The following is a 487587-nucleotide window of genomic DNA, read 5'->3' on the forward strand; positions in this document are numbered from 1 at the left end:
CACATCAGGTAGCCTGGCAGAAGGCGTGAAAACACCCACTTCAGCAGATGGGTGTAGCATCCAATGCTCAGCTCTCCTGAGCTCATTTCTGCCAATCCTCTGGGGCTCTGTGGGTTCCCTGTGTTCTTCAGAACAAGGTCATAGTTGACTAGCATCAACTCCTGTTGCAGCTCACTTGGATGAGATGGGCTGTGCTCCCTTGGTCACTGAAGCAAGCTGTCTCATCTGTACCCTTTATTACCTTTTGTTCCTGGATCCCACCTGAGAGCAATCCCAGCTGGGAACCCCTGGAGAATGATGCAGCAGCTGCAAGCAGGTGGTGACCCACTCAACCCTGACCTCTGTTTTCAGTGACAGCTGTAAGAAATGTTTCTCTCTGAGCAATGTGTTTGTGTCAAGGGTAATCCCCAAGGGTGGCAGTGGCTGCCTTAGCCTCCCATCATGCTGCTGAGTTGTCCCTTGCTTTGCCCAGGGGCATGATGTGTGGACCAGGTAACCATTGGTTTCATGCTTCCAGTTTGACCAAGCAGAAGGCAAAAAGGATTGAGAATAGAGGCAGATCTCCAGTTGCAGCTGTGTGCCAGGAAGAGTCTTCCCTGAAGGCTGCCTAACAGGGGTGTCAATGAGGGGACTTTCCAGCCCACCGTGCATTCAAAAAGCAAGTGCTGGTGACATTTATTCACACCCACCTCCTGAGAAAAACTGGCTGGCTCTGAAGCATTATACTTTTTGTTTGCCTGTTGGGAGGCTGAAAAAGTAGGAAAGCGGTCTGCTTCCTCATGCTGAACTAAATAAGGAAGCAGGGAAAAATAAGACCTTTCGATTTCACCAGGTTAAACCACTTTTAGGTTTCTAAAAATCTAAGCCAGAGTATAAAAAGTTAAGAGTTTACACAATCATAGCACATCATAGAGTTTGGCACCTTTGTCTCTCCCTTTAACCCTACATAGTTTGAAAATACAGTGTTACAAAATGGAGAAGATAACCTGCCAACAGCGGCCATGGCAGCAAATTTGCTGAGTAATGTGACTGAAAGGCACATCAGAGAAATTTTCTATGTAACACTGGCTCATGTGACTGGAAGCATCATTTGATCCACAGCAGCTGGTTGGCATCTTGCCTCAGTACCTACTGGCATGTTGTGCAAGCGTGAAAGTTTGCTACAACTCAACTGGCTTCTTTTAAATGAGCTCTTCAGTTCGTCACCAGTAAAATGTCTCAGCCTGACTTGCGCTACTCCTTTGAAAGCAACTTTGTGACTTTTGCTGCTTGAGAAACTTGTTGAATTTCTGCTCATCCCCATGACCAGAATTCTTCATTTGTTTGTTCATATTAGACATCACATGTCATCCTCTCTGCAGCCAAAGTTCCATTGGAGCAGGGTTTAGCAGGTTTGTTCCAGCAAGGACCAGACTTGCTTGCACGGTGTTGGGGCTTCAAAAAATGGCAGCCAAAGATCAACTTCACTGCAAAATATAATAGGGAATGTAAGGTATCATCACCTGAGAACCTGCCAGCAGCTCTCAGCATTGAGGAAAGTATTGGGGAGTGTAGTCTGGAAGGTGAGCTAGCAGAGTACTTAGTCAGTAATTACGAATGACGATTTTTGAAAATGCTAGAGGTGGTTTTTTTTTTCAGATTATCTTGAAACTCTGAGAAATTACTATTGCCAGATTCATGTTTCAGCAAATAGCATCGGGCCAGCCCAAACTGAAGCAAACTGTCTTGTATCCCTGTTAACATGACCCCTAGCTGACTTCAAATTACTTTTTTCCTATTTTTTCACTTGGATGGTGTCACTGTCACAAATTACTTAAAGACTGCTAAAGGCCCTAATACATGTGAGAAATTCTGAAGACCTGTATCTATCAGTCTAAATGCAAAAAACCCTTTTCTTTTCTGGGACTTACTGTTTACATTTATGTGACCTGCATTTCTGATACACTGAGCATGGTTTCCATTGATCAATCCATGTCTATGGAAGACTTTCTTCTTTCCTGCCATGTTCCTGAGGCACCCAGTACCAGGAGAAACTAGGTGTGTTTTCAAAGAAGAAAGCCTGTATTTTGGGGAGGTTGGCTTAATTGCCATCTGAGCATTGTTACCTTTGTCTGCCATAAGAAATCCTTGCACAAAGTAGTTAAATATACAAACATCTATATATGTAGATTGGCCGCGTTTTTGTCTAGCCGTGATTCCATGATTTTTACTTGGAAGAAAAATACAGACACTCAGGGCAGATTTGTGTACTGCATGTATAATTCACACCCGTAACTGTTCTGAGCCCCACAGAGCCCATTTAAGTGGACTATTCTGGCCTTTCTCCGTGCCAAAGTGTTCATGGAGCTAACCTGTGTTCAAACTACCTGAAGGCTTCTGCAGTGTGGGCTGATTCTGAGAGTTTGTTGTTCTCTGCACAGTCAAGCACAATCCCATTACATTATACTTAAGCCTAAAAACTGCTTAACAATGGGGAAGACCAAAAGTCTGGATGGCAGAAGCATGCAAGAGGAATGCATACCTTGTGAATGAGCTTAGCATTTGTTTTAGCTCTGGAGGTCTTAGGAGCTTTCTTCTACTTCCTGATTTTAGAAACAATTTGGGGAACATCCTTTCTTGTGCTATTCTGGAACTTCTGCTTGTAGTTGCAATTGAAACTAAGATTTCAGAACGCGTGTGGTGGTGGGAAGTCCCTGCAGGTGACCACAGCTAACTTCCATATCCAAATATTCGCCAGCTAATGGAAGGCTTGAACACAGGTGATTTTTTAACTTAAGCCATGTCACAAATGTACTTACAAAATGTAGGATTGTGTGACATAGAAGATCATGTCAGGCTAGTGAGCCACCTAATGCAGTGTTGTGGCCTAACCCAACAGGTGGCTCAGCACCACACAGTTGTTCACTGACTTTCCCCCTTCCCAGTGGAATGGGGAAGAGAACTGGGGAGGAAAAAAAGTAAATATATATATGTATAGAACTCAAGGGTTGAGATAACACTATTTTCTAAAAGAATGAGAAGGAAAAAGGTAATAGTTAGGACTATGTGATAGTTCTGATGTCAAGTGGTATGGAATATCCCTTTGTGCAGTTCAAGTCAGCTATCCTAATTCTGTTCCCTCCCAGCTCCTTGGCCCCTTAATTGCAAATGACCTTCGTCTATACAACACTGCTTAATAGCAGCTGTAAACATCAGTGTGTTATCAACATTGTTTTTCTCCTAGAACCAAATCATAGCATCATCCCAGACACTCTGGAGAGAACAATTCCATCCCAACTGAAACTAAGATGCCTAGATTTCTACCTCTAATGGCAATTAATGTTACTTGCTTCAAAAATAACTGCAATTCTCATGTATTTATAAAGAAACCATATCTTTCAAGCCTCCTGTACATTAATATGGTTTATTCTTGACAAAGAAAGTATAGGAGAAGGCTGGTTTAGGTTCTTATTTCATTGGAAACTGCTTGCCTAAAAAAAGAAAGGGCCGTAATACTGGTAAGCACTTCGGTCTTACAGTACATCAGCTTCTGTCCCTGTGGAAAAAATAGAACAGTGTTCAAAGGATAGTTTTGGTAGGGACCATGCGTACTTTTTGAGTCATCTAACTAGAAGAGTGAGTTAAGGTGTCCGGCTATCACTCTAGTGCCTTCACTTAACATCACTAAGGCAAACAATGCTTGAGTGGGCCTATTGTCAAAATTCTGATTTTAATTACTGCTTTTTTTTTATGTAGGCTCTCTAAAATTCAGCTTCTTATGTATCTCCTGCACTAAGGCATAAGAAAATGCTTCCATTAAAGGCACAGCCTATCTTCTTCAAGTTCCAGCTGAGCTCCCATTCACTTTCCTCTGTCAACCAAGAAGAGGCCAGGAAAAGCAAAGACAAAATTTACAACTGCCAATTCTTCTACCAGGGAAAAAAAGCAAAAGAAACACCCCAAAGAACTGGAAAAGACTGTCACTCCTCAAAAAATGCTGAAACTCATATCTCAATATTGCAAAAGTGACATTGCAAATCAATTTTAAGAATTCTGGCTGCAGGGGAATTTCTGAGGGGATGTCTTTCTAATACAATAACTGATACTTCTTTAATTACCCCAAACAATGGAAATGAAAAACTACATCTCAGCAGACTCTAAGAAGTCAGAGAGGATTACAATTAGACCTTTCTGCTCTTTTTCAGTCAGCTCTCTCTGACAGATCACTTCTCAGCAGAAATGAATAGTATTGATGAGAAACACAAGATGCATTTAGTCCATTAGTAGGGCAAATAGTTTCAACTGAGGCTGAATCAGGGGCTGTAGCCTCTGTTATTTCCTAGACCTTCAGACTGATAAATTAAGTTCCCCATGAGTAATTTGAGAAGTGCAGGGTGATGAAGAAGCAGCAACTTGTCTGAATGTAGGAGGAGAGCAAAAAGCCAAAGAGCTGTGGTGGGCTGGCTGACCTGTGAGGCTGGGTGTCTGCACGCCTGAAGCGAAAGGCCTTCCAGGAGTGACTGCTTATAATCATCTCACCCTAAAAGAGGTCCAAAACAAAGTGGGAAAATGAAGATCTCCCATAATGCACAAGAAAGGGAACTGGGATTACCAGTCCAGGTGAGGATGTCCCTGCAGTAACACTGGACCTTCTCTGAGATGAGCCCTACACTGAAAGTCAGTGCTGGTGCTTCCATTCCCTCTTCTTAGACAGCAGAGTCCCTTTCTCCAGTGCTACCAGAGAAACAAGCATGGCTTGTGGTCCCAGGGAAGCCTGGTTTGTGGTGCATTTACGTGTGGCAGTTACCTGGACAGGATGCAGAAGGAGGATGTGATCATTTTTACTAGATGTTTGAGCCATGTGGAGTTTAGAAACATGCCTACATGCCTACAGTTGCAGAGAAAAAAAAATCCCCCAGATACTAGAGGACCTCACACTTCCTAACCCATCCTGCGTCTGCTAAGGTTCAGAAAACCTTTCCTTTTATTGCTGCAAAAGAGCTGTCCTGGTCCGCTAAACAAATACTTTGCTGAAAGTCCCTAACCAGATCTATTTATACACCAGATTACAATGAATCCAGCTGGCACCTGGTCTGAGTGGCAGCATTTTCTGAGTGTTGACAGTGTATTAGATTCTTGAGGCACTTTCTGATAAAGGGTTTAAAGAGTGTCGCTTCCCTCCGCATGCCTAGCATCCTTCATTTTCCTCCATTTGCAAAGGTTACAGGAAAAAAAAAATAATAAAATAAAATAAAACTTAGAGCCAGGACTCTGAATGAGCACTTTACCCTGCAGTCTTCAGAGGAACATTTATGGTCTGTAAAGCATATGAAATCTGCTTAACAGTTGGACCTCTCTTTATTGTGCTGCATCTCTTGCAGGACTGTGTTTGCAGCCCCCCTCAGACAAAGCCTGTCCAGGGAAATTCCCTCTCAGCTTTAAGAATCTTCCTGAATGATTACACTTAAAAGTTTCTCAAAGTGAGCAGAGTGCTCTCCCACATCCATTTGTTTGGAAAGACCTGCTCACAGGGTGTCATCTAGACTGAAGACTGGGTTATGGGGGTCTGAATGGAGAAGTCCCAATAAAAAAGTGCAGCAGGAAGAGAAGAGCTACATGTGACTGAATGCAGTATCCAGGAGCTGTGGCTGTAAGGGATCACTCTCCTAGAAGGAACACTTGTCTTTTGCATATAAAATGAGAAGTGTCAGATGGCTGATTTGAAAGCCAGAGACAAATGCTGGATGAACAATCACTCAACTGTTTTGCTGACAAAAGGTTGCTGTGTCAGTATGTCAAATATAGAGACCAGATTGGGGTCTGAGGGTGGGCATGCTTGACTGATGCTGATGTTTTCGATCTAGCTGTTACTATGATTATTATAAACCTTACTTATTATAGCACAGTGCCTGGGGCTCAGCCAAACCAGGGCACCAAATGGAGGTCAGATCTCAGCGTGGGCAGGTGATAGTCTCAACACATCAGGTGCCTGGGGTCTGTATGCAGAGGAGGTTACAATTTTGTGTGACTGGTAATCCTATTGAAACAAATATTCTACCACTGCTTTTCTGGAAGATATCTCCACAGCCCAGCCAAGACAGCCTAGGGATGTATGTGGCAGTAGGCCTTCTGAAGCTGTGATCCACGTGGAGTGGGGACGGGGCACTCATGTGCCCATTTGCTTGGTCTGGGTTCCCAAGCATCACAGCCACGGTGCAGTTGTGGCTGCATTGCTGTACTGCTCCCACAACCTGCTTCACACTGGGCCCCAGCCAGGCCAAAGGAACACAAGGGATGAGGAGAAATAAATATATGTGATTATTCTCTTTACAAAACTGTTTTGAAAATGACTTTTGCATCGTGAAAAATTTAGCCAAATAAAAAATCCTTTCACTGAAAACACTAAGGTTTTCTCAGATGAAAAACAGCTATTTGAAACATGAATCAACTTCTTGCACTCCTTCCATTTTCAGCAAGAAAATCCCCAGCAGACTCCTCCCTTCTCCCCCTCCACCAAAAAAAAAAGAGATTCTGAGAGCTGCTTTAAGAAATCAAAGAAATCAAAACTTTTCAAGTTTATACCTCAAGCCCATGCCCAAAAGACCTGTTTGTTTTTCTTGGTTTATGTCAGTAAATGTGGAGTGGCAGATTCATGCTGCTCACCTGTGGTTTGCACAGCACAGCTCCAAACAGAGCCAGATTTTTGCTTTCGATTTGGCTCTCAATTCATGACATTGAACTTTGAGAAATCCCCGCAGACAAAGGCAGGCCGCAGTACTACAATTAGTCAAGTGCAGGATTTTCCCAGCGTCTGTTTATAACTGACTGGAGAGTTTCTTGTGTTTCTTGTTATATTTTTAAAAACATTTAAGGTAGGGGGTTTTAGGGATTATTTTTGGAGATAAAAATAGAGAAGAAGTAAGAGAAAATGTTCTGTATTTGACTTGATCTTTATGAGACACCATCAGTGTGTACATCTGCCTGCATGGAAGTTGGGTTACCTGTGCTAACCCAGAATTGGTGGGAGCTCACCACTGCGCTTCTGGAAGGCAGAGATCCAGGGCTTTGCTGGGGCCAACTTAACCACTGCAGAAAAGAGCAGCACATCACTGGCAGTAGTTAAATACTGCTATTCGCCCAAGAAAGTGAGGAGTTTTCCCTTAAGAGATCTCTAGATGTTCTTGGTTGCTTTCAGATGCTTATTCTTCTCCAATCTTGCAATTAGCCCTAATTTTTGCAACGTAGAAATGAAAGTGACATGATAGTCATGGTTGGAGTGATGAGAACAAGAAAGAGTGAGAGCTGGCTTTGGCCTTGAAGGATTATGCAAACAGCACTGGAGAAGTCAATGGAAATTGTGCTCAAGGAAGGGATGTAAGATGAGAGAATATCAGGCTGAAGAGAGATGTTTCTCTCTTTTCCTTTGGAAAATCGGTAACTCAGAAACATAGGTTCATCCATAAAGCCAGGAAAGAGTCCATCAGACAACTAGTCCACTCTAGAATTTAGCTAGTGAGTCTCACAGTGAGCCCAGCAGTGCATGTCTGCCTAAAACACTTTTGCTCGTGGTTCACACAAACTCCTCCAAGAGGCCCTTCCTTCCTACTTGGAGATCTCAGCAGAGAACCCACCACTTACCTTCACCATCTTTTCCCTGTGGTTCAAGCTTTCAACAATGCCTGATACCTGTGTGGTTATTTCCACATTTTACTTTTCCCACTTCAGAAAGCTACCACATCTCCTAATACCTCTCTGCACTAAATTCAAGAGGTCCTTGAGCCAGCTGTTTCCTCCTCGTGAATAAATTCACACACATACCCTGAGTCATCTCCTACCCTTCCCTGTAGCATCCTGGGCTGATATCACTCATATTCTGCCTACAGAGCTTTTTAAATCCCAGCAGAAGTTTTCTATGGGATCTTTCAGTGGTTTTGTCAAGTTTCCAAGCTCTTTAGAAAAACAAAGGCACTCAACTATTCAGTTTTTCAGACACAGTGCTTCAAACACTTTTGTGAGATAAAATTAGTTTTCATTCTTCTGCTAATTGCTTTTTATACACCCAAAGGTCACATCAGGATTCTGCCATTACAGGACAGTGCAATAATTCAGCTTCTGTGTCATGGCTCATAAATCCCTTTTGCACACGCACCTGTGGGACAGGTTCACACTGCTGGGGAGAAAGCTTTTTTGAGGGCAGCACCAGCAAGAGCCCTGAGTTTGCTAGGGAGCAGTAAGTAATAAAAACAGCTGGTATTTGAGGGCTGCCCATCCACTGTTCAGAAAGAAACAGACAAATGAATTTGGACAAAACTCATTCTCCTACCCAGAAGTGGACAACTCCTTTGTGCTCCATTTTGGTGTTAAATCAAATGGCATTTCGCTTTTATGCCTATAACTGATTTAAATTAAATAGCCATCCACTGAGGGATGGGCACTGTGCACAAAGCATCCAGGAGGCACTTTATCCTCTGGTGAGAGCTTTTTGCTGGGTGCTTGAAATCCTGGTAACTGCCATTTCTTTCATGTGCAAAGCCATCAGCATTGCCTCAGACTGCAGCTTTATGGGGCTAACATTTGCACTCCCATGTCTAAACGGGCACTGTAGAGGAGCTCAGGATCCTCTGTTTTGATCAAAAAAAACCCATAAAAGTGCAGGTCAATACACACTATGTCAAGGTCCTCTGTTGGCCTGGCTAGCTGATAAACACTTGCATTGAAGCAGTAAAAGGCAGCTAACTTAAAGGGCAGTAAAGATGTTCCTTTCCATGTTCATACACAGTTTGACAGCTGGGGCCACTTTTCTGCTCCCTTCTTGCCCTCCATTCATGTTCAGCCCATAGGGAAGTAGGAGGTTGGGAAGCAGAGGCCAGGAAAGCTCCTGGCTTGTAGTTAACTCAGTAAAGTCTGCCCTAGCATCCTGGGCCTCCCACTCTGTTACACAGTGAGTTAAGCAGAACAGGTGAATTTTCTGCCTTATTTATACATGGTTTCCCTAATAGGTTACACTCCAGTCTTTTGCGTCATGGAGAATGGCACTATGTCCAGCTGGAGGCTGGTGACAACAAATGTCCCCCAGGAGCCTGTCTTGGGATCAGTGCTCTTCAGCATCTTCATCAGTGACATCAGTGATGGACTTGAGTGTGTTCTCAGCAAGTTTGTCGATGACACCAAGCTGAGTGGTGTGGTTGACATGTTAGAAGGAAAGGATGCCATCCAGAGGGACCTCGACAAACTGGAAAGGTGGGCCCACGTGAACCTAAAGAGGTTTAACTTTGCAAAGTACAAAGTTTTTCACTTGGGTCAGAGCAATCCCAGATACGTATACAGACTGGAAGAAGAACTTGAGAGTAGCCCTGTGGAGAAGGACCTGGGTGTCCTGGTGAATGAAAAACTAACATGAGCCAGCAGTGCATTCTTGCAGATTGGAAGGCCAAAGGTATCCTGGGCTCCATCAGAAGAGGGGTGATTGTCCTCCTCTACTCTGCCCTCATGAGATTCCATCTGGAGTACTGTGTCCATATCTGGGGCCCTCAATACATGAAAGATGTGGAGCTGTTGGAGAGGATCCAGAGGAGGGCTGAAAAGATGATCAGAGGGCTGGAGACCTCCCCTACAAAGACAGGCTGAGGGAGCTGGGCTCATTCAGCCTGGAGAAGGCTGCAGGGAGATGTCATGGCAGCCTTGCAGTATTTAAAAGGGAGTTTATAGAGAGGAATGATATTAAGCTCAAGGAAGGAAGGTTTCGTTTGGATGACATGGGGATGTTACTTACAGAGAGAGTGGTGGAGTGCAGGAACAGGGTGTTCAGAGAGGCTGTGGTTGCTCCATCCATGAAAGTGTTCAAGACCAGGTTGGATAGGGCCCTGGGCAACCTGGTCTAGTACCAGATCTGGAGGTCGGTGGCCATGCCTATGGCAAGGGGGTTGGAACTTTTTGATCCTTAAGGTCCCTTCCAACCCAAGCCATTCTATGATTCTGTGATTCTATTACCTCAAAGAGAGCAGAGTATGGGCAACATGTTGTGAAGCATGCCCTCAAAACACACCAAAATTTGTCCACCTCAGAAAACTGCTTCTTCATTTGGCTGTTCCCCACCTTTCTCATGGTTTGTCACATCTTTCCCCCTGAAGAGCAGGTGACAGGGTCACATACTTCATGAGAAGCAGGAGCAATGCTCCAGCAATACCTGCCCTTGTGCAATGAGAGGAGCACACCCACATGATGGTACACACTGCTTCCTCCTGAGGCCTTGATTGCAGTGCAGACTTGTGGCATCAGGAAGCTCAGGGCTGGAGCAATTTTGCAAAGGTTGACATTTACTATTAACCAGTTCTGTGGAGACTGAAATAAGATGTGCTGTTTGTAGGAGGTGGTTTGTGGATGGGAGAAAGAGTAGGAGTAATAGGTGTCACGCATGAGTCGCAATGTTTACCCACTTCAACCTCGATCTTGTTATGGACTGCGACCTCCTGGGTCCCTCAGTCACACAAGGCTGCAGGCACCCAAACTTGTCGGAGCTTGGATGCTGAGTTCAACTGCCTGGCAGAAGAATGCTTGGCAGTAGATAACTGCTTGAAGCTGGTCTTGAAAGCTTCTCAGATGTGGCAGCACAGAAGGAAAGACATTGGAATTCTCCTGGTTCTATTCATGTTGATGGCTGGAAACATCCTATATGGGCTGAAATCGTGGCAGACTTTGAAGCTGATCTCCAAACAAGCCTGCAGTCATATCACTCTGATAAGATTACATTCACTCAGTTCTCCTACCTTCAGAGTCAGATCTCTCTGACAGGGAGCAGACACATGCCTGAGGGACCATGCACCAGGCAAGGGAAGGACGAGAGTCTTTTAGCTGTGCTCAGACCTGCTTGTCGTAGCACTGGCAGGCCCCAGTATCTCTTCTTCCCTGCTCTGAAAGGTCCCCATCTCCACTGGAGAGCAGTGGACTTCACAAGTACATGCTGAGTGCCATTGTATTAGAGCAATCAGAGAACCAAGCTCTTATCTGCTTTTTGCCTGTGAGTTTCAGTATTCTTTAATGAAGAGGATGCTGAAGAGGAGGATGAAGAGAATTTCCCATGGGCATGCAGGAAATCAGTGAAAATCCGATGGAAATGGAAAATGCCAAACTTACTTTGTCTGAAACATTAAGCTTGGTTTTGCTCTGGTTTTGAGTCCTATCTAAGAATTCACACCAGGCCATTGCCAGCAGGGCCAGGTATGCTTTTTCATCAGCTCAGGGCTCACCCAGGGTTATGAGGATCCTGCAGCCCCAGCACAGGCACCCAGAGAAAGGCTGGTGTTGTTCTGTGTGACCTAAAAGCAGGTCTGTGCCAAGGACACCTGAGAAGCAATCCTCTGAGGTGGAGGCAATAGTGGCACAGAGAACAGCCCCAGAAGCAGTGAGTAGATGGTCTGATTATCAGGGGCCCAGCTCCAAAATGCTCTGATAACACCAGGAGGTCTTGTGTCCAGGTCTGTTACATCATGAAAGGGAAAAGTGGGTTTTCTGGGTGGGTAAGGGGGACAAAGAAAGTGGGGCTGTACCAGTGGCACACAAGGGTTGTGGCCGTGCCCAGGGCAGAGGACTGCCCTCCCCTACCTCTTGGTGAGACCAACCAACACTGACCACGGCAACAGCGCCACAGTGCATGGACCTGGCACAGGGGTGATATGACACAGAGCAGTCCACATCTCTTCTATTCAAAGCCACCACCCTACCAAGCAGGGAGACCTTGTTCAGGCTGCCTTCTGGGGATGGCCAGCTCATGCCACTTTCCAGCTGGAGCCTGGGAGCTGCCAGCCAGATCTCACTGGCCCACGCAGGGCCATGATGGGAACACCCGAGCAGACTTCTATGGGCAGCTTCATACTGCTGAGCATGAGAATGATCTAGCTGGAGATCCTGAGAGGCTGCTAAATCCAGGGCTTCCAACACTCGTAATGGGCTTGGCAGGACTGCATATACCTTGTGAGTTCCCTATCAGACATAAGTTGCTGTGCTGAGCCCTGTCCCTGCTCAGCCAAGGTGTGGGCAGCCCGTGCGCAAACATGCTGCTGGTGATGCTGCATGTACTGCAGTGATAGCTCAAGGGAAATGCCAAGAATGAATGTCAGTGCTGGGACGCCTACAGTGTTTCCTTTCCATCACCAGGCAGGATGTAAGCTGTCACAGGTGCTAATTAGCTGCTACTGAGACCTCCAATGAAATGGTCATGATTTTTGTCAGCCTATTTCTCATTTTGAGACCATTTCTTCTCAGACTAGTCCTTTGACAGGGCCACAGGACTGAAGCCCCCATGTCACTGAAGTCCATTATAAAGTCTCCTTTCTAGGTCACTTTTCAAAAAACATAAAATTCTCTTTTCTATAAACAGCTTGTGAGCATTATGGAGTGCTGGCCATTTTGGGGTACAGATGTGATAGTCCATATGTCTGAAATACCCACTGTACTCTAAATCCAGAAAGGAAATGGTGACAAGCAGTAAAACGGCAGTAATGCCTGGAGTCCCTCCAGCTGCTTCAGAGCTGTGTGAATGCCCTGGTCTCCTGCACCTGGAGGGAACAAACACAAACCCCCCACAGCTCTCACTGGTTGGTCTTTGGGCCAGAAGGATTTTGTGCATGAATTCAACCAACAGCAGTGTCATACTGCTTCAAAGCACACACAGATGCAAAAGCACAGTATTGGTTCTCTTTAAACAAATTCAGACCGCATCTTTCATCAGATTGTAATTTATCAACAGCCCAAAGGGGAGTTGCAAAGGCCAAGTTTCTAGAACTCACAGAAAGACTGGAAAACGATAGAGTGAAAGTTTAAGGTCTCCACCAACCGTGATGATTATTTTTTTTCCCATTGAAAAGCTTTTTAGTTTGGGTGATGTATTTAGTGATGTTTTTTTTTCATCAAAAACATAGTATTTCCATAGAAAGCAGACACCTTCTGTAATGTCAGCCAGATGCTGAATTTCTTATCAGAACAGTTTCTATGAACTGTTATACCTGTGCAAAAGGCCATGTTACCTATGCAAAGAAGAGTTTATAAATAGGCCCGTTTTCACAAAACTGCTTCTCAAGCTAAGTACTCTCAATTAATGTTAAGTACTTTAATTTATTTCTTGTGCTCAAAAACAAGGACCCCCTCATGGGTCCTATTAAAGGATCATAGAAATAGAATATTTTGAGTTGGAAGGGACTTTAAGCCCACCCAGTTCCAACTCCCTGCCATGGGCAGGGTTGCCATCCATTAGGTCAGGTTGCCCAAAACCCTGACCTTGAACACTTTGAGGGCATCCACAGCTTCTTGGGAAATCTGCTCCAGTTTCACAGCACCCTCAAAGCAGGGAGTTTCTTCCTTAAGCCTAATCTAATAGTTATGCTAACAGCTAATAAAGAGACAAGAATTAGCCTGAAAAACTCAGCTTTTGTATTTGCTTCAGGTCTCCGCAGTTCCTGATTGTCTTATGCCTGCTTCTGAGTTAATTAGTCCTATCACTGTGCTGTCTATCTGCTTCTTTCTTTGCCATGTCCCTATGAGGAAAGGCAGCATCATTAACCCAGTTACAGATAGGGACTTGTGCTTCAGAGAGGACAAAAGTGATGCAGGCAGTCTGCACCAGAGCAGGGGATGGAGGCCCACCTTGCCCTGCAAAGCAGTGCCCTGCTACCCATGTTTCCATACAGCTAGTGCTGCAGTAGTATTATTTTTTTCCACTCATTTTTTCCCATCAGTCTGTTTATGAAAGAAGACTCGTTCTCGTCACAAGGAAGTTAAAACATTTAGCTAGAATGAGCGCAGAAAGGATGAGATGTGACAGAAAACAGAGTGAATGAGGAGAAAAACTGAGGGGCAGATGCAGTGTGGTTCTGTAGGAGAGGTAGGAGGAGGATACAGAAAGGAAACTGAGTCTTCAAGCTGACCTGTAAAAGTCCCTCGTGTTACCAGCAACCCCTTGATTTCATCTTCAGAGCTCTTGTTTTGCAGCAACCTTTACTTGAGTCATCCACACCTGCCCACTTCAGTCCTGCAGCCAGCAAGACACCTCCCACCTCACATAACCGCAACCTCACACACGAGGGTCTCTGCTGCTGGCCCTGGGCTCCACATGACTCACCCCCTCCATATCTGTGCAGTTATTTTCCTGAGCTTTCTCAGCTTGGCAGAGCATGTCTGTCACAACATCAAAAAACAAGCAGACAACAAAAGGCGACTAAATGCGGTTGAATGATGACAGGATCTTCAGTGCTGGGATGGGATCCAAAATCTCTGCAGGGAAGTTCAGCAATTGTTGTGCCTCCCTGCTTAGACCTGATTGCCTGGGCAGGGAAAAGAGCCAATGCATCAGAGCGCAAGAGGCCCTATGCCACCTTCTACCAGTGTGAAGACCTCACGAATGGATGCTTGCCTCTGTAAGGAAACAGAGCTAGCTTAGCTGTCAGGCTGGAAATCAAGACAGCAGTTAATTTAACATCTTTCCCAAAATCACACCAAAAAAAGCCACAAATCAGTCTTGCCTCACTCTCCTGAAAGCCTGTTTCCGTGCCACCCTCTCAGCTCCTCTCACCTTCTCTAATCACATTCAAAGACACAGCAAGAATTGGTCTGGGCCCACTGATCTGCAGGACTACACCAGTCTCCCAGTGCTAGCCCTCTGGAGAAGTGGTCCTGTTCCCATAAGAGTCTGAAAAGGAGGCACCTTGTTTAATGCCTTCCCATGGCATGAGTAATGAAGTTACCACCTAAAGAGCAGCTCAGGAGGTACAGAAGAGGCCTGATACAAAATAAACGTACAAGGTGATTAAATGTCCTCTAGAGAACATCCTAAAAATAATTTCCTTTAGGGCCTTAGTCTGCTATGGAGGATGTATGTTTTAAAACAAAAGCTTTGCCCTATCTATTTCTCGAGGTTTATTATTGATAAATCCCAGGGACTTGTGACTGCACGCTTGTTTATAACCAGAACGTGAGCATCTGAGTGTGCTCATGCTACCTCTTCCAAATGCTGCTGTGATAATAGCTCAGTAGATCTAGGAACCAAATCCTGCGGTGACTTTCTCCCAAGAACCCACTTTTCAAAGTCTGGATCTGCATGAGATGATTAGAGTATGTCCTACATGTTGCTGCAGCCGGAAACTGGCTTGTGAGCTGAAGGAAAGTGGTCCCTAGGCAGCTGAATCTGCAAGGTGAACAAACTTGCCCATTTTCTGGAAGAGACTGGTAGTTCATAGGCACAATTGCCTGCATTTTCCCTGTCAAGTAGCTTGTGAATCCGTGGGGAAATCATCATTTAAAACCAAGAACCCTATGGACTGGATGGTCTGTGGCAATTGGATTCACAAAGGCTTTTGCTTTGTCTTGAAAATCCTCCTGGCTGACAAGTGGCTATGAACTGTAACACTCTGCCAAGTGCTCTTTCGTATAGGTATGGCTTTCTAGATGCAGAAAAGTTCAGAGCTTACTACACCTCCTCAACTATGATTGTTCCCCAAGTTGTGATAATTTTCTGCCATTAAGTATAGTAGAGAATCTTCTATGAGCGCTCATGTAGGTGCAGAGGCTCTAGTGCAGGCAGATTCTGGAGCACTACTCTAGGACTGCAGCATTTCGGTACTGGCAGGACATTATGACACAGAGGCAAACTTTTCTGGAGTACGTTTTTCATTTAGGAGTCTAGCATGAAGAAGACTGACCAGTTTCTGCTGATCACAGACAAGCAGAAAGTTCTTTCCTTGGGGCCTGTGGGCTTCCTGCATTGCATCACGTCATGGTTAAGCCACTAACAGTTCAGTCACAGGGCTGAAAAGTCTCGGGGAGGGACTGCTTACAGCACAGAGGAAGCTGTGTTTAACCTAACTTTCACTCGAGTTTCTCACGTACCTCAGAGGTTTGGTGTATTCACAGACCCAAATGTGTTCAGTGGCAGTAATACTTCCTTTTGGGAGACAAGCAGATTCAGGGCCTTTGTGGCCATGAGCACTGTGGATCTGCTGCCAGTGAAGTAGAGGAGGTTCTGTTTTGTTTCCTACTGTGACTTCACCAGCCCCTTTTCCCTGCAGGGTCAGGTAGCTCCTATGCTCTGCTCCTAGAGTTTGCATGATTTAGGAGAGGAGATTAGATATTTGGGGTTTATATCACATACTCAATTACAGCATCAAAGGAAATGGAAATGTCTCCCGTGTACTTATTCAGTGTCTGAGCTGCACCTGTCCCTCCAGCTGCAGGCTGGCTCCGGGCCCCAAGATGGAGCCGTATGGCAAAGCTGGAGGTGTCAAAGCAGAGCAGCTGTGCAGGCTTCAAGCAGGAATGTTTCCAGCAAAAGGAAAATGTGTTAAAATCAGCATTTCTCACAGCTTGTTGACAGCTCCTGACCTTCATGTCAAGAAATTAATGAAGAAAATGTGCTTGCTTCAAAAACAGGAATAACTGAAGAATAATTTACTGCAAGTGCTTATACAGCTCAGTGTACAACATTCCCAAGCAAGCAATGCCCAAGAGCTCAGACTTTTGCTAGGCAGGAATCATGGGCAGAGCTGCCCGTCCTGCCTTGCCCCAGCAAGCCTTCTTCACCTGCTCAGAGCCTCTTGGAACAGTGGCTGGCCTTGTCGGCAATACACTGAGCTAACAGGGTGGTGTTTGTCAGGGATGGAAGGGAGGTCAGCGTGTTGTAGCGAGGTACCAGAGAATCTCAGATTCATTAATGTTGGAAAAGGCCATTAAGATCGTCAACCATCAGCCCATCCCTACCATGCCCACTGAGCACATCCTCAGTGCCACATCCACATGGTTCTTGAGCACCTCCACGGACAGTGACTGCATCACCTTGTTGGGCAGCCTGTGCCAATGCCTCATCTCCCTTTCTGGGAAGAAGTTTTTCCTGATATACAGCATAAACCTCCTTTGGAGCAATTTGAGGCCATTACCTCTTGTAATGGCCTCTTCTCCTAAGTAATTCATGATAGATCCTGAGTGACTGAAAATGAAATGAATGAATGTGTTATCGGTCTCCAGCATTCAGCAGAGCTCCCACAAAAGGTTTTGAACATGTAAAGGGATCGCTGCTTCAAAGTGTATATGGGAAGAGGACAAGGCGTGCTTGTGCACCAAGCGTGAGCACCAGGGAAGGAGGCTATTTTGAGAACAACTGTCCCAGGAAAGGAGCATCAAAGTGAAGAGCTGGCTGTTTGACTGCCAAGGCTGACACAAGACTGATGAAGGACAGGTCCCTGCCCGGGGGGGCTGTGTTATTAAAGTCACATTCTCAGTAGTTTTTGAGATGGCTGAAGAACAGTACGTTATGTTCACAGACAGCTTTCCAAATGTTTGGCCCCATTTGCTGAACGAAATAAAAGAATGACTGAAAGTGCCATCTGCTTTGCATCAAACTTTGCCCCAAGTTCACCAGAATTTCAGCAGCTTTCACCTCACCCTCAAGCCAGCTGTTAGCAGCACTCACAGCACTCTGTCAGGCAGACAAGGCCTGCTTTTGGTGCCTACAGGTCTGCTCTCTGGGCCTTGTAGCATCACAGAAGAGATACGCTGCAGGGACACATGAGAAGAGACCTTCCAGCTATGGGCAGAGGCAGGCAGCTGCAGTGCCTCTGTCTCTGAGAAGATGTGGCACTGATGTGTACTGTGGTATCCCGCATTATACCTGGGGGCTGTGCAGCCTCTCTGCGTGCAGGAGCTTTGTATGGCAATGCTCTGACACCACTTTGTACCTTCAGGGCTGACTTCTGAATGCAGAATCCCTTGTTGGCACTACCACAGCCCCTTTTGCCGCTTGCTTGTGACAACTGCCTTGAAATACATAATCGGAAGTCAAAGAAATGGACACATTGAAATTGCATATTATGTATGTGTTTCTCTTATCAGTTTTTCTTTGATAAACACTGACTCATTATTACCATAAGCATTTCTGAAGTCAGCTGCTCAACAAAGGGTAAGTATGTGATGAAGCCAGTGCTGCTCTCATAGCCATCGCTGTAGAAGTGTGCTATGGGGGAAGGTTATTCTTCAAAGGCACAGCAGGGCATCATCCTCCTGCTTGTGCCCAGCAGGACCACAGCACAGGCCTGAGGCTGGGAGCAGGGGGCAAGCTTGGCTTGTTCTGCACAGTGGGAGACAGCATGGCACAGGGAAGCTGTTTGCTTGTGTAGCACTACCCCCGCACTGAGCTGCACAGGTGCTACATAAAGCACCTCCAGTTTAAAATATGGTACTCATCACTCGGTTTGCAGAATCAGCTTGGGAATCCCAGAAGTATGCTCTCCACAGAGCAAATGGGGGGTCTGCTCAGGGAAACTCATCTTTCCCTGTGATGCTCTGGTAGGTGATGGTCACCACAGAGACTTTGATGTCAGGAAGAGCAGATTTGTTCCTCCTCCCAAATTTGTGCAGAACTACTCATCGCTGTTGCTATTATTTCTTCCATTATGGAGTTGCCACAGTTGCATCTACCACAAACAGACAGCAAAGATTAAATGAGCAATACATTTCAAGTTATATACGCATCCAGTATATTGGCACCAGTGGAAATACCAGACCGGTGTTCCTCCTCTCAATCCGGATAGGTGGCAGGGTGAGACCTGGCTCAGAGCACCCGTCACTCACAACAGCCAAATATTGCTGTGCAATTGGCACTGCCTTGGCACGGGGAAGCAGCAGTGCAATGTTCTGGCAAATAATTGTATGTATTTTGATACGTTGGCTAAATGCAGTCCTGTGAACAGCAAAAAATACATATCCATGCTTTCTGTTTAAGAATAGATTTCAAGAGCACCAAAAAAATCATCACATTTTTGGTATATTTGCATCTCCATTTTCAGTCAACGTAAATACATTACCTGCAAATTTTCAAATGGAATGTATAGAGCTGTAATCAGATACTCAACTCAAAAATTCCATCATGTCTCTTTACCCGACTTTCATAACTCTGATAAGCTATCTTATCAGAGAGAAATATCTCTTATTCACCCTTATTCATGTCACTGCTTTTTGGCAGTACGTACATTTGTGAACAGCTGTTTTCAAGGATGAAGTACAAGAAGAGTTGAATTTCATCAAAAATCTCATGTGAGCACCTTGAGAGCTCACTGAGAACTGCAGCTACTTCCATCAAACCAGACTGATGCATTAGTATCACAAAAACAAGATCACGTATCCCACTAGTTTTATGTTTCTGTTGCTCTCATTTTTTAACATTTTAATAAAAAATAGTAAAAAGTAAAATGAGTTTTGTTACTTATATACATTAACTATGTTTTACATGGGTGGCTCCAAAACTAGTGCAGATGTTGCTGATAAAGCGGTAGAGGTTGACCCTTCCCACCAATATTCCATTACGTTTTGTTGCTGTGCAATAGATGGCAGCAGAGGGGCAGTCTGACAGAATGACATCTAAAATGGAAATGGAAATGTGTATGAAGCAGAGGAATGGAATTTAATTCCTCCATGCAGAAAAATAGCACCCAATGACATTCATCAATGCTTGTTGAATGTTTGTGGAGAGCAAACAGTGAATGTGAGCACAGTGATGTGGTGTGTGGTGCTTTTCAGTAGTGGTGACATCGATAGTGGTCACTTACTGGTGCAGTTTCCCACAAGCACGGACTGCAGGCTCTTGATCATCACTGGCAAAAAAAAAAAAAAAAAAAAAAAAAAAAAGCATGGCTAATGGTGCTGACTATCTGGCTGTGACAAAATAGTGTTTTGCAGTTGAGAATTTGCTGTATTAAATAGTGTTATTGTGCTCTTTGTATCCATGGCAATTTCCATGGAAATAAATAGGACATAGTACTTTCAGAGCAACCTACACATATGTGGCCCAAGACAATTTCTCTTCATTCAGCACAGCCCAGGCAAGCCAAAAGTGATGTGTCACTCAGAGAGCTGCAGGGAAAAGGCTTTGCCATCTGCAGATACTTTCAGATAGACTTTTCAGCAGGCAGTGGACAGTGCAATCTGGAAACTAAACCGGTTCCTAAAATATCAGACTTTTATTTCTACACAACTTTCAGAATTGCCTCCAAATGTACAAACCTGCATCTAAAATTCTTTGGGATTAAAGATTCCTTACATCCCTTCATCACGATATGTGAGAGTCATTGTGAAAACAGCAAAACCACTTCCTTCTCCTTTTGTAAAAGTGAATCACTTGTGGACAAGCAGCTCTCTGCGTGGTTGATGTGCTGTGCCTGCTGGTGAGGAGGGACAAAACAGCAGAAGGGCAGGTGGGAAAGACAGAGGCAGGAGCAGAGAGGAGAGCCAGGTCTCTACAGGAATGAAGTGAAGCTGCCTTCCCTTCACCAGGTTTTGCAGGTGGATCAGGACCAAAATTCTCACTGACCTTCCTCTCAGCCACACCATGCACATCAGCAGCCGAGAGAGGCTGGGAAGGGGCAATTCTGGTTTGTATTGACTGCAGCTGACAGTGAGGCAGTGCCAGTGAGGGCACTCAAGTGTTGCTGAATGCAACGTCGATGCACCCTAAACACTGTCCCATGTCCTGGCCATTTCTGCAGCTGGTGCCACCAGCCAACAGCCCTGATGGGACCCCTTGTGAGTGCTTCCCTGATAGGTGGCATCCACAGGCTCCCATATCCTGTGATTTATGTGAAATAAATCAGGCTGGAATTTGCCTCAAGCTAGTCTATATTAAAACCCTTTTCCACAACTATATCATGCTGTTAACATTGCTGGAGCTAGTGCAGTTACTCTAAATTTACAACAGCGCAGCGGTAAACAGAATTTATCTGCTTTATCTCCTCCTCTTCATAATCCTCTCCAAACTCTTCTCTATACTCCTCCTTCTCCTCGCACTTCCACTTTCTAAGGCAATAAATTACTTTGGGATGTGGCTTTACACTGAACTTTGTAACACACAAACAGTCTTACCTTTTCCTGCCACACAGCGCAAACCAGACCTTGCATGGGAAGACCCACGGGTCTGCAGCAGATGGAGCATGGACTGACACATACACTGGGCTGGGGTGGCCATTCACTCTTCATGTCTCTTAGGATTATGTCCCAGGACAGCCAGGTCACTCTTTGGACACTTCCTTGCTATTGCAAGGTATCTGATAAAAATAAGTGTATTATTAATATTAATAAATTAATAAACTTTTTTTTTTGTTAATTCTTTTTTTTTCCAATTAGCTCTTATTGAACAATGGCCAATTTCTGCCAGCATTTCCCAAAGCCAGCTCAGTAGGCACGTAAAATACTCATCCAGCCTTTACATCTGGAAGCAGTGAAGCTCTACTTACAATACATGCACCTTCTTGCACACAAATTCTGCAGAGAACCACTGTCACTGATCTCATTTTTTGTGGAAGAGAGTCAATGCGTCATAGCTGACAATGATGTTGAGACAAAATGCTGTGCTCTTGTGTAGAGATGCAATCCTCCTTTTTTTCCCTGCTGCCGGCTGGGCCAAGCCATGCAGTGCTGGGGTCCTCCTGGCCTCCCAGAGGATGCAAAGAAGCTTACTGCAGCTGGGACCCCCCTGGGGACGGGGCTTTGGGCAAGCTCACAGCCTGTGCTTGCATGAAACATGCTTTGTGTAGCGATGCTAAACCTTTCCCTAGCAGGGATAACAACAAAGGCAACAACAAATTAACAAGCACCAGCGTTCCTCTTCCCTGGCCCGCTGTAGCATTTCACAGATCATGTTTCACAAGCAGCCTCCCCTCCCTCGGCTGTGCAGAGTGGCAGCTGGAGATAACGCTAAAGGATTTGTTGCAGGCAGTGATGAATTGCCTCCAGATGGGACACTGTCCCTTGCAGTCCAGATGATGGCACTTAAGTGAGGAAAAACTGGTGCTGGGCTAGTGAAAAAGAGCTTCAGCATGACCTTGAAAAGGGGAAGAGATTAATTATTGTGTTCCTGATTGTTTGCAGTCATTAAATAAGAGTCAGCAAAATAGAACATTTTTTGAAACGCTCAAATCCCTTAAAGAACAGGTTGGCACAGGCCAGAAAGATGCAGCTCTTCCCTTGCCTGTGTATAAGCAGCAAATCACTCCCCAGCTCTGCCAATATCACCCCCCTTTTCTTCCGGCTCTTGTGTGAACCAAGGAGTCCTGGGGGCTCTTTGCTTATTTGTTTTTCCGCTTGCATGTTATCAGTTTCACTGCTAAGAGCATCTACTGTTTAACATACAAACAAAACTTATTTCCAAAGTGCTGGGTTCACTTCCTGAACACCCTCTGGCAGCAAATTCAGTGGGGCTTTGGCATCAGCAGCACAATGCCAGTGAGGGCTCGATTGAGCCCCCAGGGCAGGGATGCACGCCAGCTCCTGGGGAAGCTGCAATATGCTCCCAGACAACGTGACCAGGAGTGATTTATTACTACACCTACATATTTGCTCATTATTTGATATGAGCTGAAGTCTGACAGATTAAATTGTATCTTCAGACCTTCGGAAGAGAGACAGACCATTACTTTCTGTCCACTGATGTTTACACCAGGGACGTTTTCCTGATCACTGCAAAAAGAAGGCATATTTTTTTTAAGCTCATACAGTGCTTGGCCAGACCCACCAGTACACAAAATACGTGAGAATTTCAGAAGGTGGCAACTGCAGACTACACTGAAAGGAAGATGAAAATCGGGATCAGGTCTGCTTGTCTTATTTCTTTTTTGTCTTCCTTTTGATGCTAATGCTGAAAACAAAGCATGCTTTGTTCTGCACAAAACCTCATGTGCATGTCAACATGGGCACCCATAAAGATAATCAACTTACAGTCATGTAAAGTGAAGACTAATTAAAACAGGTAGTCACCAATTTAGATAATAAAAAACAGTAATTTGACATTCGTACCAGACTGAGAAGTTAGACACTTATGTAGGCTTTCACTCGCAGATATTTGAGAAATAAAGAAGTGAGAACACAGTCTGGAGCACAGCCCAGTAAAATGGGAGACAAGCTCACACGAGGTGAGGACCCCTTCCCAAAGCGCCTGCTGCCAGCCAGCCCTATGCTTTTGCACTCCATCTGCCACGTCTTGTACACGCTGAGCCCCAGGCTCTGCTGCCATTCCTTATGCTGACAGCTCCCCTCAGGTGTCCCTAATGGCACTGCATGAGCCACCTGAGCAGCACAGGGCACGTGCGTTCCTTGGGGCAGGGGCAGTGTGTCACTGATATTCAAAGACAGTTTAATAGGAAGAGCAAACACTGTGCAGAAAACAAAGCAAAAAGTGGAACTCATTCACTGCTTCTCATTGGCAGGCAGATGTCCAGACCTTCTCTGGGAAGCAGGCTTTCTGCATGCACCACAATTGCATGGGAAGAGCACAGCACTACAAGGTAGGGAACATCCCCTCAGTCAGCTATGGTCAACTGTGTCCCCTTCCAACCTCCTGTGAAGCCCAGCCTGCTTAATCTGGGGGGAAGAGAAGAGAAAGAAAGCCTTGAGCAATGCTGTAGGAGTGCTGTTCAGCAGCAGCCAGAACACTAGTGTGTTATCAGTACGGTGTTAGCTCCAAATGCAAAGCACACCACCGCACAGGCTGCTAGGAAGAGAGGTAACTGCATCCTGGGCAGCCCAGCACAGTGAGCACGCACACACAGGGCAGAGTGCTGTCAAACTCAACCCAAAGCACAGCACATAAGAGTACTACCTATCGTGGCAGCCTTGGCAAGCATAAGAAAAACTTCACAAGAATAATGTCTAACAACACAGACTATTAAAATCACAATAGCTCAGAGGCTTGGGAGCTTGACTTCAGAAAGGTATTGTTTTGTTTTGTTTGAACAAAAATCATAGTTTGCAGACTAAATGGTAGTGGTGTCCTCTCTGAGCTGGGGCCAACAGGAACACCATATGCTCTCCCTGCTTTCCCCTGCCATATGGCTGGGCTTTGTGGGTTCGCCTGCAGCACTTCAGTTCAGCGGCCACCATGGAGTGAAAGTGTGTGTGCATGTGTGCGCACCCTCTGATTTGTGCGCTCTCTGTTGTTCTGTGGATTGTATCAGAGGGCGGGGAAGTGTGGTCAGTTGGTCCCTTGGCAGGCATTGTACAGTGAATGAGTTTTACTTAACGTGTGCTGCAGCAGTCTCTGCTTGGGAAGAGATTTAGCAACATAGAGCACCAGGTTTTTGCACCAGCACATGTTTTTGTGCCTTGGAGAAACGATGCCTTTGGTGTTGACGGCCAGGAGAGTGCAGCAGTGGTGAAGCCATCCTAGGTCTAAGCATGTTGGTTCAGTCATTCAGCTGCTACTGAGGGTGTCCCTGGGGTTTTATTCCCAAGTCTAGAGATCATGTCATTCCCTGGAGGGAAACACAAACTTGTAGGACTGGCCTTTATCAAGCATTCCTCTACTGAACAGACCTGGCAGAGCTCAGCACACCATGACGTACTGTTATGGTTAAGTCCAAAACCCAGTGCAGAAAGGAGCCAGGGCTTTGAGCTGCCTCATATTGGCAAGGAAACTCAGCAGCCAGATCTGTCTAGAAATACTTCTACAAGTGCGTAAGGTAATGCATAGCTGAACGTTTGCTGAGTGCTCCCTCTAGCTCTCCAAGAGAAGATGTCAGTGCTGTACATGGGTGTGGTGTCATGGTTATGCTGGTAGCTTTGCTCATGGGAAGTGGCCAGAAGTGTGGGGAGATGAATGGCTGGGCTACAGTGCTGAGACTGCAGGATAAATGGGTGTAATGCAGAACAAAAAGAACAAAACAGCTCCCTGCATCGAGTTTGGCAATGAGTCCTTGGCAGCCTGCATTTTTCAAGGCACAGAGTGCATTTTTTTTCAGGTGGCTTCTTTGTGTTTCCTCTGGATTTTTACAAGTGCATGACACACAATCTGTGTCTTGACTGTGTGTCCAACTTCAGATATGGGGCACAAGCAAGGAAGGGATATCCTATAATTTTCAGAGAGCCATGGGACAGGATTTCTTTGGGAAGAGTGCCCACAGGCATGTTCTCAGAACAGTCAGTACTTGAGCTTTTCTGAAAAATTTTCCAGATATCTTTGGAGCCCATGTGGGATATAGACTTCTTAGAAGATCTGGTCCAGATAATAACTTCTGGTTTTCAGCAGTTTCGTTCTGCCACTTCTTTTTATTCCTTCTGAAAATTACAGGAAAGTTTCCATGAGAACCACAAAACACAAATCAGAGGTCCAGCCTCCTGCCCACCCATGCACAAATGTTTTTCCTCACACACCACAGTGTGCCAAAGCAGCACAGTACTGTTCCACCAGTTTCTCATCTGAGGTACCTCAAGACCATAGAACAGAATTGCAGAGTGTCCCTTGTTGGAAAGGACCCACAAGAATCACAAGAGTCCAAGCCCTGGCTACACACAATATCCAAAATGCAAATCCTACATCTGAGAGAGTTGTCCAAAGATTCCTTGAACTCCAGCAGTTTGGGGCCATGACCACTGCCCTGGGGAGTCTGTACCATGCCCATCGCCCTCTGCTGAAGAACCTTTTCCAAACACCCAGCCTGACCCTCCCATGCACAGCTCCATGAAGGTGGTACAAAGATAGAATACCAAATTCTGCTTGCATAGCAAGGAGGGGATGAGATTTATTTGCCAGGATAACTGAAAAGATGATTGAAAGCGTATTTTTCATCCCATCTTGGGAAAAATAGGCTGAAGCAATTCAGATTTTTGAAGTGGCTCAAGACAGATCTGAGATGCAGCATGGAAATACACAGCAGGTGCAGTGGTAAGGCCACGAAGCTCAGAATTTTAGTGAGGACTCTGTTGGGTGACCTCACATTGTAAATACAATGTTTGCTGGCAATGAGAATAGTCTGACCACGAGTCAGCATTAGTATTGTGTACTGAGCCTGGGTTTAGAGCTGCTGAAGCCCTACAAGGTCATTATGGGCATGTATCAAGTGAAGCTTCAGTGGTCTGAATGAGAACACTTTCCAGAAGTTCAAAATAATATTCACAAAAGAAAATCAATTCCAGATGTTTAACTTCTGTCTCTGTCCTGTTCTGTTATAGATGGAATAATAACTCAAGCCCATTCCTGGCACAGCTAGACGTGGAGCATCATTCTCCAGACCTAACAGCTCCATAGGTCTCTGTTTTGCATTGCCCCTCCAGAGTAACAGGCTATGAAACACAAAACATGTTCTCTGTGTAGCTGGTTAGTTGATATGCTATCAACGTGCTTTTTTGCACTTGCCTTATCAAAGTTAACTCCTCCAGGAACTGTTTATTCTTCAAGGTGAGCTGAAACTTAAAGGTTCAGACTCTGGTTTCAGAAGTCTATGAAGAGAAAAGTCCTCTGAGGAACAATTTTCAAGAGTTGCCTGTAATGTCTGCTGCTAGAATCATAAAGGTGGGGAATCTCAGTAAGAGAGGCAGGAGAAAAGATACCCAATGACTCCTGAGAGATTTTTTCTCACTCTTGCAAAGTGTCTTCTGGCAAGAATGTTCAACTCTTAAGATCACAGCAATGAAAAACACTCCCTGTTGCTCATCCTTAATAAAATAAGTTGCTGTTGCTCAGACCAAGTTGCTCAGTGTTTATCCAGTTGGGTTTCGAAAGCCTCCAAGGACAGAGATTGCTCGGCATCTCTCAGCGGCCTGATACATTGTCCTCAGGTTGAGAAAGGGATTCCTTAGGCTGACTATGAGACACCAGTTTCAACTCATGGCCAGTGTCTCTCATCCTTTTGCCATTTGCTGATGCAAAGAGCTCAGATCTGCTGTCTTGCTGACCCACCATGGATGCTCAGAGGCTGCTGTCATCTCCGCTCCTGGCTGAACCAGCCCTTGTCCATCAGCTTCTCCTCGGTGGACATGTTCCCCAGCTTCAACTATCTTAGTAGCCCACTGCTAATCTCAATCCAGTTGATGACAATTCCTTCCTCTAAAACTCAACCTGTCAAGTGCGAATGAAGTTCTTTTTGTAGCACCTTTCTACTATTTTCTACTATTTTCTGTTTTAAGCCCCTCTACCTTCACTAGTAGCCCATTTAAATTGTCATATTTATTAACAGAGGAGCTTTGGATTCCCCATCCCTGGAAGCATTCAAGGCCAGGTTTGATGGGTTCCTGAGCAGTCTGAACAAGTGATCAGCAACCCTGCTCATGGCAGGGGGGTTGGAATTAGATGATCTTTGAGGTTCCTTCCAACCCAAGCCGCTTCACTATTCGATTCTATGATTTCAGACTGGGAGTTGAATTGCTACTGTCTTTATTGATTTGGAAAGGCTATAAGGCATGGACAACTTACAAAGGCTGCACATAGCTAACAATAATAACAAGTAAAGAAGTTCATCAACTGCTTTTTATATGCAGAAAATACTTCGGTGGTTTCCTTGGTTCCACTGTTGCCCACCACCAAACAAAAGATCGTGCCGTGCACAGGCCAGTCCTTGTTCCTGGTGCAAGGTCATTGTTTGATTTTATTTGTTTGTCAGAAAGAAATACACTTGGGCAATTCCAGCTCTGTAACATACTTCAATTGAGATCATCTGCTTGAATTCGCACACAGCCTTTTAAGAGACTTCAGCTGAATTTCTGTATATTACCGCTAGATGTCACCGATGACACGAAGGCAAAGCCCCTTTACCTGAGGGTGAAGTCTCGTCGCTCAGAGGCAGGCTCGCACACCCACCCTTTGCCCACGGTATTGCCCAGGACAGGCTTGGTCAGCATTCCTGGCTGCTCCTAAGCCAGCTTTTCAAATGGGGCATTCCAACTCGTAAAAGTGCATTGCTGCTCCATTGCAGCAACACCATTTCCTTGCTGGTTGTAGTGGTGGAACCAGTCCCTGCTTGTCCAGCCTGCCCTGTGCTATGTCCTCTCTGCAGTACAGAGATGTCTGCTAACCCAGCAGGCCAGACCCAAGCCCAAGAAAGATCTCAGGAATGACACCTGCAGAGATAAGCACCTGCTTCATATCTCATACCCTAAGGAAGGATGTCCAGATTTTTTCTGTGAACCACTCATGCTTGTGGCTTCAAAGGCACACGCTGACTTTAATACATCTATCTATATGTTTATAAGAAATGTTTATGACACGAGAGCAAAGCATTTCTAAATGTGTCAAACTGAGTATCTATATTCAGATGATTTGAGATCAAAACTAGTCTAGCGAGCCATGGACACTTCCAAAGATGGAATGTTGCTCTGTAAATGCTGTTCTGTAAACTGCAGTAAATCAACACACTGTGCTATTTTTTTTCTTTTTTTTTCATTTATTTCCCATTCCTGTATGCATCCAAATACATGTCATCTGTCTGAAAAGAAAACACTCCATGCACTCAGCCCTTGGATATGCTCACTACATGAGCACCCAGTCCACACTCCCTGTGCCTGTCTGTTAGCATTTGAGAACAATTTATCAGTTTTCTTTAATGACACACACAAACAACAACTGGCAGTGAAATTTTGTTTTAGGTATTGAAGTCAATAAGATCAAGATTTCACAATGGTTTTGTTCCCACAATGGCGAAGACTGTCATGACTGTATAAATCAGTCTCTATATGGCTGACACCAGTTGGATAAGAATAAATGGAAAGGACGTGAAGGTGTGGCTTGTGTTACCTGTAAATGTTTTAGCTTCTCTGGTGGAGCATTATATGTCAGTTTTATGGATTAGTCACTAGGCTCCTTATCATATTTTTACAGGAGACTTAGCATCACTAGGAGGGCTGCTGTAGATATTTGTGAAAAGATCCAGTCAACCAAATGCTGACTTGAATATTTGTTTTGGAAACTGTGCAAAGGGAAAGTCAGTTAGAAGACTTTCTGCCTCTTCTTCTTTGAGTTTTATCAGCTGGAAAATTAAGAGGCTGTTCAATTGCTGCATTTGAATTGTCAGTGACATATTTTGTATTCTTAAGTAGCTGTAAGAAAAACAATGAATTGTATCTACTGCAATGATTAAAAAATATTGGTTTATGAAAGGTCAAGTCTGTGTTCAAAAGAAATTCCAAGCACATACATCATATCTGTTATCCTCACTTACCTGAAGTAATGTGAACTATGTGCAACCATACATAAGAAAGTAAGATTAGTCATATCTAGAAAAGTATGCTCCTGCTTTCATGAAAATAACTGTTCAGGTTTTTTTTGGAAGAAGAATGTGAAGAGTTTGTTTATGGCGTACAATTGTCAAGAGACTGTAAGGCCAACCTGAAGTGTTCCATCTAATGCTGCTTGTGATTTTCCCCTCCATCTGCTGTTATGTGAGCAGAGAGTACTTCGGGGAAGTTATGTGAAAGCTTAAGTTCAATTATTTTTCCTGCTGTTCGCCTGAAACAGTGTCATTTTTCCTTCATTAGAATTTACAAATACAGTACAATCCTGTAAATAATATTTTAAAGTCGATGCTTAAAAAAATGTTGCATGAAGATAAACTACACTATAAAAATTACCCTACAGTGATGTTGCAGAATGTAATATTATAGCCATAAAGTATGATACAATCTGTGTTCTTTTGTCAGTGTCTAATGGCTGAATGTTACTGTGCTCTGCTCTCAGCCTGGCTGAATAGAAATTTTTTAACTTAAAGTTAGCAATAGAATCAGAATTTACATAGGAGCCCTGCTTGCTCCTTTTCTTTCTGGGTAACATATAATTAAAAACATTACAGTAACAATTACATTCATTATATTATGATTTGGTTTCCCCTCAGGTGTACTGCTGCCCCTCACAACCTTCCAGTGCGGTCCAGGTATCCAGTATTCATTAGTTGTGAAACCACACAAGATGGATTGAAATAACAAGTAGTGAATCAACTCAAAAGTGGACAGAATTAATATCTGTGCTGCAGGCAGTGTGAGGAGCATGACAACAATGTTATATTTTCTACTTATGGTTTTCAAACTTCCTGGATGTATTCTAAGGTATATTTTATTGACGCAGCAATGCAAACCCACAAACATTAGCATTTCCCTCAAGGTCCTTATACTGCCTATGGAGAGTCCCACAGGTCCCTATTCTATGCAGGGAGCACCAAAGATGGACTTACGGGAGCCACCTGGGACTATGGCACTGTGGTTCTTGCTGGGGACAGCTGCAGGATTGGGGTAGAGGGCTGCAAGCAGAGGCAGGGCAAGCTGCAGTCTCACTGGTTCTAGGCTTTCTCCAAGTGTCTCTGCTCCACTGTGAAATTGCTGAGAAACTATTTTTCTGCTTTAGTCAGAAATCAACTCATTTAAAAATTTTTAAGAGCATGGTCATTGCAAACAAATAGTTCAGTAATACTGGAATTCACAAATCCAGCTAGAATCACCTTTGTTTAATAAATATTGATCCAGAACGTTTTGATAAGAATGTCTAGATTTTCCCAACATTACCATTCGAAACAATATTTTAAAATGAGGGCTTCCTGAATTTCAAACTGAATTGTAATTTCTCTCCAAAAGCAGCCTAAAGAGCAAAAATATCTTTTGTTAAAATGTAAAAAGCACTAATCTAGATAAAATATACAATATACTGTAAGAGTGGTGAGGCACTGGAACAGGTTGCCCGGAGAGGTAGTGGATGCCCCATCCCTGACATTCAAATCCAGGTTGGACAGGGCTCTGAGCAACCTAATCTAGCTGTAGGTGGCCCTGTTCATTGCAAGGGAGTAGGACTAGATGACCTTTAAGGGTCGTTTCAGCTCAAATGATTCGATGATAAAGGAAATGTTTGGTTCATCATATTCAAATTGGATCTTAAGAGAAAATCTTCTCAGAAGGAGTGGTGATGCATTGGCACAGGCTGCCCAGGGAGGTGGTGGAGTCACTGTACCTGGAGGTATTCAAGAAATGTGTAGGTGTGGCACTGAAGGACATGTTTTAGTGGGCACAGTGGGGCTGGGTTTATGATTGGACTAGATGATCTTTCCAACCTTAATGATTCTATGATTCTATGACAGTAACGTGAGAAGCACCTGAGCTTCAAACAACTTTAAAGACAGAGGCACTTTGGGACTGGCAAGAAGAGTATGTAAGGAAAATCGCAGTGCCACGGTAATGCATGACTGGAAAACCTCTCAAACCCAGGGACACTGCCAGTGCTAGAACAGTAGCTACCTGATCACACATTACGGCAACTGTATCTCTCTGCTAAAGGAAAAACCCCAGGAGCAAGCCCAGCTGACCCAATTTCTGAGCCTGCAGTCAGTGCATGGTCCTCAGCAGTTGCCTGCTTAACACCACCAAGTCCCTCCACACCTCCTTAGGGACACCCTGCTCTTTCTGCAAAAAGCATCCAACACAAAAGGTAGTTGTGTGGACACGGAGCAAAAGACCTTTAGTGTGTGCAGCCTTCCGTGGGCAGAAGCCACCACCAGCTTTCAGTGAGGCAGATGTAGAACCAGCATTAGGGATGAGCACCATCCTGTTAGAGGTGCGATGGGACAGAGGCGGATGTGGGCACCATGCAGCCCTCGCATCTGTTCTGCTACACTGATGTCTTGCCCTTGATCTTAGCCTTCATTGGCAGCGGGTTCTCAAGGTCCAATCCACGCTCCTAGACAATAAATAAAAGCTATTGCCGGTGTGGCTCATGAAATTTTATTTCTACTGCCTACTATTTAGGCAGCTGGTATTCAATGTTTTCTCAGGTAGAGTACCTGGCTAATTCTTACAGGTAATCAGGATTGGAATGCACAATTTCTTACTTCAGATGTTTATATGAGCAGCAAGCTTTTTGGCTTGTGGCCATCTTCAAAAATACAGACCAATCATACTTGTTCATGTCCGAGATGCTAGAAACCACCAACACAGGTCAGTGCTCAGCTTACATGGTGTAATACAAACAAATGGAGAAATAGCTTCCCATCCTCTTCCAGTGTACAGTCAAAGCAACAGGCAGGGATGAACAGGCACATAAGGACATAACTATCCAAGTAACATTAAAGTTTATCGCCAGAATTGCTGTTTATTATTTATCAAAGATTGCAAAAAGCTTTTGAATGACAGTTAAACACAGGGATGCCTGTGCAGAGCAGCATTTCCATACCCATCTCCTGCAGCAGCTGACAGCATCCACCTAATGACAGAGGGAGAATGGGGCAGGCTGCTCCCCAAAATGCTTCCGCAGGATGCGCATTTGCACCTCAAAGATGTTCTGAATCTGAATCAGAGGTGTTTGTGTTGAACATCTTTGCATGGATTCTTCATGTATGATTGTACTAATTGCTTTTTGAACTTCTCACATTTCCAACAAACTGTAGCAATGAGTTCCAGGATTTAAGTGCATTTTGTGAAGAGGCATCTTCTTTTGAACCTGTCTCCTCATAATCTTTTCTGGTGATCCCTCTCTCCTCCATCCTCCCTGCTGCCACATTAAACATTTCAGTAAATACTTATCCCTAAATCCAGTGGAAACTTTATATATGTATATATACAACTGTATATATATATATATATATATACAGTTGTATATATACATATATATACATATATATATACAAAATAGAATTATATCTATCTACATAATAGAACAAAATTCTCTCATATTTAGATAATTCAGCTGGGTTAAAGCATGTGTGTATCTATAAGCATGTAAGATGCTGACCTTCCCAAATTGCAAATGCATGCTTTCTATTAACTCACCAAAAGCCCCTGACGATGCTAGCACAGATAACCTAGCTGATTGAATAGTAGCAATGCAACGTATGTAATTAGTAAGGTGAGAATGTGCAACGCACCACCATAGCACAGATCAAGAGCAGCTGTGCTAGGGGTATTTCCACAGAAGCAGCAAGTTGCAGCAAGGAGGAACACATCTCCTTAGTGAGCCACTTCCAGCACTTGCAGTCTGAGTACAGCCATGAAGTCAACGTATTGCTCACACTTTCCTGACCGCATACTAAAGCAGAAGTCCTCAAATAGATCGCCAATGTTGCTGGCCACATTTCGAGTGCTGTTTTAATACATTTTTCCTCCCACCTCGGTGAAGCAGCCCAGTCTTTCAGAGAGAAATGGTATAGAAACCTCACATTATGCTTCTCCATACACTGTATTTATCATGTGTGCCTCTACAGGATTGGGAGGCCCAAGCAGCAAACTCCAGTCTCTGCTGTGACCTACAGGCCAAGCCTGCATCTTTGTAAGAAGACCTACCACACATAAGGCCTGGGCTACCTACACACTAAGGCCTGGGCTCATAGCACATCTGAGAGCATTTTCTGCTGCAGTGCAGCTCAGAAGAATGGAGGAGAGATGGAAGAGTACAGGGTACAGTAATGCTTCTCTCTCCACTTCCTCCACTGATAACAGCCAGCCTTAAACAGATGCTGCTTTAAGAATGCGCCACACACAGCAGCTCTCTCACGATAGCACAGCACAGGCTACCTCTACAGTCTGAAAAAGGAAAGCACGTTTGGAGGAAGAGAACTAAATGCAGCAAGAAGGACCACTACATCCATGAGAGGAAGCGAAGCTCTCAATGCATCACTTCTCATGGCAACCACACAGACACGCCTCAAGCAGCCCTTCAGGGCGAGAGCCAGCCGCAGCCAGGCGCCATGACTAACCCTGCGTTGCACGACAGCTGCCCAACGCACCGCGCAGCCCGGGCTGCTCTTTATAGTGCGCTATTTTAATCGCGCTCGCTCATTGGCCACCTCCCGCATGACGGCAGCGGCTCTCCCGGGACAAAGTTCCCTCTGCGCTTCCTCCCCACACCCTCCCTGGGTGCTAGGGGTGGCGGGGTGGCGGCCGAGGTGCGGCGCGAACGGCAGTATTTGTGCGCATGCGTAATGGTCGCGCGGGAAGGAGAGCCGTCACCCGGGCGGGGGCGCGGTGTGCCCTGTGACAGCTCAGCAGGGCAGCGTTGGGAGCCCTCCTGGGCCCGGGGGCTGCGCTGTACTGGCTGGGCGGGAGGGCAGGAAGGCTGTGGCTTCTTCGGCTTCTTCCCTAGCTAAGGACGGGAGAGACAGGAATTGCCCGTTTAAACTCAAAATGGGGGCGGGGCCGAGGGGAGGTTCCCGCCGAGCTGGGCTGAGGGCTGCTGCCGGTGCGGCGGGTGGGCTGGGGAGGGCAGCGCCACCCGAGGGCGGGGAGCCTGCAGGCTGGCTGCGTCAGAGCGGGTTGTAGAGACGTGAGGCTTGGCATCTTGTGGGCAGCATCTCAAGGTGCTGATGTCACCTGTCTGTTGGTGTCCCCGTAACAGAGAAGGTTTGAAAGGCTGGCAGGGGAAGCAGCTGTGAGTGTGAACCTGAGCGGAGAGGGAATGGAAGAGTCCTGCTGCTGTGTCAGTCTATTAGTGAAAGAGCTAGAGTATTCATAGGGAGTGAGTGCACAGGTAGCTGTGCCAGGCTTCACAGAAGTGTTCTGCCCTCAGAAGTGCTGCATGTGGACCTCTGCAGGCCCCTGATGCTGAGCAATGTACAGCAAGCCCTAACTCCATTCAACTTTGCTGATTTTTATTTCCAGATACGCTTACCTATCCTACTCCTCCAAAACAGGATCATATAATCATAGAATAGTTTGTGTTGGAAGGAACTCTTAAAGGTCATAGTCCAACTCCTCTGCAATGGACGTCTGCAGCTATGTCAGGGTGCTTACAGCCTCTCTAGCCCAATCTTCCCTTGTCCCCAGAAACAAGGCATCAGTCACCTCTCTGGGCAACCTGTTCCAGTGCTTCACTACCATTATGGTGTTTTTTTTTGTTTGTTTTTGTTTTTTTTTTTTTTCTTATATCTAGTAAAAATCACATATCTTTTCACTTGAAGTCATTTCCCCTTGTCCTGGCACAACAGACTGTGATAAAGAGTCTTTCCTGTAGCTTCCCTTTAGATGCTGAAAGGCTGCTCTCAGGTCTCCCCAGAGCCTTCTCGCCTTCTCCATGCTGAATGGCCTCAGCTCTCTAACTCTACTCTCGCAGGAGAGTTGTTTCATCCCTTGGATCATTTTTGTGGTCCTCCTCTGGATGTGCTCCAGCAGGCCCATATCTCTCCTGTATTGCCCCATTCCTGGAGGTGTTCAAGACCAGATTGGATGGGGCCCTGGACAGCCTGGTCTAGTATTAAATGGGAAGGTTGGTGGCCCTGCATGTGGCAGGGGGGTTGGAGCTTCATTATCCTTAAGGTCTGTTCCAACCCTGGCCATTCTGTGATTTCCATATCTGGATGCAGTACTCCAGGTGAGGTCTCACCAGCACAGAGTACAGGAGCAGGAGGTGGCACAGCTCAGGCCACTGAAGATTTATTCTTGGCATATAGTGCAACCACTTTGTGAACATTTACCACATAGGCTAAATATGTTATCAGGTCTTGGCGCCACTCAAAAATAGCTGCCGGAACACCTGGCAGATAAAAGACGTGTTATTTTCATACTTTGTATTTATAGAAACAGTTGGTGATTATAGTTGAGATGCATGCTTTCAGTAGCTGCAATCCCTCTTGCTTCCAGTAGGACTGCTGGTATGCATCTGATACTAAGGTCAGAAAACTACTGAGAACAGAGAAAGATAAGATTGCTATTTTATGTGGTCAAAGAGCTCAACACATGCTGTGTGCTAGTCTGTACTGGGACAGTCAGGTTGTAATTGCCTGGTATTCTTCCATGGGTGTGGATTTTTCTTCAGTTAATCAAATTCTGTTATCACTTTAAAATAATGTGAGACATTATATAAGACAAAATAATGTCTCACTTGACAGTGCTCTGAAAAAGGCACAACTTAAGTATTAGCTTGACAAACCTAGCACAAGACTTGCCAAGCAGAGATAATTACCTCTCTTAAATCTTCCAGGAGTCACCATCTGCAGAGTTCTTGGATGTAGTAATTGGAAGGATGCAACAGTTGAGCTGTGTGGAGATAGATGTGGGAAATCCCTAAACAAAAGGAAGGTCTGTACACACTGAAATTTCTGGCAGTGAAACGGGTTTGAAATGCAACAACATATTTGTGTGGCCTGGTGATACTTGTGTAAACCCTTCATCTCCCAAGGAATTTGTCTGTGCAGAGATGATCTGTGTTAATCTGGAGCCTGAGCCAAAAGAATCCTGGACGGCTTCTGCCAGAGGATAGACCTACCACATCCTTAGCACACAGATAGGAAAGAAAGGCTTTTCAGAGTCTTGTCTGCTAGCATCTACAGTAAAATTTTACTTGGATTTTGACTGGATCAGTTCACACTGTATCCTGATTCAGATCATGTTTTTGGTAAGTGGAGTTACAACATAATACATAAACTTTGCAGAAACTTTTTCTGTTTGTCCAACTTCTGTTACAGCATTTCAGAACCTCCTTCTGTTACTGCCTAAAGAAACTAATTATTCTTGAAAGTATTTAATTGTTTTAATAATTTGCTGCTAGTTCTTTGTAATAAAAATTCCTCATAATTTCTAAAGAGCAACCCTGGCTACTAGTCTTTTATACACTCAGAGCTGTATTGTGCTTTTATGTGTATTTACATACGTAGTACTGTTGTAAGAACAGAGAAATGCATTCTTCTCAGCATCATTGTTTTCTTCTTCTTTCAGAAGAAATTTCCATATTCCATACCATGGGAGTACCAGCATACAGATTTTGCACAGAGCTTCCATCACTGATGATCGCATCTAGACAATAAAAGCAAGGAATCTCTTGCCTCTCACATATAGAGTTTAATTAAAAAGCCGTGAGAGATTTTTCAAGACTTTTAATATATTTGGCAACACAACCTCACTGTGTGTCAAGATTCACAGGATTTTTGATGAGGCGCACTGTTGAATTGTGTTTACTGGGAAAAAGTTTGGTAGGAAGTAGAAAGTAAAGTTTGCTGTTTTTACACAGATCTGCCTCATCTGGTCAGCTCTGTCCATGTCATTTGTTTTGGGTTGCTCTATCCAAACAGAAAAAAAGGTAATTTTTAGATTAATAATAGACAATTTTAAGACAATTTCTAGTGATTGGAAAGTCAAGGTTCACTGACATTAAGGTTCAAATATATGCAACATAATTTCAGTCTTATTTCATTGAAGAGTGATTTTGAAATGATCCATACATCCCAAATGATTCAATTAGCTACAGTTTAAAAATAACGTGAGTACTTACAAATCCATCTGTCAGCTAATATCTTTCAAAAGGTAGTATTTGAATGCAAATTTTACTACTGTTGAGCTGACTATCAACTACTTGGTCAAGCTGAGCACTTCTGCTGATATTAGGAAAATAATCCTTGAATGTTTGGCTTATCTCCTGTAACTGAAGCAAACACAGATTCTCCAGCTCCCACTGACTTCACTAGGAATTAAATGAGGACTTGTGTCAAAAGTAAAGTGCAGGTCATTCCCCAACATCAAAACGGTGAAACTTCATTGTTAGTGCAGGTCTTGCGTGCTTTTTGTCACTTAAGTGTCATAATTGCAGGTTACTGGAACCAGCAGTTTTACTACCACCAGCAAACAAGGAATGCCAGTGAAGTTTTGTTCTCACTAGAAGTCTCATCTACTACAGGAGAACAAGGGATTTGTGAGTAGTGTTTAAAAATCATGTAGGTCCTGTTTTTGTCTTGCTAGTGCAGTGGCCAACTCTGCAGTGCACAGCTCGATTTTCTCAGACCCCAGGATGTCAGAGAATGAACTGTAACATCTGGTAAGTGAGGAAAGTTGTAGTCATGAGAGGTGCTAATTTTAGGTTGTAGTTGTTGACATATTTATAATCAATTTCATAAAATCAGATTCTACCTGCCTCATTATTAAGCAATTTGCAGTGCACAGGGAAAGGTAGGCTGAGTAGAAGTCTGTCTTTGCATTCAGAAGGCAGCTCTTCTAAAAGGCTCTTCTAAGAGGGTGGTTAAATGAAGTGAATTTGTCACATGCATAGGTTTTTTTCCACCAAGAGCCAACTGTTGGCAACCTAATGAGAGTCTGAAAGTCTGTTTACAAAGCCAGTCCTGTTGCTTGTTCCAAATGTTACTGCATAGAAAAATAATTGCAGCTTTTATCAGAAAAATGTGAGCTCCAGAGTTGACAGAAACAGTGCAGTTTTATAGAGGAGAACGTAGAGGTCATTTTGCATGCATGGGTCATTAAGGGAAGGAACTGCACCAGAATGTGGGAGGATAGAAAGCAAATGTCTGAGAAGGTCTTACGTACATGCAAGAAAACAAGGCAGCTTGTATGTAGCAGAGACTTACAATGTGAAAATCACTTTTACTGACAATTGCAGTTCCGAGAGGTTGTCTTGTTAACTCAATCTGTATGGATTAATCAAGCATTTTTCTCCTGTGGAGAAAGAAAAAAAAAAAAAAAAGCAATGAAATTTGGAACCTGCTCTGTGATACAGAGAACAAGAACGGAGGAGAATCTTTTTCTCACACTCAGCCAGATAGGACAGGTCAATATAGGAGCTGTACAATTATGTCTTTCAATTTTTGAAGAGTATTTTAAGATGGTTGTAAGTTATCACTAATGTTGAGGAATAATCACAGTTCCTAGTATTTCCTTTCTTACCCTTTTGCTATCAGGTGCCTATCCTGGGCCTGCTCTTCAATGACTGAAACTTATGAGCATTTTGGAGTAAGGCTGGGGTCTCTCTAATGCTGTATTCAAGCTGCATGAAGCAGAAGTTGTATAAAAATAAGAGAAACACTGAGTTTAAAAAAGCATGTTGGAATCATTTTCAGTTCCTCATTTTTTTAAATTAACAATGTTGCTTTACTTTCAGGTGGCTCCAGGCTGGTAACAGAGAGTGCTTAGGCTGGACTAAAAGTGCTTGGTTTCCTCTGTAGTGTTGTGTTTGCTCACTTGAGTGTGCCAGTGCTCCCATAGAAATGCAGTACTTCATGTAACAAAGTATTTACATGTCACCTGTAAAGCAGGCCATAAGTTACTTTCTTGGGAGTACATTCTGCTCGGGGCCATATTAATTGAGTATTAATAATTAGTGAAAAAAGTCATGAAGTATAGTAAATCTTATTGCGCTGTTAATACAGCGTTCACTGAATGCTGTAGCAGGCCCTTTCTCTCTTGCACGTGCTGCCCCATCCAGCTGTGACAGTGAAGGTCCTCAAGTGTCTCACAGCAGTCTGTTCCCAGCACGGAGCACCTCCAGCCAGCACACCCTGTTTATAGCAAGAGTTTTATCAACTGCTTGCACAGAACAAAGCTCTCAGTCCCACCATGCCCAGTCATTGCCGCAAGGCCTGGATGGGTAATTCTGAGCAATTTCTACCTGAGAAACCTCCTTCTTGGCTGCTGACTATAGACAGGTGAAAGAGTTTTTCAAACAAATTCAGGGTGAGTCACACCTTCCTTCCTTCCTAGGAATAAGAAGTGTTTATGCCTCACTCCACCACCCTCTCCTGTCCCTCTTCATCTGAGGCGAGAATCAGGGACCTCAAGATAGCTTCCTCCCCATCTGGGGTGAGGAGCAAAGGCTCTGCACTGCACAGTAGCACCACTGACAGAAAAAAAAAGGAAAAAAAAAAAAAAAAAGGAAAAGAAAAAAGCAGTGTTGGATTAGAGGGTGCAAAAGGATAAGGGAGCAGAGCAGAGCAGCCGGGCTTTTGAGGATCCCAGGAAGCAGGATGTAGCTGTGAGGTATGTAGCTCCAAGCTGGAAATCTTGTGTAAATAATAGTCCTTGAAGAAGGGGTGAAGGAGAAACTTCAATAATTCAAACAGTAGCTTCACATTTACCTTCCCTTTCCTTGTTTCTACTTATGCATAGCCAAAACTGCCTGACCTCCCTTGTGTGAGCACTGCCACCAAACATCATTTTGTATCACAAATAGCATAGGCCAGCAGGACTAGAAAGGTTATCATCCATCTATGGTACTCAGCACTGGTGAGGCTGCACCTCAAGTACTTTTTCAGTTTTCAGTGTTCAGTTTTGCCCCCCTCACTGCAAGAAAGACATTGAGGCCCTGGAGCATTTTCAGAGAAGGGCAACAAAGCTGTGAGGGGTCTGGAGCAAAAGTCTTATGGAAAGCAGCTGAGGGAACTGGGATTGTTTAGTGTGGCAAAGAGGATGCTCAGGGGAGACCTTATTGTTCTCTACAACTGCCTGAAGGGAGTCTGTGGCAAGGTGTGTGTCAGCCTTTTCTCCCAGATCACTAGCAAGAGGACTTGAGCGAATGGCCTCAAGTTGCAGAAAGGAGGTTTGGGTTGAATGTTAGTAATAACTTCTTCTCAGAAAGAGTGGCAATTGGAACAAGATTAGTATAGTTGCTGAGCCCCTAGTTTGTTCTATTCGTATCATCTTAGTTCCCTAAAGAATAGAGAGCTTACCTCTTCCACCCTTACCTGTGTTAGATAAGATTGCAGAAGAAATCAGGAAATAGCACCATGACCAAAAAGGAGCAGCATTGGACCTGTAAACTCTTACTAAACGCAAAAGAGCATGCACAAACTCTAAACCTAGTGTTTGATAAGGCCCATTAAACAGGTGGATTACTGTGATCCTATGCTCAGATTGACAGATCAGTCTGACTCTGACCTCACACGAGTGCAAAAGAATTTCTGACTTTGTCCCTGTATGCTGCGTGCAGGTCTTTGGATAATGCTTAAACCACAAACACAGTTCAAGGTTATCATTTCACATTAACAAGGCTTGGCTAAAACAGTAATCTAAAGTAACCAATTAAGAATTGCAATGGGAACCTGTGCTGAAGTCACAGAATTTTCTCTGCAAAACCTCTGGATTACTGGCCTGATCTGGACTGCAGGGCTTTGGCACTGAGGCAGGACTGCAAGTTTGAGAGCTGTGGGAAGGGGTGCACTCACAAGCACCACTTGGAGCTTTCATTCTCCTCTCTGCAAGTAGTTTCACTACAGCTGAGTTTCCATAAATAGGTTCCACAGAATTAGTTTCTTGGTCTAAAAATGATCCACTTACCTTTTTTCCTAATGTTCTGAGATTGCTTTTAGGCTGTGAGTTGGAATCCATCTGGGTGCTGGATATGCAGCACTGCATTTCTTCTCAAGGGAGGAAAAGCTGTGTTTATTAGAAGAACAGGAAAACAACCTACATTCACATCTCAACCCTGCAGTGTGCTTGTCAGTGCAATTTTCACTGGGTTCTTTAGGGATACTAATTACAGAAATACATTGTTTAAGCACACACAGTTGCTGCAATTGTTTTTCTGAAGCATTAACAACTCAAAGAAAAACATTATACTCAAAATTAAAAACCTCAGCCTCAATTTTACAGCCATGGTTAATATCACTGGTCAGAGATTTCAGGGCTAGGAGAGAGAATTTAGATTATTTGCCTTGTCTACTGTGAAACTCAGGTTGTCAGATAGGAATGCCAATAACTTTTGTTTAGGGCTTTGTTTGAGTTAGATTGTTCTGCTGAAATTTAACACCTGCAAAAGCAAACAAAACTTTTCCTTACTTCTTATTTACTCACCATTGCTGAACAGTGGCATTTGAAACATAATTGCTTGTTGAAGCGTAGAAAAAGAAATCATTTCAAATACTACCCACTGGCTACTATGGTGAAATGGTCTCCATAATCTTACTTGAAACAACAATGCTATGTCAAAAGTCCTTAAGCACTGCATTACTATATTGTATGCTGCATTTTAACATAATTCCTGTACAAAATATTTTTTTTCCTTTTTTTTTCCTTTTTTTTTTTCCTTCAAAATAAGGGTGCAGACTGAACTCTGAGACAAGGAGGAACTTTGTGCAAGAGTCTGTTCTGTTATCTAAAGGTTATTGTTTCTTATCTGTACAGATCCGTACAACACAGCTAAACCCACTATAGTGATGAGTGAGCAGCTATTTCAGGCAATAGGGGTAGAGGGTAGAGAGTAATGCAAGGAAAGAGCACGTTTAGATATCAGCAGTACAGTAAAAAAGTGTTCTTTGCTGTGACATTGCTTACTATCAGACAGTCTCCTAAAAGGAGCAGGAGAGTTGCTACTGGTTTGAATAAAACTGGGGAAAAAAAGGCTGTGTTGCTGGAGGCAGTTGTGCTCAGAAAGAAACAGTTTGGATGAAATGCTGCTTGACAGCCAAGAGAGCTTTCTTGAGTCCTGTCCACATTGCTTTCTTGTGACGCCCTAGCTGCAGGTCTCCAGGATGCTGGTAGCTCCTCCCCGGCACACCTCCTGTGCAGGGGGTCCCCACATAGGGACTGACGGGTGGCATTCTTCACAAGGACATCCAGCTCTTACTCCACCCCGTGATTCAGCCACACATTCACACCCGGTTTTGTTGTCGTTTCTAAGGCCCGTTTGGCATTCTCCTGTCTCATAGCATAAGGCTGGTGAAGCAAATAGCTAAACTCAGGACTGTTGGTCTTCCCACTCTTCTCAGTGCTGCTGTCCTGTGTTGCAGAGCAGCCACGGAGGGCTTGGCAACAGAACTGCTTTGCAAGCCAGGCCTGCTGTGTCTGCATGGACTGCTGAACCCTTCTTGCAGGCTCTTGCAAACCAGCCTCAAAGACCAGTTTCTCACTGACAGTAGCCAAGAAGCTGCTCATGGCTCCATGCCCAAAGTGCTTGGACACTCTGAATTGAGGTCACACCTAGGAAGTCTGTGTTTCAATGCGCTGTGTCAAACCAGGCCGCATTACCTGGTATGGCCCAGTAATAAGCCCTTACATCAACCACATCCACACAAGAATCATGTTTGACCTTGAAGCTGAACTTTGCAAAAGAAAACTATGATTGATATCTGTCCTGGCACACAGACCACAGTCAGGGAGGCCAACACAGAGCAACCCAGTTTCTTAGAAGGCCATAGCAGTGTATATATGCTTTTGGACTAACAAGGTTCACTTGTGTCTACAAGATGTTTCCAGCTCATAAGCTCCTGGTCTCAGATCTGCAAGGCCAAATGACATTGTTGGGAAAAAGAAGCAAACCAATTGGATACAGAAACTCTACTTCATGTTTGATTGCTGCAACTACTATGATTTACCACACCAAGATAATTAAACATACCAAACAATTAGCTCATGAACTATCAGCTCTGGGGTCACCAGATCCTCTGCCTCAACAGATACCAGGTAGAAGGACACAATACCCTGCTTCTTGTGTCCAGCAGCAGCTCACCCTTATCCTCCCACACTGTAAGTGCTTGAATGTCAAGTCAGAGCCATGGACCAGCAAATCTGACTCCAAAAGCATTCCTAGCAATTACTGGGAGGGTACGTGGATGAAACCTGGCACAAAAGGTGATCATAAGGTTACATGTTATGTGTAACCAAATAGATTTTCCCTCTCACCTTCCTTTTGTCTTTTATTAAATGAGACCAAAGGATTCATCATGCAGCCTTTTAAAGAAAATCAGCCTATTAGTAAGTGAAACAAAGCTGAGCTGCATTCTGCCTAGGAGCAAATCACATCTGTATGTGATGTAAGTCATGGTGGTAACATCTGAGGCAGCATTCAAAGGTTCAAGTGGTACTCAATTAGTACCTAGCTCCTGAGTTACCTACTGCAGACAGGTGAAATTCACCTGCTATTTTAAAATAGTGTAATTATACTATTTTCCAAGGTGTTTTGAGGAGTTGCTAGTCAACACGTTACAGGACTCGGTGTTTATCTTTTGTGTCATGCGTCAGAGGTAATTACTTCACAAGCTAGGTGTGTCACTGGGAAGCACTGAAAACTCCCTTTGTTTCAGGTTACCTGAATGCCTCAGTATGGGAGGTGAGCAATAACCAACCTGATCCCCTTCTCCTCCAGTGAGGCCTCATAGAAGTTACTGCGAATGGTAGCCTCTTTGTTTCTGAGTTACTGGCCTTAAGGTAGCTGGGGCTGATTAGATAAGGTGACTCCATCTGCAGCCTTGATATAAAATGAATTTAGTTTGCCCTCACTGTATAGCAAGGTCATTGAAAACTAATTAAGGACATATGTATCCACTTGTAAATTGTAAATGAGCTAGCTGTTTGCTGTGAAACACAAATAGCTTTTTCTCATGAATGAATATTTAATTGAGGTACAGTTCTAGGTAAGTCCTTACAAAATATCAGAGTTAGAATTCAGATCTAGTGAAAGTTGGCAGTGTTCTGCTTTGTTTAGCAATGTCTCTCTGCTTCTACCTGCTTTGTATTTGGTCTTACATATTTATTGGTGCCCGCCTGTTTTCAACATTATTGTTATCTCAAAGCAAACAGAGGATTTCCCAAGAGATAGGACGATTCTTGTACTTCAGCCTCCAGCTTAGTGCCTTACTCATATACCAAGGTCCAAATTACCCTCCTTTATCCACAAGAGAAGCCTCCATTGAATATTCTTTTCTGATTCTGCATTGGTTGTGCAGACTGAATTGCCTCTGGACAGCTGCAGTCTGTAGAGAGCAGAAAGAGCTTTTGCACCTAACATCAGTTTGAAATGCTCTTTTCTCTAAGAAGCAGGTGAGGCAGAGTAGGAAGGCTGATGTAATGCCAGTTATAAGCAGCAATCCTGATATTACTTATTAACACTAACCAATCTTATGCTACAAAGCGTTCAAAGGGAGAAAGGTCTTGTTGCACAGAGTATTTAAATATTTGAAACTAGGCAAAATATGCTGAAAACAAATGGAGGAGATGGTACTGAGTGGAAAACAGGAAATAAAGGGACCATCTGAGATTTACCAAGTAACCTCTGCATCAAGCAGTTCCTTTTGTTTCAATTAGGAAAGACGAGGGAAAACCCTCTTCTACTGTGTGAGTTGGCATAAAACATCAGCGTACTGTACATCTTATATCACTGACAGGCGAGGCAAGAACCATACTAGATCTTGCCTCAGTATTTAACTGTAAATTGCATTACTGACAGGGCACCTTCTGAAGTGGAATCAAATACCAATTACAGTCAGTGCAAACAACTTCACAACTTATAGTGAACGAGCACTTTGCTGTGGAGAGAACTAGAAAGGTGGTAGAATCACTGTCAATTAGTCCTGAATCTGAGATTTAAGGCCTTTCTAACAGAGTCTTGATTTGAGAATCACTGGGTGAAACTCAACAGCTTACTTTACGCTGAAAGTCAAACAATATGGTCCTTCTGATCTTAAAAGCTGTGAGTCAGTATGATATCACAGGAAAAGAAAATATACTTGATATCCATTAATTGTACATTTTATTTTGTGTGCTTATTTTAGCCCTGAAATTCTGAATTTTGACACTAGTGGAAATAGCTTGTTACTTTATTTTTGAATTCCTACAGCATCATCCTTACAGTGAGAGCAATAGAAATGTCAGTGATGTAGATTTTTTCTCTTTATCATCCAGTGGAGACTTTTTTGCCTTCACCTCCCTTTACTACTCATGCCTGCTGTAGGCACACATCTGCGTTCCGTTTGTGAAGCACATGAACTAAGTTGGTCAACATTATTTGACCCGCTCTTTTTGTCAACACTGTCTTTTTACACCTCTGGTTTGATGCTTAAAAAAAAAGAAGATCTGGTCCCTGTAGAAATAATTCAGTCTTGCAGGGGGTTATTTGAAATACATGGCACTGAGCTCTGCTTCTAATCAGACTCCAAATAAAATAGCACAAAGGAAGATATGAAGGTAAAATAAAGATTACCTGTACAGGGGAACTCCCTTCCTCTTTCCTTTCTTATCGTATGCATTAAGATCATTATTTCATTTTGAGACGTAAAAGCTGTGTTGCCCCTAGTTTCCATTTGCTTCAAGTCTTGGACAAACACGGCTGGATTTACATGTGTAGAATAATCTTTACAAATCCAGTACATTGTGAACATCTATTGTCACTTAATACATTTTTAAACAATGCTCTGTGATGTGATTTTTCTCATTCAACAGTTTGAGCAAATTCTTATTGCTTTTTTTACTATTTATTTTCACTAATAAAATCAATAATTCACGGTGGATTTCAGTTACAGAGACGATTATTATAGATTTTCCTTGCTTGATCACATGCATGTTTAAACTGTGTTCATCTAGTATGTCCCTGTACAGCTCCATCATGGTCAAGGAGAGCGTCATGTAATCTCAAGGAACAATTGTGGGTGCAGCCTGAAAAAAAGAAAAAGAATGCAAAGATAAGGGTCTTCCAGCATGTAACTGTTGGATCATTTAACAGCGTTTATTTCCAGGCCTGAATTCACCTAACCATTTCTTAGCACAAACTCACACGTACTGGAAAAACACATTAATTGAACTTGGCAGAAACTTCTCATTTAAGGAACAACAGAAAATGAGGAACAAGCTTTGAGCTCTTTTACCATGTATATCCCCTTCAAAAGAAACAAAAGAGACCTGGAGAATGTCAACAGTGCTTTGAAAGAAAACGGTCGTCCACTGTGACCTGAATTTGTCGGGTTTTCATTAAGCTCAGTGTGGGTAGTAAGGAAGGAGCTCTCAGTTCAAGCAGAACTGGAACTCAACAGATCCTTGGCCACTGTTCCTGGAGCATGACAGTGCAGGAATGCCAGCGTTTCAGGAATTCTAACTGGGAATAAACTGCCTATTCACAGTCATGCGCAACGAAACAGAAGCTACTGTCAGTAATACCATATGATTGCTTTTCCTCCTACAGCTCTTAGAATTGACAAAGAAAATGATCTTCTTCATTTTAAACCTATACAAAGTGTCAGAATGCGGTATGCTTTCTTTTATCTGCTACGCTGAATGCATGGCCTGTAAGTTGTCAGAAGTAAGTCACTTGTGTTTCCAGTTAGAAAAAATCCCAGGAGTAAAACTGCAAACAGATCACCAGAGATGCTGCAAGACTATTCCAACCATGTTTGGAAAATTTGGATAACACTTCCTATATTCAGAAACAAGAAATTCAAACCTGCCTCTTACTGAGACCATTGATTTTTTTGTGGGCAACCAATAATGGTATTTTTAGGACATAAGAGTCCTTGCTTCCTAATTTCAGGGTAACCATATTTGGGAAGATGTGTTTTAACTAAAACATGGCTAGCGCCAGATCTGTTAAGCAAAACCACTTTATACTGATACGATTTTCTTGAGAAAATTCTGTTCAATTCTTTGAATTCATAAATGCTTTACATCAAGTTGAAATGTTATTACAAGCAGAACAGCAACATTAAATTGTTTTTCTCCTTAAAACAGATGAAAAATCTTAAAATACAGTTTGGTTAGAGGGCAGTAAGGCACTGGAGCTGTTACAGGGAAGAAAACAGAAACTGGGTCCTGCTACTGACCTGCTGAGCAATCTAGGTCCTTTCATCACCTCCCCTGCTTTAGTAATTCCTGTAAGTTGTTAGTAATGCTATACTCTTAATAGAGCAGGTTAAGAACAAGTGTTGGATCAGAGCAGCTGTTAATCCTGTAACTTAAAGGCTTTCATTTTGATTTGGCTCTTATGCTCGATTGTGAGTTCTGGCACAAAATGCTGTAGTTAGGGTGCCTATAAAAGCTTTCTCCTGCTTAGCCAATGTCTAAATCCAGAACCAACTGTGTATTTTTGTTGCTTTTTTTTTTTTAATATGTGAATTTCCCAAGCTTCTACATTTGAATTTGTTCTTTCATATTTCTGCCCTAGACTGTTCTGATGAGAGCTGATTTCATGCCTGCTCTCATGTTCCTTCACTCCTGACTCAAATGGCAATTCAGTCCATAAGCATTATCAGATAGTGCTTATCAGTATCACACATGATGCCCATGCTCCAAAAATTCAGCGTGCTGACTGTCAGGACACTGTCAAGAAAGCCACAGAAGTGAGAGCTTTCATCTCCTCTCTGGAGATGTGATCTAGTCTGGTTTTACTGTGTCTGCAAAGGATGAATAGATTTTTTTTGTATAAAAAGGAAGGAAGAGGTAGCCTTATATACCTTCCCCTCCATTTAGGAGGGAAGTAGAGAGTGAAATGTAAAGGAAGAAACTCAGGGACCCAGAAGAGAGTTTCTCACTGTAAAAAAAACAACTTGCTGCCCTGCTGAACTGAGAGTTTAGCAACTCACAGTGCTCTGTAGCCAAGGTGGTTTGAAAACACATCTTGCAAAAGGCAAAAGCCCAGCAAGGAGGCTAAGGGTCTCTAACGAACGCTCCAACATGGCAATTGTTCTTTCCCCTTCCACAGATGACAGTACTGCCTGTATGGGTTCAACATGTTCTCGTTGGTTGGGTTTGGGTGGAGTGGTGTTGAGTAAGCTGGTAGTTATGGATACCACTGAGGTATCTATCTTTCCCCATATATTGCAGGTGATTGTGGAAGAATGGCACAGGGTTATGTGCTGTGGCAAACAGGAACCTAGAGATTGTATGTTGCCACATTTAACTATTAGTCACCTAAATTCCTTTTGCCTCTGCCTCTTTGTAGTTAGGAAGCAATGGTAACTGCAATAAAAATTCTTCTTTTTTCAATCAAGCCAAAATATGGTATTAACAGCAAGGTATGAAAATACCTATATGCTTCTCGCATCTATATGCCCCCACAAAATAATCCAAGACCACCACATAGTATTCCGAGTGAGAATGGCAACAACTAGGTTCTTACAGTATTCCTTACAATTGTTTCTTGGGCTCAGCAGACTGCCCAAAACAGTGATATTCTGGTCTGCTCCACATCCAGTACCATCCTACTGAATAAGGCATGAGTCCCACCATAAACTTATTGCTTAAAAGAGGAAGTCTCCTCACAAGCCATATGTTGTTAAATTAATCTGATTAAAGTTTATCTCAGTGGGATTGTTCTATCTGAAAACAGAGGCTCTAGCTGTTTCCCAAAAATGTTTTACCTCATCTCCCTCAGAAGCCATTTAGCTTTGATTGTTTTTTCTCACCTGCTGTTGCAAGCTGCTTCACATATGGCTCAGTTTTACAGTAAAGCCCTCTCCTGTTTCCTAAGAACACACAAGAAGGGAATATAGCTGTGAGTTCTATCAGTCTCTGCTCCCCTCCCTTCTCTCAAACCTGAAGCAAAGGTGATTCTTTTATTTGAACGTGGCACTATGAGTGAGTGCCTAGCACCATCTCTGCTGCAGGACCTGTAGGAAAACACAGAACTGTGTTTTTGTTACCATCCCTTGGCATACCCCAGGGTCTCCACAGCCCTGTATCTTTGACATGTGCTGGCTGTTACCTTGTTTTGAAGCTTCCAGTTCCTTTTCTTGAAATGAGGACATTGAAGACAGCAGCTTGGATCTGCACGTTTCCCTAATCTCAGGGCTCACCTGCATGCCATTGCCGGCACACCGGAAGACCTGTGTCCTATAGTCCGTTGCCCATGACAACGTAAATACGATCTGTTCTCACACCCCAGCAGGCGGGAGGCCACAGCTCCTGCAGGTAAAGCAGCTGGGAGCTCTGCAGGAGCATGGCGGTGGATGAAGGGGGAGGAACAGGGGGCACAGGCACGGTGCGTTGTGTCTGCGTGCCTACGAATCGGTTGGTTGGTTGCACAATCTTGATGCAAGAGCACAGCTGGCTGAAGCAGCCTTCTCACTTTGTCGTTTCTAAACTTCGGTGGATTCTCAAACTTTTATTTCATGCTGAAAATGTGCTTTAATACAAAAATCCATCCTGCCTTTTGTTTGAAGTAATTCATTTTGGGCTTCGGAAAAAAAAAATAACAACAAAGAAATAGCACCTTTTAGAGACTGGCGATCAAGCACACGAGTCGCCTACACACTAACTCCGAAGGGCCTTTCTTCCCTCTCCCGCTCTCCAACTTGACAATCGCCAACCCCGCCGCAGGGTCAGGGTTCGGGGCAGAAGCAGGTGGAGCGCTGCCCGCCGCCATATTGCGCTGAGGGTCTCCCGCTGAGGGCTGAAGAGAGGCCGCGCCCGCGGGCATGGGGGCGGCGCTGGCAGGAATGCCCGCGCGGTCGCCTCTGCCTGCCGGGTGCCGCCTGCCGCACCTGTTGCATCGCTCCGAGAGCGGTCCCGCCCGGGCCGGGGTCCCCAGTCCGCGCCCCGAGGTGTCGAAGCGCGGCCGGTGAGGTGTCGGGCCGCTGGGCGAGGCCGCCCCATGCTCGCAGAGCGCAGGGGGGAGCGGCGGGGAATGGCCGGTGGCGGGTGAGTCACTGCTGCAGCCCCACCTGCGTACTTAACCGCCGCCGGGCGGTCGGCGCCGCACTCGCGGGTTGTGCCGTCGCCGTGGCCGGGAGCGGCTCTCACTCCTCCTCCTTCTCCTCCTTCTCCTCCTTCTCCTCGCGGGGCGCTCGGCTGAGGCGGGGCAGCTGCTGCATGAGCGTTGCTCTCTGGAGCTGCGGAAGCATCGACAGCGCTGAAAATGCCGAAACCGGTAAGCGAGGCGCGGGGGCTGCCCGGGTGCTCTTGTCTGCTGCGCCTGGGCTCTGCCGAGACGCCTAGGGAAGCTCCGTGGGGCGCGGACTTAACCGCGAGGAAGCTCCGGAACCAACCGAGCGGCCGCTTGGAGCGGCTCGGTTCAAACGCGGAACCGCCCTAGGGAGCCATGCTGAAAGTCGGGCCGCTCGCCTGGCGGCGGTTGGAGGGGAGGACCGCGCCCTGGGGCCGCCGAAGGCGGTCCGCCGCTGTGTCCGGGAGGGAGCCGGCATCGGCGGGAGGCTGCGGGCGTTGGTGAACTGCCCTCGGAGCGCCGTGACCGGGATCGCGCGGAGCTCGCGGGGCACCGAAAGAAGGGTTTACTGTGCTCCCGCGTCCGTGAGGTGGCAAAACTGCACCGGCTCTCACTTGGCATTTGTGAACGCTTAATGGCAGGTCCTCGTTTGATTAAAAAATTAAGTCCCAGGAAATCATAGTACCGTTCCCCACAGTGCTGCTGCTGGGTCTGTTGCCAGGTGGTCTCTAGCAGTCTTCATTAAGGCGTTTCTGCTCCTTTCTTTCTTTCTTTCTTTTTTTTTTTTTAATTGAACAAACTTGAATACTATCAATTTTTTTTTTTTCTTTTTGTCCTCTGAGCCCCCGCCTGCGTCAGTTTGCTCATGGGTTTTTTTTGTTGTTGTTTGGTTGGTTTTTGGTTGGTTTTTTTTTTTTTTTTTTTTCCCCCAGATTGTTTTGCTTTGAAATCTGCTGCCACACTGGCAGTTAGAAACGGTAACTCCCTTGAGGAGCTGGCTGGTACGGAGCTGCCTCCACTCATTGATGCAGGCAGCTTCGGAATCTGAAGAGCAGAGTAGATTGTTGCTGTCTGTTTCCAACAGAGGCAGTACTTAAAACACAGCACAGTGAAGAACTTCCAAGATTATTAGCTGTACCTTTTGGAAGGAGACTAGGCAAGCTTATCCTTGGGGTTATAAGCAGTGGATGTTCTGCCACTGTAACGCTAAATTTAACTTAGTTAAGGAGAGGTTAGATTAACTTACATTGCAGTTTCTGTAAACTTGGGGGGGGGGGCAGAAGAAAGAATTCTTTCTGTCTTTGAATTCTTTGAAGAAGTGCTAAACCTTCATTCTTCCTGGATGTATTTAAACAACAGGAGGTGATACTGGAAGCCATGAGTAGGTGTGGGAAAAATCTCTTTATCTCTCTGTGGAAGGGCAGCCATGCTTTAATGGTTTCTGAGACGTGACCTACTGTCCAGGATTTATGGAGAAGACTCTTTGTCCAGAGTTTGTGTGGCATAAGCTGTTCTTTTTGCAGTCTGCATTCAATCCCTGTTGTTAGGGGGTCTGACTGCCACCTTAGCAGATGCATACAAAGATAATTTTGTAGAGGTTTTTTAACAGAACACTTTGGTCTGACTTCTGCAGATCGAGACTGTATTCAGATCCTTCAAATCCAGCTCATTTGTTCTTAATACAGCTAAATAGGATTCCTATCACTTTGCAGGGTGAGGTGGGAAGGGGTGTGAAGTTGTCGCTCCAGAGCAGAACTGTGCTCAGAAGGAGCTTGATAAGAGCCTTTGAGGTGTGTGGGGACTGATATCGTGAACTCATAGGAAATGAGGAGGCAGTTTTTGTTTGATAGGTTAAATACACGGATACTAAATAGATTCTACCTGCACTTGTTTGTGTGTGTCTTGTCAGCTTAGCGTAAGTATACACAGTGTTGTTTGTCAGACCTCATGCTGATAGGGATGTGGTTTTACAAGCTTGTTATCAGTTGTCATCTTAAAATTTTTATTTCTAAGCAGAAAATAATCACCAAGATCTCGGCAGTTGCTTTCTACCTGTCCCCAAAGCAGCGAAGGTAAACCTCCATACAGAGCTTTTGTGATAACAAAAAATATGCAGACAGAAAGCTTACAGACTGGAATTCAGTCTTTCACAGTAAATAAGTCCAGTGACAGTAAAATGTGAGTGATTTTGTATATTAGTAATGTACCATAGTGAAGTACTAGAAAGCCAAGCACACGCCAGATTCTGTACCAGTGCTTTATTGCTGTTTGTTGGATCAGACACATGTCTAGGGTGCTCAAAATATATCTTGGCAACGTTTCAGGTAATAATTGTGAAATCTTCTTTGATAATTAAGGCAAGTGTTAATTTATAATTCAACGCAGACTTTCTGCCATGTGTAACAGTTATAGAGTAACAAGATCTCTGGAGTAAGCTGTAAATATGTAACTTCTCTTATATGTAACCCCAGCTCTTAAGGGTTTTTAGCTGGAAGTTCACCAACAGTTCAGAAGCTTAACTTCCATCTAGTCTGTACAATAGTTCATAAGGTTTCACAAATGGTAAATTATTACATAAAGAGACACAAGAGATGTTATCTTGTTCAAATCTTTCTTTGTTTTCTGAGGAGAAGCAAAGTGTGCAATAAACTGACTTGATGAGCCTTGCGTCTTTTCATTACTGAAGTGTCTGTGTGCTCACTGTGTTTTTCCTTGATCCATATGTTGCTAGCTTATTTCTGTTTGACTCATTGCATGGATGGTGTTCTAGCTGAATACATCCTTTGGCAAAGCAAGCCAGTCAAATAGAGCCACAGGGCTGAGGACTACTGAACATTACTTACAGAAGGAGAAGGAAACGTGATCTCTGCTCTATAGACCTGTTAATTTGATCTGACCTATCAACATTCTGTGGTACTTTTTTGAAAGTAGATTATTCTTTCTACTCCTAGAAAATATTGAGAGGGAGGGAAAGAAAGCATCGCAAGAAATGATGTCAGCTTTGCAGTAGAGCATTTGATGTAATGTCACATAAGGACCTTTAATACTTGTCTACATTTTTATAACACTCCTAAAGAGAGGTCAGCAATAAATGCAGCCTATCAACTTCTGCTGCTAAAAGAGGGTGCAGGGGAATATATCAAGGCATCATTTTCTACCATGTATACTAATAGCCTATGTTCAGAAAGCTGAGCATACCAACAATATCTGCCAGTGATGGGGGGGGGGGGCAGAGAGCCATCATGTGTAGGAGTATAAAGCACATATATTAAAAAAAAAAAAAAAAAAACACCCACAAAAAACCAAAAACTCTCCCATTTCAATAATTAATCTTGGTAGGGTGGTGGAAAGAGTTCCCTCAATGTATAGGATAGAATGATATGAACTAGTTGTTGATAGGATGGACTGTCTTGTCCATTGATCTGCAATATATGGAGTTTCCCTGATGGTGAGCAGGAATAGAAGGTGTTAGAAAATTTCCTGAAGATAGGTTGTCATACTTATCCTTGTCCAGAAAACACAAATCCTAAGCAGAACATGGAGAAGGATTTGGGGTTGATTGTAGAAGGAAAGCCTCCTCACAAAAAGGGAGCTTATTTAGTTTAAAATACAAAGGATTTAAATGCCAATGAAAGGGAGGAATTGCTTTAAGCAAGGCTTATAGTTAAGGGAACTTGGAGATATCAGAGCAGTTCAGTTTCTGGTTGCTTTCTCCTCCCCCGGAGCGTTCTAAGACCTAATGCCCTTAAGATAATGTCTGACGAAGGCACAATGTAGTGCTGCTGCCTGTAGGAGTGCACAGCTGGAACAGATGACTCAAAAGGCTTTTCCCAGTCCTGTGTTATTATTAATGTGCTAGTGTGTGCCTGGCACCAAGTGGTTAGACGAGTCCTCCGTACTTGTTTGCTATTGAATATACATGCATTCTAAAAATGAACACGAGGACAGCATGTAAGTCTTCAAGCCAAACCTTTATCTGTCTGTGAACACCCAATGGCATTACAATTCAGCATTTGTCATAAGCCAACCTGAAGAGCAAGACGTGTAGCAGCAAAGATTTACTCTAAATACTAATAATTTTTTATATTTTCCAGATCTTCCCAATTTCTTCTTAACTGTGTCTTCTAACTGCATGTAACAGTTTTGTCTTCAATTTCTTCAAAGCAAATTTCTGCAACAGGACTGAATAATAAAAACAAACAAACAAAAAAAAAAAAACACAAACAAAAAAAAACACCCTTTAGTGATCACAAGTAATTAACATGCTCTTGGCTTATGGATAGTTACGGATTTATGCAGGAATCAGTTTTTGGCTTTTTTTTCTTCTGAGCACAAATTGCAATACATCAGATGATACGGTATTTGGTGCACTTGCTACTAAGGGTGCACACTCTGGTGCAAAATGGAAGAAAGCTAGTATCAACCAAGTGTGCAAAGTCTCACTCAAGGCTTCAAAAGGAAGTTGAAGGATTCTGTTAATAGTGAATGTAGGAAGTAGTTCACAAGTGGTTAAAGTTAGAATAGAGTGAGTTCACAATTGTGCCAAAATCCAAATTACTGTATGAGCTGAATAAGCATTCCTGAGGTCAGTCTGTTCTTGTTAGCTGCTTTGGAGAAATCAAGTGTTAACTGTTAGTGTTAGTCACTACTTAAATAATTTCTTAGCCTTCTTAAAGGGCAGAGGGTGGAGATAAGCCTTCCTGTTCTACTTCCTCCCATGTGAACATCTTCCTCTGTTCATGAAAATAAATAAATAAAAAATCCGTGATATGTCAGGACTTTTTGAGAATAATTCTTCTTGATGGCCACTGAAGGTTCCTGCTTCAGTGTTGTTCTTGTTTGGCACGCTGTGTCCAAAGGGCTTTATGTGCACTGTAAATCCCATAATCACTCAATTGACCTTGAAGGAAGGCAGTGCTGCCTAAGATCATTGAACCACACTACACACTGTTAAGTAATATATCTTGGCTGTGCTGTGTGGTTGTTTTTGAAACCTGGTTTCAGCATTAGGTAATACTTAGTCTCTGAGCTGAGAAATGCTTCTCCATGGAAGCAACTGAAGTTTCAGGGTTTTACTGAGCAGTTCACAGCATTTTTTCCTTCTTGGAAGAGGAAACAGTTGTTGCTATGTGAATCTATAAAGAAAGCTTAGCTTGGTGTTACTGCTGAGTGCATTGCCTCCACTCTGCATGTTTGTTCAGATTCAGGTTTTGTTTCTAACCCCTGTTTCATAGTTGTCTTGATGCGTTACCTACCTTCAGCTTTGAGGGAGTGTGGGTAGCGTGGTGCTGAGCTGGGATTGCTGAGAACCTGACACTGTAGCTGTCAATTCAAATAAAAATCCCAAGTCAGAATTAAAATTCAGGACTCTGAACTTCTGACTAGGGAGTGGAAACTGTTTCTTACTAGCAGTGACTGTTGTGTTTGGCTTTCTGCTGCGTAAGTTCCCTGGAAGAGATGCTGGGACTCCTCGTACAGCTTCTGTAACCTTTGCTAGTTTTGAGATTTGAGTGTGGAATTGCCACATGAGAAGATTATCTCATGTGGCAATTGTTTGTCTCTTCAACTTCCACAAGCAAGTGCTCAAGCTGTTGTGCAAAGCTGAGAGACATCACTACCGCTGTCTCTTTCTCTCTCGATTTTTCTGCATTGTAACATCCAGATTCACTGTTGCACTTCAGCTTTGATGTAGGATGTGTGTGAGCGGCGTCTCTGGGGATGTGAGTGTGTGCACATCCAGCTGATTAATCTTGAGCTGAACAGTGCTTCTCAGCTCTGTCAAGAGACCGGCATTCTGCAGGTGCATAGAGGAGATCTACGGGCTGCCTACTAAGTAAAGAAATGGGGTCTGAGGAATCTCACGCTTGTACTAGAGTGTCTGAATTTTGCCTGACTAAGCCCAGTAGAGAACTTCAAAGACTGCTATAGGATCTTGATTTCAGAGTTTTTTGTCAGAGCTGAAGTTGTTCTTTAACATACTCAGAATGCACTTTAATTGTGAAAGATTAGCTGGCTTAACTTTTTAATCTTTGTAGAAATAGGTGATTATACAATATTCCTGATGGCTGAAATGTGCAGATTGGCAGGTGAGTTGCATAACTGATGTATAGGGAACTCAAAGCAGGAGAAAACAGCTTCCCCCCTTAAAAACTGATGCAGCATTGCGGGCAGAATTTCCAGAGTTGTATTTTTGCCCCCTTTTATGAATTGCTGTACTTGTTGCTTCAGTAGTGAAGGACCTGTGTAGTTTCATCTCAGAAGTCCTCAAGCTGTTTTAGTAGTCAGAAAGGAATATTTTGCTAATCTTTCCACTAACTTTTCCAATACTATCCATAATGTCCCAAGAGCAATCTGTCTGTGATTAGCTGACATTCCAGGACTTGTAATGACCTACCTTTATCTGGGAACAAATAGTACCTGTTGCTTACTGTTTGAAGTACTCTGTTGGGAAGTGTAAGCACTGCAGTGTAATGGACGTAGATCAGGCTGTCAAACTATCACAGGTGATCACATCATATAATCCCGCTCATAAATTTTGCAAGTGCCGCGTGATGTGTTCCATCGAAGTCCATGGGATAAAATAAAAGATTTACAGAACAGGTAAAACACAAGGGTGGGGCATCAAATCAGTAAATCCCTCTTTGACAAATGGATTCATAACTGGAATGCAGAATGAACATATATCATTACCTAGACTTGTGTGACATGTTACACTGCTACTTCTCCTTAAGTAAATGCATTTTATGTTCTTCCTGCACCTTGATCTCTTCAAGAATGTGAGTGGCCTTGCCAGGTCAAGGAGAAAGGCCCTCTAGCAAATACTATGCTTCTGCTGCTGGCCAAAAGCTGATGCCTAAGGAAGAGCGTTTGAAAGATATGCACAATTGCTTTCCTATGAACTGATGAGATATTGGAGGCAGGAAGTTCCTATATCATGAGTTAGTAAGCGGGTTTCTGTGAACTTGTCTAGCCTCCCTTGAAAACGTGTGAACTCCTGCATCCAGACTATGCCATAATGAGGCTGTCCTAGATAACCTTCACAGTATTTGAAAAGTTATCTACAGAACTCCTTGCTACAGCTCTGTTTGAAGAATTACTTTCTCTTGCTTAGAACTGACCAGTTTTGATGCCCCGTGTATTGTGTTGATAGAGGCGGTGAACGCTTGGTCTTTGTCTACTCTGTTCATATCACCCGTGACTCTATATGCTCCTATGTCCTAAGCTTGGTTAACGTTCTTCCAAACTGAAATCCTTACCAGTTTCATTCATCCTTGCATGGAATAATTTCCATGCAAACTGATTCATGTCTGATGCAAAATACTGCCTTGTCTCCTGTGACATCTACATTTGGGAAGAGTGCGGTTGCTGAAAATGTTCTCAATTTCAAAGTCTCAGCATAATCCTGAAAGTAAGTCAGCCTCTCCTTGTGTTCACATAGCCCATTCTGCTCCAATCCGATGTGCCCTTCTTCTTCAGAAGTACAATCACTGTATCTTGTGCTAATACTGCTCATACTGGGTTTGTTGAAAAATTGCTGAGCTGACAGGTTGTGTAGTTTTAAAGTGAGCATCAAATTTTTGGCTCTTCAGAATTAAGTCTTGTGTATGTGTGCAAACTGTTTCCTAGAACCTACATCTTTGCGTAAGTGCTGGAGTAAAAGGTACCAATATAGGTGCTTAGATTAATGGAAGGCTTTGAGGCTAGTGCAGCTCTTTTTTAGATGAATCATGCCTTCAGACCCTGCTTTTCTCTGTTGTGAGTTCATACTGTGAAGCTCAGCTGCTATGTAAGTTGTTGCCCTCCTGTTGTTTCCAAATGAAATGCCAAATGTTGGTAATGGTGTTGGTATTCTGGATCCATGCTGAGATGCTTGGTATTCTGTGTGGATTGCAGAAGGACAGTATTACATTGCATAGTTGGCTGCCATAAATCTTAGATTAAGTTACTTTTAAAGACTATAAAACTAGAATAAAACCTGAAAGCTTTAACCTCAGTGTTATCTGCATTTGGGCCAACATTGATATTTGTGGCGGAAGACCAGCTGAATGATCTGGTTCATTCTGAACTCTCTGACTTTGTCAGATGAAGCTTATTTGAAGATTGGTTGCGAGGTCTTCTATAAACTTGGTGTGTAAGGCCTTAATCTTGCACCTTCATTATGTTTAATTGGATGCAATGGTTGTAATGACAAAACAGACTATGTATGAAGGAGTTGGATCCAGTGGCCCCCAGCTTCCCTCTGTGTTTATCCTTTAGGAACAAAGGACCAATTGTTGCTACAGTCTGTGTTCTTAAATCTGTCCTAACATTCAGTGAGGGCAGCTGGCTCATGCAAGCGGCAGTCCCCAGTCTACTGTCGTGGTGGTGTGTTTTGTGCTTGTACACAGATATTCCCATAGTACAGCATCAGAGAGTCTCTAAAGGATATTTTTCCCTTCCAAAAGAACAGCTTAAACCCTGCTATTACTTCCTAACTTGGTCTGTGTTGAGAGTAAACCATCTGGAGCCAGCAGAGAAAGTGAGATCAAGTGTTTTACATGAAAAACCACTGAGCTCTATAACAGAAAGATGACTTAAGGGGTCAAACTTAAATTACATTGCTTTATGTTTTGTTAGAACCTAGAGATACCCCTTAGGAAATTTTAGATTTGTAAAAACAAAAACAATTTTAATGCTTAAAAAGCTGCTTTGTATCAATTTTTAAATTTCTTCCTAACTGGAGACAGTGACAAAGCTTGTTTGTTGAGGGAAACCTTTGGGCTGGTGGAGAAAGTTGTTGGGTTTTTGTTAGTTTTTTGTTTGTCTGGTTGGTTTGTTGTTGTTGCTGTTGTTTTCCTAGTTATTATTATTTTAATTTCTCTCTTGGCTTTTCTCTTTCACTGAGGAGCTTATGTTACCTTAACAGAGCTGACCAAAGGTCAGAGGAGGCTGCTGGATGTCTGCAGTTGAGATTTTCTCACTTGGGAGCAAGGACAGTTAAAGATACGTGTTTCCCATGCCTGCATGAAATGCTCATGATCTTCTGGTATGCAGAGTGTTACTGTTTGACCTTAGATAAAAAAGTGAAATGCAGCAATGCTCAGCTTTTCACACAAATGCCTGCTCTGCGTTTTTAGTATATACTGATAGAAGATATCAGACTCTGGTTAAAGAAACTGAAATAGTATATAACTTAGTATGCATCTTCTGCATATCTAGGCTAAGTTGGTTTGAATTTGCATTCTGGAATTATCTTTATGCTTAATTGTAAGTAAGGTTTCATGCTGTCTCACAAAGAAGAGCCAAGTGACCTTAGTGCAAAACCAAACTTAATAGATTGGCATTCTTCTGATCTCTTTCTGTACACTTAGGAGGAAAATGGAGTTTGTTCTAAAATTTCAGCCTGCTTTGTTAAAACTGGAATTTCTGGATGACTCCCAAGAGCTGCGTAGGTTTTCCTACCTGCATGCACAACCCCCAGCCTTCATCACAGAATCACAAAATTTTAGGAGTTGGAAAGGATCTCTAGAAATGAAGTCCAGCTCTGCTGCTGAAGCAGAAACCCTGCAATAGATTGCACAAGTAGGTGTCCAGATAGGTCTTGAATGTAACCACAGAAGGAGACTCCACAACCTCTCTCAACAACTTGTTCTGGAGCTCCATCACTCTGACAGTAAAGAAGTTATTCTGCGTGTTAGCATGGAATTTCCTGTGGTCCTGTTTGTGCCTGTTGCCCCTGGTTGTATTGCTGCTTGCTAATGAAGTCTGTCCCCATCGACTTGACTCCTGCATTTTGGGTATTTATAAACAGTCATGAGATTCCCTCTCAGCCTTCTCCAGACAGGATTGTCCTAGATCTCTCAGCCTTTCCTCATGCAGGAGATTCAGAAGAGTCTTTGGCTTTGAGATTTCACATCAACATTATTCTTGGCTTCCCCTCAAATTACTTTCTCTCTTAAGGAAAAACTGCCACATGGGTTGTTGTGGTTTTGGGTTTTTTGTTTGTTTGCTTTTTACCTTTCATGAAAGCTGCAAGACTGGATTCCCATTGCCTTGAGTAAAAGTAAGAAACTTCATTTTATTGTAGATGGCATAGTTATTGGTCCATAAATATTGAAGATTACTACAAAAAAAGTATCTGTAAAAAGATTACTACAGTTGCACAAGCATTGAAATTGACTAATAGATAAGGCTGACAACTATGCTGCACAATCTGAAACTAACTGCTGGCTTTTTAGGCTATTATAGACCAGTCTGTTTACCTTCTGTGGTATTTCCTCCGTCATGGGAAGGTGAGCAAGTTTTTAAGGAACAAAGAGCAGCCTATTCAACTCTAATCTTACCTGTTGCAAATGCAGAGGTATCTAACTCTGCTTCATAAACTCAGAGGAATTCCTGTGGAACGTGACTTAATGTTCCCATTTACTTGCCATGAGGAAGCAATGTTCAACACAATGAGACCTGAAGGGAACACGTCCTTTTGTTTGCAGTCAGGTCTTCTCAATTTAACATGGTATGCTGAGAAACTGGTCTGCTAAATCAGTGCAATGAGCTCGCTGCATTGCTCAGGTGGATGCCAATGGAGCAGTGTCCCGTTCACGTTCTGTGAGCTGATGAGGCTGTTTTCTCTCCTGTTAGCAAACTATGCTCAGCAGTGTGGAAGAAAATGCTCAGGACTATTTTGCTGTGCTTCTGCTGCCCTCTCTGAAATACTGGGTGTTGGGCATGCAGCATGGAAAGGATTCCTGCACAAAAGGAGGGGATGAGCACGTGGGTCATACTGAAGGCATTGTTCTGTGTTGTGCTGTATGGTTCTTCTTTGCTCTCACAGGAATCGGGTTCTCCCTCCTTCCCCCAGAAGAGAAATTGCAGGTTTGTAGCTTGCCTTCTAATTCCAGCTTTCTGAACATCCTGCTCTGGAGATCCTCCATATCATAAAAATCTGTGATTGGGGGATGTATTCCATCTATGTTGTCTGAAGGCTGCATGGAAGTGGATGTACAGTATCCCAGTATCTTACCACTCACTGTTTTTCTATCACTCTATCTGCAAAATAAGAGGTTGGATTTTTATTTTTTTTTTCCTAGCTGTGGGCTGTGTGTGTGTGTTCACCTCTTTCTGGGTTTAAAAGTTCCTGTCCTCTTTACAAACACTTCATGCCTCAGATGAGGAAAAAAAATAAGTTTATATTTAAAAAGACATCAGTGATGTGCTAGCAAATCAAATGCAGTTTTACATAATTCAGGAGAAAAACTGATCTGCAGTTTAAAAGCTGACTTTCCTTGACTAACTTGTTCCCTTTCAAAAGATGCATTCAAATTTGGATGACAAAATTCCAGTTGGCAGGTCATCATCCAAGCAGAAAAGAGTAGTCACCTTCTGTAATGCTTCCAGTGACCAGTACACTCAAGAATGCAATTTTTTCCTACTATGTAATAGCATCACACCAGGAAATGTGATGATCTTTTTTTCTGGGGATTATAACAGACTATATCCTTGTCTCCAGTCCTGCTGGTTTTGGGCAAACAGCCCGTTGTTTACAAACCTGTAATTTGTTCATCACCCTCGTCTCTCTTTTCCGTCCTCACTTTTCCATGTGTAACACATGTAACCATGTCTCAGACTTAGCAAGCTCTTTGAACTCTAGCCCTGTCCTCCTAAGTTTCAGTTTTCCACTGGATGCTGTTTGTGGACCTGTATGCTCCATCTTCCAGAAACTGTAAGAATACTTCACTACTTTTTGTTACTCCCTGCACTCCACCACATACATCCCCCTTTCAGCTCCTTGGCCAACCCTGAAAGGATCAGAATGTGTGTCCCTAAAGTAGATGTGACAAGAGGAAGGGTGCTGAACACAGCTGAGCTTGGAGCCTCAAGGGTTTCTTTCCTGGACAAAACTGAATATTTTTTCCCCAAATAGTTTCCAACATCAGGGCCTACAGTTACGCCATCAGTTTGCAGCACAATAGCTGTCATCAGACAGAGCTGACAGTGTTCTCTCTTTGTTGTTGAGCCTGTTTCCAATGAACACTAATACATTGAAGGCAGAGGAATAGAGAGCAGTTTCAGTGCCCTTTCTAAAGCTGCTGTGTGAAATGGCTTTTTCTATTATCAGCTGCCCAATCACTGTATGCATCTATAAACAGGTCTGGTTGCTAAGGTTGAAATGTAATTATTTCATCCATGCAGACGCATTACAACTCAGAGGAAAAAGCTTGTCATTGATTGCAAATACAGTAGTAGTTGTTTGTGTGGTGGAGGAGCAGATATAGCATATGGACCTGCAGAAGCAAGGATGTAAGCCGGGCTGGCTTGTGATTCTTAATGCTGTTTCTTTCAGTTCTTTGCTGAGAATGCTATATTCCTTCAGCACAGACACATCCGTGTGCTACGCAGACAGCTTGACTGTGTGCAGGAAACTTTTACAGGGCTGTATATGCATTTTTCACAGTAAGTGCTGTGCAGTTGCAGCACTTCAACAAACCCTTGTACCCTCTGATATGTGGTTGGACTGTTTACGTGTACCAGCTACTTGGGATTTCCAGACTTTATGCCTGAAGAAAGAAGGCATTTCTGTTTATGTCTTTCCATTATGATGGTGCTTGTTGCCACCACTTGGAAGGATGCTTCACTAGCATTTCCACCTGCAAACCTGCTAGTTAGGAGACTCTTGTCTTTATCCCTCTTTGAAAAGAGGAAGAAAACATTCCTGGCCATTATCAGAGGCATTTAGAGCTGCCTAATGATAATATGGACGAAGTAAAGTGCTGGTTTCTCTTATGTATGTGTGTAAAGGTTGGTATTTACTGCCCTTTATCTTATGGAAATAAATTGTATGGCATTTTAAATGACTTGCAGAACTTCATGGTTGGTTGTGTAATAAAATTATTCAACTGAATGTAAGGGCAATTAGGTTTCCTTCATGCATAGGTATGTGAAATATCCATACAGCTTGCTGTGTATGGAGTATGTGTATGTTGTTGTTGTTTTCTTCTTCCCCATTCCACCTCTTTTCACCTTCAATGTAGGATTTTTTACAGTAGAGCAGTTATCTATCAGGAGATGGATGGTCGACTCCAAAGACAGCACGTTGGCTGCAGCCAGAAACAGATTCTGGACCAACAAGCCCATGAGTCAGACAAAAAGCTGCCTGCACATGCAGTGCCCAACACACTTGGGATCTGCTCATCTAAGAGAGAGGTCTGAAGAGGCAGTGTCACCTTGGGTTTTTATCTAGGTCATAGATCTTACACAGAGAAGGTGCTGCCTTTTACTATGTGGTTGGCAACACGTTGCCTCCTTAAGAGACAGCATTTTCTGAATGTTTTTCAGGTGCACAGTCTCTGAAAAGCTGCAGTCTGCCATGGACTGATTTCCTGATTTAGCATTATAAGAGTTACTATCTTGGGGAAAGTAAAGAGTAAGTGCAAAATCTGAGGGCACTATTGATACAAGAAAGAACCCATCCTAACTGGTATAACTTCTAGTGTAGGAACTTTCCATAGCGTTAAGATTATTTAAAGTCTGCTCTGAGGTTCTCTCCAGTTCAGTCTTTTATTTTATTTCTACTTTCCTGTCTCTGTTGGAAATGTAGATAATGTTATTGTTCTACCCTGAACAATCTGAATTCGTGGAATTAGTGTTCAGTAAAATGAGTTCTTCAGTTTCTGTTGTCTTTATGATTCATGGAGCTATTTTTCCTTTCAATGCAAATGGCATTGTGTTGGCAACCGCTTATTTTTTCCTCTGTGGATCAAATTTGTTAGCAATCTTTTGCATCCTAAGCAGAGAAAGATGAAAGCCTTGTGTTCTGCAGCGCTTCAATACACACTAATAATGTTTCTAAGGCCCTAGTTCTCTTTCATTTTAAGCATGTTAGCCTTGGGCGTAGAAGTATAATCAAATTTTTACAGCATGAGCCCATGGATTAGGAAGCTGAATCTTTCTGTCCAGGATTTTAAGCATAATCTATGCTTATGCTTTAAAAACTTATTTTGTGTGTAAGTCATGGACTTTTTTCTTTTTTTTTTTTTTGCTGCCCCTCTCCCACTGTGGTGAAACAATTAAACTATTTGCTTATGGCTTCAGTTTTAGACCTGGAATACTGCCAGGATTTGGTAGGGATCTCACAAATGACCTGTTTTGTCCATGTGGGATAAGCAGGATTTTGCGTGTGAAGGTTTCCTTAACTTCTTAACTTTTCTTAACTTCTGTCTTGCTCTTTTTGTTGCTTATAGGAATTAGAGGGGTTTCCTATTTCCCTCTGCAACAGTATCTTGCACTGTTTTATTGTTGTTCATCTTGGGCTTTGATTTAGTCATCTTGATGCTGTAGGGAGTTTCTTATGATCTGAGCTGTATGTCACATTCACGTCTTCTCAGCCTGGCAGACAATGAAGTTTTTCCAGACTGCCTAAACCAGGGTTTCAGGTGGATTAAGCTCTGACCGTCTGCTTCATTACCTGCTTCTCTGTGGCTAAAACCTTGTGTGGAGTTGTTGTAGAGTATGCAATTAAATATACATCTAAATCCTTTATATTCTTGAAATCAAGGCTTAGAGATGAGAAGCAGGAGGATGTAATATGGCAGAAAGGACACTCCGAAGGACTTTGCCAAGCAGTTGTCTGTTCAGGGAAATGACAGCCCCTCATTAGTCTGCCTGTCATGTGATGTGGGGCTGTCAGATAACACACCAGGGAATTCCTCTCTGTCCTGCTGGTCGTTGAGTCCTTCTGACGCACAGAAATTAACCTTTACCACTGCCCCAGATGTCTCTGGGAGCTCTTAGATAAGCAAGCAGTCGTGTTCCTCTGTTCTTGTGGCTGTCAGTTGAAGTAGGAAGCAGGGGACTTCAATTCTTAGTCTTAGTGCTAAAGAATTAAGTTTCATGGGTTTTGCTTGTTTTTAATTAGCAGATAACCACTAAGGAGATAAAGATGGCTATCCTGATACCGACAGGAATCCAGTGCTCAGCCAACATCCTGCACCTTTACTGGATTGAGCAGCACATCCTTTAAATTCATTTAACTTGCGAAGTGATACTCATTTTTATACCCACTGTGGTGATTCAGCCAGAAGTGCAAATAACTTGCACAATGCAAAACAGCGGATTATCAGCATATGTTTTCTTGGGGGAGGGGGAAGTAAAAAGGAATTAGATTATGAGTAGGGATTTATTGCTGAGAGGAATTAAGCAGCAGGAGCTTTTTAAGGTCGTGGCTTCAAATTGCAGTCTTGCTGTTCTCCAGAATTTGCTATCTTACCTTGTTACACTGTTTGAGAAACTTGGTTCTTAAGCTGCAGGAAGGAAGCCTTAACATAGTCCTGTGATCCAAAGTGCTGCAGTTAACTGTAACACGTTCTTTTACTTGACATTTACTGTAGAGTTTAAATGTACAAAATTAAACGGCTAGAAACTGCTGCAGTGTCTGGGTTTTGTAGTGAGTGATTTGATTCCTATTGCACTGCATCCTGTGGTTCCTTCACACATGTGCCTCTGCAGAGGTGCCAGTGCTGCAGCTGTAGCAGGCTTTAGGGGTCTGTTAGCTCTCGCTGTCTGTAGCATAATGTTTATAAAATGCTCTGTGTAATTTGCATTTTGTCTGGGGCCTGCAGGGAAGCTGGGGAGGAACTGTTTAGAAGGGCAGGTAGTGACAGGACAAGGGGAAATGGTTTTAAACTAGGTTTAAACTTAAACTAAAATAAGGCAGATTTAGACTGCCTTATATCTATTAGGAAAACATTCTTTGCTGTGAGGGTGGGGAGGCACTGTAACAGGTTGCCCAGTGAGTTTGTGGATGCCCCCTCTCTGGAAATATCCAAGGCCAGGCCAGATGGTGTTCTGAGCAAACTGGTCTAGAGGGAGGTGTCCCTGCCTAAAACAAGGGGCTGAAACTAGGTGATCTTATAGGTCCCTTCCAAGCCAAACCATTCTCTTCTTTTTAAAATCCAAGCTACAAATCTTACTTGTCTGAGTTTGGGTTTTTATCTATTTGTTTTGTTTTGGGATTGTTTTACTTCCTTCTTTCTGAAATGTGGTGTAATATTCCAAGTGGTGTAGTCTCCTGTAATGGAAGAGTTGAAGATAATCCTTTCTTGCTTTGCTGTTATCTTGCTGCTCCTTATGCTGTTCTCTGCAAGCTTGGTTGTTGCTTTGTATCCTGATTAAATGCTAATAGACTTTTTCTAGTCATTAGCTAAACAATTGCTGTCTGCATACAGTGCTAACCCCTGTCTTGCACTCCTGTCATTGGAACAAATCTGGTTAAAGTGTTTCTTCACTAACGTTAGCTGTTAATGAACTCTTACCCTATAATATTGTTATTGCGCCGAGTAGATTTTTATGAGGTGAAGAATGAAAGTTTATCAGCTATTGCTTTTTGCCTAATAAGAATAATCTGAAGCCTTTAGAATCTCAGATTAATTCTAGCTCTAATATAAATGGAAGTTAAATTACAAGTCTTAAATTCAATTTAGTCATTAGGGCTTTTTGTATCAAAGAGATGGCCTGTAGGCAGCTATTTTGCATGCTTTGCAGAAACCCTTATTCTAAAGGATTTTACGCCTGGAGATTGACAACTCTAAAATGCTGCTTCATTCAATCAGTAGCCAATTCTGTGTTGAAAAGGAAAACCTGCAGAACAATCTAGATAAGACAGCAAAGTCAGCGCTCCAATTAAGTTTGGTGTGACAACAAAAATATAACTGGGGCTTAAATGCCTAGAGTATAAGGGTTATGTTAGTGTATAAAAAAAATGGAGACTGTATTGTGTGCAAAGTATTGTATTCACACGGAGAAATAGTTTTCAATGTACCTTAAACAATGCTTTTTGTTTTTCTCCATAGATCAATGTTCGAGTTGTTACTGTGGATGCAGAGCTGGAGTTTGCCATCCAGCCAAACACTACAGGCAAACAGCTGTTTGATCAGGTCAGTGTGGGGTTGGTACGGGCTCTCGCTGCTTAAGCTTAGAGTATGTTTAAAACAACTGGTTTCTTAAGTTTGAATTCCAAACCTTCCTATCTTTCTTTTCTCTGCCTGTTAATAAAAGGGCCCTGGTCCTAAGTTCTCAAAAGTCCATCACAGTGAAAGAAATAAGCAAAAATCCCTGCAGATAAGTTACATTCTAGTGAAACCTGACTTCTTAGCGGTGTTGAATGACAATGTATTACAAGGAATCTAGAATGTCTGGACAACATAGTTGTGTGTAAAAATACACTTAAGCTTTGAAATGCAGCTTATCTTTTGTTCATTTCTTAAATTCTAAGATTGAGATGTTGCCCCCTGTGCATAAAACCTTTCAGAATGAGGTCTTCACACAGCTGATGAATGTAGGTGTAAATGTGTTCATCCAGAAGCTGAGTTGGAGGTTACAACTTGCCACAGGTGTTTGAGTTTTCCAAACTACTAGTAAAGCAGAAGGGTTTGTTCGCCATGCAGAAGCTACAGCATATCATGCTATGTATGAAGCCCCTGTGCAACAAGGCAGAGTAGAGACTTGCCTAGCCTGCCTCCAGAGATTCATAAAGAAATGGAGAACACGAGTAGGGAAATTCCCTTCTCTTACTGTTACTCTTCCTGCCACTGCATTAACAGTGTACAGGTCTGTTTGGTGATGGACCTACAAAGATCAGGAAATGACAACTAAACAAAGAGCATTTTGTAGAACTTTATTAGTCTTAAGTAGTTTGTCACCATAAAACTGATTTAAGACCTTGGTTTCATCAGAAAAATCAACTTCTGAAATTTAAAATAGAACAAAATAGTAAAAAAAGCTTGCATGTAGATGTTTCTGCTGAAACTCTGAAAACTAAGAATTAATCTGTGTAGACTTCAGTTCCATGTATTTATGAAGTGCTGCAGCGATTCTTTTGCACTTCCCCTTGTCCCCAGCGGTCTTGATGGCAAAGGGTGGTTGAGTTTTAACTCAGGTAGGTAAAACTGGCTAAACAATGTTTGTTCGTTCTGAATTTCTCTTGGTCCAGTTTCTCACTTCAGTGAGTTAACTAGAACTAGCTAGGCTTTATGACAGTAGTGCAGACTTAGTGAGAAGTACTCTTCAAACAAGTTTCAAACAAGTCCAAGTTGCAGAAAACAAAGGTAAGAACTGGGAGAAGGAAGATTTACCTGTTGTAAGTGAAGATCAGGTTCAAGACCATGTAAAAAAACCTGAAGGTGCACAATTCCATGGGATCCGATGAAATCCATCCACTGGTTCTGAGGGAATTGGCGGATAAAGTTGCCATGCAGCTATCCATCCTATTTGAAAGATCATGGCAGTTTGGTGAAGTTCCCACTGACCGGAAAAGGGGAAACATAACCTCTGTGCCTGGCGAGATCATGGAGTAGGCTCCTCCTGAAGGCCCTAAGTGCACTAAGGCAGATGGAAAATAAAGATGAGATGATTGGTGATAACCAACATATCTTCAGCAAAGGCAAGTCATGCCTGACAAACGGCCTTTTATGATGGAGTTACAGCATCAGTGGATAGAGAAAGAGCAGCTGATGTGAACTTGTACAAACCATTTGGCACTGTCCCTTGTGACATCATGGTCACCAAATTGGAGTAAAATGGAAAATCCCAAGCACAAATACGGTGTGGGTGGAGAATGGCTTGGGAGTAGCCCTGAAGAGAAGGATTTGGGAGTGTTGGTTGATGAAAGACTCAGCATGAGCCAGCAGTGTGTGCTTGCAGCCCAGAGGGCCAACTGTATCTTGGGCTGCATCAAGAGAAGCATGACCAGCAGGTCAAGGGAGGTGATTCTGCCCCTCTACTCTGCTCTCCTGAGATTCCTGCAGTACCTGCAGTATGCATCCACTTCTGGGACCCCCAGCAAAGGACATGGAACTGCTGGATTGAGTCCAGAGGGGGGCCACAAAGTTAATCAGAGGTCTGAAGTGCCTTTGCTATGGGGCCAGGCTAAGAGATTTGAGGCACTTCAGCCTGGAGGAGTGAAGGTTCTGGGGGACCTCATAGTGGCATTCCAGTACCTGAAGGAGCCCTGCAGGAATGCAGGAGAGAGACTTTATAAGGGTATGTAGCGACAAGATAAGGGGAAATGCATTTAAACTGGAAGAAGACAGATTTAGACTAAATATTAGGAAAGTGAGGGTGGTAAGACACTAGAACAGGTTGCCCAGAGAAGTGGTCGATGCCAGCTCTTTGAAGGTGTTCAAGACCAGGCTGGATGTGGCTCTGAGCAACCTGGTCTAGTGGAAGGCATCCCTGCATATAGCAGGGGATTGGAACTAGGTGATTTTAAATGTCCCTTCCAACCCAAACCATTCTATGATGATTCTGTGAAACAGAAATGTATTTCCTCCAAGAAACCAAATTATAATCACTGAAGAACTTTGCAGTACACAAGAGTACCACAAACTGTGTGTTTAGCACTAGTAACAAGTTTAATTCCTTTTGATTTTCATTACTGTGGGATAGATTTAGAGTATTAATCAGCAATTTGATGAAGTGCATCTGAAACACCTGCATATTTTTGGAGCTAGCATGTTGTGTTTGACCTTCCATTCCCAACACATCACCCTTGTGCTACCTCCCCCCCTCCCTTCCATGTTAAACCAAAACAGAAAACTCAGGTTTCATCTCTGAGGACACAGCAACACAAATGACTAAAAGCTATGCTTTTAAAAGCAGCAGCTTAGACAGAAAGTATAACTATGCCCTGTGCTTTTCATGACAATGATTTGTTTATATCTGTTAAGAGTCAGGGTCATCTCTGGCAGAACAGAAGCTACTTTCTTCACCTCTCACTGAGAAGCAAGAACTCCTGAGAAGGCAGGATACTTCAGATCCAAGATACCTCCTGTCTGCTAAGTTGTTCTGAACCTCTGAAGATTGCTCTTGTTGCAGCGTTTGATGTGCTGTAGGGATGGAAAATCACCTCCTGAAGATTTGGCCCTTACCTCCTGTACCTTGGGTTTAAAACCTATCATTGGAAAGTTATCAGCTTATACCTTGTTGGGGTGCACTTCTACACATCAGGAGGGAACTTCGGTAGAACTGCAGCACAAACTTGGGCAGATGAAGACTATATTTCACTTCAACTTTTCTCACAGCCTTCTTTCTCTTTACTGGGCCCTTATCTTGGATGGAGTTTGCACTCAGATAAAGCATATGGAAGCAACAGGTTTGCACAGGAATGGGGAGTGGCCCAACTTGAGCTGCAAAACCACTGCGGGAGGGAAAGACTGCTGAAGAAGCAAGCTATTTTTAAAAACAACAGCATGATTTCTTGGTCTGGCTATCAGCTAGGAAAATTACTCAGGCACTGCCCTTCGGCTTTATTGACTTTTCTGCCTCAAGCGTATGATGCATAGGAGTCAAAACTCTCTGGTAGAGGAAGGGAAAAATAATGAAACCACTGAATATTGAGTACAGCTCCACTGAAGCCGCAACTGTATCTGAGGTGTTCTGAGAACCCATGTAGTGATCTCTGAAGCTGGCTCCAGGACATCTCCTTGGGTGGTCCAGGCTGTCCTGTGCCTTTCTACTAACAAGGGAAAGAAATTCCCTTGGAGGAGAATGTGCCACTGGCAATTTCTGAGTGGGAACTGGCATAGCCAGTGCCTTACAGGGCCAAGCACAAGTATGCAGTGTCCTGTGACCCATCAGCTAATAGAGTTTCTTAAGGCAACTGCAGTATCCCTTTTGAACAGATCATCTGACCAGGAGAACATCAGAAGACTGAAGAATTAAAAAACTTCATTAAACAAACGTGAACTTGCCTAGCTCTGTTGCATGAACGTGCCTTACACTTCAGTCCTGGTTTTGAGGGATTCTTTGTCCATTTTGGTAGGATGGACAGGCTTAAGATTTTGTACTTCACGCATTTTTATGCATTCCCTCATTCCCACCCATTATCTTGGATGTAAGGATTGTTTGGTTGTTGTTTTTCCTCTTGTTTTGCTGTGAAGGAAGTTTACGAAGCTGTTTCTCAGAATACAGGCTAAAAGGTTCTTGTCTTTGTTCTTGTTACCCCAAATTCTGAAGCTTAGCTTAATATTTTTCCCTTCCTTGCCTTTAGGTTTTGGGAAGAAGCTGCAGGGCCATAACTTCTGTAAGCTTTCTGACTGTCTTAATGTATAGAGAATGCATAACTTTTCTTCATAAGAGGCACTCAGAGATAATGACCAGAGAACTCCTTGATTTGTGCAACTCTTCATTCTGACAATGTTGCAACACTTTCTTTGTGCAACAGGAAGCACCACTCTCAACACAGGCCTGCATTTCTGCTAGGTTGAGTAAAGCCAGATTCTGACCGTTAAACACATCTGGCCTTCAGAAAACTTGGTACCTTTGTGGTGAAACAGGTGTCTGGGGAACGAGGGAAGAGGAGCTCTAGTCAGGAGAAGGCTAAAGTATTTTCAGAGTCCAGCTCTTTTATGAAATAAAAACAAAGTTCTGGGGTTTCAGGAAATGGGTGGCTATAGTAATGCATATGTGGTTTTCTTGGCCTGCTTTTATCACTAAGCATTATGTTGTCTGTTGATCAAGATGACACATAAGGAGTACTTCACAGAGTGCTAGCCAGGATGATGTATTTTTTACCCACATCCCTTACCAACCCCTGGAAACTCTTGAGTACAAACTGCTGGCCTCTGACTCATTGGTAAGCAAATTTAAGGGCAAGTATAGCAAAAAATTAATAAGAGATCCCCTAACTATTTGCTTTGGAACAAAATACTTGTGCTGTTCAAAGAGTGCATTTAATACAAAGTTTGTTCCAGTGTTTTCTCTGGCCACATTGTCTTCAGCAATGCTTTAAATAAGGAGGGTGAAATATCCTTGTTTGAGCTTATAGTCCAGGTAATTAAGTAGGTTGCTCTGATAGCTACAAAGGGCTCAATAACTGAGAGCAAATTCTCAGCTACAAAGTAGTATTTTTCAACAAAGTCACCACCAGCTGTGCATTTGTGCCAGTGATGAACAAAAAGAATCTATACTAGCAGATGTGACCCACTGTTTCACAGCTGCTCTGATGGCACTGTTGCTGGGAAATGTTGCTCACACAGTCTATCTTCCATCAGCCCAAACAAACGAAAGCCAGAAGGCACTAAATCCAGTGGTGTGGTAGGACAACATTGGCAGTGTTCTCCATGGCCTTCAAACTGCTATGGAGGCTGGCATTATCATGTTGTGAGAGAAAGGTTGCCTTCTTCTCAGGCCTGACTCCAGAAGTTTGAGCTTTCAGCTTAGTCAGCATTACGGTGTAGTGCTCAGAGTTGATGGCTTCTCTGGGTTCAAGGAAACCCAGAAGGATCACCTCTTTCCTAGCCCAAAAGATAGTACATATTAATCTGGAAGGTTATATCTTGAACTTTTTTTTCAATGGGGAGTTGACATGTTGCCACTCCATGGACTGCTGCATTGACTCTGGCTCGTAGGGATGTTCCCATATCTTGTCACAGGTAATGATGTGATCCAGGAAACTATCACCTTCTGCTTTGTATTGGTTCAATAGGTCTTGACAAACTTGCGTGCAGTTTTTTCTGTTCTTGTATGAGTACTCTTGGGACTCCCCTGGAACAAACTTTAGGATATTCCAAGATTGCTGCCACTGCATGCTTTGAAGCTGATATTCAGCTCCATACACAATTCCATGGTTTGCCAATTCATGTGGGTGAGCTGATCAAGATGCTCTTCATTTCATGGCATGACAGCTTTGCGTGGCCATCCAGGCCGGGGCTTGTCTTTCACATTGCTATTGCCACTTCTGAAACATACCACCCACCACCTCACTGTGCTCACATCCACTGTTTGCTTTCCACAAACATTCAGCAAGCACTGATGAATGTCAGTGTGAGCCATTTTTCTCTGCACGGAGGAATTCAAATCCACTCCTGTGTTCCATGTACACTTCCATGTCAGATGCCGTTCTGTCAGACTGCCCCTCTGCTGCCATCTATTGCACAGCAACAGAACGTAATGGAAAGGTTCAACCTCTACTGCCATACCACTGTCCACCTCTGACACTGTGAGCCAACATAATGAAATAGAAGGCATTACTTTCAGAGTAGAGTCTAAAATTTAGAGTCTGTCATGCTTTCCTAAGTTGCTGAGTAGTTCTGAAAACCTCTTGCTTTCCACTCAGTTCAGCTCTGTAGTAATGCTCACACCACTGTACCAGGGGCTACTTTGCAAATTAGCAGCAGGGGTGCATTTGGATCCACGTGCAGTGGATCTTCCCAGATCTCAGCTCTGTCTAGAGCATGGCTTTGCTGGCAGATGAGCCAGCAACAAACTACTGAGCGATAATAATAAGCAAGTGAAAATAGGAGATCAAGAATTCTTAGGCTATCTTTTCTAACGAGGAAAAGGAACTTGTTGAAAAGAGATCTGTTTTCACTAGTAGTTGTGTGATCCATACAGCAAGGGTGTTTCAGGATCTTTGATCTGGTTGGTATTTACAATGTGTGAATGTAGCCAACATCAGCATCTTCTACAGAGGCAACTGTGTATCTTTGTCAGATAGATGAAGTAAAGAGATGCAGGAGGAGTAGGTTGCCTACAGCTTCAGTGGCTGTGGGATTTGTGTGGATACATGAAGGAGAATTACTGGTGAACAATTACCTACCATAAGTTTTTTTGACCTTTCTGTTACAGGTCGTTAAAACCATTGGTTTGAGAGAAGTGTGGTACTTCGGTCTGCAGTATGTAGACAACAAAGGATTCCAGACTTGGCTGAAGCTGGATAAAAAGGTAATTGCTGATTAACAGTTACAGCTTACATGATTCCTCATGTGTTACTGGCTGCAACTTCATAAACCCTGTACTTGCTGATTAGTCTTCAATATGCATAATTTAATAATTATTTTGGGGGAAAACTTTGTGACCTCCGTGGGAGCTGTTTGTGTGAAGTGTGACGTGGTGGAGACTTGGTCTTTCTGTATGAATGGTGGAAATTCTCACTGTAGATCAGCAGCTTGATGCTGTATTCTGCTGTGTAGAAACAGCTGGCCTTCTGTCTGGAGGAACGTCTTGACTAATAGCAGCATTTGTCTTTGCTTGGATAGGATCAGTTGCTTGATTTAAAAAAAAAAAAAGGTTGCTTCAGGTCTGGGCAGTGGTAACATAGAGACTCATGTGTCTGATCTGCTTTTGTTTGTGAACTTGCAAACTTGAAATTCTTAGGAGGGAGTGAACTGTCTTTCCTGAAGAGGCAGTCAGTGACATACCTGCTTAGCATAAGGGGGATGATGTGTCACAAGTGTAGAACAGTGGATGGTTTGCAGCAGTAAACCCTGCATTTTTCAGAGGCTGAGATTTGTTTACAAGCAGAATTTTACTGAGTTTGAAATAACAACGCATCTCCTCTATGTTCTCATATGAGTGAGCAGCTGGAATTAAAGAATGAGAATAATTGGCTGTCAGTCACTTGCTTGATGCAAAACTGCAGGAGGCCTATGGGCTGTAGCCTTGGAATTTATTTCCTAGAGTGCAGAGGCCATTGCACCCTCTTTATTTCATGCCACCAACTAGCATGGTTAGCAGGAGATGCACTGAGCTGAAGGTGGCTACTTCACTCTGAAGTGACCCCTATTTGTCTTCATTAAAGGAAAGAGATGGGATGGAATGTGTCCGCTTTTAATTATTATTTTTAGAGACTGACTTCTCAAATAATTAATGGAGTGCTGGAGTATGTTTAGCCTAAGCTCTGCAGGGAGCTTTGTGTATTTAGTTGGAGGTGAAAGTTGGAGAGTTCTCACTGTAGGGTGTGGGCTCCAAGCACTACAGAAATGTACTTCTGAAAACAAATGCCTTTTAAGGCAAATGTCTTAAATTCCTTTTTATGTGCAAAAGCAATTCTTTGTTTGCAGCCTTCTTAAGTTGTGGTGTCATCTATCCTTAGGTTTCTGCTCAAGAAATCAGAAAGGAAAATCCTCTTCAGTTCAGGTTCCGTGCCAAGTTCTTCCCAGAAGATGTGGCTGAAGAGCTGATACAGGACATCACGCAGAAGCTCTTCTTCCTTCAGGTGAAGGAAGGGATTCTCAGTGATGAGATCTACTGTCCTCCTGAAACAGCAGTGCTTCTTGGCTCCTATGCTGTGCAGGCCAAATTTGGAGATTACAACAAAGATGTGCACAAGCCTGGATACCTCAATTCAGAGCGTCTGATCCCCCAGAGGTAAAGGAATCAATTGATTCAGCCTTTTTTTTTTTTCTCCTTCTCCTCTATTTATACAAAGTTTCATTGAAAGCATATTGTTTTTCAATTGAACTGTGTACATGTGATTTCAGTCCTCTTGATTTCTGTCCGTGTTTGAGTATGTTTTTATGATATCTCTTTGAGCTGGTTAGAGAGAGGTAGTTGGGTGAATACAGCAGAGGAAATCCCTGTAGGTTTCAGCTTTCCTAAGCCATGCTGCTGTGCTGGTAGTGTGTGTGAATGTCTCATCTTTAAGAAGAGATGTCAATCATGAATGTGCCCTCCCTGGAGAAATGCAGGTTACGTGTTCTTAATTCCAGTGTATGGTCCTCAAAATCTCATATCTGCAAAACATGTTATGAGGCTAGATAGTCTGTCCCCACAAAAGATAAATATGTTACCAGACAAGTGGCTTGTCTTTACACCTGTGATGATTCTCTGCACAGTATCTAATTCCAGGAAAAATGCCTACTTTTTGTTCATTCTGAATAGCTCTGCTCCAGAGAGCACATCTTCAGGCTTAGTTTCTGTGAGACTTCATGAGTGGGACTATAGCAGGTATCAGTGTTGATGGACACAGCAGAACACAAAGTGTAATCTTGCAAATATCTCTCTACTTGTATTTAGGGTGATGGATCAACATAAACTCTCCAGAGAGCAGTGGGAGGAACGCATCCAGGTTTGGCATGCTGAACACAGTGGTATGCTCAAGTAAGTGTTTCGTGTTGCTCTCTAGGCCTAGTTGCCTTGAGTTTGCCGTTCTGACAGCATGCTTTGGAATAGCCTCCAAGAGTCACTTGTGTGGGGAGCTCCTGGTGTTTGTTTTCTAATCCAACGTGGAATCAAATGGTAAAATGGTAAAATTCAGTTGGGTTTTTATGCTGGTGCTGAGAACCAGTGGCTTTCTGAAAGCCCTGCATCCAAGCATGGTGCATCAGTGATGACTAAGTGGATAAAACTAAAGGTGTGTCTCTAACCTTTAAGTTCATTGAAGCATTTTCATTGGCAGATTGGGAAAGTATAGGGTACTGTTCTTTTCACACTGACTGTACTTTAAGACAATGATGAACACTGGAAGAGATGAAAGTTGCTAATTGTCTCTAGAAATATCAGGCCTTGGCAAAGGATATAGAATGTACGTGTGCGTGTGCACAGAGGTAACTGAAGGCATAACTTCTGAAGTGAATCCCAAATGCAGAATGTTCAGTTGTAACTGCTGCATTTTGATATGTTTAGGAGAAGGTTTGTTGTTTTTTTGTCTTTTTTCTGAGCACTCTTTGCTTTTTGAGATAGTCAGGGAAAAATGAGAAGCTAACATCTGCTCTCCTCCCTGCCTCACCCAGAGAGAATGCCATGCTGGAATACCTGAAGATTGCTCAAGACCTTGAGATGTATGGAATCAACTACTTTGAAATCAAGAATAAGAAAGGAACTGACCTCTGGCTGGGAGTTGATGCCTTAGGGCTCAACATCTATGAAAAAGATGATAAGTAAGGCTTTGTTTTCACTTCTCATCTACTGGAGTGAGGGCTGGTGTCGGAGCTAAAGGGCATTTCTTATTAACAGAGTGAGAGCAAAGTTTAGAACTTGCTTGTTGTCCTGTAGAATGTGAAGCTGTGCTAGGAGACAAGTGCACTTGAGATCATTTGTGCTTTCGTGGCTTTCCTGATAGCCTGACCTGCTAATATAAGAGCAGATGTCAGCTGTAAAAATATCATCTGATAAAGCAAGTAATGGTTGTAGAGCTGAGTCCCAAGGTAAGGAATTTACCAAGCTTTTTCTTTAGGCAGGTTGCCAGGTATGCAGGCAATAAATACAATACTGGAACCTTGATAGGCCAGTACGTCTGCAGAGTGCTAGGACATCTGAGGCCATCCCTGCACTGGAATCTAATGATAGATGCGTGTACAACTGCCAGTTTGTGAAAAAGGCAGGTTGTGGGTAGGCGTGAAACCAACGCCGGATAACACCCAGAATCCAGGGAGGAGCTACCTTCTATTGATACTGTAAACCAGAGAATGAAATGAGGCCTTGCTGGGCTACACAAAATTTTAATCAGCCCTTCTGGTAAGGACAGAGGTATTATTTGTTGGTTAGTAGGTGGAAAATAATAGACTACATCTATAAATAAGCATATACAGAAGGTCAGAACAGCTGTGTCTAAGCCTACCAGTCGCTTCTAATATTCCACAGATTGAAGAGGACTGAAAATGAACTTTTTTTAAATGAAAGGATGCTGGCTGGACTGTGTGGGGCTTTTTCCTGAATGTTCCAAGTGTTGGTTTCGTGTCATATATCTGTAACAGGCTCTCAGTGAAACACAGTGGGGATTTAACCCATTCTGTTTGTTTTCATCCATAAAGCTTTGAATGTAGCTAAAATATTAATTGGAGCTTTTGTTAAGATGGCAAAAAGAAATGTAGACTTTTCTGCAATGCTAATATGTGCTGTCACCTGGAAAACAAGGAGTGTCACTTGAAAGAAAAGTAGTTTCGCTCATGTAATACCTGAGTCTTGAATGGCAAGTCTTGCTGTGTAACCATGGTCGCACAAACAGGTTTTTCGGGCTGCAGCAGCAGACAGAACGTAGCCCTTGACTGGAGAGAGCCATCAAGAGCATTTGCAAAACAAATGTAGTGCTGGAAGAAATGGCTCGGTTCTGCCATAACTCTTGATAACTCTGTAATTAAGTCTTTTGAGAAGATATGAGGACTAGAAAAATGTTCATGTGCACCCTACCTATGCTTTGTACGTGCAGAGTTTTGGGACTGGGGAAAAGCTGAAAAAGCAAAGATTTCATTGCTGAAGCTCAGCCTGAGGAGGCAAATGATGCCGTGCTACAGATGGGAGTTTGTTCTCAGTGAATGTCATAGAATCATAGAATCACAAGGTTGGAAAAGACCTATAAGATCATCTAGTCCAACTGTTTCCTCATCACCATTGCCACCACAAGCACAGTCTCCTGCCTCTGGGCATTTTCAAGCCAAGCCTTTTCTCTGCAGTGAGGATGAGAATCTACAACAGAACTTGGACAACTGAAATACTGCAGTTAATGTCATACCATATTATCTAAGGGTGAAACTCTTACAGTAGGATGAAGGAGGCCAGAGTAGTTACTTAATCAAATCATTTGTTGTCCAGTTCTTAGCGTTACATGGCACCCTGTTGCATAATCTTGCATTTGAGGTAAAGGTTATGGGATGGTAAATTCTGAAGAGAACGTATTTATTATTGACTTCTGATTAAAACTAAGCAGGTTGTTTTAAGCTTGGGCCAATGAAATTATGTAGGAACTTTCGGTTCTGATGAAGTTGAAGCAAATATTTTTTTCCTTAACTGATGAGCTCCATAGAAGAGATTCACACAGACTTGGAGTGATTCACTATGCTCATGTACACTTCTCTAAGTGCTGACCACTGCATACTCGTGCCTTCAACCTGTTTGCTGGAAGTAACTGTCAGGACTTCAGTGTGCCAAAGAGGGACACATTGATGGTGTTAGATAATAACAGGAAGATTGCTTGTTGGTATTAACATTTATGTAAGACCTGATTCTTGATGATTAACTGCTATCTCTAGAGAACGTGTCTTTGGTCCCAGAACGTTAAAAGAAGCGTAATGTGAAACTAACCACACAAAGGTGGTATTTAGCTGGGGCAAGGGGAGGTGAAGGAATTCATTGCAATCAGGTGCACAAGCCCTTGAACTTGTTGCAGAACTGGGAGGGCATGTAAAGGTGGAGTACTAGGATGGCTCAGAAACATGTGATGTGATGAATAATTTGCTGGGTTTTGTATGCAAGACTCTGGAGACATTTAAAAGAAAATGAATAAGGTAAAAATCTGGACTGAATAGCATGAGAAGAGACTGTAAGGGAGGTGATCAGGCATCTCCCCTGCTCCTCTATGGGATTTTGTTACAGCTGTTCTCCTTGCTGTTAGGAGAGTTGTGTCAAGCATTGCATCCCGCCGAGTCTGTGTTTCAGAAGTAATGTAGTGGAAAGAATAGAGTTCATTACAGCATCTCTTAAAATATTTTTCCTTTTTCCAGACTGACTCCAAAGATTGGTTTCCCCTGGAGTGAAATCAGAAACATCTCCTTCAATGACAAAAAGTTTGTGATAAAGCCCATTGACAAGAAGGCACCTGTAAGTATACTGAGAATGGATGCTGCCTGAGAGTAACTAATAGCAGTTCATTTCAGAATGAAGTTGTCTTTGAAGAGAAGAAAGCTACAGGTGTCTTAGATGCAAAATTAGCATCAGTATCAAGGATGTATTTAGAGCAGTCTGCTTTTCTGTGCAGTTTAGGTAAAGAGCTTTTGGATGAGTCAGATATGGAGAAAGGCAAGGATGCTACAGCTGCAGCCTAGTTCTTAGCCTCCAGCAAGCTAGTATGCTTGAATCTGAGATTCCCTGCTTGTTCTGAGTCTTTTCTATAGCTGGATTGTACTTGAAGATCGCTCTTCTCTCCATTCTCTTCAGTTTATGGGAGCTGGCATGCAATTTTTTTGTGGTTGCATGATTTTTTTTAAAAATTACCAGATGCTGCTGCTAAGCTGTGTGTATCCATATGGCTGTCCTTCTCAATGTTCACTTCCACCCTACAGAAATACTGAAAGCCACATAAGGGCTGCCATGTCCAATGACCTACTTGAATACCAGGGTGAATGGCAAGGATGTGATTTCTGTGGAGAATTTAAATGTAGCTGCCCTTGAGTATTAATGTTTTATGTTTACACACTTCAGTTATTTTAGATTAAAAAGTTGCAACTTATTTTGAGCTTTTGAGAACTTGAATAACTGGTATGGGTGGTTGTCATTCTGTAAGTCTTGTGAAACTGCTGGAATAGTTGAGAAAGACCTCCTCTCTTTCTCTTCCCCCACCCCAGTTATTGACTTTGGTGGATCAGTACAGACCTGAGAAACAATCTGTAGTTCAGCTTTGGTTAAGGTTGATGTCTCATGAATCTCTTCAGCAGAAAAAGGCCCTTCCAGTAACTTGATTGTCACACACAGTGTTAGGATGTCCTTTCCTCTAGCTAACAACCCCTGAGTTTTGTGGGAGAGGGGCTTCTTTTTGTGATGTTACCTCTGAAAACCAGCAAAAGCTCCCAGAGATAGAAAGGTACCTCTGTCAGGAATATATTTCTCAATAGATGAGCCTCTTTATGATTTGGACTTGTACACAATACAAACATTAAAGTCCTGTTTGAGGATCACAGCTTTTCCATCCACTCCCTAACAGTAAATCTGACTGAGTTTGAAATGGGAGGCTTGCAAAAGGTTGATACATCAAGGCGTTTACAGTGTTAACACCAATCATGTTTCCTTATTGTCTGGGTTGTCTTTTTCCCTGTGGGTGGTGTTATGTTTCAAATTAGGTATGAAAGAAGAATTGATCTGGACACAAATTCTGAACAGTCAGGAAGTTGTCCGGATCTTTTCATATGCTTGCATCTCTTTTGAAAATGGCAAGCATTGGTAAATAAAGCAAAAACATTGAGTCCACCCTGGATGTGGGTGGGAAGCTCCTCTTTGTTCTCCACATCATTGTTTAAATGGACATTAATTTAATGGATGGCATTCTTTGTCACCTTACCTACAATAAGCTTTTTAATTTTGAGGTCTGTCAGTCCACATACTCCAAGATCTTCAGTGCATGTTTAAAATACCAAGCAGAGCTTCCAGCTGTGCTAGTCCAGGGGAGGATGAGGAAGGGAGGGAATTCTTTATGTACTTATGTGAATGTTTTGTCCTGGGATTGTATGGCATTAAATGATGAACACAACCACCATCTGTGCCCTTAGAATTTACTTGGACTGGAGGTGAACCTTGCTTCAAGATAAGACCTGTTCATCACAAAGTACACAAACAGTCTGCTAGAAATAGGAGGTCAGACTGCAATTAGCAGTATTAGATTTGTGTAGCTCAGAATGCTTCTGGCAGGACTTGGGGTCTGGGGGGCACAGCACACTTTGCTGATTATACGTGCATAATGCATTGAAGGACATAAGTTTTCATCAGTGAATTCAGGAAAATCTACAGTGTTACTTTAATACTCTGCAGCATATTTTTAGTTTCATGCTTTATCTTTTCAGTCACAAAACCACAAAAGCTTAAAAACTAATTGCTTCATATTGCCCAGATTTTTACCAGCCAGCCCAGAGTCTTCTGCAACCAAGCTTGGCAAAGCATCCTCTAAGTGGAGACCTTTGAGCCCATTAATTCTCTCTAGAAGGTGCTTTTTCTAGAAAAGTAATTTATCAACTCCATATGGACTTGAAGTGGATTATATAACCAACAAAAATTGGGCTACAGATAGCCATGCAGGTCCTGCTGTGACATTCCATTACCGGTGGATGTCTGTGCTGCAGTGGGATTAGTGGCAGGATGATGTCTGCAGTCAGCTGTGCCTGAAAAACTGTGTGCTGTCTTTCCCAGGACTTTGTGTTTTATGCCCCTCGTCTGAGAATTAACAAGAGGATCCTGCAGCTCTGCATGGGCAACCATGAACTGTATATGCGACGCAGGAAGCCTGACACCATTGAGGTGCAGCAGATGAAGGCCCAGGCCCGGGAGGAGAAGCACCAGAAGCAGCTGGAAAGGTGAGCCTGTGTACAGACAACGGGATGGGGAGGCAGAGGAAAATGCCAGAATTCCTCAGATGGCTTTAAATGAGGCTGTGAGCCATCTATCTTTGGGTGAGGTGTGTGCATATCGTCCTTGAGCTCTGGCTGTCAGTGGTAGGACTCGGGGCATCCTGCAGTGGGAGCATGAGAATTTTTCTGGCTCACATTTGTAGTCTGCTCTCCTGTCTGCAGTCTTAAGAGCTGGTTCTTCAAGGAACCATGCACATGAAGTCACTGTGTGCTCCTGTGTTGGGGTCCTAAACTTTGAGAGAGGTTCTCCTGTCTCTGGTCTGTGTTGGATTGTGGAGTGGGTGGAAGCTGAAGGAGCAGACTTCAAAGGGAACGTCTGTATGCAGACTGGAAGACCTCTTAGAGGCAAGAGAAAAGGATTAACAATTCTGCTGGACTCTCTACTATGGCTGCAGGTTGCTTATGATTCAAGAAATCATTCTGATTTCTCCTGTATTGCTGGCTTTTTCATCTTCATTCCTCAGTGCTCATTTGATTTTTCCTTATGACAGAAGTAATAAAATACATCTCCTCTGCCATGTAGCACAGAGCCATGATTTTCTCTCTCTGCATCTAGTGTTTATTTGGTTCTCTAAAGTTCTGGGGTAGCCTACAAAAAATAGAAGTACTTTTATGAAATATGAGTATCCAAAACTGGGCAAAAACTGAAGTGATTAAGGATGAATTTCTCAGTGCATTTCTGTCTTCTGGCTCCTGTTTGTGGCAGTCACACAACCTTGTCCTATTTAACTGAATGGAGAGATGACCATCCAGTTTTCTTGCCTTGCTGTGGTTTATGTCTGAAAGTGAGCTTGAAGCATGAAATCTGTTCCTAAACAGGCAGCAACTAGAAAATGAAAAGAAGAGGAGGGAGACAATTGAGAGGGAGAAGGAGCAAATGTTGAGGGAAAAGGAAGAACTGCTGGTGAGGCTACAAGAGTATGAAGTGAAGACTAAGAGAGCAGAAAAAGGTAAAGTGCTTGCATTGTTTAACCAGATCGTGTGTATTGTGCTTCACACTTAGCTAAGTCTAGTGACACCAGGATCTCTTGGCAAGGCATACTGATATCTGCTTATGTGGATAAATAGACATGCATGCACTGCTGACGACATCCAAGGCATAAGTCACGACATCTGCTGCTATCAGTGGGAGTTGAAGGTCACACTAACTCTGTTTTTTTCCCTGTTGCTGAGGGGGTTTTAGCATGAGCCTTTTGCAGCAGTGAGAACCAGAGCTCAGCTGGCACGTGCTTTTTACTTAACTCTGAACAGAAGGAATGGTTTGGTAGCAAGTCCTTCCAGTGAAATGGAAGCTTCTGTTTCAATGCACAGATGAGCAGCTTGGAGACAGCATCATCTGGTCCTCACAGTAAATTGTCAACTAAGGGCAGCAGGATCATGGCAGTGCAAATACCTTGTAGATGATCTAATTATAATGTGCAACCGACAGCTTCTGAATTTGGGTACTTGCCATATTTTGTGCAATACCTACTTGTAAGTGCAGTGAAGAAATATCGCAGGCTGGAGTCGTGCATGTCATGACTTCTGCAGTTAACCTATGAGCTTGTCTTTGCTTTGCTTGTCTTTTGGTGGACTAACAGTGTTGATCTGTTTTTCCCCAGAGCTCTCAGATCAGATCCAAAGAGCTCTTCAGCTGGAGGAAGAAAGGAGACGAGCTCAGGAGGAAGCAGAACGTTTGGAAGCTGATCGTCTGGCTGCTTTGCAAGCCAAGGAAGAGCTGGAGAGACAAAATATTGACCAGATAAAGAGCCAGGAACAGCTGGTAAGACCCGATCACTTTTGGTTAAGATATGCTATGCCACTTATTTAAATAAGGCCTTGGAGTCAAAAGGGAAAAAAAAATCAAGCAATCTATACTTTGTTCTTAATTTCCTATTCAGTCTTTACTAGAGGGGAGTGTAACATGTGGCTCTTTTCTCAGTTGAAATTGTTATTTGTTGTGGGGTTGTTTTTTATTTTTTGAGTCCTTAATTCTGGTGTTACTATTTAACAGGCTGCAGAGCTCGCAGAGTATACAGCCAAGATTGCACTTCTTGAAGAGGCAAGGAAGCGTAAGGAGAACGAGGTTGAAGAATGGCAGATCAGAGTGAGTATTCTGTCAAAGTTGCTCTGAAGTTCTGTGCTTGAGCAGCGTGTACTGTGGTGCTTTAGTCAAAATTTAAAGTAGAAGGTGTTGAACACAGTTCCACATGACATCCTTGTCTCTGAACAGGAGAGATGTGGATTTGACAGAGGAAGCACGCAGTGGCTGAGGAATTGTGGGGATGACCACACTCAAAGAGTTGCGGTCAACAGCTTGGTGTCCAAGTGCAGACCAGTGACAAGTGGCATTTCTCGTGGCGTTAGGGCTGATGCTGTCTGTTAGCTTTGGTGACATGGACAGCGGGATCGAGTGCCTGCTCAGCAAGATTGCTGATGTCAGCCTCACCGCACCCATTGGTGACACGCTAGAAAGAAGGGATGCCATGTGGAGGGGCCTTGACAGGCTCAAGAGGCAGACCTGCACGAACCTCATGAGCTTTTCGCTTTTGTTTGTTTTCCCCAAAGGCTAGGGAAGCCCAGGAGGATCTGGTGAAGACAAAGGAGGAGCTGCACTTGGTAATGACTGCTCCACCTCCACCTCCACCCATCTACGAGCCAGTGAACTACCATGTGCACGATAACCTGCATGATGAGGGGTCTGAGTACTCTGCCTACAGTGCAGAGTTCTCCAGTGAGGGGATCAGGAATGACCGCAATGAGGAGAAGCGCATTACTGAAGCAGAGAAGAATGAGCGTGTGCAGAGGCAGCTGAAGGTAAGAGAAAGTGTTTGGAGGAGGAGAATTAACAAGAGATTTTGTTCATGGAAAATAGATAATTTAACCGCTTGGTTAAACACACACACAGTGATTTTTTTTCTTTGCTTACAGGTCCTATAGGGCAGGTTGAATTAAAGGCAGTGTACAAAAAAGTTGTTCTTGTTGTTCAGGCATTGAGTCATCAGAAAGTTGCATCATCCATACTGTTTATGGGAACCATATGTTGAATCCACACTGCTGACTTGTCTGGTCATCTAAGAACTGTCAAAAGTCTCACCAAAGCCACTGCTGTTGGAAGTTGAAAGCGTCTTGTGTCTAATTTGTATTTAATGTTCTCTCCATTGCAGGCACTGACAGATGAACTGGCGCAGGCTAGAGATGAAGATAAGAGGACCCAAAATGATATCATCCACTCGGAGAACGTGCGACAGGGCCGTGACAAGTACAAGACGCTGCGGCAGATCCGACAAGGCAACACCAAGCAGAGAATTGATGAGTTTGAGGCAATGTAATGAGTGCTTACAACAAGAAGGCAAGACTGTGGGAAAGGCAGATCTTAATGCTGTGGTTTTGGTTTTGTTTTTACCCTGAGGAGGGGCACTGTATGGTATTTAACAAATGTTCTCTAAACCCAGAGGTGTTTGCATCTCCCTTTTCTTCCATACCATGTATTAAATTTGGTATAGTTAAAAATCGATCTTACCTCTGATCCTGGTAACTTGCTCATGCCTTTGCTTCGTGCCAAAAGGCCTTATGTCACATCTCTCTTTAACCAACACAAATCCACATCTAGTTGTAGAGACATGTCCTGTGCAGGTGCTGGATTCACCTTGGTCTAAAAATTAGCAACTGGGGGTGAATTTTGTGCCATATGTCTTTGTGTTAATGTCCAACAGGTGAGAGGTCACAAGTCAGGAATTGCAAACAGCTGTGTGTGCACTGATGCACGCACATGCACTCTGTTTTCTTTGTCTTTATGTCCACCTGACACACAAGCAAAAGAGAACTGACAGCACCTCAGAACTGTACTGCATTGAAATAGGGCTTTTCCTGCTTGCTGTGCTTAACTGGAGAAGTGCTGCAGCAGCTCCGAAGTGTGGCACAGAACAGGGCACCCTCCTCATGTAACAACTAGGCAAACATTCTGTTGGAATAATACACTACTGTGTTTGCATTCCAGTTTCATAACTGATCAGTTATAGTGTAGTATTTATATATATATAAAAATATGCAGTATGTGGATTGAAGTAAGTACTAGTTTAAAAGGGAAATAGTTTTGCTCTGTATATTTTGTTACTTTTCAGATTTAATGACTCGCATCTGTAAAGACGCCTCAACACTGTAGCCTGCAGTATAACTGATTATTTACTATAAAGCATTATTTGTAAAGATCATTTTTTTACTTAATGAAAATTGATATGTACACATGGATCCAATATATACAATTTTACTGCACCTATTTTTCTAACAAATTTTCTAATTTTTTAAATGTTTGATTTAAAGTTTCAGACTCCAAACATGAAGGGACTGCTTGTTTATATCACAGGTGTATCTCTCTATTAGAGAGCATTTCTGTGACCATTCCTTCCCCACTGATCTCCCCCTTTTCCTTGAAAATCTGTTAGAAAGTGAGATACAGCATGGTGTCAGCTCTTCTCTTCCATTTACAACATCTGTGCTGCTTTATACTCGAGTTGAATCTTCTTGTGTGGTGTTATTTTTTTTTTATTTGCAGCAGCAAACATCTAAATAAAAGATCTGCAAAGTAACAAAGGATTTTGAGTTGAGTGTTTCATGAGTGCATTTTAGTGAAAAAGGGTGCTGACTTCTAGCTTCCAAGGCCAGTGCATGCTTCCCTTCTTTGTTACATCCTTAAACACCGCTGAGCTGGCATGAAGGGATAATACTTGCTGTACTGACAAATAGTGACCATCTTCACCTCGGCCCCAAGGGAGAGGTAAGTAACAGCAGCACCAGGTAAAGCTGTATAGATGAGGTTTCTGACTGTAATGCTGCTTCACTGGAGGCAAAGGGAACAGGCAGCGTGCATTTCCACCAGTTCACATGAATAAGTGATAAGCTGAGCTGTGCCATACACCATCTGGATCCGTCTGACTTGTTAACACCAGTTGACAGCAGCTGCTGGTAAAAACAAGGAACTTTCTCTATCAGCATTTATTCTATTAGCTAATGTGCAGCACTCCTCCCACCAAAGGAGAATTTATAACTAAGCAGTTAGCACAGCACACATTGGAAAGCTGTGAGGCATGCAGGCCATATTGTTTTCAGATCAGTAGTATGGGCACTGGAGATAGTTCTGAAGTACTGCTTGTTATAATTTTGCAGTAAGAGAGGAGGTAGTTTTTACTTCCCTTTGGTGACAAAGCATGAAAACTGGAGTGAAATAACTTTTTTTTAATAAGAAAATGATCATTTATCTCTATGCAATATTCCTTATCTGTGTTTGAACAACTGTAGCCCTGTGTCCAGAAAGAGAAAGCTGCATACCATCTGTCTACTAGTGCCTTGTCAGCATAATGCCTTTCAGTTTGTTACTCTTGAGAAACAATATTAACCTTTATCTCTAGGTGAAGTGTAAGATAAGATAACAAAGCTTTAGATTTTTGAGAAATAAAACCTTCAGTATCACAACCATTCAAACTTACAACTCAATTCCCCCAACACAGAAGTAGGTACTGTTGTGTACCCTTTCACCATGCTTAGAATGTATACGCACCACTCCAACCCTGAACATCACCCACTGAGAAGGGAAGGCAGGCCATTATCTTCATGATTTAAAGTTTTCCATATTTGAATGCAGTATCAGTGTAAAGTCCATCCACGTGTTTGGCCTGCGCAACACTTCTTCCCACTGAAGCACTGACGGAGAAATGGGGTCTGCAAAACCAAGCAATTGCTCTGCAAGAAAGCAAAATGAAAGGTCACGGGGCTGCTTTTCACTTCACCTTACCCAAAGACTTTATTAGATTCAGGTCCAAATGGCTGCACAAGCGCATTCTCCCAGTTCTTAGGCAATTTCAGCAGTTCAGGAGTTCTTTGTATCTTATTTGCAATAAACTGTAGCTACACTTCTGAAGCATCATTTATATGCTGCTGGACTTGGATCACTCAGTGAAGAACTCAGTCTGCAGCAAAGAACTTAGCCAGAAGTAAAGGAGCAAATGCACAATTCAAAAGTGGTAGAATAGGTTGGTGCCACTTCATCTTCAGTGACTGTAATGTGTTACTAGGCTAGGACATGGATAATCGCCGTCACTAATAAGCTCTAACAGAAAGGCAAACGAAGTAGTGTAACAAGGCTGCAGAGAGAGTGGTGAGGTGCTGGAACAGGCTGCCCAGAGAGGCTGTGGATGCCCCATCCCTGGAGGTGTTCAAGGCCAGGTTGGATGGGGGCCTGGGCAGCCTGGTCCAGTATTGAATGGGGAGGTTGGTGGCCCTGCCTGTGGCAGAGGATGGAGGAGGGGGAGATTCATGATGCTTGAGGTCCCTTCCAACCTTGGCCATTCTATGACTCTATGAAGTGACTTGAATCTCCAGCTTAAGCCTTTCATCTCAAATACCAAAACCAGAACATTTACTATCAGCTGTCAGGGAAAGCAGACATGAGAAACCCCATTGGGCAATCAAGTGTCAATACTTCTCTGTTCAACAACTAGTTTAAGTAGGGCCTGGTCACTGAGCAAAGGATTTCCTGAACATTTCTCAGCCTTCAGAAAGTTCTCTCTTTATGTTAGACCAGAGCTCGGACATGCAATAGCTCCTTTAAGACTTTTGAGCAAGCTTCACTTTCTGTACCTTCTATCGGAAAATCATGTGAATGTAAAATAAACACAAATATCTCCAAGCTTGAAATCTAATAGACCATTACTTCTTGAGCTCAGTTTTGATGCAGTTTATAGCATTTTTAAAACAGGCAATTTATAGAGAAAATCACTCAAGAACAAGTCTTGAATCACCCACAGCTAGAGCTCTGTGTGTATCTTTCATTCCCTACTCTATTTGTCTTCTGCGGGGCCAAGCACTGACCCAGAACATTCCCACGCTAACAAATAGCTTTGCCTGTCAGTTCCCATTGATGACCTGGAGCTTCTGCACAGACTGAACTAAAATACACACATTGCTTCCAGCAGGATCAAAGCCTGAAATGCGAGTTGCTTAGGTCACAGACTGGGGGCTGTATGTCAGGCACATGCTAACAGCACAGTGCAAATATGGTTTAGAAGGTAAAATAAACATTTTTTTTCCACTCAAATCAGCATCAGCATTTATCAGTAAAGAACTTACTTGCACCCAGCTTGACTCCCCCTAGGAACTGATCACGTGAGCCAAAAGTTGACTGGTCCCAGACAGTCAAGTGTAGACATGACTGCTGTAGCTGAGCTGGGGTAACATCAAAGACAAACAAGTGTTTCCACTGAGGACAGTCTTCTTTCTTCACCACAGGTGACTTTTGCTTTAACTCTGCTTGGTCTGAAAGGAGAAGACAGCTTTTCCCCCCCACCCCCCAAAAAAATAAATAAAATGCAAGTTCAGCAAGTTTACTGATCCAAGCAGTATTTCTCAATCAGAAAACAGAACGTTTGCAGTACTCTAATCAGGGTCCTTCGATTTGCCTTAAATAGCTTAAGTACAAGGTAGAACATGATGATATTCAGTTTCTTTTCTGGATTGGCTTTTTCTTCCCGCCCTCAGTGTGGGTCTCCACATCTGCTCTTCCTCTGTTGTCAGTGACTGTTAAAGGAATCTTTAGTGAACTCTAAATTTTAATGACAACAGCAAACTCTGATGTTGCACTCAGGACACCTCACTGCCCTGCTGAGGGCCGCTGTTCTGCAGATGCTCAAGTGTGAACCGGCACCACTAAGAGCAAGTCTGACCAAGCGTGGACAGTGCCACTTCCATACAACAGTCTCCTGCTGAAAGCAAGCTAATTCCTACATCTACACAGGACGTTTGCAATATTTTCCATTTGAAGTGTTAAGTCTCATACGTACCCTTTAACGAATGAGTTCAGCGTTCCAGCAGATCTCAGCACAGGCAAGTTCCTGGCCCCAAATATCATAACCTGAAGCTGGCAGTTGGAAAATTCTTGGTCTTTTTTTCCTGAAACAGGAAAGGTTACCACATTAAGTAACCAGTTAGTTCACTTGATATCATAAGATGTCACTAATTAAAAAGGAAAATTACAATTTTGATAAGGACTCACTGCTGCATAAGATGATCACTGCTCTGTTACAGCTCTGTTTACAGGGCAGGGACACAGGGAAATGCAGAGGGAAGGAGAGTAGAAGAAAGCCAGCTGGTAGCTTAGGGGTTATTCAGAAAAAAAGGCAGTAGAACTAATCTAACAACTAAGTAAGGTCTTTCTATTGGTCTCTGCATGTTCTACGCTTCTGAACACAGCTTTATGAGGCCTCTAGACCCTTACATACCTCATCATGAACCAGGGAGGTAAGAAATGAGGTTGACTTATCCACTGCCCTCAAAATGTCTGTGTTACTACATCAGCAGATGTTTGATCTGATACACTACTTGAGTGTTTAACATACCGTGCAGGTCATCCATCACCAAGAACTGAATCTTGACTGCACATTTTGAACCTAACATCTTTTAAGTGAAACAATCTTCCTAAAATGAGACCATAGGAGGAAAGCCCAGGATGCTGGTTTGGTACCTTTGGAGTCATTCCCTTCCACCTTTTTCCTAAATTGGCAGTCTCTACCTCAGACAGTGAAACTACTGCATCTCCTTCAGAGCAACACCACAAGAAGCACAAGCTTGCCAGACATCTCGATGCACCATACTGCAACCATTACAATGATTCCTTTTTTTCCGGCATTAAAAATAACAAAAAGTTGCAGCTGGCAAATGTTTGGATTGTAAAAAAATTTAAATGTAACATACTATAAACTGCATACAAACTCCATATGAGAACTGTCAGTTCTTCATCGGTCTCAATTCTTTTCTAGCCAAGGGATTCATGCTCACTGGAATGTTTTATACCTTCCATCATCCACCTTCCAAACTGGAAATTTTTATACTGGGCTGGTACCGACAATCTTGCAGACACCAGGAGTTCTCCACTGTATTGAATAAGATTATCTTCAGGCTTTTCATGCTGAAGAATGAGAGACACAGAGATCAGAATTGCATTCTATTCCACATCATTCTCACAGCTCATTTATATATGTAGCAGGTCTTACTTGAGGGCTGGATTGACAGCATTCTTGCCCCAGTGACCTCAGAAGGACAATCTCTTTCATAGCGTTCTATCATTACACCCACTTCGTAAGCCAAAACTAAGCACAAATTAACAGTCACCTTGGACTGGAGCTGGTACCAGTTGAATGACCCCATTGAGCTGTCTTCAAAACTCCACGCTGCCAACGGAATCACCACTTCTCCCAAAAACACCCTGTACTTGAGTGCTCCTGCATGCCACACAGAGATCTGAAGCTGCCGGCTTCCCAGCTGGGAGCGCTCAATCTTGTACTGGAAAGATAAACAGCATTTAAAAGCTGTAACAGGATGAATGTTCACAGGATGCGCACAGGCAGCCCAACTAAAGCATGGCTGAAGGCACCTGGATGCAGACAGAACTATGCTGTCTGAACGTGCTTTGCAATTTACCTGTTACCTCACTCCTTAAATGCTAAAGTAATGCCCCATGCAAATGGAAAAAAAACTACATTCCAAAAATACCTTGGCCTGCACTGCTAATTATTAATCTGCATCTTTAAATCATTCTTGACTATTTTATAGGTTGTTTTTTTTTTAAAATCATTCACTTTTTTTCTATTTTACACTCCCAGTACAATTTAACTGCTGCAATTGGAGGTCAGTTCGAGATTGAGACACCTAACAAAGGTCTAAAACTTCCATTCTGGTCAGCGGAGGCGTACTCAGTGCAGCCAGTATGAGCAAGGAAGTAGTTCAGGAGACCTTCACTACAGCCTTGATCTACTCCCTAAGCATAGTTAGAGCCCTTCGAGGTGTCATAAGGTACCTAAGATACCCGCAACGGATTGCTAAGCACGATACCACCTACAGGTGACCTGGAAGCCAGAGTCGATGGCATGGCTACAGGCATTGCTACCAACACTGAGGTGCTGAATCATAAGCTGCCTGTAGGCTATGGGACAAACAGCCCTGAATCGCTCCAGTGGCTCCTGAGAGCACCTTGCTCTTCACTAACACAGCCTGCTAAGTGCAGGTGTCTGCATTTGCAGCCAGAGATACCACTGAGTTGGATCTCAGCTTTCAAGTGTAGTTTATCTGCACTGGCACTATGTTCAATCTGCCATTTCCACATGTTTAAATCAATTTAAATTATTTCTAATTTAACTAACCTGAACATTTACACAGCCAGCTTGGACATGGCTCTCATTGCCTATCAGCTCTGCATTACTCAGGCACTGAAAAAGGACTATGAAATAAGAACCAAATATTTCAATGGTAGGTACTTTTTTCTCCCACCTTAAGCCCAGATATTCAGACATACTGAAATTTTCATGTAGTTCAAGGAGAAATATTATAAACTTGTCCCTCCATTAATTTTGTTTCCTGCCTGTTACAACGTGTTACTGAAGAACACATCATTTTATTTGCTGCTGCAGCTCACTGATGCACACAAAGAGACGGGTTTATAGTGATCTCTGCACAAAACTGGAACAGGAAACAACCAAACTGAACTCAGCTCTGTCTGCTGACAATACTTGGCTTCAGCTTCACATCCAATTAAGTGTCTGTGAAATGAGAATAATGGCTTCTATGTTCTACTCAATGTTGTTACAAGGTTGCTGAAGTAATAGCGTAAGGCACTAATGAATTCAAATCGTACCTACTGTTCTCTGATGGGATTACTAATGTTTGAAATGAGACGGTCCAAAGACACAGTCTGGTAACAGCCGCACAGGGAAGAGGGAGCAGAAAACATTTTAGCAAAGTGGAATTCAGTCAGCATTCAGCTAACTGCAGAGAGACGCTCCCTAGGACAGTGCATAAAAGGGGATCAACTGAAAGGGATAGCAGCATATAATTAACTGTGCTCTGCAATGCGCTCAGTTCCCGAACACGCCAGATAAGCGTGTACAAGACACTACAGAAGACACTTTGCTTTTGCCATAAGGTAACACATTCGTTCAGTGTTTTCATGCACAAAAGCAGATTTAACTGAGAGTTCACCATTTATTAATGTAACTCCAAAAGCATTTGCAGACAGAAACCCATCATTTTTTAATGGCTGCTGTCACTGACTTCTAGAATTGGCCCACCAAGACATTTCTGAACTCACAGGACTGTATGTCATAGGAGGAGACATTAGCATGGAAAAGCACATTTAGCAGGACACAACTGCAAACAGTACCTTCAAGGTCTCATCAAATTCTGGATCCACTGTGTTCTTTTTGACAGCTGTCTTCCGCTTATTCCGAGAAGATTTATCAGGAAGTAAATAAACCTTGACATACCTTGAGAATAGAGAAGTCATACAGAAAGTGACCAGAGGGTGATAAATAGAAGAGCAACTAAAGTGTTTGAAATTACCTTAGTGTTGATTCAACAAAAGACAGTTTAAAAAGTCTTCTGGAAGCTGAGTTGAACCAATATCAAGCATCAACACCATTTAACCATGTTTAGGTCATTTAACAATTATGATTTAAGCATTATTCTCCATATTAAGGAGTCCAATTAAGGAGCCACATTTATGTGATAGCTTTAAAATTGATGAGTATTAGCAATACAGAATGACGGCTCACAATTTGGCAGGCAAATCTTTAAACCGGTGTTTGTGGTACGTATTTCAGATAACATGAGTTAGGCCAATTTTTAAATGACCTCTTAATTAATAAAGAGTTAAGATAAGAGCCTCATATAATCAGTGCAGAACTTACAAGTATTCCCTATTCTTTCCAAACCTATCTATAGTTAAAACTACTTTTTAAAATATACAGGTATAAGAACTTTTAGCTCCTTACTCCATCATCCCAGATCAATGTAATTAAGAAGTAGACAGTCAGACTTCAAACTAGCCAACCAGCTAAACAATTCAACAGGTTTTAAACACAACTTATGAGTTTGTCAGTTGTTCTTGTCTTTTTCTGTCAAGTGCACTGACGGTACTTTCTGCGTTGGCTTGGAAACCAAGGTAAATATATGAATACATGAATATATACCATTAGAGAACATGATGTTCACTGCACAGCTCTTCCCACATCATTTTTCAGGCTTCCTGCAGCTGTTTGCCTTGCTAACTCACCAGGGGACTTGGAGAACTTTGACCCTCTCCTGAAACACTCCCACAATCCTGCTTCATGATCTGTTTTTTCAGCAACGTTCTTTTCCTCACCAAGCTCATCTTTATGAGCTTCCTCCACAAGATATGCAAAGCCACATTCCTTCTGAGTGAAGGTGACTGCAATCATGTGACAGCAGTGACAAGAATATGTAGTTAGGCATTCTGCTTGGTGATTTTCCACAAATGATTACTGCATGGTCAGAGATCATTTAGTAACAAACAAAGAAATCACCAAGGCTTAACCATCCAACCAGTCATTTTACCCACAGAAGTAAGCATATTACTTCTTGTGGCAGTACGTAATTATTAAGCACCTTTAAGCTTTAAGAAGTGCCGCAGTATCTGAGATTTCCATTCTTATTGATGAGGAAGGCGGAAGCACAGAAGTAGTGTGCGTGCAGTCAATGTGTCTGGCAGTAACCCGCACTGAGTCAGTAGATAAATTAGTAACATGACTCACCTTTCAATTTTCCATCTTGTATTTTAGCTGTGTGTGTATTAATTTTGCAGGCACAAGTTAATAGCTAGAATCTAAACTGCCACTCTCAAGATCCAAAGGTGCTCATCAGCAACACAGATAACCAACTGCCTGCTTGCAGGCAGGCAAAGAGACAGTTAATAGCAGAAATGTGTGAGAACAAGTAGAGCTAATATGAAACGTGTGCTTTGCAGCGCAGAGAGGTAAAAAGTGCAGATATGCACTGGATATTCTGAAAGTCTTATTACAGCATGCCATCATATATGAATCCATTTCAATTACAGCGTATGTAAGTACCCTTGAAACAATAAGCAAAATATTCTGTTTTTTTCTCCTTCTCTATAAAATACTTACGGGTTACATTTTTTCTTTCTCTCCTCTCCATAAGCCAGATTCTTGCATCCTCTGATGCAAATTTCTAAGATGCAAGCCTTGAAGATGTATCTTATGGCAAACTCTATTTCTCCTGTGACGTTTGCTTTGCCAAAGTTGCCGGATTCAGTGCAAGTGCTGTTAAGACTATACAAACTCCCCTGAGAAAAGACAAACGTGTCAGAAAAGTAGCTTCAGATCTAGGTGAACAAGACATTTATTTCTCTCAAATGTCAGTACTACCTTCACTGCATTGCTATTGCTACACAGCTATTGCAAATCATGAAGATTTCAGATAACATGTATAAAAATCATTCCGTTGCTTCCATAGGAGCCCTGAAAATTATAACTAATCCCAATTCTACTGTTCTATTAAACTCACTATTCTACTACTCACTATTCTAATTCCATTAACTCACAGTTAAGAAAGTACTTTCTTAGATTTCTAGATCTAGAAATTGTCTCCCAATAAAATTGCTATGTGGCTTCCCATCATAAAATGGGCTAAATACCTGAAAGAGAGTTCTGTCCACACTTACAGAAAAATCCCAAAATTTACAAAAGCACAAATTACAGAACTAGACTGCTATTGATGCTTACAGCATCAATACAATAGAACCTGAGATGCTAGGTTCTATTGGATATTAAAGAAACAAAAGCATCAATGCACAACCAGTAAACACTCCAGAAGATCACTCAGTTCCATATAGAAATGACAGACTGCAGCAGATTGCTCAGGAAATATTAATGTACAAAGACATCCAGCTGTCTGGATGCGGGTTAGCACATTAGGAAGGTGTTTTCTGGCTCACCTCAGCCACTTTGTTCTCCTTTCATCTACATGCTCCTACAGGGCAAAGGTTTGGATGCTCTCCTTCCAGACAGATATAAACAGTATTTGTTTCTAGCATTTACAGGGGCCATGACACTGAAATAAACAGGAAGACTACAGCCTTTTCTGTGGCCCACGTAACTCGTTAGTGCTATTCAGTCTTCATTGCAACAAACTGTCAACTGAGTCAGAATAATTTGGTCTCCATTCATCTATAATGGTGCTCTTCAAAATACACTCTAGCATCTTTTTACGTATCATATGTCATGAGGACAAGCTTGTTGTTGGGATTTATCTCATGGTAACATCGCCCTAGATTGCTAAAATATCTGCATTAGACCACTCCTCCCTCTGAAAAACAATACCAACCCACACAGGGTCGGTTAACCAAGGAGTTCTGCATTGCACAACCCAGCAGCTCAGACTGCAGAGCAGCATTTACAAGATCAGATCTTTCTTCTGTGCAGATGCTCCTGCCAAAATGTTCTCTTCAGTGCTGCAGATGTGCTAACTGGTCATTTTAATATTCATGGCAACAGCTTACTTAAAGAATCTCTCAACTTATAATCTTATCAATCTTATAATCTTAATCAATCTTATAAGCTCAAACCTGATGGAACAAGGATCAGAGTGCTTATTAAGGAAGTCACAAGTGTTAGGCTGTTGTGACCTGATGCAAGTTGCACGTAATCTTGCTCTCACCACAAGATGTGTATCAGTGCAATCTCCCTTGCAGCTTTGTTCAGTTCTGCTCTTTTCTATCCTGACATAGAATAGTTTTATTCTTCTGATCAAAATGATTATTTTCCACAAAAATCTTTCACTAAAAAAAAAAAAAAAGTGCATTTCCATCTTATGTATCTTATTAGAAGTTCTGCACACATAACCCAAAATTTATTCCACAGGCCCTCATATTCTTAAAACCTGGACAGCTATTCTGATGAATGATATTTGGATTGAATGCCATTACATTCATCTCCCACCTGATCAGAAATCATGTTTTATATATATTCAATCAGTGTAGATATCACTCATACTTTTGCTTTGTAAACTAGGATTTAGCAATGAGCTATGCACTGCACTCCTGCTGGCATGACTGGAAATAATATCCTACTGTGTTTTGGAAGACATACTTTCATGGAGCAGTCATTAACAACAAACATTTACCCATAAGAGGAACTTTGCTATTAAAACTGGGTTGTGGTTGTCTATAGCCTAGTTCAAACGGCTGCCAGCAGAATCACAAGTGTCCCCCAAAAGCACTGTTCATTTGCCAGTGCAACACCTCAGCCTCCCCAGCTCCGTAAATAAGAGATAAGAGAGAGTCCAAATCCTTGTTTTTTTATCCCGTGAAGTGAGCAGGCTGGTTTCATTTTGATTCCTCAAAAGCCATTTTAGTTCTCTTCTTTACAAGATCAGTCACGGATTCTTTGGACACTTCACCCTGATTAACCTCAACACTAATACATAGAAATTAGCAGCCAAGGTTAATCACAGAGACTTTAAAGGATGGACTGAATTCATTTACAACTAGCTTCCTTCTCTGTAATTTTCAGTATTCAAAATGCCATCCACCAGAGAAGTTTCAGTAACATCCTCTAAGCCTATCAGCTGTTCCCCTGACTTCCTTAACTGCCAGCTTTCTCTTCATTCACCAAAGTTCTGACATTTGAATTTCCACTGGCATTTGCATTACCACACCTCTTGCAGAATAACAAAAGCCTTCTGTTAAATGAAGTAATAAGAAAAAGAAGCTGGCTACTAGTCTAGAAAGAATCACGTTCAGGATCTCAACACTAACACAAAACAGAAAGAATGTTAGCTGAATTTGCAAGACTCAGAGGAACCTGATATATTAGTCATTCACTATTAATGGCTGTACCCATCTACCAATTATCTGTTATTAATTTTATTGGGCTTGTGCTGTGAATAGTTCAGTGTTTCTACAATGACCTTGCCAAAAGCATTTTATCAGAAAGAAACTCAAGTAAAATTCATACATTCTGTAATATAAATCAATATCTTAGCTTTTACATTGATCTCCATGTGGTAGCTGTTCTGTTGTGCTTCACGCTTAAACTTACATGTTTCCTGCCATCACAGAAAACAGCATCACTTGTGGGACTGGTTGTTATGTCTTCCTCTTGCTTGCAATTCCTTTTGGTAAGAATGTCATTATCATTTTGAGCCCCATAGAAGAGATCTTGAAGACTGGGTGTACTTTTCTTCTGTAAGAGATTCAACAATTTATTTTGGGTTTTACTTGTTTTTTTGTTTTGTTTTTTTTTTTAATAAAGAGAAAAGCCTCAGTTCCTTCAGAATGGTATCACACAAAAATTAAGTAAATATCTACAACTCACATTGATCAATGTCACACAGATGGCACACTTCCAAGATAAATGTAGCAACTTCATTTAAATGTTGACTTACAACATGCCCATTTCAGCTAGCAGTACATTCATTACATCCATCATTCTTTAAAATCAGCACGCCACCAGCTAAGCTGTGGTTCACTACCACAGTAATTGCTAATCACAGTCTGCAAATAACATAGCAGAAGTAGTAATATATCAATAAAAGGCCCTACTAAACTTTAACAAAACAGTAATTTTGGAAGAAAAAAAAAAAATCTTGCCTCCAGGAAAATGAAAATAGTATTTTGTAAAATGCATGACACATACCCATGTCTATTTATGCAAGAATGAATGTAGGTTGAAAGAAACCTGAAAATAGAACCAGACTGACAAATTCTTATTTAGCTTTGATTACAGAAAAAAAAGATCTGAGTGTTTCTTGATTTTAAGACCATTCACTTTCTCACTCTTCCCACAAAAACCCTGATAATTGGTAGAAAATAAAGAAATGTAGTAGCAGAACACCTTGAGATTTACTTTCAGCCACCCCTGTTCCAGATAATAATAGACTTAATAGAATGAAGGGCAGGAAGACTGGCGTATATGGCTCACTGTGACACAGCATTACCCCTGAACAATAAAACCTGTGAAAAGGGCACTCATGGTTCAAAAGAGATTGAGCTGAGAAATTTTAGAGTTAGAATCTAAGAAAACAACTGTATGACAAGGATTATCCAAAAGACTAGCAAGACGATAGTGTGACTGAATCAACGAAATGATAAGGATTTATCTGCATGAAAAAAGACTGTATACATTTAACAAGCCTGGGAAACTCTCCTGCACCACCAGCAGAAAGCACGAAAGGATGAGAACAGCCAGAGACAGTTAACATGTTGAGACTACTTCTGAAAAAACAGGATGTAGAAAATCTAAAGCAGTATGCTGTTATTATAACACACAGAAATTGTTATGTGTAATAACTGCTGCACCTTACAGATGAATGTAAGAATTCATTAAGTTTCCTTGCAAGAAGGAAAAAGACAGAAAATGTAGCCAGGATATATAGACTAAAAAAAGAAAACCTGAAAACAAAGTATTTCTCAGCAGTGAGATTTTCACCTGGTTTTTAAAAATCTGAAACACCAATTTCACTCCCTAACCAAAGCAAACTGCTTCATGCTGCATTTTAGCTTCTGCTTGAATTGTAAAGACTTCTCTGTTAAGTGAAAAATAAATGACTGACAATGCAAAATAAATACCAGTGCCTAAGCTTAGCATCAGATCATAAGCAAGACTCGCATCCAGCCCTAACTCTGCAGCAGCACACATCTACTGTCACAAGAGCAGTACAAACAGGTACAAACACACCACAAACAGCTTCTAAAGCCTGCTTGTTTTTTCTGTGAGTTAAGTATAATAGAACTTAATTCTATTTATCTATCTCTAAAAAAGAACTTAGATTTATCTGACGAACTTAAAGAGCTGATAATGGGAGGCCATAGAAAATGCTATTCAATTAACTTCCTAAATTCAGTCTTCAGGCTTGCTGATAGTAGTTGAGATTGCATTATTTTTTTCTTCTATTATTGAATTTAACTGTAATCTCTTTCAACATTAATCTAAAGGAATCAAGCTGAGACCATACCACAAATATGAAAACCTTACATGAAAAAAAGATCTTTCTCTTTAGACCAAAGTGGTGCCCCAGTCTTATATCCTACGTAATCAAAAGGGCAGCTACATCTATTATTTCCTGGTCATTCCTAGGAGAAACATGCATACTCTAAAGGAGGGGAAAAAGAAATTCAATTAATTCTCTGAAAAATGAAAGTACTTTCTGGCATGTTAATAAAGGTAAATGCCAGATTCTCCATCTGGGACGAGGCAACCCTGGACAAGAAACAGAACTTCTGCACAGTCTAACAGTCCCATAGAGCAGATGACATTTAGCCCCAACACAGGCTGTGAGCACCCGAGAGAAAAGCGTCCCATCCTCTCCCCATATGGTGGTCTTTGTAAAATCCCAGTTAACATTTCAGATCCGGGCTGAGACCAAGTGTGGAGACTCAGTCAAAAATCACATGAGGATCAGAGCTCTGGCCACAGTTAGTGAACATTAGCTGAAGCCCTGCTCATAAATAAAAGTAAATTCCCAGCATGCAAGTCACGATTCTTGAATTCTACTCCTGAAACAGCTCTTGCAGCTAGAGTTTGTGTATAACAATTTGGATACCCTGCTTGTAATGTTGATGGCAGTGTCAGACTGGCTCCTCCTCTGCTTCCTTCTTTCCACGTTATGTCCATAATCTGTCGTTAGCAGACTTCTGTCAGCCATATCATTCTGGGACTTGGAGATCTCTGAAATGAATAGAAAAGGAAGTCTCTAAAACAAATAAATACTGCTGGCAACCTTTTAGATTTAAAGACAACATCACTTTCAAACTTTTATCCTAGAGTTTTGCTACAGAACTCTTAATGAGAAACAAATAGGATGGCATGCACTCAACTCATTTTGTCCAATTATCATTTGCCTGCCTGAATCTTTCCTGCTATTTAACCAGAAATTACAGTCTTCGTTTCCTTTCATCACAGCTGCTACAAGAAATTGTTTCATGCTATCAAATACAGTCTTCTAACAGAAAGAGCTATTACAGTTCCTATATACCATTTGATTTGTGAAGTATTTATGTTGGTTCAGGATAAAAGTAAGGTCACTATAACAACACATAGCACACTTGATAATGGAAATTACAAAGCAGAGGCACTGAAAAATATTTAGAAATTTGTTCAAAACATGAACAACAGAGATTACATACTCTGATCCCAAATCACATATACTTCTCAAGATGAGAAGTAGCCCTTGTTGACTTCAATAACAATACTTATAAGTGCTAATTCAACTACATCTACTGTATTGTCAAATAAATCTACGGGACAATTGGATGTTTAGTGCACTGCTTTTTGTTTCTTATTCCTCAGAGTATAGTCAGAACTTCATTTACAGGGAAGGGCAGCAGTCATTAGTACTTTCCGGAGATTAAAATCAGTAGGCATAGCAGCAGACACTTTGTCATAAATCCTAGCTAGTTTCTCATGAAGAATTAATAACTTTGAAGTGGTACATGACACAGCTATCACGTCTACTTCATTCTCAAGAAATAAATGTTCCTCCCATAGCACAAATCTCTGAGGAGGAACCTCAGACAGCAAACAGTATGTCAATATCATACTCAAAAATAATGGCACTCTTAAGTGAGATTTTTAAAGCCACTTTGGATTACTTTTGTTCTTAGCAGCAATTAGTTGTCAGATATTTATTGTACTCCGTGCACCATTAAGGGATCATGTGCTGTATTTATAAGTAAGCTCAATGAAGTCATCCCCAACTGCATGTGAAATCAGGTTTTTTGATACACAGGGGGAACAGAGACATAAAAGAGATTGGAGTGAGAGATTCAAGGGGAAATACAATCTAAGTAGTCGAACAAAAGCTTTCCTCACACTCTCTTAAAATGAACATGTTAAGAAACAGGTTATCATGGGGAAAGAAAAGCATCTTTATTTTTCAGGTCTGTTTCTCCTTTGGCATTTCTACCCACTTTTGCACTGCAAGTAAAACCACAACCACCATCAACCATTAGATTATAATCTTCTGTTGCTGCCAAACCATGCCAAAACAGGGAGGTAACATCATCATGAGCAGACTGTGCAACAGAGGCATTGAGCTGCACATGCTAATCCTTTGTTCATATTGCTCTCAGACATACACAAACATTGGCTACAGTGACAGAATCAGAGGCAGATTCAGAACTAAGTTCTCCAGGTTTATTTACAGCAATACATAAGAGCTAGGTGTATAAAAACCTCTGCAATCCAAGACATTTCTATCTAAGTATGATAGAGCTAATTTTAGACACAAGTAACTGAAAGCATTTATGAGCACAGTATCAGGTTTTACTGAGTGCCACACTGTCTGAAAAAGCTAGCTTCTTCAGTCAGAGAGCCCAAGTCCTTCCCTCTATTAAAACATACAGAAACTCTAATTATTGACTTTGGTGACTGTAACAGCCTGTTATTTTCTCACAAATTAAAAGGATCTTACCCTAACTGAAGATGACATCAATTGAGTTTCAGGGTTTCAGATACAGCTGAGCTGACCTAACAACCTGCTGCCACCCCCCCACTCTGTAACTGCTGCTCTTCCCTCCCTGACCCTGGGCCTCATGGGTCTGGCACCCTCTGTTGCATGGGCTCCATCTTACAAACCCTAACTTCAGACAATTTAACTCAATAAAACAGCAGAGAAGTACTCATTTTGTCTAGGTTAGTGGTCTGCTCTTTTAATTGGCTTTCAGAAAGGTCCAGAAACACTGGCTAATTCAGGTTAAGCAACGGCAGCACGAGGTCAGATACACAACAGATGAAAGATGTGGGGGCGCAGGACCTTCCTTTCAGTAGAAGTGAACTATTAAAATAACTTGCTGTGGTCCTGATAGGGTTTTGGACTGCAGTACAGTAACTGTGGGATACAAACAGGCTGTAAACTAACAGAAAGCAGGATACATTTATTCATTCAACTTAGTGCTGCCTTAGCCACACGCTTCCAGTGACAAAGCACCCCATTGCACCCTGAGCCAAACTTCTGTTCAGGAGAAAGATACTGTATCTTGCATAGCTTTAGTATGTATTCACGTAGATACAACATTAAATTTGTGTAGTTATGGAAAACAGAACGGGCCTTTTTGATGGATGGAAGAGGAAATGGCACACAACAGCTAAGATAAGAGTTAGGAGGAAAAGTAGAAAGATACTAAAGCCAAATTTATTGAGATCTAATCTTATATTTGAGTTGTCAAAAATGAAGTTAGTGGAAAATACTAAGGTCGATTCAAACACATGCAAATCTGCAAGCTCCTGTAATCTCCACAAAACTCAGAGGTATTTTTCCTCTGGTCATTGATGCCATTAATATCTTCATCACAAAGACAGGCTGCCCCCATTGCATAGACGTACATACTTAGTCTGCACCCTAAAGAACAGCAAGCAGCATATATGAATGGAGTTAAAGGTTTGAACATCCAGTAAACTTAAAAATAACTTCATGCAGTCTTCTTACATCTTTATAAGAAATCACTCTTGGTTGGTAATATAGCTTAGTGCTTTATTTTTCTGATTGGCTCAGTCTTGGCAAAAGGCAAGTAGTCCATATCCTTTGGTTTGTAACCGTCTCATGGCCAACAATTTGGACAAAAAAATTGAAATGCTCAACAATGTTATCCTAGAATATAAAGCAGTGAAAGCTACTTACTCTTTATGTGTGTTGTGAGAGACAAAAACAAGTTTTCCACAGATTTATTAAAACTTTTAGACTGTCCAAGTTCCTGCAAATGGAAAAGTTCAACTGTAAGAAAGCAAGCACAAACTATTTGCTGTTACACATTTCCTCCTCCTGCTATGTACTGCTGAGAAAAGCCCAGCTTTGTTACCTTGCTAACCCCCAACAGGTGATAAAGAGACCACTGCAGGATCCACTACAGCCATATCTGCCCCAGGCTGAACAAGCTCTGGTCCAGCAGCTTTTGCCTACAGGACAAGTGCTTGAGCTTTCTTGGTGCCTCCCTGCTAAACATGTTTCCAGTTGATCAACATCTTTTCTTCAGTGAAGTACCCAAAACTCAGATACAGTACTCCAGATGCAAACACGAAGTAGAGGAAGTTAATCACTTCCCTCAAAAACTGGAATTGAATTGAAAACATCTCGCATGATAGACTCGAACCTTTCTTCTACTACCAATGCAGCATGAGGGGGGAAAAAAAAAAACAACACAACATAAGAGAACATTTACATGGCAGTATGATGTTACAGCCTTTATCACTGCCTACTGCATTTCTTTAGCTGGCCATTACATATGAATGGAAGCATGAGAGGTGCATGAATATCTATGTATATTTTGCACATGTGTATGTTTACCTTAGCATTACTTCCTGCTGTGGATTCAGTGTAAGGAGGTGGAGTTGGAGGTACAACAGAAATTTTACTAGAAAGTTAAGAGACAAAAAACAGTGCAAAAATTAATATCTCATGATAATGCATTGAAAAGTAAGCTAAATACATGCTCAGTATCTTTATTATCTGCCTTTCCTGTAAAATCTGAAGATATAGGTTCCACTGCATAACAGGCTTTTTTTTTTTTTTAATAAGAATTTATAAAATTCTTATTACAAAGACAGACTGAATTAAGTCTGCCTTTCTTTCTCATCAATCGTGAGCCGTTCTAGGCAGAACTGACAAGTTAATACCATAGGAAATATACAATTCAGGATAGATTTTCTAGACTTCTTTTTGGCTGGCAGCACTGCAATCTGAGTTCCAAGCATTGAAATGCAATTCCTGTGCTACACACCCCATTTTTCTTTCAGATATGTTTTCAGAAAGCAGTTATCTTTATTTACAATACTAGGATACTTCCTTGCCTGTGTCCTGGGCTGTTTGAGGCCTTTTTACAGCACTACAGCCATTTCATCTGTTGTAAATAGCCCTGGTCTGTAAATAAATAAATACTTAAATCTGACTCCAGACTGTTCTCACAGCACAATCACAGACCCGAAGGGCAGCCAGCAAACTTCCTTTTGATTCCCTTTTACACATGCTGTATCTAGGCAAAAGCAAGTCCTTATGCAGCCCTGGTTAGGCTCATAGACAGCTATCTATAAGTTTCTGTCTCACACATCTATGCTTTGCCAGATAGTTCTCATAAAATTGATGTAACCTCTTTGCATCTTGCTTAAAAATAACAATTTAAAAAGAATAGGGTTTATTTTCTACAGTACCATTTAAACTAGATCGTTATTCCATTATATATCACTAATGATAATTTGAGCATGCTTATGCTTAGGCATCAAACCATCAATGGGTTATTTAGTATAAAGTAGAAGGGATGCACTCTCCTGAACATAGAGCTTCTTGTCTCATATTCATTGTAAAGCTATCAAAGCAGCAAAATCTGCCATTGAGCAAATATAAACATTATTGCTTTTATACCTAAAAGATGAGAGGCAAAAATTACTGAAGTGGGTAAATCTGAACAACAAGGAAAATAAGTACACAAAGGATAAGAAAATCTAACAAAAATCCTACACATTCCTTCATTTCCAATCAATAAGAAACTAATACTCTAAAAACTGTACTCTTTTTCTGAACTTGAGACCCTTCCTTGGCTTGCCAAGAGATAAGACTGTGCATTTTTTTCCCTGTATTTTTATCATTTGTACTTCAAATTTGTTCTTTATAATAATTTAAAGAAAAGCGATATCATGTGTTATAAATCAGCTCTATTTCCTATGCAAAGTCTTAGCGCCCTCAGAACATTTCTCCTTTCATGAGCATTACCTCAGTTTCTGATAAGATTTCAAGAGCTTTGCACCAGCTGTTTCATGCCTGCCTGTGAAGGAGAAAAAAAAGTCACTTTGCAACACCTGCAGTTATTAATGACTACATTGCACTTCCTATAAGTCATTTTATTTTCAGGAAATAGCCTGTATTTACAGGAGTTTGTGTACATGCAAATGTACACAATTCAATTAATCCCCATCTCATAAATCAACATATGCCCAAGGCAACACACAAATCTCTTCTATAACACAAATTTTATTGCAATTTCAGCTTTTCTCCTTTTTCAGGTGATGCACTCAGAGATGCTCTTTGCAAACCCTGAGGACAATCACATAAGGATGCCAATGGGCATCTTCAACTCGCCAAGCGTCCTCAACCTCCCGAGGAGGTTGATGGTGCATGAGAACATAACTAAACCATAGCATGCAAGCATCAGGTAAAAGCTGAAGATACATTGCAAGAGTAGGCACATGGTTCCTACAATTTCTTCCATCTTAGGATAATTCCTTTCACCCTTCCTACTACAGAACTGGATGACAAAAGCCTTTTCCCCTCACGGGGAAATAGCAACCATGTCACATTCCTCAGATAAGCAGCCCCATGATGTTAAGAACAGCAAGGAGCAAGAGCTCCACCAGGCACAAACAGTGAAGGCTCACAGAAATGCAGTTTGCTCCTGAGCAATCATAAACAGAAAGAATGGCTAAATGCATGCAACGACCACTGCTGGAGTGGTTTTAATCATTAATCATTCCTAATAATAGCAATGCAGAACAGTATCATGTGACCCATGCTTTGCTGAAAACATAGTTAATTACATTCCTCACAGGTAAGTAACACATTCTGGTGGTGGTAGGAACAATAACCAACTTACTGATGTTACAAATTTCAATCAGAACTCCAGATTTAATGCTCTATTATTAATAAGTAGTATCTGGATTCGTTGTAACATGAAATGATTCCTTAGATTTTTAACTGACTGGTCAGTGAAAGCAATCTATCACTTTCACAAAAACATGATTTTTAGGTAGAAGTTACACAAAATTAATAGAAAGCAGTTCAGATACAACTTTTTTTTTTTATACATTATTCTGCAACATTCACTGAGAAATTCACTGTAACAAACTCAGTTGAATCAGAATGCTTCACTCGTGTTTAACCATCCAAACAAAAGGGGGCACTGTCTCTCAAGGCTTGAAGGATACATAACTAAGCAGATGTTGGAAAGTTTTCCATTTGTTAACTCGTTTCACTACAGCAGCTGGTCTAATCAAAGGAAGCAAACAGAATTTACTGTGCCCTACAGGCTTACCTCGTGTACGTCCTTAGAATTTTGTAACTTCAACAACATCATTGTTAGGCTAACTAAGCAAAATGCTTCAAAGCACCCACAAAGCTCTGACAGTGCAAGGTGAGGACATCCAGTATCTTGCAAAGTCAGGTTTATTTCTGAGGAAAATATACGATTTCCCAACTGATTGTTAAAATTACCAATTACAGACTTTCTGAAGAGAAAATTATTAGTAATGGACACAGAATACAACTGTGCTTTAAACAACTGGTCAACCAATACTTTAAAATCGGAAATTGTCTTAGCTAAAATGGAATCAATTTTTTGTTTGTTTTAATTGTCTTAGCAGACACCACAGATCAATTTCCCAAAACTGCTCTTTGGTGAATACTACTCAAAATTTGCCTGATTATATTCTTCCATTTATCCATTTCTTTCAAATCAGGTCTAGCAACAGATATTCAAGGTCCAGCACTTTCCTTTTTACCAGCTATTCTTATCTAGGTAGGGATAACCTAGATAAGATACAATACTGGAAAAGAAACTGTAATATGAAAGAACAGTCAGGCACAAAGGGAAACACCAACACATCTCAAGAGGAGCTTCAAGGAAAGACGAAGGAAATCCTTTCCACCTTATTAGTCACTGTGGGTGAAAAATGAAGACCAACAGCCCCGTGGTTTGTGAATCACATTTGCCACAGGGCAATCCATCCACATCCTCTGTAATTTCTTTTAATGCTTTGTATTTTTAATCACACTGAAAAGACTGAACAGAAGGCAATCGCACAGCTGGCTGAAAGTAAAGAAACAGCTGGTGCTTTCAGCCCTTTGTTGGTTTATAGCTACACATTTTTCTTTATTTCAAACTTTCAAGGAATGATGGAATGGAACTTAGTGAAAATAATCAAAGATCTAACTTAAACAATGGATGCAAGATCATTTCTTTCCTGCACACAGACTTTAACAGGTTCAGATTTATTTCATGTGTCATTGTATTTCTCAGTAGCCTTACGTGCTCATCAATTCAAATTGGTATGGTCAATAATCTTCTTATTTTCATTACTCACACAAGATAAATTGTACTCTCCAGCATTTCCTGCTAGCTTGTGTTTATGCTTCATTTAGCGTATAGACAAACAAGGCAAGATAATGCTTGAGAGATCGTCCACCAAACGTCTGAAGCAGTAAATACAGAGGTAGCCTATATTCTGTGTTCCACTTAGATGAGGACTACAGATTGCACAGCATGGCTTGTTCTAGTGGTTACCTTCATCTGGATATTTCTTTGCTCGTTCCTCAAAGAACCATTCACCAGCCTTTACTTTCACATCTCTGAAAAACAAGAAAAAGACATTTGAAGCAACATTTTCCAAAAGGTGCATTTCTCTAACTGTTTAATAACCACTTAAGCAATTCAACGGTCCTTCTTAATCCTACCAGAAAACCAAGACTTCATGACTGCTCACAGCAACTGACTTTGCTGTGGATTTGCAAAGTAATGACTTTTCTTTCTTATTCTCCTCATTTTTGCTTCGTAGAACAACTCACCAAAAGCAATCAATTCTGCTCTGAAGCTGGGAATCCTAGGTCCATTCCAGCTTATACGAACTATATGCAATACAGCTCCAGGCACTTGTACAGCCTTGTAAGATGGGGAAAAAGGATCTATGACAGGATATGCTGCTGAGCACAACTTGGGACAGTTACTAGGAAGTACGCACCGAATTCAACAATCCTGAAGCAGGAGAGAAAACAGTCTTTCTTCACTTCTATAATGGAAGGATGGGATTTGTGGCTCATTTCTCTTCATTTTGAGGAGACTAATATCAGTGACGGCAGTGTGATTCACAGGTATGTGGATCACAGTATTAGAAAGGTAATGATTAACGTATACAAAATTGTGTCAGATAAAATAGCTGTCAAGAGCAGAATTTCAGAAGATTTGACTCCTGTATTTTGTAGTTTCCAACTAAATTAGACAAAGTCTGCAATATGAACCCATCCATTATTAAAAAGGTTAAAAAAATATATTTAACTGAGAATCCTCTGGATACAAATTCTCATCTAAATGTCTTTCAAGATGTTAGGACATATCATACATCTCATATCAGGTCCACGTGGATTTTGGGATGTATATTATGAAGCTCCACTGAAAAAGTTTCCTCAGCAAGTATTGGTGAACTTTATTTTCTACCCAGTAGTTAATTTTCCTTCTTTGAAATTAAGATCTATATTACCATCCACTCTGCCAAACTTCCTTGAAACTGGCAGCCAGTATAAAGACAGTAAATGGATGTAGAGGCTTGCCTGTGTAGAAAAGCATGAATCTCTAAACACAAGAGCTATACTGACATTCATGAAAGCCAGGAAACAAAATCCCTGGATCAACCATTTTCCACACCGTACTGTACTCTCTAGGTACATGTAGAAGGAAGGTGGCACAGCACGGATTCAGCCCTCTTGACCCCAGTGCAAGCACTACCTGACTTGGCATTTTCAGTCACTTCTATGAGATACATCAATTCTGAAGCTGCTGAACTCTTCTATTACTTTACTTATTACTCTTGTGGTACCCAAGATTTAAAATTATGGCCACTCAGGATTTGAAAATCAGCACTTCCACTTCTTAGCCATCGTTCTTCCTCTCACCAGAATAAGCAGACGGTGCTGACTAGTACTTAAAACACAGCTGTGTTCTCTAAGATGCAAGGCTCACTGGAGGTAACTGAAGGAGACTGACTGTTTGAATGAACTTTGCACCACGATTAAATAAGATGGAATGTAAATTCTGGTTTTTTTTTTTTTTTTTACTATAATGCAAAATTCACAGTAGAATCCCTCTGTATCAACAAGACAAAATATAAAACTTCCTCATAAAAAGTCAGAATATATTTTAATCCATTTAGGCAACACTTTCCCATTCTGACCATTAAATATCGGGACAAGCTTATGAAAAAATTAAGGATGCACAGTACTATAACAAGGCACTTTGGTAATTAACTGCTATCTAGAGGGGATTTCCACTATATAACCACCAAATAGCTGGAAACAAATTTAAATAAAAAGAGAAAGTGGGGAAGGGGGACAAATCTGGACAGGGATACATACAGTTGTTTGTAAGCCTCTATTTTTTAGCATTCACAGCATTAAGCACAGACAGTGAAACATCAAAATTGAGCTACTGTTTTGTACTAAATACAGGAGGGGTTGATTTATCTATCTTGTATGTAAATTGCAAAATAAACTGAGGATTCAGAGAGCACCATTTCAGTGATAGTTTATAGTCTCTTCCAGAACACAGAAAATGACTTTAAACTGCAATTAGAAATTAATTCAGTTTATGACTAATACCTTCTCTCACATTTCTCAGTCATTATTTAAACCTCATTTTGATACCTTAAGAGGGAGTGAGGTGGTACATTAGTCTTGCGTTGGCATATAGTAAAATTTCACCCAAATGCTCACCCTTCAAACAGGGATTTATGTCAACCAGCAGACCTGTTGACTCTCTTTCAAGACTCTCTTTACTTAGAGATTACTTTATTTTTCAATCCAGGGTGAAAATATATCTAAACCATTTGATTTAGGAAGATTCTGATTAATAGAAGGGACTGTGAGGAAGTGTTTTGATATAAAAATTGTACCAATACCGTAAAAAAAAGATTATTTCCCCTTTTCAGGAAAACAAAACCAAGGTGACAGAGCAAAATAAGTAAATAACAATTTCAGTGTAACCAAACCTGGATTTCTGTTCTGACCGTGTTTAAGCAGTTCCTGAGAAAATGCAGAAGTTGTTAATGATGTTAAATACATACAAAACATGATTTCACACTACTCATTCACCCAGGTTCCTCATCTCAGTAGTAAGAGGCAAAAAATAAAGAAAATAAAAAGAAAAAGAAAAATAATAATGATTAAGAACGTCAAGAAATTTGCTATACTACGCGGAACCCAGTCTGACGCACCACTTCAGTATTGACTCGGGGACATCTATTGACTAGAGTGCCATCTAGAGTTTAGATAGTAAGACTGTTCCGCTTTTTGCAATTAACATCTTTGCAAGAGAGATGACGCCACCTCTGGCCTACTTTGAAAATGCATTTTGCTAAATGCAGAAAAGAACTTCTGACTCCATGAAGTACAGGGCAACATTCCAATCAACTCCTTCTGTCCTCACCCAACACATTCATTCTTTCTGCCAAAGGCTTTGGTTTATTATCTGTTTAAAGCAATAAACACACAAAAACAGTGAGCATCCAGTACTGAAAGCCAATGTAAACCAAACCAGTGTAATCAACAACTTCCCAAACCGTTAACATTCCTTACCCATGAGCATAACAAACGGTGCATTTCCAAAGGGAGGGATTCAGGCAGACGCGGCACTCAGAGCACACTCGATGGCTGCACCCATTGCACACCGCACCTCTGTTCAGCAGCAATCCAAGGGATTTCTGGCAGCGAGCACAGGACCTCTCTCGGTATTCCTGGCTTACATTTCTTGCCCCTTTCCATCGAAGCTGGTGCAGCTGCATTTTCAGTTTCCTAATCATTCAGGTCCAAAAGGAAAGAAGGGAAAAAAAAGCAACAGTGCAAGTTACAAGCTGATGATGACCTGGTTGCACAATGCCACTGCCAGTCGGAGATGCATCCTTAAGTGTGACTTTATTGCGAGCTCTATCTGAAGGCATCCATACACACAGTGCACTCTGTGATTCTGTGTGATTCTCTGCATTTTTTTCACTATACATACAGCCACAAAGCTGCAGGTAGAATAACAGCCTAATATAAATGGGGTTCTGTTCACATCGACTTTACACGCTCAGGACAGGGCACTGAAGTTACGTGTACAAGTGATCACATGCTCACATACAAAAATTTGGTCTAAACTGTGCTCCCTTTTGATGATCAGAGAATTACAGAACAGCCTGGGTTGAAAAGGACCACAATGCTCATCTAGTTTCAACCTCCCTGCTTTGTGCAGGGTCACCAACCTCTACACCAGGCTGCCCAGAGCCACATCCAGCCTGGCCTTGAATGCTTCCAGGGAGCACAACGTCTATGACAACAGTTGTTAATATATTAAGATTACTTGGTTAGAAGAATCAAATCTAAATCAAAATTAAATAATAGTAACAAATGCATCTCCTGAAAGGTCAAACAAAAACCACATCTGACCTAAACATCTAAACCTCCCCCTTTCCATTAGCCTTGTTTCCATAACAAGCAACAAGAGACAAGATCTGTTTTCCATTGTTAGCCACATCGCCAATAGCTGTCAATGACTTTCTAATCAATTCAGATTTTTAATAACCCTTTACTAACTTTTCATAATTATTTAACAAGTTCAGGTATACTTAAACTTTGTTTACAGCAAACAATTATATGTCTATAATTTATTAAGAGACTAAAACCTTCTAACTTAGCAATACAAACATCACGTTTTACACAAGGAAGCAATGTGGCAAAGCAAGGTACAAGCTGCAAGAAAATCCTTACACAATCCCTAATACAAAGCAAATGAACTACTGAAGGATTATCCTTTATCCTCTACAACTGGGATACTTGTTAGCATAAAATCATTACACAGAATCCTTTTTCTAACCAATGACACCTACCGATATCCACTGAGAAAGCTCAGTGCTCTCGTTATCTGTTACATATGAGAAGGAGCAGAGATGGATTCAGCGCAGTAAGGAGGTACCTGACAATCTTTAACTTCAGTCCTAGCTCAACAGAGGTTAAATTAGCCAGCCATAGATCTGAACGTGTTCTGCATTATCACAGCTATACAGGCATACGTAGGAACGTGATAATAAGAATGTCATAAAGCCTTCACTGGGGAAGAAATAGAGGCACCAGCTGAACTGCCTATGAATGTTAAGTAAAGTTCACTAAGTAGATTATTCCCTGAACAGCATTTGCTCATCTTTAAAATAGTCAATAGTGTGGTAAATCCAAGAGGTTTCAGTTAACTCCTGGTTTTCCCACAAAATTAAAACTTACTAGCTAATAAGAAACAAAAGGAGGAATACGTGGGAAATGACAGCAAAGAAGAAGAAAAGCACTCCTGAGAAAGAAAAAGAACAGCAATACACAAAAAGAGGAAAGGCAGGTACCTTACTCTTTCTTCCTCTGTTTTTCTCACCATCTGGTCACGGTACAGGACTTCCAGAACAGCCTCTCGCTCCAATTCCTTAAGGAAGTTTAGATTAAACTCACAGGCCATTTTCCCCAAATTTCACAACTGCTGACTTACTGGTCTACCACATCCAGAACAATGGCTACTACGTTAGAGAATATAATGGGGCTCTTCAGAGATCTGAGTGTTTATCAAGTGTTGCCTGTCTTCTCACTCCATTGGTGATAGGTTTTGCTGCGTCACACTCTTGAAGAAAAAAATAACTGTGTCTGTCTTCACACAAGGCATCATTTAAGTGTCTCTGCTATCCAGGGAATATGAACAAGCAAGGTCACAGCAGCCTTGACTTTTTCCACATCAAAGAACTTGCTCTTTGCAGAGTGGTTCCAAAAGGGATGAGAGCTTTCAGCAAGGTCCCGGGTATGGCTTCAACTGCCACCAGGTGGAGGGAGAATTCACTGATAGCCAGCACAAAGGATCTGGGAGAATGGTTAGCTTCACTTGGTCTTATAGATTTGGAATTTCAGGATCTAGAGAGAAAAATAATGTTTTATTAACCCTTCTCCTCACTTCTTTAAGTGATTTCAATAGTATGAGTGAACATTCTGGAGAACACATTTTGCTATACTCAAGACCTTTCATGCACAAATTCAGATACAAATGAGATTTTAAGACAGCCTCATTCTTCAGAAAGCCTCAACATAACACACCCTGCAATGAATCTCCATGTTTTTCAGACAGTGCAAAACAACCAGTAAAGAAGCCCAAGTCAGTTTCTAGCACAGGTCCCATGACAGGACAAGTTATACTGGTTGAGATGAATCCTCCTTTCTAATCTCATCTTGCTGAGCGGACAAATTAACACAAGCCTATAAGAAAGATGGGAAAGATCCTTTAAGAGTCACTTCTATCAATAACCTGACTTCTGTTAAGCCTAGATAAGACATTTGTCACACAATAATGACATTATCTTTGTTAATACACATGAACACCAGAACGTTAAGACACGTATTATTTGCAGCTCATTGCACTAACCATTTTTGCACCAAACATGATACAACTGTACAAATATATGAGAGCTATAAAAATTAAAACAGATTCACAAATGTATTTTGGATATATTCTTTGATCTTCATTTCTGTAAAACTCCTACCTAAATATAACAAAATTTTAATGTAGCAAAGTAGAAAGTTATTCTTGAATCCAATGCAGCTAACATGCTATATTCAGCTTTAATATTACTGTGTAGTGCTTATTATAGCAAATGTAAGTGTGTTCCACTTACAAAACACCAAGTACTAAAGATGCATATGTGAAAACAGGTCAAGTGTTTCCAACATCATGTGAACTAAATACACTCAGAATTTCCATTAGGGCAGAAGGGGAAAACCTCACTGAAGCAGTTGGAGATATTTCACTGACACATTTCAGCTGAGAATCCAACCAAATGGAACATTGTTTTAAGCTATTACGAGAGTGTTCAGGTTAAAAGAAAAACCTTCAGCTGTATGAGTGACGATGAACTTCTGAAGTCACAGGGAATTAGTTGGCATACAGCTTGCCACAACTGAACTACAGAATGTCACACAAGCAAAAAATGCAGGTACCCACTTCTAAACATAAACAGCATGCGTTCCATTGTTTTATATTTTTTTTTCACAACACTCTTCAACAGACACTAAGAGGACAAAGCATTTCACAGAAGAGTTAAAAAAAGAAAAATAGACTGGCTTCCTGTGGAAACAAAAGAGACAGAGATAGGCATAATCATGTTTTATTTCCTCAGCAAGTGCAATTTCACAGGATATTACTCAGTTCAAACCTAAAAAGCAATTTTTCAACATGCTGTTTTCAAAGGTCCCTGCTCAAAGGTCCCTCACCTGCTTTAATCTTTCTCCTCAAGGATATGACCAAGGATTGACTGACTGATGCTCAGAGCCTTTGGTGCTGTTTAAGTCAATACAACCTGAAAGAGCAATGAGGACAAACTCAGGGAGCTCTGTGTTATATATGGGATAGTGAAACAGCCATTAGAACATCCAAAAACTGGAATTCCTGGAAGTTTATAGAAAGCCCTTAGGCTGGCGTATTTACACTGTCATCAGAATATCCTGCTGAAACATCAGAATAAGCATGCAAATGCATGACCACCATTGGTAGGGGGAACACCAAACAAAACTGCTCCAGTGATCTTAATGAAAATACAGAAGTGTCATACTGAGCTCCTAAGAACACCCCAGTGTGCATCAGTTACCAGGAGCAACATCTGCTTTTAAGAAAGACAGCATTAGGCACTGCTTGGTATCCCTTCTTTAATAAAGGACCAACTCCTTCCCCACAGAAAAGGAGAAAGCCTTCCATATTTTGAGTCTATACTGGGAAATGGATTTCAAATGACATCTTTACAAGAAAAGCTATAGAAATAATTAAGGCACACAGAATCTTTCATATTTCTTGAAAAGCTGTATTTTCAGCTGCTCAAGCCTCTGCAAATCTAAATGGCACAAGGGAAGGAATAGTTTGGAGTCTTCCTTCTTACCACACTGTCATTCCCACAGCTATGCTCTCCAGGAGGAACAGCAAGATTCCTCAAAAAGACTTACGACCTCAGTCCATCGGTGATACCGCAACCATCAATCTCTCACACCAGCTGGTCTATTGCTACTCTTCAAATTCCATTCACAGTGATAGATCTTTTAAGCACTGAATCGCCTGCCGGCAGCAGAGAACCATAAGGGCCTAGGATCATCTTCTGACACCAAAAAGCAGAACAGATGTACTGCAGAGAGAAGTGCCAGGGGCCCTGTGTCTAACAGTACTGTGCAGACAAAAAGCCTCCCTGGCTCTCACTGCTAGGCAAGATCATCATGTGGTACACAGAATAAAGATGAAATCCAGCATAGAACCAGGAGTTCTGCAAGTACTGCAATTATTTTTTTAATCTTCGTGAAGATTTAACCTCAGGTACCCATTACTTTCCATCAGATTTTTTGCACTTAAAAAGATAATTTAAAACCTCCTGTATTAACGGAGCCCTTCTTAACAGAATTATTCTTGTGCCTCGCAACAGATTTGAGTCCTTAAACGTTTCCAGGAAGCATTCAAGGTGGACTGAGAAGCTCACCACCAGTGTAAAAGAAGAGCTTTTCTAACACTGAAGCTGTTTGCACTACATTTGTTTTTTAATAGCATTCGTGTTGCATTTACCACGCAAGGAGGGTCATTACAGGAAAAAACAACTTAAAACCTCCACCGATGCTCTACTTTCATATTTACCCATCAAATCTATCCATCTTACACAGTCAGCCAAGCTCACAAAACCAAGCACATTCTGCATAAAACCAAAAGTAACAGCAACCTGGTGAGTAAATAGCATGATACTTCTCCCTCCTCAGCATAAAGCTCATACATTTCTTCCCCACACATTATTTTAAATAACATACTTAAGAAAATCTAGCAGCAGGCAGATTGTAGGATAGCTTTCTGATAAAAGCGTGACAGTCTACCCTAAAGGAGATCAGAGAACCAGCACGGTCACATCTTAGGAGAAGGCGGCGTGCATACATACAGTGTAATCTCAGAAGATCTTGCCTTTTTTTCTTTAAAATCAAGATAAAATAGTACACAGCTGAAACATAACCAAAAGGCCTACACAACACTAGTTACAGTTTGCAAGAAGTAGTTTATTTTACACAATTTTAAGCTTACAAATGCTTGAGCTAGCGAGCCACTTTCCCTCAAAGCAATTTTGTATTGATGTATTATTGATCTTCCTTCAGATTCTTCAGCATTAGTGAAATAAAGATAACTGAATAAGTACAGTTAAAATGATCTTCTCAAGCTAAAGGCTTCACTGGCCTGAGATAGTTGGATAATTTTGTTAATTTACCCAAAAGTAGATGTCTTGCACCTGTAGCTAAGACACAGATTGAAGAGGTTCGGAATAAAGATTGTCATCACAAAAGTTACTGGAACATGCTGCTGTTTTACGTTTTGTAGATACCATGCATTTATTCTTAATCAAGACCATTTCAAGTGTTATTTCATACAACAGTTCAATTTTCACATCCTTGTATTAATATATTAACTTGTAAGGTGCACACAATACATATATATTACCAGACCTATGTCTTGTGATTTTAATAATCCCACCTCAACAGCTAATGTAAAAAGATGGTATTTTAAGTTACAATTGTGGCATTCCCACAAAGCTGTTATAGTCAAAACAATACCATCAGAGTAAGCAAAAATGCATTCCGTCATATAGAACATATAGAGCGTCATATAGAACAGTTATAAAAAAGAAAAGCTGTCCTTACCTTTTCAAAGGAAGATGTGTGGAAGCAATGCTTTAAGAGATGAGTAGCACTCCTGCTATTTACTTATCTTCCCTGAAAGAAAATCAGTAGTTGCCCTCCACCAAAATTAGACTAAAGTACGTACACAAGAGCATCCTCAAAACAGAAGCAATCAAAGACTTCCAGTGTTGTAACAGTTTTTGCAGTCTCTAGTTTTGTCACCAGCAACAATTAATCAAAGAGAAGTTAGTCATCTTTCTAACATCAAGAAGAGACTTCGCACAACAGAAAACAAAAGTTGACTGATAACAGCAAAATAGACTTGGTCTCCAAGCCACACACAGGAAGAGAAGTAGTTCTGAGTTCCACGTAATTTCTTCTTCTGATACCATAGATGTGAAAATACTACTAACCCCAATGTCCCCAGAGCTCACACAGAAAACACTGCTCATATCATAGGCAGTTCTTTCTCCATAACAAAATACTCAGCTCTGAATGACAAATCAATTAATACAAGCAAACAGAGAAAAGCAGATCAAAATAATTTGTTTTTACAGGTCTAGTAAAAACAGCAAATCAGTCTGCCTACAATAAATAAACCTGATTTAAGTTAAAAGGTAGAGTTCTATTTGGATTAGATATCTCAGTTCACTCTATTACAGAAACAAGCACAAGCACTGAAGTTTCAAATTGAATCTAATTTATTTAAAAGTCTGGAAATTTGCCTGGAAAGCCCTTTTTTATAGACTGACTCTATCAGATAAACCATATATGGACTATAGAAACACTACTTAGCATCCCAAGTGTTAGAAGAAATACTGGTTTTAGTTAAAATTAAATCAAGCACTGCAATTCTACTCACATGGCAGAACGAATCCACTTGCAATCTTGTAAACTACTGGCATTTAGTAGGTTCAAGTATTTCCACCTGTGCTCATGGAGCCTAATTACGTTCAACTGTATTGCTCAAGAGACAGCAACAGCTAGCAAGGCACAGAGCTAAGCCAAACAAAGAACGCATGGATAATCTGAGCCTTCATTTTGAGCAAAACTTTAACTAAATAAAATAAACCACGGAGTGTAATTGCACTCATCAGTAGGAGGCTCATTAAGCCAGGCTGGAGGAACAAAGCCATGAAGCTACACCTGAGGCCAGCATCAATACACCTACCAGAGCAGGGCAAAAATAATTATCTAAATTGCTCTTGGAGACTTCCACTGAGGAGAACTTTGCAACCCACCTTTAGAAATCTCTTTCATGCTTCGTTATCCCCATTGCTGGATCTCTGCTGGCTGAGAGGAGGAGGTTGGGTTCATCCTGAGATGCTGGTCAGAAGCAGTAGGAGATGGGGTCTGACATAGGTTTGGGATACAGAGCAGAGGCACACCCCAGAGACAAGCCTGCAGCAGAGGGCACAGCTGCTGCAATCGGTGCAGCTGAAGCCCACCTGTGCCCTCAGGGCCTCAAGACTACAACTCCTAACCTGCATGCACAGGGCTAAGGATTCCTGCTACAGCATAGGCCTTTGCCCCCAGAGTTATTCCCATGGGTATCATTGGTAATCTGAGCAACATACAACAACTGCACAAACACCAATCTAAAAATTGAGAAGGAAAAAAAAAAAAAAAGTACAGCTTTTAAACTCGTTTAGGCACTAAAAATAATTAGATCAGATTAAAACCATAAGAACGTCCCTTCAATCTTCCCTGGTTTTGTGTTTGTTTTTTTCCCAGTTCCTGAACATACACAGCACACTCAGGCCTTCTTTTAAGCCTTGTTTCTAAAACCAGGGTTCTGAATGCCTTTGTCAGGTCAGGACCTTTAGGGTGGTGACACACTGGAACACGTTGCCCAAGGAGGCTGTGGATGCCCCTTCCCTGCAGGCATTCAAGGCCAGGCTGGACGTGGCTCTGGGCAGCCTGCTCTGGTGGTTGGTGACCCTGCACGTAGCAGGGGGGTTGAAACCAGATGAGCATTGTGGCCCTTTTCAACCCAGGCCATTCTATGATTCCGTGAGTCATTCTACACGATCTCTCGGATCAGATTTGAACGCCAACCACCCGTTACGGGCACGAACACCACAGCAGTCTCCCCGCCCAGACATCGTGCGGTCGCTATGGAAACCGCGCCACCTTGGGAGCGCAGAATCCAACCAGCCGGTAGCCGCGGCTGACGCAGCTCTCCCCGTTGCTACGCGCCCGAGACGCACAACACGCGCCGCGCAAGCCAGAATAGTGCGCCGGACCGCGCGGCTCTCCAACGTGGACGGCGTCAGACGCGCAGGCGCAGAGCTGACTAACGTAGCGAGGGGGAGCAGGAAACGGCCGCGCATGCGCAGTGCGAGGCGCGTGGTGGAGAGCGGGGCGGTGCCGGGGCAGTTTTTACGGCGTGAGGGGCCGCGGCGGGACGATGGACGACTTCCAGGCGGGGGAGGAGGTAACGTCCGCGGGTAGGGTGGTGTCAGGGTTGCTCCGGTGTCTTCTTTCCGGAGGCTGCGGGTCGGCGGAAGGTCTCGCGTTCACCCCTCGGAACGCCCCGGGCCGCTGGGTAGCCCCTGGAGCTGGGCTGGGGCTGGGCAGCGTCGGGCGGGAGCGGGGCTCATTGCTGTGCGCAGCGCTTGCAGTGCTGCTCCTGCGGAAGGCCGGCGTGACAACTCGCTGCATTGTTCTTGAGCAAGTCCGCTGTGACTGTGTCAGACAATAGCAGAGTGGCTGTAGGGATGGAGGTGTGTCGGGTAGGCGCTGCTTTGTTCTGGATGCTGTGCTGTGTAGGTGGGGTTGCCCCTCGTTTTGTCTCTACCTGCTGGAGCTTGCGAGAGGGCTGAAGGCGGTAGGAAATACAGACACTATCACAGAATCACAGAATGCCCAGGGTTGGAAGGGACCTGAAGGATCGTGAATCTCCAATCCCCCTGCTGCATGCAGGGCCACCAACTTCCCCATTTAATGCAAGACCAGGCTGCCCAAGGCCCCATCCAACCTGGCCTTGAGCACCTCCAGGGATGGGACTTCCACAACCTCTCTGGGCAGCCTGTTCCAGCACCTCACCATTCTCATAGTAAAGAAATTCCTCCTGAAATCCAACCTGAATCTTCCCTCCCTCAACTTACAACCATTTCCCCTTGTCCTGCTGTTATCTACCCTTTCAAAGAGTAGATTTCCCTTTTGGTTTCCAAACAGCAGCTTTCTTTATATCCCCAGCTGAAACCATCATGACAGCTCCTCCTTGAGCTGTGAATCGATGCTTGGTCTGCATGAGTGCTCTGAAGATGTCGGTTTCATTCAACTGTAAGCCATGTCTGCACGCTGAGGCTGTTTGCAGCCTGCTCTGTGAGCCACAGACATTAATGCTTACTGTAAAATGGGCTTATATGTGGACAGATATGCTGCACGCATTATTTTGCGATGCTTTCAAATTAAAATTTGGGAGCTTTAACTCAGTGTCTGTTCTGGTTTGTTACTTTTGATTACTTCGCATGAATGTTCCCTTGACTGGGTTCGGGGAGCTTGAGTAATGACGAGCTGTGCCAGACTGCATCTGGCTCACAAGAAACCTGCCAAGCATAAATTAAGCTCCTAGTTTATTTCCTTAACAATGTTTGAACTGTGTACATAGAAATGTGCTCATTGATGATTTAAAGTTCTCTTTTTTTTTTTTTTTTTGTAGACATCTTTTGTTGTTGATGAAGTCAGTAACATCATTAAAGAAGTAAGCTAACACTCTCACTTTGATATGGAAGTATGCTATGTTGTGTGCTAAAAACCATTCAAGCAAATCTGTTGTCGGGAATTCTGTTACACAACAGTTAGGCTATTATTGAGGCATAGGTAATCATGGATTTATTTAACTGTTGTTTAAGTGGAGATGATACCTAGCCTTAGTTGTGACATGTATTACAACTTAAAAAGATAATGAAAATAACTTTATATATTTCTTTCTGGTTGCAGTGTATCCCTAATTAGAATTTCTAGGTGGATGCTGTATGTTAAAAGCTGTCAGACAGATGTTATATTTCATTAACATGCAACATTTCATATAGATCATCTTCATATGCTTCATACTGTGTCCTTGTGAGATGATTTTCCTCCAGAATGAACTTAGTTTGAAATGATTCAACTAATTCTTGTTGCTAGGAAACTAATCCTTGTTGCTAAGAAGAGGTTTGTTTTTTGTGTCCAGTTCCTCTCACAGGGTAGGCATGTCTATAAATGGGGTGGGCATGCTCTGCTACACAGTCCTGTCTCATCTGAATCTGAACTGCTTTTGTAGTTCTTGAACAGTTTCTGCCAGAAAAATGCAGTGATATAAAACGTGCAGCTTTAATGTAGTTTTATTTGTGTCTTAAGGGAGAAGCTTTCCTCGTAAGTAAACGAGATTGCTTGACTAATGGCTTCTGCTCTATTAGTCAGCAAAAATTACATGAGTCTTTTGTTTTGATTTTGGTCTTTGTTCCCAAAAATGACTGCTGAAAACTCCATATGTTATTTCTACAGATTAATATCTGTGAATGAACTGTTGTTCTGTGTGTTTTTTCAGGACTGTTTAAATGTGAGACCCTTATCATAACTCAGACTCCGGGAAATTGGGATAGGAATTATGCATGAAGAATAAAGATAGCACAAAATGATTATAATTTGTGTCAGCTTCAAACTCTGTTGCATCTTAAAACGCTTCCAACAATCCTGAATAGTATTTAGGTCTACTACTGTGCGTGTGCTGCTGGCTCATCCTCAGTGTTCTGTGTTCAGATGAGTTAATGGCATCTTTGTAGACTGACAGCAGCGTAACTTGTGTTTGTTGCCCACAGGCCATTGAAAGTGCAATAGGTGGCAATGCCTACCAGCACAGCAAGGTGAACCAGTGGACAACAAGTGTGGTGGAACAATCTCTAAGCCAGCTCACCAAGCTGGGGAAACCTTTCAAGTATATTGGTGAGCTCAACTTTCTGTTTTCTGATAAAGCTGGTACAGTGACACACTGATGGAATTTAACAAAAGACAGTTGAGCAGGAACCGTGTCTTTTAAGTGCTTGTAAGCATGCATGTCTGTTTGTGTGTGTATGTATATACATGTGCTATAGTGAGCATAAATGTAGCTAAATATCAGCGATAGCAATACATTAATAAAAGCTTTTCTACTGACAGTGACCTGTGTGATTATGCAGAAGAATGGTGCTGGGCTACATACAGCAAGCTCTTGCTTCTGGGACAACTCCAGTGATGGTAAGAAGCAACACTGCTGGATGCTTCAGCTTGCAACTTTAATACTAATCCTCCTGAAACTAAGCAGCATAGGTTTTTTTGTTGTTGTTGTTTCTGTTTTTTTTAGATTTGAGTGCTGTAGTTTTGGAGTAATAGCACAATTTTGTATTTTTTTCCACACTGCTGTGATTCTGACTCATAAATGGTAACATGGGATGCTCAGCTGTTGTGAAAGCTTCATTCATAATGTTCTTAAGCAATGGATAAGCATGCACACAGAAGCATGTATTTTAATATTAAGTCACTGTAACTTTCTTCTGTCCCTGAAAGCTTTGTTTTGTATTTGTAGGAACCTGCACCGTGAGATGGGAGAATAAGACCATGTACTGTATTGTCAGTGCCTTTGGACTCGCAATATGATTGCCTTGGAATCAGTCGTACTTCAGTTCTTTTCTACTCTGGCACTTGATTCCAACTCTGCTCAAACTGTGAATGCACTGAACAACTTCCAGTTTTAATGTACCTTCTTCTGTAACTTTCTTCAAATGTGAAAACATGCTGTTACATGGTTTGTGTTTGTATTTTTAGTATTGTACCAGTGTCGCCACACTGTCTTAAAACTTCAAGAACTTCTCTTTAAGGTGCTAATACTGAAATCTGCTGCAGTGTAAACATGTTCTCTAGATTTCTTTTTTAAAACCAAATTAAAGACGACACCAACTTTCACACTTTGTACTCTTGGTTAGCATTAAATTATTGAAATTCATAACTAGTCGTGTGACCTGTTTAAAGTTAAGCCTCCTGGAATTTCTTGCAGTTCCACTTCTGTTACCTCTCTTCAGTATAGTTTAGACACACATCAGACAACTCACTTGAACATATTCCAAGAAAATCAAACATCTATGGGAAAGTAACTTAGGTCCCCAAACAATGCACCTGTTTTACCTGCTTATACTGCACTTCAGACACAGACGAGTAACAGAAATAAGTGTCCTCATTTAAAAAAGGTAAGTTTTTTGCATTCTGGAAGTGCTAGCGCTGGAAGCATCAGCAAGCTCTACTTAAGAAGTCACTTTACTGATGTATTTAGTATGTTAAGTCTTAAAACCATCTATACTTATTTTTCTGATCAGAAAGACAATGAATTCTGATATACTATCACCTATAATGCTGCTGGTGAACGTGCTGTCTTGTGAACACTTTATAAATGAGAAAGACAGTTGACTAATTATGAAAGTGTGAGAGAGATGCATTTCCTTATGGTTAGGGAACTGTATGAAGTTTCAGAATCTCAGGCTGTCTCCAGACAAGCCACCACAATTCCCTGGTTACTGTGTGCAAACATAACCTCCTAGATCCAATCCAAGTAACCAAGTTTAAATACACAAGAAGTGAAGAGGGTAGGTAACAATGCAGTGGAAGCAAAATAAAACCAAGATACAACATAAAGATATAAAACTTTATTATGAACATATTTAACAATGACTATGCACATGAAGTCTTCCAAGAAACTCAATACTCAACTTTTGCTTGAAGTGGTATTTTTTGGTTTGTACTTAAGACTAGAATGAAGCTTTCCAACATAACAGATAATTTGCTGTCCTTAATACAACCTCTAAACACAATATTTAACATGTCCCCATGCACGCTTTGTCAAAGCAGCATTTATTTTACAGCTTCTTATTAAACAGAGCATTTATCTTACACATTTTATACCATTTTGGTACACAAATACTCCATATTTTAGCTTCATTTTACATATTTACAAACCTCTGAAAAAATTTACAGTAATGCAGAGTTTCTTACTGGCATACGCAAAAGGAAGTGGGCAAAAACTAGGAGACTGAATACAAAGTTGTCTTTTGGCTCAGAGATAAATTGAAGTCTTTTCTAGCTTAAAACATCCTTCATTACTTTTTTTTTTTTAAACCAAATTAGCTCCCTAGGTCTCCTGGAATTCCTTACTCATGTCGAACTTTATGCTACTTATTCTTTGCTGGTCCCAGGAAAGTTTCCAACCACTCCTAACACCAACTCTATCTAAAGCACACGCTTCAGAAAACAACTGCTGTGAATGGGTTCATACTCAACTATAACTGATTCCCTGAAAGTCCCATCTTAATCACAATGGACATGGAAGTCTTGCAGTTGTTTACTAGCAAGCATCTCCTAGAGAGCAGCAGTGCTACATCTGTGCTATCTCCTTATTTTCCAAGCTCCAGAAGGGCATGAAATATTGCAGTATTTTTAACAAAAAGAAAGCCTAACGTGGCTTCTTATCCAGATGTCTTCTGTTTTATCCTTAGGTTACAGTACACTACTTGGTGATCAATTTATGCCACCTACTCCCAAGCTGTTTGCAATCCAGATTGTAATATTCCTCAAATACTATCTCCGATAAGGAGAGTGAAGCTGAGATATCTTGCTAGCAGATCTGCTTCACTTTTTCACTTATGAACAGTATTTGCTATGACCGTTCTCCAGTCAAGCTTACTATTACACTCTAGCACTTCTGAAATACTGAACTATTTTATATGGCAAACACTGCTTAAGACAATCTCTAAAGAAATTAAATTACTTCTGTAGTGGGACTCTGAAATTGAAGCACCTATTTTGCTATCTCAGCTTTCCTATTTTCATTTCGAATGTAGTCATGTGGGAAAGTTAAGGTATACAGTGGCAAGTGAAACAGGCTGAGAACAGCTTTGAAAGAATACCACATTTTCAAATTAGATTTAAAATATTTTTAGGCAATGAAATCTAAAGCATGACACTCTACTTCAGGTTTGACTATAACAACCAGCTCAGACTGTGATAAGAAACAGTACACTTTGCACATTTGTCAAATCAAGTATTTTGTCAATTTGGAACAACAGAATTAAACAATATGACAGTCAAAGAGATTTGAATAGGCAAGGATCTGAATTGTTGAAAACCTAATTCCTGTACTCACTCCAGTGCAAGTGGAAGGGACCTGGGGTACACAACAAATGTCCAGTTGGCTTTGGAGTCTAACTGTGCAAATTCAAACAACTGTAAGCCCCAAGAAAATCACATAGAGGATAATAAAAATAAGATTGGGCTCATCTCTTCTAGGTTAAAAACCTCACCCCCTATACTTGTTAAAAAATTCTAAAAGAAAATGCTGAAAATATGGCTTCCTAGAGTCACTAACAAAAAACCCAGAAAAACCCAAAAAACTCCGTAACTCCTGTATGTTCTTCTAAATGGACACCAATTAACAAGAAAATTAAAATCTCTTTCTCTCTCTCTCCCCCGCCTTCTTCCCAGCCCACCTCTCACTGTGTTTCCTTGCTTTAGCCTCACAATAGTGCTTTGGCTTCTAACAAACAGTAACGGTACACAACGCTGTAAATTCCAAATATCCTCAAAAATTACACATTATACAGACACACAAAGTCTTACCACGCTAACAGAGTGCAGATTTAAATCTGGACTATTTTGTATTTGCAACCACCTGAAGCAGTTCCTTTGATCATCTGTAAGTAAACTGTTACTTTGTGAAGTCTCCCAGTCTCCCCTTAATGCTCTTGAACAGCTACATGGAGGTTATTGTGCTGCAATAACCTAAACCAGCTGTACAAATGCAGAATAAATCTATGCCCCCCTGAATCTATGTACTCTATGTAATCTATGTGATTCAGTACATTTAGTATGACTTCATTGCACTGCTCTGCTTAGACTGGGTCTGTCGTAAGCATGATTTACTAGTGTAAGCCAGCACCATTTTCTGCCTAATATATCTTTTCCACAGCAGCAGGGCAGAGAAATGTTACAAAAGTACATTACAGTTAGGAATCTATTTCTTAAAAAAAGAAGAGACTGGTCAAGTCCTTGAAAATTCAGAAGTAGTTGGAAACAAACAGCATCCAGATATATATAGAGCTGAGCAGTAGTGTGGAAGAAAAACAGCTTTTAAAAAGAGAAGCAGCATCATTGTATGAGGAATACTGCATTCCTATATAACTGTTCCAGCACATACTGGAATAAAGAATCATAAAATGTATGGGTGAAAATTTCAAGCAGTACTGCTGGCAACTGTGGTACGACAGAGAAGTTGAGCTATGCACAGAACGTGCTCAAAAGCTGTTAAGCAACTTCAAGGCATAAGCACCTGTAGTTGTTCCCAGAAAGCATAAGAACTGCCAATAAATACAACTTCATGAAAAAGTCTGATGTAGAAAAAGCATCTACAATGAAATGTTTGGAAATATGAAGTGGAACTTTATACTGTATTCTTCTAAGTGTAACAATCTGCTCCAGAACACACACGCACAAAAGTTCTGACTTCCTTCAGAGGTTAACTTCTGCCTAAATATTTTCTATTTAAAGGGCTATTGAAAACAACAACAATAACAAAACAAACAGTTTTGCTGGGGTGGTAAAGCATGTTATGAAACCTGTATCATACAAGTAACTTTGGACCACAGCCCATTTTTGCTCACTAGAACCTATTTGCACATATCCCACACTTATATCTGGTAAATCCATTTAAATGGAGTTAAAACAACGGTTTGAAGTCTATACAACCTCTTAGAAGGAGGAATGGGAAGCTTTTGATTTTCTGCATTTCCAAAAAATAATATTAAAAAAAAACAGAGGCAGAAGAGAGAACCTTAAAGCACATCGATCCCTGCCTCCAGTCTAAATGACTAAGGTAGAAAAACAAAAGGGAAAAGAGGCACTTCATACAGCAGTGAACAACAGAAAAGGAGCTAGAACAAATGCAAGAGGTTTAAGATGCTGTTCTACATAATCCTAAAGGGAGGGGAAACAACAAGCCACCAAGCAGCAAAGAAGCAATTTTAAGATCCGTACGTAACCTGTGACACCTCAAAATGGACACAGACTTAAATATTAGTCCAGAGACATCCTGCCAACAGGCATTTTATAAGACGCGTATAAATTTTGGTTTCCTTGAGTTCCCACCACAACCTTTTCAAGCATTCTTTTCAGCTTTACCTTTGTAAACAGAAACAGAAGCAGAATGTCCTTCCTGGAATTCCATGTTCAGACGACAGCAGACTGTAAGTAAGCCAAGGAAGTGGTCCATCTAGGAAAACTTCAAAACTGCTTTAATTCCATCTGAACAAGTCTGTCTATATCAAAATCACTCCATCAGTCACTGTCTGATTCTTCTTTAAACTTGGCTCTAATAGCTTGGCCATTCTGAAGTGGCATTTCTTCATAGTCACTCCTGTGAAACAGGCATTTTTTTTGCGAACTTCTGAACGTAATAATCAGTTAGTAAGTCTAAAATAGGAAAGTTCTAAAATACAATGAGGCATCAAATTGTTAGTTGAGTAAAAAGTTTGTATTTTTGTATTTCTTTCGCTTCCTTCTGGGGTTATGAAAAATACGTACAACTTCTCTCCAGAGGCTGATATACAATAAAAATTACTGCAGTAGCTACAAACCACTACTGACAAGGATTAGCATGCGAGCAAGCTGGCACTACTGCTGGTCCACTATTCATCTAATTAAATGAAGGCAACCCACGTCAGGCTGCACGCAGCTACTCTAGCACAGGCTTGTTCAGGTTACTGCAGTACTAAACCATTCCCACTGGTCAGCCCTTTGGTGCTTCTGCTTAAAAGGTGAAAACAACAAGGGCAGATAACCAGTTTGTTCAGCATCTAGCACAGGAAAGCCTGACCCAGTTAAGTTTTCATCTGCTACTGTAGTTTTAATGTTACATAAACTCACACAAGTCCTGGAAGTTTTGCTACATTTGGTTATTGCTGTTTTGATAAGTGATGGACACTTCATATGGACAATTATCCCTCCCTGTAGCATTTCTGTACGAGTCACCCCCTAGCTGACTAAACTTGATTCCTCCAATCTTACCCAATGGAAAGGAATTCCTTTCCATTCACGTACCTTTCTGCCTTCATTCCATGTCCTATCCTATCCTAAATACTAACTTACCCATTTGTGTCAGAGCCTTCGCAATTCCTTTGAGAAACCAAAAAGAAAAGAAAGCCAAAATAATCAAAATAACACCCATTCTCATTGTATTTGTTTCCGAATAAGCTACTTCCGTTACACAGGCAGTCTACTTTCACTAATAATCTACGAAGTCTTCAGTTACAGTTAATTAATTAAGATGAAAAAGAATATTACAAAAACAACACGCCAAAAAGACCCCATACGTATTTTATAGTCTTACCCATAAATCACATCATCATCTGAGTCGTTCAGCATAGAAAAAGCAGGATTGTCCTTCAACTGTGATTCTGGAAAAATACAAACAAGGGTTAATTTAGCACATTGCATTTAGAAACACAGCTGCACTTTTACTCCAACACTGAAGCAACAGACCCAAAACTTAGAAGGCAATCATGACAACAACTTGACAAAACTATATCCAAGAATTCTTTCCTTTAAATTCTCCACCCTTCAGCCCACATCATCACAGTGTTCTTATAATTTTAAGAAACGACATAATGTTCTCTTCATATTTCCAGATATATATATCCCAGATTGTATAAGCAGACTTCCTCCCTTGTTCAGTTTCATGCCATACCGTTTTTATTTACAAATAGTTAAGTCATACATTATCATTGTGACTATTCAAATGTTCATACTTTTTTCAAAAGCATAGGCTTCAAGACCTTGTTTGTTCCAAGTTTTGAATGTAGCAGACCAAAGTTGTAAATTAACAACTAGCTGGCTCTTTCCCACCCTTGTAATAGATGAAGGAAGGACTTGCAACTTCATCGTGAGACAAAAGGAACGTACATACTTTCTATTGGCTATTTATGACAAATCTCTCCTTCCTGTTTTAAAACCATCAATTTCTGTACTACCTGTTGCTGATAGCTGTTGTTTTAAATTATATGCAATAGAGTCCAATCCATCAATTTGCCAAAAGCATCTTCTTTTCTAGCAGGTTTTTACTTTGTAACTTCTGTAGATTAATACTTCTTGCAACCTTTTATCCTCACCTCACCATTTGTCTTGTCTTTCATAACAAAAAACAGCATCTTCCTGCAACAGTACAATCAATCTCAAATCTAAAAAGTTTAGAGAAAGCGCCAGCTTCAGAATCTCGTGCCTTCCTACCCCACAACTCCCAGTATATTTTAAACTCAACGCTTAAAGCAGAGAATGCACTCTACATAAACATGCTTTACAGAATCTTTATCTGTTAGTTAGGAATAATGCTTTATAATCACTATGAGAGTCAGATCATATCCTATACTTAGGAAAGCAAAAAAAAGTGCCACAGATTTAATCCTTTGCCCCCCCTTTAAACGGGCTCTGTGAACTCCTCTCCCCACAGCAAGCCCCTCCAGATTCCCCAAGATCCCCCCCAAGTTAGAGAGCAGCTTAATTCCTACATTTCCATCAGCCTGTTTTCCATATTTCAGTCAAGTTTGCCAGCATGTAAATATATTAACTTTATCATTATAATAAAGTATGAGTAAAGTACTCTTGCTCTTTAAGCGCTGCCTGTGAGTCAGCTCAAAAGTTAGAGCAGTATTTGCAAACACATTGACTATAAGCTCAATCAGAAAAAAGGTGTAAGAATTCAAGTCAAGTCTATTAGTCGTAACTATTTTAGTATTCCCTCATATTTCCAATACTAAATTACTCAGGAACAGCACGGCTTCTGTTAGTGCAAAGCAAATAGAAATTAATGAGACAAGAAAATATGTAAGGACATTACACAGTATGTTCTAATATGCCAACTCTTGTCATCTAAGTTTGCCAGATGACTGAGGTTCAATAAGACCAAGTGCACAGTGCTGCATTTGGGTCAGGGCAATCCCAGGTATTCATAAAACTGGGGGAAGATCTCCTTGAGAGTAGCCCTGCGGGGAAGGATTTAGGGGTCCCTGATGGACAAGAAGCTGGACATGCATCAACAGAGTGAGCTTGCAGACTGGAAGACCAACTGTGTTCTGGACTGCATTAAAAAAGGGTGGCCAGCATGGAGAGGCAGGTGATTGTCCCTCTCTTCTCAGCTCTTGCAAGGCCCCATGTGGAGTACTGCATCCAGGCCTGGGGCCCCAGTACAGGAAGGATGTGGAGCTCTTGGAGTGGGTCCCAAGGAGGGCCACTAAGATGATCAGAGGGCTGGAGCACCTCTATGAGGAAAGGTTGAGGGAACTGGGCTTGTTTAGCTTGGAGAAGAGAAGGCTCAAGGGAGACCACATTGTGGCCTTCCAATATTTGAAGGGAGAGTATAAACAGGAGGGGGAAAGGCTGTTTACGAGGATGGATAGTGACAGAACAAGGGGGAATGGTTTTAAACTGAGACAGGGGAGGTTTAAGTTAGATATTAGGAGGAAGTTGTTCACACAGAGGGTGGTGACACACTGGAACAGGTTGCCCAGAGAGGTTGCAGATGCCCCATCCCTGGAGGCATTCAAGACCAGGCTGGATGTGGCTCTGGGCAGCCTGGTCTGGTGGTTGGTGACCTGCACACAGCAGGGGGGTTGAAACTCTATGATCATTGTGGTCCTTTTCAACCCTGGCCATTCTATGATGCTACAAATTGCTTACACTTACCATACAGCGCATTCTTTGAGGGGGAATAGACGAAGGCTAATGTGTAGAGATAGAAGTTCAATAAACCATAAAATGATAAGAATTCTGCTGGTAGAAAGCGTCAAGGATTTTTCTCAATATAGCTCCCCTCATGTAAACTTTGGAAATGAGATTCAAAACATATGTAAGCTGCTTCAACAGAAAGAATTTTTGTCACAATAAAGTTTGAGAGCATGAATGGATGAACAATTGGCTTTTGTTTTTTTTAGATTAACTGACAACTAGTATACTCAAGCTGTTTCTAAGTAAAGTTCTAACTGAAGACAAATCTTCAATTTTAAAGTGTAATATTTGCTGAGAAAAGTTCTTCTCTTCAGTAGTGAAGCACATGGTAAAATAGAATATTTCTGATTTCACCACTAAAACAAAGCCTGGGCTTTCATTCCTTTTAAAGAGTAGCAAACGCAGCTGTGGTTTACTTGATATAAACAAATTAGACTGAAACTGTCTCAGCTCATAATCTTTACAAACAGCTACTAGAAAATAGTGACATGATGCTTTATCAATTTTGATCAGGGTTTCAAAAGTCCACCTAAAAGTCAAAATACTCAGTCCTTAGGTAAATTATCTTTAAGTACTTCCTAAGGAAAACCAGATTAATATTCCCAGTTGAGCAGCATCACAACACAAGGATATAATTCTGATAATGAGTTGACAGCTCAGCAACAAAGTTGTCCTGTAGAACTTGTGCTCCAAAGCGTAAATAGAGTATAACAATGCTGTGGGGAAAAAAAAAGTAATGGCATATAGGTATAATGAGCCTTTAAAATGCAAAATTTAAGTGCAAGCTTGATAGAGTAGTATACTAAAGAAGTAATTACGTTCAAGTGCTGTTTATTTGAAGACACATTTTGTTTTCATATTTCTAAATTAATAATTATTATTTTGTGATTTAAATTCAACAGTTAATCTAATAAAGGAAAAAAAAAAAAAAAAAAAACAATGGGTCTACTTTTGTCATATTTCGCCCACTAAAGACAATCCAAAAGCCAGCAGCAATTTAAAATAATTGCTTGGAGTGGGGGACAGATATAAACAATAATGTAAAAGTAATTCTAAACCTCTGCTTTACAGAACGCAGCTTACGAAACTCCAAAAGAGGTCAACAGTGCACTGCAAGCTACTCAGCAATACAAAATATATCTCCTGCTAAGTCTTCCAGTGTATTGTGGCAGTAATGGAAATACAAAACTGTCTATAAAAACCTTAAGAAAGGGCTCCAAAAATTATGAATTGATTACCAAGCAAAATATAAATATTAAAAAAAAAAAACACCTCTCAGTTTCACTGAGTATATTATTAAAAAAATAACTTTTTCTTTCAAGACTTTAAATATATAAAAGTTCAAGTACTGAGAAATGTTCTCGGAAAAGCCTTACCTAATGACGAGCACTACGAAGGTTAATGCAGTCAAGAATTTTAACCTGAGATCTGATAAAGATTGAGAAAAATTATTATTAGAGAATTTACACCTACATCTAGGAGAAGACAGCCTGCTTAGAGAAGAACCAAAAGGAATACTTACCAACATAAGGCATGTTACGGAGTTCTGAACATGCTCTCACTATCAGGAACAGAAGGTAGAGAATATATGTGGTTGCCACCACAAGGAAGAAGATTTTCATTCCCTATATAAAGAATATTATTTAAGAAAGTTTGGTCTATTCCAGCTTTCTTCAGTTGTACCCTGCAACAGAAACTGTTGATTTCCAAAACACAGTACAGAATGGTGCATTTATTCAGGGAAAGTATGAAAGGAAGTACAAAATGAGGATGGCATATGTCAAGGTACACTTTTTTTTTTTTTTTTTTTTTTAAACAAACATATTTCCTGAGAATTATACAGGAAACCATATAAATTATATCTTCCTCTCCAGTAAGGAAGTTTTAAATTTTCTAGTACAGAGGACCTTGGGAAGAATCAAGATATACAAAACTGACTTAAGAGGCTTAAAAAAAAAAATAATCATCTTTTGGTTCCCACAGTCATGAGTCCCTGACAAAACAGGTAGTGTTGAGTCTCCAGATACCCAAGATTATTGCAAGACTGTTCTCACTGGGTTGGAGTTCAATATAGCCTACATGTGATCTGAAGCAAAATGGAAAGTACCCTAGTAGTCCAAGCAAGATCACCAGGTCAACAATTTTCTAAACTGTTAGATTTCAATGGAAATCTGAGAGCAAATGCCCTTCATTGCATTGCCTAACTACATTTGACAACTGAAGATCAAAGAAATATTTCTGACTTACCTGGAAATTACCTGTGTCAACTCTGTATTGATATGTAGGATCATGTACTTCATTAACACTAGAAAAAATTCAAAATGAAAAATTGGTACATATAACACTACAAAATACAAGGTCAAAAACAATACACAGACCAGGAAATCTACTAACAAAGAAAGTGTTTAAAGTTACTACACAAAGATTAGAACTGAAGATCCTGGCTGTAGAAATCAGTGCAATGCCAGTGATTTCAAAGACAATTTACATGACATCCTTTTCCTTTCTAAATCCCATTTTTCAAGGAATATGGATGATTTTGGTAGCCAGCATGTCCAGACTCCTTACTTGTGCGCAGAGAAGAACTACTGAGCAGGTGAAGGGACTAGGAAATGAGACTTATGAGGAGTAGCTGAGAGAATTTGGATTTTTTAGTCTGCAGGAGGCTGAGGGGGACCTCACCGCTCTCTACAATAGCCTGAAAAGAGATTGCAGCAGGGAGGGTGTTGGGATCTTTTCTCAGGTAACAAATGATAGGAGGTGATGCAACAGCTTCAAGATGCACCAGTAGAGGTTTAATCAGACATCAGGAAGAATTTATTCAAGGAAAAGGTAGTAAAACACTACAATTGGCTGCCCAGGGAATGGTGGAGTCCCCATTTCCAGAAGTATTGAGATATGTAGGGTTTGGTAGTGGGACAGTGTAGTTCGGGTTGACAGTTGGACTTTGTGATCTTAGAGTCTTTTCCAACCTGGATGATTCTTTTATTCTATTTTTATCTTTATAGGAAATGTGTAATTCTGTAAACTCCTACAGACCTTCATGATTTACTGTTTCAATCTCATCTTTGGTGATAAGAATGATACCCAAGAAATAACAGCTGTTTAAACCTTTACTTCATACAAATTCTGCTGATAAAACATTAAAACCAACATTCCCTGCAATTGCACCACTTTCAAAAATGTGCAATGGCAAGAAATACATACTGAGAAATAAAGTGACAGACAAGCAATTGAGAGTAAAATGCTTAAGAGATTTAAAAACGTGTCAAAACTGACAAAGTTTTCTGCGTGGAATATTGACACCTTCACGTAAGTGACTGAAACAGTGAGAAAGAGGAAAAACACTGAACTCATCAACTCAGTCTTGAGAAGCATGGCTTGGCCAAGATCTGTTAATACCAATTGGGCAGGTTGAAGAGTTTTGTTAAACTGTGGTAACAGAGCAACTGATGCTTCAAATACTGAAAAAGCTAATAGGAAGAGCACGTTGGAGGGAGCCCTAACATACTGACTTCTAGTTCTTACTCTAATTTATAAAGTTATGTACTACTAAATTGTCCATGAAGAATTTTGTTCTCAAATCAGTCACATTTTGCAAAACAAAATATAATTTCAACTCCATCTCTATGGCACAAAGAGGAAGAAGACAGAATTATAAACAAACTTCCCACTCCAAAGCAATTTCAGTTCATAACTTGTGCATTACGTCTTAAGTTACTCACGTCTGCCATACTCCTAACGTAACAGAGGCAAGCCACAATAGTCCAACAATAAGGAATTTGGGCAGATAGAAGGTTAAGCACTTCCTTTCTCCCTGTTGATAAAACAATAGCATGGTCAAGGAGAGAACCCACATTAGAGATTTGAATCCATCGTGGCAGAATAAAATAGCCTTTCCTTTGTTTCATTTGATGAATTAGATTAAGAAAAACCACCTTCAGTATTTTTAACTTCTACAGCTGATTGCAGAATACAAAAAAGAATATACAAAATTGTATCATTTGCATTAAAGTTAAGATACAGAAGAGATTTGGGGCATCCTGCTTTTCAGGTCCCACATATTTCACTGATACTGAAATGACAGGAATCTGCCCCAGAATTCACATTTCCCTTATGCAATATTATAAAGTGGTTTTAAAAATGAACCACCATCACAAACAACAACAAAACCCTTCAAGCAAGAACAACAGTATCATCGTTCCAAAGCTTTGAGCAGACTGTCTCCATTTATCTTATTTAGGTGTGGTAATCTCAATGCATTCTACTTCACCACAAAACGTTTTAATTCTGTTTCTTACATTGTACTTTAAGATTAAAATGCCACTTAGTTTTTAATTAAGTTTTTAATTTGTCACCTTTTGAGATAACTGAATAAACAAGTACTGTCTTTTCAGTAAGCATGCTAGATATGGTTGCACCCCTACCTGTACCCTTATACCATGGTAGACACAAAGCCAGAACAATAACAGCGCACACAGAAACAGTGATTGGAATAGGTCATCCAGCATTCCAGGAAACCAACTGTTCACCAGAAAAGAAAGGGGGAAAAATGGGTCTGTAACAAAAGAAAAGAAGTTAAGCGGGGGGAAAAAGAACATTCTTTTACTAAAAATAAGTTGAATTCATCTTGAGAAGAAAAAGATTTTTTAAAATTACATCACTAAATGAAATTGGAGTTTGTTCTAGCTTACAATAATTTGCAAAGAAAATGGCACCTTCAGCTGCAATTGACTGTAAAACTACACAAATATGTAGTTGCCAACATTTCTGAAAGACTTTGTGTTTTAAAAGACCTTCCACTAAACCACTTTTCTAGGTGATGAACCTCAGAATACCTGAAAGACAAACATTCTTTCAGTACTGCTAGAAAGTGTTAGAAATTGAGGTCATTTACAAGACTTCTGTTTTTACAACACAGCTTCTGTTTTAATACAGCATGAGCATATGAAAAATACAGAAGCAAGGCTTATCAGACAAATACAGAAACTACTTTTACATGTGAAAGGGTCAGCATGGTTGCAGCCTCCTACTGCAGTCAATTTTAAATGGAGTTGAGGGAAAAGAACAAAGCCTACCTATTGATTATAACTTTGAATTTGACACGTTTTAGAAGGGTTGTTCTTTTTTTTTTTATAAATTAGTTTTCTGAAGCCTTATAGACAGCTGCTTGTAAGTTCAAGGCCAAAACTGAGCATTTTCTCTCTTTTTCTTTCTTTAAAGTTTATAAAAAAACCCAGTACCGTTGTAAAGCAGGAGGAGAGGAAGGAGGATAGACATCCACTTCTGTTCAATACCCCAGTCTCTCATGGAGAATTTTCGTAGAGAATGTGCAAACAGACACTAAAAACATACAAAAAAAATTTAGAAGGAAAAAATAGCCTACATAGCGACGTACAGCACATTGCAAACACCACTTTGCAAGGCCTTTGACACTGATAACACAGTGAAACAGGAGTCTTGTTCCTCCTTTAGCAATAACCTTGTTAGCTAACCTCAACACAAATTACTCTCAAACTGAAAAGGAAGCCAGAAAAAAAAAAAAGGCTGCCTAGTTACTGGTCACACAACACAACTTCCACTTAATGTCACTTATTAAAAAAATACATATCCAGATCCTATACAACATTCACAGTTCATAAGTGAGTGACCTCACACACGGGAAAGAAACGCTATGAAAGTAGCTAAGTATTTTTAAATCTTACTTTGAGAATTTTGCTTTTTTATTGTTCTACTGCTTTACTTTCCCCCCAGACATTTCTGTTCCAGTGGCATAACTATGAAGTGATAGATAATCTAAATCACAGAGTAATTTAGGTTGTCAGGGACACGTGCAAGTCATCTGGTCCACCTTCCCACTCAAGACAGCGATGACTCTAAAGTTAGATCAAGGTCATATTCAATTGAGTTTTACTCATTTTCAAAGACAGAGAACAAAGACTGTCTGGGCATCCTATTCTAATGTCTGAGCCCACTGAACAAGCCATCTTATTTTCCTAGGATCTAATCAGAATTTTTTGTTTGAAGAAAACGTCTCTCCTAAATTGAAAAATCAGTGTATAAAAAAAAAAAAAAAAAAAAAAAAAAGACAAGCTTCTCCCATTTATTCTTAATGTTCCACAACGCCACTTGTAACTACATAAAAGCAGCAAGTAAATGAGTATTTTAGAAACTTTATTAACACCCATTCAACAATTTCTCAACTTGACAGCCTGGGGCTAAGTTTTACTAAATAAAGCACTACCATGCAGCATTACCCAAAAACACTGAAGCAATAATCTTACCGTGACCATAAAGGTGAGAACTACAAAGACAAATCGGAACCAGATTTCCACTTGTGAAAATGTAGGATTGTACGTCTTCCACTACAAGAAAACACAAGAAAAATGTTTTTAGAGAGGTCACACAACATCAATAGTTAACATCTTTTGCAGATACTCTAAAGTTTCCCAGCTTTTCAAAATGTGAAGGTATAACCAAATTCCCCCATGTCACTATGGAAATACAAAGATACATTCACAGACACTGTCTTTCAAGATAAAGCTTGCTTCAGGTGAAGAAAAAGAAACTACCCAATGAAAAGATAACCAAAGCAGACTAGTATCTTTGCTCCTCCTTTACCCTGCCACTTTGTAACACACTCATTGTGCTGTCACACATCAAAGTATTTCTTTGAAATCAGCAAGGAAGATCCTTTTTGATCTCTCTCACATTCAAAATTTGAACTTCAATAATCGACTAACTTCTGCTTATTACCAAGGTCAAATACATAAACTGATTATGAAAATGTTGATAAGGTACAGCTGTGCTTTCTGTAACGAGCTTGCTTTCTTAAAGCTTGTTCTTTTTTCAGAAGTGAGACTCAAGAGAAGAATAAATGAGCTAACCAGATACAAAAAAGTATTTTTAAGATTAAGGAAAAAAGCTGCCTTAGTGCTCTAATTATTAGATGGGCAGAAATACTCATTATAACATGTCATTTTGCATGAACACTGTTGAGAAATTCTCATATCTGGCCTGCTTCTCTTCAGAAGCCAGTTCTGAAATGTATGCACCATGTATGCTCTGCCCATCTGACAAGAAGCTTTACCTTTCAATGGATTTAACCTACCTGTAAAAAAATAAAAAAATAATAAAAAAAAAAAGACAAAAAGACAAGATAGAGGTTTAAGTGCAAACGTAGAATGAAAATTTTATGTGGAGGATCCTCATCTACAAAAGAATCTGTTATGTTAACTGAAAACACCACAATCCACTGTATTAACAAAATACACTGGTATGTTCACTTGCTACAGGAAAGCAGAGCCTCTGGATTGGGTTTTTGGTTGTTTGCATGAAGGAAAGCCTGCAAAGCAAGACGATAAACCGTAGAACTATAAACGCCCCAATGCCTCACCCTGCTTGAAATCCACAACTAAGCAAACACTTTGTTTTTTTCTTTTTCTTCCCCTACAACTTATTTTTAACGATGCACTTTATAAATTAGAATACATCAAATATGAAGATTCAGGAAGCTCATTTAGTATATATAAGCCACTTCTGCTTTACAGTAAACTTTCCTTTTCTGCCTGCTCTGACACACATAATGTTACATACAGGCAGAATACAACATAATAACTAGTATTATAAGTTCAGTTTAGCTCCATCTTCTCCTAATGCAAATGTTTCTAAACCTCTTTTTGGAGTGATTCAACACACTTTTAACTGTTTTATTAACAACCTTGAGTACTGTAACTTGCCCAGTTCATTTTGCTAGGAACTGCAAATTTCACTCAGAAAAAAAAAAACCCACAACAATTTTTTCTTCCTCATAAGTAGGGTCAAACAATTTTTTCCCATTTGCCTTTGTGTCTCAAATCTTTCAGGCCAGCACATTTGTAGAGTCTAAAAAAAATCCTGCTAATTCACACACCTCCTGGAAAGGCAAAAAAAAAAAAAAAAAAAAAAAAAAAAAAAGAAAAGAAAGAAAAGAAAGAAAGGCAAGATGTCTATGTGAAAATGCAGAAAACTGTATGTTCTAGTCTCGCTTGTCTACCATTAAATACCTTCTAGGAATTACACTAAAATTATCCGTCCCTGAAAACAGCAATAGAAGTCCTGAAAGAAAATGCTTTCCCTATGAAGATAAATATTGCTCCAGAACACTAATAACACAAATACTACAACTCTGAAACCAGCAGAGACAGAAAGCCTTATTACAATGCACCTTTATATTTCACGTTCAAAAATAAAGTAACTTTTTATTACAACTAAAGCAGACTTCTCCAGAGACCTCTTTTGCTAGAATAAAACTTTATACTTACTGTGAAAGTAATATTCTGTATTGCATACGTTAACTTATTTAGATCTTCAAAACTAACAAATATGTTGTACTGAGTGTAGTTCAGGTAGCCCAGGTGAGCAACAATGATTTCACTGCATTTCTGTGAACACATACAGGGAAGAGTAATATTTAAAAACCTTCAATTTATTCTACCAAACTCACTGGTAATATAACTTGTTTCTGAGTACGTAGATACGGATGATGCTTATTACGCATCTTATCAACAAGCAAACTTCTCGTAAAAGAACTTCAGCTATTTCTTTCTCAAGGATTTCATTCTGGATAAACTGTTTCACATATCCTTAAACTCAGAACTTTAACTAAAGGTTTCACTAGGAACTTCTTGTGTGGGAAGATTTCCCCCCCTCCCCTTCAAGCATACAAGCTAGCTGCTTTCAATCAAATGCTCTTCTAGTTGCTGTATAAGAATTTCTCTCTCCTCTAGAGCTCAATACCTGTTTTACTGTTCAAATGTTCCTTCTCACTGTACTGTTAATCTGTTTAATCAGCACGCTTTGCTGGCAGAAAGCTCCAACAAAAAAGAAAAAAAGGGGTCTCTTTGAGGTAGTAAATACAAGCCACAGAAAAAAACAAACTAGCAGTGTAATGGAGCATGCACACAAATATATGTAAAAGGACTGCAGCAGAGTTTTCTTCAAGCACACACATACCTGTGCACAATTGAGCAACCGTGTCCGGTTGTGAACTTGATTATTAACGTAGGGAGTGCTTCCATCCTTCACCACTCCAAGCACTTTGACTGTCATAGTAACATTCTTTTTGAGTGATACTGTAATTGAGAGAGAAAACATTAAGCTATTGCTGGACACAGAAGTAACATCTTAAAAAGAGATATCCAGAAGTACTTCATTGTACTTTACAGGAATAAGGTTCAATCATATAAATTTCAAAACAAATAAGCAAGAAAACCCCTTCATTTATATATTCTGTCATGAAGTCATACAGCCCTTGTACTGAATCCTAATATGTTACGAATTCCTGATCACAGTATTTCTCTTGTATGTACAGGGAAACTTGACTGCACAGTGAGTAATATTACGACTTACACATCTAATTTCTCCCCAGACAGACACAGACTCTCTACACGCTGCAGTTTTTATAGAAATAACTCCCAACGTATCCCATGCACCTTTTGCATCCAATTCTCAAGATCAGCTCAATCCATCCCTTCACTGAGGGCAAGGGGCAGAGATGGAGAGACAGAGGGAAAACCCACCAAGCACAGCCACAAAAAAACAGAATTGGCTACACAACAACAACAAAAATATAGTACACAAAATTAGGTTGCTACAGCAGTTTCCTAAACACTAGGTAAGACTCTCACCATCATGCTGATCCAACTCGACTACACAGGTCAGCCACAGCTGTTGGTTATAAGTAGACAGTGGTGGCGAACTTAAATTAAAAGGCTTCAGCTGTTAAAAAAAAACACAACAAAAACCCCACCAAGGTTAGCATCAGTCATTATATTACACAATACATGTGCAGTCATAACAATGAAAAGTACATTAGGAACAATATTTTTCAGGAATTTAATATGTGCTATTGCATGTACAAGCACCCCATATATATGTGTTTCAATGAAGCAGCTAAAGCAGCACACGGATTTTGCACAGCACTAAAATGCACTGACTACTTGAAGCACATAAAAGCAGCAGCAATAAAAAGAGTTCCGATATGAGAGATTTAGGCCCCCCCCCAAAAGAAGTAATTTATAGCACTTTATCAATCCACTCAGACTTGTGACCCCAGCCCATACGCTACAGAATTAAAACAGTGTAAATCTAAGTATGTAAATCACAACTATCTTTCTACTGGTTTTCTATAAATCCCACATTCAAAAGCATAGGAGGTAACATTAACAGAGAAAATCTAATGCAGGAAAGGCATTTTTTAAAAATAAAAAATACTTTTCTTAATTGATATTAAGTCCATCCATAGTACAGTACCAATTTAAATGTGTGTAAGAGACCTACTGACAAAAAAAAAACAACCCAAACCTTCAGAAGTGTCATGGCATTTAATGAAACTACATTTTTCTTTTTTTTTTTTTTTTTTTTTTTGTTAACAACTTCATGAAAATTATTTTAGTTATTTGTTCGACAGCAAAGAACTGGACAGAAATAGAGAAACTGAAAACGAGAACATGAAAGCTTAATATGGAATACTTCAAGACAGTAAAGGTTCACAATAAGAGGTCATACTGCACTGTCATGGCCACTTGAAAATGGACAATTAAGAAGGAAAACAGACTTTCCTCCCCAGCTGAGAAAAAGGGGGAGAAAAACAAACAAACAAACAAAAAAAAAAACACAGGAGAGTTATCATTATTTGTCACTGAGAACATTGTTTTTCTGTTTCCTGTTCTCATCCTGGACCCTCACAAGAATCTCCAAGCATGAGCTCACCAGGGAATCCTGTCATGAGCGTTACTTCATCAAGAATTACTACAAAGAAACGCTGCCCATCACAAAACTCTCTACCTTACCTACTTGCAAAAGACTAAAAATTGGTGCCGGGTCACACAGTGGTAGTAAAAGCACTGAATGTTCTGTTTCAAATTGGAAAGCATCAGGTGGCCAAGAAGCTTCCTAGTAGAAAATGAACCACTTAAAATAATGGGACTGGAGAAAAGGTGTATCTGACATTACGGATACCAAGTAAAATATTTGGATAATCCAGCACTGTTTATCGACCCTTACCTTTATGCTGTTATTTAAGTCAGTTCTCGCTACAGAAGTTTCAATTACATTAGGACCTACATAATAAACAAGAAGGAAGAGAACAATATTGAAGGATCAGTGTAAACACAGGATTTCAAAACACTGTACAAAATACTTCCTCGCTAAGCAGGTAACTAGCACCCCCTCAGGCAGATGTTCTAACTGAAGGTCACTTAGGCTTCTTAATATCATTAATAAACTTCCCCCCCCACAGATTCTGCCATAATCTTCCTGAGCATAAATAGGGTGTAAATTATTAATCAAGAACTCCACATCAGAAGTTCTACATGCATACTCCAGATTACAACAACAAAGACATGGTGTATTTTCCCTAATGCTACGTGCTGTACATTCTATGTTTCCCCTCCCTGTGTGTCACAGTCATGAAAGTAGTCAGCTCCAGAAAAAGCCAGTGAGCAGCAGAGGCACTGCTGTTACAGCACCTTGAAGCTCAATCAAGGGCTGCAAAAGCATCTGAAAAAACAGCTTCTTTTAACTACACTTATCTCTCCAGTTTTTATGGCCAAACTGCTACCATTACCCAATTTACTTGGAAGATAACAACTATATTGCATTGCACTCACAACTGGACAAATACATTACATTGCATTTGACTGAGCAATTATAATGCCTTTTTATGTACATGTAGAGTATTTGATTGCATAATTAGTGACAGAACTTCGTAGCTCATGCAGGATCTTGACCGTATTGGGCTGTTCAAGGAAGGCAACCCACTAGTGTGGTTAGGAATAGTGCTCAGACCAGCCAGATTGGGACCCTTCTTTTCTATAAAAATGGGGAGCTGTAATATATTATGTATACCATCGCAATAAATGTAATTGCACAGAAGTTCTACAAACAAGTTCTCCTAAAACACACAATCCAATCAATCAAAGTTTCAAGTCCACCTGTAGTGGGAGATATCCAGCTCTCTCCCACATTCCTGCTCCTATGGCAATCACTCCTCTGATTTCTCCAGATAAAGACACACACACTGAATGTGTACTGATTAACTACATCTGTCCACTCACATCCTGCTCCCCTCTACATCTGTATGCAGTAAATGGGGAAAATACAAAACCTTTGTTTATCTTAGAAAAAAACTCCAGCAGCTGTCTGGCTCAACCCTTCCCTCCAAAGAGGTGGAATTAGATCAGGATCACATACAGCTAAGTCCTGAAAACCTCTAAGCACAGAGACTCCCAGAACACCCCTGGGCAATCTGTAACCACTCTTATGATTAAAAAGAATGTAACAGCAATAGTTCTTAATATCTAACTGCAATGTCCTGCATTCCAGCTTGCATCTGTTGCCTCTCTCCCTGTCACCATACACTTATGAGAAGAGTCTAGTCCCATCTTTTCTTTATTCTCTGATAAGGTTGTAGACAGCAACAAGGTCTTTCCTTCATCTTCTTAAATATGCAAGAACACAGAGGACTAGGGAGAAAGGATAGGATTAGGGAGAAAAGGAAATGATACTCAGGCACAAGTACACACACACACAATAACTAAGCTTGAAAAATCAGATAATAGTAGGAAAAGGTCTGCAAGTATATACTGGGGTGTGAACAAACACTGAGATGCACAGCATCTAGGGAATAAACAGGGCATCTATGTGTGCCTGGGTCTCTGGTTCCAGTCCCAGTTAGCCTTCCTTGTCCAAGTTTCTCTCCTGTTTGGTATGGCAATTTAACACAAGTTACCAATCCTTTAAACATGCTGTTCCAGCCATAATATTAGTATTAAAAACTATGCAATAAAGACAGTTTTTCTACAAAGACCATGGAATTCAAAGTTATGACAAGAGAAGCAACAGAAAAGAAGGGTTTATAAATGAGTGAGCTCATTCATGAGCTCATTCTGGGCAAGACTCTTATGTTAGCTGACACAACAGTTAAGATAAACACGCAGTATTGCTTGGGCTTCTATAACCACTCTAACTACAATATTAACCATTTTACAGACCTTAAGCTTCATATTACAATTCAATTTCACTAGCAGCTATTTGTTACAAAGCCAGCTGAGAATTACTGAACTTCCCGGTTCTCAAGTACATACAAACTACTGCCTGGGTACATTTTTGGCCAGTATTTTTTATCTCAAAAAGCATAATTGCTTTTCTGTAACTGCTCAGAGTTGATTAGGCATCACATTTCAGTAGTTAAGTATTAACGAAAAAACATCAGAACAAAACTTTCTGAAGAGCTCTTTTTAAAAATAAACCAGAAGATATGAAAAAATACTGGAGAAAAGTGATCACAATCCCAGTTTTTCAAAACTGAACAGCAACCAAAACAGTAACTCGGTTCTACTGCTGTGCCTCTAGTAAGCAATATACTAAAGCTTTTTAAAGCACCTGACAGAAACATCTTGCGGTCTTATCATTGAATAAAACAACAACAACTGTACTTAAATTGCATTGTTATTGCTTTCCTTTATTCTTGCTAAGCTTACAGAATCACATTCGGAAGCAGAGAACCACTCTGAGATGAGGAACATGAAAACTGCATAGGTACAGGAAATGAGTTCTGCACTTATCCTGTCCTTGCACTCATCTCACCACAACGATCACAAAGACACACAAAGGGAAAGCGAGCAAGTGTAACCTGCAAAAAAACAAATCCACACTTCTTAGGTTACAAGAACTGAAAAGGAACAGCCTCCTCAGAGTAAGCTATATTTTTTACTCAGATGAGTAGTTAAGACTGCTAACCTTCCCAAAAGAAGAACCACTCTATGGGGAATGGTATATAGGTTGCACATAAAGCTGGATGCATCTCCCACCTTTTCATTTACCTCGTGGGTTTGGTGAGTTTGGCTCATACCACACCCTTTGATGAGTGAATGCTCTATTGTTCGTGCCCCTCCCTCTGTTAACAGGAAGCATGAAGCTGTCAGCCAAAGCCATTAAAAATCACCACAGTGTAAGTGTTCATTCCGTGGCTCTCCTCCCAAGGTAAACAACTTTCTTTTAAAAATAATTAAGTTATAATAATGAACTGCGTCCAAGCTTCGTCAACAAAGCCATCCAACAAACCAGTCTCACAAGGAAAACAACTTTCCAGCTTTGCCAACTCCTGAAGGGAACCACAGACGAGTCCTGGAAGCCTGGCACAGTGCAGATGTTGGAGCACTGCTTACAGCAGCCCTGGAACAAAGGCACCCACAGCACTAGATCTGCATGCAGGCAGATATAACACAAAAGACCTACAGCTCTATTTTAGGATTCACTCTTAATTAAGAATGAAATTCTCAAAGAGCACAGATGGCTGCTCGCCCATTCTCAGGTAAAACAATTTTAAGCAATTCTTAAAACTGACCTAATCTCAGTTTTCCATTTTATCATTCATATAAAATGTAAAAGTATTTTTTTTAGTATTTTAGTCACAAAATAATGCCCTTCAGCATCCTTAGACAAGTCAGAGGAAAAACACTGGTTTATCTTCAAGAACTGAAATAAATTCTGTTTAAACCTTAGGCCTCTACAGTCAAGCAGCAGGAACAATGGACTTGTTCCATAGGTAAATTTTTAATGTTACCATGAATAAAGTGCTTTCTATAGGGTATGGATACACACAAAAAGCCCAAGTCAGGCAGGACTGGATGAGCCAAATGCCCCTGCAGGCCTCTTCCTTCTAAAAGGAAGTGAAGGATGGGGTAGAGATAGAGACAGGTGCAAAGACAGGTCAAGATGGTTGTCAGTGAGCAGCACAGATCATGCCAGCTGATACAGAAATAGGATATCATGTGAGGAGCTGTTAAATGGTCTAACATGGTAATATCCCTATTAAAAAAAAAACAAACACATGAGAAGGAATTTTTCATCCCCTGTAAGAAGTTATATTTCCTCAGATGTCTCAGGGGCAGTACGTTCATTAGCTTTCACCCACATCTGTAACTACCAGGACACTAAGACAAAGAATACAAAAAGGTAATGTTTTAAAAAGGCAACATCCTTACCTGCTATTCCTATGAAGACTGTCAAACCAAAACAGACAAAGAATACTACAAAAACCAGGACAAAATGCCGTTTGGACAGCGTATATAATCGCATCGGTGCCAGCCTACAGAAACAAAAGAAAGCACAGAATTAGCTGTCAATCGTATTCCTAAATTATAAAAACAAACAAAAAAAAAAAACAAAAAAAAAACCCACCCCTGTACCTGTTGGACAGATCAATACAATGGAAAAGGTGTTACAACAAAGGTTGTGATGACAGAAGGACCAGCATAACAGAAAGGTACTACATAGGAAGGGAAGAAAACTGCTCAACCGTATCAGAAGATTCCAGGTTTGCAGGGGAAAGCTTCACCAAGAAGGGATCTCCATAAAGAGATCCTTCCTCAGCTGCAGTCAGACCTTAAGTGAGATCTAAGAGAGGTGCAGCCAGGCTCCACTCATCACACAGCTGAACTGCCTTCACCTGTGCCCTGGTCACCCAGGGCTGACCAGGTCCTTTCCCCACGTGCTCAATCAGTGGTTCAGGCTGTGACTCAACAGTTCCCATACAATCCCCTTCAATGTTCATTCCTCCACAAAAAATATTAAACCAATCTTTGTGGTAACATGCAATACTAAGAAAAGAATACAAACTAATGCTACCTTATAGAGCAAAGATAACTACTAGGTATTATCAGACAGATGAATGGGCACATACACCCATATGCCACAACAGACAAATTTTGCATTTTTTTTTATACTAAGATTTTCTATTGTCCAAAGAGAAAGCAAGGCAAACAATTCACTTTGAACTAGTAAAAGCATATAATAACAATCTAAATTTTCTTAAAGAGTTAGGTATTACAGAATAAATTGCATTTTTTTAATTAACGGTGGAGTTTGAAATATCAAAATATCTGTTTAATGATGATGTGGAAACAAAGAAAGAACACAGCAGTAATGAGGAATGCAAGCAAGGGACTGTAAATGTTAAAAGTTTGCACAAAGTGGCTTTACAGGACTCTGGATAGCATCAGCAAACACAGGGTAACTTTTGTGCCCACTTGCACAGAGCAACACCCAGTCCAGTTTAGAGGCCTCGCAGACAAATGCAATCTTAAGTTGACTTTCAAAAATCCCAGTTCATAGAGGCGCTCCAAACCAAGACTTGTCTGCACAATTTTTGCAGAGAAATAACTACACTACTTTTCCTAAACCAAGATCTTAACGCCTCAGTCTTTGTGCACTTAAAAGCCATTACTCTTGTGCTAGTATTAATAAGTAAGACATATTATCTGACTGACAATTTTTCAATGGTACCTTCAGTTCTACAGATGATCCTTGTTTACCAAGAACATCACATGTGGGGTACTCTCTTGATTTAACAAGAACTCTCTAATCTCAACAAGAAAGTGCTTGCTACGTGAAAATCATTTTAAAAATGCCAATATGCCTGCATTGAATGTGACAGCCTAAGTGGATACCACATGCTCCCTGGAAGAGCACCTACTGAGCACTGCCCAGTAAATGAAAATTAACTCCATGAGCTGGGAACAACTGAAGTGAGAGAAGTGACATATATACGTAGGGAACTATCACGCATATCTTAGCTTATATCTGGCAATATACTTAACAGCCACGGCCTGGTGCATGATGCACTTCTGACTTGCTATGCACATCCTTGGCTTTGTTGATGAGCTTCCAATTTTCCAAGTTTTTGTAGACATTCGGAGCTGTATTATGTGTAATACATGTAAAGCAGCTTCACCTCCTGAAGGGAAAGTCACCAGGGTTCCCTCAGCCAGCACTCACAGCTGTACAGTTACCAGCAATCAGCGCCTTCCCTTAGTGTTGCACCAGAACACAGGTGTGCTCGCAAGCTTTCGAGGAAACCTGTTCCAGACATTGGTTCATTCTTTATTCCAGTTTCTCTGGATGGTGCAACACCTAACAGTCAAAATGGGTTTGCATACACCTGAAAAGCAGGTGTGCTGACACTTTACAAGGAGACATTTACACCAGACATGCTATGTCTTCTCCCCTTGCTTTTCACACTGCTACTCCTGAAGTCTCATTTAAGAGAATGGGTGTAGGTATTTCACAGGTCAGTGCTGCTGTACTGATCTGACCAGAGACCAGGCAAAAGAGCAGAGTAAGAAGAAAAACAAACAAACAAACGGAGATGAAATAGCTCATCTGAGAAAAAGAACATTCACTGAAATGATCCATGTAAGGATTTGAAAATGAGATACATACTGAAAAGTATCAAAGAATTGTAGAATGGCTTGAGTTGGAAAGGACCTCAAAGATCATCTAGTATGCACAGAATTCGCTCATATAACCGAGTATGCAGAATTAGATCCCCTCAGACTCAACTCGTATCCATCTCAAACCGTTGCACCAGCAGTTATCAGTGTCTGGTACTTGCATTGCCATGTTAGCAACAATTACGAATTGTAAATCACAAAGTATATTGCCCTTGAGAAACAGGAGTACTCCAGTCTGTAGGATAACAGAAGTATTTCATCTCTTTAAAAGAAACCCACTGATTTCTGACCCCTTAATAAGTCTGAAAATACAAACTTGTGGAAGTGTAAGAGCCAAAAGCAAAATCAGTGAAACACAAAAGGTAAGCTATTTATTTTCATTTCCTTGTTTATCACAACCAAATACATACTTCAAGCAGGCTGGATGTACCAAACTATGCATACAGAAATCATATACGCATACACATCTTCTGAAAAGGTCATATCTACCTGCAAGACAGAGGAAAGCAAGAAAGGACAAAAGGAAACAAAAACAATAGTACCTGAGAGTCAAGGCTGGAAAAATACAACCAAACCGAAATAAGAAGAGGAACAAGAATAACAAGTCAGACCCACAGAACATTTCTATGGGGTCTCACGTAACTTAAAACGCACTGATAAATATTGACCCACGTTGGATGTGATGGAAGACATGCATCTGTGCATTAAAGTCCTATGTGATCAGGTAGGATAACTATAACTGAACTTTGCTCCCTAAACTGGTCTGTGAGTCCACAGTTGTGTAGCATGCAGCTGGCCAGCAGAACCATCCTACCTAGCAACAATTTGGAGATAAAACCGGTTGTGTGACAACATCGCTAGCAGTCCTTCAGAAATGCCTATTGACACAGCACCAAAGTCCATTCTGATGAATTCTCTACAGATTTACAAGAAAAACTCTCACTCCCTTCAGAAGCCATTTGCTATGAAGCTAGACCTTAAACTAAGGTGATTTTGGCCAAAACATAGTTAAACATCAAGGCCTTTACTCACAAAACCAGCAACACTGGAACCCAGCAGCTTACACCCCAACACTTCCATCAGTGCTGAAGTGATACAAATGCTGTGCCAGAGAACTTCCAGAGACTTTGTGAAAACACCTCACTGTTTTTAAGTCACAATCACCACACAACACTTTTTGTTAAGAGCAAACAAGAAAGCTCAGCCAAATATTAACTGCAGTTATCATGACAGCCAACAACAATTTATTACGCTCCTACAGAGTGCTGTAATTTTCCGTCACCCCTCCTTGCACTCACAGAATTTCCTTGTCACTCTGTGGTGTCCCATTTCAGCCTATCACCATCTGACAAGACAGGCAGAGAAAACGACTCTCCTGCACGCTCACTGTTTTACATCTGCCTTTTGGAAAGAGATCATATAAAATTTATGAACACAGATAAATGCAAGTTGATGACTTCCTACCAACATCTGAAAGGCCTAAAAAGAATGAGACATTTGGAAAGCACTTAAGGGAAGATTCAAAAAGAAGCCTCACTCCGGAAGCACTTGTACAAGGGAGTAAAGAATTGTGCTTCCCTTTATCAGTGGAAGAAGCCTTTTCACTCCAGCCAAGGCAGCCTAATAAGGCTCAAGGAAAAACATCCCACATTCACAGATTTGTCAGGAAACTTTCACACCCTGGATTTTTAAGCTAACTCGGATAGAAAGTGATATTTTATAGCTACATTAGATTAAAACTAACTGCAAACAGCAGAATGTACAGCGATACAACAGGGATATATTCGACATCTGAAACAGTAGTCAGTAAAAACTACAGCAATGTAACTTGTGACAGGCGAGCAATGGAAATGCATACTTGTAATAACTGTAATCTTTCAGTAGCCATTCACATAACAGACATAAAGGTGAGTTACATTTTGCTCTTTGAGCCATGTTTTGGGTCAAGGTGTTGCACAATTGTTTACCTCAGGCTATTTCTCATTTCCTCAACATCACATCACTTCCCTTGCCTGCACTATGCAGCCTCTACTACAACGTCATCACTAAAAACAAACCATTTAATAGTTATAATGCTCTTCACTTAAGAATATCACTTTCAGATGAAGAGGATGGGCCACAAGTGGGATTAAGAAGCAGTTGATATCAAAACCACATATACTTCACTTTTACGCATGTTTTTTTTAGCCTATAATGCTCTGCCTCCAAATGCTCCTTTTAGACTCTCCCAAATGAAAGCACAGGAACCACTTTGATTTGAAGTGCTGCATATAGAATCATTAAGATTGGAAAAGACCACTAAGATCATGAAAACCAAGCATCAGCCCATCCCCACCATGCCCCCTACCCATGTCCTCAGTGCCACATCCGCACAGTTCTTGAACACCTCCAGGGACATGACTCCATCACATCCCCAAGCAACCTGTTCCAGTGCCTCACCACTCTTTCTGAGAAGGATATTTTTCCTAAAATCCAACCTGAATGCTTCCAGGCACAACTTGAAGCGTTCCCTCTCATCCAATTGCTGTTATGTGGGAGAACTGACACCGAACTCGTCACAACCTCCTTTCAGGCAATTGCAGAAAGCAATAAGGTCTCTCACGAGCTTCCTCTTCTCCAGACTAAATCATCCCAGTTCCCTCACCTTCTCCCCATAAGACTTGTGCTCCAGACCCCTCACAGCTTCGTTGTCCTTCTCTGAACACACTCCAGTGCCTCAACGCCTCTCTTGTTGTGATAAGTACTCAAAGTGTGGTCTCACCAAGTACATAAGGAATACACTATGCACATCCACAGCACCAAGACTACCGGCACATACCCGATTTCCCACTTTTAAAGGCCACTGCTGGCTCCACTGTCCCCCAGCACACCATGAATTCCCCCATGCAGATGCACGATGCCACAGTAACAGCTAAGGAAGGATGCAGGACACACAGCTGTGTGCAGCAGCAGCACTGTGTGGTACTGTTACATGACAGCTGAGCATGGTTATACCAAACAGCTCCTGTCTTTGGTGGCTGTTTTACGTCCTTTCTGCATTGCTCACCAATGTCGGAGCGATCAGCCAGGGTTACTGCTCTGTTGGTGCAAAGGGACACCTGGGGAACAGGTTTTTCTCTTGCCTTCACCGACACAACCTGAGATGTGGGGTTATTCACCATATGGAAAGAAAACTTTCTGCGTGTGGCTTCTCTGAGTTTTCTGATTTGCAGAAATCAAGTCAAATAATCACAAATATCAATGCAACCCCACCGATCTATTTCCTTAACGAGAAATGAGGTGCGCACGCCGGATAACAACAACTCGGGTTCCCGCCGCTGAGCGGAGGACTTTTCCTCCCCGTCCCGACCAAGCGTCCTTCAGCCCTGCCGCGCCGGGCCGCCCCGGGACTGCTGCACAGTCGCTCGCCGCAGTCACCGCTGAACTGCGGGGCAGAGCAGTCCCGCGGCGCACCGCGCCCGGCCCCGGCAGCTCCCGCGATCCCCGGCCCCGCGCCCCCCCGGCCGCTCCCCGCCGCCACCGCCACCGCCACTCACGGCTCCATCCCGGCGCCGCATGCGCAGTGCAGGCGCCACCCCCACCAGCCGGCGCCGCAGCCGTGGCAGGACCGCCGGCAAAACCTCCCGGCGGCTTCCGACTGCGTCACCCGCCCGCCCCGCCGCGCCGCCACGGGAGCGAAGGGCGACGCCGCTAGGAGGGGGCGGCGGCGCCGCTACGGCGAGCGGCAGCGGACACGGGGCGGGGCGGACACCGCGCACGAAGCGGCTCCGCTGCCGGGGGACCTCGGGTGCTGGGGATGGAACCTGGGAGTGAGCCGTTATCTCGCAGCCTCTAGGAGTAACTTCATTTTGCACAGGTGCTGAGATGAAGCTGGGTTTTATTCTGCCTTCCTGCTGAGTCTCCCGAGGCTGGGCAACTGCTGTAAGTGTAGCTGGTGGAGATGATGAGAATTGGTGAACTGGGGATGTTGCCAATTTGTATTTTGTGCTCAGTTTTCATGGCTGTAACATTCGGTTCTGAAAGTCTGTGCTGCAATTAGAATCATGGAATCATTACGGTTGGAAAGACCTCTAAGATCCCTAGTCCAACTGCCAACTCATCACCACCACAACCACTGACCACGTCCCTCAGTGCCACATCCACACGGCTCTTGAACACCTCCAGGGACAGTGACTGCACCACCTCCCTGGGCAGCCTGCACCACTGTCTCACTGCTCTTCCTGACAAGAATTTTCTCCTAATATCCAACCTGACCCTCCCCTGGTGCAACTTGAGGCCATTCCCTCCCATCCCTATTGCTGCTACCTGCGAGAAGAAGCTGACCCCAGAGGTACATTTGGATACCCGGTGCCCAGGACAGGATGAGACCCAGAGCTACCTACTAGCTGTGACGTGTCATGTATGTAGGGTCCAGCCACCTCAGTGTGACTCCAGAAATAATCACATCAATCAACCAGTGTATGATTAAAAAACATCTCCTCCATGCTTCCATTAAAAGCTTGCTTAGGCAGCTAAATGGTTTCACTACAGTCCGTTTTTAAAGGCACTTAACATCAATAATATACTCTCAATAATTTTACTTGATTAGCCTAAGGGCAATTGACATTGTTACTGGTGAGCTGCCAGCCCTGTCTGCCCCCGTGTGGCTGTGGTGAACCTAACAGAAGGCTCCTGGCAATGTGTCTAGCCAGCGACATCAGTACCCATCACCTCAGTCAGAGCTTACAGCATGGGGGATCACACCATAACCGCACAAAAAGGCTGTGCTGAGACATTCCAGGCCCAGCTGCGTCCTTCACACTAGAGCCATTCAGAGCAGCCTGTAGGTCATTCTCTTAATCTTGGAGTATCACTGCTAAACTCGACATCAGCACGGTGCTTCGCTGTATCAGCTGATAGGCTAGCAGGCTATGTTCATTAACCTGACATTGTTTTTTTCATGAATATCAAGCTGTTGCTTACAGTTAATCAATTCTGAAGATAGACCTCAATTAAGCCACCCTCCTGCTCTCCTGTTTATCAGGAAGGCACTTTAATTGCTTGTTTTCCTATAGAAATATTTCCAGAATGCTGAACTCTGCAATGTTAGCCTGAGGACAGAGTTATGAAACTCCCACAGAAATACATGTCAGCTGACTGCCAGGCTGTACCTTCCAGTAAGCTTGGCATACCTCATTGATGACATGTTCAAGAGAAAAATGTGCAGGTGTTTTAGTACAATTGGCAGTAAGCTCATATTTTAAACCAGTATCTTATTTAAAATTGCTTAATGCAGGGAAGAGACAGTCATTAGCTGCCAGCTCTCCACCAGCTCCTCCTACCCTGCCATGGCCTAGCAGGCACAGTGGAAAAGGAAGGAAGCCACTGGTGGGAATGGAGGCATCTGGTAACAAAGTGCTCACTGAAGTAGCCTGTTTGCAGCCATTTTTCAGGGCTAAAAGTTAGAACAGGCTCTGAAACCACTGTAATAAATCAAAGACTGATAGGATAATGTATTACTTCTCCCTTCTGACTTCTCTAAGATTATCTACTGCACCAAGCATCTCCCAGCATGCCAATGACTTACGTGGTGCTGTAGCAGCACTACGTCCATCTAACCTTGTTCCAGGGTCACCAGTTAGGTTATTTAGTATCACATGCATTAGTCTACAAACTTCTTTTGTTCAAGCATACCACAAAGTGCCACGCTGTCTTGAGGGAACTCTTAACCTAGACAGATGGCATTGACTGGCATACTGAGACATGGCTAACCCTGCTCTCCTCATCCTCTCTCAAGTGCTAGGTCATCCAGCACCACTTGCTCATGGAGTTGTATATCAAAAGGCACAATTTGGATTACGGGTTATTGAACAGAACAAACTCACTAACATGGATTCCCTTTCATTCATACAGAGTGAATTCTGCAGCTTTGAGGACTGAGGATGACATAGCTTGAGATGGCTGACGAGTATCTCACTTTTAGTTGTTACCTATTACCAAGGAAAAGGCCGATCACATATGGCTGTTGAACCACATGTTAAAAAAAAAAAAAAAAAAAAGAAAAAAAGCACAGTGCCTTAAAGGAAATTATCACCAAAAAGATGTCACTAGACTGAGACAGCCTTAGAGCTGAATCAGAAGTGACTCAGCCACCATGCAGTGAGAGCACATCTGCTTGGGATAAGAGCTTCACCAGCTGCCTCTGAGCTAGGTCATTCCCTTCACCAACTCCCCAGTCCCTGAAGATAAGCACATATCAACATAATGCATAAGTAGAGTCAAGAAGAGCTACTACCCTGCCAGCCACAAAGGGCACAAAGTTTGGTATTCTTCCATCCTTCCATCACCTCTGCCCCAAAGCCTTTCAGTCCTGAGTGTTCCTGTTCCCCGTTGACACTCCTTGAGTGTCCCTACAGAACTCAGAAGTAAGACTGCAGCAGTCAATGTTTTATTTATTTATTTATCTTTCCTAGCAAAAATTGATTACTTGCAAACTCAAGCCCCTCTCCTTCCCTAACACTTAATGGACTAGAGCTCTCAATTTCCATAACGGCAACGGAAACTATCAGTCAGTGCCAAATGGCTTCTCAAGAAGGAGGAGAGAGTTAAGACTGGCAGTGGTCAATAGCCACACATTTATGTACACAGTGCATGAGAGGAAAAAACTTGCTCTTATATGGTTTTATTGTCTTTTCACTTTGTTGGTCTGATACATTATTTGCTTTTAGTAATCTCACTATTTTAGATGATCTCTTTGTTTTGAAGCCACACCACAATTCTTTTGTCAAATTTCCAAAATGTCTTTTGTCTTCAGAGCGGTTAGGCTCCCCCTTGCATCCTTGAGTTGATGCTCATTTGTAACCTCATTTGTAACCTGACCAAAAGTACTGAATAAAATAGAGAAAAAGGATGAAATTCTTAATTATCCTTCCCGCAAGTGAGAGTTGGCTGTAAGAAGAATGCGCTGTAGTATCTAAAACTAGCGACCAGAGATCTTCCATCTTACCAAGAATCTAAAGGCAGATGGCACTGTTGCATCCACTGACTCATGCATTTATGCAATAGCAGTTATGCACTAACAGTAGCAAGAAACTTATTTGGTTTAAGTCAGTGAGGTTAAGATCCTAGGAATGCAGAGAAATACTAGCATAGTATCTTTGTCATGAAAAGTTGTCTCCTTCCCAAGAGCACAAAATATCTCAATTTCACTATTTACCATCCTAAAAGTTCTCCAACTGATACCTTGTGGAGATATGCTCCCTGAAGGAAAGGCAATCTAATGCTAACTCTACAAGCCCATTTGATTCAGTGAGGTTGTGTCTTCTCTGTTCAACACAAAAAGTCCCTCCATATGTATTTGCAATCATGTAACAGTGTTAAGAAGAATTTACTTCAGAGAGCTTGGGTTTCTTCTGAAAACAAAACTGAGCACATGCATATCCCAGGACCTCTCATTTCTTAATCTAAAGGTTGTTCCTCCCTTCTTTACTCATTCCAGCGTCAATACTCATTACTACTCTCCAGAAGCACAGAGGTAGATCTTCATCACACTTCACTGCTTTCCATGGTACCAAACATTGTGCCAGGTGCAATGAGCCCTGCTCTGACAGCACAGACCGTGGCTGTTTTAAACTCTGCCAAGCTGCCAGGTGCTTTTTCCAACCTGTATGATGCTCTGTAATCCTTGCTATTGAGAACAAGAGGCTAGGTTCACTATGATGTTCCACAGCCTTCAATGGGGAAAGCAGGCTGAAATCCAATGACCTACGCAGGAGAACTGTCCAAAAACACTCAGAAGTAATAATGCTCAGATTCATAGTAGAGCTCAAAGGAGAGCACCTTGCAAGGTGCCTAGCCTTTCTTTTTGCCTGAAGAGAACAGACACCACATCCATGTCTTTTTTGATATGCCCTTGTCTTGTAAAACATCACTGTTCCCATACCCTTTTTTACAAAAACATATGCAACTCTTCATTCCCCAACCTGTATTTGTGAATATTATTGTCTGTGTAGTTCCTGGCATTTGTTCCTTCTAATTTTCATTCAACTTTTTCTAATCATTTCTCTGAGCCAAAAATTCATTTAATTTATAGCCATGTCCTCAAACACATTTGGAGTCACAGAATCTTTAATGTTGGAAAAGACCACTAAGATCATCTAGTCCAACCATCAGCCCATCCCCACCGTGCCCACTAGCCATGTCCCTTATTGCCACATCTACAGTTTCTCAAACATCCCCAGGGATGGTGGGTGCCTGCCTCTCTGGGCAGTCTATTCTAATGAACTGCCACTATTTCTGAGAATATTTTTTTTTCCTAACATCTGAATACCTGAACATCCCTTGGCACAACTTGAGGCCATTACCTTTCATTATTTTCCTAGCTTTGTGCAATACCCGAACATGCATACCCGCTAGCTATTATGGACACAGCAGACAGGCACAGAAGCAGTGTACAGTTTCCATTCAGGACATCCATCATTCCTTCCAATCCAGCATCGTCAATAACTATCATATCCTAACCAATTTTGTAGCTCTCCCAGCGCTGTTTCGTGGCCTTTTTATACCCAGCTACATGGCAGAGGATAGGCCTAGCGCAGGGCTGTGCAGAGGGATATCCGCACTAGGCACCTGTGCGATCTGGATGCTGGAGGCAGAAGGGGGGTGTTGGGTTGGCTGCGCAGCGTCTGGGGAGCTGCCAGCTATCAGTAGGGCCTTGTGCCTTAAACCGACCACAGATCCTTTCCCCCTTGGCCAGACCCTCGGAACGGCCAGTCGGGACACCCCGCGTTCCCCGCTGAGCCACCCCTGCGACACGGTCCCGCTCCGGGAGCTCCGCACCGCGCCTACCGATAATAACGGTCATCCTTGTAGGGGGTGAGGTCCTCCCTGATCTCCCGGTAGGTCTCCCGTACCCGCTTGCAGAAGCGCTTGAGCTCGCCGCACAGCGGGCTGCCGAAAGCGGCAAAATCCGCCTCCATGCCGCCTCAGGCGCAGCGCTCCGCCATGCCGCCGCACGGCCCGCCCCGCGCTGCGCAGCTCGTCGGGGTGGGGCTTCCGCTCGGTGCTGCTTTTTCAGCACCACGGACAGCGGCAGCCGCGGCCCAGGGCCGAGGGGAGACCTCTGCTTCAGCTGAGCGTACCTGCGAACAGATGGAGGCTTAATGCCTTATATACATATACACGCAAACCACTCTATTCTTAAAAACATTCTGCCTCTGTTTACAATGAATGCCCTGATTATTCATAATCTCTTTTACTTTCCTGACCCTCTGGCAGCCTAATATGCGTAAAAGAAATTCTATGCTAAACCTTCTTTTCACAGTCGTAAGGCTGCAAAGGGCCCAACCTTAGGAATTGCGCTGTTTGGAGTTTAAGAATGGCTTCTACTGATGCCTTTTCATTTGGAATAGTGCTGTGTCACCTTCACCTATGTTAGACTTTAAACCTTCCTCAGTAAACACGACTCTATCAATTCCAACCTTAATATTTTCCATGAATTGAATTCACGTCAGCTGTGGTGTGCACACTGAGAATGAAAGCTTGCTGCTACTAATACATTATTATTGTTTTATTATTATTTATGTTTGTATTATTAATGCTAATAATACATTATTATTGTTTCCAGAGAGCATAGATATAAATCTCAAAATCTACTTTAGTGTCCTTCCCATGGAAGCATCTTCCCTACATGAGTTCAGGAAGACAGGCTGAGCTGTTTTGCAGTCTTGCCCTCAGTCTACATTTTATCCCTTTTAGTTATCAGTCAACTTCCACATCTCACCAAGATGAGGTACACGAGATGTCATTTCAGGTGGTGCAATGGGACAACATGGCTCCCACCATAGGTGGGGTAAGGAGAGGAAGAATTGTCTTCAAATGAGAAATTTTCCTTCCCAGCTCTGGGTATTTCTAAGTCTGAAAAGACATAGGCAACAAGATAAAAGCCACACACACACACACACACACACACACACACACACACTTAGGCTGGAAAGCTACAAACAATAGAACATGAACTGTTCTGGCAGAAGGCCCAAAGAGGAGCAAAGAGACTCGCCACTTTAGGGCAGAGCTTGATCATTAAAACAGACTAAGTGACTAAGCAGTCACTACTATTAAAACCACCTGCCTGTCTTCTTTTGGCAAATTCTAATGAATTAAACCATTACTCCTCAGGAGCCAACTGATCACACTGCTGCCTTTATAGGTTATCATTGTTTCCTGCCTGTTTGGTACATTCATGGATTGCAGTAGGCTGGCACAGAAAAGCATTCAATTCTGCAGATTGCACAACTTCATTAAAAGCAAAGGGAGGTCAAAGACTCACAGTTCTGACAAGATGCAAGAGCAACCAGCAAATTCCCTGCACTTTGACTCTGAGGACAACAAACTTGCCATATGCATTTCAGGGCACTTTGAGAACACTTCAAACAGCAACTTCTGTGTCAGCCTTGTTTGAGTTCTGCTGCTTTTTACAGCACATAATAAGAGACAGGCAGCATCAAACTGCATCTGGGAACAAGCCAACCTAAAGCAATGTTGAGAATCCTATAAATCTCAGTTAGAAGCTAAATGTCTGGAACTTCATACATCCCCTGGGTGCTCCCAGTGAGGGGAAGAACAGCCCCAGGAGTCTATAACTACAGTGTGATCAAGCTCAACATCTGCTCACTGCGTGCAGCATATAATCTCATGTGGATAAGGTTTATTTTGGAGGTGGAGCTTAACAGAAGTCTTCAACATAGTTTTTCTTTCTGATTCTCCCCTGTGTATAGTTAGCATTTTACACATTAGCCACACATATTAGATTCTGATAGTATCTAAACACAAAGCTTAGAAATCCAAGTAAATGCATCCAGATTATTACTTTAGGCTCTTTCAGAAGAAACAGTAGCTGGTGCTGAGAAGGTGAAGAAATACATGCTGCCAATTGAGGGTTTTTTTTGTTTTTGTTTTTTTTTCTCCTCCAGCAGCAGAAGAAAAAGCACAACCAGGCACAGCTGTTCAGAAAATATTTTCCCCTTCAAAATTGCTCTGAGCTGGAGAGAGGCAGCTTCAGACTGCAACAACTGCTGTTTCCCTTCAGAGGGGAGCTAAGGACTGGCACATCAGATCGCACAGAAAAAAAAAAAACAGATGTTCATGCTGACTTTCCCAAGGTAAGACAGTATAAGCTGCTGTCATCAGGCTGCAAATACACGTCTGGATCTAGCTGCCTGCAGGAGCTGCCAGGGAGCACCCCTGAATAGGATGAGTAGAAACTGTGCTAAGCCCCACAGGAACTTCAAGACCTTGGTCTATCCCACCATCTTCTTCACTACTGCCTTGATACGGGAAGAAGATAACCCCTGCCTGTTCCCAAACCACCTTGGTTTGACTGTTGCCTCCTATCAGAAAACCAGTTGCTCACAGCTAATCAGTTCCATGCCTGTGGCTGTTGCCATACGGCCCTTACTGCTCCTGCAGAGGATCACAGGGGTTTGCTGGGTCACTCACAGTGATGCAAGGCTGCTCGTTTATTTGAAGAGTGGCACAGAGGCATCAGCTGGGACAGCCCTTGACAGATCATCTTTAGCAAATAATCTCTTAGCTGACAGGGGCTTTGGAGCCATGGCTGGGCTTGTCATCACTGTAAGGAATGAAGCTTTCGGCAATTCACTGCAGCTGGGAGTCCTGACCCCTCAGATCAGTCAGGCAAGAAACACTCATCTCTTCCTGTCTTCAGAGACAAATTTTTCTGCCTGCTTTGAAGAGATGGGAAGACAAGAAAATAAAATGAGATCTATAATTTCTTTTGATCAAAAGATAAGAAGATTCCCTTGAAAGGTAGTTTCAAGGATTGGAAAGAGGAAAACTGAATTACCACTGATTCAACACTCCTTTGTATCTCTTAGTATGGCTGGGAAGGAAAAGCCCACTTGGAAAGCAAAGGGAAGACCTAAATGGACTAATTGGGAGCGTGACAAGGATGCGTAATCAATGAATATATATATATGCTATATTAAGAAATATACAGGAAAGTTAGTCTAAACAGCTTATCACACTAAAGAAAGCTTACCCTTGTCCTGGGCTCACTGAGAAGACTCCAAGAGGAGCAATCTCCAAAAGAGATTCTTCCCCAGTGGTAGTCAGCTCTTCAATGGGGTTTAGGAGAGATGGAGCCAGGCTCCATCCCTTCCAGTAGCACAGGAGAATTGTCTTCACCTGTGCTCCCAGGGCTGATTGCTAGCCTCAGGTGGTCAATCATAGGTTCAGGCCATGATTCAGCTGTTCTCATATACAAAGGTCCTAAAGTTACATTTTAACGTGGTGTTTTAGTGTGATTACTGGCTTTCAAGCATCAATCACAGTTGGAATAAAAGTTTCTGATAGCACACAGCAGTTTAACTATCCCTACTCCTGTTAAAAATGGTAGTTGAAAGGGAAGATAAAAACTCAACAACTTGTGACTTCTAGGTAACAAACAGTGAAGTCTTAAGACTACCCGCTTACTTTTAATTACTGTTTGTATTTTGGTTTCCTTAATCAGTGAAATAGATCATCGTTTTTTACTTCCTAATTCTCACACAGCAGAATGTAGCAAGCATGCCTCATAAGCACTATCTTCAAACCATACAGCTTTATTTTCTAGAAAGTTAAAAAATGTTTGAGAAAATACATATAACGTTATATGCTGCCAGTTATAAAGTGCCACCATAAAGTGCCTATTTGAAGCAAAACATTTGATGTGTATGCTTTATGTTGATTTTAAGACGCCTATTATCCTTTCTTTGAAAGTCAGGTCCCTTGTGAGATAAAATCTCATCTTTTAGGAATATACAGTATTAATTGAATAATAATATGGCAATAACAAGACTAAACGTGGGTGGCAGGCTGATGTAAAGACAGGGACACCAACGTCAGGGGCAAAACAGTCTTAACACAAGGAAATCTAACTTAATTAATTGTCAGTTGAGATCAGTATTCCAGTCCTCTCCATGGGCAGTGGTCCCTTTGACAGGGCGTCACGAAGCACCTTCTCCTCCTCCTCCTCCTGCCTTGGTGCTCCCTGATGTTTCTCACTCTCTTTGTCCCCCCTCCTCTCTCTGTCCACCATTTTCTACCCTTTCTTAAGCACACTTTCGCTGTGGTGCCGCCATCTTGGTGGCGGGGCCCAGCCCTGCCCTGAGGTGGGGCCATCAGAGCAGCCTGGAACCAGCTGTGTCCAACCCAGGGCAGTCCTGCTCCCACATCACAGAGGCCTTGCAGCCCTCTTGCTGCCAAAATCTTGCTACTTGAGCACAACGCATTATTATTCTGATGACACTTTTACATTATTTATAACTGTTCTGTTTGTTTCTGAACTGTTTTACATATATCTCAAGGGAAGCAATTAAACAGTAAAATAATGAAAAGTGTCAAAAGTTTTGGAAAGCTTCTCCTTTCCCTCTTAGAAGCAGATTATTGCCTGCATGCACAGCCACATGTACATTAATGACAACAACCTTTAGGTACTGCTACATCTAACCAGAAACATGCAGTAAAACAAAGGTTTTACTCTGTGCCTGTGCGTCTCCTCTCTTCAGCTAATTGCTTCTGAGCCACAACGCAAAACACAAGATTAAATACAGAACATGACATGCAGCAACTTATTTTTACTCAAATAGAAAACGTAGGCAACTAGTTTTGCAGCCCACATTGCAGAATTACCAGCATTTTGGAATTAACCAGCCCAGCCTGCACAAACCAACAAATGTGTCTCTTTCTCATTCACATGGGACTGCAGCTAATTTGCAGGACTTGGGTGTAGTTCTAAGCTCCCAGATCTAAACGTGTGTAGCCAATTCAGGAGCTCATGCAAAACAGGGCCTCCTCATCCTCAGGCCCTTGCTCCTCGTTCCGGTGTAGGAAGGAAAGAAAACCTGTGTGCGCAGAGTGAAGAAACCAGTCATGTCCTCCTGCCAGGTCAGCATCTGGCTGATGAGGGCACTAAGAATGCAGCAAATGCCTCTGGAGCTAATTCTCCTTTTGTCATTGCATCTTTCACACAATTAACCTCTGCATGTAACCAAAATGCATTTAAACAGAACAGTGTTAACTGGAAAATCTCACAGGATGGAGAACCCATGATTTTGTTCCCATGTCAATCATTTCCTTCACTGAATGCATTCTCTTCGTATTTGGTTTTAGCTTCCCTAGTCATTAGTGCCTGTTGTGCTTTTCTCTGCTAAACTGAAGTGCCTTTTGATACCAGCATTTTAATTTTTTAAGATACTGAGAATTGTTCAATTATGCTCTTCTCTGAAATAAGCTAAATAGACAAAACTCTTGCTGCAAGGCATTTTATTCAATTTTTGAACTTCACTATTTTCCAACATCCCCTCTTTTTCCGAGACTGTTTAAAAACCTAAGTACTAGAAGCACACACAATACTCTATCAGGTGATATCAATTCCCTACTTTCAATGCCCTATTTAAAAATCTAAGGATCGTGCTCTCTTTTTCTAAGAACATCTCTTGGATCTGCTAACATATCACATTGAGATACTTGTCTGCTCTGACGTGTAACTCATCAGACTAGCAGCTTTTTGAGCTAAATTACTGATCTGGATATATATATGTACATTCCTTGCTCCTAAACATCTAACTTCACATTTGCCTGTAATAAAATTGCATTTTGTCTGCAATGCCTTATGGCGTTCTCCTAATTACCATTCTGGCATTTTTGTGCCATGTCCAGATTTTATAGGTCACAGTTCTGTATCTGCTTTTGAGTCCTTCTTATCATCAGATCTAGTACTCTGCAAAATCCTGTCAGAAATACTCTGTTCAGTGGCAATGCAATGCTTTAGGCTATGTAAGTTCATTCTTAATCCACTTAAAGCACATCTCATTCACACTAGTTATTGCTAATTTCTTCATTAAAATCCAAGGCAGTGCTTCACCAAAGGCCCTATCTGCAAATTGAGGTAATAACCTCAAATAATGGTGTCAAAGCACACAGCAGGGTAAGACCTCTTTTTTACCATAGTGACATATCACCTAAAATAAGTTTCTTATGGCTTATATCCTTATATTCCAGTTTAACTGACTCCTATATCATTCTTTTTATTAGTTTGCTTGCTCCTTGGGTCAGCATGTGCGGCCTGCCACATACCTACTTTTCCTCCAGTATTGTTAGCTAAGCATTCTCTCAGGTTCCTGGAATTTCTCACGTTGAATGTGTTAATAAAAATGAACATCCTTCTCTGGAATTGTCATCAGCCTACTTTATGCCACTCGTGACAACAAATCAGCCAATTTGAACCTTCTGAAAAAAAGAGTGAAAAGAGACAAACTGACATAGATCCATTCTGGGCATTACTGCAACTCAGTAACTACTACCTAACGAGAGGGTTTGGCATTCAGTTTAGTACAAGTGTAAATCCACCTATTTTAGTAGAAGAAGAAAGAAGACATTGCAAGTTCTGAAGTCTCGCAATATGTTCTCCAGTAGTACTATGTGATATCATCTTGCATTGCTAGGGGGAAAACATAGCTAGTAGATCCCACATTTTTTCCTTGAAGTTAGTTCATGTACTCTGTAGCTTGTGTCACAAGAGAGACTTCCTTGTAGAGCTAAAATTGCAAAACTGACTCTGAAGCTTGTATTCTCATAACACACTGCTTGGTGTCATGTAATTTTTGCTTCTTTGTGTGCAAAAGGAATTTCCTGGGAAGTATTATTTGGGAGTTGCACAGTCAGTTTCAAGTTGTAGTAAGATTCCATTCAGTCACTGCCACCCACAAGAAATAGCTGAAAATTATTAACATTACAGCTTTTGGGATCAGTGACAAACTATGTCCACTTCCTGCTTACTGCATCTGTGCTTGGAGCAATTGCAAATGATGCAGCTTACTCTCATCTCTGCGTTGGTCCCAGATCTGAAATGCTTTGATGATTCAAGCCGTCTCTCCTGGCTGACTGTGGGTGTACTCCCTGATTGCTCAGGGAATTACAATAAATATTCCTCCTGCTGCCTTGCTCAGATTCACTGCTTTGCAGTCTCAGGGGATTTCTGTTGCAGCAAGAATGTGTGTTTCACATTTATTTTTGTGATGTACCACTACACACTGCTGCAGTCTCTGGCTCCCTGACCTCCTCTGTCTTTCCAATGGTGATGTTAGTCACTACTGCTGCAGTCTGAATGTTCATTCATCACCTTCTCCATAAGCAGGCTTCCCCCTGGGTGGATTCATACAGGTGGGATGAAACAGGATGAACTGCCCTGTATTTCTGTGCCCACCACTGTACACCCTGAGAACTGGAGGTTTCCTCGTGGATCTGTCTGCCCACTTTACAATAGTGAAGAGAGATGATCTCTCCTCAGTTCTTACATGCTGCTACAAAAAGCCCCTGTCGCCCACCACACTACAAAAACAGTGCAGAATCATCTTCGTTTGAGACTTGGTGATATGCTGTATTACACAATACGAAACCAAAGTGTTGTGCTGGAGATGTTATTTTTTACGGCTTAACAAAAACATCAAGGGACATAAAGAATGGAGCAGATAAAAGGAAAGCTATTAGGATGCAACACTGAGGAGCTGAAATAATGGATTATTCAACTACTCTGAGTCAGGCACAGATAACAGTTGTTATAGGGCTTCTCAGTGTCCCTGTGCTAGAAAAATCGTTGTCAAAAACCACCTGGGTGGAAAATCCAGTTAATTTGGTGAGCTTGCTGTGTATAAAGCTCTTGTGAGTAGCACTGAGCTCAGACTTTATGAACCAAGGTCAGAAAATTCAGCTTCTAGTGTCGTTTGAAGTAGCAAAGTTTACTAATGCTTTTTGAAGACATGAATGTTGCAGGATTTTGTTCAGGTTCTACAGCCTTTGTCAGCCTGCAAGCATTGATAAAGCTTTTAAAAATGGTGCCCTCCCTGTTGGCAACAATTTTTTCCATTATAACATTTAAGCTTTAATACTTACCAGTCAAAAATTGATTCTTAATACAATAACAACAATCCACTGTTCAGAGGCACCATAAAAAGATGGCATGGTTCCCGTTACATGCTAATATAAAACATTCACAAGATTTTATTTCAAACAACATAATTCCCCTCCATATCTTACAAATTTTCAGTGAAATGATATTGTTGTCTCTTCATCTTTGATCTTCTACTAGGCATTGAGTTGCACCTCTTTGTTCAAGCAACAACATAACTGATCTGGACATTTGTATTGACAGAGGGCACTCCTGACTTTAATAAATGTGAAAGACAGCTTTGATGGTACGGTCCAAACATCCAGTGTCCAGACTGAATTTACCAGTCACAGCTTACAAAACTGAGCAAAAAACTGTCTCCAAATCCCAGTGTAAATGTACACAGTGCAAACTGACAATCTTTGCATGCTCAAAGACAGCTTCATTTGTTGTTGAGAAAAGCTCATAAGAAAAACATACTGACATCTAGTATTAGAATCATAGAATCATAGAATCACTAAGGTTGGAAAAGACCTAAAAGATCACCCAGTCCAACCGTTCACCTATTCCCAATAGCTCCTACTAAACCATGTCCCTCAACACAACATCCAGCCTTTCCTTGAACACCCCCAGGCTTGGTGACTCCACCACCTCCCTGGGCAGTCCATTCCAGTGCCTGACCACCCTTTCTGAAAAGTAATACTTCCTCATGTCCAGCCTGAATCTCCCCTGCCATAGCTTGAAACCATTCCCCCTGGTCCTATCACTAATGACACGAGAGAAAAGGCCGACCCCCAGCTCACCACAACCTCCCTTCAGGAAGTTATAGAGAGCAATGAGGTCTCCCCTGAGCCTCCTCTTCTCCAGGCTGAACATTCCCAGCTCCTTCAGCCTCTCCTCATATGGCCTGTGTTCCAGACCCCTCAATATCTTTCTTGCAGTGAGGGGCCCAATTATTGCCCATAATGGGATTTTTTCACCTATGTTTTAAAGACATCTGTTGGAATACGAAGCTATATCTGCAAGAGTTTTCTATCTGCACCTGTAAAAGCACTGTAGCAGCACTACATCCTCCCAGAACATGTAAGCTTGCTATTTCTCCACAAACATGAACCTCTGAGCACTGAATTTCATCTGTAAATATTGTCCAGCCTTGTGTTCCAACCACCTGATATTCTGGGCAAGACATAACATTTCTGAATTGAAGACTGAGCTCAAGAATAGCTGTATCTTCAGTGGAGATTATGGATGATTTATATCTGCCATCCAATCTGGATGATTTATATCCATCTGTTGAGGCATACACTACCTCCAAAAGAAGTCCATCAGCTTCTCATGAGAGAATTTAGGAAGTGGGAGTTTTTCACAGTGGTCACTGATTTTCTTAGGGGCTCAAGTATGACATGGAGAATTCATCACATAGATTTACCCTCTTCTGCTAAGGATATGATTAAGTCTGAGCTGCTGATGAGATTAAAAACCTTTCTCCATTCCTACAGTTATGTTTTTGAAATGGATGCTTGCTTTGGATATTCCGTTGAATCTTTGTGCACCTTTTATTATCATCTTTCGGAAATATCAAATCTGACATAAATTTTGCAGCTTGTGTACAACCCAGTAGTGCTAATGAGATGGTGATGTCAATGCCTGGTTAACTCTCTTCATTTGCTGGAATAAATTAATATGTATTAATAGAAACAATGATGATCTCAGCAGGAGTCACACTTATAATCCATACAATGCAGCCAGCACAGAAGAGACTGCTTTGGCTCTCTACACTGCAAAACAATATTTTTCCCATCAGATTTCACCAACATCCTTTCCTGAGCACTTTCAAACTCCATTCTTTCTGTTGGTACTTGGAAACATCCTACATTCCCTACTTGGACATCTACTCATAATGTTTCTATGAAGGCAAATCAAAGACATCTTCTTAACAGTCATTATGTGCTCCTTCCCTCCTAACCTGATAAAATTTAATAGGTTATAGCATCCAAAATCGGCCAGCGAGTAGACTGACAGAATATGGCTCACTAGCACTGACTGCATTTATCCAGAACTCTAAAACTTTTCAAAACTTCAACACCCACTCAGTATTTTAAAATTATATGCACTTATGGGTCTTCATGGGTTATTTTGAAATTAATTAGTTAAATTGTGGATCTCCGTTGTTTCATATGATTACTACCTCATTCATATAATTACTTCCCTGCTTAACTATTTTGAGAGTAAATTTCATCGTACATCCTGTTCTCTGAATGTCTTTAAATGATTATTTCTGAATTGCCTGCTACACTGTGTCTTCCAAAAGAATTCCGAGATCCAATTTAAAGACAGCTGATGTCATCACTTGTCTCTGTAACTGTACTTAGAACATCTTAAACATCTGTTCTTTTGATTGTTTTTGACTTTGTCTCTTGCACTGAGCAAGCTACGCAAAGCAGATTAATGTAGCAACTTTGGGAATATTTTCAATACTGAATTCCATGTTTTGGTATTTCAGTCTTTCAAACTGTACTCCAGCATAGGACAGCTGCATTTCCTTTTTTTTATTCTTTCTTTATTAGGTTGTCTGTAACTTCAAAGATGCAAGCAATCTTGCTATGAGGTTGTTTGTTGTTACTATCTTTGAAAAAATAAAAACATTTTCCTTATGGGTGTGAGTGGCTCTTAGTATGCAACATTTTCTATTTGAGAATATTTTAATTTTAGATAATCATTTTCTCAATTTTCTACCATTTTGATTCCCTATGTTTAACGTTCACATGGTAAAAATTTCTACAAAAAAATCAAGCTTCCACAGCCACTAATCTTTGTAGTGATGATGGTGAGGATGACCATCATTGTAGTATTTTGCACTGCTATATCTGAACACAAATGACTGACACTTATGCATTGACTCATGAGCTTCTTATCGTCTTAAATACTTGGGTTTCTTTTCCCTCTGAAGTAAGGGACATTCTATCACACGTGCTGCTGATCCACCCCAGGCAGCTTCACTGACTTCCTTGAACTCTCTCTCATTGCTACTGTCATACTCACCCAACAGCTTCTTCATCATGAATACACCACATGCTTCTGATGACATTCAGTCTGTGGCATTTCACTCATGTTTTCCACAATCTTCAGAGATGGAATCGTTTGGGGAATTTGGCAGCTCTCAAAAGGATACTCTTTGATTGAATTTATGGCCTGAGGGGACAATTCATTGGCATTTGGAAGTTAGGCAGTTCATAACAGAACTTGCAGTGCTTCCAGTGTGGATTATATGTAACCCATATTTTCTGAAAGTTGTTCAGTCCTTTTTCACAGTCACTGATAAATTCTGTTGATCAGACACAACTCAAATCTACAAAACTCACATATTTTATAAACTACAGATAACATTATTGGTATAATGTAATTAAGAACAGTAGCAGCAATTTTATGGACAGAACTATATGGAGAAGTTACAAAATACTCTCCATGTCATACAAATGGAGCCGATCAAAATGAATGCTTGACACTTCAGCTTACACTAGTTACTACAGTAGCTCAAGAAGAAAAATCTTGAGATACGTTCACAGATCTCAAGAAAGTCGAGATGCTTTCCTCATTAAAAAGAATCACAGTGATGCCACATATGAAGATGAGACACTGCATTTGGCTGTCTCCAGACGAGGCAAGTAGAGATGTCAGAGGTTTAAATCATTCTGAGTATCTTCCCTTTTGCAGTAACCAACTCATTCAGACCCTTTTCTAAAGCAAACGTTCAGATCACGAAAAATAAAAAAGTCCTAGATGGCTTTGACAAGAAAAGGAAGAAATTAATCTCACCAAACCTGCACAACAAAGTTGCCCTCATTTTAGGAAAGAAGATGGTCACCACAGAATGCAAATTGAAAGGGGAAAAACAATGAAAAAGTATTTACTGCAGTTCAAATCTAACTTTTCTCCTTATCTGTGGGGAAGTGAGAAATTGAGGAAAGTGAGGAACCATTGGAAAAGCTAAAAATATCAGGAGATGCACAAACCAAAACATTCTCCCAGATGAATAGTTCTCGCTTTGATCAGTCAAAAAAAAGGTATGAAATGTGTTCATTTTAAACAGAGCAGAAAATGAGAATAAGGAATACATGGCCATAATGGATGAGGAACCAGATGAAAGGGCTGAGATGAATTTCAATTGGCATGAAGTGCTGCAATTTTTTTCCCCTGATCTTATACAACACCCTCACAACTAGGTAATTGCTTAGCTTCTGCGTCTATCCTGTTAACATTGCATATTGAAAGCTGGGCTGCTGTTGAAAAAAAATATAGTAGTAAGTAAAGATTGCTATTTTATTATTCTTTGTGATTCTGGCAGTAATGCCAACAGAAAGTGGAAAATGCCAGACCAGAGAACACCAACAATAACCTGTCTCAATGAAAAAGCCCACAGCTAGTAGCTATTAAATCATATATACCAGCTTAACTCTGTGTATAGCTGCTGTATTCTCAGTTTCTCTTTAAAGAGCCACTGATTAAACAGTGTTCCCTCACATTTCCTTCTTACCTTTAAACAGGCAGCAAAATCAGAGGGAACGGGACTCACATAATTCTTATTTTTGTAAATACACTGCATTGATAAATAAAAAAGCCAGAGAAAGCATAGGATTTCCTTCTAGAAATAGATGACCACACAAATCTTCGTCACTGAACTATGACACACCACAAATCAAAGTTAAGTCTGCCTCCTCTATACACTATGCTTGCTTTATGCTTGCTTTAGAAGTGCTGGAATAGGAATAGCTGCACTGGCTCAAAATTAGAATCCATTCAAGACTCACGCTTAGCTTCCTACAAAAGCCACTTGCAAATCCCCCAGGAAGAGAATGGACTGAGGAAATTCATGTGGTATTTAGTCCTAGTACTCTCCCAGTCCCTGGCTATTGCCAGAAACCTTCTGGCTCAACTGTAGTGTCCTCAGTCTCTCCTGAGTGGCAGAGGTCATTTCAGAGACAGTTACTGCACACGTGAATCTACACTTGCTTATTATCCCCCATGAGGATGACTCTGCATTTATCCATGCTGAGTTTCATCTGCTATTTTATTGCCAACTGTGATAAAGGCCTGAGATCCTTCATGACTGGTCACTGCCTTCACTATTGTAACTAACTTCATATCATCAATAAACTCTATAGTTCAGTATTCAAACTCTTTTCAAGGCCACCCATGAATATGGTAAAGAGGTCAGGATCCATCAGAGACTCCTGCAACACTCCAAAGGTAACGAGGACCCATTATGAGAACTTGCTATGGGAACTGACATCAAGATTCTCTCATTTATGCTACGGTTAGGGTGTACATTATGCCAGGTACAATACTTTACTACTGCTTATTATTATGATTTCTTCAGTCCCTGAATGTTTATGTTTGCTAAAAATGTGAAGGAACACTAGCCATCACAGCATTTTATTCTGTTATTAAAGACAATAGACACAAGAGTTCCTTGTGGTAATGTTAAAGTTTCCAGTGTATCAAGGACAACATGAGAACTACCAGACATGCCAAAGATAACCTCCTTAGACAGGAAAGCAAGCAGAGGAGAAATGGCACAAGAACTGGCTGATGTTCAGGCAGATGGGAAAATTATTACCATGACAATTTTGCCATCTGTCCTCCCATACGACTGACACAGTCCTCCAGCCTGGTACATGGATTGGGTTCAGTGGAACTTAAAACAGTTACTGAAATCGGAAAGCACAGGGGCTTCTGGCTATTTATTATTCAGGTCATTCCAGAGGAGGCTTGTCAACTACTTTTAAAGTATTTAAGGTGCTCAACATGATGAAAATGCAACAAAAACAAGTCAGGAATTTTCTAGTCTGCAAAATTTTATTAAGCAACAGCTGGACAACTCTTACAACTCCAAATCATCAAGGAAAAATAGGGCAATGAGTCAATCTGCCAATCATGTAGACAGTAAAGAATTTGGACAAACCACATTTTTATAGGGAAACCAACAATGCTTTCTAGGCACCTCCTGCAAAATCTATTACACAAGATACATGAAAGGAGAGGCAGATCAAGATATGTTTTTAAGTACAAACAAAGTGGAAACCAGGTATACCATGGTACACTGAGCAGAAAAGGAAAAAAAAAAAAAAAAGAGAAAACATGAGATTCCCCAAAATTTACTAAAAAAAAAAACCAACAATCCCATGTAAAACATGTAAAAGCACACAAACTGTGTACCAATTTTCAAAAGCATTCAAAAGAAAAACACGCAGGGCTTGCTAGCTTGAGAACATGTGCACCCGCATGATTGTATATACTCTTTAAATTAAATAAAAAAAATAAAATCCAAAATCATGTTCAAAGTTATAGTACCAAAATAACACGTTTAATAAACAAATGCAACTCCCTTACGTTTTCAGGAAACACTACAGTGCCTTTTCAATCAAACGCATCTCCATGCTGTTCCACAACACCATATACTTTATCTACAACAAACAACGAGATCTTGAACAGACAAACCCTTCCCCAAATGCACAACACAGAAAATGAAGAAACAAATGCTGAAGCAGTGAAGCGAAGGGAAACCAAAGGCAAATCATGTATAAAGCAAACAAAAGAAATGAAGGGAAAACTATGATAGTTTTGAATAAATAGTTTGAAACAGAATAGGCAGGAATTATAAGCTGAGCTCTATCCTGATTAAATACTTGAAACTCAGGTGTCTGCACACTGGTATGCTTCTCTTTTATTATTACTTTAATCTTAATCCATATTACCAGAACCAACCATTTGGACAGTAAGAAAACCACTCCACAAGTAGATGACATTTGTCAGGATTCAGAATTGCTGAATCAGACAATATTTTGAAATTTGTAGTTATTTAAATGGGAGGGCAAGGATTCAAAATGATCTGGCACACTTGAATATCGTAGAATCACAGAATGGTTTGGGTTGGAAGGGGCCTTTCAGATCATCTAGATCCAACCCCTGCTGTAGGCAGGGAACCTCCCTCCAGACCAGGCTGCTCAAAGCCCCATCCAGCCTGGCCTTGAATACTTCCAGGGAGGGGGCATCCACCACCCCTCTAGGCAATCTGTTCCAGTGTCTCACAACCCTCACAGTAAATAATTTCTTCCTAATATCCAGTCTAAATCCACCTTCTTCCATTTTAAAGCCATTTCCCCTCATCCTGTTGCTACATGCCCTTATAAGAAGTCCCTACCCAGCTTTTCTGTAGGCCCCCTCCAGCCACTGGAAGGCATCATACCATTTAATTTCTTTGGATACTCTTTGGAACTCTTTGGATAAGTAAGTATCCAGATTTTCATTTATTTATTTGCAAATCTCACAAAATCGTGTTGTTTTGATCCTGCACTAAGCTCCAGATCAGCAAACCTATGCGCTTGCACATATAACATATTCATAACAATCAGTTTGCCCTGAAGAACAAACTTCTCATTATAAATTCAATTGCAAAATCAAAAGTTGAATGGTGAAGTTTTTAATTTTTGTATCAAGAACTGCTTCACCGAATCCTTTTTCATTCTCTCATTCGGTTAATTGTTTTTTCTCTTAAAAATCTAATTTCCTACATGGAGCAACAATCCAACTGCCAAAAGAAATGTTCTCCTCATACATCTCCAGAGGTACCAAGCAATATGCAAAGCTGCATCTTTTAATCTAAAAACATCTCTGCGGGATTTTTTTTTTTAAGAATTAAATAAATATGAAATAATCATTTGCATAGCCCACCTTTCACAAGCAGTAACGAATCTTATTCCTTCGGGAATGATGCATGTAAATTCCAACCTTGCAAAAAGGACCGTGGTCCCTACCTGCAGTATACTCCTGAGGGTAACAGAGCTCTATGCCAGTAGCTGCTGGTGGAGGATTGTGCTTGCTGTGAAAGTGAAGGGACTTCAAAATGAAAAAATTCCTCTACCAGAATTATTTCATTTTTGTCAGCAGTATATTATTTCCCCTCATATACTGGGAAAAACATTACACCAACCTCTAAATCACATGAACAGCTAGCTCTCCTGTGTTGAAGTCCCAGAAATGAGAAAATAAGGCAAAATTCTCTAAGACTGCTTTGTGGCTGCCATTTTACTTCCAGAGTGCTTCAGGTGAGTTTACACAGAACTGTCAGTATAGCTGTTCGTTAATGCTGTACAGTTGTTTTAAATGGATATACAGATCAAGTCTGTCATTCTTACCTTATAATCATACAGAGATGGCAAAGTGCATTTTGGGTGCGATTCCCCTCTCTTAAGTACCTTAGTGTAACCTGGTGAGGTGAGAAGCGGGCCCTCTGTCAGCATGCCATGCAAATGGCTCATCTGCTGCTAATCCCCAGGGCAGATTTACTGGCGTTGAGTGGTTTGGGATCTGCAGAAATGTGTGATTTCCAAACTGTTGCTCTGGCAAACACATTCGTAAAAACCAGTCAAAACTTACCCTGTCTTGTCTTTCACTCAAATCAGTTTTTGCACATGGATTTAAAGCGTTGCTGACAGGTAAAAGGGCACCAAGACGACATAGGGTAACCCATATCTGGCTGCAAATGCACAGAAATTGTCTGAGGTAACAACCAGGCAAGCTCCCACATTTGTCTGGAATTTCTTAGACCAAAAAAAAAAGACACGTGAGGGAAAGTCAGACTGTCCAGGCTCAAGGCTTTGCGAAGCTCCATAAAAACAATAGAACAAAACTAGATAAAGAAATGTACAACTATTTTTCTGTGGCTGCAACACGGAAGGTTTATCTGAGATGAACCTACGTGCAGATTGACTGTCATACAACCAAGATCAGGCAACCCATGGCACCTCTTTCTGCTGCCTCTGGAACTCAATGAATAACTATTACAACGAAAATTCTTTCTGTAACTCTTTTGTCTCTCTCTCCCATGCGTGCATTGCAGAAATGCAATATTCCCACTGCTTCAAGACAAAATCGATCACTCTGTGCATGGAGCATATACAAGACTTTAAGTGCCAATTTACAGACTCTGTTAGGAGCTTTATTTTGAGGCTATCAGCTGTATTTTCTAAATTAATCAGGATCTCTATTACACCTCTTTGCACCTTTAGAGGAGCAGATTCCACACAACCACCAACTGACACTGGGGCTTTCTCTGCTTAAAGCTGCTGCAGGCAAACTCTCTGGCAGCTGCATGCTGCTCTTGGAGCTAAACTGGAAAGAAGAGAGAAGGAACGCTGTCTCCAGTGTGTCTCAGTGGAGGAGCACCTTGAAGAAGAGAAGGTGCCACTGGCAGAGGTCAGGGCTCAGCTCAACCAGCTCCATGCAGTGCTAACTCAGGAATCAGCAGCACTATGGCTGCGCTGGAACCAGCTGAGCCCTGCTGAAGGAGTGCATTAGCCTGAGTAGAGAGAAACACATTTACTGCTGTACTCTTTCTCATGCCTCATCTAGCTCATACTAAGCTAGTTTGCTAGTGCACTGAAGTATGCCACTGTTAAATCCTACCAGACTATGCAATGAACTTACAAACTGAGCCTACATCGTTATACTCTCCTTTATCACGCAAGCCAGCCTATCTTATAACTAGAGAAAAAGCACTGCACTAAACAAGAGGGAAAGCTTTGTATTTTTTAAAAGCATTCCCAATTGAAATATGTAGTTCAAAACAAAGGAGGGAAACTGTGGAGGACAGATTTCTGCAGGTCCCAAAGAAGTCATCTACATTCTTTGTAGTCTACACAGACCTTCAAAGCAAACTCGCTGCTTTTAGATATGCCAAAATATTTCTGCCTGCCTGAATGATGAAATTTTACATACTAGTCCACAAAACCAAGTCTTCCTATATGCACTTTGAACTTCGTGCAGCAAAACATACAATTACTTACAAATATGCTCTTTAAATATAAATAATAAAGTGTGTATAGCTCACTGATATATAGAAATAAAATAATCCCTTAATCACTTATTATATTACACAAGATAAATAGTTTGCCTTTTGGATGTTAACAAGAAATCTGCATTAAATTATCTTTAAAAACTACTCAGAATTTCCTAAAAAAAAAAAAAAAGAGAGAAAAAAGAAAATAAAGAAATAAACAGCAGAATAAAACAAACAACCATGAAAAAGCCCATAAGACCCCCAGACTGTCAGAACTATTGCACAATTGAAAAAGAAAAAAAAAAAAAAAAAAAAAAGCTTTGGAAAAACATTTTCTGGAAATCCCTGTGTGCGTATAAAAGAAGAATATTTTTGAATGCCTTGCTACATTCTCCCTAGAAGAACTTAGTTATCTACAGAAAACTTGGATCTTTCAAATTAAGTATAAAGTGTAAAATCTGTTTTTTGGCTGAATGCAACAGCAATCTTCAGGATTTCAGTGAATGTATTGTGGGGAGCTTTTAAATCTGTGTCATATGTCATACATCTCAATGAAAAACAAAAGAACTGCTGCTTTTACTTGTCCTTCACACAATTCACGATCCAGTTCCACTCTCAGAATTTACACCACTTCCACTTCTTTCATTACAATTCAACTTATTTGAGAGTAGTTTCTATCTCTAATTCTCCAAACCATTAAAACCCTCAATTTTAATTCCCTTTAGGGACTCTGTCAAAGTATATTCAAAAAGACAGAAAAGTATCTTATCTTATAACATCTGACAAATAAACAGGAAGGCTGGAAATTGTGTATACTTTCCTGATTTATGATAGCTGCTCCTTGTGCTTTGTTTGGGCAGAAGCCACCAGAACGATGCAATCACAGGCTTGGCCAACAGAACCAAGTTAGTAACCTGTTACCTGCTATATGTGTTTGTGATTTGTGGGTATACGTTAGTAGAAAGCTACTGATAATTGGAAAAAATTGCTTATGAATCAAGTGAAGAGGAATACTGTTCCATGGAGGATTAAAGAAACTGCACACAGAAGTCCTAATTAGACCAGATATTGTTCAGAAAAAAACACTGATGTTCTTCGCACGCGGTAACAATTTTGGCTTAAAACTACAGGCAACGTTCCTTTCAGCTGAAGATTTCTAGTGTGAATGAGTCGCCCTTCTCCCAGACAGTGAGCATGTCATGATACATTTCTTGTCTATGCTGTTCAGCATATGCCCATTACATTCTAATTTGGGTATGACTGGTAAGCACAGACTTTTGGGTAGGAAAGGACACTAATCTGCCAACTTTCCTCCTCACATATTGATAGCAGCAGACCTGAGAATTCAACTGACTGTCTGCACAGGGTGTAACTCAATGCAGACAAATGGCTCAATCGTGCTTCCTTTATAAAAATCAATGGGAAAAATTTCCAGATTTTAAAGGGAACAGATCAAATTATTTCGGTTCCTCCATCCCACACACATTACAGATACAGGCACATAAGCTGCCGAATACGTAATGCACATGAGAAAAAATACAAATAGGCCAGATAACATAGAGAAATTCAATAAAATTAATTGAAGCAAATGAAGTCTGTTAAATGCCAAGGGGAATGTTGTGCCTGACGTGTAAGCAGAAGCTCCTGAACTCTGGGATCATACAGGCATGGTGCCATCTATTGCCCTTCCTTCCTTCTTACCTCTAACTGTCCTCTCCAAGGAAACCACTTTGCAAAGCGTTCTTCCTGAACTCACCCTGTGGGACTTTACCTGTGGATGATCTGCCTCGTAGTCTCTCTTAGCAGCTCTCAAACTCCTCTCTGACTGATATTTATTATTCCCTCTGTGCTGTATTGCTTTACAAGTGTCAGCAGAGCAGAAGTTTCTTGTTCACTGCATTCTGGCAAGCTCTGCTACAGCATGGTCCTCTCTTACATGGCATGCTCCTCTAGAATGAATTAAATACAACACAGAACTGCCTTACCACCAGAATTTTCAAAAAGAGAGATAAAATCACAACTGTTTATCTTATGTTATACAGCTTTTCAAGTAAGAAGTTAAACTGGATAAAAGACAAAGCAGTATTAACATCTCAACTAACTTATCTTCCTCAGCGTGCCTTTCACATCAAAAGAATAATTTTTTGAAGGAAATCTGCAGTCATGTTTAGTAATCTAATGTCCAAACAATTACAGGAATAATTACAGTTTTTGTGCATCACTGTGGAAACTGTTTCCATACCAGAACGTATTCTATAGCAAAATGCAGGCAAGGAAGAAAGAGAGAAAGCGAAGAAATACATACACAAAAATGGACAACACAGAAAACCTTCTGTGCAAGCAACCCTTCTAAATGGTCAGCAAGTCTGCATGTCCACCAGAAACTAAACTTTAGCCAGAACAAGCTGCCCTCCTGTCAATAAGCCATTCCCTGTAACACTCCATTTAAACTTTGCCTTGCCACTCTTTCTTACCTGGAGCATTATATTCACAAACTACAGTCACAAGAACTACTCAAGTAGTAATGGTGATAAAAGGAGTAATTCTGTCCAATTTTTCCTTCCACTGTTAGCTTATTTGTCCTCCAGCCATCCACGATGTTGTTTCCTGTAACAAAATTGCTTTCCTGATGAAATTGCTTCCTGTAATGACTTGCTATACTTCTGTCTCCTTCCTAATTTTAGCACAGATACAATGTTGTGGAACTTGATTCCTATTGATTACTAAGAAGATGAATACATTGGGCCTTCTCATTCACTTGAATGACTCTGTTTATAAAGTGTAAACACATTTAAATGAGGAGCGTGTATAGGCATGGCCTTGAAGGTACATCTGGTCACACTGTACCTCTTCCAGCTGCAGGCCAAACTGAAGAATACTGCTGATCAGTATGAGCAAAGAAGGAACGCTCTTAATTATTTTCTTCCCTCTTTTCTGTCACCCAACGGAAGATGTTTATCCCCAGTAACAGCACACAAAACAAGCAGACATCAACTTATTTGATACATTGAGTTTTAAAACCACATTGGTAACAGTTTTGTTTCTTTTCTGAGTAACACATTGTTATGTATAAATTAAATATTGACCTACAGAAGCCTCCCTGGAACTTGTGGTACTCAGTTATTATCAGAGATCAGAGAAGAAACACGCGTCTTCAAGTATTATAGCTTCTTTTTTTCTTTTTTCTTTTCTTTTTTTTTTTTTTTTTTGCTGCTATCATTGATGTAGTAGTACAAACTGGACCAGAAAAAAAGTTATGTTCCCTGTTTTAAAAAGAACAGCATGATATAAGGCAGTCTATCAAAAAGAGCAGTCTTTTTTAATCCCTCTATGAGCTTACATCAGCTATTGTAGCAAACACAGCAGAACCATCACAACAAGCCAAAAGCCACACTTCTCCACATAACACTGAATGGCTCTCAACCCTTTGCTCTTTCTGAAACCCAGCACAATGCTTTAAAAAAAGAAAACACCTGAAAACAAACAAACAAACAAAAGAGAAGAAAGCCCCCCACCCTCCACCCCATGACTGATTAGAGTTAATGCCCTTCAGTTGGGCACTAAGAGACTTTTCCAGTTTTACGGCCTTCTTCGCTTCCAGGCACCTCAGTGCACCTAACGTAGGCTGCCCCGACATTTTCCAGTTTGGACTCTATGAGAAGGTTCTGACAACATTTTCCTCTCTCCAGGTTTCTGCTTGTTCATTTGAGGCGTTGAGTCACATTAGCCAGAGCAACAGCAAAGGCTTGCACTGCAGAAAATGGATACTGAAAGTCCAGAATGTAAGCATTGCCATCAATCCTTCCAAACTGCATCACCTGGGAAGCAGGGTAAGAGCGGGGAAGGAAAAAGAGAACAAGGTCAAAAACAGTGAGTCACAGAAAAGAAAACAGAGAAGAACAAGAGTTAAATATTTTTGCCCCTTCGTAAGTACACTTCTGTTAATCGTTCTGAATTAATATGGGGTAGTCACAGCACGGAGTGGGAGGACAATGAAGAGTAAGTGCACTGTAATAATGGACCACATAGAGTACTTGACTAATATTTCACTCTGTAAATTGAGCATTAAAACATATATAAACACTATAAAGTGTTGGTGTAAGAACAATGTTTCCAATGACCTCAACAGATGTGGGTCACACCAGCATCCTTCTTTATGCAGGAAAATAATGTTCTCTCCATTGGAGAGATTCCATCATTGCCCCATCAGGAAAAGAGATTTCATTTTCAAAGGAAGGAGCTTTCAGAGAAAGGGAAGAACCAATCTTCTGTCTACAGCACCTCCCATTTAGCATGCTGTATTTCTTTAGCAGTTCTATTTTCCTTTGTATAAACTTTCCTAGAAAATAATTAGACTGAGAATGAATTAGCAAAGGGGCAGCGAGAGCTGTCTGAAACGTAAAGCTAGGATAGTCAGGTTGTTCTTCTACAGGTAGTACGTAAAGTTTGGCCTATTAATATTGCTTTTTCATAAGCTTAATCAGAAGCCCTGATTGTATTTTTGTCTACAGTGAAGTTTCTTGGGCTGGAATGTAAGCAAGTGAGTTGAGCTTTGTTCTATCACCAGCAAAGCCTATGGTCAGTGTGATTTTGCACAGGGGTTCAAGGCTATGCACCCATGGTCACTGCTTTCTTAACAAGCTGTTGTTTTGCAACAGGACAAAACTAGGAGGCTACCACTGGTTATCTATGTTGAATATTTAAGACACTGATCTCCCAAGTTAAATCAGAGAGAGTTGAGAACCTTGATGTCTGTAATAAATCAAAAGTGACATTCAGAGATGCTATAGCTGAGCCAGGAATTAAATCTGTAACACTTGGACTGTCCCAGTCCAGTGTTCTGCTGATTTATTAATGGCCTGGTTTTGGTGTAGTAACATCCCACTCAGGCAGAAGGGGGAGACTGTAAAACAAAACATTTTCTAGCTTCCCAAAACTTCTCCATCCATAGGCTGCTTAAAAGTGGGCCACTGAGCCTCTTTCTGGGAGAGGGTCAGAGCCTCCTCTTGTATCTTCAGGATCAAGAACAAGCTGCCAAGGCCTGATAACTCAGGAGGGGAAATTTTGATTGAGGGAACCTAATTGAACCCCCATCAGTTCTCTTGAACAAAGCACATGTAACTGCCACAGGAACTGAGCAGTGTTCATTAAATGAGCTATCGTCCAAACTCACTGACTTCAACTGTAACTATACTCAAGGAAATCTGTTGCACTTTTCTCCAATTTATGCAACTGATTTATTACAAAAACTACTTCCCTTCAGAAGTAAAAACTAGCGATATTAAAGGAAGCCTTCGTTCTTACGTCTTACTGGGATAATACCGAATATGTCTGGTACATTTACATTACAACTGCACTTTATCCTTACTTCTCAGTCTAGCACTTTGCTGGTTTTTATTGTTTGTTTTCTGTGTGTTTTTCCCCAAACAGCAACCAATGTGAGCTGGAGGCACTGCGCTGCATAGAGGCAGGCTTAATCCTGGCACCCACCCTCCCACCCAGGTGCAGCATTTGCCACTGCCCTCCTACCTGCCGTCCTTCCAACTCAATCTGGAAGTTTTTTGCCGACTCCTGGGTTACTCGCCCTCCAAAGTCCAGCTGATAGACTTGTGTTGCCTCGTTCCACAGCGGCTGCTTGTTGGCCATCACGTACACAAAGCCCTGGCTCCCCAGTCTCCCGTCCTCCTTCTCGCTGGCCTTACGGCACTTGAACTCATCCAGCTCACTGGCTGTCCTCAAATTCCTTTTGGTTTTCCAACCCTTTTTGCTGCCCTGACTCTGGTTCATCAGTTCATCCCCACTGATAAAAAGCTCCGGCTCACTCTCCGAACTGTCCTGAAATTCATTTGTCTTATTCAGCTTCTTGGACTTGAGCTGGTCTTTCTGGCTCTTGACTTTCTTCTTCTCTCTGCCCAGCCTTGGGCTGGATATTAGCGAATTGAAGTCAGTCAGTGTCCTCGAATCCTTTTTGACCTTGCCCTCAGTGATAGCCTGCACATTTCCTTCCTCAGCACGACTATCCAGCCGCTTTCGGCTCTTCTTGCCGAATTTGTCTGTCCTTTGAGGAACAGGGCTTTCTGTCAAGGAGAGCACCTCCTGGAAGGTGTCCGCTGTCTCCACCATCACTTCTGTACCCACATGGCCCTGGAGCTCGGTTGGCGGGGGAGACATAACCGGCTTCTCCACCACGAGGAGCGGCTTTGGAGGCAGAGTGCCCTGGGGATTCTGCACCGGTGGGCATGCGCTGTAGGAGCTCCATGGGTGCAAGGCTATCGGTGGCAGCTGTAAACTAGAGCAGGCGCTACTTCCCGGATACATGGGTGGCAAAGGGCAATAGGAGAGGTTGGGTGGGTAACCTGGTTGAAGCACTACTGTGGGCTCCTGCTGTGCAAACTGTGTTGGGGCCAGAGCTTCTTTGGGGGAGCACGGGGGTTGCATTCCCTGAAGGGGAGGGGCACTGTAGCTTCCTGGGTACGGTATTCCGACCCCATAACTTGTCTGGAAAGTGGCAGTGGGACTCGTTGGAGACTTAGGGGAGACAAACGGCATTCGAGACATATCCAGGTGCTGAGTCTGACCGATGATGAGAGGGGCTGGTTTTAAAGGGTTGGGTACAGAGCTCTGAGATGTCCTTTCCTGAGGAACCCATATCTCTTCACTCACCATAGGATCCCACTGGTACGGCGGTGGCCGTTTTACACCGATGGCAGCCTCTGTCAAGGCCACAGGTACGTGCCGTATCGATTTTTCCACTGGACAGTGCTGAGAAAGGGCTTCATCCTCCGTAAAGGCAGAGTTGATATAATCTGCCCGGTCACGGGAACTGTCAGGTGGGCTCAGCAAGTTGTAGGAGGACTGGGAGGCCAAAGGCGACGTACTGACAGAGTGAGCGATGACAGAGCTGTGCTGGGAGCTGCTCCCCGTGCTCATATCAGGTCTCATGCCACCAATGCTGGAAGTGCTGCTGCCAGAGTTGGCATTAGTGATGTTGCCCACACCACCAGCACTCGTGGTGCTGCTGCCGCCACTGCTGCTGCACTGGCTGCAGGTGTACAAAGCAGTGGGTACTCTCTGCTGGTACTGTGCCGTCACAACGCTGCTCTTGGCTTTTGGGGGAAGCTGCAAGGTGGCTCTCTGACTGTCCACCAGCTGGGCCATTTTCAGCGCTGCCTCCCTACTGTTCCTCCGCAAAGTAGCATGGATGATACTGCTGTCCAGCCGCTGTGCAATGCTCCTGCCCTGTGACAGCTGGCTGGCAATGTCGGGGTAGGGCGGTGGGTCCCCAGTGGGGATGGAGTAACGGGGAACTGTCAGCCGGTTCAGGGTGGCACTGGTGCAGGGTTGCTGCATCTTCTTCTCGGCAGCGGTGATGCGCAAAGTGGCAGAGCTGCCGGGCCCTGGCAGGGTGTAGGTGCCCTGGCCACAGAGCATGCGGGTACGAGGTCGGCACACTTCCTCCACATTCCCGCTGCTGTCGAATGTTGTTATTCGCTCGTACCCCAGAGGCGGCTGGTAGTGCCCCGCAGGGTAAAGGGAGAACTCCCCCTTTTTCAGGCAGAGGTCGAGGGGCGGAGGTGGGGGGACAGGTGGGGGTGGCGGGGGGCCCACCGTGGGAACGGTGCCAGGGTAGGGTGGCGGGGGGTTCATCTTGTTCAGCTGCAGCTCCTGAGCGGCCCCAAAGATGACAGCATCGCTCTCCACTAGCTGTGGTCCCGGTCCTGGACGCGGGGGCTTGGCCTTGAGCGGGGGCTCGTGTTCACGGTCACCATGGTCCCGGAGGTCGGCAAGGGCGATGGCAGGGGGTGGTGGGGCAATAGTGGGAGGAACAGGGGCAGCGCGGGCCACATCTCCACCGGTTGGTGCCACTGCTCCAGGGCCAGGGAATCGGCCTGGTGCTCCTGGGAAGGGTCCTGGCCCCTCACCCCCTGTCTCGGCCGGAGGGTTAGCCAGAACATCCAGCTGCACATTCTGGTTGGCCAGCAGCGACTGGACCAGGCCGATGCTCTGCGTGGGCGACATGGCCTGGGCTGAGCTGTGGATGGGTGCAATGGGGATGTTGACGGTGCAGGGTGGGCTGCTGGCAGGGGCACCTGGAGCTCCAGGCACTGCAAAGAACAATACAGCCCGTCACTCGCTAGCCTCCCTGCATGTGGCAAGGCCACTTGCCCTCTGCTTGCTCTAGTTCAGGGCCCATTGGCCTTTGCTAAGCGTGGTGCTTAGGCACACACAAGGACAGCAAGCATCAAACCACAAAAACCTCCAGAAATGGCATTTCATGTATTTTTTGCTTTTATTCAGTACTTTGAGGAAGACATTTGGGCAGCTAAAAAATGTGCCACTGGGAAAGTTCATGGAAGCGTTAACATGAAATTCAGGAACTGGGGGGAATTTGTTTTTAAAGTTAGTGAAAAAAAAAGACCACTGCACGTCTTTTGTACTTTATCATTTTGTTTTACCCTTGACTTTTTAACTGCCTGCTTATCTCTATGTGTTTAGGAGCTCAGCTGTATTTGGAAGGGCTGCTATCAGACCTGAAATCAGTGGGTCAGACATTAGTTTGAGCAAGTAACCCAGACTATCTGCACTGACTCCCATTGCACATTTCTTACATTTGGAGATCAATTTTAAGTTAACTTCGTGGCAGTGGTACTTCAGAAGTAAAGTTCAGCACTCACGTTTAGGCCACACTATGATTCCCATGAACTTTCCCAGAGCAGTGATTTTACCTGGTGGGTCTGAACTAGCACTCACTCATCACCCAGTTGTAATGAACACTACTTAAATCAAAACAAAGTTTTAAGAATTGAGATTCACATTAGTTTTCAGCTAAGTTGTTTTGATGATAAAGATATCAACAATCAAACAATACAAAAGAAAATCAACCCATAGATACCTGGCTGCTGGCACCTCTTCTTTGCCTCTAATCCTAAAGCTACTGGATGCGGCTCCCAGGCTTTGTTTAGGGCAGCTGCTACGTAGTGGTAAGGCACAAAACAGCCCTCACTGACCCAGGCTGACACTCTCTAGAGCCAGTGAGGTGCTGCTTTGATTTGTTGGAGAGAGCTTCGGGCAGAGGATGCCATAATGCTCCTCAAGCCTGCCTTGACCTGACAGCAATTACCAGCACTGACTTAGATGTTTGATAAGCATTCTCTCTCTTTCTTTCTCTCTCTCTCTCTCACACACACACATACACGCACACACACACACACACACACAAAATGCGAAGGAAAAGATGAAGAAAGTGGAAGATCAGCAATGAAAGCACTATATCAGTTAGCATGAGTGAGCTTCAGTATCAGTAGCTTGGTGAGCTTCGGCAAACTGGAGAATACAGTTATCAGCTGGGAAAAGGCAAGTATTATCCTTTGAGTTTAGTGAGTGACAGAGCAACCTCTAATACAAAGAGAAGGAATATGAAACAGAGAGAGGAATACAATGGAATGAAATACAGACAAAACTCATAGAAGTTGTTGAAAGCAGGTTGGTGTAGGAAAGATGTGAGGAAATAGATGGGAAGTAAGAGAGATTCAAAAATTAAGTGTTGAAATCAAGGAAACTTAGCATCAATGTTTGGACAGGCTGCAATCAGAAATGTGAAAAGAAGCAGATGAATAGACAAAAGTTTCCCACAAGTGGTGGTGAACAAGTGACAGTGTAGCAGTTCTCATGATTATAAGCAAAAAGCATGGAATGTGCCCCAACAGCTTGGAATTCCTTCTGCAAAAAGCAGTAAGACTGATTCCAGGAAGAGCTACCACTGAAAAGCCAGAGAGCAACAGGAAAAGGAGAACACTGAAAGCAAGTGCAGATGCAAAAGTCAAAATAAGAAGGAACATAGATAGAAAAGAATAATAACATATAAACAAAGAGAGAACCTAAGAGTTTTTGCTAGTTCTGCACAAAAAAAAAAATGCAAAATAATAAGCAAGTTGTATCAAGCAAGTTTCTGGCAGGAAATTAGAGTTCTATCCACGATCACTTATGCGAGCAAATTCTATGGAGATCTGTGGTTTGTAAGAACTCATCAGGCAAGAGATCCATTAGTCAGAATTAATCCAGTCACTGCCTGGTTCGTAATTAATTTCTAATTAAAATCCTAGTCGCCTACTCATGCCCTATAATTACACTTCCAATAGCATGAGGTTTTTATCAATATTAGTAGCCACAGTGGAATGTGGAAGGTGTGCAGATATTTGTGGATATGTTGGTAAGTTTTAACAGTATCTCCGTTTGTTCCTTTAGAAGGCTGACAGCTAAACTTCAGCAGCCCTAAGGCAGAGCAATTTTGTGCCTGGCTGGCAGGCCATGCACTCATCCTGAGCTAGCAATTTGTGCTCTTAAGCTTAAGGTTTAATTGTTAGCTTTGCTTGAGCAATCTGGAATGTTGCTGTCATGGGTATTAAGTGCCTATCCAAATAACATCTCATTTGTCACGGTGTTGCTTAATATTCCAATGTGTTTAAATTTAACTTTTTTTTTCATTTCTCCAATGGTTTTTAATTGATTTGTCAGCATAATTTGCAAGTTAAATCGATTCACTGTTTTTTTGCCCTGCCAAATCTTTACTGACTACATTAAAAAGCACCTCACCCAGAGTACTTTCACAAATTCCACTGCCCAACAGCAATTTCTACTGCTGTTTTTTTTTTTCATTTGTTTGCCTTTAAATTTCTCAAGTAACCATTACTTATACTGCAATACATTTTTCCATTTGTATGAAGCCATCTTTCCACTGTATACTTACTGGCTTTAAGAAAGAATTCTTGAGAGATTTTCGAAAATTTCAATAGCCTGTTTGCCAAGTCAGAAGGAACTTGAAAGAAAAAAGTGGGCAGAAGAGGAAGGCTCTTATGGAAGATAATCTATTATCACTCTTATGACGTTTCTCAAAGAGCAGGAAGAAAACTCTTCACAATTTTCCCTATATATCCGTGGTGCTTACCAACTTGTAATTCAGAACACTGTTTCAGCTCTTCTAATAAAATTAAAAGCACTGATATTGCACATCAGGAAGGGACACAAAAAACTTTACATTAACTTTCTTTTTGTAATCAGTTTTTCTGGTTCTTTTGCATGCATGAAATAAGTTTCATAGGAGAATTTGTTGAGCGCATAATACATATGATCACCAATGTCTCTACTATTTTTTTCAAATCTTTCTGAAGAAAATATTTCTTTCTTCAGATCCTACAGGTAGACACAAATTAAGCAAGACAAGCCCTGAATCATGGGGAAATGGGCTTCACTTTAAGCACTTTAATATTTCTTTAAAAACACAGAGGGCTACTTTGATGCTTGGGTCTGTCACAAGCGTGTGAGCTTTCAGCACTCAAAAGATCCAAAACAGTGTGAGAACTTTCAATTTAATTCTTCAGTGCTCATACTTATTCTTCCTTAAAGAGTGCTGTCTGTTCATGGAGGCCACTTCTATAGTTCCAAAAAACTACAATATGGGAAACACAAATCTCTCACTGATATGAGAATTTGGAAATTGCATTAATTTAACTTCATGGCTATTCATTTTATTGTTATTCTTAATTGGAGAAGGTTCTTAGTACTTCCTACCCTTTTACCTATCACACTCAAATCACCTGCATCCAAACTTTCCCTGTACTGCTTGAATGTCCCACTACCTTACATCTTAGTGAAATTAGAAATTCCTTTCCGATCCTCCTTGTTCACATAACACTTTACTATTTTGGCCTCCTTGTAAGCTCCTTTACTGATAAAAATACGAAAGGGGATTTAACACTTTACAAAATGTGTCTGAGTTAGTCAGGAATTGGCCCAAGCTCCTGCCATCAGATTGTGCTTTGCTTCCATCAACTCACAAGAACAACCCCTTTAGACTTCCAACACAATATAATTCTGTTCTACAAAGATGCAGAATGCAAGGCTCCAATCTACAGAAAACTGCTAGTGAACTAAGTAGAAGATGATTAATGTTCCAATTCACATGAAGCTTACTAGCTCTATAAGCAATAAATTTTTGTATGTCTTTATAAAACAACGTCTGTAATATGCACTAGTTTTGTTCTAATCCAGTTCTACAGGATTCCACCAGACTAAGGGATTTTGATTTGTGTATTTATCAGGGAGCTGATCTGTCCTCCAGCTAGCCAGAGCCGTAATTTGAGAGGCCTAAATTCCTCCTTACCTGGTAAATCATCTTCATCTTCACTGAAAACATTTGGATTAAAGACAGGCAGGTTAATGTAGTCCATTGAAATCTTTCGCACTTCTGGGAGATAGATTGTCATCTGCCTGGGCTGAAGATGCAGCAAACTGGTTTTATATATTACTGGAGACAGAATGTGACAAGGAATAATTTTTAAAAATGGTTACACAAGGAGCAGACAAAGCTAAAAAAGAATTAACTCAAAGCAGATAGAAGGGCTATTATAATTTCTATGTGATTTATTAATAAGCAAATGCATATATGAGACATTCTTAACCAAATCACTATGTAATACTTTGCATAAAGAGGACAAAAGGGATTGCTTCTTTCAGATATTTCTCCTTAAACAAAAGCAGCATCTCTTCAGTTAAGCTGTGGAAATAATGAATTACTTCATCTGTACTTGCATCTATTTTTAGGAAAGAAAATTATTTTTCTATTCTACTTTTGGAACTCTTCACCACAGGATGCCACATACTTAGAACTCAGGGGAAAATGAGAAAGTGCTCAGAAAGGAAATCTGCTTATTACATACAAAGGAAACTCTCCTGGCTCAGGTAGTCCCTGAGACCCAGGTCCTGCAGGGACAGTATCTGAAGGAAGTACCACTGCACATTTACTCTACATTTATATAATTCTCAACATATTTACACTGAAACTGAGAGAATACTGAATTAGAAATTCACCTGATCTGACCCAGTACAGTCATTCTTACACTATCCTTTGGCAATCATTGTAAATGTGGATGTCAAAAACTGATAACGGACTTGTAAAACAAAGTGGCTGGAATCAACCACTCTGTTACACTTCAGTAAGCAGAAGATGCCACTGCCCTACAGTAGCTGTCTGTGGGGTGACAAATCCTGAGGACAATCTTTGCTCCAAGGCTGGTTCAGAGGGGTTCATCTTGCCAGTAGCTAGGATTCCATCTCTTGTCTGATGGTAGTCAACACAGACACAAAAAATATCTGTTTAATTTTGCATCCAGGGCATTGTTATTAGTTCTTAGAGCTTCCGTTGGTATTCCAGTTCAGAGCTCAGTCCTGCTATTGATTCTGCAAAATACCCTGATCTTTGCTTAGACGTTTTCTTTTGGTAGGACTGTATAGGGAGAAAAGGCCTACCCAGAAAAAGATCAAAAGAGCAGACAATCACTACTTTTAAGGCTACCAGTCTAGGAATAACCCAGAAAGAGAATCATGTGATAATGCTACCCACTGAGACTTGTAGAATCTTCAGCATGGTCTGTAAGAGTGATTTTTACATTATTTTGGTATAATTAACAAGTAAATTACTACAAAAAATGGATTTTTAAAAAACACTTCTACTGTGATTTTCATATCTTCCTCGCAAAAATGTTGTCTGTTACCTTGGGTTTTGTTCAAATAAACTGTAAGAATAAAGGTCTGTGCTTTACTGTTAATTAATCTATTACACCTGAGACTTTTAACATTTTCACCTCATTATTGTATTTATAGATCTGAATCTCTTTCAGGTATAGAGAATTTTGTAAATTCTAATTCCCAATGTCCAGAGAAAACAACTGCTCTGTTAAAGAAGCTTTTTGATCACTTAAGAAGAATGTATGTTGTAAATTTCTTATTTGTTAGAAAGCTTAATATGCAAAAGGAAACAGAATTTGCTTTTACCTGCACCAAGATTAGTTGGTAGGAAAGCAGCCAAACCCACAATTTTAAATTTGGTTCCCCAGATGTTAGATGTGACCTGAGCAAGGTAGTTGTGCTACAAAGAAAAAACAACATCATTTTCACCTAGTAAGATCTATATCAAGCTCTAATAAAACCTGCAGAGCAATAAAGCTATGTAATAATACAATTTCAGCTTTTTTTTTTTTTTATAATTGAAATACCTAAAGTGTCTGTGTAGGAACTGTTATATCCAGTCATTAAAAACCCTCATTTTGACACCTGAACACCATCTGAAATTACATCTACAACAATCATTTAAAGCTGTGGAAGTAGTGAAAGTTGATTAACATCTAAACAACATTGCTTAGAAGAACACGACTGCTTGCTTCTTCTGTATATTATGAGTTCAACTAGTTTGTATCTCAGAAAATAATACCGTCTGTCCTTTGGTTCTATGCTTCAGAATCACTTTACAAAACAAGAAATAAAATATAAATGAATTATTCTTAACCAGCTTCCAAAGCAGTTTCCCAAACCACTGCTTCCATGGTGATCAAATTATGGGTATGAAAGATTAAAAGATTTTCTCAGAAGCCAAGAGTTATGCTGTCCATATCAGAACAAGATCCAAGCCTTTGGTCTCATGTCCTGTCTTGCTGTGTAACTGACCTACTATGAGATTTTTGTAAGAAGGAAAAAGAGAAATGACAGAATGGAAAAAAACAGCTGAAACAATACAAAACAAAAAGAATTCAGACTGGTATTAATTAAATGTGTATCTAATCCAGACAGTTTTACAGGCTGCTAAGTTTCATTTACCCACAGAATGTGAACAACACAAAGAACACCAAGTGCTAATTTCTTGCCTTCCTTCCAATTAAAGCTGTTCCACACAATTATAAAACAGAGAACATTTGGCCCTGTAGAGCAATCTTGTCTCTGCAGATCCCTAGCAAATCAGGGAACTACAATGGCATTAGGACAGCTCAGAAAAACGGAATAAGAAACATTTCTACATATACTTTTCAAACAGCCAACAGCATCAACTCATATAAAACCTCTCACATGGATTCACACTGACAAAATTACTGGGGGCAGAACTTAGCAAACAATGCCTGATATTCCACTGACATTTCCAAACATTAATATTGACTTGGAACATGCAATTATAGCAGCATTCCATCTAGTAGCTGTAAAGAAGTGAAAAAAAAATTATTCAGGATCACTGGATGTGTACCACAGCATGTGGGCTCAGGTCTGGTAACAATGCACACAATACCTGAGTAATATCTTCTAAAGGAAACTCTCTTCGGGTTAGGCTTGGTGAACCAATAGAAGGTTTCCTTATTGGTAACCTTGGTGATCTTGATATCTCCTGTGCAGCTCGTGACATCTTTGGAGATTTGCGAGCCTCTATATTGATTCTGCATATGAAGCAACAATTAGAATAATCAACCAGCATGCAAAAATGCAAAAAAAACATGCTTAGGAATATAAAGATGGTAATGAAGGCAGCTGGTACAGTGTCTAATGAAGAATCACAGAATGGCCTGGGTTGAAAAGGACCACAATGATCATAGAGTTTCAACCCCCCCTGCTATATGCACGGTCACCAACCACCAGACCAGGCTGCCCAGAGCCACATCCAGCCTGGCCTTGAATGCCTCCAGGATGGGGCATTCACAGCCTCCTTGGGCAACCTGTTCCAGTGCGTTACCACCCTCTGTGTGAACAACTTCCTCCTAATATCTAACTTAAACCTCCCCTGTCTCAGTTTAAAACCATTCCCCCTTGTCCTATCACTATCCATCCTCGTAAACAGCCTTTCCCCCTCCTGTTTATACTTTCCCTTCAAATATTGGAAGGCCACAATGTGGTCTCCCTGGAGCCTTCTCTTCTCCAAGCTAAACAAGCCCAGTTCCCTCAACCTTTCCTCATAGGAGAGGTGCTCCAGCCCTCTGATCATCTTAGTGGCCCTCTTCTGGACCCACTCCAAGAGCTCCACATCCTTCCTGTACTGGGGCCCCAGGCCTGGATGCAGTACTCCAGATGGGGCCTCGCAAGAGCTGAGAAGAGAGGGACAATCACCTGCCTCTCCTTGCTGGCCACCCTTTTTTAATGCAGTCCAGAACACGATTGGCCTTTCAGGCTGCAAGTGCACACTGTTGGCTCATGTCCAGCTTCTTGTCCACCAGAAGAAGGATTTGGGGCTTCTCTGCAGGCCTGCTCTCAAGGAGATCTTCCTCCAGTTTGTATAAATACCCGGGATTGTCCTGACGACCCAAGTGCCAGCACCTTGCATTTGGCCTTGCTGAATCTCACTAGGCTTTCATGAGCCAACTTCTCCAGTCTGTCCTGTTCCCTCTGGATGCCTTCCCTTCCTTTCCATGTGTCGACCGCATCACTCAGCCTGATGTCATCTGCAAGCTTGCTGAGGGTGCACTCGATGCCATCATCTATGTCACTGATGAAGATATTGAAGAGCACCAGCCCCTAGCATAGTGTAGACTATATAATCTACACTGTGGAGAGTTACAGTTTAAATGTAAAAATGTGTAAAGCTTGGTACATTTGCAGTTACTCAGATTGGGTATCTTCAGAATCATTTAAGAAAGTTTACCAGATGTAGTATATCCTCCATGAATTAATAAAATAGTGTACAGCTGAGTTATTTCAGCTTCAGACTTCAAGCAAACCCTCAAGAAATAGAAACATGACACTTCAGTTGACAAATCTCTGCATTAATATGGCAAATCAAGGCTCCATAACCAGTGATCTCACTCTGAGCCAAATACTCCTGCCCCACATTATACAAAGGACATCGTGAGTAAGAAGAGATAATGTAACTGAAAAAGTTCACTGGTGGGAAACAGAAAGAGCAAAAGCAAAAGCTTTCAGAAAACCAAGCAGCAAGACAGTTTCTTTACCTGAGCTATTTCTGTTTTAGGTTCAGGTATTCATGGCTCTTTTGTCAAGTACTACTGAAATAAAAACTTTCACACATTACATTCACATATAAATAGACACATTTCCTTTGCTTTCTGCTAGGACAGCCCCATACTATAAAGTCTTTGGAAAGGCATTGTCTGCAACTGAAAGGCATCAAACCTGTAATATGAAGCTGGCATGCAGACATCAGTGCCTATGAGAACCATCACAGACACCCATGAGGCTCTGCGCAGGTGCAGGGTTCTGTCTGTGCACATAATAAATGTAATGAAGAGCTGGCAGGAGAGCAATCAGACACATTAACAACTTAGAAATTCGTTCTGTGTTCCATTACAAAGCCTTGTCAACTCAGTGATTGGGAGGATATTTGCAAATTCTTCCTTGCAAGGTCACCACAGCAACAGATGTGCCCCCTATAACTGGATCAATCGCATGGATTTCCGAACTTGAAAATACCCCTGCGGAAGTACAGTCTTTAACTAGACCAGGGATTTTAAGCACAGAAGACTTAAAACATGAACTGTCTGAAGGATGAAAGATATTCCATGGTGGCAAGAGTTCATGTACAGCAGAGCAGAAGTGGGAGAGTTCATAAGGCTTTTCTTTGAGCCTACTTGTGAAAATTGAGGATGCTGGGGAAGAAGGGTGCCTTATTGCTTCCCATTACCTTTTGCCCCAGAACTTTCCTCAAAGTCCACCTCAACAACAATATCTGAGATCAGTCTGGAACTGTACATGGCAGAGGACCTCAGTGCTCCAGAAGGCTCCTATCTGCCCAAAGGAGTTTGCTTTAAATTTTATGAAGTGTCAAGAAACTGTTAGAATGGAAGAAAGGGAGGGAGGGAGGGAGGCAGAAAGAAAACCTGGGGAAAAAGATGAGGCAATATTCAAGAAATGATTACCTGGGAAGTTTGGGTGATTTGCTAGCTCGGCTGATTTTGGGAGATTTCTTTGCTGCCCAGTCATCACTCAGTTCGATATCGCTGGAGTCAGAGCAGTTGCAGCTGTCAATCACAGTGGAAATCAAGCTGTTTCCATAGATTTCATCTATCAAAACAGGCCCCAAAAAATGTAAGTGCTGCTTCAGAAAACTGATATCAATTACAACTATCAGTCATCAGAAGCATAAATCTGATCCATGGGCGGTAGATGAGATAAAAGTATAAAGACATAATTAACTGTTCTTCACCGTGCCTAGCCCAAGTTTCCAGTGGTCTAAACTCAAGTGTACACGATTCAGAGGGCTGAATCACATTCAAGTGACTTCAAAATCGAGACTAAAAAATATTTTCTGCTAATTACCAATCTATTCTCTTCTACTCAAAATATAACAAGTTCTCTTTGACAGTATGATACAATTTGAGAGGCTTGAGCCTAGATCATGCTAAAAACTCTTCCCCAGCAGAAAAAGAAGGAAAAAACAGATACCAGCTTCCATATTTCTTATAAAGATTTTCTTTAACTGTTGAACTTTTAATACCTGAAGTCTTTTAAAATCATTTTTATGTAGTGCTACAGTTCACTTTTACCTGCTTTTCCATCTGTTTTAGGATCCATAATGACAAACTCTGGCCTCAACTTGCTGATACGACGTCCTTTCAGGATGGGCACCAATCCCCCAAGATATTCCAAGTACAGAGTATAACACGGGCCACCAACTTCTGGGTCATCTTCTGTCCTCTTCATCGTGCAATGAAGACGTTCGTTGCCAGCTGTTGGATAGCTGACAAAATCTCTCATATTGTTTGGGTCTGGGATAGGAGGCTTAATGAAACGAAGGAAGGAAAGAGAAAGTTTCCCATAGGTTATTGTTCTTTTTCTTGGGGGGGATGATTTAATCTTGACACGACTAACTGAACTTGAATCCAACTCTAACTTGGCAGATCACTTTACTCTGTGGGTTATACATGAGCGACACACAAAACAGTGGGGCTGTTTATTGCTCAGTTAGGCTTAAAACAGCTTAAAACTGAGAAACTAAGAGTAATCATATCAAAGAGGAAGGCTGAACTTGTAGATAACAAATCTGTATTCAAATTCCAGCTCCATCAATCTCAAACTTGATAACAAATTTTAACTTGGGTAACACAGTCAAGTCAAAGCTTCAGACTTCTATCTTCTCTCTTGCTGTCCCCAAAAGTGAACTTGGCCATTCACGTTCCCATTCCTCATTAGTACTGGTGCATTCTATAACACTATGCTACTACGTTGTCAGCTCTGGAAAGAGCTTGTACTCTTCTATCAATCCCACTTACTTCTGAATACACGACCCATCTCTGGCGAGGGTCTATTTGCATGCTGTGTAGAGAACTATGAGTCTGAAACTCAAGGTGGGTTATTTTGCCCTGCTTGCCAGCAGGCTGCATTAATCCACAAAGAGCACAGTCCAAAAGCAGTTAGACTGCTTTTGTCTACGACAATATAGCCTGTATGACACCAATAACACTAACGTGTGTTTCTTTACCACTGGTCTACTGAATGCTCTGTATCTCTGGAGATCAAGGAGCCATGGTTACAGCAAGGCATTTATTCTTCTCTGGTAAGTGAAATGTTTCACAGTCACACAAATTGCCCTGATTAGGAGTACACAAATGGAACTGTATTGAACCATTACATTACAAGCATAATTTGCTCTTATTAAAGCTGGGCCAACTTGACAGATTTCAAATTAGTTATTCTAGAGTCATACTGTTACAATGATGGCTCAAAACTTGTTTGAGAAAATGCTGTTAAGCATGCACAAAAAATACATAACACGAGAACACATATTTGGATGTAGGACATGTACTAGCTAATGCTCTAGTTTACAGGCTGTGATAGAGTTCAGAAATCCTAAGATGTACCTGAGAGCAAAAATATGAAAAAATAAGATTGAGCAGATGGCTCTGCAAGCAGCTCTGCTAGTAGTACAAGAAAAGATAGGATATCTGCTTTATTTTTTCACAGCACTGTTGGAGTAGTAAGGTTAGAAGAACTCATGGTCAGTAGAGATATTTGGGTAGACATGGATCTTAAGTATATCCTTCCTGGCAATATAAGGAGTCATGCAACAAGGAGAGATGTAACAGTTTTACCACTGTGAATGTCTCCTAAAACTATGACACAATTACTTCTGCAGTCTTCCTGAGCTAATAGCATATTGTACCTTGGAATGTCCTTGGAAAAGCCATCCATGCACAATAGTACAGATCAGTGTGTGTAAGCTCTCTTTTCACATTTCAGCAGGCACCACACTAATCACCGACTTTGATGTCCTTGAACAGGAGTGACCCTTACTCATGCTTTTTTTATCATACTTATGTAGGGTCAGGATTTTACCCATTGTCACTTAGGAGCAGCAGGGAGAAGAAAATCAAGCAACCCCTTTCTCTTTCATGAGCACACATGCTGCTTTCCTTTTACCTTGATTGTTGGTATGAAGGCAGTGGTGAGGTATGAACAGAGCCGAGGGGGAAGGGTGAGTTTGCTGATATCCTTGTCATCCCGCAGACAGCTAGCAATGGTCTGCTGGCACAGAAGCTGCAGGCTGGAGACCCTGTGCTCTACTCTGACAACATATAGTGCAGGCCCAGAAGCCATCATCAGGCGTGAATCCCTGTGACCCCAGCAGATGGAGATGATGGGACGCTGCATGGGGAGGAAAAGGGCACAACTTGAGAAGATCATACACCTTCACCCAAACAATTGCACAGCGAGTGATCATCTGAATACAGCACCAATTAAGCTACACTAAATCTTCTAGAAACTTAGAAAAGCATGCTATTGCCCATAAAAAGGGAGAAAAATGTGGACACCTGAAACTATTGATACCCACAGTTGATACACATGCAGTTCTTTTTACTCGCAAAACTATAAGCTCTTCACATAAGGAACTGTCTACCAAATTCATCAACGAGATGAAAAAAATGAGGCGCTATAAGGACATATGACTTAAAAGTCATACACTGCTAAAGAGCAGGATCTTTTGAGGCACCATCCACGTTATTTTTTCAGTCATATAATCAACCTTCATCCACTGTAAATGGATCCCATTTTACAACCGAAATCCAGACTACAAGTCCAAAGACAGCTACTAAACTAGTGGACAAGATTCACTTGGCTTTCTTGTCTTGCACTCCTTCTTTTGTTGCATTATGTCTTTTTTGAACTACTACCCGAGGAAATGAGCTGTAAGAGATCACCATGGCCTTTTTGTCTCCTGTTTATCTATACTCAGATACATCCAAGTTCATGGCAGTAGACAGCCAAGAGAGTCAGAGATGACTGGCCTTAAATGGCAGAATTCAGAGCAGCATAATAAAAAATCACTCAAACCCTCCTTTGCACATTACTCCATGCTGCATGAATATTGAGTTCACACGATAACAGCAAGCCGTGTAGAGATTTAGAACAAATTAAAAAGGATCTCATTGCATGTATAAGTAACTGCCTAACTAAAAACTGAATGGAATGGATGCTTTTATAAATACCAGTTCTTAGGAACTATGCCTGTTAAGGTAGGAGTAAACTTGTTCTCGAGGATGCAAGACAATCCTCATGGGTAAAACTGTCCCACAAACATCTATGAGTTCTTTCCCAGACAGCTCCTTGTGCCTGCTTTCTAAATTTTTGGGCCCAAATCCATCTTTTTTTATGCAAAGCACTGTTGTGTCTTGACATAGCACTATCACTGTTATTTTGGCCCTTTGTGAGGGTAAGCTGCAGTCAGCTGTCATCTCTTGCTTGATGTGCTACATCAAGCTTTGTTTGCACATATACACACACTCTAAGGAATCTTCATCCCATAGCTGTTATCTCTGTACCAAAAATTAGCTTAGGACAAGGAAGACATCCCCAATCCATAAGGCACACTGTACAGAAGGCTGTAATCAGTGAATTGAAAAGGGCTCACTCCTTCCTGTGAAGGGCTTCCTTTTTTTCACAATCCTTAGCACTTAAAAATTTAAGTGAACATATTCTTAACTAAATTATGAGCTGTATTTCCCTTAAGGTCAGGGTCTCTTTGGAATATCATAATGCACTGAACAAGAATTAACTACACAGAAGAAAAAGGTCAGGGCACACTCAGTACTAATCTTTATCTGCTCCTCTCTGGTAATATGGTACCCACATAAATGGGTTAGATTAGCCCAGAAGGTACTAATCTAGTTTGGGAGCAAAAAGTTTTCCCTTTATTTACCAATTCAAAAAGCTTGAAGATGAGAAACTAGGGGAATATGTTTCTCAGTGAATGATACAAAGCAAAATGCAGTTGCACAGCACGATATCAGTGCCTATCATCAAGATAAAAGGCTGGTGGCAGATTTTTTTTTTCAGAGAAAGGACCTTTCCTGCTATGTAATTTTACCCTAGATTTAAATTTCAATGAAAATATTGGTTTTAAAAGCAGAAGACCTTGAGAGGCAACACCACAAACACTTCTCTGAATGCACAAACCTTCAGGCTGACTGATATGTAAATGGAAGCAACAATATGTGAATACTGTGATTTTAACAGTAATTGCTAAAGGCATTCTGTAGAGAACTTCAAAAGAACTGAGAAGTTGTTTGTGTACCACTGATACTTATTACATAGCTTGTCATAACCATAAACTGTGGGACAGTCCAGTCTTTGATTTGATGAATGATCACATAAAATATTATCTAATAATATCTATTAATGGCTATTTTCGTTATTTGAGTATATATAAGTTCAGCCCTCATACTGTTTAATGGCAATGAGACAATTCATCAATAGCTGCCTGTAAAACGTGATTGAAAAGACACTGACAAAAGTTAAGCATCTGCCACATCTGAAGTATGACAGTCTGAGGAAGGTACTACGAGAAGTGACCCTGATTTCCCCAAGAATTGCATTTCAGCATGGGCAGAACTATCTACCTAATAGTTATTGTGGGATCCAAACCACGTCTGTCTGGTCGTGTTTGATCAATTAAAGCTTATCTATAAACAAGGTGAGGGAATAAACAAATGTATGACTTTGCACAAAAATGTTTATTTCTTGCACAGAGTTTCACAGCAGAACAGATTATTAACAGATTATACTATCCCAGCTATCATAATTCAATACATCAAACCCAGACAGGCCTCTGCTCAACCAGTTATTTGAGTCAAATGAAACTATTTCTGCCCTCAGATTAGAGCACAGAGAGGAGCAGATAGCACCAGTGCAAGAACCTCTGTAATCATAAATGCATTCCCAAAGAAAAGCTTTTTCAGTAGCTTTGAAATGTTGGGTGGGTCCTTTGGCAATAAAGCACTGTGGAGCTAAGAATGAGCAAAAAGCCAGATGCCAAAAGGGACTGCTTCATGGCATGATCTCATCTGTTTCCCAGCAGACAACCATAACTCAGCCATTTTTTAACTTTTCTAGGCTTGATCCCATTGGTTAGGCATTTTTAGCATACGTTTATGTAAACAATACGTACAAGCAGGTGTACATTCAAATGCACACATACACATAATACCTACAAGGGATGAACTGCTTGCATCATGACATTTGTACTCTTTCTTTGTATATTTAGCCTCCCATACACCTCATGTTTTACTCTTAACATTCTCAGTCTTGGCAAAGGGCATTTACACAATGTTGGTTTGCGTTTGCTTACTGATTCACCAGGCATGCTTTGCCTCCATTTTCTATAGAATGCTCAGACCCCCAGTATCCCTCAAGTCTAATATCCAGCAACACTTCATTTACGGGGAAGGTCTAGGATTTCAGATGAGGTTCATGAAAAATTAGAGCATAACTAAATGCCTGGGGAAATAAGAAGATCACCCAAATGTCAGATATGACCTGACCTTTAAATGTACTGCTCCAACAATATTTCTCAATAATGAGGTTTCCCACTCCTTCCCTTGAAGGACAGGGACATGAATCAATTACCACTGCAAGACAATCATTAGTTGGCTACAGCACTGACTTCAAACACTTGAGGAAAAGCGATTGATCTGCAGTGTTCAATGCAAAAGTATTGTTCCTTATAAAGCATCTGCTTATTTCCATTATTTTAGTAAACAAGGAAGGAAAAGGTGTCGATACAGATACTGCAGACTCCAAGAAAGTGGAATTTTATTTTCCACGGCTGCACACGTGTTCATTTCTTCTAGGAACAAGGAAATGCAGCTGGACATATAACTTCTAATGATAATTTCTAATCTCCCTTTGCAGTTAAGTCAGGTGTTGAAAGATCTTAGCACAAAGTATAAAGACCTGAGTGAGTTCCTGATTTAGATGCAAACATGAAAAAAAAACAACAAAAGAACAACAGAACAAACGTCAAAAGAACTCAGCTTTGTATATTAGAAATAATGAAGAACAAAAAACGTAATGTTTTATCAGGAGAAATATTGTCTGAAAACACATCTCAAAAACCAGTCAACAAGTTCTATTATCATTCTTTTCAGAGTGGATTTGAAAGTCTCTCTTACAGGAAAAAACACAATTTAAAAACTTTTCATCACTCGTATAAAGTTGAGTCAAGGAGAACACCATGCAGGGTGCTTCTTGTTGCATCTCTTGAGTTCAGAAGTTCTAAGGTCAGGGGACCTTAGGACCCTTGACTACTGGAAGTCCCACTGGTAATGAGATGAACAAAGGCAGATATTTCAAGGCAGAAGATCCAGGAAAAGGGGATTTTCTCAGGAGAAGAAACCAAAATGCAGAACTGTATCCAGTCAATGGTACGTATGGTACCAATGGTACGTACAAAGTAGAAACTCTAGCTAGAAACTGCCTGCTTTCTCTCAATGTAAGTGCTATTGTGGAGATACACATTTTGTCTTTCCCTCTGCTTTTATTTCAGAGAAATCAGAAGGTAGAATGGCTAATTGCCCATCTGGCTCTCAGGAATTTTGTGCACGCATCTCTGTACTGCTCCAGAGTTCAAGGATAACTACTGGAAACAGTGCAACTTCTTCATTCTTTTGTTCCTATGTTTACAATGGGAATAATACTAACTAAGAGAACTGATGATGATAAAAGCAGCAAGTTCCATGACCTCACCAAAAACTGTATTACTTAAATTATTTTTTCATGCAGCAAACTCTTATTTGATTTGCAAATGTTTCTTATATCCTCTGCTTTTACAGTGATTTTTTTTGTTTTTGTTTAGATTTCAGTACAAATGTGAGAATCCATCTTCACAGAATGAGGCTGTTCTCAGCCAAATATGGCTAGACAGAACCCATTTTGCAGTCCTGATCACAATCCATTTGTGCGGCAGTCAGAGATGATCTCATGGCCTATTTGTAAAACATTAAGGTCCTTATTGAAATCCCAAAGAATGTTAGGCCAGCTAGTTCTGAGCCGCTGCTCCTGTTTATCTTTCTGTAACAAATTAAATTCTCCAAAATTTTGGTGCCATCCAATGTCTACTAAATGAGACTCATTTCAGGTGATTGAAAACAAACGGCAATGTTAATTCAGAAGCAGTAAACCTGAACACGGTATGTGAAATTAATGGAGACAAAGTAAGCAAAGTTAGCTCAGCTGGGGAACATAACAGACAGCCTCTTCCTCTCACAGTCCTTTTGATCTGAATTTAACCTAAAATTGTGCCTCTTTTCTCAGGCCTTAGTAAAATGAATTCTACACAATTACCAGATTTCTGCAGAAGCACACAGTCTTCCATCTAACTGTTCAGGTGCCCAGAAGTTTCCAGCAAAGAAGCAGCCTGTGAAACGTCACAAGGGCTTCTACTGATAGCAGTATGGTTAGAGCAAGCAGGTCTTCTCAAAGGCAGCTGGAAACCTCTCCCATAAAGATGTAGACTTTGGTATACTGCTTTGAATTAGGGTCTAAAAATATTGCACTAAGAAAAATGTGACTACACTTTTACTGCATCTGACTTTCTTGCCCACACATACAGCAGCTCAATAGGAGACATGCTGGGCTCAACCTGCTCTCATCTTCTTCAATGCAATCTTCGTGTAATCTGTTCATACAGCAATTACATAATGAGATAAAATTATAATCTAACCTTCTTTAGGATTATAAATTTGAGATGAGATCAGTACCAGGGTTTTGCATGCTCTTGTTCCCCTGGATATATGAGAAAGAAAATTATAAAAAGCAAAGGAACCGAAATAGAAATAACAAATCTGAACCAACAAACGGGATAACTTCACGAATCTGGTGAAGTTGGTAGACAGACATTTTTTAAGTGGGACTGCAGGAGACACCTGTGTTTAAAGTCCAGAGACAGAAGACAGAAAGTAGCTTTATCCACTCAGAAGTAAGCTTTCTGACAGCAGGTATTGTTAGCTGATATAATAAAAAACCCTGTCTGATTCTCAGATGAGAAATTCAGAAGTGACATAACTCAGACGCAGCATTTCCCATAACCGATTTTAGCAAGACTGCAAAACAGCCTTGGCCACTTACTGTTAGTCCCATACTTGCTTCGTGCCAGGAGAAAGTTATGAGGTTTTAATAAAAAACATAAGAAATAAACATTCTTCTGATTAAAAAATTATAACCAGCAAGGCAGCCTGCAGTTTTAATCAGTGTTTTAAGTGCTGCGAAAGCAAGGCCATGAATAAACTGCCAGCTAGAAGAACTGGGCACAGTTTTAGTTCATCAGGTTAATATTTGTGTACATGAGAGCAAAAACAGTAATTACTAAGATTTACAGAAATTGATAATGTGTTTGTATCAAATCAATAATCACTATTCTCTGGAATATGAACTCAGTTTTGATATAACTGCTTCCAGTAACATTAAAGTCTAGTGTAACTTTCCAAAGGGACTTGAGATTTTTTGTTTGCACTACATTCTGCAAACATATATTGCAAATATATATTGCTAATATATTGCAGAATGTCAGGCTGAAGTCCCAGCACAGAGAGCTCTATCATTCTGTTTATGAATATTATTTTTCATACAAAGCTACAGTGTTCATTTGGATACTTCTAAACAAGCGTGATTTCCCTACCTAGGGTTTTACAGTCAGCAAACTAGGTTTATGAACCATAAAATCCTACACTGAAGGTGCTTAGGAGAGTTAATCAAATGATATGGAGGATGGCAAAAACATATTGAGGCTGGAGGAGAAGGTGGCATACAAAACACCTTGAAGGGAACCATGACAACAGCCATCATCAGGATCAGCAAACTGCAGTACCCAAATTTATTTTACAATAGAGTTTGAAGTGCCTTTGTGTTAGGTAATGTACCAGCCAAGTTACATTTAAATCCCACATCAGTTTTAGACTGAGTTTTACTATGAACAATTTATAATTTCTTGTTTCCTTAATACTCTTCCCAGATACACAGCACAAAGACAGTTGAGCACATTTTACTGATAACAGATTCAGACATCTGCTTTACCGAAGAGTTGGGACAGAGGGCAACAAAGAAACTCAGTTTGGCACCAGCAATCCACTACTTCCGATGTTCATCGTTGTTTTACTTCCTATGACCCTTAAATTTGGAAAAAATGCTCATTTTGAATAAATACGCTTTTCCAGTCAAACTGTTGCTTGCTTTGGAATAAACAGTTTTAGTACCAGAAGAGTTTGAGATGTGCAGATTCTTTTCTTCCATTTACTTTCAGTAACCAGCGATGAATTTTATGAAATACCATTACAAGGCTGATTGTCATTTTACATAAAATCAATGAATTTGCTCTGATGAATTTGTAATCAGACAAATTACCGGGACCTGACTCAGTAGCATATCTGCATACATATCCTTGGAGCAGATGCATGGAATAACAAGTTACCAGTGATATTTTTGCAACAGCATTTTTTATCTGGTTTTGCTAGTAAACCAAATACTTTGCAATGCTCTAGCGTACCTGGTACTTAGCTGGTAGCACTGTTAGACCAGAAATCAATTACACACAACAGTAAAGTCCACATGAGCAGATACAGGTGCCTTTCTGAAATATCTCCTTCACTTCCTCCTGCAGCTGAGTTAAATACGAACTTAAGTGCAATAAATAAAGAAAATAAACACTGACAAATGACAGGAAAGGAGTGGCTCTACTTCTAGGCAAGCTTATGCACACAAGTTTTTAATTAACATAAATATATCAGTTGGAATATTTTTAGCACAGTTTCTCAAGGAAATAAGCATGATTGTTGTGTTAATGAGTGGTTTTCCACCTCTCTTTCACTTCTATCCTTGTTCTGAAGCGGTTGGCCAATAAAGAGGGGAAGATATCCATGATAATAAAAAACTGCAACTTTAGTGAAAGTTAGCAGCTGGAAAGAACAGAGGGGTTGGGGTTAATTATTTTCACTATGAAAAGTACTGTGGTATGAACTTAGCAGTAACCCACTCTGTATGACCTGTCCATTTGTTCAATGAGCATTCATGGGGAACAGCACTATGAATGGTGTTAATCTGGATGAGGGGATTGAACGCACCTTCAGTAAGTTTGCAGACAACACCAAATTGGGGGGAAGTGTTGATCTGCCTAAGAGTAGGAAGTCATACAGAGGGATCTGGAGAGACTGGATCAATGGCCTGAGGCCAATGGGATGAAGTACAAGACCAAGGAAATACTTCTTCTCCAAAAGAGTGGCAATGCCTTGGAAAAGGCTGCTTAGGGAAGTGGTGGAATCACCGTGCATGGAGGTGCATGTAATACTTAGGGACATGGTTTATTGATGCTAGTTGGACAGTTGGTCTAGATGATCTTAGAGATCTTTTCCAACCTTTCTGATCCTATGATCCTATTATTTAATAGGCAAAATAACTAACACTCATCAGCCACAACACATGCTCATTTTCCCCCTAGTGATTAAGCAGAGAAGGAAGGAGAAGAGACGGATGTATAAAAGGAAGTTGAAGGGATGTAAGAAGAACTAGAGGAAACGAAAGCATGGAGGTAAGAGAGAATCTGTGGTTGTTGGGAACAAAGTGGGGAGACAGCAGCAAGGCTGCACAGACATACATCTCAAGGCAATCTGTCCCAATCCATTCTACTGCTCAAACAACTTGATTTCACTGCTTGACACCCGAGTGTTGTACTGGTTCCACAGGTAACACAGACATACTGTATTCTGGAACTGAGTAACAGAATAAACTTTTTAACCTGGTCTGGGAGTAAGTATCACTGGTATAATGTTTTCTCCAGAAGAGATCCACTATGAATATGGGTGCACTATTTTGCTTGATAAACTATGTTTAAGATAATAAAACTGTGTACGTATATGTCCTTTAAATATCTAAATCAGCATTATTTAGGGTGGTTTTAGAAAACATTTTATATGTTACAAAACTAAAGAATTCTATCTAAATTAGAGTGCTAAAGCTAGTAAGCACAGGTTAATGCTAAATAAACATAAGTAAACACAAAAGCAGCCAATTTACTATGTCATCCTTTTATATCCATCTCAGCTTAGGGTACTGAAAAAGAAACAGTAATACATGATATCATCATTGATTATATGTAAACAACATTTTTTACCACTTTTTGATTTCGAAGTTGTTATGAATTATTTAAGTTTTTCTAGTAACTGTCAGAAATGAGAATGGAGTCATCCCTATTCTACAGAAAATGAGATAAACTGTAGAGTGACTTTCAGCTGTGTTCTGGAAGAACAATGAAGAGTTACAAACAGTTGTGCTCCTGAGCAGCATGTAGTCCATGTCCTTTTGATAGACAAGTAACATGACCAAAGTTACAGTGGAAGTCTGTACAGAAAGTGGAAACTGAAATAAGACATCCTGATTCTTCCTTGTCTGTCTGATGTCATAGCAAGCAAAATATTGCATCAGACCAACTGAACATACATGAGAAAATTATAGCAGTAACAAGAGCGTATAATCTTGATACTGGACTTGGATCATATTACACCAGTTCCTGGCTCTGCTACAACATCAAGCAAGTTACCTGGTTTTTTTTGCCCTCACTCACTTATCTGAGAAATAACAGAATTTCCCTTTTCTGTCTTGTCCACTTGTGGCCCAATGGTTTTAAGAAAAAGAACATTTCTCATTTTATATTTGCACAAGACCTAAGCACAGTGAGCCTTAGAATCAGATATATTCTTGGATGTTTACTGTAATACAAATAACAACTATGGAGCATTTTTATAGCATTGTTTTTTGGAATGCAGTAGGACATTTTACAATCCTTTTCAGATTACAAGTCTAAACCAAAAAAACAATGTATGAAAAGTATGCCAGAAAATCATTAAAAACTGATTTAAACAATCTCTCTCCTACCTGCACAGGTGTCTCCAGAGTGTAGATATGTTCCCCGCGCACGTTGTAGAACTTGACAAGCGCACTTTTCAACAGAGAACCATTGCCAAGTTCAACGAGTTGACACTGCTTCTCCATCCCTGCTACTGCAAGTAGGTCTCCTTGTGTGCACCACTGTACCACCACATCTGAAATTGCAAAGATAGTTGGCAATAACCTCTTATTAGAAACAACAGGAATCATTTTCCAGATGCACCCAAGTGATTTGAGAATCTGAATTATACTCTCGCAGGTTACGTAAGTATTTAAAACCCTAAATCTTTTCATCAAAATAGCAGCTAATGCGTTGTAAATGCACTTTTGAGAATGCCGCTTCCTTTTTATTTTGTGAACTGCAACAAAATGTGTAACAACTCACTAATCAATCTATTCCCGTGGAAGTGTAGAATGTAAGTTAGTGGTCGTTCCCAGGTATGTAACTACAAGAATTTAGCAGCGAGATTAAAACTAGTGAGGAAGATGAGCATAGCTTTGTGGTAAATAAGTGGAATCACTTTAATGCCCAGATAAATAACTCACTGAGTAGCAAAGACTGTTTGTCTGGAGAGGCCTACAGTGCAAAAAATCAGCATGTTTAGCAGTGCCTCACATTCTCACTGGCTGTAAATGTAACTTTTAGTATAACTCAACATCTGTAACATCAAGAATGAAAGACTTTTGGATTTTTCTCCATAAATACATATGGCCTCCATGTCACACATTTTCTTTCGACTTGACTTTGAAAATTTAATCCTCAGCCTAGCAGGAGTTTGCCAGAAGCACACAGGGATTGCTTAGTCTCTCATATACGTGGATATGAATATACATATCAGTTACTTCTACAGGCACCTCACAATGAGGAACATCCACAGTTTAATTTGGGGATGCTAATTTCAAATTGTTATATCTTCCAGCTCTTTGTCACACCAAAGCAGTACTTTGCGCTCCTGCTTGTGTTTCAGATGCAAATTTGCATGTACAAGGAATATTGAGCTAGTCTTTAAATCTTTTTACTCTTAAACCGGAGGTGAAAGGCAGCTATTTTGTGCTGAGACAAAGTGATGGTAAAGACAAAACTTTTGTGCTCTGGGATGCTCAATCTGCCAAGAACCTTTTGAAGATACTTGTGGGCGAGAAGCTGTCTTCAAATGAAGAAGCAGGAGAGAAATGCGAGTTGGCAAGAAGGATCTCAAAATTGTTTCAAGTTGTCAACTTGTCATTTTCAGGGACTTTTATGTGCAATTTAAAATGGTTTTGTATTTTTTCAACTTTCTGGTATTCCTCATGGGAATTATGCTTCTCATATACCAAGGGAAGGCACGTGTTTCTCAAGATATTTTTTTCACAGCTAGGCACTGCATGCTTCCTTTTTTTCCTGTTGGTCCTCAGCCCTCTAAGTAATCTACAATGGGATTTAATTAATCTCTTTCAGAGAGTCTGATGATGGGTGTTTCAGAAATCAATGACGCAGGCAGATCAACTCCATTTGTGTTAACTGGATTAACTAAACAACTACCAAAGTGAAATAGCAATCTCCTTCAGATAAATGTCTCCAAGCAAAACCTGAGTTGATCCCTACACCTAGAGGAAGAGGAGTAACTACTATGTTCAGCAGTTTTCTCTCTCAGTCAAAACTCCTAGAGCAAAGCTGTTGCGAAGGCAGCGAAGAGCTGGATGTCATTCACAGCATCCCCTGGGAACAGTATGGCTTCACAGCATGACACACCACCAATGGAGTCTTCAAAGACTACTGAAACTTGACATAAAACAGCTCAGTTGAGAAATGTGTCTCAGTGCAAGCTCAGAGATTAGAAATCAGATGGAGGATTCACGTAGTGTAATGGTCTGCAAGTGAATTAGTGGATCACAGTCATCTCTCATGGCAGGCATGTTTACAAGCCTTTAACAGAGAGCGCTCTAAACGTGCAACAGGTCTGCAGGTAGCAGTTGCAGCTAACCAGTATATTTAGCAGATGTAGTTCAGTGGTTCTGTAAGGATCAGCGCACTGAGAACCACTGAGTTAAAAAGCATGAAAAAGAAAACACACAGCTGAACGGTTCAAGAGCTCCACTAGACCTAACAAAACTTCCCAGAGTGTTTAAGCTGCATGAACAGAAGAACTTCCATTAACAAAACTCTCATCTAACAGCAGAAGTTTTTCTGCATCAATTTAATGTGAATATTTCCAGTAAAATTACAACTAAGCAAGCCAGTAGAACAGCAAAAATATTTTGGTATTGCATGAAAGAGTTTTATAGTTGTCTGCTTTAAAAATTTATTTAGTAGCCTACTGCAGCCTATGAAGACAATGCATCTGCTACAGAAACCACAATGCAGTACTTACAGATTTCAGACATGAATTGACTTACAATACTGGAAATCATTCAGTCTTAGCCGTGTTCAAAGTGGCTTCTGAGTATGGAGACTGTGCTGGGTGGAGTTGCATATTGTCGCACATGATAACAACCAACAAAATGACAGTTGCTTGTCAACATTTTTAATAAGAAGGTACAGAAAATGTGTATATCCATATAACAACTAAATGTAAAGTATTTTCCATAATGAAACTGTTAGCTTCAAAACAAGACAGAGATATCCCAAGCACCTTTCATTCTCACATGTTGCCAATCCAGCAAGATGTTGCACATTCTTCTACTGATGTCAATGATAAAGTCCAGTTTACAATCCATAGATATATTTTACTGTAACTTGCTAGAAGAAGGTGATGTAATTAAGGAATCTTTTTCCATTAGTTAAAATCAATGGGGAAAGAGAAACAGGACAAACATCCTCATCAAGATGGAACCCCACAGGACTAAACAAAGAACAAGATGGGTTTGTTTCTCCTGGTTCTAGCAAGAAGCGCAGACTAGATGACAACTGAAAACTACTTATCTGATCTAATATAATTTCATAGTGATGCTGGGCACACAACCTGCTGTCTATTACAAGAGCTTCTCTATATTGGTTTCAGTTTCCCAGATTTAAAGTAGCTTTTTTGGCAAAAGAAGTTTTCTGGATCATAGGATTGCCTCAGGAAGCTACTTTTTGCCAGACCACATACTTCTTGGTTTGGGATAGACAGAAGCTATCCCCTATTGGAGTGGGATAGAATTCTCCAGTGTGATGTTATATTCCTCTGCATATCTGAACACCCCAAAACTACTGCGATGGTGTTAGGATAACCTTTCACCAACGATATTATACTGTTACAAAACAGCTAAGGATTTGCTCTGACAGCTAAATTTTCTCTTATTTTGCATCTAATATAAAACTGATTTACCTGTAGAGACAAAAAAAAAAGAAAGGAGCCTATTTTTAACCGTGTGCTTATGTGTCTTAGTGAATTAAAACTTGTCCGCAGGCAAAATACCATAAATTGCCAGCACTGACACCGCTGGAAAAATAAAGGACTTTTTGGTAAGTAAGATCAGTAAAGATTTCAATGTAAATAAACATTTTACATGGAATACTGATCTTACAAACATTAAAGTATATCATTTAGCAAGATGTACAGTAATAATCAGTGAAATTTTCCTTCTCAGAATAACTTGCCTGTTGGTAAATAACAATCCTAGCAAGTTTCCAAAATTTGTAAGACATGAGAAAGAGCATTCTGATTCTTATCTGATTGCTAAAAGCATGGGAAGAGACATTGTGAATTAAAGATGAACACAATGTTAATGTGAGAGGGCCATTTCACACAAACAAACAAACTTATTAGCACATGCAGCTGAAAAATGGCAAACAGATCAGTTTGCTCTGCAAAGCTGCCATAAAAACATGATCTAAAAAATTTAAACATTTAAAAAAAACCACAAAACAAGCATTTCTTTTCCACCAGCAGGTGTCAGTGCTGATAACGGCAATACAAGCGGCTGAGCTCTGGCTGCATAAGAGCTGGGTTAGAAGACAGACACAAAAAGGTAACCTACAGATACATAATTCAAAGTACAAGTAAAACAGAGCATAGAACGGGGTGAAAATTTTTCCTTTTTACCTTTCAACCCTGAGCGGATGATAGTAGGAGACAAGTCATCATAATTGTTCATTAAACTGATGTCTCCCGACGTGAAGCTGACGGTCAGTAGCGGCTTGGTGTTCTGCACTGGGACTGGATATGTAGCTGGTCCATCTGCAAGCACAAGGTTGTGGAGTGAGCGAAAAGTAAGCAACCAGAAACAATTACATCGAGGCTGAGAGGGACTGTACTTAGGCTTATTCTCATCAGTAGTGGTTCAGAATCTTGAACTACCTGCTTATTTCTGCAATGTCTGTAAGCAAAAGCAAAGCAGATACAGCAAGTTAATTTGTCTGCTTCTATGAAGCCACAGTATTTTTTCTCTTCACTTTTTCACTGCAGCACACCCCAAATGATTTACGGATCTTCTGTTAAGTTACCCAAGGATGGTCTTCTACCCTTCTCTACTGTCAACTGCCCAGAGTTGAAAGTCAATGCTTTGGAAAGTTTCCTTGGGTCCCAAGCTGAAAAACAGCATAATAAACACTATCATCACGCCAAAAGCTACTTGTTAGATAAATTTCCTGCTTGGGCAAGTAATGGGGACTCCTCCTGAAGTCACTAGAGACTTTGTAACATCTTCTAAGAGAACATACTGACCTTTCACAAATTGCTGTATTTTAAATGTTAAGAGCTAGGAAGCAGCATGAAAAATTATGTGCACAACAGGATTCAACAAGCTCAAAAGTGAAGATGAGATCAAATTAATACTTTACTTTCAAAAGTATTTCTATAAAGCCTCTGTTTCCCTGGGCTTATTTTTCAGCATTCGTTGAAATTCACTTGTTCAAATACTTAATGACCAACATTACCATCTGTAGCATTCACTATTTAACTCCATTTTGTTTACAAGGCTTAAGAGGAGACAGTGCTGGATCCTGTTAAAGTGTTGCTCTCAATGCATGACCAGCACATTCTCAGTCATCAAAAATGGCAAAGACATTTAAGAGTAGTATTGCTTCCTGAACCTGCAAAAAGTCAATCAAAAAGCACCTCAGAGAATGATGTCTAGTAATTAGCTGTGTGTGTGTATGTAATTTGGTAAAAGAAACTCATCGAACTTGCTGTCCTTCCTACACTTCTGTGTGAGTCAAAGGCTTGTCACCTTTGAGAGGTTTACGCTGCATCTGCTCTAAAGAAAACAAATCATGTTTGGGTAATCATTAAAAGCAGACTTGTAGGCTTGTAATGAGTCCACCCACCCTGATTGACTCAGAAAAAGCTATCACATTTGGATCATTTGAGCTCTCATCTGCGTACTCTGCAATTTCACCATCCTCCAACTGGATTTCAAAGGTATTATAAAAATTCAATGTTATTCCTTGTCTTGCATTAGGAGCTTGCTAGGAAATTTGAAGGTTTGTGGGTTTTTTTTCCTACTAAAGCAATCAATCTCACTCATTACCAAGAGTCAGGCGTTAAAGCCAAAACAAAACTCAGGTCAAAAGATGCTAGCATGTTTTTCAGATGATTACATTCCCTACCAGTATTTGCTAAATATATGTTTATCATACTGATGTGCATATAAGTGATTCTGAAAAAGATATTTTTGGACTGAGTCCAAATGAAAACTAAAACTGCAAGTGTCCCCAGTTCAGTGGTTCATATCTGAGATGCAGATTCAGAATCATTTCTAGCTATTATGTATTCAAATCTTTATTGTGCAATCATTGTTGCCTTAATCCTTTCATAGCTTATTTGTAGAATAATCAACAGCATTTACAAAAAGAAGTGATGACCATATCCTACCCCATACTGTGTACACATGGTAGCTGATAGGTCTTTGCTATTTATGATTTCCAAAGAGTTTAAAACCAAAACACTTTGCCCAAGGAGTTTTATACTTAAGGGTCATGATGGATTTCTTCCAGACTCTCAAAAACTGGCAATGTGTTCAGAAGTACAGGAATTAGTAATTTCAGGCAGCCCCAGTCACCCTCCATCTACCCCATGTAGTTGCAGGACATATTTTTGTAACCACCCCTATATGAAATTTATTGAGCTCTTTGTGTCAGTACTATCAAGGATGGAACTACAATGGTGAGTATTATCTCTGCTTCACAGGATTTCTTTAAAATTAAAGATGCAGTACCTTCTGCCATGTCTAGTACTGTTATCTTTTCAGACAAATATATATAATATAAAAAATAATGCATTAACTTTTGTGACTGCCCTCTACCTACTATGGACCTTAGCAATATCTCACATGTGCTTATCAGTGACATCTGATGGGCCCCTATCTACTTTTTCCACTTGGCCTCACTAAAAAACTTTTCAGTTTTGTGCTGTTACCTCATTGTGCAAATGGAGGCAAAGCAGCATGGCTGAGGTGTGTATTGTAGCATGCCATATTGGCAGAGTTGGGATGCACCCACTCCCTCATAACAGTATTCTGGTCCACCCCCGATTCTACCTCAAGAGCAATGCATCATCTTTTGTCTTCTACCTGCTTGAAACCACAGCCATCCATTTCAGTACAACATGACTAATCCCTGGTGTTCACAAGTGCCAGCACAGTTGAAAGAGAAGGACATGCAAGGAACCTACCCTGTGGTGGGGAATAGTCATCCGAATCTGTGTCGCTCTCACTGCTGTCTTCCACCAGGAAGCTGGGGTAGTTCCAGGACATGCTGAGGATGCCATCCGACTCGTGAAGGAGCACATGGGCCAGCATTCGCCCATGGCAGTCCATGACAATAACCTGACCATCAGCAGTGCCAAACAGAACCTGAAAATAACAAAACAGACCTGAATCCCATCAGAGGTCAGTGACTGGACCGTTCTTCGAATGCATCTTTCAGATAGCTTGCTATGCTGGAAATGAATTGAAAGTAAAGCAGACAAGGGTTTTAACTGGTGCCACAACAGGACACTGCAGCCCATCAAAGATGTACACAACAAATGAAGTCAAAGCGGCAAAATCAAATTTGTGTGGATTATCAAGAAGTCACTGCGCTTTGTGTCCCTTATGTGCAGGAGTTAAAGCAGTTTCCACTAACTCAGAGTCAGCTGACATAGCAGGGGGATTGGAAGTGGATAATGATTGAAGTCCCTTACAACCCAAGCCATTCTACAATTCTATGACATGGGAGAAAATTTTATGCCCAGTTAATATTTATGGGAAGAGTAGCAAACGGTGAGGAAGACTACATGAGACCTTGCTGGAGCTTCTGAGTGAGGTAGCACAGAGAAAGAATGTACGAGACAACTGCCACAGTTGCTTGACTACATATCTCAAAAAAAAAAAAAACCCACCAAAAAAAGCCCATGGATGCTTACTTGAGGGCAGATAGGGGATCAAGAAGTGATATGGTCAGTTCCTAAAATCAGTGAGCAAGTTTCACAGTGGGATTCGTTTTGTTTACTTTAGTATGAGCCATTACAGTTTATCTGAAGTTGGTCTTCACCACCACTAAAGTGAGTTGGCAGAAGGGCTACCACAGGTTCTACAGTATTCTTGGCTTATAGAGACATTTCTAAAATTAGTGGCAGAAAACATTCCATCGGTTATAACAATATCAAAATGCACAGCTGACAAATATGAGATCCTAGCAGATCAAACAGCTCATGAGAAACAGCTGAATAGAAGAGGACAGGTTATTCAATTGATGAGCAGAAAGAAGGTGGGAGACTGTCTTCCAAAACTAGAGGCAAAAAGCAAAACAATCACTCATCTGAAAGAAGATTATTACAGCCCAACAGGAAGGCAATACATTATATGCTCAGGAAGGGTAAAGAAAAACTTCCATCCACCATTTCAAACACAAAATGCACAAGGCAAGTTTTTCTTTGTGCTCTTAAACTGTAGCCAATGTGTCTGACTGAAGTCTGACTGGAACGTACAATTTCTTTTTAACGAATATTTTTTGTCTTCAGGTTTTGAATGAGTTAAGATCCTGCATATTTGGTGAATTAAAAAAAAAAAACAAAAACATCAGAAAATAAGGTTTAATATATCCACCAAATGATAAATGCAATAGCCAAGGCTTCTGCTGCTACCACATAATTCCATGCCAGACAAATATATTTTAAAGCAAGTTTAAAGGGATTCATCAACTTGAAAGCTAGTCAGCATTTAAAAGGAAGCTAAAAGGAAGGTTAAATCTTATACTTGCCCTTCAGTCTGCTACATATTTTTGGTTTTATAATCACACCTTCATATAATGTAATTTCTCAGTTGTCATGTTAAATAACCATACAAACTGAAGGGCCAAACGCCTGCATTTTGGAAAGAAAATGTCCAAACCACAGGTCTCCTCATTTCTCTGTGAATAGGCATGTAAATGTAAGATTCTACCAATTATATCCCCAGATCAAGAATTCATCTAGCCTCGTATCTTATCTCTAACAGCGAACAAGTGTTTGAGGAAAAGTACAGGATGTACTGAACAAACACTTCACCTGCACACTTACGCAGCTTCAGACAAAAAGTACTGCTGCTTCTTTGTTTAAAGCCTGCTGATGATTTCACTGTCTAATCTTCACTTAATACTTTAAGAAATATGGGATAATTGTTCCTGCTTATTAACATTCTCAGCATTGGTCACAATTTTATAGATATCTATTATTGAATCCCTTAGACATCTGAAGAATCACAGCTTACTTAGTATCTGTGTCCCTGTACAGTTGTTATTCAAAGCCTCAAATTACCCTTCCTGACCTCTGCTACAGTTACTCCACCTTTCTTCCAAGACATGGTGACAGACTTGCAGCATTCAGACTGTACATTTGTATCAGATTGTATCAGATATACCCCATGTACTTTCCCGCTGTTAGTTATTTCAACTGCTTTTAGAACCACAATCAATGCATAACCACTTTCACTGACTACTTTCTAGCTCTCTACAAAATAAACTTCTCCGAAGCCAAAAACCGTACAAGCTGTCATGCTAGCTTCTCGTACTAGTTTCAACCTTCTCTATAGGCTTTGGATTATTATTTTTTTTAACAATTTCCTAAAAGTTTTATAATTGCAAAATATCTAGTTAAAGAAGTAAGACTATTTTTTTCCCAAAAATATCAGTATAGCAGTTCTGTCTCCTAAAATTCTGCAGAAATATTTTATAATTGGGTAGAAAAAAATGTTGGGACTCATTACCTGGAGTTCATTCTAAAGCTAATTTTTTTGAGTAGCACTAGCCTTAATACATTTAAAATGACAAACTTCTATGTTAATTTCTAACTCAGACCAGAACAGCTGCATGCAGGCATCTTAATTCTTGCACTAAAGATAGCTCTCTAGCCACCAGGAATTATCAGAAGGTACTCCTCATCTCTTAGCCAGGTTTCAAGAAGCAGCATAAGTTTTCAGGTTACTGTAGCAATACAACTTTTAAGATGAAAGCCTCTATCAGGCTGATAATTCTGCTGGCTGAACTCCTGCTGAAGCCGTATAAATGTCTACTGGTGTTACCATCCATAACATTAGCCAAGCTATAAATGCCATATTCAAGCTAAGTATGTCAGATGAATAAAATTCTCTTGACCTTCAGAAAAAAGGTCAAGCCACAGAGTATACCTGAAGGATCCAATGGGAAAATTAAATGGCTGTATTTTAGCTGCATACATTCATATTTTTACAGATAATTGCAGACCTACAAGGTCTGATGAAATGTTGGAAAAAAAGGAATGTGCAAGTCATAGTGACTTGTTCAGATACAAAAGCTAAACAGCAATTTAAAAAAATCCCAAGTACTTATTTTGTAGTTCTTTAGCTTTTTATCCCATTCTTTCTCTTCTTGTCTCCTTTCCTTTTGTACTGCTCATTATTTCAGTTATTACTGCACGCATTACCACTTGTAGAATTGCATTTGATGAATAATATGAAATCTGATAGCAAAACACCTTAAATCATCCATACATTTAAAGTGTGACTCAGACACAAAACGAAAATACAGTATTTCCTTACAAAACACATCAGACATAATGAATCCTATACTGCAGTGAAGCTGTAGCTGATTAAAGGTTGTAGAAATGCAGAAAACAAAAGAGCTACCATTTCTTGAGCAGCCTTCAGTGGTGCCCTGATGCTTTACTCTTTGAAAGGAAAACTGTTAGAAATGATTGGGGCCATTCACACACAGTTTTCTAAACATACTCAGAGCTGAAAGCTGGGTTAAGTCCTGAAAAAGAGGTGTCTGGGTTCCTCATGAAACTCATCCCTGTGTTAATTCCTACTCACAACAAATCTGGAAAACACCCTTCTATGAAATCTACGGACTTCTTAGTCTCTGTGGTAACTTACCTTGTACTTCACAAGCTAGCTTTGGTAAATAAAATGGGGTCTCATTAGTATTAATTAACAATTAACCTTGAAATTATAATTTAAGATTACAATCCGCTTAAATTCCCATTTCAAAAAGTCTTCAATTTGCAGCCTGAAATGTACGAATTCCTATAAGAACCATGGTAATCAAGAGATGGGTTATTCTGCTCCCAAGTTATTTTTTTCATGAAGAGATGAATATTAGAAGAGATGAGTAGCTAAATAATTCAGACCATGAGGAGCAACTTGAACCTGTTCAGTGACTTCACTGAGTGTGTATCTGTTGTGCTGAACTGCTACTATTCCCATCAAGTCTGCTGAGATGCATCTGGAGCAGATACTGTGTTAGTATAAATGTTTTGGCAGCCCTGAAACCTACAAAGCTACATATATAAGAGCAATCAAAAATCTAGCAACCTGAATGTTCAGCTCAAGAGTCCCACTGCTTCATAAGACAACTACAATTTACTAGATGTTATGCTATTTTGGAAAAAAATATATTTTGCTTCTTAATTTGGTTTAATGTACATAAATTGAACTCATCAACAGTAAGTATGCACCTACCCCAGAGGCAAAGGGGTAGACTCCACCATCTCACCACATCTGATTACAGGCAGCAGCTGAGAAAAGTCTATACATCATAATTTCTTTGTCAGTTAAGCTGTGTTAACTTATATCTGCAGAAAAACCAGCCACTGCATCTTAGCCTGTCCTCATTGTCCATATAAGTTTTGCAAAACTACAGCCATTTTGACTATTACAGTAACAGTATAATCCAATCCCAATAATAATACATTTGATAACTTTGTATATGTATGAGGAAGAAGACAACTATTTTCAACCTAAGATTTGAGTTCTACAACCTGTCTAGTCGATACTGCTGCAGAAGGATATTGATAAAATAAGATGTTGCTTTTGTAACATTTGGTACTAACACTGAAGGTTTGTAATATTGCTAGTCAAACAAAACTCCCAGGAAATCTGGTCAATACATTTTTGAAACGCCTTCATTCTGTATCGGGGCAATGACTGAACCTTTGGTTAAAGTTCATGCTGAAGTCAGGATGGCACATTTAGATACAGATAGTCCAGTATCATCATGCTACAAAGCCGGAAAAGGAAAATCTGCTTTACTTGTGTGGGATTTTTAAAACAGCCCTTTGACTTTTACAAAGCACACACATTTGACAACCCAGGGAAGCAAAAGTACTTCACAGACTGATCTAATTAAAAAAAAGCAGCAAACAAAAACATTGAAAATGAATCTAGCAAACTCCATCTTAGTACTAGTTATTTTAAAACCAATTTTATGTATTTATTTATTTATTTTTAATGGAGAAACAGGATTTCTTTGTTAGACTTAGAACTGAGAGCAGTAGCCAACTGACCTAGTTTGGAAAGAAGAGACCAAAAGATGCCTTACAGAAGTTCTTGATTCCTGACCATTCCAGTCCCTCTTGGAGCTTTCTCCAATTCCCTGTGAGACAGTGACTTACAAAAAAAAAAATTACATTTAGAATCCAATGCAAGGTGCTCTGACAGCTTGGACAGAAGGCTTTGTGCTTTTCAGACTAACCAGTTCCAGGACTCAATTTTTCCACAGACTATTAGGAGTCCCTTAACAGTGAAGTAGTAGTCCAAGGCAGCAATCTCATCATTATCTTGTGACAAATAAAACTACGGATGGACTCACAAGCTGTTGTTATTATCAGTACTGTGCCTAAAACTGTGTTTTATGAACATTTTCACGATTTGCTCTATGAACTCCAGTTTAAGGCCTCCAATTTCTCTTAGTTTTTGCCTGTTTTGACCTACAGTCCTTGTTTCAAACATTCACTAGGGCTGAAGTTTAAAGGGTTCCTTGTCCACCCATAACTTTTACAAACCTGGCTCTTTCAGCATTTTGTTTTACTTTCTGCCTTTCTGGCTTCTCTTCTGTTCAGTCCCATCTTGTTGCTGCTGTACCATTCAACACCAACACTGCCACTAACAGTTAATCCTGTGTACCTCTAAATTTGCAGCCGTCCTGTCTGATGCTTGTCTTCCTGACATTCCTCTTCTCAAAGTTTAACTAGTCTTTATCTGCTTGCTTTAGCCTCCTCCCCCTAAAAAGTCAGCACTGAACTTCAGAAATGATCCTCTGCAGAACACTAATAAAATCAACTGAGTGTGTTTCCAGTGTCAGAAGATGCTGAGCACTTCAAGAAAGCTGAATAAGTTCTGTTTGCTCTAATTTAGCCATCTAGCCAAACATTAGTATTCATGCTAGGAACAAGCTTTACAGTTATCACCACAACGCCACCATACTAACAGATAAATCTATTTTGCTGATTCAAGATTAACTGAATTATAAACTGATTAATATGCAAAATGATGGATCAAACTTCTATTTGTGCAGGTATGCTTAATAGCATAGGAAATATGTGGAAAATGATTGCCTTTAGGTATTTTCATTCCATAATATTAGCCTAACAAAGTCTGCCAGCCTTGTAAAGGTTTAGTTAAGACGTTTTGCAGTCCATTTAGTCAAAGTATTAGCATTTTGCAGTCTTTGTGTTCTTGTTTATTGTTTCTCCATCAGAAAAGATGAGACAATGCATCAGTAGCCTCTTAGGATACATAAAAAAAACAAAAAGCTTTTTTTTTTTCCCTTAGTGTGACATTTCTGGCTTTACATCTTTTTACCTCAAAATGCAGAGAGAAAAAGAGAATCAGACAGAGGGAGACAGCTGCTCTCTCTCTCGCTGAATACTTTTTTATTTTCATTAAAAATTCAACTGCTGTAAAATGATTTCCTGAACTGATGCCTAAAAGAGTCATCACCACAATTCACACAAAAGCTCAGAGGGAAAAAACCACTCGGTTTCCTTTGACTGCATTTGAGTCTAAAAAATCTGAAAAGAGGTTTTTTTTGTTTCCTTCAGAAATGAGGAATTACCATCCTGTGCATGGACAACACACCATCAGATCACCCAGCTAACTGCATATATACACAGCATTAGAATTCCTATTTAAGACTATTAAAACTTGCAGAAGCAGTGCTGATTTAGTTACCTACTTTCAGGTTTGCTCCTTCTCTCTCCTACAAATTCCATTGGGTTTAGACAACTATTAGAGAGCCCCAAATGAGAAGACAAAGTAAATACACTGGTGACAAATCTTTGTAATGCAGATTGAAATTCTAAAACCTGGGGATTCAAATTGCACTGGCTTTGTTTCGCTCTAAAACAGCACAACATAGCTGAAGGAGTGTAAAAGAGAAAAAACTGCCCTTAGTTTCAGGAGTCACAAATACAAGCAGTTTCAAAAGCGGAATGTCAGACCATACAGCTGCTGTAGACATGGGAGGATGAAAGCAACTGTGCAGGTGAAGATAATATTATTTGAAAGCATTCTGACAAATTGCAGAAAGAATGATTATATATTCCTCTCCAATGATATCCACACTAATCCTGACTTGTATATTTCCTGACACGTTTCTACGTTCTTGACTAGAGACACTTTTTAGAAAGCATCCTACAACAATCAGATTTCTTCAGTGAGACAAGCAGACCTTTGAACAATGGTTATGACATTAACAATATGCCTCAGTTTATTCCTGACATGGAAAAGAACTGCTGTTTTTGTTTTGTTTTTGCTTTTTTTTTTTTTTTTTTTTTAACTTTTGTTAGGTCTCAAACTGCTTTCAAAGTAGTATGGGAAATGAACCAAAACCAGCAGCTGAAATATCTTCTCCACAACATCTTATGTAGCTTTTAATGTGGACAGGACTCTGAATCTGGACCACTGAGCTCCCACATAAGAAGTATGTTGGAATGCTCTTCAAGCAGTGTGATTTTCTGTATTCTCACTAAACTCTGCCAGGAAAATGTACACATGCCTATGAAAAATATATTCTTCACACATATCAAATTATACATAGCAACAAAAAAAAATATTTGGTGTCTCTGGGTGAAAACACTATTAGTTCTAACCAACAACCACTCAATCAAGAAAAGAAATCAACTGATACTCAGAGCACTCGCATACACTTGGCAATCTCCTGTACTGTTCCTAAGCCAGGGTTTAGCTATTTCCTGAAAGATACGCTGTCTGCTGAAGTTAAAGTTTCCTTCTGAGTTTGAAAAGTCTGACAGTTTTTGTTGTGTTTTTGTGTTGTTTTTTTCTTTCCCCCCTCATTGAAAATGGTATTACTTAGCTACAAGGACTGCACTCTGGGCCAGTCAAAACTGAAATACGAAGTATTTTGGAAACAATGTCCTTGCCCATTTGAATTTCATAATAAAGAATCAAGAAGTCCCATGGTCAAACTATATGCTCACAGAAGCAATTCCTCCAACATCTGCATTCTTCTCTAGGTCCTGGGTGTTGGCAGAGAGAGGTAGGTAACTCAGCATGGGTGAGGTCAAGTGTAAGTGAGCCAACAAGGAGATAGGCTGAGTAATAAGCTGTTACCAAACAAGGCAATGCAGAAGAACCTCCCAAAAGCAAGGGAAGTAGGGAAGGACTAACCCCTTTCCAGCTGACATAGCTGTTCACAAACCCTCAATGTTGGAACACCAAGAAACTGACTTCTGGGCAAAGAGCAAAGAGCGCAATTTGAATCCATATAGGATGAAACACTGATGGGAAAGAATTTGGAGAAAAACGATACTGTTTCTATTTTTTCATTGGCATACTATCTCTTTCTGAAAAATCCATGTAAAGATCATGTGATGTTACCCTCTCAAAACACCACCTTCCATCTTTAATTTCCTACAAATGTTAGCCTTGCTTTCCCAGACAAAACCAACTGCAGAAATCCACAAGTCTCCTTCTCCAAATTCAGCCACTACAATCCTCCCTTACTGCACAAATGATTCAGACTGCTCACAGTCCTGAATGTATTTGGACAAAGTTCAAGACTCATGTTGGCTCCCTGTCTTGTTATTAACTTCCAAAAAATTGACAGATCGAGTCCCACTGGTAATAAAGTTTAAATTAACCACTCCGGCAGAGACATTTCTTTTGAACCAAAAGATCAGAAAGCTCTGGATGAACCAAGTGCCTGGGGCCAGAGTGTACTCAATCAAGTGGCTCTGGAAATGGAACAACACAGACTGTTTCTGAAAAATGCTGTAAAAATTTCACAGTTTAGAAAGTTTTTGCTCTGTAAGAAGAAAAACCTGCTATTCTCCTCACAACTCAAAATCAGATCAAACAAATTAAAGGAAAATAAAATTCTGAGTTTAAATTTGACATATCCTCAGAAAGATGGTCCATTTTTGCAGAAGGTGACATTTTTGCCTGAACTGCCTAAAAACCATAACATAAGTATGTGCTGCTGCTTTGCATAGGTGGACTGCAAATCCTCCTTCTTACTACTTGCCCAAGAGGTGAAGCATAACAAAACAGATTCAAATAAATATTCCATGTGCCAAAGAGCTGAAGATTTTAGGCTACATAAGCAAATCCTTCTATACAAGAACCAGTAAGGTGAGATGGGAGGCAAACTATTCCCTTCTTCTGACACTTCCCACAGAAAGATTCACACAGAGTCTGTTTGCACTTTATTTTGCTGACTCAAACACTGACGGTCCAAAAATGTGAAACACTGCTGGATAAAAAAATGCTCAGTGGACCCAATAACTGAACAGTACAATGAGTCTTCACCTCTTCCTCCATCTTTAGTTTGTCATTTCCATTAAAATCCTTTCTTTCCTGACAGAGGAAAGACGTGTACAGAGCTTAATAAACCCTGGATTCTGTCTGCTCAAGTAAGAATACTGTGACCTATCCAAGTGTCATGCCAGATCAAGGCAAAGAGTTTAAAGATCTCTTTCGCTGTTCACTTTCTTCAGTAACAAACATCAAATCTTTTTATCCTGCCTACAAGAGCCTGCAAGGATGAGCAAAACGTTAAAACATTTATATTCTCTTTTGACAGAGTCATGGCAGGGAAAAATTATTTGCAAGACTCATCTGATATGATGTTGACATGAAACATTGCAGCAGATGAGAAAACATGAACCACAATGCCATCAGCAGCTAAACAGCCTCCAAATAGCACAAATAGAATAAATGGCACCAGCTCACCAGCTCTTGCAGAGCTGAGAGACAGCATGAGGAGCATCAGGGGGAAGATTAGACAAGGCTCAGATGGAGCTAGTGGGAAGAACAAAACACATTCAAGCATCACCTTGTTGCTCAGCTCCTTAAACTATCTGCTCAATAATTGTGCATTATTGGCCAGGGTTTCTGGCAGAAGAAAGGCTTGTCTGGAATAGACCCACAGAGAGATGCCACGGCTCCTGAAGCCACAAATGAACCCCAGAGGCTCCAAAGAGAACATATTTACTCTCTATCCTTGCAAAACACAAGGCAAAGACTATGAAGTTATCGCCTGAGTAATGATAGCTCCTCATTGCTAGTGAGAAAAGAACACAAGTGAGAAAGGCACAGTGCATTCAGCTATTTAACTCTTTCCCATCCTTTTGCAAATCATATTCCCAGCAGAACAATGCGTGAACACCTACTTGAGACAGAAAAGGTGAAGGTGATGGTAATGACAATGAAATTATTTGTAGACGCCAGAAAAAAAAACATCTATTGCTTCAGATTTTGTTGCATATTGAAGCTTTAAAAAATACAAAAAAAGAGATGAGAAAAAGAAAGGCTAAGCAGCACTTAAAACTCACATTTCTTTTTCACATAAAATCTGTCACTATTACATGGCATCATAAAAATCAAAAATCACCAAGCAGAGATGAAAAACAAAATGTTTCTGGCTTGCAGCATATATATATACATAAATCAAGAATACTGAAGTCTACACAAAAAAACCCACATTTAAACACTCTAAGTATTTATAAAAAAACACATATTTTGTCTATGAAAGGGTGCAGTAGGAGAGTAAACGTTCATAGAACACTTAGTATAAGCAAGCAGAAATCATTAATTTTAATAGAAAGTCTTCCACAAAGGCCTGAAATGCTTCTAAAAATAGCTCAAAATATTAGGACAGTTTGCTTGTGGTGTGCTTTGCTTATCTATTTGTTTTACATAACAAATGGATTTATCTTGAAAGACAGCTGAAATCTCTTTCCTCTGTCTTCTTTTTGCATTTTAGCAGTACTGCTTATGCAGTACTGCTAAAGTTACATTGCATTAGCTATGCAGCATGCAATGTTAAAATCCCTATACGCGATTTAACCACTGTCTGCAGTTCTTCTAGCTTGAATAAACTGCTGAATTAATTAACAGCATTTCTTCAATGCTATAAAAAGCCTCCAGCCATTTTTCTCACTAAGTTGTGTAATTCACCCAATGAAAATAAGTCTTTCAGTATTCCTCAATGACTTTATCTTACAGCACCATTTTGAGAGGTTCTACTCATTACAGGATCATTTGATAGTCACTGCACCCAGAACAGACTGGGGAAAAGATGTATTGCTACATGTTAAGGAACAAAAATACAGGTTCTTCCTGGAATTTTAAAGGCTCCTTTATGTGAATCTATAAAGATTCTTGGCAGGGACAAGGAATATTTTAATAAAGACCAAATCACTGCTTACACTTTTTTTTTCTTTTTTTTCTTTTTCATTTGTCCTTCCAACTCTCATAATCATTAAGGTAAATATTTCTCTTTCCTATATTACCTCAGTTTGTAGCTCTCTTTCATCACTCTGTCAACTGATTAGAAGGCTGTCTTTAAGACCTTTTCCACACAGTTAGATGCCTGAGCATAATCAATCCTGATCAGCGTGACTCCTGCAACAGCAGTGACTGCCTGAGTCAGACATTACTCTGGAGCCATGTTCTGGAAGTTAGGAAAGGCTACTGTTCCTACTTTCAGCTTAGGATTTGCTCAGAATAACTATTTCCCTGAAAAGGTTGCAGCATCTATAAGTCATAGACCACTGACAGAAATTAGGAGATCCAAAAGCAGAATGTACTTAAATAGGACTAAGGCCATGCCAGAAAAGGCAACCAGAGAGGCAAACTCACGACAGCCTGGTGCCATGAGTAGCCATTTGACAGTGCTTCTTGCTAATTAGCTCGTAACTCCAGGCGTGAGATCTGCTATTGCTGTGATGTTTTAGGAAAAATACTGACATGCCTAAATGTCATGCTATAAGGTTACTTCACAGTTGTCACTATTCAGACTGATGCCTCATGAAGGTCAGCAGTAATCCACGTTCACCTTGCTGAGGCTGCTGCAGCACAGCCCCCATCAGGCTGCCCAGAGCAGGCAAAGGTGAGCACAGTCAGCGAGCAGAGGTGGGAGTCACCTTGGTGAACGATTGGCCTCAGCTAGGGGCACTCCCTGTGCACAGAGAGGAGGCAAATGCAGACAGTAAGAAAGCTGCCAGTAGCAGAACAAAGGGAATGTAACAATGCTGCTGTGTTCGTCAAAGAACAGAGACGGCCATTTTGCTTGCATAATTTCCAAGTGAGAGTTTTGCTGTATCTCAGATTAGTCGCTTGGCACAGCCCAGTACTGATACATAAGACACCAAGGGATGTATTAGCTCAACAGATCTCACAGATCTCTCCTCCCTCAAGTGAGCTCTTGCCTGGGTCCATGGTTCTGCTCTGCGGTGCTGGGGCTCACGGCTGAAGATAGGCACTGAGGCCTGTCCTGCTTCATGCTCATTATGGAAAGACACTGAACCCTTTGTTGTTGCCGTGGGAGTAAGGGTGGCAAGCACTGGGAGCAAGAGTGACTAACAGCATAGAAAATGCCTTCCTGAAGAACTTCTACAAACTACAAATGATTTAAAAAGAACACAGACTTCCAGAACCCTACATTTTTAGACAAAACAATTTCATCCACCATTGGTCTCATAGTTTTTCTTCCATAACATAGTTTTTCTGTCTTACAAGACCTTACAGTGCAAAACACAGCTAATCCTAATTGAGCTTCTTTTCTCTTCCACTAAGAGCAGTGCTTTCTACCAAGAGCAGTGTTTTACGTAATTAGGCACAGATCAGATTCAAAGTAGCGTTTTTATTCATCCATTCTTAGTTTTAACATAAATTGAATTGTGATGGGACCATGTACAACAGTTAACACTGTGTCTGGGAGGATGCAAATCAAACTCGTTAGCTGCATGCATACTTAATTCCAAAGGAAACTGAAGGAAGTGCTGTGGTGAAGTTCACACTCACACATTGTCTGTCATGTATTGATCAAAAAGAATTCTAATAAGTGTCTGAAAGGAACCTTACTACTATTAGAAAAGTCTATTAAGTTACACTAGCTGAGATACAAGGAACAAAAATAAATCAATAACACCTCTTGGGATATCCAGGATTTAATAAAATATATTCATTTTCATTAAGGCTACCCTCTACAAGAGAGTGATTTACTTCTGATTTCCTTCACACACACAGTAGTAAGCAGAAACAATCCCAGTGAAGTCCAGGGAGTTACACTACATTGCTATAAACATGAGGATGATCCATTCCTTCACAGTTCCCATGTAGTCCTCTGACACTACGCTCTTCTTTCATCATGAATACAGGTAAGCCTCTTTGCCAAGTAAAATCTGGGAGGGAAAGGATGGCCCAAGGGCAGCAAAAGTTCATAGAATACTGTCACAGGGGACTGAGCAAACATACAGAAGAGGAGGTGAAGTACTGGGAAAATATTTTACATGACTTATGAGCTTAGGAAAAATCCTCAGTTACTTATTGACATTGCTTCTGTAATTATAAATAAACCCTTAGGCTAGAAGAAATTCAAGTTTTTCTCACCTGGGAAGTCATTCAATCTACTTGATATGCATGCCCTCTCTCTGCAAGCAAGCATGGTACAACACCACAGAACTGTCTCCAGTATGAATTCTCCTGTGTTATCCAACATTTCCTACCTATTTTTCATCCCTACATGATCCTAGGTGAACCTTCTCAGCAGAAACATACTCCACATCACCCTGAAGAAGTAGGCTCTACAGCCTCCTATAAGCCCTGGAAAACCAATTCAAAAGAGAGAAAGGAAGGTCACAGTCCTCAGTGATCTCCATTTATTCAAGTTTAACACGACTGTGGAACTCCACTCAAGATACAGAGGACCCAGTCTTCTAAAGTTTTCCTGTTGTATTTGATTATTATTCTCTGGAGCCCATTGGTATTACAAGTCTTTGTGCCTTGGCCAGAAGAGTGCTCTGGTTATAGAGAGTATCAGAAGAGGAAACACTGAAACCTCTCCACACAAGCAGGACTACAGAAATATAGTGGAAGTGACAAAATTCAATTTTAGACCTCTGCAGTAAACACAAAGATTTACAATCAAAAGGCCTATGTTTTGAATTAGCTAAAGAACCCCACAGCCCAATATCCAGAGTCAAGACCTAGGTGTGAAGTACAGTAAAAATCTGCCAGTGACCTAAATGAAAAGATCATCTGATCTGAGAAAGAAAGTATTGCAGTCAATCAGGTTGTACTGACTGTCCTGACTTCCTCAGGGCAAATTAGTTTCAAGATACAGCTCTATGCTCAACTTCAACAGGATTATATCCACCTTGGCCATCTCTCTAGCCATCATCCCAAATCTAGGCTACCAAAAGTCTTTGAAAAATGTTAACTACAGAGTTTCAAGCACAGGTGACATCAGGCGCGACCTCAGATGCTTTACTTACAAGTCTATATCAAAACCCAGCAAGGTAACAAATCCAGAGGCCACGCACGCTCTATCATTATCACCACAGACACAGTTAAAAGTTTGACTTTCCATTTGCTGTATTTGATGTAAGTATTGCTAACTCACCTTTATGTCAAAACAAGAAGGTGGTTAGCAATAACTGTAGCTCCAGTGATTCTTCTCCTCCAACAGAAAGATGGTGGTAGGAAATTCTCCTCTTGCAGAGCTGCCAGAGAGCAGCTGTAGCAGTCAGTGATAGACTGCTGGTGTCAAACAGATGGGAGAAAAGATAGAAAATGAGGCTGGAAGCAAAGAGGAAGACGTGCACTGCAGATGATTGAGAACTAAAGAGTGAGTGACAGGACAGACTACATTGAGCACATTTTTATGAGGACAATAGTAAAATGATACCGAACAACACACTCCCCTTGGAAATTTAGCTTTCCAAGTTAATCCTGTCAAAAGTTGTGGTGTTATGAGGTGCTGTGTTTTTCAGGAATATCTTCGGTAGCAGTTCTCATGGTGCCAGAGATGTGACAAAAATAATATTATGAAAATATAAATTTAAATGTTCACATTTATCTTTCACTCACTGTGTTAGGCAACAGATCATATGAATAGGGAAGATGCTGAAGCTAAGCTAGACTAGAATACTGTTATCTCATTTTCAGACACACATCAGGAGAGAAATCAGATAGGGAGATAAGCTAGTAAGGGTATCCATCTTTGTATGCGCTTATTTGTGTGCAATATATTCAAAGTTCTTTTTCACCCAAATTTCTATTTTTGGTATGAACTGAGCAAAGCCTCTCCTAGAACCTCAAAGAATTCTATTTCCTTGTGCTTCTGGAGACAAATACATCTTAATACATATTACAGGATCTTTTCAGCAACTCTGGAGAGCAGTACAAAGATTCATCATCAGTTAACATGTAAACTTCATCATTAAGAGAACCGTGCAGAGCAATATAAAGTCTGTGGCTGGTTTTTGTATCTGTTTCAGTGAGTTTGTCAGCAACACAATCTCGTAACTCAAGCAAGCAATTTTCACACAGCTGGAAGTGGCCATTATGTTCATATGCGCTTATCTGGACACTGAACAAGTGTTTGTTTTCTGGAATAAGCACTTAAAGAGTATTCAGTTTAGAAAGAACAAACATATTGGCTAATTTGAATCAAAGGCACTCCGTCATCCCAAATTAAACACTCAAGTGAAGATAGTTCTAAATACAGCAGTGAACTACAACTGAGAAACACACAAATGGAGAAGCCTTATGTTTAAAACATGGGACTGAGAGCTATTAGATCTTAGTTTCTCTCCTACTTCTGCTGCTTGACTTTTCCTCTTGATCTTGAGTAAATTATTTATTGTCAAGACTTGAATCTCCCCAGATTCAAAAAGAGGCAGTTAGACTCCCTGGCTTTAAAGAGCTATGTTGAAATAATTTATTCATTATTCTTTGCAGAGCACTCTAAAATTATTAGATACTGCTCTGGAAATGCATATTATTAGTGCTACTATACTCTACCCGCAATTCCCAAAATAACCCTGAATATATCTTGCATGGATTTATAGTATTCTAAATTAAAGCCAGTGGTACCTTGAGTCCTGAACTAGTATGTTGTCATGAAAGTGTAAAATGAAGCAAAATAATCCAGTCTTGATCATATTACAAATGATCTTTGCACTATCTTACTCTTATCATTTCTTACAGTACTATATTATGCATACATTAACTGTAATGACAGCAAGTAGATGGAAGGAAAGACCATTGCATGAAGGTCAACAGCTGAATGGCAAAGAGCCATTGCAAATTCTGAGAATGAAACCAACAGGCTAGCTCGAGCTCCATTATAAATGGTGATGTGATCAATATGATATGCTTCATTAGAAAAGCAGTAAAGAATTTTTTAACTGACTTTATCAAAGCTCAGCAAGTTTTGGACTCAATGCTTTGGTTAAAACAACAGCCTTTTTAAAAATTATGCATTTTGCATAAGGCTGAGAGGCCCTCTGACACTCAGGATCAATTCAGTCCATTTGCTCATGTGAAGGCAGATGTAACTGTGTCCGCTGAACTGCTTTTGCTGCAACTGCAAACTGAGCGGCTCTGTAATGAAGCAGCTGCTCAGATGTTTAATAGTCCATGCTGTATCTCTGCCCAAATGTATATTTTCAAGATAGCTGCATCAACAAATTAGGGGTATGATTACAGATTCCTATCCGAAACTTTGATTAAGGCTGCATGGAACTGGGGTGAAAGGTGATGATAGGTAACTTGGTACATTAGCATATCTGACTAATGAGAATCATGGGATTAATTAAATTCTCGCTATCTGTGGGAGCAACAGTTTTGAGGGAAACCGTTATTACAGTGACCATTTTATTTAATAACTTCTAAAGAAGTGCATTCTACAGCAAGCCAACATGATAAAACTGACAGCCTCGAAAAGCTCCATTACCTGTTGGTCATCGGGAGTCCATATGCCACATGTGATCTGACTCTCCAAGTTTATTTCTGAAGACCAGTGTCTTTGTCCGCTGACTGAACCAACCAGCACAAATCCATCTCTATAGGAGATGAGTGCTTGAGTCCCATCATGGCTCCATGTAAAGTCGCTTACCTTAGTACATCAAAGATAAGAAAACAGATACGTTAGACATGTAGTAATTTATTTTTGTTTTGATAAAATTGAGCATCGCACAGAGCTAAGCAGAGCAACTACTAGTCCAGCGGAACTGATTTTATGGCAGTCAGGTAAAGCAGCTGTCCTTTCAAAGACACTTCTTGCATACTCCATTCATTAAAGAAATGTTTCATTTTCTCCTGTGTTTTTTTTCATTATCTTTTTCATTTTGTCTCTCAGGACTTGATAATTCTGGACTGAAGAGAAAACATGTATACCAACCTGTGCCCCACGATCATTTACAAGCTCCACAGACCATCTGCCCTCATATTGTATCCAAACAAATATTCCTCCATCTGCATCACAAGTTGCTAATTTCTGAAATGGTTCATTCCATCTAACCAGCACAACCTGAAAGGATTACAGAACAAAAAGAGCATTACCAAAGCTGTGTAGAGTGTTAACAATTTTACAAGAAGAACTTAAATAATAATGTGAAATAAACAACACTGCATTTAAATTCTAACGAAGATATACAAAATAGCAATTTTCAGCACAGAATTAAATGTCTTTCAAGAACAGCTGGAATCATTTTGTCCTGACTGTCAGGAAATGCAGGCACTCTTCCCAACCCTCTTTCCAATGATTTCCCCCTCCACAGTCTCGGGGTCTGCTAGACCTCACCTCAAATCCTCAACTCTGGTGACTCCAAATTGCATGCACTGACAGCAGATTCAATTTGAATACTCACGTCACCAGTGACACACACCAAAAATATAGTCACAGATCATTACAACATAGAAATTTCATAGAAAACTTGCTCTGCTATAGGGTGGAAAAGGAATACAAAGCAGCTGTAGATCTCCGCACGTTAGGGCTAGCTGCACTTTTCTAGAGAATCTAATCAAGTCCAACCTGTCATACAGCTCTCTGATTTATAATTAATATAAATTTAACAAATACAGAATCTCCCAAGGCCTCAGCACAGAACTGAAGCAAGAAACATATACATGTCATCTTAGTGCCTGAAGCAGAAATCAGCTGTAAAACCATCCAGTTAAACCTTTTGTTAATGATGACTTCTTAAAACCTTTGCTCCAAATTAGATTTATTTCAAAACATTCAGATTTGGACGGGATGCTCACATTCATACACAAGGTTTCTCCCCCATTCCTTTACAGAGATATAGCAAGTGCAGATAAATAAAACAAATGCTGAATTATCAATCAGTAGAATGTTAATTTTAACTACTTAGTGGACATCTAGATTCATGCTTTTTCATAAACCTGAACACATAATTACAGCAAAGAGAGTGAAAGACTTCCCTGGAATATATTCTGCCCTTCACTGAAAAGCAACGATGTTCCTAAATGTTCCAGTCCTGAAATGAACTCTGAGTAGACAAATCCACCACATTTCACGATGAAAGCAGAAGTCATTTTCAGAATAAGGATATAAATATGTATCTCTGAAACCAAAACTGAACAGCTGAAAAAAAAAAGATGATCTTACATTCACTTAAGGAGTGCTATACTTATTTACAGTGTATTCACTACAGAATCAATTGCAAATCAATGTAGCCCTCCATGCCTGCAGAATCAACCACTGAATGATTAAACAACTAAAAGAAAACAGTTTCTTCATGCATACTTCAAAATTATGTGAAGAAATAAGACAAGCTGCCTCCCTGCTGCTATGAAGCTAGGGAGATTCTGCATTTGAGATTTTGCAGAAAAATGCCTGGCTGTCCCTGAATCAAGTAGAACCCACTCCCAAAAACAGCACTGTATGGATTATATCATACATAGGGGTTTTCTGTTTGTTTTGTTTGCTTGTTCTTGGAAGAGAAGTGGATAAGATATTCCAGCACAGTAATACCAGCAGCTGTATTTTGGTTGAAGACTTGCTCTGTCTCTTCTGTCTAAACAAGAACAGCACTAATTTTTCATTTCTTTCCTATTTCTTGAAAATCACAGCTATCATTTCATCCACCCTGAGACAAAACACAATAACTACATAATTGTACTTGCCAATATTACCAAAGAAGTCATGAAAACCTCATATGCAACATCAAGATAACTCTGAAAAATGCTCCTCTTTAAGACTGGGGGAAGGTAAGGCTAACAATTTTCTTTATAGACCAAAAAATATTTATAATCAGTCAAAATCAGATCTCTAGTGCTTCGGGAATCCTCACATTGGACTTTTCATAGACTGAACAGAATAAATTGCTAGAGGATTTAGGAAAAAAAAGACAAAACCATTTGTTCAAATAAAATTAGGCTTTTCAGTGAACACAATCAAAGTTACTACCTGCCTCAAAATTGCTGTTTTATCTGACAAAGATCTGAGACAAACATATGATTTTACAGATTAGCCATACCAGCTGACTTAATGAAAAGAATTAGGGGAAAAGTGGCAAGAGTTATGTTGGCGTGGTTTGCCTCCTTTCTATTTTAAATAGGAGCCTTCTTAAAGATTGAAAATATCTTTTGATTCAAATTCAGTGCAACATATATTTTCTTTCCATTTGATAAAAACAAAACCCAGGGACACATTCGAATGTAAGCATGATTAACTAGAGTTCTCCTCTTTCCTTCCCAATTAGATACAAATCAGTAACTTCCAAATCCTCTATTTGGTGAGCTGTGAAGGTCAAAACTCCAATAAGCCCCTGGCTTTAAGAGTAATAACCTCGCTGCTTTCTAATTACAAAAGAAAGTGAGACAATGATTTTATATGACTTCTGATAACACGCTCAATAAGTAAGTAATTTTGTAATTTGAAAATTTAACTTCTGAAAACACAGAACAAATGTTATCATTTTATGAGGTCACTTCCATCATTTACATTTAACATCTGACTACAGGTGCTGACTCCACAGCTGCTTTGAGTCTTTCCAATTTTGTTTTAGGCACTTACAATATAGAAGCTGAGATAAAGAAAGGAAAAGAATTACCCCGAATATTACAATGACTTTTGGCTTTTACACTGTCCAGAATCTAAAGAATATGAAAACATGCCTCATCGACAGTGCCCTTAAATAATGCATAAGCTTGATCTACTCCTCCAGAAAAAGAAATTCTACCACTAACCCATAAATGCAAAGATAACATCACTTTCCCTAACAGCTTCAACTCACAGGGGCCCCATCTTTACTTCTCCTACTTTTACGGTTCTCTACTTCCTATTCAGCATCTTCCTGTAGGCACTCAAGGACTAAACTGTTTTATCTTGTAATGAAAGAACAAAAACATTGGTGTGCCAAAGAAAGTTGCCTGTGGACTATTTGTGGTCTGCACAGCCTATGCATAGTGCCTGTTTATTTATTTAAAATTAACTATAAAAATTGCAAATGGTGCATATTCTGCTCTATAAAAATTTTGCATTGCAGACATGAATCAGGTTTTGAATTGGTACCTCATGCAGGCAATTATCTTCCACAAATAAAACTCCAAGGAACTCCTAGTCTAATATATTCATTTAAGTACAGTATAAAGGCCAGTATATCACAGCAAATAGGATTCTTGCCATGAAGTTCAATGAACTTTTGAATCAAAGTCCTATGTTTTCTTTGAGCTCCTTTTGGACAATGCTTAATGGTGAAAAGTTTATCTGAAAAGTGGAACGTTCCTTATTTTTAATAGCTCTAACTGCCAACTTGATTTTTTTGAATTAAATTTAATTTACATTAATGGTGCTAAAAACTCTAAAAACTGTCTGCTGTTATAATTCTACAAGCAGCACAATCAATAAAAAATAAAACCTTTTGAAATCATTTTCACCACAAAATAAGGACTTGTCATTAAGATTCCACTGCAGCTTTCATACTAGACATTAAAAAACATAAGGTTTATCACATATTACATTTTTATGGCCTTCTACAAAGGAGTGATGATGTTGATGAACAAAGGAAGGGCAACTGATGTCATCTACCTGGACTTGTGAAAGGCATTTAACACGGTCCACATTGTTAATTTTGAATTGGAGAGAGAAGGATTTGAAAGCTGGCCTAATTGGTGAATAAAGAATTGGTTGGATGGTCGTAGCCAGGTGGTTGGAGTCAATGGATCTGTGCACACATCCAGCTGAAGGCTGGTCACAAGTATGACTCCCATGGGTCAGTCTTGGGATCAGTGCTCTGCAATACCTTCATCAGTGACAAAGACAATGGGGATAAGTGCATCCTCTGCAAGTTTGCTGATGACACCAAGCTGAGTGGTGCAGTTGACACAATGGAAGGAAGGGATGGAAAACATTTCTAACTCAAAAACGTCAATTACATTTACACCTCAATAAGCTATATGCCATTTTGTTTAATGCTTTCACTCTCATTTTTCCCATTTCTCCTTTGTGTTTGCTTTGTGATGCCATCCAGAGGGACCTGGAAAGGCTTAAAAAGCGGGCTCATGAGAACGTAATGAGGTTCAATAAAGCCAAGTGCAACACCGCACTTGAGTCAGGGCAATCCTGGATATGTGTACAGTCTGGAAGAACACACTGGGAGCAGCCCTGCAGAAAAGGGCTTGGGTTGGACAAAAAGCTGGATGTGAGCCAGCAGCACGTTCTTGCAGCCATGGATGCCAACTGTATCCCAATCTGCAACAAAACATGGATGGCAGCCAGGTGAGGGAGGTGATTGCCCCCCTCTGCTCTGCCCTCACGAGCCCCCACCTGCAGTATTGTGTCCAAGCCTGGGACTTGCAGCCCAAGGAGGATGTGAAGCTGCTGAAGCAAGGCAAGAGGAAGCCAGAAATAAGGTCAGAGGGCTGGAGCACATCTCCTGTGAAGAAAAGCAGAGGGAGCTGGGCTTGTTTAGCTTGGAGAACACTTCAGGGAGACCTCACTGCAGCCTTCCAGGAACTTATAAGTAGGGAGGGGGACTTATAAGGGGAACTTATAAGTAGGAGGGAGACAAACTTTTTAAACAGCATAATAGTGATAGGACAAGGGGGAATGGCTTTATAATAAAAGAGGGAAACTTAGATTAGCTGTTAAGAGCAAATTCTTTACTCAGAGGGCAGTGAGGCACCAGCACAGGCTGCCCAGAGAAGCTGTGGTGCCCCACCCCTGGAGACCCTCAAGGCCAGGTTGGATGGGCCCTGGGCAGCCTGAGCTGGTGGGTGGGAAGCCCTGCTCATGGCGTGAGTTGGGACAGGGTGGGTTCTGGGGTCCCTTCCAGCCTGATGCATTCCGTGATTCCAGGACTTTTTAAGAAAGCAGGTGTCATTTGCCTACGTGAAGCAGCAAATACACTGTTTTACAAACTGTTCCAATTTCTGCTTTAAATTTTTATTTCTTAGAAGTCCAAGTTTGAAATGGCAAGCAGAGACCAAAGAAGCCTGAATGCAAACACAGTGGGTTATCACAGTGGAGTCCCATTTTTAGAGTGATTCCTCGATAAAACTGCTCTGAAGGTATTTCTTCCTTTTCTCCCACTGAAACCTGCCATACTGTAATGTTCAGTTCTGTATCACTCACATCTTTTCATCTTCACAAGAAAAAAGGCAGCCTGGGGAGAACACTGTTTTCAGTCCCTCTTGTAATACTGAGGACATGAATCTAATGGACATTCACCTGTGTTACTCAGCTTGACATCACTTTCCACAGTGTACAGCACTAATTGCCGAGCTCTGCTAGTGTCCATCAACTCTGCAGTAAAACCATTCATCTCCAAAAAAACTTTTGAATGAGCACAGCTTAATAAGAGAAAGCTGGCAGCACAACTTCTTATCAATGGATATTCCTTTGCTTGTATTGTGTCAGACAGAAAGCAATCTTACACACATATTCTAAGTGTTAAAGAATTATCGTGACTTTAAAAAATATATATAACTTGAAAAAATAATCTAAAACAAATAGAAACTGCATGGTTTTTTATTTTTATTTCCAAATGACACAGGGTTGGTTCTTTTTATGAAAAGCTTCTATTTTGATCAAGTTTTATTTTCAACCAAATACTTTAATTGTAAAGATTCTGACCAACTCCACAAAAACTCAGCCACCTGCTGGGAGCATCAGGGCACCTGCAGCCTCCCTGCACCATGGTCAGGACCTGCACAGCAAAGCCATTTTGATCTTGTCTATTCATCATCAACAACACTGTAATTGGTGAAATCCTGGCCCTTGGAAGTCATATGATAAGCTGCATTAAATATTTCTATCTATATAGAAATATAAACTGATTGTATCCAGCTTTTGTGACTATTATCAAAAATTTCTGATTATTTGAGGTATCTATCTTTTGTCTGGCTTCCTTCCAGCTTTCTCCCAGTTGCATTTGTATCTAGTCACTCCACCTGACTCAAGATCTGTACTTCTCAACATTAAAAAACTTGGTTATGTATAAAATTAGTATGGAAAACATCGTCAACTAATATGCACTCACTTCTAGAATAACGGAGAATAAAAGTCAAAATAATTGATAACACTGCTCAGCAAAAAATGTGCAGATGTGAAGCACAGTTTATAAACCACAGATACTTCTTGCTTTCACAGACACCAGTCTGTCCATCCAGTCCATCTAGTCCATTTGGTAAAGGTCTTGTCATACGACAAAGGAATTTAAAATGCTACTTTTAAAAAGCAGGAGATTATTTATTTATTTATAGTTACACTTAGAAGTTCCACTTTCATTTTATCCTAAAGCTTTTTGGTTTTTGGCCCATTACTGCAAATCAAGGTGTTAGGCCCAAAAACAAAAAAAATGAGTAATCTCAGTTTTGAAGTGGCAAATATGTCATTTATAGCAAATGTGATTTGTTCCCAACAGAAGCCACGTTTGGTGATTTTAATTATGTAATACTGACCATTTTTTTCTCCACATATTTTAGCACAATGTTAGACTTCGCCAAAACTTACAGTATTCTGAGAGCTTTTCTAATTACTAATATCGTGACAGTTCTTGGAGGAGGTAGCTGAAAATATTATACCAATCAATTCTCCAAGAACAGAAGTCCTTAATCTAGAATGCCTTACCATATTCATTACTGACATCTTACCTCTGCTATTCTTAAATTATGTGGTCTGTAATTGCTATAGAGGCAAAGGACAAGCATCAAGAGAAAATATATAGATACATAGCTAAAGCAATTAGTTCCTAGAGTTCCTTATCAAATTTAGGAAGATGTTATTACAGAAAGGAAATGACAGTCACTGTAGTGAGTCACTTTTTTCATCTCTGCTCCTCTATGCTTTTATTGGAGAGCAGGCATATGCTCTAAAGATACTAGTCTTCAGCACTGCTTTTCCCTTAGCAACATAAGGTATGGAGATCTGCTTGTACATGGAGCAGTGCAGCAATAAAGAGTGGAGAACACTTACTGGACAACTCGATTACAACATGATTTCCCACACAAGGAGAGCTGAGTTCCTTTATCCGGTGCTAGCATTTCTGAAACTACAAGTCAAATCCTTGCAGGGAGGACAGGATTTGATGCACTATAACTCAATTGAACATATAGAATATTAAACACTCTATGAAATGGATTACTTTTTTTCCCCCTAATATATCGTACTACATTTCTAACGCTATTCAAAGTCCACTTTCCAAGGAATGAGAATGGGAGACCTGACTGTTCTTATGACAGAAACAGAGAAACTGCTAAAGATGATAATGTTATGTAATGCATACATACGCAGAGTACATGAGTCAGTCTACCTGAAGGCTTCTTCCAAGCCTTCTTTAAAGAAACATGTAAAGGTTGGAACAAAGTACTGAGAAATGGGATTGGAAAATCTATCTAGGATCACCTCAACATCACCCATTTGCTCTTCTGAGCAATCATATTATGCAATTCCCTAGAAAGTAGATTGGTCTTCAGTTATATTTACAAACGTACATAAATACATGCATATAGTACATGCCACGCACTGGCCCACGTTGGTTTACTAATGACAACGAAGATGAAGAGATGTATAAGTACGTATAACAAAGGCAAAAGACGAGTGCACAGCGGGGAACAGAAACAAAATGTAAAAGCAAAAGGATCAGACAAACCAGTAACTACCTTTACTTGCCAACACAGTTCAGTACATTATAGATACAGACATATAAATACTGTGCATCTATATTCATTACATACAACATGGGCATGTACATGAATGCACATTCCCATTAAATTCTTGCGTAAACTGCAATAATTTTGGACATCTGTCAACTTTAAATTAGTTGATCAAAGTGAATTTCTATAATTAAAATTTAATTAAAAAGTGAAAATGAGTGCATAAAATAAGCAACAAGCTGGTGCTTCTTGCTGTACATTACCTATAACTAATGCTTAGTCCTGTAAGGGATTTCAAGGACATCTCATCTCCAGAGTGCTGTTTCTGAGCCCACCAATCCAAACAAAACTGGTTCCAACAAAGGCTGTAGGATTGCTTTTCAGAAGAACCTGGGAAGCAACTCACTTCTCCAGCTGGGAAATTGAGCAGGGAGAGCTGAAGCCTGGCTGTGAGCTCTGCCACTGCTTCCCTTATCTGGGACAAGTCACCAGATCAACCCTGCAGGTTTCTAATCATTGCAAAAGGTGACAGAAAGTGATCACTGTAAAAATCACAGCCCCTGTCCTGCAATGAGATCCATCCACACAGATTTCACATGAATCAACTATGTGCATTCTGTGGCAATTAGTGCTTTCCAAGGGAAAACAGGAGCTTTCAGCCACTTTAAAAGATAAAAGCAGTTTTGTGGTTCACAACTGCATGCGAGTTCACTGCTTTCTGGAAATCTAGTACTACATATGTTTAGTTAAACAAAACCCGAAATTTAGCTATTTTCAGATATTAGTATTTTTAAAACAGTGGCTACAAAAGTGTCTCCCACCTAACTTCTCATGCCATAAATCCATTGCCTGCCATTTTTCTTCCTTTCATCTTCACTTACAGCCTTCACTTCTTGTCACGACAAAAATGCCATGATAATTCTCTCAATTCAAACTACTTCAGTCGTGCCGATGAGGAGCATTATGTAGGTATTCTTCCTGCTACCAGTACTAGGGAAAAGATCAGCACTTATGGTAAACAGTTAGCTTACCTCTCTTGGAGTGGCACACCCAACTTCCAATCCTACTCTTCTTATATTACCTTCCCTAGTTAAAACCCCGCTGACCTCACACACACAAGGCTTTGACTTTTTGTTCCCAGAAACACTACACAATAGGTAGAAGCGTTTCATTTTACATACATAGCTGTTTATTTCCAAGGTGCAATATGCATGAAGGAATTATTATTAAGAAGAATACTACTATTAATTGCAAACATGGTGTTGCAGCAAAGGAACTGTAAATTTAGAACAGTCAGTGTCTCAATTTCTTGCTTTCTTTCCCTTTCACCCTTTCACAGTGACTTCAAAGTGAAGTCGCTGCTGCCACTGAAGAGCATGGGAAAAGTTTTCTGAGAGCTGCAATTAATGAAGGTGATTACTCCATTAAGGAAAAGAAATGTGTTTTTTCTTCCTATAGACTACAAAATAGCTGTGCCATAGATAATTTACCATATTTGGGGTTACATTTGTGTGGGAAGGGAAGAGAGAAGACCAGAGCTGTATTAGCAGTCAATAACGGAGTCTATACAGTTTTCTAAAAATTACACACAATCTTCTTCGTGCCTTGGAGCATACACTGCTCAAAGGAGTCTGTGGGACACCTCTCATGTGGAGCAGCTCAGCCCATCAGGATGCATACAATCCCTTCCTTGGCATCAGAAAAGTTTTCCTGAGCTCTCTAGAAGCAGTTACATTCACTGCTGTAGCTTTCTGCAAAAGCAGTGACAGCCGGAGAAATCTGTGCTGACCCAGGATTAGACACTAATTTCTCAATACAGAGTGCAGGGCATTCTTAGGAAGAGAAAAATGGCCAGCTTATGGCAGCAGCTGCTTGCAGACTGTGGTTTAAAAGTTGGTGAATGCGTTCTCTGAGATGGACACTTTGTTAGGAGAAAATGCCATACAAATTCAGAGAACGGTATGGTTTGGAAAGGACATTTAATGATCACCTAGTTCCAACTCATTGCTGTGGATAAGGACATCTCCCACCAGACCAAGTTGCTAAAAGCCCCATTCAATCTGGCTTTGGCCTTCCAGGGATGGAGCATCCACAAGAGTTATGAGGAAACTGGGACTGTAAAATATGACAAAAAGGAGGCTGAAGGAAACCTCATCCCCCTGTACAACTATGTGAAAGAAGGTTGCAGAGAGGTGGGAGTCAGCCTCTTTTTTCAGGTGACAGAATACGACATAATGGTCTCAAGTTGCACCAGGAGAAGTTTAGACTCTATACCAAGAAGAATTTCTTCATGAATAGGGTCACTGTAGGGAAGTGACAGAGTCCCCATCCCTGGAAGTATTTAAGAGCGGTGTGGATATGGCACTAAGGGACACAGTTGAGTGATGGGACTCAGTAGGTCAGGTTGATGATTGGACTTCATGATCTTGAAGGCCTTTTTCAACCTAGATGATACTATGATTCACTCACTGCTCCCTTGCTCTCCATGTGAGCAGCAGGTACTTTTTGCAAGTAATAGCACAGTTGCTCACACATTGGGAAGTGTTGATGCTCCGCAGCATGTTTTGTTTATTTGCTTTGCAGATGGATGCCACATATGGCTATTTTTAAAAGGTATCTTGGGGTTGGCATCCCACCTGCCACATACATCTATTTTTAAAAGGTATTATACAGTTGGTATCCAGTCTCTAATGAAAGGCAGTTTGACCTTTAAAGACTCAAGAGCATGATTCTGGCAACTAGGCAACTACAAGTAAAACTTGTTTTGATAACTACTTTGAGGATTGAATGTACTCGGTGTGACTAAGAAGTATTTTTAAAAATATCTAGGCTGTCAACATCTCACTGAATACATTTAGGAACCTTGATAGTAAACTGCCATCACGAGCACTCAGAAATGTTCTAAAGCTTTACAAGCCTTACAATGCTCAAGTTATACACTTAAAGTCAAGAAAGACAGCCCTAATGGGTATTAAGCCCAATGTTAAAAGGATGTGCCACATAACGATTTTCTATATTCACAGAACACAACACATAATCTGATTACTTACCTTAAAGGAAAGCATTCCTGTTACTCCTCACAGGTAACAAACAAGACACACTATACTCCTACATGAATAAGAGTAAATGAAAATGCTAACTATGTCAGACACAAAGGAATTGCTCTTTCCACTTCAGAATCACCATGCATAATTGTGGTTTCAGAAGACATAGGGGACACTGGATATTCTCTAAAAACTTCAGGAATGGGCTATATCCAATGTACATACAACAAATGTATTTGGGCAGTTGAGGAGCTCTGTCAGAATTGGAAGTTGCATGCAAGAAATGAAAATGGGGGTTGCTATAACAATTTGTTTTTTTAATTGGATACCAGTTCTCATTTAAATAAGTTTTCTAACTGTATCTTCAAGGGGTATTAAGGGAAATAGCTGGGTATAATTTGAAGAAGTGAATTAAGGCATGAAGCCAATCATCCACATGCACAAGCTGTCTGTGTAGTATGTTTCTGGATGGGAAACTATTAAAGGTCTGCTGCTTCTCCCATCTGAGAGACAGAAGAACTACAGTGATAAGGCTTATAACTTTTTACGGTTAGTTTTCACCTCCTATCTCTTCACAAGAATTATTAAAATGCAAAAGAACTTTCACAGAAAAAAATACCCATTTCCACAGAAGAATATTTAATTAGACCTAAGTCATGCTTTTTTTCCAGTCAGCGAAATTCCTTTGTAGTCTGTACACTACTACTACCTCAAGTTAAGAGTCTTCCTATCCTTAAGCATCCCTGCAAGATACTTCTGCTTAATTGCTCATACACATTCCCTAGAATTGCAGAGACAATCCCAAGTTTCCTAAAAATAAAGCAGATCTGAATGTTTATAAGGATAAACAAAGAATAGAACAGCACTTCCATTTCAGTCGTTTTTAAGATTTCACTTTGCTCTAGTTTCTGTATAGATAAAAGCTCCACAATACAGAAAGACCACTTTTCCACCTAAAGAACAACTCCAGAGCAAAACACCTATCCTTTTCTCTAACAAACCACTGATGAGCATCATTAGGAAAGGTCCACTGCTGTTAAAAAGAAGACAGATGCAATACCTGTGTAGAGTTGGCAGTTCCTTGACTTCAAGTATCTAAGGCCAAGTATCTTTCCACAACAAAAAAACATCAAATTTAAAATTCTCACTTATTTGGGCTACATTACGTTAAAAAATCTAAGACCCCAGGGTTTATTAAGGTCTAATAAAGTGGCTTTGCAGATGGTATAAAACAAGATAACTTTACATCATCAACACTTACATTTACATCTGAGCTATGTAAAAGAAGCTCCTATAAACGAATGTCAAGCTTTAAGAACAACTAATCAACACTTACTGAATTCCATCATCACCATATATTAATTCACTGGCATAACTCCCACTTTTTTAATTTGAATTAACCAGCTTTTAAATAACTGTACTATTTTGAGTGCATAACTCAAGCTAAGTAGAAATTTGTAGTCCAGGCAGTTACAGGTCATAGGTACAGATCAAGAAAGGAATGAGTAATTCAGATAACCTTGGAAGACTCCCTTCAGGGAGCTGGGACAGGCACAAAAGCCATGAACTAGATGCAGAGAACCAAACTGGGCTCTCTGGGCTCTTCAGCTTTTACTTGGAAGTAGCACCCATCTCTTGTTTTTCTAAAGTATCCCAATACCCTGCCCTGACCACAATACAAATAACTGAAAATCCCAATATTTACAAACAAAACATTCAGTTTAGCATATAATTATAAACAAGACACCAGATATCTACCAATTATTATTTTCTTATGTATTACCCACACAGAGGCTCTGATTCAGGTTTAGATACACTGGCCCATTTCATTTGGGATGGATGCAATACAGGTCTCTGACAATTTGAACACTAGCAATACTCTAAGAAATGGCAAGTAGCAGATTGTGAAAATGCCACCCCTGCTATGGCCAGTCAGCAATTCTGTATAGACTGTATTCAGAGCTAACTCTGTTAGCAGTTTTATCTTCCTTTCTTATGAAATAAAAAAAAACTATGTCACAAAATCATAGAATCATACAACAGCTCTGACTGGAAAAGACCTTAAAGATCATCAAGTCCAATTACAACCTCACCATACTACCCTAACTCTAACAACCCTTCAATAAATCCTGTCCCTGTTCACCACACCCAAATGGTTTCTGAACACATTCAGGGATGGTCATGATGCAGCTGGCCAAGTGACCAGTAGTTTTACTTCTATTTGACTTTCCAGAGAACACAAGGGAGTGATAAATAAGGAGTTCAGTCTGTTACACTGACAGAAGAGTTGCAATAGCGAAACTTGACAACCCTGGAAAGCAAGAATTGCTGCTTCCTTTACTACTGTAGCATAAAAAACACATCAACTAGAAGAAATCCTCACATTGCTGGAACTGCACACTTTAATTAAAAAGCACTGATCTTTAAGTTTTCAGTCTTGAAGACAAAGCAAAAAGCAGGCTAAGGAAGCACTGCAGGGATAGATAGCTCTGCCAACATGCAAAATGACTGTATTTGCTCAACCCACTCGAGAGGGCTGAACCACAGATTGAGAATGCAATCCCACCACACTAATGGGATGCAAGGGTCACTTTGAGGCTACCATATTGCTGGCAAAATGCACATGCTTAGGACAATACCTGACATCACTCAATGCAAATGTTACCAAAGGTATTGATTATCTGTGGTGCAGAAAGCAGCTTTCAAGGAATTGAGCTAAAATTGACTTGCTTCTCAGAGGCCAAAGTACAATGACATTCAACCTCTAACAATTCATTCAGCTGGTGTATGAACCACAGACAAAAGATCAAAGTTGTCTGATCCATATCCAAGAGCCTAAGCCAGCTAGATAAAAGCATGGCATCACTGGAAATGATGGCTTATCCTCCAGTTCACTCAAAAAAAGATGAAAAGTGATGAGAATTATACAAATTCCTACTCATTTTTGTCCCAGTGAAATCTTTAAGAAAGGTTCACCAGGCAAAGTATTTCTACCGTTTTATTTCAAAGCAAATGTACCACTATTTAAATAATGTCTTACAATGTCAACATTCTCATCAAATATCATTAAAGAGTTAGAGATATCAAGTAGAAAATAACTACTTCAAACAGTGAGTTTATATTTGCCCACGTGCTATTCTAGCTGAAAGTCTGCCAACATCTTTGCTACCAAACCTTCTATATGAAGCCGTGCTGAAACTAGATGATTTTCAAGGTCATTTTCAACCCAGGCCATTCTATGGTTCCATGACACATGATACTTCCCTCCCACCACAAAGACTTCTTCTGACTCCAGTCAGGCACGCTTCTCTATATTTAAACCTTCAGCTATCACCTCTATGGGATGGATATTTGCAATGATGGATTCTAGACCTCATACACATGTAGTGGTGTAAATTGATTCTCCTTTTTTTTGTCATTCTCTTGCAAACACTGATTTTCTACTATTTATTCACCAGCATCGTTTCTTACGCTTTTGAAAAGGAAAAAAAAAACAGATAAAAGAAAAAAAAAGGCCTTTATTCTAACCAGAACAACATCACAACAGGACAGCATTCTGCAAGCAAGTGGAACAAACATCCTTAAAGTGATTAATACCATAGACACACAGCATGGGATTTAACACGGGTATCGTTAACTAAATATTGCCATAATACAAGAGCTTGTCCACGTGCACTATGAGTCCTACTCATAGTCCTGCTCATCATGAGTCCTGACTGCCACAGTTCTATGAAGTCCAATTTCAAAAGCAAAAACCACTGCCACTGAGACATTCCCTCATCAAGCAACAATGGCATTACCTCAGACTGGGCTGAAGAAAATTATTTGCTTTATTCTGCGCAAAATTTTGCTTTCTTTCCTCTTGATAATTTACAGATTTTAAAGTAACGTGTGTTGTTTTTTGTTTTGTTTTGCTTGTTTTACCATTCTTACATGGGTTTGAGGAGCAATAACAGTAATTACAGGCTTAGAGGTAGAAATAATGGATTAAAAGAAAACAATAAAACAAAAATATGCATACCGGCAAAGTGGAGTCATGAAAAATGTCAGTAAGTACTGGAATGATGTGGAAAGAAAAACAAAGGAAAGACATTGGAAAAAAACAACAAAGTGAAGATATTATTAAATATGACTGTAAGTAATGGGACGATATTTGAGAAATCATATTTTAGATGAAAAGTCAAGTAAAGCTTCCAGCAACGAAATAAATGACTGAACAATTGTTAAGAAAAAAAATGTGTAATGAAAGCAACCTCTGGAAACACTTAATACACATTTTTACATAGCTTTAGAAGGTATATTGCAGGGATTTATTTGTTGTTAACTGTCTATATATGGTTACTGCAATTCAGTGATTACAGTTAAAACATTGTTCTCATTCATTATTACCTGAGATTTAAGAAATGTTTTAAAAATAGCAAATACCACAAGATTTTATTATTATTATTATTTTCTGCTTTTTCTTAGAGAACTGTATCGCTTTAAAGTTCACTTGAATGCTGAAGTGTTGTGCAAATAAGGAATTAAGGTATATTTCAGTATGTGGCAAAAAGAAAGATAGCTGTTCTATGCATGAGGAGGTGATCTATGCAAGGGGAGATGATCTGAGTCTTTACAAAGCTACGATTAAGCCACAACTGTTGTTTCTATGTGTAGACTGGGGGTCTGGATGATGGCTGCCTAGATGGTCTATGATGCCAACGTGTTGCTAGCTGCTTTGTACAGGCCGTGGAATGGGAACCCAGCCATTCCTCCTGGCACTATGCACACCACCAAATCTCAAAAACAGCCTCTGAAGAATGATTTTGTTATCAAGGAAAACTTGCCACCTTTTGCAGAAGCTGACACTCTCGTCATGGGGAATACGTACCAACTGGAGAGTCCTGAATGCTGCATCTCAGCAGACAGTGAGGGAGAGCTACCAGATCACCCCTGTCAGCCTCACTTATCTTGAAATATTACATTTATCAGTACTAAAAATAACACTGTATGATGTGGACTCAGACACTGCAGATTGCACTGTTATGTGGGGAAACCATGACAGCTGAGATACTGTAACTAAGCCAGTCACCTGGATCACCTGGACTGCATAGTCCTAACTGCAGTTACAATTGAGTTAATTAACACTATTTTAACAGAAATTACAATGATAGCCTTTGTAACTTCTCCCAAAATTCTGTTATTGTTACTGCATAAGCACAGTATTTACAGATTCCTGAAACCCTGCTATATTTACGAATGCTTCTGCTACTCCTGGTGAATTAACAGAGATCTGTGGAACAACCAAAGCAAAGATAACCCAGCAAAATGCGTACCTCTTAGAACAGCGAGTACCCTTTGATTCCCTAAAACGCCCAAGTAGGATGATTCTTTTTTTATGCACCATTTTACTAATTCCAATCAACAGGTCTGCATTACAGCTGCAGGAAAGCCATTACCTTTCCTTTATCAAGAGGATTTGATGAAAAAAGTCCTTTGAAGTATTTTTTTCCACATCTTTAAGACCTGCAGCTTCATTAATTATTGCTTGGGTGTTTATTTTTAAATTATCCAAAAACATCACACCACCTAAAAGAGGAGCAGCTCAGAGTGTAGCTGCAGACTTAGACGAATGAACAATTCCTGAGGACGCTGCTATCAGCAGGACTACATGAGTGACGTTTCCTATCAGCCACAGAGTTAAAACCAGTTGGGGACGTATGACATTCAACAAAACCGAAATGCTGACAAAAACAATCAGTACCACATACTCACATATACATTTAGGCACGAATGCCTAACTATGAAAATCACGCACACCGTAACTGCACCAAGGAGACATTTTGCCAAAATAAATTTTCTTTGTTTAGGGTTGCCTGTACATATTCTTCTCAACAATTTAACGGGGGACTTCAGGTAAAGACAACGGTTGCTTATGTCAAGCCTTTGAGTTGTTGGAAGTGAAGCAACTCCAGAAGGCAAACACAGAAAATGCTCTTGTTTTAAGGGCATTTTGAAGAGCAACATAGTTTTTATTCATACGCATAATGTATAAATCAATAGTTGCATCAGTTCCTGACATTACTGCACATTTGTATTTAGTCACCAAAGGAAACACGATATGATGATGCAGACTGTTCTGTTCGGCCAACTTATGAAGAGCCGCCTGCACCGCTAAACTCAAACATTTCCCACATAGTACACCTAGAGGATGGTCACCAAGGTTTGTACTATTGGGAATCAAAGCTAATTTCACAGATTTTATACAAGTATTATACAATTAACAGCTCTGAAATCCTACTTAACACTTTACCTTGAGAAGGAAGAACAACCATCAGGAAGGAAACCTTGTAGCTAGAAAACATAACCCCAGTAGCTGGAGAACATCTTGAAATCACAAGGATGAGGCTTAATATCTCCTTCAAAATTTGTCAGCATGGATTATAGCATCTATAAATATTTCTGATATCCATTGAAATAACCCTTTAAACCTTCTTAAATTCTTCAGCCTAACAACTTACCGCCACAGTGACTTTTATAATTTAATCACAGATCTGAACAAGAATTTCCTTTTACCAGTTCTGGAATCTGTCATCTATTGATTTCTTTAAATATCCGCTTGCTTTTATGCTTTAAGACAAAGAAATCAGAAATTACCTCAATCTATCTTTCGCATTACCATTTACTGTTTTTCACAGTTTCAGCATGTCTCTTCTCTGACTCATCTGCTTTCTAAGGCAACACAATTTTCCTTACCCACTCTCCACAACCAAGATTTCCCAGATCCTTATTCAGTTTCATCTCGTATTCCCAGAACTCCCACTAACTCCTGATACTATTTCGAGGTGAGATGAGGGTGCTCATCTTGATAAAAAGACTTTTACTTTTGCTAACACTCTCCATGCTATTCTCTATTACTTTTCTTATTCTTAATGGTATGCTTTTAAAATTACTGGGACTTTTTTCCTCTACTACTGAATATTTCAAGCCAGCTGCAAACTGAGGAGGAGTTTTCTATTCTCAGGTCCAGCTCTTGCCTTCTGAACGCAATTTATACAGCTTCTCATTCTGAGTGCTATAACGCACGACACTTGGCAGCTCTAACTCAAGCAACCTGGGAGTAGTTGTGCAGCACAGATCCAGAGCACAGATCCAGGGCACTGCCCTAAGTTGTTGCTGAAAGTGTACATCAATTTGCACTACTTTGCACATACCACATTTTGCTTATAGCTGAACAAAGTTCATTCTGCTTAATGCTACAGTAAAAAATTAAGCATCACAGCCTTGTTGTTTAGAAAACTGGAGTACTGCATAGTGCAGCTGTCAAGTCAGGTTACTTCCATGGAAGGCAATACCCTATATTGTTAAAGTAAGCCAGATGCCATTTGTTTTGAGCCTGTTCATAGAGCAGCCTAATACTTGTTTAGCCAAAGAAACATTCAGTGTAAAGGTGTTACACTTACTGATGATGAAAGAATCAAGCAATGTCGAGCTTTCCTGGCTTTTTTTTTTTATACATGTCATACTGTTAACATACCCTGTTTGCTTTTCCTCAGTGGTTGCTAGAGGGCAGAAGAGGACACATGCCATGTCTGAAGTGCCATATGTACAGCCACCGTCTAAACGTGGTGAGATGTGGTGAGCAAGGAGCAAGAAAATGGTTCGTCCTGAACCCATGTGGAACTATTAACTCTCCTTATCTTGTAGGAAGAGCCCACAGGGAAATAATCTCATTAATTGCCTTGTATTTCTTAGTAAACGTCTACAGTGCATACTTACATAAACGTTCAAAAGTCATGGCTCTGAGCCAGGTCTACGTGCCTCGTGGAGAAGCTTTCTCCACTCTTTGCCAAGAGGAAGCCTGCTGCATGGGCACCAGCACTTGGAACACAAAATCTGAGGTGTCTGATCATTTGTATTCTCAATAGTCTTGACAACAGCTAAGCACTGAGTTGCTCAGAATAGAATCTCTGGCTATTAAAGACTATTTGAAGCAGCTGGAAGACATCTGAATTAGAAAACGATTACCTGCTGTTCTTGTCATAAGGATTCCACATGCCTCAGGACCTTCCTAACCATACTTTGAGAAAATACTGAGATCACGAGTGAGACTGGTGAATTTGGGGGAGGATCTTAACACTTCTGTTTTGGCTGTGAAATTATTGGCATCACAGCCAAAAACAGAATTCATGATGGAAAGATATATTTTTCTTTCTTCCACAGTACTCTATCTCCCACTATGGCTATAAATAATGCACAATTCTCATGCAAAGTGAATTAAAAAGGTTGAGGGCCAGAAATATATACTCCACAAGTGTGCCCTAGAAAAACTTTATGTTCAGGCAGCTAAACCTTCCAGGCTAACTTACCCACCCACTCAGCATGGACTCAGAGCTAGAGAATATGGTAATTCATCCACAGTGAAGAGATTTTTCCTCCTAATTGGCTTTCTGTGAGCTAAATCTGCACTGCTCTAAGATTCAAGCTGTGCATACTCTCACTATTCAACATAACTATCATTTGAGTCTCATTCCCGCTTACACAGCCTAAGCATTTGGAGGCTTCATAATAGTTTCAACCATTTCTGTCATATCTCTGAGTCAGGAACCTGACTTTGAATATACCATATAAGTAATTCTCATTTTTACAAAGGAAGCTATTGCTATCCAGCAAAATGAGAAGTCCAGAAACAAGGGTAAAATTGATAAAACACAGTTTTTAGTGATAAAGAACTGCTATTTAGTGTGTACTTACTAGCTATGGGGACAGCAATGCTATTCCTAAGAAGAGAAAGGAAAATTAGGGGGCTTCATAGATCACATACTAAGATTACTTTGGTAGATATTTGTCCTCATTGTAAAAAACTCTACAGCACATAAACCACCTTTCCTAATTACAAACCCTTTTCCTAAAGCACATAGTCTGTGCTTTGGCATCTACTTTATGTCAGCACTGTGTGACAATACCCACAACACAGTCAGGCTTGTTATGCTCAAGGTACTCCTTGGCTGCCATTTGCCAGGGTAAGGGCAGCACAGCACTCCAAGTGCTGCTGCTGCTACTCATGCAACAGAATGCCCAGAAGCATTTATTCTAGGACAGAAGTTCTCAAAATGGGAGCCACAATTACTGTTCAGGAATTGCAACCACCCTCTTTTTGCTTAAAATAGATGAGAGGAGGTGATCCAAAGACAATGTTTTTGTAGTAAGAGTGCACAAATAAAGACCATTTTGCAGCACTGGACTGAACAGTTTAGCAACTATTTTCAACCTACAGCAAGGATCATGACCACAGACAAATTTAAAACCAAGCACATCAACTTGGCAGAGTAATTTTAAAGACTGCTCAGCATAACTGCGGGCACATTCTAAGAATTGCAGTTAGCCACAGAGCCAGGTTTATAAGGAACAACTGCGTCATAAGGCACACAGACAACATCCCTTTCACAGTGATGCAGCAGATGGAAATAAAACATAAAATGTGATTTACTAAATGTATCCAATAGAATGTTTTGCAGAACTTTCTTCTCCCTGAGAAAATGCAGCATCTTTATCTTTTCATCCATATTTGAGACAAGAATGTCAGAACACTTTTGCCCAAAAGAGGAGCTAAGACAGAGATAAACAAAGAAAGAGGCAGGAAGAAGAACTGAAATTGAGAGAGACACTGAACTCTGAAGTTCACATACACACAGCTCTTTAAAACTAGCAGAACTAGACTTGTTCCCAAAACAACAAAGAGCTTTAATCTACTCTTGTACCAAATTTACAGCTGGAAGGTTTGGTTCAGGACCAAAATCGCAATAGTGGAGCAGAGAGGATAGGGAGCTGCAGAAGGAAGGCCTGCAACATAACAGGCTCCACATCCCTGAATCAGGCCTCAAGTACAACACAACAAAAACAAGAAAGAAACACAGATCTTAATCTGATGGGAGAGGTGGTGGTACAGCAACAGCTTGGAGGAATTCCCTCTGAGCTTCCCTCAGCCAACTGCCTTTCAATTCCAACTACTTGCACAGACTCACATGGATGAGACAACACACTGATTGCTACTTCGAAAACTACTAGTAAAGAAGATACCACATACAATAGCATCTCCTCCTCTACATTCCGTAAGAGGTACCAAAACCTTTCTGGCCTGAAAATGTTCCTCAGTGATTATTTTGACAAAACGACAAAATGAAAAAATGGGAGACATAAAAATTGAACTAAACATAACACAAACCACACAGATATAATTACTTCCAATTCTTCATCTCAGACATTGAAATGGTTTCTCACTGGAATTTAAGTTTAAATTCATAAACACAGATATACGCATTGTAAACCAGAATCTAATCCAAGCCAGCTCTGGCACAACACTGACACACTCTCTCTGCTTGGAAAGAGCTGCGAATAGAAGAAACTTGGAGAACAAATAAGAAATAAAAAAAAAGCTACCCAATCCAAATGAAAGGAGGCTGTATAAAGTTTTCAAAACTTTCATATAATGCTGTAGGAAAACAAGTGCACTGCCCTGCAATGCCTCCCTGCCCAGCCCAGCCTCTCACCTAAGTGTGTTGAGCCGCATGGCCACAGCCTACATGAAGGCAGCGCAAGCAGCATTATCGCACCAGATACAGCACACATTCTGCGTCAGTGTCCAAGCCATTCACAACTACTTAATAAGGCCAGACTCTTCAAAGCAGTTTCATATAAACTGCGTGTCATTAGGGAGGCCTGTGTGTCTTTGAAATGACTCTATGAAGTTTTGAGTCAGCCCGGCTGCAGACGCAAATGCACCCAGTGCTGGCTGCTGCACAGTCAGTCTGGATGACAGGCAAAAGCTGTCACAGCCACACCGTACCTATTATCCCCAGCACGTCCTTCCTTTCTTCTCAATTTCCATCCTGTCACAGTTACACAGTGATCCAAAGAGAAAAAAGAAATAGTCACCAGTGAATACAAAGAAAGCATCATTAATAATACTAGACACATCTCTTCGGCTCTTATGTAAACTGCTGCATTCAGAGAGCTTACTGGTCTCTACAGAGGGTGGTTCAAGATCACTTTCCTCAAATTAATGTGCTTTATTTTCCTCATCAGTAAGGTGAAATAACTCATCCAAGGTCATACAGCCTGTCTAGGGAGACTCTGGAATAAAACCTGCACAGCCAGAGTCCCAAAACACTAATATCTCCAACAGGGCAGTCAGTTCCTACATTACCTACAACAGGAAGAGCAGGGAAGATCTGACTCTGCTGTACTGCAGCTGAGGGCAAATGCTGACCTTTAAATGGTTCCAGGTAGATAAAAGTGTTCCTTCTGATACTTTCAGGTTGTTGTATTTTTTACTGGGTCAAAAGAACCACCTGAATTCTCTTATTTCGATCATTCTGATCAGTTGAACTTTTCTGCCCTGATAACATTTGCATGCTGATCTTGCATCTCTCTGCCATATGAACTGACACAGTAACACGTAATGTCAGCAGCCTCTTTTCCCTGTAGACTCACATCTCTTACTGGTGGGCTTCACAACCATTTTCTGACAAAGCATACTGGTGAATGCAGATCATCACAGCTCTGGCAGGTCATTTTACTTATACTCTACCTTTTCACACTATACATTTCTTCAGCCACTTTCTGTTCAAACTGTCCTTGGCCTCATTCTGTTTCTCCCTCACCTCATATCTCAAGGTCGTTGTGAAAAATCACTCATTCATCACTTCCTCCATTTTCCTAACTTCCAATTCCCATTCTTTGTCTTTCCCGGTAGGTTTTCCATTTCAGATCCCCCTCTATATGCTTTGCCTCATCTTCCCATCTCTTTTCTCAGACCTTTTCAGTTTTCTTCCCCTCCTCAGTTCTTCCCTACAAATGGTTCTGCTGCTTCCCCCTCCCTCTGGTTCCATTTTTAACTTTGTGCACATCACTGTCATCTTTCCTGTGCTCTGCATTTTCCCTAATCCCATGCTCAGCTCAGTAACCTCAATGTGCAACCAAAGCAGAAACAGTGTAAGCTCATCATCACACACAGCCATTTTATGGGACTGATGCACGTGGAATTTAACAAGCACAAGAAGAGATAGGAAGATAATAACAAAGAAATCTTTAAAGATCTAACAACTGAAGATTTGAAAGAGTTATAGATTGGTCAAGTAACAGCCTTGGAGAATATGGAGACAGAAATCCCTATTCCACAATACAGAGATAGCAGAAATGATCAAAGAAAAAAAATCATCCTGTGTGAGACACTCATAAAAATTTCAGCCCAAGTGGTTCCAGCTGACACTCTTGTAGGCACTGTAAAACAGCGTCTCCTAATGAGAGGTGTCAGACAACCTCAGTAACAGGGAGGGTTTTTACCTACGAGTAGATTGCTGCTTTACCCAGGACAGTACAGCATAATTCCCCTTACAGCAAAATGTACTCTCTTAGCCCTATCTATACTTATTCCAAGGAGCAGTACAAGAAATTTCTGCTGTGCTCTCTGTAATTCACATGCTACATAGTATGCTTTGCCCCTGAAACACATCCTCTGTACAGAAAGTTCACAACACTAACTTTCAAAACTAAATGCAACTATACCAGAACAGGTCTCGTTGTATTATGTTCAGTAAGTTGCCACAGCAGTATTAGCTTCTGGTCTGCATTCTTCTAGCATACAACTGTTAACCTTTAGAAATACTCATTTTAAAGTAGTCCAACAGTAAAACCTTCTGAAATTAAAATTACTTATCTTTGCTTTCCAAATAGGTTAACAGTCAGTTTTTGGGAGAAGGAGAAATAAGGGAAAGAAGAGGCAAGGATCTCTCTTTGCTGGCAAAAGTTTGGTGTAGAAAAAAATCTTGTTTGAAAAATCAGTATAATGAATCCAATGATAGTAAAATATATGATGCAATTATGTCATCTACTGTACGTAGTAAGCTCTTTTTTCATCTCACTAAGCACTAAGAAACCAGAGGCTCTGAATCATGCTGACATTCTCCCAGCAGGCCTTCTCTAATAGCAGCCAACATAAAATCACAGTTTACCAGAAATAAATTTAAGAAAGTTCTGTCCTCAGGTGAGGACTCAGCCACCACCTGCATTACAAAATGCCACCTTCTGAACAGTTCTAGTTTTCATCTACCAGCTGTTGTGTACATCTAAGTACCCAGTCCATTAATTCTACATTTTGAACTCCTTAAATGAAATCACTAGATGTTCAACCTGTAGGAGCATCAATAGCTAGAAGCCCAGCCACCTGAGGCATCTGTGACCAAAGTAGTACCTTGCTTTTAATGAGATGTTACACATCACACCTCTGCTTTCCGATGTATTTTCTTTAAAGAATACTTGCCAGCAATCCAATTAATGGGTGAAGTTCCAAGTGCACTCCTGTTCATAATCAATTCAATGGCAATGATCTGGGGCTAAGTAAGGATGCCGTGCAATCCTTAATTGTTCAAAGTGCACATCTTAGGGAATCTCATGTAAACATCACACACCACAATGAAGGATCATGCACCAGTCATCCCCAACAGTTAACTGTGGCTATGTCAAAACCCCTAAAACTGAACATGCGAGAACTCAGCAAAAACTAAGCAAAATAGATCCAGAATATCAAAATAGCAGTGTGTAATTCACTCATATCATTCCGGTACGGATTCAGTGGAATTAGTCCAAATTTACACGATGTACTACCAGCAATTGCAGCAATACATCAAAAGTGGGAGCAACAAAGCATGAGCACAAATTCCCTTCTTGCACTTTGGAGGATCTTCATGCTCCAGCAGCATCTCTGGGACAGCAATAGGGCCTGGCTCTGCATTATGAACAATGCTGAGTTTGCTACTATCATTCATAGATAATGATTACAAGTAAAACAACACAAGGAAAACTATTTCAACAGGAGAGTGAGTCAGCTGATGGATGCAAAACAGAAAATCGGTTACTATTTGCTTGAATGAGGCTGAAATAGGGGTAATGAGCTCAGTGTCGCCCCATTCTGCACTGCTGAGAGAGAGGGCTTTGCATTTTTCAAGCAATTCAAAATATTTGGGGCTTTCATCACAAAATGCTGCTAAAGAGATTTACTTTGTTTGTTTGGAACGCTGACACACCAAAAATCCCTTAGGGTAAGGACAGAAAATTATTTTCACATGGAAGCATTTCAGCTGATGACAGATGTTTGCAATGAAGAGAAATCCTTTCCTGAACAGCACTTCTGTGACTACCTATACTAAGTCTGTACTATGAGCAGTAGGTGCAAAGCTTGCTTGGCCAATTATGTTAAATAACTTCAAAAACAGTGAAATCACTGAATTTCAGGAGGTTGTATGGTTTAATTATTTCTATCAGTCTAACTGAACTCTCCACTCAGGAAGTGTAACTTTGGAACAGATGCATTACACAGACATCTCCTCACTGCCATATTGCTGCTGTAAAGCTAATAATAATACAAAAACAAAATACAAAAGTAAAAGAAATATTGCTTGGATTTGTAAGCACACACAAAGATATTTTGCTTTCACTTCTATTAAACTTCTTTCCATTTCAAATAATCCATTTAGCTGGTCAACATACAAATCACTCTAAGGAACACTAATTCACTGGAAAATTAAGTACAAAAAGAGAACAAAAAGTAATTAAAGAAGGACAATATTAGGCTGTTGATTTATTATTTCTCTTTTGTGAAGTATCACAAAGCCTGTGTATTAAGTAACTTCCAGCATTTACTAATTGTGCACCAGAAGTTTTGTCAGGCAATGTCAAGAGTTCCCAACAGATCAGTGCATGTGAACTACTTTTAAAAACTGCTGTTAAATTATATGCTGCCTTTTGGTCTCAAGTTAGTAGAGGGTTTTGGGAATTACACCACTATAAATAAAAGCAATGCTTTCCCAAACTTAGCAAATAACTCCATGACTGCTTTTTTTGCTAGCAATTTATTGAAGCATCCGCAGTCATTCATTCAACAGCATGCCTAAAAACTAAACAACAAACAAATCCAGCAATCAAAAGTTTTTTTTGTTCAGATACCAAGGACCACACTCTGCAACATTACCCTACTTAAAAAAAACAGCAGCGTTACTACAGAACAGCCTACCATTAAGTTCTGAGAGGTGAAAAAGCTGCTGACCTCAGCAAGTCCTGCTTGACTCTCAGCATAACCGTGAGTAATTCGTAACACCTCACAAGGGAACATCAAGATCAGCAGCTGTGTTCCTTCCTTGACACCCACTCCCTCATGCCACCAGTTTTGAGTAGAAGAGCTAACACTCATTAAGCAGAAGTTTAGGCTTTATTACGTGGGTATTTTCTTTCAAGCAAGCATCAAATGACAAGATAAAAATGGGAAGCATATCAAAACACAACCACATAATACAGTTACCCAGGCATCTAACAAACACCAGGAGATGGTACTTATCTAGAAGCTTGCCACAGATCATAAATAGGTCTCAGAAATAAATCCAGTATAATAAGTTCAGTATTTCAGAGCAAATGGTAGTATAAATGCTTTAGGATTCTGATTTTAAAATATCACTTTCTGTAACTTAAAGACATGTCCATACTGCAGTTCCATTGAATGGTTCCATCAAAGACTAATATTACCCCTAAATAATTACAGATCTATGCATGATGTGTCGGATTTCCATAGCTATGCATATATGCATATACTTTCCCTTCTTTTTTTCTTTTTTTTTTTTTGTTTTGTTTTTTTTGTTTGTTTGTTTTTTGTTACAATGTTTCCTTGCAAAAAAGCTCTACTTCACAAAAATTAAGCAAAAGCAAGACAAAAGATCTGTACAAGATTAAGGAAATACTTCTTATTCTATTGTCTTCAGATTGTAAAGGGCAAGCCCACTGAATTCAGTCATGCAGTTATGTAAAGATGCCACATTTTTCAGCTAGTTTCTCCTGTGTGGCCCACAGAAGTCAGCTGTGGAGCTCCAACAGTTTTCAGTCCATTAAATTAAATCTTGAGTCAGAATATCCTTAATTAAGGAGGCTTAGTACACAACAGTGCATTTACCACTGGTTTGGCCAGATGTTAACAGGGTCAAAATTTACTCACTGTTCTATCAGGAAAAGCTACAAAATCAAAGAATGAGAACTGTATGGCCAGCATACTGTCTGAGATTCAGTAAGCCTAGAATTGAGATCATTATTTTTCACTGCCATCATATGAGGAAACAATAGGTTCAATCTGTACTTATAAGAAAATGAGAAAGGAAAAAATAGTAAACAATTTCTCTAAAGAAAAAAGTGTTGGAGAAAGCCATCCCAAACCCTTTCTTTGTCCTGAAGTGTCCTATAGATCCATGCCTAGGTTCATTCAACAGTCAAGAATCAACTGCAGGTATTAATCTTGGTGTATGTGTCTGCATGAAGTCGCTGAACTGAATGCTTGCAATGTCTAGAGTTTACAAAGGCTTTAACCTGAGATATTTGTGCATCCTTATTAGGTAAGAATCACAGTTTTCCACTTCAATAAATAAACAGTTTAGTAACAATTTACTGAATAATCACTGCCTCTAACCTACCAAAGGGATCCTACTATTTCCAGAGTGAGCTCATTTAACAAATTAGAGGATTTCTAAAACTGATGCCAGTGATGGATCCTTACACAGCTGTAGAAAAGAGGGAGAATGAGAAGATTAACTAGAATGAAATGCAACCAGATAGCAACAATGGTCAGGGTATAACAATTCATGCCTACCCTTAATCCTTTCCCATGCTACAATCTAGAAAGAGTGACTTCGTTGGGAAACAGCCCTTCTGCCAATGGGACACCAGCTTCTAGCAGATTACAAGCTGCCACCTGCAGCCAAGAAGGGCTATTCTGATTTAACCTAATCGTCAGATAATTTGTGTTGGTAATTTTCCTTTTACAGCACTCATATTTTCAGTACTGCATTCTGAACTCTAACATGAACTTTATAAATGAGAACAGATCTGCTTTTACCTTAACCTTACCTAAGCAAAGAATTTCCAGGCAACTGAAGGGGACTTCTGGGAAGGAAGGCAGCATCCATTCACACAGCAGATAGCATCTCAACACATTTGCAGGGCATTCCAGGAAGGTGGTTCACAGCATGAGGCAATGCAAACTTCCTCACTGGCAAAAATGACCAGGGAAGCCCCATGGCATCCAAAATACTTGGGAAAATACCTCCATTCCCAGAGAGAATGACAGATGGCACACTCCTTTGTTAGCAGTAACAGCATGAAATTCAGAGGAGGAATGAGTCATTCCTCATTCCACTACTCAGGGACCAAACAGAACTGGCTTGAATTTATGATGATGTTCATGCTCCAGCTATAAAGTATACCCCTGACATTAAAATATAAACTGATATTAATTTCAGGAGATGGATTTTCCTCCCTTTTTTCATCTACTTAAAGTCTGTGACACTTCATCTCTTATCAGCATGTGTCTCTCTCAATTACATACCCTGCCTGTAGCCTCTATGTATTTTGTTCTTGCAATGATTTCTACTGTTTACTTGCTTTTCAGCAGCATATGATTAACTAGAAAATGATTAATCTTCTTTATCTTAGTCTATCTGTAACCTCCAAACTAACAATTGCACTTCAAACTGACAAACGAATCAGGCTGATTGCAGCCCCTTCCCTGGGCTCTGGCTGATCATGTGCACGTTGTGGCTTCTGCTGAATGCAGCCCACATACCTAGCTTCAGTTCTGGAACTGCAGTCCCAAGAAGTATGGATCAATCAAACAAACAAACAATAAAAAACAAACAACAATAACAAAAAACAACGGTCCTCCTGTTTCTACCAAAGTATTTTAATTCTGTTTTTCAGAAGCAACCATCCTTAGGTTCCAGGCCCATCTCTACAGGTTGCCAACACATCTGTTTTTTCATATCTTCTATCTATATGACACAGCGTTGTGTTTGTATTGGTAACTGGCTTATTTTGCATCGCTAAACAGAACAACAGCATCCAAGAGAGAACTAATGCTCTTCTAGACCAGGAAAGGGATGAACAAAGTGAGTTTAAATCCAGCTAAAGGACAAGCTTTGTTGTCTGCACTCTATCTAATTCAGTTTTTAAATTAAATCCTGTGGTTGAAAGAAGGGCTCTACTAATCCACACTGGAGAAGCCTATCATGGCCCACCGGACAGCACAGTGCATAGGGCAGGAAGGAGTGGGCAACACAAGTGCCCTGCTGAAGACCTTCCTCTGTGCCACTATGCCTTGATGGATTCTTCCTGAGTTCAGAGCCAATACTGCAGCTGTACTGAAAACCAATATTGCTTGAAGTAGTTTATATCATCACATGCCTCAGTATCAGTCAGAGAACCAGCAATGTGGCCTTTACTTTATGGATCACTAGGCAGAATTCAAATTAGATTTCCAACCAAAAAAAAGCAGGGAGTTGGAAAGATAACATTTTATGAAGACTGCTGATCCTTTTCAAGATCATACTTGTGAGAAGACAGAGGTCACATCTGGAGAAAGGAGGCAAATAACTCTTCTAAATTTGCATCTACACCTTAACTAGGTGAGTTTTGAACAGTGGTTTTCTCTTCCGAGCTGTTTGGCATTTCTCTTCTCAATTTCCCCCTTTGGTGTTCCTGTCAAACACCAGCCCTTAAACACTGTGAAATACAGCAGATAGCTCTTTTTCCTCACATGTAAGGATTATTTAGCAAACTCTTTGTGTCTTAAACAGGAGAGCAGTTGTCTTGCTCTGCAGAAAACCGAGAAGTTAACATACATAGCAGAGCATATGCTGAAACAGCAGACCTGCTAAGAGCTGGTGGCTACCATTACAGCTGCCATATAAAAGACTAAACAAAGGATTTCCAAAGGGAAAAGAACCTGCTGCTGTGCTCTTGCTCAGTTCACCTCAGCTATTCACCATACGCAGACACAAGCAGTGACCCAGAGCACACTACAGGAGGTTTATACTTATATTTTAAAATACTCACGCAGCTGACCCAGAAAAAAACAAACAAACAAAGACATGAGTTTTCAGAAAGATACAGTCTACAAATCAAGCTTAGAAGCAGGATCCTAAAAGAAATTTAAATTCACAAACTATTAAAAGCAAAATGAAATCAGAACACTTTATATCCTATTTAGAGCAAAATATTAGAAAAGCAGTCCCTACTTTACTTCTCAAGCTTGGTTCCAAGTCTGAATTAACATTTCTGATCACCCTCTCTTCCTAATGTCCAACATAAACTTGCCCTGGTGCAACTTAAGACCATTTTCTCACATCCTATAAGAGTAAAGGAACAGCGAATGTATCATGAAATACATTCAGGAAGAAAACCCTGTATTGGAAAATCTGTTTAAAGGTGTACAGACTAGTATGAAGTAGAACAAAGAGAATAAACACAAGATAGAATATTTATATTTACAAGGCCGTAAAATTAGTTTTAGAGGTTTTTCATTATTATTAAATTACAAAGCCACATTACAGAATTAATTGAACTCCAGAGAAATAAATTATAATAGAAGCCAATTAGAAGAACAAACTCTTCAAGCAGATAATTCAATCAGGCTACCATTATTAAGCTACAAGAGACAAATTTAGACCTTTCCACCTCAAGATAAAAGCACAGTTAATAAGGTGAATAGATGATGACTTTTCACTCACTAATTACATAGGTTTGAATTACATGCATCATTCAATTCAGTCTCTGTCAAGCAACTTGGATGTACCTTCAACATCTCTTCCAACTAATGATCTAAAACGACAGCAAAGGATGCAGTCACTAAGTACAGCACATCCACACCAGTATTTGTGTGTATACATCTAATCGTATATAGACATTATGGAGACACTGATAAATATGATAAATATCGCATCAGTTACTCTAGTGTCCCTCATGTTCAGTGTCATATAGAGGTGTACTTTTTTTCCCCTTTATTTCTACAATCTTCAGGGGAGAAATGAATCACTTTTAAGTAAGCAGGGAGCTGTGCACTTTTTTCCATTTCAAAGGGAATTTTTCCATATGATATTGAAAAAGTACTCAGCAGGGGAATACAGCACCATTTGTTACCCTTTTTATTCTATTCAGAGATTCGCTTTCTCAGTAAACTGCTCTTTTTAACTGAAGTCCTGGCCACAAGGCTGTTTGATTTCACCAGGAATAAATGGAATGCTATATATAAACTACTTCATCCATTTTTCTGAGAAGGTCTGGCCTGTGGCTACACTGGAAGTGGACCTAGGGAAGTCCATCAGTAAATGGAAATATCCCATAAGACATCTTGAGAAGCAGTGCTTTGGAAAATAATCTAAGGATAACAAGATTATTGCACAAGCCTGCTGCAGTCTTACTGTTCTTCCAAAGGATTTACGAAAATGTACTTGGCATGAAAAATTTTACTGTATACATTATAATTAAGTGATATCTCTTAATACACAAACATGATAAATGCCTACACTTCTCTGTAGGACTACAGCATCAAAATGAAGATGTAATCCTAGCCCCAACTCATACAATTGGCCAAAGCCCATAGAGATACACTGTTGTACATTGTTCCCAACTATAGTTTTTTCCACTATGATTAGGGAAGTAAAATCACGAAATAAGACAGCAGAACTGACAATGGCACATCTAAGACTGAATATTCCATTTAAATTCTGTAATAAATATCCAAATTTTACATGAAAATAACATTGCTAAGGATTCCAGGTCAGCAATGCACCTAAATCTCAACTGAAGCTGTGAGATCAAAGTGCGTGCTTAAATGCTACCACAGACTGAGACCACAGAAGTTGGTTCTTCATTTCACTTCCTGTTCAACATTCCAGTTTCATACTGTGCTACTCCCCATCTACACTTGGAGAAGGTGCAGTCACAAGGCTTCGAAACATCCTGGTCTGCTCCAGCTGACGCTTCTTTGAGCAGGGGCTGGACCAGACAACCTCCAGAGGTCCATCCCAACTTTGGTTATTCCTGGCACTACTTGTGTGTTGGCTTTTTTTTTCCTTTGTAAAACACCCCACATATTTGCATAACGATTGCCAAGCCCTGTGTATCACGACAACTTCACCTACATATGAGCACTAGAGACTACAATAGGCTAAAACAGGGAGAGCTGAAAAGGGACAATCATTCTGTTCAGTGTATAAAGCTCTTTACTGTTTATTTCAGATAAACTGTAGTAAAATACAAGCTAGACAGCAATATTTCAGACACTTTGTTCTTTTTGTGACAATTTGAAAGAGTGCCAATTTCACAGTTGTCTACAGCAATCAATAAGGTAAGGTAGGGTGATTCAAGGGATTACTTATTTTTAAAAGCATACTGAAATATAATGGAAGGAGAGTTAAACAACTTTTACAACGGGATATTTCAGACTACATACATGAAGAAATTATACATCCCTCTGCTCTCCTATACTATCTTCAAGAGTAAAGTCCATCTCAATAGATAGGTGAGAAAAAGCCTATTATTGCACCATCTTTGACACAACCGTGTTACCAAAACTCCTAATGTAGATGTATCTATAGAAGCATGCCCATTTTATCTAAACACACTGTGAGATAACAGTACAAAGCCCAACTCAGGCACGTATGAGGGCTGCTCCAAAAGTAATGCCTCCTATTTTACTATGTTAATAGGCTCATGATGTTAGAGGTGAATGGTGGTGGTACAGCAGTAGAGGTTGAACCTTCCCACCAATTACATTTTGTTGCCGTGTGACAGACAGCAGCAAATGGTGTTTGACATGAAAAGTGCGTATGAACCAAAAGGGTGGAATTAGATTATTCCTCCATGCAGAAAACACTGCACCCACTGGCACTCATAGATGCTTGCTGAACACTGATGGAGACCAAAGAGTGAATGACAGTGCAGTGAGGCAGTGGGTGGTGGATATGTTCATTAAAAATGTTATTCCAAGCCTTGATAGACTCCAAATACCCTACATGCACACGTGCCTCACATTTCATCCTGCAACTATTTCAGCATATTTTAGCTTTAAGTCTCTTGACGACTTGACGAAATAAAAGCTACACAAAGTGTTTTCAGGAGCTTATTATCATGCTGCTTATCTTTTTTCTTGTCAAAATGATTCCTAAATTATTTTATATTCCCATAAAAATATTTACATATCAGAGAAAGGCATAATAAGGAAAAACATCAAAATTCATCCAGTCTTTTTATCCAAACTGCATTTTTGTTATCCTTCTGAACAGCAGACGTTAACTTTAATTTCCAGTTCTGGATTTGGAAAGCAAGAAGAAATGTAAATATCCTGTTTTTTGCATTTTCTGCTTTGACTCCCTCCTGTATTGTTAAGCTGAGGCATACCACTATTTGCCAGGAGGTAAAAGAGGAAACTAAGAGGGAGATAAGACACAGGAATGAAGAGATAACAAACTGTGAAGTGCACTAGAGGAAGAAAACAAGCATATCCATAGCAAACTTTCTTCCTTTGAGATATTTTTTTCAGATGACCTTTCTCAATTTAATACCCAGAGCTTAAAGATCAATAACCACTTTTAACAGTGTGATCTGCACAACACAAGGGCTATACAGAAAGCATTATGTTAGAGTTTGATTACTGCAACTACTGTATGGAAAGTTACGAAGTTCTACTAATTTAGTGCAGAAAAAAAGCAAAAAAAGTCTGACAATCACTTAATGTACAACAATGCAAGTATTAGAAAATGTCAACTCCTCAGAAATATTTACATTATTGTCTGATTACATATTTGTGGCATTCAGTTCCTTAAGACAAATTAGTATTGCCCACTGTACCCAGTATACATCACAAATAATCTTTTTCTTAAAATATTAGTTTGGAATATTTACATAAATTCAGGAACAAATCTCAGAGCTGAAACAATGAGTCAGTCTCGCCCTGCAGTATCGTTTCCAAACCTGGGGTTCAGCACAAGAAAGACAAGGAGCTGCTGGAGTGGGTCCAGAGGAGGCCACAAAAATGATCAGAGGGCTAGAGCACCTCTTCTATGAAGAAAAGTTGAGGGAGCTGGAGCTGTTTAGCTTGGAGACGGCTCTGGTGAGAACTTCCCGTACTTGAGAGGAACTTACAAGCAGGAGGGGAATCATTTTCTTACATGGGCACTATTTAGTGATAGGACAACAGGGAATGGCTTTAGACTAAAAGAGGGGAGATTTAGATTAGCTGTTAGGAAGAAACCTTTTACCCACAGAGTGACAAGGCACTGGCACAGGCTGCCCAGAGAAGCTGTGGAGCCCCAAGGTCATGTTGGATGGGGTCCTGGGCAGCCTGAGCTGGTGAGGGAAACCCTGCCCAGGGCAGGGTGTTGGGGCTGGGTAGGCTTTAATGTGCCTTCCAAATCAAGCCAGTTTATGATTCTGTGATTAACCTAAGTAATGGTGGACAGCTCTGCACTCTCTGAAGACAGTAAACTTGGCCTTTCAAATGTAGATTTTTTTCAGATAATCCCCAATATGCGCACCACAATGTAGCCATAAAGCACTAAATCCTATCTGTCTGGATCAGTTCCAGGTATAGTTTTCATCCTTTACTCTTCCATATCAACAGCTCTTGTGGATCAAATTCAGGAAGGAAGACAGTACATTTGCATACAAATAAGCAGTGCTATAATCCAATAGCGTCATTCTCTGCCTCCTCTGGATAACTCAGATTCTATTTTTATTTCTGCAGCAGATTATCTTTGTGTTTCAAATAAGCAGATATATGAAAGGTCTTTCCAGGTCAGCCTAACTGATTCTATCCACCAGACAACTGATATTTTAGCTCAACTGAGGATGGTGTTTTTAAAAGTAAGTAATGAGACTGTAACAAAGAGAGAAAATGTGAACTGCAAATGTAGATTATGAGGAAGGGCTGGTAATCAGAAAATGAAATATTTACTAACAAGTTTTGTTTCAGCAGGGGCTTAGTGCAGCATTTCTGGATTTATTCATAATACAACTGAAGAGGGAGGAGAGAGGAGCATACACACACACACATACACACACATACATACACACACATCTCTTTAATCACAAATCTCATGTTCTAACCTTCCTGTTAATGAAGAAATACTGCCATTTTCAGATGAGGTAAGGACTTCGACATAAAGCAAAGAATCAACACAGTTAAATACGAATGACACAGGATACAGCAATATTAGCAGGTGCAATACTTCAGGAAAATTCAGAATTCAGAGAGGTAAGCCTAAGTATAAATTGAATGAGGGTTCCTAAAATGCTGAAGACCTTGCTTCAAATCATTCCTCTGTCCCAAGTGATCTTTGTGCTAGATTGTCTTATACATTGTAAAAGCTCCTTGAAATCTCATGCATGATTCAAAAAGTTTGTTTATTTATCTGTTTAAGGATTAATGGCTACATCATCTTCCCCTACTCTGTTTAAATTAAGGACAGATTACTTTTGCTCTGTAGCAGAAAATGCCATTAAGAACTGCATTACTAAGGGACAGCCATGTCCCTCTGCACCTGATGGACCAGTGACAGAAGTTGGCCTTAAAAAGGATGACGGCCCCTTCTGTCATAACAGGCACCACATTCCATAAGGGAAAAAAATGTGCCACATAAAAAGGCTTTGCTAATTCACATGCAAGGCATCTCTATTGTTCTCTGACTATCAATTGGAGGGAGGGGAGAGGGGGTAAAACATTTAACTTTTTTTCACTCTAAATTAACCAGCCTGCCCCAAACTGCAACACAATGAGATTACTGAACATCTCTCGATTACTGAACAGCATTGCAGAAGACAGGTAGTTCATGCACATTAACTATAAATTTCCAATCTTAGAAGACAGGCAGACATACAAGATGTAACACAGTCCCAGAACTTACAATGTTTGGGCCTTTCTCTTTTTAATGTTAGGCCGCATAGTTTCCAACCTTTAAAATTTGTAAATTCACCTTCTGTTTGGATGAGCTCATAAGATAACAATTTCCTGCATAAAGCCTTCAGGAGTCTGCTGGGTCTTATGCAAGCACCAACCCCAGGAGCTTTCTTCCTTGACTTAAGGTTTTGGATAAGTAAGGAATAATACTTATTATTTTTGCCACAGGTCATGTCAATGCTCTGAGGTGTCAGCTAAGATGGAGATCTCCAAATGCTAGATTTTGTGCAAATACACAGTCACAAAGAGTCCCAAAAGTTTAAAATCTACACATACTAACAAAAGGGTGCTGAAAGAGAATTAATTTCATTCACATTTTAGGAAGGAAAAACAAAACAAAAAAAGATGCTAAACAGTTACTACAAAGACCAACCAGCTGGAGCCGGCCTTGAGCCATGATTTATTGCTTATTGAAAGACCGTCTCCCTCCTCTGCAAGCTTTCATAGATAATGCTAAGGAACACCAGAGGTCTTGAGAACTTGTGGTCTCCCACTACAAGGAGAGAAGCATTCTTGGCTATAAGGAGCAAGCTGTCAAAGCGACTAAAGAAACTCCACACCTTTATCCACACAAAGAGAAGAGCAGAATCAAATCACTGTAAGGAAATAACTGAGAAAATATTTCATCCAATCACAAAAAAGAAAGTTTGAGATAGAGACTGAAGAAAGTAAATCCTCTGTATTCAGTGTGTAAACCAAGCTTGCTAGACTGAGCTGACACAAAAGATACAGCTCCAGTGAGAGCCTCTAAATCAGCAAGAGTTTACTCTGAACCTTATTATTTACCACGGTCATTAAATAATTCTGAACTTGCTCATCTTTTGGGGTTTTAGAACTTATCTGCTCAGCCCTAGTGGATGGGAGTCTGACAAATCCTGTGGTTACTGACTCAAATTAACACCTATACTATCCTTCTCCTCCTCCTCCCCCCCCCCCCCCCCCCCCCCATCTCCCCCTTTCCCTGCCTTGGTAATTTCGCTTATTGGCTGACTGCTTTTGCCTTTTTTAATTCATGTACCCCTAGAGCTCATTTTCCAGGCTGGAATAACATACGTTCATTATTTCTTTCACCTTGTTGAACAGCCACAGCAAGCAAGAGCCCAGCTTGTGTAAAATTGCTTTCCACTCACAGCGTTCCCTTAGGTTCTTTTCTCTTTAAAATATTCCCTTTAAAATATTTGATGGGTTTGTGCTTCTTCCTTCCTTGCCAAGTGGCCCTCACAACTATTACCTCGCCACTGATACATAAGATCTCAATGATTGGTTTAGCAGATTAATGTTTACACTGCGCAAGACTGAAGCGCCCACAAACTGCTAAGCAAAGAAAGAAACAACGAATAACTCTCACACACCATAATCAGTAAAACAGATCTCAGAAAGGGAAGCAGTGACTAGTGTCTTTCCCTTCTCTGAGAAATCCGCTTTCTGTGGGCTCGGCCAGCCTTCTCCCTGAGGCTGCCGAGCACAAGGCCAGACGCAGAGGAAGCAGCAGAGCACCACAGCCTTCTTGCCCCTGAAGATCACCTTGGCTTCAGCACTGAGAATCAGCATTAGTAAATAACTTGGTTACTAAGTTCAAGGAGCTATCACCAATTACCTGGTATTTGCTGCAGGTTAAGAACGCACAGAAAATAACCATAAACGGGGGAGGAGTGCTGCAGTTCTTTTCCCTCCTTAGTCCGCTCTCATGTTCAAGGCACCTTGTAGCACTTAGGGAACACGGTCTCAACCCAGCCACCAGCTCCAGGAACAGACCACTATACTGACTTCAAAATGAAGTCAACTGCAGGATTAAGGCCTGTAACTGTCTTTTACCAGTGCAATTCTAACTCATGAACACACAAGTCAGATTGGTGCTTTCTTATTATCTTAATGCAGTAAGAGAGGAAAACAATTCTCATTACCTTTTTTTAAGTATCTTTCAGTGTTGTATGTAAAATGGACATGCTTCTACATAGCTGCAAAACCCTGACACTCATCTCCGTGCTCAAGCGCAAGAACTTCACCAAGCAGCTTTGAAGCCCTGTCAGTGTATCCATTACTACATGCCAATCACAGATCTCAAGATTAATTCTTGAACAATTTGCCAGGAGTCCCACAGTATAACAGGTGACTGTTACTTCAACACTTAACATGAGTTAGCATTTCTCCTGGTTAGACTATCTGTGGTCTTTTTACTTTTGAACACCAACTATTACAAGTGCTAATTATAAATCGGTTTTAGAGGCTTCCAGAATAAACACAAACTGATCAGGCATTCTGAAGTGGGGTTTCCTCCCTTTCATACTGTGTGGTTGTCTAATTAAAGAGTAGTTTCCAATGCCTATGTCTAAAGTAGAGAATTCATATTACACAGCCCAATTTAATTCAGGAATTGTGTGACATTTGTGCACTCCATATTTCATCTGTCGTAGTGTTCTTTCACAATTTCTGAAGTGTACTGTACCCACTCATTTCAACACCAGAACAGGTGCAACAGCCTAACACAATCCCATTTTAGATAAAGTGAACGTATTTCATGAGTGAGAAGATGTCCTACCAGCACAAATGCTTTCAAAGTTCAGTACAAACCATTCAGGCATTGGACTCCTCTCTGTTAAGACTAAAAGTATTGTGATATAAAGAAGCTCAATCCAGAGCTGCTTTTTCTGCTCTTTCAACAGTAATAAAATTTGCGACAACTTCCAACTGTCATTAATATGGTCTGTGTAATAAAAGACATATCATAAAGTAGAAAGATTTTGTTAGCTGACCTGCTTAAGGAAAAAGAAACTAAAAAGCAGCAATTACTGCACAGAATAATTTTTGAGGATGTGCATCTTTCCACAAATACATTACTTATTTCAAAATCCATGACGAATTCTACTGCAATCAGAAGATTATTTCCTCTAATGATTGCCTTCAGTAGGCTTGAGATTTGACCCAAAATTTGTGGTTCACCCTCAGAGCTCATCAATCATGACTCTTGATTGAAAGGTGAAGAACTTGGCATGATCCTTGACAGGGATCTCTTGGAAAGAGTCCAGCGGAGGGCCACAAAGATGGTGAAGGGCCTGGATCATCTCTCCTATGAAGAAAGGCTGAGTGAACTGGGTCTGTTCAGCCTTGAGAAAAGAAGACTGAGAGGGGACCTGATCCAGGTCTATAAATATCTAAGGTGTGGGGGGCAGAATGGCGAGGCCGGACTCTTTTCAGTGGTGAGTGGAGACAGGACAAGGGGAAACGGCCGGAAACTGCAGCATAGGAAGTTCTGCACAAATGTGCGCAAGAACTTCTTTGTGGTGAGGGTGACGGAGCACTGGAACAGGCTGCCCAGGGAGGTGGTGGAGTCTCCTTCTCTGGAGATGTTCAAGACCTGCCTGGATGCCTACCTGCGCGACCTGCTGTAGGGAACCTGCTTTGGCAGGGGGGTTGGACACTATGATCTCTGGAGGTCCCTTCCAACCCCTACAATTCTGTGATTCTGTGATTGTGAAGTCAACTGTGCCTTGTTTGGGTACTGTATATCAAGAAAAGGAGCAAAGATCATGCAACCCCTTATCTCATCCAAGACAACTGTCTTAAGGACTGGCAAAGGAGCCAGCTGACCAGTGCACAAAAGGAGTTGCCTGCACAGCTTTCCCAAATACAAAAGTACTGAGCAGCCTTTGGCCCCAGTGGCTTTACTGGCATTGCACCACTTCTCCCAAGAGCACAACGTGGCTCTCTTTCTCAGTTTTGCCTGCCAGGACTGCAGTAGCAGAAACTGATAATGCAGTTGCACTCTCAGCATGGTGCCCAACTCAACCGTCACTCATGCAGCTGAACACAGATCAGTGCTGGCAGACTCTGAACAGAGTACCATCCCAATGGTAGACTGAAAAAAAAAGAGCCTCAACCAATCCGTAAGAGACAGTGATTGCATAGAAATGCTGTCAACTTAACATTGTAAAATTAATAACTTATTTTACAGTATTGAAATGCATAGTAGTACTGCTCCCCAGCAGGCAGAATACAAATCAAGTTTAAAGAGTATGAGCAAAAAATTGATTTTCACTGAGCTCCACACCAATTAGTTCATTGTTTAATGTTCATTATTCATTGTACACTCTTTGAAAATGTCCTAAAACCTAAAAATGTAACAGGTGGCAAACTCTGTACCTGTTCTGAGTTCTAAAAAATAGGTAGTCCACAATACAAAATAACAAATTCACTCATGTGCACTTCCAAGAACAGCGATCATGTAGAGAAGCTTTTTCTTTTCTATAATCCCAACTAAACACATTAATTTTCCAGGAACTCAGGATAGCCTAAGAGATTTTCACACTGTGTGTAACTCAGCTCCACTGCACTTGTATTTTCATCTCTCCAGAATCTACGGACAGAAAAATGAGAGCACTTGTTGAGATGCCTTCTCATGTAAAGGACTGGTGTGAGGCACTTTTGGTAGTCAATTCAGCAACCACATTAAACACTACTTCAATTTCCCTTTCCCCAAAGGAAAACACTGAAATAATTGATTTTGTGAAATTTCTGCGGTCTTTCATTGGAACAATATTAGCCATTTCACAAAGAGCTCTGACAGTATCAAAAGACAACACTGGGAAAGGAGCGTCTGGTTATCTGAGCGCACAACTACCAGCAGCCAGCTCCAGGGTGCCATTAACTGCTACCAATTAAAATCTCTGCCTTCCACATTTCTTTCAACAGCTACACATGAAAGAATTAGTACCTCAAAGCAATGTACAGATTATTGACACTATCACTACAGGATTCTCTCTTAGAGGTAAAACGAACTATTTTAAAGTCTTAACATTTTCATATCCTCAATGAAACAGAAATTTGCAACATCGCAGGACAAAATAAATCTACTTTTTTCAACTATGAGGGAAGATTTTTATCCAAAATAAATGGTGGGACCAAATTACAAAGTGACTGAATGCTGCACTTAGCTGTATGTTACAGTTTATGTCACACTTGTGGTCAGACTAGATGATGCTGTGGTCCCATTACTTTGGGCTCACACAGATTTCAAAAGTTTCATCCTTCCTGTCACAATGTAGACATTGACATTAGGATTAATGCCACATTAATATTATGCAAACAGCTGAAATAAATATTAGCACCAAAATAATTTTGTTTGTTTTTTTTTTTAATGTAGATCAGATGCACTGCAGAATGAATCTGCTTTCTTTGTCAAGTTCACATAAATCTTTTGACTTCTACAGCTTTCAATGTTTTATTTTTTTATTAACTGTGTTTAAATGGTTTCTCTAACATTTGCAAAACCTAGAGTTGCTATTTTCCATGTTTCCATGTCTCCTCGAGAAGAACAATCAAAAGGAAAAACCCCACAGATCATTTAAAGAATTTAGCATGCTGGCCATCAAAGGACTGCTTGGAAAAAAACTAAAACCAACTCAATAAGCTTATTAATCACCTCACGAACACACAAAAAAAACCCCACCACTATTTACATCCTAAACAACTGATCAGAAGCTTCCAAAGCCATGGAAAATGTGACTACTGAAAGACAACTCAGATGAAAAATAAGCTACAATTCTCAAGTGAATTAAAGAAACTAAAGCACTATAAATAGGTCATAACAAAAATAGATCCTGCCTATAAAAAGAGCTATCAAGCTTGGGAAACGTGCAGATCTATTTACTCCCTACTGGTAATTCTTGAAAGACATCTGTTGAAAAGAAAGCCCATTCCCTGTTCTGATGCAAACATGGCATTTCAACACCATTAAATGGGAGGAGTGAAAAAGGGGAAAAGGAGTCTTGCTGGCCATCTTTCTCATTACCATGAGAACTTCTGCATTAATCTCCTTTCTTCCTCTTCTCCATTCTCCTACTTCTCTCCCCATGCTGAAGCAACATCACAGTTACTGGGAGGCCAGTCAGCTTCCCCCTTCCACCCCTCCAGTAAACATATATCAGATTCCCTAGAAACAATTTTCAATCAACTGAAGCTATCTAACACTTAACCATTTCACTTGCAGTTAATTTTCTGAATCTTTTCAATTTATGAATGAATACAGAATCCACAATTGGGTGGTTTCGTTTACACAAATCGTAGACACCACTTTTCACCAGAAACGGACAACTAAATGGCAAGCAAGTACATAATCCACTGGAAAGCTATTTTTTCCCTTTGATTTGTTCAAAATAGTAAAAGAAACTTCAGCTTCCACATGATTTTCCTTCTTTTAAAGAGACCATAAACGTAATAATTTGGCTTCTCAGGTGTCAATAGCAACTTCCTCTGTAATCTTAAATGCTCCTTCTTATTAAAATACTACATTTCTCCATCGGTAACAAATTCACCTTATATTGTGTAGCAAGACACAAAGACTGTCTTAGCTGAACTGCAGGTGGATTTGCACCCATCAGTTACAGTGACATGCAGGTTTGGGGCCAAAAGAGAAAGAAGGTCTGGTAACTTGGAAAACAGTAGCTTCTATATTCTGTCCCTAAGAAATTCTTCAATCAACTCTGTTCACTTGTGTTATTAGTAGCAGTAAATATTGTTGTCTATGGCTTGCAGCTAAGACTGAAGAATTGATTTTAAAATACTACTTATCCCTCAAGTGAATAATTTTAGAGGCCAGTACTTTACATGTTAGCATCAATGCCATCATCATTTTAGATCATGCACTGATATCAATGCATTTATGCATGAAGCCCTGCTAAATAATCCAATTTGAACACCAATTAATCTAATTAATTTTGTTCTTCTAGTTTGAAGAAATAATTTCTTGGTCAAAAGTCTGCAGATCCAACCAAGAAAACATTAGTGATGGGACAAAAGCATCCCAGTGAGTCATAAATAGCAAATACCTGCTCAATTCTGTTAACAAGACCACACTGATGTTGTTTATGAACAGTATCCTCCATTACAAGAGAGGCTTAATCAAACCTAAAATTTATATTTTACAGACAGAGGAGATGATGCCACAAATTCACACTAAGGTCTGATACTTCAGTTAAAGCTCAGGCATGGTCACCCAGAGCAGGGTGCCCAGGGCCACATCCAGGTGGCTTCTGAAGATCTCCAAGGAGGAAACCCCACAGCCTCTGGCAGCCTGTGCCAGTGCTCCAGCACCCGCACAGCACAGAAGTGCTGCCTGCTGTTCAGAGGGAGCCTTTTCTATTTCAGTTTGTGCACTCTGCCTCTTAGCAGTGGGCACCACTGAGTTCTCTAATGTAGAAAAAAACAAACAACTAGACTTCCCAAGAAAGAAAACTTACCACAAGTAAGGCTGTAAGAACCTCGTTTGGGTTCACATTTGAATTTCTTTGCTACATTTCTCTTTTCTCATTTACCGATTCATCTTATTTTAGGTTTTAGTCCTTTAACGACTTTTGAGCATTGTCTTTTTTTCTGTTCTTCACAAATTTCTTTTACTAGAACTTCATACCCTTATATTTTTGCTCAAGTCTGTAGGTGCCTGTGTTCATCACCTACTCCTTGCATCTTAATGTGTTCTCAAGAGAACATGCTAAATTGCAGCATTTCCATACATTTATTTTACTCCATTGAACAATACAGAAGTTAGCCATTTAATCTTTCTTACCAAACCGCTTTTAAAAATGCTTTCCATTCTCCAGATGGACACATACTACTGAATCAAGTCATTTGCCAGCAGGAAACAAAAGCGTTGTTCTTTTGCCACTGTACCCAACACGACAGCTGGGAAGGTATGCAATCCTATCTACATAAAAGCAATAGAAAGATGCTTTTTTTGAGAAAGAAGCACCCCTCAAAACACTTATATATAAAGTATATTTTCATTAACCCAACAAACAAACAGTATCCCTTAACTGTCAGTCCTATAACAACTTCATCCAACCTTCTAGCAAGCAGATAAGTAATTTTAATTCTCTGCTTGATGCAATTCAAGAAGACTTCTCCACATTGCACAGAATGGGGTTCCTAAGCACAGGCACATATCTCTCCACCACAAAATCCATCAAGATTTATGGTTTCTGAGGAAGACCAACTCTGGAAGAACACAAAGTCTATAATCTGCTTGCCTTGATGCTTTTCTTCCTTAACTCCCCTCAGTAGAAATGCAGCTTCCCTTGGATCCTTTCACAGCATGAGCAAAGGTTCACCTGTGACATTGGCAGCTCTGAGGAGCCTGAGGGCCAGTGCCATCAGGACAGCTGGTACCCCAAGCATACACGTTCATGGGCTATGCACCTCCAGGAGGGAAACATGCCTTGCAGAAAGATTCCATGCAAGAAAGCTTGTGAAGATGTGCCCACAGCCAAGCAATTTAGCACTGCACAGCAGTAGCCTTGTTAAACCAAACTCCTTCTCTCCCATGAACAGACAGATCTCTCAGCTTCCACCTGCGCATACAACACTCCAGGTACGCCACTGTGATTTTGTCAGACTGACTCACTTATCTTTTAAAGCCATTCAACTTCTTTTATCTGTGCATGTGCATGCTGAATGCAGCCATCCTTCATGCTGCAAAAAAAAAAAAAAAATCATCATTCATCAACACTGTTTTGACAAATATTACATGGAACAAAGAAGTAGGAATTGCACTGGGAGTCCATGTCAGGTTCTGTATCCATCACCAGCTAAAATGCACCCCCACCAGAGTTGATTTCAAAGAAACACATCAGCTCTAACTATACTAAGAGGTAATTGTCATTAATACGCTGGTCACCATTCACAGCTGTAAGGGGGTGGGAAAACAGAAGCCATCATTATGCCACTGTGTGGGTTTTCATTCCCATTATGTGTAGTTCTTCTGCCTCTAGCCTCAAAATGGATATAAAGCAACCTGAAAACACAATGAGAATACAGGGAGGAAAAAATCTAAAAAAGGCAATTCAAATGTATGGAATATATTAGGTTCTGTACAAACTACAAACTAGCACTATTCAAATCAGGAAAATAAATCACTATTTATCATGTCATAGGCTATCATGTAGATTTATTATACCATGAGTGAACAGGTAACAACTATTACTGCTTTTTCTAGTACAGAAAATGAAGGTCACTGAAGGAATTTACAAGGACAGATATTCAAACAACAGAAGAACAAATTTTTCCACAGAACTCCCAGGTAATTTCCACAATTCATTATATAGGATATGCCAGAATTTTAAACAGATACAAAAAAATTGTTAAGGAAATTCATAGGAGACTGTGATGCAGATACAAAGCCCATGTCCCTGGCCCAGGAAGATCCTAAGCTGCAAGGCTGCTAGAGGGTGAGGAAATGCGCTGGAAAGGCATAACTGAGCTTATCCGTGCCTCAGCTCTTTCCTTCAGATTGGTACTGACCATTTCCAGAGCAAAGACATTAACATCTGCACATTTGATCTGATACTGTTATTGGCGATCCTAATTACTGTGGACAAAGCCTTCAACATCTACAACTGCATGCTGTCCTGTCTCAAACTGGTGACACGAAGCTACATTTTAATTATAAACGCTGCCAGTTGCAATTGCCAGCAGCAAAGCAGGCAGCTTCATGCATATTCGCTTCTACAACAGTAATAGAATATCCTGAGTTGGAAGGGATCCACAAGAATCCTCCCTGGTTCTACGCAGTACCACCCAAAATCCAAACTCAGTGTCTGAGAGTGGTATCTAAATGCTCCTTGAACTCTGGTACTTGGAGCTGTGCCCACTGTCCTGGAGAGCTGTTCCATGTCCACTGCTTTCTGGTGAAGAACCTCCTCCTAATACTCAGACTGACCCTCCCCTGAAGCAGCTCCATGCCATTCCCTCAAATCTTGCCACTGTCACCAGAGAGCAGAGCTCAGCCACTCCATTTGTATCTCAGCACAGAGCATTACTAGGCCAAATCACAGTTACAGTGAATACCCCAAGACCTTGCAGGACTCCTTTCCCTGCATCACCACCAGAAAGTCCAGGCATAAATCTCTGGCCCAAACGAATCCGTAAGTAAGCAATGAGAATCCAGCTGGCATGCCAGAAAGTGGAACTGGGCTCCTTGAGAAATATCTAAAGGCTTTGGAGCCCATAATTAGTATTAATCAGACCAGAAAGACAAACATGCTAATCACCAACTACTGCTGAAGAGCTGCTCAAATTCCAAAATGAGAATGGAAACTCCTATGAATATAGGAAAAAAAGTAATTTATAAATTGCAGAATGGCAGATAAAATGAAACAAACAAGCAAGCAAGCAAACAAACAAAAAGAGCTGACCACTAGTACTCCATCTTATCTGAAAGCTTTGAAGACTGTGGTGCGTTTCATCACGTCAGTATACCAGTAGCACGGTAACAGTTTTCCAAAGTCTCAGAGCATTCTACCAAATGAAAAACAGGAATTGAGAATTGCTAATTACTTATGAAGACTGCCTCTTCCTTTCATACTCCTTTTATACCACACTCCTGCATAGCTGAGCATAGAAAGCATCAATCCTTGTGCTCACTGAAAGCAACAAGGAAGAGGATGAGGCTTCCCCTGGACACAATTAGGTTTGATTTGTGAAGACAAGTGCAGTGACAAAGAGAGCTGCAATAAACTCAGAGCTCTGATGCAATAGAAAATGCTCCTTTACGTTCCCTTTGCTATGTCAATTACTTTATGTTTTATATGAAAACAGGCAACTTCCAGTTTTGCCAAGTATCCATTTCATGCAAAGACACTTAAAAGAAATGAATAGGAAAAAGGCAAAATATGGTAACAAGTGAAAACATAAAAATATTTTCAATGTAAAATGATGTGATTGCAAGGGGGGTGAGAGGGAGAGAAAACTACAGGAATGTTACTTGAGGAAAACCAGCAGTGGAACTGAAGAGATATTTATTGTTGTTATTATTATTACTACCATTTAAATAAATACCTAAATAGGCCATGTGGAAAAAATAAGTCAGTAAGAATTCCATAAGGTTGTAACTATGCAAGGCAGAAATCAGAGGTGGGTTGCCAGAAGGTGTAATGAAGGAGCAGCATAGCATTCAGGGTGTGTTTGTTCTGAATCAGGTGGGCCCTACAAAAATGCCACGCTGAGTGTTAGGCTTTCCACCAGCCCTCAATCATTCAACCCATTTGGGAACAATGATTCGGCCCAGGTAAAGCACTGCAGTTCAGACCACAGAACTGGCAGTAAACTGAATCTGTTAAAACAAATTCACAACAAGGGTTAAGGATATGGGATGCCATATCATGAGGTGTCTTCCATCCATGACAGCTTGCATTTTTGCTTAACATTTCACCATGATCTGCTTTTCTTGTCCTTTGCTGGCAGCTTCTTATGCAAGCCTTGTTTTTTTCAACAGAACTATTTTTATCTATTTTGCATCCCTTGCCTTTGCTCTTTTAGCTGCTACCCATGTTCATCCCATTCCTTTGAGTAGCTGGGAACAAATCCCTTTGTGGGTGGTTTGCAGGTCTACTGGGCTTGTCCTTGTGCCTGATTTTTTGTTTTTTATAATCTTGCTTGGCTGTGTGCTTCATGTGACAGTTTTACATAGGGATTTGGTTTTAGTGCTTCATATTCAACCCATGGATGTCTCACAATCGGAAAATTAAGAAATAAGCTAAAATAAATGAGAATGACATTCAAATGGTTTCACAACACACACGGGCAAGAATAGAGTTACTGCAATAAGGCACTTGAGTGATAAATGAATTAAAAGGCCCAGACAAGAGGTAAACATCCAAAGGCGCCATTATCTAATGCCTTTCATTCAAAAGGACCTTGAAGCACTTTATTATATAGCTTTATTTATAAAGGGAGATCATAAAATAGATTAACATTCTGGAAGCTCTAGCATGCTATTCATGCTAGAGTTTGTCACAGACTCACAATACTTAACAGCTTTTGGACATCAGGAATTTTGGCATCCTAGTGACTGAGAGATCCTGCCTTGGTCATTTCTGCTCTTTAGCTTGACTTAGGGTCAAGCAGGGTCCTTCACTGACCAACACTCTGCAAAACGGGGGAAGCAAACCCAATTACTCTGCTACAGCCCAGCTGCAGTGCAATCCCTACAAGTGTACACATGCACTAACTTCCTGCAGTTGCGTAAGGCATGCAATTCAGCTCTGCCAGTGGGCTAGCGTGGCCTTGACAAAGCATATGGGCTTGGAATTCATAGCACATTCAAAACAAAACAAAATAAACAACAACAACTACATATTTATAGTTACTTGAGTAGAAAGACTGGCATCACTGGTCCAGATACATTGCACCCATCAGCACTGCTTCTGAAAAATGCGGTCTAAAAAGCCCAAAGGATCACAGCTCCTCTATTGCTCACACAACTTCTGTACAGGATTTGCTAGGCCTTTACTTCATACTGGCAACAGACAGCCTTTAAAATGCACCTCCAGTTTTAAGTGTGATTTACTTAATAGCAGCAAATGTTTAATGAATATATTTGCTCCCTGTGTGTATTCAAAATTCACTACTGGTGATATTCAAGAGAAGTTACCAACACAGATTTAACACAGTAAAGTAGAAAAGAATGCATGCTTTTGTTCTCAAAACTAAAAGACTGTCTCTGATAGTACAGTAGTGCATTATGTCTGCTCATACCCAATGAAGACACCATGTTGGAGAAACGGCACAGATGCCCCATCATCTTTAACCTGCAAAACCTACTGGTGAGAAGTAAGAGCTCAGCCTGATTTTTCAGTCTAAGGTGGTATTTGCAGCACTACTAAGCAAGTTTGTTGGTAAATTCTTTGTGTTTCTCAAGGGACTCAGGAGTTCATTAATAATAAAAAACTTCACCCCCCACGCTGACTTACTTTCTCTAGTTTCCAATGCCTACCCTTGGGAGCCACACTGCTGTGCTCCTGATCCAATTAAACACCTATGATTCTCACTCTTAATAACCACTGCAGTACAGCAATACATCACAGAATTTCTAAAGAGTGATTTAAGAGTCGAGCTCCATAGGACAAGTTAGTTCTAATATCTCTAACATCAGCAGCACTGAACTCAGTTATTAAAACCTCCCATTAGCAGGAATCATTACACATCCGCTGGGCATGATCTGCGTCACTGGAAGTGTTCTGAAGCTTCAAACAGGTAACTTCTAAGCTGAAGAACTGACTGAACCACAATAAGCTGAATATAAAACACAACTGAAAAAAAAAAAAAACAACTCCATACTCTGACAGCAATAAACCTTAAGATTCAAGATTTAAAGTTAGCTATGCTGTCCATCAAGGACAAAATTCCCTCCAAATTCCCTACATATATGCCACAGAAACACTGCAGTGGTGCCCACATGCTGCAGGGCCACATCTCATGACCAGTTTCTGAAGATGAGTCATGAACATTTATTTTAAAATAATTGGCTCATGAAATCAGATCTTCAAAAGGATAACAAGATGGAATGACAAAAGTAAATGCTTTAAGACCAAGAAACGCTGGCTGTGTAGAATGACAGCATGTGAGTATATAAGAAAATGAATTAATTCATCTTCACAGTTCCAAAGATTGTTAAAACCACTATTCCTATTATTCAGAAAATGAGAATCACTCTGATTACGGTGAAAAGCCCAGTGAGAATCCAATTCTCCACAGCAACATTCAGCTGCCTCAGCCACACGAATTCTCATCTTCTCAGTCTTCTACATCCTTCATTGCATATTTATTGATTTCCAAAGCAAGTAATACAGACTTAGCTCAGGAAACTGTCCCCCATTCACAGGGTACCATTCATCAACCAAGTAAAAAACAAAAAACACCTGTATGAGGTCAGATAATTAAAAACTTAATTACAATATGTATGCACCAACACAACAAACAAACTGACATGGTAAATCAGCCGCAGGTAATCCTGACATTTCATAGCTTCTGATAGCTTAATCTTTCCTGCTGATACACAGTGGCTGTCTGCCTAGGCTTTACAAAAGAAAACCTTTGTGCTGCTCCTGACATCCATCATCAATCCACAGAATGATGAGCAGGACTGATACCAACTACCCACATTTAACTAACAGCTATTAAAGTTGTCATCTCTGATTTGGATCACTTGCTACAAAAGATGAAGATACTCTGACCGTATCTGATAGCTGTGTACAAAACAATGGGAATTTGGGACTTCAGAACAATAGATCCAACCCCAGGGTCTGGCAGAAATTCCTGTTACAAAAGCAGCAGGCTTTTATATTATATCCCTTCCAGTTATTCCTATGCCTCAAAGCCAAATAGTCCCAAACTCCCATCCAACCCTACAGGTTGCTCTGTTCCCCAGGTCTTGCTCATGCCCACTTCTGCCTAAATTCTCAGCTCCTTTCCTGCACTTACAGATGCTGCTATTTAATTAATCAACAAATAATCACTTACCAGATTAACAAAACAAACTGGCAAAAAACAAAACCAAACAAAAACCCCACCTGCAATAAATAACAATACTAATGGATGCTCACCATGTAAAATTCCCTATTTTCCAACAGTACAGTAGTAGTACAGGAAAGCTCAGTATCTAGAGAATGAGTAGAAATAATGCTCCAAACCCAGTTGCTACCAATATTTGCACCAATGATTTAAGAATAATACCTTAAAAGCTAGCTACTTCTAGCACTACTAGGGGTATTAGAGAAGTCAACCTAAGAAACAAGATTGCTTTGGTACTGAAAGATTTTCAGTGTTCTGTCCCAAAGATCACAAACATAATGACCTCAGTACAGAAAGGACATTGAGGTGCTGGAGCAGATCCAAAGAAGGGCAACAAGGCTGGTGAAGGGCTTGGAGAATATGCCCTGCGAGGAGAGACTGAAGGAACTGGGGCTGTTTGGTCTGGGGAAAAGGAGGCTGAGGGGAGACCTTATTGCTCTCTTCCAATATCTGAAAGGTGCTTACAGTGAGAGCGGGGTTGGTCTCTTCTCAGTGGTGACAGGATGAGGGGAAATGGCCTCAAGTTGCACCAGGGTAACTTTAGGTCGGATATCAGGAAACACTTCTTTACAAAAAGGGTTGTTAAGCTCTGAAATAGGCTCCCCAGGGACGTGGTTGAGTCACCATCCCTGGATGTGCTTAAAAACCCTTTGGATGTGGTGCTCAGGGACATGATTTAGCAGGGGGTTGCTAGATTTAGGGTTGTATGGTTAGGTTGATTCTATGATTCTATGACTACAAGGAAATTAAAAATTAACAGTTACTCCAAAACACTAAGTTTATATTATCTCCTATATGTTTTATCATTTTCAGACTAATAAAAATATTAAATCTGCATTTCAATACAAAGTCTCACTCACTGCCTTCACAGAATATTTCAAGTGAAGTAGCAAAACACCTATCACTGCACACCAATAATTTCCACCTTGGGCACATATACCAAAAACCTGCTTCTAATTTGTTTCAGCTATCATCACCATTGAGTCTTTATGACAATGAATACGGGCAGTCTGCAGGAAAGCAATGCTGAAAGTGCACGAATGCCTATAGGAAGAGTAGGCATTATTTCATTCAAAGCAAGGCAGGTGAACAAGCAAAATACAAGACCACCAGAAAGCTAGAGCTGAGGGAGGACTTAGAGACAAGGTTTAGTGAACAATATTGGTGGTAGGTGGACAGTTGGATGATCTTAGACGTCTTTTTCAACCTTAATGATTCTACGATACCGCAGATCATCAGTGAATGCCAGATCCCCATGTTTCCTCAGTTTCATAAAAGCTACTGTTTTTATTTTGAAAGATTGGCTCTACTCCAGCCACACCTGTGTTTCTCTCCTGTGCATAAAAAGGTACATGCACACATTTACCCCAGGTAACAATTATCTGCTCCTGCAGATTTCTAGCAATTCTGTCTTGTGTTGGAATATTATATGGATTTATCCTCAGAAATATACTCTGTCTCCTCTTGCACATCAGTTTTATCCCACATTTTAGCCAAAGTTGAATGGCTTCTCTCTACACTTGCATTTCTAGCACTTCCTGCCTGCTTTGACAGCTCTGGTTTTTGATGCCATTCCACCACTTCAGATCCAAAGGTTTTCACACAGATGTACAAACAGATATCTGTTGCCAGTAGAGAGCAATCAAAATTGCCAAAAGAGGCTCCATCAACCTGAGAACCTTGTCTTCCACCACCAACCTGAGAGCCCTGTTACCAGACAGAGTGAGTGAATTAAGCTCCCTCCTGCTGGAGTCTTGCCGTGGCCAGAAGCTTTGACAAATCTCTTGAATACAAATGAAACCACTATACTTTCCATTTATGTTACATTCTGACCAGGCTAACCAAAGCTACTTTTTGGTGCTACTTCCATTAATAAAGCTATCTGTGTACGTTTCATTTCCTTAAAATGTAAAAACAATAATAATTATGAATGTATAAAGATTAAATTTTCCAATACAATCATTTCACAAATAATTCCAGAGTTGGAACATCACAAATTTATTTTGAAACCTTAAAACCATTTCTGTTTAAAAATTCACAAAGATAAGATTTCTCGATTACAATTAATTTTTGTTATTTTCTGTAACATTTGTTACAAACAGATAGCTTCTCTTCACAGAAGCTCCTAATGTACAGCGAATGCTGAGCATTCCCTCAGAAGCTTGCATGTGCTCATAAAAGACACTATCAGAACAGATACCAGTTGCCCAAGGACGAGTGCTGACACTTTTTTCTGTCTATGCTATTACATTCTAGCTATACTTGACAAGCAATTACTTGGTGCTTTATGTTCAATTATATTGTGAAATGTTTATAGTTTGTAATGGGTACCTTATCTGTTCAGACTATCTCTAATTTGATGAATTCCTCTGGGAACAGTTTAAAGCAAAGGCAATGTCCTTAATGATTATTATGGCTCAGAAATTGTATCGTAAAACCCGATTTCTCCACTATTCAGATGCTCAGTAGATCCTGTAGCTATGCTTACGCAGGCAAGGCCTTCGTAATGACATACTGACTCGTGACTTTCCTTTTTCAGGTGCTCATATGCCAATAGTCAATAGTTATCTCACTCCTTCACTACATGTAGAGCGAAGGCTACGAAAGACTTTTTGTATGCCATGGAACATATTTAAGCTTTATCAAGAATCTGATTTAGAATTACTGATTAATCAAGAGAATAAAAATGTATTTTAGCTCTTATAAAGCCTGCATTAAGAAATTAAAAGCACACAAACAACCAGCTTAAGCCCAAAGAAAACAGTTCAAAAAGGTTCAAATCAAGGAGTCTACACAAAACCTCAGTGTCTTTATCCTTCCTGAAAATAAGTACTGAGAATAACCAGGCAATAACAGTCTTAATGCAAAAGTCAACATCCAGTTCAGAAAGACAGAGGATCCACTCCCCAGCAGGACCCTTCTCACAGAAGCAGTAATTCTGCCTGTCTCTGCAGTGTTGTTTTTTGTTGTTGTTGTTGTTTCATACAACAGTTTGAGGACAGAGGAAAAGCATGGTTTGTAGATAGATTTCACAACTTTTATTATATTAACTAGCAGGGTTGTAAAAATCAGGCAAGCTTTCAGAAATACAAGTCCTTTCAGCACCATGTATGCCCAAAAGCTTGTTTTATTTCTCCAATTACACAAGTTCGCCTTAACAAAAAAAGGTAACATTTCTGCCTCTAAACCTTGTCCTGTCTTGTCTGTGCAGACAGGAAAGCAGGAGAGATCTGCAGTACCACTGCAGTTTACATCAGCGTGTGCCTTGGACCACGGAGGAGCCTGTAGCCAAAAGGCATTGTTACAGCATCTCTCTACCTCAAGATTTCTTCAGCGTCCACAAATCACAGCTTTTCCAGAAGGCAATGACTGATCCCTAAGCTGTCAAGACTTCTTTTCTAATCATAAAAGAAATCATAGTAGAGATTCAAATGTCAGTTACAATTAAAACATATCTGTATCTATAATTTCTCCTATTTTCTTAGCAGTAACACTACAAACCAACGAACACTGCTGAAAAGGTATATTTGTTTGTTTTTATTTTTAATGGACCTCTGGAAAGAGTCTGTTTTGCCAGAACTGTTCAGAACTTTTACACACAAGTCCAAAAAGGTGGACAGAAAAAAAGGAAGGATTTCTTTTTAACATAGAAAAGAGGACTTGTAACTTCCTTTTGCTCTAAAAGAAACCCAAGATAAGAGCCGTCCAGAGACTTATATATAACAGTGCAGTATGAAAAGCAATAGTTCTTGAATATTTTTTTTTCTTAAAGGACTGGGTTCTTTTGAAAAGCTGCAACTAAAAATAATTCATTGGACAGCCCAGCTGAGACATGTTTATATCCCTTCCCACTTCTAAATCCTGTGCTAAAGCAAACAGGGTATTTTTTGCAGTTACAGTCATGTACTTGGACAATCCAAAAAAATTAAACAAATGAGCAGTTTACTTTACGATTATAGTTAAAACTGCTATGCATACTCTCTAATATATTCAGTAGGCTACTTAATTTGCTGCATCAGAATTTGCATATTTTTGCGCTACTTTTTCACCATTTCAGTCCAGAAACTAGCATACCAAATCTTACTAAAAATATATCAAAGATGACTTATTAGTTAGCACAATGAAAAATAAACATACGCAATATAATTTTGAAAACACTAATAATTTTAAAAACATCAAGTGCCACAGAAGCCATTAGCCTTTTAATACAGTAGAAACCCATTAACAGAACGCCTACATCAGCACCATCCAACCAATTTGATTTATAGGCACCTTGTAATCTTTCAGTGGAAGATACGCATCCATTTTTAATTGTTAGAATTCTGAGCATTATGTTGATGAGAATCAAGACTATAAATATTATCCAAAATGTAAAAAGTATCTATCACAAAATGCAGTAATTTCACTCTCTGACATAGAACAAACGGAATACGCTTATTTTAATCCCTTGCTCTTCCCAAGAAATTACAAAAACATCATGACGTTAATTAAAATATTGTAACAGCCACTTCCTAGTTTCCAATGCTAATAACCAACCTTGAAGCAATTGTAAAAACAACCCTGGCTCAGGCTACCAAGCACTTTGTTCACAGTTATTGTCTCATCCAATGAATCATACAAGTGCACCACTGTAATGTGCCTGCCAGTAATTCAGTCCCAGGGATTTTACATTCTTACTCGTTCTGATACGCTGTAGGCATTGCTTCTACAGACAAAAAAGGAGCTGTGTACCAAAAGGTTCCAGGAATCTTTTCAGCAATCATAAAAACACCGCAAAAATACATGACTAGCATCCACCTTCATGACCTGCTTAAAAATAGGCTCATGTTCTTGCCCAAAGCACAACACTGCTTTACCTTTTCCAGATTTTCACTCTAAAACTGAAATACAGTGTACTGCTCTGCCTACAGCATATTGCTTATTATATTCCAAACCGAAAGCTTCTAGCTTCTGTGTTTTCACCTCTCATGCTCATTCATTAAAGCACTTCATGCTTTATAACTGAAGCACAGTGATATTACAGCAGGAACATATGTCAGAAAAACAATAAACTTCACTTGTCACACTAGCCTTAAGTGGAGCCATTCCAACATTTTATTTAAAGAATCTTTCAAGAGATTAACTTAAAAGGAAAACATTTTCTAAAGAAACAATCTTCTTGTCCATTACACTATTTACCTTTCACCAGTAACAAACCCAGCATTACAGTTTCATTCCCTCCCAAACCAGTGATTATCCTCTAAGAAACAGGACAATGTTCAGTAAGTCCAGTGAAGAGTTTTGCATAATACATCATCTTGTATGCACAAGCTTTCCTCCACACCAATGCTCAAAAAATCTGGCAGGAGCCAAACAGCCGCCACAAAGCTAACTGCCCGAAAAGCGATTCCCTTCTTTAAGTATGGTACATTTGACACCATCACATCAGCCTTGTAGCCCCATGCAGAAAAGTAAATTGCTAGCCTCTATTCTAGTCTTTCACACATTTGTTCCAAACCAGGAAGATTTCTAGAAACACAACCTTATTCATTATTATTACTAATGACAGGCTTGGCCAAACATAATTTAAGAACCCACACCCAAGAACTTTCACACAGAACATTCTCATTTGAGACTCGAATGCCAATCACTGGGGAAAGGACGTACAAGTGGCACGGCTCAGCCTGCACAGCAATGATGCTGTAACCCAGGAAAAGAATTTTATGACTGACTGCGTAAATATAGCTAAATTAACCAGAACCAGAAGGCAGCACGCACACCAGCAACTTTCTCACTTAACTGGCACACATTAAGCCTAGCCCCATAGTTCTGTGTTCTGCAACAAGACTTCACGTCCCCATTAGCAGCACTTCTTCTGGTGCTTCCAAGACACATATTAAGCAAAAGCAAAAGTGGTCATTGTATCTCACGTTTCAAAAAACAAACCCCAATATGCAAATAAAAGATATACTGATAACTCACGATGGCCCAAAGCAGATTGCTGGATGCAAATACCGTTCTTTCCCTTGGGAAAAGTTGCCTCTACATTTTTTTGACAGAATTTCATACAAATATGTACATGAATTTGTCTTTTATCTGTAACAACATATATAATATACAAAACACTCCTGTCCATACACACTTGAGTGCAGACCTACACGTCACTGTCACCTGCTGCAGAACAGTTCAGTCTGTGATTTCATAAAAACTGATAGGCTTTGCCTAAGCAACTCTTTCACCCCTCTGCCTTTCTATCAGTCTTCCAAGACAGACTTTAATACTGTGTAAAAGCCATCAGCTATCAAAGCTTTCAAAATTCTGACACGCGTTTGTTGAATTTGCTGGAAACTGGGCAAATTCCAGATCCACTTTCAAAGAACATCCTCACCATAAGCCTCATGCTTTTCAGTTTACCAAAAAAACTCCAAACACATCTGGATTAGTCCCGAGCCTCCTCCATGCTCTCCCACCACGTTACATGCAGAAACACTACAAAAGAATTAATGCTATCATTTCCAAAGCCAGCATCACTCAATCTTTGAATCACAACACACGGTTTGCTTACCTCGCTGTTGTGGCCCCTCAAATTGAAGTTGATTCTCTGAGGGGTGTTCCGGTCCCTCCTGCAATGGCTGGAAGTAAAAGTGACGCCTACAACTCCTCTGCCATTGCCTGTTGCCAACCAGCCTTCCTCATAGTACCGCCGCCTGCACACGGGTTTCTCCTTCTCACTTTTGGGGACTCTCCCTTTCCAGGAGAGGCAGAGGATGTTGGAGTCGCTGCAAAGAACAGGCCCATGTTCCACTGCTGCATACATGCTTTTTAAATATTTTATTTTTTGACATAGGAAAGTAATGTGTCTAGCGCACAAAATTTAAACCAATTTTTTTGTTTTTTTATTGATAAGACTGACCTGGGATAGATCATTGAAAGGGAGGAGGATGGGGTCAGTGTTTATAAATATCCACCAAATGCATAGTGAAAAATTCCTCTATAAAAGATGATGGCAGTTGGCTAAGAAAAAGTAACACTTAAAAAAAAATTCAGGTTCATTTTTTGTTGTTGAGTCTGTAGAGTGAGGGTGCACTTATCCTTTGGAGAGACAGCTACTTCGTAAGAGGCGCTCAAGAAATGGTTAAGTCATCTTTTTGCTCAACTTGATATAATCTTTATACAGCCTGAGATTCCAGTTTAGCGTAATGCAATTCCAGAGACAAAGAGTTGCAAATGTGTAGGTTTCAAGTAACTTAAGGCTTTTAAGATTTCCTCCAGTCAGATTTTCTTCAGAAGTTCAGTTGCAGAAATTTAAACACGCGCACATACATATGTATATATATGACATTCATCTTTTCCAAGCTGCCCTCTGGCATATCTTTTCCATCTGACGTATTTCTGCTGCTAAAGCTGAAAGAGATTGCATAAAGGGAAAAAAAGGCACACAAACCGTGCGAAACAACAGACCCAAACTTGTGCAGGCACTGGTGTGCCAGGCCAGATGGGAAATCCCTCTTGGTACTGAACCGCTCGTTGGATTCAAACGTTTTTGCAATCCAAAGCCAATCCAATTTTCATTGCAGCACTTTTTTTCCACCAGAGACCCAACAGAGCCTGAACTGCTTATCACGCTATCTTGCCTGCTTTCCCACTTTTTGCTGCCACACACGAATGACAAAGAAACCCCCTCTTCATTTACAGCGGAATCAAAAATGCTCCAAAGCTCTTAGCTTTTAAAGCAGATAAGTTTGCCTCAGGTGAACCATGAAGTTCTCTCTCTTCCAAAACAGGCTTAAATGTCAAGCTGTTTTTCCTTTACTTTTCCCTTTTTTTCTGCTACAAGGAATCACAGACTTTTCATCCTACCAAAAACAAATGCCAGAATTAAAGCACATCAAGTAAGCAATCTTTCAAAATCTTCTAGAATTCAAGGAAGGAAGAAACATATTCATCTAAAAATGAAAGAGAAGCAGCATTAAAAATCTGACTTCCTGGTTTCACTATTTCTCTAGGTATTTTCCTTGCTTGTTTTATCGGATCTTTCCTTCTTGATGCTTGTCTACAGCACAGATTCATAGTTCCAGACACAACATTTGCAGCTGTACAAGAAGGAAACATATGAAGTATTCCAATCGTTTTATTTGAGTAACATTTATGAGCTCAATTCATTAGTATGTATATCACACTAAGTGAAAAGAGGAAAAAGGAGAGGAAGAAAGAATACGTAAGACGATGACCTGGTTAACTCAAGAAGGATGATGAGGATTCTTCAGTTCAGTGCCCAGACTTGTCCCATAGTTCCTCAACTTACTTACTTTCAGTCATCATCGCTCAACATATAGTCACGATTTATTAGTCCATTCAGAAACTACTGAGCCCAAAGCATACCATGCCAAAGACGATACATTATGCCCCTGCAATTATAAAATCACTTTCCTCCGCCCTCAGTATTCTTATGTTTCCCTCACAATTATTGATTTAGATTGTGGAGGTATTTCTTAGGCTTTTTCTGTGTGGAGAGTGTTTTTTCTTCCTTTTTTTGCAAACTTTTTTCACTTGTGAAGACCATGTAGTAAGTTGAATATTACTGGCAGGTGTTTTTCCATGGGTTACCAATTCCTGTGCTGTAAAGGTGCTCCATCTGGTACTTAAATTAATTTTCATCAATTGCAAAGCTCTCAGGAATACGTGAAAGTCAGTCTATGCGATGACAAAAACATGTGCGCTTTCATGTACGTGCAGTACAAACACCAGCTTGGTGAACCTGGTACTCAGAGCTGCAACTGCCTTCTCAGCTTAGCTATGGTAATCTTGTAAGGTGCCTGTCACTCAAAGCTTGAAATCTCAGCCTTCTTCCAACTCTGCAAGACAAAATGCACACAACACACAGGAAAAAAAAAAAAGAGAAAAGTGAAAAAATAGGAAAGTAAGCCACAAAACAATTTAGAGATATAGAAACTACTGTGATAATAAACAAAACATGACTTTTAATTATTTTATATAGCGCTTTTATATGAAATATCTATATTGTATGTAGATACATGCGTTATTCAGACACGAAGTACAGTATTTTCTTCTCCACAATTCATATGCATAACTGATGAAATGTTCTCAAGAAAGGCACAAAAGGAAAAAAACAAACTTTTTTTTTTTTTTTTTTTTTTTTTTTTTTTTTTTTACTGGAATTGCTGGGACAAACTCCTAACAAAGACCCCACAATTCCATGGAATGAGGATTGGAAAGGGAGGTGTCAGTGACAGAACAGACACACAGATTCCAAGGGACTAAAAGAACCACAGACAGATTGAGGTTGGCAGGGACATCTCTGGGTCCATCCAGCCCAACCCAAGCTCAAGCAGGGACATCCAAATACCTCTGAAGTATACACGCCTATGCAGTTCTTGCTTCTGTACAACTCTTGCTAAAGAGATCTCATTTAAACAAAGAATTGCATCGGTCGCATTCATTAGCACTGTAAAAATGGGCTTGCCTACACTACCTGTAACACTGTACTAAACTCACTTTCTGAGTAACCACTATTTTTCAGTCAACCATAGATGTACCTATAACAATTTAAAAATATCTGTATCTATAGACATAGATAACAAGGCAAGGATACAACATAGTTTACAAAGCAGTTAGAAAAACTGTCCCTGAGGTTTGGTGAGTCGCTACTGAAACTTTTAAGCATTACAACTAAACAAGATATAAAAATAATGGCTACTACCATTTTCTTTCATCATAGCATGGCTTTGTACAATCTTTGTATGCAGTTTCTGTCCTCATTCACTGCATAGAAAATCAGCAAGTTTGAGGAAAGGGCCCTTCTGCATCTTGGACAGTAACCCACTCTCATCTGAGTCTGATTTACGATCAATTTGAGGATTAGAGAAACAAAAGGCTTCTCAAAAATATTCTAACTGCGTTAGGAAAGCCGGACAGGCAGAGATGAAAATATCTAACTACAAAACATTCAGTCATTATTCAAGTATCTCTCTATCAATAATGTCCTGTCTACAAGACTGCATTTATATTTAAATCATTGAAGGTCAACACCACCTTTATGTTGTACTTGAATTCAGTAGACAAAATTAAAAAATACCTTTAAGACTGTAATTCAAAAAGATAGGCTGAATTAAGATTACATACGTATTTAGTTCTTTCCACTCTCCTTTATTTCCATCTGTGAATATTTCCTAAGAAATAACCTAATTAGAAGATTCAGAGGCAAGTCTTCCCCCAGGAAAGTCAGTATCTGATTTAGACATACACACCATTTTTCTTTTGCCCTTACAGCAGTCCCATAATCCTGCTCTTCTCTACAAGTTTAAAGCATGCTTTTTGCCTTCTTTTTCCCCTCCAAGAAACACAAATGAATGGTAACCACCTCTGTTGCAAGGCATGTGGAAGAAGGTGAGGATAAAAAGCCTTATATAAGAGCCAGCTGCTACTTCAGTATAATCTTACCACTTGCCTGAATGCAGGTTGGGCTCTGCATATAATGAGAATTTAGCCTTTCAGATCAAACTTTCAAACTACAGTTCTAATAGTAGGTTTTTAAAGCTCTATGCACCTATTCTTTCAGAGTGGGAAAGGTGCACATCATGGAAGTTCACTGGATTATGAAGCAGCTGTTTTTAGTTATTTCTAAGCGCTAGTTGGACACCAAATATCAACAAATTGCAGCAACCTGGTTTTACTCTCACTTAAAGAGCAGATTAAAATTTCTTTGTTCTGGAAGATGCTACTTAACCCATGCTCTAATACGATTCAAAGCCCAGCGATGTAAAATTAGGTAATTATCTAATGATACAAAAAATATTAGACCTGCAGCACAGGAAAAAGGATCTACAATTATTTTGTTTTGCTGTGCGGTATAGCTCTTCTTGAATGCAAAACCAGCAACAAGTTATGTTCTGACATTACAGGAATGAATTCAAGTATTAATTTAAGGCAGAAAAAAAAAGGTTATTAGCAGTGGCTCTCCTACTTGTGTCAATATTTAACCCAATTTAACTCCTAAGTGTTTCCATTAACTTACATAAGAATATAAGCATTAAGCTAGTTAGACAACCAGAAAAATATTTGCTTGTTCTCATGCATCTTTCATTGAGGTGTCTCTCTTTTGTTGACAGAAAGAAGTCACGCACAGCCAAATATACCAGACTGCAGCAAGCTCTTCAGCATTTTATGTTTATTCAAAACCCCACTCTTCACAGCTTACAGTCGGGTATCTGAAGGTGAGATTACAAGGAGACTGGGAGGGAAGGGAAAGCAGAGAAAGAAAAACGAAAATGCAGACAAGTACACAGTATTCTAAATTATTAATTACCTTATTAAAAAAAAGAAAAAAAAGAAAAAAAAAAAAAGAAAAACAAACAAACAAAAAAGAACAAAAAAAACCCCTCACAACTGTTGTCGGCAATGCAACACACCACAGCCTGCATTTTCAAGATGACCACACAAAAATCTTATGGAAAGAACTGTAAGCTACAGAGTCTTTGAAAAGTCAAGCTACCATATTTCAGGCTATTTAGCCTGAGCAATTTTCTTCCTATAAAACTTGCATGAGATCAAAAGAAACAGCAGTTTTCTCTTCCTCTGCCATGCAAGAAGGGAAAAATAAAACACCTCTATCAATTAAGATTGCAAGATACTTGAGGTAAGGAAAGCAGACCAGTTCTGAAGGATCAAACCACAACTGGTTCTGCACAAGCTGACAGCAGATGATCCTGCCAGCTATCGAATTGTGGTTATGGGATTAACCTTCAAGGTTACTGCTAAAACAAAATACTGCACACTCTCATAATACAGACATTCTATTACAAACCATATACTACAGAGCTAGAAGCTAGCCAGGCATAACACCTTTTTGTTTATGCAGTCCAATTTACAAAGCAACATAAATGGAGTACTCTTATTCAAGTGGAACAAAAACTCTTTATCAATATTAACTACTCGGTTCCTAAAGGACCTAAGTAAGATAACTGGTTTGTGCGGGAAAAAAAGCCAATTCTGTAAAGATATAAATTTTGACCTGAGCAAGTACTGTTTTTTCTTTTCTTTCACTCATCTCCTCTAATTATGTTTGTTTCATTCACCTTCCATTGTGCTGCAAGTCACTGAGGTTCTCATCCTTCTTTAATATTACAGAAAAATACACAGTTTGGAGGACTAAAATACCAGAAAGGCTGTAAAGCTGTTCTCCATGCCAAGAAAGACAAAAAAAAAAAAAAAAAAAAAAAAAAGCTAGAAGAAGCTTAATTTGTGTTCCCTTTGTTCTTAAATGGCTACCTTTCCATAAATTTCATCCTTCTGCAATTTCAGAAGTTCCTCCCCTGCTCCATGGCAGCTGTATGGCCTGGGTGGGACAGTCAGTCATGCTGGTTTGAGATGTAAAGACATCAGTAACCCCAGTAGAGCTGCACAGAAACAGGCAAGTGGCAAAGGTGTAATACCAGCCACTGCAATCGTAAGTGCCAGTGCATTAATAGAGATGCTGTAATGTCAGTCATATATGGCTATATATTCATAAGAAAATGAGACAGAAAATACATCTCTTGGCAAATGGAATGAAATGAAGCTTACATTAGCAGTTGCTCAGCAGATATCCATTGTGAATATTGACATAACTTATTTCAACACAATATTCCAATAATGAAACACCATTAAAATGCTTTCAGGAAAACCGTTTTCAAGAAAAACAGCAATGGCCCTTAAGTAAACTGTCAGAAGCTATTAATTGGGTATTGCCAAATTTACATATTTTGGAAAAGGAAGGGGCCTGGAAATATGAAAAACAGTAAATTGTTAAAAGTCCAGCGTACAGAAGAAGTGAGGTAAACAAGCAGTTACACTGTTCATGGGGAAAAGAAACTGGAAGAAGCCTAGCACCCTTCCTACCAGGCAGATCAGCAAGCTGATCTAGCCGAAAACATATCCTCCAAAACTAGCAGCTGACTCTCACCTGGACCAGCTACCTTACATCAGCTGAGCACACACACTCACAGCAGGGTAGGTGGCAGTGTGAGAGGTGAGTGCCACAGCAGCCCACATGGCTCTCAGCTGAAACTGTACTCAAAAGCTTTTCCTTTTTTGCTTGAAGCTGAATCAATCCTAGTGCAGGCCCAGCACAGTCCCGCACTCAGCAGTGCCAGTAAAACTGCAAAGGTGGTGGAGCTGTACAGCACAATGGAGAAACAGGGGAGGAAAACTTGCAAACAGAATTGCATTTGAATGCTTTCTAGGGTAAAATGTGGGCTTAACGTTTCTGAACTCAATGTACTGCCCTCAGAAGGGAAGAAAGAAAAGCTTATCTCTAGGGGTGAATTTAAGATGGCCACCACAATGTCCTGGAGTAAAGGCTGGGACACATGCCATGCTTTCAGGTAACATGGAGTAGCCTGAAACACCTCAGAGGGATGCTGAAGGAGCTGTTTCAGGGTAGAAAGAACGTACTACCTTTGTTTTAAAAGTGAAAAATTACAATACTGGACCACATACTCAAAATCCTTAGAGCTGGAAAAAAATGTAGCATGAACAAGAAAGTCCTTTCGCTTACAGGTATGAATCTTCTCTCTCAAAAAGGGATCAAAATCCTCACAGCACAGAGAACATCCGTATGATACATATTTCAGGGGACACTCACTTAAGAAGAGGAATCAACTGAGTCTTGTTAATGACATTGAAAAATGTTCAGCAGAGCCCCAGCTCTTACCACGTCTTTTCCAGTGAACTGAACGCACTGACCTTGCCTGTAATTACAGCACAATTCCTTTCCCTGTGGAACACTCTGCAGCCTGCAAACATCCCTCGAGCCTGCAGCAGCTCTGTATAGTTCCTAATTATCTCCAAAATCTGTCCACAGGCTCTCTTAATACTTTCTTGTGAACATACATTAAAGTTATGCTACACTCCCCCAAAATCCCAGTATACCCTCATATGTGACACAGACTGCAACACTGGAAATAATTTTTAAAATAAAAAAGAATAGAAAGAATAGAAAGAACAGAAAGAATAGAAAGAAAGAAATAGGAGTGGGAGATGAAGGAGGAAAATAGAAGCCACTAGTTTTCAGAATTCAGAAGAGCCCCATATAAAGAACTATTTCTGTTGGACAGCAAGGATATTTCAGTCAGAAATTTGATGAACAGTGGGCATCTACTGCAAAGCAGCATGGCACAGCACAGCTGCAGGACAGGACACTGCCAGATTTCACAGTCTTTGGGTTTGAGGAATAGGAACTTAGCTCCAGTCCTGCCTGTCCCTCAGACATGCTGCAGCCAAAGATTTCAGCCTGTGTTGGAGGACTTGCATCTGAAAGCATTGCTTGGAGGTCTAGGAGCAAAGGAGGGGATACTCCATACTCTCACATAAAAGACACACAGAGCTAAGGAATAGCTTCATCTCTTTCCCATACCTGTTCCCCCTTTTTTCAAGCACAATGTTTTTCTCCTCAAGGTTCTGGAGTCTGCGCAAAGTCATCTGTGTTAAACGAATACTGTGTCACGAAGACAGATTGAAAGAGTGATTGCCTTATTGCAACCTTGAGAAGCGAGATGCTATAAAGGCCTTTCTAAAAGTTGAGAGCTTTAAATGAATGCTCTCAACAAAGCAAAGATTTGTGTATGGAAGTGAGTCATTACACTAGCAAGACTTGGAGGGCATCAGATCAGCTGTGCACAGGTGATGTGCCCAGGAAAGTGAATGATGGTTTTGAGAGGACTTGTCTATATTAATATGCCAAGTGTTGACTGGTCCTCTAGAAACAGAGGCAAGGAGGCCAGTAAGAAGCAAGCATTCCCTACGCACAGTAATACCACACTGGGTATCTGCCAAAGAGGCAGAAGGGGAACGGTTTTAAACTAAAAGAAAGGACATTCAGATTAGCTATTAGAAAATTTTCATTCAGAGGTTGCTGAGGCACTGGCTGCCCAAGAGAAGCTGTGGGTACCCCATCCCTGGAGGTGTTCAAGGTCAGGTTGGATGAGGCACTCCTGGGCAACTTGATCTCGTGAATGGCAGACCTGCCCATTGCAGGGGGCTGGGGCTTGGTGGGCTTTAAGGTTCCTTTCAGCCTGAGCCAGTCTGTAACTCTATAATACACATCTTTGTGAACTGAAACAGCAGCCGCCTTGCGTTCAAACATTTTTTGTTTTAAAAAGGACTCTGCAATTATGATTCACTCTTCACCTGGGCTAACCCTCCTGTTACATACATAAAACATTTAGATTGATAAAACAAAAATTTCAAGCCAGGATAAGACATCACAGTACACTGCAATGCAAACAATTCTATCATTCAAAATGGTACAAAAATGTGTTAGACGATCACAGATGGACAAAGACTCAGAGTGTAACATGAGTCATTCTTAAAAGGAATTCTGAATATTTCACTTAAATGCTGTAAATGTAAAAAGGACTCTAAACTTTGTTTATAAAATGCATTTTTACCCTTAACTCAAAATTTAATTGAGATGCTGATTCTTCCCATTCAGCTCCGTCAATCTGCAAAGAGCAACCCTTTGACAGGTACCATTTTAAATATAAAATTTATTCATTTAAAATTGTATTGATATATCCATTTCTTAACATCCCAAGACATCCATATTTCGTGTAATCTGTGTACCTGCAGTCAACAGATAACATCTGTTTCTGTTCCCAGTTTCAAAGCTATGGAAAATATCCTTCCTTTCAACAAATGCTCAGGTTTCACCAAAAAAGAAAACAAATGCTATAGATCAACTTTTATTTGTGGGTTTTTTTTTTTGTTTTTTTTTTTAAACATAGAAGCAATATTTCTCAGCACTTTATAGCTAGTGCTGATATTAATTTTCATTTGTTTTCCCACAGAAGTTATATAAGTGCCAACTTCTTGAGTCCAATTATTTCCCTTATTCAATCCAAAACTCTCAATACCTTTCAGTATTTTTATCTAATCTATGCTTATGAGATTTTCTGTTAACGCTCAGTTTCAGAATCCATGAAGCACGAAAATCCAAAGGGAAGACTCATCACAGCAGCTAAATCTACAGCTTCCAGATACAGAAGATAAATATACCTGAGAAGCTAATGTACTCACATACACACAAAAATAAAGCAATCCACATTACACAGGAGAAAAAGCACTGACATTCTTCCATTTGATTTTTTTCTTTCCCATTTCCAAGTTTAATCTGCTGCCTTTACCAAGGAGCACAAGGATCTTCAGATCATCATGGTGAACTTTTCAAAACTGCCAGGGAAAAGACTGACTCAACTGAAGAATGTCAGCTTCATTTTTTCTACTTCATTATGAAAACTGGAATTCAGGGAAGTAATATGATGGCATTTAGTAAATGAAGTACAACTTAGGTTTTTTTTCCTGATGAGTACAGGTCACACTCATACACAAAGGCTGGTCTTTTTCATTACTATTTTTCTTTTCTCTTTTTGAACATGACAGCAAACTCCTTAGGATTCCATCCTGGTTGCAAATTCTTGTCAAAAGCAACAATAAGGTAAAAGGAATATGAGGTCATTTAATAAATAATATTTTGACCTGAAATTTTAAAGCCATCTTAAAATAAGTAGCTTTTTTTTCCCTTCCACACCTAGAATTGCTACATACTTCGACAAACTAATTTTAGTACAATAGCTTTTCCATTTAGTAAATACTTCACAAAGTAGCTCTACATCTGTATAAAACACAGAACTTACTACACTCATTTTTTCTATATGTCTATAATAAAACGATGAAAAACAGAACAACCCAAGAAAAAGAACTACTAACACAAACTACTACCCTGACTGCTCCCTCTGTAAAATGCCACATCTATATAGTGGGTTTCTCTTCTATACATCAGCAAGTCTACTTGCAAGCAGCCAAGGAAAATGCTGCTACTTTCTCTGGTAAGCAGCTTGGCAAAGTAACATCTTAATCTCACGGTGTCAGTGGTCCCCTTGAGCTCACAAAGTCTATTAAAACAAATTACAGGAAAACATCTTCAGGAGTTCAACTCTATAGCTTAAGAGGATTTGTATATCCTAGTTTCTTCTGAGATTCAGGGAACATAAGATGGTATACCATTTCAGTATCTAATGCTGTTATGAAACCCTAATAATTTCTCCATTGACTACTATTTACAGACCGTAGAATAACAGAAGATTACTTGGAGAAAACTACATGCTTTCTTGTTAACAAAACTAACTAGACTGCACCGATATCAACACTTCAGCTGTATCTGTATCAAACAGCCATGAGCTGCGGTAGACTGATGCACAAAACAAAAATGATATCAACAAAAAATATAAAATATTCAGTATTTCATAGAACAGATACAAAGTTTATGAAATTAGATAACTCAAGAATGACATTTCAAGAAAATTCCACTCCAGCAACAAAAAACGACATTGTCTTTCACTTACTGTTCTACCAAATGACAGCAGGAAACAAAGCTGATGAACAGAAATTACCAAGTAGGAATACAAAAATTCCCTTCCTAACAATTAAAAGAATGAAAAACCTAAATTAAATATGGGATGAAACTAGTTATGCAGTGATTCTAAAACCTCAAATGCTACACTGGATCATTAACCTATCAAGCCTACAATATGAACAGCAAAATAAAGCCAGACACCACAAGATCACAGACTGACATCCCACAGCAATGCAGGGATCCAATTACCAGCAGCATCTCCTGCCAGGCAGCCAGGCTCCCGTGGGGACAGGCAGCACATACTAGGATGTTCTACACTAAAGCAGCATTTGCTTCTTACATAGAGCCATGCAGATGTCACAGGATTATTGCCACTCAGTGTTCCCACATTTATATTTATCAAAACTTTAAGGCAGAGCATAGCCCAGCACTTACAGCTTTGTGACTCTCCCCCATGCAGTGTATCCTGTGACTATAAGATGTTGCTCTCCTTGAAATGGTCAAAAGCCGAGAACACGGCTGACAGCAAATGTCCTTTATTACTGCTCCTCAAAACTGTGCCCAAATTGGCCAGTTCTCTAACAAACTAGAAAGCAAACTCCAGCTCTATCTTCTGTGAGCCCACATGCCACTGCAAATAACATTGAGGTCTACACAGGTCAGTTCTGTTCGACAATTATTATTGTTTGATTTGCTCTAAAGCGCAGCTAGAAATAACTGAAGCTTTATCAATTTTCAAAGGAAGCTTCTATAACTACATTGGTATGCCCTATGGGAACACGACTCTGTTTCTCATAGCAACCTTCAATGATTTAAGCAGCAAGCCCTGCTCTTCCCACAGCATCATTAATACTCAGAGAGCTTCATCATTCTTCACCAACAGAAGAAAAGCATTCTTAGTAAAACACTGCTTTGCCTCGATGTCAGAGATCTAGGACATTTTGCTCTGAGAGCAAATAAGGCCTTGCCATTACCTTTAATTATGATTTTTCACAGCACTTCACAACAAAGTGACAGTATCTTGGGGTTTTCTTTTTTTTTTTTTTTTAAATTCTTATTCTATTGCTCACTTTAATTACGCTCAATAGATTCCATTTTTTACGCTCTCTCCTAAATGCACATCAAATTCCATAACATTTTCAAGAAGCATTTTATTTAAATTTGGCAGTGACAGCTACTGTTTCATATCTATGAGGATCCACCTGTTTACAGATACTAACGCTCTCTATCCTTAAGTGACCTCACAGTTGGCATGTGACACTGTTATCAATAGCAATTTAATGCCTTCATAATACCTATCTTTTAAAAGATAAAGTTTTATGGCAAAAGTAGAACAGTTAGCATACAGCAAGGCAGGATTGTTTCTATAATGCAGAATGGTACCTAGCCTTGAAGGCAGGTATGCATTATAAAAAATTTTAGCAGCTTTCCATAGGTGAGTATGACTCCCGTTTTATTAGATGAGGAAACTAAAGACACAGGCCTACAAGGAAAGTAAAATGTTCAAAGAAGCCAATGCCTCAGAAAGACTTCTTAATCTCAAACATCTCAATGACCTATTCCTGCTTCCTAGGTCCAGCCAACCTTGGTCCCTCTGTTCATTGCCTGGTGCCTGTCTGACTTCTCCTTGGGCAGACAGCTTCCTAAACCAACAGAAAATAAACACTGAAATAAACAACAAAAAAAGCGAGGAGTATTCTTCTGAGCTGAAGCATCTCACTGAAAGATCAAATGAGTGTCAGAGCTGAGGCAAAGCAGCAGGCAGGACCCACAAGTGCAGACTACGAATCAGTAAGAAGTTAGACCTGTTCAGCTGGGCCATGGACCTTCCCCAGGAACACAGATGGAGAATCTTCTCCAATACTGAAGGGGAAGACAGCATCAGAATTAGTAACAGGAACATACCATTACAGATATCCAGTCTGTAAACTGTGATCCTATCATTAATTTATCTGATAGTTTCCTGTCTGTGTCCATCTTGCTTCAAAACCTATCTATCCGTTTTTTGGATTCACAGGAAATGCCATAACCAACATTCTGCTTTTTGTTCTCATATTTAAAAATAACCATTAACATTTGGTGAAACACATCATGTGTCAAAATACTTCTCCCGCAGCTCACTGCAGGAAGACAGGCACACAGGCTGTGTTAATTCAAAATGATTTACAGTAACCAAGTGTGGTTATTATCTCCATCATCAAGCAAGGAAATTTGATTTCGATATATAATTTTGATCCTGCATTTCTACTCCTGGTGTGACAGAGTCTACTACTAGGTAGTAACCTTAAACTGATGTTGATTTACAAGTAAATCTAGCAACCTCATATTTTATACTTTTTTCTTTTTTTCTTTTTTTTTTTTAAATTTTATTTTATTTTATTTTTTTTTACAAACTCTAATGCCATAATGCATTCACATTTAAGTAATCGCATAACTTAAAACATGCATTTATCCAGATTATTTTCATACCTGATTTTAGAGAACAGTAAACAGCCTCCTTCCTATTTTCTGAACTGCTGTCTAGGTACCACTGGCACACACAGCATGCATTTCTGGCATGGAAGCTTCAGCATTACAAGAGGCAGCCTAGAAAAAGAAGGTACCACTGCCACCAGTCCAATCCAATGTCACTGTGGTTGCCAGGGATAGGAGGAAAAAAAAAAAATTGTTGCAATACTGTGAAGTATTACATTTGAGGATTATCTTGCAAACTCGCAAGTGTGTCAAGCTGGTTTCAAAGGAAACTGTAATTTCATTTACATAAATCCAAATTATACAAGATCTGGCCAATACTTAGACGACATTAATTATAAAACTACAATAGACATTTTGGATACACATGCTTCTATTATGTTCTGCATTAAAAACTACATTTGTTTTTGTTTTCTCCTGTTAACAAAAGAAGTATTATCTTTAGCTCATGAGCTGAGCTGATGGTCTTTGGACATCACATCCTTAAGAGAACTTGTTGATCTCAACAGCACACTTAATCTCCTTCATTTTGCAAGAGGAAAACAAGCTTTTTCATAGTTTCTTATTTTGAAGGGAAAAAAAATGACAAACTAAACTAAAACAGAATTTTCTGTCTGTGCCTACTGAAAAAAATCTGTTGCAAAGTGAGCTGCCCCTTCAAGCAAACTGAATTCAAATATTTACCAAGCAATTTCTCTCATTTTGGTCATCGGAGATACTAAAATTTTCAACCAAAAGTATTTGAGAGATAGTCATCATACTTATTAGCAAAGTTATTTTAATTACATTTGATGAGTTATGCTATAGGCTAAATTTACTATAATGTTTAGACTAAAAGTAGCACATCTTATATCCCTTCTTAGCTACCCTGTAAGTACGCTAACACACTCCAATTAAAAAAAATAAATAAATAAAGGGAAAAGTTTTGCCTGTGAAAGCCTCCTCCTCCATTTAGAACTTGAGTCTTTGTTGTCATCACAAAACAAAAAGGTCCCAAACCTCAGTCTAAAAGCAGGGAAAGAAGGTAAGGCTGAGCTAAAAAGTCAAACTATCAAGGGAACTGCACAAGATAAGCACACATTCTCTCCCCTTGAAATCAGCAGTGGAGCAGTTACAGTCTCCACCACTTACAGGAGGGGTAATATCAGGCTGTCACAGCCAGACTTCAACACGATTTGTCTGCTAAAGCCTTTTGAACACACTAGTTTTACGCTCTTTGGGTTTTTGGGTTTTTGTTTGGGTTTTGTTTTTTCTAAAAAAGAGAAGAATAGATTCTTCAGACCTCAAATGTCAACATACACAAGATTTCAGACAGATGAATGTGGCATCAACATGTCAGATTCATAATTCACAGACCATGTTGAAATTAGAATTTCTGCTTCCTCCTCAGCCCCAAATTAAAGCAATCTACTTACATAGCCAAAAGAAAAAAAAAACACAACTATTATTTGTGGAGCTCTGCAGTGTCATGTGGCAGCAGTAAGGTCAGCCTTTAGAAGCTGGCTCCAACCTGAGCAGTGACTAATCTGCTCCCTTCCCGCTGAGGACAGCAGGTCACGACAAACATCACTCCTGTAGGGCAGCTAATGATGAGCCAGAGGGAACCCTCTGACAGGAAAGCAAAGGCACAAGGAGCTAGTTTCCTTTTGGGGCAATGAATTAAGGTCATACAGAGAACGAGCCTGTTGTAAGTTCACAGGGTGAAGAGAATAACACTTGAGATTTATGCCATTTCATTTTGAAGCCAATGTTAAAGCTCTGAATCAGACTTTAGGCATGGTATCACTTTTCTATGCTGAGTAAACATGCCAAGAGCACATACTACACTGTCATCTGCCACCGAATAAAAGGGATGATGCGTTAGCTTAATGGGGATGCAGGGTGGGGAAGAATCAGTGCCCTTCATCCTAGCAATAGCACCTGTGAGACACCTGCATGCTCGAAGAAGTAAAAACAAAATTGAAACGATTGAAGCAATTTATTAGCCTGCCAATGAAACAATAAATCATCTGACATCAGAAATGACACGTTTATAAAATCCACAAGATAATCCTGTCTCAATAAATGAGGCATTCTTTGTACAGCGAGGTGGGAACGTGTACTAGGAAAACAATGTACAATCAACAAGTAAGGAAAACATAGAAAATACTGGTGAAAAAAAAAAAATAAGATGGCAGTGATTCCTTTTGCATTATTCCAATAAAAACCCAACTGATAAAAGTAAACATGTTTGCTTTCAAAAGTGAATATAAATTGGTAACACCTGAGAGATTGTTATCCTCATGCTAGATTCTTTCCAGACATTTTTGGCTATTACTGTAATTATATACCAGAGCTGGGGCCAGGGAAACAGGACAGAACAGAAGTACCTCTTTTCAAACAGCACGTCTCTCCTAGTGCAAAAACTGTATAACACATGTTTACAGCAGTGGAAAGTAGGAAGTGACCTTTACAGCTGATCAAAGTACAGGTTCAGCAAAATATGCCTCCACATACCCAAGTTATGAACACACTCGGATGCTCTGCTGATTTTGCTCATAACCTCAAAGAGCCAGGGCATTTAATGGAAGGATGACTGTGTACTACATGACACAAAATGAATTTCCATGAGACTAAGAATCTAATAAGCCACTGATAATAAACATTTCTTTTCTAGCTGAGAAAGAAATCTGTTTTATTGCAGCATCTTCAGGCTTTCCACTGACATCACGTTAGGAAAGAGGCAACTGTCCCAAGGCAGATTTAGACTTATCACCAGCATGACAGAATGTCTTGTTTATAATTAAACTCATCAGTAAGGATTTCAGAATTTACAGTACAAAAATCAAACAATAAACAAATTAAGAAAATCTAAGCTTCTGCCCATTTTGTTTGTAAATATCAGAACAAATATGCAAAAGATACTCCATGCAAATAGATGCTAGGGCAAATAGCTCAAAATTTGAAGTGTCTTATTTCTTAAGCCTTTGATCCTCCAAGCAATACAGAACATGGGATATTTCTTTATTATGTCTGAAAAACTTCATATAAGAAGGGACATTGAGGCTTTCAGAGCAGCACGTATGTATGGATCTTGTCTGAACATGTTTTTGTCTGTGCAGTGTTCTGACTAAGTCAACACTAGAGTTCCAGGCCTGAAATTTTCCAAAACGCAGAACAAAAGGTCTTTGGCTGTCAGTTCACAAGAAGAGTGCTGCAAAATACACTAGATATCCTAGTGCTGCCAAATAAGCTGCACACTTCTGAGAGTTCTATTTTGTATGGAAACCAGCATCTCCCATAACTTTTATCGCTCCTCCTTGTTACCACTTAGTCATACTTCAAAAGAGACAACTTTGAAAAATTCTGCTAGAAAAGCTTGAAAGTGATGGCCAGAGTGCAAGGGTACAGGCCACCTAAGAAACATCACTGCACAGGTAGCAAAAGCCTTCAGCAGTATCACTCAGAGGAACAATGCACAGTATCAATAGCAGAGCCACAGGAGCTCATCCTGAAATAAAGTCTCAAAAGCACAGAGGGACAAAAGAAGAGACGGGACAGTGGTGTATCATCTTTTGACAAATGTAAACCCCTAAGAGAGCCCTGAATTTACTCAGGTGCTCAAAGATGGCAAGTAAGCCTCTGAAGAGAGAATAAGCCTCTCCAAAAATAGAAAAGATCAAGAGAGGTAAACAAGATACCTTGCAAAGAAGGCAAGCAGCTCTAGGCAAGACACCTGGAAAGCTTTGCACCACAATTTGAGAAACCAGGCAAGGAAAATTAGCATGAAAGAATGTGATTTTGTTTTCCCCATTTCTGAATAAACATCTGCACCAAAACACTGATAAATCTCAAAAGGACAAGCAAGGACCTTCTGGACTTTTCTCATTGCTTTCTTTGACATAGGGAATTTTATCTTTGCCTTGTTGCCTTGAACTACAACCCTATTTGATGAGTCTTTACCTGAACCTGAAATGCGAGAAGAGAACAGACCTACAATCAGTTGACTACATGAGAGAACTGGGATCACATCTGTATCATGATTTTAAGTCTAATCCCATAATTACTGTCTCTGAGGGGTGGGAAATAAAAAGCAACAAAAATATCAAGACTGTTTCAACCAATACGCAACTCCTTCACATAAAACACAGGCAGCTCCACGAGGAAGTTGAGACTAAATAACCTTAGTGCTTAATGCTGGTCTTAACCAAAGTATGAAATGGATAAAATGTATTTTTCATATCACATACTAGCCTGTTCAAATATAAATCTGAGGCATAATAGCTGAGTAAATATTAAATAAAGTTATTACAGGAATTAAGAGTCTGTTCGCTAAAAAGGAAATCCAAACATCGGACAAGATTTTTTCAAGCAACAATAACCCTGCTTTATTCATTGTTTCAGTAAACACAGACATACAGAATTGTGTAAAATGAAAACACTCCCTACACACAAATCTGAGGGGAAAAAACATCCCTATAGATAAAGTTGAATAGTCAATGGAAGTGTTTTCTATTATACAAGAAGCAGAAATGCGCTCAGCTGCCCAATCAACTCTTCCATCACAAATGCACCCTTGCCAACAAATGATCAGTACAGGCTCTTCATTGCTGACACCCAAACTCCCAATATACCACATTTTGATTCAGTGATACTCTGAACTCTTTCCTGGATCTCCTACAAACAGGTGGAGGAATCATTCGGACACAGCAGTGCTTTAGTGGAGACATCTGACTACGTGCCTCACATACAGGGACCTCATCCAGGCACACATTTTCTGCCAGTCTTTTCAGTATCACTACTTCAGCAGCACTGCTGACAGCTTATAGACATTAACAGATACCCCCCAAAATAAAGAAGAATAATCAAGAAGCAGGTGAGTTGCACTGCACTACTTTTGGTTCACTCTCTCTTATTTTGGCCCTGTCTCCTCTTCTGCATTTTTTATTTTAACCTTTACACGGCCCACTCATCCTCTGTTAAGTGAATGTTTGACTCGTATCCAACTACATGATGATGTCACTTAACATGACCTTGAGTCCTCAATTTTCTATCCAGTGTCCTGAAAGCACTTCGCTAGCCTAAATGCTCCTAAGGAGGAGTAGGAAAATAGCATTATTCCCATTATACCACTGAGTAAAAGACAATTAAGCACCTGAAGGCAATATAGAAGCTCATGACAGAAGCAGGAGGAGAGTAGGAGTTCTGACTCTCAATCTGCTGCTGCAGCCATCAGCAAACGCACAACAGAAGTAAAACCCAAATGTAACTATCAACCTTAAGACTAACACAGGTTCATAAAGGAAAAAAAAATAGCAATCACCAGAATACTAATCTACATAGGACGGCAGTTGCTTTTTAATATGTTACATTTATGTGGCAGTAATCTCCTACAGGCTGCTTTGCCTTCCCAATCACAAAGACTCTGCTACAGCAAAGACCAGACAAGCAGAGGCAGTGCTTTGAACACACACCAGGAATTACTGGAATACCTGAAGTTATCTGGCAGATAAGTGGGACTTTCCCTACACAACTGATTCTGAAATTTGATCCACAGGACACACACACTTATTTATTAGGAAGGTCTGGATAAGATCCCAGAAGTCATTAGGATGCCTCAAATGAATGTAAAAGACTATTAAAATTAAGTGAAAACAGAACAGAACCCTTTTCTAAAAATAGACCTCACTCTGCAGCCAAATGTGTGTGTGTGCAATTGCTGATTTATTTCTAACTTGGAACAACTTCCCAGCTAGATTTTCAGATCAGCTAACGTAACGAGATGCTCTGAAACAAAACAATGAAAGGCATTCCAAAATGTCACTTGGGGCAATCAAAAGAGAGAAGGAACTAAGCATTACCAGTATTTAAACGTCTTTCACTGAATGCTTTCACACTAGTCCTGCCAGCGAAAAAGGCAGTAACACAAACGTCTTAAAAATATTCCAGAGAAAGAAAACTTATTTCAAAAGCTTGGGTAAGTGTTAGGCTCAGAAAGCAATTAAATCTTAGTCTACATACCAACGCATGAAAGAAGTAAACATAAGTGAAAACAGTCATTTCCATGCTGGTATGGACACTGAGTCATCAGGTGACATTTGTCCATGTGATAATGCAGCTGGATGCAAATCAATACAATCTAAACTCTGATGACACATCTGTTTCATTACACCTTTCTTTGCCAAAACTGGGCTACTAGGAGATTATCTACTCCTGGAGACACACTACAAAAATTACGTTACTACCGCCCATGCCGAGACCCCACTATTATTTAAGGAGAGTTTTCATTCTCTGTCAAACATGAACAGAACTGATACATCCACCAATAACAATTTGCAGGTTTCACTCACCCTTGGACAAGGAGGGAGAACACAAATTCAAATGCAAACCAGAGAACAAAGTTTCAATGAGCGATGCTATTTTAAAACCAGTAAGAGCTTGTGCTGTCACCGCAGCTCTAGACAATCAAATCACAAATATTTTCTCTCCAAACCAACAAGAAGTTTCCTCACACCAGAAGTATTTAAACCAAATTCCAAAGGGGAAAGGGGATGAATGAATTAAGTAAACTACCCAACCTTTGGAATAACCTCCCTTTGACAGTGACTAAAGACTTTACTTTCGTGTCCAGTGAAAACAGAACACTATCTTCTATAAAATCTTTAAGCATTACTGGTCACTTTTAGCCCAAAACAACTGCTATTCTGGCCATCTGTTCTCTGTATTAATAATAACTATTGCAGAATCCTCCAACAGAACTAAAAACAAAGCTGTATTATGAGAATATCCAGTATAATTTTCTTCATCACCACCCATGCTACAACAGCAGCTCATTTATCTCCTCTGAAGAAAGAGCAATTTCCAAGCCAACTGCTTTATTAATAAAAATAAGTACTTAGCCTTTTGAGAATGTAAAAGGAGGACTAATATTGCCTCCTAGCACTAGTACTGAGCTCAAATTATATTGCTTCATACAGTGCACTTTCCTCAGTCTTACCACAGCTCCAGCAAAGACATCCAAATGCAAAAATCCTCTCTGCAACACTGGGAAATTATGTACACTGGATCAAACGTGTTCCATTGTTATTCTACTGCCCTAAAGAAAAATGGCTTCTCAGCAGGTTGGTGAAATCTGGAAAGAATCCACCTCTGAAAAGTCTGTAGTTCATAGGAAGAAAGCATAATCACTTAATCCTATTCTTTGTATTCGCTTTTAATAGAATCTATTGCTGCACAGAAGTTGGTTTGGTTGGTTTTTTTTTTCAGTAAAACAGACTAATTCTTGCCTACTATCATAATGGGGCTTGCTATAGCTAACTTAAAAAAAAAAATCCTCTTTTTAAAAAAATAAAAAATAAAAAATCCACTTTGGAAAAGCTACAAATGGTTCCAAATCTCATACCAGTAACATGAGGTTGTTTAATTTTATCTCTTGATCATTCATTCAAGACAGCAGATTTTCACTGCTTAGCTTCCCATATCATTATAAGACTCGAATGTGTTTATTTAAATCTCACTCCTAGAATTCAACCACCTTTATTGTTTTGTCTAATCAATTTTGTAAAGTTACCAGACAATGGGAACTGCATCCCATTTTCTGTTCTGACAAATAAAAAAAAATAAACCCGTGGAATACATGCCCATGAAAGATCTTTGCCTTAAGCATCAACAAAAACATCTTTAAAGATCTGTAGCAAACATTAGCACTGAAAAGGAGGAAGGAGCAATCCAAGCCTGAAATAAGTCCACATCAAAGTGGGAAGGTCCCAGGAATGCAGCAGAGCCATTAAACCCATCTCATTTATAATACTGGTTCTTAACAGATGAAGTAAAAATTCAAGAAGTAGGGGCTGCAGGAGAAAGCCATTTCATTACATACTGTTCTGTTTCTAACTATTCAGGAATGTCTTACAACATTTTGTAGATAACAGTGTGACAGATATGGGTGTAATACCTGCCCTCTGGTACACCACTATGGAAACTGCACACCAAGAACTGAATCAAAACTTTCTCCATTCTTTCACATGTTCACAAATTCAGCCATTACCTTTCAGAGGCTCACAACCTTTCTGCAGATCCAATTCATACAGATATCAACTCTGGGGTCTTTACTAAAAGATACATTTCTAAGTGCAAAGCTGTCTGTGAAATGGAACCAGAGAACTGCTGAAGAGTAATGCAAGGTATAAGCAAACAGGACATTACTAAAAGTGAGAAGATACAAGAGTTGCTTCCCAGTAAGTAAGATAGAGTTTGCACATGTCTGACAATCCAGATGTACACATAAAGCAGTCAACCTCATCCATACAAGTTTGATATCAAATTTTACAAATTAAAAATATCAAGCATTTGCACTGTGCAAAATGGAGTGGAGGATCACAGCTTTTAACCTGGCAACAGTGGAACAGCACTGAGGGCTGGAATTCAATGATGTATTAAGCCCATTCTGACCCAAGCCAGTCTGTGATTCTAACTAGAAATGAACACCTCCGTTTCTATCAATCTTGCACCACTAGATGTTGCAGATATTAACGTCTCTGAGGGTTCAAAAAGAGACTGCATAAATTCACCACAGCTATTAAAAACCAAACGATTCAATACCAAATTGTCTGTTTAGAGGTCTCTAAGCTGCACCCTGCTAGAAGCTGGTGAAGCTTCCTTATCCAGCTATCTGCACGCCCTAGGCACCTGCTATCACTCACCATCAAAACAAGATACTCATGTGGAAAACACCTCTGGTATGAACTCATTCTTGGTCTGCATTTCTTTGCACGGGGAAAATGAAGGTAAAATATCTAAAGCTGGTTCAACACCTACACTGCTCAGTTCCCTCATTTTAAAGCACTATGTAGGGCACTTGTATGGCAGCCAAGATATTTATATAGCAACAGTTCTTAATATACTTGCATCACTCACGAGAGCTGGGGAAGGCACCACAAATAGATAACTCTTCCTCCTTCTCCCTTAGCTGAATTCACTCCCCCCTTGAGCTTTACTTAACACTTAAAATAGCTTTCCGAGTAACATCTGTGATATTTTTAATACAATGTTAACTATTATCCACAGCCTGTTATCTACAAGAGAGGATTTGTGTTAGTCTCCCTTCCATGTACTTTAGCCAGGTATTAGACAGGTAGACCTTTGGGGCTAAGCTCTATTTTTTAGTTATTTCTGACTAACAGGATTTCCTAGAAGTCACTCCACCATTCTGATAGAGCAGAGCTGCATTCTCTACGAAGCACAGCCAGCAGCACTTAGCTGCAAAACAGAATGAGGCTCCCACTGCACTGGGTGCTGCACCAACGCAGAACAAAAAGGAGCACATGCTGCTATTGCACCCTCCCCTCTCAATGTAAGAACACCACAAGTCAAGATCTTTCTCCAACTAAGAAGCCCGTGTGGAATATGATCCAATGCTGGCACAGCCGTCAGCCCACCTTTGCTTTTCATTATGGCTTTATTTCTGCTCATCTCCAAAAACACTGCTCTACAACAATGATCTTAACACATGTGCAGAATCATAGAACAGCCTGGGTTGAAAAGGACCACAGTGATCATCTAGTTTCAATCCCCCTGCTCTGTCACCAACCACCAGAGCAGGCTGCCCAGAGCCACATCCAGCCTGGCCTTGAATGCCTCCAGGGATGGGGCATCCAAAACCTCCTTGGGCAACCTGTTCCAGTGCGTCACCACCCTCTGTATGAAAAATACTGCTTTTATTTCATACTGTATCCAACATCGGAATCCTTCCTATGTTTTTCATCTGATTAAGTGGTGCCACGTAGCACCAGTAAAGTATATGCAGTAATTTTCTTCAAATGGCTGTATGAATAGATAAGGGTTTGGCCTCCTTCCAAATTTTACTTAGCAATTATTACTCAAACTAATGAAACAAGAGGTGTTTGAAGATTTATTCAGAAATCAGTTTAGCTGACAAGATATTCGCTTCAGCAAACATTTAATGAGAAGAATGTCTTCACAGGAGAGGAATTTATTCTATACAAAGCAAAAGAATAACCGGTACTAGTACTGAAAAATGCCGGATTTCTTACATTCTAATGGGCAAATTAATCTTCAAACACATGTTTTGCAAAGAGAATTCTGCACTAGACAAAGGCGTCAGTGATGACTTAAACCCAGGAAACTAGGAAAGCATATATGACTCCTAGCAGGGTGGAGTCTGCTGGCACTGAAACTATGCATGGGCAACAATCAAATGAGCCAGGATCTCCATGCCATGCAAAGGGCCCAGATTTCCAGTGGGAGGCTCTCCAGAACAGCTGCGATAGATTCTAGCTATCAAGGATTTGATGTGCAGCTGAGGAGTACTAAGGTTTTCCATAGTATATGCACAAAGCAAAAACTATCAGAGACCATTTAAAAAGTTAAACTTTTAAGTACTGTAAAAGTAGGTAAACAAGGACATTAATTAAAAATAACACAGAACAGACAATAGCAGATGAAATAAGCAAGGATGAAAGCAATAGCCATGTCAACCCTCCAAGCCCCCAAAGACTAGAGGTGCTGAGCCACAAAATAATGACCACACAAATAGGCAAAAAATTCTCCTCCATGAAACTGAACCCCTTGAATCTTTTTCCAAAATAATCTGAATCTACACAGATCTAACAAGTCTAGATCCTGTTGTGCCTAAAGGCAGGCCCTGTTCTGAAACTGATCAACTGAAATCGCTGATTTCAGTGCTTGCTGCCTGCAAGCATTTCACTACCATAGGGAAGCCCTACTATCTCCCTAATGAAGGCGATATGTATGTTATGTAAAGACATAAGCACACTTCTGGACAGTATCACACACAAGGAGTTTCCATGCAAATAAAACTGTAACACCGCTGTTATAAAATCTTTTGTATTTACTAGCAAGTATTGTTATCCTTAAATGTTTCCATTGTTTCCAACTAGAAAACAGAAAACAATTTCTTTGTGCTATTTTGGAAGATATCAACACAGTATAAGAGATCTCAAGTCATAAACTAGATTGCTTATTAAAACGCACCAATAATAAAATTGGTGATAATCTGCACACCAAAATTGGTAGAGATAGCTGAGGGGGAAAAAAAATACACTATTTTAGAGGGTGCACCTCACATCTACTGTACCAGAAGTTTGTTCTGCTTCCAGAAGCATTACAAAAAAATGGGATGCTTAACGAGAAGAAACAGTTCCAGTCAATAGCAACAAAAGCAAGATTCCAAATCACTACCTCTCACATAGCTTCTGCACGCTGAAGAGGAAGAAAGCCAAGAAGATGGAATGGTTCTGGCAATACAAGCAACTCATTCAAAACTCCCCCCACTTCCAATAGATATCAAAAGACATCTGTACAAACACACTCTGCAACCAAGCTCCTTGGTAACTGCAGGCATGCACAGCGATTACTTGGAGCCCCGTAAGAGTAACCTGACCTGAATCATTCCCTAACTCATACATGAATTTGGTTAAGCTTTCTGCAGGGTCTCTTCTGATACGAAGCAAAGAAGCCTGTTCTACCTAACAACAAGCAAGCTTAGCTCCCAGCCAAAACATGGGAGGAACTGTGCAACATGACCTCGGGCACCACTAAGCAAAATAAAAGCGCTACAACAAAAAACTGTTCAAATGTGAACTTGTGGGGTCTTACCATAAGGAGATGAGGTTTTTAAATCAATACATGATTTTTTAACCTCTTACAGAGTTTCTTAGAGCAACTTAGAGCCACTCACAGTTGGATGATGATATCTTTATGAGCGCTAGGTGGTGACCGTCAAATAAGAAAATCATGATTACATTGAATTCTTTTGCGAGTGCTTTCAAACCAACTAACGAAAAGTACTGTTAAAAGCTGTACATTCTAAGTAAGCTTAATAATAACATGAAGCGTGTACTAATTTTCTTCCTGTATGTTTATTATAAACACAACAAATTTTATTTGGCAGTTCAGCAGAAGCAATCATTTATGTGATAAAAGGATTCGGGGAGCTTACAGAAGTTACACCACAGCACTTTGCTTGGTGTAAGCTTACAACAGAACCATCTGAATCTATTCAGCAACTTACTGAAAAAAATACAGTGAATGAACTGCCCATCAGGAACTCAGTATAGCTCCCAAAGCGAATAGGCAATTTCAGAATAGTGAAATATGAGAAGGGCTTTGGAATAAACACTTGTTGAGTAGGTGAGAACAAATTCCACAGGCTGCCATTCAAAATAGCGATGTATTGTACAAAACAATCCACTTTCTATAGAAGTCATTCACAACAGCAATAGCTGGCAGTCTTCTGGGCTGTTTGTGATTTTCAAAGCATCTACCTACACACAGACCACAGCCTACTGCTTTGTTTCAGCCCCATAGAAATTGATAACTACCTTTTTATAAAATACCACTGGGGGCAGTGCAAGACAGACAATTTTTGGAAATAGTTCCATCTCACTTGGCTCCAATCACCAATAAAAAAACGAGGCCCACTTGTCCGCATTTCCCTTCCAAGAGCTCTTGGGTTAGGGGCTGCTGGCATAAAGCTATTTCTCAATCAGGATTGCAAGATGGAGTTGAGAGCAACCCCTGGGATCACCATCATGTTTGCTATTGCAGAAAAATCTGTGATGGTACGATCGAAGCAGTGTAACCAAGAACCGTGATGTAAAGAGAAGTCTGTTCTGTGAAAAGCCTTTTTTTTTTTTTTTTTTTTTTTTTTTTAAAGTGAGAACTGAGTAAGCTTTCAATAGGAACAATTTAACATTTGTGGCTCACATTCACATCGTCATCTTCAAGGGTGCCAGCACCGTACGATGGCAAAGCACTTGCTTTCCGAGCGAGCGCTTGGTATTCTGCATTTCATTAGTCAGATAGTTTAGGGCTTCAGACTTACACTTCACAAATCATTTTCAAAGACAGCCATTAAGCAACAACTGCGCTGTTTGCAGCTGCCGTGCGGAACGCAGCAGCAGCAGCACGTACCTCTTACCTAACCTAGCTACAGCACGGCGCGCCGCTCACCCACCACCAACACCGGGACAGGCGCTCTCAGCCCGGCAAAATGAAGTCACCGACGAAAACGACGCGGTTGCAATCCCATCTTTTCAAGAAGCAACGAAAGATCTTCTCTACGGAGGCCTTTGTCTGGTCCTTCCCCGAGATATCGCGGGGCTCCGAGCACCCGAACGTACCGATAACCTGGGCGGCCCTTCACCCTGTGTTCCCCCGGGACACCCGGGCACGCTCCCCGAACCGCCGCTGCGAGAAGCGGGCACCCAGCGGCACTCGGAGCCGCCGGCCGGTTCCATTCTACGCTGTACGACGCGGCCCCGGTAGCGACCACGGCCGGGCGGACCCCGGCGCTTCCCCGGAGCCCCGCGAGAGCCCCGCACGGAGGGACGGGGAGCGAGCGGGGCCGAAGCGGCGCCGACGGCATCGCACCCCGAGAGCCGTGCAGCCGGCCCGGCCCGAAGGAGTCCGTCCGCTCCGCACCGCCCGTGTCGGGCGCAGCCGGCACCAGAGAAAAGCGTGGGCTTCCCGGCCGGCCCCAGGCTAATCGGAGCCCATCGCCAGGGACGGCGACTCCCGCCCCGAGCGGGCTGCCCGCCCGCCGGAACAAAAGGACGACGGCCGCGGAGCTGCCCACCCACCCCCGCCCCGCACTCACCTCAGCGAAGCGGGCGGCGGCCGCTCGCAGCCCCGCGCTCCAGCCCCACGCCCGCCCCGGCCCCGCGCCGCCTCCCCCCGCGCCCTCCCTCCCGTCTCCGTCTCTCACCGCTACCGGATCGGCGGCGGCGGCTGGGCCCGACTCCCCGCCACGTGACCCCACCGCCACGTGACCCCGCCGCTTCCCCGCGCCGGCCCCGCCCCCGCCGTGCGGCGCCGCGGGCCCAGGGCCACCCCCCCCAACCCCACCGACTCTCCTCACGGACGCGGGGCGGCGGGGCGGCGAGGCGGGGCTGACGTTGCGTCGTTAGCGGGAGCTCTTCTTTGGTGCAGGCTTTGAGGGGCCGAACCCGCTATCGCTGAATTCTTTTCTCGTCTCCTGGGTTCAACTCGAGCCATCTGCGCCCGAGGGAGCAACAGCAAGCTCAAACGCAACCTCTGAGTCCCGCAACTGGGACCCAGGGGCATCCTAGCTGCTAAGCAAGTCCCAGCTTCCAAACAGAAAGCAGAAGACAAAACTTATAACATTTTTAACAATAGCACATACTCGTTAAGTTGCCTACCAGGATGCTGCTGCCCTATACACAGCCACGTTACAGCTAAAGAAATGACTGCATCACATCAGTCTTTTGCAGCTGCCATTCTGCGTACCTGTCGCTTACAGTACACTCTTGGATCGTCAAGCATGTTAAAACGCACTTAATTCACACCCCAAACTATTTTTAAATAAACAAAATATGTAACAGTGAGAGAAAACTCAAGGGGAAAAGACCACTTTTTCCTTCAACAGGTTCTGCTCCATCCATTCATCCAAAAATAAGCTTGACCAGTTCATTATGCTACGGAGCTAACAGCAAAAACATCTGAATGACAGAAAAGGAATTGCACACAATATTTTCTAAGAGTGTTTCATGTCAATGGCAATAGCAATCGTGCAGTTTGAAAAGGAACACAATTCTGTTCATTTCAGTCACAACAGGACAATAGTTTCACGTTTACAGGATGATGATTTAAGTTTTACTTAACCAGCTATTAGAGGAAGTAGCTCCTTCCATTCCATTTCTTTGAACCATTAATCCCGTATTCATAGCCCTTCCCTCTATGAAATCACAGCCTGGCCTCTTTTTCAGGAAAACAGATGACAAATCCCACTTATCTATAACAACACACAGAAACAACCTCTGAAACTCACTTGCATTATTAATGTGTCAAACATATGATTTTTATTTTTTTTTCTAGGTAAGATATTCACTCTTTCACACATTAAATGTTTTTTGTTGCACTTTTTTTTTTCCCCCACCATTTTATTTCATTTTTCATGCCTTCTTCATTTGCACACTTACTTTAGGTTCATTTACTAAGAGGAGAAATGGGCAGAACTAACAAACTGGTAACAACAGCAAAAACAAAAACAGCTTTTGAGTTAGCCAAAGGAAAAGATTTCTACAATAAAAAGTGCTCTTTCTTCTCTCAAGCGTACTTGCATCAAAAGCAAGCAAAATAAGTTCAATTCACAAACTTCATCATTATAAAAATCTGTGCAGATCTTTGAGCTCTACAAACTAGTCTGTCTAATTCTTTGCAGGATTGAAAGCTTGGCATCAATAATTTGCCCAACTTTCTGCAAATAGAATTAAAATAATGCATTTTTAAACTGGCAACATATATTTATTATTATTTTCAGACTTCTACAAGAAAATTAAATTTGTACACCATCCTTGTAGTTGTGCAGTCCTAGTGGCCCTACGTGAGCAGGGAGTTGAACCAGATGACCTTCAGAGGTCCCTTCCAACCTAAATTGTTCTGTGATTCTGTACTGCATTACAGATATTACAAACCTAAGATTGTCATCATTAGATGCTGGAGGATGCTAGCACCAAGGGCAAAACTACTCATCATGTTTTAGTGTGGCAGTCTTTGAGACTGGAAAACCTAGAACTGATGTTCCGTCTATTCACAAATGATAAGATTCCAGGAAATTCTGCCCCAGATGTCCCAGGCAATCGTTCAGACTAGTAGAAACTTTAAAATATTGATTAATCTCAAGCTTGAACTCAGTTGAAGCGTTGCCAATGTCTGACCACTAGACTTAAATGTATGCCATTTTTATCAGTCTTTACTTCTTTGGCTTTTGGTTTATGATCTCCATGTAACTATGATGATAATGAAAAATTCCACTATATGAAAGCCTCCTTCACCATGGCTCCTTGTACCTAGCAATTCAATCAGCTAAAGTTCTCCCTAGCATCTTCACACACAGTTCTTTTTTTTATTATAGTACGTTTAAAGAAAGAAATGAACAAGAATAACTCTACGTATTGAAAAGGTCTTTAACACTTGTAGCAAACAACTGTAGGAATCAGCTTCTGAAACAAATACACCCTCAGAATCCCTTCTCCCTACAGCTTCTTTTTACTCCTGCTGTCATACCAGAGACTGAACAGGCAGAAATGACTTTACTGAACATTTAAGTAAAAGTTTAAATTAAATTTCAAAACCAAAAGGGAAACATTTATTAGCTTCCAAAAATTCAGATTTCCTGGACCTAGTGACAAATTTGTTTAGATGTTTGTCTTTGGCTGCTCCTCAATCCTTCTCTCTTGCTCTTCTCAAACTCCATTTACAGCTACCTTTACCCAATGGCAACCCAGTCATCATCAGAAAGATGTTACAGTCCTCAATCACACTGTCAAAATCAAATGAAGAAAGCACACTATGCATTACAGTTGAAGAGGTATTTTTCAGAAACTAGATAGTCCTAGCATTAAGAAAGCTTGTTCTCCCAGTCCATCTGATACGTTGGCTCTTCTGGTAAGTACAGGACCTTCTGTAAGCAAAATAAATTCTAGTTAATTGCAAGTTTTTTTAATTTGATAAATAGAATTTAAGTGCACTAACAATTTTCTTCCTGCGTTGCTTGTGATCTTGTTTAATTTCAAAATTTAACAGGAAATTGTAGTTAAAAGCCTCTTTTCTACCTTCTCATCCATCTTGCTCTTACACCCTTTACCTTCAAAAGAGCAGGAATATAACTGACACTGCTGACAGGTTAGAGGATTGCTTGGCATGTTTACTTGGCATAGCCAATATGTCAGTAGTGACAACACTGCACAATTGTGCAACACTTATCTGTAAGTGACACCCTTCACTGATACAAAGGTAGGCACCATTCCAAGTTTTCTGTGATTTACAACTCGGCCCATCTTTCCTGTAAAATAAAAGTAAAAAATTGTGGGTCTAGGTGCTACATCCCTCACCCTATTGTCATCCCAGAATTTTGTTGTTAGTTTGTTTCCTGGGAGACTACTATTACAGCTAAGCAGTTACCTGACAAGAGTTCTGGTGTTGAGTGGATTTTGTGTTGGAGCACATTCCTACACATGTACTATTAGCCATTATCTATAATAAAGCTATGTGTTTGAAAAAACAAAACATTTCTTCCAGCACCTTTCTACTTGCTGTTATTACCATCTAGAATTGCTCAAAGCACATAGCTAAAAGCTAACAGATACTACAATTTTTTATTTTTTAAAAAGTGTTTCATGAATAGCAATTTTAACGCAGTTTCTATTCTGTAATTAATCTGCTTATTACTGCCACACAATCAGAGGACAGATTATTATCAAGATTTTTTCTTATATGAAAAATACATCCACTGGTATGATATATATTACCATGTTTTTCCTCATACTAAAACTTTTATTGTAGAAATTTGTTAACCTTTCCTTTGGACAGCTGAGGAACTGTTTTTGTTGTTGCTGGCCTCTGATTTACACTCACCGAAAATGATGTGGCTTAATTCAGAGCAACTCTGAAAGCAGGATAATGGTGTGGATACATACAGACCAAGCAGTAACATCTGAAAATGACAGTTTCAGTTGCATCATTACAATGTGGTGGGATTACAGAATGAAAACATTAGGTAACTAAACATCTAAGAAATTTCAGAGCTAAATAAATTGCATTCCAAACACTCCTGCACAAACGTCTTTCTAGTGGGGTTCCTTGAAGTTAAAATAGTTCATCTGTAGCTTAAAGCATTTCCAGAGTGAGACATTAATGCTCCAAAGCACAATAAATCTGTGACCCACCATTACTGGCAGCAATTTCACAAAAAGCAGTTTAAAGCATTGCTAAGAGCTCCCCTTACTGGTATGCCTTGAAATTGTTAGGCCCACACCTCTTCCAATACAAAAGAGTGAAGTATTAACTCTATTCACATTAAATATCATATTTCTATCACAGCACCTATTTCTTACAAATTTCTTGTTAGCTGCTGAGTCATAAGACCAAAGATTTAATTTAGGAGAAATTTGTTTTTCCATCATTCAAAAACCTACAGTGTATTGAAACTTAAATGTATAACAAACATAAACCTTGCCAATGTCTGAGTTATACAACAGACATGGAGATCCAATTCTGACATAGTGAGTAATGCCTCATTTCACTCATCAGTAAGCTCTACCAGCTTTCATGGGATCATTTGTGAGAGTCAGTGCAGAGAGAGGACTCAAATCTGCTGTGAAATTGGAAATGTGAAAAGATTTGTTAGAAAAGCTTACTATTTTTCTTCAATGGCCTACTGCCTGGTTCAAAAAAAACAAAATTTACCTCTCAGCCTTTGTTCACGTACATATTTTTTAATATAGATATCTATGTTCAGCAATGTATTTTTCCATCAGTATTTTTAGAGACCTACTTTTGAAGTCTCAGCTTAGGGGCGAGCTGAAGTTGGACACTTGTGGTGATGATGCCAACTAAGTTAAAATAAGCCATGTTAATAAAACCATGAAATCCCATCACTTAAAACTCATAGAAGAGGATCTTGTTAATGCATAAAATATCTTTTCTAATTTGTTCTCACATACTTGAGGTGACCGCACAGAGTTCTCTCTACTCATTACTGGTTATTCCTTCCTTTACTACACTGGGTAATTATTCTCCCTTGGCATACTGTTGCACTGGAGAGAAGGAAAGGGAATTTGTGTGTTTATATCACCCCAAAACATTAATTACAATTTGCACTTAATTAATGAAAGTCATATTGATAAACTCATTTAAAGTTTCAATTACTACTCAAAAGTTACTCACAAAACACAATAAAGTGAACTCCAAAGACCTTTTTTCAGAGCTATTAAGTAGCAAATAAAAGATGAAGTTCAAGTAAGCATCCCTTAGATGACACTCCTGTCACGCTCTTCCTCTGGTCGGCTAGATCACAGAATAATCATACAGGTTAGAAAAGACCCTTAAGTCAAAACATCAATCTAGCACTACCAAGTACACCACTAAATGTCCTCATCTCTTAAATACTTCCAGGGACTCTCTCTACTCCCTAGACAGATAGTTCCAGCTCCTAACTGCCCTCTTCTTGAAGAAATTCTTTTGGATATCCAACCTAAGCCTCCCATAGCACAACTTGTAGCCATCACCTCACATCCTATCTCTTGTCACTTGAGACTGACACCTTGCCTTCCTTCAGGTAGTTGTAGAGCATAGCTCTGAAAACCAACCTTCCCTTTGAACTGGTAATTAAGAAGTCTTTCTTTACTAAAACCAATAAATTTGTCTATTTTAAGCAAGAAGCAGGATAAGAAAGAAAGGTGTAGCACATTCTTTTTTTTCCTGTTATCTATATCTTGCCATATTTGCTATCAAAAATCTTTGCAGGTTTTATCATCGTGCACTGGCTCCTTATTGAATAAGCCAGAGTCTAAGTTAGTGAGTTACACATGCAGATTTTTTTTTTTTACATGCAGATTTTTCTTTCAGTGTAAAGAAATGAGGACTCATCTTTGCAGATTTTATCAGAGGGGCAGTGGAGGACGAAGAACTAAAACAAAACACAAAAATCAAATTTCTTCTTATTAAATAGAGCAATCAACTCTTTATTTTCCCCTTCCTATTCACACAGGTTCTTGTATTAGCTTCAGTAAAAAAAAAAAAAAACAACAGAAAAAACAACAAAACACAAGTAGTTATATCTAAAGGATTTGTCTCAAATTTGTACTGCCCCTTCTATTTGCTATTGTTGATATGCAAGCTCAATGTTATGATGCAGGATTACAGATTTCGCATTCACTTCTGTCAAAACCTTAAATCCTCACCACCACTCCCCAAACTCAGAACAACACAGAAATGATAACATTGGTAAAAGCAGGTCATTATTACGAGTACATGTAAAGTGTGTGACAAAAAAAAAAATAAATAAAAACAAACTATTATTTTGGTATCTAAAACTCATTAAGTTAGAGAAGAATTTGATTTCATCTGACCATGCCTACAATGTATGGGGAGGCTCCACCAAGCACATACTTTCTTTACATTTTATGTCACACTATAAGCAAATTTAATCAATTCCACACGAATATAACACGTCAGGAAGGTTCATAAAGCATTCCAATACAGAAACATCACTCATTTTTGGGTCATACCATTTCACAAGATAACTCTAAAGGAAAACCAGAAATCATGCATCAAAAATACCCCTCTGCACACCCTTAAGTGTATCATCTTATAATTCATTTTAATAAAGAAACCATAATCTTTCAAAGTGAGAAACAAAATTCAGTTCAAGAGTATTTTGTCTATGAAAATTACCCATTTTCCAGAATAATCACCTCACCATAGAACTTAGTAAACATGGTCTATTAAAACAGTAACAACCCAAACTATTGCAATTTGCTTTGTAAAAATTGGCAGCAATCTCATTTCTCATTTTTTTTTTTTTATTTCTGAGTAATAGGAAAAGAGTTCTGGTCCATTAACTCGCCCACTCTCTCCTGGAGGAAGTTAACCAACTCTGCTAATACAAAGACATGAGTTTCATCCAGGTCTTGTATGATGAACTTCTTTCCCAAAGCATTTGATTCATCCAAGTAGAGCAGAAACTGCTTCATTGCTGGGTCACTGTAGAGACAAATATACATCAGATTCCACCTCATTGTAATAAGATACAGCTAAAAATTAAGAACATCCTTTTAAGATATTCTGAAAGCTCTTTCAAAAACTGTACTAACTTCAAGAGCTGCTCACAATCAAAAGATTAAGATGCTCTTGAAAAAGTTGTTTCTCTGGCAACAAAAAATGTCTTTGTTATTGTAGAAATAAAAGTGAACTGATGACCAAGTCTAAAAATCTAAACTGGCAGAGAAATGCCACTATATTGCTATTACAAAAGTACCTTAAAAAAAAAAAAAAAAAAAACAAGACACAACAAACAAAACCAAACCCAACAACCTCACCTTAACAAGGTGAGTTTAACCTTGCTGTTTTCAAAAACAGTGCCAAAGAAACACACTATCTTGACACATGTTCTTAAGGGGAACCAAAACCCAGTACAGCAAAGATCTCAAAGTAGAACAGCAGAGAAAGGAAGAACTCATACATGAATTATACATTTATCACACTGGAATTGAACTGTCCCTTCTTTTTCATGTTATCACCTTGCAAGTTAGATACAAGTGTTCAGCAGAGAACACTTCAGAAGCTTGAAAATTACATGAACATCTGCGTTATACTGATCAACTAGACAGGGAATAAACTTTTGCATCCACTGAAGTTTTGAGTAATTCAGTCCTAATATTTATTGACAGTTGTGGGTCCTCACTCTTATTTTTTCTAATAAAAAACAGGAAAATCATGCTTTTGATAAGAATTGATACTTGGGTGCAATAACTGGTAAATGGACATGTGCAGGAAATAAATTGCATCAGGTAGTGCAGAATAATTCGAAATCACGAACATGGTTGTTTTGACAAAGTAGTAAACAGCAACATTATCTTAAAAGAATTCCTTAGACAATTATTTTATACTCCCTTACCTAAAACATGTATGTGATGCAAAGGCATGCATTAGAGAACCAAATCTCTCTGCATGTTCAAGCACTAGCAACTCAAAAAAAAAACAAGATTAGCCTCAAACATATTGAAACAAAATTGCTCTACAAAGAACATAATAATTTTGAGGCAAGGAGAGTAGGAAAGTCTAATCTCCATCTTTTTCAGAGAAGCTATTACTTAGGTGCTCTAGAATGTTAGAAGAAAAACAATTGTTACACAAAGAAGTTATGAAAAAGATACCAAAGTGTGTGGTCCTCAGCCTACTTCTACACATTCTTTTTGATGGCTGCACAGAGGTTTGTTTTTGCTTGTTTCTTCCTCACGTACCTTACCAATACACTATGATTACCAGAAGCATAAGCTGGGATGCCCAGCCTGCATGTTAGGCAATATACTCATTTTCACATAATCAACATAAAGGACTTTAATCAGTGCCATGATATGTGTGTTTCAGCAGAAACACTGATCTTGTTCAGCATTTGAAGATTATAATCATTGCAATTTTGTCCTAAGAACAGTTTAAGAATATACTGGAATAACGCAGGGGGAACGAATAATATGCAGGTTATTATTATCAGCATTTTGTTGTTTTATTTTAATGTTTTACTTTAACATATTCAGAAGTGCTTATTTTTTCCCCAACTTCTTGACAACTTATTACCAAACACATCCTGGAAAAAATGAGTTGTAAAAAATTTGTATATGAAAAGTAAACACGGGGACAGGTTTGTAATCACTCTGCATCTTCTCTCAGGATGGAATCATCAGCTAGCCTTATGCAAAGCCAAGAAGGAAACAAGAAAGCAACCAGCAGCTAGCAAAGCCAATACAAAGGTGAGTTTCCCAGGGGGCTGTTTAAACTCTGATGGCATAACAGACGCTATAGATTTCTTGTCAGATAAAAGATTCCCTTCCAGGGAGGATAATTAAGTTTCATTCTAATATTAAATGGGAAGTGATCACAATGTTGTACAAGAACACACACATCTTTCAGAATATATAAAAGAAAGAGGAAAAAATACAACACTGTACTAACTGCTTGAGATATTAGAATCTATTGTTTTGCCAGTCCACAATTCTGCTTTGGTGTCTTTAGAAAAAAGTACAGGAAGGCTGTTTCTTGTGGTCAGGTTTGTCACCATACTAACATGCAGCCAAATTAGAGCCAATAAGCTTTTTGTGATAGTGGAATTCATACTCCAAGATGCTCATACCCAACTATAAGGCATTCAGATCTGAGCTGGCTAATGTCCAGTCAGCTTAGAAGTGAACGACAGTAGGCACACAGCTGTATGCACCATGCAGGACGTTCTGCACTTGTGCACTTATAGTCTGTTAGGATGCTTACAATTAAAGCACACAGCAGAAATCTTGCTTGTAATATAATGACATATAATGACTCCACAAACCCTAACTGACAGATCCTTTAATTTGGAGGTAATTGTTATCAGAACCTTAGTCTAGGGATTTCAGATTACATATAAACAAACTGACTGCACAGATATGAACAGCTTACTTTCTGAAATTATAAGCACACTCATTTTAGAGCAGACAGCCTTGAGTACAACATGAACAGGAATCAATGAAAAAAGAAAACAAAGGATGAAAAACAGACAAGTTTCCCTTTAGAATCAGTACAGAAAACACATCACCCAGGAACAAAACTATTCAACATTATTTGCAGTACAGCAAACAAGAGGTACACATGACATTAAGTCTAAGTAGAAAACAACAACATATTTGAAAAACTGAGTTTGGAATTAAGATTTCTTACAACTGCCTCTCTCTTTCTTCCCCTAAAGACCTCATCTTTCATTTGTCTGTTCAGTATCCCTCACATACAAATTCATTTTTCGGCCTAGACTCTTAAAGCACCTAAAATATTTCCAGTTCTAAAAAGCCAGTTGAGCAGATGCTGATGCTGTCACTAACCATTCAATGAGAACGCCCTTCAGAACATTCACCATCCTTGCAGCTCTCACAAACGCTGAAAGGTGCGAGTGGCAGGAAAAACTCCTGGTTGGGGTTACAGATAAAAGCAGATGAAGCCTGTAAGACAAAGAAACGCCTCTGCTGAACTCGGCGACCCAGGAGGGGAAAATAAAAAAAAAAGCGAGCAGAAAGCAAAACACCGTTACCCTGCGCCTGAGCCCACTCCTACCTCTTCATACAGGCAGTCACACGCAGGCACCGCCCGCCCCAAACCTCCCCCGTCGCCCCGCCAGCATCCAGAACGGCTCTGCCTCTGCCTCTGCCTCCCCCTCCCCCCGTCCCAATCCTCTCGTTGCCGCATGCGAACCGTGGCCTTGCGAAAGGCGGCCGGGGCGAAGGCAGACAAGCTCCGACCCGTCCACAGGCTAAGCCGAGGGCGGCGAACGGGCAACTCCGGCCCAGCAAGCCCTACCGCTCCGTCAGCCACAGCCGCAGCCGCGCAGCACACGCTCACTCACCCAGCCCACACACGCGTACTACGCAAGCGCGGCCCTCGCTCCTCCTATTGCCCTCCTGACGCTGCGCTCGGATTGGCCGAGCGGCGCGCGGCGTGATGACGTCATGGGAGCTCGTGAACGGCGGTGCCGGCTGCGGGGAAAGATAGGAAGCGGAAGGTACCGGCAGCGGCGGGGCGAGCGAGGGGAGGCGGCGGGGCGGCCGGAGGGGCTTGGGCTGGGTCTTTTCGCGGTCCAATGCCGCTGTTCGTCAAACCTCAGCCTTGAAGGCCGTCCTGGGTTGGGGCCGGCCGCCGGCAGCGCTCCGGTTGCGAGGAGGAGCCCGCGGGGAGTCCGTGCTTATCAGAAATGTAATAAATGAAGTCAGTGGATAACCGCGGCGCTGAAAGGAGATAAGGCTGAAAGCTGTGGTAATGCTGGGGTGACGTGAAGGGCAGTCATCCTTGTTTCCAGATCGGAGGGCCTGATGGCCGTTCACACGTGTTGCACTTCATCTTTTTGACTAATCGTCACGGTGGCAAGGCAGATGTTCAATATCTGTATTTTCAAAATAAGTACGGGGGTGATTTACATCTGTTTGAACAGACTGGCTTCACATTTCTATCAGCGCATCATAATTCAAGTGCTCACGTCACATCATGACGTTTTAATTTCAAGTTACTTCTGCAGAATACCCAGCCAGTGTAATTCTTGCACTGAAAATATGTCTGAATGCTTGGATTAAGCCTTCAGCAGAAAGAATGCAGTTTGGTGCTGTAGGTAGCCAAAGCCAATTAGATCACTGTCCTAACCTTAGGTAGGCTTTTCTTGTATAGGTAAAATGTATAGGTAGTAATAGTTGCTAACATATAAAAAGGTGCTAGTATGTATAGATGTGAGCGGTAGATACAGTAATTGGCTCTTTCACAAGGCCTAAATTGCCTCATTTCTTAACGCTTCACCCGTACAACTATACATTCATCAAATCTCATTATGTAGATGCTAAAATACATCCCTTATTAACTGTGGTGTTACAGTGTAAGCCAGCAAGACAAATGTTATCCAATTTGCCTTCTAGCACCAACAATCTGTATGAGTTGTTAGAGCCTGCTAAGTCAGTGTAAAAGACTTAGGTGTTAAGGTGAAATGAATTATAAACAGTTGATTACTAACTTGTATTGAGTCATGCGTTGTACTGAGCACTGTCTTCACATGAACGTGATGTATTTAAGTGAGGAAATCAGAAAAGGCTCCAAAGCAGAGCAGGTAGCCAGAGATACATGCTTACCAGTATTAACATAAATATGTAATTGCATGAAACACTTCTGTAAGCTTTTATTGTAATCAAAATGCAAACTACTAAATTCAAGAGTTTATAACTTTTTTTTTTTAACTTAGTGTTTTATGTGGCACAGAATGTAAAAAAGATGGGGAAAAATGATTACAGGTTTTCTACTATAATTCCCAAATCCCAAATTTTTTTTTTTTTTTTTTTTTTTTTTTTTCCTTTTTCTGAATGTGGAGAATGTCAGTGGCTGCTTACTGCATATTTTGCTGTAGACAAATAGGAACTTCTGGTCCAGCCACCAAAAAACAGCCATCGTGGAATGATATAAGTAAGTACAGTTCTATAAGTATCAATAAGAGGTGTTATTAAAAGAGGAAAGAGTCTGTGTGGATGTAACACTGTGCATGCTTAAATGACAAGACATCTACTCCTCTGCAAAGTTTCTGATCAAAAGTTTTATTTTCCTAAAGTGGATGTCTGCTTCTATCTATTATCTAGATAGAGTTATCTAGATAACTCTAGATAATGCTGCTAATGGGAGTCCCACCAAAATACAATCTCATTATTTTAAGCTCATTTTTATCTGTTTTTTTCCTTTGGTCATTTCTTAATGATTAGCACAATGAAAACATCGCGTCCATAAACTGTTAGTAACAGGGCAGCACTTGAATAAACTTTGTTTCTTCCTCCTTTACTTTTTTTTTTTTTTAAAAAAAGTTCTACAATCTTCTCTGCTTCCTTTAATATCTTGTATAAAATGAAAATTCTTACAGTTCTAAGGTGTATTTTCCTGGATTAAAAGACAAGATATTTCTATTTCTGCTCCACAGAATCATTGCATTGTTTTTTGTTTTATTTTTTTGTCCCTTTGCCAGTTATTTCTTCAGCTTGTAACTGCTTCTTGTCTGCATGCCACAATTCTTAAAGTCTTGCAAAGGCAGAAGCTGTGGCAGTGGGCCTAGGGCAAACCTCCTGGTTCATGCTGAGGAAAATCAATTATTCATGATAGGTGAGATACATTCCATTGGGCTTGCCGCTATCGTAGCAGTAGCGTTGCACTTTACTCACAACCTGAAGTCCAGATAATCAGCCAACCTTCACTCAGGACAAATAATTCAAATTGGACAGGAATCCTTGTATTTAAAAAAGAAGCTGCTGCAAGTGGTGTTAATTCAACTCTTTGCTCTGTAAGTTCAGATTCAGTGGAATTATTTGAAAAATATCTTTGCTCAGAGAGATTCTGCAGGGATTTTCACATACACTGAATATCCAGTCAAGAAGAAAAAGCTAACTCCTTAGCATAATGTGGAGGTTCAAACAAATGCTAGTGAGATAGACAGAATTTTTCCTATTGATTCTTGCAGCTGGGGAATGAATGCAATTGACAGGTAGCAATACTCACAGTAAATAACAGCAGTAGGAAACATTTCATTGCCTACATTAAGAGAGCAGGAAATTCTAATCCAGCAAGACCTTATTTAATTTTAAGTAGTGATTTTCCAAAAGCTAGACAAAAATAGAAAAAAACCTTAGTTACTGAAGTTCTTACTGTCTGGTTATCACATGTTATGTGTTTATATTGACTTGATGCACACAACTTTCTTTGATGTCCTTTTTTCATTTTTCAAGGAAAAATTGCAAAAGTAACTGGATCACTTATACTAGGGTAAGTTCTAACTAGCAAGCTTACATGTAAATTATGGATACAGTAAAAACTTCAATTCACGTTACTTTCAAAGAATGTGACAATATTTGAGGGGTTTAGGTATGGTGGGCTGTAATTTGGAATCGTATCTTCTGGTAGATTTACTCTCAGTTATTTGAGAGTTTCTTTTCTGTGCTAAATTGATATAATCTATGGACTTCTATATATGTTTGGTAAAATCTGGTATTTGTAATTAATGAATAAAGGATGATTTATACCAAAATGACTGTTAAGATATTTTTGCTGTAATCTTCCTCTTTTTCAATAGTATTCATACACAGCTTTCTTTCATTTAAAGAGGTTTTGTATTCATTACATATGAAGTTTTGTCCTTAAAGAAGTTGCTGCAAATTGATACTCAAGCTATACATCAAGAAAAGCTTAAATCCCATGTGTATATACGTACATCTTCTCGAAATCCAAATGAATATCAAGGTAAGATGTCATGGTTTGGAATCCAAAAATAAAATGTTAACAGCATACAGCATTTCTGGAATTTACTTGTATGTCCAGAAATATACATTTTGGGATATGTTACAAAAATAATATTCACAACATCACCTGATTTATTTTTAAGAGATCTATATCCGTATGTATATATAGTTACCTTATAAAGTATAAATATGAATATCTTAAAAAAAAAAAAAAAAAAACAACCAACAACTAGACAGCATCTTGAAATATCGTGCCATATCAGTCTTTCAAACTTAAGTAACCTAAAAATGCTCTTTTAGGGATTACATACCAAGCCAGAAAAGAAATCCATAGAGCAGTAAGGAAAATTCTCGAGACAGAAGCTAAAATTTTCCGGAGACCTTTTAATGGTAGGTGTGAAAAGCATGTGTAGTACCTGTGCACAGTACTCTATCTAAAACCTAAGCACTTGTAGATAGTAAAATAATTATTTTTAAGAACTTAGTATTTCCTCTGTTTCAAGCACAACAGAACATGTTATTTAATAGCATTTAATGTAAGTTTCTGAATTAAAACTTTCTGTGTATTAAAACTGTATTTAAGTAAGTAAAAGTAACGTTTAAGAAGAGATTTGAAGAATAAATGAAGATTTATTTTTTCCCCATTTCAGATGGGAAGTGAAGCTTACAGTACTGAGTTAATATTTGATACCAAAGTTTTTTTTGTATCAAAGGAATTTTTTTTTTTTTCAAAAGCTATATTAATAGAACAAGGGGTAACAGTTTCAAACTGAAAGAGAATAGATTCAGATTAGATATTAACAAATTCTTTACTTTGAGGGTGGTGAGTGTCAATTAAATGAGTCCAAGCTCTTTTTGGTGGTGCTCAGCAACTGGACAAGGGGCAAAGGGCATGAACTGGAACACAGGAAGTTCCATATGAACATGAAAAAGAACTTCTTGACTTGGGTCTCACAGAGCACTGGACCAGGATGCCCCGAGAGGTTGCGGAGTCCTTCTGTGGAGATACTCAACACCTGCCTGAATGCTTTCCTGTGTAATACATAATGGGAACCTGCTTTAGCAGGGAATTGGACCAGTTGATAAACCGAGCTCTCTTCCAATCCCTATGATTCCATGATTCTGTGAGGCATGGGCCCAGGCTGCCCAGGGAGGTTGTGGGTGTCATTCTGTCCTATTTTACTGCCCCAATTAGTTTTTAACAGTAATTCAGAGAAATGCTTTAACAACTAATACTGAAGTACTAAAAGGAACAGATCATTTCTTTTTAATTCAGTGAAATGGAAGCTTGCCTGTTAAAATGCTCATTAGGAATAACTTGGGTTTCATTTGTTTTCTGCTAAAGAGCATTTTAGTACATTTGATGGAGAAGATCATGAATGTGCTTTATGGCTCCTCTTAAAAAGGACTCAGTCAGAAGACAAAGAGGTCCGACTGCAGGCTGTGCAAGAACTGGCAAAGAACACTCACTGGCATGGTAATGTATGCTGGTATAGTTCAGTTCATCTACAAAAATGCAACCATGTCTCTATTATCTGCTGCTGCCCTGGAAAAATTGCTAGTAGCTGAAAGAAGTGTAATTTGGACCAGAATCAGGTTTTTTTTGGTTTTTTTTTTTGTTTTTTGGGGTTTTTTTGTTTTTTTACATTGCAAGCAATTTTTTTGTTCCTAATACTCTTCCTCGTTGTGATGATCAGAAAGATCAACACACTGGAGGGGCAATACAGGCAATAATAATAGCAAAGGAATTAGCATGAATGGAATGGTGTTATACAAGAAGAAGAAAGGTGCTCACCCATCTCCAAAGATTAGGCTCACAGAAAACTCCACAAAGGAGGAATCTCCAGAAACAGATCCTTCCACAGTGGCAGTCAACCCTTAAATGAACCTGTAGGCCTTCATCTGTGCTCTTAGGGCTGACCAGGTCCTTTCCCCAGGTGCTCAACCAGTGGTTCAGGCCATGACTCAACAGTTACCATACACTCATACAAAGCACAACTGCAGTGTGGGCCTCTCTCTGCTTCCCCACTAGATTATCAGGACCACCATTTAGTATGATGCTGTCTTACTGATGGAGAGCAGTTCTGGTTCATTGGTTCCTTGGCCTTTTAAAGCTGTTAAGAATAGTACTGCTTCTGGTACTAATTGTTGTAAGGCTCTGCTGGAAAGGGGTTTAAGGCTATGGTTCATTTAAAGATTGGTTAGGAAATGCTAGGTAACCACAACAAGGCAGTGGTGACAAACTAGAAGTAGAGGACTTGCACACACAAACATTATTTATAAGCCATTTTCTGTCCTAATTGTTACTGTTACCTTAATACTGAAACATCCTAACGATTTTTAACTTTCCACAGATTTATCCCACAGAAAAAAAACTACTTTGATTTAATGCTATGGTATCATCAGTTACATTATTAGTACATTACATGTCATACACTTATTTGTAAGTAGGGAAATCTGCTTCTCTTTTATGTTCTTTTCTCCCTTTGTTATTATAATGCCATAATGGGATGGAAAGTACTGTGATAACAGCAGAGTGGCAAAGTCTTTGACTGCAGCAAATGAGAATGAGCCTAAGTGTAGCAGCTGCAGAAATGAAGGAAAAGAGCTGCTTAGCTTTGGAAGGCCTCAAGTAGGCAGAGATCTCCAGCAAGAGATGCCCTCACCTCCACTGCCAACTCTTAAATGAGATCTGGGAAGGGCTGGATCATGACTCCACCCCTTCCAGTCACTCAGGGCATTGCATGCACCTGAGCTCCCCTGGGTTGGCCCTGCCTTCCCACCAGGTGCTCAATCACTGCTTCAGACAAGACATGCATTTCCACTACAGTTACCTACTTCTGTATCTTGTAAATCATATTATAAAGCATGGTATAGAACTTAAGGTTCTTGAGTCCTCTCTCTTCTTAAAGCAGCAAATGTCCTTGAACTCCCAAGTAAAGGGCATACATATACACCCTTTTCTCCACTCCATCACTAGTCTGTGTAAACTAGGTAGCACTCTAATCCACTCTGATTATTCTGGTAGTAGAGTCAGTTGACATTTTGTGCAATTCCACACAATGGAATGTGTTGCTTCAGACTGCCTCTTTCAAACTCTAATTATCTCAAATTATTTACATAAAAGTCATATTTGAAAACATTTGAAAGGCAGATGTACCTACACTGAAGCTGTGTGTAACAGTTCAGTAATGGCCATCTTACTTTCATGTGGGAAGACTGCCAGCAGATTTTCTGGGGCTTCTTTCCCTGCAGACCTCCTGTATCATTCAGTGCATAAGATGGCCAGTATGTGGGAATTTAGCTGCTCTTAGTTATATCCTTTTCTCTATAATACTATTTGCTGCAGTATTTGGATGTTTTACAGGCAGTAATAATTCTTGCCAACTACCTCATAAAGAAAGTGGGTTTATTTTACTCTGATATTGCAAAACTCATTCCAGCAAAGATCTGGACTGGGAATGTGCTACCTTTTCACAGCTAGAACCAAATTGTTCAGCATACATTATCATAAATACTGCGTCCTGCTCATCCAAAGCACAGCTTCAGTGACATCAGTTTGTGGCTGCAAGTGATCTGCACCAAGGAAAAATGATGCCTGGTCTGTGATTATGAAGCCTCTTTTAAGTAGCCTGTCATTTTTGTTCATGAGATGTATAACAGTAATGAGGATAAAAACACTTTTATAGCGAGTTGTTGATCCACTTCAATATTGTCTTTCCCTTCAGTTTGACACTAATTTCAGTATGTGCCTTTCAATTTCCCCAGCTGTAAAATAGATAGGTTTTGAAAATCAAGTATTATTTAAATCTGTTTTCCCTTCAGTAGGGTGTCTTAAAGTCTTTATTGCAAAGACAGCAAGTGCTTCAGTAAGGAAAGGCTACTTGTACAGTGATGATGTCTTACATAGTCTAAGGTTACCTCTTTTTAAAGTAAAAAAAAAAAAAAACTTTGTAGAAGCAAAGCTTTTTGTATCATTTAAAGTTCATGCCCACATCTTGGCAGCATTTCTGTTTAGAACTTGGGTTAATATTGTACGAAGGAAAAAAAATAAGGTTTAGGCCTGAATTTATAGTTCTTGCATTCTTTTCACAGTAGCAATACTCAACTTTTGCTTTTGCATTTGTTCAATTCACATAAGAATCTTTATTTAACTGATTTGTTATCAACAATTAGTGCACAGGTCTATTTTGTTTCAGCACAGTGCTGGGTCTAACAACTGCTATTTTTACCTTTTGGAATTCGTGACTACAGAGTCAAGGCTTATTAAGGAGACTGCAGAAAAGTTATTCTTTTCAACTCAAAAAAGAAATCAGAAATTTAAAGCCAAATGAAATATTTACTATCAGTTTTAACCTTAATGCTGGAGTTCTTGTACTGCAGATTATCAGTATGGTACTGTTGCCCAAACCTGCGATCAAAGGACTGCTATAGGTTTGGCTCGATCCAAAGATATCGACCTTCGCTTTTTCCTGCCTCCACCATCACTGCCAAAAATGAAAAATGTAAGTAAATGGACAGAAGATACCAGCTGATTTTTGCTTACTTGTGTTTACTACTTCCATTGTTAGTGACCATACTGAAATAGAATTCTTCAAAAGTAAAGAGTACTAAAATGAAAACCAAAACATCAACTGTAGTGTACCTCTGGAGTGTCTGTATTAGTGAATTATGTGATGCAAAGAGCTGAAGATAGGAGTTTGATTATTGTTCTTTGACTGTATGTCCAAATTACACAATGTAATTTGTACAAGTCACAGTGTGTATATGGAAATATTAGGAAAAGGCCACTAAAGCATGAAGCTTAAAGCTTACTTTTCATCACTCAGGTGGCTGGTTTTAGTATTAATCACTCCCAGAGTTTTTACAAGAGTAACTAGTAAACCCAAATTGCAGAGCACTGAAGTTTTGTCTTTACTAATGTAGCTTCTTCAATTATTTAAGATCTTTATTTTCTTCCATATTGTGTTTTGTTTCAGAATTTAAAAAAGTAGAATTAAAAACTGTGTTTACTTCTCACAGGATTATCTCATAGAAGATGAGCTTCGCTTGCTCTTAGTTTCTTTACCTCAGTCTGGCCTTGATCCATGTGTCCAGTACTTCACATCTCTTGCTTTACGTGAAAGTAGTCAGACTCTTGCTGCACAGAGGGTGAGTTCCCACTTACAGACTGGAACTATTTGGTTTCTTTATTCAGAGGCTCACTCAAAGATACAAACCTATTTCTATATTTTTCAGCTTTATAAGTGAAAAAAATGCAGTCTTTGTTACATTACAACTTAGTATAAGCTCTTCTACACACAGACCACATGCTTGAAAGCTTCTTTATCTTTCTTAACTGTACTAGTTGGTTTAGCAAGAGATACCTGCTTTGTGGGAAGGCTTGTAAGTAAAGACATATCTTTTCTCTCACAGTCTTCATAAAGAGATTTTTCACATTTCATCTGCTGAGATTACTAAACCTTCTTGACATCTTACTATCAAACTAATTGCTGCCTATGGTCATGAACTGTTCATTACATGGAAATACATTCCTGTAACATGTCACTGTTGCCAAAACCTAAGTCAATTGATTTTTGTAATCAGTGACTCACTTTTGAAAGTTATAATTAAAAAAAAAAGTACTGTCATAATGTTGCTTAGCAGGGTTTATTTAGAGATTTCAGAGTTCAATAACTCTTTATTCTCTAAGACACAAAGAAGTGTAATGTTTTCATATGGGGATTCCATTGTTTACATAACAAGAGATCTTGCTACAGAAAAAGCACTTGTAAGACCGCTCTTGGAAACATTTTGACTAATTGCACTATCCTAGAAAATTATTCCTTCTTAAAGTTTTGCTGGTCTTCCTGCTGTATAATAGAGACAGACTGACCTCTTGGCACTATGCTAAGTGTCAAATACCTTATTTTCTCTTCTCCCCATTTCTTTTTTTTTTCCCTCCCAACTCTGGAAGTCTAGATTATGGCTGATTCTTGCTTCCTTATCCTCAAGGAAACAATTTTAAGAGATTACATTAATATACATAAGAACCCTGCATTTTTCCCCTTTATTGTGTGTTTTGAAGTTAATAGACTATGGAAGCTTCTGTCTGAAAATTTGTTTAATAAAAAATAGTAGGCCATTTTATAGCGTGCCGCTATATAATTTATACACTTAAATTAATACATGCTGAGCACTCTTTAAAGAGATCTCTATAGATCATTACACACATAGCATTCTAGTTTAGAAATGCTTATTTTATGTGGCTGTTTGGAACGTGGTATCATTTTTACTATTTCTCCTTTCAGGGAGGCTTATGGTGTTTTGGGGGAAATGGACTTCCATACTGTGAGACTTTGGGTAAAGTTCCTTCAGAGACAGTAGAACTCTTTTGCTTGCAAGCTTTAGTGCAACATTCTAAGGTAACTGTCTGTTTTAAACTACAACTGAAAAACAACATTTATAAACACTCTTTTCTAAGGCTGTCATACATTGGGACCGAGTTGCCATTTTCTTGTCTCCTAGCTGCTATCCCTTTTGCAAGAGCTTTTAGAGAGCTGAGACTGATGTGAATCATAAGGAAGCATACCAAACTCATTTTTCTGATATCAAGTGCCTCTGTAACAATCAGAAAGCTAAACAGGTGGAATTGTGGTACAAGAAGTGTAACAACAAAGGGACTAGCACAGTGGAAAGGTGTTACAAAGGAAAAGAAAAAGCGCTCACCTGTCTCTGAAGATCTGGGCTCTTCAAGGGAGGGATTTGTAACCAGAAATCCTTCCACGCTGGCAGTCAGCCCTTAAATGAGGTCTAAGAGGGTGCAGCCAGGCTCCACCCCTTCACACAGCTGAATTGCCTTCATCTGTGCTGTCAGGGCTGAGTGGGTCCTTTCCCCAGGTGCTCAATCAGTGGTTCAGGCTTTGTCTCAACAGTTACCATACAGCCTCTAAGTTCTGTTATTATTACTAATTAGCCTGTGAAAGTTCTTTAATTTCTCAGAAGTCCTGAACATTGAAAGATAGTATTGAGAATACTAAATTGTTATTTGTAGTAGGGATGGATAAAGTGTAGTTTGCTAGTATTCCTTTCACAACTTCCATATGCATAGAAATTCTGACGTAGTAAGGATTTTCTACATTCTAGATTTTCCATTCAATCAAGTTGTGACTGTACTTACACAGAATGCCTCTGTCTTTGCTAAAAGCTTCATACCTGAGGACATAGCAATTTCATGACCACAGTAAATTTTTAAGCACTGTAAACACGTTCAAGTCACAAGCATTTGGTCGCTATTGGTGTTGACATTACTACTGATCTGTCTGTGTTCATCTTCTTGAACTAGAATCTATTGTTGCCCTTTAGATCAGTAAAAATAGTGATGTTATTAGAAGAGTAAAAATGTCTGTAAATTTCAAAGAGGAGGTATGCTAGCAATTTCACTTTAGCTGGTAGGCAGTAAGAGGCTTCAATGGGCAGTGCTTTAACAAGTGCAGGCAGCTGTCCTGTTTAGACTCTTGAACATCACTTGTAAGTTGGTCATGCCAAATGGATATCAATGTCATTTTCCTCTGATGTGAAGGAGAGTATAGTGATGATTCTCAGCATCTTTCAGGTTGTCAATTCATAGATATCATGCACTCAACACATTAAAATATTTCCTTCATCTTGGAATAGAGAATAATAAATACTAAATGAATAAGAACTCTTATGTAATAAGGGCCGTATCATATCAGCTCATGAAACTACTTTCTGTATTAACAGCATCACCAAGAAGCTTTTGCAGAACATCTACTTATTGTCATTGTACTGTATGATGCTAGGTTTCATCTCACTGTGATAAAATTGAAGCTCAGGGCGGCCTTCAGCTGCTGCAGAGGATATACCAGCTCCGTAAGGATTCTGCAAAAATACAGAGAAACATAATCCGCATTATTGGAAATATGGCTTTGGATGAACGTCTTCATTCATCCATAGTACGTGCAGGTAAAAGGAAAGCAAGTGCAAGCAGCCTGAATGCCAGACTGCCAGTTCTATATTCTAAATTTTTCACTGGATTCAGTGCTATTGTAAAATGTAAGGGACTGTGGTAGTGCTCTGGTTTTTATATGTGTATTTTGTATGCATGTATATGGTTTCTTTTCTTGTTCTTTTTTGTTAGTTTGTGCCTTTTTGTTGTTGTTGCTGTTAAATAAAACATAAATAGTTTAGACAGCTTTGGTTTAAAAACTTACATGCGTTGTCTAGCTGATGTGTGTCAGAGCTAGAGGCACTGAAAGTCTTTGAAGGATGATGAAAATTGGGACTTCTGATATTTAGTTCAAATTACTGACAGAAATCTTCTGAATTTCCTACTCTCACAGACCATCTGCATTATTGATCTTTTTTTTTCCAATTTACTGTGTTTCAGTCTCATGAAGGAACTTTGTGTCTTTATGTTTTGGAATAAAATAAAACATGCCTTCCCACTCTCCCTTGCTTTGTGTCAAGCTAGTAACTAAGAACAAATAACAGTGGCAGGAGGCAGAGATGAACTCACACAGCTTCTGGTGCCTGTGGGTGCCCTCGCATCCTGCTGTTCATGCTGCTTATGCATCAGATCCTCACAGCTGCTCCAGTCTGCAGGCCAACCCTTACCCAGCTAGCTCTTGCTGAGGAAGTTTTCCACCAGATCTTTAACAGCGCTTCAGTCCGCTCTGCCAGCAAGTTTAATTTGAGAAATTTTTCCTCATAAATTTTTTTTGTCAAATTTTCACACTTTTCCCATTTGTTCTTGTATGTATGTATGCTCTGAATATTCAGTTGTTTCTTATCTGCTTAGATTTTAAAGATTTTTCCTCATTCATCACGGATCCTTACAATCATTCTGACTCAGTTTTCTCTAAAAGTATTTAAATGTTCGTTGTGTGTTTGTGTGTGTGTGTGTATGTATGTATTCATTCCTTTGTATGTCTCAGTACTCTGTGAGCAGCCTCATCCATGTCTAAGAAACAGTAAGTTTCATTTTTAGGTAAGAGTCTGTAAAGTGTTTATTTTTTCTTGAGGTAGCTATGACTTAAGTTGAGGAATGTGTTCTGTCAGCTATTCTTTTATGTTTCTCAAGTGTAAACAGAATTGTTTGGTTTTTGTTTTGTTCTAGAATAGCGGGAGAATTTTTTAATTACATAAATGTTTTTGCACTCTGGAATTTAAAATTAGAAGTTGTTCTTCAGAGCAATCATCAATTTTTCTGCCTGCCATTATTCCTGTGTGCTGTTCCCTTTCTTTCCCGTGCTTTGATTTTCATTTTCTCTCTGGAACATTCCTTATCACTGTATTTTTTGCATATTGGCTGCAGAAAGAGAATCAAGATGTGTTCTCTGTCCGACTGCTGCTCTGACCTGCTGATACACTTTGTTTTACTTCTGGGAAGAGATTCTCCTTCACATTATAATCTAAATAGCAGTAAAATACATTTCATCCTCACCACTCTGAATTTTTTTTAATTTTGCCATTTCCACTTATCCAGCAGTGGCTTTCCTGCAGTAAAGAGAAGTGGGTTGAAGTAATTTGTTTTGATATTGCCTTTCTTACATTTTAATGCCCATTTTCACAATTACTGCTGTGAAGGATGATGTTTGTGAATTTTCTTGTTGGGATGATGTTTCTGACTCTTTATTTTTTCAACGTAGGTTGGGTTTCTGTACTTGCTGAAGTAATGAAATCCCCGCATGTCATTCAGTCTTCTCATGCATCCAGAGCTTTGGCTAACCTAGACAGGGACACAGTGCAAGAAAAGTATCCAGATGGTGTTTATGTCTTACATCCACAATATCGTAGCAGGTAATGCAGAAGGAGAAACTGTGCATGCTGTAATTTGAGTTATTTTCTATAATTTTCAGTTACAAAAATTCAGAAGAATGGATTCAGAGTGCAGCTCTACTTTTGTTACCTGCTCCTCTGGTTCTTGATGGATTGACTGGACTAAATGTAGATCCTCTAACAACAGGAGTGCTCGGAGCTGTCCGTAGCAATGAAAAGAGCGTTCCTGTATTGCTTGGAAAATGCAAACCATTACATGAATTATGGTTTTGCAGCCTTTGTACTGGTGTGTCTTGGGATATGATGCCTAGCAGTTATTCTGCTGATAGCAGCCCACTGTCCTCAGCTGCAGTGAAAGAAGCTGAGGCTTCTTTTTTTCTTTTCCAAGAACATTTATCTGGGAGTGAAGCAGTCTCCAACATAGCTCTTAGCACTTGTCACTTAGCAGCAACTATCCTTGGGGCCATTTGTGTTAGTGGAGATGGTGGAATCAGACAGTAAAGGTCTCACCAAGCTGCATTAATAGTAGGGGGAAAGAATATTGTTTTCCATTATGGAAGAATATGAGACGAGTTTGGTACTTTACATACTTCTGTCTAGATCTCTCTTATGGGCGAATCTGTGTTTTTCATCTTGATCTGAGTATCCTCTGTGAAATATCATGCAACGTCATGGCATGTTGTCCAAAATACAAGAAACCATGTACAGTGTTCAAAATAGCATTTTGATATCACCTAGATTAAGAGTTCTGTCTAAATTTAATTTGCTGAAAGAATATCTGTCATCTGTCTTCTACAAATTCCTTTCTATGTCAGTCAGCCCATCAGAGCAGACATCCTTTTTGTTCATGGTCTTCTGGGAGCAGCGTTTAAAACCTGGAGACAGCAAGACATTGACCAACCTGTGGATAAAAAGGCTTCAGAAGTGCAGGAGGAATACAGCCAGTGCTGGCCAAAGGTAAAAAGACAGTACCATTTTCTTGAACAGTTGCTGGTTTTTTGTTAATGAGAGCTGGCTAGAGAATTGGATGACTTCTAATCTGTTTTAGGAGTAGCATATTTTGTGTTCTTCACATGGTTTTTGTTAGCAAAATGAAATTTTCAACAGGTTATGCTTGCAAAGGAAAATCTCTGCTGAAGTTAATGCACTCAGTGTCATTCTTCTGGTAGTGAAAGAGGAGGCAATGTACGCTGTCCAAAGTATATCTACAAAACTTCAACTCATCAGTCCCATTGGCCACGTCAGTAATTGTTGTTCCGCCCAGGAGAGGGAGCCAGGAATGCACAAATCAGTAATCCATTCCAGCCTTTGCCTTGTTTTGATTAGGAAGTTGTCAAGAGTTTGACAGTCTTTAATAACAAAAAAATAACAGTGCAGGTGTAAGATGTATTCGAGGATTCATGAAGAACAAAAATTGTACTTGATACTCTGTTCATAATAGCAGCTTTGCTCCATTGTTGCTGAAGTGTTTGTAAGAGTTTTCCAAGTACTTCAGTAATAAGCTCTTTTTGGTGGTTTTCTTTATTTAGACATGGCTGGCTTCAGATTGTCCTGCCCTTAGAATCATATCTGTGGAATACGACACCCGTTTGAGTGACTGGAAAGCAAAATGTCCTGTTGAGCCTCACAGGTAACAAATGCATGTCTGCAGTTTGGAGGGGGGAACAAGAGGATGACCTATACAGCTAATTATTTGAATCACTTACAATGAAACAGTGAAATTAACTTTTCTTGTTGTATTTGAAAATAAAATTTAGAGAAATCTTGGCTAAAGTCATGGTTTACCCAAGGTTTATATCCTCATGGGTTAACTCAAATTCTTAATTTCTTTTAGACTGCTTCATGTGTCTTCATTGTCTTCAGTGTCTTCAGGCACTAAAGTGGTCTATTGATTTAGATATAACATTAGTTTTGCTTCTTCAGGGGAGTATTTATTAAGCTTAAAATGGCCCAACAGTACTTTGTAAATACAACAAAAGACTTGCTGTACTGTGACTTGATATTCGCAGGAAAACAAAGCTTATAGTTCTATTCAGAAGTATTAATCCCTGCGAAGAAATTGCCATTTGTCTTTGGTAGATGAGCTACAGAAACTTCTTTAAGATTTAGACTTTCACAATACATTATGAAGCTAACAAGTGAAGAGATTTTAGGCACAAATTAAGAATAAATTGTCTCCAGCCCACACTGTTTTTTGGTCAAATAGTGTAATAAAACCACTGCTCTTGTCAGAGGAGCAGTGCTTTAGTGAGCCTGAGCCAGCTAGATCAGAAGAAGACACCTCCTCCAAAAATGTTGTTTCTAAAACATAAAAACAGTTTAGATGACTTGGTTTGAATGGATTTTAGACTCAGCAATTGACTTCAGTGCTCTTTGAATCTGACTGTAATCCAAGTCCTCCCATTCATTATACACATAGGCATGTAACTAGATTCAACTTGTAAACTTCCATGAAGGCACGTGCGTGACTGCTGACAGGTTAAGAATCTGAAAATTAATTATGTTTTGAGTAGGGGACAAAATTTGTATAAAAGATTGAGAGCTTGGCACTTGCTCATTTTTCCTCCTTGTGGACATACAAAGAAATGATGCAATTATTGCATTAAAGAAAGCATGCAATTGGGGCAAGATAAGGAAGATGTGACTGACAGTATCTCTATTCTATTCTATTCTATTCTATTCTATTCTATTCTATTCTATTCTATTCTATTCTATTCTATTCTATTCTATTCTATTCTATTCTAAAGTTAGTCAGAACAGTGACAGTAATAAATGTGTAGATAGGTACCTCTATGAGAGACCCTTTTCCCCACATCCATCTCAAGTATGTATAAAGAAAGCAAATTCAAAAAATAAATAAATACATATGCATTTATTTTAAGATAACGTATTTTTCATCACAGAATGGAAAACTGCATTACCTGCAATATGTGCTCACCCATGCATATAGCATATTATTTTATAGTTTGTTGTGCTTAATCAAAAGTGAAAGACATTTGAAGATATTTTAACTAGCAGCAACAGAAGTGTAGCTGGACGCTCACATCCTTATCACTGCTGTAAGAGTATAGGCTCATCTAGTGTTTCAGAAGGGAGTTAAGTCCCTCAGCAATCTTAAAGCATATTGCTCAGATGAAAAGACAGGTTTGAGTATCCTTTTCATCTGTATTATCTGAAAGCTGTTTCTAGTGATAATGCTTGGACCCAACAGAGATGGAGTGAATTAGGCTTTGCACAGTGGTTGCCCCAGTATCCTGAGGTTTCGTTATCAAAGAGTCTTCTGTGATTCCTATTGTGCCACAAGGAGTAATGATTTCACTCTTTCAAGCTTAGCCTGGGAATTAGGATCAGTTTTGGTTTGATTCTACCACAGATTCATTTGTAGCCTTTAACATGTAGCCTATCCTTTCCAGAATTTGACCTCTTCATTCTTCAAATTGAAATTGAAATCATTATGTTTTTATACTACTTTAATACCAAGCATTTGGAAATAATTATTTGAAAAATTATAACTGATGTAATTTGTGATTTAATTATTTTTTTTTTAATACATTGGATGATAATGCACTTATTCATTTCCTGAACAACTTTGCTTTACAACTTGAGCAGTGTTTAGCAAAGTACATTTTTGTCAGGTATTTACATATGTTCTTGTTTCAGGGCATAAAGTTTATTATGCATTGATGGTGCTTTGTTAAAATGAAAATATAATTTTGTAAACATGTGAAAATGGTTTTGTTTAAAAGATACGATTTGCAGAACTAAAACTAAGGGCAGTAACTGATAAGTGAAATTAAAATAGCAATTTCTAGCAAGACCAAGAAACTGAACTCATTTCAATTGCTATTGTCCTTGTGAAGCTGACCTTAAAACGTTCTTGACGTCTTTAGTTTTCAGTGTAGCAACAACAATTAAGTAATCAATGTTTTATTTACTGAATTCACTTTCGTAAAACTGCAGCGCTGAAAGTTTATTCCCTTTAAGTCTGGTATTCAGCTTACCATGTTCCTTTGTGCTTGTGTTTGTTTATTCGTCACAGGACATCTATTGCTTACAGGAGCAACGAGCTTCTGGAGAAGCTCAGAGCTGCTGGGATTGGAGAGAGACCCGTGGTGTGGGTGTCACACAGCATGGGCGGTGAGCGCAGTGCCTGTCTGGCAGAATGCTTTGATTTATCTGCTGTTACGTTTCAGAATGAGACTGGAACAAATTTCAGTTTGAAAGGCTGTTGTTCTGAATGGTCTGTGTACAACGCTTGCAAAGATCTGAAAATGGAAAATAGATTTCTGTTTTCCTGGTGTGTTGTTTGCAGTAGCACACGCATTTTGAATGGATTTTTATTCCTGTTTGTTTGTACCGTGTTGATTCAGAAACACAAAATCAATGAATTGAAATTCATGCAAGTGGAAATTCAGAGGCAGAGTTTTCTCCATCATCTGGCATATGTTAGATGTCATTAGCAACACTAAAACCAAATTAAAAAGTCTATAGACTTGGATTTATGCTGTTCAATTAACATCTTATTTTAATGCCTCAGTTGTTTTTTCCAACTTGATCTGATGTATTCGACACGCTAAGGATTAATCAAATGAGGCAAGAATATGGTTAGTTGCTTCGTGGCTAATATGGCACCATCATTATTTTCATAGTGATTTAAATCAGTGCATTAATTCAGTTTCTCTTGCCAGGTCTTCTAGTGAAAAAGATGCTGGTGGATGCTTCCAAGAATCCAGAAATGGGTAAAATTGTAAACAACACGAGAGGAATCATATTTTATAGTGTACCTCACCATGGCTCCCAGCTGGCTGAATATTCCATAAATGCCAGATATCTTCTCTTTCCTTCTGTGGAAGTTAAAGAACTCAGCAAGGGTACGTCACACTTTGCTACCATGTAACAGTAGAGATCTCTGCTAATCTGTTCATGATGCTTTTTTTCCTTCTTTTTTTTTTTATTTTTTTTAAATCATGCTATCAGAAAAAGCTGGATAAAAACTACAACTGCCCTTCTTATGCTTAGTGTTGTAGCTTGAACTGTCAAGAGTAACTTTTCTATTTGATTACAGACATGGAGGGGGGAAAGAGAATCAGAACAAATTTATAGAGGAGTAGTGTAGGTCATTTAAGGTCTATAAATATCTAAGGTGTGGGGGGCAGAATGGCGAGGCCGGACTCTTTTCAGTGGTGAGTGGAGACAGGACAAGGGGAAACGGCTGGAAACTGCAGCATAGGAAGTTCCGCACAAACATGCGCAAGAACTTCTTTACAGTGAGGTGACGGAGCACTGGAACAGGCTGCCCAGGGAGGTGGTGGAGTCTCCTTCTCTGGAGATGTTCAAGACCTGCCTGGATGCCTACCTGTGCGACCTGCTGTAGGGAACCTGCTTTGGCAGGGGGTTGGACTCGATGATCTCTGGAGGTCCCTTCCAACCCCTACAATTCTGTGATTCTGTGATTTAGCAAAGTAATGTGTGCTGGACTTCAGATTTTTGTCTTCTGTATAAATTCGTGTTACGCAGAAAGAAATGTTACATATGATTGCTGGGAAAAGGAATTACAAGCAGAGCGCTACTCCTTTTTACTGGAGTTCTTGATTTTCCCAAAGCACTTTATGGGGACTGTAGTTTTGCAGACACAAGTTCTAATTTTCTGTTCAAGATAAAGCTGCAAAAATAACATTATCCTTTCACAGATTCTCCTGCCCTTAAGGTGCTGAATGATGACTTCCTGTCTGTTGCCAAAGATAAGAAATTTCCAGTGCTGAGTTTTGCAGAAACCCTGCCAACGCATATAGGCAGCATGTTGAAACTGCATGTTGTACCTCTGGAGTCAGCAAGTAAGTCAAATAGTCACTTAATTTTCTTTAATTTTATATATATTCCTGTAGGCATTGATAATGGGGATTCGGTGGTAGGAAGACCTTGGAAAAAACATCTGTTGTGTTTGGAGCCTTTGTTTAAACTTTTGGCTGTTTAAACTTAACTACAGTCTGCCTGCTGAGATGGGAGGCAGCTGTGTTTGTAGTTTATGATAGCAGCTTAGTTTTGAGTTTTCCAAATGCCAACAATACTTATTGAAAAAATGCTGACTGGACACATGGCTGATGTTACATTGTAGCAGTCATTTCCTTTCTAATAATGAGCAACTGATTGTCTTTGTATGGCTAGGCCGAATAGTGTTTCAGAGTCTCCTGCAAATTCCAGCTATGTTATCCTTTAGAAAATAAGAAAAAAAAAAATAATAAACTGCTAATAGGAATTCTTACTAAAGATAGTAGAACTCTGGACCAAATGGTTTACCAGCATGGGTTTTGGAGCAATGTTTAGCCAATCAGACTATTAACAGCAGGTATTGATGCTTTTAGCACATTCAAAAATCACCAAGCCAAAGCAGTTAAAGGGCAGACGGGGAATTGCTTTTGAGAGAGCAATTGCTAATGCAGGATGCGCTTTTCAGTCCAGCTAATCTTACAAACTGTGATCATTATTTCTTCTTTTTTCTCTCTCCCAGAGTTAGGTATTGGAGAACTTATTCCAGTGGATGTAAATCATCTTAATATTTGTAAGCCAAAGAAGAAGGATGCTTTCCTGTACCAGCGTACACTGAAGTTCATTCAGGATGTTTTAGCCACTGACCTTGGGGAATGAGGTTTCTGCCATCCTTGTCTACTTCTATGTAGTGTAACACAGTAAGTTCTCCTAACAGTTGTTAGAGGATCTGCAAAACTGCAAAGATACGATATGTGTCGATAGTATCAACTGCTAAAACAATTTTTGGTACATCTTGAACTTAAGAGACATCACTAACTTATTTCTGAAATCTTTTCAAAACAAATACAAACTGAAACAAACTCATACAAACTTGGCAAAAAGAAAATGGGTGTTGGCTTAGAGTAAGCATGATCTGTAGGCAAACCATGTGCAGATTCTCCAGCGATCTGGCTGAGAACGGATGGAGATGTCCTTCTGGAGTAACACAGATGATGTATTGAGGGTGCCCAGTGCATCTCCTTTTAGCCAAGAAAGGTTGCTCTGAAGTTAGGTGGTCTCAGTAGTGTCCATATGCATCTGGGGCTTGGTTTCATGGTTTGTGTGAGAAACAATTGAGATGGTTATTTGTTATGTCAAAGGTGGAAAGAAGCATGTGGTTGCCTTAAAGCTTTGGTTTACTCTCCATGTTTAGTATGTCAGAAGTCTCAGAAAATTCATGTGTGTGAAGGTAGCATTTTAGTTAGTGGCCCAATTAAGACATTTTTGTAATTTGTCTTTTTGTTTAATAGACTTACCCAGATTTGTTAGCAAAGACAGCATCTGTTTTCTGTCTGAGAAAGAGATAAAGCTTTACTAATTCCTGGAGGTTGTCTTGCATAAACAGCTGTAGTTGATTTAATCCATTTGTATAAGTGAGAAGAAAAACATTTAGAAAAAAAAAAACAGAAATGTTTACATTCTTGTACATTTCTCTTTTAATCTTAGTGACTTTTGAGATTACTTTCTATAAGATAGCATGTATCCAGTCAGATTGAGGGCAGTTCTGTGCTTGGTCATTTGGAACGGAGGCCAGGATGTTTTTCTTTAAAGGCTCATGGGATGCACTGAATAGGTGTCCCCAGCTCACATTACTCATTTAGAAGATCTTCAGCTGATGTAAGAAGAGCACTGAAAATGCTCTCGTGGGGTAAGACAGCTGCAGACCCCAACAAGGAAGCTGATGCTTGGAGTTTGGAGCTCAGGTCGAGGGAAAATTTAAACAGGAAATAAAAATTGAGTGATTATATGATCCCAGTTGAAAGGCAGAGGGTCCCAGGGTGCTCACGTGTATTTACTGGTGTAGATACAGAGCAAGACAAAAGCATTGTCTTATTTGAACTTGTTCACATTAAGGATACCTTAACAGCACTGATGAGAAATAATTATTTTTAGAAAAAAAATGGCAGCACTCAGTCACTTTCTTAAATCCTAGGTAGGTTGCAATATAGTAAGAGAAGCCCAGTGCAAGTGCCATTTCTTTCCTACCTTCCTTTCACTCCCAGCTCTTTCTGAAGACAAACAGGATATGATTAGGCTGTGTTCCTGTGGCTGACTGTTAAGTAAGGCCTGGTGACATGCAGAGGATGTCTCTTAGCATCACCTGTATGATAAGGATCTAATCTTACCAGCCTTAGAATAATGGCTCTAAAAGCTACCAGAGAGATGTGGTGCAGTCCTTTATGGGCTTGGTGCAGGTGTCAGAGGCCACTGCTGTCCTGCCGGGTTCTGAGGCAGCTGGTTTTATTCCAGAGCTCTCTGGCCCAGGAGAACACAACGGCTACAAACACATTTTTTGGAAGTTGATTCTTGCTGAAGTTGCATGGTAAAATTCACAACCCGCAACAGTACAGAGAATGTGCAGCACTACACTCACAGAAGAGCATTTTTTCCCCATAATCAAGATACAGGAAAGAACACTGGATGGCAGTATTTCAGGTAGAAAATGTAACAGAATTGTCGTAACTTCTAAAGAGGTTTACCCTGTTTAAACTCTGGTTTAAACTTTAAAGTGTAAATATATTAGAACACTTTGTACTCACGAAGTTGAGAGTATGTCAATCCCATTGCCAGTAGACGATTTCTAATAACTGACTCTGCTTGGTGTGACAAACCTTGTAGTGATTTTAATGGACTTCTTTGGCTTAAAGGGATTCAGATCACTGATGTTACACATTAATTTTGTTCAGTAATGCATCTGTGCTTTGGTACTGTAACTGGAACTGTCAAGACAACTTTCTCTTTTTTGTTATTAAATATATATATGTGACACTTCTAAAACTAATACTTTCAGTTGTGCTTTTTTGGGAATAGTTACAAAATGTGTTTTTAAAAATGCACTAAATACACCACAATATATATTAAAGCTGATTGATTGTAAAAAGAATGCCCTGGTTCATGCTTATATTTATTGAAGACCTGTTCCTTAGAGATGGTCTGCTGGAAGAATGTAATGTTTATCCTTCATCTAAGGTAGAAGGCATAGAAGTGGGGTCACAGCTGGTCATTGTGGTTTTGCCAGACTGGGGAATTTTTTTGGTTGTGCTTCTAGGTTTTGCAAAAGGGCTGCTTCAGCCATATAGAGACATTGGTTCTAGACCCAGAGGGCAAATGGGGTGGCATCTGGCATTCTTGTCTGCTTCCCATTAGAAATTTAAGTTCTTACGCTTCCCTAGCGTCACGTTAATTCCAAAGAGTGTTTTTGTATAAATTCATAGGATTCAAACTGTGCCCTTAATCCCATCCCAGCTGGAAACCCAGCAGCAGATGTGGCCAGGGCTGTGAATGCTGGTAGTTCATCTGCACGGTGGGACGCAAGTGGTAAGATGGGAAGGGAGTGTTCATAAGGAGTGGGTCAGTCTTTGCTCTTGGGACTATCCAGCACTCTAGTAGTGATATTTATCTAGTAGTAATTTTTCTGGTAGTAATCAAGTTCTGATTGCTGTTTTCACACTTGTGCAAGGAGGGTTTCTTTTCTCTGTGGTTTGTGTTCTGTGGTGCTGGGCAATATAGCTGGCCAGGAAAGGAGAAGTTTTCACTCCAGTTAAACTATCAGTTTTAGACAATTTTCTGAGTGAAAATTCCAGTAAATATTTTAGGTTTTTTGGTTCTCTTTATCTTTCAGTTATGTTCTGCCTAAAAAGCTCATGAGGCTAAAAGGAGAAATCAAACAGCCTTCCAGGCAGGCTACTGGTTAAATACATTGGTTTTTTTCTGTTTTTCCTGAAGGAAAGTTGTGAAATACATGCCATTGCTACCCTGGTGGAAATAGCACTGGTGTAGTGTGGTGTGAGCAGGAGGCTGAAGAAAACATCTCTCAATAGTAAAAAAGAGAAGATAGTTACAACGTTGGGTTCCTCTGCTCATCTTGTGGGGAGGGCAGGCTTAGGCGAGGATTAGAGGGAAGAATCCTCACCTCCTGCAGTGTTCTGTGATGGTTTCACAAATGCAGAGGGAGTCTGGCCCTGCTTAGTTTGTCCTGACCATTAAAACTAGAATGCAGGTCATGAACACCTGCCTCTGAAAAGCACTTGGCACTGGGCACAGGCAGGAAGGATAACATCTCAAGGCAGCACGTTGCTCCCTCTGTGCTGCTGCTGTTTCAGCTGGGATGTTTCTTTCTTTCTGCTGAGGTGCTGTGACTGACAGGGATGTGCTGTTGCTGACAGCACCAACCAGTTAGCTACAGGGACTCTTTTAATGGGCAGCTTGCCACAGATGCAGCCATCACTTAGAATGCTAGAGGCCACATACTTGTGTTCAGAGAGAGTAATAAAGTAGGCTTTATTTGACTTGTATAAATCTACTTTAATGGGCGTTCTTGCTACCACTTACTTTCATTACCATTTAAATTAGCTGTCCTAGAGCTGTTAATTATCTTTGCAGGTGGATATGGCCATATAACGTACTTTCTTTTTTACTGCTCTTGATGTTTTGTACTGATATGTGTCCATAAATAATCGCTGTATTTTTGAGGAGTCTGAGACTCTGTGTGAGGAACGGACCAGCTGCTTCTTCCTGCTTCACCAACCTGACACTTCTACAAGAAGCTCAACTCAAGGTTTCATGCATTTGTCTTTTGAGTTTTTTGGGATTTTTTTGTTTTGAAGTGTCTGGCAAATGAGGGAGCAGAGGAGGAGGGTGCACAGAGAAAGGCAGGAGCCTCTTACCGGGTGCCTTGTGTGCACTCTTGTGCTCGTGGCAGCGAGGCACAGAACACGTGGCAGTGAAGTCAGAAGGCTGCTGAATTGCAGTTTCCAAGCAGCTGAGAACAAGTCAGTCAGAAAATCTTCCTGTAGGAAGAAGGAAAAATAAATAGTTAAGATCTTTTGTTATTAAATCAACAAGTTACTGTGACAAGATGACAAACAAATGGCATCTGTGCTGCACAGCGGTACTGCTCGGGGCAGGTGAGATCCTGTGCAGTTGCAGCATGGATATCCTCACTGAAATCATGGCCTTCTGAGAAGCGTTGACTGCTGGCTTGCTGATAAACGAGTAATGGCTCCATGAAGAAGCTCATGCCTGCTCTGAGCTGAGCAGCACCACTGCATGAGCTCACCAGAGTAAGTGACAGATAAACTCACCTGAAACATGGGCCCAGCAGACTGATGGAAAATGCCAGGGAGGAGCAGAGCAGGCACATAGGAATGCTTGCTTGGAGTTTCTGAAGTTGTAACTGGGGTGATGCTTCCCCTGCTAGATTATCATGTTCTGAACCACAAAACATGATCTTCTTCTCTTTTAAACCTTTTGCTTGCAAGAACCCACACTGAACAGATTATTGTGTACAGCCTCACAGTGTGTGCTGAGACTGCCTCCTAGGGCACTCCCTGTGTAGATGCATAGTGCACCTAAACAGCAGGCTTATGCATGCTTCTTAGAATTCTCTAGTCTTTGATGCAGCTGCCTGCATCCTATCCCTAGAAGCACACCAGGTAGCTCCAAGCTGAGCTCCCTATTGGGCTGTGAGAGAGCCTTAATCTCTAGAGGATGATTCTGCTATCCCCAGTTGTGTATCTTGTGGCTTAGCTTCAGGGTCTGACAGCCTGAGTTGCACTGGAATAAAGTTGTTAGGCTCCAAGAGCAGCATGTTCCAAAAGAACTGTCCTTGTCCATATGCTATTTTAGTGGAAAGTACGTGTGTTGTTTAGGGTAGGCTTGCTGAGAACAAAGACCAGGATGGTGTTTTGGAAAAGTGGAAGAAAACTACAAAAGGTGCCATTAGTCTCCCTACAGGCAGAGCAATATTTTGACAGGCTAGCAGATAATTTCAGAATAGCTGAGGCGTGTTCTTAAGCCATTAAAAGAACTGCACTTAGAAGAGACCTGTTCTGATATGGGGGGAGTGGAGCAGTCATTGTCCTGAGCTGGAGCAAAACCAGGTCCTTCTTGCTGCTGTTCAGGCAACACTGCTCATGCTTCTGCTTCCCAGCCTCAGAAACCACACCTTGTATTTTACTTTCTATGCAGAATGAGTTTAACAAGGAAAGCACTGTGGTCTGCCAGGACTGCAGCTATCTCTATGCAGATAATGCCTAAGCCTTGTTTCCACGGTGGAAACTTACTGGCAGAATAATACCAGCATTACTGCTGTAGTTACACTGATATGTGTTCCTCCTGGGGATATCTGTTCCAGAATAACTATAGCAGTCTATTCAAGGTAAGGCTACTTTATTTTAGGTGACAGAAATAGGTTAATATATACATGTCAAATGAAAATGTTTTTATTAACCTTTTTTTTCCCCCATACATGTTCTTGCATATGATTTCTAACTGAAATAAAATATCTTCGGGTGGATTAATAAAAAGAAATAACTTAGAATAAAGAACTTCTCAAACAAACTGGATAACATTAGGTTGTATATATTCTGTACACCTCCCTCCAGGGGCAGTTTCTTTGTCTTTAAACAAAATGAAAATGAAATGTAGCATGGACAGATGATGTATCTCCTTAAATAAAAACCTTTATGCAAACTTTTGCATTCTTACTAGTACTTCTACAGGAACATCGAGGGGATGAGTTCTACAATTCTAAATTATTATTTGTATTCTCCAAGCTGTTTTTGTTTTGTTCTAGGTCAAGCAGTTTGTTGAACCCTTCTGACAGTGCACCACTGTCTTCATCATCACTGAATGTCACCCAGTGACTGGGGAGTTTCAAGTTTTCTGGACTGTGTGCTGCAGAAACTGCTGACGGCACCTGGCTGGAAAGATGGCAGGAAGAATCTGTGTCCAAGTCCAAGAGATTAGTGTTCTTTGCAAGGGAGCTGCTATCCGAGAGCAGCGGAGGCTGGCCTTCTGCTACAGTAATCAATTCTGTACTGGGTGCCAGCTGTGGGACTGTGTTATTTCCTTGGCTGGCAGCGAGTGTAGGAACTGAGAGGGCAGAGCACGTGGAGGCAACCTGAAGGACAGAGTCCTGAGGCTGGGGGCAGCCAGGATTGTTGTTGTTGGAGTTGAACATTAACTCTCTAAGAAGTGAGTTGTCGCTGCTCTGGAGAACTTGCAGATGAAGAGCTGCAGGAGCTGACTTTTTTCTTCGTGGTGGCACCTTTGGGATGAAGGAAGCGTTCTGGGGAGGCGGTGTGTTGGCCTCAGCTGTGCTTGGGGAGTTGGGCCGCTTGTCACTGCTCCCCCTGCTCTCCTGAGGCTTCCCAGGTTGTGATGTTCTAGGCTTAGGGACTGGAGTAATCTTGGTCGGACTGAGAATAGCTGCATCTTCTAGACAGGGCTCTGGCAAGCCAAAGGGATTCTGTATTGTCTGCTGGTCAAATCGCTCTTCTCTAGATGTGGCCTGAGAGGGTGAAAAGGAGTAATAAATTTGAGAACAAACATGGTACCTTAAACTCTGAGTCGCTTCCAGTGCAAGTTTTACTGATGGCATTGCTGAGAAAAGCTGACAGTACTGAAAAAAACAAGCAGTACAGAGAGGCAGCTTGACAGCACCATTTGAAACTGCTTGTTTGATTCTTCCTCAAGCATTATGCCTTGGACCAGTGTCCAAGCATGCTATCTGAGGACAAGGATCCTCCAGCCCTGTTCACTCTCTGCATGAAAATTACTTCTCTTTCTGAGCATCTCTTTCTCATGTTAGGATTTAGCTCCAGGCTGAATTAACACAGTTCTGAAGAGTTATTTATTTGTTACATCTCCCTGCTGCCTAGTATTATTTAAGCAAGAATGCGTGAGGGCTGAAATAATGGGGCCATGAGCTCATGCCTTTGGCCATGTTCTAGTACGTAACCTTGAAGGACAATTGGCTTAAACTAACTTAAGAAAGTTATTAATGGCATTGGCACGTCTCACTGATGCTAGGAACTGAAGCTAAAAACAAATTCTCAAAATGCAATTTAGTTTGTATGTTTTTGCTATTTAAAAATACAGAAATGTAAGAAATAGTCCAAAAGGCTGTGGTTGCTTCAGATTTCTCATGCTCACTGTATGTAATCAGTGTAGCTGAATGAAAACATTTTAATGCTTTACTACTGTCCCATAATATTAAACGTAATATACAGGTTTCTTTAATGCAGTCCAAATATTTGATGGACGTATCCTCTGCCATAGCTGTCTGTAGGCTGCTATTGAGTTACCTTTGCATACCTTTTTAATAATAGAAGTGGACTGAATAGAGATTTTCTAGTACAGCACTCCGCTCTGAACTCACCTGGGGGAAGAGGTGGAAGTCTGACATGAGAGTCAAACTGAAATAGAGAAATTCCTGCCAAAGCTTTCATACAACACCAGGATAACAGTGCCTCTCAGCACTTTGTAGGACTGCTCTATGCATGGAGGAAGGATAAACATAAAATAAATAGACTAGTCTTAGTTTTTGAGTGATGAAGGAAAGGGCACACAGGGTGCTGCCTGTTTTTAATTCTTACGTGATTCAGATAAGTGGAGATGGCCCAAACCCCATTAGACAGGGGTGAAGGCCTTTGCAAGAGTCCTAACTTAGCACAGAGCTTGCTGAGGCTCTGTCTAAGGAAGAATCTAAAAGGTTACATATTTTTGTCTTGAACTTCAACTGCTGCATTTCAGCTGTTCTAAGAGGAAAGAAATTGTAGACAGTCTGTGTAGAGACCTGACAGAGAGACAGATTAAGAACCCACACCTACAGGTTTGTATTTTTAAGATCCTGATCTGTTGAGTAGAATCCAAAATCCAAAGTGAAACACTGAATCCCATTATCAGGCATGTGAAAAAATAGTTGGATGAACAGGACAGCGAACAGCATATGGAGAAAGAAGCTGACACAGTATGGAGCAGAACACTCCGGCTGTGGTTAAAAGTAAACGCTGTGATAAGGGAGAGATGACTCTTAAAACCTGCACATCAGCTGCCTTTTTCTATTTGGGATTCAAAGCAGAATTTTATTCTGAAGATGTGTACCTCTGCCTTATAGTAAAGCAGCTGGGCTTTGCCCTTTAGTTTAATGAAAAGCCAAAGAGTGCCAGTATTGAAAAAGTAAGAAATTTCTGTGCAATTCTGTACCTGGAAGTCTTTCTTCCTGATTTTACTGAAAACAATCAAACAAAACAAACAAACAAGCAAAAATGTAGCTACAGGTGATGCAAAGATGGCTCTGATGCTTCATAATCAATCCAGTAAAAACACAGAAAGAAAAAAAGCATAGAGGGTGACTTCCACATGAGACAGTCAGTGGTTTCTTGTGGTCTCCTCCTTAAAACAAAGCTGATGCAATGAGGAGAGGAAGCAGAATACTGGAGCCATGACACTTTCACAGTCAGTGCCACATACCTTGACAGTGCTCAGACAAACCAGGAGTAACTACATCTAGGAAAACAGACTCACAAAGAGAAAAGCTGAGTAAAAACCTCAGGTTCCCTTTCCTTTCTTGACTGCCTCAAACGTTTTTATGACTACAGCAAGCAATACCATTTCAGAGCCTGCTGACTAAGAACTGGGCACTGTTTAAACGTTAGGGCTTCAAAACAACTGCTTAACAGCTCCCCCACACACCCTTTTTTCATCCTTCACACCATTTAAGGCTCCAACTCACATTTTCCATCTTGGCTCCAGCCCTTTGCAGGGGTACTGGCTTCTTCGTAGTTGGAACTTTGGGTGGAGGCCGATGGGGCACAAGTGCTGGTCCTGCCTGTGGGCCCTGAAAGGACAGGGACTTTGTGATGCTGGGAACAGGCTCAGGTTTGGTGAACGTTTGGTTTCGAGTTGGAGCAGGCTTCAGTGCATCTTCCTGTAATCCTGAAAAGCAAAACCAATTAGTGTCTTAGCAGCAAAATACCTCCTTTTACAGTCATGTTTTCCAAAATGTGCATGGTCTAAAGGGCATATATAGTGCTGATGCCCAGAATGCAGGTTTTAGAAAAACAGATGTCTGTGAACCTGGGTCTAGAATTTGTAAGTGACGTTTTGTCAACAGCAGTTGAGGAAAACCTTCCCTGTATGAAATACTTCACGCCAACATGCAGCGCTGTGTCACCATTGAGCCAAGTGGGTTAAACACTGCTGGAGTGCAGAAATACTGGGCTCGCATCCTGAGCCTCCCTTTGCACCAGTTCTCTGATCTGGATAAACAAGGTGACAACACTGAGTGCTTCCTGTAAGCAAAGAATTGTAAACGCTAACTAGGGTAGAGCACAAGCTATTGAAAGCGATGCTGACTAGGCTGGTTTCCTTACCCAAGCTGATGAAATGAAATTTCAAAATTAATGGGGAGTAAACCTGATTTCAAAGATAAATGTACAGCAGTGTCTGAAGAACAACCATCAAAGTGCCTTTATGATATTTCTAATTAAAATGGATTATTCCAGACTGCACTGTGTTTACAAACAAAGGGGTTGTTCTTCTAAACTGAGCACCTTGCAAACTCAGATATTGCTCTCCAATCATAATGCATTCTTTCTTCTTTATACAGCATCAGCAAAAAAAGGCTGCTTGAAACTCCAGAGAACATATTCACACGGCCTAAATTTCCTGCTCTGAGTTGCCCTTGTGAAAAACTCTCATCTCCATGGCTTTGACAGAGAGCCTATAGAGAGCAGCCTTTCAGCACAGATATTTCAGCTAAAGGTACTACAGACTTCTATGCAGGCAGCAACTATACTTGTTATGCAAATGTGAATAAAATCCAGGTTATTTCTCCTGCTGCTGTATTTGCTCTATAGCTCAGTTAGGAACAGTGAACATCACTAAGTGGAGCAGCAAATGTAACTCTGAGGTAACACAAGCACTTGATTCCAGCTTTCTTTTAATTTTTCAGACTAGATCTGGACATCAATAATCCAAATGCTCATAGCAACAGGTTCTGCAACAAAATATACAACTTGAGTTACCTTGGAAAAACAAGGCCAGCATTATCAAAACTGACAGATAACACTAAGAAAAGTCTTGTAAGAACGTGCATGTCCATGCTCAGCAGAGCCTCTGAATAGAAATAAACGCATTTGGGCTATGACAGCAGAAGGAATCACAGAATCACAGAATCACAGAAGTGTAGGGGTTGGAAGGGACCTCCAGAGATCATCGAGTCCAACCCCCCTGCCAAAGCAGGTTCCCTACAGCAGGTCGCACAGGGAGGCATCCAGGCAGGTCTTGAACATCTCCAGAGAAGGAGACTCCACCACCTCCCTGGGCAGCCTGTTCCAGTGCTCCGTCACCTCACTGTAAAGAAGTTCTTGCGCATGTTTGTGGATGGATAAATAGGATAAATACACCAATGCAAGGATAAATACACCTGCAGAATTCTGTATTTAAAGATTTTTGGAAAGTCCATTAGAAAGCTAGGCTTACCTCCTTTAGCTTCCATAAGACATCTGATAGCTTCTTCTGCTTCCTCAGCAGTGGTGGTTTTGATTTGCTTGACATTGTAAGGTTTACTTATTCCAGTACGAACTTTAGGCTTCGATAAAAAATACAAAAATGAGTAATGCTGAGAGAATCATTTTTTCTTGCGTACTTGTGATCTTATGGCTAAGCTCACACACCTGTAAAGCTCTGGTTTTGCCAATGGCTGTTCAGAAATCTAGAAATCCTACAGAAATGGTGGAGAGTCTTTTGGCAAGCACTGGGCCTTTGTTATCAGCTGAGGAGAAAGGCAGATAGCTAACTGCCACAGCTGGTCCCTTAGCCATCCCTTGTTCAATGCATTATGGTTTCCATCTAGTAAGACAGGAGTGGGGAGGTGTTTCCACATTTGGGTATTGATTTCCCTGTTGACAGGGTGGCAGCCTTGCTGGCACCAGAAGACTTTTCCTGGATGTCAGGCTGTGGGGCATCCCATCAAAACGAGGTAAGAAGAGAATTAAAGCACATTATCGTGGTGCTCAAAATTCAAGTTAGCATTCGTCAAAGAACATCATAGAAAATGAACTAGCAGTGCCCTGGATGTGCACCATTCTCTCTCCTTGCTCTTCAGCCTCTCCTTCTTGACAATTTAACACTATTTTTCTCAGGTCCAGATTGTCCTATGGTCTAGTATTACAGTACCACACACTCATCTTAGCATTTCCAGCTCAGGCAGGCAATGGACTTCCTTCCTTGTACGACAAAAGCATTACGTACTTGATGCTCAATGTCTGCATGGATGGGGGAGATGAAGATGATGCCACATGGCCACACTGAGAGGCAGGACTCACCGGCTGCTGAGGGGCTCCAGGCAGTAGCTTTGCTGTGGCCAGGATGGAGCAGGTGGAGTGGCTTCCTGAAGAGAGGGAACCGTCTGAGGAAGACTTTTTGCCTGATGTTCCAGCTGAAAGAGGAATAAAAATGGCTTGTTGCTCTCAGAAATCTGCAATGACAGATTACTCTCTTTGAAACATGTTTGTGAGAAATGAAAGAGACACTGTCACTGTCCCTGCTCCTCCAGATGACAGGCACATTAGGTAAGACCTTCCTGAGGGACATCAGAGTCCTTCTGCCTGGGCGCCAAGAGGAGCACACTTTGATCTAGAAGGAGTAAATGGGCTGAAGATGTTACTGCCTTAAGTCTAAGATGGAAAAACCTGAACACAAATGAAATCATGAGCTGTTTCAGGAAGGATTTTCCTAGTTAGTCTAACAGTTTCTTAGTTAGTCTAACTAACAATTTAGTTAGCTGAGCAATAACGCTGCCTTCCAGGCATAGAAGTGCTAATGCCAGCATTGTCACTTCTGTACAACAGACTCAGAAATGAATAGGAATAATTCATTTATCATCGAGTCTTATCATTCATCAACGAGTCTGACAGAACCTTTGAATTAAGACTGAAAAATATGAATATAGGGCTGCAAAAACCAATACAGTGTACAGCTTGTGTCACACTGAAGACCCAGATAATTATCTGGATTTAGCAATTGGCATTCTATCAAAAGCAGCTATAAGAACAAGAGCAATGTAGTACTGACAACTTCTTGGGTGAGTAGAACTCAGGTAAACAGCACCTTTGTGCTTCACTGAACATGAAAATGAGCAAGAGCTACTTGCAAAGTAAAGTAGAAAAGGCCAAATAGTACAGAACAAGCATTTTGTCAAAGCTTTTAAAAACAAGATTACAGTTAAGTCAGACACAAGGAAATATAAGAAAACACCCAGCAACTTTCTAAGCCAGCAGGCATAAATCATGGTATTTATTGTGACAAAGCAGCAGGTCAACTCGTTGAACTGAGTGATGAGTTAGTGTTGTCATACTGTACTCACTAAAGCATGGAGCCTTTCTTTAAGGAATACCTGTCACCCTAAAAACAGACTTCCCCCATTGCTAGCTTGGCCATAGGCAGACTAAAACAGACTGGGAAGCAAACAGAGCAGCAGCTCGACATTTCAAAACAATGTCATTTTCTTCATCACCCAGAGATGGCAGGCAAAACTGTTCAGCTGAGGCCAGCACTATGTAAAAGAAAGTTAAACTCACCAGGAGGAGGAGGCCTCTGGGGGGGCTGGAGTGGGCGAGGCCTATTAGGAACAGACAGAGACCTGCTTGGAGACCTGCGGTGATGCTCCCCGTTTGCCTCCAGGTCCAGCTTCAAATCAACCAGGTCTGCATCATCTAGGGCAATTTTAGAAAGGATCCATGTCAGACGCTTGCTGAAGAGCATGCAACAAATCTGGGCCATCTGTAGAGAGGCAATGACGAATGGCCATCCCGAGCCAGGTATCTCAGCAACAGCACACTGCTTCTTTCATCCTGTTTGCTCCTCTGGAATAGCTCCCTGCTCCCACCTGAGAAACATCTACCCAACCTTATGTCAAATGTTTCCCTCTCTCCTTTTCCAGCATTTGTTAACTGTTCCTGCTGACGCACAGACTGCCTGCATCTGATTTCTGGGTTACTGCTCACCTCGTTACATTGAAAGCTTTTCACAGGCAGACTTCAGTGACCTGGCATCATTCAAACTCAGGCACAGCAGCCATGGGAAAGTGAGTCACGATCAGTTCCCTATTCTTCCCTCATGAAGGCCGCAATTATCTCTGAAGATTAAGCAACCTTCCTTGCTCAGAACTGTTTTTGTGTCTCAGAAAGATCTATCTGAATCACTCCCTCATTAAATCTCTCTGCTTTCCAGCAATGTTTCATCACAGGTACACCTGCCTCAATGTGATAGCCCTCAGATGCACCTGAAATGACTGTGCTATTGCACTTTCACTCCACTTTAGCCTCTCTAATGGATGGAGAGGAGTAGAGATGGCTTTCAGCTCCCAGCCAACTGTACTGGGGGCTTTCACCTCAGTTGTCTCACCTCCTTCCCCTACCCAGCCTTGCAGAAATCGCTTCTAGGGCTCCAGAACCCACTTGGTTTAGTTTTGTCCCTGTGGTTTGGAGAGGAGGGGGGAAGGAATTGACAAGCAGCAGCCTCTCCTGCTTTAGGCATTCTTAGACGAGTTCCTGTTTTTCAGAAAGTTGTACTCTCCAGGGAATGCTGAGCTGCCTCACACTTTCCTGCTCCCACTCAGCACCAGATGGCAGCCACAGAGACACAGCCTGTGATCTGCCCAGCCTGCCCCCCCTTCCTTCTACATTTTCTCTAAGCAGTAGATATGGCCTCATCAGTATGATCCGAGGTGCCATGCAGATGCCTAAAGGCACAGCTGGAAATTCTGGCAGTAATACTGAGCACAAGACAAAAATCAGCCACCGCATTATCCCTCCTGCTTAAAAGACTGCTGGGTTTTGGCAATGGCTCTCAGGAACGTCTGACCTCAGAAACACTCATGCACACTAATGTGCTCCTGTCCTTGGTTTCTTCTGCATCCAGAACCAGCCCTACAGCCATCAAACCTTTGACAGGAGGCGCTCAGGCAGAACTGAGGCATCTGGAATTGCAGAGACTTTCAAGATGGACTGAATACATCATATTTTGACTTTGCAAGATCAGCCTCTCAAACTCCTTCAAACTATACTCTGTAGCCTCCTACATACTTTTTTATGTATTTTTTGTGTGTGAAGAAGAGCTAGTGCAGTTGAGAGGAATGCCTGCAATTCTCTGTAGTGTAATGAATCATCACATCAAATAGTAGGCCAGAGGTGTTTGGAGGGCAAGCCATCTCATAGCACAAAGTGATAGTTTTCACTGTATTTAATAATGACAGATTACTCATTGGCTCAGGGCTAAGTTTCTGGGTCTGTCTATTCACTGCACTCAGCATACAGCTTAAGGTGGGTCAGAAAGCTGTATATCGCTGTGACTGTTTGGAATGTCTGCCTGTGTAAACTTAAGAATTTCGTTTAATCTTTATGAACTCTGCTTCTGACTCAGCCTTTAAAAAGGCATTAGAGTTTTCACTTTCATGTCAGAAGATTCTCTTCTATGAGAGTGCAGAAAGAGCTTCTGAATCACCTGCTGATGGCAATGAAGTGTTTAAGATGCAACCCAGCCTGTTTCAGCTTGGCCACTGAGGCCTGTCCTGATCACATGCCAATGTAATAAGGCTGCAGTGTAGCTAGTTCTTGCTGCAGCTTGTAGATGTAAAGCTGTTGCTATGAAGAGAATACTTTACAGAATAATTTCTTAATAATGTATAAACAAGCCAGGTGACCAGAAAAACAGAGCGGCGTATTTGCAAAGCTCTGGAAGAATGAATATACCTGTAGTATGAACCTCAGCTCCTTCAGAAATATAAATAAAATAGAAGCAAAGAGAAATCTTAACTTTTGAAGTTGGTTGCTTGAACACAACTTCCTGAACAGCCTGGCTTGCTCCAGTCTGTGCTGCCACAGCTACAGCTCGACAGACAGAACACAGCTCATCACCAAATCAACAGCAATTCCTGGATTTGGCTTTGCTCTGGCCCTTACCAATAAGGAAATAAAGTACAGATGATTTTGTATTTCATGTCCTGGTGCTGTACAATATCAAATGAATAAAAAGAAATAATTTATTAAGACTCTAAAAGGAAACTGGCATTTCTCAGCACTACCACCTTGCCCTGGGCTGGAATGAAGTAAGATCTAAGCTTTATTATTTGTATGGCTGTGTTGCCTTGGTTACAATCACACGCTCAATAGTTGTTGAGCACTGCATGAACATGTATCAAAAAGATAATCATCATCTTCAAGAGACCTACAATCAAATATAAACAAATAAGAAAATACAGACAAAAGGAGAATAAGCAACAAGTGTTCAGGTGTTATTTAAGGAACATACACAATTTACCTTTATACAGCCGTGAGTTTTGTCCAGATTTGGTTGAAAGAGCTGTGGATGAAAGGTGTCCAGAACCATCAGGCAAATATTCTGCTGCGTCTGCTTCCAGGTGTTGACACAAAGCATCATCTAAATACTCATCTTCATCCTCCACTATATCACCTGAATTAAAATATTAAATAACACAGACTTCATGAAAAAGTACATAAATGAATTGAACATACACAATGGGCAGGCTTCTTTTATAATCCATGGGTTCATTACAGTTTATTTCTATTTAGACAACTGTACCACACACTGGATTTGCTGACATATTCTGTTAACACTACACTGATAGGCCAACCTTAGCAATACTTCTCTGGGCAGGAATAGTGCTGGGTCACAGTTTTATTTACAATCCTCTTTTTAAGTGGTGTGGCTTCACAGCAAATTAAAATACCAGCAACACTCAAATTCTGTGCAATTAAAGCCGGGAAAACAACTTCTCACAATTTACCTTACAAACCTGCTACTCACCTTCTGAATCATAGTCCAAACTCGAGAAGTCAAAATTTTCTTCCAAAAGACAGGAATTTGCAGTGGGGGACATGGGGACAACACTGTCCCGTTTCCGAGCTATTTCCTCCTGAAGTCCCTTCAGCCAGTCCTTAGTTTTGGGACGGATCTTCACTGTCCTGCCTCTGACCTAACACAAAAAATTATTTCCCCTTTGTCAAGCAGGGCACAAAACAAAAACCTGAGCAAGTTAAGTGTTGCTGCTTGCTTGTAAGCAATATAACTAACGCTTCATCTTCGATAATAAACAAAAAGGAAGCACACTTTATACTCATAACAATTTTTCAGACTGTAATGATATTCTTGAAAGAAAAGCTTCAAAGCTCATTAGGAGATGCTGCTGCATTTGGGGGTTAATTGAGAAAGAAGCAAAGTATCAGCTATGTATCAAAATGATGCTGTGATATTCATAACGGAGTGGGAGGGTTCCTTTTTTTAAAGCTACTGACTAAAACACACAGAACCTCGTTACCTGCTGCCATCTGTAAGGAGGCTCTGCTCAGAAAATCTCAGATATGAGAGTCAATGTACTGCCTGATTGATGGTTGATACAAAGATTAAGACGGCAGCTGATTGTATGTGTTACACCATGACATTTAGGGTAACAGATATCCAAAATAGTGTCTTTGCCAGCACTACTAGCTTGGAAAGTTCCTGACTGGTTCCTAGCCCCTTCACACATTGTGCATATCCAATAGTGTTCGATCCTGTGCTATAATTAAATCAATGAAATGAGCCAAATTAAAAGATAAAACTCCAAATATGAAAGAACAACAACAGTTAAATCCACTGCTTCAGTATTGAGTTTACAATGCAGCCCCACACAGTCAGAATAAAGGACGGGGGTGATAAATTGTAGCGTATATGTGTGGGAAGGAAGAACAAGGGATTAGAATATAAACTCCTTACAGCTAATGCTGCACTTACCACAGAGGGCAATGAATCATGTTGTTCTAGCTTGGGAGAAGGAGTTTAGAGGGTACACTTAAAGGAAACAAAAATCTCTAAACAACAATCTTGAGCATGCTTTGGCAACAGTATAAAGGCACAGCCTCTAGAGCTTCAAGTGCCAAAAGAATGGCCAAGTCCACATATTTTGCAGTGGTATCCCAAAGCACTGCTTAGGAACTCCAAGAAAAGTTACTTTCTGCCGTTCGGAAACTGAAATACTACGTTAACATTAAGAAGTTCAGCAGCTGGGAAAGCCAAGGACTTTGTGAGCATGAAGGTTCTTTGGATAAAGTTAGTTAAATTTCTAACTAAATTAAGTATCTCATTCTAAGCAACTACTTTTGAGAAACCTGGTATGAGATCATTATGGTAAGTATGAGTTGGTCTTACTTTGATACCATCTATATCCATAACACGAAGTGCTGACTTGCTGTCTGCAAATGTTACCAGCATTTGGCCTCCGCTGATCCTAGTGAAAAAAGACAGAGGAGAGAAAACAGTGCACTTCACCAGTGAGGAAAAAACCTTAAATGCAACCACGATTACTTTGTTGAGCCATTTATTTGGTTCCAGCTTTACTTTACTCATAACTACATTTTGGAGAGGAGCAAGCAACCTATGAATCCCTGCTGAGCTCCTCCCCTTCCCCCCTCCTCCTCTGTGTGACCCCAGTGACACACCTGTTACTGGATCATCCCTGAAGAAGCGTAACACACCTTGGCAGCTGTTGACAGGATATCCAGTCCAATAACTACACTCCCTTACAACTTTCCTTGGAATACTCCTCCTCAACCTCAGAGGACACATGATGTCCCAAAGATTTTTACATCATCAAGCTGTCTAGTGAGTGTGAAAGAGTGCTGGAAGAAAGCACAACTCCTCAGGGGAAGTGAAGCGCAGCCAGAGGAGCAGCCAGCAGAAGCAATGCACCTAAGCAAAGCCTAGATTATTTCTTTAGCAGGCTGACAAGAAAGAAAAGATATCCAAAATATATATATTTCATTTCTAATGAAGAATTAAACATAATGGAATTTCACGTACTGCTTTCCACTAAAAAATGGATTCTGTCTGGATATAAAGGGAATTGCTAGTCTGTGTTTTTTAACATGATAACCACCTGAAATCCCAAATTTACCTGACCAGAACAACAGTGCCATAATCCTCAAACATCTGCATAAGCTCTGTACGCAGGTCCTCAGGAAAATCATTTTTCTCTTCTGGCACTGGTGATAGCAGATTTACCACTACTGTGGCATCCAGTGGTCCCTGGAAAGATGACACTTCCTGGAAAACACTCTCACGAGCTCCTTCATTGACTTCCTGGACTTCCACTTCTACAATAGCTAACACAGGCCTACAAGAAATAAAGGAGAAACACCTATTTAAAACTAAAATCAACATTGCCCAGTTGCCACTTACATAAAGTTAAAAACAATTCTATACATCTCTGGTCATTTTTAAGTCCACAGTGTCAAAGTCCATTACAAACAATTAGTTAATCACTTCCTTCTCAGGCATACCAGGCTTAGTGTGTATGCTCTACACAGAAAGAGAAGCAGAACAAATTACTTAAAGTCTCACTGGAAGATAGCACTGTGGTGCTGGAAATTTGGGAGTCTAATGGATTGCTTCATTTCTCCTACAGAGAAAAATCACGCCTTGAGCACTGTTAACTGTATTTACCAGTTCTTCATTAACTGAGTGTAACGGTGAGGACACACCACAGACAAATTCAAATAACAATTGCATGCAGCAGTTCTAGCAAACCTCTAGTCTAAGATTACCAGGATACTTTGCTCCTTTTTAATTAGCCATCTCCCAGCCCCTGCAGAATAGGAAGGCCATCTATTCTGCTAAGCATGGCTACACAAAGATGCCTGTCTTTCAAAAATTAAGGACTAAGTACTCTAAGGGTTCAATGTGGCAACAAACAGAACAAAATAGCTCAGTTTGAAGGGACTTTCAGTGAACAACTAGTCTTAGCCTTAGCCTAGCCTGACCACTTCAGACCTAACCAAAAGTCAAAGCATATTATGAAGAGCACTGCCTTGACAACTGACAGGAAGAGCACCTCCCTAGGAAGCCCATTCCAGTGTTTCACCATCTTCATGGTAAAAGAATGTTTCCTAGTATCCAGCCTGAGCCTCCCATGGTGCAGCACTGTGCTGTTCCATCATGACCAGGGAACAGAGCTCAGCATCTCTCTCTGCAGTTTGCCCACTCAGGGAATTGCAGAGGGCAAGAGTTCACTTCTTGGCTGCCTCTTCTCCAGACTGGACAGCCCAGGTCTTTGTTCTCAATCTCTCCTCACAGCACGTGCCTTCCTGCCTGTCACCAACTTTGTTCCCCTCCTTTGGATGCTTACAAGGGCCTTAACATCTTTTGCATTTTGACATACTGACGTGTTTGCTACACAGCAATACAATTAGCCAACACAACAAACTTGCTTCTTCAGCAGTTTCCTGCTTATTACCTCTTTGCGTGTTGGATCTAAACACAACTGGGAAAGATGTCTGAAAGACTAAAGCTTGTCTCATCTCCATGAATGCCATCTACATTCTCAGAATTCCACCCGCACACACACAGAGTAGTAACTGGAAAGGCTGCTTCTAACTTTCAGAATTGCTATTTCCTACTTGCAAGAGAATATGCATTACCAGAATGTATGAATAGGAGAGCCAAGCTAAAAAGTAAAAAGAGAGAAAAATAATGCAGAGGAAATGTTAGCTATTTCTATTAGCACTGTGAATCGTTATGCATTACCATATGCCACAACGATACAGCCAAGCCTTTTTTCTAGCACAAACCTTGGGAAAGCAAAGCTGCTGACTGTAATTTTTTTTACAGTTGAGCCCACTGAAATAGAAAACCAATGTACAAGAGCTATGTTTCACAGATTGCATCCTCAGGGTCCTGTAAAATGAGTGCAGCAGTTCCACTGCTTTGTGGAACACAGCAATGTCAAAGCCCTGACACAGAGAAGTTGATTGCATGAGGTGTGTTCTCGTTGCTGGAGGGATACAGTACAGTCCTCACATGTGAAGACACCATGAGAAGCACAGAGACAGCTGCTGTGGATCACCAAGCCTACAATGAGGAGCAATATTGTACTGCTTCCAGAGGGGCTGAATGAGTGCAACAAAGATATTTGACGGAGACCAGCTCAAGACGCCTGGGACAGATGGGCTTAGGCTCTGGTGGCACATAAGCAAAGTTTATTGTTGTTACAAGCATTTTATATCTTTTTGCTATGCGAGTATACAATACTTAAATCAGATAACATTCATGCAGCTGACAGCAGTACATCATTACTTAATTAACTCTTTTGTATTATGATCAGAAGGCGTTCTATTCACAGAACATGTTCTGCTCTTGGTCATGGAACGAAGAAGCTGTAACTTATGCTTGCCAGTTTCACATGACAGTCCTTCCCTTTCAGGAGGGGCCGCATGTTCCCTGTTTGACCCTTTCAGGCCAGCCAGGTCTGTTTTGCTTAACAGTCTTCCTCAGATATTATGAGTACAAGGGCATTTCCAAGGTGTATTTATTACAGAATTTGTTTCAGAGAAGTGAAGTAGTGACAAGTTCAAGGAAGAATGTTCATTTACATCCTCAGAGAGAAGCTAATGATTTGGAATCACAGAATCCTTAGAGTTGGGAGGGACCTTTAAAGGTCATCTAGTCCAGCTCCCTTGTAATGAACAGGGACAGCCAGGGGCACTGTTCTTTGTTTTCACATCCATCTCCAATCTCCATTTATAAGGGTAGCCCAAAAGTTTAATACTTTTTCTTTGAAGAGGTGTTTGAAGTGGCCCTATAAACACAGCTTACGCCTCTCCAGGCCACACTGTCCCACACAGGACTTTCCACCATGGTAAACATCCCACCATGAGGAAAAAGAAAATAAATATAACAAACCACCAAATGAAACTAAACAAAGAACAACAAAAAAACCTCCAGACTAGGGAACAGAAATTAAGCGTGTGGTGTCTTCTGCTACAATCAGACTCAATTCTACGCTCTGAAGGTACCATTCAGTATGACACATTCTGGCCTTCTAGAACTTCTGAATATTTGCTTAGGACTTTACCTGTGGTCAGATGCCTGTAGCTCAGCTCTCCCGTAGTACATCAAGGCTCCAGGGGTCCAGGTGTGTCTGACTTTAGTTTCTGCACTCAGATCACTGTCTAGAAGATTAATCTCTCCAGCTGTGCAGCACAAAACATCATTTGAAACTCACTTACAGCTGTTTTTACCAACAGTGAAGAGATAGTTTATTAGGATGTGCTTCACAGATCCTAGCAGTGAGACGTGTTATGTTGTTACCAGCAAAATGGCAACCTGAATGTCACTCAATCACTTGCACAATCTGTGTTGATCAAGGGTCATATTAGTATTTTTCTCCCTACTCCCCTTCTGAGCATGGAAAGAAGTATCTGTGAAATACACTGCATACCTGAACAGTACATACAGAGTGAAGAGAAAGGAGAGACCAAATACTTATGCTATAATGCATTAAAGCAACAGAAAGCTCTCCGGACACTATGCTAGAGTGGGGTTTTACATCACTGTCGGTAATAGTAAAGTTTTTAGGTCACTTTTTGGGCTAATGGATAACTATTTCTTGCCTGGAGAGCTGGAAAAAAAAAAAAAAAAAGCAAGGAAACAAAATTAGAGCTGAGAGGCAGAAGAGTAGCTTCACCATCAGTAGAAAAGGAAAGGATCTATGGCAGCTATGGTGACACACTGATTAGAAAAGCTTTGCAGGGCTGGGAAGTTGCATAAACAGATAGCAAAATACCCACCATGAGCTAGCCCACGTGCAGGGTCTACCTGCAAGCTCTAAAGCAAGGAACCTGCAGGGAACCACTCCTACATGGTGTGGGCTCTTGCAGACATGCTAGATGGAGTACACATAGAACATGGGATCCATTGGCTCAAGTCCTCCCAGGCATTAGTCTTACCATACAAAATAAAGAACATGCTTTGAAAATGCTGAAGGGTTTTCTTTCTTCTGAAATGAAGAACAGTCAGCCCAAGATGGATGCTCACTGTTCTAACTTCATTACTGTGCCTCCTACAGTTTTCCTTTCCCAGATTACATCTCTGTAAATGGTTTAGGCTCTTCATTTTACTTTTTCTTTCCCAAAGTAATTGTGAATAAATCTGTATCACATCAACATGTATTCACTGATTGCTGTAGTTTTGCTTTGTAGTTTTCACACTTAGAAGTACTCATGGTATGTCTTTGATTCCAAGCAGAAGTTCCCTGGCATTATGTTTTTTATGTGAAGTTACGCAGATTTTATGAACACCTGAACACAGATATGCCTACAGACTGAGAGGACAGTTATAAAAATTGTCACTGGAGACACAAAGAAATATTTTTTCATTTTGCTACTGTATTCCCTGAAAAACAAATCAAAATTCTGTATGGATATCTGTTGTACTGGCCACATCTGATCTCCAAGTACTTTATAAGCACTAATTACTGAAATCTCCCCAAACTCAAGAAACTGACAGAAACATTCCTAGAGTTACTAAGGCACAAGAAGATACAGAACAGTGCTTACACAACTACCGAGGACAAGAAAACAACAAATCTATCCTTTATCAACATGGGAACTTCATGTGGAGTAATGATTCTGCTGAAAAACAAGAGAATAACTTCTAGATTATCACAGGTGGGTTGCTGTCAGTTCCTCAGCTAGCTCCTAGCACATTTTCAATCTGTAGCATGAAGCCTTTGTTCACCCACTCAAAAATTACGGGCTGTTCTCTGTGAGTTATTCCAATGAAGCTGAAATACATCTGCTTTAGCTAAGACATTGCCATTTGAGTACGCCTAAGTGACACATGCAGCTCTTGCAGCCCAAAATTCCCAAACTCCCTCTCCTTATGTGGGTTTTGGATCAAAATGAAATTTGAAATTTTCAAATAAGGGAAGAGAAAAAAGCCTACGCACCTGTTTTTTCAAAGGGCAATTTCTTTCTCCACCAAAGAACTCGGTCAGTCCAAGCCGGGGTTCTGCACTTGTCACTTGTATCGTAAGCCTCCGACCCAACGTCATATTTATATGTTGGTCCAAAATTAATAGTCCCTTCGTGGAAGTCTTTAAAAATCTATGGAAAGAAGTACCCTCTCTTTGATTGAGTTATAGATGAAGTAGGTGCCATTGTGCTCTACCAACTTTTTTTGTGAATAAACAACATTCTGATTTTTAAACGGATTACTACATTCATGTACTACAAAAAAATGTCTGAGAAGAACGTTTCCCTCTCTCAAAGAATTAGACCAAGTCAATACACTGGTATTCAAGAAAACAACAACTTTAAAACGTAAACAAATAAGACACACTGCCTTACTTTTCCACTGGATTTTTGCTGTTGTAGTTGATCAAATTCCATCAGCGTTTTCCAATCTTGACGTTTGAGAAAATAAAAGACTTCCTCATATGTTAGATCAAGGCGATAGTTAAAATCGCCACACCAGAAGACATAGTCATGAGAGAACACATTCCGTCCCTAGTTTAGAGAATACAGTTAGCATTAAATCACACTTAGGAAAAGAACTTTTAAGTGCACTGAAATACACAATGGAGTCTTTGAATTACTAAATACCAGATCACGTACTTCCCATATCCTACATACTAAAATCCATTTCAAAAGAGACTACTTCCTTCACTGTCTTTTGTGCCCCACTGAGCTGAATTTTGTAAACAAGAGTATCAGATTTCCTGTTTTCTGAAGGTATGCCTAAGCTGGGAACCCCAGTTTTAAATTCACAATTTGGCTGAATGCATGAATATAAAAGAAAATTGGTTTGTTTGTAACACATTTCACATACGTACACTTACTCATTCTAAGTAAAGCACAAGATGCACCACACTACCAAAACACATTCACAGCAACAAAGGTCTTGATTAAGAATGAGCTCCAAATTTGACCTTAGGTGCACACTGCCATAGTTTTTTAAATATACTGGAATAAACCATCACTAGAAATTCACTCCAGTCCTACGCTTAATATCCTATATTCTATGCAGTCATTTTCTTTTAGTCAAGCTATAAACCGCCAAAATCCTCTAAACACCTCTCAAACAGCTGTAGCTGTCACAGCACTAGAGGGCACTCTTTATATGTATTTCACACACAAGGTACATTCAATTACTTCAAGTGTAGAGGACATAAAATAGCTAATGAAATATTACAAAGAAAAAACTACCACAAGCACAACTTTATGGCCATATAGAACAGATATCCTATGCAGGATTTCCAAACTCTCAATACTATTTCGTACATAAAACATAACTAATTAATATACTGCGTGTGCCAAGCCTCTAAACCTTGCAAACCATAGGGAGTCAAAATTTTATGCTTTGCAATCTAAATGCCATTGCCTGCTGACGAAACAGAGCACACAGACTGGTCCATTCCCTGTCTGCTTTAGGACCTCTCCCGAGAGGTCTGAGGAAACACTGTATAAACTTATGGAACCAAGACTAAGGGAAGCAAGGAGGCACTACTACCATATCCCATAGGTTACTTGTTGACCTGAGGAGATACATGTGAAATAATACACTACAGTGATTGATTTTACACCCTTCAGGGGAAGAATTATTCATACGGACTAATAAATAGTGCCTACTTGCCATAGCCTGAGAAAAAAAAGCACTTCCTCAACAGTGACAACATTCAAGAGACACAAAGAGGGGAACAGAATGTACCTTATCAAACACCAAGAAATGATACATCGTACCCATCAGGAGCAGATAAGGCACTCATGTGCTGAGCGGCAAGGATGGTCTTTGAGGAATCCCTGCTAACTAGTGCCAGCAAGAGCTACATTTCTGAACGCAACGCCAGCCACCTAGACATCATCCCCAAGGTCTCACAGATTTGTCAATCAAGTCACACTGTCCTAAAAGATCAGCTTGAAAATTGCTCAAAGGCCAGGACTTTTTTAGCACTGCAACCACTGTATTTTTGAAAAGTGTAGAACTTCTGCAAAGCAAGTGCTATATTGGGTGATAAAGAACACAAAGAGAGACAACGTAAAGGCACAGTCTTTACCTTCCACGTTTTCAGCACATGTACACCTATTCTTACCATTGGGAAGCTGAGTTTCTGTGTTATTTCTTTATAGTCTTCATTCCTCTCCTTCACCTGAGTCTGCCCAGCAGTTAAGTGACTGCATATAAAGCAGAAACTAGTACTGTAGAACTGGAAACGGATGCTCACTGCCCCTTTATTTCCAGTCTTTCCTCCCATTCCTGTCTTCACAGTGTCTATTGCCACATCCCTGTATGAAAAAAAAAAAAATAACAATAAAGAGCTGCAGGGAAAACCTTCAAATAATTTTGCAACATAAAGGAAAAATCTGTTTACAGTGCCATGCCTCCTTTCTCTCCTCTGCAAACTGAGGCCTGAACAGAAAGACTGCTGCCATTAGGCATATCTTTCACACTGTGACTCTTTGATGATGTTCACGTACTTACATTTCAAATAAAATATTATAAGCTACTATAGAAGTAAAACTATTTAAAATTAATTTTCTCCCTCTCCTTGTCCTTGCAAGCAATATAGCAAGAGAAACAGTGGGAACTTCAGCAGGATGCACATTTCAAGTTTACCTCTATCATGATCCTAAAGACATTAAATGAATAACCATTGCATTCCTTTTTATACTTTTAATTACATGGGAATCTGTTTTTCAGACAGCTAACAATTCAGCTGGTGTTACTATCCACTGAAACCCAACTTTACAGTCAGTGCCACATTTGTCAGACCATTAAAAAGCAACAGATCATAACCCATAACTTGTTAAATCAGATGCAGTAATCATAGGATACAACTGTTTAGATCTAACTCTTAAAATAAGTTATGCTTTAATGACAAATTACTTAGATCCTCCACATGTTTGATTATGTAATATTTCAGTGTTGCGACTAGCATACACTTATGAGTTTTCCTAAAGAAAGATGAATTGCTTGGCAAAGCAGACCTGCCTGCAGGAAAATTCCTCTCAGATTGCCAGTCTATTCCAAGAATAAACCATGCTTGTCTGATCAGATAAGCAAATGATGACATCATTGTTGTAATCAACTCCAGCACCATGTACGTCCTTCCCATTGAGAAAATTTCCAGACAGAAGCCAGGTAGCTCTAGACAAGACTATTACTGGCTTTAAGTAAGGGGCAGGGGGAAAACACTAAGTCCTATTTGGCTTCCTGCCAGGCACCGATAACCTGAACGAAGAAAGACGTTACAGATTCTCCCTGTTTTTCTCTTTGTTTTCATCTATCTTTTTCAATTTCTTCCCCATCTTTTCTGCCCTCCTATCTTTTTTCCTCTTTGTTGGCTTCTTTTCCTGATCGCAAAAAACTACCAGAAAAGACACCCTCAGGGAGACAAAAGTGGACCATCACAGTTTGCTGTGAAAAGCTGGATTTTGAGTGCTCAGAAAGAAGCAAGTGTTCACCCTTTTCTCTGTAAATACTTCTCCCTTTCTGCTTCCTGACTATTCAATTGCTGACTGGTATTTAGCTGACTTCTATTCATGGCAAAGGTTGAGATAAGCCACTGTATATGCTTGTATTTTTTCATTCCTTTTTCACTACTCCATAAGCTTCTGCCATTCTCTCATTTTATTCCTCTATTTTCTGATTTCTGTCTTAATCTCTTCAATCTCTGTAAGCACAGAAGCTTTTTTGCACTTCTAATCATTTTTGTTTTCCTTTTATGGGACATGGGAAAAGTTACATAAGCACATAGGTTACATTTGATTAAGCACAACTAGCATACAGCAATATATCAGCATTAAATAATGAACTCGGTCACTACAAGCAAACCCTTCCCTTTTTCTCCCAGTTTCAGAGGCTCATATCCAATTCCTAGCAGTTTGACAGTTGCTCTAGACTTTAGGACAAGAAGATGCCCAAGGATAGATTCAGCTAACTACTCATTTCCTACCAATCCACACTTAGCTTGTACAATTCTTGCCCAGGGCAAAAACAATTTAATGCACTAAACCCTGCAGCTTCATACTCTTTCCTTTTTTAATAAAAACGAGAATTTTCTAGGGGCAAGAAGGGTTTGTTTGGGCACTAGGGACATCCGTGCTAGTAAGCTGAACACATAGCTCTGGGCTCTCCTAACTAGGGACATACTTCTCTTTCTTGTGACATCTCATAGAGAAAAATACTTAATGGGCATTCAAATATCAGTGAGAAAAATTCTCTCTCCCTCTAAAACCTCTTCCCAACTTTTCCATAATTCTTTTCAAGTCTGGAACTGTGTTCTGCACAGAACTAATAAGAATAGGGCTAGAAAGTTGTTGCACCTCCCATTCTGAAGGGTCAGGTCGCCTTAGGACTAGCGAATGACTAGTGGCAATTAGCCACACATACATCATGATGGAGAGGCAAATGGCGTTTATTGCAACTACACAGCGGTTTATATATCCTATGTGCTAAGTCTACGCCCCTAAAGCATGTATCATAAATCCATCACAGAGCAGGGGAGGTCCTGACATGTCACATCCCGATGGGGTGCCTCACTAGCGCCTACTACAGAAAGTAAAACCTGTCCTTCATGCAGAGGCAGGCACCTGCCTTCACTTGATGCTCAGATTGCTCTTGGACGTTCTGAGTCAGGTCATTCACTTCCCAAAAAAGATGCTACACCATGAGTGCCCACCTAGAGCATGCCTGGACTCCTTGCTGAACTGGAATAAGATATATTGGGCCGGACCTTGGGCTGCTCAAGAGGAGAGAGTCCAAACAACTGCTGCCTGGAGACATGTCTCTCCTACACAGGAATTCAGGTTTGCACAATTTCCGCCAAGTTTAAAAATCACTCCCACTCTCTCTGGTCAAACTCCATCAGCAGACACCACTGAAAATGTAGACTATAATGACTTGGGTTTTATTTTTACCTGATGAAGGGGACGTGATAGGGTCGAACAAAGATGAAAAGACAAACACCAACAAGCTGCGCTGATGTCAGCTGAATGTAGCGATGAGTCCTGGAAATAGCCTTTTGAAGCTGTTCTCCCCACATCTTTCTATTTGTTGTACTGGAACAAACATAAAATCATTTAATGGAATCAAAAGAAACCACACACAATCAATAAAATGAGAAGATTAACTGTGCCTTAGGTTTATAAACAATCTATTAGGCTCTATACATGCTGATTCCAGAACTAGAAATAATCTAGGATGCATGGCAGGGATTGTGAGCCAGAGCAGAGCAAGCAGGGTCAGCAAGCCAAGACACAAGCAGAAATAGTTATCCCACTATGGGACATGAGGTGCATTCTGTCAACTATACTAAAAATGATCTATGCTGTAGTAATCATAATTATAAAACCAAAAATCTAAGTCAAATCTTTTGACTTATAAGATTTCTTATACTCAATAAAGAGATCTTCTCCTGGCTCTCCTCAGAAGAGTTAGCTATTGACTGTTCTTAGATGAAGCCTTGTGAGTGGGTTATACAGCTTCAGTTCTGCAGACCCAGCCTCATCCACAAAGTCAACTGGATCATGTGGGTACACCATGAGCTCAGCAGTCACGCCGAACACTGCTGTAACTTGTAACCCAAAAAAGACAAAAAAAAAAAAAAAAAAAAGTCACTGAGCATGTTTTTCCAACACCATACATGGATTTAAGGACAAGTGTTAAACAATGTCATCCATCAGAATCCTTTTCTGCTGACACAAAGACTTAGAAAATATAGAGTTTTCTAATGCACAGAAGCTCAAGAATTAAGAGCACTTTCAGCAGTACCCCAGTGCTGTTTGTTAACAGCAAACATATTTCCAGCTATAATTACATGCAACAGACTTGGAAGGAAGTGTTCTACATACTTGACGCAAGGCACAACTCTGGAGGCTTTTGTTTGACTCGTTCTTTTGGGAATACTGGGCTTCAGAACAAAACAAAAACAAACCCTATTTACCTGGCATTTACAATGTTCCCAGCACTTAATTCAACCATCTCTTCAAATCCCACTGCAAATATGTCAGGAGGGCAATTCTCATCATCTGTTGTCAGAAAAGGAAAAAGTTATACAAGAATTACTACCTTATTGTTTCTCCTAATGATTTGTGTTCTAATTTGTGTCAGAGATCATTCCTGTAGCTCTATCCTGTGCATTCCCTGCCAAGCTTATACATAATCATTACTTCTTTAATCTAATCTCACAAAACAACCCCCACAGTTCCTTCCAGCTTTTTTCCTGTCTTTCTCCCACCAGACTCTTGCAGACAGAGTTCAGAACAATCACTATAAGCACTATACTGTAGCAGTGTTAAGATGAAAAAGTATTCAGTATTCTCCCTCCCTCACTCCAAACATAGTAAGGACACAGCACTTCACTACCTGCCATTTTTTCACCCACTTTTTGCCCAACTTGCCTATCCATTTCATTTTTATTTTTTTACACCAAGTCCATCTGAACTTACTGTCTATACAAAGTCCCTATATACTGTCCCCTCCCTCTCAATGTATTTAGTACATTTATCTGCTAATTTATAGAAGACTTCAAAGTCCTTATCTTCACAGATTAGGTCCAGAGGAGCACAGCAACTCTGTCTTCCCTGATTCAAGTGTGTGAATACAATCCTGGTAAAACAGCAAGGATCAAATCCTCTCCTATGATAGTATGAACTACTTCTGTTGACCCATCAAGTCTGCCCATTATTTAAAGGGCTGATTTTGGGTTTTGTTTTTTTTTTCTTTGAAGTTTTGCTTATTTGTTTAAACTGTCACAGGCCCAAGATACCAGTAACATAATTGATCACAAAGACCTAAATAGTAAAAAAGGAATCTAAGTCAGAAGTCTTATTTTCTGTCTCAGAAAAAGAACATAAAGAGAAGAAAAATATAGCTTTACTCTCAGTAGACATAAGCATTAAACTAGAACAAGATACTTACCCTTTCTTTTTTTGGCTTAACACGACAGGCACTGTCATGTTAACTACTTATTTCCTATTCATAATTTTGAACACGTAACTACTTACGCAGGCACTGTATTGACATTTCCATGTACAGAGACCTTTTGGTGGTCATACCCGAGCTCTGCACATTAACATAAGTCAGCTCCATTTCAGAAGCTACTTAGACATTCCATATTCTGACTGCCAATATCAATTAGCCCTGCTCCTCCAGCTCACTCAGGGGAACAAGGGACAGCAGGGAGAGCAAATAACAGGCTCTCATCAAATTTTAATATCATGGGCACAGCCATTTGCCAGTACAGATAAACTGCTTCTGAACAAGACTGGACCAAGCACCCACCCAAGCTGTTCAGAATATAGTTGTCTGCACTGAACTGCAAATCTATACACTCAAGAACTAAGAATTCTGTCTCTGAAACCGGGACAGGTTCAAACAGGACAGCTTATGTAAGAGCCAGGGATCTGAGGAATTAATTCCTGAGCTTGAAGGGCAGGAACATAAATATCCCTGTGATGCCAGCAGAAGGTTATATACAAGTTCCACTGTAACAACAAAAGCACAGATTTTGCCATATCTTCATTGGATACACTCATTTTTCAAATGACAGTACCTTCATTTTTCATTTTTCTTAATAAAATCTGGAAATAAAGTACAGTAACTGACTTTGTTCAGTACATACGAAATTCAGTGGCTATCTTAAGCAAGCCAGAAACATGAGAATTTTCTATACTTCTAAGGAAAGGCAAGATGAAGAACAAGGAGACATTCCAGGGGCACCTAAGCACAAAGCTTCCACCCAAAATAAAGAACCAAGAATGGGGAAACTGAGGAACAAAAGAAAACGTGGTATGCAGAATAGGCTGTACAGGTCTAAATTAGCCTGAATACATCCTTTAGGTTTCCAGAAAACGCCCTTTAGGATGATGCATTGACCCTGAAAGGAACAGCTGGTCAAAACTGGTGTTCTGACCTGCAGACCCTAGAAATGCAGTACCTATTGCAATATCAAAATGCATTTTCTGACTCTGAAGCCTTACCCTGAAATTCAGAAACTCCAGAGAGCTTTGGAGAATCCAGCAGCCAGTCTGTCAGCTCACTGGTACCAAGGATGTTGCTTCGAAACTGCTTCCCTCCATTCACGTTCCAGGTCCCCATGGCAACACGAACACGCTTGAAGCTTGTGAATTCAAACTGACGCTCCGACATGGCCTTCAGAATACTTGGAGTTACTGATGGAAGAGAAGAGAGAGAAAGAGAGCATGTAAAACAAAAATGTGCCATAAAAGCAGAGAAAGGATCCAGAGAGCAGTGACATCTAAGTCACTATGAAATAATGACAGCACCCTAGCAGCAAAAATGCAAAAGCTAAAGAATAACTCCAGTAGCAATGGCAATAACTGTAAGGCTGATGCTATCAATTTCTCTTCCAGACTCCAAGCATCTTACAAAAGCAGCTGTGCCTGTGAGAAGCCAGTCACTCACTTCCAGCATATATTTTCTCGAATTTCTTCAAGTAACAACTGAACAAATTCTTTTCTCCTCCCTTAATCTTTTCAGTTTTGCCTGCAGACACTGAGTACGCCACAAATTATGACTTAAAGCCAAGTCCTACCAAATTTAGATGAGGGAAAGATAGAAAGTAGCACATCGTATCTTCAAAACTAGCACTGTCACAGCTCTCTAGCCTAGTCAGAAGTCCTTAGAGGAAACTGCTACCTTCATTATTTTTGATGAGTATAGACAATTAAGAGTGCATTTTTTCATGTGAGTAGCTGTAATAACCTTAATCTTCAACTACTCGTTACGCAGCAGCAGTCAGGCATAGAAAAGGTATCTATACTGTCCTTGTAGTCCACAATGGGGACAGCCTCAGTACTGAAATGGAGCTGAATGGCTCATGTCTACCCTGTTAAAATCCAGCAGTTCTCTGGAGCAAACTGGCAACATGAGACTGCTTGTGGGAGCAGGTTATTCTGTATTCTGCACATGAGTTTCTTCTCAAAGAGCTAGGCTGGTTGATTCTAGATGGGTGCAAACAGCTATGTATATGTTACAGACTATCAGAGCCTTTCAGTAAAGCAGAGAATGAACCAGCATAAATGTGTCTTTCAGATCCAAACGGCTAAGAGCACATGCAAACTGCAGGCTTAAAATAAGGAGATAAAAATGTTGAACTCAAGAGACTTCCCCAGGTCAGAGTGACCTAAAAATCTTCCCCTTCAGTCCATCTCCTTTCAACTATCAAAGATAATCAAAGAGCAGATAAACATGCTGGAAGTCCAAAACAAAACAAAACAAGTGAGAAATAAGCACAGTGGAATTAAAATTTACAGGATTCTGCTACAGTAACTTGAGAAAAAAGTGTTTTAAACAACACAAGAGTATTTTATTTATAAAAAGATGCAATTGCTTGTATCTGACGGTCAAGACCAGACAGAAAAGAAAAAGGAAGGGTTTATGCTGGCCTTACCCAGCAGTGCAGTGTGATCCATGAGCATCTTGCCCTTGTCTGCATATTCCTCACTGAAGAAGTCACCCATGAGAAGCAGCTTGATGGCTTCCTGCTTTACTGCATCAAAAAAATTTGACTGAATGGTACGAGAGACAGAGCGGGCTCCATCCTTGAGCTTCCCAACCTACATCGGACCAAGATCATCAGCATAAGAGGCAATGAGATATAAATCAGATACCTTTCTTTACAGTCACTTCTGAGTAAACAGCTTTGCTGCTTTTCTTTACCTTGTGTTTTCCTTCAAGGGCACGGCTGCCAGTAAACACTTTGCTCAGATTGTGACCATTGAGAGTCCACATTGCTTTGTATGATTCCACAAAGCGCTCAACTATAGATCTAGAATTCAACCCAAGGATCTCCAATTGTGTAAGCAGAATCTGGGTTTGGAGGAGAAAGGAAAAAAAAAAGAAATATAACTTTTATTGAATATATTTTGCCTTTTCTTCTCAATTTAATTATTACAGCCAGCACAATTCTGTAACACAGAGCTAGCAAGAAAGATTTGTATTGGTGAGGCTTATGCCCCTTTCCTGTGTGACAACGTATGCAGTACAGACATCTGTGAAAGGTCCTCTGATAAACTTACCTCCAGCGCAACGAAGGACTGTACGCTGTTAGTACGATCCAGGCAGTCCAAACAATTCATTCGAAAAGTACCTGTCTGCAGGCTTTGGTAATTAAACACAAGAGGAGGGAGGAAGAAAAGTATATTTTAAAAATAACTTCTAATTACAGGTTGATTGAACAAGATCGTCAAATGTTCAGCTTGAATATTCCCACCCACATTTTGACAGTGCAAAAGTGGGATCAGTACACAGTGCACAGTGTATTCCATTACATATCTAATTACCTGACTGTCTGCAACACAGTGCTTGCAAATCCATGCATTGGTAATTTTCCAAATTCTAGACCATGGAGATGTAGTTAAACCAAATGATCTATTTAGTGCCAAGACTACACTTTGTTTCAAATCTGTATTTCAATATGGTCACATACGCTCATGGTCCAAACACAGGGATGAACCTGGGAAGGCCAGGAGGGCTGGTGCCTGGCTATGCTGGGGCATGGGGGCAGGGACACTCACCATGGACTTACATTCTCGCCCTTTGCAAAGACGCCAAAGTCTTCCCAGTGCAATTTCAGTTGAGGTCTCAGTAAATTTTCCAGTTTTTCAGTTTTCCCACCTTTTGCAAATTGGTGGTAGTCAAAGTTTATCATCGGAGTGTCTGCTGCATGGGAAGAGGCCCATAGCAGTTTCTGTTTAGAAATTGAAAGGAAAACAAATCCTGTTCACATGACAGCATAACACTGATACCAGCGTGCTTTTCATTGTTTGTAAACCAAGGTTTTAATTTTGAGAAGTTCACGTGGAAGTTTGAAATGCCAGATGTGAATACAGCAATGAAAATTCTCTGTTTTCTTTCCAAAACTGAACTGGATTGCTATACCCCAATTTTCCTGCAGCAAATCCCAAACTATGCCTGCAAAGCACAACTCAGCACTGCTCCTGTCTGCACCCTGACTAGTGGCAGCCCTGCACAACAACAGTGATGCTTTGGGCAAATTCTGAAATGAAGGATGCCCAGAGCTGCTTAAGGTACATGAACATAAAAAAGCACGAGTGTATTTTGCAACTCTTCTTTAAATGCCGAGAGAAAATGTGTGGCCCTAATTTTAGGTGGAGTGTGGCTGAGAAGGAAGTAAGAGACAAATGATATCCCAGGAAACATACTACAGAATTTTGTGGCAAACCACAAAAGTGAAAGAAGGGACACAAACAGCCTGATTATTTCATCTCCCATTTCCATGACCTCATATGTATTTCCGTAATTGCCACAAATCTCATTAACATCTTTATAATAGATACAGCTGTAACACATCCTGCTTTCCATGGCAAAGCCAGAGATAATTGTTTTATTAACTCTAATTATGCAAACCTTTGTCTATTCCCTATGCTTTTGGACTCATCTCAGGAAAGGAATGCTTTATTCCCTTTATTGTGATACAAAATGAACACAAAAAACCACCCTGATATTATATTAGAAGCCTATATACAACTGTATCAAGTTAGTAATTAAATCGCCCCTCCAGAAACAAATTTGAAGGTCTTGCATGGTGTTTGGAGGAGAGAAAGCAGTATATTTCATTACATTATTATAGAAGTCAAAACACTTGGTGTTTGCACCAGATCCACTGGCGCTGGTGACACACCTGAGGCGTAAATTGTTGTCCACACTACAGTACCGCCTGTGCTGTAAACATAATTATACCTGTTACAGAGGACGTTTGTGAGAGGAACAGCATTACTGGGAAAGGTACTGGTTTTTTGTTTGGTTGTATAACAGGCAAAGTCATGATTGACAATTTTTTGTTTGCTCCAGTTGCACAAACTAACGGTAGTGTAGACATTCTGATCAAGGGAAACCAGTAGCAGTGGCAGTGAGTACAACAGGAATACTCTGAGCCAACTCAGAGAAAACTTGTAAAGGTTGCAGCAACCTTTGGGAGAAAAGTACATGCACAGGAGGGAAGATGGAGAAACAAACTAATGTCACAACAGGAGAAAAACTCTCATTCCTGACCATTCTATAATTTATTTTTAATCTGAGTCCTTTAAAATCAGTGGACTAAAATCTAACTATATATTCTTTCTAACGATTCATCTGTTAAAACACAAAGGTAAAGAAAAGACCATGAGGTGGCTGTTTTCAGTTGGAATGCAAGGTCTTTATTCTATAGACGTCCTATTTCTGATTTAATTTCTCACTGTATGATATTGACCAGAATACTATCTTCAGGAATGCAAGTATTTGATAAAATATCAGAATTAAATTTACAAGAGAAGTCAGGTTTGTATGTTTATATTTGAACATTCAAGTTTTCATATCTTACAATTACATTCCAACATATTTTCAAAATAATCTACAACAAATATTGTAAAGAAAGCAAAACCAGGAGGGTATAGAGGCCTAGCTGTGTCAAGGTGAAATTCAGTAAAAAGCTGAAATTAGAAGCTAGGACCTGACTTCTTTTCTGTACCTTCCTCACTGTCTCACTAACTCCAGTGGCAATTGCTGTGATCATATTCCATACAGAGGAAGTCGTTCACTTTGTCATTTCCCACTGGAGTAATTGATCCCTCCCAGCACTTTCGTAGAAAGAAGAAATGATCACACAGAAAAACCACCATTAAAATGTTCTTTGTCTCCTTCCAGTAGAGAGGTGCTTACTTTCAGAGTAAGTATTTGAACTCAGAACTGTTGTATCACTCTTCAGTAGTGATAAGTACATGTAACACTATAGATGCATACTTATAACATCCTTCATACAGTTATTTGTAAATACATACTCCCAAGGGTCTACGTCTGCTTTCTGAAGCAACGAGGACTTTGGAGGCAGGTTCCCATCAATCTCCAGGCTAATGCGAGCAGCCACTTGCCACAAATACCACTCAGTGACAATCTCCAGGTTCAAGTACACACTTGTTTTAAAAATCTGGCCATGAAAATACCATTCCAGACTAAAACACAGGGCAGCTTTTTAAACTTCCAGTGCCAGTCATCCTGAAAAGGAAACCCAGACACTTTCAAGCATTAGCTGTGTCTAGGAACATATTTAGGGAGAAGGAAAATGTCTCTCTATAAACCAGATTGTCATCTAGTGCTCTAACAGTTAACTCCCATCACAATTAGTGGTAAACAGCTATTTCTCACTATAATCAGAGCAATCAAATCTTCCTCTTAGCAAGCTAGAGCAAGTTACTGGCCCAAAAGCAGTTCTGACAACCTGGTGAGGCACTTGGAAGAATATAGTAACTGCACTGTTGACTACATACTATGGACAAAGCTGACCAGCACTCAGTTTTGCAAACATGAACTACTCTTAGAACAATTAGGACATTGTTATTTTTAAATTCTGGTTTAAAAGAGTAAAGGTGTGAAGAAATAAGCAAGAAGACAGTCCTGAAAATCAAGTCACAGAGACTATAAAGCTTAATTCCCTGTAATATCTAGTGGGGAAAAAAAAAAAAAGAACATATTCAGATCTAGTATTCATCAGGTACTTGCCCAGAAAGAAAACAAAATGTGAAGGCTCAGGAAGTCAGCAGTCTAACAACAAAATAAAAACAAAATGCATGTCTTTTACCTTGAAAGCTCTATTGAGCACCTCCTCTCCTCCTCTGCTTCCCAACAAGTTAACAATCACTTGTTTTCCATACTGCTCCTTCAGAAGCATCATATGCCTACAGCAAAAGTAACCATAACAAAAAATAAAAACAAACCAATGTAATACAGCCTACTACCTTTTTTCCAAAACACAGAAGTAGAGAGCACTGGTAGTTCCATCTAGCATGCTTCAGCCATGGCAGCTACAGACATTGTCCTCAGCTTCTTTGCTGAGTGCAAGTTGTACAAGTATGAAATTAAAGAACATGTTACTTTGTACTGAACATAGACAGCAGCATTTTAGGAAACAGGTCCCAGATCTTTTGTTAGCTTTGATATTGTCCAAAATGTGTTCCCATCTCTTGGCTCTCAGCCTAGAAGCTGCACAGAAAAGATGATCAGGAAGGAAAACATACTATGCTTCAGCAGGAATTGCCCAGCATTGCTGATCCAACATTCAGTGGCAACAATGGGACGTAGGATTCCAGGACCAAAGTCAGAGAGGCACGAACACATCATAGGTGATGAGTTCAAACATCTCTGAGCTGCTGCAACCTTGAGATACTCACGGTTTACTTAAAATTAAGCAGGAAGGTTAGTAAATATAACTACTGCTACACTGGTTAAGACCAAAGATCCTTATAGCAAAATGGCCTGGTCCAGATTCTTCAGGAGAAACAGAACAAGCATAAAGTAGTATTTCATCTGGCACATATTGCCAACCTCTCAAAGCCTGAAATTTAGGGAATCTAAAGTCAAGAGCTGTTAGCCAGATACAGAGGCACCCATTCTCCCCTTAATACATTCTTTTCCAGTTGGCATACATGTGTTACAAAAGCTGTGCTGGCTTATCAAGAAACAATTAGAACCTTAGTCATCTTATATCATGTACTACCACCACAGCGATACTTAAAAGCAAGCTGAATAGAAATAGACAGGAAAAATAACCACACAAATGGAAAGCTGTTACTTGCTCCAAAGCAACATGCAATGACAAAGTGTCAGAAAATCAAAGTGTCAAATATTCATTTTATTGCATGCATCTTTAAAATCTATAACCAGAGTTAAGCCACACAGATAACCATGGCAATGGAGAAATGAAAAACTTAGCATCATATGTTTCAAGAAACATGGCTAGATATACTTTCTGGCATTATTTGTGCTTCCAATTCTGCAGCCAATTCTCTGTACACCAACTCTTTCCGTACATTTGCACCCATCTGACTCCAGCACCAGGCTCCTGCTTCTCCAGCAACATTATTTTCAAAGAACAAAACTGCTGAAACACAGGTCACCTGTTATGAGAAGAGCTCCCCAAGAATTTGTCAGGGAAAGGGGACAGAAAAAGATCCGCTAACAAGATAACCATTTGCTTCTCACAGCGTCCTCTCAAAGCATTAACCTATCACGCTGGAAAATCTAACAAGCTGAACTCTCTCTAGCACACTCAGAAACTGTAGCATGCTGTTACGTCTGAGAGCCTGCTTCCATGTATGTTCTTTGTCCATTTGCTGGAACAGGCTGCCCAGAGAGGTTGTGGATGTCCCATCCTTAGAGGTGGTTCAAGATGGATTGAATGGGGCCCTGGGCAGCCTGGTCTAGTATTAAATGGGGAGGTTGGTGGCCCTGCCTGTGGCAGGGGGGTTGAAGAGGTTGAAGATTCATGATCCTTGAGGTCCCTTCCAACCCTGGCTATTCTGTGATTCTATGATTCCAAGATTTCCAAAAGGCTGTCTTTAGCAGCTCTGCAAAAAGAGAGATCCTGAACTTCACCTAACCTACACATTTTTCTGCGCACAAGGAAAAGTGCAAGTTCATGTTTCTTACAAGAGGCTAATTTTCACCAGTTGCAATCAGAGAGAACAGATTCCCTGAGCAAAAAGGTGTTCAGAGTAGTTCCTTACTGAGGTACTCCCAGTTCGTTGTGCAGAATAGGAGGATGCTAAAGAATTTTCTTACATGAATTGTCTCTGCTATGGAATGCAGAACTCCATGACAAAGACTCGGGAAAAGTAGTGAAGCAAATTAACATGGCACCAGAGGACAGCAAGAACATGAGTCTCAAACACATCTGAATTCAGAGGCATTTAGGAGTCTTACCAGGCTTTCAGAACCTGGGCTAAGTCCCTTTGGAGCAGGGACTGCTATGGTACATAGACCCTTCAGATTCCAGGTCCTGTTTGGGGCTTTTCAATAGAGCAAAACTATTAACAGCTCCTAAGAGCACATTTGCTAACAGTTACAGCAAATGAAGCCATGAAATTAAGACATTTTACCGAAAACCAGCTTTTAGCTTGGACATAAGATCTGGTTTGCCAAAACCAAAGCAAATCAGAAATGAATCACATGACACTTAACAAATTAAAAATTTCCTACCGACCAAATACTTCATGTAATGTTTTCACTGATGCCCATGGGACATCACGTTCAGACATTACAGAAATCATGCTGAGAGATAGACTTTTTTATGATTTATAGATACCATATTAAGTCTTAATGGCTTAAAGAAGTTTATCAGCCAGCCTTTGGGTAACACAAAAGACCATCAGCACAACAGCACCATACAATATCAGCTGTGACAGAATAAGATGCTGTTATTTCAGTATAGCAGAGCAACACTGAGAAAAGCAAATCCAGAATGGTTAGGAAGCGGTGTCAAATTTTTAATTTTTGTCCAAGTTACAGAGGTAAAGAACACATGGGTACTGTAAATTCAGGTATATTTAAATGTTACAAGAGGATACACAGGCCTTTCTTTGGCATATCACCCAGTATCTCATAGCTTTTCCAGAATCAAGCTAGGAGACCAAATCATTTCAATTACTAACATAAATAGAGAGGAGAATTCATGAGAATAAGTGAATAAAGTAAACACACATAATGATCCTGCAACACCTTGGGGACTGGCAACCTCATAGGAGGGGTGCTTCACATCTCTAATGATTCACTGGGAATGCATAAAGTTGTGGAATCTCAGTTAAATGCCAGGCTGCTGTGTTACTGCCAAAGTTGAATGAAGCTTACCTATCAAAAGCAGGAGCATTAGCTTCTAGACCTCTGTTAAGCCTTAGATGATAGGAACCCACCTAAAATAAAATATTGGAAAGAAAAATTATCTGTAAATCAATAGATGTCCCCCTTTTTCCTTAAGAGAAAAGCATCTCTTTAATAGCATCGGTTACCCCTAATAGTCTTCACACACCCACACACATAATATCCTTAATACAAAAGCCACAGCTTTTATCACACAACATTTACAATTACCGGTGAAAAGATTATTATTAAGCAAAGGGATATCTTCTACACATCTTTTTATAACCAAATAAATCATCACTTCCCCTTACCAACTTTCTCTAGCAGATATCCCACACTGGATCACATGAATGTACTGCGTGTCCAGCACTTTTCCTGCCCTTCATCCCTCAGAAAAGGCTTATGTTATGCTAGCTCCATGGACTGAGGAGGGACTTTTTATAAGGGCATGTAGTGACAGGACAAGGAGAAATGGCTTTAAACTGGGAGAGGATAGATTTAGACTAGATACTAGGAAGAAATTCTTTACTGTGAGGATGGTGAGACACTGGAACAGGTTATCTGGAGAGGTTGTGGAAGCATTCAAGGCCAGACTGGATGGGGTTTTGGGAAACCTGGTCTAGAGGGCAACCTGGTCCCTGTCTATAGCACGGGGGTTGGAACTAGATTACATTAAGGTTCTCTTCCAACCCAAACTATCCTATGATTCTATGAAATATGATGGATCAAATCCTGTGCCATAAATCTACACTGCTAATTATTTATAAGATCATATATTTCTGTATGTACATCAGTATCTTCTGTTATTTTCCTAATGTTGATTTATGCAAGCCTTTCCAACACCAGTGCCAGCACATTCACGTCCAAGGAATAAGAGTAATGAGTATTCACCAACAGGTGAATTCTGAATGGTACTTAGGTGCTAGATCTAAAAATAAAGATGTATCAAATGATTATTAAAGAATTTTAAAAAAAGAAAAAGTTACGTAACATCTCTCCACTAACACATATGAATGAATGTGCATAGTCAGACTAGTTGCTTATCCCTCTGCTCTGAGAGGAATGGTAGGATGATTCTTTGTCGAGCTTCTAACTACATAAATTGTAACACATATTAACCTGCTAGGCTTCATGCATTAATCTCCTAATGAAATCCTACATCTTTGTCTTGCAGAAGGTCAGGTCAGGTCAGATAATTGCTATTGTTTGACTGAAACCTAGTAAACAAGCTAAACATTATACTTTGAAGGTAAAGTGCTCTTATGGAGCTGCTTATCAGTTTCATCCAGGAGGTTAATATAATCAGGATACTCCTGATAACCAGACAGTTCAGAATGAAAGGTTATTCCAAAACAAAGTGTTATAACGATACTGCTGTAACCTTCAGTTTAGGACATCAGGACATAACCCCTTACAAAAACTTTCCAGCAAGGCACATGAACATGTGAAAATGCTGAACTTCAGTGACTATATCTGTTTGCCTGTTGTGTTGTTTAGCTGGTTTTCCCTTTTATCTAAATACAATTTCCTACAAAGCAAACCTAAAAAAAAATAGATCAGCATTTTCATAGAATGAGCTCCGTATCGCATTAAAAAAAAAAAAAAGTTACAAAACAATTATTTAGAAGTAGAAAGAGAAGATAGGCTTTTTGATTTATTTGTTTACCTGAAGCCCCGGTTGCTCCCAAAACAGCGGAACAGAACCTCTGATCTGCACAAAGGAAGAGACATCGTCGTCCAAGTAAATTGTCTGCAAAAATAAAACAAATGGAAGGAGTTCTCCAATTAGAGCTATCCGTCTGTGACTCCTTCATCAAATGTGTTTGAGACCTGAACACAAAGGGTGAAAAAAGTAAACAGCGTATCTCACCGTATCCCCTTACTGCTCAGCCACTTTTCCATGGTCTCACAGGCACTGGAACAAAGTACAACGTATTCGCTTTCATGTACTCACAGCAGATTCAGTTCATTACTCACCAGAAATAAGAGAGAATTTAAAACAGTACCACTGGCAAGGCAGAAGGAATCTTTCATCCACGACAAAGATGGATTTGATCTACTGGTGCGGAAACTCAGGAAGACCAGGACATGCTCTCCCTCTGTCTCTCTCACAAACTTTAACTGCAAAATGTCATTGCTCCCTGTGACTGATGATGAGTAATGTCAGGTGTGGGACAGGTTTATCCCATGCTTTATTTATTATTTCTTATTTCACTGCATGTCATGCTTTGTCAATGTTCAAATAAATCTCAGTGAAACCAACAACTTTGCTACTCCCATTCCAGGACACAGTGAACAGTGCGTTACCTATTTCTCTTCAAGAGGGTTTATAGCCAGAGGCTCCAAACTATCCATTGCATTCCCAGACCGGACCTCAGACTCCTGCTGCATATCTGTTATGATCACTGCTACCCAACTGATTTCTAATCAAATTCATATGAAATACAAACATTGATTTCCCCAGTTAGCTTCCCCCTCCACCAGCTTCCAGGCAAAGCTCACATTATACATTACCTTAGCACAAAAGATACTATCTTCAGACAGGGTATGACCACAGAGCAACTGTGTGAAACCCAGCTCTCTCCCCAGCCTATTCTTAGCAGCAGAATCCTGGCTGTTTTCCACGTGTGACACATGATACACATCTCTGTTATCTCATGCATCACAACAAGCCTTTTGCAGCCTTGCAGAGGAATGGTATCCATACAGGTCACTCAGGTAGCTGCTTCTCTAACTGCATCGTATCATCTAGCACAACTGCTGCCAGCTGGCTGCTAGCCTCCAAAATAGAAAAGAGCATGAAAATGAATTACCATACCGCTTCAATGTGGTTTTTTTTGCTTTTGGATTTGCCACTAGATGTTCCAGTTGGGTGGATCAGGTGAAGCATCTTACCTGAACCTTGACCCTGCCACCAATGTACAGTTTTTAGTTCCACATGCAGAAAGAAGCATACATCAGAGAGGCAGGTATTTCCATATTCTGTCATCAGTTTTATTTAGATAACTTTTACAATATTTTTGTAGTGCCCTCGAAATTATCCCCATTTTGTTAAGACGAAAGATTTAAGCAGCCAAGGATGCAAAGTCCATGTTTGAATGATGGCTAGCTCTGACACATGGCAAAATGGTATGCTTTTAGCCTTAAACCAATAAACTAAGTGCTCTTTCATGTTGCATTCACCCTAGTACCACTCCAGGAAAAAAGCACAGGTACTTCATATTAGTATGTTGGTGATTGAAGCCTCTTTGCAAGGTCTACCTCAGCTTCAGAAAACATGCACTTCCAGTGAAGTTTTCTAAATGTTGCCCATAACTGAGTGCAAGAACTAACTACCATAGCAACACATCCATGTACCTTTCTTTACAATTCTGTGCTCAGAAGAAATCACAGAAACAAAGAACCAGCTTCAAAGGAGTCCAGCTCCTAGCTCCACAATAATCCCACAGTTGGACTGCAGGAAGAGTGAGCAGGCCCACCTTCTTCCTCTTCATTTCCTGAGACAGGCTGTCAAAGATGAGTCAGAGACTTCTAAACACCCAATCATCTTTTTGCACGCAGCCAAGGACCCAGAGGATCCACTCTAAAGTAAGTAAATTTGTATTGCTCTACTGACAGACTTGGTATTATTCTGATTCATACTAACCAAGGATTCCTGAATCTATGAAAAGAAGAGTCAAGACTGGACCACCCCAAAATTTGACAAGAACAATCAGTGATGACATGAGCTGAAATAAAACATTAACATTTGGTAACGATGATTACAGACAAAGCTTCACATAAAGTACAATCTGTCTACTCAAACAACTTACTGCAGAGGACCTGTTTTCCTGCAATCTTCTGGAGCATCCCAGTTTCCATAACTAACAGAAAACTTCACAGTTGCAAGTATCTCTTTGGTTAGTTCTTTTTAAAACATCCCAGCTGCAAATTCTCTAGATTCACTGATTAGAAAAATAATAATTCTAACTTTAATAGCTGCAGTTTAACATCTTCCTAAGCTACAGTTTAAATAGCAAGTATTCCACCACAGTTTATAGACCCTGCACGTACAACTTACCTTCTTTATGCCAAATACAGTAGAAAAATACTGACCAAACATTTCTGCCTTTCTGCACTGACAGAATTTTTATTTGGTCATATTTCCATTTACCAGTGATTTGACATTGTAAGAGTTAACAGATGTTTGCTTATATTATTATTTACACTTTCTATTCACTGTTGCCTTCTCTATTTTCTGCTCTACTAAGCTGTCATTTGGAGAACTGAAACAAAAAAACACGTTCAAAAAACTATTTGTGGATCATTCCTGTCATCAAACGTGATGCCCATAGCCTGATGTGATGATCCTTTGTCAGGATGAGGTCAAATATTGAACTCGCCTATGCTGATAAGGCATTTTAAACAAATTGGTATTTTTATGCACATTGTCACATAGCTTTCAGAAATTCAAATGAGGTTTTTGAACTGGGAGCATGACCTCTTCAGTACAGGCCACTCACAAGAAAGTTCTCCACATTAGCACGTTTTTTGGGGTTTTTTTTTTGCTTTTTAGTTACAGAGCTTGGTATTCTGTTCTCTAGAGCAATTCTGTGGTCTTTCACAATCCTCTCAGCTCATTCTCGTGACCCAGATGAATCTAAAATTATTTTCTTCAAAGCTGCCAGTGAATTGGAAAAAGACCTCATATTTTTTTTAATGAATGAGAGGGCAACTCCCAGTTACTAACAGTCATTCCTTCCTAAACAGACTGTAACAAATTTACTAGGCATTACAACCGAGTAAACCTTCTCTAAATTTCAGCAGTATTCATTGCCATTCATTATTCACCACTATGACCCATGACCTTGACATTGCCTTCTCCCATGCACATCCCTTGACCTTAACACTAACAGTGGCAAGAACCTTCCTACCAGCAGGCCTCTTAAGTGAGCAGCTTCAAAAACAGAGACTAAGACGACTTCCCAGATCAGAAATGAATGTAATCTTAACACCTATACACACTATCATAAGACACATTACCTGACTTTACTTAAGTAAGTACTGGTGAAATTACAATTGTAAATTGTTAAAATTACAATTACAAACAAAAAACTCTAACTTTGCTGCTTATGCAATTCCAGCATTTAGTAATGGATAGGTACTGAATTTCTTTTCTCATATTCTTTCAAGTCTGGATCATTTTTTGTTCACAGTGTGATGTTTTCTACAAGCACATATCTGTCCTGCTTTTTTTGTCATTCTGGTGTTGACTTGGTTGCCCTGTGTCCTAAATAGACCCATTTCTCTTCTTCTAAGGCAGCGCACGAAAGATGACCAGTACAAGATAAAAGGCTGTTCCTTTCTTAAACAGTGATTTATTTCCAGAATTTATCTGTCCTCTGTTTAACTCATGGACAAGGAACACATCCAAGAAGACCACAAAGACCACATGTTCCTCTAACTGTGCAACAATTGTCAGCCACATTTTGGATAATGCTTTGCTGTTAGGGTTGATACATACTGCTAATGCTATGATGACTTTGTCTTTGGGCTTCAGAGAACTAACCTGTTGTGGAGCCTTACCTCCATAATGACAGCGTGATGTTGACTACTTGTCCCAAGGAGAACATTCATTCCTATTAAATTTTCAAAACATCCAAGGATGACTGCTTGATTCTCAAAAGGTCTGGCCATAAAACAATCCAAACTATTTAGCTGAATGGATTCTGAGATATATTTTCAAGTTTCCAATCAGACAACATAATAGCAACTGGATACTTACACTACATCGAGGACCTTTTTGCCTTGTTAATAAATACATCTCCTGTCCTCTGATATCTGGTGTTAGAAATTGTCATGGGTTTATTTTGACTCCTGCTTAGCTTCTTTCTGTGGTTACTTTCTCCAGCTCTGGGATCAAGGGTGATAGTGGTGACAGCTCAAGAGAGCAACAATCTCATGCTTTCTCTTTGGCTGCATACAGCCAGACCTTGACCCTCCAATCCAAGGACCTCTCCTGGTACACAGCAAAAGTTGGTGTACAGGTACTGCTTACTGGCTTTGAGCAAGAAACAAGCCCCTACTTCAACTAGCTGGTGTTCTAATCCCAGCATGCTTCTCCCATTTATCACTAAGTGAATAATTTATTCGCTAAACTCTACCTCCTGCTCAGCTTCATTAGAAGGAAATAATTATCCAGTCACAACTTCCAATGATAAAATTAATCATGTACTCAAGAAACTCACACACAGTTCATGATGAAATGGATTCCAACGTGGCTTTTTTCTGGGATCTCCATCTCTGTCACACCACTCACAAAAAGCACAGATAACAGATGGTCTAAACCTACCTCTCCAGGACTCCTTTTAACTCAGACCAACAGGACACAATAATATATTCGCCAAAATAATCCTCTCTGTCCTGCCTGTGGCCACAGTAAGACTGTATCCAGAAAATAAATTAACCACATGATTGCATCCATTCCTAGCCTGGAGAGCTATCCAACATGCCCAGGAGATATTGTGAAATAGGGATCATTTTTCTTCATCGGTGTCCAATATTTTTTCTTAAACTGGAATAAAGGGAACATCAATCCAAATTCATGGCATTTCCTTCTAATGCCTTGTCAAGGTTTCCATATTAGACACTTCTCCGAACAGTTCCATGAAAGGGAAAACAATTGAAACCATTTGTTTATCTTGGGTAAATCAGAGTTTTTCCCCTAAGTTATATGCTAAGACGTTAAGAGTTCACCCTCAATCTGTGGAGAATATTTGGGGCAGGAGCTGAAATGTAAGCAGTGACGAGCACACAAACTAAATGAGGAAAACATGCTTTCTTCTCAATGTTATCAGCAGAGAAGAACTAAAAGAATGTGATACAGCCTCAGCTTCAGCAGATTGCTAGGCCAGGTAGAAAGGGTGATGAGGAAGGAGAAAAGCAAACAAAGCAAACTTTGCTCTCAGCAGGTGCCTATCAAACAGACATGAACAAAGTGAAAATGTATCATTTAAACTATCACTGGAAAATTGACTGATTTAAAAATTTACTTGAGGATTAATTGCAACTCTGCAATTAGAAAGGGTATGTCAATATATTAGAAAGAAAAAAAAAAAACTAGCAGCAAATTTGGAAGTACACATTAGAGAGATTTCAAAAAAGCCCTCATTTTTCTCTCCTTTGTGTTTTATTTTTGCTTGCCAATCCTACTATTTTTTATTTTTCCTTTATAAAGATGCAAGCCAAATTATCAAATATTCAAAAGACCTACTGGTAAAGGACTTTTTTGTTGATTCCTGGTTTGGTTTTTTTGTTTGTTTGTTTTGGTTTTTTTTTGGTTTTTTTTTTGTGCATGCGTGCGTGTGTTTTTGAAAAGCAAAAGTAAATGAGATATTTAACTTTTCCCCACTTCTTCTCAAACACCATGAGTCACAGCAGTTCAGTGAGCCCACAAAAATGACTCATTGCAGAGCTAAAATGCCACAAGGCTAGCACAGTGGGAGAAACAAGCACACCATCCATGCATAAAAGAGCTGCCTGGAGATAAAACTAAACGTTTCTCCCTCTTCTAAAAACAGAAAAATGTTTGAAGCAATTCCTATCAAGGGGGGAAAAGTCCTGGCTTTTCAAAATCCTAGGGTGCTACTTATCCATGAAAGCACAGAGCAAGCATGCCATTAAACCAGAAAGGCTGCAGCAAATGGAAACAAAATGTTATTCAGCCAAGATATTACCTCATAGGAGATTAGTCAGTAGTCTACTATGAAAGTAAGAGAGAGTTTTTTCTTGGACTCTTCCTTCCTAACAGTAAGTGGATGCCAGCTTGAACTGGATCTCAGGCATCTCAGTGGTTAGCCCAGTTCTGCTTTTTTAGGATGCTCATTTTGGTAGAACTAGTGTTTATCACCATCAGCAACAGCAAACTTCTTTTCTTCTTTAAAAACAAAAACATAATCCTTTAAAATTGCAAGTTCTTGTTATAATTTTCAACCTACTTGAGCCTGTTGCCCTGCAACTATTTTACTCTTGCTCTTTTGCTTAACCTATTGCAAAACTATCAAAAGCTTCAGTCCTCCCACTTCACAGCAACCCCTGGATACCGGAACAAAGCACAGCAGCTCCTGCAAAGAACTTGCCCTGGCCCAAGCCAAGGGAAGCATTAGTAACCAACTGCTGTTTTGCAGTTCACCAGGAGCCAATCCCCAGGCTTTCTGCTGAGATGCAAAGGCAATCTTATTTTTCATGCTAATAATTTGCAACAAAATCTACTCCAAACATATAATTAAATAGAAGAGTAACTTTTGACCCAACCAGTGAGCAGAACAGCAGAAGTATTCCCTATAATTAGACAACTGTTAACTGTAGAGCCATGAATGTGAGACCAATTTGAAAGAAAGCTGACAACCTTCTAACATTTCCTTTGTGTTTCAGCAAGAGAATACTCTTCAAATCATGAGTAACATACTTTGCATGAATGCTCATGAGAAGGCACTCAACTAAAAGAGTAGACCAAGTCATTACATAAAATGGCATATGTCCTTCTTTCTTTTTCCAAGTCCTAGAGGAAAATTCCACTTTTCAATGAGCAGACCTATCTGCATTACTCAATGCACTGACAAGCTTTCTAGAAAGTTGTACATGCTGCAGGATCTGACTTGCAGTTTCTGTGAATCAGAGGTACCAAAGAGAATTACTAGCAGAGGATTCACAGGCTGAATTTAGAGGTCCAAGCACTGCAGTAAAAGGCCAAATTGGACTGGGTCCTGGGCAGTGTGATCTAGTGCATCAGAAGGTTGGGACTGGATGATATTTAAGGTTCCTTCCAATCCAAGCCATTCTGTGATTCTACAATCCAGTAAGCATAACTTAAAATCACAGAGCAGTCTGGGCTGGAAAGGACCTTAAAGTTCCAACCTCACTGCAACAGGAACCACTAGGTCAGATTGCACACAGCCCCATCCAACCAGACCTTGAACACTTCCAGGGATGGGGAATTCACAGATCCTCTCGACAACCTGTACCAGTGCCTCACATGCTCTGAGTGAATAATTTCTTCCTTAAGTCTAATCTAATCTTTTTCAGCTTAAAGCCATTATCTAAAGGCTTTGATAAAGCTTTCTAGTAAGCCCCCTTTAGGTAGTGAAAGGCTGCACAACCAGCACAGTCAGCTTCAGGCTGAGCAATCCCAACTCTCAGTTTGTCTACACAGCAGATGTGCTTCAGCCCCCTAGGCCAGGCTACGAAAAATGCAGGCAAACTGGGAAAAAAAGAGATATAAGCAAAGAGCCATCCACATCCCAAATAAGAGCCACTGAGCAGAAAGTTATGTGTGTAATATTGTGCACGTTATGAGAATTTCAGGGACATTAAACATCACAGGAAGACCAGGTAATACGAGTTTGTGACTCCTCCAGGCTCTTCAGCTAAGCAATGCAGTACTGTCACATCTAAGATAGCTCTACATGTGTACTTAAGCAGAATCAGGGGAAGAGCTTAAAGGTGTAACATCAAGGCAACATCTTAAAGGACTGCTGGATTTTAGGCAAACAGGTGTCAGAATGTATGCCTACAACATGCAGTGGGGTAACATAATTGACAGAACTGAGTAAGTTGCAACACTCACACAATGCCAATGTCACGAGGAAATACAGCGCTCAAGGATAGATGCTTGTGAGGTGGGACACCATCGAGTAGTCAAGCATAGTCTTACAGCTATAAATCTTCTGGAAAAGGTGAAGGCAAAGCTAGAAACTCAACTATGTCATGCACAGGAGTGTCACCAGTCTTCCCTTCTGAAAATCATCTAAGTAATCTATTTTCATTGTACCTGAATATACATATAGAGATGCATATGTACATACAGATAAACATACTATGCTACATACATTATTTTACAAAGATGCCCAAAAGACACTGAAAACAAGTAAGTTTTATGAATGGATCCTTGTTCCTTGTGAGAACTACTACCAGCCCATATATCTATTCCACTTATAGAGACATCCATTTCTGTATTTTAAGTATGATATTTCTGACTCCTAGTAATTTCAGTTTTGATTCAACAAGGAAAGCACTCATTTCAGCTGGTAAAGATTTCAGATTCTTCAGGGTCCAATGCTTTTTCTTCATTTTCAAAGTAGCAAGCACAGTAAAACCAACAGGCTGTTATTTTGCTTTGCTGTGTCAATCAAATGAGCCTGCTGAATGTACTTCACTCGTGTATTTCCTCTCAGCATCAATTGGAAATAAGGTTTTTACTACATATTTACAAAAGCTGTATTATCTGTCTCTCACTGGAGAGAAAGCCCCATAAATCAAAGGGGCATGTAAAGTCTCTTCCAAAATGAGTTGCACTGGAATTTGCCTAAATGTGAGAAGATTGTGTTTTTGCTTTGTTTTCTTTACTAGTCAAAGATGACTTGACTACTAGTGACCACAGCTCCTTTGCTAGACAGTTTCCTTCTGACTAGTATGATATATTTCAGCAGTAGGAATTCCTCTTCACCATAGTACAGCAATAATCTTAATACCTACCCTTTTATAAATGTCCTCACTGTGAATGAGGCATAAGCCCTGTGAGGCAGGAAATTTGTAATTCACCTTCATTTAAAGCTGAAAAACTTACTGCAGAAAGAGATTACTACAATTCAAAGCAAGTAGGAGTAACTTTACATTCCAATACATGCATTCAGAGAAATTTATTTTCTCCTATTCTCCTATTTCTAGGAGTCTTTGTCAAGAGCCAGAAGCAAACATCAGCTGAAAATCACTTGCAGCATCCCTAACAGAATCCTTTTACTTCAGTGCAGTACTATTTATGCCACTATAGTGCAGGAGACTTTCAATGGCTGTTCCAGGAAACCTGGCAGTGGGGACTACCACAGGTACTTTAAAAGAGTGAAAGAAAGAAAGTATACAGACTTTTGCTTTATAATAACTCAAAGTAGTTATCTGGTATGGTAATTACGATGACTTTAAGATTACTTTAAAACATATGCAAAATGCATTAAGAAAACAATATTTATTCTGAAATAGATTTTAAAACATCCTTTTGTTTAATACTTGTACACAGGCCTCATGACTAATGCTAAGTAAGCTGCATGCAATTAAATACCTTCTTGTTAAACATGCTGGTTTCACACGAATTAGCACACAGAGCTCGCCATGTCTTTCAAAAACCAATGTCTGTACTTCACCACAATATCAAATGGCCATGACTTTCACATTCAGGAAAAAAAAAAAATAATCAAAAGTATGGAAAAACCAGAAATGCAAAAAAAAAAAAAAAAAAAAAAAAGATTTTAAAGAAACGTGTAACGGCTAAGAAAGAATAAATAGATCTGTCGTGGAATAATATTTAAATATTCATTGAAATAACTTACTGAACTCCTTTAATTCTTGAAAACTCTGCCCCAGTTACAGTAGGCGACTGAATTATTCAAGGCTATCAGATACATTCACTTACCTGCTCTGTCTCAACAAAGTTAGACACATGTCCATCATCATTGACCCCTCGAATGTGAAACCGGGCAGCAGCAGCTCGCTCACAGCTGATCCGAGAGATAAGGCAGGCTTTTGCCTTCTTGTGGGAAGCGTAAACAGTGCGAATATCCACTACACCACAGATCACTTTCAGCAACCAGTCTGAACAGTTCACCTGGTAGTGTTTGAAGGGAACATGCAATAGCTGGTTCCTGCAAAGTTCAACAACATACATAACTGTTACTCAATAAAGTAAGGCAGGCATGGATCCCATCACTCAACCATCACTAATTTAAGCAATTTATATTTTGTGGCCTCTTTTCTGTTGCAGTTTCACCTGATCTAAAATGAAGAAATATCAGGAGAAAATCCTTGTGTACTAACATGGTAGAAAAAAGCATCTCAAATTTTAATAGTACGCTACTGTCACATATACTCTGCCCCTCTGGCTTATAAATTCAGGTGCAAATGTTGCTTCTTCTAGCTCAAGAAATACATAAATATTGAGCAGTATTTTTCTTAAATTACAGTGCTGTTAAACTAATTACTTTTTGAACAGTGCTGCCTAGACCTTAACAAACGCTACAGGATGAAGGTCCATTTTAAATCCCAGCAAGATTTTCAGGAAAACTCCAAGCAGAAACTGTACCTGTAAGTCAATGGAGATGTCACAAAAAGTGCTATTAAAATTTAGAAGAATGAGTGTTTTAACCTTCAATTTATTTTAAGACCAACAACCCAAGAAACATATCATGCCCGGTTAGCAGTGATGCTAGTCTCCTCTATTGTGACCTTTTCCTCATTCCATTTTTCAAAATGTGACTTTCATCACAGATGAAGGCAGAGAAAATCCCTCACGTGATCATTTATTGCTCCACAGCAGATCTCTTCAAGAATTATTACATCTACAGAAAAACCCTGAAGGATTATATTTCTGGAGTACAACATCTCTCTGAATAGGTGCAAGACAATCTTGCATTTTTAAACTGATATGCAACTGAAAAAACACTAAAACAATTTGAGGTATATCCCTTCCACCTTCTTTTCCTAGTTCTACTCAAAGACGAAGTTTGAGTGAGGGCTCAGGCAAATTCCAGTACTTTTTCTGTTGTTGTTGCAGTTCAATTAACAAATGAGTTGCATTGCTTTTAATTAAGTTTGTCTGAAGCTTTTTTAACATTTCCCATATCACATAAATGCCTCAAGGTAAATTTTCTTTGGAGCATTTTTTTGTGCTAAATGTGATGTCGTCACTATTCATCATTGTTCTACATGTTCATTATTCTACACTGTTCATGAAGGGGTTCTACATTGGAACCCCTTCATGAGCTACCACTGGATTAGCCAGAAACAGGAAAGGATATTCAGAAGGTTCAAACACTTATTTTCCAAGAGCTTCAAAAGATGATACAGGTAAAAAAAGGTTACTTTATAAGTTTTTATATATACATATATATATATGTATATATTTTTTTAAATGAGGAGATACTGCTACCTTCGGAGTTTCTACACTGGAACACAGCTCATTTGTATATTGTATCAGACTTGACATGCTTAGAGAGATTTTTGAGCTTTTCTGATTTTGCAAGATTAGGAAAGTCGAAAGCAAGTTTTACATATCTCCCTTCTGAGTGAAAATGGCAACTCTAACCTTTATAATTTGAAATAACATAATAGCTAGAAAGGCTATTCAGACTGAATGAACTGCTCTCTCATGTTTATCAGCCACTATGAATTGTTTTACCTATTTTATATTCACCTACTTCAAGCCACAAGATGTATTGAGGCCGCAACCTCATTTATCTCCAGTACAACTGTTTCCTATATATCTTTCTGTGTAAAACAAACAAAAAAACCAAAATCATAAACAAACACTGCCAGAATTTGTAAAGAAAATCTGTCTTTATGGTGAACCCACCTAACTGATATAAAACCCAACACTTGTGTTTTCCTTTCCACTCAATTGATATTTTCACCAAGAAATACTTGTACTTTGTTTTATAGGCACAGTTAGGATTGCAGAGCAATGGATCACTGGAGTCTCCTATGCAACATTTACACTGAGATGCAAACATATTAATATTGATGTTTTCAACACAAAAACTAGGGCACTTATTGAAGGATTAAACTACAGTCTCTAAACTCATACATTTTTAAGACGTATAAGATATGTCAGCACAGATGACGTGATTTATGAAAAGTTCAAACAGAGGTTAACGTCAGACAAATGTTAAAGCAAATTATTACTGCAGGGGAAACTATTCGTAACTTGCAGAGGAGGATTTCTGTAGTGTGAACAATAAACCTTATTTCTGCTGTGCTTTTAAGACATTCCCAGATATTAGAATTGCATTTCACTATCAGATTAATTTTAATTAAATGAAAGTTACTTTCTTGACCCTGCTTTACAATGAATTCACTAAGGTCACAGGTCATGTAAAAGGATGTGACAATGAAAGGTGGCACACTTGGAACACACGTGTTCATTTGTTGCTGAGGATGTTTGACCTGTAACACACAGATGGGGCTGACAGTAGACTTGGGTACAAACATGCAGTACTAACCAGAAGAACCAGTTACCGGATTCATAGAGGTTATCACCCTGCTTCTGAGCTCGCACAGTCAGGTCAAAGTTTGAGCCTGCATTAGGCCAGGAGAAATAGAACATCCCAGAGTTCAGTATTTTCCTCAAGGCAGTTACACGCTCCTCTTCCTTTGTTTCTTCCTGGAGAGGACAGAAATCTGTTGCAGTAATTTTGTAAACTTCAGCGTCCAGGATTTTTCCCACCGACGTACAGCCCGTCACCAGGACCAGAAAGTGCAGCCGAGCGTTACCTAGAAGGCGATAGTTACAGAAGTGTTACAGAAGGACACAGCTATTTCGTTTCCTTCTATCATGTGTAATGCTGACAGGGCTCCAGCAAAGGACAGCACCTTTGCTTCAGGAAAGAAAAGCAAACACAAGCACATCATCCATGCCCATTTGCATTTCTGAGTTCCTTTTGACTGTAGGTAAGTGAGTAAAATTGCATAATAATCCTCAATATTTATACATATCCACCCTCTTCTGTACCAGATTAAATTTCCCCCTCTTAGTTCATGAAGTGCAATGAGCTATCTGTCACATCACTACTCAAAAACAAGTTTCATCCCCCGGAGAACATACATTTTTCACTGGATTTGAATCAAGGAAAGATAGAACACTGGTCATTTGTTAGATTAAGGACATTCTTTGCTGCAGGTTTTTCAAAAGAATTCAGAATTTTAAAGTTACTGAGCCTACAAAGGTTTCTGCTGAAGCTGGCTGTGTTCAACTGTTCAGAAAGATTCTGTATTACCAGTTCTCAAGATTTACTTCTTTTGGATCACCAAAAAAGAGTGTACACTATTAGATGACACCCTCAAACATTGTTAGAAATTATTCTATCTCTCACAGTTGTGGAGGGGCTGAGACCATGAAGCAGCTGAACTCAAGGGCCCCAAAACTCAAGGATAAATTTTGACGCTCTTTAGTACATAGAGCAATTTCAACCTCTCTAAAATGTTCACCCTCTCTAAAATGATAAAGTAATTACGCAGCAGCATAACAACTGTTCTGAAAATGCTGGCTCTGCCTGGAAGAAACTCATTCACTTAAATTGGCCTCTTATGGAGGCAACGTCATCCTACTAAATAAGGTGAGTAAGAAAAGGTAGAAGCCAAGGTAAGCCAAGATTTACTGCTCTGCTAAAGCAGAAAGTACAGCTGACCTGCTAACAGCCTGTCACCGGGCCCTATTTAGCTAAGAGTTTGGTGACAATCTGGCACAGCAAAGTTTCAAACAGCAAAAGTAAACACTTTAGAATCAGAATAGTTCAGGTTGAAAAAGACCTTACAGATCAAGTCCAACCACAACTTAAGCATACTACCTTAACTCTAACAACCCTCCGCTAAATCATGTCCCTGAGCACCGCATCCAAACTGATTTTAAACATATCCAGGGATGGTGACTCAACCACCTCCCTAGGGAGCCTATTCCAGTGCTTAACAAGCCTTTCTGTAAAGAAGTGTTTCCTGATATCCAACCTAAACTTACCCTGGTGCAACTTGAGGCCATTTCACCTTTCAGATATTGAAAGAGAGCAGTAAGGTCTCCCCTCAGCCTCCTTTTCCCCAGACTAAACAGCCACAGTTCCATCAGTCTCTCCTTGTAGGCCATATTCTGCAAGCCCTTCACAAGCCTTGTCACCCTCCTTTGGACCTGCTCCAGCACCTCAGTGTCCTTTCTGTACTGAAGTGCCCAAAACTGAACACAGTACTCAATGTGAGGTCTCACCAGTACCAAGTACAGGGGCAGGATTACTTTTGTAGTCCTGCTCACCACAGCATTCCTGATACAAGCCGAGATGCCGTTGGCCCTCTTGGCAACCTGGGCACACTGCTGGCTCATATTCAGCTGACTGTCCATCAGTACACCAAGATCCCTATCTGTCAGGCAGCTTTCCAGCCACTCCTCCCCAAGTCTGTAGAGTTGCCTGGGGTCGTTGTGACCACAATTGCAGGACCCAACCAACTTAGCAGGACTGCTCTTCAACTGTCCACAGTGGCCCGGCATTCAGAAATGCAGACAAGTTCCTTTGCAACAACTAGCTTGCTCCTGCAATGTCAGCAGAGCCCTTGCTTTCAGATCACTGGTAAGCCACAAAAACTGGAGTTGGAGCTGGCTTTCAGCAAGGCTACAGTATTTGTGTAGGCACAGGGGACTGAGACGGCAGGACAAGGTGGGAGATAGGATTTTATTCATTCTGCTGTGTTCTGCTGACTTCAGTATTGCATAAAGGCCAGTGTAGGTGGTATTTACTAAAAAGAAAAACAAACAACTGTTCATCACATTTCTTTCTGTAACAATGGTATGCTGTGTTCTCCTCCTTGAGTGTTCTACAGCACATTTTCTGCACTTTTGTAGACAACGCCATAGGGGAGAACTACAAATACTTATAATTTGAAAGTTTATTAATTCTTTGCACATGAATGTGAATAGTTATAGAAGATTAAGAGTAGAAGATGACATCAGTTATCACCATGGTAGTTTATACCCAACTAAATGCTGATTTGCAACCTCCAGAAGAACCAAGGGTCAGCTGTCTTGCAGAAAAGCTGATAGCTTCTGTGACTTTGGTAAAACTCTGCAATGCTAATCAGCTCAGAGTGAACTCAATTCATGACAATTTGAAAGCAGTGCATAGAAACGCTGTTAATATACGCCTTACTATCAATCAGTTTCAGAGATAGAAAATAATTAGTGACAGGCTCAGAGAGCTGGCTGGCTCAGATGCTGAGGCAAGGAGTACAAGCACTGCCCCAGTCTTCAGCAACCTTTCTCAGAGTGCCTGGGGCACTCTGTGCTGTCTGGGTGAGGAAGATCCTTGCCTGATGTTGCCTGACGGGTGTGCCACTCTTGTCTCCTTGCAATATCTTAATGACAGTGCTCACGCCTGTGCCCTGCCCTATCCTCACCCACAGCACGGATGTAGCCACAGGGTTTGGAGCAGCAAGAGGGCTCTGAGCAACCCCTCACATTCCTAGAGCCTCACGCAACAAAATTAATGCTACCAAAAGATTATACGGCTATTCACCTTTCAATTATGTCTCCGTTAAAATCTAAGAAATTATTCACCACTAAGCTATGCAGCTATACACAGCAGAACACATTTATCCATGTTTCCCTCATTGACAGGAATATCAGTTTTTGTTTGGGAATCTCTTCTTTCAATCCCAAATCTATTTGCTCACATTGTCTCAACCTCACGTCTCTCTTTTGATGCAGGCTGCTTACGATTTTAAATAAAATGATTACTACATTGATCAAGCTTGTGATGGAAATGATAACTGAGCTACCTGCACTTGATCTTTTAGTTAGGCATTTTCTCAGCTTGAAAATGCCAATTCAAAGGAAAAAAACATAAGTGTTACATCTCCAAACAGTACCACGTTTGGCAGAAGCCTAACATTACCAGCCACAGGACACTTCTGCTTGTTTGTCAGTCACTGACACTTAACCACTTAACATGGAAACAGATGTACCAAGCACAAACACACTGCTAGAAATTGCTTTGATTGCTTCCCTCAGGACAGATGTTGCTGTTACTGGCCCATGCAACTTTTATAAAAACCAAATTTTAAATTGACTTTCTCCATTTCTAAGACTTGCAGATGCTACGTCCTTTGGTAACTGTTCATTCGGTGGAAGAAAAATAACATTTTTAGCTGACAGGAATTTACTCAGAGATTCTTTTTGTTCCTACGCAATTCATTTTTATTATCCAGCAATTCCTACAAAAGAATGTGAGAAGCTGCATTCCTGGCTTCCTAAACCCTCCCCCACAGAAAATCTCCTGCTCTCAATACAACTTAGAATTTCTGACAGTACAAGCATTTGTGAGGCCACAGCATGAGAAAGTGAGGATTTTTTTGTAATGAAATTGTTTTTGCTGAGCTAACTATGAAAATACCACAGTGCTAATGAAATAGAGAAAGCTGAAACGCAGACATTCCTTAAAACAGCCATAACTACTTCATTAATTCCTGAAGCTTTAACTTTTCAAAACCACAGCTCACTATCATTTCCAATACTGTAATTATAATAAAAATATTGTTACTTTTTTAAAATTTGCAGTGAAACTGTTCCCATGCAAATAGCATTTAAAGTACCATGCTAGACGGGTCACCACAAAAATATATCATACAGTCCAGTCAAATCCACCTGGCAGCAGCATTATGAAGTACACTATGAGGCTACTGCCTTTGAAACAAGCTTAACAGTGTTCAGAGTATTTATATTTGTTCTGATCAAAACATCTATAGCTAAATGGATTAAAAAAAAAAAAAAAACAAAAAACACAAAAACAAGCAACACCTAAAATCAATAAATGAACAGTCAAGCCAAAACCAAAGTTATGTCCTCTCTGGAGGTCCTTGCACATCTGGAATAGGAGAACAAAGTCCAGTCTTATTTCTTAAAATAGGAGCCCACAGCTGTTATCACACACACACCAAAAAAAAAAAAAAAAAAAAGTAACTGGTAGAGATACAATGGGAGGAAAATTACACTAGTTTGTCCTTGATGTCAGTGCACCCTGCAGTAACAGAAAGTATGTTGCATTCAGCTGGCAGCTGCAAAGTGAATGATAAATGGGACCAGCACTAAGGTTGATTAAAAGCATCCCAGAAAACAGCAAACTTCTTTCCTATGGTGTGATCGGCGCTCCAGGTCTGGCACTCACCCTTCATTCTGTATCCATAGCCACATCAGCTTGCTGGGCCCTCGCAAAAAGAAAGTCTTTTCTTTCTTTCTTTCTTTTCTCTTCTAAAGTTTCACAAATAATGTGATGTACAATCCTACTTTGAGAGCAGCCATAAGGAGAAGGATTTGGGGCAGCCATTTGAAGAAAAATTCAACATGAGCCAGCGATGTGCGCTTGCAGCCCAGAAGGGAAACCACATCCTCGGTTGCATCAATAGAGGTGTGACCAGCAGGTCAAGGGAGGTGATTCTGTTCCTCTACTCTGACTCATGAGACTCCATGTTGAGCACTGTGTCCAGCCAACACAATGACATGGACCCAGAGGGTCCAGAGGAGGGCCACAAAGATAATAAGAGGAATGGAGCACCTCCCCGGTGAGGGAAGTAGGAGGCTGGGGTTATTCAGAGTGGAGAAGAGAAGGCTTCAGGGAGACCTTATAGTGGCCTTTCAGTACCTGGAGTGGGCATAGAGGAAAACCGGGGAGGAACTTTTTATAAGGGTAGGTAGCAACAGGATGAGGGGAAATGGCTTTAAATTGGAAGAGGGTACATTTAGACTAGATATTAGAAGGAAAATCTTTACTGGGAGGGTGGTGAGACACTGGAATAGATGAGCCCAGAGAGGCTGTGGACGTCCCTTCCCTGGAAGCATTCAAAGACCAAGCTGGATAGGGCTCTGAGCAACCTGGTCTAGAGGGAGGTGTCCCTGCCCAAAGCAGGGGCGTTGGAACTAGATGTTCTTAAAGGTCCTTACCAACCCAAACCATCCTATGAAAGTGATTTAAGAACATTAAGAACTGCAATAGAATATCACAAATGTAGAAATCTCTAATTTCCTCACAGGTTTTTTTTTCTCTGAATAAACATTTGAATGAAAAGTGAAGCGTTTCTTACAAGATCATTATTTTGCCCCATTACAACTATAAATCATCACAGTAGTCTGTAAAGAACCCTTTAGAAGAAATGTTAGAAATGCATTGTTCCCAGCAATATGTGCTGAATGCCCTATTCATTAAGTTGTACCAGATAGGCAGAGGAGAAAGAACTTTCTGGCAGAGAAACAAGACAAAAATAACTTCTGTTCCTATTTGTTTTTTAAAAGCTCTTGTGAAGCCAACTACTTTAATGGAATTTCAGCAAGCCTGCTGCAGGAAATGCAGTTCTGGTACGTCACACCTATAATGAGCTGCAGTTTCTGTATTTAACCTGTCTCCTTGACTCATGACAGTTGTTTCCCCTGTATTCTGTGGGATGACTTCAGAGGTGCGTGTTATGTGATACTGTTTAAAGAAGGTGATATTCAATTCTGACTTTGTCCTTCTAACTTAAATATTCCACATAAAATCACCTTTTAAAAATGAATTCAGTCCAGTTTTTGATCACTCTTCATTCCAATATTCATGCTATTTCCTCATATTCCCTCAGCATGTTCCACTTCCACAGCATTTTATCTCCTCACATAGCTCTACTTCACTTTATAGTCTACTAAAAAAAAAAGTCAAAGGTATTATTGCCTCTCATCTTTCTTCAAAATTAGCAATAGAGTGTAGCAGATGATCTGGTTCTAAGCAGCTAGCTGAATACCTCCAGTGAAATCTGTATCAGAATCACAAAAAGAAATTAAGTTTTTCAAATGACATTTTTAGCCTCAAAGATGTTTTTTCACTTCTAAACACAATTATGTATTAGGAAATGTACTTTGTTGACCTCTTTGCCTTTGAAAATTCTTCCTTTAGGCTGTCAAACAAACACACTGCATGTACAAGCATAAGAGTATATACAGACAAATGATGTCAGAGTGCCTCCCTAAATACAGCAGCTGTACTAAACTACGTAAACTACATGACGATGATGTCAGAATACTAACTTTATATGCACCCTCCTTCCTGACATCACAACGTCTAAACCAAACACTGCAAAACCAGCTCATTGCTGAAAATGTATTTGCTGCAGCAAGATCTTTTTTGGTAGCAAAGTCTTGGATGAGATACAGCTCAGAAACACAGTACAATTCATTCTGCTGCCATCTATGTCACAAAAGAAAGCAGAACTTAGTGAGTCATGTTAACAGACAGAAGTACATACAAGTGAATGTTATCACTGATGGGAAACATTAACTTTGTGAGTCAGCTTCACATATTTCATCTTTTTTTTTTGAAAAGCATGATCTACTCTGGCAGGCATACAATGTGATTTATTTGGATTCCTAAGTAACGATATTTACAGATTAATTAAAGTGCTTAGAGACATCTTTTCATGTCTCGAAAGAATCTCCCCTTCTGCTCTACAGATAGACTCTTAATATCCCAGTGGAATGCACTTTTTAAAATATTTTCAGTTAATTTATTACTTATGATCTACACATTTTCAACAGTAAGCAAAAAAAAATAGTGACACTCCTGATCACTGACGGGCAGTGAGGAGCTGGCCAACTATGCTCATGTTTGCAGTTGCAGATATTTAAAAAAAAAGTTATATTGCATGCCTTTCTAGTGTTAATCTTTTATATAAGCGAAAGCTAAAGGGATGAAGGCATACTTACACATCAAATGGAAAATATGAGACAGGAAAAAAAAAAAAGGGCTACCTTTTTACTGAAATAGCAGGTGAAATAGCAGGCAGGCAATCCTCTTTGCTTTTTAAAACATGCTTTGCAGCAGACAATGTTTGCTTACCTTTGCTTACCATTACAGCATGACCCTCCTGACTTTTCACTCAATCACAATTAGGAGTTGGCCTCCAGTATGAACCTTTTTTAATCCAATTACCAACAAAATTTTTAACAGTGCTTTCCAAAGGAAATCCTGTACCAGTACTTGTAATTTAACACTAGAACAAGACAAAGGAGCAGTGATAGAGCTTAGAGAGGAAAAGCCTCACACTTTACAGGCGTTGAAGCAGATGTTCAAGAAGTAAGGACACGGGGAGCACAGAAATAAAAAGGAGAAAATAAGGTTGAGTATATTTTATACCCCAGCTGAAATTAATTTCTTTCTAATATGAAGCCAGATAAGAAACTTTTAATGAAAGATATGAAGTTTTTAATATGAAACCAGATATATTTAGTTTCCATCATGTACAAGAAACTCATCTGTAACCTGAAGAGCTTGACCACATTCCTTTACTATTACAGCAGGTTTAATTAGACTCCTATGAGGAAAAACAGGTCCAAGTGCCAAGAAAAAAAACAATCACAAGCCCTCCATTTTTAATTGCATTAACAAATGGATATAAATCTTTATAAAAATGCATAATTAATTCCACAAGAAACGAAACAAACAAAAAGCCCGCGTTCATTTGAAGAGCCTAGACAGACACAGAGTTTTAAATGCTGACACATAAATCTTTTGGATTGCAGCCACCTCTTCTGATCAATCCCACATCACATTCCAAGAGCCATAAAATGGCAAGTGAACTACAAAAAGATACACTTTATGTACTGATTTAAATAAGGCAGTGCTCATGTCACTGCTGTCTTTGACAGATTCCTTGATCAAGCACCAAGCTGTATGGAAATCAATACTGTCATCCCCTCAAGTCAAAAGTAAGGCTTACATTAAGAAGACCGTGGGAGCAAAGCTTATGCTGTATTCCTTAATGAGCACAGATAGGGTTGGAACTGTACAATGCTTTAATATCATCAAGCTTTTGTTTTAATGCATCCTATTCATCAGTAGATGTGAATTCTGCTTTGCAAAATACTGTTACCTTCAAATCAATTATAGAAGTCCTCTTCCTAAAACATGCTGTTTCCATTAAAATTCCTGCGGGCAGTATAATAGCAAGTCCTGTGCTAAATCAAGATTCCCAAACTGTACCAAAATTGAAAGTAGTGATAATAAACATTCCTTACATTACCAGCAATATTAGTTAAAAGCCTGAAGTTAAAGGCTTGCTTCTAAAAATCTTTATCCATAACAATTTCCCAATTAAAGGCAATTGGGCATTACAGAAAGGATAGGGCTGTAGGACTGCAGTCTCAAATAATCATAATTTTTTACTGTTTAAATACAAACCTTCATAAATAAATTAAAAAAAAAAAAAGTAAGAAAACAGAATTTGCCTTGAAGAAATGTGGTAGAAAAAAAAAAAAGACAATCATCTTCAGGCAGTTAAAACAGACAAAACAAAACAAAAAAAAAAATCCAAAATTCTTGGGCTATCACTTAACAGTATGCTTTTGGCACAGCATAAAAAAGAAGCAGATCTTTTCCAGACTACAGATAACAGACTGCAATTAGCTTTCACATGCTAAGTGGAGAACTTGAGCCATTTGGCACTACAGCATGCCAGTGTTGTCTGGACATTTTTATAATCTCAATCATACAGACAGTCACTTACCAGATTTAAGCTGAAGCTCTCCTAAGCAGCCATAAGCATCCATGAGTTTTTCATATTGTCCTTTAATTGCATCCTTTTCTTCTGGAGCTGAGGAGCAAAATGAAAGACAGCAAACCTTAATTTTTGGTTCTCATCACATTTTAAGATTGCTATAGTCTACAGCAATCCACCCCTGCTGATCTCATTCAGAAAGCAAAACCACACAGACAGCCCTAAAACCTTGTAAGAGCACAGTCATTAAAAAGAGATGGGACAAAAGTGCACGGCCTTTCCACATGCCATCTTAAAAGAAAGAAAGGGGCACTCTGCCCTTCTAGAAAATATGATCATTAGTAATGCTCTAGTTCTACAGTGGAGGTGTTAGCAGATGCCACATCAGTTTCAGAATTCATAAAGGAACGTATAGACACATTTGAACTTCACACTGTTCTGAACTAACAGCAACAGAAAAACCCAAACACGATTGTCTGAACATAAGCTAAAATACAATCTATCTTTTCTGACATGCAAAAAGAGATGGATTCTGTTTCCAGATTCTGGCAGTCTAATTTCTAACAGAATTGGGATTTTTTTATAGGAGATAAGGGAGATAACACAATTCAATGCAGACACACATCAGATGTTGATTTCAAGAGAAACTGAGCTTATACCTTAATAGAATAAGAATTAGCTGTTTAAAAAGAAATAAATAAGAGAATCAGATACTGTTGCTAGACTTGTGTATTTCTGCATTAATTGATCCCAATGGGCACAAGCATTAAGCCAGAACATGGTCAAACATGTCCCTGATACCTTAATGCAAAGATGATTTCCTGAACCAGCAGGTATGTATTTCCCAATGAGGAGCAAACAGCCTCCTGAATGAGTACAACAGTAACCCTCAAACGCCCATTTACTTCTTGACCATGGATGAACAGATACATGGCGCTTTCAGAAGTTAGCTAATACTTCAAAATCTTCTGCTACTAGTAAGCTTCAGCAATTGAAAAAAGAATCTAAAACCTTCTGGCCTAACAAGGACAAACTGAGCTGCCTGCGATGGATGACAGAAGGAAAAGAAGCAGACTTTTCTTTATAAACTTGAAGATGCAAGGAGCTCAGAGAGAAGCATGGGAAACTCTTCCATTTGCACAATTCCTGTAAACTCCTGAAGAGGCAACTCTTACGAACAAAATAAAAACATATTTATCTCAGTTTTAGCATCTGTCACAAATAAGGAAGAATTGTTAATTTTTTTCTGAATTCTATTTTTGCCACCAGACTTCCACAATGTATCTATTTTGCTTTCTTACAAACACTGAGTGAATCACAAGAAAGCAGTAAAATGTTGATACCACGAACACCAATGAAATAAAACATAAGCAATAGAAAGAATAAAGAGATTTCTTTTGGGTAATGTGAACCTCTAGGCAGCAACAGTCCAAGTATTCTGTCATAGTACTTGTTTAGGGCTGGGCACCTCAAAACAAAAACCAAACAAAAAACACCAAAGCAAACTTATGCAAAAATTTAAAAAAAAAAAAAAAAAAAGTTTAGGTAGAATATAACAATGTTATATTATATATATGAATATATATATGTATATCACAAAATCACAGAATCCTTAGGTTCAAAGGGACCTTTAAAGGCCATCTAGTTCAACTCCCCCACAATGAACAGGGACACCACAGCTACATCAGGTTGTCCAGAGCCTGATCCAGCCTCACCTTGAGAGCCTCCAGAGACGGGGCATCAAACACACCTCTAGGCAACCTGTTCAAGTGCCTCACCATCCCCACTGCAAGGGACTTTTTCCTTATATTTAACCTAAATCTACCCTCTTTAAGTATGAAGCCATTTCCCCCTATTCTATTGCACAGACCCTGAAAAAGAGTCTGTCCCCTTCTTTTCTGTAGCTCCCCTTTATGTATTGAAAGGCTGCCATCAGACCACCTCAGAGCCTTCTCTTCTCTGAACAGCCCCAGCTCTTTCTAAAAGTGTTAAGCCTTCCTCATGTATTAAATAAGAGAAAAAGAGTTTAGAAAATTGATATCTCACTTCACATCATCTCTAGTACCTAGGAAGAAGCAGCAACAACAGCACACTGGTATCCTCTTAAATTTCTTCTCCGCCTTAGAACTTTGTTTTTGTTACTTTTACAAGAAAAAAGGAAAAAACATAAACAAAATTCTTGCTCTAAATATTCCACCTTCGGAAAGAAAGAGGGAGTGACAGAAATAAGGAGAAATTCTGATCTTAGACTGAGGCAGAACCTTACAACTTGCAGGCAAGGCACAACCTGGAAGCACTTAAGCAGCGCAATACTAACAGTGAGAAGCTCCTGGCTGTAACACATACAGAAGCCACCGAAGTTTCCTAGGCAGTGGCAGCAGCCATCAGCTCCTGGCATGGGACATCCCAATGTGCACAGACCTGGGCTTTGCCAACAGCAGTAGAGGAACACTCTTGCTTCTGGGCAGACCATAAGACTGAACATTTGCCAGCATGGCAGCAGCAGCTGGGGTTTCAGAATCAAAGGAGCCAACTAAAATTGAGGAGCACCTCCAACACAAAGCTGCAGGAGGCTGCTGGGCTGTGCTGCCTCTCTTTCTCACCAGATAACAACTTCCCCAAAACTTCTATCATACAGCAGATTCTGATACTTATTCTAGAAGACATTTAGATTCATGAAACCAAAGCAGGGAAAAAATGCTTCTTCCCTGACCAGCTCCATGCACTCTGGATACAGCTCGCTCCTCAGGCCAAGAAGAAACAAACCCAGCCAACACATCTGTGCCATATGAACACATAAGCTGGGAGGCCGGAGTATTATAGTGTGTGGAGACCAAATTTTTGTGAGGAAAAGCATCTATTTCTTATAGATACTGCAGGCTCCTATCCCACTGCACTCCCTGGCTATATTCTGAGACGATGCCATGCTGCTTGAGACAGGGACCTGCTGTCCCAAAGAAACTGATACAATGAAAGGATGGCCAGAGTGTGACTTGACAAGGACACTGCAGAGGGTCTGAGTCAATTTCATATCTTATTACTAGAAATAATTATTTGTAAATCTTCAACATTTCTTATTGACATCTCATCACCAAACCTAATATTAAGACTATTGGATAGCAATGTGAGGACACAAAAGGGTTGGAAAGCAAACAACTTGAAAAAAAAAAGAAACAAAAAAAGTGCTATTGGATAAAGAGCAGAGCTAAAGGGAAAAATTACTACAGAATTCTAAAGTACTGCTGATATACAGGGCGAATATAAAACACACAGAACAAGATTGAATAATATTGTAAATACCGTCTTAGTAGAAACATTTGACAGCTAGCTACATCCAAATACACAGCACTTTCCTAATCAGTAACATGACAATCACTGCCGTGTTTTCCACTTAACGCTTTTCATGTCCGAGTTTTTATTGTGCAAGAGCTTTCTCAAAGCTCTGAAATGCAGAAGCTGTAAGTGCTGTCTACTTTAAAATCTAGGATGAAGAACGGGCGTTTAACTACATAATGCCCACAAGTAAAATCCTTTCTTTTTCAAGAAAGGTGGAAAATATATGTATATACATATAGTTAATAAAAGGAGGTGCTACAGAAGCTGATGAAATTCACCATGAGGTTGTGTTTCTTGGGGAACAAGCTGACTTTCCCAAACACACAGTGCACTTGTTTGGTGTTTAACAATGGCTTCAGGTAGCAGAGAGTACATCTAGTAATTATCAAACTCCTCTAAAGCTTCCCAGTAGTATTTTTTAGCAATCTATCCTTCCACTAAACATATAATTGAGTACCCACCCTTCTGCACTAATTACAACTGTGTTGTGTGTTCATAAGAGCTTTATAGAATTGCACACTGCATGCATTCCTCACGATCTTTAATACTATTTAGAAGCTTCTGATGTACATAATATGTAAGGTTAGCACGTTAGCTGAAATTCTCAACTCTTGTGAAACAAGAGGGGCACAATAATTCAACAAAACCAAATTATAATAAATTCTATCAAAAGTGAGCTATTTCAAAGCAGAAAATATTTCAGAGCCATGCAAAAAAAGACATACTACTATCCAAGTGTGACTTCCTGCTTACAAAAGCTGCACATTTGATGTAATGTCTAGCAGCAATTGGCCAGGTGCACGCAGCTTCCTTAATTCAAACTGTGACCACCAGACTTCACCAGGAACCACCATGGCTGCCAGCCCTGTAGTGCCCAAAAAGCCCAGTGACTGCAGGAAGGCACCTCAAGCTCTAACATCAAGGGCAGACACAGTAACACCTTTGATTTTCAGGTAAACCACGGAAAGAGCTCTTCAAGAAGGTGAGAGGCCGGGTTACGGATTCTGGCTCTCCTCTTAAGTCTGATTCTGGAAGTATTTAGATACTTGCTTAACAGCTACAGAAATACTTCAGAATACACAAGTACATATTTGCAGAGTTGTTGGATTGATGTGATGGGGGCTTTATTCGTGCTTCTTCTAGTATTTTGGTGAAAGAGGTGTGAAGTTTTACACGAAAGTGCAAATATATAATTAAACAAATTTCATATACAAAAAATTTGATAAAAAATACATATACTAGCATCATCCAGCATATGGTGTTATATGAGTGAAGATAAATGACATGCTTACAACGCCTGTTTTTTCAAACAAACCTAAAGCACTTTGTTGTATTGTCATTTACATTCATAACCTTCTGTTGCTAAAAACTTCCTGTTTGCATCCAGTTCAAGCTACACAGATGTTACACAAGCCAGGCTGTATCCTCTAACACAATATACGTCATGCAATACAGGGTTGGGAAAAGGTCAGAGTTCCAGTTGACAGTCTGGATACTCAAAATTTTAAGCAATATATTCACCAGCTTTCTACAAAAAAGAGTTTTTTCTGCTTGAAAACATGACAAAGTGGCAGCTGGAGAAGTTCATCCACCAGCTTTTTATATAATAGGAATCATTGTTTTCCAGTAAGGAATCATGTTTTCATACTTGTAACTGTGGATATGGATATATTCACTCACAGTAAAGGAATGGACTCGGAAGACCACTAGGTTTGTACCAGCCACTCCTGTGGTCAGCAGGCAGCCAAGAACATAAAGGAGAAGTTCCTAAGTCATTTCGCTGGAGCTTGACCATCATCTTTATGTGGTTCATGTTATATATTATATATAGTCATACAAAGACACAAACAGCACAGCCAACATCAGCAAGGCTTCTGTCAGACTCCTTCCACTACAAAAGGTTTGTATGAATCCACAGATGAGAGAAGTTTGAACACCATGAAACCTCAGAAAAATTTTATGAAACACTGTATTTTATTTAAAAGCTTTAGGAATGCAAATACAATAAGGAGAGGAGATACATAAATAGTGAGGCATATGAGTAAAACAAGTCATGCTGTTGGGCTCACTGTTTCTGATAGCATGTAGCATACAGTAATACATTCACAGTATGTTTGCACAATTACTCGTGCTTTATTTCCATAGCCTCACTCAATGACGTATTTGTAGACAGAATTACAAATCCAATGGCAGATGGTGAATGTGCACACAGTAGCATCTGGCCTCGCATTCCTCCCACTGCCAAACTCAGCCCCAGCTTCACCTGCGCTTGAAGCCGCTGAGGAGGCACAGAGCTTCTCCACCATCTAACTGTGCCCATCCGCTCCAGTACAGGCTCACCTCCCAGATCTCTGAGTGACAGTCTGGAGAAAAAAACCTCCGGACACATCTGCAAAGCATGCACTTTATCAACTCTGAATTTTGGTATTTTCAAAACACTGTGACCAGTTAGGATCCGTTCTGATGGGTGTTTTAACATCTTGTAATAATGGCAGTTTCAGAATCAAAGCACTTACAAAAGTTTTTAACTGTCTGTATGTCCTTTGGCCCTGCCCTTGCAAAAATACATTTTTGTGATGAACTGCAGAAGCTGAGCATTCCTATTGACATCATTTCATTTCTGTAATAAAGTTAGAAAACTATATTTGCAGCTCTATGGCTTTAGTATGCAGCTCACTTCACCTATGAAATGTTAAAACTACCACGTTAAAAGTAGTGACAGCACTTCTATCTACATTCCCTCTCGCATAAGCAAAGGCTTCTGAACCAGTGACAATTTTTCCTGTAACTCTCTTCCATGGCAGAAATTAATTACTGATATTCTAGTTCAGTGAACTCCTGGAGACATTCTTTCACGCTGTTAAACTCAAACCAGAGAGCCTTACCCCCCACCCTACAGTGACATCATGAGAAAAGGAGGGAAAAAACTACTTTCTTTAAAAGTGCTGCTTGAATTTCTGCTAGAACAGAAAATTGTGTGACTCTCACATTGCTTCACTATCCAGAAAAAGGAGCTGTGATAAGGCAGTTAGTTCTCCCACTGTGATTTTTGATTCCTTGACCTTTACAAAAGTTTCTCAAGTTAGACTTCATTTACAACCTGAATCTGGTTATTTTATGAATTCTTGTCTTCTCAGACAGTTGAAGATCCTCATAATACTTTTCCACTACTGAAATTGAACATGCAAACACTTTTCAAGTACTAAAACTCTGAATTCTGAAAATACACTGTCATCATAACCCTTACAATACATCGAAAGAGGAAAAAAGTATCTTATCTCCCATGAGCTGGTATCAAAGTTTTCCTTTATATATTTGAAAGGGTTGATTCTGAGTTTGGCAGAGTTTCATGGCCTCTACCGATATCATGCTCATACACATGTGCATTTTCCAATTTTTTTTTCTTATAACATTTCTTCCTCTAGGATGATTCTCAGTCCATTTTGTGACTTAAACTGGATAGCAGGAAAGGAAGTGACTTATCCTCTTCTAGTAAAAATTCAGATGCCATGTCTGCTTAAGAGCAAACTAGACACTTGGTAATTAAGAAAAAAAGAATAACATACAATGACTATAATTTGTTTCCAGGTCTTCACTGTCCATCCATGATTATTCCTTTCTACACTTGTATCAGATTAAGGCTGCTACTATAAAACTGCATGAACAACTTACAATATCTGTGCAACTTACACATTTATTTTGATTTAGAACATGGAAGTCTGCAAAAGGCATAATCACATTACTTCCTCATCACCACGGGCATGCAATTCTTCATATCTCCATTTCAGAAATGGAAAATCAAAGTAGCCCAAACCTACTAGCCCTGGGTTTGTGTTTATCTGAAATGTTTTGCAGCCAGTAACAACTTGAGGGCAATCAAAACAAAACTGACCTTGTCTCTGCTGACATCTTAGCCATGGAGTTTCCTCTTCACAGTTCTTGTAAATTTACCATCACAATACCTGCCTCTGGTTTTTCCTCCTTTTCTGGTCCTTTCCTTCATAAATAGGAGAAAGGAGCTAAACTGGCTCAACTGGATAAACTACCTTTTCCTCTAACATAGGAACAGAACCAGGCAGGAAGAGAAACTAAATGAATTAAAATGGCAAATTCATTAACAGAAAGTAGGCTGGATGCCAACGCATGAATGATCACAGTTATCTCCCTAGGTGACTTTCCAAAGGCATGGGAAACCAGCTTTTACAGTAGCCACCATGGAACTGCAGAATTGCAGGGGTTGGAAGAAACCTCCAGAGATCACTAAGTGCTAAAGCACAATAACACAGATTTTAGAAGAGACCATATGAATTCTTTAATCACTTCCACACTTCTAGCTACAGGTATTCAGATGGAAGATAGCAACACCTGTGAGAGAAAAGCCTATTTTAAGTTAAGGATTCCTTAGATTAGTGAGATTGTAAATAACCTTCTCAACAATTGGTTCTACTAAGGCCTGAGGTCGCTAATTGAACACTGGTTTCTCAGTCCTACTCATGCACATTGGCTTTAGACAGTGGATTTGCTCTGGGTTTGGACTGGAATAACAGAAGCCATACCAAAATTCATTGACTTTTTACTGTCAATACAGTTTTGGATCAGGGAAGGTGTGCACACAGTGCTGGTCTGTACTACCAGACCTGTCATTTTGACAGCTCAGTGAAAACTGACCAAAAACATACAGAATAACTTTTCTGCACATTCACGCCCATTCTTACCAACAAATTTAGCATGTAACAGAACTCTCAAAGTATCACACAACATAAAATTCCAGTAACACAACACAACGCAGGTTGTGGCATTAACAGAGCTTTATCAGGACAGGTTAAAATGTTCCTACTTTCAGAACCCTTCTCACAAATATCATCCGTCTCCTGTAGACCTGGTTGGCCTTCTTCACTCATAAAAAGCCCCAGGACCTGACAACCAAACACATTAGCCTGGAAGCCTTATCGCAGAGTATCATGGTAGATCTAATCCAGCTTCCTGTTGCTCTCCTCCGCAGGCCATCGTAACCGGCACCGTGCAAAGCACACCATACACACACATTTTGCCACAGTTCACAGTTCAGCTCTCTCTTCCCCCGTTTGCGTTCCACACCACAACGGGGGCACAACTACCGGAGCAGGTAAGAACCGGCCACAATTAACAACAATCTATAACGACCCTCCGCATTACTTTTTGCACCTTACAACCCCTAATCACCTAATTTTTCCACGGGCGTCCCAGCGTCACCCACTGCAGCGCCACAACACGCGATGAGGAGATCCCGAGAACACCGGTGGCTCCCACTGCCCTGCCCGACAGCCCCCGGCCGCCGCATCGAGCACCAGGTGCCCCCACACCCGTGCACGGCACGCAGCTGGAAGCCAGCTCTCTTTGAGGGATGTCAATCTCAAGCAAGTCGTCCACGCCAAACTCCGCTGTGACCTGCCGGCGCGCGCAAACTACACGTCCGATGTGCTGGCCGGCACCGATGCAGCCAGAGAGAAACTTCGGGCACCGAGTCCCAACCCTTCAGCGGGACTCTCCTCTGGAGCCCTCTCCGCCCCGGCTGCCGCGAGGAGCCTACAGGCGCCCGGAGGAGGCTGGAGGGACTCGGCCCGGGCTGGCGCTGCGGGAGCAGCCGGCCACCTCCCGCGCACGGCGAGGCAGCGTTGTTCACGCAGACCGCCGAGCCCCGCGCCTCCCGGCCGTTTCCTCACCCGCGGGTGCCCCGCGAAAGCCGCGCGTTCCCCCCGCCCTGACTTACTGAGCGCCGCCATGGTGCCGGCCTCCAGCAGCAAGCAGTCCTGGCGGCCCCGCGCCTCCAGCAGAGCGCTCGGCCCCGGCTCCTGCTTCCACAGCAGCCGCAGCCCTTTGCTCAGAGCCATGGCAGCCGCCGCTCACAGCACGGGTGCCGCGGGTCTCCGACGGAGTTGGCGGCCCGCGGCTGGGCAGCGCCCTTCCACTCGCCCCGTTTCTCTTCCCACCCACGCTCCCTCGTAAACTTTCCGGAGTCAACTTTGTCCCTTCGGCTCCTCCTCCGGGGCAGGTGTGCTCCGCCAGCCCTGCCCGCGGTGGAGGGGAGGAGCAGCGACATCCACCGCCTCGCCACGGCCGCACAGCGGGGCGGTAAGTGCGGCAGGCTCCGGCTGCTGCCCCGCTCGTCCGGCCGGGCCTCAGCCGTTGGCAGTGGGGCGAGTCCTGCCCGCGCCGTCAGGGAGCAGAGACAGTTGGGAGTGATTTCTAGCAGAAATCCTATTTACACAAAGTTCAGAGTGCGAGTGAAACGAGTGCGATGGGACCGCAGCCCTCTCAGAGTCCGGAGGTTGTAAGAAAGGATGTGATTTAATCATACCCACTTCTAAAGAGCAAAGAGATGCCTTTCTTACAGCTGTCTTATGCAAAAGGCACACCGAGAAGCTCTTAAATCTTTCTCGTCTCTCACGGTGACTTCTTTTCCTAGAGAAAAGTGCTTTCTTGAAGTGAAAGGCTGGAAATACCACTTAAGCAATCAGAGCTGCCTATGGACAGCTGTGTCACATGGCTGCAGGTAGTTGCCCTGGATCATTCACTTGTGTGTTTTAAAATAATCTAAAACAAATAAATAAAAGATGGCCTTTTAAACATGTTTCTTTTGCCTTTCAGGAATGATTCCTCGTGAACTCCATTATGACAGTAAGCCGGCACTTGGGGATGCTGCTATGCTGTTCTGTTGCCCATGCTTGTAATTCATGAGCAGTTTTTGTCAGTAGCTTTTCTCACAGCAAATTCTAATTTTGCTGAAGGTGATGGTGATAACACACCAATGTTGTTGCAGAGCAGAGTTGAGAATTTTTCTGCTTTTAGCACTTCCCTATGCTAGAAGAGCTGGCATTTGTCTTCCCAAGGAACCACAAGACGTTCCAAGCCTTGCTCTCCTGGAATCAAAGAGCTGTTAAGGTTGGAAAAGACCTCTGAGACCATCAAGTTCAACTGTTGACCTATCCCCACCATTCCCATTAACCACATCCCTCAGTGTCACATCCACACGTTTATTAAACACCTCCAGTGACAGAGACTGCACCACCTCGCTGGGCAGCATATGCCAATGCCTCACAGCTCTTTCTGAAAATAAATTTTTCCTGATATCCAACCTGAACCTCACTTGGCAGAGTGGCTGAATACCTGCCTGCTGATGGGAAGCAGCAAACAAATTCCTTGTTGCACATTATTTGTGTAGTCTTTGTCTCAATCCACGAGTTCCCATGTTTTCACCTTTCTCACTGGCCCCATCCCACATGGGGTGAATAAGTGAACAGCTTGGTGGTGCTGGGCTGCTGTCTGTGTTAAACAACTAGAACATACAATTTACTGTATAAATTAAAAAAAAAAAAAAAAAAAATAGTGTCAGAGGAGACCCCATAGCCTTTGGCAGCCTGTGCCAGCACTCCATCACCCACACAGCACAGAATCATAGAATCACAAGGTTGGAAAGGATCTACAAGATTATCTAGTTCAGCCGTCTTTCTATTACCATTGCTACCAGAAGCTACTAAACCATATTTCATAGCTCTTCATCCAGACACCTCTTGAACACAGCCAGGGACAGGAACTCCACCACCTCCCTGGGCAGGTCATTCCAGTGTCTGACCACTCTCTGAGAGAAAAATTTTTTCCTTGTGTCTAAGTAAGCATAAGAAGTGCTGTCTGCTGTTCAGAGGGTACCTCCAATGCTTCAGTTTGTGCCCATTGCCTCCGGGCACCTCTGCAAAGAGCCTGTCTTCACATTTGCACCCTCCCATTCAGATGTTTGTACACACTGATGAAATTCCCCAGAGTCTTCTCTTGTGCTGAACAGATCCAGCTCTCTCAGCCTCTCCCATAAGGAAAGCTGCTCTGTTCCTTGGTAATCTTAGTAACAAGGTAACATAAGACTGAGAACACAACTGTCAGAGGATGATGGAGTGCTGACTAAAGCCATACAACGAACCATCCTCCCTCACACAGAAAAATATTCACAGGAAGGAACCTTGCCTGATGTACAAGGTGGACATGGAAAGGCTTTTTTTTATGGTAGATAAAATCTTTTCATTTAACCCAAACTACCATTCAATACACAAAAATCAATCTTTAACAGAAAATATTGAATTTGATGGCTCACCTTTTAGGTTACTTTTGGAGTTGATCTGTCTTTTGCTGTGGAGCAATTGTATGTTTTTGACATGGAAAGTTATTAACTCTGGAGCTGAGGATTCTCCCAGGTGAAACCATTCTCTTCTCCAGAGCAGCTGTTTTCACCCAGGCCATACACCCTCATTAACTCCTTAGCAATTATTATTATTATTATTTAATTTCATCCTCCTTTCTCAGTAAACTTTTATTTCCTGTTCTTCCAGCTCTTTTTGCATTTCCTGTATTTACAGGAGAAGGAGGGAAGTCCTTTTGTCTATCTCCCCATCAGACGTGGGAGGAGGCTTAAAGATCTCGTGTTTGGTGACCACGGTTATGTGCAATGCAGTGCACACAAAATGGCAACACTGCTGAGTCCCTGTCGTAGCAGGATCGCATCCAGCTGACAAAGTTTATTTCCTGTTCGCTCACCTCCATCAAACAGACTACCATTCTATCTTTTACAAATTTTTCAGCCTGGATCTTTGGCTGTCAGGAGAAATTCAGCTGTTGCCTCAGCTGCCGTGGACAACTGTGATTTCTGAAACACTTTTATCTTCTTCAGAGTCATTATTCAGTTTCACTGCTATTTTTTAATCCCTCCCCAGCCCCCAGTTTACCTCTGAAACATGCTGTGCATTATAATGACTCCCTCCCAAGTCTTTATGGAAATGAGGCTCTCATGGACTGGTAACCACCTTAATGAGAAGGAGTCCTGGGGCTGACCTTAGCAGGTGGGGCCATATGCTGATCCAGAGATGCATCAGAAAGGGCAGCAGGGCATTTACCAAACAGTGCTGCAGAATTTGCATTATTCAGCAGTCTGCTGGGATGTGTGGAAGAGCTGTGTGAACCTCAGATCCTAGACTTTGGGGTATGGGATGGATGAATGTCCAGGTTGGCTTTTGTGTGCTGCTGAGTTGCCTTTGCAACAGGGGAACTTACATTAAAAAAAAACTTTGTTGATGTACAGTGGGAACAAACATTTGCATGCCCATTCTTATGCAACAGCGATTCTTTTTAAAGCTCTAAATCTAAATAGCAAAGATTACTAGTGAGGACAGTTCTTGGAGATTTATGGCCACTTGAACATAGTCACAAATGCCTCACAGGAAATGTGTTCTCGAGGTCATTGAAACATTTTGTTTTTTGCCATTTCCAATAAATTTTGGGGCACTGTGATCAAAGAAGAAACAGGGGAAATACCTCAAAGTAGCTTTTCCTGCAGATGACATTTAAGACAATTAGTTATTGCAGCTAATGTGCAAAACTTTTTATTGTGTTCACATTTTTGGTTAAAATTAGAATGTGCTGTAGAGAAGCATTTGCAACATTCGTAGGCTAAAATACTCCAAGCGTTGCTATGAAAGTAGCTGCGGGCTTTCAATGTCACCTCTTACATTCTCCACAAAATTGAGAGAAAATGTTCCTATGTTGGTTGGTTTCTTGTGTCCTGACTGTGTAAAGAAGTTTGTGTGCAAAAGGCATCTGGTATTTTGTTCCAGAAACAGGCTGATATACCTCGAGCTAGGTCACTGTATCTCAACAAAGTCAACAACATCTCCTTAAAAAGAAGCACAAGTGATAAATCAGCATTGCTTATTTGTCTGTTTAGAATTTGACAAAGAATGTTTGACCTTTCCACAAATACTACAGCAGTAATGCAGACACTTTACTTAAGACAGTGTCAACATTTTCAACTTTCTGCTAGCTCACAGCTTTTCCCAGGCAGCATCTCCTGCATTCTGTGACCTTGAAGCAGGAAAAATTAACCTAATGCTAACATTTTGTATCCCTATTACCTTTCAACCAATTACTAGAGGGAGAGAGCAGTGGGTTATTGAAGACGACTTGAGCTTCCACTTTAGTAGGGCACTAAAACGTATAGCTGACTTCATGAGTAGTCTCACAGATCTGTACTCAAGTGAGACTTTTCTAGTAAATCAGACAACTGTAGGACCTCTGGGGATCATCTAGTCTAAGCACCTGTTAAAGCAGGTTCCCTACAGTAAGTTGCAGAGGAAAGTGTCCAGGTGGGTTTTGAATATTTCCAGAGAAGGAGACTCCACTACCTCTCTGGGCAGTCTGTTGCAGAACTCTTGTCACTCTCACTCTAGGGAAGTTCTTCCTCATGTTCAGATAGAACTTCCTGTATTCCGCTTTATGCCCAGTGCCCCTTGCCTCACCACTGGGAACTGCCAAAAAGAGCTTTGCCCCATCCACTTGGCACCTGCCCTTTAGACATTTATAAGCACTCATAAGATTCCCCCTCAGTCTCCTCCAAGCTGAGCACTCCCAGGACGTCCAGCCTTTCCTCAAAAGGGAGATGCTCCAGCCCCCTAATTGTCTTTGCATCCCTCTGCTGGACTTTAGGAGCTGCATTGCTTTCTTTCCCAGAACTGCACACACTTCTCCAGATGTGGCCTCTTCAGGGCTGAGTAGAAGGGGAGGATCACCTCCCTCGACCTACTTTCTGTACCTATGCCACACCTTTTTGAATGCACCTGAGGACACCATTGGCCTTCTTGGCCACAAGGGCACACTGCTGGCTCATGGCCAACCTGTGGTCCACCAAAAAGCCAAGGTCCTCCTCTGCAGAGCTCCTTTCCAACAGGTCAGCCCCCAGACTGCTGATGCATGCAGTTTTTCTGCCAATTGAGCAGTTGTTCCACTGTGTGAGCAGTGCAGGTTCAGCTGCTCGTGCTAGTTGGGCTATAAGCTGACTGGCTTTGGACTTGAGTTGAGCCAGGGCTTACCTGGCTGCAGCTCAATGTTGGCAAAAAACAGGCTGTGAATTCAAGCTCTGAAGTTGAGCTGAGAGGCTCTCTGGTGAAGGGCTAGCTGTTTTGCAAGTGCCGCTAATGAAAAAACTGTGTTTGAAGTCTTGTTGGGAGGTCAGTGGAATTTCTCACCTCCTCTCCCACTGACTTTGACTGCATGTATGCTAAATCAAAGACGTCTACCTGAAAAGGCAGACACTACTTTCATGGATAATTGCCTTTTCTTAAGATACTATTTTCAGTAACAACAGCTGTTTTAAAGTTTAAAGCTCTTCATCCCGAAAGTATGTGCAGATGAGCAGCCTTAGTCAGGCAGCATTTGTTTAGGCGGTAAGAGTGACCAGACAACCAGATACAATTTTTGTGCTTTCTTCCAGCTGACAGGCTCATGATTAGTCACAGGTATTCCTCGCTTGTGTTCAAAGGACTTGAAACCCACAAAGTTTTCCTCTGCTTCTTGCCTAATTTCCTTAAACTCCTCACAGGAAAACCAAAGCACTTAGTAAAATAGAATGTTCAGATTCAAAGCAAAATGCTTAATGTCTACAGAGACAGAGATGTGGCACATAAGCTGGGAGGTTTTTTTCAGTGGGCAAAAGGTCTTTTCTTTAATATTTGGATAAATCATGTATGCTCCTGTTGAAGCATGAAAGCACTTCTGTGATTACTCTGTATCAAGGCATGCAGTTTTGATAAGGCGACAGAGGCCACCCCCTTGTGCATGAACAGACTGTGAAGAAATGTGCAGAAACAGACAATCTCAGGTTGCCTGTTGTAACATTTCTCTGCTATGTTGTACCTACTGTTGCCGTAGGGCACTGAAAGAGAAAGGGCGTTGGCCCAGTGCAGCACATTCATCCTACTCCATGCTTGTAAGAAGGAAGAATAGAGATTTCCTGGTTGCTCATAATCCGTGAGTTTCATTGCCTGTTGGTGTTATAACTAGCTAGACTATGCAGAAAACACATGAATACAACCAGAAGCTGATTATGATACGGAAGATGAATGTGAAAGTAAAGTGTAAATAATTAAAAAGAACAATGAGGGGGTGGGAGGAGAGGGCAGGGGTAAAGGAGCTTCTGCATTCAATACCTGATTCTAATTAATATTCATTTATGTAACTCTCATTGAACTAGAGTCTGCCTTCAGTGCAACTGGATATTTGAGAGAGAACATCTTCCAAGAATTTTGATCTATAACCTTTAATAGGAATTGTTTGAACACCTAGAAGGATAATGGGGCACTTTAAGTGCATTTATTTTCAGTGCTCACTATTTGCATTTGTAGCATTTTCTAACAGGATTTTGTTAGCTAGCTACATGAGCACGTATTCTGTCTTCATAGAAATGCATTTATAAACACAGTAGGTCTGATACTGTAAAGTAGTCTCACATTCCAGGTCTGTTTTTCTTGCATGCATAATACAAAGCTAAAGCAAAACCATAGATCTTTTTGTGAAGTGAATGTTGGATACAGTTTGTCTTTGTGGAAGTTTCAGATTTGGTCAAGTAATTGGACAAAAAGAAGGCAGGGAGGAGGGAAGAGAGTGGTCCGTTCGAGGACACCACTTTTAAGCAGTCAAATCATGACATCAGTGGGTTTTTAGAAGCAAAGTGCTTACCTCCAGAAACATGAGTTTGTGCCAAGAGTGCATGAGATCACTGCTTTCCAAAAGAAAAAGATAACTTACTTTGGAGAACACTTTATGGAAAAGCAGAATGCTGTACTTTGATTCTTCATCTGGAGTCAGTGACTGTATTATCAGCATTTTAACTTTTTCTGTATTTTCTTCAGAAAAAATCTCAAAGTCCTGTCTGGAAAACTGCTTTGGACAAAGCGTGTGGCAGCAGCAATCAGCAGTAGCACCATGCTGGTAGCATGGCAGAGCACAACAGCTCTCCAGCACTCAGTGCCACCACCTTGTGGATACGGACAAAGAGAGCCTTCAGCTTCCATCACTGGCAGTAGGCTCATTGCTCCCAAAGCTTAAATATAATCCAGAACTCCAGTTCTCACATGCATGTTCCTATGGGAGGCATTCCTTAGATGTAAGGTTCAGGATTTGCTGCTTCATACTCCTTCCAATACAGAATTTCTGGGCAGTGCCTTTGATAATGGACTGCTGATTATACACAGATACCAACTAATTGCCATGGATTCAACCACCTTCTCAAAGCAGCCCAAACTGCCTTGCACAAACCAGTTTTCTATTACCATGTCAATGTTTTGTTGTTGTTGTTGTTGTTTTTCATTTTAGTTTTCTCCAATACAATGTATGTGGTGATTTTAAGTTCAAGTAAATCTTGTTTCTCTTATTTCATGTTACTAAGAGATGCTTTGCAGTATTTATGTCTCCTTGTGATTTGGAAAGCCCTAGCCATTCATTTTCACATCTGGGAGGGGTTTCAGACAAGAAAGCAGAGGGAGAAAGAGGAGCATAGTAACAGGCTTATGTGAAGGAAAGAGATCGTACTCATTTGTCTGAAAGGCTTAAGTATTTATACAGTTTTAAAAGCTTTAAAAAATGGTACTGGGCAATAAATGTCAAGTGATCCTCTTCAGCAGCTTTGTGATGATCTGTCTTGGACTGGGCAACTGAAGTGACAGTGAACATTGATCAGTTCAAGGCAGAGCACTTAGTGCAGTTCAGTACAACACCAGCCAGGAACTGGAGAAGTGTTGCCTGTGTGGAACAAATAAAAACTAAAATAGTACAATAGAGCAAACTGCATAAGGAGTTATTTCACAGTGCTGTAATTTATCTGCATCTCTGTGGTGAGTGCAAAGTGCATAGCTTGCTTTCCTTGAAAGGGAAAGAGGTCTGGAGAGAGGCGTATCTCTGTTGGTGTGGCTGTGGAGGGGCAGCTGGCTGAATGCGCACAGCTTGAGTGAGGGGAGCGGGCCAGGAAGAGAGGGACTGAGGAAATACCATGGTTTAGAATTATTTGAACAACCATTTTGGTATGCTGTGTTATTCCTAATGTAGCAATTAAATCCCTGGACTTTGTTACAACTGAACTTTGATTGGCTTTCATTTGGCTGTCTTGCCTCTATTTGTTTTTTGACAATGTGACATGTTTACTTAGGTGTGCCGTTCTGCTTCAACGAAACAAGGATTCACATCGCATTTATAAAAGGCATTGCCTGTTCTCCTGACCTGTGCCACGTCTGCTGTTCACACACAAACCATGAGGAGAGACTGAGGTTGGCCAGGAATGATCCGTCCCCACCCCAGTGCGGGAGTCTTGGGTTACACTGTCTGCAGCCCTCGTTAATCCCTGCTGGGCTGAGGAGTGCTCGTGGCACACATCACAGCAGTCAGGGGGCTCCTCTAGGGCTGATCAGCTCCGCTGACTGAATGCTGCAGGAGCTGCAGCTAGACTCATTTTAAGCCCGTTATCCTGCTTTTACTTCCCACTCCTTACGCTACCATCACCCTTATTGATCACCAGCCCTCCCTTCTCCTGCTCTGTTCCCTGCTGCTTCTTGTCCGGTTCTGTCAAGTAGCAGTCCTTGTGCGTAATTCCATCTCAGCCATCCCTGCAAATGCCTTCTGTGGCTTTTAGAGATGGTGCAATGACTGCTTTCATGTGCTTTCCTTATGGAGTGGCTATCTTGATACTTTCTGCATATTTTGGTAGGGGTTCAGCTGAATTCTCTCTTTACTCCTTCCAGAAATTTGAAATAAACTTTGTTTGGTCCTGGAGATTTATTGCAAGCTTCGTGGAAGGGCCAGAACTGATGCAAGATCTGTTCCACATGGAAAGGCTAATGCAGAGTTTGTAGCCTAGATAAAAGCAGTGATGCTCTTTGAGTTTTGTGTGCCTCATTGACAAGAGTGTACCCCAGGCTCAGTGCCAGCCCAGCAGCTGCCACTCGGAAGGCTGACCTGGCTGGAGCAGAACCCATGTGCTCTTGAGCATCTTCGTCCTCCAGCTCAGGTGGCAGGGGAAGCGGGCAGAGGCACACATGTCCATCTTGTCCTCCCTGCTGCAGAAGTGGGCCCAGGATGAATATTGCTCTCTGGCTTCACAGCAGCGAGAAACAGACCAGAGTCCTGCACAACCAAGTGCTTATAGGCAGCAGCTAGGCCAGTGTTACTTCTAACTAGTTTCTCATCTATTGCCAAGTAAGGGCAAAAATGCTCATACTGGGAAAGAAACTTGTATTCCTACTCCTTCCCAAAGGCTGGCCTTGGATAAAGACATTATTGCTGTCAGTTTACTAGGTGCAATCTAGTAAAGGCCAGGACAGTGCCCTATTTAAGCAGGGAAGGCAAATGAAGATTTTCCTCATCTCTCTTTGCAAGTACAGTGAGCACTGAGCAGTGCAGTCCTGCAGAGCACAGCAGTTGGGAACCTTGCCGGGCAGCACTGAATACCACAGCTTTGCTCCAGCAGGGAGACGTGGGCTTTGTATTTAGCATCTGCTGCGCTACTACAGCAAAACTTCTCTTCCAGCTGTTGAGTTTTTAAACAAAATCTCTACTGAGCTTAGAAATGCTAGTCAGGAACCAAGCAACAGACAGAAAACTGCCCTTCAGCCCTGCATGGCCCTCACTTCTGAGGCGCTTCCCCTCTGGCAACGGTTTGATGTGGTGACTCATCGTATTGTGTGCACCACATTTGACAGGATCTTGGGGCCGGCTTGGAAAGAATCTGATTAAAAATAATATAAATAGATGAACAGTGGATAAACAGTTGCTCTCCCTTGTTCCGGGATTCTGAAGGACTGAGCTTCCAGAATGTCACTGGAAATTAGTCAGCTAAAGAAAATAAAAAAGGGGAGGGGAGATTCTCATATAAACACTTAAAGGGACCTTGAAAATTGCCAGTAAATATTTCAGGACCCTGCCACTGTTGTGCTAATAATGTGATAAGGAGACCATGAGGAAAGCCCTACAGAATGGTTAGAAAGCAGTAACAGCTATGTCCTCTGCCCCAGGAGGGGAGACAGAACTTTAGAGCTGTTCCCAAAGTGAACACAGTGCAATTTACATCACGTGTAAGAGATTCCTGTGAGTCCTGAAAGCACTGCAGGCAATGCTCTCACAGGAGAGCAGGGAGGTACTGTCGCCCAAAAAGCATTGAGCAGAGATGGAAGCAGGAGGAATGGATACATTTTGCTTAACCTTTCATTTACAGAATTAAGAAGTGAACCATCTACCTAGATTTAGAAATGTTACAAAGAATTTGTGATCTGTTGAGTTGTGCATGTAACAGCGATGTTATCTGCCAATTACTTTTACCTGAATATTGTCCTTAGATAATTCATCCTAGAAGATGCCACCACTCTGTATACAAAGGACTGTAGTGTACAACACTGGGTATCCTGACTAACCTAGTGGTCTAGATGTAATTACAGATCTGAAACCCTGCTAAATATTTTGCTTCTGCACAACTCTTCCAACATTTCACATAGGTTACAAATAAGAAGCTAGCCCCTCACATTCTGAAGGTCCCATTTTCAGCCCCTTTTCCACCTCCTTTGGTACAGAAAGGTGAGTGCATGCTCTTAGCAGGCCATGTTGAGTATACTCCACTTGGCTGCCTCACTATTTTCACATTGTCAGCGGGTAACCAAACTCATTAGTCACTGAGGCATCATGTAATTGCAGGTGGATGTGGGTAGATGATATGACAAGCTATTTAATAGGTACTTTTCACATGTGTCAGAAACGTTACCACTGCAAACTGTCAGAAGCTGTGGAGCAAAGCATGGGGTGGCAGGGAGGTGCGAGGGAGGAGAAGGAGGAGGCGGCTGCAGAGGGGCTGGGAAGTGAGGTTGTGAATTTAGCTGAATTTCAGTATCAAATTCCTTCATCCAAATTAGCAGCTGGCTTGCATTCTCAGTCTCCTCATACATTAGTGGCATGTGATAGTTCATTTGCCCCTCAGATCCTGTCAGCAAGATACTGGGAGGGTTCTGGTACAGCAAATGGTAAGAACACCTGTCCATCTGCCTTCCCAGCACCAACATGCCTGCACAGACAGCTGTAGGCAGAATCATGCCCATTCAGAGCAGGTTAATTGACTGAAACCACATATGTACAGATTCCATTTTTGGAGATCTGAGTGTTTGCTTTCACATCGCTCTGTTCTTTCCTAGGTCAAGGAACACACCGCTCAGAAAGGAGACTCTTAGGCACCCGTTTCAGTCCCAGGACACTTCTCACTTTTGGTAACATGCAGTGCTCTTCCCTCCCCTCGCTGAATGCCATGCTTAACTGCAGATGCATTGTCAGTGTGACACCTCCCTTTGTTGTTCTCAGCCTTGTGAGCCCCCTACAAGAACAGTTAATCAATTTGATTTTTTCTTTCCAAGGCAGTGTGAGGGAGGGAAAGAATTCAGAACACCAACGATACCAATTAAGAGTAACAATTTTAGATGTGCATCTACTGAGATTTGATTGTGACAGAAGGTAATGTCAATTAGAAGTGACCTTGAACTGATAAATACTTGCTAAGGCAAACTAAATTTATTAAACAATAATCAAGAAATGCAGGTCTCTACAGACAATAGATGTAAGAGGAAAACTAAGAGAAGAAAAAGTCTGCTGCCAAGAGAAAATGATAAATAACACACCTTCTTGTTCAGCCCTAAATGAAAAATGTCACTACTTTAACAAGAGGACTATATTAAAACTAACTCAAAGAGCAAAGGCCAAGTATAAGTCAGAAAACAGTTTTAAGGCTTTTTGCTACCCTAGGGATTAATTACTCAGCTATGACAAATGAAATGCAGCATGGCACTGCTCACATCTTACTCTAATTTATTTTGTTTTCTGGCTGCATCTTCAGAGTGAAGGCTTTCTGCTGCTCCCAAATCCCCCAGCCTATGCCACTAATCACATCCAATTTAAAACAAACAAACAAACAACACCAAAGACAATCTAATTTCCATTCTGGGTCAACACCATGCTGTCACAGAGCCACGAATACACAGTAGCACTGTGCTCTCCTACTGATTTGCAGTCAGGAGGGTTCCATCAACCACGAGCCAGACTGACCTGAATAATGAAATCTCACAACATACGCTTAGCCTTGGCTGTTCTGCAGTCAACGAGCACTATTATTATGTTCGGATGCCTGCTTTATGGAAGGCACATGGATCCTTTCTCATTCTTCTGCTGGCCACTGTGTGAAAGCCAATGAAAAGCCGTAAGGAGGATTTGACTCACAGTGCATCACCCTGTGAAAAGCAATGTGATCATTTCAAAGAAAAAAAAAATAGTCTTGTGGGTATAGATAAATATTTATTATCAGTTGTACTTCATTTTACTTGAAGTCCTTAAACAGTTTTCCTTTTTTGCCAAAATGTTGCATCTCTGACACAGTCGCTACTGTCACAGCTTCCCTGCACCGGGAATGCACAGCTTACATGTAGATTCCAAAACAATCTATTCAAAGTAAAGAACTTTCAACTTTAGTGCATATGGAGCTATTCAAAGATTGGTAAAAAGAACCCCCCTTCCCCCTCCCAAATGAAGAATTCATTACAAAGAGATTTCATTACCAAAAGTGAATATACAAATGCTAAAAAAATGCTGGCTTGAAAAAGTGATTTCAGAATGTACTGTACACATTGTAACAATTTATTATATAAGCTGCTTCTGCATGCAAGCAGTTCTTACATTTGGTGTAAAACATTTATACACATTCTTTACAATTTGTACATATTTAAATGGCTGTATCAAACAACACTGCGCTATGGAATTTTGGAAGCGAACAACTAGAATTGGGAGGAGAGAAAGACAAGGTTTATAAAACGTGAACAAAACCCATGACACTGAGAAGCATCTGGACTTAGGCTGAAGTCTCTTATATTTTGGTTTCAGGTTATTCAGGCAGACCTAGATTTTCCTTCTAGCACACAAAAATAACACCAATGCAAAATCGAGTAAGGCAACTATTCAACCAGCAGACTGTACCCGTCTCCTAGAATGGCTTATGGGAAAATGCCTTTGCTTTAAAAGTTTGCTAAAATATTTAGATTCTAGTCATATTTTTGCAAAAAAAAAATTAAAATTGCACTTTGGCTTTTTGGATTGCTTATGGCATTAAATGAATTACCGTAGTTGGTGCCCACTTAGAACAGCGCTGTTATAAAAAGCCCAGGCCCCAGGTGATATTTTAGTACTAAGAAAGGTGACTTCAACTTCAGATATGATGAGCAAAGTACATTTGTGTGATAACTGACGTACCTTTGTCACCTTTCACTTTGCATTAGAAGGTAACAGAAAGTAAACCCAAGCCAACAGCACACCATACTGCAACATGAAGACCTGAGCTCTGCCAGAACTGGAGGACTTATATCAGTTTGTGAAGACGTGAGGGTCCCCTTTACTGAAAGGCTTAGAACTCTCAAAGAGGTACAGCTCTGAGGAACACCAGTGCCCTATGGCCTAACACTGTGTGGGTGTCAAAATGCTGGCATGGAAAACTGTTTTTCACACCTTCCTGAATGGCTCTTTCCTTGTTTATATTTTGTCTTTTTACACAGTGCATAGCGAGAAAGAAAGAGCCTGACAGAAGCTCTGAGGTGTTGTGCCACAAGAATAAGGTTTAGTTACAAAGAAAAGAAGAAAGAAGAGTGAATTGTATTTACCAGAAGTCACAGTGGGAGCGGTATGCCATGGCCACGTGTGGGAAGCAAAACTTAGAACAAGTGTTTGCTCAGCCGATAATCATCAACATATACTAGAAACAGTCACAAATACAATCCCTTCTGGCTACTGAATTGCTGGAGAACTGAGTATAATGAGTAGGAAATCATTTTCCCATGCTCACCCGCTTCCTCACTTACAAAAATTGTAATTCTGATGCTGACAAAGAATTTTTGGAATAGCATCTGATAGATGCAAGTCTGCACAAGGTCCATGGCAACATACCAGTTTGATGATTTAGAACCCTACAACCGACAGCATTATCTAGCTGTTTTTGCTTAAATAATGACACAAAGGGGAGAGCATCCAAGATAAAAAAAAGAACATTATCTTCTGGATTCAGGCTGATAAAGTAAACATTTTATATAATTCTTTTTTTTTTTTTTTTTTCCCCATAACTGATTCGTTTTTTGGCTGGCAAAGGCTAACAAGTTTTTATTGGCATTGCCCCCAGATCAGAAAAGCACTTCAAGGTGGTTCTTTGTCGTTGAGTACTCCTTATTCTCTACATCACAGGAAAGCGGCTGAGTGCCTGCCTCAGCTTCTGTGCAATCTGAAACAAAAAGACAGAACATACTTACTAGGCAGGCACTTTACACTATGCAGAAATAACAGTGCAGGCAGGCAAGAAATCAAACAAAGCGTTCCCTCATCTTTCAAAAATTGCTGTCTTTCCTCAGTACCCCCCAACAGGTACAAGACTGTCAACACTGTTCAGCTGCTCTCTTAACACCACAAATACAACACAGTATTTAAGGGAGTTCCGTGCAGTCCACGTATCCCAACTTTTTGTTGTTGCCTTCTCCTGAAAAAGACTATGTCAGAACTGTCAGAAACAAAAGTACTGTTTACACAGCAGTAATGAACGGCCTCGGCCTTGGAAGGCAGTCAGCAGAAATATGTAATCAATAAATGTGGCTATTAATGGCTGGAAATTGTTCCTGGCTTTGATATAAGCCACCAGTAATCCCTCATGCTCCTTAGCCTCCAGCAATCCAACTCTCCCTCACAAAGAGGATCACTGACTTCGTTTATTTGACTGCAAATATTCTAAGTTCAAAATCCCAGGTGCACTCAGGTACGAGAAAAAACAAAGCAGTAATTTTGCTTTGTTTTTTCTCCTCCAAGCCCCACTGAGTTTGTAAGCTACATCCCTCTTCATGTCATCGTAATATTCAGATAGTCTGTTACTGCAGTATAACAGAGCTAGACTTTTTGCTAAGTATAATATAGGCTCACCTTATGCTTCAGGAGCTATTACAAAAGGTTATTACATACATGCATGAATTCTCTGTGGCTTGTATGTTTTCTACACGCTGAGACACAGGAAGTACACATCCTGTTAATCATTGAATCACAGAATATCCCAAGCTGGAAAGGACCCACAAGGGCCACTGAGTTCAAAGCCTGACTCCACACAGGTCCGCCCCAAATTCAAATCACATAGAGTTCTCTCTGTTGTAATCAGCCTTATCCTTTTTCATGTGTTCTGAAAGCAATAGCGAATGCCAATTGCTTGGCCTGCTACAAGCAGATCAGAGAAAGCTCACTTTTCATACTAACTTCTGACAAAAAAGGAAAAAAAAACAGCATCACAATAAGCAACAAACCTTCCTGCCACTCAAAGGTCAAATTTTGTGATGCTCAGAAAGCACAACTGCATTGGTTTGTATACATAGGGCTTGCAAAGCATTCAGTTATAGAGATGCTTGTGCTCACACATATACTTCTTGCCTTGCTCATTTTGTACTTTCACCTGACAGTACCACGGGCAGTGCTGTCACCCTGCCTGTTAGGTTCTCCAGCAATGCACTATGCACTGTAAAAGCCATTGAATCAAGCATGACTTTCAGGAAGTGCAACTATTTGGCTGAAAGTTCTCTCTACTGGACATCTGAACATAGACTGATGTTGTGCTAGAGGCTTGTCAGCCATTTCTAAGGAGACAAGGGGGGCTGCTTTGCTCCCCTACTGTCACCCTTCTGCTTGCTTTGGATCTGACTTGCAGTTGGCTGGAAGAAAGAAGCAATAATTCTTTCTGGAGAGGTGTCTTTTCCTTCCATGTGAGATTACACAAGCTTGGTTATGCCATAAGCCTTATATATAGTGGAGCTATAGCTACTTGGAAGGTCTAGCTACCAATGTATCAATCATGTTCTGATATCCATAATTCAGGGGGACTACAGGAACAAAACCAAGCTTTTCATGAAATCTATCTCCTGGAACAGGGCTACACATCAGAACAGAGTTCCTGGGCTCTTTCCACAGCTCCCATGATAGCCAGCACCCTACATGTGAACACAGATCTGGTCCCCGTGCTGAGTGAAAGAGGAAGTTCAGTACAAGGAGACTGTCAAGGCTGCAACCAGAAGAGGTTAAGAACTGGGACAAAAGATAGAAGAAATTTAAGGGAAATATATGTGCCTGGCTGTATCAGACGAGCCAGAAGAACTGAGCAAGGTGACCTGATAGGGGATCTGGTATTTTCAGCAACTGAAGATAACCACTGAAGTGCCACTTCTTGCTACATGAAGTGCAACCAGTTACTAATTACCCCTTTAAGTCTAGCCAGCTTCTAGCATACTCAGACATTTTACCAACACATCAGATGAGAAAAATCCTTCTCAAGTTGCATTTCATAAACTAGAAAGAATAACATGGATAAGAGCAACGTTAAATGAGGACATATTACATAAGTCACCAAATCACTGATTTGCCACCCCACACGCCTATACATCAGACTGTAAATCAGAGAAGCTTCCCTCTGTCCTTCCATACAATGGGACAAAAGTTTCATTCAAATGGCTTTATTTATTTATTTATTTATTTATTTGCTGTTGTTGAATTTGTTGCAGGAGGTCTTCTTTACAGCATTTTTCAGGACTGTTTGGTAATATCTCTGTGCACGAATCTAAAACAAGTTCTTTGTAACCTCAGTAGTGGCACTGAGAAAACCAAACGAAACTGACAACAACTAGAAAAACCAAGCTATCAATTAGCACCAATAAAGTTTTTCACCACGGTATTTTAGGTCTAATATCACATAGCCACGCACACAGGAATAGCATCTGTACGGAAATGTCACTCATTCTTCTTTCATGGGGGCTTCACCCCCCTCCCTTTTACAATTCTTTTCCAAATATCGTACTGGGAGAGGTTCATACAGAAAGATGACTAAACATAGTGAGTATTTCTCATAAAAGTTCAGTACAGTACGTGCCAGGAAAATGGCACCAAAATACTGCATCTTACCGTTTCATAAAACTGTGCCTGCTGCTCCAAATAAAGACGAATGACACTGTTGTAGTCATAAATCCGGTTACTGTGGAAGTGATTCATCTCAGCTGCAATCAGATCCGGGAGGCAAATCATTCAAGAGAAGTGTTCATAGTTAGGAAAGGTTTCCCTTACTTCAGGTTAGTTACTGTGCAACAAGCTCAGTGTCCAGCCCTGCCAGTGTATTTCCTATTCACGTGCCCACAATCTGTTTAGCCTGCAGTGCTGAAGTTATGATGGAACTATACACACAATTGGTAGGGTGTCAAATACTCACTGCTAAAGCACCAATGCTTTCTGGGTAAAGCCAGGTTCTTGTTACAATACTCAGGGGTACAAAGATTTGATATAGAAAACAAACAGGATTTTGTCTTACTGACATTAACTGTCCTATTGGGAAGTTTTTCAAACATATTTGGCTTGGGAATTCAGACTTCCAAGGGTACAAATAAGTTCAGGCACAGCTGTAAACATTTAGATAAAACAAAGATACAGCCAGTAGTTTGACCCATTCTTGACCATTTCAGAAGGAATCTGAGAAACTGCATCACTGAAGCCATTCCTTTCACCAATTTCTGCATCTTTTGTCAGATCACAGCTTATAGCTGAAATAAGTGAAATGTATTTTGAGCTATCAATAGAGGGAGAAAAAACATTTGAGACTGCAACAGCCATCCTCAAGGTCTTTTCCCATGATTCCCACGGATTACCACTTGAACAGAACAATACTTTTACATCACTGCATCTAGGAAGAAACGATGAGAGAAGGGAGGAGATTTTTGTTCTTGAATTGGCTCTGTGTGCTGCATTGCCTTCTCCCTGTAAACTACCAAGTACTCTTAGCTTTAAGTCAGCTAAAAGAAGCTAAAACACTCAGCGATGAGTAACCGCATTGAGGGCAGTACCAGGATGCACTTTAGAGTCTAGTAATGTGCAGGCCTGAACTCTGACTCCTCAATTCCCTTTTTTTTTTTTTTTTTTTTTTTTAAGGTGCAGTGTATTACATCTCCTATTTCCAACATCTCTAACCAAAAAAAGTTTGAACAACATCCAGGAAATTAAGTCTTATCTACAAGAACATGACACTCAACTGGATCATGCCTGATTAAACTCTGAGTTGGAAAAACACATACATGTTCTCAACTGCTTCCTGCACCAAGGCCCATGGCTTTATTTTGAGACTCACTATGATTTCAAAACGAAAGAATTAATACTCTGGGATGCTCTTATTTCAAATGTCATATTGCTACCACAGAAAATACACATTTTGGAAATGCAATTAAAAGCAAACAAAAGAAGAAAAACAAAAAAGTGAGGCAGAAAAGCAGCTGTAATTCTAGGAAAACAAATAGGTAACAACAATTTCTGGTAGAACAAAGATTCTTTGCCAAGATTTTCTTACTTAAAAATCCTTCAGCTCTACAATATTGCCATTTAGCTCCAAATTTGTTTTACCTTGTAGTGCATAAGCCATTGTGCTCACACGTTTCACCATATTCTGTTTGTCCTGTGGTGTTATTTTACTGGTTGCAACTAATTTGTCACTTTCCTTCACTCTTTCTATCGCTCCCTGTAGAAAGCAAACGAAGAAAGATTAAACAAGTAACCAACTTAAAGGTCTTCACAGTCATCTACAATTCCACTAGCCACATTTTGATGTTGCATAATATATACACAGAATGACTGATAGGTTTGTTATTTTGCTCCACTGCTTGCAAGATGCGACTTAAAACACAGGCAGAAACATGGTAACCAAGAAATTGAGTTTGGTAAAGGCAGTAATAAGCAAAAATACACACAGAGGAGACAAAAGGATCAGGTTCCAAAATTCAGCAGAATGACATAGGAGACACCAAAAGCTTCAAACTACCAAATGCCTGTAGAACCTTACCCACATGTTATGCAATATTCAGAAGACAGACACTGTTTTCCAAGAGACTACAATTCACTGCAATATAACATGATTCAAGAAAACCCTCAAGTCACAAGCAGGAGCGGTAAAAAGAAATGCCTCCTCCTTATCAATGGATTTAGACTGCACTTTCCTTTTCATGCCAAACAATATTCAAAAAACCCTGTTTATGTTGTTGGAATAACATTTGTTCTTCCCCATGCAGGTCTTCCCACTGCCCAACTCCTGTGAGTAAACGTCCCTCACGTACCTTATGAGCTCCTATGATGTCAGGGAAGCAACCAAGAAATCCCTTATACTCATGATTTGTTTCCATCAGGAAGTGCAGATCTTTCTTTGGCTAATAAATAAAGCGTATGCATTGTTAAAACTACCTGAGACATTAATATCACAGACACAGTAAAGAAATAATGAAGCCAATAAATGGGTTGGGGAAGAAAGGGAAGACTAGAGAAAAGTAAGTGAAAAGCTTAATTGCTTGTTGCAAGTTTTTCCAAATTTAAACAGGTCTTTATTAAGATATAAGCTTTTGAGCACCAGTAACAAGAAGCCTCAGTTCTTTGTTCTCCTTAACACTGGCCTATGAAGTGAGTGCTTTCCCCCAAATTCTCACAGGATTTTCTAGTCCTAGCAACTGCAATTTCAAGCAACAACCCCATTGCTATATGTGTACCTATACAGGTGCATCTCCTTAGTTGCTTAATTGTGAGGCTGTGTAAGAGCTTCCAGATTCAGCCTTCAAATTAGGCTTTATATTTTGGAAATGAACCTTAAACACTCTGCAAACACTGATTTATAGCTTGAATACCAATATAAAATCTGGATTTATTTAAACTAGATTGTTACCGTAGCAGGCAATTGCACTGCAGCAGGCAATTGCACATCAAGGCATAATGAAAAGTAGGAAGATTTGGATCTTGTAGACATCTGGGGAATACAGGATAAGATGGAATCCTATCCTTGATTAAATCTCATTTTGTTGTTTAATGAACATCAAGAAACAAATACATGTTAAGATAAAGTAATCATTTTAGCGTTTTAGAAGCCAAAATGGCTTTCTGTTCCAAGAGAAATACCTTATTGCTTCCTTCCCAAACTGACATAGAATCATAGAATCATTTGAGTTGGAAAGTACCCTTAAAGGCCGTCTAGTCCAACTCCCCTGCAGTGAACAGGGACACCTACATCAGGTTACTCAGAGCCTAGTCCAGCCTGACCTCGAGTGTCTTCAGGGATGGGGCATCCGCCTCTGGGCATCCTTTTTCAGGGCCTCATGATCCTTATTGAAAAAAAAAAAACTTTTTCCTTATTTCCCAGCTAAATCTCCCCTCTTTTAGTTTGAAACCACTTTCCCTTGTCCTATCACAAGAGACCTTACTAAACAGTCTGTCCCCTTCTTTCTTACAGCTGCCCTTCAGATACCAAAAGGCCGCTCTCTTTTCTCCACAGCTCCTTCTCCAGACTGAATAGCCCCAGCTCCCTCAGCCTGTGAGGGTGCATTTAAAAGTATTAATAGCAGTTTCACTTAAGTGGTCTGCATCATTAGCATTTGTTACATTTTAATACAAGAAAAGGAGAAAGAATAGTCACATCCACACAGGTGATGTATTTATACATGCTATGTCAGTGTGAGCAATGTGTGTCACAATGCTTCTACCTGATCTGCTACAAGGCTGGCGATTTCTTCATAGGTTTTTCCTGCTTCTGTTATTGCTTCATTGAGATCAGATTCCCCTAAAAGTAAACACCAGTGTTTAAATTACAATTTAAATTACAGCCACATCTTGATTCAAGACCAGTTTCTGAAATACACTCTTTTAAAATTACACAAGCCTACTCATCATTTCATAACCCAAAATAATAGAAAGGTTGGAAAAATATTGGTTTTATACCATTAAAGAAGGAAAACTATGAAGACCTTGTACAGAATGAATACTGGAGGGACCATTCATATACTGTTCTACCATATCAGCACCATTCATTTCCACACTTCAAAATTATATGTTATTTAGATATACAGGTACTCCCGCACAGGGAGCACCAGGAAGCCTACTAAAGTAAGAAGGAAGGAAGGGAGAACAAAGAGGGTGATGCTAGGAGATAAACCAACAGCGCTCAAGGCAGATCTGAAGGTCTGTTTTTTTTAACAAATTATTTTCATTCCTGACAAGCAGCACTTTCTCCATAATGCCCTATGGAACAGTGATGCTACCCTTAAAATCCCCAGCAGTCCAGGATCGTAATTATTAAAAGGCATGAGGGGCAAAAAGAGGCCCTACTAACATTTTCTCATTGCCAACAAGCTTTCTCAGCTTTTAGGGAACTCTTCTATCATATTTTCAAGCTGAGTAAGAATCTCTGCTTTTGAGAATGAGCTTCTAACTTTCTTCGTCACATGAAACAAATAAAAGGCTGCAGAAGCTACATGGAAAAATACTAACATCACCACAAATCCTAAGCTAGGCAACACCACAAACACTCCTAACACTGTATTACTAGCAGCACATGACTATGTGAGACAAAGATAGAAACAAGCCTTACACTCTTGTTTTTTCATGCCACTTTGCCTTCCCAAAACACTGTTTTTTGGTGTGTTTTTTTTTTGTCCTTGTTACCTTGTCCAACGCACTCAGTCAACAGTATGGAAAGCAAATCAAGGTAGAGAAGGTGGAAAGTTTAATTTGTAGTTATCAAATATTAGCTTATGAAAATGTTATCCTTTCAGACACACCTTGATACCAGGCAGCAGTTAACATCCTTTAAAGAACATTTTGTTTTTATGCTATAGAACATTAATCATTGACTTAACTGAAAATTACCAAATGTCGATTTCATTAGTGATTGATTCCAACATTGAAATAGTTTCTTCTATAGATGTTTAACAAATTATTTTATGTCATACTGCACTCTTTCATTTCAGCATGTCCTAAAGGAAACGGGGTAATGACTAAATGTTGCTTAAGGTCTATCAGTCAATTCTTACATTCCATTAGACTAGTTTTATGATGGCAAAAGCTCTGACAGAAGGCTGATCTTAAGTGCTAGTAAGTCCAGCCATACAAACATGGTTAAAAAAACAGCTGTTTTTCCCCTGTTTAAGCCCGTTATGATAAAATAAAGATAAAAACAACAATAATACCATTGAGAGACCAAAAAGGTATGTAATTCAAAAGTTATCTTCTTCCTATTAAACTATTAAAAAAATAAAAAATAAAAAATCAGAGAGATCAGTTCCTCAGGGAGGAAAGTGATTTCACTATTTTGGAATTCCATAGGTCTGTTGAAAAGTAACCTTGAGTTTAGCTTAACTGTTGCTGAGGCAACTGCTAGATTTCTAGGACAAAACATCTTGTGATTTTTATTCAGTTCAGAAGCCAGGTTGGTCTAGATATTGGCTGTTCATTTTGTAATTCCATAGAAAGAAAATGACCTTTCCTGTCTGTGTATAAAAAAGGCTACAAGCATTCAAGTAAAAAGAAAACCTCCCTGCTTCTGTGCAGAACTCACCTAAGGGACTTCCATATACTGGAGATGCAAATAAGCCCTCCAAATACATGCTTTTTCATGTGGGGGCAGTGGAGCACAGAGTCTGCTGCTTCTAGCAAGAACAGGATTAACAGGCATTCACTCTGCTATGGAAGCGCACCCTTAATGATGCAGGTAAGAGTTGTACCAGACAGCGGATCACAATAACAGACAGTTACATGAGAAGCAGAATAGTATCTGCAGCTCCTCACATTGCATTCTTATTTTCTGCAATCTCTTTCTCAGGCCATGCTACAGCAGTCTTAAAGAGTCAGATTTCATCTGCCACTTGCTGCACTCTTCAAGTTAAAATACATATCAGCAGAGTCAGGTCATGCTCCATCAGTCAGTGCCCAGACCAAGCTAGCTTTCTGAAGTTACTGTTTGCAATTCACATGCTCACACATCAGAGCAACTCAAATTCCACCAGCACATTCCTGCCATTAACTGCTGTAAGCGTGGGTTTCGGTAAGAGTCTTTTTACTTGGACAAGTCCACCTTTTTAACATTCTCAGCTGCTCAAGAGTTGTGCAAGATGCTAAGCTGGGAGTGGGTAGCTCAACTGGAGCCATGAAGGCTGAACCAGGTCCCAGTTCAAAGATATACCTGCTGGCATCTACAACAAAACTAAAGTAGTGTTCATTACCGTATTCCCAAAAGAAACAGAAAGGCCTTCAAAGTTTTGATTAAAGATGCATGTAGAAAGACCAATTAAAAAGTCCAGTAGTACTCCACAGATATTTTAACACAGTCATGAGGAGAAACTGATATTTTCACTGCTTCACAGGCCTGCCTGCGTGCTGTTACAGGGAGACGAAGGAAGATGTAAAAGCATGAGGAGTCTTATGGAAACGTTCAGCAGAGTATCTCTCAGGAGTTTAGCTGGTTGGTAGATGCCAACAGTAATCACCTCAGAGGGAATACACCAGCCATGCTGAAGGAACAAATATTTCATAAGATGTGATTAGAACAGAATTTTTTTCTTTAATTTTTGTCAAGAAGTAATTTTTTCCCCCCTCAAAGTACGTTTCCAGGAGTAGAAAAAAGATCAAGACTGATGTACTAAGAAACAACATGTAGCAAGACTTTTTTTGGTGCAAAGTACTTGTGACACTTGCCACGTTCAGCACTCAAGCAGCCTGGAAGACAAGATATCCCTGCGGCTAACTGGTGCAACTGCGAAGCTTACATGCAACTACCTAAGAAAATTCTTGAGGGGTGATGTAGGATTGGGAAATTTCACTACAGCGGAATGGCACAGCATAGCATTTGAAACCACATAAGAGAAGCTGTAGTATTTTAGGCTGCATTAGCTGCAGATCATCACACAATGCAATGAGACAGGCAATTCAGTGCCAGACTGAAAGACGCTTGCAGACATATTCTGGAACTTTCCAATATATATTTCTGGACTAAAATCATACTTTCAAAGCACTTGTTCCTAAAATGGATTGGACAGTACAGAGGCCCTTGGCCAAGTTACAGGAAAACCCTTCAATGTATCATTAATAGTTTTTAAAGTACCCTCGCCTCTGCAAATACTGGAGCCAAATTCCTTGTATGCCCTGTGGTAGGAATGAATTGATAAGGCTCATTTTGCTGCATAAGAAAAACAGCTTGAGTGAATCAGCTTAACACACGTATCTTGAATGGTGCTATCTTAAACATTTCAGACTGAATTTAGGAGAGAAGGAAGTGGACATTCAATGCAAGGCTCTGCAGAGTTAAGGACAAGAGTTAAGACTGAGTTAAGCTCTGAAGAAAGAGTTAAGGACAGTAGATTTGTCCCATACAAACTGCAAATGAACTGACATACCAGATATGTTGCTAGAAGTCAGCTACCAGTAGCTGGAAATGCTCACGTAACAAAACTGCCATCTTCAGTGGTCTACACAATTAAACTTCCAGAATTTATCATCAGAAGTAAACAAGCACAGGGGAGTTGGGTGTCTGAGTAAGGATGAAAAAGATGAAGTGATTCAGCTACCAACAGAAACTAAACTGAATCCTTTTCAGTATGGTCAAAGGAACCAATCTTCTTTATTGAAAATCCAGAAAAATCATACCCCATACTCAGCCTAGCTAATACTTCTTTGTTTGAAGGAATAGGTTCAGTGTTGCCTTTAAATACTGAGATTATGAAAGCTGCATGCTATCAGTTAAATTCAGGAGCTTTTATCTCTTGCACAGAGCCCGGTTAATCCACAGATCTGTAAGTGAAGCAGCCATCAAATGAAACCGCACACAAAGAGCAGGCACGGCAGACTGAAGGTAGCAGTAAAGACAATATAAAACAACGCATGTACTGCATTTGTTGTCTTTTCCTGAAAATGGAAATTAAAAAGAGAAGTCCCATATGTTCTTAATTCTGAGGAAAAAAAAACAAACACTGGTGTACCAGCTATTAAAAGAGCAAAATACTTGGACTGGGAACAGAGGCTATCAGTGAGAAGGGCATTCTTCCTCTGCAAAACACCAGGATGCAACCCAGTGCAGCTGGGCAAACAGCAACATCCTTGCCTTGTTCTCAAGAATCATGGGGTGTACTTTTTTTTTCATACCACCCAAATTGAAAGGCTGATCTACAAGTTTGCATCCTCACTTCAAGCCATTATTCTTTTTCTTTTATCCCAGTAAAGAATGCGCATTATAGTTCAAACAAATTTCAATCCTTTCACAAGAATTCTTGCAGCAGATTGTACCTGGGTAGGATTTACTGTTTTCTAACCCATGCTGAGTGTACATGGCTACACAAATTCTCTGCTTGGTTTTCATATACAAAAGTAACATTTTCAGTAAGATACTACATTCTAATTGTAAACAAGCAATTATCCTGTTTAAGTACAGGACAAAGATGAGAACAAACTACAAGAAGTATTCCAGTATTTCCAGCATCGGAGATCCTGAGTTTCAAAATGGACTGCATTTTAATACATGCTTTTTGGGGAAAAAAAGTGTTCAGAGTATAAATTGAGGAACAGGTTATAGTCCAAATAGTTAATGGTTAATTAAAAGTTCTAAAATAGAAAGACTTCAGGAAGTGTCTATGCATCAACCTTTAAGGTTTTAGAACAGAGCAATTTTGCTATAAAATATAAGAAAAAGAATTGTAGTTAATCTGAGAATTCCAGAGAGAATATATCCCATTAGCTCTCTTTGGGATATGAGGAAATGTTTCCCAGATAATGAATTCAGCACATTAAAGTAGAAATTTAATTTTGACTTTACAGACTAAAGAGAACTTGAAAAGTCTGCAAAAATAAATTGCAGTTGATTCTCTCAATTCCTCTCCTACAACTTTCATACCCAGTGTGACAAACTCTTTTTTCAGGGCCCTTGAAGAAGGAAGGATAAAGGATGGGAAAGGCTACAGCAGCCAACCCCCCACCACAGTTAATAGCATACAAAAACCTAGTAGTAAGTTTTTCATCCTTGTGTGGAGCTGTTGTTGCACACAACAGTTCTGTAGAAATATTTTCAAGGCTCCACTTCCTCCCCTTTCCTCTGATATGACAGAAATATAGGCCAAAAAAAAAAAAAAAAAAAAAAAAGCTACAGCATGTTTTGCCAGTTAGCTCAGTGATTAGATTATATATTACTGAGATCAAACTAAACTCCACCACTACCAACCCAGCACCTGATTCCAGAATGAAAGAAACAAGACTGCAGATTAAAAAACAACCATAATAAACATGGAGCAACACGGTTTTAGTAGTTTTCCAGAATCATGACTGACATCTAAATTCAAAAAGGAAAGAATCAAGACCTTCGCAAAACAAACCCCAAACATAGCACAATGTAACTGAAATATCTTTTGTTAACTCAAGTACAAATGAAACTGCAGAAGTACCTTGGTAACCACTAGTGTTGAAGACCAGTGCCAGGCTCTGCAGTGCTTTTCCGATCTTCTGGTATTCCTTGGGCAGTGCTGAAAGTGACAAAGGGATGGGGAAAGAGGGAAACAGAAGCAAAAATCTTTAAGATTTAATCTTAATTTGCAACATTTCAAAACTTGAAAGAAGCAGATGTCAAAACCAATGAGGTATTACATTGTTGCTAATAGTGAAGCATTTACAATCACATTCTCACCCCCTCTACCCGCTACACAAGCTTCGAAACTGGATAAAGCTCTTTGCAGCTTGGATTTTTGAAGGCCACAAACAGCTGGGGAACAGTGTGCAAATGCTATAAAATTTTCACTGCACACTTCACCTCAGTCCTCCAACTTACGTGTACAGTGAGATTTTTTTCACCTTCCTCTATAAGGAAGGTGACACGGAGCAGAAATCTAATATTTTAAAGAGAAAATTAGCTTACAGACCTGTAATACCTAAACTCTCCTGAAATAATGGATTGGATATTTAAAGAGACTAGAAACCAGGCTTATCTAGGAATAAAAGCTGATGTAAGTATGTGAATTACAAAAGTGAATTCTTGAGTCCATTTACTGAAAATATATGCATAATTTGCTTCTTCACAAATTAAAAAAAAAAAAAGATTAATGGTATGTGTTTATTACTAAAACTGAGTATCACCACTCCAGAGGCCTAAAAAGCAACATGAGCTGTGAAAGCAGTTATTTTTGTTGCTGTTGTTTTAAATAAACTACCTACACTAGCAAGGAACAGAAAAAAAAGTAGATTTGCTTTTTGTTGTCAAATATCTGCGCTCATGAGGGCACACAGCAGTTTTTGGTTGCTCTAGCATTACATACAGTTGGATTTTCAGAGGGACCCTTCTGTAGCCAAAACAAAAAAAAAACACAATTACTTTATTGATCATCTATAAAATCATTTCTCAGGAATGAGACAACTTATGAAAATTAATGTTTCTTAGGGAGCAGGTACCATTCAGAGTACTAAAACTCCTTTTTTCAGCCATTTACTCTTTCCTGACTTCCCAGTGGTAACTTCAGCAAAGAACACCTTCATTCCATTTGTGTTTCTGATGTTTGCACTGTCAGTCATTTTTAAATGTTATGGAATGGAATGCATAGAAGTCATTGCTCAGGAAGTGCCAAAAATACTTGTGATTAGGAGTTCAGACTAGAGCTGACAGAAATTTACATTATTCAGTTTTTCAAGTTCAGATTTTACTATTCTCCCTTTTCCATTCAGTATGAATGTCTGAAAAGTTAGGAGTTAAAACTGGCAATCACATCTGACTTTGTGTTTATGCAAGGTAATTAAAAGCTGTGACCACTGTAAAAAATGATTACACAAATCATTACATCCCTAAAGCACTTATGTCATAAGTTTAGAGAGATTTTAACAGTGAACAAAATAATGAATTTCTGCTGTAACACAACTCACAGCCAACCCTTAACTACAGTGTTTTGATCATTTTCTTCTGTGTCTGCAAAGCAATGCTATTGTTCTAGTCTGTGCTGACAGACTCTCCTTCTTCCCCTGACCTTTACTTTCTACCCAGAATTGCCAGTAATGATCCCCTAGTGAAATGAGGGCTCTACAGTATTAAAGTTGTGAGGTAAGAGAGTTCAGATTTAGACTATTTTTAACGTTAGCAGCAAGAACGTCAGTGATGTGTGGAAAGAAACGTTCCTCATCAAGTTGAGGAATGTAAATAGCTTAAAACCATATCCTGCAGGTGCTAATGTAATCACTACCAGAAGAGACTGAGCTCCTACACTTCCCATTCCTGCTAGTCAGCTCCAGATATTCAACTGCAATGTAAGATTAGATACCAATGAAGAGAAACTTAGGAGACATTCCAAGTCTGGGGACAACATCTGGGGTCGGGAGGGTGGGGGGAAGGAAAGAACAACAACAAAAAGAAGTAGACTTGAGGAGAATTATATAACTGGTCTTTGGTATCAGACACTACAGCCTGCCCTGAAGTGTTTATTATGATTCTCAGCTGTAGTACCTGCTTCCTTTAATAGCTGCCTTGTGGTGGCCACAAACACTGAACACTGCTGTGGACTAGGAAATTAGTGCCCAGGAAGTCATAGGGCCTTGGTGTGAAGTTCTGCAACCCTAAATATCTGCAGGAAGGAAGAGACAAGATAGGAAAGAAAAAAGAAAAGAAAAAAAGAATAGGGCTAAAGAATAAGTTATAATCAAGTTCCTCAGTATTCTTTTTTTGAACTCTTTTCATGTTTAAATCTCCTCTCCTAACATGCAAAAATAAAAGGTTAATAAAGAGCAACAATTTATGACTTGATCAAAGAGACAGGTCTACTTTGCCCACACCACTAAAATGTAGATGAATGACAAAAAGAACAGATGCAACAAGGATTTAGATGGATGACTGGAATTATTTAACTCATAGTATTTTTAAGCCTATAGGCGGGGACCAAACAACTTTATTATGGGCAAAAAACCAAAAGAACTGAAAAAACCTGCACAACTCACCCTTTCAGACACCAAGAAAGGCACATAATTCTCATTATAATTTAGGATTTCCTTTAGTTTTAAATTGTACCTTGACTTACAAAAGAAACAAATAAACAGAACAAGAATGAAAACACTGTTGAGTTCAGAAGAGACACTTACGCCCTGTACACCTCTTCCAGTGCTCTTGTCCCACTGTCAGCAGCTCTTTAACTCCATCATCCATTGCTTTGGTGAACCTACCCACTGCGTCACATTTCTGTTCTCTGGGACATATGAAAGAAGCAAAAACAAAAAGCAATTTAGAGAGATGCATTATTCTAACTTGACACAAAACATCCACAGAGCTCTAAATACAAACAGAAGGACGCCACACCAACAGGAAGTTAGATGGCAGAGTTACAGGAGCAGCAAAATTCATGTTCACAAAATAAATATAATTGTTCCAGATTTTTTTAAATTGAAAACCATCAAATTACTAGCAAAATTGTTTCAGCAAATAGCATCTTTTCACTGAAGAACTATTGAACACTGCAAAACTTTAACCCAAGAACTACAGAACAGCCTGATTTGTCCACTTAGAGAAGTTATGGCTTTCAAGACTATAAAAAGAATATTTCATGTTTTATTCAAGTGCAAAGTTATCTTATTTGAAAGGAGCACAAAACATTTGAAGAAAAACAGAAAAATACATCACAACTCCATAGCCAAATAGAGAAATAACATAGTTGAATTAGGTGAATAAACTGAATTTGCACAGTTTTAAAGAAGGAAATGACATCTGACTGACTCCATACTGCTCAGTACAGTACGAAGTCTGTTGTGTAGTCTCTAATATCACTACTGTATCTTGATTAGAACAACTAAAATGCTGTAAGTGATCTAAGAAATTAATTGGACAAAACACTACATATCTTCCCCAGGATGGCAGAACAGCAACAGTAAAGGTACGGTGACTGCAAAAAGAACGGCCAGACTGTGCTCTCCTCTGTTTTGATGATGGTGTGCATGTCCAAGGCATCAGAATCACCTTGCAGTGCCAAAAGATAAGTTCTCAGCACCACCCAAGCTGCCCACCTCAGCCAGAGGCTCTGTTGGAGCTGCCCGGTTTGCAGTAGGGGTTTCTCACAAGAACATTAACAGGACTGATGCGGTTGGGTTTAGAAGTGATACAGCAATGCCACTACACACAGTCTGTCCCACTGGTGGTCTTGCCTAACATTACAGAAGTAATGGGCTTCTCGCAAGTGTTCATATCAGTGCTCGCTCTCTCTTGGGTACATCAAGAAGTTTTCAAGCCACTTATCTTCAGATACCTAAGACGGAACTCTGTGTCAGACACCTAAAGCCCACATACAAACAGCAGAAAAAAAGCTGTCATCTCAAATGAGATTTTGCAAGCATTTAAATTATATACCTACGGGTATATGATCAGATGTGCCCTCTCCTGGTTCACCTCCTTAGGCTTTTATACCACTGGGACAATTACAGCACATCACTTCAGAAAAGCAGAAAGTTTGAAACATGTTCAAAGTGAAAGTGATGTATGAACATCCATTCTTTCTGATTAGTACAGAACTGCCACAGCACAGTTGTTATATGCACCTTAAAAAGTACCACATCACTTGCATAAAGTCCACACTAGGCTATTTCCACTTGTAGGTACACTATTGTTTTTGCTCCTATAAATACTTCTAAACTAGTGGGACAGTACTATTCAACAACATATACTGAGTTAATATAAACCTAAAATAGTAAACATAGTATGCATTTCTACACTGTAAAATTTGAAAAAATTTGAAATAGAAATTTGGATAATGTTTTGCATCCAAAATGTTTACTATTTTAGTTTTTATATTAACTCAGTATATGCTGTCTACTCAGATTTATGATATCTACTGTAAAAAAACCCATGCAAATACAAAAAAGCATAACACAAACCAACCAAAAAATACTAAAGCAAACAAACCAACACCTTACATTTCTACCATGTCAAGGTCAGGAGCTTCTGGTTCCATTGTGGAAAAGATCATGACTCCTACAGTTTCATCTTTTTCTGCCTTCCGCTTTCCAGTTTTCCACTCCTTGAGGAAAGACCAAAATAAATAAATAAATAAATAAAAAGAACTGATCATCATTGTTCATCCACTGTTAAGGACGTGCACTTACACACAAAGGAGAACATCTAGGAGAACAGACCACCAACACCTTAAAATCTTTCAAATGAATCACAGAATCACAGAATTGCAGGGGTTGGAAAGGACCTCAAGAGATCATCGAGTCCAACTCCCCTGCTAAAGCAGGTTCCCTACAATAGGTCACACAGGTAGGCATCCAGACAGATCTTGAATATCACCAGAGAAGGAGAATCCACAACTTCTATGGGCAACCTGCTCCTGTGCTCTGTCACACTCACCATAAATAAGTTCTTCCACACGTTAGAACCAAACTTCCTATGTTCAAGTCTCAGGCCATTACTCCTTGCCCTATCGCTACACACCACCAAGAAGAGCCCAGCCTCATCCATTTGCCGTCCACATCCCTTCAGTATTTATAAACATTTCTCAGATCCCCTCCCAGACTTCTTTTCCCCAGGCTGAACAGACCCAGGTTACTCAGCCTTTTCTTATATGGGTGATGGTCCAGGCCCTTTATCATCTCTGTGCCCCTCCACTGGACTCCTTCTAGGAGATTCCTGTTTTTTTTGAACTGGGGAGCCAAAAACTAAATACAGTAGTCTAAATGCAGCCACACCAAGACAGAGGGGGAGGATTCTCTCTCTTAATCTGCTGGCCACGCTCTTTTTAATGCACCTCAGGATAACAATGGCCTTCTTGGCCACAAAGGCACACTGCTGGCTCACTACCAATCTGTTGGTCACCAGTACTTCCAGGTCCTTCTCCATAGAGCTCACCTGCAGCAGGTCATCCCCTGGCCTGTACTGACACATGCAGTTATTCCTCCCCAGGTGCAAGACTCTAAACTTGCCCTTGTTAAACCTCATCAGGTTCCCTCCTGCCCAATTCTTCAGTCTGTTCAGGTCTTGTTGAATGGTAACACAGGCTGCCAGTGTATCTGCCAATTCTTTTTGTCATCAGCAAAGTTGCTGAGGGTGGATTCTATCCCCTCATGCAAGTCATTGATGAGGATACTGAACAAGACCAGATCCAGCACCGAACCCTGGGGAACACCACTAGTTAAAGGCCTCCAATCAGACTCTGCACCACTAATGACAGCCTCTGAGTTCTACTAGTCAGCCAGTTCTCAATCCACCTCACTATCCACTCATCTATCCCACATTTTTTAAGTCTCATAACAAGGATGCTGTGGGGGATAGTGTTAAATGCCTTGTTGAAGTCAAGGTACACAACATACAATGCTCTCCCCTCATCTACCCAGCCAGTGATGACAACATACAAGACTGTGGTTGGTCAAGCATGATTTTTCTTTGGTGAATCCACGTTGACTACTCCTGATAACCTTCTTCTCTTCCAACCGCACAGAGTTGGCATCCAGAACAAGTTGTTTCATCACCTTTTCAGGGATGGAGGTGAGGCTAACTGGCCCATTGTTTCCTAGATCCTCCTTCTTGCCCATTTTGAGGACTGGAGTGACATTAGCTATCCTCCAGTCTTCAGGCACCTCTTCTGTTTGCCAAGACCTTCCAAAGATGATAGACAGTGGTTCAGCAATCACCCCTGCCATTTCTCTTAGCACATGCAGGTGCATCCCATTGGGGTCCATGGATCTGTGTGCCTTGATTTTGGCTAGTCACTTCTGACCAGATTCTCCTCAAACAACAGGAAGTCCTCCTTTACACAGATTCTTTGTCTTACCTGAGGGGTCCAGGATTCCTGAGGGCTAATCTTAGCATTAAACACTGAAGCAAAGAAGGCATTCGGGATCTTTGCCTTCTCAGTGCCCCCTGTCACAAAGGTACCCATCTCATTTAAACAGGAGACCCACATTTTCACTAGTCTTCCTTTTACTGTTAACACACTTCAAACAAACAAACAAACAACAAACAAAAAAACACCTTCCTTGTTAACCTTTACCTACTTGGGAAGGTTTAATTCCAAGAGGGCCTCAGACTTTCTCAATGCACCCCTACAGTGTAACAATGAAAGTTTCGGTTGGGCTTAGGCTTCTTCAAGAGTTTTTACCCTTTTGCTTGAGCACTCTGTTTTCTAGATTTTGTGGTAAAAAGGCCCTTTTGTATGCTACTGAAAAGCAGTATAAAGGCAATTTACATTCAGCTGTATGTGCACATGTGATATTGCTGATATCAGAAGCTGCTCAAAGTGATCATAAGACTGTTATGTAATTGTCATTACTGAGCTCTTAGTGGAAACAGAAGAAAAAATTCCAGATGCTCTGTTTATATTAGCCTGTAAGTTAGGTTCTAAGAGCCAGTGATTAACTAACATGATCATAAAACTCACCACTGTCCATTCAAATAGCACTTAATTGGGACTGCAGTTATTATGTTAGTAAACCCTTTATTTCAGAATAATCAGGTTGGAATAGAGTTCAGGTCTGTAGTCCAACATCCTACTCAAAAAGGGTCAAATGTGACTTAGTTACTGAGGGCTTTATTCAACCTGGTCTTAAAAACATGCAACAATCATTTACTTTTTGAGGAGTCAATGTGAATTTAGTATGAGTAGTGGTGAAAATAGCAGCCTTCCTATTCACTTCCACATCAGCAGATACTTGATATCTAAATTATTAACAGAGCTTGAGCTCAATCATGAATAAAATATTATTTACTAAAGGTGAAGATATCAATCCCCCCAAAAGAAACCCATAAGTAAATGAAGGGAACGGATAGGGAGGAAATCAGAAAGCTTGGTATATTGGGTCAGGCTACAGCATAATCCTATTACAACTGATTGCAGTGAAAACCATATCTGGGGATTTTTGTTTGTTTTTAAATATAGTACAGGATGAAAAACATTCCAGTTCTGCAACAAAACAGTTACTACTGTTAGCAAGACAGTACCAATCAGAGGACTGCAGCAAGCCTGACAGAGACGGATAAGGGAAAAACCCCAAATGATTTCTTGGGTGTCCTGCTGGAGGACACAAACTGGCCTTATACTGGCAGCAAAGCTACTTTCAAGAGTGTATCTGTTAGAGTGGCATAGAGTACTTCACAAAAGCAACTTTACGTCTTACTTTAACATGTCAGGTTACAGTAAGGTAACAACAGGTTACAGATCCTTGCTGCTGCCCACAGGGGGCAGACAAATGAGAACACTACGGAGTGCAATTCTTACTTTGAAGGGGGAATGGTGGGTGTGTGGGGAAGGTGGGGGGGAGGGAACAACTCCTCAATTCCAGCCATTTCCTACCTTCTCATCTCGGAAATTGAGAAATTGCTGGAAAACTTCACTTTCTGAAACAATAGGATGCCGACACATCCTTGTCATCCAAGCTTGCAGCCTCTCCATACGCATTTTGATAAATTCTTCTTCAAAGCGCCCTGTTATACAGTGAACAGTAATTGTTTTATTTCCATTTCAGAAATCGGCTTTTCTTTTTTATATTTATGTATATATGCACACACACACACATATACATAAAAACACACACTAGACACCCACACACAGAATCTGTAATTTTTCTTTTGAGTTGTTAAATGGAGGCAGAACTTACATGGAGTAAACATTAAGGTAACTAATCAGAAAAACTCCAGATCACAGTACAGGATATTGCTCCTTTTAAAGATAGTTAAAGACAGTTATAAGAACATAAACCTCACCCACAGTTCAAATCACTTTTTGGAAAAAAGAGATTAATAAACTTTTGGATGGAGAAATTAAGATAGCTAGATGATTCAAGACAAATTAGGCATGGACTTGGAATGCATATGTTTTTCTGATACAGTCCACAAAATTCTTGGCAGGGCTCTACAAAGTTAGAGGAAGATGAACTACCTACTTCCAAGGACATCATATCCTAAATAACAAAGCACATGTATTTGAGTGGTCCGATTTCAAACAGCAGATTTTATTTTTATGGTTGTGAGCAAATGAATGTGTTTGACAAAACAGAAGTCTCAATAAATCTTCTGTATGAACCGGTTATAATACATATATGAGTCAGTAATTGATTTTTTTTGTCAGTTAGATTACAGCACCAAGTAATCAAAAAAATATATTTTTAAACCAGTAGTGCTTCAGTACTGTGTATTTATAAGAATATTTTAATTTTAGCACAAACTACCTCTAAAGAGAATAATCTAATTTTTAAAAAATGCACTACAGACTTCTTAAACATAGATTGAATAGGATATATTTGAAAGAAATGAGAGATTCCTCCAGATAACAAATGTGCATGGTTTCAATATAGTTCTACTATAAAGTTACTGTGGCAGCAGCTTGACAAAAGTGGATTTTTATTTATTTATAAATTGCAAATATGGAAAGCGATAAGCACAATTTGTCAGTGTTTCTTGTAACACTTCAGAAAAAGGGGGAATATTTTTCTTTCTTTGGGGGGCGAAGAGGGAAAGGGAAAGAGAGAAGGCGGGTGGGGGGAAGGGGAGGCAGTGGCATGAGAGAATTTAGTCTCTCCCACAGACTCCAAAAGACAGAAATCCACAGGGAAAATTTAATTGAGATGACAAAGTCCTAAGTATTAAGATACAGTTAAAATGAAATCTAGGGACTCCATCAGGTCTTCTGGTTTCCTTTCAGTCCACAAGCACAAGTTAATCTAAATACATTGGTGAATTCCAAGTACGAGGCTATCTAAGGGGAGGGGAGGAAATCACTTCCTCACTTTTCAGTTTCCTCGGCATTTATCCCAGCATTTGCATCAATGCTTAGCTTTCTTCAAACACAATTGAACTGCTGCATTTTTACTGATGCCCACAGCCACATGGTTGGCTACATGCCTGCTTTTGCATACTTGTTTTTGGCTGGTTATCCTAAAGCCTTTATAAAAATTTTACCAGAAAACGTATGTAGAAATTAACGTAAGTAGAAACATGTAGAATAAACGTAAGTAGAAATATGCAGATTTTATACAGGCTTACACTCCTTTCCTCACAAACACCCATGTGCCCTTGCAGATAGGAAGAAAGAGACCAGTGAAAATGCACAGATTGCGCGTTCAATTGTAGTTACTGAATTCATGAGCACTTAAGTTGTGCAATCCCACTTTCCTTCAAGTAAGAACAACTGACTTTCATAGGCTTTGGAGAGTTTGGTCAAGCCAAATGGGCACTGGACTGGAGCACAGTGCTACACAAATGAAATAATCTCTCTAAACCAATTGTGAAATCAAGCAATAGGAGGAATAGCCACAACATTTTACTTATAGGCAAAAAATAGCTTGTAGGAGAATTCTCCCTTTCCTCTGAGAGCTTTGCAGCAAAGGTCCTACAACATAACACTTTCACAATCAAATACAAAAGAAAATTAAAACAAAAATCTCAAAACAATTCCTCCAGACAAATACAAATGCAATACGTCTGCAAATACAGAATATAACTAGCTATCTATTCTCTCCAACAGCAAATATCTTCTGTAATAATAGGGAAATAACAGTAAGTAAACAAACAAAAAAATAATCCACTTTGTCTTGGTTTTAAATCAATGGCCTAGAGAAATAAACTGGAGATACGAAACGATGCTTTTACTGGTGGTGTTTTGTTACAGATAGTTATAGTTTACTATAAATACTTAATGAAAGATTTTTCTTTAATATCTTTTTTAAAGAAAACGGGGAAAAAAACACCCAAGCAGTAAGACATGACTGAAACTTGAACAAAAATTCTCTCCTTATTTCTCTTCCGGAACTGTCTTGAGCAAAGTTACCACAAAATGGTAGAATTTTCAATTCTTGCTGAAGTCATGAGGAAGGCCAGCAAAATTGCTACCTTGGACTTCTGGAGGGAGGACTGAAGTGTTCTGGCAGGGGAAGTTCCCATGATATTCCTGAAGGAATAGTCCTGAAGGGTAAAGGGGTCCAGGAAGGCTGGATGCTCCTCAAGAAGGAAGTCTTAAAGGTGCAGAAGCAGACTATTCCCCTGTGCCTCAAGATGAGCCGGTGGGGAAGAAGAGTGATGTGAATAAACAAGGAACTTTCCCTGAGGAGAAAAATACAATCTGTCTTCTGTGGAAGAAGGGACAGGCAACTCACAGAGAGTACAAAGAAGTTGTTAGGATACGCAGGGAGAAAATTAGAAAGCCAAAAGCCCAGCTTGAACCCAACTTGACTGTTGGGGTAAAAGAGAACAAAAAACTTTTTTACAAATATATTAACAGTAAGAGGAGGGCTGACGAGAATCTCCATCCTGGATGCAGCAGGGAACGTGATCACCTGAGGATAAGGAAAAGGCTGAGGTTTTCAATGCCTTCTTTACATCTGCCTTTAGAAGTCAGAACAGTTTTTCTTGGGGTATTCAACCCCCTGACCTGGAAGTCTCAGATGGGGAGCAGAACAAACTGCCTACAGTTCAGGTGGAAACAGTTAAGAGACCTACTACTCCACCTGGACTACCACAAGTCCATGGGGCCAGATGGGATCCACCACAGAGTGCTGAGGGAACTGGTAGAGGTGGTTGCCAAGCTGCTTTCCACCTTCAACACTTCTGACTAACTAGGGAGGTCGCAGAGGATTGGAGGCTTGCCAGCGGGATTCCCATGTACAAGAAGGGTTGTAAGGAGGAATGGGGGAACTACAGGCCTGTCAGCCTGACCTCGGTGGCAGGAAAGGGTAGGGAGTAGGGGGGTAGGAAGGCCCTACAGAGGGATCTGGACAGGCTGGAAAGCTGGGCTGAGGCCAATGGGATGAAGTTCAACAAGATCAAATGAAGGATCCTGCACTTTGGCCAAAACAACCTCAGGCAACGCTACAGGCATGGGGTTGAGTGGCTGGAAGACTGTGTAGAAGAAACAGACCTGGGGGTGTTGGTTCACAGTTGGCTGAACATGAGCCAGCAGTGTACACAGGTAGCCAAGATGGCCAATGGCATCTTGGCTTGTATCAGAAATAGCAAGGAAGTGATCATCCCTCTGTACTTACCACTGGCAAGGCCGCATCTCAAGTACTACATTCAGTTTCAGCCCCTCACCATAGGAAAGACACTGAAGCACTGGAGCATGTTCAAAGAAAGGCAATGAAACTGGTGAGGGGTCTGGAGCACAAGTGTTAAGGGATTATTCAGTCCAGAGAAGAATAGGCTCAGGGGAGACCTTATCACTCTCTACAGCTACCTGAAGGGAGGCTGTGGTGAGGTGGGAGTCAGCCTCTTCTCCTGTGCAGCTAGCAGTAAGACTAGACGGAACGGCCTCAAGTTGCAGCAGGGTAGATTCAGGTTGGATGTTAGGAAATACTCCTCTGAGAGAGTGGTCAGGCACTGGAATGGACTACACAAGGAGGTGGTGGAATCACTGTCTCTGAAGTGCTCAAAAAACATTTAGATGTGCTGAGGGACGTGGTTTAGTGGGAAATATTGGTGAAAGTGGACAGTTGGGAAGGATGATCTTGGAGGTCTTTTCCAACCTCGGTGATTCTATGATTCCTATGAGTCCACAAACAAATAATAAACATTTACCTGTTACTTGCTTGTCTGGAAGAGATGGGATTGGAATGGCTAATCCAAATTTAACCAGAAGACGCTCATACAACCAATCAAAGTGCTTGTATCTGTGGTTGACAGATCGATTAGTGTTCTGTAAGAGAAACACAACTCTGAATTTTGACAGGCATCTACAGATAGCAACATGAAACAAGCGTGACCAGTAAATATGTGGAACTTGAAATAAAACTTATGATGTAGTCTTGAATCTATAGTTGCAGAACTAAAAATGCTAGGAAATAACAAAACTACTCTTTGGGGGAAAACCTGTGTCAACCATCACTTACAAGTCTGTAAACAACTTGAATAAACTTATTTATCTGTAAAATAACCCACATTTGCGAAAGAGAAGAGCCTGTTTCAGATACACTTACAGTGCAGGTCAGCTGATACTCAATGTAGCTCTTCAGACCATACATTTTTGAACCTTTTTTGGGATCTGCCACCACACAATCAAATGTAGAGGTAGGATAAACCCACATTGGGCCATAATCACCGATCTGTAAGAAATTGCAAATATTACTGTTTTTAATTGAATACATGACATTGTACCAGCTGCAAACAAGGAAACAAACAAAGAAACAAATACATTCCATTACATGAATGAAGAATATTTTTAAAACAGAGCTTCTAATTCTCTTAATTTAAAAGTTTCAGACGCTTTCAGTGAGCCTGAGAATCAGGAAACACAGGGTTTCCTGCAGCTAGATATAATTTACCACGGTTGTATTTAAGTATGTCCATACATTTTTTTCAAATAGCTAAGGAGCAGTGAGTTGTAGGTATTATTACCTCCATCATATTTCACTATAATAGTATAGATCTACAACAGCCTGTTATTAGATCAGCAGATGAACTCATCATCATGACTGAATACAGCAAACCTTCATGAATGTACTTCAAGTAACTATCAAGAAAGCTGAGAGAGTGTAATACATTTTCTGCCCTCTCTGTTTCAACAAGGCTTGTTTTTCACATTCACAAATAATGCAGGAAAGAAAAACACTATTAAGAATAATTCTGAAAACAGAAGAATGCTTAGAAGAAAAGAGTTAAAACTTGACTCTGAAAAAACCCTCAGTGATACAGGACTCTGGAATGCAGTCCATCATGACTTTAAGTGGTGTATAGTTTCATGATGACAGTGACATTTCTAATTAAGCACCAATTGTGTCTGACCCAGATATATTTAACAACCCTGAGACTAAAAGTTAACTTGGGTAAGAAGAGAAGTGGAGAGAATCTGAAAAATGAAACAAAACAAAAAAAACAATACCCAAAACAAGTCAGAAATCAACCACCACCCCACTTCCTCTCTAAAAATAACCAAATAAAAATCCAGCCAACCCACTAAACAAAAGTCACACCCACACCACAGTCACACCCACTCATCTACCTCCAACTTACAATTATGGGAATCTTCTCTTTTGGTTTTGCTAGCTGCTTTGCCAATAGATACTGCTCCATTCCAGGTTTTGCAAATCCAGGAAATCTAAACAAAACAAAGTGATAAATTTACTTTGCATCCCCTTTCAATATGCACAGAAGAAAACACTTAGCATTTCTCAAAAACAGAAAAAAGTTATGACATGGGTTACCAACTATTCACCCTGAAAAAAAAAACAGAAAAGTTTATGCTGCTAATCTCCAGCTTTTGTCTGTGTAATACAGGCTCCTTCTTGCACGACATGCAGCTACTTGTGCCCTGCAGTCCACCAGAGCGAATGTAACAGTAGGGCATGAACTAACTAACATCTGCCACGCCATCCACTGCAGCCTATACTTTGCAGATGCACACATGCATGTATACACGTGCACACCTTTTTGCTGTTTCAGACAATGAGAATTCAATCATCTGAAAGAACAACAAAGTGCAGATTTAAAAAGTACTTCTAAGCATGAGTTAAAATAATTTGTCCTCCAATTAGAAAGAAAAATGTACAAAAATCACTGTAGCATCCTTACGCAAAGGCTTCACGAATGGCAAATAGCAGTTCTCTTTTTTAATTAAGAAGATACTTAGCCCTTCAAATATCTATAATCTACTATTTGCTTGCAGAAACACTAGAAGTTTGACATACCTTTCAGGCAAATGCTTTTAAAATTATTTTTATGCAAAATGGGTTTGCAACAAGTAGCTGCCAAACTGATGGAGAGGTACTGCAGCATAACTGGACAAAATGTCCACTGATGGACAAAGTCAACCATCTCTGAATGACTAGTCATGAAAAATTTAACCAACAGTAAGTCCAGAAATGAAGAGCTAGTAAAGGCATTATTTGTTTGTATAACATCTCCAAAAATGGTTTTATGATGTACGTTCAGGGTTTCCTGAATCTACATTATCAAATCACACAGAGCCAATACTTAATCCACATACACTTTCACCCCCAAAACATTATTTACACTGCATATTTCAAGAAGGTTTAATTGCAACACATCTACGCTACTTGAAAAATTCCAGTTCTCTTCAATATGTACACATTTGTTCTGTATTTTCCATTACTTGTTAAGTGGTAACTTCATAGCAGCTGCACGAGAGTTTCCACGCTGGGACCCGCCAGCCTCTGACGACTCAGTTTCCTTGTAACCAAGGTAAGATGGTGAAGATGATTTCGGGTCATCCCAGTCATCATCCCAATCATCGTCATCAGCAGCTGCTGAAGTAGAGAGGAAGGGTAAAGACAGTTACATGCTTTCTCTTTAGAAAGCAGAAGCACCTTCCTCAGCACTCATACACAAATAATCAACCAGGTAAATATGCTGAAGAGCTAGCTGAATCTTGTATTTTTTAATTCCTCCTCAGTTATCATCCCCATCAAGTACATCCTAACAAACACTACACTACAAATCCACTGGGGCAACAGTGATTGGAAAAAAAAAAGAGATGCTGATGTGCAAAAATACTACAAAAAACAGCACTGCTCTATATTCATATACCATTGCTTAGCAAGATCCAGTTGTAAGTTTTCCTCTTATTTTAGTCCCTTCCGACAAGTAGGTGAGGAGCCTTCTGAAAGGCTACCATCTTCCTAAAATCAAGGATTTGGAGACTATGTTTTCACAGACCTGAAGGCATAAATTCAAGGGTGTTTAAGTTCCAGTTATTCAAGTTGAACAAGATGTCTAAGAACAGATCGCCCGTGAACAACACTCTGGCTTGAGACAGGTTTGAGGCACCCATCGTTATGGACCTGATTTTTATTAATATTTTTAAAACCAAACAATGACCTTCATCATTTTAGTATTCAATTTACTGATATGATGATTACCTACCTGGAAGATTTTTATTTTTATACTTACTTTTTATTAAGCAATTCATTTCCTACAGTTGCAAAAGATTAGGTAATTCCTACATCCATTGTCCACCTACCCTAATTCATTCAAAAGTAAGAGCATTATTAGCACACCTGGTCCTTGATATGCCTGTGGATGACCAAATGTTGCTGCTGCATCCCAGTTATTTGAAGCACTGTTCCTCTGGCCAGCTGCACTTTCAGGTTTTGTTGCCCAGCTGTCTCCAGCGGTTCCATTATCCCAGTTCCCAGACTTCCCAATATTCCAGCCTGACCAAGGATCACTGGCACTATTTACCTACATTGTGTAAACACAAGACAAAAATAAAGAAGGAATTGATGAAGACAGGAGCAAAGAACACACACTTTCTTCCTGAAGTCTTTGATGTCGTGATGATAGGCTACAAGTTTACATTCAGCACTTCACATTTGTTCAGTTCAGTAGCAGCAGCCAAATCTGCTTTAAACTGCAGTAAGCACCTGGAAGAACCGATCAGCTTTCCAGTAATGTGACACTAGAGCATGGCAATAAATGTTGTATCTCCCAAAGGAACTTAAACAATTTGTTCCAACGTTCTTAGGAAGTACTCTTACCCGTGGTAAAAATTATTTTACTCTAACACCACGAGTATGGTGTATGTGAACTACTAGATACATCAATCCACAGACTAACCAGCATATCTGAACCAGAAACTTGAAAGTCAATGATTAGTATTTTACTGAATGCTTATTTCGCCAAATGAAGATCAGTGGGTTTACTAAAAGCAAATCCTAAGTTGCCAATATTGGGTGCACCAGTTTGGAAGTTATGGCCAGGAATTTGAGCAGCTTCCCTGTTACAGCTTAATTCGTTCAAAGCAAAGATGAAGGAAAGAAAGAAACATCTGCCAGGAAACAGAGTTTGGCATCTCCCCATAGACCTACTCCCCCAACATTCTACTGATATTGCAGCGGAGGTGGAAACTTCAGGGAAAGAGCACACAGAAGACATGTCTCTAACTACTGCATCAATTTCTCAGGTTTACCTGACAGTAAATTGGATTAATAGCCTAGCATCCTGCTCTGTGATTTGATTTTTAACACTGCGCTTTAAAAAAGCATTGATTAGTTAAGTGCAGTCTACTCCAAATGCTTCAGTGCAAAGGCTAAGTGGTAGAAAGAGGGGAAAAAAAAAATCACAAATCAAAACCCACACACCCAAAGTGTAGGAGGAAGGAGGAGGAAAAGGGGAAGGAAAGAAAATAAAGCCTACAAAGTTTGCTTTGTTCAGCAACTGAGGGGGGAACTGAGTTTTGTGAGAAAAAAAAATATATCTCAAAGCCTGCAGAATCCAGGGCACTGTCTTTATCATGAAGCAGTGTATCAAGGATGCCTAGTATAATTAATTGCTATAACAACTTACGTAAAACTACAATATTTACATGAAACTTGGAGCATTTTCCAGGGCAGAAGATTTACTAAAACTCCCACTGCAAGTCAACTTATTCTCCCCAAACCCTCCAAAATCTTTAACATACCTGCATTCCTTACAAAAGTTAAAATTTAAATAGAAATTACTACTTTATTTCAGCTCACTAAGAAGACCACTTGTTTCAAAACTGTGTAACAAACCAGAACCTTATTCAGATTTTGCAGACATCCTCTTGTAAGCAGAAAAAGCAGAACATTTGTTTGTGCAACAAATGCAATTTTATCTTCCAAACATTTTAGATTTTTCATGTATTGAATCTTTTTAAATACAAAAGTTTAATTAAACAGCTGCACCTGTGACTTTGCTTTATAATCCTTGATGCTACCATGAGTCAAGGCAGTTATTACGGTAAGAGCATCATATTCTGCCCACCACTTAGATAAACAAATACTCTTTAATAATGCCAATGCATTGTTTTTCTGCAGTTCTTTGAAGTAATCCTGGGTAATCACAGAATGTGAGGTCTTGCTTTAGTTTACCGTACAACAAAGTCTGCTGACAGTCAGACTTCACAGTTGCTATCAAACCTTCAGGAGTTGAAAAGGCATGTACTATTGATATTGCACAGTGCGGGCTCTTCAGGCACAGAGTCCCCAGGAACTGGAAATCAAGGTGAAATCCTCTAAGCTGAGTGGAAATCTCCATTCAGAAGACCCAAGAGAAATAAGTGAGCCAGACAAGAAGTGGTCTCTAGAAAATGCTGGACTGAGAGCAATTGTATGGACAGCTCCTACATTGATAACATTTTTTTTTTTTTTTTTTTTTTTTTTTTAAGATGAAACTGATGCAAGAACACTGCTCCCCTAGGAGAGCATTTTGTTGAGGTCTGCTAATTCTTGGATAGCTGATGCACACTACTAATTACAGTGAAGTTGTTGGCTTATAGGGTACCAAGCTGCTCTTCTTATGATGTTCACCCCATACAAGTTTATGCGAAGTGAAAAAAAAAAAACAAGAACATGCCATCAGAATTCATTGTCGTTGTTAAAGGAAAACACAAATGTTGGGGCTCACCCACATGGAAAAGCACGTCTCCTAATGCAACTTAGAGCACCTACAACAATTTGCATAATATTCATTTGCATATACTTCTGCAATATATTTTGGGCTGATCGCTGGCAAATGAAAGCTCAGAAGTGGGATGATTGCCAAGAGGCTGAGTAAAGTTCTCCTCTTCTCTGTAGTTGATGTGAAATCTGGTACATGAGTGGGTGGCAAAGAAACCTTAAGATTCACTGCAGAAAAAGGGGGAGGTAATAATAGTAATACTGAATACAGTACTAAAGAATGGCTGTCAAAAGCAATCATTACAGAACTTGCAGACAGTTGCTCATACACATTAAATGCCATACAGCAAAGGGAAACGGATTACTGCTCCTGGAGATGTTTTATCTCTGGTCCTACAGGGAAGCACTACTCTGAAATCAGTTTTACCTCTGAGATGTCCAAAAAAGCTCTGGGATAAACTCTTTCCCCTAAGCAGGTGACACAGAAGAAGTTGCAGAAGTTGTTGGATACGCTATTCTCATTCAGCTGCTTTCAGCTGAAGGGCACACATTTCTTTCCGAGGCACTGGCAAAGAGGGTAAGAGATGGGTTAAAGATGTGTACACAGGTGACACATCTCAGAGAACATTTCCAGGTCACCCTTCATCTTTCTTCAAATGTTTGCCTATATTGCATCCATTGTGTACATGCACATACTGTGGACGCTTCCAAACAGTAGCCAAAATCAGTAAGTATAGAGAAGGGTTCAGGAATCCAAAGTCTGCCTTCCTCAATGTCTCACAACAACATGGAGGCCCAAGTAAAAACAGATCATTTATTAAAGGAATAATCTCAGCTCCAGTCAGCAGTTCCACAGATCTCGGTAGCTGACAAATTCCGTAAGAGAAACCATTTCTGTGGCTTAGCTCTGGTTGACTAAACCTTAATCAGGCCAGCAGGTATTCTGTAAGTGATTAACTTGTACATTCTCACACCTTAACTATTCCATAACTTATAATCCTCTGATCTCTCTCTAGGCAGCACAGAAAAGATGAAGAGTCCCTGCAAGAAGCTATTATTGAGTTAATTTAAGGACAGAGTACACCTAACATCCAAACATCCAAAGCAATCTCAAACAAATGCACAAAAAGAAAATGCTACACCACACATAATTAAGAAACTTCGATCTTCAAATGAAATGCTGTGTCTCTGCTCCTCAAGCACCGAGATTAAATTGAAAGATAAATTCCTTAAAGGCAACCAGTTTTCCCTTTTTTAGACCACCACAGCCTTGTTCACTCCTACTGCTCTGAGAGAAAAACCAGAACAAAAATAGCTATTTGGGGGACAGACAATGGAGACATTGCTAAATATTTTAAGAATTTTCCATTAAGGATGGATGCAAAAATCACTTTAGAACCAGATGATTATGGGTAAGGGGGATGGGGAACAGACAGGAGAATTGTAGCATATTTTCAAAGATCTAATTATAGTTGAAGAAGAATTTCACAACTGCAAAATCCTCAGCTTAGGGGTGGAAGGTCACTGTCTTCATCAAATGAATCAAAAATGAAACATGAAAAAGCAACATTTTTTCTATCCTAAGAATCTGAAGTTATAAAAAAGAAAAAACCTAAGTCACCGTGGCATCACTCTGTCCTAGCTCAAACATCTTTTTTTGACCTCTTGACTACGTAAATAATTCCTGGCAGACTCCTTCCTCGTATTGATGGATGCTTCTGACTGAAGAATGGATCAATTTTACTCCTGAAGGACAAAAGCCGAGACAAACCAAACAATGTTCAGATGCTAAAACTAAGCTGATTACCCCAGAAGACCCCAGATAGCTGTGCCACCAAAAGTAATCATTTCCAACTGTAAGAAAGAGACCTTGAAACCTGCTTCAAGAGACAGAAGCCATGCTGAAAAAGTGAGAAGTAAAAGCAAGCTTGGTCATATCAAGGAAAGTACAGGATAGCCAAAGTTCCAATGAGAACTATGACACTCCTCAAGAGACATTGAAACAGGGGCTATTGACAAAGTAGCCGAGAAGCTGCCTTGCTTCATGGTAGATTTTCATCTATTAACTTCTGACTCAAATAAGAAAAGCCATGTTTGTGAGGCAAAGTAGTATTTTTAGAAAGATGTGTAACTTGGAAGAGAAAAGAAAAAGTCCATACTTCAGTGATAGGGTGAGGAGAGGGAAAAAACTCCCATCTGTTGGCACCCTCATCGATAAAAGGAAGTGATAATACTTTCTCTGAAGTTTGCTTAATGTTAGCTTTGTCATACAATTCTGTATATTTATCCAATGAGGATCTCTCAGGCTTCTGCTTTCATTACCCACGCAGGAATATTTAAATGGCAGTCAAGTCACTTTAATATCCTTGTTTCCTTTTTACTTGATTTCAGGTTTCTTCTCAAAACACAGATGAGAAATGTCAGAGACTTATCCAAGTAGCAGTCACAGTAAAGCCAGAAACAGAAGATTCCCTTGTTTCTCTTTGATGTTGTTCTTTAGATATCCCAGGGTCAGGCTACAAAAACTAAACCAGGCTTTATCCTTTCATTTTGGGAACTGCACTCTGTATTTTTGTTTGATAACAGAGAACAAGGGTTTCACTCGTGTATTTTTGTAGGCCAAGACTTTTCAAAGTACCATTCTCAATGACAAATGTCAAAGACTTCACCTTAAAGATATGATCAATGAGCAACTGCCCCCTACTGTGGTGAAGGAGATGGTACAACACACACATGCCACATGGCACTATGCCTGCAATTAAAGTAGGAGCACTTCTACAACTGACAAGACTGCCACTATTATCAAGTCAAAACATCCTTTGTATACTCAATGCCAAACTACTAGACCAGAAAGCTACCTCACAGAACAAGAAGTCAGTAAAAAACTGAGCTACAAGAAAAGGAATGTGCAAACACAAAAAACTGTGGGAAAACTATTTCAGGGTTAGATTTTGCCTTACAGCATGGGATCACAATGATGAAGAGTGATCACAATACCACAACTTAACAACATGCTGTCTGAGCCTTTATTCCATTGGGACTCTCACAAAACACATCTCTGTAATATGGATAGGCACAACCACTGTCCTACTGTGGACAATCATATTTTTATATGTGAATGCAATTCAATTCAAAGCATGCGAGCCACTCTTTTATGGAAATCAGTGCCTGGTTTTTTGTTAAAAAAAGAGTTGGTCACAAACTCCTGTCACAATTCTGAATGTAATATCATGACTTAGATCACAGAATTACAGAATCAGAGAACTGTAGGGGTTGGAAGAGACCTCTACAGATCATCGAGTCCAACCACCCAAATGTGGAGGAAAAGTGCTGCTTTCAAATTACATGTAGCAAAGGAAGATGTTGAAGTGTTGTCTGTAACAAGAATTGGAATTTAATAATTGTGAGAACCAGCAAACTAGGATATTGAGTATTCTGGTAATTTATGAACAGTTATAACCCAAATAACTTTGCTTGAACTTCTTTTTAGACATCTTTTACACTACACCCTTCAAGAGATTATTTATGTACGGAGATAACTATACATTAAGTCTTACAAATATACATATACAGAGTTAAGGTTTATTACTTACGGAAGCACGCTTCTGAAGTCCATAAAAAAACCAAACACAATTGCAATCTACCTACATACTTTAGAAGGCATTTTAGCATACCAGTTTAACAAGACAGACTGAAGTACACCAAACATGAGGGAGTCATGCATCTCCCATTTCCCACAACAATACTTCTACCTCACTGAATGCACACAGCAATGCCACAGAATTGGGAGACTGTTTCAGGAATGCAATAATATGCATGTCAGTTTCCACAGAATAATGCACTTTTAGTAATAACACTATGTTTATTTTCTTTGATCTTAGCATCTACTATTTTCCATAGCCATTCTGGTGATGTATGCTACACAAATTAATGAACACAATTTGTCTTTACAGCATTAAGTTGCATCTATTGGAAAAGATATTAAGTACAGCTTTGGGGACAGCTACCTTAGTGTTCTTATGCTTGTCCAACAACTTAGTCTACAGACCTGGCAAGTTAAGAATTATCTCAGTTCCTGCACACCAAACAAGGCGCTTTCACTACTTTTGATTTGTCCTGACTATACAGAATGACTATACAGAAGTTTTCTGAAGGAAAATGATCTTCTGGACTGTACCTGTTTATCTTTCTTCTACTGGGAAGAAATTATCCCAAATCATTTCACTTACTACTGGCTAAAACAATATGTCTGACCTACCATAATTTAAGTTCATTTCAGTGTCATCATTGCTAGTGTTATTTTAATATCAGAAAAACTTACATGTAACTTCCATGACTCTTTAAAATTACTCTTTAAAATTAGAGCCTTCAGTGTCAGAGGAAGAAAACTCCTCATTCTTTCACCTCCTTTATGTAAAGACCATACGATCAGGACAGCATGAGACCCATAGAAGCCATATAACAGGTCGCATCTTCACCATTTAAGGGTTACTTAATTACTCTGCTGACTGATTTATTCAAAGGCCTTTCAGACATGAAACCACAAACATGATAGGTACATGTAGCAGTAAGATCTCTTATCCACTTTTCTTCTCTGGGGATAAAAATAGTCACCCTTAATCATTTATTCCCTTGTTTGTATACAGTTAGCTTCACTGTTTCCTCTGGTTGCTTTTGTCTGCCCCAGTACTACAAGCAGTTCTTGGAAACATCCACCTTCTCTTGGTTATTTGGGTATGACTGCTTGCTACCTGCTTGAGCCTCTTTAAAGGAGATGCTGCAAGCTCTACCAAGATATTTATTGCTGGCACACTACTGACTCAAGGAATTAGCTAGGAAAGAAGAAACTGCCAAGCTGTGCCAAGTTCTTCCTTTCTCTTTAGGGAGTATCTCAGGACCCCTTTTCTATCTCATTTTATATTTGTAGCTAATACAATTATGACAGCATACCAATGTGGTGTTGGGGTCATTGTATCTTTCTCAATGAAGAAAAGGAAGTTAGAAGAGTAGGTAGCATTAGTTATTAATTTATGGAACAACAAGAAAAAAGATCTTAAAAAAACAAAGATAAGGAGCAGTGCACCGTTCAACCTGATGATCTTTTTCTAATATCAAAAAATTAAGGGTTCCATAGTAAGAAACCAGAGACATCTTATTTTCCTAGAAAGCAAAAGGGAATGTAAACAGAAGGAGGAATGAAGTCTTATTTAAAGAGATGCAGACATACAGATAGATTTGGGAAAACTATGACATACAGCATTTCTACTTGACAAAAGCACTTTTATCCCTGAGATATAGCAGAACATCTAACGTTATGTTAACAAGAGTACAATGCATAAAGCTAAAAAATAAAATTTGTTGGAATTTTATTTAAGCCCTATCAGAAGCACATTGAGATTTAAGACACATTTCTGAGTGGATCGACTATCCAGCTGAGGACTGGAAACGAAGACAGAAAAACATTATAAAGTTTGTATTAAAACAGCAAGTCTCTTAAAAAAAAAGCCTAACAGTAACTTAGCTGGATCTTTTATTTTTAATAAGGCTTGGTGCTGAAAGACAATGAGACAGATCATTCTGTCTTTACCAGCAGAAGTATGGTAGCCATTTCAAGAATTAAGTCATCATTTTGACTGACTGAAACTGGGGGCTGTGGATATTATACACATAGAATCACAGAATGGCTTGAGTTGGAAGGAAACTTGAAGTCCATTTAATTCCAAATCCCTTCTGTAGACAGAGCTGCCACCCATCAGATCAAATTGCCCATGGCCCCATCCACCCCAGCCTTGAACGTCTCCAGGAATAGGGGACCTACAAATCCTCTGGACAACCTGTTCCACTGCAAAGTTACTGATATTTTAAAGCAACCTTAATATATTAGTAATAAAAATTCTAAGATGTCCTGTTTATTTACAAGTGTTTTTATAAAATTTTCCTGTAATAAACTCAACCCCCCAATTACTGTAACAGGTAACAAAATGTCAGCAGTTAGGAATTCTTTTTCTTTTTCAGTGCACCAGACCACACCAGACAATTTTAGTTCCCATTACATTAACACCTAATGTCCTGTATTTCTACGCTTTCCACAGTCTGAACACACAAGTTGTATTTGTAGATGAAGCACTTTGTATATTGACCAAATCACTCATTAAGCAACCTGAAAGTAGCAAGTCAATTGCTTACAACTATATATCTGAATACAGATCAATCCAAAGCACCTGAACAAACTTGTTAACCAGTGCAAATGCTAACACAATCAAGTGTGGAGTAATACACTTGTGGAGCAACCCAGAGAGCAGGCTATATTCTTACAGGCAACAGCTTCAGAAGTAAAGCTGGTAAATAGGGGATGAACACCACAATGACTTCCTGATGCACCAGTACACGAGTCAACGCAATCTTTCAGTATGTCTGGCCTTTCTATGCCAGAACAGCAATATTAAATCTTTTTTTGCACCATGTGACTTTACAAAGGAGCAATGCATAAAATTCTAGTATCTTCATTTTACAAATGAGACACAAGATCAAGGAGATTGCAGAAAGTGGCTTTTCTAGGGGAAAAAAGAAAAAATTCTTAGAAACAGATGGAGACAATTAACCATAAAATTTTTGCACAGAGAAAATATCATGAAGTAAAGAGCTCTCTGATCTGGAAGAAAGGCACAATATCCAAAACTACAGCCAGACTGCTCAGTATACAGATTAAATTCTTACTAGCAATAGGACATGTGAACAAAGCATAAGATCAGTGTCGGAAACTGAAGAAACTAACATTCAAAGCAAGACTTAGGCCTTTCTAGAAAATATATTCAACCAAACAGCAGTTTACTGAACCCAGATTTAAAAAAAAAAAAAAAAAAATCTTGAGGAAATTGAAATAGCGATAAAATCTCGACAATGCAACAAGATGGTTTCTGCTACAAAAAGGCAGGAAAGCAAGAAGCCCAAACATATCAGCCTGAGGGAATGTATTAGCTTCCCCTACATCTTGCATGACCTTGCCTGCATCCAGATTCACACTCCCCCCTTGTTCTCTCTCTCCATCTCCAGCAATACAGTGTTACTATAATGCACAACGGTATGGTGCTTCTCCAAACTGTCTCACAGAGCATTTGAAGGATAACGGAGACACATAAGAATAATACATTGATGAAAATGAAACACGCTGTTCACTTGGAGTTACCCTATTCCAAAACTTGTTTATAAAGAAACTGCAATTTGTTTGTATTACAGATTCAGTATACTGCTGATAAACTGTTAAGCACCTGCCTTTTCAAGCTTTGCCTTCTCTAGAAATGCATCTTCCAAAATTACATTGATGTAGTAATTCTCTATTTCCAGCAGAACAGATCTTTTATTGTAATTCTTCCTCCTATATAGGCAAGGGCTATTTTTCTGCCCTTCTCCAGGCACATGAGTGCCCTCTGTTAAGCACAGATGCCTTTACCACCATTCAAAATAGTCTAATCTACTTTACAACAAGTAGTTGTCCCAAGGTAAAATTTACTTATTTCATTCACAAGAGAAACAGTACTCAGAATTTACAGAAATCGGTGCTGCAAATATTTCATCCCCTTCAAATTTAAAGTTTAGCTAGAAACTCTTACGGATGAAAAACCAGAGCAAGAATAACAGCAGAAGAAATGATGTTTCCACTCTACCTTCAAAATTACTGTAAATTAGTGAGTTAAAAGGAACCTATAATCAATGGTTTGTGTTCAGCCTGAGATGAGAAATTCACGAGGTATATCAGAAGTTCTGTGTTTAACCTAAATTATTCATAAAATAAAAATAAACATAAATAAAATATAAATTAAAAAATAAAAAAAAAAAATTGAGACAGTCATGGAGAGGTCTGGAGCTCTGACTGTTTGTGGGTGTATATGTGTATATTACACATATGTACTCCATGTACGCAGTACTTGAATGTACTATATACATGCCACAGTATCACAGACTGACTGAGGCTGGCAGGGACCTCTGGGTCCATCTGATCCAACCCCTGCTCAAGTAGGACCACTCAGAGGAGGGTGCCGAGAACCATGTCCAGGTGGTCTTTACAGATCTCCAAAAAAGAACAGGCAACCTGGGCAAGTGTTCTCTCACCTGCCCAGTAAAAAAGTGTCTACTGATGTTTGGATGAAACCTTCAGTATGTGTTAGCTTGTGCACAATGCCTCTTGTTCTGTCACTGGGCACCACTGTAAATAGCCTGGCACCGTCTTCTTTACACCCTTCCACGACTTTGCATGGAGCACAACATCAGGAAGCACTTACAGAAACCATTGAGATCTGTCCCCTCCTCCACCAATTTTTCTATTAGACAGTCATAACAAAGCAAACTACAAATGATTACTGAATAGTTAGAATCTTTTAGTTAAAGGCTAGGCAACCTTCTATTGGTTTGGCACTGTCTAGCTCAGTACAAGAAGCATAAATTAAATATCATACACTCATGTATACTGACTATAATGAAAACATCACATGTACAGTTTTCAAGAGATCTCAATTCATCTCAAAGTTCTGTGGTACAGGTTACAGTTAAGAAAACTAATAATTGATTTTTAACTGCCACAAGCTAGGCACATTTTCCCCACTGCGACAATAAGTAAAGCATTTACTTTCCACTAAGTGATAGCTTTGCAAGCTGGTGCTGGAAAGAGCAGATTTTGTTCTTGTACTGACCTATGGACTTTGACGTGTTTAACTGCTCCTACGTGTAACACATGTAGCAATCCACAGAACATAACAAACTGTGTTTAAAATAATGGCTGCCTTCATTTATTTAACATGAAGCTAAACACTTGCAGCTTAATAAAATGACATGCTGGACAAAAAGTATGAAAAAATAAAAAATGAGAAAAAAGAAAAACATTATTCTAGAAAAAACAAAGTCTCTTCTCCAACTGACAAGAGACAAAGCCAGAACTTGCTTCATCTTTTTTAATTGAAGAAACAAATCTTACTTAAATTCTGAAAGATATATATCCATCTCTGGCTCATGATGCATAGAACATTCAATTGTAGCAAACATTAAAAAAAAAAAAAAAAAAAGCACAGTTCCTTAAAAAGATAAGCATACTAATGCAAGCAACTTTATCTTAATGCAAATTTGCTAAAAGTGAGAATTCCATTACACGTGACTGGGGTACAAACAGAGACAACGGTAGCCAAAGTTTTACAAGGTTGTAGATTCTAAAAAATAAAATGCTTTATTTTTTGAAGTTGCAGAACACTTATTTTTTCAGGAGTGACAGTAGCTGAAGAGACAAAAACAATAAATAATCAACAGAAGTGCTCCCTAACGAAAACATGATTACTTCTATTAGCAATTCTGCGAGGGTTCACAAATACGGTACAGCACAGCTGAGAAATGCAAGCAGTTATATTAACAGAACTGCCATGGCCACCTGGAGACCTACCTGATTACTGCTTTTTGCTGCCGAGCTGGTCTGAGCTGTATTTGAAGAGAGGGCATCAAAAAAGGCTTGGTCAGCTAATGAATTGCCACAGCTAATTCCATCTTTTGTACCATCAGTTATAATCTGAAATGAGAAGAATTGCAGAAGATTTTTTACGCTTCCATGAATTCAATTACACAGTTTATCACATATCATTCTAACACTAGATGTTAAGATGGCAGCATACATCCCTTCTGAATTTAAATTCAACAGTACCTTTTACGAGTAGTAGTTCAATAGTATCTTTTACAAGCAGTTGAGTCTGGAGGACTCATTTCCACAACAGATAGAATCAGAGTGCATTAGCACAGTGTAACAAATTTGTGGTAGCAGATATATATCTATAAATTCATTAGGGATCAACATGGTTGTTAACATTACTGCTTGGAGTCTGGGAATTCACAATCACTTTGGGACAAGTCAGGAGAGCAAAAAGCTACATAGAAGCTAATCAGATGAATACAAGAAACAAGATTATGCAAGTCAGCATGTCTCCCACCCCGAGATTTGGGGCTTTTTTTCATCTTTTTTGCTTTGTAAAAGTAAACAGCTCTGGTGAAGGAAGGGAAGGACATGCTTTAGTGACACTGGAGGAGTTACAGCCAGAAATCTTGACCTAGCTGATGACCTGCAGATGTATACATGCTCTATGTTCCAAAGGTGAATGAGATTCCACGCTTTACATTCAGAGATCTGTTCCATCCCCACTCCAGTAACATCAGTCTTCAAGCAAAGAGCAGATCAACACACAGAGGAGACACTACAGGCCCTCAGGAAGATAAACGGAGCAGTCCCTGGATTTGGGATCCCACACCCTGAGCCCCAGATGTGCATTTCTATTCCAGAGATCTCATGGGCATGAGGCATGTCTGCTACAGCAAGAGCAGAGCAAACTTGCATTACTCACTTCTGCATCTGAGTTCTAAGATTGGAAAACAAAATTATTGGATCACGAGACAAAACCAGAAGCAAACTCAAAACAGCTCACGTTCTGCATATATACCACTAGGATTCACAATGGCTAATATTATGTTGCATTTCTTGGAAAACCACTAAGAAACACAGTAGTTTTAGATGACATTTGCCATGGTCTCCAAAGTCAGCTACAGTTGTTTCAATAATATACATCCTGAATATTAGTTCTAAAAGTTTCACATTTGAGCTGGTCAGCAAACCGGATGACTGCTTTTTCAGTAGTTCTGCTTTTTTAGCACACAGTGATGCAGTCACTTACCTCCACATAATCTGTTGGGACAAGTCCTCTTTCTCCTTGGCTATTTTTTCCTTCTAACCACCCTCCACCGACATCCTAAAAAAATAATACATAAATAGTTTTGCTAGATGGATCCCACAGCATGCTTCAAGCAACTCAGGAAGAAGTACTGTCTTGTTGTCAAGTGCTGAATGCAAGATTCAAAAGACAGTTATGACTACAACAAACTCACTTAAATCCGCTGAATAAGGAGGTACTCATTCAAAAGAACACAGACCACACTTGTTTAACAGGACTACTGTGGGCTTTAACAGGCATGAGACAAAAAAAGTTGATTTTGAGCACTTTCGATCATTCATGCAACCACAGACAATGCTCAGTGCATAAAATACAATAATTTGTGTGCTGTTTCCAAAGCATTCATTTTTCTCAGCATTATAAAGAGGCAAGATGCATAGAATTAAGCTATTGGTAGCATTTGCATATTCTGGACTTCACCTGTGGAAGGTGCAGATGCAACCAGTTAAGTGGCAGCTATAAAACAAGAACATCATGGCTAACCTCAAGGTTCAAAGGCACCTGCCATACAAGATCTGGAAACACTCCTAGTTTACAATTAATATCACTGAGGCATGTCTTAGTCTATCAGCTTGGAAAGAACTAAGACAGTTCAGATCTCAGCATGGCACCCTGATATTGGTTTTTTGAACACATATTTCACACACATTTGCAGATAAGCAGAGTCAATTTCAAGACAATGCTATGTGGAATAAGACAGCTCTGAGTTAAAAATCAAGCTGCTACTTGAACACAGTTACACCTCAAGTTCATTCACAGGTGAGTACTGGAACCATATGCGCTATACAGCAGTTACTGAATTTCAGGTTCTTAATTTGCTTTTTAATTGATGTATTTATTTATGCACAATATTTTTTCTCTTTGAAAAAATCATGCAATCCTGCACATAATGAGAGAAGTCTGCTTACGTATTTAAAGATTTGAAATAGTAAAGACCAATCATTTACTGAAATAAACTTTCATTTGCTTTTTTGTTATGGAACTAAATGATCACACACCACCACAAACAACTAGATATCTCAGATTATAAATTCAACCTAGTTTGGTTAATCGGCAGGACTAATAATATCTTGAGCCAGAAATCACATTTGTACTGCACTTAACAGAAGTCACAGAATCACAGAACTGCAGGGGTTGGAAGTACTTTGGAGATCACCAAGTCAGGTTTCTTACAGTAGGTCACACAGGAAAATGTCCAGATGGATCTTCAGTTCCCCAGAGAGGGAGACTCCACAGCCTCTCTGGACAACCTGTTCCAGTGCTGTGTCACTGGAAAGTTCTTTGTGTTTGTAAGGAACTTTCTTTCAGTATTTCAGTTTATGCCCATTCCCCTTGTTTTGTCACCGCACACCAGTGCAAAGATTCTGGCCCCAGTCACTTGACTCCTGCACTTCAGATATATATGAAGTGATGAGATCACCTCTCAGTCTTCTCAAGGCTGAATAGTCCCAGGTCTCTCACCAGTGGACTTCCATGATTTCTGCTACTGCTGTCTCTACATTTACCACATAAAAAAGATCAAGAGCCTTCGTTGCAATCTACCCCACAGTTTAGTCATGGACAGCATGAAATAAGTTTCTACTTCACTTTGAGCATATTGCCTTATCACACAAATGGCTTGTTCAGGAAAAACCAGGAAAAACCAGCTTGAAAGCTGTAAACTATTTATTCAGCCCTACCATTGAAAAAAAAAAAAAAATTAAACTCCTGATTTAGTTATTATTTACCTCTGCTCCCACAAAATATCTTGTTGAAGAAGATGCTGGTCCTACTAAAGGTCTGCTTCAAGTATTTATGGTCAGTGGAACTAAAAAGTATCAGGATTATATATGATTAAGTTCTTTCAAAAATGTGCTTAGGCTTTATTACTTCCTATGCAACCAGATAATAAAATCTGGCATAAAATGAGGATTTGTTTGTCTGAAAAAGAAAGCCTATTCACTGAGCCATATCACTGAAGATTCAGAAGCATCATCAACTTATACTTACCTTGTTAAAGTGTAAGAACTATAAAGGCATGCTGAAATTAATAAATCAAATGTCACTGCTCAAGCATATGATTAATTTAAAATTTCCTTGACAGCATTATCTCAGTATTTTCACCACTCCTTCACAGTACCTTGCACATACTGCTTTAATCACAAAAGAGAAGGAAAAAAAAAAAAGAGAGAGTACACACTTAGATGTAAAACGCATCAGCATCACTAGCCCATCCTTCTGCCTTGGCACTCAGCACTACTTAGATGAAAAAAGTCAAGCAAAAAAATTCCAAAGCGTGTAGACAAAGTCTGACAGGGCCCCCATTCTCCAGAATTTTGCTCATTGTATTTGTTACCACAACACTGCTGGAAAATTCTTTGGGTTTAGTTTGGGTTTAGTTCATTTTAGCTACTTCAGGGGAAGGTAGACAGGGACTTCAGATGCCATCTAGAACATCTTTTCCTTCATTTGCTGGAAGCAGGTCAGGACAGTGCACTGAAGCCCTGTTTTTAATTTTTCTTACCGGGTTGGTAATTGTGATGATCTCCCCTTCACTGACGGTCAGCTCGTTGTTTCCAGGCTCAGCAGCAAAGTCGTACATAACACGAGCCTACATAGTAAAAGAAAACAGCAGTGAGTCTTCTGTCACGTTCAGAAGATTTAATGGAGGAAGTATGACTTAAATAGCAGAACTACTGGACATAAAAAGAACAATTTCAACACGTAGGGAGCTGACAGTTTCTGAATTAGAACCCCAAGTTGAATTTAACACAGATTGTATGGCACTAAAATCTCCTTAGAGCATGTCAGAGACGATCATTTTAAGATTGGCTGTTTTCTGCCATCTCCTGAACAGCCCGGACAGCTTTTTTTCCAGGGGAAGAAGGTAGCAAACAATCCAATTAATATTTTCTTCTATGAGACACATTCCAACTCGTTTGGGCAAGTGGGACGGTTTCACAGTGTAAGCAATTTGGCCAAAGGATACCAAATGTTACTGCAGATGTAGGTACACAAGAAGCAAGATGTAAAATTATGTTCTGAAATTCTTTGTAAAAAGGAGGAACTATGCAAATGCACATAATGAGAGTAGGTCTGTTATATATTGACTGGAGCAGGAAGGAGAAAATAACCCAACCATCTAATTATTAAGTATTTAGAAACAATACCTTCAGCATGTATTGAATTTAGTATTATGCTCCTTAAAAAATTGTTTGAAACACTAACAAAGCTGTCTGGTGTTTAAAGAACAGTTCTGCTTTATATACTATGCCACAATTGTATGTAAGACTATATTCCCAACCACCTTTTCATTGCTTTCTATTAAATTCCTCTCCAATGTAACCAGAAAAGACCTTCAGGAATAACAAAGTGGTTATATTTATTTTCCTACAAATTGTTGAAATTGATGCAGAGAACATCTGACACGTATAATTCACGTATAATTAATAATTCATGTATAACACGTATAATTCATCCAAGAACCTTAAAGGAAGATCTAGCATAAAAGTTTTAGCCTGTCATTTAAAGTGGCATATTAGATAAACTTTAAATCTGATCAAACAAGAGAGCTAGAAACCCTTTATCTAAACTAATCTTTCTTGGAAATAGAACTCATCATACTAAAAGAACTTACAAATAATAGAAGCCTTTGTTGTGTTATCTCAGGTCTCCATGTTAGCCAGGTGCCCAAAAGTAATCAATACATTATTTCATCTGTTTGATGACAACAGCGAAGTATTACAGAACAGCAAAAGAGAAAGCTGGACTGCTGGTCAGGAAAACCCAGGCGTTAGCAGACAGCGCTAATAACTGTAACAAAAAGCTTTTCTTGTCCAGCTAAAATAACAATGTATAAGCTCAGTTACAAGAAAAAAGAAATGAAAATTTGTGGTTGCATAGGAAGGTCTCCAAAACCGGTAACACAAGCACTGCTTTACAGGCCCCTCAGTTCACAGAATGGTCAACTAAGAAAAGAAACCATCTCCCATTAGCTCCTCCAGGAGCAGCAGAAAGTCTGATTTGAAGAAACACATCAATTTCTCCAGCCTATCTGCAAGACTATGATATTGCTATCAACACATATGCTTTTAGTTTCCTCAGTTCATGCACAAGTAGGCTCTGTTCCTGCTGATTAATATATACATACAACTCCAAGAAAAACAACTTTATAACACTATTACTAATAATGTCAGATGGTGCCTCCACCAAGGGCCTTCTTGCCCTTTGGGAAAGAAAAAGCAAAATAAATTGTTTCTGCCAGAGAGAGAGAGAGCACTTTAGTATACATAAGGATGTTGAACATGTCATTTTTACAGCAGGTTATCAACACATACTCCATTCAGCAAGTCTACTTAGTATGGCTCAGATGATGGGCATCTGACCTGAGGGGGAAGCCTTCTTAGCTACTTCAAGTAGTACAGACAGCATTAAGTTCATGCTTTAAAGAGAGTTGACCAGGACACATGCAATTTTATTAGTCTTCAGAAGTGGTACAACATCCTACAGCAATGACCTGACTGGAAAGCTAAAATACTTGTGTCTAATAACCTTGAGATCAGGTGCAAATACTTTGTTCCCTAATGACTTGTTCAGAGAAATCTGGAAGAATTCAGCATGTATGGAAGAAAAGATGAAGACAGATTCATAGCATTTAATAAAGCTCTTGTGTCATGTCTATCCACTCACTTCCTCCAGATTCCTATTTCACTGAGAGTAGAAGAAAGGGGGGGGAGGGGGGAAACCCAGTCAGTTTTTCCCTCGCTGCACTTCGACAAATTGAAAGAACTGAGGTACTAAAAAAATGGATTATTGTAAAAATATTTGGCATTTGAGATATGCTTGCAATTTGATCTGTATATCAATAACTCAAACATATTCCTCAGTGGTTTTTTATTATTATTATTTACACTTTTTGCTGGTACTCTCCCTTCCCTTGCTTCATTTATAGAATACAGCAAATCCTCTAAATAAGTAACAGTTGCCACGCTGGGCTGCATTAGGCCCAGCACTGCCACTGGGCAAGGAAAGGGATTGTACGGCGCTGCTCTGCGCTGTGCAGCCTCACTTCAGGTGTTGCCTGTGGGTTTGGGCACCACAACATAAGAAGGACACAAAGCTACCGATGAAGGGTCCAAAGGGTTACAAAGATGGTGATGGATCTGAAGAGCAAACTGTACAAGGAGCAGTTGAGGTCCCTGTGTTTGCTCAGCTCAGAGCAGACGAGCTGAGGAGGGGCTTCATGGCAGCTGCAGCTCCTCACTGTCACAGAGGGGCAGCGCTGAGCCCTGCTCTCTGTGACAGCCACAGGGCCAGAGGGAACGGCATGGAGCTGTCAGGGGAGGGACAGGCTGGGTGTGAGGAAAAGCTTCTTCACCAGCACGGAGGTTGGTGGGCATGGCACAAGCCCCCCAGGGCAGTGGGCATGGCCCAAGTGTCCAAGTTCAAGGAGCATTCAGACATCGCTTTTAGGCATAGGTTTGAATTTTGGTGGTGCTGTGTGGAGCCAGGGATTGGGCATGATGAACCTTGTGGTTCCCTTCCAACTCAAGAGTATTCTGTGAATCTATGACCAATTGTGCTCACAGCAGCTTTTAAAGTAGCTTGCCCATCTAAGCCAACATTGGTAAGCGATCCATCCTTTATCATTCTGTTCAAGTATATACAATGAACACCATGCATTACAGCACTTGGAAAATATCAGTGGCACCCACTCAAAATTTGATCATATCTTTGAAAACACTTTCCCCATGGATAAGACTCCTACAAAAAACAGATCTTACATTATGCTGCAGATTGATGTGTTTCAGCCACACGTTAAAGTTTAAAAAACTTGTATCACAAGATGACAGCCCCCCTAGGATAGACAAGGGCAGCACACACTACGAAGAAAATAACCATAAAAGGTTCAAAGTATGAAATTCCTCTAGTAAATGCACACCTTCCCTTTAGTAGTTAGCACGTTAGTCTACATTAGTCACATTAGCTTCAGTCAATCAGTACGGCACTTTTCATGGGATAGAAATGCACAACGTTGGTCTCCTTCAAAAAGAGAGTATGGGCTCATGGGTGCTCTCCAGCTTCATGTCCTACTTCCCATGCTGCTGGGAGCAGTAGCTTCCAGATTCATAGAGAGAAGATCAAATTGCCTGTTTCTTTTCTGGAAAGTAACTGGGGCAGATAAATCTTTTCAAAGAAATTAGCAACACACTAGAGAAGCAGAAATCATAATTTGGGAAGCCTGGTGAAATGTCTACAGAAGAAAAAGAATAGAGACAAAGAACTAGCTGCAAATAACTCCATTCAGAAATAGGCAGTATCTCTTCCTACCACACTGCTGCTATTCCCAAGGGATATGTGACAAGGCTAAAAATTAAAACAATTAGTACCCAAAGTTAACAGGAAAAAAATGCTTTAGAAACAGAGCTAAGAGCCACCCCATTTCTTTCCCACCTCAGAGTGCTGAATATGCCACCTTTCTTCCAACAGTAGCATCATTCAGATTTATTTAACCTTCTTCTCTCTTTATTCTAAAACCCAGGTTCACCCAGAAGCTATTACATACCCCAGGACTGAATAGTTTTTCACGCAGCAACAGCAATATCTGGTGCTGTGATTTAACAAGACTGCCTCTTTGTTTTAGTCCATACATCACAATTATACCGGACTGCCATGTTAAGTGTATATTTGGATAATCTAAGCAGAAATATTAAATAGCTCTTAAAGTGCTTATGCCTCTGCGCCTGGAAAGGCAGCTACTTTCTGTCTTGCCTCAAGTACAAAAATCTCTACACATATTCCTCTTACAGGCATTCCCAGGAGACAAGAAGCAAACAAAATCACAGGTGGAAGGACTCTAAGAACACTGTCTCCATCCAGAAGTGTTACCTTAGGAATTCAAGAAATTATACACCATTTTGGAAACCAAAATTTAAATGGTAAGTTATTACAAAGCAAATTAAAATGAGGCTGATCTTTTTAAACTAATAAAAGGCAGATGGAGAAAATGCACATTGGCTGTACAATGCCAGGCATTGCCGTTTCTGTACGTTGTGTCATGCATCTACCTAGATAAACCCACCAGTGTGAGGATACCATAACTACCTCTTCAAACATGGTTTTATACCATAATTTTATTAAACTGTAAGTAAAAACTAAATTTGATTTGTCCAATAAAGATGCTTTTTCTCTACTGACAAAACGGGGTGGGTTTTTTGTTTGTTTTCTTTGCAGGATCAGAATTAAAGCAAATTCATCCAGAAAGTGAGATCATAACATTCAGATGTCATTACTCTAAGTTCCCTCACCAGCTGTGGCTCCACAAATACTCCATAAACTCAAACTGAAAAATGTGTCTCTTGACCTGCTGGCTCACTTTCTTCTGAGCAATTTTTCAACTGTAAAATAACTCAATAGCCTGCAGCTATTCATTTAGAGGTAACAACACTGACTACAAGCACATGAGAAGCAAATTAAATACAGATAAAAAGCTAAGAAAGAAGAACATGCATCATTTTGTCCTGCTAATAAAAAGATGCTTGTTGGTAGACGAAACAGAGCAGGGAACTCCTCCCTTCATCCAGTAAGCTGCACGTGCCTCCAGTACTTCAGGCAGACACGTGATCCAGTGTACACACTGGATTAAAAGCTCTGCCTGGCAACCCAAGGGAATGGTTAACAGAGCAGAAAGAGTTTCCAAATGGCACAGGGGGGAAGTTTGAGGTGTTTTTGAGGTAAGGGACAGTAATGAAATGCTTGATTCCCATGAAAATGCACGAGGCTTAAACCACCAGCACTTGTAGAACTAGCAATAAGGGTGTAGTAAGCATGCCTTACAACTACTTCTAAATGCTAGTCCGTAAGAAAGAAGTGACTAGGCAAGTTTTAAAGTGCTGAAGATACTTAAAAAATATTTTCTCTAGTCATAAAGACAATGACATTAACCTCCCTCCGTAACTCATGCCCTTCTCGGGTCACAACAGATCAGCTCTTCTGACCTTAGAGACAGCAAGCTACTGAACAGGATTGAATGGTCTTGCTAAAAAATATCTTTCTGTCTATCAGGAAAGAAGCTCCCCACATATCCACAGCTGATAAATTCCAAAAGTTCTTCACAGCTCTTGGCATAGATTCTTTCCAAGGAAAGCTACACAACTGCATTTACGAACCAGAAAAATAAGGAATCAAACTGAAGTACAGTACAGGCAACTGAAGAAGGGTCAATCTACTGAGATGCCATAGCAGAGCAGGCCAGAGACTAGAGGGGCCCTTCAGACACTTCCAGCTGCTTGCAGACAGAAGGGAAGACTGACATTCAGGTGAGTCCAGCACTTTTTTGGTAGCAGTTTTTAAAAGCAGCATTCAGATGGTTGTACTTTCAACACTGACATTACGCACTTGGAACTTTTACTCATAGAATCCTATTAGAAAGGTGCACAGTTACCCTAGAAAGGTGGTGTCCATACAGACAAACTGATGGGGCGGTAGGGAACCAGATGACAGAATCCAGCACACCCAAGCAGTATAGAAGCAGGGTAAGCTCAGTTGCAGAAATACATGCAAGACTCCCGTGTGATTTTAGAGATGTTTCCAAATACTGACTCAGATTCTCCTGTTAATCACATCTCAGCATTCTACTGCATTAAGTGCTTATTTCTAGGTATTCTAGGTATTATTTCTCGCTTAAAGCATTACTTATGAACCAGCTATCAATTAGCAAACTACTGTAGATAGGAGCAGGGAGCTCCCACTCTATCAGAAGACATTTTTCTAAACCAATTTACCGCGCTGCTCCAAGTGCCCAGACTGCCTCATCACACTGCACACACAGCTGGAGCAAGCACTGCGTGACTGTTCCACAGGTGTTAGGCAGGATACATTTATCTCAAGTGCAATCAAAATCCCCGCCCAGATTCAATCACTATTGTGCCTCTGCAATCAAGCTGCCCATGCTCACAACTGTTTGCTGAAAAGAAGTGTAACTGTGTGCTTCAGAAGCCTGCCATGTTGATCCTCCTGGTATCAGCCTGAGATCTTGGAACAGGCAGTGTTAAACCCTTGCAATCCTGTCCCCAGAGAACAAAATTAGGAAGAGGTAAAGGTTTCAGAAAAAGCTGGCATCGTTCACCAGAAAAAACTGCCACATTGTGACCTACTCATTAAGACAGCTTGCAGTCACACAAGAGCGCTTCTTCTACACGAGGAGATTATAAAACAGTAATTATCCCAATAATTAGAGACACATACAATTTCACTATAAGGTAATCTAATGAACTTCTAAAGCCTTTTCAGACTCACCACACTGTTACAGGTGGTGCATCAGCTGTACACAGCAATCTAAACACAAAGGAAGAACTATCAAAGCAATCAACCCGCATGCAAAAAAGATGCTACTTCAAATAAAACTTGACTTTGATTAAATGCATTCTAATATAGACCAGCTTACAGCCATTTTAAGCTTTTTTGTTGACAGAGTATAAAAGCACAAGCCCCATAAACTTACAAACCAGTCTCTGCAATCAGCAGTTCACATAAGAAGACATTAGACCTGACCAGAGCACACCTAGCACTTGGTCTGGACATTAGTCACCTACTTTGCATCTGTCACTTATAAAGGGTATACTGGCAGAAGAAATCAAAGAAAGCAAGCCTGAACTGCAGTTTCCTTTCAAGTGGCTAGAAAACTTGGAAGTTTGGTTAAGATATGACCGAGCTGTTGATACAATTACAATTAAACTCCCATATACAAGCTTCCAAGAATATGGTCTACCTATCCGCAGTAAGAAAGGTTCTTAGTTTTTCATTCTGTAAGCAACCATTTTTGCAAGACAAACACAGAGGTAGTATGGGAGGAAATGACAGTACTGCTGAAAAAATTATGCCAAAACTAAACACTGACCATATTAGTTCATGGTACAGTGATTTTCAGTTATTTCAATCTTAACCACCTCCCCAGAGCTTTTTGAAAATTCAATGGAGGAGATAAAACATTTAAGCTTAATTCCTAGATCTGATCAAGTTCTCTGACAAAATGAAGAGCTTCATCAGTCATGGCCTTGGTGCTGCTGAAAGGTGAATTGTATAGGCCAGGCTTTTTGTGGACCCCAGGACTTAAATAAGACCTAGGAAGAACAACAAATGTAATAGCGTTATCCAGTGTCTTCATGACAAAGGAGGGGAAAGAAATTCTCATACAGAAGAGAGAACCATTTTAAAGTCACCCTAAGAGAACTGTTTACAATTTTTTTTTTCTTGAAAACTAGCCATTTTTGTTGTATCAGCCAGGAAAACCAATATTTTGCTTGATTTAAACTAGAATCAAGAGTACAACTTATTTTTTTGCCCTGAACACTGAGAACTGTAATCTCTAAATGCTGAGAAAAAGAGAGCAAGTTCAAAACCTACTGTGTATAAACAGAGATAGCATATGAAGGCACAAAATAAAAACACAACCATTCCTCCGCCAAGGAGGAGCAGATGGCAAGTCGGAGCAGAAGTCAGCAACACAGAGATGAGTCGCAAGAAAACGACAGTCACTGGCTGTACACAAGTCCCACATTGCACAAGAGTGGGACTGAGGGATTTCACCTGGGCCAGTCCCACGCGCAGAAAACCCAGGTCAGGCACTGCTGCATACCCAGAAGAAGCTGTGGTGCTCAGACTCTCCAGGGACCTGCCTAAAGCTGTGCTGCCAGCACCTCTCTATAGCCCCCTCCTCCTTCCAGCCGTACTTTGCATACTGGAAAACCCTCCTGTAAAGTAGCTTCCTTTAACACCCAGGGGAAGCTCTGCCTATAGCCTCCTTTTGACGAGCTGCTCTAAAATATAGGAGGAAATTAAAGTTTTTACTAACAAAAAGCTCACTCGTTTGACCTTACCTAGCAGGCTCAACTGCAAGCACACCCTCTTAGCAGCAGCACCCAGGGCTGTCCCTTCGCCCTTCACACCACACCTTGTCCTGAATGTCCTCTCCCTGAGAGCAGCTGGGCCAGCCAGCATGTGGACAACTCCCTACAGGAGTAGCTGTGTCTCATGCCCTTATCCTTTTCAAAGCTGTGGGTTTCAGAGGATGAATTGTCAAAGTTAAACAATTCTGCTTTTAATTGCTTTTTTTTTTTTTTTTTTTTTGCTTTCTTTTTTTTTTTTTTTTTTTTTTTTTTGGGCAGATGTTCCATATCCCTATGAAGCTCAACGAGAAAAACTGCTTTGGAAAAAATGGTGAGAGATCCAGTGCAATTTTCCAGTAAGCAACATGCACAAACCTCTTTGGTAGCACTGAAGTTTTGCTAGTGGAATTAGGACAAGAATGCTTTGCGTTTTAGACTTGGATTGATTTGGGAAGTTCCTTTTTGATCACAAATCGCTGACAACGCTGAGGTACAACTAAATGAATTAACGGCACAAGTTCTGATCTTCGCCCATCTCAGAAAAGTTTGAAGTGAAGCTGAGTGACCTTTCAATTGCAAAACATGCCTTGAAATAGGAAAGTTTTAGCTTTAAATGTAGACCGCTGCAGCAGTTATTTAAAGTAAATAATTTCGGTTATCTCAGTGTTGATCAGTCTTAATGCAGTGCTGGCTGAAACAAATCACTCCTACTGTTTTACAGTCCCTACGACCTGCTTTTGCAATGCTCTGCAACGCTGCTTCCAGCACCAGTGTTGCAATTGCAGGTAAATACAGGATGGAACAGGTAAATAAAGGTAAAACCATAGGATGGAACTAATCCATTTAAAATAGCAAAATTCCCATATCACTTCCCCTCTGTAAACTTTCATTTCTGAGATGTGACAGCCATCCTAATCAAATAAGAAAGTTTGCATAAACAAAACAATGTGGGGATGTTCATATTTAAAGCAATTTTTGAAGGCATTAAGAACAGAGGTTCTAAAAGAGGAAGACAATTTGCGAAGGAAAACATAGAAAGAATGGAGTAAAATAATCTTCACTCCAAAGCCACAGTTAACTGTAAAGACTGTTAACTGTAACTTCTTGCTGAAATGATGCTGATATGTGGAAAAATCAGACCAGAATGAAAATCTGAATCACTTGTTCTATAGGACCAGATGACGCTCATAACATCTGATACCAGAGTTCCTTCTCTCTCACTACTGTAATTGTATTTTTAAATGACGACCTCTGGTAATGAGTCTCTGATGACTCAATGCCCAGGTACTTAAAATAGCTTTGAAAAACTGAGTCAGAGGAATCATTACCAGAGCATAACATCATACAGAACCTCAGCACTCTGCCAGATTGCCAGCCCAAGATCTGGCTCTCATATGAGAAGCCTTGCACTAACAATTGCTGGAATGTAAAGTAACTCACTTGTCACTGAACTTCTAAAAGATCTCAAGGTTAAAGACAGAAGAATGGAAAATTCTGTACCTTCACAAAAAATGATGGTATTATTTCTTTTGTTGCTGAGCTCATCCTAACATCTCATTGTAACAATAAGCCGTGTATTTGAGGTAAATAAGCATTACCTCAAAACATTTTCACCTTCTCTTGTACTATTGTTACCACTTTTTAAAAGTCCTTTTTTTTAAAAGAATACTTTTAAAAGAAGTATTTTCACATCTACTTAATTATAGTTTAACAAAACAGGGACCTCTTGGAAAGAGTCCAGCGGAGGGCCACGAAGATGGTGAAGGGCCTGGAGCATCTCCCCTATGAGGAAAGGCTGAGTGAACTGGGTCTGTTCAGCCTTGAGAAAAGAAGACTGAGAGGGGATCTAATCCAGGTTTATAAATATTGGAGGGGTGGGGGCCATAGTGGTGAGGCCAGTCTCTTTTCAGTGGTATGTGGAGACAGGACAAGGGGAAATGGGCATAAGCTGCAGCATAGGAAGTTTCGCATGAATGTGCGTAAGAACTTCTTTATGGTGAGGGTGACGGAGCACTGGAACAGGCTGCCCAGGGGGGTTGTGGAGTCTGTGGAGATGTTCAAGTCTTGCCTGGACGCCTACCTGTGTGACCTGGTGTAGGGAACCTGCTTTGTCACCTCTCGATCACCTCTCAATGATCTCTAGAGGTCCCTTCCAACCCCTACAATTCTGTGAAAACCTCTTCATGAGACTAAGACCATTAAACCAAAATGACCACTTAACCTAACGAGTTTTGTTCCATCACGTCCTAAGTTTGCAAATGAAACTGTCATCAATCAAGTCTCACTTTGCTGAATTTAAGCAGTGGAACATGCCAGCCATGTTACAGACCGATTCACATAGTATAAGTTCATCCCAACTAACCGATAATATTAAGATTGATTCATTGAATATTTTCCAAAGATATAATTTCCCAGAACAGGCTCTGTACTGTCAAAGTCAGGACAATACAGAAGGCAGACTCGCACAATGCAAAGTTTGGAGCACTTGGCACAGAGGGATATTTCCCTTCCCAGCTGCAAATCAGAACAAAGAATTGTTTCTGTCTGATTCATTATGTAAACATACAAACAGCTTCACAACGATAGGAACAAAAATGTGAGACTTCTGTTGGTGAGCCTTACACGAGTAGGAGAACAGAAAAGAAAAAAAAAAAGATAATCTAAGTCCAAAGTATTGTATTTTTTCCCTATCCGGTATTTTCAGACATAAAACAATCTTCCCTCAGCACAAGTAGGAGAATCATGCTAAATTCAAGTATATCTAGCTAATGACATTCAAAAAAAACTATTCCAAAGCCTCAAACAGTAAAAATTTCTGTATTTTTAGTTATATCTGTTTTCTTTCAAGAACAAAATATCCAGCCTAAGATCTTTCACATCAGTGGACTTCTTCCCCTGAAAAAGGGCCCAGACCTATTGACAGAATCATAAACAAATAAAGACAAGTTCCTGAAGTAGACACACCAGTGAAGAATCAAGAACATCATGAAGAAATAACAGGCGTCCCTAATGTTACAAGTAAAAATGGTGGATTTTTGGAGTCAAACCTAGTGAAGATTACCAATACCTGCCTGGCTCACTTGTGAAAGTAACTTCACCAACTTCAACAGCACTTCTCCTATAAATCAGTTGACCAGCTCCAAATTCCATCTCCACCTTAAACATTAAACCCCTCATTGTGCACTGTTTAGCAGTGCAGGTTCCATCCACACACGCCTACCAAATTCCCTCAATATCATCCTGAAATCCTGGCTTCACAAAGGGCAGTGCACTAGCTTTTGCAAGCAACAGACTTGCCTACCTTTTTAAACAAACACCTCTAAAAATAGATGACGGTAGGGAGCACATTATTAAAAGTCAGCATATCACTTCCTGACATTTGTGGCTCTCCCTGTTCAATGAACCTCCAAAACAAAGGAAAGGGTATGAGTAAAGCTGGGACTTTGCAAACTGCAGCAGGGAAAGAGGAAAGGCCAAAGAAGCCAAGACAGAAAGCACAGAAGCATTAAGAATGAGAGAACCTGACTGGCAACTTTTTTAAAGCATCTATCAGAGACATACATTTATGATATCTCATTTTCCTTGTAGCTGGGTTTTGGAACTTTTTATGCTTCATTACACACTTTCAAGCTCAAGCTCATTTTGCCTTTTTTTTTTTTTTTTTGTACAGTCAAGAATTAAGAATTAGTAAATTCAACTCCATTAATGAAGGAAGTATCCAGGCTAACATATCCAGTGTATCAGTTCTTAAACACAGATGTGCCTATCTCTTATGTTTGGTTTAGTTAAATTACTGTGAAATTTGGGAAGCTGGGATTCCCTCATCAACCCAATTTTATTTATTTCTTTTAAAGCTTGCCTCAGCTTTTAGAGCACTCGGCCTTGTGCAAGCCCTTAGGAAGCCAGAAAGGCGGCTGCCAAGTTACAGTTAAGGATCCAGCTAACCTAAGAACTGCCACCAGAAGTCTCACATCCACTGTTTTTTGCTCTCCAGTTATATTCCCAGCCTTCACTGTGAATGTCTCCCCCTCTGTGTTTGCACCAAACCTTTTGCATCTGCTCTGAGCAAACTTTTACCTACTTCATTAGATGGAACTGGACAAAACTTTTCCACTGCTTCCTCTCAGTTAATCTTTGGCTATTTTAGCAAGTTATAGTCACTCAAGGACAGGTCTGACAAGCATTAGTATCAACAGAGAGTCAACACGAGGAGGGAGCAGCAGCGATTGTGAGGCCAGCTCCTGTCACTAGATTGAATCCCCGCAGCCCTCAAAGGACGTTGGGCCTGCAGTATCCCTGCCCTGCTGACAGTTAACTAATACATCAGGAGAGCATCAATAGAAGCTTTTTTTTTTTCTTTTCTTTTTCTGCATGAAAATAGTAGTTATTTCCCCAGAAGGTTTTATATTTCAGTAAGAAATCTCATGAGCTTAAATGGTGCAGGGAAGAGCTAGGAGATGATGAGATTAAACCACATCTTCAGAGCACTCTGGGAACTTAAACAGCACGGTTTATCACTGAGGAAAGCAAGAAGACTGGCCAGAGTTCACAAACAAATTACAGAAGAAATGCCATTTTCTCTTCATAAAGTATGTTCTAGTTTAAACAGGAGTTAGTTCAGGAAGCACAAACAGCCCGCGCTGTGCAGGCTGCGCCTGACTGCCAGTCATCCCCCCAGCTATACAGGTGGTCACGCCATGGACGTTTCTGAAGTTCACACTACAGGTGACCAGTTACAGTTCAATTCTGTCAACATTTTCTGGTATAATTCCGATATGCTCCAGAAAGAAAACAAGTGGAAGGTGACAAACATGTCTGCAACTTCAAAAGGAAAACAATTTCCAAGCGAAATGGTAACTTGTTAGTTGGCTGAGTTCCTAAAGGCTGTTTACTGAGCCTGTCACTCCCTTACACTGTTAAAAAAAGGTATCCTTTATTACAGCTGACATTTGAACAAGTTCAGCAAATTAATATCCAGAGCAGGATAATTAGCTGAAAGGGACCTAACTCATGGGTGAAGCTTAAAGAAAATAAAGCAAGCTTCTCTTCAGTAATGCTCTGTTAACAGCTAATCGAGATAATACTATTAAAAAGAAAGATGTCAAGATTTCGCTATCACTTCCCAATTTTAACATGCAAGCAAATTACTGTTTCTTGCAAAGTGTGAAAAATGAATGAAAAAATCTTGTACTATCTGATTTCAATACAGTTCTGGCTAGTATATGAGAAGTGACATGTCCTTTGTTCTAAGGCCATAATGACTGCAACAATTTATTTCACAAAAAGTGAAGTGAAAGCTTCCATACATACACACAAAACAGCGTTATGAGACCTCACAAGGATAGATGCTGCACCCAAAGTGAGGTAAAAAAAAAAAAAAAAGCAAAAAACATAAACCATTTGAGTGCAGTGTCTGCTTGGCACACCGTCTGCTTTACATCTACACCTGTAATTTTATTTTTATTGCTACCTGCAGTAGTTACGTGTGTAGTTGTGTGAGTACGTACACATGATTCAGACACACAGCCCTCAAATCAGTGGAAACCACCAGTAATAAAACTAAGTCCATTAACAATATTCTAAAAACCAGTACAGGCCATGAATTTCACTATATTAATACCTCAACTGCATTAATGATGTTGAAACCTACACCACTTCCTAGGTGCATCTAAAAAGGTTTACTGAAACATGAGTGAGTAACCCTCTGCTCAGACAGCTGGAGACTGTTACTTAGCCATCAAATCCTACCCATTGAAGATGCGGGAATTCTCTGATACTGAGAAACACCACACAAGCAGCGTGCTGTATGACAGGTGCCTTGGTAAAACAAAGCATTTGCATGGCTGGGCAAGTTTTGGAATCGGATCAGTCTGAAAGTATTACTTCAAATACCAAAAAGCCACTTGCAATATTTAGACAGCTTGGAGATGACACTTACCCACCTAGACGAGCAGAGACAAAACAGCACTGCCACTTTCATCAACCAGTATAGTAAATAAATACTGTTAATTTAGAAAGAGACCGGTTTCGGATAGGATGGACTAATTTTGACTGTTGCGTTAATAACAGATACTGTTGAAGAACAACGCAAAACAATTTCACTTCCTTCTTTTTTTTTTTCCCCCCCTCTCAATCAGATCCCACTACTCCTAGAGCAAGACACACGCCACAGCCCTGGAGAGCTTCCCCGGCCCTCACGGCCTCCCCGGCACGCAGCTCCCTGTGCGGAGCAGCCCTCAGCCCCCCGCCCCTTAGCCCGACCGCTGTCGCTCGCCAGCCGTGCCCGTCGCAGCCCTCGGAACCCCCGCGTCCACTAAGCGGGCAGGCGGCGGGGCTCGGGGCGGGCAGCCGGGACGCCGGGCCCAGCAGCGCTCAGGCCTTCCCTCTGCACAGCCCGGCAGCCGCAGGGCAGGGGCACGGGGCGGCACCAGCCCGGCCTCGAGCCGCTTTCCGTGCCCGCAGCCACGCCGGGCGAGGCGAGAGGCGGAAATCCAGCAGAAAACAACTTCGGAGCCAGCGCTGCCCCTCCGAGCCCTGCGCGCGGCCGGGCGGCAGCGAGGCCCGAGCGCGGCGCGACAAGGCGGTAGCCCCCTCCTCCCCTCCCGGCGGCGAGGGGCAGGCCCGGGGAGGGGACTCGCTCCGCAGACCCCGAAACTCAGCCCTCCTTCTCTCCCTCGGTGCCCGAGCGGAGCTACGGCCGCCGACCCCTCCGCGGGGCCCGCTCGGCGCAGGGGGCGCCCCGGAGCCGCCCCGTCGCCCCCCATGCTGTGCCGTGCCGGGGGCCTCTCACCTTGGTGGCCATGGCGCTGCCGCTGCGGGCTCGGCTGCCGCTCTGCCCTCCCCGCCGCGGCCCGCGGCTGCTCGCTCGCCGCGTCCGGCCCGCCCGCCGCCGCTGGGCCGCGCAGGCGGCTCCACCTCACCTCCCCCGGTCGCCGCCGCCGCCTGGGGGCCGCTGGGCGGCTCAGCAGCCGGCCCGGCGCTGGGCGGGCGGGCGGCTGGTGTGGCGGCGAAGCCGTGCCCTCTCCCCGCAGCCCCTGCACTCCTTCGCGGCACGCGGGGGCAGTGGCGGGACCGCTTTGCTCCCCCTTTCGCCGAGAGGGCTGGGGGGGAGGGCGAGCTACAGGGGGGGAGCCGCCCCGGACAGACCCCGAGGGCGAGCGGGTCCCCCGGGCCTGCAGCGCCTTTACGTTTCGGTTGGGTTTTGCCTGTAATTCCTTTTCCTGGTGCCGGGCGGCTCCGGGGCTGTGGAGTGCCCCGCGGTATCGACGACGCGGGCAGCACTGCTCCGGCCGTCAGAGGCCATTGAAAAGCTTGCAGAACTCTTTCGTTATCTGTTTGGAGTCGTTATCCCTCGGTTTCCTCTGCACAAAGATTCTAAACAGCAAAGAGAGGAATTTCCACTCTTCCGGGCTCACTCTGCAGCTTTCACCGAGACAGAACATATCTCTGGTGGCACTGGTACTGCCAGGCCTTGGTGCGTGGCAGCAGGGATATGGCCCCGAGAATCCAGCCAGGGTCTGTGCCATTGCTGTCACTCTGCCAATATCTCACAAACAATAACTCAGTTACCAGCTTTGGGGAAGGTGTGATGGAAAACCAAAACAAAGGGCAAGGAGGAAATCAGGTGGCAAAAGTTATACAAGGTTCATGGACCACCTCTGCCAAGTGTACGTGGTGTCTTACCAGGACTAATCTCCTGAAGAGGTGTGATTGCTAGGTTTGCCAAGGAGATTTCTAAAAGGGAGGTTGTGATCCTGCTCAGCTCCTTATGTCCATATTTCCCTACCTGTAGAAATTACAAACCTCTCCTCTGCTAGTGGTATGCTTTCTCAGGGAGGGAGCTCTATTAAAAGAGAAAAATACATCTTTGTTTTTTTAA

At 40.4% G+C, this 487587-nt stretch overlaps 9 protein-coding genes and 2 long non-coding RNA genes across 40 annotated transcripts; 3 read left to right on the plus strand and 8 right to left on the minus strand.

Moving 5' to 3' along the window:
- Positions 1 to 36474: 36474 nt before the first annotated feature.
- LOC125689714 (uncharacterized) lies at positions 36475 to 40356 on the minus strand. Its single transcript, XR_007375401.1, has 3 exons — positions 40137 to 40356; positions 38028 to 38115; positions 36475 to 36731 (listed from the first exon to the last, which is right to left on the minus strand). It is a non-coding gene; the product is annotated as an uncharacterized LOC125689714 (long non-coding RNA).
- Positions 40357 to 44900: 4544 nt separating this feature from the next.
- LOC125689713 (uncharacterized) lies at positions 44901 to 49401 on the minus strand. Of its 2 annotated transcripts, XR_007375400.1 has the most exons (3): positions 48857 to 49401; positions 48558 to 48761; positions 44901 to 45819 (listed from the first exon to the last, which is right to left on the minus strand). It is a non-coding gene; the product is annotated as an uncharacterized LOC125689713 (long non-coding RNA). The 2 variants fall into 2 exon arrangements; XR_007375399.1 differs by having other exon boundaries at positions 48558 to 49401.
- Positions 49402 to 49893: 492 nt separating this feature from the next.
- EZR (ezrin) lies at positions 49894 to 86188 on the plus strand. The gene is made up of 13 exons (XM_048937220.1): positions 49894 to 50020; positions 66640 to 66723; positions 73415 to 73510; positions 74661 to 74935; positions 75584 to 75667; positions 76300 to 76446; positions 79006 to 79102; positions 81398 to 81561; positions 82435 to 82565; positions 83217 to 83377; positions 83609 to 83701; positions 84163 to 84411; positions 84762 to 86188. The coding sequence occupies exons 1-13, from the start codon at positions 50009 to 50011 to the stop codon at positions 84924 to 84926; spliced, it is 1758 nt and encodes a 585-aa protein (XP_048793177.1). The 5' UTR covers positions 49894 to 50008; the 3' UTR covers positions 84927 to 86188.
- A 626-nt stretch (positions 86189 to 86814) lies between these two features.
- On the minus strand, positions 86815 to 119095 carry SYTL3 (synaptotagmin like 3). 10 transcript variants are annotated; one of them, XM_048937211.1, is made up of 19 exons: positions 119023 to 119095; positions 118131 to 118290; positions 116911 to 116982; positions 114472 to 114557; positions 112569 to 113121; positions 110779 to 110994; positions 107720 to 107784; positions 105157 to 105208; positions 103738 to 103804; positions 103075 to 103147; positions 100000 to 100124; positions 97497 to 97640; positions 94563 to 94741; positions 92801 to 92903; positions 90757 to 90927; positions 90439 to 90553; positions 89430 to 89538; positions 88720 to 88922; positions 86815 to 87333 (listed from the first exon to the last, which is right to left on the minus strand). In XM_048937211.1, exons 5-19 carry the CDS (start codon positions 112676 to 112678, stop codon positions 87203 to 87205), a joined length of 1863 nt encoding a protein of 620 aa, XP_048793168.1. In that variant the 5' UTR covers positions 112679 to 113121; positions 114472 to 114557; positions 116911 to 116982; positions 118131 to 118290; positions 119023 to 119095; the 3' UTR covers positions 86815 to 87202. The 10 variants fall into 10 exon arrangements, with proteins under 10 accessions (XP_048793168.1, XP_048793167.1, XP_048793170.1 ...); XM_048937210.1 differs by lacking the exon at positions 119023 to 119095 and having other exon boundaries at positions 118131 to 118478; XM_048937213.1 differs by lacking the exons at positions 118131 to 118290; positions 119023 to 119095 and adding an exon at positions 117752 to 117912.
- A 91-nt stretch (positions 119096 to 119186) lies between these two features.
- On the plus strand, positions 119187 to 122819 carry DYNLT1 (dynein light chain Tctex-type 1). 2 transcript variants are annotated; one of them, XM_048937224.1, is made up of 5 exons: positions 119191 to 119326; positions 120557 to 120598; positions 121698 to 121821; positions 122035 to 122112; positions 122441 to 122819. In XM_048937224.1, exons 1-5 carry the CDS (start codon positions 119300 to 119302, stop codon positions 122509 to 122511), a joined length of 342 nt encoding a protein of 113 aa, XP_048793181.1. In that variant the 5' UTR covers positions 119191 to 119299; the 3' UTR covers positions 122512 to 122819. The 2 variants fall into 2 exon arrangements, with proteins under 2 accessions (XP_048793182.1, XP_048793181.1); XM_048937225.1 differs by lacking the exon at positions 120557 to 120598 and having other exon boundaries at positions 119187 to 119326.
- Positions 122820 to 125361: 2542 nt separating this feature from the next.
- On the minus strand, positions 125362 to 176594 carry TMEM181 (transmembrane protein 181). Of its 7 annotated transcripts, XM_048938003.1 has the most exons (18): positions 159985 to 160064; positions 156839 to 157066; positions 145701 to 145804; positions 141718 to 141773; positions 140340 to 140430; positions 139666 to 139784; positions 138975 to 139094; positions 136956 to 137036; positions 135915 to 136014; positions 135099 to 135229; positions 134397 to 134488; positions 132919 to 132976; positions 132194 to 132296; positions 132048 to 132099; positions 131305 to 131387; positions 130630 to 130719; positions 128282 to 128348; positions 125362 to 127309 (listed from the first exon to the last, which is right to left on the minus strand). In XM_048938003.1, exons 3-18 carry the CDS (start codon positions 145792 to 145794, stop codon positions 127231 to 127233), a joined length of 1416 nt encoding a protein of 471 aa, XP_048793960.1. In that variant the 5' UTR covers positions 145795 to 145804; positions 156839 to 157066; positions 159985 to 160064; the 3' UTR covers positions 125362 to 127230. The 7 variants fall into 7 exon arrangements, with proteins under 7 accessions (XP_048793960.1, XP_048793956.1, XP_048793959.1 ...); XM_048937999.1 differs by lacking the exons at positions 156839 to 157066; positions 159985 to 160064 and adding an exon at positions 176481 to 176594; XM_048938002.1 differs by lacking the exon at positions 156839 to 157066 and having other exon boundaries at positions 159985 to 160086.
- Positions 170709 to 312068, minus strand: TULP4 (TUB like protein 4). Of its 4 annotated transcripts, XR_007375486.1 has the most exons (16): positions 297611 to 297634; positions 284961 to 287250; positions 228507 to 228635; positions 228060 to 228221; positions 211255 to 211435; positions 208687 to 208821; positions 204668 to 204834; positions 194891 to 195115; positions 193018 to 193252; positions 192391 to 192535; positions 189819 to 189963; positions 188540 to 188633; positions 186870 to 187013; positions 180239 to 182814; positions 177184 to 178527; positions 170709 to 176658 (listed from the first exon to the last, which is right to left on the minus strand). XR_007375486.1 is itself a non-coding variant. In XM_048937994.1 (15 exons), the coding sequence occupies exons 2-15, from the start codon at positions 285210 to 285212 to the stop codon at positions 178411 to 178413; spliced, it is 4707 nt and encodes a 1568-aa protein (XP_048793951.1). In that variant the 5' UTR covers positions 285213 to 287250; positions 312004 to 312068; the 3' UTR covers positions 170709 to 178410. The 4 variants fall into 4 exon arrangements, 3 of the variants coding, with proteins under 3 accessions (XP_048793951.1, XP_048793952.1, XP_048793950.1); XM_048937994.1 differs by lacking the exon at positions 297611 to 297634 and adding an exon at positions 312004 to 312068 and having other exon boundaries at positions 170709 to 178527; XM_048937995.1 differs by lacking the exon at positions 297611 to 297634 and adding an exon at positions 311896 to 311965 and having other exon boundaries at positions 170709 to 178527.
- A 6333-nt stretch (positions 312069 to 318401) lies between these two features.
- On the minus strand, positions 318402 to 322245 carry GTF2H5 (general transcription factor IIH subunit 5). Of its 3 annotated transcripts, none has more exons than XM_048935101.1 (3): positions 322186 to 322245; positions 321668 to 321784; positions 318402 to 318803 (listed from the first exon to the last, which is right to left on the minus strand). In XM_048935101.1, the coding sequence occupies exons 2-3, from the start codon at positions 321700 to 321702 to the stop codon at positions 318623 to 318625; spliced, it is 216 nt and encodes a 71-aa protein (XP_048791058.1). In that variant the 5' UTR covers positions 321703 to 321784; positions 322186 to 322245; the 3' UTR covers positions 318402 to 318622. The 3 variants fall into 3 exon arrangements, with proteins under 3 accessions (XP_048791058.1, XP_048791056.1, XP_048791055.1); XM_048935099.1 differs by lacking the exon at positions 322186 to 322245 and adding an exon at positions 322035 to 322154; XM_048935098.1 differs by lacking the exon at positions 322186 to 322245 and adding an exon at positions 321897 to 321974.
- A 6-nt stretch (positions 322246 to 322251) lies between these two features.
- SERAC1 (serine active site containing 1) lies at positions 322252 to 348077 on the plus strand. Of its 2 annotated transcripts, XM_048935097.1 has the most exons (18): positions 322252 to 322340; positions 323683 to 323777; positions 325079 to 325115; positions 325453 to 325589; positions 325889 to 325978; positions 326934 to 327065; positions 329972 to 330093; positions 330611 to 330739; positions 331879 to 331992; positions 333391 to 333553; positions 335239 to 335389; positions 336184 to 336325; positions 336898 to 336998; positions 339408 to 339505; positions 340057 to 340239; positions 341059 to 341202; positions 341877 to 342054; positions 347973 to 348077. In XM_048935097.1, the coding sequence occupies exons 2-17, from the start codon at positions 323687 to 323689 to the stop codon at positions 342011 to 342013; spliced, it is 1971 nt and encodes a 656-aa protein (XP_048791054.1). In that variant the 5' UTR covers positions 322252 to 322340; positions 323683 to 323686; the 3' UTR covers positions 342014 to 342054; positions 347973 to 348077. The 2 variants fall into 2 exon arrangements, with proteins under 2 accessions (XP_048791054.1, XP_048791053.1); XM_048935096.1 differs by lacking the exon at positions 347973 to 348077 and having other exon boundaries at positions 341877 to 344177.
- SYNJ2 (synaptojanin 2) lies at positions 344287 to 416257 on the minus strand. 4 transcript variants are annotated; one of them, XM_048935094.1, is made up of 27 exons: positions 416205 to 416257; positions 404756 to 404842; positions 395698 to 395968; positions 393117 to 393345; positions 383340 to 383423; positions 381665 to 381726; positions 378621 to 378717; positions 375559 to 375731; positions 375061 to 375142; positions 374702 to 374851; positions 374433 to 374598; positions 373000 to 373191; positions 370962 to 371046; positions 369937 to 370077; positions 367110 to 367302; positions 365368 to 365526; positions 364968 to 365124; positions 363093 to 363210; positions 360138 to 360356; positions 359393 to 359471; positions 358013 to 358181; positions 357506 to 357658; positions 354766 to 354900; positions 353512 to 353624; positions 352667 to 352775; positions 350916 to 351118; positions 344287 to 348689 (listed from the first exon to the last, which is right to left on the minus strand). In XM_048935094.1, the coding sequence occupies exons 2-27, from the start codon at positions 404796 to 404798 to the stop codon at positions 347919 to 347921; spliced, it is 4353 nt and encodes a 1450-aa protein (XP_048791051.1). In that variant the 5' UTR covers positions 404799 to 404842; positions 416205 to 416257; the 3' UTR covers positions 344287 to 347918. The 4 variants fall into 4 exon arrangements, with proteins under 4 accessions (XP_048791051.1, XP_048791052.1, XP_048791049.1 ...); XM_048935095.1 differs by having other exon boundaries at positions 395698 to 395858; positions 416205 to 416221; XM_048935092.1 differs by lacking the exon at positions 416205 to 416257 and adding an exon at positions 413832 to 414059.
- Positions 416258 to 426234: 9977 nt separating this feature from the next.
- Positions 426235 to 486628, minus strand: SNX9 (sorting nexin 9). Of its 4 annotated transcripts, none has more exons than XM_048935273.1 (18): positions 486499 to 486628; positions 471347 to 471433; positions 468787 to 468861; positions 467514 to 467636; positions 455726 to 455909; positions 454822 to 454975; positions 453723 to 453807; positions 452690 to 452815; positions 452292 to 452409; positions 448078 to 448208; positions 444704 to 444807; positions 442886 to 442989; positions 440221 to 440298; positions 434503 to 434579; positions 433096 to 433185; positions 432389 to 432503; positions 430910 to 431001; positions 426235 to 428210 (listed from the first exon to the last, which is right to left on the minus strand). In XM_048935273.1, the coding sequence occupies exons 1-18, from the start codon at positions 486508 to 486510 to the stop codon at positions 428163 to 428165; spliced, it is 1803 nt and encodes a 600-aa protein (XP_048791230.1). In that variant the 5' UTR covers positions 486511 to 486628; the 3' UTR covers positions 426235 to 428162. The 4 variants fall into 4 exon arrangements, with proteins under 4 accessions (XP_048791230.1, XP_048791229.1, XP_048791228.1 ...); XM_048935272.1 differs by lacking the exon at positions 486499 to 486628 and adding an exon at positions 485647 to 486253 and having other exon boundaries at positions 454822 to 454972; XM_048935271.1 differs by lacking the exon at positions 486499 to 486628 and adding an exon at positions 485647 to 486248.
- Positions 486629 to 487587: the final 959 nt, after the last annotated feature.

The sequence above is a fragment of the Lagopus muta genome, chromosome 2 (assembly GCF_023343835.1).
Source record: "Lagopus muta isolate bLagMut1 chromosome 2, bLagMut1 primary, whole genome shotgun sequence".
Taxonomy (NCBI): domain Eukaryota; kingdom Metazoa; phylum Chordata; class Aves; order Galliformes; family Phasianidae; genus Lagopus; species Lagopus muta.

What these genes read in the sequence shown, in the direction of transcription:
- SERAC1 (XM_048935097.1), top strand. Translation starts at nt 323,687, where the DNA reads ATGTCAGTGGCTGCTTACTGCATATTTTGCTGTAGACAAATAGGAACT. An exon ending in GCCATCGTGGAATGATATAA is followed by an intron (nt 323,778 to 325,078) that starts GTAAGTACAGTT and finishes TCATTTTTCAAG; the next exon opens with GAAAAATTGCAAAAGTAACT. An exon ending in CACTGCCAAAAATGAAAAAT is followed by an intron (nt 330,094 to 330,610) that starts GTAAGTAAATGG and finishes TACTTCTCACAG; the next exon opens with GATTATCTCATAGAAGATGA.
- EZR (XM_048937220.1), top strand. An exon ending in ATCTATGAAAAAGATGATAA is followed by an intron (nt 76,447 to 79,005) that starts GTAAGGCTTTGT and finishes TCCTTTTTCCAG; the next exon opens with ACTGACTCCAAAGATTGGTT. An exon ending in TTGAAGAATGGCAGATCAGA is followed by an intron (nt 83,702 to 84,162) that starts GTGAGTATTCTG and finishes TTTTCCCCAAAG; the next exon opens with GCTAGGGAAGCCCAGGAGGA.
- SYTL3 (XM_048937211.1), bottom strand. Translation starts at nt 112,678, where the DNA reads ATGGCCTGTGAGTTTAATCTAAACTTCCTTAAGGAATTGGAGCGAGAG. An exon ending in ACAGAGGAAGAAAGAGTAAG is followed by an intron (nt 110,995 to 112,568) that starts GTACCTGCCTTT and finishes CTGAATGATTAG; the next exon opens with GAAACTGAAAATGCAGCTGC. An exon ending in TGGAAGGTGGATGATGGAAG is followed by an intron (nt 89,539 to 90,438) that starts GTATAAAACATT and finishes TTCCTGTTTCAG; the next exon opens with GAAAAAAAGACCAAGAATTT.
- GTF2H5 (XM_048935098.1), bottom strand. An exon ending in AAGGGCGTTCTCATTGAATG is followed by an intron (nt 318,804 to 321,667) that starts GTTAGTGACAGC and finishes TTGTCTCTACAG; the next exon opens with TGACCCAGCAATGAAGCAGT.
- TULP4 (XM_048937994.1), bottom strand. Translation starts at nt 285,212, where the DNA reads ATGTATGCAGCAGTGGAACATGGGCCTGTTCTTTGCAGCGACTCCAAC. An exon ending in CATCCGCTCAGGGTTGAAAG is followed by an intron (nt 204,835 to 208,686) that starts GTAAAAAGGAAA and finishes TTGCAATTTCAG; the next exon opens with ATGTGGTGGTACAGTGGTGC. An exon ending in CTCTGGAGACACCTGTGCAG is followed by an intron (nt 195,116 to 204,667) that starts GTAGGAGAGAGA and finishes CTCCCCATGCAG; the next exon opens with CGTCCCATCATCTCCATCTG.
- SNX9 (XM_048935271.1), bottom strand. Translation starts at nt 485,688, where the DNA reads ATGAAAGTGGCAGTGCTGTTTTGTCTCTGCTCGTCTAGGTGG. An exon ending in ACAGGCATATCAAGGACCAG is followed by an intron (nt 454,976 to 455,725) that starts GTGTGCTAATAA and finishes TCTCTACTTCAG; the next exon opens with CAGCTGCTGATGACGATGAT. An exon ending in TCCAGACAAGCAAGTAACAG is followed by an intron (nt 448,209 to 452,291) that starts GTAAATGTTTAT and finishes ACTGTATAACAG; the next exon opens with GGCGCTTTGAAGAAGAATTT.
- SYNJ2 (XM_048935092.1), bottom strand. Translation starts at nt 413,952, where the DNA reads ATGGCTCTGAGCAAAGGGCTGCGGCTGCTGTGGAAGCAGGAGCCGGGG. An exon ending in GGATCACACTGCACTGCTGG is followed by an intron (nt 373,192 to 374,432) that starts GTAAGGCCAGCA and finishes CTCTTCCATCAG; the next exon opens with TAACTCCAAGTATTCTGAAG. An exon ending in CTACAGGCATCTGACCACAG is followed by an intron (nt 360,357 to 363,092) that starts GTAAAGTCCTAA and finishes TATTTCTTGTAG; the next exon opens with GCCTGTGTTAGCTATTGTAG.
- DYNLT1 (XM_048937224.1), top strand. Translation starts at nt 119,300, where the DNA reads ATGGACGACTTCCAGGCGGGGGAGGAG. An exon ending in TCAGTAACATCATTAAAGAA is followed by an intron (nt 120,599 to 121,697) that starts GTAAGCTAACAC and finishes TGTTGCCCACAG; the next exon opens with GCCATTGAAAGTGCAATAGG. An exon ending in CTGGGACAACTCCAGTGATG is followed by an intron (nt 122,113 to 122,440) that starts GTAAGAAGCAAC and finishes TTGTATTTGTAG; the next exon opens with GAACCTGCACCGTGAGATGG.
- TMEM181 (XM_048937997.1), bottom strand. Translation starts at nt 156,904, where the DNA reads ATGGAGGCGGATTTTGCCGCTTTCGGCAGCCCGCTGTGCGGCGAGCTC. An exon ending in TTCTCACCTTTATGGTCACG is followed by an intron (nt 136,015 to 136,955) that starts GTAAGATTATTG and finishes GTATGTTTTTAG; the next exon opens with TGTCTGTTTGCACATTCTCT. An exon ending in CCGTAACATGCCTTATGTTG is followed by an intron (nt 132,100 to 132,193) that starts GTAAGTATTCCT and finishes AATCTTTATCAG; the next exon opens with ATCTCAGGTTAAAATTCTTG.